This window comes from Rhinolophus sinicus, chromosome 16, assembly GCF_057876585.1.
Source record: "Rhinolophus sinicus isolate RSI-liver-muscle chromosome 16, RSI-T2T, whole genome shotgun sequence".
Lineage (NCBI taxonomy): Eukaryota > Metazoa > Chordata > Mammalia > Chiroptera > Rhinolophidae > Rhinolophus > Rhinolophus sinicus.
Genome location: NC_142516.1, coordinates 132,352,624 through 132,825,789, shown reverse-complemented (window position 1 = coordinate 132,825,789; position 473,166 = coordinate 132,352,624). Strand labels below are relative to the sequence as shown.

General features: G+C 38.5%; 6 protein-coding genes, 1 long non-coding RNA gene and 1 pseudogene across 35 annotated transcripts; 2 read left to right on the top strand and 6 right to left on the bottom strand.

The window, feature by feature from the left end:
- Positions 1–10,773: 10,773 nt before the first annotated feature.
- On the bottom strand, positions 10,774–20,608 carry LOC148755111 (uncharacterized). The gene is made up of 3 exons (XR_016019351.1): positions 20,484–20,608; positions 14,900–14,938; positions 10,774–11,859 (listed from the first exon to the last, which is right to left on the bottom strand). It is a non-coding gene; the product is annotated as an uncharacterized LOC148755111 (long non-coding RNA).
- Positions 20,609–35,572: 14,964 nt separating this feature from the next.
- On the bottom strand, positions 35,573–156,610 carry LOC109439478 (disintegrin and metalloproteinase domain-containing protein 32-like). The gene is made up of 19 exons (XM_074331501.2): positions 156,466–156,610; positions 143,990–144,069; positions 123,325–123,386; positions 120,847–120,922; positions 115,719–115,795; positions 111,096–111,273; positions 102,519–102,587; positions 99,316–99,387; positions 98,943–99,109; positions 89,659–89,740; positions 82,236–82,372; positions 77,363–77,540; positions 71,840–71,932; positions 69,485–69,680; positions 56,830–56,935; positions 55,573–55,756; positions 50,670–50,753; positions 36,880–36,979; positions 35,573–35,736 (listed from the first exon to the last, which is right to left on the bottom strand). Exons 1-19 carry the CDS (start codon positions 156,608–156,610, stop codon positions 35,573–35,575), a joined length of 2,250 nt encoding a protein of 749 aa, XP_074187602.2.
- Positions 156,611–158,709: 2,099 nt separating this feature from the next.
- On the bottom strand, positions 158,710–256,878 carry ADAM9 (ADAM metallopeptidase domain 9). The gene is made up of 22 exons (XM_019748146.3): positions 256,635–256,878; positions 247,022–247,119; positions 244,361–244,419; positions 234,637–234,715; positions 228,949–229,025; positions 227,742–227,937; positions 225,844–225,909; positions 224,042–224,113; positions 222,964–223,133; positions 219,971–220,052; positions 219,310–219,443; positions 211,950–212,121; positions 205,316–205,408; positions 204,176–204,371; positions 196,147–196,252; positions 191,509–191,692; positions 174,581–174,661; positions 174,225–174,330; positions 167,859–168,000; positions 166,600–166,687; positions 161,791–161,858; positions 158,710–160,167 (listed from the first exon to the last, which is right to left on the bottom strand). The coding sequence occupies exons 1-22, from the start codon at positions 256,729–256,731 to the stop codon at positions 160,074–160,076; spliced, it is 2,460 nt and encodes an 819-aa protein (XP_019603705.3). The 5' UTR covers positions 256,732–256,878; the 3' UTR covers positions 158,710–160,073.
- LOC109456106 (small ribosomal subunit protein uS19 pseudogene) lies at positions 241,406–242,001 on the top strand (annotated as a pseudogene).
- A 239-nt stretch (positions 256,879–257,117) lies between the features above and the next one.
- TM2D2 (TM2 domain containing 2) lies at positions 257,118–263,614 on the top strand. The gene is made up of 4 exons (XM_019748149.3): positions 257,118–257,534; positions 258,355–258,442; positions 260,129–260,244; positions 261,229–263,614. The coding sequence occupies exons 1-4, from the start codon at positions 257,308–257,310 to the stop codon at positions 261,440–261,442; spliced, it is 645 nt and encodes a 214-aa protein (XP_019603708.1). The 5' UTR covers positions 257,118–257,307; the 3' UTR covers positions 261,443–263,614.
- HTRA4 (HtrA serine peptidase 4) lies at positions 262,996–274,171 on the bottom strand. Its single transcript, XM_019748148.3, has 9 exons — positions 273,556–274,171; positions 273,014–273,113; positions 272,082–272,286; positions 271,009–271,203; positions 270,554–270,586; positions 269,028–269,142; positions 268,548–268,605; positions 268,031–268,126; positions 262,996–264,191 (listed from the first exon to the last, which is right to left on the bottom strand). The coding sequence occupies exons 1-9, from the start codon at positions 274,040–274,042 to the stop codon at positions 264,026–264,028; spliced, it is 1,455 nt and encodes a 484-aa protein (XP_019603707.3). The 5' UTR covers positions 274,043–274,171; the 3' UTR covers positions 262,996–264,025.
- Positions 274,172–274,372: 201 nt separating this feature from the next.
- PLEKHA2 (pleckstrin homology domain containing A2) lies at positions 274,373–343,905 on the bottom strand. 5 transcript variants are annotated; one of them, XM_019748151.3, is made up of 13 exons: positions 330,134–330,275; positions 329,723–329,816; positions 318,366–318,529; positions 305,789–305,845; positions 299,256–299,304; positions 297,755–297,852; positions 292,397–292,537; positions 291,710–291,856; positions 291,336–291,404; positions 290,868–290,938; positions 287,426–287,489; positions 278,868–278,945; positions 274,373–278,457 (listed from the first exon to the last, which is right to left on the bottom strand). In XM_019748151.3, exons 3-13 carry the CDS (start codon positions 318,504–318,506, stop codon positions 278,095–278,097), a joined length of 1,278 nt encoding a protein of 425 aa, XP_019603710.3. In that variant the 5' UTR covers positions 318,507–318,529; positions 329,723–329,816; positions 330,134–330,275; the 3' UTR covers positions 274,373–278,094. The 5 variants fall into 5 exon arrangements, with proteins under 5 accessions (XP_019603710.3, XP_019603712.3, XP_019603711.3 ...); XM_019748153.3 differs by having other exon boundaries at positions 329,751–329,816; XM_019748152.3 differs by lacking the exons at positions 329,723–329,816; positions 330,134–330,275 and adding an exon at positions 343,780–343,905.
- Positions 343,906–369,957: 26,052 nt separating this feature from the next.
- On the bottom strand, positions 369,958–466,941 carry TACC1 (transforming acidic coiled-coil containing protein 1). 25 transcript variants are annotated; one of them, XM_019748115.3, is made up of 16 exons: positions 466,538–466,941; positions 451,970–452,112; positions 418,558–418,744; positions 417,493–417,608; positions 400,188–401,277; positions 397,944–397,979; positions 396,677–396,737; positions 395,471–395,678; positions 392,960–393,012; positions 387,599–387,724; positions 385,042–385,118; positions 382,896–382,939; positions 381,321–381,481; positions 380,372–380,478; positions 377,707–377,827; positions 371,901–376,637 (listed from the first exon to the last, which is right to left on the bottom strand). In XM_019748115.3, exons 3-16 carry the CDS (start codon positions 418,716–418,718, stop codon positions 376,569–376,571), a joined length of 2,430 nt encoding a protein of 809 aa, XP_019603674.3. In that variant the 5' UTR covers positions 418,719–418,744; positions 451,970–452,112; positions 466,538–466,941; the 3' UTR covers positions 371,901–376,568. The 25 variants fall into 25 exon arrangements, 24 of the variants coding, with proteins under 24 accessions (XP_019603674.3, XP_019603675.3, XP_019603677.3 ...); XR_012495511.2 differs by lacking the exons at positions 451,970–452,112; positions 466,538–466,941 and adding an exon at positions 369,958–370,326 and having other exon boundaries at positions 372,008–376,637; positions 418,558–420,020; XM_019748116.3 differs by lacking the exon at positions 451,970–452,112.
- Positions 466,942–473,166: the final 6,225 nt, after the last annotated feature.

Genomic DNA, 473,166 nt, shown 5'->3' with positions numbered 1-473,166 from the left:
TACTTAGGCCAATGATTTCTGAAGTAATTTCTAGTTACAGTGAGGAGAAGGAACAAAGGTAAAAATGCTCAAGTTACTGATAGCAGATAAGTTTCCACATATTACATTTACATACCATCCAAACAGGCAAAATGCACATATTTGCAAAAATTGTTGCAAACACTGTGACTTTTCAAAATTTAATTGTTGGATACACCATTACAGGATAGTTATTGCATACTGAAACCCACATACAATATAGACTGTTCTAATATAGACACTTTAAGAAAAATTTCTTTAATATCCCCAAGTTATTATTGCCACACTGTGCAGCCCCTAGTTTTTAATTCTTGTAACAACATGGCAATGAGCTCCTTGAGTTTTCTTTTTGTCTCATATACCCCAGGCTGGGTGCTAGAGAAATCAATTAACTTGGAAACACAAACAGGACCAGACCCCCCCCCAAAAAAAAAAAAAAAATCCCAAGAAAAACCTCTTTCCCCAAGCCAAAGAACCAAAAATGGGGCAATCTAGCAAGACAGAAAACTTTGACAACCTCCCTACCCCAGCCAAACAAACACCACAGGAAAAAACACAATCCCATCCCACCCCCATCAGCAAAGGCAGAGTAGGGAAACTATAGACTTTCACCTGGATGGCTATCACAAGGTACCCCTCTCCTTTAAGCATAAGGGTGATCTCAGAGAAGACCAAGTGGGTAGCTGGAACTTTCATACCTACCCACAATGCTACTGGAGGTACTGTTGGAGACTTTTTAAAGAATCTCATAACATAATAACCAAAATGTCAAAACAAGAAAAAGAAAATCTCAATCAGAATGAGAAAAGACAGTAAACAAACACGAGATGACATAGATGTTGGAATTACCTGACAAAGATTTTAAGGAAGCTATCCTAAAAAGCTTCAATGGGAAATTAAGAACATACTTGAATCCAATGAATAGAAAGTCTCAGCAAAGAAATAGAAGATATGAAAAATAACCAAATATAAATTTTAGAACTGAAAAAATTAATACCAAAATAAAAAACTCAGCGGGTGAGTTCAACAGCAGAATGGAGGGTACAAAGGAAATAATTAGTGAACTTAAGCTGGAGAAGTGGAGGGCCGGCCCGGTGGCTCAGGCGGTTAGAGCTCCATGCTCCTAACTCCGAAGGCTGCCCGTTCAATTCCCATATGGGCCAGTGGGCTCTCAACCACAAGGTTGCTGGACTCCCACAAAGGATGGTGGGCAGCGCCCTCTGCAACTAAGATTGAACACGGCACCTTGAGCTGAGCTGCAGCTGAGCTCCCAGATGGCTCAGTTGTCTGGAGAGCATCCTCTCAACCACAAGGTTGCCAGTTTGGTTCCTCGACTCCTGCAAGGGATGGTGGGCAGCGGCCCCTGCAACTAAGATTGAACACGGCACCTTAAGCTGAGCTGCCGCTGAACTCCCGGATGGCTCAGTTGGTTGGAATGCGTCCTCTCAACCACAAGGTTGCCGGTTTGACTCCCACAAGGGATGGTGGGCTGTGCCCCTGCAATTAGAAAATGGCAACTGGACCTGGAGCTGAGCTGCGCCCTCCACAACTAAGACTGAAAGGACAACAACTTGAAGCTGAACGGCACCCTCCACAACTAAGATTGAAAGGACAACAACTTGACTTGGAAAAAAAAAAAAAAGGCCTGGAAGTACACACTGTTCCCCAATAAAGTCCTGTTCCCCTTCCCCAATAAAATCTTTAAAAAAAAAAAAAAGAAAAAAGAAAGATAGAGAAGTGGAAATTACCCACTTTGAACAACACAAAGAAAATGGACTGAAACAAACAAATGACAAAAAAAAAAAAAGCTTCGAAGACTTTGGGACTATAACACAAGTTCTAACTTTCATGTCATTGGAGCCCCAGAAGAAGGTGAGAAAGAGGGTGGGACTGAAAAAATATTTGAAGAAATAATGGCTGAATATTTCCAAAATTTGACAAAAGACATAAATCTGCATAGTCGAGATGCTGTGCAAAAATTAAACAAGATAAACTCAGAGAAATCTACATCAAGATATATCATAATTATACTTCAGAAAGCTGAGACCAAGAAAACATCTTGAAAGTAATAAAGGAGATGATACCTTGCCCACTGGGGAGAAACAATTCAAATTAACAGCAGATTCCTCATCAGAAACCGTGGACCCAGAAGGAACATTTTTCAAGCACTGAAAGAAAAGACCTGTCGATCCTGAATTCTATACCTTGTGAAATTATACTTCAGGAATGAAAGGCAAATAAATACATTCTCAGATGAAGAAAAACAAAGAGACTTTGTTGCCAGCAGACCTACCCTAAAAGAATGGCTAAAGGGAGTTCTCAGGCAGCAAATGATCTCAGGAAAGCAAATGATAAAAGAAGGAAACTTGGAATATTAGAAAGAATGAACATAGAAGACTGAATATGAGTAAATAGCAGAGACTTTCCTTCTCCTCTTGAATTTTCTAAATTATGTTGTTCAAAGCAAAAGTTTATAGAAAAATGTTTACAGCAAAAAGTAAAACACTGAAAACAAGGAAAGTCTCATAAAATCTATTAATATACAACTAGGCAAAACTAAAAAGTACAATAATGAAATGCAAAGGGATAATTAATAATTAACCCAAATTTCAGAATTTTCATTATTTTGGGTTGGAGAGAATAGAACTGGGGTAGGGTCTAAGCAGAAGAACATGTGATACCCTATCAGACTGTAATGTTCTATTTCTTAATTGGTAGATAGGTAACCTTTTTGTTGTTTTACTATGATTATTAAACTGAACATATGCATATATTGTCTTTATACTACTCATGCATATTTAACAATAAAAGTAAACAACCAAAGAAATTAATTGACTCATAGTCTGAATGTGAAACGATCTCCTAGCTTACCCATATCATGCACACTTCAACTTCAGGAATACTGGAATGATGTCACAGACTCCTCTACTCTTACAACCTCATACAAAATACATAATTTTAGGCTCAAAACTTATCAGAGGCAGGAGTACCATCCTTAGACCTACTAGGATGAGGTGAATCGGCACCTACCTTAATATATTCTGGATCATATTAAATGGGAAAATTTATTCTGAATACTGTATAGAGAGTTAACACAAGATGGAGAAATCATAGATTTGGAAATTAAATAAAGCCAGTAACAAAGCAAATATATTAAACAGCAACCAATTTAAATGTAGTAAATAGTGGTCTCTAAGCTGCTAGTATAAATGCCCCTTAGACTGTCAGCCTAGTGTTCTTGTACTTGTGCTGAGCTGGTAAGCCAAACAATAGCTCCTGTTTATTTTGCCTTGGATAATGGCCAAATGTAAGACTCTATTCTGCCTTAAAGAGTATACTATACTAATAGTTCCTAATAGATAAGGACCAATTGAGTAGGATATCCTCAGGAAACCTGATATTTCTCACTAGCAGGCAAATATTTTAGTGGCAAATGACCATACACTCGTACATTGTCACTGGAAGAGCACAGTACCCAAAGCTTGGGCATACCATTCCTACAAGAGATTTTATTTTAAAAACTCAAGAGACAATGCAGTGATATTATTCAGTCTTTACTTACTGCTATTTATCATTAGAATTTTTATCATCTATTTACATTGTAATATGTCTCTGAATGAGAATGAAAAAGTTGTAATTGGACATAATAATCATTGTCAATCATCTAGGATCTAAATTAATCCTGTTGAATAGACACATAATAGGAGCCAGATATGTAATTTTAAATTTTCTAATACCCATATTAAACAAGTAAAAAGAGACACATTAATATCTTATGTAACCCAGTAGATCCAAAATATTTCAACATGTAATCCATACAAAACATAATTGATATTTTACATTCCTTTTTTGCACTGTCCTCAAAATTTGGTATGTATTTCATACTTACAGCATATCTCAATCAGACTAGCGATATTTCAAGTGCTCAATGGCCATATCTGATCATTGCTAACATTGGAAAATGTTGGTCTAATGTAAGAAAGCACTCATCACTGGGTGAGTGGAAAGCACATATTAGGTTGTGGACAGGAAACTTAACTAGTATAAATAAACTGTGTTCCTTACAGGATGGTTGGGAAAGGAGAATGATGAGGAAGAGGGAACAGAGAAAGCCCTCCAGTTCCGCTGTGATTTTTGAAACAAAGAGGAAAGTACTGTATAAGCAGCAAGTTGAGAATGAATTTGGGTAACATCTGACTATTATTTAATGATATCTTGAGTAGCAAATAAAAATTTGTTGAAAAGCCTGCTGCTTGATGGTTATCTCTCAGTGTTCTGAATTCATAACTTTCCCTCATGAAAAGAACCTATTTATATTAGGTGAGGCAAAGAGAAAGGAATTTCTCCTGATCTTTGACCAAAATTCTCTTCATCTTAATGAGGACATGCCTAGATGTGTAAGTTTAATCAGGGGCAAATTATTAGGAACTCCATTTCCCAGTTTTATGCTCTATTTCAGCTTAACTAGTAATATTCTCAGGCTTATTCTCATTTCAGTTAGGCCAGTAATAAAAACGGTTACTCAGTCTACATTTGTCTGCCTATTCTGTCTATCTTGCTATTGGATTTGGAATCTAGAGGGGGAATGGTGTCCCTATTTAAAATTAGCAATATATTCCTATAATTAGATATTCTAGAGAATACAATGGAAGACTTATTTCCTAATATCTTAAATGAGAAAAATTGTATGTTGTATGTCAACTCAAAGCTTTCAGCTTCTGATCAATTTTCTAAAAGAAAACTAACTACAGCAGTGCTACTCAAAGGGTGACCCAGCATCCCCAAGGAGCTTGTAGAAATGCAGAATCTCGGGTCGCACCCCAAACCTACAGAAGCAGAATCTCTGGGAATGAGGCACTCCAGGTGATGATTTTTATGCATGCTAAAGGTTGAAAAGCACTGAGCTAGATGATATATGCCAGATAGATAAATAGATGTAATTATTATACATATTTTGTAACATTCTTAAAACATCATAATATAGTTAAATAGCTCCTTTGTATGCAGTGACATCTTTTCTGCTGTAATCATATTCAGTCCTTTGCTTCCTTATCCACAGTTTTCTTCAACACTATTAACTTTTGGAAAACTAATTTTATAGCACTAGCTGAAGCATACTTTCTCATATGAATACGTGAAGCTTCAGGCCTTTGTACTGAACATGGATGGGGCGGGGGGACACTACCTATGTGCTTGCTATTCATCATTACTTGTGTTCTTAGAATAAAGTTGGCCTAATTAACTGTTCATTTCTCACTCAGAGTTATCCATCAGCTCATCATAAACCTCACTTGAAAGCATCTGTTCTTGCTCATCCCTCACTCTCCTAGAAACATAATTTCCCTATTCATTGGAAGTGTCAAACTATAATTTCCAAAATGTTAAAAACAAGACTCTCACATAAATGTACAATAGGTATGTATAAAAAATTAAACTCGTTATTGAGAGAATAAGTATGATGGTAAAGCTGGTTCAAAGACCATTGAACAATAGTGAATTATAAAGCCCATAAGGAAATAAATTATAAAATAAATTTTATGTAAAACTGGTTCATGTCCTCCAAAGCAATGAAATTGCACCTTTGAAGTATTTTTTATACAGAACTGAGACCATTACATCTCTGCTGTACATAAATCATTTGCAACTTATCAGTCTTCTTATGTTTAACATCTAACTTTGACAAGACAGGATTCTAATCAATAGTAAATAGACGTCAAATAAGGGTATAGTATCCTGGAAAATTGGGTAAACTTGGGGAAGCCTGTTAGACAATGCTCAAATCTGTCACTGAAAGTATCTGCAGTCCTTTTGCATTATTTCCAAGTGTTGCATATTTTTCCTGATAGAAGAAACACTACTAAAAATCATTTTACCCAATGATATATTATGGAGAACTTTCCTTATCAATACATACATAACACTTTTTAATTTACACATCTTATTACATTATATACATGTACCATAATGTATTTAACCATTTTTGTATTGGTGGACATTTATTTTCTATTTTTCATTATTATAAAATATTGTCAGAATTAACATCCTGATGCATATACCTATGTGCACAAGTAAGTGCAACTATCTCTGCAAAAAAATGGGCATGGAATTGGTAGGTCAGAGGATATGTGCATTTAAAATTTTTTGACTAGCACTGCTTTATTTCCCTTTAATTTTCAACAATGTTATTTATACTGATGGGAATTGTGAGCCTGATTATGCTCAAGTGATTCCAGGATACAGACTGTCCCTAGGTGATTCCTTGCCAGAACAAATATTTATTTCAAAGTGGCTGGAAACTTTGAAATATCTTTTCCTGTCAATTACCCACCCTCCAGTTTTTTGTTACCTTATTCAGCATCCTAGTAAAAGTGATGACTTTAACGATTATATCTGTTCTTGACTTCTGTGGGTTGTTTCAAAACTATTATGTTCATTCTCTGATCCCACTTTATTCTCAAAAAATGTCTAATTGCATAGGTAGTATGAGTGAAGTAAAAGGAACATTTATTGGATTATGATATTAGAATTTGGGGCTGTCAAAGCAACTGGAAATTAAAGGGGAAGGTAAATCTGAAAGCTAGGAATCCACAGAGACGGTAAAATCTTTACGTGTATGATGCCATACATAAGAAACACAGCAGGTCCCGAGTAAAGTGGTTTTGTTCAAAGTCGTTTCATTATAACACTGATGAATGCCATAGGAATTTAACTCGTTTATACCAATTATATCAAGTAAAATTGGCTTAATGGCATGTCATTTTGCTTAGTCACAGAACCTATGAACAACATTAAGTGAGGACTTACTGTACTATGAAAGGCACAATGATAGTGACAGAAAATAGATCATTGGTTGCCTAGGACTAGGTGTAAGGGGAAGGAACTGACTGCAAACAGGAACAAGTTCAGTGATGGGAATATGCTATGTATTGGGTGTGGTGATGATCACGTAACAGAATAATTAGTCAACACGAATCCATCATCATACAAAAAACCCTCCAGAGAAACTCTTGCAGAGGACTATCATGTACAAGAATGTCAACAGTGTTGTTTGTGATAGTGGAGAGCTGTAAGCAACCTAGCTGTTAATCACTACAGGAAATGGAGAAGAAAGTTTAACAGATGCATATTATGAAATACTATGCAGCAGTTAGATCAAATGAAGTATTACCTACACATATACCATACCAAACAACACAACATATCTAAGGGCATATATCAAACACATTAAAATGGGAGTATTTGATTTAGTAGATCCAAACTTTAGAATAACTATTATAAATATGTTACAGAATTTGGAGAACAAAATGGACAAAAGGATGAAAAACTGGATAATTTCAACAGAGAAAGGGAAACTAAAACAAGAACCAAATGGATATTCTAGGACTTAAAAAAATATTTGGATGGACTTACAAAAGATTGGACACAGCAGAAGAATTGGTAAGCTTAAGATAGGTCAAAAGAAATTATCCAAACTGAATTAAAAAGGGAAAAATAATGAAAAGTAAAATGAAACTTCACAGAATTATGAAACAATATCTAATGAATAGGAAAATGTGTAACTGGGGTTTCCTAAGGAAACAAAGAGACTGGGGTAAAAGAAATATTTGAAGACATTCTTAATGGCTGAGAATTCTCCAAAATTATTGAAAGATATTAAGCAATAGATCCAAGACGTTGGTTGACTACAAAGTAGGAAAACCACCTTAAGCATATCATGATCAAACTTCCAAAACCAAATATATGGAAAAAATCTTAGGAGTACCTGTGGGCAGCGGGGAGTGGGTGGGGGGTGGGCACATTACAATCCAATATAACCAAAAAAAAAAAAAAATCAATAAATAAATTCTCATCAGAAATAATGAAATTCAGAAGATAATAGATTTAAAGTACTGAAAGGAAAATAATGGCAATTTAGAATTATATGTGCAATAATCATCTTACCACATAAAGGTATATAAAAACTTTTTAAACAAAAAAAAAAGCCAAAAAGCATCTGTCACCATCAGAAGCACATTGTAAGGAATATTAAAGTTATTCAAGCTGAAGGAAGTGATCCCATGAGCACATTGTAATCCCTGAAGCACAGTGTATAAGAAGAAATGAAGAGCACCAGAAAGGCTAAAAATGTGGGTAAATAGAAGACTAACTTTTCTGAAAAAACTTTTGACTGTTTCAGGTGAAAATAGTAATGTATAGGTGGCATTTATAAAATATGTAGAATTAAATGTAGTAGCACAACAGGAAAGAGGAGGTTATAGGAATCAAACTGTTGTAAAGTTCTGTTGTTGTTTGTTAAGTAGGATAATACTAACTCAAGGAATACTATGACAAATTAAGGATGCATATTGTAATCCCTGAAGTAGCCACAAAAAAATACTTATATGAAAAAAAGACAGTTAAAAAGTGAATAGAGAAGGAGAAAAAAGGCTAATGCTCAATTAACATAAAAGAAAAAGAAGGAAAAAAACAAAAGAACAAAGAAAGGTGGGAAAAATGGAAAACACAGAACAAAATGGTAGACTTACAACCAGCAGTATCAGAAATTATACGTAAATGCTTTTAACACTCCCGTATAAAAACGCTGTCCAACTGGATTAAAAAAAATACAAAACCCAACTGTATGAGGTCTGACAATTAAGTTTGCGAACTTGCCACTTTGCACTTCCAGGGGCAGCACCGCACAAACAGCCCTGTAAGGTTCCACAACCTTGGTATATCAGGGTCTCACAGCTGTGTTCATGTAGACATGTGGCGGTGTCTTGCTGAGTGGTGTTCATTATTGTTGTTGCATTTTTGTGTACTGCTGCAAGAATGTCTGAGCTTAAATTAGAACAACGAACACACATTAAATTTCTTGTTAAACTTGACAAGAGTGGATGTGAAATCAGGGACATGTTAGTCCAAGTTTATGGGGATAATGCCATAAAGAAAACAGCAGTGTACAAATAGATAAAACGTTTTTCTGACAAGACAGAATGCATCACTGATGAAGACAGGTCAGGGTGGCCAGTAACGAGCAGAACTGAAGAAAACATTGCAAAAATTCATTAATTGTGTATCAAAATTGTCAGCTGACTGTGACAAGCATAGCAGACCAAGTAAACATCGATAGAGAAACACTTAGGAAAATCTTAACTGAAAATCTTGGCATGAGAAAGGTGTGTGCAAAAACAGTCCCAAAGTAGCTCACCGATGAACAAAAGCAAAGGAGAGTCAAAGTTTGCCAAAACCTTTCGGAGAGGCAAGACGATGTTTGGGCCGTGTTATCACTGGTGATGAAACATGGGTGTACTAATATGACCCTGAAACAAAGCATCAAAGTGCACAATGGAAGTCAGCCAATTCTCCATGACCCAAAAGTCCCGCCAGTCTAAACCAAGAGTCAAAACGATGTTGCTAACCTTTTTTTATATCAGAGGGATTATGAATGTGTACCAACTGGACAAACAGTTAACCAAGTTTACTATTTGGAAGTGCTGAAAAGGCTACATGTAAACATTACACAAAAACCACCTGAACTTTTCGCCAAAATTCATGGCTTTTGCATCACGACAATGCACCAGCTCACACGTCACTGTCTATAAGGGAGTTTTTAGCCGGTAAACAAATAGCTGTATTGAAACACCCTCCCTACTCACCTGATCTGGCCCCCAATGACTTCTTTCTTTACCCGAAGATAAAGGAAGTATTAAAAGGAAGACATTTTGATGACATTCAGGACATCAAGGATAATATGATGACAGCTCTGATGGCCATTCCAGAAAAAGAGTTCCAAAATTGCTTTGAAGGGTGGACTAGGCGCTGGCATCAGAGCATAGCTTCCCAAAGGGTATATTTCAAAGGTGAATGTAGTGATATTTAGCAATGAGGTTTATAGCACTTTTCATAGGATGAGTTCGCAAACTTAATTGTCCAACCTCACATGTTGCCTATATCAGACACATGTTAAATATAAGGAAGCATACATTACAAGTAAAAGGATGAAAAAAAGATATCCCATGCAGAGACTAAGTGTAAAAGAGCCTGACTGGCTATATTAGCATCCGAAAAAATAGAATTCAAGACTAAGAATATAACTAGAGATAAAAAGGAGAATTCTGTAATGATAAGGGATCAATTCATCAGGAAAACAGAGCAGTCCTAAAGAAACATGCACTAAAATATAACTTCAAAATACATGAAACACAAAAAATAGACCTAAAACAAATGACATATCAACAGTAAATGGCAATTTTAACATACCTTTCTAAGGAAATGATAGAATAAAGACAAAAAAAAAAATTAGGATTTCAAAAACACTGTTGACAGATGATTTTATTGACATTAATATATTCAACAACTGTAAAGGGTACGTTTTTTTAGTGCACATGGAACATTCACCAAAATAGATCACAGGCTGAATCATAAGCAAAACAAAAATTTCAAAGGATTGAAAGCATGTCAGTATGTTCTCTGACCCTGAATTAACTAGAAATCAATAAAAAGAGATTAAACTGAAAATATCCAAATATTAGAAAATTAACACACTTCTAAGTAACCCATAATTCAGAGATCAAGACAAAAATCAGAAAATGTTTTGACCTCAAGAATAATGAAAATACATTTAATTTTCATGAAATGAAGCTAAAGTACACACAGCAAATTTATACCTTTAAATGAATTAGAAAAGGTTTAAAATCACTTATATAAACTTTTACTTCAAGAAGCTAGATAAAGAGCAAAATTTAAAAAGGCAGAAGTCAGTGGAGCAGAAAACAGAAATACAATAAAGAAAAACAACAAAGTCAAGAGGAAGTCTGATGAGATCAGTGGATTAATTATACACAAAAACTCTTATCAAGACTGATCAGAGAGAGAATAAGTATCACCATGATCAAGAATGAAAGAGGGGCCATAACTATAGATCCTGTAGGCATTAAAAAGGATATAATGAACAACTTTATGCCAAAAGATTGACCATTAAATGAAATGGAAAAACTCCTTTAAGATTACAGTATATTTAAAAACTATCACAAGATAAATGGAAAACCTGAATAGTCCTCTATCATTAAAGAAATTAAATCCATAATTTAAAATCTTCCCACAAATAAAGCTCCAGGTTTATTGGTGAATTTTGCCAAATATTTAGTTTAAAAACTAAACAATTTTATACAAACCCTTTCAGAACATGGAAAATGAATCTTTTACTAACTCAATTTATCAATCCTGATACGAAACTCTAGGAAGGGGCTAATCTTTGCCCCTGAAACCCAAGCCCAAGCTCTCTGGGCCCTTCTGTCTTCTGCACTTCACCTTTGGGTCTCCCAGCAGAGGGGCAAGAGAAAGGTGGTGGGTAGAACCAGGGCCTAGATTATAGCCTCCAAAGTGAATATAGCCTCCCTCAGAAGCCTGGTTTGGGGCTGTAGGGAGAGAGAGGTGGGCAGATATCTGGATTTACTGAGCCCTACGTGCAGCCAACCAAATCCAATGAGAAGGACAGGAGGGGAACATGGCCCACCACCCAGAGCCCTTCCTGAGTAAGGGCAGTTGCTGCAAATCCCCACCATCTGGGGCCCCCGGCAGTAAATCCAAGTGAGTAGTGGGAGAGCTGCAGAGAAGAGCTGAGGGAGCTGGGTGGGGATGAAAGTGCTGGAGTTGAGATGGCTATCTTCAGTTCAGGTCCCTGAAATGGGAGAACTGCAGCCTCAGGGGTAGAGGAAAAGAGGAAAAACAGACAGGCATGCCAAGTGGCCCACATTCAGTTTATTGTTTCAGCTGTAACCAGGAGAGGAAAGGTGAAATTTTCATTTCTCAGTGAGATACTCAGTATTGTCCACTGCCTTCTGAAGGAATTACTCATTACTGTGAAAGAAAACAAAGACACACACGCATAAGGTACTGATAGCAAATAAATTCCCTTCCACTGCAAAACACAAACAGTTGGGGTGCTGGCAAGCAAAAAATTCATATGGCAGAAAAACGAATTCTAGAAAGAATTTTTACAATTTTTCTTGTGATATTATTTGGCTGTAACGTACTCTCTATAGTTTTCTGTGATGTTTGAGGAGCCATCATATTTAATTAGAAGCACTTGCAAATGAGAAAAATCTAACATTGTTTTCCCACATACAATGAAATGTTCATGAATATAACAAGCTAATCTTTGCAATTTTTCAGAAATTTAAATACATGTTAATTGTACTTTTTCCATATCTTGCAGCCAATCATTTTTGGTCTTTCATGTTATAAAGAGTGTTTTTTTTGTCACTTGGAAACTCAGGCCTTAAGCATTGTGCCTCCAGTGCCTAATGGATAAAGTGGCCCTGATTATGAATTAATTTTATAGATTAATTTACATGTCAGACCTTATTAGATTCAATTCTTTAATTTTATTCTGTCCATAAGAGCAAGTTCCAAACAAACTTAAGAGAACTTTACTAAACTGAAGAAAAAATTTTAAGTGATTTAAATACCCATCAATAACAAGATTAGTAAAGATTAATGAATTATTTTTGGTGTAATAATTTACCAATTCATCTATCCAATAAATACTTAGGAATTGTGAATTTCAGTTTAATTTCAAACATTTATTTTGAGAGACACATCCTAACGTACTTGCCTACTGTTTTACGTTTGGGTGCTTTCCTGTGATTTGGATCTAAATAAGTAAGGAAATAATGCTTTGGTTTGATACAATACAATCTGACAATATTATGTTATAATTTATGGCAGTTTCTTCCTCTTTCAAAATTTTGCTAAAGGAGAAATATCTGCAGAATTTCTATTTTTATATTAATTATTACCAAAAGTCAAAATCAAATTCTTGGGCCTCTTTTCTATTTTTATATCCACAGATTTCTTATTTCTGATTTCCCAACAAAAAGAATGAAAAAGAATAAATTGAAGACAAATTAAACGAGGTTAATTGACAGAGAAGATAATATGCACATAGACAGTAAGATTAACAAGAGAATTCAGTGATAATAGTATAATTCTACCCTTCTCATTTTTCCCCTCTACTATTTTTTTATATCTTCAAAACTTATAGGTTTTTCCTATTATTCTGATCACAAAACACCCCTATTTAATGTAGTTAGCTCTCCCCCAAACCAATAGAAGGATTTGTATATCTAGACTTGTGAGTATACTGACATGTACAACCCATTAGATTTGTTTTAAAAAAAAATTATATATATATATATATATATATATATATATATATATATATATATATATATAGTTTTGGTAGTGTTTACCCAAGGAGGTGGTTCTACCAAAATCTCCTATGGTCTTTCCAATTAAAAAAAAAAATACTGAAAATAAAAATTTAAAAAGAATAGGGAAGAAAATACAATGGGTGCTATAACAGTAAAGCACAGCAACTATGTCTGCCCACCTTATTAAATTTAAATGAAAAAAATAACCCAAGATGCTTTTCTGGTATATGTTAAACACGAACTAAACTAATGGGTAAATGTTCCAAATTACACTCTTCAAATGCAATATATATTGTTCTATGGATAACGCCCTCAACTATCCCTCAATCTAGTTGAACACTATTCTAGTTATGTGAATGACAATGTGAATTACATGCTATAATGGGAGATAATGTGAGAGGACAATTGGAGTAGTTAAAACATTAATTCTGTGTGTATGTGAAGTTCAAGAGTAATCGCTCGTTATTAAACAAGTATTTATTGAGCATTTACAATGCTAGGTGCTAACTACAAACTGGTTAGCAAAATACACGTAGCCATTATTCTCAAGCGATCTGAGTATACAGGGAAAGTAATTCTTTCAGGTAAGGGAAAGTTTGGAAGAATTACAGTATTTGAGCATCATATCACAAATCCTTTGGGAATGGTAATAGAGAATAGAGACAATAACAACAACAAAAAATCAGCTTTTTTTCTTCATACTTAGTTTGGAGTAGGTAACTAATGTCCATAAAAGGGTAATTATGTTAGGAGTCAGCCAAAAACAACAGAGAGCATAAAGGATATAGAAATGCTGTAACTTCCCTAATGGAGTGGCTGACTTCATCAGGGAGGATAGAAACTGTATAATGTTGTGGTGTAGCCTGAAAACTTGGATATAAAGGCTATTCTGGAAACCAGTGGATTGGCTGTAACTAAAAGAAGACACTTTAAGGAAAAATGCTAGACAGCACAAGAAAACTAAAATTCTATAAGGAGAAAGGAAGGTGAGCAGACCAGTATGTACAGAGGGTGCCAAAAAAAAATGTATACACATTTTAAGAAAGGAAAAAAACTGTATTAATATTGTAATATTCAATATATACCGATAACAAAAGATGAATGCAAGTCATGTGTATACTACATGTTTTTGGCACCTCTGCTATTTGATGACTTCAGAAGGATCATAAGGTCACAACTGTGGAGCATGGGAAACTGAAATTCAGAGAACCCTTGTTAACATAATTGTGAGCTGTTGAGGGGCTGTGGGAAATTTTAGTGTGTTTATAATACTGTCTCTTAGATAAACTCCTCCTATGTGGAATAATCACTCACTCTGTTCTCATATTGAGTTTGTGGCTGTAAATGTAATCTGAACAAAAAAGTAATATTTCCCTTTGTGAATCCCACCATAAAGGATGTAGAAATGCCCTGTTTATGAGTTAGTTTCACAAAATAATTATAAATATATCTTATTAGATTTAGTTTTTTCCTATATATCAAAAGAGTAGGTAGTTAATACAAATTTAGTCAACTGAAGAAAAACAACTGAGTTAATACTTGTTCCTAGAATGGGAAATATTAATAAGTATTTTTAGTGCAATACCTTACCAACTGTGACTGTTCAAAAAACATTAAGCAATTATTTGTTCATTCTTATTTTTAACATATACTTATTTATAAGAAATACTCCTTAAGTTGCTTACCTGCTGGTATACGTTTGGGTGCTACTTTCTGACCTGGATCTAAATAAAAATAAAAATAATGTCTAAGAGTTAATACTAAGAAACTCACCTAATTTAAGAATAAAGAACAGGCCATTTTAAACTAAAACTAACTCTTTTGACATGTGGGGCATGCAAATAAGCAGCACTCTTATTTACCCAACATCAAGTACTACAGTACAAAATTTAAATTCTCCAATATGGAAAAGTATCAAGATGGCAAAGATGCATTATTTTCTTTATCACTTCTAAGCACAGTATGTAAGTTGGACTCTGGATGCCTAAATTTGGCCTTCAGGTTCCAAGCTATCTTTTTATTTGTTGCTATGGAAATTGCCACATTTTGCAAATTAAAATGTGCAGAAGTGGATTTCACTTCAGGAAGTGGATATTACTTCAGGGCAATCTAGCACACTGAACTGAAAGGGAAACTTCCCCTTTCTAGTTGACAAGAAAAGCTCCCCCTTTCTATTCCACAGAAAAGCTGAAGAAAATAGCACAAAAATGTTAATACCCACCTGAGACTGAGAGCCAGAAAAGACTTTTCCTTATTGCAGTAAAATATGATAAACTAGAAGGTCAGAGGGAAAACAGGAGCAAAAGCTGAATGACTACAAGGGGATCTGAATTACTTACACCCTAAGAGATATGGTTCTAATAACCTTAGCTTGGAAGGAGTTGTCAGCACAGATATTTCGATTTTAGAAAGTTAGAATGAAGCCCAAGATTGGTAGTCTTGAATGGGGATAATAAAAACTATGGCCACTAGAAATTCAACAGATTGTTTCAGCCATGTGGATGGAAAAGGATCACGAAGATATGCAGAACCCCAGGTCTGCACCATGTAAAGGAGCAGGACCTTAATTCAATTCTACTATCCATAAATTTAAACCAGCAAGCATAGAAAATACTGAAACATTCATGCCCCAAGACAAGCAAACCTGACACATTCCCCTCTTTCTAATGTATGTCGCAGAATTCCCATGAGAAAAATCACTGCTCCTGAGAAGGAATTGACAAATCTACACAACAAACTACTGCCCACAGCAACAGCTCAGCAGAAAAATTTACATATTAAAATCAATGGATAATATGAAAATCTTTTATAGAAATGTTTAGGATCTCCAGATAGATCAAGTCAGAAATAAGGGAAGAAAAGAATAGCTGTTAAGAGAAGGGGGTGATTTGGAAACTCATATAAGGATGTCAATATCACACAGAGAGGTGGAAAAGCATAACATACGAACAGCCAGGTTAAGAAACATAGAGGCTAAAATGAGATAACTCTCCCAAATATAGTCACTTTAGATGGAGAAAATAAAAAGAATGGGGAAGAGTAAATAATTGAAGAGATAATGACTGAAATTTTACCCAAAGGAATGACCTGAGTGCCTATATCTAAAGACTATATTGAATCCACAGCTGGATAAATAAAAACAAATTCTATCAGAACATATCATAACAAAATAAAATATTTAGGACAAAGAGAAAAACTTAGAAGTCATTTAGAGGAAATAGAAGGAAATAAGTAAATTAATCAGACTGACAACTGAGGTCTAATCAATGACAGTAAGTCATATTACAACAACACAGTACTTTAAAAGAGTTGTGGAAAGTGGCTCTCGACTAGAAGTCTGTTTAACTACGCTATCTTTCAAAGATGAGTGTGAATAAAAGACACATTCGGGCATTTAACACAAAATGCTTATAACAACACACACTAAGTAAAACTAAAAGGTTGTACCTCAGAAAAAAGGAAATTGAAATAAAAATTTTAAATGGATTCAAGAATGAATACTGAGCAAAAAAAAAATTGGTAAATATATTGTTATACCCTAGTAAGTATTCATTTAATATCAAAACGATGACAATAATAATAGTACCATGTTTCCCCGAAAATAAGACCAGGTCTTATATTACTTTTTGCTCCAAAAGACGCATTAGGACTTATGTTCAGGGGATGTCATCCTAAAAAATCATGCTAGGACTTCTTTTCTGGTTAGGTCTTATGTTCAGGGAAACACGGTAACAACAGTGACTATTGGAGAGGGAGCCATGTTGGTAAAAAAAAACCAAAAAAGCACAGAACTTGAGTCAAATGACAATATGTGAGAGATTATTGACTGAAGTTTGCAGCTAAATGATCTAAAACCTTTCTATTGTTTGGGAAAAGATTGGAAATATTGACCGAATTTAGACATTTAAAAATTAATTATACTACAGTGGTATTAACATAACCCATACTGGGATTCATCCTGTTTCTCTGCATTCTTTGACTTAACAGTCTTTCCTACTGACTTTCCACCAGAAAAGATTATTCCAAAAATAAATAACCTGAAAACTATAGTGGATGTTATGTCAATAAAGCAGAGTAAAAGAAAGCCTTGGAGCAAGGTCCAAGATGGCAGCATATGTTGACACTGACCTTGCCCCCTCACAAGAATACATTGAATGTATACCTACATTTAGAGCAAGAAGACTGAAATTACATCAAGCATATTTTGTGACCACAATGGCACAAACTAGGAAAAAAATTGGAAAAAACAAAAACACATGGAGATTAAACAACATGCTTCTAAACAACCGATGGATCAAGGAAGAAAGAAAACAGGAAACCAAAAACTACCGTGAGACAAATGAAAATGAAAACACAATCCTACAAAATCTATGGGCTATAACAAGAGCAGTTATAAGAAGAAAGTTTATAGCCATACACGCCTACCTCAAGAAACAGGAAAAATCCCAAATAAACTATATAAATTTACACCTAAAGAAACTAGAAAAAGAGGAACAAACAAAACCCAAAGGAAGTAGAAGGAAGTAAATAAGAAAGATCAGAGTGGAAACAAATGAAATAGAAAATCAACAGAAAAGATTCATGAAACTAAGAGTTGGTTCTTTGAAGGATACATAAAATGGATAAGCCTCTGCAAGACTCATCAAGCATAACAGAGAGAACACAAATAAATAAAATCAGAACTGAAGAGGAGAGATTACAACTGACACCACAGACAAAGGATCGTTAAAGAAAACTATGAACAATTATACGCCAACAAATTCAACAATCTAGAAGAAATGGATACATTTTTAGACACATACAATCTTCCAAGATGAAACCAGGAAGAAACAGAGAATCTGAGCAGACCAATTACTAGTAATGAAACTGAAGCAGTAATCAAAAAACTCCCAACAAACAAAAGCCCAGGAGACACAGCTTTAGAGGTGAATTCCAACAATCATTTAAGAAAAATTAGTACCTATCCTTCTTAAACTTTTCCAAAAAATTGAAGAGGAAGGAATGCTTCCAGACTCAGTCCACACGGCCAGCATTACACTGATACCAAAACCCGACAAAGACACTAGATAAAGACGCGAGATAGAGAGAGAGAGAGTAAGAGAGTGAGAGAGAGAGAGAGAGAGAGAGAGAGAGAGAGAGAGAGAGAGAGAGAGAGAATGAGAATTGTAGGCCAATATCCCTGATGAACGTAGATGCCAAAATTCTCAGTAATATACTAGCAAACCAAATTCAACAGTATATTAAATGGATTATACAACATGATCAAGTGGGATTTACACCAGGGATACAAGGGTGGTTCAACATCCACAAAACAATTAATGTGATTCATCATATCAACAAAGCCAAGGATTAAAAACATATGATTACCTCAAAAAATATAGAAAAAGTATTTGACAAAATTCAATATCAATCTATGATACAAACTATCAACACAGTGGGTAAAGAAGAAACTACCTTAATTTGAAAAAGGCTATATATGGCAAACCCACAGCTAACATCACACTCAATGGTGAAAATCTGAAAGTTTTTTGTTTAAGATCAGGAATAAGACAAGGATGCCCATTCTCACCACTATTATTCAACATAATATTGGAAGTCCTAGCCACAGCTATCAGATTCAGCCAAGAAAAAGAAATTAAAGCATCCAAATTAGAAAGAAAGAAGTAAAACTGCCGTTATTTGTAGATGATATGATACTATATAGAGAAAACCCTAAGGAATCCAATAAAAGTTAATAGAATTCATAAAAGAACTCAGTAAAGCAACAGGATACAAAATTAACATACAGAAATCTGCCATGTTCTTATACACTAATAATGAACAATCAGAAGAAGAAATTAAGAAAACAATCCCATTTACAATTACATCAAAAAGAATACAATACCTAAAGATAAATTTAATCAAGGAGTTGAGAGACATATACTCTGAAAAATATGACACCAAAGAGGACACAAATAAATAGAAGGATATATACACCGTGCTCATGGATTGGAATGATTGTTTAACTGACCATACTACCCTAAGCAATCTACAGGCTCAGTAGAATTCCTACTAGTAAAATGCCAATGACATTCTCCGAACTAGAACAAATAATCCTAAAAATTGTATGAAACCACAAAAGACCCTGAATAGCCAAAGCAATCTTGAGAAAAAAGAACAAAGTTGGAAATATTACATTCCCTGATCTCAAACTGTACTATTAATACAAAGATATAATAATCAAAACAGTATGGTACTGGCATAAAAACAGACACATAGATCAATGGAACAGAATAGAGGGCCTAGAAATAAACTGTCCCTTATATGGTCACCTACTGTATGAAAAAGGAGGTAAAATATACAATGGAGTAACAACAGCTTTTTCAACAAGGGGTGTTGGGAAAATTGGACAGATACATGCAAATAATAATAATAATAAAACTGTACCACTCTCTTACACCATCTATAAAATTAACTCAAAATGGGTCAAAGACATAAATGTAAAGCCTGAAACCATAAAACTCCTAGAAGAAAACATATGAAATAAACTATTTGACATCAGTCTGAGTAATATCTTTTTGGATATGCTCCTCAAGCAAGGGAAACAAAAGCAAAAATAAACAAATGGGAATAAAAAGCTTCTGCATAGTGAAGGCAACCTACTGAATGGGAGGGTATATTTGCAAATGGTAGATCTGATAAGGGGTTGATATCCAAAATATGTAAGAAGCTAATGCAACTCAATAATTAAATAACAAACAATCTGATCAAAAAATGGGTAGAGGACATGGAAAGAAATTTTCTCAAAGACGACAAACAGATGGCCAACAGACAAATGAAAACATGCTCAGCATCATTAAGCATCAGGGAAATGCAAATCCGGGAAATGCAAATCCAAATCACAATTAGATATCTCCTCACACCAGTCAGAATGGCTATTATCAAAAAAAGTCAACAAATAACGTGTTGGCAAGGATCTGGAGAAAAGGGAACCCTTGTGCACTGATGGTGGAACTCCAAACTGGTGCAGCCCCTGTGGAAAACAGTATGGAAATTCCTCAAAAAACTAAAAGTAGATATACCATATGACCCAAAAATTCCACTTCTGGGTATTTATCCAAAGAAAATGAGAACACTAATTCAAAAAGATATGTGCACCCTTATATTCATTGCAGCATTATGTATTTTACAAATTGCAGCAATTTAAATAATGCCTAGAAAATAATTGTGAATTATTAATTTATTCTTAACTTTCAACACATATCTTAAAAAACCTTCTAATTTACTTACCTGGTGGTATATGAGTGAATGCTGTCTTCTGATCTGGATATTTAAAAAAAATAAATAGAAAATAAAGTCTCAAATTAGTCCTAAGAAAGCTTGCCTACTACATTAAAGTAGTATTAAAAGTCAGGCCATTTTATAAGCAGTAGTATCTCTTTTATAAGACTAGCTACCAATAAAGAAAGTAATGTCCAAGGTCACTGAACAAAAGTATCACATAGAAAACCAGGAACCTTAAGTCTTTAACAACTATAGTTTCGGGATATCAATTCATGCTTCCTTTGAATTCTAGATCTCCAGGTGTAACAAGTGCTGTAAAAAATGTATGACTTAAGAGGGTAAAACATGAAATAACTTCCACAGGGAGGATTCTATGAAGCAGGATGTGAAGAATTCTCACGAGACACTAACTGCTGCTTGAGATGGCCTTACAATCAAAGAACAAAAGCCACTAAGAGGTAATGTCCACAGCCAGCACAAACTAAAGAATTCATACACCAATAATTATAAGTAACAGAAAAACTTCAAAAAAAAAGAATATTTAGGATTTCCATAGAGATCACTAAGGGAACAGAATCCATTAAACAAAAAAAGACAAAACTAAAAAAAAAAAAAAAAGAATTGCTGATTTTTAAATTGCTTAGGGAGATCACCCAGAACACTAGGTAAACAGAAATATATAAAACACCAACTAAGAAACATGGAGAAATATAAACATAGAAGATTTAGAATGGGGAGAGTCAATATTCAAAGAGACAAAGTCCAGAACTTTTCCAAATTCAAGAAAGGCATGAATCATCACACTAAAAGAAAACACTGGGTCCAGTTAATAATGAAGAAAGAAGAAAAAAAGAAGGTCTCTACCTGAATATATTATAATGAAATAAGATCTCTAAGGACAAAGGAAAAACCTTATAGGCTGTGTTAAGCCAAATTCTAATGATGGCCCCCTAAGATTCCCATTCCTTGGTTATTTAAATACTCTTCTAAGCACTGCTCTGAAGAGAGATTGCAGATGTAATTAAAGTTCCAAATCAGTCGATCTTAAAATACAGAGATTATTTTGGGGGGCCTGACTCAATCAAGTGAGCTCTTTAAAAATGAAGTTTTCAATTTCCTCTTAAGTATCAAGTGAATTAACATTTAAATCTTTTTGATTTAGTCAATTCTATCCTTTGTTATTTTCACAAAATAAATCAATTTGTCTCAAAAAAATTAAAAAATAAATAAGAGTTTTCTTCTGCTGGTGGCAGAAGAGTTAGTAAGAGAGTCAAAGCCTGAGGAAGACTTGACATGCTAGTGTTTCTTTGAAGATGAAAGAAGGTACGTGAGAAGCCATGTGGTTCTAGGGGCAGGGAGGGGCCCCTAGCAGACAGACAGACAGCAAGGAAATAGGTATCTCTGATATCTGCAAGAAATTGGGTTCTGCTTACAACATGAATGAGCTAACAGCCCAGCATGGCCTTCGGGCTTTATGACAACCCAATCAAATCCACCTGGATTTCTGGCTTACAGAACTTCGACATAATAAATGAATATTGTTTGAAGTCATTAACCATGTGGTAATTTGTTACGCAGCAATACAAAAACAAAGGCTACTTAAGATGAAACTCATATGACCTGTAAAGGAATAAATGAATCAACACACTAACAGAAGATTCACCATCATCATCATCAATACATGCCAGGCTGCACTGACATTTCCTCAAATAGCTGAGGCAAGGTAACTCTCAACCTAGAAGTCCATACTACACAAATTCACATTTAGAAGTGAAAATAAACACAATTTCAGACAATAAGATAAACAGCTAACTAACACAGACTCACTGATGGAATTTCTAAGAGATGCACTCCAAAATATGAAGTGAAATTCAAAACAGAATAGTGAGCAAAAAAAGTGGTAAATATGTAGTGAAATCCTAGTGCATTTTGACTAAATATGGTAATGATAACAAAAATGATGACTTATTTGAAGCAGGTTAAAATTCAGGAGTAACTAAATACCAATGAAAAAATATGGAAGAGTGAAAAAAAGAGTATAGGGTTAAATGGGTTAAGATCCATATATTCTTAAAAGACTATAAATACTTAACAATAACAGCACAATCAATATATAATGGAATACAAAAAAGTAGAAAAAATATTGAAAAAGTATAATCAGAAGATAAAAACGGCAGAATTTGCCTAAATATATTGTCAAACATAAGTACGTATATATAAACACATTAAATTAACTACTGAGAAACTCCTGACATTACCTATTTTTAATCCCATTGGCAGGATATTTTTCAGAAGCCAATTTAAAGATTGAAACTAAGATGATGGAAAAGTTATATCAGGTAGATTTACCAGAATGTTGGTATGGCAGTTATAAAACAGTGAGGACGGAATTTATGGTTAAGAAACATTAATGAGGACAAAAATGCTATTTTTAGTAATAAAAAGAACACAGTTAAGACAATGTAATTAGTTTTCCCCAACTCATAACTATTATAGAAATTTATACATGAGCTCTGTCACAATCTATCAAATGTCAGGCATTTGCTTGTTTACTCAAGCTGTGCATGAATATGCAGTCATGCATCATTTAAAAATACTTAACAATATGTTCTGAAAATGCATATGTAGGTGATTTAGTCATGGTGCAAACATCACAGAGTGCATTTACACAAACCTAGATGGCATAGCCTACTGCGCACCTAGGCTACATGATATAGCCTATTGCTCCTGGGCTACAAGACTGTACAGCATGTTACTGTACTGAATACTGTAGGCAATTGTAGCACAACGTAACTATTTGTGTATTTAAACATATCTAAACATGGAAAAAGTACAGTGAAAATATGACATAAAGGATAAAAAGTGGTACACCTGTATAGGACACTTCCCATGAATGGAGTTTGCATGACTGGAAGTTGCTCTACGAGAGTCAGGGCGTGAGTGGGGAGTGGATGTGAAGGCCAGGACATGATGTCCATGACGGCAGACTTCTAAACACTGTCCCACAAGCCCTCCCCCATTCCTTCCCACACGGTCAGAAATAGAACATTGAAGCTGTCAGTGCTGCTCCATGGACAGGGATGTGGGCTGGATTGATTGGAAATATCGAGGAGAAACTGGATGCGTACGTCATAGGTCACCGTAATAGTGACTGTCCGGAGGGAACGAAAGGCGGCTTGAGGATCAGTAAGAAGAACAAATCAAGACGGAGCGATATAGGAACATAAAGGACTGTCATGGCAATGTGGCTTTGGCTATTATATGTTGAAGCAGTGGTCAGATTAAGGAACTTTAATCTGTGGTATTCATTTAAAAAAAGAGGGTGTTTAACAGGGAGAGGATATAGAACTGAGGACACAATATATTGACTTTGGAAATTTGTTTTTGGTTCCACTGACCCTATCTGACACAAAGAGCTCTCTCTGGCATTGAATTGCTGGAAAAAAAATAAAACTTGTCTATGCTGTACATCATTATAACCTGAAAATACCCAGGGTGCCAAAAAAATGTATATAAGTGGACACTGGTCAACATCGCTCAAGCAGTAGTTCGTCGTAATCAGAAGTGTCTGGACGCTGATGGTAACCACTTTGAGCACCTCTTGTAACTGTGGAAGTCATACGTGACTTGTATTCATCTTTCGTTATCGTTATATATTGAGTATTACAATGGTAATAGTTTTTCCTTTCTTAACAAGTGTATACATTTTTTTTGGCACTTTCTGTGTTTTCAAAGTCAGGGACAGGCTGGCTCCACAGTAACCACAAAAAGCTTTTACCAAAATGGCAGTGGCACTTAATACTTGTGAAGGTATCTTCTGTGGACCTGTGTCCTTGTACAGGATCTTAAGTCCTCAGCAAAGAACTTACAACAATGTACTTTGAAGACCACGAAGCTAGATCTGGGAGTGCTGTCGTACCCTCTGAATATACTGTGCAGGGAGGACAGTCTCCACTGTACTGAAACAGGTTAGTGGCTGACTGATTATGAGGTAATTTGTGCACTCAAAACTGAGGTGATGTGAATGAGAGGGAATCTACTGGAAAGCCCCACAGATTTTGCTCCCACCAGAGGAAAAAAATATTTCCTCTTGGACCATATACCCTTTCATTTCTTATAGGAAATTTAGCTCCATTATAATCTTCTGAGACCACCCTCATATATGTAGTACGTTGTTGAATGCAACATCATATGTAAGGCATAGAACTATAATCCAAGTTGGGTCACTTCTAGGCATCATACAGGCATACCTCAGTTTATTGTACTTCACAGATTTTATATATATACATATATACGTATATATATACATATATACACATATGTGTATGTATATATGTATATATGTATATATATGTGTACATATATATACATATATACATATACATATACATATACATATACATATACATATACATATACATATACATATACATATACATATATATACTGAAGGTTTGTGGCAACCCTGCATCAAGCAAGGTTATCAGCATCATTTTTCCAACAGCATTTGCTCATTTTGTGTCTCTGTGTCACATCACAATATTTTAAACTTTCTCATTATTATATTTGTTATAGTGATCTGTGATCAGTGATCTTTGATGTTACTATTGTAATTGTTTTGGGAACCATGAACCTGCCCATAAAAGACGGTGAACTTAATGTTGTGTGTGTTCTGATTGCTCCACTGACCAGCCATTCCCTTCTCTCCCTCTCCTTGGGTCTCCCTATTCCCTGACACAACAATATTGAAACTAGGCCAATTAATAACCCTACAATGGCCTCTAAGTATGCAAGCGAAAGGAAGTGTTTCACATTTCTCACTTTATATGAAAAGCTAGAAATGATTAATTTAATAAGGAAGGCATGTGAACAGGTGAAAACCTAGGCCTCTTGTGCCAAATAGTTAGTCAAGTTGTGAATGCAAAGGAAAAGTTCTTGAAGGAAATTAAAAGTGCTACTCCAATGAACACATGAATAATAAAAAAGCACAATAGCCTTACTGCTGATACGAAAAAAGTTTGAGTGGTCTGGATAGAAGATCAAACCAGCCACAACATTCCCTTAAGCCAAAGCCTAATCCAGAGCAAGGCCCTACCTCTCAATTCTATGAAGGCTGAGATGGGGCAAAGAAGCTACAGAAGAAAAGTTTGAAGCTAGCTGTGTTGGTTCATGAGGTTTAAGGTTAAAATGAAGCAGCCTCCATTACATAAAAGTGCAAGGTGGAGCAGCAAGTGCTAACATAGAAGCTGCAGCAAGTTATCTAGATTTAGCAAAAATAATTAATGAAAGTGGCTACACTAAACAATATATACTCTTTATTTATTTCATTAAATGTATTGGGGTGACAATGATTAATAAAATTATATAGGTTTCAAATGTACATTTCTATAATGCAGCATCTATATATCACATTGTGTGTTCACCACCCAGTCAGTTCTCCTTCCATCACCATAGAAATTTAGATGAAAGAGCCTTATATTGGAAGAAGATGCCATCTAGGACTTTAAGAGTTAGAGAGAGAAATCAATGCCTGGTTTCAAGGCTTCAGAAAACAGGCTGACTCTCACCAGAATGGGGAAACAAAGAAACATGTCCCAAATAAAAAAAAAAAAAAAAAACGAAACCTCAAGAATTGGACCCAAATGAAAGAGAGGTAACCAACCTATAAGAGACAGAGTTCAGAACACTGATGATAAGAATGTTTAAGGAGCTTAGTGATGACACAAAGGATAGAGTAATCATAATGAATAACCACTTAAAACTAAAGAATACCATAACTGAAATAAAGAACACACTTGAAGGAATTACCAGCAGGTTAAATGAGGTAGAGGATCGAATCAGCAACTCAGAAGGCAAGTTAGGAGAGATCACCCAAGCGAAACAACAAAAGGTAAAAAAAAAAAAAACAATGAAAATGGTTTAAAAGACCTCTGGGATAACATCAAGCGCCACAACATGCGCATCATAGTAATACCAGAAGGTAAAGAGAGGGAGCGAAGGATTGAGAACATATTTGAAATCATAATGACTGAAAACTTCCCTAACCTGGTGAAGGAAACCGAAGTACAAGCCCAGGCAGTGCAGAGAGTTCCGACCAAGATGAACCCAAACAGGTCCACATCAAGACACATTCTAGTTAAAATGGCAAAGGTTAAAGACAAAGAGAGAATCCTAAAAGCAGCAAGAGAAAGACAGAGGGTTACATACAAGGGAACTCCCATAAGACCATCAAATGACTTTTCTACAGAAACAATGAAGGCCAGAAGGTAGTGGCAGGAGGTATTCAAAGTGATGAAAAACAAAGGCCTACAACCTAGATTGCTTTATCCAGCAAGGCTATCATTTAAAATTGAAGGAGAGATAAAGAGCTTCCCAGCAAAGAATAAGCTAAAGGAATTCATTACCACCAAGCCAGCATTGCAGGAAATATTAAAAGGTCTTCTGTAAGCAGAAGAAAGACGAAAGCAATCTAACTACAAATAACAAAATGGCAATAACTATGTACCTATCAATAATCACTTTAAATGTAAATGGATTAAATGCTCCAATCAAAAGACATAGGGTGGCTGAGTGGATAAGAAAACAAGACCATATGCTGTATATGCTGTATACAAGAGACTCACCTCAGATCAAAAGACACATACAAGCTGAAAGTGAAGGGTTGGAGTAAGATATTTCATGCAAATGGAAATGAGAAAAAGGCTGGAGTTGCAACACTTATATCTGACAAAACAGACTTTAAAATAAAGAATATATTAAAAGACAAAGATGGGCACTACATAATAATAAAGGGATCGATCCAACGAAAGGACCTACCCTAGTAAACATCTATGCACCCAATATAGGAGCACCTAAATATATAAAACAGATATTGACTGACATAAAGACAGAGATCAACAGTAACACTATCATAGTAGGGGACTTCAACCACCTCTGACAACCAGGGACAGGTCTTCCAGACAGAAAATCAATATGGAAACAACAGCCTTAAATGACACATTGGACCAGTTGAATTTAATTGGTATTTTCAGACATTTCACCCCAAAGCTGCAGAATGCACGTTCTTCTCAAGTACACATGGAACATTTTCCAAGACAGACCACAGGTTAGGCCACAAAACAAGTCTCGATAAATTTAAGAAAACTGAAATCATACTAATTGTCTTCTCTGACCACAGTGCTATGAAATTAGAAGTCAACTACAGAAAAAAACTGGAAGACACACAAATACATGGAGGCTGAATAACATGTTACTAAATAATGAATGGGTCAACCATGAGATCAAGGAAGAAATCAAAATACATCTCGAGAAAAATGAAAATGAAAACACAATGACTCAAAATCTATAGGATGCAGCAAAAGCAGTCCTAAGAGGGAATGTTGTTTTGCTTCAAAGACTATAAAATACCTGGGAATAAATTTAACCAAAGAAGTAAAAGATCTGTACTCAGAAAATAATAAGACACTGAAGAGAGAAATTAAAGAAGATACAAATAGATGGAAACACATACCATGTTCATGTACAGGAAGAATTAATATAGTTAAAATGTCCATACTGTCTAAGGCAATATACATATTCAACACAATTCCTATCAAACTACCAGGACGTTTTTCACAGAAATAGAACATATAATCCTAAAATTTATATGGAACCATGAAATACCCCGGATAGCCTCGGCAATCTTGAGAAATAAGAACAAAGTGGGAGGTGTAATGATACCTGACATCAAATTATACTACAAGGTTACAGTAATCAAAACAGCATGGTATGGCATAAGAACAGACACATAGATCAGTGGAACAGAATAGAGAGCCCAGAAGTAAATCCATTCCTATATGGTCATTTAATCTACGACAATCGAAGCAAGAATTTATGGTGGGGTAAAAACAGTCTATTCAATAAATGGTGCCGGGAAACCTGGACAGACACAAAAAGAAAATGCAAAAAAATGAAGCTGAACCACCTCCTTACACCATATACAAGAATAAATTCAAAATGGAATAAAGACTTAAATGTAAGATCTGAAACCATAAAATTCCTAGAAGAAAATATAAGAAGAAAGTTTACAGACATTACTTGGAGTAATATTTTTACTGATATATCCCCTTGGGCAAGGTAAGTAAGAGAAAAAATAAACATATGGCATTACATCAAACTGAAAAGTTTTTTCACAGCAAAGGAAATCATCAATAAAACAAAAAGGGATCCTGTTGAATGGGAGAAGATATTTGTCAATAATATATTCAATAAGGAGTTAATACCCAAAATTTATAAAAAACTCAACTCCAAAAAAACAAACAACCCAATTAAAAATGGACAGAGGACATGAAGACATTTTTCTAAAAAGGACATACAGATGGCAAACAGACATATGAAAAAATGCTCAAGCTCACTAATCATTAGAGAAATGCAAATAAAAACCACAATGAGATACCACCTCACCCCAGTCCAAATGGCTATCATCAATAAATCAATAAACAACAAGTGCTGGCGAGGATGTGGAGAAAGGGGAACCCTTGTGCACTGCTGGTGGGATTGCAAAGTGGTGTAGCCACTATGGAAATCAATATGGATGTATCTCAGAAAACTGATAATGGACCTACCTTATGATCCAGCAATTCCACTCCAAGGTATCTATCCTGAGAAATCCAAAACTCTAATTCGAAAAAATTTATGCAACCCTCTGTTTATTGCAGCACTATACACAATAGCCAAGACATGGAAACAACCGAAATGCCCATCAGTAGACAACTGGATTAAGAAACTGTGGTACATTTATACAATGGAGTATTACGCAGCCATAAAGAAGAATGAAATCTTACCATTTGCAACAATATGGATAGACCTAGAGAACATTATGTTAAGTGAAATAAGTCAGAGAAAGACAAATACCATATGATGTCCCTTATATGTGGAATCTAAAGAAAAGAATAAATGAACGAACTAATCAGAAACAGTCTCAGCGATACAGAGGAAAAACTGAGGGTTGCTAGATGAACGGGGGTGGGGATGAGGGAGAAGTCGCGGGGATTAGAAAGCACAGTCAGTAACCACAAGATTGCCACGGGGATACGAAAGTCAGTTTGGGGAATATACTCAATTATGTGTAAAGATTTTGTAGGGTATCCGATGGACACTTGTCTTATTAGGGAGACCACTTTAGGAATGGTGTAGATGCCTGATCACTGCACTGTACACCTGAAGCTGAAGCGGAATAATAATGAATGTCAACTGTAATTTTATATATACATATATATATGTATATGTATATATATATATATATATATATATATATATATATATATATATATGTATGTATATATAAATATACACACACACACATATATATAGTCACAAGAAGCGGAGTACAGCATTAGGAATAGAGACAGTGGAAATGTAACAGCTGTATGTGATGTCAGAGTGGTAGTAGATTGGGGGAGGGGAGTTATCACTTTGTGAGGGGTATAAATGATAAATGTCTAACTATTACATTGTTCTGTACACCTGAAACTAATTTAAAAAAAAAAAAAAACAGGCTGACTCTCTTGTTAGGGGGTAATACAGCTGGTGACTTTAAGTTGAAGCCAATGCTCATTTACCCTTGTGAAAAACCTAGGGCCTTTACTAATTATGCTAAATATACTCTGCTTATGCTGTATAAATGTAACAACAAAGTGTGGATGACAGCACATCTCTTTATAACATGGTTTAATTAATATTTTAAGCCCAATATTGAGACTTACTGCTCAGAAAAAAAGGATTCCTTTCAAAATATTACTGCTCATTGACAATGCACCTGGTTATAGAAGAGTGCTGATGGAGATGTGTACAAGATTAATTTTGTTTTTATGGCTGCTAACACAACATCAATTCTGCAGCCCGTGGATCAAGGACTAATTTCAACATTCAAGTCTTATTATTTAAGAAATACATTTCATAAGGCTATAGTTGCCACAGATAGTCATTCCTCTAACAGATCTGGACAAAGTAAATTGAATGCCTTTTGGAAAGGATTCACCATTCTAAATGTCATTAAGAACATTCGTGAGTCATGGGAAGAGGTCAAATATCAACATTCACAGTAGTTTGGAAGAAATTGACTCTAATACTCATGAATGACTTTGAGGGATTCAAGACATCAGTGGAGGAAGTAACTGCAGATGTGGTGGAAATAGCAAGAGAATTAGAATTAGAACTGGAGCCTGAAGATGTGACTGAATTGCTACAATCTCAAAATAAAACTTTAACAGATAAGGAGTTGCTTCTTATGGATGAACAAAGGAAGTGTTTTCTTGAGATGGAATTTACTCCTGGTGAAGATGTGAAGATTGTTGAAATGACAAGAGATTTAGAATATTACATATGTAAATTTATATGATAAAGCAGAAGTAGGTTTTGAAAGAACTGACTCCAGTTTTGAAAGAAGTTTTACTGTGGGTAAAATGCTATCAAACAGCATCGCATGCCACAGAGAAATCATTGGTGAAAAGAAGAGTCAATCGATGCACAAACTTCAGTGTTGTTTTATTTTCAGAAGTTGCCACAGCCACCTCAACCCTCCACCAGAAACAAATCATGACTTGCTGAAGGCTCAGATGATGGTTTGGTTGTTGTTGTTTTTTTTAGCAATAAAGACACACACTGACTGAAAGTAAAGAGATGGAAAAAGATATTTCATGAAAAAGGAAACGACAAAAGAAAGCTGGGGTAGCAGTACTTATACCAGACAAAACAGTCTTTAAAACAAAGGCTATAACAGGAGACAAAGAGGGACCCAGTAATCCTTCCTCTGTGTTTTATCTGAAGAAACCCAAAACACTACTTTGAGGAGACCAGCGCATCCATATGTTCATTGCAGTATTGTTTATAATGGCCAAGATGTGGACACAGCCTGGGTGTCCCCAAATGGATGAATGAATAAAGAGGTGGTACATATATGCAATGCAATGTTTCTCAGGCATAAAAAAGAATGCAATCTTGCTATCTGCAATAAAATCAATAGACTTGAATGGTATTATGCTGAGTGAAATAAGTCACACACAAAAAGACAAATACCATATGATTTCACTTATATGTGGAATCTAAAACATAAAATAAACAAATAAAACAAAGAACTTTTTGCTGGTTGCCAGATGGGAGTTCGGGGATGGGTGAAAGGGGAAGGAAGGGATTAAGAGGTACAAATTAGTAGTTACAAAATAGTCATGGGGATGTAAGGAACAGCATAGGGAATACAGTCAATAATATAGTAAATCACTATGTATGGTGCCAGGTGGGTACTAGATTTACCAGGGGGATCACTTTATAAATTGTATAAATATAAATTGTATAAATGTCTAACCACTATGCTGTACACCTGAAACTAATATAAAATAATACTGTATGTCAACTGTAATTGAAAAATTAAAAAACAGAAAAAAAATTTGTAATACAATACACACACACATCCTCAAAAATGGAGTACATGTAAACACTGGTGAATATGACTAAGGTCTGTAGTTTACTAATACTATATCAATACCAATTGCCTGACTGTAAATATGCATTATATTAACATAAGATGTTATCATTGGGAAAACCTAAGCGAAGGGTAGAAAGGATTTCTGTGCTAGTTTTTGCAACTTTTTACATTTCTTTTTTTTAATGAACAAATGTTTTATTGGCATGTTCATCATTGTAAATAGCATCTGGCATGAAAAAGTTTTACCAAAACTTTTACATTGATTTTTACAAATTAGATGCCATTCTAAAAATTTATGTATAATTGTGTTCATCGAATAGTTGTATTTAGCAAAGCAAAAAGTTGCCGACTATAATAGACTTTGCAATGAAATCATGTTGACTGCATCAGCTTGTGCTATGTATGACCTGACTTACTAGCAAGTTTATTTAACATGATATTAAGACATTTCCCCAAAATTAAACTACATGTAACAAATCAACTCCAAAAATTAAAGTGGGACTTACAAGGGTTCTAGAAGATTCAAACTTGAAGTAAATCTTCAAAAATAAATATATAAAAAGAAATAAAATCTTGAATAATTTCAAAACAAAAATTTAAAAGAAAAAAACTGTAAGCTAAGATGCTGGGAGATATAAAACTGAAAGCAATAAATGAATAGGACAAACAGACAAACAAAAATTCATAGACACAGAAAACAGTTTGGTGGTTACCAAAGAGTAAGGGGGAAGGGTCGTGGTAGAAGAGGGAAAAGAGGATCAAATATATGGTGATGGAAGGAGAACTGACTCTGGGTAGTGAACACACAATGTGATATACAGATGATATATTATAGAATTGTACACTTGGAAACCTATGTAATTTTACTAACCAATGTCACTCCAATAAAGTTAATTAAAAAATATATGTGATAAGAAATTCTAGTAAGTATTAACTAAATATAATAATGATAATTACAAAATAACCCTAACTTATTTGGGGGAAACTGAAAAGCCAGATGAGAAACAGACTGAAGAAAAGAGGTTAGTTTAAAGGGCTGAGAGGCTTATGCTATTAGGAAGAAGACTACATATAATGTTAAATTTAGACATTATATAACATTAACCATGAATACTAAAATTTAAAGAAAATCATGAAAACAAAAAACATGTAATTGTACAAAATAGTAGAAAGAACGAAAAATACAGTCAAACAAATGGATTATAGGAAAAGGAAAAAAAGTAGAAAAGAAAATGGTAAATACGAAAAAAATAAGATAGATTTCAGCTTAAATATACACTACCATAAATGAAGCATAACAAACTCCTCTATTGCATTCCATATAAAGATTATTTATAAGACACCAACTAAAAACAAAGGTTAAGAATAAGGGATGAAAAATGATGTACTAGGTAAATCTAAGTTTCAAATAGCAAGTTTCAAATAGCAATATAAAATCTAAGTTTCAAATAGCAATATAAAACAGAGTAGAATTTAAGATACAATTATTAATGACTAAAAAAACATACACCAAAGAAAATATAATTAAACTGAACATTATGCATTCAGTCACTGTCTGAGAATATATAAGGCAGAAGGAAAGCTATGACATATTGGAAAATTTCAGTTTCCTTCTCACAGAAAATACATTATCAAGCAGATGGGGAAAAAAACCCAGTAAGTATAAAGATGATTTGAAACAACACAACTGAAAAGGTTATTCTAAAAACAAAGAAACAAACATACCATGCCACAATAATTGAAGCCTATATATCAACCACACATTTTTAAGAAAATTTACTTTCTTTCTGGTTTCAACATTTAAAAGTCTAAATAAAAGAGACAAGTTTCTCACAATAAGTAATAAAATTGGAAAATGATTTTTACAACAAGAAAAGTAAATCATATAACTGGAAACTAAAGAACACGATTTAGTTATGATTTAACCAACAAATCATAATGGAAATTTGTAATTTTTTTTAACTGAATGTCAACTATATCTTAAAAACTGAAGAGTGTAGATAAAAATGATATATAAAAGATAAAGTTTTAGCTTTTAAAGCATATGTTAGGAAATAAGACTGAACATTAGTAAACAAAGAATTAGATTGAAGAAAGCTAGAATTAAAACAGAGCAAAGGTAAATAGAGTAGAAAAGAGGGAAAGTGCAAAACTTAAGGATAATAAACACAAAGAAAATACAGAGATCTCAACAAAATGAAAACTTGTATTTTTCAATTTACTAATAAAATAGGTAAACACTTTTCCATAAAGATATATGTACTCTGATGTTCATTGCAGCTTTGTTTATGGTGGCCAAGACATGGAAACAACCAAAGTGTCCTTTGATAGATGAATGGATAAAGAATATGTGGTACATATACAAAATGGAATGCTACTCTGACATAAGAAAAGATAAAATACTGCCATTTGCAACAACATGGATGGATCTTCAGATTATTATGCCAAGTGAAATAAGTGAGACAGAAAAAGCTGAGAACCATATGACTTCTCTGATATGGGGAATGTAAAACTGAAAGCAACAAAGGAACAAGACAAACAAATAAACAAAAACTCATTAGACAGACAACAGTTTAATCGTTACCAGAGGGGAAGGGGGGAGGGGGGCGTTAGAAGAGGTTAAAGGGATCAAATATATGGTGATGAAAGGAGAACTGACTCTGGGTGGTGAACACATAATGCAATATATAGATGAGGTATTATAGAATTGTACATTTGAAACCTATGTAGTTTTTATAACCATTGTCACCCCAATAAATTTTAATCAAAAAGAAAAAAACCTCTAAGAAGACTGCTCATGAAAAAGAAAAAAGGAAAACCACATACACAAAATAGAATTAGATGAGGAAATGTATCTATAAAAATGTATAAATATTCAGAATTATATATAATTTTAGATATGTCACATGGATACAGCCATATGTAGTAAAAATATGTAATATACATCAACTTTCAATGTAGAGATTGTTTTCTGCAGGGAGGAAGATAATACTAGAAGGGGACTGCAGCTATAGATGCAATGGTTATATTAACATTTGTTTATTTCTAATGATGGGTCAATAGGTGTTTGTCACCTTGTTCTCTATCTTTGTGTTTGAATTATTAATATATATATATGCATATATATACATACATATATATACATATATATATATATATATATATATATATATATATATATATATATCAGGCTAAATTACAAATTCACCTTCTGAAGACTTTATCCAAAAAATCTTTTTAAAATTATTTCTTACATGAAGCAGCAATGCAAATTGAAATATTTCCTGTGTGTTAAGGCCCAGAAATCTGCATTTTTAATAAGTACTTCTTCTGTGGGTGACATGGATCAGTTTGAGAGCCACTAGGGTATTTGAAAGCAAAAGATGTGGATGCATTTGATTTCTTCCTCTCTCACTTACCAAGGCAATGACTTTGGCCAAGTTACTTAAAGCACACTCCCAAATTTTTGTATTTCTAAATATAATAATATTCAAAATTATCACACACAATTAAATGAGATACTGATGTAGTACTCAAAGTCCCTGTAAAATGTATTATTGCCGTTCATGATAATGTCTTATCTATGACTAAATTTAAATGGTACTAAAGTTTAACTTTAGAATACAAATTCAATTTACTCGCTACTTAGGGATTCCTCTTTATCAATGAACCATTTTTTCAAAAGATTCCATGAAATAGCTATTATGGTTGCTACGATGAGAACAGGTAAAGCAATGTAGAAACTTAGAATCCACCGGTTCTTTCCATCCTTCCAAAAAGCTTTTGCCATGATTAAACCTAAAAATAAAAACATTAAACAATCAGAGTAAAATAATTAATCTATTTTTACTTTGAAGTTGTAGCAAACTACAATGTTCTTAATTTTTGTTCTTATTCAAGTAACATAATAGAGCCACAATAGTTTGGACTACCTCTACTACCTCTCATTCTAAAAGAAAAGAAACCAAGTTACAACATATTCTACATTATATAGCAGCTACAGCAAAATCTCACTATAACCTTGAAAGCGGGGCCCAATAATTTCAATGATATATAATGTAGGATAGTGTAATTGCAAAGTTATCCAATAAATATGCATTGTTACAAGGTACATTATCAAAGAATTTCACTATATTTGTACATATACTGTTTTTCTTTATTAAACTGTTGACATTTTGCCATTAAGGATCTGTTTTTATATATGGCGCCACTGCAATGCTACTAAAATGGCATTGGCATGAAAACTAGGAGACTTGATTCCTAACCCTAATTCTGCAACTAGTTAGCACTAGGTATGGTGCCCTAAACATTCTTTAAGCTCCATGAGGAGAGGGACTTAGTTTCGCTTACTATACATCCCCGGGTCATATGACCAGCACCTAGCATATATTAGGAGTTCAATAAATATTTGCTAACTAAATGAATGAATAAAAACTAAAGTCATGGTGAACAAATAGAACATTGTGCTAGCATCCCTCTGTGATCTCTTTGACAGAAATTTATGGATTTTTTTAGTTAAACTATAAACTCCTTCAGAGTAAAAACTTATCTTTGATTTCCTTTATTTTTTCCTGTAACAGACACATAGTAATAGTGCCAGGAACAGAGTAAATGCTATCTGTTAGAGCTGAAATCACAGGATCAATTATAAAGGGGGGAAATGTTGAAAGGTAGTCTTAAAGGAGAAAGTCAATGACATCCATAAATAAAAATTTTAAAACATACCCTCAGCTTCAATCACGATATTTGAGAGTTAAAATTTGAAAAAAGAGCAAGATTAAGAAGGCATATTTGGTTTCCATTTCTTAAGAGAAGGCTATTTACTTTTTAATTACAAATACTGGTTTCTTCCTAAGTGGCAAAAATCTAACATCTTTTTTCTGTGAAGATAAACTGCTTGAGAATTTTATTAACTGGCTATGTAAAGAGACAGATACTTGCCTGGTGTTTCAGGGAACATAGAAGCATCTCTGGAACGCAGTTTACAATCTGGAGGTTTGAAGCCCTGAGAACAATGGCACTCCATCTGGGAAGTGCACACCTAGGATCATTTTTTAAAAATTTAAATGATCATTTAGAAATATTTTCTCATTGAAATTAAAATTGTTAGTTGGATTATCAAGCTTACTTTTGTATTTTCATCTAGTATAATTTTGATTTAGAAAGATAAGACTATAAATAAAATTATTTCTTGCCCTAATGTACACACACACACACAAACACACACACGGCTTTTAAAACCTGTGAAGTTTTGATTTGCACTTCCCCAATAGCCAGTGAAGCTGAGCATTTTTTCATATATCTGTTGGCCTTTTATATGTCTTCTTGGAAAAAGGGTCTGTTCAGGCTATTTTTAAATTGGACTGTTTCTTTTTCTGTTGTTGAAGTGTATGAGTTCTTTATATATTTTGGATATTAGCCCCTTCTCAGAAGTGTTTGCAAATATTTTCTCTTACTCGGTTGGTTGCCTCTTTGCTTTGTTCTTGGTTTCATTTGCTGTGCAGAAGCTTTTTAGTTTGATATAGTCCATTTATTTATTTCTGCTTTTATTTCGTTGCTTTTGAGGGGTGGTAGAAGAGGGTAAATGGGGTCAAGTATATAGTGGTGGAAGGAGAATTGACTCAGGTGATGAACACAATGCAATATATAGATGACGTATTGCAGAATTGTACACTTGAAACCTATATAATTTTACTAAGCAATGCCACCCCAATACATTTAATAAAAATTTAAAAATAAATTAATTTTTAAAAAGCTATAAATTAAGGCTCACAATGTTCGCATCAAGAAAATTTAACATCTTCAAATGTTAACCTAAACATTTAGTGTGCAGTTTCAAAAACACATACTTAAATTCGAATGAAAATGAGATACTTTCGGTGTGCTGGAGCCAGCTAGTATCAGCCCCCAGACCTGCTTGTGTACATTTCCCATCTCCAAGTTCAGTGACATCACGTGTAATGCAGTATTTGCACTTACAAATGAAGACTTTACTCTCCCTCCAGGTGGTTATTAAACATTTATAAGCATAACACTGCCTTGACCACTATCAGGCTTTATTTTGTTTGTTTGCTTTGTTTGTTTGATTTTTAAACAGAGGCTTTTTGTATCATAAGAGGGCATCAGATACTTAGATACAGCATAACATGGTTTATCTGATGGTTTCTGTAATTAATATATTAATTATTAAATAATAATATGGCAAACACCTTTATGTTGCCCACTATGTGTGAGTCTTTACTCTGAGGACTTTATACAGATTTACTCATTAAATCCTCATAACTGCTGTGAGGTCAGAATTATTATTATCATTCCCACTTTACAGATAAAAAATTGAGGCACAGATATTTAATTTGCCAAAAGCCACATGGCTAGTAAATGATAGAGCCAGTATTGAAACCCAAAAGACCTGGTTTCAGAAGCCCTGCCCTTGACCACTATGCTACGCTACCTCTCAAAATAACATAAAACATCTCTCAATTTCTAAGATCTCAATTTAAAGCCATGAAGCTAATTTCTCTATTTCATGGCTTAAATGTACAGGGAAAAAGGTATTGTGTTCACGGTATCCAATGTCCCAGATTCTGTCATACAACCTTCATGCTGGTGGGTGTGGGTGTGTAGCGGGGGTGGGCGGGAGGGTGCATACTTTTACTCTGAAATATTTCACAGAAGTGATGTTAGTTAGCCTTCTCGGGAGACTTGGTGTCAATTTGTCCTAATATTGTACTCTTACTTTTGGATCACTTTGCTTAAGGTGCTGCCTTTCAAATTTTTCCACTGTAAGGTACTATGCTTCCATTTTAATTAATAACTAATTTCTGAGGAGACACTTGTAAGATTATGTAAGTACCTGGGTCCTCATAAAACTTTCACCCACCAGTTTTAGCATCCGCTGATAATTATTTAACTAAAGTAGTCCTTCTATATTGATTACACGATAAGGAAGAGTGTTCCTTTATCTCCATTTATGTACTCAGTTATTGCTATTAGTAATATATTACTTATGTGGCCTAATGATCTTTGACAAGGGTGCCAAGACCACTCAATAGGGAGAGTCTCTTCAGCAAATGCTGTTGGAAAAAACTAAATATCCACTGCATAAGAAGTTTCCCTTATCGCACACCATATACATAAATTAACTCAGGATGTATTAAAGACCTAAATGTAAGCCCTATGGCTATAAAACGCCTAGAAGAAAACATAGGGGGAAACCTTCATGAGATTGGACTTCTCAATTTCTTGAATATGACACTAAAAGCACAAGCAACAAAAGTAAAACCAGACAAAGGGGTCTACAACAACCTTAAAAACATTTGCACATCAAAGAACACAACCACATGAAAGACCAACTTACGAAACAGGAGAAAAGACTTGTAAATCATACATCTCATAAGGAGTTAATATCTAGTATATACAAAGAACTACAACTCAACTACAACAAAATCAAATACCCTGTTCAAAAAATAGGAAAAGGACTTGAATAAGACATTTCTATACAAATAACTCACAAATGGCCAATAAGGATATGAACCAATGCTCAACATCACTAATCATAAGAGAAATGCATGTTTTTGTTCTAGTTCTTTAAAAATGTCATTGGGATTTTGATAGGGATTACATTAAATCTGTATATTGCTTTGGGTAATATAGCCATTTTAACTATGCTGATTCTTCTATTTCGTGAACACGGAATATCTTTCCATTTCTGTATGTCTTCTTCCATTTCATTTCATAATGTCTTGTAGCATTTGTTCAGTGTATAAGTCCGTCACATCCTTTGTTAAGTCTATTCTTAGATATTTTATTCTGTTTCTTGCAGTTGCAAAAGGAGTTGCTTATTTTTCTTTCTTTTTCTGAAATTTCATTTTTAGTATCTAGGAACACAATGGATTTTTGTATATTGATTTTGTATCCTGCCACTTTACTTTATTTCTTTATTGTTTCTAATAGTTTTTTGTGGAGTCTTTAGGTTTTTCTATATAAGGAAACATGTCATCTGCAAAAAGTGACAATTTGATTTCTTTATCCCTAGTCCGAATGCCTTTCATTTCTTTCTCTTGCCTGACTGCTCTGGCAAGGACTTCCAATACCATGTTGAATAACAGTGGTATGAAGGGGCATCCCTTTCTTTTTCCTGATTGCAGAGGAGAAGCTTTCAGTTTTTCACCATTAAGTATGTTATTAGTTGAGGGTTTATCACATATGGCCTTTATTATATTGAGGTACTTTCCTTCTATATCCATTTTATTAAGGGTTTTAACCATAAATGAATGTTGTATATTGTCAAATAATTTTTCTACATCTACTGATAGGATTATATGATTTTTATCCTTGATTTATGTGGTTTATCACATTGATCAATTTGCATATATATATGCTGAACTATCCTTGTGCCTCTGGAATAAACCCCACTTGATCGTGATGTGTAATATTTTTAATGTATTGTTGTACTAGATTTGCTAGTATTTTGTTTAGGATTTTTGCATCTGTATTCATTGGAGCACATTGGTCTGTAGTTTTTTTTGTGTGTTACTTTTACCAGGTTTTGGTATCAGGGTAATGTTGGCCTCATAAAATGAGTTATGAAGTATTGCCACTTCTTCCATTTTTTGGAAGAATTTGAGAAGGACAATTATTAAATCACCTTTGAATGTTTGGTAGAATACATTACTGAAGCCATCGGGCCCGGGACTTTTGCTTTTGGGGAGAAATAGAACAAGAAAGCATCAGATTTGTATGAAATCACACACACACACACACACACACACACACACACACACACACACCAAAAAAAAAAAAACCAAAGAACCAAAGCAATCCTGAGAAAAAAGAACAAGGCTGGAGTTATCCTATTCCCTGACTTCAATTATTACTACAAAGTGACAAAAATCAAAACAGCATGGTATGGGCAGAAAAATAGACACACAGACCAATGGAACATAATTAAGAACCCAGAAGTAAACCCACATATTTATGGGCAGACAATTTTCAATAAATGAGCCAAAAACATACAATGGAGAAAAGAAAGCCTCTTAAATAAATGGTGCTGGGATAACTGGAAAGCCATGTACAAAAGAATGAAATTAGACTGCTATCTGTCACCAGACACCAATATTAACTCAAAATGGATCAAACACCTAAATATAAGACTTAAAGCAATTAAATGCATAAAAAATAACATAGGTACTAAACCTATGGACCTAGGTCTTAAAGAGGATTTCATGAATTTGACCCTAAAGGCAAGGGTGGTAAAAGCAAAAATAAATGGGAATATATCAAACTAAAAAACATCTGCACATCAAAAGAAACCATAAACAAAACAAAAAGGCAAATGGCAGAAGATATTTGCAAACAATATGTAAAATAAGGGGCTAATATCCAAAATATATAAAGAGCTTATACAACTCAACAACAAAAAAACAAACTGGCCATCAGATACATGAAAAAATACTCAACTTCCCTACCTATAAGGGAAATGCACATCAAAACCACAATAAGGTACATCTCACACCTGGTAGAACGGCTATTATAAACAAGACAAGAAATAACAAGTCCTGGAGAGGATGTGGAGTAAAAGTAACTCTCATACATTGCTAGTGGGAATGTAAACTGGTACAGGCACTATGGAAAACAGTATGGAAGTTCCTCAAAATATTAGGAATAGAGCTACCAAGTGGCCCAGCAGTCCCTCTTCTGGGTATCTGTCTGAAAAATTTGAGAACATTTATTTGTAAAGCTATATGTACCCCTATCTTCACGGTAGCCAAGACAAGGAAACAACCCAACTGTCCTTTGATGGATAATTGGATAAAGATGTGGTATGTATATACAATGGAGTACTACTCTGCCATAACAAAAGATGAAATCCTGCCATCTACAACATGGATGGATTTTGAGAGCATCACACGAAATGAAATAAGTCAGACATTAAAGGACAAGAATCATATTATATCACTCATATGTGAGATATAAAACAGAAAGCAACAAATGAATGAACAAAACAAAGAAAAAAAACTCATTGACAGAGATAAGAGTATGGTGGTTACTAGAAAAGAAGGGTAGCGGGGGATGCTGAAAAGTGTAAAGGGGTTAAATACATGGTGACAGAAGAAGACTAAACTTTACGTGATGAGTACATAATCCAATATACAGATGATGTATTATAATATTACACACTTGAAACATAATCTTATTAACCAGTGTCACCCCAGTAAATTTAATTCTAAAATAGAAGAGTAAAAAAATAAAATTTTTTTAAAAGCATGCTTTCTTTATATATAGTACCATGTTATCTTTGTTGAATCAGTGAGTGACTGAATTAATTAGCACACTCATACACATAAACATATTTGATGAATGAATAAATTAATTTATATATATGTACACATATGCATACAATGCAAACAATGCTTTTAGGAGAAGAGTTATCTCTGTATTGCAAAAAGATGGCTAATTTTGCTTTCTACTTTAGATTTCTAAACATTCCAAGTCTTCCATGATGAGTAAATAGTACATCTTTTATGGGGAAAGGAAAGAATAAGTAATGTCTATGAATCTGAAGGAGAACTTAGATTGTAAGCAGGCAAACAATTGCACTGTTGGATAAATTTAGCCTCAAAATAAGTTTTATACTGCATGCACAGAGTGTTCAAATGTAGTTTTATAACATTCATTGCTCAAGAGGATCGAGAGTAAAAGAGATGAGGAGGAGGAGGTAATTTTTTACTTTGTAAGCAAAATTAAGTGTTTTGGTATTTTGGAAAGGCAATCTATCATTACTGAAATTTTAAATATATAGGTCCTTCAACCAAGCAGTTGCACTCCTGGTAAACATCCCACAGCAATATAGGTGCCAGCATGCAAGGACTTACATACAAGGAGGCTTATTTATCAAAGCCATATCTACAAACTTAAAAGGATTTCAGTTTGTTGAACAAAAAAGTAATATATAGAAATGTGTGATATGACCTGTATCTAAATCTAATATCAATCCATGAATAGATGATAGATCAATCGATAGATAGATATTCTTTCAGCAAATATTTGAGTTTTTAGTATATGCTAAGCAGAGTTGTGGGCTCTTGCTAATATCAAAGAATATATGTGTACATGAATATATCTCTGTACATGATTAAATAAATCTAGAATAAACAAAGAAGGAATGATTCCTGGTAAACTGATAATAAGAGAACAATACAAAAATTAATGTGATAACATTGGTATGATTATATAAAGTTAAACATACTAGTGAATATACGTATATATAAACGTGTGAATGCAAAGAGATACTTCAAAAAATAAACTATAATAAAGCAATATAATTAGGTGGTGTGTCAGTGGTAATATAAGTAGTTTAATGACTATTGCTATATATCAAATGAGCCTTGCCCATTTATTTATTCCTTTCACATATTTAAATTTATGACTGCTGAAAGTGTTCAACAGAAACAATATTTTTAAATTGGAATAATGCTTTACACTTGTTTTCAAATGTGTTTTTTTAACTTACTAATACTACAATTTGTTTTTTCTTATTACTCTAATATTGTGTGATTTTTGTCTTTATGCTAATTTTCTGAAAGGCAATCCATTGAAAGCCAATTTGCCTAGGCCAACTGTAGTCTAGGCAATATCAGTTTGTCTGCTAGTCAACTCATCAAATAGTTATTTGGTATTTGGATGCCAAATAATCACATCTGAGTATTTACTGGTTTTTTTTTTAAGCTATTAATTTATAGAATGATTAACTAGATATGTTGGATGTCACTGCATTGGAAGATTTCTGTAAAGTTTTAGTAAAGCAGTTTTCACTGTGTCTTCAGAAGAGTATTTTAATGAATTTCCTATTTATGTATGTCTAATTCATATTTCACTAGCTACAGCAGCAGAGACCCACTTTTTAACATTTTTGAGAAGAACACCAATTTCTGATCTGACATATAAGGATCTTGGAAGTTACCACTCCATCCTAACAAGTAAAAAGATAAACAAATTTTAAAAGTCAACAATTCTTATTATATCCATCATAGAAGTAATATTACAAGACAAACTTACCTCCAAAACTGGAGAGATTGTCAAACAAATACAGAGAATCACAACTTACTAGAGCAGAAACCCTAGAGCAGAAACCCCCATGGGAATCAGTCCCAGGGTAGAAAAAATTAAATTGTTGTTGATGTACTACTGGAAGCTCAGTTTAGAAAAGTCTGAGAGTTAAAAACTCCGTGGGGCTCAGTTAAGAGTGGGTCCCCGCACTTTTATGAGTTTTACATTCAAGAGCTAGAACAGATTTTCACATTGAATATATAAGAAAAATTCCCTTGTACTTCCAGCCAAGGGAGGGGAAAGAAACAAGTCAAAATACACCAGAGTATTCTGTTCTTCTTAACATGGCCTAACCTCAAAAGAAACTATTTAACAGAGCCTAAACTTACTGAAGTTTTTTCAGAGCCTAACTGACATAGGGGAAGGGAAATACCCAACTCTAGCATACTCTAGCCATCCTGTCCTACCTAAGGGGGTAAAAGAGAAATTCACAGCCCAGAGGTATAAGGCTCACTAAGACTGAGGCCTAATTATAGGACTAGAGAAAGCTTCCCCTCCTCTTCCATACATCTTACCACTACATTACTGCAGTTCCGTTTACCCAGTACATAATGCCCAGCTATTAAGAAAAAAGTTGCAAGGCATATGAAAAAGGAAAAAGTATATTTTGAACAGACAAAGGAAGCTCAGCTATGGCAAGGAAGTTGTAATTATCAGACCAGAAATTTAAAACAACAATGATTAATATGCTAAGGGCTGGTGGATAAAGTAGACAGCATGCAAATAAAGATGGGCAAAATAAGCAGAGAGATGGAAATTCTAAGAAAGAACCAAAAAGAAATGGTAGAGATAAAAAATGTAACAGAAATGAAAAATGCCTCTGATGGGGTCAGGAGCAGATTTGTCAAGGCTGAAGAAATAATCTCAGAATTTGAGGATATATCAATAGAAACTTCCAAAATGACAAGCAAAGAGAAAAAAGACTGGGGTGGGGAGGGGGGCGGGGAGGGCAAGCCAGAAATTCCAAGAACTATGAGCAACTACAAAAGATACATATGTGTAATGGGAATACTAGAAGGCAAAGAAAGAAAGAAACAAGATATGTAAAGCAAAATGACTGAGAATTTTGCAAAATTAAGGTCAGACACCAAACCCCATATCCAGGAAACTCAGAAAACACAGAGCAGGATAAATGACAAAAATGTACACCTACGTATCATATTCAAACTTCAGAAAATCAAAGACAAAGAAAAGTCCTGAAAGAAGCCAGAGGGGGTTATACCCTTGTCTAGAGAAGCACAAGGATAAAAATAACATTGGAAATGATGCAAGGAAGAAGAGCATGGCGTGAAATGTTTACAGTGTTCATAAGAAAAGAATTGCCAGGCTAGAATTCGATATCCTTCAAAAGTGAAAAAGAAATAGACTTTCTCAAACAAAAATTGAGAAATTTGTGTTCAGTAGACCTCCCTTGGAAGAAATGATAAAAGAAGTTTATCACAGAAGAAAATTATATAGGTCAGAAAAATCAGATTTACATTTTAAAAAGAGCATTAGAAATGGAATAAGTGAACACAAAATAGAAACTTTTATGGTTCCTCTTCATAATTGACCTAATAGTTACCCAATTATTCAAAATAATAATAGCAACAATGTATTAGATTAAGTATGCTTCTGTGTAAGTAAAATGACAGCATGATACAAGTGATGGGAGGCTATATATGGATTATTTTCTTACTATAAGGTTACCTACACTACAAGTGGTAGAGTTGAAAGAGGACCTATGAGGTGTGATCAAACAATACAGTGATTGTTTAAATAAATAAAAAATGTATTACAGTAAAAGACACATTGCCATTAATTCCCCTCAAATACTCCTCCTTTCTTTGAACACACTTATCCCATCATGCCACTTTCTGAAGCAGTTCTGGAAGTCCTCTTTCATGAGTGTCTTTAGTTGCACCGTCATGGTTGTCCTGGAATTAAGGGGAATTAAAGACTCACAGATACAGAGAACATTTTGATCATTTCCAGATGGGAGGGCTGTTGGGGGTGAGTGAAAAAGATGAAGGGATTAAGAAGTACAAATTGGTTGTTACAAAGTAGTCATGGGGCTGTAGGGTGTAGCATAAAGGATAGAGCCAATAATATTGTAATAACTGTGTATTGTGTCAGATGGGTACTAGATTTATCAGGGTGATAGATGGGAGGGGTTGCAGGCAGGGCTTAGAAGGGATTAAGAACTACAAATTGGTAGCTATAAAACAGTCATAGGGATGTAACGTTAAAGCATAGGAAATATAGTCAATAATATGGTAATAACTATATATAGTGCCAGGTGGGTATTAGACTAATCAGGGGTATCACTTCTAAAATTACATAAATGTCTAACTACTATGTTGTACCCCTGAAATAAATACAAAATATTATTGAATGTCAACTGTCATTGATAAATTAAAAGAGGGGTGAAAAGGATATAGGGGAATAAAGGGTTCAAATTTCCAGGTATAAAACAAATAAGTTATGCAGGTGAAATGAACAGCATAGGAAATACAGTCAATAATAATTTGATAGTGTGGTACGGTGTCAGATGGTTGCTGGACTTATCATGGTGATCACTTCTTTACATATATGTGTTGAATAACAATGGTGTATACCTGAAACTTATAAAATATTGTATGTTAGCTATATTTTAGTAAAAATATTTTTCAAAAAAATGAAGAATTTTCCAAACCTGGGGAGAGACTTGAACATCCAAATCCATAAAACTAACAGATCACCCCAGTATCTCAATACAAAATGACCTTCTCTAAGACATATTACAATGACACACAAAAATCAAAGACAAAGAGAAAATCTTAAAAACTAGCAAGAGGGAAAAATAACTGTAATCTACGAAGGAACCCCCAATAGGCTATGACTGGATTTCTCAGCAGACACCCTTAAGGTCAGGAGAGAGTGGAATGACATATTCAAAGTGTTGAAAGAAAAAAAATTAGCCAAGAATACTCCATTCGGCAAACATCCTTCAGAAATGAAGAAGAAATAAAAACTTTCCCAGATAGGCAAAAATTGAGGGAGTTCATCACCACTAGGCCTGCCTTACAAGAAATGCTGAAAGGAGTTCTTCCATCTGAAATGAAAAAACGTAATCAGTAACATGAAAACATAAAAATATATATAAAACACTGGTAAAACTAAATACACAGATTTAGAAAATTCTAAATCTGTAATGTTTGTCCATTAACCATGTAATAATAGTATACAGGTTAAAGGAAAATATTATTAAAAATAATTATAGCTACTATAGTTTGCTAATAAATGCATAATATCAAAAAAGGTAAATTATGACATCAAAAATATAAAGAAGGCAGTAAATGGTTAGGACTTTTGTATATGATTGAAGTTAAGTTGCAATTAGCTTAAGATGGACTATTTTATCTACAAGATATTTTATGTAAATCTCATGGTAATCACAAAGCAAAAACCTATAGTTGATTCACAAAAGATAAAGAGTGGGGATTCAGAGTACACCATCCTCAGAAAGGTACCAATTCACATAAGTAGGCAGAAAAAAAAGGGGGGAAAGAACAAGTGAAATAAAACACAGCCAGAAAGCAGCTAGAGAGTGGCATTAATAAGTCCTTACATATCAACAATTACTCTAAAGGTTAATAAAATTAATTAACTAATCAAAAGGTACAGAGTAGATGCACAAAATGAATGGATGGGAAAAAAAAAGCAAAGCCCAACTAAATTCTGTCTTCAAGAGCTTGATTTCACTTTTTTTTTTCAAGATGTTTTTGGGTTTTTTTTTAATTAGGGAAGGGGAACAGGACTTTATTGGGAAACAGTGTGTACTTCCAGGACTTTTTTATTTTTTTTCTTCCAAGTCAAGTTGTTGTCCTTTCAATCTTAGTTGTGGAAGGTGCCGTTCAGCTTCAAGTTGTTGTTCTTTCAGTCTTAGTTGATTTCACTTTTAGGAGCACACATAGGCTCAAAATAGAGATGGAAAAAATATTCCATGGAATCAAATACTCCTTTGATTCCAGAAATCAAAAGAAAGATTTTTTTTTCTCTACATCTCTGAGACTATTTGTTTACTTTGCTCATGTATTCAGTTCTTTAGATTCCACATATAAGTGAGACCATATGGTATTTGTCCTTCTCCATCTGACTTACTTCACTTGGATGGTGTAGATGCCTGACCACTACACTGTACACCTGAAGCTGAAGCTGAATAATATTGTATGCCAACAATAATTTAATATATGTAGTCAGCATAGGGAATAGAGTCAATAGAATTGTGATAGATATATACGATGTCAGAGGGGCAACAGATTGGGGATGGGGCTCGTCACTTTGTTCGGGGTGAAATGTCTGGCTATTGCATTGTTTTGTGCACCTGAAACTAATTTTAAAAATAAATATAAATTTTAAAATGGGGTAGCTATCCTTATGTCAGTCAAAATAGTTTTAAGCCAAAAATAGTATCAAGATAAAAAAGTCATTATACTTTTTTATAAAATGATAAAGGAGTCCCTTCTTCAAAATATAACATTCATAATATACAAACCCAACATTAGAGTACCTAACATATTAATCAAATAGTAATAGAGCTGAAGGAAGAAATTGACAGCAATACAATAAAAGTAGGGTATTTCAAACCACTTTCAACGATGGATAGATAATCCAGACAGAAAATCAGAAGGAAATGTTGGACTTGAACCACACTTTATACCAATGGGACTTAACAGATATATTCAGAACATGTCATCAAACATCAGCAGAATACATATTGTTCTCAAGTTCATATGGAACATTACCAAGGATAGGTCACGTCATAGGCCACCAAAGAAATCTTAGCAAATTTAAGAAGACTAAAAACATACAAGTACCTATTTGGCCAAAATGATATGAAATTACAAATCAACAAGAGGAAAGCTGAAAAATTTACAAACATGTAGAAATTAAACAACAAATTTCTGAACAACCAGTAGGTCAAAGAAGAAAATAAAAAGGAAATCAAAAAAATACCTAACACACATGAAAATGAAAACACAACACAGCAGAAAATTGGGACACTGCAAAAGCAGTTCTTAAAGGTAGTTTATAGTGATAAATGCATATATTACGAAAATAGATGATTTAAAATAAGCAATCCAACTTTACACCTAATGGAACTAGATAAAGAAAAATAAGTCCAATGTTAGCAAAAGAAAGGCAATTACAAAGATCACAGTGAAATAAATAAGGACTAAAAATCCAAAGGCAAACATCAATGAAACTAAAAACTCATTTTTTTTGGAAAAAAATAAATTGACTAATCTCAGGTAGACTAAGAAAAACAGAGGAAAGTGATATCACCATGATGGCAACGTAGGTTGTTCCCAGCTTTGCTCCCCCTCAGGGGATAAAAAACAAAAACTAACAACTATTCACAAACAAGATACCACTGAGAATCCTAGAGCACAGGGTGAGAATAAAGTATACCCGTGCACCACTGAGACGAGACAGACTACATTAGAAGGGTAAGAGGAGTAGCAATACGCTGACCACATCGCCCCTCCCCCAGCACAACACCACACTGAGAGGTCTACCCTGCGCCTCCAGTTCCTCCAATGGGGAAAGAGAACTCAGGGTGGACATACACATCCCCCAACAATGTGGGTCAATTCTTGGGAGTCCCCAATCTAATTTAGCCTCACAGTGTTCATGGGCAATTCTGTGGGGTCTGCCCATTGAAATTCTGATTGTGAGGGAAGAGACAGGAGGGGCTTGCAACAACCAGTGCTTGGATTTTGGCAGCCCCAATTTCTACCTGCAGTGCCTAAGTGTCCCAACCAGTGTCTTTGCTCATCCGCAGAGCCAAGACAGTGGTCTAGTCTGACCAGGAAATTTGACAGGGTACAGGTCTGCCTGATTTGGGACCTCAAATGAAGAGCCTTGCCACCTCCAGAGATTGATCTGTCCCCTGACCCAGGCAGGGGACCTGAGTCATAGCCCTATTCACTGCTGAGTGTAGTTTCTAGCCCCACACAACTAGAATCATGGCCAATTTAATTCTATACAACGTTCTATAAAACTACCTACGGCTACAAATTTAGTAACCCAATTCAGTTCCATATTGAAACTAGATACAGCAGGGTTTAAATATTAGGAAAGGTCATCAAGAAGGACATGACCACTGGTTTGACCCACAAGCTGGACCTGGGAAATCTGAGGCTCCTATCCCCTCTACTGTGCTTGGGTTATGTGCTCTGCTTGCTTTCCCTGCACTAGAAACTACCCAAGGACACAACCTTGAGATAGAAACATGGTGATGAGACCACTTGGACTGTGTATGTGACTGAATCCAATTATGGCCTCTATATTAACTTTTAAAATTCTGGCGGGCATGTACAGAAAACTACTTGTCTTGCAGCTGCCCAAGACAAGCCTTATAAGCAAGTTGCCTTGTTTATTAAACCTGCAACCTACCAATCAGGAGTGATCTACCTTTTTCTTCAGTCTCTCCCTGCCATCCAGATCAGTTTCAGATTACATCCAGGAAGCACTAGAGGAGGTTGTGACCCAACACTAGCACATAGTTATAACCCAATAAACATTGACTAAATTAATGAGTAATTCTGAAAAGTGTCCAAGACAGATATAATTTGGAAAAACATAAATCATGTGCTTACCCCATTTCCACTGCACTTTTGTGAACAACGAGAGAATTCATCCATAAGTAACCTCGACTCTACACATTCACCATTTACACAAACCTAATGAAAGAAATGTCAAAGTCAGAGGGGTCCAGCTACCTTAACATTACAATCAGTAATTTTATAACATAAGACTATAACCATTAATGCAATAAGTATCCATCAAAGTACTGCTTTTGTCACACCCCACACATATTTATATGTATAGAATACATGTATAGAACTCAGGATGGACATACACATCCCCCAACAATGTGGGTCGCTTCTTGGGAGTCCCCAATCTGATTTAGACTCACAGTGTTCATGGGCAATTCTGTGGGGTCTGCCCATTGAAATTCTGATTGTGAGGGAAGAGACAGGAAGGGCTTGCAACAACCAGTGCTTGGATCTTGGCAACCCAGGTTCCTACCTGCAGTGCCCAGGTGTCTTTCTTGGGGGTATCTCTTTTCCTAGGGTCTCTCAAAGGTTCCCTGAAACCAGACAAGCAGCATCTGGCTTGAGTCTGTCCTGTACCTCTGGCTGAGCAGCCCTAAGTGCAGCACTAGCAGCAGCCAGCCGTGATTCATGGTTTGTCCTCTCAAGGTACTTCCAAGCACAGCATAGGTGGCAGCCATCTGTGGATTTCTTTGTGGCTCCTGCTGGATGGCCCCAGGTAGGGCATGGTCTGGGGATGAACTTGACCTACAGTGGATCCCCTCCAAGGCAGTCCTGGGGCTGGTGCCCCCTATGGCCAGCTTCAAAACGAGCTGGAGCATTACCCAGCCGCCTCCAAGTATGACACACCCAAGAGACAGATTGGGCTGGCACCAGAGTCCTGCTGTGGCAGATCCTGCTCTGTAGGGTCAGCCCCTGCACAACAACTCTTCCACTGTAGTCTAGTCCAGTCCTCACAACCAGTGAGCCCAAGTATCAGTCCCTCACATTGATGTGCAATTGTCAACCAAGGCTCAACTATAAGAAGACAGCACATACAACCTACACAAGGGATGCACCTGGAGTGCATGGCTCAAATGACCAGAAAGACTGCACCACTAAACCCCACAGTACACCTACTACATAAGACTGCTCTACTAAGACCAGGAGACACAGCAGTCCTGCCTCATATATAGAAACAAACACAGGGAGGCAACCAAAATGAGGAGACAAAGAAACATGTCCCAAATAACAACAGAAAGCTCCAGAAAAAGAATTAAGTGAAATGGAGATAAGCAATCTATCAGACACAGAGTTCCAAACACTGGTTATAAGAATGCTCAATGATCTCGGGGAGACCTTCAACAGAGAGATAGGAAGCATAAAAATGCAGGTGGAAACCATGAAAAAGAACCAGTCAGAAATAACGGATACAATAACGGAAATGAAGAATATATTACAGGGAATCAACAGTAGATTAGATGAAGCAGAGGATCTAGCCAGTGATGTGGAAGATAAGGTAGCAGAAAACACCCTACCAGAACACCTAAAAGAAAAAAGAACCCAAAAAATTGAGGAGAGTTTAAGGGGCCTCAGGGACAATACCAATCATACCAACATTCGCATTATAGGCGTACCAGAAGGAGACGAGAGAGCACAAGGAATTGAAAACCTATTTGAAGAATAATGACAGAAAACTTCCCTAACCTGGTGAAGGAAATAGACATACAAGCCCAGGTAGCACAGAGAGTCCCAAACAAGATAAATCCAAAGAGGTCCACACCAAGACACATCATCATTAAAATGCCAAAGGTTAAAGACAAAGTGAGAATCTTAAAAGCAGCAAGAGAAAAGCAGTTAGTTACCTACAAGGGAGCCCCCTTAAAACTGGCATCTGATTTCTCAACAGCAACTCTGCAGGCAAGAAGGGAGTGGCAGGAAATATTCCAAGTGATGAAAAGCAACAACATACAACCAAGATTACTCTATCCAGCAAAGTTATCGTTTAGAATTAAAGGACAGGTAAGGAGCTTCCCAGACAAGAAAAAACTGAAGGAGTTCATCACCACCAAACCAGTATTACAAGGAATCTTAGAGGGACTTCTTTAAGATGGGAGGCGGATTAAGGATGAGTGAAAGGGGAAGGGATTAAGAAGTACAAATTTGTTGTTATACAGTAGTCATGGGAATGTAGGATATAGCATTAATGTATATAGTCAATAATATTGTAATAACTAGGTGTGGTGCCAGATAGGTACTAGATCTATCAGGGTGACAGATGGGAATGGGGTTGAGGGTAAGGTGAAAAAAGTGAAGGTATTAATAAGTACAAATTGGTAGCTAATACAGTACGAGGAATATAATCAACAACGTTGTAAAGATCATGTAAGGTGCCAGACGAGCACTGGGGATCACCTCACAGATTGTGTCCAATGCGCTATATACCTGAAGCTGAAGCATTAATAGAATAATACTGAATGTCAACTATAACTAAATATATAGGTATACATAGACACAGAATGTGGAGTATAGCATAGGTAATATCATCAATGGTATTGTAACAGCTATATAAGATGTCAGAGGAGTAGTAGCTTGGGGGGAGGGTATCACTTTATGAAGGATTTAAATATATAACTATTATGTTCCTTTGTACACCTGAAACTAATAAAAAAAGGAATGAGAAATAAAGACTTTCTCAGACAACCAAAAATTGAGGAAATTGTTACTAGTAGAGCTGCCTTGCATGACAGGTTAAAAGTTCTTTAGACAGAAGGAAAATAACAAGTCAGAAACTAACAGAATGTACAACACCAAGAGTGAGCGTTTATGTAAGAGTAAGCTATTGTCTTTGTGTAACTATGACGTGTCAATGTGGGGTCATCAATTGTAACAAACATACCACTCTTGGGGATGTTGATAAGGGGAGGCTATGCTTGCATGGGGGTATATGGGAAGTCTATGTATGTACCTTCCTCTCAATTTTGCTGTGAACCTAAAACTGCTCTAAAAAATGGTCTTTAAAAAATGTTTCAGGGCAGACAAATGGGATACAAATGAAACAAGATGGACATGAAAAAACTGTAACCAAATAACCACTTTTTATTACAACACCATGAAATCTAACAAAACTATTCCTAAGAGTATAGTTAAAAGAATATCCTATATTCACTGTACATATCAAAATTTGGCATAGAAAGAAAATCAACTCAATATAATCAGGATACATATTAAATTTGCATTAAATATGAGCTATTATTACAGTCTCTTAATAAAGATAATAGAAATTTTTATTAAATTATACTACAGATATCTAACATTCTATTATGGGATGTATTAAACATCAACACAATCCTTTTAAGTTGAAAGTATAATATTGGAGGATTAAGGATATATTCCTAACTCCATTATTTATAGCAATATCAATTCCCCTAAGTTAAGGTTTTCTTAACCTGAGTGCAAAGATACTTTTTCTAAAGCATTTGAGATTTGTTTCCAGGCTAAAATAAAATAATGTGAAAATGATGTCCTTTTAAACACTAAGGCACAGTATAACTCTCTTCAAAGAAATGGCCTCACAAAAGCCTTCCTAAATCCAAACAACCTAACCCTATTAAACTTTTAATGTGTTGAGTCTTCTCATTAGTTCTTGGCCATGGTGATGTGTCTAACAACTCTATTTGAAATGTAGTATCTATTGTCTGCCTGTCTCAGTAAAATTGCCATAAAGAGTCCTGTTACACATGGACACTACTGACAGAAACAAAATTGCCAAGAACGTTTCAACATATGAGACTTACCCATAGTATAATTAAAGCTAACCTGGTAAAAAAATATTTCATACATTATCACAAAGAAGAACTGACCATGTTATAGAATAGATCCTATTCTTACTAAATCACCATCTGAATATTATCAAATCATCTACTGACTGTGTTTCATTTTTTAATTGTTTTGGCTCGATGGCTTAAATATATCTATTGAGCTCCCTGGCGTTATCCCTCCTTCATGGAGGCATTTTTTACTCCAAGCCATGAGAGGAAGCCCACATTAAAGAGGCCACATATTTTACCTACAGTCAACCTCATTTAAACTATAAAACCACCAAAAGTGGCTATTAATACATACATTTCACGTATTAAATAATTTGTTCAAAATCATCTATCAAGTTAGTAAGAGTCAGAATTCAGATCTATGCATATACATCTTTAAAGACTACATCTTATACTATATTATAGTTCCTCATGAGCAAAGATCTGATCAGAAACTAAATCAGACTTTGAAGTAAATTGATCCCCTCTATGTTTTCTCCAGATTTATGTCAGCCTTAGAAATATTATAATAACAATCAATAATAACAGCCAACTTATATTTAACTTTTTCTATGTGCTGGATATCATGTTAAGCACTTTATACTATTTATTATCTCATTTAATCTTCACAATAACCTGACAGAGTAAATGCTATTGCTATCCCCACTTTACATATAGTTGTGGTATCTCAGACTGGTTACATAACCAGGAAAATGTCAACACCTAAGAGGTGTTGATTCTCCAAAGATTTGATGCTAAGCAACCTCATCTAACGTGTATTGTTATCTGCTGAGCCACAAAGAGACACATACTACTAAGTGGGATTTCTTTTTTTTTTTTCTCCCATGAGAAAAGTAAATTTCTATGCAATAGAGTACTTAACTACACTGTATTACCAAGTTCTCTCCCCTCCCTACTCCAGCCCCAAAACACTTGGGAGTTTCCTTGCTCACAACATTGAAATCTTGAAGGGGATCAAATACTCCATTTCCCTCTTAATGTCTGGAGGCCAACTGAAGCTTATTCATTTTGTCCTTAAACCATATATTTAAGGTTACACAGAACTACATATGAATTTAAATTTGATACTTAAATAAAAATACATATTGAAGAAATGACTATAACTATATTTTTTAAATAAATTTTAAATCATTTACCCTCCCAACATCACATTCAGAGCCATTACGGACCACCATTGGATCTATAACAGAGCCATGAAGACTGTAGTCTAAAGTTACACATACAACATCTCGTACGTAAGCATAAATCACAGCAACATTTTCTTGACGGAAAGGAGATCGAGAAGGGTAGGTACAAACTAATCTGCCACATATAAGATTCCTGCAAAAATAACAAAATTACATGATTATAATACATCAGGCATTTATTAGAAATGCTTCCTATTTGCTTTCTTTGACAAAAAAAAAAAAAAAAAAAAAAAGAATGGTTGATCATCAATGGCAATGTATCTAGGGATTTAACACTAACTTTAAAAGCAAAAAGTAAAAAAGTATAAAGCCATTCAACCAAGATTATCTTTCAGTGCTACTAATGGTCTTTTATTCACTCTGCAGATTTATATACTTATTGTCAATTCACCCAGACAATTTATATCCCTATAAATAGACGGATATAAAGATAAGTAAGTTGTGACCCCCTACCCTCAAGAACCTTATCATCTAATACTAAATGTAGTACAAATCCCATTAAAATTGTTACAAATTAAATAAACAAATTCTTACAGAGATTTAAGATGAGGACACATTCTCACTTAGCAGTTAGGGAAGATGCCATCTGAGTCAAAGCTTACAAATTAGTAGGATTTCAACAGGCAAAGTAAGGTAATTCTATACAAAAGTAACAGCACAAGCAAATAAAGGAAGTATAAAACTATCTGGTATACGTACCAATCTACAAATTCCATGACTACAGGGGTCATGTATGATTTGCTAACTAGTAGCTAGCCCAGTGTCCAGCACATAGTATGTTCTTAATAAACATTTGTTAAAATAAATTCAGGACGAAATATCAAAGAGCTGCCTCTTTACATGCAGACAAAAATGAACTTCAATTTATAGACACTGGGCAGTCTTCAGCTTGGGCAAGCAATTGAATGAATGGGGACAGTATTTTTATAAAGAATAACGAGCAGATTCAGAAAGAAGAGGTACAATAGGTATTATTAGTTTCAATCATGTATTTGATTTAGGAACATAATGGTCATCTAAAAATTTCGTAGAAATTTAAGCCTGTCACACAAGAAATATGTCAGGGCTAGAGATTTTGATTTGAGATTCACTCCCATACACATGTAATACTTGGAACCACTGGAATGAATGACATATATAAAGAAAAACTAAAGAAAGAATCTTATAGAACATAAGAAAAATATCTTTAATATTTGCATAGCATACCTCCATGAACATATTTTATATTTGCCTCTTTCCAGACCGCAGTTCCCAAACCTATCACTTTGAGATTGTATTTCTTCATAGCAGGCAAATGGAGCATTTTTTGAACCTGTCAAAGTTAAAAATGTATTTGGATTAAAACTTGCTTTCTTTTTCATCTTCTTCCATTTCGTCATATATTATATGTCTCCTTTTCCTTTTTCTCTATTCTCTAATTAAAAGCTTTTCCTAGTGAGGTTGTAGAAAAAGAGAAAGAATTAAAGTTAAAAGGCAATGCTCATGGTTATCTTTTTTTCTTTTGCTTCATTTCCCATTATTTTCATCACAAAAGATATTATGAAGGGAGGGAAGAGTTATAGAAGTGTAAACCCTGAGAGGCCTCTGTGAAAGAAGGCAACAGAAAGATAACATAGAAAACTATACTTGTTCTCCTCGATTCTGAGGAGGAACTCATAAAAAGCCAGCTCTGTAACAAAATCTCATTGAAGAAATGTCACTGTATCTTCAGGAAGTCTAAAATAAAGGGACCAAAATTGTCAACTTACATATTTTCCTATATTTTTCCTTCATTACTATATGAGTGTTTTATTGCTTTGTAAAAGACTACCAAAATCTTGGCAGCTTACAACACCCATTTATAATGTCGCCGCTGCTGTAAATCAGAAGTCCAGCAAGGCACAAGCGATCTCTCTGCTCAGGGTCTCCCTAGGCTGAAATAAAGTTATTGGCTGGAGCCGCAGTCTCGTCTGAGGCTGGAATCCTCTTAAGAGCTCAATGATTGTTGGCAGAATTCAGTTTGGTTTTTTTTTTGCAGTCATAGCTCCATTTTCTTACTGTCTGCCAGGGGCTGATCTTGGCTCACAGGAATTCCCGCTCAGGTCCTAGTCACATGTCCCTCTCACAAAATGGCAGCTTATTTCTTCCAAACCAGCAGGAGAACCTTTCTGACATCTCCCATATTTTAAGGGTTCACATGATTAGCTCAGGCCCACTCAGAATGATCCCTATTAACTCAAAGTTGACTGATTGTGGACCTTAATTACATCTTGAAGTCCTTCATCTTCACTATGTAATCTAATCCCAGGAACAATATTCCATCATATATTCACTGGTTCTGCCCCAACTCAAAGGGGATTGATTACCTAAGGCATGCACACCAGGAGAGTCATGGGGGCCACCTTAGAGTTCTGTCTAGCACAGTTACCTTCTCCAAAATGAAGCTTGCACAGCCTAACTGCTTCATCTATAAAAGCAGATAATATCTACCTCAATGGATAGTTATGATAATTAATTAAAATGCTGTTTATTTAATCACTGTGGATTTCCATCTAATCCCCCTCTATATTCTTTTAAGATCAAGAGTGTTTCTCCTGCTTACCTGCCCCTTCCATGATTTACATTTATCCCCACTATTCTTTTTAATTCTTTATTGTGTACTAATTCTATATCTTTCTATCATTTTTAAACACTGGCCTATCAAAAGTGATTGCATAGATACCATGACGACAGGCAACGTTATTTCTGAGTATTCACAATGTTTATTCAAGACAGTTGTGAATCTAAGGCACTAGATTAGGAATGCCAATGCAGGGCTTGTTAAACACCATGATAATGTCCAGAAAAAAAACAGAAATTGGATAATTCAGTCCAGTTTGGAAAGGTAATATAAAAGAATATGTTAGGCACAGAGCAGTCAGATGAATTCTGTTGAAAGTGATGTTCTTCTTCCCAGTCCAATTTATATTAGTCCGTCTATCGCATCTAAAGGTACCAATGAGCCCTATTATTAACTCCTCCCTTGGAGACCCTCTCTCATTAGTGTTAGAGACTTTCTCTCAGAGAAGTCTGGGTTTTCCAGGGTGAGATGGAAACACTAAAAGTGCAACACTTTGCAAATGTCAAGTCACATGTCAAAAATACCCTTAAATCCAGCATACTGACCAAGTAAGAAAATTTGCCCTTCCATAGTCCAAATAGTGTTATTTAGATTCCCTGTACCCTGTTACCAAATGCTATGAGGTGCGATAAAGTCATGGGCATAACCTAACATCTCACTCACCTCATCTCAGATTCCCCTTACCGGCATGAATGCATTATTTGTTTTATTCTTTTACAATATTTTTCATAACTCCTGTTTCTATCTAAAATATTCTTACATCTTACTTCTTGCTAAAAGAAATCAACTCTCATCATAAAGAATGAAAATTGCCAGATATTACCTTTCCAAACCTCCTTTGAAGCTAGATCATGGGCATGTGATCCAATCATGGCCAGTGTGTCCTGAAGGAAACTCTGTTGGGGAACTCTGGAAAAGATTGTTCTTTATCATAGAAGATACAGGTTGAAATATCTTAGCCCCTTTTCGCTTTTTTTGCTTCCTTTCCAGGAACAAAAAAAGTACCTGGCTATCGTGAAGGAGAAAGTCCAGAGAATGATGGGGAAGTCAGTTTAGAAATGTGACAATGATGAAATTCAATAATCCAACTCTAAAAGCCTCTCGTAATTTTCATTAGGTGTGCCACATAAATGCCTATTATTTTTCATCTGCTTTTATTCTGTCATTCTATTAATGTGGACATAAAGTTGATAACTGGTACAATATTCAAATCCTCACTATGGAACCAGACATGTGAGCTCCTTCCAAAGCAAACTACAGCTGTAAAATATCCTTTCATTATTCATTTATTCAACAAAATTTATTGAGCAACTATTTTGTATCAGGTATTATTCTATGTGCTGGAGATACAGCATAAGATTCAGAAGTTCCTGCTTACATGTTAGTGAGGGAGACAATAAATAAATAAATAAATAAATAAATAAATAAATAAATAAATAAATAAAATAAGTGGTGAGTCATGTGATAAGTGCCATGGAGGAAGATAAAACAGAAGACAATTCAGAGTTCAAGGGACATGAGAGGGGATCATGCAAATAAATAAAGGAATTATTGGTCAAGATTAACCTAAAAAATAAATTTAGAAATTAGGAGACTTAGAAAAATATCAGAATCTACAAAAAAAAACAAAACAGTCAAATGATTGATTAGCTTGGAAGCAATGAGCAAAAGAAAGAACTGATTGTTGATGGAATTTAACTTAATGAGATGTTCAACACATGGAAGAATAAAAACCATCTCAAAATGAAGATAAAAAAATCAAGCACTGACTACTGATCATTTCCATATCTATATCTATCTATCTATCTATCTATCTATATGTATCTATATATAAGCATATATAGATACGTATATAGAGACATATAATATAGACATATATAGAGATATAGATAGATGATAGATAGATAGATAGATAGATAGATAGATAGATAGATAGATAGATAGATAAAGGCTATTAGCTTTGTATTGACAAACTAGGTTAGACAAGGAAGGATTGCCATGACTGTTATTCAGGATCAGCAATATCTATCCCAAACTAGTACTTTATCTATTCTTACTTTCTCCTGTACCTGCTTCCTCCATTTTTCATCCTAACTTAACGCTCAATTGCTCTATCCCATCTAGTTTACAATTGTGATTGATACATTATAATGCTGCTGCCTCTCTTGACTGAGCCTCCAACAAAGAACTGGCTTGGTTAAGATGGTTAGGGACAAAGACCCCTTGAGTTCCAGAATGCAACATTTGGGATGGGAAAAAAAGATACCGGTCTTTGGGACATCCTGCCAAATGAATGCACTAAGTTATGTTATCTAGAAAGTTATCTGCCAGAACCAGCAGGACAATGTATCTTGTATAGTCTTTGTTGCTTTAGAAAAATGTGCAGAATAGTTATTAAGAATGTAAACCCTGATTTCAGGAAGATCTAGCTGCCTTTTACTAGCTGTGTGATGTCAGAAAAATTATTATGAGGATATTATATGCTAATATATCCTCATTTCACTGTAAATCAGTGAAATGAGTGATTTCAGTGAAATTAGGACATTAGTACATATTTCATCTTTTGAAAGATACAATTAAGGTGACTTATCACAAGTAACTAAACCTAAGCATGTGTAAAACCAAATCTCTATTCTCTCTTACCCACACCCCAATTTTCTTCCGGTAGGGAAATGGCATCATCATGCACCTACTAACAAGTCATAAATGGAGAGTCACTCTTGACATTTCCCACTCCCTCAGCCTCTTTATTTAACTAATCATCAATACTTATCTGCTTTTTTAAATAGCTTTTAAAAAAAAGTTTTTCTAAACAGCTATCAAATCTATTTCTGTCAAATCCAAACTACAACCATCCATCGCCTGGAAATCTGTAATAACGTACAATATGGTAACTGCCTTCTTCATTATCATGCTATTTGGTTTCTTTCAGCTCCTCAAATACACCTTGCTGGTTCTCACTTTAGATTCTTTTCATATGCTCTCCCTTTTATCATCTGTGACACTCTTTCCCATGCCCTTCACCAAAATAATTCTTGCTCCCTCACATCCAAAATTATTGACACATTAGATGAATTTTCTTATGATATACTCACATTTACCACAGAAATCTCCTTTGTAGTGTTCATCACAGTTGTGTATATAAATTGGATTTTTTAGTAATTATCTAACAAGTTTATTATTAATGTATATAATAATCTAATGGTATTAATATATTACTATTAATAATGTATTAAAATAGTTTAATAATGTACCTTCACCCACTAAAATTAGTTCTCTTTAATAGTTGGATCTTTTTAAATAAAAGTTAAAAAAAAAATTCTTACCAACCACTGGCTTCCTGGACCCATGTGAACACAGTCAACATTCCATACCTTTCCATACAAATCCTAAACTGGCCAGCCTGAACACAATGCAGCTATCCCTACACACAACGAATACAATCACCTTTACCCCAAATCGAAGTTCCGTACAACTACAGCAATGAATTCTAAATCCAGCAGCTTGGGGTGATACCCATTTCTCTTCGTAAGGTTTGGACATGGCTTTTTATCATCCTGCTAGACTATCCTATTATACATGATTTAAAATGGTCTTGGATCACTGTGGAATAGCTGAATCTCTCTTATTACACAGTATAAATGTATTTTATACTTTATAAGCAGTATAAATGTACTTTATGCTTTATAAATGTATTTTTTGGACATCTGACCAAAGCCTTCAGCAACCCTCTAAAAGCTTCAAAAAGTAACTAACTCATTTTATACACAAAATCCTTTTCAAAATTCCAGCCTCAATGTGCAAATGGTTTGATCACCAAGGAACAACAAGTGATAGTCTAGCCAATCGCTTTCATTTTGCTAAGACTGCTATTTCTCAAACTATAAATATTTCTCATTATCCTCCCAATCTCAAAACATGTTAAGATCTAACAATAATAACAACTTAATTCTAGGTATTTGTGTACTAATCAAGTTAATTTGCTTATAAGTGACACAAACCCAATCTAAATGCGCTGAAACAATGAAAGCGAATTAATTGACTCATCAACAAAGAGCACAAAGTTCAAAGGTGAAGCTGGCCTTCACAACTGAAACTAATCTTCAATTGTTTCTATCTTTCATCTTTGCTTTTTATTCTGGCTTCATTGCCCGTACTGCGTAATTGCTTTTACGCATAGAGAATCGGACCAATCCCTAAGATACATGCAAAAAAGTCTATTCAATGTGGTTACAGTGCGAAAATAGTATCTAAAGAGGATTCTGACTTGTCGTGGGTCACATGTCATTCTTTGGACTAAACACAGCATCCAGGTAGGTTAAATAATACAATTGGCCCACTAATCTGGTGAGGAACTGGGACACTAAGTTTTGCAGATCCCATTCAAAACTTACGTCAGAATGGAATAAGAGAAATTTTGCTAACAATTGCAAATAATTTGCTAACAGTTTTGCTTAAAATAGCAGTAGAGGTGCAATTAGCAGAATAGGAAATTAGACCTAGGCATGGACAAAAGAGGTCCTTTTAAGTTATAGTTTTGAGTTCGTCTGTTTTTAGGAAATGATGACCATAAAGTCAAAATATAGTGTACAATGAATAGGTAATTATATTAGTACTTTCAGGCTATTATAATTTATCTATTGGCATTATGTTACAATATACCTATTTATTAAAAAATTAGTAGAGTTTATTAACTAAATTCAGTCTATATAAAAGTGCTATATAAATATACTAATTGAACACTTATATGTACTAGGCAATGTGTACTATTGCTTTCCATACTTTAAAACTACCACAACTTATTGCTTTAAGACATCTAGTTACATTCTACATAAAACTGACATTGTGTGCAAGCCCTTGCCCCACACCCCAGCACCAGCCAGGGATCCCAGATCACACTTCTCTCCCAATGAGGAAAAGGAGAGCAGGAGAACCCCAGTAGCCTCACCACAGAAAACCCAGAATCCTTCATAACCACTGAAGACATCTGCAGTCTTAGCCACCAGCGAAGACAGCAGTCTTCACCAATGCTGACTACAGCTGATGGAAAGGCCCAGAGTCCATGCACTGAACACTCATGGAGCCAGAGATACAGCTGCACCCCACCCAGCTGGTGTCCTTGCACCCACCCAAATGTAAAGTTATTTCCCACTAAAATCAGTCTGTTAAACCTAGAAGAGGTGACTGCTAATTCAAATGCTCACACACCATCAGAGAAAAAAATAGATTCTGAGTAACTACACAAAGAAACAGACATCTGCAAATTTCCTAACAAAATATTCAAAATAATTGTTGTAAAGAAGGTTGGTGAGCTAAAAGAGAACACAACAAATAACTCAATGAAATAAGGGAAACAATAGATGAATAAAATGAGAAGTTCAACAAAAAGAAATCATAAAGAAGAACCAAATAGAAATTCCACAGTTAGATTTCAATGAACGAAATGAAAAATGCAATACAGTGCTTCAATGACAGAATCAAACAGAAGAAAGAATACGCAAATTTGAAGGCAAGTCATTTGGAATTATCCAGGCAGAGGAAAAAGAAATAAAAAGAGTGAAGAAAATCCGCAGGATTATTAGATATCATCAAATGAATGAGGTGTGATCAAGAAATAGGGTGAATTCTGCTGCTGAGTGCCATCCAACAGAAACGCAGGGATCTTCAATACAGGGAGCGGAGAGTTAAACTTTAGTAACAGTGCGTGACAAGTTTCAACTTGTTTGGTACAGTCAGTCGGGTGTGAGCTATGGTTGAGAGAAGGTGTGTTTTCAAGTGTGCCAAAATCATGGATCACAAACAATGCATTAATATGAAATGGGCACATGGTTTCATCCTCCATCATGACAACGCTCTGTGTCACACATCACTTCTGGTACGGCAATTTCTGTCAAATAAAAACAAGGTGTCCTCAATCACCTTGTTTACTGGATCTGGCACCGTGCAACTTCTGGCTCTTCCCCAAAGTCGAAAGGAAAACATTCTGAAATGATTCAGGACATCGAAACAACCACAATAGTGCAACTAAAGACACTCACGAAAGAGGACTTCCAGAACTGCTTCAGAAAGTCGCAAGAGCAATGGGATAAGTATATTCAAAGCAAGGGAGAGTATTTTGAGGAGGATTAATGGCATGTGTCTTTTGCCACAATAATTTTTTTTTTAATTTAAACATTCACTGTATTTCATGATCACACCTTGTATATGCCTTATGGGGGTCACATTAAAGAAAAAAAACAGAGAGAGGAAAGTACAGAAAGCTTATTTAAAGAAATAATTGCTGAAAAATTCCCAAATCTTGGGAGAAAAATGGATAACCAGATTCACAAAGCTCAGAGGATCCAAAACATGTTCAACCCAAAAGAAACTAAACAGATTCACATTATAATAAAACTGTCAAAATCAAGGACAAAGATCAAATTTTGAAAGAAGGAAGAGAAAAGCAACTAGTGACATAGAGAAGAACCCTCACAAGACTATAAGTGAAATTTTCAGCAGAAACATTGCAGGCCAGAATGGATTGAGATAGTACAAGGTGTGATCAAACAATATGGCGAATGTCCAAAGTGATGAAAACCAAGAACCTGTAACCAAGGTCACTCCACCCAGCAAAGCTATCATTTAGACTAGAAGGACAGATAGAGCTTCCCAGACAAGAAAAAGCTAAAGGAGTTCATTGCCACCAAATAAATATTACAAGTAATGTTAAAGGGACTTCTTTAAGATTAAAAAAATATTTTTAAAGATTAAAGTATGAATAATAAAATAGCAATAACAACATATCTATCAACTATTACTTTAACTGTAAGTGGATTAAATGCTCCAATCAAAAGATACGGTGGCCGAATGGATAAGAACACAAGACCCTTACATATGCCGCCTACAAGAGAGTCAGTCACCTCAGACCGAAAGACACACATAGACTTTCAAGGGATGCAAAAAGATATTTCATGAATATGGAAATTTTAAAAAAAAAAAGGTTTATGTAGCAATACTCACACCAGATAAAATAGGCTCTAGAACAAAGGCTATAACAAGAGATAAAGAAGGACCCAGTAATCCCATTTCTGGGTAATCATATGAAGAAACCCAAAATGCTATTTGAGGGGATGTGTGCATCCATATGCTCATTGCAGCATTGTTTACAATGGCCAAGATGTGGAGGCAGCCTGGGTGTCTATCAATGGATGAATGGATAAAGAGCGGGTAGTACATACTCGTATATACAATGAAATATTGCTTGGCTATGAAAGGGAATGGGTTCTTGCCATCTGCAATGGCATGGATGGACCTGGAGGGTATTGTGATGCGTGGAGTATGTCCGACAGAGAAAGACAGATGCAATGTGATTTCTCTTACATATGTAATCTAAAAAACAAAATAAACAAACAAAACAGAAACAAACTCATAGATATAGAGAATATTTTGATGATTGTCATATGGGATGAGGTTTGGGGAGTGGGTAAAAAAGGAGAAGGGATTAAGAAGTACAAATTGGTTGTTACAAAGTAGTCATGGGGATGTAAGGTATAGCATAAGGAATATAATCAATAATATAAGTACGTATGGTGTCATATGAATACTAGATTTATTGCAGTGATAAATGTGAGGCGGTTTGTGAGGCAGGATGAAAAAGGTGAAGGGATTTAGAAGTACAAACTGATAGTTACAAAATAGTCACAGAGATATAAAGTTACAATATGGGGTATATAGTCGATAATATTGTAAAAACTATGTATCATGTCAAATGGGTACTAGACTTATCAGGGGATCACTTCATAAATTACATAATGTCTAACCAGTACACTCTACATCTGAAACTAATATTAAATAATACTGAATGTCAACTATAATTGAAAATATAGCCACTGGAATGTAAAGTACAGCATAGGGAACACAGTCAATAATACTGTAATAACTACCGTGTTTCCCCGAAAATAAGACCCAGCTGGATAATCAGCTCTAATGAGTCTTTTGGGGCAAAAATTAATATAAGACCCGGTCTTATTTTAATGTAATATAAGACCGGGTCTTATATAATTAATATAATATAATATAATATAATATAATATAATATAATGTAATATAATAAAATATAATACTGGGTCTTGTATTAATTTTTGCCCCAAAAGACTCATTAGAGCTGATTATCCGGCTAGGTCTTATTTTTGGGGAAACACGGTATGTACAATGTCAGATAGGTAATAGACTTAGTGGGGTTATCACTATGTGAGGTATATAAATATCTAATCACTATGTAGTTTTGTACACCTGAAACTAATATAATTTTGTCAATGGCAATTGAAAAATACATGTTTAAGACAAAAGGCAAAAATTCATAGACATAGACAACCATTTAGTGGTTACCAGAGGGTAAGGAGGGTGATATGGGGGGAAGGAGGAAGAGGGGAAGGGGGTCAAATACATGGTGATGGAAGGAGAACTGACTCTGGGTGGTGAACACACAATGCAATATATAGATGATGTATTAAGAATTGTATACTTGAAATCTATATAAATTTACTAACCAATGTCACCCCAATAAATTTAACAAAAATGATCTTAACAATTAAGAAAAGAAAAAAACAATCCTAAAATTTGTAAGGAACCACAAGAGGCCCAGAATAGCCAAAGCAACCCTGCATAGCCAAAGAAAGAACAAAGCTAGAGGTACACACTTCCTGACTTCAGCTATACTACAAAGCTAAAGTTACTGAAACAGTATGGCAGTGGCTAAGAATAGAAACATAGAACAATGGAACAAAACTGAGAGTCGAGAAACAAATCTCTGCATATATGGTCAACTAATATTTAACAAGAGAGCCAAGAATACTCAATGAGAAAAAGTGAGGATTTCAATAAATGATATTGGGAAAACTGCATATTCACTTGCAAAAGAATGAAATTGGTTCCCTATCATACACAATTCACAAAAAATAACTCTAAGTGGATAAAAACTTAAATGTAAGAATTGAAACCATAAAATTCCTGGAAGATATAGGAAAAAGTTCCTTGGCATCGTCTTGGCAGTGACTTTTTGGATATGACATGAAAAGCACAAGCAACAAAAGCAAAAAATGATAAGTGGTACTTTATCAAAATAAAAAGCTTCTGCACAGTAAGAGAAACAAGAAAAAATGAAAAGGCCACCTACAGAGAGGCAAAAAATGTTTGCAAATTTTATATCTGATGAGGACATTCTCAAAATAAAAAAAGAATTCATAGAACTCAATAGAAGAAAAAACAAATAATCTGATTTTAAAATAGGCAAAGGAACTGAATAGACTATTTTCACAGAGGACATACAGATGGCCAACAGGTACATGAAGTGTTCGATATCCCAATATCAGAGAAATACAAATCAACACCACAATGAGATAGCACTTCAAATCTGTTAGAATGGCTCTCCTCAAAAAAGAGATAATAAATGTTGGCGGGGATGTGGGGAAAATGGAACATGCCCACTCTTGGTGGGAACGCAAATTGGCACAGCAACTACAAAGAACAGTGTGGTGGTTCCTCAAAATGTTAAAAATAGCACTACCATATGATCCAGCAATCCCAGTTGCAATCCATTTCATATCCAAAGGAAATGAAAACAGGACCTCAAGAGACATCTGTACACCCAGTTCACTGTAGCATTATTCACAATAGGCAAAATATGGGAAAAACCTAAGTGTTCATCTAGACATACAATGGAATATAATTCAGTCATGAGACAGAAGGAAATCCTGCCATTTGCAACAACCTGGATAAAACTGGTGGGTAATAATATCCACTATGTGATTAAGTCAGAAAGGGAAAGACAACAAGTATGATATCACTTATATGTGGAATCTAAAAAAGCCAAACTCATAGAAACAGAGAGTACAGCGTAGTTACCATGGGCTGGGAGGAGGAGGAGAAAAAGGGATGTTCACCAAAGGGTACAAACTTCCACTTATAAGATGAGTTAAATTCTGGGAATCTAAGGTACTTGAAATTATACACTTGAAAGCATCTTATATACTTGAAAGCATCTTATATACTTGAAAGCATATTATATACTTGAAAGCATATTATATACATGAAAGCATATTATATACTTGAAAGCTGCTGACAGTAGCTTTGAATGTTCTCACCAGAAAGAAAGAAATAGTTACTATGTGACATGATGGAAGTGTTAGCTAATGTTATAGTGTTAATCACTTTACAATATATGAGTATCAAATCAACACACTGTATACTTTAAACTTACACAATATTATATGTTAACTATGTCTCAATAAAGCTGGAGTGCGAAAGACTTAAACAGTATACTGTAAAACTCCTAGAAGAAAACATAGGGGAAAAGCTCTTGGATATTGGTCTGAGCAATAACTTTTTGAATGTGACAAAAGCACAGGCAGCAAAAAACAAAAATAGACAAGTGGGGCTGCATTACACTAAAAAACTTCTCAGCAAAGAAAACAATCAACACAATGAAAAGGAAACATACAGAGTAAGAGAAAATATTTGCAAATCTATATCTGATAAGGGGTTAATCTCCAAAATATATGTGACTCATGCAATTCAACAGCAAAAATAATGAGATTGTAAAATAGCAAAGTACTTGAATAGACATTTCCCAAAAGAAGACAAAAAAGTGGTCATCAGATATATGAAAAGGTGCTCAACATTGCCAATCATCAAGGAAATGAAAGCTCACACCTTTGGGATACAGGCTATTATCAAAAAGTCAAAAGATAAGTGTTAGCCCTTAAGGATGTGGAGAAAAGGGAACTTGTGTACACTGTTGATGGGAATAAAATTGGTAAGCCATTATAGAAAACAGCATACAGGCTCCTCAAAAATTGAAAACGAACTACCTTTTGATCCAGCAATGCTATTTCTGGATATATATATATATATATATATATATATATATATATATATATATATATATATATATGTAATGGATATGTTAAGTAGCCTTGATTGTGGCAATTATTTCACAACGTACATGTGTACAAAAACATAAAGTCAAATACCTTAAATATATACATTTTGTCAATTATACCTTAATACGGTTTGAAACAAGTAAAAATATAGATGTTAAACAGAATAAAGAATTTAAGTGTATATATATTTACATACAACTTACATATAGAATATAAATTATATATATATATATATATTCTATTCTATATATATATTATATTATATATGCAATTGCCCACTGTCTTGATAATGTTAATAAAAATATTGAAGAGCAACTCTTTAGATGTTACAAAACAATATTACCTCTTCCAAATATGGATGCACAGCGTGCATCAAGATCATGGCAGTCTCCATCGTAACAAATAAATTTTCCTTTACATAAACGTCCATTGTATATAGTTATATCGGGATTACAGGCTGCTGAGCTTCCATTACAAAATTCAGGAAGATCACAGTCAGCATGAGCTTTGGGCCTACATTCCGAACCTGCACTTAGAAACTAGTAGAAATTAAAATATAAAAAATAAAGCATTATATATAAGATTGTTGCATTTATCAATATTTATTTCAAAACTGTGTTAATTCCATTTATAGGTTGATGATGTATTTATTCATTAATGTCTATTAGTGTCTTCTGTACAAAGCATTATGTTAATCATACTGAAAAAAATGAATATTAACTAAAACAGGAGAGAAGACATACGTACAGGGAAAAGCATAACACAAATATGATGTGATGAGAGCCAAGGTTTTATTTGTGTTTCAGTACAGGGAATAAAAGTCATTTTTAGCTTGCAATACTTATTCCTTTGGGGTAAAAATAGTGTAATTTAGACAATTCCAAATGAAATATATTTATTCAAACCATAGTTTGTAAGTTTGGAATATTTGTAATTCTATGGTAAATATGAAACATTAATAACAGAATGAACAGAAGGAAACTGAAGGGTGATTTAAAGAGGCCCTTCAAGTCTTTGGAGAGGAAGGAACCCAATTGTAATCTTTCTCTTGAATTATCCTATAGTTAATTAAAATTTCCACATATAGAAAATTTATATAAAGAATCTTAAATGGGCATCTATCTCATACTTTTTTTAAATTGAAGTTTATTGGGGTGACAATGGTTAGTAAAGTTACATAGGTTTCAACTTTGTAACCTAAGAACCTACAGAACCTCAACTTCTGTATTACTTCATCTATATATCATGCTGTGTGCTCACCACCCAGAGTCACTTCTTCCATCACCATATATTTGACCTCCTTTACCCTCATCTACCACTACCCACTGGCAACCACTAATCTATTGTCTATGAGTTTTTGTTCGTTTGTCTTGTTCCTTTGCTGTTTTCAGTTTTATATACCACATATCAGTGAAATCATATGGTTCTCGACTTTTTCTGATTTATTTTGCTTAGTACAATAATCTCAAGATCCATCCATGTTGTTACAAATGGCACTATTTCATCTTTTCTTATGGCAGAAGAGTATTCCATTGTATATATATACCACATCTTCTTTATCCAAGGACACTTTGGTTGTTTCCATGTCTTGGCCACCGTAAATAAAGCTGCAATGAACATAAGCTTTACTTATCTCATACTTCTTAATTGATAGTTTCCAGGTGACACTAAAAAGATCAGAGATAAAAAGGTACCACACAGTAAGATTTAGAGAAAAATAACATAAAACTGTGTCAGTGAAGGACAGTCAAGAACATAGAACCAACCCATGGTAGGCAGTTCAACAGAAGGATTTTCATATGACAAATTTGTTACAAATATATTGAAAGAGCTGAAAAGGAGAACAGGGGACAGGAGTCAACATCTTAACCATATAAGCTAAAATGTGATCTTTAAGGCAGATGATTTTTCAATAATAAGTTAATCATTTAAGTTTTGTGCCAATATGTAGCATTTCTTTTTTATTTTAAGTTGAGAACCATATGATTTCACTGATATGTGGGATATAAAACTAAAAACAACAAAGGAACAAGGCAAACAAACAAAGAAACAAAAACTCATAGACATTGACAATAGTTTACTGGTTACCAGAGGGAAAGCGGGGGGGAGGGGGGGGGCGGTAGGGTAGATGAGGGTAAAGAGCATCAAACAGATGGAGAACTGACTCTGGGTGGTGAACATACAATGTGATATATAGATAATGTATTACAGAACTGTACACCTCAAACCTATGTAACTTTACTAACCATGGTCACCCCAATAAATTTTAATTTTTAAAAATGTAGCATTTCTAATGAGTTTCATTACTTATACATTTATGGGAAACTGTTGTGACTTTCAATTACATACTTACAGATACCTATCACAAGCAGTAACATTTTTATTTATAAAAATAGTAATATTGGAAAAGTGAATAAAAATAATCCCTTTTAATAGAGATTTTCTGTATTGGAGACTCCTATAATAGCTCTCAATCAAAGTTTTAAAATAACAGCATCACATTAGAGAGAATAATGGCATTAGAAGGTTCAACATCCAGCTAAAGTTTACAAAATCAGAAGACTGATTCAGAATTTAGTATCTTCTTCTTTATTTAAAGGTCATTTATTTGACTTAGAACTGTAGGTCTAAGTGTTCTAAAGAATCCCAGATATGATTTACTATATACTTGGAAGATAATAATAAACTTAAATCTTACTTTACAGTCCTTGCAGCATAATCCTTTATCACACTGGGATCCTGATTTCAGCACACAAGTTTTAGGATCACAACAGCTATCAGGTCCACATTGCTATGAATGAGTGGAATGCAAGTAAGACTGTCATAACATAATATAAACTTTAGTAGAAGCTATACTTACTGTACTTTTTTTGAGTTTTGGGAAAGAATATGAATGTTGTGAACATTTATAGATTTTTGCATCTCTAAATAAATAAAATACTAAGGTACTTCAAGTAAAAACAGAATAACTGGAATTGCACTAAATTTTAATCAACTAGAAAACAGGACAAAATATATAGAACAATTTTTTTCAAAAATTGGATAATAGTAACAGAGAGTAGAATGGTGGTTACCTGGAGGGTGGGAGAAAAGGGGAGATAGTGATCAAAAAGTACAAACTTTCATTTATATTATGAATTAGTTCTCAGGATCTAACGTACAGCATGATGACCACAGTTTAAAAAGGATCGTATACTTGAAATTTGATAAGGGAACAGATGAAGTATTCTCACCACACACACATACGAAATGGTAACTGTGTGAGTGATGGATATGTTAATTAGCGTGAGTGTGGGAATCATTTCACAATGTATAACATATCAGAATAGCATACTGTAATATCTTAAACATATACTATTTTTATTTGTCAATCATACCTCAATAAAGTTGGCAGGGAAAGGGTGTGTAGAATTTAGGCCCACTGCAAATGTAAAGAGAACAGTCCCCAAGACTTCTTACACCAATCACAAGTTCAGTGGATTCCCAAAACTACCCTCAGGTTTGATAATTTACTGGAAGAACTCATGGATCTCACTGAAAGCTGGTATACTCACAGTTATGAATTATTGTATGGAAAGGATACAAAACATAATCGCCAAGAGAAAAAGCACCTAGGCCAGAATCCAGGAGAAGCGGTGAAAATGGAGCTCCTATTATCATCACCTCAGAGAATGATATACGCACTCCTCTCCCAGCATTAATGTTGACACTTCCTAACTCATTCTATGAGACCAATGTTACCCCCACACCAAACATTACTAGAAGGGAAAATTACAGACCAATATCTCTCATAAATACAGATGTAAAAATCCTCAAAAAAAATTTGGTAATCAAATCCAACAATGTACAAAAAGAATTATAGATCACAACCAAGTAGGACTTATCACAAGTAGGCAAGGCTAGTTCATTATACAAACCTCAATTAATATACTCCATTATACTGACAGGCTGAAGAAGAAAAATCATATGACCATAACAATTCATGTAGTAAAAGCATCTGACAAAATCCAACACTCACTTCTTATACAAAATGCTAGCAAAGTAGGAACAGAGGGAAACTTCCACAATCTGATAATGAACATCTAGAAAAAGTCTACAGCTAACATCACACTTATGTTGACATAAGCTTTCTCCCTAAGATGGTGTACAAGGCAAAGATGCCCCCCTCACCACTCCTGTCAAAATCTTCCTGTAAGTGCTAGCTAGTACAATAAGACAAGAAAATGAAACTTTAAAAAAATACATGTTGGGAAGAAGTAAAACGATTTTTGTCCAGAAATTACATGATTGCCTATTTAAATAATATTCCAAATAATCAGCTAAACAACAGCAGCAACAAAAAACCTCCTGTGACTAATAAGTGATTATACCAAGTTTGTTGGATACCAAGTTAACACACAAAAGTCAATTGTTTGCCTGTATAACAACAATAAAAACTGGGAATTTGTAATAAAAATCGTAATACCATTTACATTAACACCAAAACAATGAAGTACTTGCCAATAGTTTTAACAAAATTTTACAGAATCTATATGAGTAAAACTACAAACCTCTGATAAAAAGAAATCAAAGAAGGTATAAATAAATGGAGAGATATTCCATGTTTATGGACAGGAAAACTCAAAATTATTAAGTTGTCAGTAGTTCCCAACCTGATTTAGAGATTCAATGTAATTCCAATCAAAATTCTAGTGATTTGGCAAACTGATTATAAAGTTTATATGAAGAGGCAAAAGACCCAGAACAGTCAATATAATACATAACAAGAAAAAGGAGGAGGAAAATTAAAGGACTGATAATACTTAACTTCAAAACTTACTATAAACTCTAATAATGACAGTGTGGTATTTAAAAAAATACACCAAAAAGGAAATAACTGGAACAAAATAGAGATCCCAGAAATAGACCTACACAGAGAACAAAAATCTCTGACAATAGAGCAAATGCAATTCAATAGAGGATGGATAGTCTTTTCAATGAATGGTGCTGGACAACTGCACATTCACATGGAAAATAATGACTCTACACCTTTCAAACAAACAAACAAACTCAGAATGGAGCATAAATCAAAATGTAAAATGTCCTCCTAGAAGGTTAGATTTAAGAGGGAAGATCTCATATTAAGTACTCTCCCACAATAAAAATAATAAATAAATAAATAGGAATAATACAAATCTTAAACACATTTTTTTCAAAAAGAAGGGAGCACTTTCCAACTCATTTTATGAGTCAAGAATCACTCTGACACCAAAACAAGATGAAAATACTACAAGAAAAAAACTATAGACCACAATGTCTTTATAAAAGTGTCATAATTCTGATGAAATATTGGCAAATTAAATCCAGACAGATAGATAGATACATAGATAGATAGATAGATAGATAGATAGATAGATAGATAGATAGATAGATAGATAGATGTTAGATAGATAGATAGAAATCCAAGTGGGGCTAATGTCAGGTTGGATGAGTATTCAAAACCAATCAATGAAAGGCACCATATTAACAGGAAAAAAGGCAGGAAAACTCATATGATGAGCTCAATAAACACAGAAATAAGACATTTGACAAAATCCAACATTAATTCTTGACTATGGTGATGGAAAGAGAACTGACTCTGGGAGGTGAGCACACAATGTGATTATGTATTACAGAATTATACATTTGAAACCTATGTAATTTCATTAACCATTGTCATCCCAGTAAATTTAATTTAAAAAAAAATCTCTCAGCTAACTAGAAATAGAAGGGAACGTCCTCAACATGATAGAGGGATCTGTTTAAAAAGAAAATGTTTATATCTAACATCATATTTGATGGTGAAAGTCAGAAAGTTTTCCCCCTAAAAATAAGAACAAAGCAAAGATCACTTTCAGCACTTTTAATCAACACCAGAAACAAGGTGGATTCACAAAAGTCAACTGTATTTTCATATTAACAATGGACAACTGTCAAATAAAATATTAAAATAATACTATCAAAACCATTAAACTTTAGAAAAAATAAATTAAAGAAGACTTTAATAAGTGGAGAGGTACACCATGTACATAGATTGGCAGACTCAATATTGGTAAGATTCCCCCAAAATTGATACATGGATACAACATAATTCCAATCAAAGTCCCTACATTTGCATGCTGATTCTCTAATTTATATGAAAATACAAAGATCCTAGAATAGTAAAACTATCTTGGAAAAGATGAACAAATTTGGATGGTTTACACTATTTGTTTTCAAGACTTACTGTAAAGGTACATTAATTAAGACCATGTGGAATTGGCATAGGATATACATATAAATAAACAGAAAAGAACCCAGGGATAGACACACATGTATGGTAATTTATTTTCATAAGGATGTTAAGGTAAAACAATGGTGAAAATGTAGTTATGTTAACAAATACTGCTAAAAAATTGATGTTCTTATGGAGGATAATGAATGTCAACCCAAATCTCTCAACAAAAGCAAACTTCAACTCCAATGCATCACAGACTAAATGTAAAAGTTTAAATCGTATAACTTCTAGTAGAAAACATAGGAGAAAATGTTCATGACCTTGGGTAAGCAAAGATTTCTTAGGACAGAAAAAGCGTGACCACAGAAGAAACAAATGATAAAATGGACTTTCTAAAAAATATACCTGTTATTCAAAGATTTTGTTAAGAAACTGAAAAGGTAATCCATAGATTGTAAAGAAACACTTGTAATATACATGTCTGACAAAGGACTGGTATCCAGCCTATACAAAGAACTCTTGCAAATCAATAAAAATAATAATAGTAATAATAATAATAACCCTAATTTTAAAAACTGGCAAAAGATATGAACAGATTATTCAAACAACACATGGCCAATAGAACATGAGAAATGCTCAATATCATTAGGGTCATCAAGGAAATACAAATCAAAACCATTGGAATGGCTAAAATTTGAAGGCTGCAATATCAAATTCTGGTAAGGATGTGGAGGAAAGAAAAGTTTTATATGTTGCTGATAGGATTGTAAAATTATACAACGACTTTGGAAAATAGTTTTCGAAGTTTCTCATAAAAATATACTTATCATGTGACCCAGCAATTCTACTTTCAGGAATTCAGAATAATGGCCCAATATTGTTAACAACTCAAATGTCCATTATCAGATGGATGGAAAAACAGATTGTGGTATATCCAAACAATAAAATATTAGTCAAAATAAAAAGGGAGAAACTATTATGACATAAAACAATGTGGACGAATCTTGAAAACACTGTAACGAAAGGAGATGCTAGACACAAAGAATATGTACTGTATCATTCTTTTCATATGACTTTCTAGATCAGGCAAAACTGACATAACCAGAAGTTGCCTGGAGATGAGAAGTTACATGACTGCAGAGGGGGCATGAACAAACTTTTGGGGATAATGAAAAGAATCTCTACCTTAACTGCACTAATGCTTACATACATTTGTCAAAAGTCATCAACCGGTATATTTAAAATGAGTGCACTTTATTGTATGTAGATATGCCCCTATAAAATTGATTTAAAAATAAATGAAGAGTAAAGATGGAAGACTTGTTCTACCAAATGGTAAAACATGAGACAAAGAAAGGCATAGCAATTAAAACCATGTCATACAGGTACAAGTACATTCAAGCCCATATGTGTATCAAACCCTAATATCATTTCCATCTATCTTGTAATCGTGGAAATTAATGATATCTGCTATATTACTGCAAATACTGAATTGTCTAGAAGCATTATATCCTGGACTTTTTGCATTCATTATACTCTCAGGACTTCCCTATCAAAATCACCCACTACTCAGACTGTAATATTAACCCAGTCCTCCCTCCCCATACTACTGATTCCATTATGAAGTAAGACCCTAAAGGACACTTGATGGTCCACTGTCATATTAATCTTCAGTAAGACATTTATAAAATGTTCAGCGGTTAAGCACGGGTTTGAAAAGATCGTATATATTTAGTCTGGAACCCAAAACCTCATTCTAGATTTTCATTTTTCCCATCAGCAATAATTATTTTGGAGTACATTTTATATTTATTCAAAACTCTTCAACCTGTAAAACCTAGACAGTACATTTTTGCATGTATTTCAACCTTGATTTCACTGTCAATATTCTACATGGTACTCAGTCATATTTGAGATACGTAACATTTATGAAAAAAAATTAAAACAATAAATTTAGTAACTAATTTTCCTAGTTTTCAGACTTACTTCCTCAGTACCACAGTCACAGATTTCATTGCTCTCAACTTTGCCATTGCCACAGATTGCTCGACCCCTTTGCATTTGTGGCTTATTCTGAAGACATTTGGCGGCACCGATATTTGAAATGAAATTTTCAAAGTCACTCAAACTGCAATTGCTAAAAGTCTTCACACCACTGGATTGCCTAAAGATGAATCCATATAAGATCATTGGCAGTATACTTCTGAAAACACAATTCTATATTATATAAATTAATTTCAAAATGCTTAATGGGGAGTGATAAATGTTCATAACACATGCTTAGATGCCAAAATCATTCCTGAGGAGGTCATGTGATTTCATTCACTGGACTACATGTCCTTATTAAAACAAAATTAAGTACAGCTCAATAGCTAAAACAACCAACCCATTAGAAAATGGGAAAAATAGACATTTTTCCAAAGAAGACAGGTATATAAAAAGGTGCTCAGCATCACTAATCATCAGGGAAATTCAAATCAAAACCACACTGAGATATCACCTCACACCCGTTAGGATGGCTATTATCATTTTTTATAAAAAAGATAAGTACCGGTGAGGATGTGGAGAAATTGGAATCCTGGTACACTATTGATGGAAATGTAAATTGACACAGCTTCTGTGGGAAATAGTAGACAGATTCTTCAAAAAATTAAAAATATAACTACCACGTGATCCAGCAATTCCACTTCTGGGTATATATTCAAAGTAATGGAAACCAGCATCCCAAAGAGATTATCTGCACTCCCATGCTCACTGCAGCCTTATTCACAATAGGTAAAGATACGGAAGCAACCTAAATGTCCATTGACAGATGAATGGATTAAAAAAAAGTGGTATGTGCATGAAATGGAATATTATTCAGTCTGAAATAAAAGAAGGAAATAGTCCATATGCAACAACATGGATGAACCTTAAGGACATTATGGTAAGTGAAATAAGCCAGTCATATAGAAGGACAACTCCTGCATGATCTCACTTACAAGAGGCATCTAAAATAAAGTCATATGTGTCAACAGTAGAATGGTGATTGCCAGAGCTTAGGAGAAGGGGAACATGGGGAGTTGTTTCATTTATGCAAGATGAATACATTCAAGAAATTTGCTACACAGCACAGTGCCAATAGTTAGCAATATTGTACTGTTTATTTTAAGAAATTTTAGGTATTTTTTTCAGTTTTTATTAAATTAATTGGGATGATATTAGTTAGCAAAATTATATAGGTTTCAAGTGTACAATTCTATAATACAGCATCTGGTTATTGCATTGTGTGTTCACTACCCAGAGTTCTCTTTTCATCACCATATATTTGACCCCCTTTCCCTCTTCTACCATCCCCCCTTATGCCTTACCCTCTGGTAACCACTAAACTGTGTCTGTATCTATGAATTTCTGTTTGTTTGTCTTGTTCATTTGTTACTTTCAGTTTTATATCACACATATGAGTGAAGTCATATGATTCTTGACTTTTTCTGTCTGACTTATTTCGCTTAGCATGATAATCTCAAGATCCATCCATGTTGTTGTAAATGGCAGTATTTCATCTAATCTTATGGCCAAGTAATATTCTACTGTGTATATATATATATATATATATATATATATATATATATATATATATATATATATATATATATTTATATATATATATATGTATATGTATATCACATCTCCTTTATCCAATCATCTATCAAAGGACACTTTGGTTGCTTCCATGTCTTGGCCACCGTGAATAATGCTGCAATGAACATAGAAGTACATGCATCTCTACGGATAAAAGTTTTCGTATTTTTTTGTGTAGATGCCCAGAGGAGATTGCTGGGTCGTATGGTAATTCTATTCTTAATTTTTTGAGGAAACTCCATACTGTTTTCCATAGTGGCTGTGCCAGTTTACATTCCCACCAGTAGTATATGCGGGTTTCTTTTTCTCCACAACCTCTCCAACCCTTGTTATTATTTATCTTGCTGATAATAGCCATTCTAATAGGTGTGAGGTGGTATCTCATTGCGATTTTGATTTGCATTTCCCTTATAGCTAGTGAGGTTCAGCATCTTTGCATTTGTCTGCGGGCCGTTTGTATGTCTTCTTGGGAGCAGTGTATGTGCAGGTCGTCTGCCCATTTTTTAAGTGGACTGTTTCGTTTTTTGTTGTTGCATTGTATGAGTTCTTTATGTACTTTGGAAATTAGCCCCTCATTGGAGGTTTTATTTGCAAATATTATCTCCCATTTGGTTGGTTGCCTCTTTGTTTTGTTGATGGCTTCTTTTGCTCTGCAGAAGCTTTTTAGTTTGATATATTCCCATTCATTTATTTTTGCTTTTACCGCCCTTGACTTTCAGGTCAAATTAATAAAACCTCTCTAAACCCAAGATCCATAAATTTCATAACTATGTTTTCTTCTATGCAATTTATTGTTTCAGGTCTTATATTTAGACCTTTGATTCATTTTGAGTTAATTTTGGTATATGGTGACTGACATCAGTCTAGTTTTATTCTTTTACACATCATTTTCCAATTTTCCCAGCAATATTTTTTGAAGAGGCTTTCTTTTCTCCGCTGTATGTTTTTGGCTCCTTTGTTGAAAATTATCTGCCTATATATATGTGGGTTTATTTCTGGGTTCTCAATTCTATTCCATTGATCCGTGTGTCTGTTTTTCTGCCAATATCATGCTGTTTTGACTACTGTTGCTTTGTAGTACCAACTGATGTCAGGGAGTGTGATACCTCCAGCCTTGGTCATTTTCCTTTCAGGATCCCTCTCTCTTCTACACTCCCCACCCCCAAATTCCATGTTCTCACTGCTCTTGTGTATTTTTACACTACCATTTTAATACTTTCCTAGGTCTTTCCGACTCCTCAAAAAATAAGAGATACAAGCACAATAATAAATTATGTGTACATATATATATATATATACACACATACACACATATATATGTATTTTAATCACTTGCATCCTCATAACAACTGTGTGGTGTAGCTATCTGGGTCCTCATTTTTCAGGTGAAAAAACTAAGGGTTAGAAAAATTAGCACACAAGTGAATGATTCCAAAGCCTATGTTCCCCACAATGTATCCCATACTCCAAGTGCTATGCCCTCTTCCTTAATCAAACTCCCATAGCTTAATGAAGCTGCTCTTAGCAAGGAATTAAGAGAAAGGAATATGAATAAAACAATTTGATTTCTTTGAATAATTAATAACTGTATGCTCCTTCTAAATGTTTTTGCCTTATTGTAAAATGATGCAACCAGAGAGGTGAGCAAATCTTGACCATGGTTCCTACATTCATAGCTATTGCCAATTTCTATGTCTCCTTTCTCCCTCCACTTCTAAACTCAATTGTGCGTGCAGACTGTATTGAACGTAAGGATTTAAAACATGAGCTACCCATTTTTAAAAAGTAGATATTAATTAAATCATCAAAATAATATGCTAAATGATCACTTAAGCATAAGAATGAAATTTGTAAAAATATATACTAATGGTCTCTGCTACTTGGTTTAAGTTGATTCCAATATATTAACAGTCTTCTATATGAAGTCACTGTGGAGTAAAGAACATAACAAAACTTTGAGTTATATTAACTTGCTAACTAGTACCAACACCGTGACTTATGAGGCTTATAGGCAAAGTGATTCAATTCTCTAAGTCTCAGTTTTCTCATCTACAAAACAGGAATAATACCCATCCATCTCATAGGGTTGTTGTGAGGACTAAATAACATTAAATAAGCCAAGTGCCTAATTCAACTCTCTGACTTATAGACATGCCCAACAAGTCACTGGTGATTACTGACATCAGCTGAATTTTGGCCACTAATTAACTGCATATCCAATGTAGTCATTTAGGCTCTCTGTATTCCAGGGGCTTTAAAAAAAAAAAAAAAAAGAACACATGAAATGGAAACAATAATATTTGCCTTACTACTCACATACCTTCTCTGAAAATTACATAAAATAATGTATGAGATATACTGTGGAGATGCGAAAGATATACAGATACATTAGATTTTGAAAAAATTCATATAACACTTGCCCTACACACATCACAAGAGATTTTTAACAAATTGGAGAATATGTATGAAAGCATTTTAATATTATAAAGCACCATACAAACCTAAAGGCTTATTAACACAGATTCTAGAGCCAGAATGCCTGGATTCAAAACTCAGGTCTGTCCACACTATCTGACCACGGATAATTACTAATGACACCTGCTCTAGTCTTCGTCTGATATACTATTTGGGAAACATAGGCAAATTTAGAAATTACTGTAACTACTCCATCACATACTTATGGGATTTTACATTTTAGAAAACAGTTTCCTATCTTATTGTCTTGTTTTATTTTCATATCACTGCAAAATAAGAGAATAGGTATAATCATTACCATTTTAAATATGAACAAGATAAATCTAAACAAGGTTGAGTAATTTGTCCAAAGTCACACAAATATCATATATTTGATTAGGAGCTTCCAAGTAGAAGGCAGTTTTTCCACAACATTAGACTAGTCTAAAAGCAAAAGCAAAAATTCTGTCTAAAAATAAAGGCTACTTGTTTTGTCCTGCTGACATATTTTTAAAGACCCTTACTAAGTGCTTTCATAAAATACACAGCCTAGGAGAATTCCTTTGCTAACGTACTATCCTTATTGTATTTGTTATCCTTGACTGTTCTTAATCGTGTGGCTCCCTCTACACTCCTCTCACACTGAAATTTTCATTTTTATATTTTAGAGTACTTGGTCCATTTATAGCTAATTTGTGCTCTAAGTAAATATATTTTGCACTTCAAATATTTAAAACAAAATAAACATAACCAATAAATAAATACTATTTTTTTAAAAACTTACATAGCTTCTGGATTCATTATACAGATGGCTCCTGAACACTGACATTTCTTTGGGTCATCATATGATATTCCCAGACTGAGTCCCAACATCTGGGTGACAATTATTGAAAACGCATTCAAAGTTATCTCCTTGGGATACTACATTAGCAATAAAAAAAATTCAAACGAAAGACAATTCATTGAAGGGTGGTAAAAAACAATATTTTTCTAATTCTGAACATTTTTATTGTTTTAGCAAATATTTAAGAACAGAGAAATACAGCTCCTTGGACAGTTGAGAAACTGAAGCTCTTCTTAGGAAATTTTACTGAGATATAAGCCTATTGAGCCTAGGCCAAGCTTTGCCATGATCTAACAGCTAAACAACTAACATAATGAATAGCTACCATACCTATATAAAAGGCTTGTTTGTACATTACATTTTTGGTTATGTGGTCCATGATCTTCAATTTACGCAATTTCTTACAACAGCTCTCATATACATTTAGTAAAACCAACATGATATTCAGCCTCCCAGCTCATAAAGTGCACACATAACCAAATTACTGAGTTTGAGTGTGCTACTTTCTTTCTGCTAGTACTCTCAATGACATAATAACTGGTATCAGGAGAAACCACGTTCTTGTCATATATTTGACAAGTGCACAAATAATTTCCTTGCCAAGCTGAATGGGGCACTTAGTGTTATCCGTCTTTTTTATGTTATAATTTCTGGTGGATATAAGGTAGTATATTTCATTAAGTTTTAACTTGCATTTCACATAATTTTTGACAGTTTGGCTATCTTTTTTGGGAAGTGTTTATTAAAGTATCTTGTCTATTTTTCTACTGAATTCACCTTTTATTGATTTATGGAAGCATTTTATATATTCTGTATATGAGTCATTGTTAGTCATACATTGCAAATACTTTCCCTACTGTGTGGCTTGTCTTTTCACTCTTTTAATGTCTTTTCATTAACAAAATTTTAATTTGATGTGGTCCAATTTATCCAACTTTTCCTTTATGATTAGAGTTTTTGTGTCCACTTTAAGAAATCTATCCCTGTGACATGGATTGGACCTAAAGGGTATTATACTAAGTGAAATAAGTGAGACTGAGAAAGACAAATAGCGCATGATCTTATGTATATGTGGAATCTAAAGAACAGAAAAAATGAACAAAAAATAAAAAACAGAAATAGACTCATAGATAGAACAAACAGATAGTTGCAAAATGGGAGGGGGATTGGGGGTCGAGTGAGAAAGGTGAAGGAATTAGAAAGTACAAATTAGTGGTTACAAAATAGTCACAGGGATACAAAGTACAGCATAGGGAATATAGTCAATAATGCTGCAGAAACCATGTATCATGCTAGGTAGGTACTAGAACTAATTGGGTGATTACTGCATAAATTATATAAAAATCTAACTACTATGCTATACACCTGAAACTAATATAAAATAATACTGAAAGTCAACTACCCTGTTTCCCCGAAAATAAGAACTAGCCAGACCATCAGGTCTAGTGCAACTTTTGGAGCAAAAATTAACATAAGACCCAGCCTTATTTTAATATAAGACTGGGTATAATATAATGTAATAATATAATATAATATAATATAATATAATATAATATAATATAATATAATATAATATAATACCGGGTATAATATAGTATAATATAATACCCGGGTCTTATAATAATTTTTGTTCCAAAAGAGTCTGGCTGGTTCTTATTTTCAGGGAAACATGGTATAACTGGAAAAAATAATTTTTGAAAAAGAAATATTTCCCTATGCTTGTAATCATAAAGCTATATTCCTTATTTATCTTCTAGGGCTTTATTATTTAATTTTACATATAGATCTACAATCCACCTAAATGTTATCTTTTGAATAACATCAGGTAGCAGTAGAGTTACATTTTTCAAAAAACAATCCACTGTGGAGAAAAGGGAACCCTTGTGTACTGTGGGTGGGATTGCAGATTGGTGCAGCCCCTATGGAAATCAGTATGGAGGTATCTCAAAAAACTGAAAATGGAACTACCTTATGACCCAGCAATTCCATTCTTAGGTATCTATTCACAGAAATCCAAAACGCTAATTTAAAAAAATATATATGCACCCCTATGTTTATTGCAGCGCTATTCACAATAGCCAAGACATAAAAACAACCAAAATGTCCATCGGTAGATGACCGGATTAAGAAACTGGTGGTACATTTATATAGTGGAGTATTACTCAGCCATAAAGAATGAAATCTTACCATTTGCAAAGATATGGATGGACCTAGAGATCATTATGCTAAGTGAAATAAGTCAGACAGAGAAAGGCAACCACCATATGATCTCACTTATATGTGGAATCTAACGAACAGAATAAATGAGTAAACTAAACGGAAATAGTCTCAGAGATATAGAGAAAAAACTGATGGTTGCTAGATGGGAGGGGGTTGGGGATGAGGGAGAAGGGGAGGGGATTAGAAAGAACAAATTGATAGCCACAATATTGTCACGGGGATATGAAAGACATTTTGGGGAATATAATCAATAACATTGTAAAGATTATGTAGCGTGTCGGATGGGCACCTGTCTTATTAGGGAGACAACTTCATGGCCAGTGTAGATGCCTGATCACTGCACTGTACACCTGAAGCTGAAGCTGAATAATATTGAATGTCAACTATAATTTAATATATATATATAGTCACGCGATGTGGAGTCCAGCATAGGGAATAGAGTCAATGGAACTGTAACAGCTATATACGATGTCAGAGGGGTAGTAGATTGGGGAAGGGGGGGTTATCACTGTGAGGGGTATAAATGTCTAACTATTATATTGTTTTGTACACATGAAACTAATTTTTTTTAAATCAATTATAATTAGACTTTTGGTGCTGATAACTTTGTAGTGTATACTGATGTCAAATTATAATGTTGTATACCTGAAACTTACATAATGTTATAGATCAACTTTAGCCCAATTAAAAAAGATATCATCCACTAGCAAGTACACTACAGGGTCATCTTTGCAAAAAATTAACTATATGCCTATCATTTTTCTGTTTCGGAACTCTCTATTCTGTTCCATTGGTCTATTTGTCTACCTCTGCTTTAATTACTGAAGCTTTACGATAAGCTTTGATTCAACAACAGTACAACCATTTGCTATATTAGTCAACAAGATTCTTAGTTATTCTTAACTCTTTGCATCACCATATAAGTTGCAGATTTAGCTTGTCAATTTTACACACACACACACACACACACACACACACACACACACACACACACACATAAAAAAAAAAACCCTGCTAGGGTTTTTATAGGGGACTGAATTCACCCTGCAGATCAATTGCGGTGGGAGGGATGAGTTGGCATGTTTATAATACTGCCTGCAATCCAGGATTTTAGGCACTTATTCTAATGTTTTATTTTATCTATAGAGGTCTTATACATCTTTTGATAGCTTTTTATCCCAAAACTTCTTGATTTTATGCTACTTTTAAAGTTTTGTTTTATGTTTGTTGCCAGTATGTAAAAATGCACTTCATTTTGTTTTGTTATTGAACCCCATTTACACTCCTTCAACCTATATATTACTGTATGCATAATTTAAGGTAATGTTAGATGCTTCCACAAACAAGATTATGAAATCTTGGTGGTTTAATATACTCACATAAAGCCCAGTGTAGATGTTCCTAGTTAGTGGTAGCTTTACTTATGTTCCTGCAGAAATAATTACATACTGTGTTCCTATCCTTGCTTATGTCCTTCCCATCAAGCTCACCAGGAGAAAGGCTCACACAAGGTTTAACTGCTCCAACCAAGAAGTGACACACATTACTCCTATTCATATTACATGGCTCCATCTAGATACAAGGAGTCTGAGAAACATGGTCCATGAATTGGCACATGCTTTCCACAGAAGTAAACTGTGTTATCAGCCAACTACCTATGACACATTATTGTCATTTGTTGTAATTTAATATTGTATCTGTTTTACTGTGTTTCCCCGAAAATAAGACCGAGCCAGACAATCAGCTCTAATGTGTCTTTCGGAGCAAAAATTAATTTAAGACCCAGTCTTATTTTGCTATAATATAAGACCCGGTCTTATATAATATAAGACGGGTCTTATATTAATTTTTGTTCCAAAAGACGCATTAGAGCTGATTGTCCACCTAGGTTTTATTTTCGGGGAAACAGGGTAATATCACCAGACACAACTATTATTGATTTATGCAGGCCATGTTCAAACAATTCTTTTATTACTTTTCATTCCCTCTGAAGTTCAGATCTCCCAGTTGGGATCACTCTCCTTCTGCCTGAAGAATATTATTTATAATTTCCTTTAGTGATTTTGGACTGCTGGCAAAGCAGCAGAGGCAAAGAAATGAAGGCAAACAGAAAAAAATGGAAAATATGGTGATAGCATTAATTCTAAAACTACTAATAAGCACAAAAATGGGCATGATTTAAATTGACATAATTAAAATACATATATTTTCAAATTGGATAGAGAAAATATATGCTGATTACAAGAAATACTCCTTAATTGCCAGGATTGGATATAGCTGCATGAGACAGGAAATTCAAAATAATGACTTAGAGTAAAAAGAAATTTCTCTCACACACACATACAAGCGGCTTCTTGGTTTTCAGGAATCTGACTCCTTCCAGCTTCCTAGTCCATCCAGTCAAAGTAATGACCTTCTCTTCTCTGGTCATTTGAAACAGCAGATTAGAGAAAAGTCACAATGAAGAATGGGTACCTGTCCCTGAAAGAAGTTTCCTGGAAGTTCCAAATGTTATTTCTGCTTGCATCTCACCAGATGAAACAGAAAAATTTAGCTACAAAAGAGGCTAGGAAATGAAGATTTCTTCAGATACAAGTAGGAACAGGAATATTGCCTATCTAAAAACTGAGGTTCTGTTTTATTAAAAAAAGAAAAAGAATCAAATGGAGATTGAAAGACATATGTATAGAGATGTTTATTAAATATTGTTTGTAATGGCAAAAATAGAAACAATCAAAATGCTCATGTAAAGCATAACGGATATAGTGTGGCATATTTACAAAATATCACAAACCAAAGCAAAAAATTAACTAGACACACAGGATTTTGAGTACAGTGAAACTATATGATACTGTAATGATAGATATATGTCACTACACATTTGTCAAAACTAATAGAATGTATAACAGCAAGAGTGAACTCTAACATAAACTATGGAATTGGGGTGATTATAATGTGTCAGTGTAGGTTCATCATTTACAACAAACATACCAGTATGGTGTTGAATGTTAATAATGAGGGAAAGAATGGGAAATCTCTGTACTTTCCTCTCAATTTTGCTATGAACCTAAAATTTCTATTAAAAAGTAAAGTCTTTTAAAAAACTAACTAGAATTCCATGTGCCAGATGAATAAATCTCACAATTATAACAGGAAACCAAAAAATTCAAATTGCAGAATGACACATTATGATACAACTGATATTTAAAGCATAAAAACAACTGTTTAGAGAAATATTCAATCGTGGTAAAAGTATCAGAGCTTTTAAACAAAGAAATATAAAGGTTTTGTAAACGTGTAAGTATAAAAGCTTTGTAAAAGAATAATTCCTTGAATTCATCTCCTCCAATTATTCTATCCTACACCCTGTCTCAGCCACTCATTCTTATGGTTCTCACACTAAGCCCTGTCAACAGATCTTTACCAATAACTGCAACACCTCCATCATCTCTATAAAGGGCATCCCACATCCTGACCACCTGATGTCTTTCCTAATCACTTGTCTAGCACCCCAACTCCAACAATCTGTGTACCCACCAGCACATCCAAACCATGGTTCTTAAATTTTCACTGCCCCTAATTTCCTTACTGACTTTTTCCCTCCTTAACCAGTTCAAATCCTCTTACAAACACCCTCAAGTTTCCTTGCCATCCTTGCACCTCAAAATTTGACAAAAATACAATACATCTATCTTCAAAACACTGAGATAGAAAGATATGAGAACTAGGATTTCATACCTAGCCAAATTATCAATCAAATGTGGTAAAGCAAAAGTATTTTCATTAATAAAATAATTCAATGTTTGCCATTTATACACACTGTTTAAAAAAAACTCAAGAGTTATTTCAGAAAAATACGTGTAACAAAGAATTCCAAGAAAAGGAAGATAAGGTTTAATATTCTTTGGCAGTTGGTTTCACCCATAAAAGTAAGTTAAAAACAACTTACTGTTAGAGCGTGATACCTAAAAGATCCTCCTTTGACCACCAAAGCTTTACTAGCATAATATTTCTTTATTCAATAGTTAATATTATTTATATATTCAAAATACTGTAAAGTACTAATTATTGGTTTAATTATTAAATCAACCTGTAGACAAAGTACAAAAGTTCAATAGAATTATACATTTTATGAATCTTGACAATGGATATGAGAAGTGTACAACTATTTTACATCTCTTATATTTCATAGCAAATAATCAATGGATATTGTCTAAGGTAAATAGGTATTATTTAAATAACAAAATGTAAATATGAAAATGATATCTATTATATATAATTATGTATACTATATAGTATGACATAATATGTATATATACATGTATACATATGTATATTATGTCATACCATATTATAATAATATGTTTTAATAATATAAACATTATTAAAGTATTAAGAATATGTACATGACAACTAGAGAGAGAGGGCTAAGTATAGTGAGTATAGTGATCACTTCCTGAGTGGAGAGATGCAAGATTATATGAATTTCTTTATATGTTCCCATATGTACATTAAAAGGTGGACATGAACAACAAATTATTTTGTAATTAAAAAAATATATAGTACTTAAACTTGTTTTGAAAAATAAGGAATAGGGTGGGTAATGGCTCAACAAATTACTTCACCTTTCAGTGATGCATCTAATTGTACCAATAATTTATGTATATACACAAAATATTTATAAGTACTATAAATATTTAAAATGCACATAAAAGTTTCTTTTAAATACTGCTTAAAATATTTTAAAGGATTTTTATTATACTTTTTAGTTGATAATTTGTTTTGCTTTTGAAGCTATTTTATCTGTAAGACTATTTCTCCAATTTTATATCTACAAGCAAAAATCTATTTGGGTTACAAAAATTTCATTACAGATCATTTTTCATAATGCACTATTCTATATGTTAAAGAATGTATGTGTGTTTGTGATATTTTTTGTTCCACTTTAACTTCCAAACAATTGCAACAATACACTTGTTCTACAGAATACTCTTTCTTCTACACACCTTAAGTTTTTAACAGTAATTGAAAATAAATGTAATCTCTAAATGTAAATATAAATGTAAACTGCATAAAATAATGCTACAATGTGGGATAACTTTTAAATGTATAATTTTTAAAATAAGATTAAATAATTACATACCAAAGCAATGCCCGCAGCATAATGAGAAACACACATCTTTCCGGGAAACGTTGCTCCCACATAATCTGGATACTCTCTGTAGCTAAAATAAATAAATAAACAAACAAACATTTATAATTCATTTTACAAACCATTCAAACGTGAGAATTCCTGCTAATAAACTGTCTGTACTTCATAAAATCCTAGTCTGAAGCAAATTCAGTTACAGTGTTGCCATATGTCCTTAGTTGTTTCAAATTTGGAAGGTATTCTTAATTAAATGAGATTAAACTCTCTGGATTTCTAAAACATATCCAGTGAATCGAAGTTTTGGATGGCTTCCTTTACTGTTCTCGTCACATTTGGTTAAGGCTAACAAAGACTTTGATCAAATATTTTGATCAAAAGCATTTTGCTGACTGACAATGAAAAATAGTTTTAATGTGTGGGTTAAAATTTTTCACTCGCATGAAGAAAAGCTCATCAGTTTCTCATAGGAATGACTTGATTGTTCTACAATTTAACATTGTTATCCTCCTTTGAGTAAGGGTCCATAAAAATTGTTGTATAACATCAGCACAATTTGCAGAGATCTACATAAATTAGTCTGTTTAATACTCAAATGAAGCCAGTGAAATAGATACTATTTTTATCCCCCTTGAAAACATCAAACATCAGATAGGAAGTATAAGTAACTTCCTCAAGGAGATACAAATAATAAGTGCTACTGAAGGATTTGAATTTGGGCAGTCTGAATCTGGAACCATACTCTTAACCACAAAGGTATATGCTCAAAACATAAATTATGTCATCTTTAGAGCCCCCACCAAAATAAACATTCCAGGATGTATGTAAAAAAGCTTGGTACTCAATTCTCATTTTAAAATATCCCTTCGGTGTCAACTGCACTTTACAATTGCACACAATTGCACTTTACAATTGCACAATCTCCCCCACTGCTGCCTTTATTCTGTCTCTCTGATATTGTTTCTATCTAACCCCTCCAACACTTGTTTTCAAATATTTGCTCTTAAGAGCCAACTTTGGCTTTACATTGCAATGTCTAAGTATTGTTTATATTCTTTCTTCATCCAAGATAGTTCTCCCAATAGATAAAACTCCACCTAAAATGCTATGCATTATGAGCTGAACTCAATAATAGTTATTTTTTACTTAATATTGCCCACCATCCAATCTCCACATCAAATCACTTGTCAAGATCTAATGTTTTACTTCTTCAATGTTTCTTATATCCTTACCCTCCTTCAAAGATTCAGCTATAGTTCCAAATACAAGTATACATACAACTTATATGTAAATCCATACTCTTTGAAAAGAACTACAAATTATTTATTCTCATTGATTCCATAAACTGGAATGCTTTCAACCTCCTTTCTCTGAATTTAAGTATGCTTAACTCTGCGTTCCAACTTCTAATTTAATTACAACTTCTTAAATTTGACTTTTTAATATACATTATTTTGAGTCAGACCCCCTCCTTTTTTTCTCCTGTAAACTACAAGCAAGTATAGATAATGTATTAGCATTAATCTTGTGGAGTAACTTAAGCAATATAATAGACTAGGGGTTTCCAGCCTCCAACTCCCCACCGAAACAATGATTTTGAGAACCACCCACAGATGAGAATAACTTTATGAAAGTACAAGAGTCCAGAGGAGAGGTCATAGTGCCCCACTGGAAAAAAAAAATCCATGAATAGATGCACTAAAGAAGCTAAGTAGAGTTTCACTGTACCCATGTCACCATTCTCCAAAGGCAGCACAGCTCAGTGCTATGAAAGATTCCCTCAGCCGTGATTTCTACCATAGAGGAATATGATCAAGTATAGTGAGTACGCCCAGCCATGCAGGATGCTGCCCAAGAAGCCCACTTCTTAAGTGTCCATTGACAGATGAACAGACAAAGAAAATGTGATGTAAAGTGGGTCCAAGATGGTGGTATAGGAGGACACTGAGCTTGCCGCCTCCCAAGAACACATCAAATGTACACCTATATTTAGAGCAATTCCTCCTGAGAGACAACTGAAGGGCAACTGAATAGCTTCTGTACAATAAACGAGAGAGACAACACATAGAGATGGTTGGGGAACTACAAGAGCACTCTGGGAGCTGAGGGAACGCTCCAGGACTTGAGGAACAAATAAGTGCCATTTCTTATGATTCCCTGCATTTGGATAGTGGGTGGGAGCTCTATTCAGGTGCTATGGCCAACCTGTAGAGCCACTATAGTGCATTCCCAGCCACCCTTCACAGAGCTAGCTCCAAAAGGAACCGGAGAGATGCATAGCATGCATGCACAGGGCCCCTCCACCAGAAATTGATCATACGGGTACAATGTGGTGCTGCTGTACACACTCACTGGGCTGCATGTGTACACAGGGCTTCCACGCCCGAAGAAAGTAAGGAGCTGGCAAGGCACAGCAGTGCTCTTACACAGGGCTGCCCCTTCCAGTAAAAGTGTGGAACTAGTAGGATGCTGTGGCCCACCCACCCAGAGCAGCCCCATCCAGACAAGGCTAAGGCAACAGACAATTAAAGCAACAGGGCATGCTATGTGCACACAGTGCAAACCTGCCTAGACCAGAAGGGAAAGGAAGCATGCACACTTCAGGCTGCTTCACTCAATTTGTTCTGGCCATGGGCAGCCAGAACAACAGGGAGCAACTGCACACACATGTACACCTGGCTGTCCTTCCTGGAACCTACTCCTAGCCAAGCAGCACATCAGGCACCATACATGCATGCCCCGATTCCAACTGAACTGCCAAAAGCAGCCAACATACAGTCTACACAGGCCACTCTACACAAGACCACTTTTTCAATATTGGTAGAGACAGCTATTTCACCTAACTCAGAGGAACGAACACATAAAAATCAAATAAAATGAAGAGACAAAAGAATACGCCCCAACTGAAGAAACAAGAAAAAACCCTAGAGTAAAACTCTAATAAAACAGACGTAAGTAGTTTGCCAAATAAAGAATTCAAAGAAACAATCATAAAAGATGCTCAACAAACTTAAGAACAGAATAGACCCCAGACACAACATCAATGAAGAATTAGAAAATATAATAACCAATCAGAGATGAAGAACATAATGAAGGAAATGAAAAGCAATTAGAAGGAAACAATAGCAGAATAATGAATACAGAAGAACAGATAAGCAACCTGGAAGACAGAATAATGGAAATCACCCAATCTGAAAAGCAAAATGAAAAAAATATATATTTTTAATTACAATAGTTTAAGGCACCTCTAGGACCACATCAAGCACTCTAACATTCATATTATAGGAATTCCAGAAGGGGAAAAGACAGGAGAAGGGGAAGAAAGTATATGTGAAGAAATAATGGTTGAAAACTTTCCTTATCTGGGGAAGAAAACAGATATCTAGGTTCAAGAATCACAGAGAGTTCCGAACAAGATGAACCCAAAGAGGTCCACATCAAGACATATTATAATTAAAATGTCAAAAATTAAGAATAAAGAAACAAAAATTCACAGACTCAGACAATAGTTTAGTGGCTACCAGAGGGTAAGGGGGGAGGAGGTGGCAGATGAGGGTAAATGGGATCAAATATATGGTGATAGAAGGAGAACTGACTCTGGGTGGTGAACACATAATGTGATAATATAGATGATGTATTACAGAATGGTACACCTGAAACCTATGTTAACTTTACTAACCATTGTCACCCCCAATGAACTTTAATTTACAAAATAAAATAAAATAGAAAATAAAGTACATGACAATTTTAAAAAGTTAAGGATAAAGAGTCAATATTGAAGGCAGCAAGATGGAAGCAACAAGTCACATATAATAGAAACCCCATTAGACTCTCAGCTGATTTCTCAGTAGCAACTCTACATGCCAGAAGGAAGTGGCAAGAAATAGTTAAAGTCCTGAAAGAAAGGGATCTATTACCTGGAATATTATACCCAGAAAATATATCAATCAGAATTGAAGGAGAGATAAAGAGTTTCCCAAACAAGCAAGAACAGAAAGAGTTCACCAACACATAACCAGGTTTATAAGAAAGTTTGTTGTTTTTTTAGTTGAAAATGGTTTCCTATTGTAAAAATTTTCTTTTTTATTAAAGTTTACTGTGGTGACAATGGTTAGTAAAGTTACATAGGTTTCAAGTGTATAATTCTGTAATACATCGTCTATATATCACATTGTGCGTTCATCACCCAGTCAGTTCACCTTCCATCACCATATTTGACCCCATTTACCCTCATCTATTACCCCCTCACCCCTTACTTCCTGGTAACCACTAAACTATGTCTATCAGCTTTTGTTTCTTTATTTGTCTTGTTCCTTTGCTGCTTTCAGTTTTATACCCCACATATCAGTGAAATCATATGGTTCTTGACATTTTCTGTCTGACTTATTTCGTTTAGCATAATAATCTGAAGATCCACCCATGTTGTCACAAATGGCACTATTTCATCTTTTCTTATTAAAGTGTCTTCTTTATGCAGAAAAGGCCATAACCAGAAAAAAAGAAAAATACAGGAAAGAAAAAAAAAATCTCAGGGGTAAAGGCTAATGTATAATAAACAGCAAGTCAATCTCTTAAAAAGCGAATATGAAGGTTAAAAGTAGCAAGATTATTTATAATGACAATAGTCAAGGGATATACAAAACAAAAAGATACAAAATACAATGTCAAAAACATAAAGGATGGAGGGGAAAGTGAAAATGTAGTACTTTTAGAATGTGTCTGAACTTAAATGCCTATCAGCTTAAAATCGATTGTTACAACTATAGAGGGATATACGTGAACCTCATGGTAACCCCACACCAAAAACCTACAAAAAATGCACAAAAAATAAAGAGAAAGGAACCCAAATAAAACACTAAAGAAAACCAGTAAACTGAAAGAGATCACGAGAAGAAAGAAACAGTGAAGAAAAATAAAAACAACTAAAAAAGAATTGAAAAAATGGCAATAAACACATACCTACCAAAAATTACTCTAAATTTAAATGGATTAAATACCCCAATCAAAAGACATAGGATTGGGGCCAGCCCAGTGGCTCAGGCGGTTAGAGCTCCATGCTCCTAACTCCGAAGGCTGCTGGTTCGATTCCCACATGGGCCAGTGGGCTCTCAACCACAAGGTTTCCCGTTCAATTCCTCGAGTTCCACAAGGGATGGTGGGCAGCACCCCCTGCAACTAAAATTGAACACGGCACCTTGAGCTGAGCTGCGGCTGAGCTCCCAGATGGCTCAGTTGGTTGGAGTGCGTCCTCTCAACCACAAGGTTGCCAGTTCAACTCCTACAAGGGATGGTGGGCAGCGCCCCCCACAACTAGTAATGGCAACTGGACCTGGAGCTGAGCTGCCCCCTCCACAGCTAAGACTGAAAGGACAACAACTTGAAGCTGAACGGCACCCTCCACAACTAAGATTGAAAGGACAACAACTTTATTTGGAAAAATGTCCTGGAAGTAAACACTGTTCCCCAATAACGTCCTGTTAAAAAAAAAAAAAAAAAAAAAAAAAAAAAAAAAAGACGTAGGATTGCTGAATTGATTAAAAAAAAAAAAAAACGACCCATCTACAGGTTGCCTACAAGAGACTCACTTTAAATAGAAAGACACACACAGACTAAAAGTGAAGGGATATAAAGAAGTATTCCATGCAAATAGAAATAAAAAGAAAGATGGGGTAGACTTTAAAACAAAGAATGTAAAAAGAGATAAAGAAGGACATTGAATAATGATATGGGGGTCAATCAAAGAAGGGGTTATAACATTTGTGAATATCTACATACCCAACATACGAGCACCAGGTACATAAAGCATATATTAATGGACATAAAGGTAGAAATTAACAGTAATATTACAATTGTAGGGTACTTTAATGCCCCATTTACCTCAATAGGTAGATCATCCATACAGAAAATTAATAAGGAAAAAAATGGCTTAAATGTCACATTAGACCAGATTGAGTTAATGGACATTTATAGAACGTTTAATCCCAAAATTGCAGAACACACATTTTTCTCAAGTGCATATGGTACATGCTCCAGGATAGACCATATATTAAGCCACAAAACAAACCTCAATAAATTCAAGAAGACTGAAATTATATGAGGCATATTTCTGACACAATGGAATGAAACAATTAAGTATAGAAAAAAACTAGAAAAAAATACAAATATGTGGAGATTAAAGAACACGCTACTAAAAACCAGTTGATCAAAATCAAAACTACCTTGAGACAAATGAAAATGAAAGCACAACCTTACAAAACATATGGGATGCAGCAAAAGCAGTTTTAAGGAAAAAGTTCATAGCTATACAGGCCTACCTAAAGAAACAAGAAAAATTCCAAATAAACAATCAAACTTTCCGACTAGAACTAGAAAAAGAACAAACAAAAACAAAAATATGTAAAATGAAAAAATAATAAAGATAAGAGTGGAAATAAACGATAAAGAGACAAAAAAAAAATCAATGAAATTAAGAGCTGATTCTCTGAAAGGATAAATAAAATGTAAAAGCCTCTAGCCAGGCTCATCAGAGAAAGCCCAAATAAATAAAATCAGAAATGAAAAAAGAGATACTACAAATGACACCACAGAAATATAAAGGATTGTTAAAGAACACTAAGGACAATTACATGCCAACAAATTAAGTAAGCTAGGAAAAAAATGGATGAATTTCTAGAAACATACAACTTTCCAAGACTGAACCAGGAAGAAACAGAAAATCTGCACAGATCAATTGCTAGCAATGAAATTGAAGCAGTAATCAAAACACTCTCAATAAAACAAAAGCCCAGTACCAGGAGGTATCACAGGTGAATTCTACCAAACATTTAAAGAAGAATTAATACCCACCATTCTCAAACTATTGAAAAAAAATAGAATAGGAGAGACAACTTCCAACTTATTTTATGAAGCCAAGATTACCCCGATACCGAAATACCAAAACTAGACAATAACACCATAAAAAAAAAAAAAGGAGAATTATAGGCCAAAACCCTGAACTTAAATGCCTATTAGATCAAAATTGAAAAACTCCTCAATAGAATATATTAAAAAGATGATACACCATAATCAAGTGAGATTATGCCAGGGATGCAAGGACAGTTCAACACCTGATAACAACAGAGTGATAATCTATATTAACAAAATTAAGGATAAACATATTATCATCTCAATATAAGCAGTAAAAGCATTACAGAAAATTCAACATCCATTATAACAACTCTAAACCAAGCGGGTATAGAGGGAATGTACCTCAACATAATAAAGACCATATATGACAAGTCCACAGCTGATATACTCAAAAGTGAAAAACCAAAAGCTTTTCCTGTAAGATCAGAAACAAGACAAGAATGCCATCTCACCACCTTATTTAGCATAGTATTAGACATTTAGAGATAAAGACACGTGTGCTCCAATGTTCATTGCAGCTTTGTTTATGGTGGCCAAGACATGGAAACAACCAAAATGTCCTTCGATAGATGAATGGATGAAGAAGTTGTGGTATATATACACAATGGAATACTATTCGGCAGTAAGAAAAGATGATATAGGAACATTTGTGACAACATGGATGGATCTTGAGAGAGTAATGCTGAGCGAAACAAGTCAGACAGAAAAAGCAGAGAACCATGTGATTTCACTGATATGTGGTATATAAACCAAAAACAACAAAAGAACAAGACAAACAAATGAGAAACAGAAACTCATAGACACAGACAATAATTTAGTGGTTGCCAGAGGGTAAGGGGGGCGGGGGGTGGGGGGTGGGAGATGAGGGTAAGGGGGATCGAATATATGGTGATGGAAGGAGAACTGACTCTGGGTGATGAACACACAATGGGATTTATAGATGATGTAATACAGAATTGTACACCTGAAATCTATGTAATTTTACTAATAATTGTCACCCCAATCAATTTAATAAAATAAAATTAAAAAATTAAAAAAAAAAAGAAGAAGAAGTCCTAGCCAGACCAATCAGGCAAGAAAAATAAATAAAAGACATATATTTATTTGGATTGCCCCTTTATCATTATATGATGACCTTTTTTGTCTGTTATGACAGTCTTGTCTTAAAGTTGATTTTGTCTGATATTAGTTACCCCAGATTTCTTTTGGTTTCAATTTACATGGAATATCTTATTCCATCCCTTCACAATCAGCGTGCATCCTTATATCTGAAGTGAGTTTCTTGCAGGCAGCATATAGATGGGTCCTGTTTTTTATCCACTTAGCTACTCTGTCTTTCAATTAGAGAATTTAGTCCATTTATATTTAAAGTAATTATTGATAGCAATGTACTTAATGCTATTTTGTTCATTGTTTTCTGGCTGCTTTGTAATTCCTCCATACATTTCCTCTTCTCTTACTCTCCTCCTTTGAGATTTGATGATTTTTTTATAACAGTGTATTAGATTCCTTTTATCCTATCTTTTCTATGTATGCTATAGGTTTTGGCTTTGTGGCTACAACAAGGCTTACATAAAACAAGTTATATTTTTAACAGTCTATTTTAAGATGAAAACTTAAGTTTGAACATATACTAAAACTCAACATTTTTAACCCCTCTACCCTCACATTTTATGTTTTTGATGTCACAATTAGTGTTTTTTATCTTGTATATCTCTTAACAAATTATTGTTGCAATGATTATTTTTATGACTTTCGTCTTTTAACCTTCAGAGTAGATTTATGAATGATTAACCTCCCACCATTACAACATTAGATTAGTCTGGAGATATATACACAGAGGGTGCCAAAAAAATGTATACACATTTTAAGAAAGGAAAATTTAAAAAATTTGAAATAGAAAATTAAAATTGTAATAATATATAGTGATAACAAAAGATGAATACAAGTCACATTTGACTTCTGCAATTACAAGAAGTGCTCAAAGTGTTTACCATCAGTGTCCAGACACTTCTGATTACTGTGAACTATTGCTCGAGCAACACTGACCAAAGTGTCCACTTGTACAGATTTTTTTGGCACCCCCAGTATATAATTTGACCCAGCAATCACACTCCTGAAGATAGATAGATAGATAGATAGATAGATAGATAGATAGATAGATAGATAGATAGATATATCCCTTTAACATTCTTGTAGGGCTAGTCAACTGGTTATGATCTCCTTTAGCTTCTGCTTGCTGGAAAACATTTTTTTTCTATCCTCCCACCCCCTTCCCTTTGCAATAGTCAGAAATGAATAACAATTCCCTAAATAAAGCTACATCATTATCAGAGATCTGTTTTCTAAGAATACTGAAATATTATTCTTACACGAATAGATAAGCAATATCATGAGGCCTGAGTGTAAGATAGGATTTTTTCCAATCTAGAAATCTATGCAGTAATTCATCTGCCTCACCAACTGTAGAAATTTTATTTGTATCTGACCACAACTCCAATGATGACAGCACAATAGTAACTTTAAATTGGGCAAACATCTAAAAACAGAAGAGATAAACATTAAAAAAAATTAATATTTATGTTATTTTACATGACCAAGAAATTACTTCAATGTTTTGACAAATCCTCACTTAGTTTATGTGGATGACTTTATTATTTAAAAATGCCACATCAAGTTAATGAAAATTATAGTTTAAAAACCAGTATGAATTTTTCTAACTCACATAAAAAGGAAAATACTTACTGAATTTACAAGGCCAATAACTTCGATGATTTTATTTGTTACTATCATGCTATCAGAGCCCAAGAAATCATACTGAAAAACAGAATTAATTTGAAATTTAAATACAAATTTGCTACATAATAGGTCTGAGATTTACTCTTACTCTCCATCAACTCTTACAGGTTTGAGGCTGCTTTAGGGTTAGTACAGTTCAAAATAAGCCAGAATGTAAATTGGAATCACTTATATATATTGATGGGAATGTAAAATCATATAGCCGCTCTGAAAAGTAATTTGGGAGAGTCTTTCAAAACAAATAATGGACTAACCATATCACCCTGCAATTAAACTCCTAGGCATTTATCCCAAAGAAATAAAAACTGATGCTCCCAAAAAAACCTACACATAAATGTTCATAATAGCTTTATTTAAAAGAGCCCAAAACTAGAAACAATTCATACTTCAATGGTTAACTGGTTAAACAAACTGGTACATTCATACAATGAAATACCACTCAGTAATCAAAAGGAACTGAACTTTTGATATACGGAACAGTTTGGATAAGCCTCAAGAAAATTATGCTGAGTATAAAAGAAATCTCAAAAGGATACATATTGCATGATAACATTTATGAAATCACAGAGATAGAGATTAGTGATTGCCAGGGGTTAACAAGTATAGGAAGTGGGGGCAAGATGGGTGTAATTATAAAGAGATAACATAAGAGAGTCTTGTGGTTGTGATACTGTTGAGTGGTGCCTTGACTGTGGTGGTGATGGTTACATAAGGCTACATTTTGATACTATCACATAAAACTACACACACACACACACACACAACTGTGTGTATATGTAACTGAGTATATATGTAACTGTTGAAATCTGAATAAATTCTGTGGAATGTGTCAATGTCATATCCCGTATCTATAAATCATATCTCTGAAGCACACTATCTCTTTGATGTTCCACAAGACCCTCAAATTAAACATATCTAAAACTAAACTCATCATCATTCCTCAAAAATCTGCTCCTACTTACATTTCCACTGCTACAGTGAATGGTATCGCCCATGACCTCCCACATTATACTACATGTTCCATGAGACTAGAACTTTTTCTGTTTTGTTCATTGCTGTATCCGCAATAAACAGAACAATAACTGGTACCCAGATCATGCTCAATAAATTTATTAAGTGAATAAATAAATCAACTTATCAGTCCTTCTAATTCAACCTCATCAGTACCTTTTAAAACTGTCCTTTTTTTCCTGTTCCTAATACTACTAATTTATAAATTTTCACTTTTATTACTAAAATAATCTCTTAAACGGTTCCTCCTTCTCCAATTTTCTCACCATATATCCAGTCCCTACACTTTTACAAAATGGTGATTCTAAAATGAAAGCATTACCGTGTCACTCCCTGCTTAAAATTTTCTAATGACTCTCCATTACTTTTGGGATAAAATCCAAATATCATGTCAATTCTTCAATTCTTTCCATTTCCCTTCTTCAATGCTATATACCAAACTTCTTGCAGTTTTCTGAAAAGAACCTTCTCTCATATCTATGTACCCTTGTAAAGAAAGGTTTTGCACAATCTCTTCCATGGCCTCATCCTCCCCCTCTTACCCAAATGAACCAATTGAGAGCCCAACCCTTTATCAGGTTCTTATATTCCAAGCCATTATTCCGCTGCCTTAATCAGGTAGGTACCAAAGAACTAGAGACAACCCTATACCCCAGAAACAACTGAAATTATCCAAACTAGCCAATCCTAAACCTGCTTACCTTAGCTCACCAGATCTTTCCCAAAGAAACCACAGTCAAGGCTCCCACCCATCTTTCCAATACCAATCATTTCCTGATTTGTGGCCTCACTCTACTCATACCTGAATAATAATAAAACCTACATTTGAAAACACCTACTTGCAAGCTCTTACAGTACCTCAGGTTACAGTTTTGTGTTGCCATGTCTTTCTTCATTATTGGACTGTATTTTTATAGTTCCATATGCTTGCCTCCATCATGGCATTAAATTCACTGGGCTACAATTGTGAAGTCTTTGAAGACAATATCACTATTGCTCTTCTTCATGTGCCCAACATCTAGTAACGCAGTTGTCATAGCTGACTCAATGTTTATTAAAAGAATATGTAAATATACATAAGAACATAGAAAACGGATATTTAATCCGCATTATACGGCTGGCAAACCTGACAATTTAGACAAGAAGCTTTCAAAACAACTCTCAAAATTTGTAACATAATCCTGAAACAAATGATTTCCATAATCCAAAATATTCCCTAGGAATTTAGTCATCTTTCTAGAAATATCTTAATTCTCTCTTAAATGTTTACTTTGCCCTTTTCTCTGTACGCTAATAAATCAAGTATTATCATATCCTTCTCCAATTCTCACCTGTCTTTGACCTTCAACTCTGACTTCCTGACAAGCTCTACAATCCTATTAGAATTGATAGTGAGTATAATTTATATTCCCTGTCGTATTCCAAAGGTGTGACAATCCAATGCTTATCATCAGAACAAAACCTGGAAAGTATATTTTTATTCCTGTTTTCTGAAATATCTGAAATATAGGGGAAATAAAATCACACTTTGTTGAGTGCAAGCTAAGTCATGACCCCAAGGTCCTGAAGTTCAGAGGTCCAAGAACTGCTTATGGGAATCAGGGATCGAGAGGTGCATTTAGACTAGGTAAACAACAGACTGGAACAGGTATACCACTAAAAACTGCTAAAAACAAAAAACAAAAAAAACAAAAAAACTTGACATATTAATGTAAGCAGTTCCCATAAATAGCTATATTACCATTACTTTAGTGCCAATAAATATTTTATAGGGCAAAACATCCTCTAGACTACATACTGCTGCTCTCCAAGTGCAAACAAGAATTAAAATCTTAACAAATGTAACTTAAAACAAATATCACCATTAAAAATATTGTGGATTGAGAGAGGCCCTAAAGATGTGAAGTACCACCAAAAAGATCATTTTGTTATACAGGATTTTGTTATATAAATATTTAAAATAAAACATTTCTGAAAAAACTAGTATAACTTTGAATATCTGGTTTTTCAGTTTGTAAATGTTTCCACTGTCCTGTCCATGACGTGAAAGTAAGAAGACTGGAATGTTTAAGTTCCTTTCCAACTGGGGATAATCACATACTCATACTAAATATTTAATAGTAAAGCAAACTACATACCAAAACTTTGTCCACCACAATATGCATTTCAAGATAAAGAGGAACTAAGTCTGAAACCGTTGATTCTGACTAGAAAAAAGAAAAACATTTAAAAACAGAAAGGCATTAATAAATTGTTTATTCTGAATTTTAAAATCTTTTTTCCATCTTCATGGAGGTATAAGTGACAAATAAAAATTATATATATTTAAGGTGTAAGACATGATGTTTTGATATATACATATATATGTATAATAATTGGCGTAATAAGGTTAATTACCATATCCACCTCACAGTTACCATTTTCTTTCTATTTTTTGTGGTGAGAATACATAAGATCAACCCTCTTAGCAAATTTCAAGTTTACAATACAGTATTGTTAACTATAGTCACATTACTGTATATTAAATCTCCAGAACTTAATTCATCTTGTCTAACTGAAATTTTGTACTCTTTGACCAGTATTTCCCCCATTTTCCATGTCCCCAGCTTCTGGCAACTACCATTGTACTTTCTGCATCTATGAGGTTGATTATTTTAGATTCCACAAATAAGTGAAATCATGCAGTATTTGTCTTTCTGTGTCTGGCTTATTTCATTTAGCATGTCTTCTACATTCATCCATGTTGTCACAAATGGCAACATTTCCTTCATTTTTAAGGCTGAATAATATTGCATCGTGTGAGAGACTGTGTGTGACTGTGTGTGTGTGTGTGTGTGTGTGTTACACTTTATCTTTCATCCATCAATGGATATTTAGTTTGTTTACATTTCTTGGCTATTGTGAATATAATTGCAATGAACACAGGACTGTAGGTATCTCTTCAAGATACTGATTTGATTTCCTATGCATATATTCCCAGAAGTAGAAATGGTGGATCATATGGTGGCTCTATTTTTAATTTTCTGAGGAACCTCCATACTGTTTTTCCATAGTGACTGCACCAATTTTCAATCCCCACAAACAGTGTACAAGGGTTCCCTTTAGACTCTCACCTACGCTTGTCTTTTTTATATTAACCATTTTAAATGAGGTGATATCTCATTGTAGTTTTGACTTCATTTCCCTGATGATTAATGATGTTCAGCTATGTGTGGTGATGGTTGTCAACTAGACTTATTGTGGTGATCACTTCATAATATATACACATATCAAATCATTACGTATGTCTTAAACTAATATGTTTATGCCAATTGTATCTCAAGAAAACAAAAAAATTTGAAAAAAATTATTTTAAATATAAATAAACTTTTAAAAAGAGCTACAGATTCCAGATGTTAAAAGTAAAAGCACAACCAAAGACAGAATATCCCACCCTCCTGCCCTATAGCCTCAAAAATATGGAAAAAAAAGAATCTGAGGGGATCTTGGCAGAGCAGTAACACTGTCCACCATAGTGGGTAATCTAAGCCATTGAAAATTATCTCCAGCAGAGACGTCATCAAAATGGTGGCATGAGGTGAGCCTCCGTAAAGCTCCCCTGGAATTTACAACTAATCGAAAAACAATAATTCCACAAAGGACTCCCTGCACAACAGGCAGGCAAGACGAAGAGGCCCACTACTGAATTCACCTAAACGTGGGCGAATCGCGCGGGGGGGGGGGGGGGGGGAGAAGTGCGGAGACGGAGCCGTGCAGGCAGAGGATGCAGACCTAGCTCAGTGCTCCGAACTCGCTGCTTCCCGGAACTACCGCAGCTGTGGGAGAGGGAAGAACTCGAATTGCTAGGGCTCCACTTATGGCCCACAGGGCTGAGGGGACAGCATATAACACGGCTGAACCCAACGCTCACGGCAGAGACCTATGAGAAAAGACTGAGGGAAGAAGGCTGAAAACGGTGGTTTAAGCCCTCACTGCTGAGCAGAGAACAGAAGCCTTAGGCACTGAGACTAGCCGCCCCCACCCTACCCTCCCAGAGCTCGCACAGCCCCCAGCTGCCTGGTACTAGAAGTGGAACAGTAGCAGTGTCAAATCAAAACAACAGAATATTTGCTTTTCTGAGAACTGTGGACCGCAGACAGAAATTCACAGCCCAACTAATTCCGGCAAAGGGGACGGAGCTATGGAAGCAGGACCAGTGGTGGTGGTGGTCGCCGCCATTGCTCTGGGCCACCTCTCACGACTCATCCCGCCCCTGGCCCCGCCTATCTGGGCGGATCCCTGCAGGGTAAACAGAACTGCTGAAACATACGGGCTCTGAATCTGGTGCAGGAAGAGCTTTGGAACTTCAAAGCTCTCCGCATACCCACACGGACACTGCGCCCTGTGACCCAGGTGAACTATTAACAGAGGAAAAGTCCGTCTCCCAGGGAATGCCCCCAATGTGTGAGAAGCTGGAATAGTGCAGAGAAAACATAGAACTACCGTGTGAGAAAGAAAAAAAGGCTACAGTCGGAGAGAAAATAAAACATTCTACCAATAAGTACTGGAAAACAAAAGAAAGACCTCTTCCTATCAACCTGTTGCAGAAGCCACTTCTGTATATGTCTAGGAAGAAAAATAATAAATCAGTAATTGCCATGAATAACCAAGGCAACAAGACAGCTCAGAAAGAAAGTGAAAAGTCTCCAGAAAAGGAACTTACAAATATGGAAATATGTGACTTAAATGACAGAGAATTCAAGATTGCAGTTCTGAAAAAACTCAACGAGATGCAAGAAAACACAGAAAGGCAGTTTAATGAACTCAGAAACACAATCAAAGAACAGCATGAGCATTTTACGAAAGAGATTAAAATTTTAAAAATGAACCAAATAGAGTTTCTGGAGATTAAGAACTCAATAGAAGAAATTAAGAATGAAATAACCAGCTTAGGTCGTAGAGTTGACCAGATGGAGGAAAGAATCAGTGACATCGAAGATAGAAACCTGGAAATTACACAGATGGAAGAAGAAAGAGACTTGAGACTTAAAAGAAATGAAAGAACTCTACAAGAACTTTCTGACTCCATCAGAAAGAGCAATATAAGAATAATGGGCATAACAGGAGGAGAAGAAAGAGAGAAGGGAACAGAGAATATATTCAAACAAATTGTCGATAAGAACTTCCCACACTTGTGGACAGAACTGGATCCTCGAATCCAAGAAGCAAACAGAACACCTAATTACCTCAATCCCAACAGCCCTTCTCCAAGGCACATTGTATCGAAGCTGTCTAAAATCAAAGACAAAGAAAGAATCCTCAAGGCAGCCAGGGAAAAGAAAATGGTAACCTACAAAGGAAAGCCCATTAGATTATCATCAGATATTTCAGCAGAAACTCTACAAGACAGGAAGGAGTGGAACCAAATATTCAAACTACTGAAAGAGAGAAATTATGAGCCAAGAATAATATACCCAGCAAAGATATCCTTTAGATATGAAGGAGGAATAAAGACCTTCCCAGACATACAGAAGCTGAGGGAATTTTCTAATACACGACCTGCACTACAAGAAATACTAAAGGAGGCTACTCGACCACCATCAACAGGGACAATTTGTGGCAACCAAAACATAAAAAGAGGGAGAGTAAAGCCTGAACCAGAATATGGGAATGGAGAAAGTAAGCATGCTGAAGAAAATGGAAACTCTAGATATGAAACTTTCTTTTACATAAACTTAAGGATAACCACTCAAAAAAAATCCAGAACTGAAATATATACTGTAGTAAGAAGAAACAGAGGGAAACATCATAGAATACCACCACGCAGAAATAATAGACAACAACAAAAAGGCAAAGAAACAATGGAGACACAGCCTTACCAGAAAACTAAAGATAGAATGACAGGAAATCCTCACATATCAATAATCACTCTAAATGTAAATGGACTGAACTCACCAATAAAAAGGCACAGAGTGGATCAAAAAACTAAACTCAACCATATGCTGTGTCCAAGAGACACATCTCAGCTACAAAGACAAGCACAGACTCAAAGTGAAAGGGTGGAAATTGACACTCCAAGCAAATGGTACCCAGAGAAAATCAGGTGTAGCCATAATGATATCAGATGAAACTGAATTCAGGGTGAAAAAGATAACAAGAGACAAAGATGGACATTTTATAATGGTAAAGTGGACTATACAACAAGAAGACATAACAGTCATCAATATTTATGCCCCCAATCAGGGAGCACCAAAATATACCAAGCAACTACTAACAGAACTAAAGGGAGAAATTGACCAAAACACAATTATATTAGGGGACTTAAATACATCATTGACAGCTATGGATAGAACATCCAAACAGAAAATAAATAATGAAATAGCAACCCTAAATGACACATTAGATGAAATGGACATAATTCACATTTATAGAGCACTTCATCCTAAAACACCAGACTATACATTCTTTTATAGTGTACATGGAACATTCTCAAGGATAGACCATATATTGGGACATAAAATCAGCCTCAGCAAACTTAAGAAGATTGAAATCATACCAAGCATATTCTCTGATCACAGGGCTTTGAAATTGGATATCAACTGCAAAAAGAAAGAAGGAAAAACCATGAAAACGTGGAGATTAAACAACATACTTTTAAGAAAGACTGGGTCAAAGAAGAAATTAGAGGAGAGATCAAAAGATACATAGAAACAAATGACAATGAAAATACATCCTACCAAAATTTTTGGGATACAGCAAAATCAGTTTTAAGAGGGAAATTTATCTCATTGCAGGCCTATCTCAAGAAACAAGAAAAATCCCAAATAAATAACCTCATGTTACACCTTAAAGAACTAGAAAAAGAAGAACAAGTGAAATGCAAGGTCAGCAGAAGAAAGGTAATAACAAAAATCAGAGCAGAACTAAATGAAACAGAAAACAAAAAGACAATAGAAAAAATTAATGTGACAAAGAGCTGGTTCTTGGAAAAGATTAACAAAATTGACAAACCCTTGGCTAGACTCACCAAGATAAAAAGAGAGAAGACAATAATTAACAAAATCAGAAATGAAAAAGGGGAAGTTATCACGGACACCACAGAAATACAAAGGATCATCCAAGAACATTATGAAGGACTATATGCCACGAAACTCATTAACCTAGAAGAAATGGACAAGTTCTTAGAAACACAGCCTACCAAGGCTGAACCATGAAGAACTGGAAAATCTGAATAGATCAATCACCAGTAACGAAATTGAATCAGTCATCCAAAACCTTCCCAAAAGCAAAAGTCCGGGACCAGATGGCTTCACTAGTGAATTCTACCAAACCTTCAAAGAGGATCTAATATCAATCCTGCTCAAACTCTTCCAAAAATTGAAGAAGAGACAGTACTCGCTAACTCATTTTATGAGGCCAACATTACCCTGATACCAAAACCTGGTAAAGACAACACAGAAAAAGAAAACTACAGACCAATATCTCTGATGAATACAGATGCAGAAATCCTAAACAAAATTCTAGCAAATCAGATACAAAAATGCATTAAAAAGGTTATTCATCACGACCAAGTAGGGTTCATCCCCAGGGCGCAAGGATTGTTCAACATCCATAAATCCATCAATGTGACACATCACATAAACAAAATAAAAGACAAAAATCATATGATTATAGCAATTGATGCAGAAAAAGCATCTGACAAGATACAACATCCATTTATGATTAAAACACTTAATAAAATAGGTATAGAAGGAAAATACCTTAATGTAATAAAGGCCATATATGACAAGCCCTCAGCTAATGTCATAATTAATGGTGAAAAACTGAAGCCCTTTGCTCTACGTTCAGGAACACGACAGGGCTGTCCCCTATCACCTCTGCTTTTCAACATAGTGTTGGAAGTCCTTGCCAGAGCAATCAGGCAAGAGAAAGAAATAAAAGGCATCCAAATTGGGAATGAAGAAGTTTAATTATCACTCTTTGCAGATGACATGATGCTATATATAGAAAAACCCAAAGACTCCACCAAAAAGCTATTAGAAACAATCAACGAATACAGTAAAGTTGCTGGCTACAAAATCAACGTACAAAAATCCATTGCATTCCTATATACTAACAATGAAATCTCAGAAAGAGAAATACAAAAAACAATTCCTTTTGCAATTGCAGCAAAAAGAATAAAATACCTAGGAATAAACGTAACCAAGGATGTGAAGGACCTATATGCTAAAAACTATAGGACATTTTTGAAAGAAATTGAAGAAGACACAAAGAAATGGAAAGACATTCCGTGCTCATGGATTGGAAGAATCGACATAGTTAAAATGGCCATATTACCCAAACCAACATACAGATTTAATGCAATCCCCATCAAAATCCCAATGGCATTTTTTTAAAGAAATAGAACAAAAAATCATCAGATTTGTTTGGAACCACCAAGGACACCAAACAGCCAAAGCAATCTTAAGAAAAAAGAACAGTACTGGAGGTATCACACTCCCTGACTTTAGCTTGTACTACAGGGCTACAATAATCAAAACAGCATGGCATTGGCAGAAAAACAGACACATAGACCAATGGAATAGAACTGAGAACCCAGAAATAAAACCACATAAATATGGACAGATAATTTTTGACAAAGAAGCTAAAAACATACAATGGAGCAAAGACAGCCTCTTCAATAAATGGTGCTGGGAGAATTGGATAGCCATGTGCAAAAGAATGAAACTGGACCGCTATCTGTCACTATGTACCAAAATTAATTCAAAATGGATCAAAGACCTAAGCATAAGACCTGAAACAATAAGCTGCATAGAAGAAAACATAGGTACTAAACTTATGGACCTTGGGTTCAAAGAGCACTTGATGAATTTGACTCCAAAGGCAATGGAAGTGAAAGCTAAAATAAATGAATGGGACTATATCAAACTTAAAAGCCTCTGCACAGCAAAAGAAACCATCGACAAAATAAAGAGACCACCAACTGAATGGGAGAAGATTTTTGCAAATAGTGCCTCCGATAAGGGGCTAATATCCAGAATATACAAAGAACTCGTGCAACTCAACAACAAAAAAACAAACAACCCAATTGAAAAATGGGCAGAGGACTTGAAGAGACATTTCTCCAAAGAGGACATACAAATGGCAAATAGACATATGAAAAATGCTCAACATCACTTATCATCAGAGAAATGCAAATCAAAACCACAATGAGATATCACCTCACCCCAGTCAGAATGGCTATCAACAACAAGACAAATAGTAACAAGTGTTGGAGAGGCTGTGGAGAAAAAGGAACCCTCATACACTGTTGGTGGGAATGCAGACTGGTGCAGCCGTTATGGAAGGCAGTGTGGAGGTTCCTCAAAAAATTACAAATAGAATTGCCATATGACCCAGCAATCCCTCTCCTGGGTATCTACCCAAAAAACCTGAAAACATTTAGAGATAAAGACACGTGTGCTCCAATGTTCATTGCAGCTTTGTTTATGGTGGCCAAGACATGGAAACAACCAAAATGTCCTTCGATAGATGAATGGATAAAGAAGTTGTGGTATATATACACAATGGAATACTATTCGGCAGTAAGAAAAGATGATATAGGAACATTTGCGACAACATGGATGGATCTTGAGAGCGTAATGCTGAGCGAAATAAGTCAGACAGAAAAAGCAGAGAACCATGTGATTTCACTGATATGTGGTATATAAACCAAACACAACAAGAGAACAAAACAAACAAATGAGAAACAGAAACTCATAGACACAGACAATGGTTTGGTGGTTGCCAGAGGGTAAGGGGGGTGGGGGGTGGGAGATGAGTGTAAGGGGGATCAAATATATGGTGATGGAAGGAGAACTGACTCTGGGTGATGAACACACAATGGGATTTATAGATGATGTAATACAGAATTGTACACCTGAAATCTATGTAATTTTACTAACAATTGTCACCCCAATAAATTTAAAAAAAAAAAAAGAAAGTTGCCAAGAGAGTAAATCTTAAAAGTTCTCATCACAAGAACAAAAAAACTTATAACTTTGTATGGTGACGGATGGTAACTAGACTTATTGTGGTGATCACTTCACAGTGTATACAAATATCGCATTATTATGTTGTACTCCTAATAATATATACATGAATTTTACCTATAAATAAATGTATTTGTAAAAACAAACAAACAAAAAAAGAAAATTATCTCCAAAATTCTCAGAAGGAAAAGAAAAATTTCAGTATTTAGTTAACAAAACATCATTTAAAACTATATACATATATGTGATAGCATTACATTCTTTGGTGCTGCACCTTCATTTGATTTCTAAATTATTTTGGATATAGGATTAGAAGCTATAACAGACAAAATTATCATGGGTTAAACAAGATCGGAGCTTATTTCTCCCACACATAAAAACCTGAAGATGGTGGTTTAGACTTATAAGTTCAGGAACTGAATTTTAATTTATACTGAACACGTATTAGTTACTTTTTAGAAAGGTACAATTATGTAACAAACGAAATAATTAAAATAAAAGCAGTCATAAAAAAGAAATGATAGATTGTTACAAGTAGAAAAAGGTGATATACTTGTTTAGTTCAAAGGAAATTGTAAGGTTAAGAAGAAGTGAGGATGTTCTCAAGGAAAGAATATTTGCTAGTTATACAATAGGTTTATAAATTTTTTAAATAAATTAAAGAAGTAATTGCTTTAAAAGTAGTAAAAAGCATATGCAACTAACTTTTTCACTTATAAAAATGTTATAGTCCATTGGGTTTTGTTCCGTGCCATGGGTTTTTTCAGTAAAAACTGCAAATTCGTGGTTTTCATTCCTTAATTCATAAAGAATATGCTGAAATGTAGCTGCAGCTTCCAGAGGCTCAATTCCATAAGAAACATTTTGAAATTGCAGAACTCCTCTGTAAAATTAAGGATACAAATTTAAGTGCTTTTAAATGAATTCTATATTACAAAACTCTGACAGAATCAAAAAAGAAAAGGAGAAAATACAGAATGTTTTTGAGCTCAGTATTTTGGCCCAAATTCTTTATGTTTTGGAGATGACTCTGACGAGACAAAAGATTTCCCGTAATCCACAAAACTAACATTTTCTTTATAGTTATAAATGCAGCAGAAATTACATAATCAGTGTTAGATGTAGAACTGTACAGCTCTACAGTGATCAAGACATTTCCCTGTGCTCCGAGTCAGTGACTGAATGAAAGCAATGTAGAAAGCTCGATCAATTGCTCTCTGGTTTGCACTCCTTTAGGAAAATGATAAAATGATTACATTGCTTACATAATTAAAGGCTATATAATAAGAAATGTATTTATAAAAGTAAAATGTAACAGTCATTATGATTATGAAAAGTCATTTATTTTGTTTATGCACAGTCTGAATAAAAAATTTAAACCAAGATCTTATAATAAAAATTACAGCAGAATTAAATAAAATAGGAAACAAAATGACAATAGAACAAATTAATGCAGCAAAAAAGCTGGTTCTTTGAAAAGATAAATAAAACTGACAAACTTCTGGCTAGACTCAAAAAAGGAAAAAAAAGAGAAAAGACACAACTAAACAAAATCAGAAATAAAAGAGAAGTTACGATAGGTACCACAGTAATACAAAGGATCATACAAGAATACTACGAAAGAATATATGCCATCAAATTCAATAACCTAGAAGAAATGGGCAAGGTTTTAGATATCTATAAGCGTCCTAAACTGAATCACAAAGAACTGGGAAATCTAAATACACCAATTAACAGCAAGGAAATTAAAAAAATCAACAACCCTCCCCCCCAAAAAAAATTTAAAAGTCCAAGACCACATGGCTTCACTAGTGAATTCTACCAAACATTCAAAGATGATTTAATAACTGTCCTTCTCAAATTTTCCCCAAAAATTGCAGAAAAGGCAACACTTCTTAACTCATTTTATGAGGCCAACATTACTCTGATATCAAAACCTGGAAAGGATAACACACACACAAAAAAAGAAAACTACAGACTAACATCTCTGATAAATACAGATGCAAAAATCCTAAACAAACACTCATGAATCAAATACAACACATTAAAAAGATTGTACATCACGATCAAGTGGGGTTCATTCCAGGAGTGCAAGGATGGTTCAATACAAGCAAGTCAATCAATGTGATATATGACAAAATAAAGGATAAAGGATAAAAATCAAGGGGGGTGGGGGGTGGGAATTGAGGGTAAAGGGGATCAAATATATGGTGATGGAAGGAGAATTGACTCTGGAAGGTGAACACACAATGGGATTTATAGATGATGTAATACAGAATTGTACACCTGAAATCTATGTAATTTTACTAACAATTGTCACCCCAATGAATTTTAAAAATAAATTTTAAAAAAAAGGATAAAAATCATATGATCTTATCAATAGATGCAGAAAAGTATTTGACAACATACTACATCCACTTATGATTAAAATACTTAATAAAATGGTTATAGAAAGAAAGTACCTCAACATAATGAAGGCCATATATGATAAACCTTCAGTTAATATCATAATCAATGGTGAAAAGCTGAAAGCTTTTTCTTCAAGATCAGTAAAAAGACAAGAATGCCCACTCTCAACACTGTTATTGACCATATTATTGGAAGTCTTAGCCAGAGCAATCAGGCAAGAGAAAGAAAAAAATGCAGCCAATTTGGGAATGAGGATGTCAAACTGTCACTTTTTGCAGATGACTTGATTCTTTATGTAGAAAACCATAAAAATTCCTCAAAAAAAAAAAAAAAAAAAAAAAACCTTAGAAACAATAAACAAATAAAGTAAAGTCACAGAACACAAAATCAACGTACAAAAATCCATTGCATTCCTATATATTAACAATAAAATTGCAGAAAAAATGAATAAAACAATTCCTTTTGCAATTGCTACAAAAACGAAGAAAATACCTAGGAATGAAAAAAAAGGATGTGAAGAAGCTCTACACTGAAAACTACAAGACATTATTTTAAAAAATGGAAGAAGACTCAAAGAAATGGAAAGCTATTCTGTGTTCATGGATTGAAAGAATTACCATAATTAAAATGACGATATTACCCAAAGCAATATACAGATTTAATGCAGTCCGCATCAAAATCCCAATAGTATTTTTTAAAGAAACAGAACAAAAAATCATCCGATTTGTATAAAATCATAAAAGACCCCAATAGCCAAAGCAATCTTGATATAAAAGAACAAGGCTGGAGGATTCACACTTCCTGACACCAATTTATACTACAAAGCAACAATAATCAAAACAGCATGATATTGGCAGAAAAACAGACACAGATCAATGGAACAGAATTGAGAACTCAGAAATAAACCCATATACATATGGGCAATTAATTTTCAAAAAAGGAGTCGAAAACATACATGGAGAAAAGAAAGAATCTTCAATAAATGGTGCTAGGAAAATTGCCATGTGTAAAAGCTATACGTAAAAGAATGAAAAAGGCTTCTATTAGTCACCATCCACCAAAGTTAAGTCAAAATGGATCAAAGACCTAAACATAAGACTTGAAAAAATAAATTGCATGGAAAAAAATATAGGTACCAAACTTATGGACCTTGGTCTTGGAGAGAAGTTTATGAATTTGACCTCAAAGACAATGAAAGTAAAAGCAAAAATAAATGAATGGGATTACATCAAACCAAAATGTTTCTGCACAGCAAAAGAAATCATCAACAAAACAAAGAGGCAACCAGCCAAATGGGAGAAGATATTTGTAAACAACACCTCCGATTAGAAGCTAGTATCTAAAATATATAAAGAACTCATACAACTCCACAACAAAAAAAAACAAAAAATCCAATTTAAAAATGTGCAGACGATCTGAATAGATACTTCTCCCAAGAAGACATACCAATGACCACGGACAAATGAAAAGACACTCAATGACCAGCTACTAGGGAAACACAAATCAAAAAAACAATGAAATATCACCTCACACCTTTAAGATTGGCTATTATCATCAAGACAAGTAATAACAAGTGTTGGAGAGGTTGTGGAAAAAAAGGAACCCTCATACACTGCTGTGGGAATGTGAATTGGTGCAGCCACTATGGAAAACAGTATGGAGTTTCCACAAAAAAATGAAGAATGGAATTACCATATGACCCAAAGAGGGATTGGGTCCCAGCAATCCCTCTTTTAGGTATCTACACAAAAATCTGAAAACTTTTATCCATAAAGACATATGAATCCCTATGTTCAGTGCAGCATTATTCACAGTGGCCATATTCGATAGATGATTAGATAAAGAAGTGGTGTGTGTGTGTGTGTGTGTGTGTGTGTGTGTGTGTGTGTGTGTATAATATATATATATATATATATTATATATATATTATATATATTTATATTATATATATATTATATATATATATATATTAGTTAGCAATAAGAAAAAATGAAATACTGCCATTTGTGACAACATGGATGGATCTTGACATTATTGTGTTAAGAAAAACAAGTCAGACAGAAAAACTCGAGAACCATATCATTTCACTCATATGTGGGACATAAAACTGAAAGCAAGAAACTAACAAGATAAACAAAAACTCATAGACACAGACAATAGTTAGTGGTTGGGGGAGGCAATAGTGAGGGCAAAGGGGGTGAAATATATGACGAAAGAAAAAGATTTGACTTTGGGTGGTAACCACAGAATGCAATCATATGTAGATGATGAATTTTAGAATTGTACACTTGAAACCTATATATTTTTATTAACCAATGTCACCCAAATAAATTTTAAGAAAGAAAAGAAGGATCCTATACTACAAAATGAGAGTGAAGAATTTCCTGACAGAATGGAAAACTCTCTAAGTACTAAGGAGGAAACACTACAATTCTTACAGAGTTTCAGATATAATATTATTAGAAAAATGAGTACTATATTAATTATTATTTGTTTATGTACAATTTTCTTCTCTCTCTGAAGATGATTTTCCTTGAGAAAAAGCATGACTTGTTTACCTTTATTTCTCTTTATATCTCTAAACACTAGCCTTGTAGCTGGGTAATGGTAGGTATCAAAAATACTCTATTTGCTGTAAAATGAGCAACTCTAAACTTAGCTCCTCAAACTTGCTGTAGTCAAACACATTCAACTGTCATTTCTGTAGTTAAGCAAAAAACATGATATAAAGCAAGGACACCAGGAAATCTAAACATTCAAGGAAATTAGAAATTATCTGATCAGTGAGAAGAATATAGCTGAATAATCTCCACATGGGAATTTTCTTCCAGCTGCATACTTAATATCAACATAGCATATTCACTCTAGCCAAGTATCATAACTATGATGTTCACAAATCAACAGTAGAAAACACATAACCTCAGTCCTGAGCATGTGCTGAGTGTGACGACAGAATTCGGATATCCTTCAATGTATCCTTGGTAATAGCATTGAGTCTAGAAAAGAAAACAGGTAAGGTGGTTATTTAGGAATTGACCAAACTTTCTAACGATTTCTTACTTGACAGAACTTTCTGAATATTTTTCACAGGCTACAGTTTATATCAATATAAATAAAGCAACATTTAGAAAAAAGTCTGCCCACATTTGCCACTTTTACTACATTAACTACTCTTTCCAGATTAATACTTGGGTTTATTATTTTATACCCTGCTTCCAAAGTTAAACCCATATTTTCAGTAAAATTATTTTCCAATATATAAATTTAGGTCACCAATTAAAAAGACAAAGACTATGAATCTGGATTTGTTTTTTATGTTTTTTAAATCATTTTAATTTTTCAATTACAGTTGAAATTCAGTATAATTTTATATTATTTTCAGGTGTACCACATAGCTAGACATTTACGTAATCTATGAAGTGATTCCCCTAATTACCCACCTGTCAATATGCATAATTATTACAATGTTATTGACTATATTCCCTATGCTGTACTTTACATTTCATTTCATGATTATTTTATTACTACCAATTTGTACTTCTTAATCCCTTCACCTTTCCACCCAGAACTCCAACCACCCTCCCATCTGGCAACCATCAGTTTATTCTCTGTATCTACAGAGGCTGCCAAAAAAATGCATCACATTTTAAGAAAGGAAAAAACTATTAAAATTGTAATATTCAATATATACCAACAATAAAAGATGAATGCAAGTCACATTTGACTTCTGCAATTACAAGAGGTGCTCAAAGTGGTTACCAGCATCCAGACACTTCTGATTACAGCAAACTACTGCTTGAGCGATATTGACCAATGTGTCCACTTGTATACATTTTTTTGGCACCTCTGGTATGAATCTGTTTGTTTTGTTTGTTAATTTGTTCTTTAGAGTCCACATATAAGTGATATCATATGGTATTGTCTTTCTCTGACTTCTTTCACGTAACATAATACCCTCTAGGTAAAACAACAAGTGTTCATGAGGATGTGAAGAAAAGGGAACTCTCATGCACTGTTGGTGGGATTGCAAATTGGTGCAGCTGCTATGGAAAACAATTTGGAGGTTCCTCAAAAAACAAAAAATAGATCTTATGACCTAACAATTCTACTTCCGGGTATTTATCCAAAGAAATCCAAAACACTAATTTGATAAGATATATGCATCCCTATAGTCACTATAGTTCTATTTACAATAGCCAAGATATGCATATGGAAGCAACCTAAGTGCCCATCAATAGACGATTGGGTGTTATATATTTCTAAAAACTTGTGAATTTCTCCTAGGTTATTTAGTGAAATATGGTCCTTCATTCTTGTATGATCCTTTGTATTTCTGTGGTATCCATTATATTATAACTTCTCCTTTTTCTTTTTTTTAATTTTAATTAAAGTTTACTGGGGTGACAATGGTTAGTAAAGTTACATACCATCTTTCTCCAAAAATAAGACTTAGCTGGACAATCAGCTCTAATGCGTCTTTTGGAGCAAAAATAAACATAAAATCCGGACTTATTTTACAATAAGACCGGGTCTTATATAATATAAGATCGGGTATAATATAATATAATATAATATAATATAATATAATATAATATAATATAAGTACCGGGTATTATATAATATAATACCAGGTCTTATATTAATTTTTGCTCCAAAAGACGCATTAGAGATAATTATTCGGCTAGGTCTTATTTTCGGGGAAACAGGGTAGGTATCAAGCATACAATTTTTTAATACATCATCTATATATCACATTGTGGGTTCACCACCCAGTCTCCTTCCATCACCATATGTTTCTGATTTTGTGTCTTTACTCTCTTTTCCTTAGTGAGTCTAGCCTGGGATTTGTCAGTTGTATTAACCTTTTCAAAGAACCAGCTCTTTGTTGTATTCTTTTTTCTATTGTCTTTTTTCTCTATTTCATTTAATTCTGCTCTGATTTGCATTATTTCCTTCATTCTACTGATTTTGGGTCTCATTTGTTCTTCTTTTTCTAGTTCTTTAAGGTGTAATGTTAGTTCGTTTATTTGGGATTTTCTTTTTTGAGATAAGCCTACAATGATATAAACTTCCCTCTTTTTACCACTTTTGCAGCATCCTAATAATTTTGATAGGATGTATTTTCATTCTCATTTGTTTTGATGTGTATTTTGATCTCTTATATTTCTTCTTTGACCCAGTCGTTCTTTAGTAGCATGTTGTTTGATCTCACGTATTTGTGGTTTTTCACGCCCTCTTTTTGCAGTTGATCTCTAATTTCAAAGCATTGTGGTTTGAGAATATGCTTAGTATGACTTCAATCTTCTTGAATTTGTTGAGGGTAGCTTTATGCCCAACATTTGGTCTATCTTCGAGAATGTTCCATGTACACTAGAAAAGAATGTAGTCTGGTGTTCTGGGATGAAAGACTCCATAAATGTCAATTATGTCCATTTGGGCTAATGTGTCATTTAAAGCTGATATTTTCTTATTGATTTTCTATTTGGATGATCTATCCATAGCTGTCATTTGGGTATTTAAGTCCCCTACTATAATTGTGTTTTTGTCAGTTTCTCCCTTCAGTTCTGTTAGTAGCTGCTTTATATATTTTGGTGCTCCCTGACTGGGAGCATTACATTGATAAGTGTTATGTCTTCTTGTTGTATTGTCCCTTTATTATTATGAAATGTCCATCTTTATCTCTTGTTACCTTTTTTATCCTGAAGTCTGTTTAGTCGGATATAAGTATGGCTATACCCACTTTTCTCTGGATGTCATTTGCTTGGAGTATCAACTTACATCCTTTAAGTTTGAGTCTATATTTGTCCTTGCAGCTGAGATGTGTCTGCTAAAAGTAGCATATTGTTGGCTTTTGGTTTTTGATCCAATCTGCTACTCTGTGCCGTTTTATTGGTGAGCTCAATCCTTTTAGATTTAAAGTGATTATTGATATATGAGGATTTCCTATAGCCATTATATCTTTTATTTTCTGGTAGCTCAGTGTCTCCATTGTTTCTTTGCCGTTGTGTTTCTGTCTTGTTGCTTTAGTTTGGTGGCATTCTATGATTTTTCTCCTCTGTTTCCTCTTTTTTTCAAGTTTTGTGTCTCAGTTCTGGATTTTTTTTTTTTAGTGGTTATCATTAAGTTTATATAAAAGAAAGTTTCGGGGGTGGGGATAAGGGGAAGGTGAGAGGTTTTTGGGAACGTACAGAGGGATAGTGGATGGGGGAGGGGGGTTCACACAGTGTGAGGGATATAAATGATAAACGTCTAAGTTTTGCTTTGTCTTGTGCACCTGAAACTAATTAAAAAAATAAATAAATAAATAAAATTAAAAAAAAAAAAGTTTCACTATATGAGTATACAATAGTCCTTTTTCTTCAGCATGCTTATTTCCATTCCCCTTTGCAAATTCATACTTTACTCTCTCCCCTTTTATGTTTTTGTTGTCACAAATTATCCCTATTTATGCTGAGAACAATATACTTTAAAAATGTAGAATACACTTTCTTTTTCAAGAACATGGAACATTTACAAAATGAAACCATATTCTGGCTATGAAGAATGAGAACAAATTTTAAAATGAAATCATACAAAATTTGGTCTCTGACTACAGTACAATTAAGCTAGAGGTTTATCAAATATCATCACAAAAAAAGTAAGATTATATAATTTCCAAGATTCAATAGTGCTATAACTTTTGATAGGAATCAATGTAAGGCTTCTTATTCAAACACTTGCTTATGATGAAACTAAGTGGAGGAAAGAAGAAACAAGAAAATGAAACCGATGGTCCTATCCAATATAAATGAAGTATTAGGTTGGTGCAAAAGTAATTGCGGTTTTTGCGATTATTTTTAACCAATTGTTTTTTAATTACTTTGGCAACAACCTAATAACATGGTGTCTAATTCTATATTTCAATAAATTTTTATTATATGCTAACTATATGCCAGGTATATTTCTAGGAACCAGGGATACATCAGTATATACACCAGACAAAAACCCCTACCCTCATGAAGATTATATTTCACTGGAGAAACAGAAAATAAATAAATAAAATATATGATACATCATATATTGATAACCATTATAAAGAAAAACAAAACAGGTAAGGGAAGGGTATTAAAGGTAAGAGTGCAGTTTAAAATAGGGGTTAGTCAAAGATTGATGGGCTATTTTGAGCAAAGAGCTGAAGGAAATGAGGAAGAAAAGCATGTGGATATTTTGGAAAAGAATAAGCATCTGGATCAGAGGAAATAGAAAGTCCAAAGTTCTTGAAAGGAGAACATGTCTGGTATGTCTGAAGAACAGCAAAGAGAGAAATGTGATTGAAACAGAGTGAGCAAGGTAGAGAATAACAGGAAATTAGATCAGACAGGTAAAGAGAACCAGATTATATAAAGGCTACAGGATATTGAATGACTTTGGTTTTCACTTTGTGATCAATAGGTGGTCATCCCATGGAGAGTCTGAGCAGAGTAGCAAGATGATCTGGTTAGATTTTAACAGGATCGATCTGGTTGCCACATTGAGAACTGACTGAGGGGATGGGTAAGGTGTGGAAGCAGGGAGATTATTCAAGAAGTAACGGCTATAATACAAATTAAATATGATTTTTAAATACTTAGAAAAGAGTGGTGTCAGTAGATGAAGACACCAAAAGAGAGTGGATAATCTAATGGGTAGATTCAACAGGATTTCTTGATGGATGGAATAAGGGGTTTTTAAAGAAAGGAAAGGTTTTTCAATCTATGATTTTGTGTCCAGTGATATTTGCGTTTGCTTTAAATATTTTTCAATTTATATTCATGTATTCAACAAAAAAATAATTAATTAATTAATTAATCAAATGGTATTTCTGTTCTAGGCAAAGTGGGAAGTGCTAAGTCAATACTGTTTGTCTTTAATTTCCCAAGATTTCAGGAAAGCATAATAGCGGGGAAACTGATGCAATAAATGGATCCCTTAAATATATCCCTTGTGAATAGAGACTTCTGTATTAGGAAAGCATTTACTCAATGTAATAAAGGTTTTAAAAATATTTAAAAGGGAACTTAAATCTTACCTGAATATTTGAAGAATGAGAATTCACAGATCCTTGATTATACAAATAAACCATGAAATTATCTGCTAAAAAAAATCTAAATGTAAAAAAGAGTGACAGAATTTTAAAAGTTATTCTTTTTGAAACATATAAAGCAGTGGCCTGCAAACTAACATGCTCAGGCCAAATCTGACCTACCCTCTGTTTTTTTAAAATAAAGTTTTATTGGAACACAGTCATACCCATTTAGTTATGTATGGTCTATGGCTGCTTTCCTGCTACAACAGCAGAGTTGAGTCATTTTGACAAAAATAGGCCCTCAAAGCCAAAAATATTTACTATCTGGGCTTTTAGAGAAAAATTTGCTAACCCCTGACAAAAGTAGTATTTTCTTTTGATATATATGCAATTTTTATTCAAAACAACACACATTTACTCAAAACAATTTTCCTATCTTAATGAACTCCTTTAAAGAAAATAAGAAGGGACTATAAGACGAAAGAAAAGTATTTTAAAAATTACAAAGATATGAATTGAAGGTAGAATTATGCGAGTTGTCTGGTCTTTCATTCTTTCTAAATTTTATTACCATGCATGCATGTTACCTTTACAATGAAGTGGAAGAGTAAAGTGTAAAAGTCATATTAATCTGAACATAGGTACTAAAACTACAAATCTAAGTTCAATCTTCTCTGGTACCATTCTCTGTACTTATGCTATGTTAGTTAGAATTCTTCATCTCTTGCTTACTCCTCAATCCAAAGTAATATAACTAGACCACCCAAACTAGTTTCTGTTGGGAATCCTCCACTAAAACTGATCTCATATAGATTACCAGTGACCCCCTATTTTCAAATCCAAAAGGCAGTTTGAAGTCAAGTAAACTACTCTAATGCACTTCATATTGCTGACCACATTCCCCTTCTTTAAACCATCCACTTTTCAACTTCAATCTTACTATGTCTCCCTGGTTTTTCTTACATCTTTATGTCTGCTTCTATAAATCCTTTAATCTGGATCCTTGTTTCTTCACTTAAATGTTTCCATGGCACTCATTTCTGGGTTTGTTTTCCTTCTCACCTTTAATATTCACCCCCACCTCTATAGACTTATCTTGTTCATTTCTGGTGTTTCACTTGTACCTACCATACATAAAAAGATGGCTTTAAAACCCACACTTCTCTCCCATGTGCAAAACCAATTCCAATTGCCTACTAGACGTTTCTCCTGGGACATCCCACACGCACTTTATATACAACCTCCCCAAAAATGAGCCCATATTTGCCGACTCAGATCTGCTCCCCTTCTCCTTCACCGCCCCACTAAATCTCTGCCACCACTGTATCCAATCTGTTAGCTAATCTTTTTCTGCCACCTCAGGATGTCTCAAAAAAAAACAAAAAACACACACACACAAAAAAAAAACCCTACCTCTACATGTAGTTCTGCTTCTCATTGTTTCTCACTGAAGTTACTTGCAATAACATAATTGGCATTATACTGTCATAATCATTATGCATGTGATTTCTCAAAACAATATATGCATGTTCTCTCTAACTCCCATGCTCCAGTCCCTATTTTCTTACCACTATTCATAGGCCTGATAAGATGTTCAAAAGCACTGTGAGTTCTCTCACTTTCCGTCTTATACACTTGAAAAGTTCTTTGTGTTGTCATTTACCATATTCTTCTGTCTACAGGAATAGGTTACCTCTTCTTTTATGCAGTACCATTCTTTGGCATCTTACACAATGAATCACTTGCTTACACGTCTCTAAGAACCCTCCCCCCCCCCCAGCCAAAGAAACCTTTGTTTCTTCTTTCTTAGAAAGCATTCATCTAAGTGTATTCTTCTTTCTCTATCCACTGTTTTTGAAAAGTTATTTACACTTACCACATTTCTCACAATTCACCTCTCCCTAATTCCATGTAGTCTAGCTCTATACCCAAAATTTAACTGAAACTGTCCGCTTGAAAGTCACTTCTAAGCTAGCTTTTCTCAATGGGGTTTTCATTAGAGAATTAAAACCTACAAAAAGTTATTTCAATTATTGTCTCAATTCTCTGAAGGATGATACATAGCTAGTACTATTTTCCATAAACTATTCACTAGCTCCCACAGAGTGTATGATCTAATTTCTGTATTAACTCCTTTACTCCACATCCTTGACCAAATCTTAACTGATGCAATCAATTACAGATTTATTTCTTATTTTGACATGTGATTATACAGGTCCTGCTGGTTCCATCAACTTAATATCATATAGATTAATCTTCAAGAGGTGAACACCTATTTTTTCTGTTCCTGATTCACAAAAGACTACTTGAGGCATTAAGACCAAAAATTTAGTTAATTCACAGGGGAGATTATGTTCATCTGAGACATCTAAAAATGTCATTAACAACTACACTTATTATTTTTAACAGTCCATTCTTATTGTAAGTAAACAAATTCATATAAATAAAATGAAATCTAAAACTAAAGAATAAAAATATTACCTTTGCTTAAGGTGTACAGTATATGGTTTCTCATCTATTGGAATAATATAGGATATCTGCTCCTAGAGAATCCAGAACAACTGAGAGTGAAGACAAATGTAATAGAATAAGCAAAACAACAATTTTATATCAATTAATCCCTCTAAACAATGCTTAAAATATCTTGATTAAATTGTCTCAGACTATGTGTGATTTAAAATCTGTAACAATATATCAAAAGTTCTGACATTTACTTATTATATAGTACATTCTATTTACACAAAAATGAGCCCAATCTAATGATTTATACAGTTTTAGCAATCTATATGTAACTGAGATTTAAGCTCTTCTGAAAGAAGAGACTATGTGCTATGTCATAATGTCTAGTCAGGTGGCATCATTGGGATAATAAAATATATCTATATCAGTGAAGCTTACTCCATTTGCCACAAAAATTATTTTAACCATTTTCCCAAAATGTATTGCCTATTTCCCATATTTTTAAACAGAAGATTCTTGAACAACTTGGGTATTGTTTTTGACTCTATCACTACTATTCTCCAGTTAAAACATGGATTGCAATGAGTTATAATATCAGTAAGTCGGTAGACCTGAGTACTGAGATTTTATTCAAGAATAGAGAACATGTGCAAAGCAAGACTGACAGCATCATAGAAAACTCAGTAAAGGCATATAAAAACCAAAAGACACAAATACCAGAACACAGAAGCAGGTAAGCCTTCTAGGATCTGTAACAATAAAAAGTATCCAGGAGACTTTGCAAATCAAAAATACAATGCAATAATGTAGGGTGTTAAAAGGTCTGACAAATGGTCAAAAACAAAACAAGAAGGTTAACATCACTGGTGATAAGTTGATATTAGGTACCCACTGCTATGATTTGATGAGAAGAGCACTTTACAGTAATCTTTCCTAAAACTCATAACCTCAGCCTAATAATGAGGAAACATCAGAAAAATCCAGATTGAAGGACATTCTGCAAAATATCTGACCAATATTCTTTCAAACTATCAAGATCATGAAAAATAAGGCAAGATAGAGAAACAGGGCAAAGGAGGGGGGGCATGATAACTAACTGCAATGTAGGATCCTCTGTAGGCTCCTTGAACAGAAAGAGTACCTTTGTGGAAAAACTGGTGAAATCAAAATAAAGCCTGCAGTTTAGTTAATAGTAATTTATCAGTTAATTTCTTAGTTTTGACAAGTGTAATCTGTCAACATAGTTATATAAAATGTTATTTTAGGAGAACTAACTAACCAGTTTCCCCCACTACAAAGGGGAACTCTCTGTAGCATCTCTGCAATTTTCTCTAAATCTATAATTATTCCAAAATTTTAAGTTTATTTTTTAAAAATCAAAACCAGAAATAAATTGAAGAAAGAGAGGATGACGTCATAAAAATGGAAACGTGACGTAAGTCTCTTGAAATCTCCCCTGGAATTTACAACTAATCGAACAGCTATAACTGCACAAAGGACTCCCTGCACAGCAGACAGGAAAGACTAAGAGTCTCACTACTGAATACACCTAAAGGTGGGCAAATTGCAAAAGCAGGGGAGGAGGGAAGGGAGAGGTGCGGAGACAGGGGCGGCGTTGGCACAGGACGCAGACCTAGCTTAGTGCTTCGAGCTCGCTGCATCCTGGAACTACCGCAGCTGCGGGAGAGGGAAGAACTCGGACTGCCAGGTCTCCACTTATGGCCCACAGGGCTGAGGGGACAGCAGATAACATGGCTGAACGCAACGCTCACGGCAAAGACCTCAGAGCAAAGACTGAGGGAAGAAGGCTGAAAACAGTGGTTTAAGCCCTCACTGCCAAGCAGAAAATGGAAGCCTTAGGCACTGAGCCTAGCTGCCCACTCCTTACCCTCCCAGAGCTCGGCCAGTCCCCATCTGCCCAGTGCCAGAGCAGAACAGTAGCAGTGTCAGATCAAAAGAACAGAATATTTGCCGTCCTGAGAATTGTGATCCACAGACAGGACTCACAGCCCAACTAGTTCCGGCAAAAGAGAGAGAACTCTGGAAGCAAGACTGGCTGTGCTGGTGGTCGCTGCCATTGCTCTGGGCCAACTCCCACAACCCAACCCAACCCTGTCCCCACCCATCTGGGCGGATCCCTACAGTAGTAAACAGAGCTGCTGAAACACACTGGCTCTGAACCTGGTGCAGGAAGAGCTTTGGAACTTCAGAAGCTCTCCACATCCCCCAACAGAGGCGGAGCCCTATGACCCAGGCAAACTGTTCACAGAGGAGAAGCCCACCTTCCAGGGAATCCTCCCATTGTGTGAGAAGCAGGAATAGTGCAGAGAAAATATAACACTACAGTGTGAGAGAGAATAAAAGGCTGCAGTAGGAGAGAAAATAAAACATTCTTCCAACACCTAATGGAAAACAAAAGGAAGACCTCTTTCTATCAACCTGTTGCAGAACCCACTCCTGTAGATGTCTAGGAAGAGAAATAATAAATCATTAATTGTCATGAATAACTAAGATAACAAGACATCTCAGAAAGAAAATGACAAGTATCCAGAAAATGAACTTAAAGACATGGAAATATGTGACTTAATTGACAGAGAATTCAAGACTGCAGTTCTTAAAAAACTCAACAAGATGCAAGAAAATACAGGCAGTTTAATGAACTCAGAATCACAATCAAAGAACAAAATGAACTTTTACCACAAAGATTGAAATTTTAAAAAAGAAGCAAATAGAATTTCTGGAGCTTGAGAACTCAATAAAAGAAATGAAGAATGAAATAGACAGCTTAGGTCGTAGAGTTGACCAGATGGAGGAAAGAATCAGTGACATCGAAGATAGAAATCTGGAAATGACATGGATAGAAGAAAGAGACTTGAGACTTAAAAGAAATGCAAGAACTCTACAAGAACTTTCTAATTCCATCAGAAAGCAATATAAGAATAATGGGCATACCAGAAGGAGCAGAAATACAGAAGGGAACAGAGAGTACATTCAAACAAACAGTCAACGAGAACTTCCCAAAATGTGGAAAGAACTGGATCCTCGAATCCAAGAAGAAGAAAATAGAACACCTAATTACCTCAACCCCAACAGGCCTTCTCCAAGGCACATTGTATTGAAGCTGTCAAAAATTAAAGACAAAGAGAGAATCCTCAAGGCAGCCAGGGAAAAGAAGACAGTGACCTACAAAGGAAAGCCCATTAGATTATCATCAGATTTTTCAGCAGTAACTCTATAAGCCAGGAGGGAGTGGAATCAAATACTCAAACTATTGAAAGGGAGAAGTTATGAGCCAAGAATAATATATCCAGCAAAGATACTCTTTAGATATGAAGGAGGAATAAAGACATACAGAAGCAGAGGGAATTTTCGAACACATGACCTGCACTACAAGAAAATACTGAAGGAGGCTATTCAACCTTAGGGATTTTGTAGAAATGAAAACGTAAAAGGGGGAGAGTAAAGGCCTGAACCAGAATATGGGAATGGACAAAGTAAGCATGCTGAAGAAAATGGAATACTCTAAATATGAAACTTTCTTTTACATAAACTTAATGGTAACCACTCAAAAAAAATGAACTGACATATACACTGTAGTAAAAGAAGAAACAGAGGGAAAAATTGTCATGTCCCGCACGCTGAGGGTTGTGGGGAGCGAGGAGGGCAGCACAGGGTTAAGAAATGACAGTAGCCATGAATAGAGTGCAAGCGGGGCCAAGGGGCTGCAGCCTCAAGGACTGTCCCCAAATGGGGCCTGGCCCCAAATCAGGCCTACGCACAGTTTTTATTATTTAGGTGGGGAAGTAACGGAGATAAAGCTTGTCAATCTCAAGATCTGTGAATCCCATACATTATAATAGGAAACTGATTCAAGCCAATCACCTTTGCCTGCAGGCAGCAGAACCATAGGTCTCAGGATATATGTACTTCCCCAAAGGACAAAACCTTTATGCATATGAATAAATGGAGAGCACATCATTGAATCTCTTCCCTTTGCAGGTTATGGGAAAGAATGTGGCCACAGAAGCAGAGTCTCACCTTAGCCGGGGGAAGGTGGGGGGCTGTGCCCACCTCTGTGAACCCCGTGGGTTCTCCTATTGGTCCCCACTCAGCTGTGCCTGGCTTGAGTTGTCTCCCCCCCCCACCCCGTGGGGAATCTTACTCATCATAGGCTGACCAGCCATCTTTCTGGGGCCAAACAGGGAGACATAATGTGCAAGCACAAAGGTGAAGCAAAGTCCCTGAAAGGATCTGTCTCACAGACTCTCCTTTCTTTAGGGGCAGGTACAAGGAGACAAATGGGTAGGCTGCTGTGTGGCGACAAAAAATTATCGAATACCACCAAACAGACAATTGACAACAACAAAAAGGCAAAGAAACAATGGAGACACAGTCTTACCAGAAAACCAAATATAAAATGATAGGAAATCCTCATATACTAATAATCACCCTAAATGTAAATGGACTGAACTCTCCCATAAAAAGGCACAGAGTAGCAGATTGGATCAAAAAACTAAACCTAACCATATGCTGGCCCCAAGAGACACATCTCAGCTACAAGGACAAACACAGACTCAAAGCAAAAGGGTGGAAATTGACACTCCAAGCAAATGGTATCCAGAGAAAATAGGTATAGCCATATTGATATCAGATGAAACAGACTTCAGGATAAAAAAAGGTACAAGAGACAAAGATGGACATTTCATAATGATAAAGGGGACTATATACAACCAGAAAACATAACAGTCATCAGTATTTATGCCCCCAATCAGGGAACACTGAAATATTCAAAGCAACTATGAACAGAACTAAAGGGAGAAATTGACCAAAAAACAATTATACTAGGGAACCTAAATACATCATTGACAGCTACAGATAGATCATCCAAACAGAAAATGAATAAAGAAATAGCAGCCCTAAATGACACATTAGATGAAATGGACGTAATTGACATTTATAGAGCACTTCATCCTAGAACATCAGACTATGCATTTCTTTCTAGTGTACATGGAACATTCTCAAGGATAGACCATATAATAAGACATAAAATTAGCCTCGGCAAATTTAAGAAGATAGAAATCATACCAAGCATATTTTCTGATCACAGGGCTTTGAAATTGGATATCAACTGCAAAAAGAAAGAAGAAAAAAAAACACAAAAACGTGGAGATTAAACAACATACTTTTAAGAATGACCGGGTCAAAGAAGAAATAAGAGGAGAGAACAAAAGATACATAGAAACAAATGAGAATGAACATGCATCCTACCAAAATTTGGGGGATGCAGAGAAAGCAGTGTTAAGAGGGAAATTTATATCATTACAGGCCTATCTCAAGGAACAAGAAAAATTCCAGATAAATAACCTCACGTTACACCTTAAAGAACTAAAAAAAGAAGAACAAATGAAACCCAAGGTCAGCAGAAGAAAGGAAATAATATAAATCAGAGCAGAACTAAATGAAATCAAGAACAAAAAGACAATAGAAAAAAATAATGTGATAAAGAGTGGGTTCTCTGAAAAGATTAATAAAATTGACAAATCCTTGGCTAGACTAACTAAGATAAAAAGAGAAAAGGCATGAACAAACAAAATCAGAAATGAAAGAGGGATAGTTACCACGGATGCCACAGAAATACAAACGATCATCCAAGAATACTATGAAGGATTATATGCCTCCAAATTCAAAACCTAGAAGAAATTAACAAGTTCTTAGAAACATATTGGCTTCCTAGGCTGAATCAAGAAGAACTGGAAAATCTAAATAGACTGATCACCAGTCAGGAAATTGAATCCGTCATCCAAAACCTTCCCAAAAGTAAAAGTCCGGGACCAGATGGCTTCACTAGTGAATTCTACCAAACCTTCAAAGAGGATCTAATACCAATCCTACTCAAACTCTTCCAAAATATTGAAGAAGAGACAATACTCCCTAACTCATTTTATGAGGTCAACATTACCCTGATACTAAAACCTGGTAAGGATTACACAAAAAAAGAAAACTACAGTCCGATATCTCTGATGAATACAGATGCAAAAATTCTAACAAATCAAATGCAACAATGCATTAAAAAGATTATTCTTCACGACCAAATGGGGTTCATCCCAGGGGCACAAGGATGGTTCAACATACGCAAATCCATCAAAGTGATACATCACATAAACAAAATAAAGGACACAAATCATATGATTTTATCAATAGATGCAGAAAAAGCATTTGACAACATACAACATCCATTTATGATTAAAACACTTAATAAAATAGGTATAGTAGGAAAATACCTTAACATAATAAAGGCCATATATGACAAACCCTCAAATAATCTCATAATTAACGGTGAAAAACTGAAGACGTTTGCTCTACTACATTCAGGAACACGACAGGGTTGTCCCCATCACCTCTGCTTTTCAACATAGTGTTGGAAGTCCTTGCCAGAGCAATCTGGCAAGAAATGAAAGGCATCCAAATTGGGAATGAAGACGTTAAATTGTCACTCTTTGCAGATGACATGATGCTATATATAGAAAACCCTAAAGATTCAACCAAAAAGCTATTAGAAACAATCAACGAATACAGTAAAGTTGCTGGCTACAAAACCAACGTACAAAACTCCACTGCATTCCTGTATACTAACAATGAAATCTCAGAAAAGGAAATAAAAGGAAAAAAAATTCCTTTTACAATTTAACAAAAAGAATAAAAAACCTAGGAATAAACTTAACCAAGAATGTGAAAGACCTATATGCTGAAAACTGTAAGATACTCTTAAAAGAAATTGAAGAAGACACAAAGAAATGGAAAGACATTCCGTGCTCATGGATTGGAAGAATCGACATAGTTAAAATGGCCATATCACCCAAAGCAACATACAGACTTATGCAATCCCCATCAAAATCCCAATGGCATTTTTTAGAGAAATAGATCAAAACAATCATCAGATTTGTATGCAATCCCAAAAGACCACAAATAACCAAAGCAATCCTAAAAAAAAAAAAGCAATGCTGGAGGTATCACACTCCCTGACTTTAGCTTGTACTACAGGGCTACAATAATCAAAATAGCATGGTATTGGCAGAAAAACAGACACACAGATCAATGGAACACAATTGAGAACTTAGAAATAAACATACATAAATATGGACAGACAATTTTTGACAAAGAAGCAAAAAGCATACAATGGAGAAAAGACAGCCTCTTTAGTAAATGGTGCTGAGGAATTGGATAGCCACGTGCAAAATAATGAAACTGGACTGCTATGTGTCACCATGTACCAAAATTAATTCAAAATGGATCAAAGACCTAAGCATAAGACCTGAAACAATAAACTGCATAGAAGAAAACATAGGTACTAAATTTATGGACCTTGGGTTCAAAGAGCACTTTATGAATTTGACTCCAAAGGCAATGGAAGTAAAAGCTAAAATAAATGAATGGGACTATATAAGAAACTGAAAACCTGCACAGCAAAAGAAACCATCGGCAAAGTAGACAGGCAACCAACTGAATGGGAGAAGATTTTTCCAAACAGTGCCTCTGATAAGGAGCTAATATCCCAAATATACAAGGAACTCATACAACTCAACAACAAAAAAACAAACAACCCAATTGAAAAATGGGCAGAGGACCTGAATAGACATTTCTCCAAAGAGGACATACAAATCGCCAATAGACATGAAAAAATGCTCATCACTAAGCATCAGAGAAATACAAATAAAAACCACAATGAGATATCACCTGACCCCAGTCAGAATGGATATCATCATCAAGACAAATAGTAACAAGTGTTGGAGAGGCTGTGGAGAAAAAGGAACCCTCACACACTGTTGGTGGGAATGCAGATTTGTACAGTCGCTATGCAAAGCAGTGTGGAGTTTTCTCAAAAAATTATGAATAGAATTACCATATGACCCAGCAAGCCCCCCCCTGGGTATCGACCCAAAAAATCTGAAAACATTTATCCATAAACACATATGTGCTCCAATGTTCATTGCAGCTTTATTTACGGTGGCCAAGACATGGAAACCAAAATGTCCTTCGATAGATGAATGGATAAAGAAGTTGTGGTATATATACACAATGGAATACTATTCAGCAGTAAGAAAAGATGAAATAGTACCATTTGTGATAACATGAATGGATCTTGAGATTATAATGATAAGCGAAATAAGTCAGACAGAAAAAGTAGAGAACCATATGATATCACTGATATGTAGTATATAAAACTGAAAACAACAAAAGAACAAGATAAACAAATGAAGGAACAAAAACTCATAGACAATAGTTAGGAGTTACCAGAGGGTAAGAGGGGAGGGGGGCTCTAATGTAGAAGAGGGTAAACGGGGTCTAATGTATGGTGATGGAAAGAGAACTAACTCTGGGTGGTGAACACACAATGTGAGATACAGATAATGTATTACAGAACTGTACACCTGAAATCTATATAACTTTACTAATACTTGTCACCCCAATAAACTTTAATTTAAAAAAAAAAAACTGTTGAAATTTATGACTGAAAAATTAACAATTTAATATTTTTGTGTATTACTTTTATATATTAAATGTGACAGCTAAAGAAAGAAAGGAAGAAAGGAGGAAGGAAAGAGGGAGGGAGGGAGGGAGGGAGGGAGGGAGGGAGGGAGGGAGGGAGGGGAGGGGAGGGGAGGGGAGGAAGGAAGGAAGGAAGGAAGGAAGGAAGGAAGGAAGGAAGGAAGAAAATGAGAGACATAAGACAGAGATACCAAACATAAGATGCTGATACTGAAGCAGCAGCATGTTCTAGCTTTAAATTTGTACTGGTGAAAAAACAGTCCCTTAGTGAGCCTGATCTGAATGTAGTATCCGAAACACAGATGCCAGAGGATCCTTATCTCTTTATAAAGCGGACCGGAAGGGCAAGTTCCCTAAGCAGTTCCTGAATGAATATTTTTATCAAAATAAAAACTTAATAATTATTAGGATTTTAGTGTACCAGATATATTTACTTCAACTGTACTTTCATTATGGGAGTTAGCGTGAAATGCATTCTATTTTCAAACTATACAGATAAAATTAGCTAGATCTGTAAAGAATGTAAAGGTGTTGATTAATGGAGGCCAAAGAGAATTTACTAAACAATACTGGTAAATTTGTTTTTAATTTTTTAACAACAGATTTTTGATGACTAAGAAATTCTGTCCCTTCTGGAACTTCCCTCATATAATTTCCCAAATAAGTTTAACAGAATGCTATTTGTGAAGCGTCAGAATAATTTCAACAGTTTCAGAAAACACTTTTCCTGAACACCTGCTCAAATAGTTCCAAAATCACTCACCTTCATAAAATATATTTTAGTAAGGGTCTAGAATCCCTATAGACCTTTAAACATTTGGGGAATCCGAAGTAGATTTATCTGAATTTAAAATGACCTATATTGACAATTCATTTTTCTGTTTCACAAAAACTATGGACTGGTTGGATAGTGTCTTACGTCACGTTCCCTAGAAACAGAGTCTAAAACAAAGCTACCTTTATAAGTGCTGTACTGAGGCAGAGCTCTCAGGAGGAAGCGTAAGGTAGTCAGAAAAACAAGACAGGGAGGAAAAAGAAGCTAAAGCAGGTATGACTTCAGGTCAGTTCTGCCTTAGCCTGATCCCCTGGGGGAATTCTAGTGCATAAATTTGCCTGAGTCTTTTTCACTTTAAGGCAAGGGAGCTGAGCTTTTGTACCTTGTACCAATTAGCCTTTGGCTGAAGGGCTGCCTGGATCATGAGGATAGGGAGTAAAATTCTCAGGCAACTCCAGGGAAGATAATTCAATAACTGCAATTCTGCAGAGAAGATTACTAACTCTTTTTCTTTTCATATTTATATAGTTAGTTAGTTAGTTAGTTAGTTAGTTAGTTAGTTAGTTAGTTAGTTAGTTAGTTCAGGTGTACAAAGCAATGTAACAGACATTTACACCCCTCACAAAGTGATAACCTCCCCAATCTATTACCCCTCTGACATTGTATACAGCTGTTAGTTACAATAACATTGACTATATTCCCTATGCTGCATTCCACATCCCGTAACCATCCCATACATATATTTAATTATAGTTGACATTCAATATTATTCAGCTTCAGGTGTACGTCAAGTGCCAGGGAATACACAACCCAAACTTACAAAGCAATTCTTGCCAGGGACTGGGCTGGAGGCACACCAGCAGCCCTGCCCTAGCAGCTCATCTTGATGCCCTAATTGACACTCATCATCTCCCTGCTCTACCGTCTCTTCCAGATTGTCCTCACCCTCAGTCATCACATCTTCTAGGTGGGTAGACTGACAGGGTGACCGGATCATCCCTCAGGGTTCTAAACCCCCGTTATTTATCAAGCCACACTTGCTATATTTTCCCATTTACAGTTAAGAGCAGGCAGGGCAATTTTAAGCAAAGCCCCAGTGGATCACCTGAGTGCCAAACTCTTGCCTCCTGTCCTCCCACATTACTCAGCAGCACCCTAACTCCTCATGATGATCACAGTACCTTACCCTGCCAATATGGCAATTTCTTTTCTTTCCCTTTTTTTTTTTTCTGGCTTGCTGTTCTGTCACAAAGAGCCAAAAATGACCCCATGGCAGCTGTAGTTGTAAGTTTAGCGGGAGGTTTACCCTGTTCCCTGGTAGAAGCATCTTCCCACTATGATCCTGAACCCTTATACCCACAAAGCATAATGTTATAGGTAATGGAATAAAATACACTCAAATTGTTCACTGAAATTGATGGCGAGTAGGGGCACTTCTACCACTTTGTGGTCCCTGAACAATATTCATTTGTTTAATGTATAGACTACACTCTATAGTACTCCATCCTTGCAATTCTCATCTCCAAGCTGGACTTTAACTGTGTTTAGAGGCCAATCTGTTACTCTATTAGGCAGGCTGTTACTGGATGATGCCTTATGTGACAGGGATGAGTGGGTCCTATGGTCATATACCCACTGCCACTTTATTTGTCATAAAGTCGATCCCTTGACTTATCCTTTGTCCATAGATCAGTGAATAATAGTGCTGGTCAATGCACTGTAGAGAGTGCCATGGGCCAAGTTACTCTGGGCAGGTAAGTCCCAAGACTTACCTGTATCAAGAACAATATGTATCAAGAACAATATGCACAAAGCCTTGCTCCTTCTAGAATGGAAAGAGTCTAATGTAACCAACATGCTAAAAGAAACAAATGGTTGATCTCCTCAAGTGATGGTACCATTATCTGGGGCTTAGCATCAATCTCTATTGCTAATAGTTTGGACAATCAGAAGTGGCAGTAACTACCACCTTGGTAAAAGTGAGCCTAAGCTGTTGGACCCATGCATAGACTCCTTCACCACCACCACAGCTACGTCATTCATGAGCCCATTTGTGCAAACACTGTGGCAGCTGAAGACAGAGGCTGAGTTTCACCTAATGGAAGCATCATCCATTCACTCGCTTGTTTTATAACTCTTCTACAGTAGGTGCTATCTGGTATGCATTAGCTTGCAACACAAGATCTCCATACTTTTTACCAACTGTCATAAGTCTAGTCACATGCCTCTTCCCCAGGTGCCTCAATCTAACCTTCCAGTCTTACCCTTTTCAGGAACTAACAAAACAGCCAAACCATTCACCACAGCTCATGAGTCCATGTATGTATTTTTATCTTGGCCTACTTTCTTCTCAACACAAAGTGGATTACCAGGTGTACCAACTGAGGCTCTCCTGCTGGGAGGATTTCCCATATCCACTGCCTTTAAGGGCCAATGCTGAGTGGAGCAGTAGTGACATAATAATCCAGTTTTCGTTTGTACCAACATACCAAGCTAACTTATTAAAGAACAAACTCAGTTTATGTTTTCTTCTTTCATTACATGCTTATAGGGACCCCTCATGAGTCCACAAGTATGAACTAAGAAAGGCATTCATGCCACAATAGGGGAATGACATGAAGCCCTAGTCATGCAACATACTTGTGCCCACTAGACCTACTCAGATGTATGGGATCTGACAATTAAGATCACGAACTCATCTTAGAAAAAGTGCTACATACCTCATTGCTGAACATTACTATAGTCACGTTCGAAGTACTCCCCTTGGGAAGCCATGCACAGACACCAGCACCTGGTCCACCCTTCAAAGCAATTTTGGAACTTTTTTACTGGAATAGCCATCAGAGCTGTCATTGTATTACACTTGATGTCCTGAATGCCATCAAAATGTCTTCCTCTCAATATTTCCTTTACTTTGGATAAAGAAAAAAGTCATTGGGGGCCAAATCAGGTGAGTAGGGAGGGTGTTCAAATACAGTATTTGTTTACTGGCTAAAAACTCCCTTTGATTTTGTTCATTGGTGAGCTCCTTCAGTACCATTTCTGCACACACCTTTCTCATGCCAAGATTTTTAGTTAAGATTTTCCTGTTTCTCTATCCATGTTAACTTGATCTGCCATGCTTCTCACAGTTAGCCCATTATTTTGATGCACAATTCAATGAATTTCTGCAATGTTTTCATCAGTTCTGCTCATTACTGAACACCCTGACCTCTCTTCATCAGTGACACATTCTCTCCCCTCAGAAAAACATTTAATCCATTTGTACACTGCTGTTTTCTTCATGGCATTATCCCCAAAAACTTGGACTGATATGTCTCTGATTTCACTGCCATTCTAACAAGAAATTTAATGTTTGTTCTTTGCTCTAATTCAAGCTCAGACATTCTCATGATGGCACACAAAAACATGCAACAATAATGAACACCACTCAGCAAGATATCGCCATAAGTCGACACGAACACAGCTGTGAGACACAGATATACCAAGGTTATGAAACCACACCGAGCTGTTTGTACAGTGCTGCCAATGTAAACATATGGTGGCAAGTTCGTGAACTCAATTGTCAGACCTTGTATTTCCCTTGGGCTCAGGTAAATTTATGATCTGAAGAATCTAAGAACTCCTGTTTGTGATGGGTAGTTCTGGCTGCAGAGTCATTTACTATCTCATGGTCTGATTCTCAGTCTATATCAAAGACCAACAGTGTACGAGGAGCTGCTTTTTGAATGATGTATAGTTCTCTGATGAAGACAATATGGCCTTGCTCCAGAAGCCCAAAATACTGCACCAGAACTCTCCTATGGAGGCTTGCCTGAAACTCTACACAGCATCTATTTATACCATGAATAAGTCTAGTACCATGGGGTCTGCTGGTTCATATAGCCCAAGAAGCAGGGATGCCAACAATGCAACCTGGATCTAATACAGATTTCTTACTATGGACTCCCCTTGAAACTGGCAGTCTTCTAAACCATTCAGTAAATGAGTCAAGCTAGTATCCCTAAGGGCAAATTATGCTGTCTCCAAAACCAAGAGAGACTTACCAACTGAGTCTCTTTCTTAGTGATAGAGGGCTCAAGGTGCAATTATCTATTCTTTATTTTAGAGGTAATGTGGCAGCATGCCACTGACCACCAGACTCCTAAAAATATCATTGACGGATCAGATGCCTGAATTTTTATAGACTACATTCGCACCCTCATGTTTTACCAGGGAATCTGGAATGCTTGTGAATTGCTTAAAGTCTAATTAATTTATGTAATGGGTATAATGAACCAACACATGTTCTGTGAAATGTCCAGATGATCCATATCCTTTTGATTATATTATGACAGAGAACAGAAGAATGAATATGGCGAAATCATGAATTTAAATAGTTGTCAATCCCAGGCAAATGTGAATTTCTTTTGATCTATTTCCTGAGATATTGAAAACTCATCAACCAGGTCAATAGCACTTACCTCTAAAGTTCAGAAATTCTTACAACTAAGCCCTGTGAGTTCAACATAAAACTTCTAGTTACAAGAAATGAGGCACACTACCAAGCAGATCCTCTGGCATTCACACGTCTCTTTAAATTAATGATTACGTAGCTTGAGTCTGTAATGTTCTCTTTTCAATGCATTAATGATACTGATCAATAGCCATCAATTCTACAATCCTCATAATTACCATTTCCCCTGTAATTGTCAAACATACGAGCTACTGCACTAGCCAGTACATCAATTCCAACTATTTACCATCACAAGTCACTACATCTGAAAGTCTTAGTATTTTCACTGCTACACATGTTACAAATTACCAATTTTCTGCTTGTCACCAGTGACATCACCAGCTGAATGGTGGGTAATCTAACTGCAGAATCCCATTCTTAGAGTTGGCTTCCTAATACCACCCCAATTCTGACACCAACCATCTTAGCTGAATTCATAGGAAACTGAGTTTGAAATGAGAATTATTTTGCAAGTGACTTAATGAACAAATGCTCTCAGGAAAAAACCTATGGGAGAGTGAGGGCAGCAGAATTGGCAAGGGTACAAGTTAAACATCAGTAGAGTTTCCAGTGAAGTCTAGATTCAGCCTGATGTTATAGGAAGCTCTGGAGAGGAACTGTACTACAGAGCCTACCATGCCTGGAGGCTTTAAAATTGGAGTTTGTGAATCCTCACACTTTTCAGTCATTGGCCCCTGGAACGCTGGATGAGGTAGCTCCGATATCCCAAGGCAAACATCTAGGGAAATCTGTACGGAGCCATTAGCAGCAGCTAGATGATGGGGGAAATGAACCAAACTCACAGATCAAGGTAAAACATGGGCAGTGTCAGTTGTAAAAAATAATTTAAGGAATAAAAAAAAATCCCCCTTATATTGGAAAGACTTATAGGCAAGACAAGATCATGATGACAGTGTAAGCTTTAGAACACCAAATCCCTTCTAAAATCAGATAGGGCAACTAGAATATTAAAAAAAAAAAAAAAAAACATATTTAGAATTTTCATCAAGGAATCTTCATAAACCAAAGATTATGGTACGGGAGGAGGGGGCAGAGGAATGCAAATCAAAGACAATAGGAGAACCAACAGAAGAAGATCTATATAACATCGGCTGTTTAGCAGAGAGAAAATACAGGGGAGTTCTAAGATTTGTAAGAATACAAGGACTCAGAAATGATCAATACTCTCAAAAACGTGAAGCCACACTTAATGGAAAGCTTCAGTAAGCACAGTTACCTGCAAAACTGTGACACAGCTCAAGAAGAATCCAAGATGGCAGAGTAGATAAACACTGTGCCTGCCTCCTTCCATGACCACATTAAAATTACAACTAAATTATAGAATAATCAACCTGGAGAACCATCTGAAGACTTGCTGAATAGGAGTCATATAAATAATGACATAAAGAAGATAGGTGGACACGCAAAACGAGCTGGCCCCACACCCACGTTTGGTAGTTAAGAATTAAGAGGGATATCTCAGTTGCAGAGGTCCCTCTTGGGGAACAAGGGATCCCAGTTCCACACTACGCTCCCCAGCCCAGAGCACCTGTGCCAAGAAGAGAAGGCCCACAACATCTGGCTGTGAAAAACAGTGGGATTCCATCCATCTGGGTGAGACAGAAGACTGCTGGAAACCCAGGCATACTTAAAGAGCCTACACACAGACTCTCTAACTAGCAGGTACTCACCCTGGGCTCCAGTGGAGGGACAGCAGCTTGGGAAGTGCCAGAGACATGTAGGAAGAGATTGAATTGTGCGGCTTCAGGACAAGGGCCAGAGGAACAGCCACCCTCATTCTGTGCAGCCTACAGGTGAGTGCCATATTTCCTGTGTTGAACCCTCCCCCACATGTGGCCAAATCTGGATCAGCACTGGCATGGTGAAATCCACTCATTCCACCCTGGTGACTCCCTGACACCCCACCTTACCCAACTCATGCACTTCCAGACACACTTTCAGTAGCAGGCAGCCAGCCCCAGCCTGCACTGCAGTCTTTTTTGAACAATTTTCTGGGTCTGTGGACCCCAGTAGGGCAGCATTTGGCCTTGATGTGCTCTGAGCCTTTTGGTGAATGGCCCCAACTCATCACTGGTGCCAAACCTGAATCTCCGTTAATCTGGTAAACATCATTAGCCTCACTCTGGTGAAATCCTGTGGCCCCACCTTACCCAACCTGTGTACTGCCAAGGCTCTTTCAACAGCTGAACCTTATGGACAGCTAGCAGGTGGCAGCAGGCCTTGAGGTGCACTGGGCCTTTGGCTGAGCTTCTGGAGGCCTGGTACTGGTGACTGCCAGCCTCAGTTCCCAACATGGTCTCTCCCAGGTACCTCCAGGTCCAGTATAGGCAGCAACCAACCACAGATCACTTTGTAGCTCCGACCAGGTACCCTTGGATGAGTCACAGGTAGCATCTGATCTGGGTTTACACAGGAGCCCCTCCCAAGATGCCCCAAATCCAGCACACCAGTGGCTAACTCCAAACCACAACAGAATACCACCCAATTAGCCCCACAAGTGGCACACCCAATGAGTGGTCTCAGCAGGCACCAGAGCCTACTGGGGCAAATCCCATTCTGTGGGGTCAGCCGCTGCACAACAACTGGTACACTGTGGTCGTGGCCAATCCTCACAGCCAGTAAGTAAGCATAAGGATCAATCCAACCAACTGATGTGCCAACAGCAAGCAAGCTTCAACTACAACAGGAGGGCACACACAACCCACACAAGGGACACACCAGGAACATCTGGCTCAGGTGATCAGGGATATCACACCAATTGGCACCTACTACATAAGGCCACTCTACCAAGACCGGAAGACATAGCAGCCCTATCTAATACATAGAAACAAACACAGGAAGGCAGCCAAAATGAAGAAACAAAGAAATATGTCCCAAATGGAAGATCAGATCAAAGATCCAGAAGAACTAAGCAAAATGGAGACAAGCAATCTACCTGATGCAGAATCCAAAACACTGGTTATATAAATACTCAATGATCTCAGTGAGAATTCAACAAAGACATAGGAAACATAAAAGTGGAGACAGAAAACATAAAAATAATATGAAGAATACAAGAACTGAAATGAAGAGTACATTAGAAGGAATCAACAGCAGATTAGATGAAGCAGAGGATCAAATCAGCAATTTTGAAGATGAGGTAGCAGAAAACATACAACCAGAACAGAGAAAGACAAAAGGATCCAAAAAATAAGGATAGTTTAAGAGGCCTCCAACATTTGTATTATACGGGCACAGAAGGAAGAGAGAATGAAGTTGAAAATCTATCTGAAGAAATAATAACTTCTCTAACCTGGCAAAGAAAATATACATAAAAACCTAGGAAGCCCAGAAAGTCCAAAACAAGATGAACTCAAAGAGGCTCACACCAAGACACATCATAATTAAAATGCCAAAGTTTAAAGACAAAGAGAGAATCTTAAAAGCAGCAGGAGAAAAGCAGTTAGTTACCTATAAAGGAGCTGCCCTAAGACTATCAGCTAATTTCTCAACAGAAATTTTGCGGGCCAGAAGGAATTGGCACAAAATATTAAAAGCAATAAAAAGCAAGGGTCTACAACCAAGATTACTCTACCCAGCATATCTTATCATTTAGAATCAAAGGACAGATAAAGAGCTTTCCAGATAAAAAAAAGCTAAAGGAGTTCATCACCACCAAATCAGTATTACAAAAAAATGTTAAAGGGACTTTTTTATAAAGAAGAAAAACATCAAAAATATGAATAGTAAAGTAATAATAACTACTACATTTTGATCAACAATTACTTTAAATGTAAATGAATTAGATGCGCCAATCAAAAGAGATAGGGTGGCTGAATGGATAAGAAAACAAGATCCTTACATATGCTGCCTACAAAAGACTCACTTCAGATTGAAAGGCACACACAGACAGAAAGCATGAAGAAAGATATTTCCTGAAAATAGATATTTAAAAAAATAGCTGGGTAGCAATACTTATACCAGACAAAATAGACTTTAAAACAAAGGCCATAACAAGAGACTGAAAAGGACCCAGTAATTCTACTTCTGGGTTTATCCAAAGAGACCCAAAACATTAATTCAAAAAGACATATGCATCTCTATTTTCACGGCAGCATTATTTACAATAGCCAAGATATGGAATCAACCTAAGTGTCCATCAATAGATGAATGAATAAAGAAGAAATGGTACATATATACAATAGAACATTACTCAGCCATAAAAATAAAAAAATAAAGAATGAAATCTTGCCATCTGCGACAACATGGGTGGACCTCGAGGGTATTATGCTGAGTGTAGTAAGTCAGACAGAGAAAGACAAATACCATATGATCTCACTTATATGTGGATTCAAAAAAAAATAAAAATAAAAACAAACAAATGAACAAACAAAACAGAAATAACCTTATACAGAAAGCATTTTGATGATTGCCAGATGAAAGGGAATTGCAGGGATGTATAAAGGGACGAAGGATTAAGACGTACAAAATGATAGTTGCAAAATAGTCATGGAGATGTAAAATATAGCATACAGAACACAGTCAATAAAACTGTAATAACTATGTATGGTGTCAGATCGATACTAGATTTATCAGTATGATCACTTCATAAGTTATATAAATGTCTAATCACTATGTTGTATACCTGAAAGTAATATAATATTGTACGTCAACTTTAACTGGAAAATTTTAAATCATTAAAAAAAAAAAAAAAAAATCCCTCTTCCAGCCTCTATCACCCAATTTCAAAGCCACTTGCACATTTTTAGGCATTTGTTACAGCAGCACTCCACTTCAGAGAACCAAAATCTGTATTAGTTGGCCTAGGCTGCCTGAACAAAATACCATAGATTGAGTGACTTAAACAACAGAAATTTGTTTTCTCATAGTTCTGGAGGCTAGAAGCCCAAGATTAAGGTGCCAGCAGGATTACTTTCTGGTAAGATCTCTCTTCGTGGCTTTCAGATGGCCACCTACTTGCTGTGCCCTCGCATTGCTGTTTTTTGTGTACAGGCGGAGAGAAAGAGAGAGCTCTGGTGTCTCTTCTCCTTATAAGGCACAGATCCTACCAGATTATGGCCTTACTCTTTTGAACTCATTTAACCTTAATTACCTTCTTATAGGTCTTATCTCCAAATACTGTCACATCAGGGATTAGGGCTTCCACAAATAAATTCAGGGTTGGGAGGTACATACAATTCAGACCATAACACAGCTCTTAAGCACAATGATCAAAAAACAAGATTGATAGAAAGAAAATATGATAAACTGGACATCATTAAAATTGAAAATGCCTGTGTTTCAAAAATACCAACGAGAAAATAAGACAGGACACATTGGAAGAAAGTAACTGCAAATCATGTATCAGATAAAGAATTTGTATCTAGAATATATAACAAATTCTCTGAATTCAAAAATAAAGAGAAAAAAATTCAGTAAAAATGGTCAAATGATATGAATAAATTTTCATCAAAGAAGATATACAAATGGCTAATAGGCTCATGACAGATGCTCAACATCATCTTTCATTAGGTTAATTCAAATGAAAGCCACAATGAAAAACACTATATTACCCATTAGAATAACTCTCGCCAAAAAGGTTAGACAACATCAAGTGTTGACAAGTAAAAAAAAACTGGAACCCTCATATATTGCTGATGGAAAATATAAGATGGTACGTCACTATGGAAAAAAGTTTGGCAGTTTCTTAAAATATTAAGCATAAACTTACCATGTGACACAGGAATTTCACAAAGAATCTACCCAAGAGAGGGAAAAATCTATGTCCACACATAAATGTTTATAACAGAATTATTCATAATATCAACTGATGAATGGGTAAACAAAATGTGTTATCTACATCTATTAAGAAATGAACATTAATGAGCTATTGATAAGTGCTAAAAAAAATGGATAAATCTAAATGAAAGAAGCCCAATATACCATATGTTTCTATTTATATGAAATATCTAGAAAAGGCAAGATTATAGACACAAAAACCAGATCAGCAGTTGCCAAGGGCTGACAATGGAAGAACAGAATTGAAAATAGGCATGAGGGAACTTCTTAATAGAAATGTTTTAAAATTGGACTGTGGTAATGTTTGTGTAATTCCATTGATGTATTAATAATCACTGAGTTGTACATACTAACAATGGGTGAAGTCTGTGGTGGGCAAATTATACCTCAACAAAAGTGTTTAAAAATAAAATGATATCAAAATATTGACCAGTTATAAGCAAGGCTTGATTCATTGTGTTTTTCTTTAATCTCCTAAGATCCTTAGCATATAGCAATGCACACAATCCAGACATAGTTGTTAAATAAATTGATGAATAAGATAAAGTATCACCTTTTCTAACAAAAATAATAGACTAAAGGGTTTCTTCTCTCTGAGAACTGGTACGTGCTGGGTGGAAATTAGAAAGGAGGCTTTAATTAAAAGAGAGTCCCCTTTACCATTTTAAAGAAAATTGTTCTCTTCATATGAATCATCTAGATATCACTCAGATAAGACCGTAATTCTTTCTCCATTATTTTCTGTATTTGAACTTTTAACAGTTTTACCACGAGGAAATGACAAATGTTAGACAAAATAGAACACTCTGACTTAGATACTTGCTTTTACCATCAAAACTTTAAATTCCTTATCAGAAGGAACACTGGACACTTATAGTCCCACTATAATATAACTGATATATCTCATTGCCATATAAAAAAATAAGAAATTTCACATAATAATATCGATTGTTTTATAGATGATGTAATACAGAATTGTACACCTGAAATCTATGTAATTTTACTAACAATTGTCACCTCAATAAATTTAATATAAAAAAAATATATCGATTGTAAAAAATATCTCTCACATTTTCTACTTCTGAAATATCATTTGTATTTGCTTGGATTTTCTCTGGAAATACGATTTGTAGAAATGAATTTTGAGAACCTGAAAAAATAAAAAATAAAAACAGTTAATAACTGTGTCTTAAACCTGACTAAGTATTTGTTCAGGTTCTTTCATAAGATTCACTTAGTATACAAATATGAGTCGTTACTGTATACGCCTATAAAAATCTTGAAAACAATTTAAAAATAGACAAGATAGTTATGAGAGACCATAAAATATGCAGGGCATAGTATCTACTTACACAAAATTTGCTGTTCCTGAAGTAAACAGAACTAGACCAAAAATAATCAAACATATACTTCAAGGAAACTTTCCTGAATTAAAAAATTTGAAACAACAGACTAAAAACCACACTGCATTACAGGAAAATCCAACAATAATTAAAACAGACTATTCTACTAGTTATTGGCTGTCTCAGACAAAGAAATAATGCTATGGGTATACGAGCATATGAGAAAAAAAAAATCACAAGTGACATCAGCAGCAAGGGGTCCTCCTGGTCTCTCCTTTTGAAGTTACAACAAGTTGGACAGCTATAATTCAACAAAGGATTCCCTGTTCAACACAAAAACACAACTGAGAGATTCGCACATTGGAATATCTGAAGGTGAGTTAATCAGAGAAAACCAGGTAGGAGGGACAGAAGAAGAATAGAGATGGGTGCAACAGACACAGACCGGAGCTCACTGCCAGACTGGGGAGCAGGGAAGGAATCGGGTTACAGTGTGCACACTCTGCAGCCCTAGGAAGCAGAGGTAGAATCAACATTCCTGCCTGAGTGTTCAGTACATACTGTGGCTGAGCCCAGTGACAGGGGCAGAGACAGAGCCCAGAGGTGTGGCAGCTGTGGTCTAGCAGCCACCATTACCAGACAGAAAACAAAACCCCAGACCTGTAGCCACCTCTGCTTAGTCTTCCAGACCTTGCCTTCCCTCACTCTCCCGGAGCATGGGCTCCAGCAGAAGCTGAAGCAGTGAATGTCAGGTTTCACAGCACATTATCTGCAGCCCTTAGAACTGGACAAGCAGAAACGTTCCTTCCTGAGAGGTAAGTACAAATTGCAGCTAATGCTAGTGACAGGGGCAGAGATATAGAGGTGTGGCAGCTGAGGTCTGGCAGCCACCATTACTGGGAGCAGAAGAAAGCCACAAACGCATGAACTGGCCCCTCCCAGCTGACACCACCACCACTCATCACGGTGCAGCCAAATGGAAGCAACTGGGACATCTCAGACAGTACAGCACTGCTGCAGTATCAAGTTGCAGGAGAGAGTGCTGGGATTTCACAGGCTTGGGACCCAATTACCCACCACATTCCCCGCACAGGGATAGTGCCCTGAGACCAAGGCAACCTGGTCACAGAGGGGACGCTCACCTACCAGGGAACACGGGACATTTTCCACTACTCCACAGAGATCCACGACATCCTAGCAGTGCAAGAGAAAATAAAAACTTGCAATTCAACGCTACCTACTGGAAAACAGAATCAACCTGCTAGATACAGAAGTGCTAAACACTCTTCAAAAAACAGATTTCATTCCCAAAAATACTAGGCAGAGAAAACAAATACATTAAATATCTTGAATAAACATGGTAACAAGGCAACTTAGAAAGAAAATGAAAAAATCTCCAGAAAAATAAAAACATGGAAATTGTGAATTTAAATGACAAAGAATTCAAGATTGCAGTTCAAAAAAACTCAACGAGATACAAGAAAACTCAGATAGGTAGTTCAATGAACTCAGAAACAAAATCAATGAACAAAAAAAGAGTACTCTACCAAAGAGTTTGAAACTTAAAACAAAAAACAAATAGATATTCAGGAGATGAAGAATTCAATAAAAGAGATGAAAAATAAACTAGGGAGCTTAGGAAATATTGCTGACCGATAGGAGGAAAAAATTAGTGATATTGAAGATAAAAATCTAGAAATGATACAGATGGAAGAAGAGAGGGACTTGAGGGTGAAACAAGAAAGAAACAAATAAAGAACTTTAAAAGAACTATCTGACTCCATCACAAAGAACAATATAAGAATAATGGGTATACCAGAAAAAAAAGAGAGGGAGAAAGGTACAGAGAGCCTATTCAAGCAAACAGTTGATGAGAACTTCCCAAACTTATAAAAAGAGCTAGATCCTCGAAGCCAAAAGGCAAACAGAACACCCAATTATCTCAATCCAAAAAGGCCTTCTCCAAGGCACATTATATTAAAACTGTCAGAAATTAACAACAAAAAAAGAATTCTCAAGGCAGCCAGAGAAAGGAAGACAGTAACTTATAAAGGAAACCCAATTAGATTATTTACACTTTTTTTTTTTCAGCAGGAAACCTACAAGCTAGAAGAGAGTGGAATCTAACATTCAAACTATTGAAAGAGAGAAATTATCAGCTAAAAATACTATATCCAGCAAAGTTATCCTTTAGAGATGAAAAGTAAAGACCTTTCCAGACATAGAAAAGTTGAGGGAATCTACCACCACAAGACCTGCATTACACGAAATATTGAAGGGGTTTGTTCCACTTGACACAAAAAGACAAAACGATACAAAACTATGTTAAGATGTCTCACAGATAGAACCAGGAAACTACAACCCTTATTCAGAATAGGGTATTATATACTTAAATATTACATAAAGTTTAAAGGAGGTAAAAAACATTTTTAAAAGAGAAGAACACAACAGATACTGCAATTTTGAGATGTACTCACAGCATAAAAAGGGATAATTTGTGACAAACACATAAAAGGGAAGGGAATAAAGGTCTGAATTTGCACAGGGAAATGGAGGTAAGATTCAGAAGAAAAAGGCACTACTGTATGCATATATGAAACTTTCTTTTAAAAAGCCTAAAGACACACACAAAAATGTAAAACAGAGACATATAACATAAAAAGAGGGGAAAAATCATAGAATACCACCAAAGTAAGACAACAGTTACAAACACAAAGGAAAAGAAATAATGAAGGCACAGAGCTACCAGAATTAATTAATTAATTAATTAAATGGCTATAGGAAATTCTCATAGATCAATAATCACTCTAACTATAAATGGAATGAACTCACCAATAAAAAGGCACATAGTTCAAGACTGGATCAAAACACAAAACTCAACCATATGCTGCCTTCAGCAGACACATCTCAGCTGCAAGGACAAATATAGAGTCAAAGTATACGGGTGGAAAATGATACTCGAAGTAAATGCCATCCAGAGTAAAGCAGGTATAACCATATTTATATCCGACAAAAATAGATATCAAGATAAAAAAAAAAAAGGTAACAAAGATGGATATCTTATAATGATAAAGGGGACAATACATCAAAATAGACAATAGTTTAGTGGTTACCAGAGGGTAAGAGGGAGAGGGGTGGTAGATGAGGGTAAACGGGATCAAATATATGGTGAAGAAAGGAGAACTGACTCTGGGTGGTGAACACACAGTGCAATATATAGATGATGTATTACAGAATTGTACACTTGAAACCTATGTACCTTTACTAACCATTGTCACTCTGGTAAACTTTAATTTTAAAAAAATAATATATAATGCTTATCAATATATATGCATATGACATTCTGGGAAAGTAAAATTACAGAGACAGTAAAAAGACCAGTGGTTGCCAGGAGTTAGGGGGGAGGGAGGATTAGGAAGAGCATGGAGGTCTTTGGGGGCAGTGAAACTACTCTATACAGACGTACTAAGAGATATTACAGATTTGATTCCAGACCACAATAAAGGGAATATCACAATGAAGCAAGTCACAGGAATTTTTGTTTCCCCGTTCAAATAAAAGTTATGTTTATACTATACTGTAGTCTATTAAGTGTGTATCGTCATTATGTCTAAAAAAAGGACATACAGGGTCAATTAAGTTCGTGAACTCATCCTAGAAAGAGTGCTACATACCTCATTGCTGAATATCATTACACTATGGTCACCTTCAAAGTACTCCCCTTGGGAAGCTATGCACTGACACCAGTGCCTAGACTACCCTTCAAAGCAACTTTGGAACTCTTTCTGGAATGGCCATCAGAGCTGTCGTCGTATTACCCTTGATATTCTGAATGTCATCAAAATGTCTTCCTTTCAATATTTCTTTTATCTTCAGGTAAAGAATGAAGTCATTGGGGGCCAGATCAGGTGAGTAGGGAGAGTGTTCCAATACAGTGATTTGTTTACTGGCTAAAAACGCCCTCACAGACAGTGCCGTGGGAGCTGGTGCACTGTCGTGATGCAAGAGCCATGACTTAGCATAAAGTTCAGATCATCTAACTTTTTCACGCAGCCTTTTCAGCACTTCCAAATAGTAAACTTGGTTAACTATTTGTCCAGTTGATACAAATTCGTAATGAATAATCCCTCTGATATCAAAAAAAGTTAGCAACATTGTTGCAACAAGTTTGCGAACTTAATTGTCAGACCTGTACCTTTATTGCTACAAATTCTAACCATCATCTGAGACTTTAGTGACTCATAATCTTTTTGCTGGTGGAGGGTCTTACAGCGATGTGGATGGCTACTGAATGATCAGGGTGGTGGTTGCTGGAGACTGAGGTGACTGTGGCAATTTCTTAAAATAAGACAATGAAGTCCACTGGATCGATTGTTTCTTCCTTTCATGAACAATTTTTTTGTAGCATGCAATACTGTTTAATAGTAGCATAAAATGCTAATTAAACAGAACTTCTTTCAAAATCGGAGTCAATCCTCTCAAGCCCTGCTGATGCTTTATCAACTAAGTTTATGAAATATTTTAAAGGCTTTGTCATTTCAACAATCATCATAGCATCTTCACGTAGAGTAGGTTCCAACTCAAGAAACTACTTTTTTTGCTCATCCATAAGAAGCAACTACTTAGCCACTGAAGTCTTATCTTGAGATTGCAGCAATTCAGTCACATCTCCAGGCTCCACTTCAGGCTCCTCTAGAATGAGGCTCTAATTCTAGTTCTCTTGCTATTTCCACCGTATCTGCAGTTACTTCCTCCACTCCACTCTCCAAACCTCCACGTCATCCATGAGGTTTGGAATCAGCTTCTTTCAAACTCCTGTTACTGTTGATATTTTGACCTCTTCCCATGAATCTAGAATGGTGAATACTTTCCAAAAGGTTTTAAATGCACTTTATCCAGATCCATCAGAGGAATCACTATCTGTGGCAGCTACAGGCTTACAAAATGTGTTTCTTAAATAACAAGACTTGGAAGTCGAAATTACTTTTTGATCCATGGTCTGCAGAACAGAAGTTGTCGCAGCAGACATAAAACATTAATTTTGCTGTACCTCTCCATCAGTGCTCTTGGATGACCAGGCACATTGTCAATAATCAGTAATATTTTGAAACGTGTATTTTATTCCGAGCAGTAGGTCTCAACAGTGGGCATAAAATATTCAGTAAACCATGGTGTAAACAGATATGCTGTCATCCAGGCTTTGTTTTTCCATTTGTAGCGCACAGGCAGAGTACACTTAGCATAATTCTTAAGGGCCCTAGGATTTTCACAATGGTAAACAAGCATTAGCTTCAACTTAAAGTCAACAGCTAACAAGAGAGTCAGCCTCTCCTTTGAAGCTAGGCGCTGACTTCTCCTTTCTAGCTATCAAAATCTTAGATGGCATCTTCTTTCAATATCAGGTTGTTTCATCTATTAATACAATGAAAATCTGTTGTTTAGCGTAGCCACCTTCATTAATTACCGGAGCTAGATCTTCTGGGTAACTTGCAGCACTTGCTGCTTCACAGGGCACTTTTGTTATGGAGATGGTACCGTATTTCCCCGAAAATAAGACCTCGCAGGACCATCAGCTCTAATGGGTCTTTTGGAGCAAAAATTAATATAAGACCCGGTATATATTATATTATATTAATTATATTATATTACATTATACCTTATATTATAGTAAAATATAATATTACAGTCTTATATTATAGCTAAATAAGACCGGGTCTTATATTAGTTTTTGCTCCAAAAGACACATTAGAGCTGATGGTCCAGCTAGGTCTTATTTTCGGGGAAACACGGTATCTTTCCTTAAACCTCATGAACCAATCTCTGCTACCTTTAAACTTTTCTTCTGCAGCTTCCTCACATCTCTCAGCCTTCATAGAATTGGAGAGTTAGGGCTTGCTCTGGATTAGGCTTTCAGTTAAGGAATGTTGTGGCTGGTTTGATCTATCTAGACCATTCAAACTTTTTCATATCAACAATAGGCTGTTTTGCTTTCTTTCAGTCATGTGTTCACTAAAGTAGCACCTTTAATTTCCTCCAAGGACATCCCTTTGCATTCACAACTTGTCTGTGTGGCACAAGAGGCATAGTTTTTGGCCTATCTTGGCTTTCAACATATCCTCCTCACTAAGCTTAATCTTTCCAGCTTTTGATTTAAAGTGAGAGACGTGTGACTTTCTTTCACTTGCACACTTAGATGCCATTGTAGGGTTATTAACTGGCCAAATTTCAATACTGTTGCATCTCAGGAAATAGGGAGTCCTGAGGAGAAGGAGGAAGACAGGAATGGAGCATCCAGAACAAACTTATTAAGTTCCCATCTTATATGGACACGATTCATGATGCACAAAACAATTACAATAGTAACATTAAAGATCACTGATCACAGATCACCATAACAAATACAGTAATAATGAAAAAGTTTGAAATATTGCAGAAATTACTAAAATGTGACATAGAGACATGAAGTGAACAAATGCTTTGGAAAAGTGGCACCAATTGACTTGCTCAACACACAGTTGCCAGAAACCTTCAATTTGTAAAAAACGCAATATATCTGATGTGCAAAAAAATGAGGTACAAAAAAATGAGGTATGCCTGTATACAATAATGGTGGATACATGTCATTATACATTCTGTGAAAATCCAGAGAATGTACAGCACCAACAGTGAGCCCTAAGGTAAACTATATACTCTGGGTGATAATAATATGTCATTGTGGGATCATCAATTGTAACAAATGCACCAGTGTGATATAGGATGTCAATAATAGAGGTTGTATATATGTGAGGACAGAGGTAAGAAATCTCTGTACCTTCCTTCAGTTTTGCTGTGAACCTAAAATGCTCTAAAAAATAAAGTTTATTAATTTTTTTAAAATGGTTAAGATGGTAAATTTTATGTTATGTGTATTTTACCACAATTTAAAATAATTAAAAAAAAAATGTAATATAAGTACGAGTAAAAGATCTATTAAAGTTCAAGATAGATCAATGGATTTTAATGTAGCAGTTAAGAAAAGTCCATTGGTATGTTTTAGATTCCACACTGCAACTTTTACCATCTATCAAGTTTTAGTGTAATATTCAAAGGAGAATACTGGTAATTATCTGAAAAGGCTATTAAAATACTTCTCCCTTTACCAATTACATACACTGATTTCCTTCGTATACTTCAAATAAAACATAGCAACAGATTGAATGCAGAAGTAGCTTTGAGAATCTAGCTGTCATACATTAAGCCAGTCCAGGTGTACTATCAGCCTTTCCAAGTGAAGGCAAAAAGGTACTGACTTTCCTGATCAACAGGAATACTAAAGAAGGCACTACATAAATCTGTAACAATAAAGAAGGCACTATTTATAGGCATGGAGTCAAGGACAGTGTGTGGATTCGGCACGACAGGGTACTATGGAATGGCAGTGCCATTAATAGCTCTGAAGTCTTGAAGAAACCTCCATCCTCATCCACTTGATTTACTACAGGTACGATAAGAGTATTAAAGGACTAGTATGTGGAACAATTAGAACTTACCAATATGTGCCTCTGTTACAGGACAAATTCCAGCAAACCATACAAAATCCTAACGAACCAGTGCTAGATTATTACAATCACCTAGAAGTTGCTTTTAAGCAGTTTTTAGGCTTAGAGAAAATTGATGCTTCTACTTACTTGCTTTTTTTTCTTTTCTTTTCTTTTTTTAATTTTATTTTATTAAATTTATTGGGGTGACAATTGTTAGTAAAATTACATAGATTTCAGGTGCTTTTCAATGCCATGTTCCTTAGTGGGTTAGATGAAGAACTGAGAACCTTAGTTAAATGACATCATACGATTGGCTTACAATGGCCTCTAATAAATAAACTACTTATTAACCTTGCAAATGGCTAGAACCATCCATAAATCAGCCAAGAGCAAAGCTGCTCAAATTACGAATTTGCAACTCCAACAGCTATCTGCCTCAAATAGGAGGCCCCAAAGAAAAGAAGAAAAATTTCCTAGGCAGACTCCATCTTCACAAGGCATTTGCCATTATTTGCAAACAACCAGGTCCTTGGGAGAAAAATATTGTCCAAAATTAAAGTGAAAGCCTTATCAACAGGCAGAGGTTCCTTGTATGGTTCCATTTCATGAATTGCCTAAGAAATTAATAAAGCACCTACCACTTATTTCAAACATGCATTCAGACTAGGGATGCTCTGAGGAATATCCAGAGGTTTTATTTTTCAATCTTCCCTTTGAATTCTTTGGGCAAAGTAGAACTAACAATTAGGGAAGAAATCATTAGAGCCCTCATTGATGCCGGGGCAACTTCATCAGTTTTTAACCCCACCAGCCTCTCAATATCTTTTCCTCATAGCATAGAAAAAAATCAAAATTCTGCGGGGTTCTAATCATGTCATGGAAAGAAATATACAAGTCTCTCCCTTGGCCTTTTACCATGTTTCCCTGAAAATAAGACCGGGTCTTATATGAAGTTGTGCTCCAAAAGATGCATCAGGGCTTATGTTCAGGGGATGTAATCCTGAAAAATCATGCTAGGGCTTACTTTCCGGTTAGGTCTTATTTTCGGGGAAACACAGTAGTATAGGTCCCTTACAGGGATCACTCCAATTTCTCCTTGTGACCTCTGCCCCAGTACATTTAATCAGGCAAGATATTTTAGGCAAATTCCAGGCTAGTATCTTGTTTCTCCTAAGGGATAAATTAATCTCAAGACACTTGACTCTTCTGATAGCTCTCCCTAAACAGCAGTTGAAATTTAAAATTCCAGTTATGATGGCTATGACAGCTGACCAAACCAATAAATTGCTAGAATCCGTTCCTCCTAATTTGTGATCACAACCCTCTAATAATCTCGTATCACAAAATCTTAATTACCTCCCAAAGTTACCATTTCTAAACAGCATCACCATTAGTATAAATGATACTAAAGATTCAAAACAAATAGAGATGGGCAACATGCCACCGTAGAAGAAATGCAAAGATGGAAAGATGTTCATTGTACTTATGACGTGTGATCAAAAATACAGTGAATGTTTAAATTTTAAAAATGCATTACAGTAAAAGATACATTGCCATTAATGCCCCTCACTTCGAACACACTTATCCCATCTTCCTTGCCACTTTCTGAAGCAGTTCTGGAAGTCCTCTTTCGTGTCTTTACTTCATCCTCCATCATGACAACGCTCCATGTCACATATCACTCTGGGTACAGCAATTTCTGACAAATAAAAACATTACAGTGTGTCCTCATCCACCTTATTTACTGGATCTGGCACTGTGCGACTTCTGGCTCTTCCCCAAAATCAACATGACCATGAAAGGTAAACGTTTTGAATCGATTCAGGATATTGAGGCAGCCACAACAATGCAACTAAAGACATTAATGAAAGACTTCCAGAACTACTTCAGAAAGCAGCAAGACTGATGGGATAAGTGTGTCTGAAGTGAGAAAGAGAAGTATTTTGAAAGAGATTAATAGCAATGCGTCTTTTACTGTAGTAAATTTTTTAAACATTCACCGTATTTTATCACCTCTACAGTTCCAAAACTAAATTATGGTATGGGCCAGATGGACGTCCAGTCCTGTCAGACATCACCCAGGAAACAATATTAAAATTAATCCATAAAATAACACATTGAGGCACACATAAAATGTTGTGTTGGGGACAGAATTTTTGGAAAACTTCTCCCAGAATTGCCTCAGAGGTGTCATCTGCCCAAACTATAACAGGTAAACCTATCCACACCTCAATGGGTCATTTCCATTTACCAAAGGACCCTTTGAGGTATGACAATTTTATTCAGCTGTCCCGTTCCCAGGGTTATAAAAGTGTTTTTGGTGATGGTTTGCATGTACTCTCATTGGGTAGAAGCATTTCTCTGTCAAAAGGCTATAGCCTTTGCTGTGGCCAAATCCTGTTAGAAAAAATCATCTCCACCTGGGGAATTCTATTAAGAGTTGCACAATGACAGAGGCACCCATTTCACTGGCCAAATTCTTAACACAGTTTGTAATATTTGGCCTATTTTACAACATTTTCAATGTGCCTATCACCCTCAGTCTTCTAGACTGATTGAAAGGACAAAATGGCATTATAAAAAAAAAAAAAAAAACTTGGTAAATTTGTATAGGTCTTTAATCTTCCTTGGCCAGTTACTGCCCATTGTTTTAATGAATCTAAGATCTATACCCTTTGGTAGACATAACTATCACCATTTGAAATTGTTCCTAAGCATCTGATGGTATTGGATTGCACTTGTATGTTTATGAACCCCTCCTTGTCAAAGGAGATATGTTGTCTTAGTGTAAGGATTACCTGAGGCTTTAAGAAAAAAAGCCAACTAGTCCAGCAGTCTTTTCACAGTATACTCCCAAGAGACGGAGACCTGTTCCACCATAACTTACATCCTGGAGATTTTGTCCATTGGAAAGGACATCCATAAAGCTTCTCTACAACCCCGGTGGAAGGGACCTTAGCAGGTACTTTTAACTAATCTTTGTGCCACCAAACCTAAAGGCATTGATTCTTGGATTCATGTTTCTCATTTAAAGAAAGCTCCAACACCAGCTTGGCACTCTGTCCTCATTGGAGACCTAAAGCTCAAAATTTCCAAGGAGCAGAAGCAGACACATCCGAATAGACAGGTTTCCCAAGATTCTGGACCAGGCCAGTATAATCCCATGTTTTTCCAACCAGACAATTTATCATTCTTTTTGCAACCCTTCTCTTAAATCATTTTGTTGGAGGAACTCTTTTATCTACTTTTCTAAGTTCAATTTGTAACGTATGGTGGTAACACCTTGCAATTCAGAAAAACTTGCTATATTATATTGGTAGGTGCCTTGTAAAATCACATCTGCACATCAACTGTTTTATTTCACTTAGAACTCACATTAGCTAGTACAGTAGTCACCTTTCTTGAGTTCTTACATTGAATCTCATTAAGCTCTTGGTTTGGCCTCTTACCTCTTTTTGTAACCCTCATTGCTAAAAATTATACTTTATTATACCCTTTTGTTCCTTCCCTGCAGAAACTTCCTGAATCTGCAAGTGTCACTGACTTGTTGGATCTGTACTACAACAAACCACACACATGAGATTCCTGAATTGGGGGCCTGGCCTCTATCTCTAGAAGGATGGAAAAAGTTGACTGGTAAAAATGCAGGGTTCTCTTTTGGCCTCTTTGAAAGCACATATTGACATCCCTCTGGAAAACAAGCCCCAGATATGACTATCTTCCACTGTGACCTCCTTGCTCATAAAGGTATACCCCTTACTCAGATCTGGACATTGACTAGTAACCTTTCCTTATGTTTTGAAAACAGAAATGGTACAAGTAAAACATTGTTATCTTCTATTAGATGTCTATAACTACAATTTTATGCTTCAGATGACCATGAGTTCACTCTGTGTTGGAGTCTACATGACTACAATATAACCTCTCATAACATGTCTTCCTGGTAGGGCAATGAGATCTATAATGGAATGCAACATTGGGAAGATGTGCTTCCCCTTAATGAAACAATGTAGTGTATTGACCAAAATCCAGAGAATGGTGGAAACTAAATTCTACCTACCTTTTTACTGGAAGTTCCCCACTTCTCATGAAAATTCGACTCAAAATAATCAAACTGATTTGTTGTTTCAAACATTATTTTGTGTTGCAGGACAAATTATTACTGTATACAAGTTATGTTGGAACAAATGATATGAGAAAAGTCAGTTTTTTGGAGTTTGAGTGGAGTTCAAAAGTTTCTGGGGTGCTTTTCGAGTGTAAGAAATTTTGAGGCAGTTTGGTGAAGTGCATGACAGATCTACAAGAAAGGCCAAACCCAAATTCAAAGTAAGAGATTTGTCCTTGAGTTTATTAAAATTACATTTCCCAAAAATAAGATCCAACCGGACAATCAGCTCTAATGCGTCTTTTGGAGCAAAAATTAATGTAAGACCTGGTCTTATTTTACTATAAGACCAGTTATAATATAATGTAATATAATAAATACAACATAATACCAGGTCTTATGTTAATTTTTGCTCCAAAAGACGCATTAGAGCTGATGGTCTGGCTAGTTCTTATTTTCAGGGAAACACGGTAATCTACTCTCATGAGTTACTTCTCTATCCCAACCGAGAGCCCAAAACGGCCCAGTTTCCAGGGCAAAAGAAACCAAAAAGTAGGGGAGGACTCCGAGTTTCTTACTGAGTAGGGCCAGTTTGACGACAGCAGTTACAGGTTGAAAGAAGGAAATAACCTTCCTCCAGCCCCAGACCCGAGTAACAAGGGTCTCCACTGGCTTACCAGGTCTTGACGCTAGCAAGCCACCGAGCCCGGCAAACAGAATCATTAAGCGGAACATGGTGCGGCTTCTCGGCTCCAAGCCCCGTCCTCGGCCGGCTGTCGTTGGGCCGGCTCGAGCCAGACGCCGACCAGCACCGGCCTGGAACGCCCGGCCCCAGGGGGCAGCCTCCCCGCGCCCCCACGAGGCGGCGCTCTCGCGAGGCCGCGGGGCCTGCTCTTCTGCGTCCGGTACTAACAGCGACTAGCAGCCGGCAGTGGTGCCGCCTTAAACCCCTCCCCGCGTAGGCCGCAGCCGCTCTCCCACCCGAGGCCCGCCCCACCTTGTGGCCCTCCGCTCAGCGGACGTTACCCACCCCAGCCGCTCCTCGCGGTCGTGGTCCCTCCCAAACCTTTCCCTTCGTATTGATGGGCCTGAAAGAACACGTTCATTACGTGTCGCTTTGTATCGGACACTGCTAGGTGCTTAAAAATACGAACGTGTAATACTTTCTGAATTAAAAGCTGTACGAATGAATTAAACACTGTACGAACGCGGACACACAACACACACAAATACATACACATTTATAAAAGCTCGGTTTCTAAAATTAAAAAAAAAAACAAAAAACTAACTAGGTGTAAAAAAAAAAGATTCCAAGAAAGGAGAAAGTGAGATTTTATCTCCAACAAGAGCCTGCTATGCTTTTTTCCCCCATACCTACTGCCTAAATGCACTTTGTAACCAAACTGTGTCTACTTTTCTTCCAATCAATCTGGTTCTCCACAGGCCCTTGGCTATAATTCATGTGATGTCATTCTCTTGTTCAGTAACTTCTCAGGACAATGTATATTCATTCATTCGTGTAGTGAATGAGATGGACAAGATTCTTGCCCATAGTTACAAAATACGTATGATACAGTAGAAAATTCTAACCAAATTCGTCAACACAGTATTCAACACTTTTTTACATTGGAACCCAAGCTGCCACCTCTTTTCCCCTACCTGCAATGCTTTGGCCACCTTGACTTCTGGTCTTTCCTGAATGAACATTACCACCTTATTCCCTTAGACTGCCAACGCCTCCTCCCTCCCAGCCTCACCTCCAGTCTCCATCTATATGCACTATCTTTTAACTCTTTTCAAATCCCAAAGAATGAATCTCTCATACTAATTTACAGAAAGGCGGGCAAACTAAAAGTCTCCATGGGAACACAGAAAAGTTCATTTAGAGAATCACCACACCTAAACTGACAGTTAAGATTCAACTTTATGGATGCACAGGGTTTCAACAGGTCAATCTAAGCCAGAAAAGGAATAGCATAAGCAAAAACAAGGCAACAAAAGTATACACCTAGCTTGTATCTCAACAGGAACAGACAATATTTGACTAACAATGCTTAGACAGTTGAGTCAAAATCTGATTTCATCTTCCTTCATAGCATTAGAACAATTACACTAAATGTTTAGACTTGTCAATTAAAGTATTTTGAATGAATTTCTAGTTCTTTTATTTCTGTTATTCCCCTCTCCTAAACCTTTGCTGTCTAAATCTTTAATAGAACAGACTTTATATTATTCTTACTCTTGTATATGGCTCTCTCCATAACAGGATGGATCCAGAACATGTATCACAGTACCTAATATAGTACCTGCAAAATGGTAGTTTCCATAAATATTTATGGAATTTAATAAAATCTGATTTGTGCTTAGAAAACCTGGATTGTGCTTAACTATATGGTTAGAGACCCAGGCATTTGCTTGATAGGGAAGGAAAATGCAATACCCTGAACAAGATAAGTTTGTGAACACACAGCCAAACAGTGTCATCAAAGTTGCATATAATTTATCCTTGATTATTAAGGCATCTTCAACGGACATGAAGATCCTTGGGGATTGTTTATAATTTTAATGTATATCTGACTGTCAAAATAATGTGCCTTCTTCAGAGAACTGAAATATCTGTGAAAGTTCTGTCTTCTTCAAAACTAATCTGTTTTTCATTAATAACAAAAAGACATATACAATTTGGCAGAAGTCTAAAAAGTTAGTGAATAATATACATAAAAGTTCAACTAATATAGTTTTATCTAAAACTAGTATGATGTTTTAATTAATAAGATTATAAATAGCTGAGTACTTAGGAAGTTAATAGGCAACACAAAACAGAATTTCAAGTATTTTATTTACTGTAAATGTTATATTTGCATATATATACACACAAATCAAATTTTTTTGGAAAAACTAATGAAATTCCATTAATAAACCTATTATTAAAATTTATTATGAAAGGTTATGTAAAATTTTTAAGTGCTTAAAATTTTACCATCCATACCATTTCTTCCATAGTAAAAATTCAGTTTTTAACAAGGTTTGGATGATAACTCAGATACCACCATAACTTTTTTGCACTTATCTAAGAAAATTTTTTTTCCTTCCTTTCTCCAGCCTAATTTCTTTGAAAATATTACTGTCAACAGAGACATGATCCAGCACACCTTAGTAAATGTAAACATTCTAAATTATATTAATAGCAAGCTTTGAAGTTTCAGATTTTAGACTTAAAGTGCTCATGAAATTCTCAAGTGGTTTTGTAACAGCTCAACTGATTGAAGATATAATTGATCCTGCTTTATTACAGCCATGAATTAACAGTTTATCTGATTAGTTCTATTAAATACTTTGTACTTTAAAGTTTATACTTTATTAAAATAATGCTATTGTAAAAGGATGTCATGTTTTAACATGATTCACAATAGAATTCTATTATTAAATTAACTTTTCTAATATTCATTATCCACAGATAGATCCATAGAATCTATTGTCCATAGAGTCCATTGAATTATTTATCCATAGAATGACAATAAAAATGGAAGATAATAACTATGTGTGAATACACACATATACACTTTTAGTGTATTCTGTACTTTAAAAATAACATTATGATCTTAATTGTGGGTTTTGTGCATTCTTTTGAAGACAGAATGAACCTTTATTCATATAGTGAATGAGATAGTCAAGATTCTAGAATATGATGATTAGTCTGTGCAAGATGAAAAATATTAGATATTATTGGCAGGTAATTAGTCGGTTTTCATAGGTATTAAATTATCAGATGTTCAACCTGAAACTACATTAATAACTAAGGTCAAAATTCAGAATTACATTTAAGCACGTAATAACAAAATTTAAACCAATACAGTTAATTTAAGAATCATTACAGTAACATGTTCAAAATAACATAATCCATGTTAGGTGCATTAACTTCACAGATGACTGAATAACACTGATTCAGTGACAGAAATGGAAAAGTTATTCTAAATTCCCTGGCTTTAATGAATTTCTTATGTTTCTCAATTCCCACGACTCAATTTCTGTTTTTCTGTGTGTTTTTTCTTTTGTTTAGTTTTGCAGTATTTTATTTTCATTCATAGTTGCAGCAGGAAGAAAGGTTTTTCAAGAAAATATCAGGAGAAAAAAAAAGTTTTAGCTCAGTTCCCTGAAGATATCTGCAAAAGGAAAGGTAAAACAATCAAGTGAGGGAACTATATAAAGGAGGTGCAGGAGCAGGACGAGCAGGAATTAAGTTTCCCTGAGATGATACTTTCGGTTGTGGCGGAGGTGGCCTGTGAGAGGAAAAAAGACAATCATGTGTTTCAACTGAATGGAATAATGCTACATTCATTACAAACCCAACATAACACCATCCTGAACACTACTGACAATCCTCAGGGTACATTACATTCTGAGATTATTACTAATCTAATTACTAATCTAATAAGGAAGACTCCAAAAAGAGCCTAAAAATGGAGTGCCTACTTTAATGCTATTCTATAATTAACAAAGTTGTATGAGGGTTTTGGTTTATGTTTTTAAAAAGAATACACATCAAATTTGAAAGATAAACAGTAAAGGACAAGTGAGAACACTATGTGGATTAAGCACCTCTTGTGTTGGTATGATTTAAAGGCAGGTAATTACTGTAACTGTAAACCTTATATATATACATAAAGCTGAAATTCCAGCTCTCTCAAACATACCATCCATTCTGAGAATTAAACCTGCTTTGACTTCTATACATGTCCTTCTCAATCTTCATACTTTAATCTGAGTATACCCTTTCCTTAATCACTTCACCCAATTCTGGTATACCTCTAATCCAGTAACATACTAGAACATAGCTGGTGGATATCTGTCTCACAATTTATATGTTCTTCTCTTGATGCTTAGTTGGATTTCAACCCACTCTTATTGTATCATAAAGATTATACGAAAACCCACTTCACTGCTGCAATTCAATTGTAATTTGAAGGACTTTTGGGAGGTGGAGTGGGTGGAATGCATTTTATGTGATGCGAAATCTAATAATAAATTGTATCCTTTCTTGCTGATTTTAAGCCCATCTATTGAGTCTTTCATGTGATTCTTTTTTTTTTTAAGTTTCTACTTCTGTGCTGAAATTCTCAATCTTAATTAATTCCATGACATAATCATCAGTTATTTTAAAGTCCAGGTCTGATAACTCTATTAACTGGATACCCTCTGAGTCTGTTTCTGTGATCGACTGCTTTTCTTGATTTTAGTCAACATTTTCTTTTCTTATATGTCTGGCTTTTTTTTATTGGGAGCCAAATATAAAAACCCATAGAAATAAACTGAGGATCTAGTTCACCCTTACTCCTGGGTTGTAATACAAAGCCCGGGATGTACGGCAGGGCTCCAATTATTGTTCCTTCAGCCCTGGGAGTGTGTTGAAAGCTCTCCTCAGCTTCCTTCCCTCTCAGTTATCACTTTCTGAATAGATGCACACATCTAGCACAGAACACCGGCCCCAAAAGCTGGTATCATAGACAGACTGCCTTCCTCTCCTGGACCTTAGCTCCACAATTCCTTATTTCCCTGGTAGTGGTCTGATGCCTAGTCCAACCTATCTGGTTTCACACTGCTGGTTATTTTAAAGGTCCTTGTTTCGGAAGGACCTTTGGAGATGTAAATTGTAGTAATTATATCAAAGGCCGCAGCAGCAGTCGACTATCTTGCTGAAGCCTCTTCACAATTTCATTTTGACACTGAACTAATCTGACAATACTTACATAAAATTATTAAAAGCTTTTCTGTAAATAGAGCTCTATCTAAAATGTTGGCAATAAATACTTGGGTCTAAATTAAATTAAAATACAAGGGAAAATATTAGACATTAACCCTAGGTTTTATTCTAGTCAAGTAATCTAAGCAAATTCACGTCAGACCTTGATGGGAACTGCTGAGGCTGCTTGGCTGCATAAGTTGGTACTGGAAATCTGTTTGCATGTATGGGCTAAAAAGGAAAAAAAAAAGTTATTATCATAATATACTCATAAATAGATTTTCTATATAGTTTATTTTCCGTATAATAGTAATCAGTATAGTTATAAATCAGTGAATTGATGACTTACTTATAATGCTGATGTTTAAAAATATTTTGCTTATTTAACATCTTTGCCATTGAATGTAGAATATTTAATTCTTCTAAGGCTATATATTTTTTAAATTCAATATTACTAAAGTCTTATAATCTTGGTTCTAATCAACTACATTCATTAAATATGTCAACTACATTGACATACTTCCTATGTCAATATATTTTAAATTAAATCTCCCAAAAATTTATTGCCAAATCTACACAGTACCTAATTGATACTACAAATACCACTAATCTACAACTGTAGAATTTGGAATTCATGATATTCTTCCTTAACAAGGTAGTTGAAATGAAGTTTTACAACAAAACGAGACTCTATAACATGGCCTCAAATAAGAAAAATTTTTCACATGCCACATTACATTAGGAAAAGTTAGGGAAGATCAGAATTAATTACAAATCACTGATGAAGTGGGCTTGACTATGATATTATCCACTATGTACTGTTATTTCCTAAAGTTCTGTGAGTGGCAGAATATACACAGTGTTGAAGAAAAGCTTCAACATTCTCTGGGTCCCACTATGAAACGGGCTAATGTTTTGCCACACAGAGTGATTAGCTTATACTGTAAAACTGGAGAAGGGAAGCAAAAAAAAGGCCTCCATCTCCTTCCACCAAGCCATAGGTACTGCATTTTAAAGACATAGTTAAACTTCACTTTTTGGAATTTACACATACTTTTACATGTATCCAAAGATCTATGCACAAGAATACTTGATGCTGAAATTATTGTGGTAACAAGATTTGAAACAACATGCTTTTAAATTGGTGGAAAATCCATAAGATGAAATGGTATGCAGCTATTAAAAACAATGGGGTACATGCTCATTACTTGCAAACAGTGGTAAACCCATCAAGCACTATGAACAACCACAGTAAGATGGCATCACGAAAAGAAAATGACAATTCTCCAGAAACCAAACTCAAAGTGATGGAAGATTCTGATCTAAATGATAGAGAATTCAAAATAGCCGTCATGAAGCAATTCAACAAAAGACAAAAAAAAAAAAAAAAAAAAAAAACTCAGAAAGGCAGTTCAGTGAGTCTACCAGGAATAAAATTAAGGAACAAAAGAAGTTCTTTTTAGTAAAGAGAGTTAAACTTTAAAAAAGAACCAAACAGAAATTCTAGAGCTGAATAACTCATTAAATGGGATGAGGAATTAGAAAGCATTAGAAATAAAGCAGATCACATGGAAGACAGAATTAACAAGCTTGAAGATAGAAATCTGGAAATAATTTAAGTTGAGGATAGAACTAAGATTTTTTTTAAAATTAAAAAAAAACTGTATGAGAACTATCTAACTCTGTTAGGAAAGGCAACATAATGACAATGGATAGGAGAGAGGGACAAGGGAACAGAGAGCCTATTTAAAGAAATAATAGATTTATTATTTAAGAGAACTGTATCTAAGAGAACTTCCCAAAGTTACAGAAGAAATTGACCATAAAAGTACAAGAAGCTAACAGAACACCTAACTGTATCAACACAAAAAGACCTTCTCTAAAATACATTGTATTAAAACTGTCAAAAGTCAATGATAACGAAAGAATTATAAAGACAGGGTTTGTATCCATGTCTCAGCCACCATGAATAAAGCTGCAATGAGAGGGGTACTTATATCTTTATGGATAAATGTTTTCAGATTTTTTGGGTACCCAGAAGAAGGATTGCTGGGTTGTACAGTAAGTCTATTCTTAATTTTTTTAAGGAATATTGCTCAGCCATAAGAGAAGATGAAATACTGCCATTTGCAACAACATGAATGAATCTTGAGATCATGCTAAGTGAAACAAGTCAAACAGAAAAAGTTGAGAACCACATGACTTCACTAATATGTGGCATATAAAATTGAAAGCAACAAACAAACAAACAAACAAACAAAAAGGTCATAGATACAGATAACAGTTTAGTGGTTACCAGAGGGTAAGGAAGAAAGAGGTGGTAGAAAAGGGTCAAGGGGGTCAAATATATGGGTAGTGAACACACAATGCAATATACAGGTGATGTACTATAGAACTGTACATTTGAAACCTATGTAACTACTAACCAATGTCACCCCAATAAATTTAATAAAGATAAAAAAATAAAGGCAGCTAGGGGGGGAAAAGATAGTAACCTACAAAGGAATCCCCATCAGGCTAGCATCACATTTCTGAGCAGAAATCTCAGGAGAGAGTGGAATGATATGTTCAAAATATTGAAAGATTGAAACTACCAGCTAAGTGAAATAAGTCAGACAGGTAAAAACAAATACTGTATGATCTAATTTATATGTGGAATCTAAAAACAAAAACAAAAACTGAACTCATAGATACAGAGAACAGACTGGTGGTTGCCAGAGGTGGGGTGGGGGATGGGTCAAAGGGATCAAGAAGTACAAACTTCTAAATGAGTCATGAGGATGTAATGTACGGCATGGTGACTATAATTAACAATACTGTCATGTATACGTGAAAGCTGCTAAGACAGTAACTCTTAAAAGTTCTCATAGGAGAAAAAATTGTAACTATGAGTGGTGACGAATATTAACTAGACTCATTGTGGTGATCAGTTCACAATATATTGAAATAACCAAATCATGCTGTACACCTGAAACTAATATAATGTTATATGTCAATTATACTTCAATTTTAAAAAAAAAGTAAGATTGTGGTTGTTAGGGGGAGGGGACAACGGGAGTTACTGCTTCATGGGTGCAGAGTTTCTGTTTGGGGTAATGAAAAGGTTTTAGGAAAAAATAGTGGTAATGATTGCACAACACTGTAAATGTAATTAATGGCACTAAATTGTATTAAAAGTGATTAAATGGCAAATTTTATGGCATACCATGTTTCCCCAAAAATAAGACCTAGCCGGACCATCAGCTCTAATGCGTCTTTTGGAGCAAAAATTAATATAAGACCCAGTCTTATTTTACTATAAGACCAGGTATAATATAATATAATATAACGTAACATAATGTAATATAACACCCGCTCTTATTTTAATATAAGACCGCATATAATATAATGTAATATAATACAATACAATATAACACACAGTCTTATTTTAATGTAAGACTGGGTCTTGTATAATGTAATACCTGGTCTTATGTTAATTTTTGCTCCAAAAGACACATTAGAGCTGATGATCTGGCTAGGTCTTATTTTCGGGGAAACCTGGTATATATTTTACCACAATAAAAAACAAAAAAAAAGTATGTCAAGGATGAAAAAGAACACATATGTAACTTATAACTTGTATAGGTAGGAACTGTATGATTATCCTGTATATGTAGTGATATGGAAAAAAGTCTCAAAAATATGTAATTAAGGGGGAAAAGGGCAAAACAATTTTTTATTTTTTATAAAAGTAAAGGGAGTAAAATAAACAGACTCCATATATATATATATATGGGTGTGTGTATGTATATGTGTGTGTGTGTGTGTGTGTGTGTGTGTGTATGCACGAGGAAGGCTATCTAATCATTTTATGTTCACATAATTGGAAGACTTTAAAAGTCGGACAATATCAAATGTTGACAAACATGTAAATTGATAGAAATGCTCATGCACCACTGACGGTACAATCACCTTATGGTATAACCTCTTTGGAAAGCAATTTCCAGTAAATATTCACATATCTTTCAGCCCAGCAATTTAATTCCTATATGCCTCTAGGTCAGTGCTCTCTAACAGAATTTTCTGCGATGATGGAAATGTGCTATATCTGTGTTGTTCAACACAGTAGTCAGTGGCCACATGTGATCTACTAAGAATTGAAAATGGGAATGAGGAATCTTAATTTTATTTAATTTTAAATGAAATTTAAATAGTCATATGTGGATTTTAACAACTATATTAGATAGTGTGGTCCCAGAACTCACATGCATGCATGAGAATATACACATATAGAATACATAAGGCTGAGATATAATGGAAAATTGGAATCTGATACTAGGAAAACGGATTTTAAAATTGTGGTATTTATGTAACATAATATCAACAGTGAAAATGAATGAACAAGAGCTACAGGTATTGATAGGGATAAATCACAAAGCAATGTTAAAGGAAAAAGCAGGTTGCAGATAATTGTGTAAAACATCAAACAAAACATTACACAAAGTTTAAAAAATAAAGTAATATTACATATTTCTTAGGGATACACGCAAATGAGAATAGTATGTAATTATCCAATCCTTCCTAATACACTCAGAGGAACAGTATTACTGGTCCCAGTGCTGAAACAATTAAGTCGATTCCAGGAGCTCAGCACCAGGTCTTTGATAACATGCCCAAAGGAAGCCAGACATTGAAAACAGAAAGATAGCAGAAAAAGAGAAAAACAGAAAGAGCACAGGTCCCGTATCATTTCCCAATCTCGGTTTTAAGGCAAGGCATTCTTAATATCTAGATGTTTTCCCTCTCCTCTGAGCCCGAGGCTCTACTGGTATTTCTTTAACTAACCCAGAGACCACCTATAAACCACATCCCTAAATTATTAAGAAGTTATCTTTGTTTCTTTCTACATCTATGTGACAATTATTTTTTCAGTGTTTAAAAATCTGATACCATAATAATAGTAAAGAAAAACAATTATTCATTTTAAACTTACAACGCCTCTGGGAGGAGTCACTGGGGAAACATGCCGAGGAACACTCACTGGGTGTCTAGAAACTTTTCCTTGATTTTTGCCATCTGATCTGAAAGACAGAATTACTTTTGAGCTCAATTGCGATTAAAACATTTCCATATGACATATTATCCATACCTTGTATTTTCCCCCAAACAGAACCATGATATTGGTAGGGTGGTGAAGATGATCATGATCATAGCTAAAGTTTTCATAGCATTTTTAACAGCTTTCACACATTTTTAATCCTTACGGCACTAGAAGTTTGGTTAACCCCATTTCACAATTAAATAAGCTGAAATTCTAAGAAATTATGTAATTTGGTCAATTAGGCCAATGTTCCAAACTTTTCTCCTCAAGTCTTCCTAAAATCAGAGAAGAGTAAAAGTACAGTCTTAAATTGCATATACAAAACTTGAAGTAGTCAATCTAAAAATTAGGAAGTCAGCTAAAAATAGGAAGTCAGCTAAGTTTTAGACATGCCGGGGGGACAGCAAGTCGCTAGGTAGAGATGTATAAGAGATAGCTATGGTTAAGGAACTACAATTTCGGAGATGCTGATTAGGGAATTACATGGCTTGCCCAGTCTGGAGAGTGTAAAAAAGTAAGAGAAAGAAAGGATAGGAATCTAAATCTGTTTTTGACTATGTTAAACATTAAAGCTAATATCAGGATACTCTAGGAAAAATGTTTATGTAGTAAGTGAAAAAAATAGGGTACTGAAGTAAAAGACAAGGTATGTATATTTTAAAATTATCATAATAAAAACTAGTCATTAAGTAATTAAACTGTGCCAACAATGTGCTGTGGGTTTTATGTGTTAACATTTCCTCATTTCATCCTCACATTAACCGTAAGAAAGAGACAATAAGAAAATGTTCAACATTTACATTTTTTAATTTTTATCCCGAATATTTTAATCTCTAATTAAGAAGCCCAAGTCAGAAATTATCACCCCAAATCCTACTTACTCCACCATCAGAAATCAATGTCAAGCAAAATGAACCCTAAGGACCATTTTCAGTAATATACAGGCTGGTCACCATAATCCTTTCCCCCTCACCATTTTAACATGTAGCTGAGTCACCATTATCTTCTTACCCCTGCCAATCATGTCAAAAGAATATTATAGAGATAACTTACAACCCTATTTTTAAATCAGCCTCTATAATATGACTATCATCACTAATAATAACTTTAAATTATTTCATGTGAATTTAAAAGAAAAAAAATCTAAGTACTCATATGTTTGTGATCTCTTCTTTCTGAAGCAGCTTTTCCGTAGTTGATTTCTCTTGATGAAGACAAAAGCAGCAAATACAATAAGGGGAACAATTAAGAAGAAGAATACTAGAAGTCCATCCCTCAATGCAGTATTCTTTTCTAAAGAGAAGAATTTTATATTAATGATCATTAAATTAGAAGTTAACTCATATTAACTAGAACATACTAGGTGATAACAAATATTTTACATTAATTTTCACATTGATCAAACGTCAAACTGATGTAAATTGAATACAATGAGAAGTCTTGCTCACACCTCATCTCTGCCTATTTCATTTTTGCCTTCCCCAAAATAACCACTTTTATTAATTTCTTAGATTATCTTACAGTATTTCATGCAAATATAAGCAAGAACAAAGTATGTTTTTATTGTCAAACCTTTCTTACATAAAAGGTAGCATACCATAAACACTACTCAGCACATCCCTTTTTTTCACTTATCTATATATCTTCCCAAATCATACATAGAGGCCCGCCTCATTTTCTGTACAGCTTTACGAAACTACATTGCAAGAATGTTCTATAGTTTACTGAACCAGTACCCAACTGATACTTTCGTTTTTCTAATCTCTTGTTATTAAAAAAAAATGGTATCAGGTTGGTGCAAAAGTAATTGTGGTTTTTGCAATTGTTTTCAACCTTTTAAAAACTGCAATTACTTTTGCACCAACCTAATGATACAATGCTTTTCTCCACACATAAATTTATTATTCTCAGGTAGTTGAACTTATCAATCTTACTTTTTTATGGCTTCTGGATTTTAACAAGTCTTATTATGATAGTGCTATTATTATAATGAATAATAACAATGGGTGCAGGTACAGCTATAGAATAATTTCCCAAAAGTAGAATTGCTATATCAGAGGGTAAATACATTCATCATTTTTTTGAGGCACTGTCAAATTGTCCACCAAAATGGTGGTTACAATTTAGCAGGCCAGCCAGAAATAAATAAGAATTCCTCACAATCTCACCCACAGAGTCAAACTTGTGCATTTTAGCCATCCTGGTAGCTGAAAAATTACATCGGATATAATTTTCATTGCATTTCTTATTTATACTATGAGTTAGGCAACTTTTCACATGTAAGGAAACACTGTATCTCTTTTTCTGCTCAGTACTTTGACAATTTTTCTACTGGACTATGGGTTTTTTCTTCCCAATTTCTAAAAATTCTTCATGTAGTAGGGATATTAGCTTTGTGCATGAGTTGGAAATATTCTCCCCATTTTGTCATTTGTCTTATGATACAATGCTTTTCTCCACGCATAAATTTATTATTCTCAAGTAGTTGAATTTATCAATCTTACTTTTTATGGCTTCTGGATTTTAAGTCTTATTATAACTTTTAAAAATTCACTAATTAACATCAATTTTAACTGTTCCATGGTCTACAGTAAATATGAACGGTAGTGGTAAACTAAACATTTTCCTAATAATTTTAAGTTTGTAAAAGTACCAGAAATTTCTGTTAAAAGTTGTATGACACTACATGAAACAACATTCAACCCAATTAAAAATATCAAAAATTAAAGCAAACCTAATATATCATTATGTACCTACTAATGAGTAGATAAAATTTTGATTAAAGGATCAGACACTGGGAAGGTTATGTTGAAATTGGTACCTTCATGCTGTCAGTAACATTATACAAATTCATTTGGAATTTTTATCAAGAACCATAAAAAGGATTATACCCTTCAACCCAGTAATCTCATTTCCAGCAATTTATCCTCCAACTGGATTAAAAAAAAAACATAAGTATTAAGATGTATGCTACAGTGTTATAGTGCATATCAAAAACTTAGAAACAACCTAAATGGCAAATAATTAGGAAACAGCTAAGTGAAGTTATGGCATATCCACTCAACGGGATGATCTACAGCTATTAAAATCCATAGTTCTAACTTCCACTTCTAGGCAAGATGGAGTAACAGGGACCAGATTTATCCTGCCAGCGGTGACAAGCAGAAAACAAGGCAAAATATATTCAGTAACAGTTTTTAAGACATTGGATGCCAGGCAATCAAGAGCAGTGATCCGAGACAGAAAACAAATAAGGTGAGCTTTACTATTGTCCTAGTTTGCTGTCTAGTGAAAGTTAACAGATTATGAGTGAGAAAACCGAAACAAAGCTCAATTGTCTCCATGAGGAGATGGAGCTAGTTGTCTGAGGAATCCAATGCAGCTAGAGTTCAACTGGCAAAGAACCAGAAAGGAGAGAGCTGCACAGACAACTTGAAATCTCTGCAAAGGCTTCCTTTCAAAATATTCAGTTAAATATTGATCAATGTATGCATATAAGGAAACCACCTGAAGCTAGAGAAAGAATCAACTGGAAAGATTAGCAAAAACAAACCCCACAACTCACACAGGACTAGAAAGAGTGCCTTTTCCTACCATTTCCAGTGAAAAACTCCATAATTAATATGGCACTGAGTAAAATAAACAGAAGTGGTTTTGCCTCAGTAATGGGGCAAAATTAGCCCTAGGCTAAATGCTGCTCAGGTCCTCCATAATAGGGCTTAAAAGCAGAACCCAAAAGGATCAAATTATGTCCAAGTAACATAAGCACACTACAACAAGTTCATCAACATAAATCCAAAAATATCTAGTATCCAACAAGGCAAAATTCACAATTTCTGGCATCCAGTAAAAATGTTGAAGGCATGCAAAGAAGGACAATATCATCCAAAATGAGGAGAAAAATCAATCAATCAAAACTGACAAAGAAGACGCAATGATAGAATTGTTAGACAAGGATGTTAGAAGTTATTATGACTGTATTCCATATATTCAAGAAGCTACAGTCAAGATTGTATGTGCTATGTGGAAACATAAAAGATACAAAAAAGAAACAAATAGAACCTACAGACATAAAAACTATAATTTCTAAGATGAAACATACACCAAAAGTTAATGGTAGATCAGATAACACAGAAGAAGAATGAACTTGATGAATAACAACAGAAATCATTCAAAATTGAACAGAGAAAATAAACAACAACAACAACAAAAATCAAGGCAAATTAAGGAGACGTGAAAGAATTCCAAATTTTCAAATATACATGTAACTGAAGTCCTGAAGAAGAGGAAAGAGGAAGACAAAAAAATTTTGAATAATGGTCAAAATTTCCCCAAATTTGAAGAAAATTATAAAAACACAAACTGAAAAAGTTCAACAAATCCCAAGGCATATTGTAATCAAATACTAAAAATCAACTATGAAGAGAAAAATCTTACAAACAACCAGAGAGTAAAAACACACATTACAAACAGAAGACAAAAAAAAAAAAAAAGATGATGGCAGATTTCTCAGGAAAAACAGTGTAAGCCATTGGACAATATAGGAAAATCTTTGAAGAAATAAAAGGGGAATAAAAATTTCACCCTACAATTCTTTACCCAGTTATTAATCAAGGTAAAATAAAGACTTTTCCAGATATACAAAAGCTAAAAGTATTTGTCACTGGTAGACCCGCATTATAAAAAATGTGAAAAGAAGTACTACTACAAGCAGAAATTAAATGATACCCAGTGGAAATCTGACTTTACACACATGCAAAAATGAAAAGCACCAGAAATACTAACTATACTAAATATGAAGACTTTTTGTATTATTTAAATCTCTTTAAAAGATAATCAACTATTTAAAGCAAAAATAATAGCAATGTATTTAAAGTCTCTAACATATGTAGAAGTATGTCAACAACAGCACAAAAGGCAGAGAGAGAGAAATGAAAGCATACTGGAGTGGTACAATATCCCATGAAGGAAAACTGTGATTGAAAATTATTAATATGGTAGATTTAGACTCAAACATATCAATAATCAAATTAAGTATAATCAAAACTACACAATTAAAAAACCGAGATTGGCAGACTGGATGGATAAACCAGCAGGACCCAACTATATGCTGCCTACAAGAAACCTGCTTTAAATTTAAAGACATAAATAGATTAAAAGCAGAAGGATGAGAAAGGCTTTCCCATGCTGACTAACAAAAAGAAATCTGGAGTAATTATATTAATATCTAATTGCAGAGTAGAGAGCATTACCAGGTATAAAGACAGCTAGTTCATAATAATAAAGGAGTCAATTTATCGAGGACAGAACAATCCTAAATGCTTATGCATCTAATAACAGAGCTTCACAATACATAAAGCAAAAATTAACAGACATACAAGAAAAAATAGGCAAATTAGCAGTTACAGCCAGAGATTTCAATATGTTTCTCTCTCAATAATTGGCAAAACAAGTATGCATAAATCAGTAAAGATATAGAAGACCCGAACATCTGTCAACTAATATAAACTAATTATTTATAAAACACTCCACCCAATCATAGCAGAATACCAATTATTTTCAAGTGTATACAGAACTTATTACTAAGATAAACCACCTCCTGGGCCATAAAACAAGATTCAAAAAATATAAAACGATTCAAGTCATACAAAATATGTTCTCTGAATACAGTGGCATAAATGAGATATCAAAAACACTAAAATACTTATAAAATCCCTCAGATACTATAAAACAAAGTAACGTATGTCCAAATTCATTAGTCAAAGAAATAAAAAGTATTAGAAGTTATTTTGAGCTGAATGAAAATGAAAACACAACATATCAAAATTTGTAGGTTGCAAAAAAAAAAGCAGTTCTTAAAGGAAACTTGATGGCACTACAATTAGAAAAGAAAAAAAGGTCTCCAATCAATGATGTGATCTTTTATCCTAAGAAACTAGAAAAAGAGGAACAAATGAAACTCAAAGTAAGCAGACACGGAGAACATATTTACTAAGGAACAAATGAAACTCAAAGTAAGCAGACACGGAGAAAATATTTACTAAGCACATATTTCACAAAGGACTTATATCCAGAATAAATGACTCTCAGAAACAAAACTCAAGAAGACAAACAGCTTAACTAAAAATTAGGCAAACAATTCTAACAGACACATCACCAAAGAAGATAGGTGGATGACAAATAAGCACACAAAAAGATGCTCAGCATCATTAGTAATTAGAGAAATACAAATTAAAACCATAATGCAATACCACTACACACCTACTAGAATGGCTAAAATTAAAAAAGACTGATCATACCAAGTGTTGGACAATATGTGGAAAATTTGTTGTTGTTGTTTTTAATGTTTTAAAATATATTTTATATATTAACTCAAAAGTTGTTAATGTAAAAATTGTATCTATCTCATTGTCGCTGAAGAAATGTGGAGAAATTGGAACCCTCATATACAGCTGGAGGAAATGTAAAATGGTACAGCCACTTTAGGAAACAGTTTGGCAGTTTCTTAAAATGCTAAACATAAAACCTACTCTAGAGGAAGCCGGATGGCTCATTGATGAGAGCGGGAGCTCTGAACAACTAGGTATCTGGTTGGATTTCCACATGGGCCAGTGAGCGGCGCCCTCCACAACCAGATTGAAGGACAACGACTTGGAGCTGATGGGCCCTGGAGAAACACACTGTTCCCCAATATCCCCCAATAAAATTTAAAAACAACAACAAAAAACCTACTCTATGAACCAGCTATACCCCCTAGTATTTAACCAAGAGAAAGAAAGTATATCTTCTCAGTAGGAAGATATTGGTGAACGAGCTCATTCATAGTCTTATCAGAGAATAAAAATAAGTAGTTAAGTAATTACGATAATATGTAATAGTATTTACAGTAATTGGAGAATAGAAAGGGCATTATTAATTCAGATTTACACAGGGAAAACTTCAAGAGGAACTAAGTTATATGAAATCTGGGTAGCAACTAGCTGAGGTCCAACAACATGAATATAATATAGTATGAAAGTCCAGAGGTAAAAGAGAGAGAAGCCTATTAGAGGAAATCCTAATAAGAAGTTACAGTGATTTAAGCGTAGTGAAATGATGTTGGAAAAGTTAAGCTAGGGACAAATCATACAGGGCGTTTAAGCCATGTTAAGGATTTTTGGACTTCATTCTAACAGCAATGCAGAAGCACTGAATTTAAAGTAGGACACTGGCATAATCAAAACTGAATTCTTGAAGAAAAACACTAAAACTGTAATGTAGTATAGAACATAGATTATAAGAAGCAAGATGGAAAGGAGCCTAGGTAAGACGCCACTTTGTAAGTACATGCAAGAAACTGAAGGCAAGTGATGGTAATGAAAAAAAAGAAAACATTTTTGAAGAATTTAGGAGGCAGAACCAACATAATTTAATGTGTATATATAACTGATGTGAGAAGTGTGGGAAAGGTAAAAGGATGCCCAATTTTTGACAGAGGCCACTGGGAGAGCACACTCATTTACTTCTATATTACTTGCCATTGTATGTCGGTCCACTGTCCACACTTCCTCCGTATCCTTTAGTCTCACAATTTGGGGGAGCCCAGCCATTTTCACAGTGACAATTCTTATTGCTATTACATACCTTCAAAACAATCAAAATACCACTTTTGTTAATTGTGAATGTTGCTCTAAATTATGTACTCTAGAATGGAAACCAAGAGAAGGATTAAATACATGCAAATCCACAGACACTCTTTTTAAGAATAAAAAATGTATCCCGTATCTAAATTCCCCCAATATGTAAAAATCTTGGAAACTCACTTAATCCTAACTAGAAATCCGTATTATTTAGCACTTCTTCCATGAACAAACCAAAAGAAAATATTACCTACCCCATGTCCATGACACTTTTTCTGAATATCACAGTCATAATTCAGAATAGAAGCATTTACACATTGGAAGTTTCTACAGATCTGAAGGGGGAAAAAAATGAAGTAATTGAGTTAAAAAAAAAAAAAAAAAAGGACATATTAATAAACTAGCCAGAAAAAAAGATCTGGGTATCAATTATTTCATTGATGAACACTTTCAAACTTTTAAGGAATAGTTAATTACCATATTGTATATTTGCAAAGGTAGAAAAATAAGTGAAATTAATTAATTGACATAGAACTAATGATTAAAAAGGACAAAGATGACACAAAAGCCAAGACCAATGATGGAATTATAATCTACCCTTTCATACAAATACAGATGCGAAAAACCTAAGTAAAATATTCACAAATGGATTTTTTTCAAATCAAAAGAAGCCAGACTCAGCTAATACCAAGAAAGCCTCAATGATGGGAAATGTATTACTATAATATCTCGCATAAATTGTCATTATTAAAACATCAAAATAGCATTCAATAGAACCTGAAACACATTTTAATTTTTAAAATTCTTTCAAAAATAAGAAAACAAGGACATTCTGTTGATAAGACGAAACCTACCTTTCAGTATCATGATTAGGGGATCAAATATATGGTGATGGAAAAAGAACTGACTCTGAGTGGTGAGCACACAATGTGATATATAGATGTATTGCAGAATTGTACACCTGAAATCTATATAACTTTACTAACAATTGTCACCCCAATAAACTTTAATTTTTAAAAAAGTATCATGATTAATTATGAAATAATACAAGGATTTCTATTAAAAGCACTACTAAAAATAAATTGTCTTACATACTTTCAGAAATTCTAGTTCATACAATGAGATACAAAACAGAAATGAGTCCTAAATAGTGAAAAACCTATAAAAAGTATCATTATCTGAAAAAAAATATTAAATTAAAGAACTAAAGGAATCAACTAAAAACTTACCAGAATTTTTTCAGTTTTCTGGAAAATTGATCTTTATTTTTTTAAAAAAAACTGCTCTTTTGTGATGTTAGAAGAAAAGATTAAACTTTTTGTGAAGATTATTGAGTGCTATTCTAAAATATTAGGTAACCAACTACACAAAACCAGATGTTTAAATGCTCTAATGAAATAAAGAGCAATTAGAGAATAATGAAATATCAATTGATAGCACTACAACTGTTCTAAAAATTACATACATTTCAAAAGAATTGAAGAGTCAAAGGATCCCCAAATTATGTTTCCTCCAATAATTTCAATTAGTTTTTAAATAAGAAATATATTCACATGATTAAAACTTTTTAAACTAAAGAAGATTCCACAGTAATAAGTCACTCACTCCTCTCCTGTCCTCCATACACTCATTTCTCCTGGATAAGGATTTCAAAATACTTTTTTCATACATCCATACATCTTTTGAAGAAATAGTCTCCAATAGCTGCCATATTCAGCTAAAAGAAGACGTCTTTTTTCATAAGTGATTTAGTGAACACTGGAAACATTAAAGAAGATCACAGAAATAAGATGAAATGTGTTACTATCTGGCAGGTTTTACTTTAGGGACAGAAAAATTCCAAGCTCTCAGTGGAAAAGGGTGTTCTGACTGGCAGTGTTTTACTATGTAGAATGGGTAAAACCAAACTGGAAAAAAAACTGATAAACTGCTGGAATGGTAAAGTAAAACCATCTTCTCCAATACTCCCCACTCCCCACCACCAACAACCACCACACATGAAGTAGGGCAGATGAAGATACAAAATTTCTCATTTACTGATTTCAGGACATAAGTTTGGAGCCAAAGATGAACTACCTGAGACAAAAAAAAGAAGCTGAAGAGTTCTCCCTTTACAAGTCTTTCGCACTAAGTGTTGAGTAAATATATAAAGAATATAGGTCTGAAGTAGTACCAAACTGTCAGCCAGCTCAGACAGCCAGAGTCCAGCCTTTAGAGAGGCCGGAAAGGACAGGATCCAAGCTATCCTACTTTATGGCTACACAAAATGTTTGGTGTTTGGTTCCATCAGTGTGTCAGTATAGGTACACATACCAAGCATTTGCTATCCTTGTGCATAAATGTTGTTGGCATAGCAAGAAAACATAATAAAATGCAAAGTTAAAAGGCTTTATACCTATAATTGTTAGTACTAACCTGGAGTTTAAAGTCAATATTTTTCCAACAAAAGAAAAGGTCTGTGAGGGTTTGAAAGTCATAGTGATACATCTTACATGGGACAAATCAGTAGACACTATTATTATTAATATTGGTGAGGGAAATATATTAATGTGTTTTTCTTGCTATAAAAAAACAAGTAGTACAACGGAAAGAAAAAGATATATGTAACTGCCAAATTGAACTCACACACACACACACACACACACACCACAAACATACAATTTGTGCAATCCAGTGAGAGGAAGACAAACTAGGAAACATTTTTATAAAAAATCATTTAACAACAGCATTAAATAAGATCATAGAAATAGGATGAAATGTTAATAAACTACACTGTGCCAATAAAAGCCAAAGCCCAATCAAATTATAAAAATACAAAATGAAAACAGAATATTTATATTACATTGGGATACAAAAACAAGACAAACCAAGACAAAAAAGACAAAATTGAATGATTTTTTTCAATTTCTTTATGGCAAAAACAAATGACAAACTGTAAAAAATATTTACAACAGACATAACTGACAGTTAATATTCTTTATATATGAGTAACCCTTAAAAATAACAAAATGACATCCCAACAAAAAAATGGAAAATATGAAAGTGGACTTAACAGAAAAAAATATATATAGAGCTAATAAAGATATAAAAAGATGTACAAGAAGAGAAATACAAACTAAAATAATGAGGCTTCTTTTCACTTAATCAGGATGTCAAAAATTAAAGAGATTAATAACATACAGTGTTAGCAAGAGTGTGGAAGAAAATAAGACACCTTCATACAAAATTAGTGGAATGTAAATTGTTACCACCTTATTGAAAGGTAAACTGGCAGTGTCTATAAAATTTTAAATGTATATATCCCTTAATTTTAAAAAATCTACTAGAAATCTAACCCACAGAAATATCCACAAAAGTAGGTGAGATTAAATGTAGAAGAGTGTTCAGTTCTACTAAAAAAATAAACTGTAGACAATGCTATAAGAAAGTGAAAGATCTGAATATATAATTATCAAACACTACGTGTTATAAGTGAGAATATGTTATCTTCAAATGCACTCAGAACATTTATCAAAAAATGAATATACAGAGTCAACTTATTAAACATGGATGTTTCTTCCATTCCTAGAAATGACCAAACATATTAAACCCAGCACCAAACCTGAAACATGCCCAATTTCCAAAGCAAAGAGTCATGTTCACAGTCAGTAATGCTTTTGCCTTGTGTTATATCATATTTTGGGGAAAGAAAAAGGCATATTTTGTTTAAAATCTCATAACTTTGGTAACAAGTAAATTTTTAAGTAATCTAGCATTCCAATAAAGTATATCACTACTGTCATGAATTCTTCCCACTGTAGATTCACCAAGCCTGTGAATATCAACAAAAGTCTCTACACATCAATGCTGTACTAGTCTGTCACACTGAGAGAACACTTCCAAAATCACTTCTAAAGAACAGAGGACCAGTTGACCTTCAATTTTTAATTTTTTAAAACAAAATAATATAGACACATGGTAAAAATTCAAATAGTGCTAAAAGTGTTTATGATAAAATAAATCTATGACCCATTTCTATCTAGTCTGCCAGTCTAGCAGTCTAGAGGCAACCACATTTCCATCTGGTAATTCCCTCCCTATTTTAAATTAGTATCCTATTTCTTGACTTATCTATTTTGGACATTATCAATTAACGTTCTTTATGATAGATAAGAATTCCATTTTCTAATACAAACCCAAATGCCCCTCCTTAATCTTCTCAACCTAAACATTACTTAATAGTTACCCCATAATATTGGGATACTATCGACTCAGTACATTACATGCTACTATTATCTGAGCAAGTTCAGAACTAGGTGACAGGAGACAGGAGAGGCTGACAACTGGAGATCAAAGTATCATCATCAACAAAGCAGTTAACATGATGTAAGTAAACAACGAAATGGGCTTCCTACAACTGCATCCCAAAGTCAAACTTACCTGCCTAGTCACAGGCTGCTCTGGACAACCACAGGCCTCCCCCCACAGAAGCAGAGCCTGCCCTGCTAAATTTACTGCATGGTTGAGAGAGCAGACCAGAATTCACCCTCTCTGCAGGCAGGCAGATCTGAAAAGAGAAGACAGAAGGGACTGAGCCACTCATGCCCAGTGTCTTCTCCCAAACTCATCAACTGCATCAATCACTTTGCGTCCCTTGGAGCAAAGTGAAGGAACACGCTTAGGCTGAGAGTGTTATTTATTTTTTCCAGCTTTATTGAGATATAATTGACATATGACATTGTTTGTATAAGTTTAAGGTATACAACATGTTGATGTGATAAACTTGTATTTTGTGAAATGGTTACCACGGTAGGCTTAGTTAACACTCCATCATTCCACATAATTGCCATTTCTTTTTTTGTAGTGAGAACATTTGAGATCTACTCTCTTAGTACTTTCAAGTATATAACAGTATTAAACATAATCACCATGCTGAATATTAAATCCCTAGAACTTATTCATCTTATATCTGGAAGTTTGTACCCTTTGACCAATATCTCCCTATTTCCACTACCCTACCCTCCAGCCTCTAGCAACCATCATTCTACTTTCTATTTTTATGAATTCGCTTTTTTTAGATCCCATATGTAAGATGATACAGTATTTGCTTCTCTAACTTATCTGACTTAATATAATGCCCTCAAGGTCCATCCATGTTGTCTCAAATGGCAAGATTTCCTTCTTTCTCATGAATAATATTCCTTTGTATATACTATATACAACATTTTCTTTATCCATTCATGCATTGATAGATACTTAGATTGTTTCCGTATCTTGGCTATTGTGACTAATGCTGCAATGTACATGGGAGTGCAGCTATCAACATAAGATTCTGTTTTCATTTCCTTTGGGTATATATTCCCGGAAATGGAATTGCTGGGTCATATAGATCTATTTTCAATTTTTTGAGGAAACTCCATACTATTTTCCACAGTGGCTCTTGCAGTTTACATTCCCACCAACAGTCCACACAGGTTACATTTTCTCCACATCCTCATGAACACTTGTTATCTCTTGTCTTTTTTATGACAGCTTATATAATAGGGATTAGGTGATATCTCATTGTGGTTTTGATTTGCACTTCCCTGATTAGTGATGTGGAACATTTTTTCATGTATCTGTTGGCCATTCATTGTCTTCTTTAGAAAAATGTCATTCAGATGCTCTGCCCATTTTTTAATGTTTGGTTTTTTGCTACTGTGTTGTATGCGTGCCTTACATATTTTGGATATTAACTTCTTATCAAATATATGATTTGCAAATATTTTCTCCTATTTCATAGGTTGCCTTTTCATTTTGTTCATTATTCCTTTTACTGTGCAGAGGCTTTTCAGTTTGATATAATCTCAATTATTTTTGCTTTTGATATTTGTGTTTTTGATGTCTTATCAAAAAAAATCATTGCCAAGACCAATGTCATGGAGCTTTTTCCTTATGCTTTCTTCTAGGAGTTTTACAGTTTCAGGTCTTATGCTGAAGTCTTTAATCCATTGTGAGTTAATTTTTGTGACTGGTAAAAGATAGGGGTCCAATATCATAAAATATTTAAAAGCATGTGAATATCCACTTTTGCCAATGCTACTTATTAAAGAGATAATCCTTTCTCCATTGAGTATTGGCTCCCTTGCCAATATTAGTTGACCAAAGAGGCAGAGCTTTGTTTCTGAACTTTTAATTCTGATCTGTTGGTCTATGTGTCTAGTTTTCTTGCCAATACCATACCATTTGATTACTATAGCTTTGTAATATAGTTTAAAATCAGGAATTGTGACGCCTCCAGCTTTGGTCTTCTTTCTCAAGATTGCTTTAGCTATCTAGCATCCTTGTGGTCCCATACAAATTTTAAGATTATTTGTTCTATTTCTGTAAAAAATGCAAATGGAATTTTGATAGGAATTGCACTGTATCTACAGATGGCTTTGGGTAGTGTGGAAATGTTAATAATATTAATTCTTCCAATCCATAAACATGGGATATCTTTCCATTTACAGGCATACCTTGGAGATATGCAGGTTCAATTCCAGTCCACCAAAATAAAGTGAATATCACAACAAAGGCAATCACATGAATTTTTGGTTTCCCAGTGCATATAAAAGTTATATTTACACTATACTGTAGTTTATTAATTGTGTAATAACACAGAATTGTGTCTAAAAAAATGTAAAGACTTTAATTAAAAAGTACTTTATTACTAAAAAATGCTAACCATCATCTTAGCTTGTTGAAAAAATGGTGCCTGTAGATTTGCACAGCTCAGGGTTGCCACAAACTTTAATTTGTAAAAAAAAAAAAAAAATCCACAATATCTGCAAAGTGCAATAAAGCAAAGCGCAATAAACGAGGTATGTCTGTTTGTGTCTCCTTCAACTTCTTTCCTCAGTCATGTAGTGTTCAGTGGACAATCTTGCACCTCCTTGGTTAAATTTATTCATAAGTATTTCATTTTTTTATGCTATTGTGAATGGCATGGTTTTCTTTATTACTCAGATAGTTCATTGTTAGTGTATACACATGTAACTGATTGCCAAATCTTGATCTTGTATCTTGCAGCTTTACCAAATTCGTTGATTAGTTCTAACAGTTTTTCAGTGGAGTATATAGGATTTCCTATATAAAAGATCACATCCTTTGCAAACAAAGACAGTGTCTATTACAGTTTTGATGCCTTTTCTTTTTCCTATCTTGAATGCTCTGGCTACGACTTCCAATACTATGCTGAATAAGAATGGTGAGATTGGGCACTCTTGTATTAATATTATTTCTGGTCTTAGAAGAAAGCTTTCAACCTTTCACTGTTGAGTATGATGTAAGCTGTGGGTTTGTCAGATAATGCCTTTATTTTGTAGAGGTACATTCCTTAAATACCCACTTTGTTTAGAGGTTTCTATCATGAACAGATGTCATATTTTGTCAGATGCCTTTTCTGGATCTTGAGAGAATCATACAATTTTTATCTTTCTTGTATTAATGTGGTATATATTTATAGATTTGCTTATATTGAACTATCTTTATATTCCAGGGATAAATAAGACTTGATCCTGGTGTGTGATATTTTTAATGTGCTCTTCAATTCAGTTTGCTAATATTTTGTTGAGAATTTATGTATCTACATTCATCAGGGATATAGGACTGTAATTTTCTTTTCTTGTACTGCCCTTATCTGGCTTTGGTATTAGGGTAACACTGGCCTTGTAAAACAAGTTTGAAAATGTTCTCTCCTGTTTGAGTTTTTGCAAGAGTTTAATAAGAATTGGCATTAATTCTTTAAATCTTTGGTAGCATTCACTAGTTCAACCATTTGGTACTAGGCTTTTCTTTGCTGGGAAATTGTTGATTACTGAGTCAATCTCCTTTTATGTTATTGGTCTGTTCAGATTTTCCATTTCATCATGATTTAGTCTTGGTAGGTTGTATGTTTCTAGAAATGTATCCATTTATTCCAGGTTATCCAATTTGTTAGCATATAATTTTTCATAATCTCTTACGAATCTTTGTATTGTCTGTGGTATCAATTGTAATGTTTCCTCTTTTATTTCTGATTTTATTTGCATCTTCTCTATTTTTCTTAGTCTAACTAAAGGTTTATCAATTTTGTTTATATTTTCAAGAATCCAGGTCTTGTTTCTTCTATCTTTTCTTCTGTTTTTCTGGTCTCTGTTTAATTTACCTGCCCTGATCTTTGTTATTTCCTTCCTTCTACTAACTTTGGGCTTAGTTTGCTCTTCATTTTCTATTTCCTTGAAGTGTAAAGTTAGGTTGTTTGAGATCTTTCATTTTTCTTACTGTATACATTTATCAGTATAAGCTTCTCTCTTAGAACTGTTTTTGGTGCATCCCATAATTTTTTATTTGTTTCCATTTTGTTTGTTTAAAGATATTTTTGATATCCCATTGTTCGTTCAGGAGTGTGTTGTTTAACTGCCACCTATCTGTGAACTTTCAAGCTTTCCTCTTATTGATTTCTAGATTCATACCATTATAGTCAGAAAACATACCTGGCAGGATCTCAATATTTTTAAATTTCTTAAAACTTGTTTTGTGAACTATCATATGATCTATCATGGAGAATGTTCCATGTACACGTGAGAAGAATGTACATTCTGTTGCTGATGGATAGAATGTTCTATATATGTTTGTTAGGCCCATTTTGTCTAAAGTATAGTTCAAGTCCAGTGTTTCCTTATTGATTTTCTGTCTTGATGATTTATGCATTGTTGAAAGTGAGACACTGAAGTCACCTACAATTATTGTATTGCTGTCTTATTTCTCCCTTTAAATCTTATATTTAGTTGTTCTAATGTTCTATGCATGAATATTTATGACTGTTAAATCCTTTCGATGAATTGACCCATTTATCACTATATAATGACCTTCATTGTCACTTGTTAGTTTTTGGTTTAAAGTCTATTTGTCTGATATAAGTACAGCTACCCGTACTCCCTTTTGGTATTTACTTGCATGGAGTACTTTCTTTTCTGTCCCTTCACTCTGAGCCTATGTGTGTCTTTAAAGCTGAAGGGAGTCAGTACTTCTTGTAAGGCATCTCTAATGGTGATGAATACCCTGAGATTTTATTTTTCTGGGAATGTACTGCTCCTTCATTTCTGAAGAGCAACTTTGCCAGATAGAGTATTATTCATTGGCACTTTTTTATTTCATTACTTTGAATAATATATCATCCCATTCTGTCCTAACCCGTAAGATTTCTGCTGAGAAATCCACTAACAGACTTGTGTGGGTTCCCTTGTAAGTTGCAAATGTCTGTCCTCTTGCTGCTTTTAAGATTCTCTCTTTCTTTAATTTTTGACAGATTTATTATAATGCATCTTAGAGAGGCTCTCTTTAAATTGAGCTTGTTTGGTGACCCATTTGCTTTATGAAGTTGAATATCCAATTCTCTCCTCAGCTTTTAAAAGTTCTCAGCTACTATTTCCTTAAATAAGCTTTCTGCCCTTTCTCCCTCTTCTCTTTCTGGAACTCTGATAATTCTCAAATTGTTTCTTCTAATGTTATACCATAAGTCACCAGCTTTCTTCACTCTTTTTCATTCTTTTTGCTTTTCCTCTGAATATGTAAATTCAAAGTTCCTGTCCTCCAACTCACAGATTCTTCTGCTTCATCCATTCTGATGTTGATACTCTCTGTTCTATTTTTCATTTCATTGTATTCTTCAGATCCAAAATTTGTTTCATTCTTTTTTATGATTTCTCTCTGTTAAACTTCTCATTTGTTCATGTATTTTTTTTCCTGATCTTGTTAAATTGTCTTTCTGTATTTTCTTGTAGCTCACTGAGCTTCCTTAAAACAGCTATTTATTTGAGTTCTTTATTGGTAAATCACAGATCAACCTGTCTTTGGGGTCAGTTACTGACAGATTATTGTGATCCTTTGGTGGTGTCATGTTTCCTTGATTTTTCATATTTCTGAAGTTTTGGATGGCTGACTTCACATCTGAAGCAAGAGTCAACTCCTCCAGTCTTTATTAACTGCTTTCATGAGAGAAGTACTACCTTCCTTCAGCCCAACTAGGGATTCTGAGACTTTCTCAGACCTTCTCTGGATATGCCTGCTCCATACTTCTGGGTCCCTCTTGTGGCAGAATTCTTAAGCTTACTGCCTTTTCTTGATTCTGCAACACACCAAGCCAAGTGTTGACAACTCCCTTTTGCTTTCCCAAGGGTGGTGCTAAAAGCTCAAGTTTGTTGTTTCTCTCTGTCTCGCAGATTCTGGCTGGCTTTCTGTGCATGCTCACTAGCTGTCTGCAAAAGCTCATTCTTGCTACCACTGTTGGGAGGGTATACAGGTGCTGGCCACAGGATTGGGGGGTGTCTGGGTAAGGCACACAAAGTGCTAGGTAGTGTCCCTGGGCCATTTAGAGGGATCTAAAGGCAAGGCATCCCCAGCCACTTGTGGGCGGGCTTCTTGGTGGAGTCTGCTATACAGTTAGCAGGATCCGCATCCTTTTACTATCTTCCAAGGGTCCTACGCCCCTCTCCCAGCCTCTTCTTCCCCCTCAGCCATGCAGATCACAAGTCAGTACTGTGTTTGGGCTAAGAGAGAATAGGCTCTGCAGAGCTAAGGCAGCTGGGTGCTCATTCAGCTGCTCTCCTTTTCGCCCTTGGCAGTAATCACAGGCTGAAAAGATCTCTCCTGGCCCTAAGCTGGGCCATGTTGGGTGAAGGGTGATGCACGCAGAGTCAAACTGTTCCTCTTACCCTCTGCATTGTGTTCAACTAATATTTTTTTTGCTTCAACATTGTGCTGGAATTTCTCCACTAGAAATCTGGACTTCTGCAAAAGTTCTTATCCGTGGGTGATTGTTTATGATGTTGTTTTGCAGGGGCTTCCAGGCTTCCCAGGGCCTGGAAGGGCTCGAGTCAAGCAAAGGCCACTGCAGGGTCCACATCCAGGACTGAGGTCTGTATGCCTATTACCTGACACACAGGGGACAAGACTCCTTCCAGGTCCCCTGACATATGGTGCTGGATCCCACAGCTCTCACAAAGGCTGGATGCCAAATTGTTATTTTTGGGGCCTCATATTTAGCCATTTGGCTTAGGTACTCAAAAACCCATGAATGCTATTTTAATGGAAGTTCTTCCTGGAGGAAACAATGAGGTGGGGAATAGGTATCCCCTGCCAACAATTAAGAAGAAACACTGTTGATTTCAAAGCTAAGTACTAAGTATATTTTCTTTCTTATATAGCCTTTGTTTTTACTGCACCTAACACTTGTCTTTCTTCTTACACAATTGGATGTTGCCACATAAACATTCAAACCCTCAAAAAAAAAAAAAAGCTATTATATAATTTCCTTTTTTCCAGAAACCTCCTTACAGGGCCTCGTTGCTCCAATCTAAATTGGTTATTCTCCTGGCCTGGTACACAGCTATTATCTTGGAATTTCTCTTTGACATACTTCTATGTCCTAAATTAAAATTATTTCTCTTTGGTTTACTTCCTCATTTGCTGGAACATTACAGTTAGATGATGTCCTAAGAAAGCATAAATAAAAGATAAATTTTCTAAGCCTTTGAATCTCTGAAATGTTTTTATTGTGCCCTCTCACTTGATTTATACTTTGGCTGGGTACAGAATTCTAGGTTGAGAATCTTTCAGAAACTCCCTGTCTTCCAGAATTTGGTTCTCAATCTCATTCTTTTATATATGACCTATTTGGGGAGTTTTGTTTGCTTATTTGTTTATTTGTTTTGTCTCTGGAATCTAATGCTAATTTTCTTCACAAACTCTGAAATTTCATAACTGTCCACTTTCTCTGTTTTCTTTCTCTGAATTAGAAATTTAAATTAGTTGAATTTTAAAATCTTCAATTGATCCTCACAGGCTTTTATCTTGTCTCTCATTTTGTCTCGGTTGTTCAGCTTCCTCAGAGAATTATCTAACTTTATGTAAGAACAGACCTATAGTTCAGTTATAGTTCAGAATGTATGAAGGGGAACAATGTACTAGGGTTAGGCTAGGGAGACAGGTATTTCATAGGATGACCAAATATAACATCAGAATTCTTACCTTCTCATCTCCAACCTAGAGGACTAGGTAAATGGTTGCTGATGCTTTGTTGACAGGATAAAACAAGCAGACAGATAGGAGAAGAGACTAGCTTCTCCACTAGTAGACTAAAAGTAATTCCATTTTCAGTCTCATGATTCACCTCACTCTCAGCTATAACCATTATTTTCAAATCACCGATTTGTTTAGGGTTCTGCCAGGCTAGGGTACAGTCTCTTGTTCACATCCTATCAATTTGCACTGTAAGCTGTAGGTTCTACTACTACATCGAACTACTCTCTGTCCTCTTTCAGTTTTTCAAAATTTGTGGACAGCTTTGTCTACTGATGAAATCTCACATATTTAACACTTTGGAATTTATTCCTCTACATTCTGAGAGGATTTTGCAGATAAGGAAGATAAATATTACAATCCACCATCTATTATGGATGCTTTTCCCAAGTCATATTTTTACTCTGAACTTCATTAATTTGTAATACCTGAATGTGATAATTACTTGTATGCGTCCATATGTAAAGGACACAGGGTGCTAGACATGTGGTCAAACATTATTATGGATGTTTCTGCGGGGATGTTTTTTGGTGAATTGAACATTTAAATCAACAAACTGAGTAAGGTAGACTGCTTCTCCAATGTGGATGAGCCTTATCCAACCAGCTGATGGCTGGTATAGTACAACAAGACTGACTCTCCCCCGAGTAACAGGTAACTACACCTGCCTAACTGTCTTCAATCTGGGACTGTGGTTTTTCCTGCCTCCTGACTTGAACTAAAACATCGGCTTTTCCTGGGCCTTGAGCCTGCTGGATTTCAGACTAGAACTGTCATCAGCTCTCCTGGTTCATAGGCCTTTAAACTCAGGCTGGAGCTTCACCATCATCTCCCCTGGATCTCCACCTTCCCAAATGCAAACCTTGGGTCTTGTCAGCCTCCATGATTATTATGTGAGTCAATTATTTATAATCTATCTATCTATTGATCTCATGAATTTTCTAAATGGGTTCCTGTGTTTATGGAATTGGTTCTCTTACCTAATTACATTTCAAGATGTTAATGACTCTATTTCCAATAGTAAAGAAAGTATCAATAGTCCATGGTGCAACATGGCAATAGAGATACGCAAAGTATCACCATTTGTTATTCCTAATCAACACTTATAAAATCAAGATCTGGGTAACTGTATATGATACTTTTGAACGTTTTGTCAAACTAACAAATATGAAATTGACTGGTTACTCCTAATACTGTTGGACAAAGTGGGGAAAGAAAAGGATGAGCTCAGAAATCAGAATTCCCAGCTCAATTAAGTCACATATGACCTGGAAACTTCTATGTGTGCCCTGATGGAGACCCTCACCTCCTGTAGCAGCAGAGCTGAGATCTCTGAAAAATCAAACCCAGAATCTCATCCTGCAACTGGAGAGATTACAGTACAAGTCGAACTCCTCGCTTCACAGGATATCTACATTTAAAGTGAGGGCACTGATTGGGAAAGAATGAGATCCTGAAAGCTGAAGTGGGGATGTGTCAGAGTCCCTGATGAAGCTGTGACAGTGAGACTCTAATTTCTGATGAGTCTTCTTTGCCAGTGGAAGCAGCCTCCCTCCCAATCCTCAATAGAGATACTTCTACTCCTAAGAAATCGGATTACTGCTGCATTGCCTGAGAGAATTCTAATAGCCTCCTTTGAGGAAGTTGCCACGCAAGACAATGTTGATTCTCCTCAGGACTTACCCCTACCACACTTCTTTGCTTCTAGACTTATAACTAGACTCAAGTATCAGCAGGACTCTAAAGGTGAGGTACAAAGTGGGACCAAAAGAACTACTTGAATTTTCTAATTTATACAGACATAAATCTAGGGAACATGTATGGGAATAGATATTAAGGGTGTGGGATAATGGTGGAAGGACATAAAGTTGGATCAGGCCAAATTTACTGATATGGGCTTACTAAGTAGAGATTCTGCATTTAATGTTGCAGGCTGGAAATTTAGAAAAAGCTGTAACAGTGTGTTGGTTAAGTGGCTGGAAATGGAAATGGACCAAAAGGTAGCCCATGTGAGTGAGTGAGAAATCTTGGAGCTGTCTTGGTTTAAGGTAAAAGAAACAATTGAAAGGCTTAGGGAGATTGGAATGTTAGAGTGGGTTTGCCATTTAAGACCTAGTCAGTCACTCAGAGGGTTCAGAAGACACACATTTCACCATGACTGTGAAAAATAAATTTGTGAGGGAAGCCCCAGCATCTTTGAAGAGCTCTGTGATCACTGTTCTCTGTTGTAGACTAGGCTTTACAATGGGAACTGCGGTCACTGAAAGAGAAAACTGAAATGCAATCAGAGTATTCGGATCCTAGGGTAACAGGGGCCAAGTGACAGCCCCCAACTGTCAAACCAATGAGAGCAGTGTCAAAGCGACAATTAGAATAGTCTGACTCTACCAGAGGGTACAGGGTGTGGGGGGTGGGAGATGAGGGTAAGGGGGATCAAATATATGGTGATGGAAGGAGAACTGACTCTGGGTGGTGAACACACAATGGGATTTATAGATGATGTAATACAGAATTGTACACCTGAAATCTATGTAATTTTACTAACAATTGTCACCCCAATAAATTTTTTTAAAAAAAGAATAGTCTGACTCTCATAGACCATAGTGTTAGTTAGTTGATCATGGTCCTTCTAAAAGTAAAATAGATAGAAAGCCTACTAATAAATTCTTATTAGATCTATATAAGCAGAAAATTTCTAGGTCAAGTGAACAAGAAAAAAACCTGAATCAAAAAAACTGAGTCACGAGCCCTCAATTCCCTTGAGCCCTCAATTGGGGCTCAAGCCCCAATTCCCAGAGTTGAGCCGCATTACAGACCCAGAACCCTTTAAATGAAGGAGAGGATGGGTCCCCTCCAGGAATGAACTGGTATGTAAAGCATGTCTGGCCATTTCTCCTTCTAAGCAAACTTCCAAGAGAATAACCTAATGCACTGCTCGAAATTCTATCCATTGGGAGAATTTTCTTCCACACTGTCCTTCAGGGGTGTTCCAGAAAGGGGTTATAGTGCTGCTGCCACTGACTTTCTTTTCAAAGAGATACAAACTTCCAGCTATAAGATGAGTAAATTCTGAGTATCTACTACTCACCATGATGATTATAGTTAACAATACTGGATTAAAAACTGGAAAGTTGCTAAGGGAGTACATTTAAAAGTTCTCCCAACACACAAAAAAATAACTATTTCTGTGAAGTGACGAATATGCTAACTAACCATATTGTGGTAATTATTTCACAAAGTTGTATATGTGTATCAAATCTTCCCATTGTATCTTAAACTTACACAATGTTATATGTCAATTGTATCTCAAAAAAGCTGGGGGCAGAGGGGAGCCAACAAGGGAGAAAAAGACATGAAAGATACAGGAAAGGAATTGCAGGACCTTTATCTGGGCTTTTGGGTTCCAAATCTCTTTATTTGATTCTGTAGTTTGAATCAATAAATTTCCTATTATGCTTTAATTCAGTCTTATCTGAGTTTCTGTGAGACTTAAGAGTACTGACTATAATCCATACAGTAAAATTTCATAAATTCAACAACAACAAAAAATCCTAGGTATACAGCTTCAGAAATACAAGAGTATATTCACCAGCACATAGAAGCCAGGAATATATCTAAAGAAAAATTCAACATTACTAGTGTTTGCACCAGGAATATAATTTAATTTTAGGGAATTTACTAATGTAACCCAGCACATCAATTGGTTACGGGGAAAAAACTACTTATAAAATGTCAAATTTATTAAAAATTTTAAATCTATTCTTTTTTATTCATATTAGTTAGAATTAAAAGGATACTCCATTAAATGAAAACTACTATCTACCCCAAGCCGATAGCTAAAATCATATATAACCTTGGAAAGCTAGATGCATTCTCAGTCAAGTTATAAAATCAATAAGAAAAACACACTAATTTTTAGAAAAAGAACATCAGCAAAAAAACTCACAACGGAAGGAATAAATATATAGGACCAAAAATACCAACATCACTAATAATCAAAAAAGAGTAAAATAAAAAGCTTTAAACCAATAGAAGTTAATCTTGACTATAATATGCAGAATTAAAACACTTACTGGAAACTGTTAGAAGATAAACGAGTAAAAACTTTTCTAAAGAGAAATTTGGCAAAACTGTATCTAAAACCTTAAAAGTATGTACACCATGATAGTAGTTTAACCTCAGAAGACAATCAGGATATTCGGAAATTTTTATTTATGAAAGCCACGTCCCTTAGCATTGTTTATAATAACTGAAGCAGTCGAGTTTATGTAGTGGCAAGGACAGGCACAAAAATATAAGGGTCTTTTTCTAAGTACGGGACAGAATTGGAACTGAAAACTTGGTATCAATTGAGGTAACCTGAGAGTCCACCTATCTTTTCATGTGTCATAAAATCAGTCAAATGTGTTCTCTCTTCCTCCCCTATTCACCTCTGAGGTGGTTTCTTCAACTTGCTCAACAATCCTGTTCCTTTATATCTCTTGTAAATGGTTGAAGCTTGCCATAATCCTTCTAGCCCTGCTCCTAATTCATGTCATCCCTCAAAGAGTTCTTACAGTTTCTGCCTTAGTCTTAATTACCCTTCTTTAATTACATATTAAAAAAAAAAAAAAAAAAAGGAGCTTGGCCTAGCTCATCCTCTCATATGGAACCACTGGCATTAAGTCAGGGGCTGGCTAACTCTTGGCTCTTGTCTGATCTAAATAGCTATGGTCAGGATAGCAGGGATCCAAGGCAGGACAAGCACTATGACATTTCTAGTACAGAGACACAAACAAACGTATACACACACACACACACACACACACACACACACACCCAAAACCCTGGAAATCACCTAAGTGTCGCAATAATGGCAGACTGGCTAATAAATTATAGTACATTGATAGGGGAGAGAAATATGCACAGAATACTGTAACATAGAAACCATAGGTTATAAGGTATGACCTCTAATGACGACATCTTGATAGAACTATAGCTATTCTTAATTTTGTTCTTAGAGGCTTTGTATTTTTCAAAATCTCTATAATAAATATAGATTTATAATCAGAAAAGAAATCCACTTAGCTTAGTATAATAAGTTCTTAAAATTTTACTTTGTAAACAAAAACATTTTAATTACCTTTCCAACATCACATCTTGTGCCTTCATTTACCATCCCAGGATCTGGAACATCTGATCCTAGCTGAAAATCCACACCCCAACATTTGGTGCCTCCACTGGGAGTCTGAATAATAGCAGGCACAATTCCAAATACCGGCATTTCTTGTACATTCTCACATTGAAGCTTTCCACACAAAGCATTCCTATAAAGAGAGAAAAGTAATGCAAACATAAAATGCACCCGGTGTAGATACAAAAGAAAAATTACACATTTCTATGCAGACAAGAGAGTTTACTGCCATTTAGCTGAAGGGAGTCTCAACAAAGAAGACACATGAGAACAACAGAGATGAAAGTAGGGCAGGGAAGAGAAGAAAAGGGGTAAGTGGATGCTAAGGTGCAAATCAGTAAGGAACCGGGTGGTGCTGGTGCTCCTTTCTTTCCCACACCTAATCCCTCTTCACTACTATGTCTAGGGATCAAAAAAGTCAAACTAGTAAGGTTTTTTTAATAAATATAACTTTAAGAATGCTATTACCCAGAAAATAATAGAACTATACCAAAAATCAACTGTGTCTTCTAACAGAATTATGGTAAGCAGAAAGTTTGATTCTGTAATGTAAAATAACTAAGAAAGGACTCCAACCTTCTTGGCTTGGCTAACTCTTAGTTACTTAAAGACTCAATTCATAACTCAATTCACCAAGGCTGTGTCCGTCAAATCCCCTTCCTACATCCTTTCATAACACAGTAAGTACTTAACACCAACTCTTATGATGCTGTATTGAAATTTCCTAATTACTTGATTATCTTCTGATCTAAGCACCTATCCTATCCTTCAATCTCCTCTATAATATCACTACCAAGTTATTATAGTATATTGTTTTCCAACTCCTCTAACTCAACCACCTCCTAAAAATTCCCCTTCTAGCTAGCATAATATTCTTTTACTTCTTGAGTTAAAAACCTATCTCCCTATAACTTTTCCTCATTGGTCCCACATCTTCCACATGAAACCACACAAGTAACGTCTTTTCTTTCTTGCACATGACAGCTATTTTAGGACAATTATCATGTAGTTCCTAAATACTTCACCAGAGCTATACCCTACAATCATTTCTCATGCAACAAGGAAACTCCCCTCTAAATATGATCCAGATTGTTTCATTGCCTCTTGAAGCATAGTGCTCAAAGTGGAGCATGAAATTTTGGTTACAGCCTGACAAGCGAAGAACACAGCGGAGCTACATTTCCTTTATTCTAGATATTGTACTTCTATTAAGCCCAAGATTATAGAAACTTTTATGGTAAGTTACATCAATATGTAACTACAGCGCATTATTGATGCCCTTGAACTTATCATTAGTTAAAAACCTCTATTTACTTTTTGTATAAGCTACTATTAAGTCTCCTGTTCCTTCTATCCTGTACTCAAGACTTAGTCATTTTGTCCCAAATGTGCATTTATTCTTATGTCGCCATTTATTCACTAGGTAATCTGAGTAAAGTGCTTAATTAAACTTTCTAAGTTTCAGTTTCTTCATCTGAAAAATAAGAGATAAATAACAATGCCTATCTCACATATTTGGTTGAAATTAAATATGAAAACCTCTAAAACAAAGCATAGCATAAAGCAGACCTCAGTTAACATCTGTTGGAGTCCACCAAATATCATATAGTGGAAATGAATACATGATTTATAAAACAATATAAATTATACTATGCAATTCGTATATGTATATGGGAGTTTCTGAGTACACATATGTATTTGTGTGTATATCCATACATATGATGCACATATACGTTTATGAATGTATATACACATGAGAAAGAAATACAACACAAATTTAACAAAGTATCTCTGGATGGTAGGGCCATATGTGATCACTTTCCTTACACTTTTCTAGATTTTAGACATTTTCTATGATGAGGATGATTGTAAAGATAGTGATGAGGACAGTGATGATGAGGATGAGTCCTACAATGAACTCTTCTTAATACTAACATCCATCAACTCATTCAGTCTTCGAAACGACACTTGGAAATAGGTGTCACTATTATCTCCATTTTACAGAAGAGAAAAATGAGGTACGCAACTGAAGCCACTTGCCCAAAGTCTCAGAGATCTTAAGTGGTTACAAGAGCATTCAAACTCAGAGAGTGTAACTTCAAATGTGTATTCCTAATGACTATATTACATTATCCTTATTAGATATTCTTATAAAACAATTATAAAATGTTTCCAAATCAGCTACACAGTAATTTGTAAGTTTCATAAGTGTAGTTTCTATATTTTCATCAGGATATTCATAAAATTATGGAAACAAAACCAGGTTAAAGACAAGGATAAGGAATGTCTAGCAAATTCTCTCCAAGTCAGCATAATCCACTTATCCCAATGTTTTATCTCAGTTCATTCAATCAGTTATACTGATTTTTCCACCCATTATCTATAACATCTGTCCCTTCATTCATTCAACAAATAGTTGAATGTGTTATTGGACTTTACAGTTTAGTGATGAAGGGTGATAACCAACTAGTCATTAGGAAATGAAACTGTGAAAGACACTACAAAAAATATCCCAAAGATAAAGAAGAAAATTTGATAATAATAAAATTGTCCATTCATCAGGAAGACATAACATTCCTAAATGTACATGCACCTAATAACATATGCACCTAAGAACACAAATTCAAAACATATACAGCAAAACTGTATAGAACTAAAAGGCAAAATAAAAACTAAAAACTTCATAATCATAACTGAAGATTTTAACACACCTCTCTTAGACATTGAAGGACAAACAGATAAAACACACACACACACACCCAAAAGACATAGGAAATTTGAATAAAACCATTAATTAAATTAACACATCTAACAACTGCAGACTACACTTTTTCTCAATGGCACGTGGAACATTCACCAAAATAGACCATATGCTGGGCAATAATTTATATATCAATAAATTGCAAAGAACTTAAACCATACACAGCATATTCTCAATGGAATTAAACTAGAAATCAATAACAAACAGACAGCCAGAATGTTCCCATATATTTGAAAATTAGCAATACACTTTGAATAACCTATGAATCAAAGGAGAAATCACAATGTACATTAGAAATATTATGAATAAGGGAAACACAACATAAAAATACTCAATGAAAAAGAAGCATACAACTTTTTAACCAGTTCATTTTTCCTTCAACCTTCAACTTGCTACTTTTCTCACTTTGATTTAGACTAATTATGTTAGTCAACATGGGTTTAGTCTCCCCAAACTGTAGGACAGACTCCTCCTTGGTCTCTTCTAAACACCATAAAAGAATTATGACAATACTATGCCTAGAACTGGTTTTATATCTGGTCTTCCTTTTATCTGGAAAATTACACATTAAATTATCTATCTTATTCTAAGGCAGTATAATTATCAAATAATTGTTCTTACTAAGGCAGTGGTTTGGATATAAAATAGTCTCATGGAATCTGAATATACTAAAAACTTATAAGAATAATAGTTTGACTTCCCCAGACAAAACAGTGCTATATAAATGCAAGAGAACTTACATCTACAACTACTTTTGAAACTATACAAGATAGTCAGAACAGTTATGTTCATATCCCCTTTTGAAATACTTTCTTGTTGTTGTTTTTTTAACTTCCCTCGATCTACTCTGTTCTATATAGCCTCAAGAAAGGTATTGAGAACATCTATAAGAGGGATATCTGAGCAAGTCTTCCTCAGAGAAGTCATACTTGAACTGAGATCTGGAGGAGAGAGAAGAGCGGGCCAGGCAGAAGGAACAGCATGTGCCTAGGCCCTGTGGCAGAAGGGCCACAGGTTGGCCAGTATAACTGAAGCATTCAGTGGCTGGATAGAGAGAGATGAACCTACAAGTAAACACATTAAAGGAGCATCCAGAAACACACACAAAAAAAATACTACAAGAACATTCTATAGAAAAGCTAAGGAAAGAGGTTTCTTCAAGGAGAAAATGGTCAACATAGTTGAACGCTACTAAGAGGTCAAGTATCATGAAGACCTAAAAATGTCTGTTGGATTTAGCGACACGGAGGTCATTATTGTTATTTCTTAGTAAGCACTGTTTCACAACAATACTTAGTAAGCATTGTTGCTTAGCTTAACTGGTAGAGTAGGAGGTGGAGTGGGAAGAAGAGATGCACAGCATTATAGAATTATTCCAATTATGTAGGATGACAGTGTGTGAATGTATAGTGCACAGAAATTTTAAAAAGACACTGAAATTAGTAAATATATATGGATTGAGATTATGAATGACTTTCTTCTCATTTATAATTTTTAATATTATTAATTTTGTACAAGCAAATGTTTTAATTTGTCTCTTTTAAATTATATAGAGCTAGAAGAAATTAATGAAGTCCAGAAATAATTCTATACCTTTACGGATTTAACAGCATAATGTTTTAATGAGAGGTAGGAAAAAGCGGTAGAGTGTTTATTTGGGGATGACTTATTTTACTGTTCTATTCAGTTTCTCTGAAGACTTTTGTTGCAAAACTGTAACTGAAAATTATTTAAGGGAAAGTCAGCAATCACAAGGAGTTATAAAAGATACTAGAGATGACGTCGTACAATCTTTCATATTCCTTTATAACCTCACCAGCACTTACCCAGCGGCACACTTCTTGTATTCATTGCCAGAGAAACCACAATTGCCAAATCTGTCACCTTTAGAATTCACATCAATGAAACAATCTCTTGGAGCAGCCTTGGCTTCTGTAACATCAAAAATAAAAAAAATAAAATAAAAATTACAGCAATTTAATTCAGAAATAAAAGCAGTCCCTATGACAGTCCATATACCCAGATGAACTGTCTCAACACCTCTGAAAAAGTTTCAGGCCTTAGAAATAAAACATTTTTGTTCTACATTTTATACTGCAAAAATGAAGCTTAGCTTGTACTTAAAAGTTAGCCTACACTCAAACACTCACAGAAATGTCATTAATCAAGATGAAACTATAAACTAAAACCAATAGTCACTGTCACTGCTCTCAAACACATACCTACTGCACCTCTCGTTAGGTCAGGCCAGGAAAGGTTGGTGAAAACATTGCCAGCTACTATTATTTGGTTTTTTATTTATCATATATGAATGCTTAATTTAGGTATTCTTACTAATTAGGTAGACTGACAAACAGCCATGACAGCTGATAAAGTATCAATCCATTCTTGCTTTCTTCTATTTTATACAGGTATTACTTACTGTTCATTTTTTCCTACTTAATTATACATTCCTAAAAATACTTTATTTGGAAATATTTTTAAGCCAAAATGCCTGTGATTTCTACTTAATATAGGAAATTCACTTCCCAATCTTACATATCTGATATCATATTGTTTAATTTAAAAGAAAGTGGATATGGGGTGAAAGGAGTTGGAGCAAAAAGATACAGAGGATCAAGTAATACGAAAAAGGAACATTTCAGATAGTCTTCAAAGAAAAAAAGTAACTGTGGTTCCTTTAGTCCTAGACTTTTTTGCGGGCCTCTCTTTGGTAAATAATAGTATTTAGTTCATTAAAATGCCTATCGGTAACCACTTTTTCAGTCTGGAATACCCTGACTATTCCTGCAAAATATATCAGAAGTTGACAGGTATCTACCACTCTATCCCATAGCCTGACTAACATAAATTAGTGCCATTTAATTCTTAGTCTTCTCTCCTCCTGCCTTTCTTACCCACCATGAGGTAAGGAGTACAACAGAGATTAAAGACAACAGAAGTCTGGCCAAAATCAACAGCTCTCGCTTCGAAGAAATAAATCCAGCTTTTTTGTCAAACTAATGAGTGTAATGAGATTGGCTGATTGCTCCTGATAATACTAGACAAGATAGTGAGGAAAAAGGCTGAGCTGAAGTATGCGAGGTATGCAGCTCAATCACTGCATCAGTAACCTGAAAGCTTCCATGTGTGACCTGAAAAGACCCTTATCTCCTGTAATGACAGGGCTCAGATTGCTAAAAATCAAACCCAGAATCATTCTCCAAGTAGCTGAATTACAACCCAAGATAAACTCCCATCCTCATAGTATGAGAATTGTTAAGGTGAGGGCATTGATTATGAATGAATGAGATCCTAAAAAGTTGGAATGGGGATGTATGGGAAGACCCTGATGAAGCTGGGGACACTGAGCCCCTAAATTATGATGCATCTTCTTTGCCAGAGGAAGCAGCCTCTCCACTCCCATCTAAAGGGATTAAGCCTGCATGGCCTGAGGAAATTATAGTGGCATCCCTGAGGAAGTTACCATGCAAGACAATGCTGAGTGGCCTCAGGACTCACCGCTACCACCCCTCTTTGCGTTAGACCTATAAGGTGACATTATAAGTGTGGCCCATGAGAAGGTGTGCTGCACACCAAGAGAACCACTTGTATTTTCAAATTTATACACAGAAAATCTAGAGAACACATGGGAGAATGGATATTAAAGGTGTAGGATAATGGTAGAAGAAATATTAAGTTAAATCATGTGAAATTTATTGATATGAGCAGAGACTTTGCATTTAATGTTGTACCAAGGGGAGTTAGACAGGGCTGTAACAGTGTGTGTGGCTGGTGTGCTGAAACATGGACCAACGAGCAGCTCACAGTGAGCAAGATGGAAATGCTGGACCTGCCTTGGTTTAATATAGAAAAGAGATCCATGAACTCACAGAGATTGTTAATGTTTTAATGCTAGAGTGGGTCTGCCATTTCAGACCTACTCACTCACTCTGGGAGGGTCCAGAAGACACACTTTTCATCATGATGAGAAATAAATTTGTGAGGGAAGCCCCAGTATACCTAAATAGCTCCGTGACTGCTCTTCTCTGTAAGCCACTTTACATTGGGAACTAAGGTAACTAAATTGGGAAACCTAAATGCAACGGGAATAACTGGATCCCCAGTGGCAGGGACCAAGTAAGTGCGAAGGCACTCAGCTGCAAAGGCAAGGTGGCCATGTTTACCCTAATGGAGAGCAAAGTCAAAGTCTGACTTGCACAGGCCTATGGCACTGGTTAGTTGATCATGGCGTTCCTAGACGTGAAAAAATAGGAAGCCTACAAAGTCTTACTATATCTGTATAAGCAGAAAAGTTCTATGTCAAGTGAACAAAAGTCTAACTTGAATCAAAAAAACTGAGTCATAACCCTTCAATCAATTCCCAGACTTGAGCCATATTATAGACCCAGAACCCCTTAAATGAAGTAGAGGACCCTAATACACTGCCAAAAATGTATAGTTAATTTTTCTCACATCGTCCCCAACAGGACATATGGCCTTTTACGGTGGGTAACTGCATTATGGAAAAGGAAATAGTAAGAACTTTCAGGGACTACTGGACACTGGCTCTGAATTGACACTAATTCTGGGGGACCCAAATGTCATTGTAGTCTACCAGTCAGATTAGGGACTTCCGGAAGTAGGTGACCAAAGGACTTTTACCTCAGCTCTGTCTCCCAGTGGGCCCAAAGGTTCCCCAAGCCCTTCCTTGGGTTATTTCTGGGTTATTTCCCCAGTTCTAGAATGGATAATTGGAATAGACATAATAGCAGCTAGCAGAATCCCCAGTTTGGTTCCCTGACCTGAGGAGTGACAGCAATTATGATGGGAAAGGCCAAGTGAAACCACTGGAACTGCCTCTACATATAGGAAAATAGTAAATCAGAGGTAGTACCATAATCGCGGAAAAATTGCAGAGATTATTACCACTACCAAGGACATGAAAGATGCAGGGGTGGTAATTCCCACCACATTCCAATTCAACTTGTCTGTCTGGCCTGTGCAAAAGACAAATGGATCTTGGAGAATGACCGTGGATTATCAGGAGCTTAGCCAGTGGTAACTGTCTTTGCAGCTGCTGTGGCAATTTGGTTTCATTGTTTAAGCAAATTAACATATCTCCTGATACCTGGTATGTAGCTATTGAACTGGCAAATGCTTTTTTCTCCATATTGGTCAATAAGGACCACCAGAAGCAGTTTGTTAACAACTAGAAGGCCAGCAATACACCTTCGATGTCTTCTCTCAGGGGCAAGGCAACTTTCCAGCCCTGTGTTACAATTTAGTTTGCAGGGACCTTAATCATCTTTCCCTTCACCAAGATATCACAAGGTATCTTTTTATGGGCAAAACACATGAAGATATTTGTATCCCATGTGACCACTCACCATAAGGTAACCTCGCAGGCGAGGACTTTATATAGTAAAGTGGATTAGGATGATTATCTTATCCATTCTGTGGATACCAGTCAACCTCCTTCCCTAGTCATCACTGTCACAGCCCAGTGAGGTCATAAGCAAGGGGCCATGGTGCCAAGGATGGAGGTCACGCATGTCCTCAGCAACACGGACTTCCACTCACCAAAGCAACCTGGCTGTGGCTGCTGCTGAATGCCCAAATGTCAGCAGCAGAGACCAACACTGAGTGCCCAATATGACTCCTTGTGATAGGTTTATTAGATTGGACCCCTTCTATCATGGTAGGAGCAGTTTTGTTCTTACTGGAACAGACACTTACTCTGAATAAGAATTGCCTTCCCTGCTTGCAATGCTTCTGCAAAACAACCATCCATGGATTGACAAAATGTCTTATCCACCATCACAGTATTGCACACAGATTTGCTTCTCATCAAAGAACTCACTTAACAACAAATTCAGTATAGCAATGGGCCCATGATCATGGAATTCACTAGTCTTACCACATTCCCCACCATCCTGCTATGGCTGGTTTTATGGAATGGTGGGAAAGCCTTTTGAAGACTCAGTTACAGTGCCAGCTAGTGGCAAGAGGTTGCAGGAATGGGCAAGGTTCTCCAGAAGGCTGTGTAGGCTCTGAATCAGCATCTGGTACATGGTGCTGTTCCTGACGTAGCCAGTACTCATGGGACCAGGAATCAAGGTGTACAAGTGGGAGTGGCACCACTTGCTATTTCTCCTAGTGACCCGCTAGCAAGATTTTTGCTTCCTGTTCCCACGACCTTATGCTCTGCTGTCCTAGTTCCAAAGGGAGGGAAGCTTCCAACAGGAGACACAAGAATGATTTCACTGATCTGGAAGTTACAACTGCCATCCAGCCACTTTAGACTCTTCATGCCTCTAAATGAACAGGAACAGAAGGGAGTTACTGTGCTGGCTGGGGTGACTGATCCTGATTACCAAGGGGAAATTGGATTACTATTCCACAATGGAGGTAAGAAAGATGACATCCACTACAAAAGATCCCTTAAGATGTTTTCTTAGTATTACCATGCCCTGTGATTAAGGTCAATGGGAAACTGCAATAACCCAATTCAGACAGGGTTTGCATTCATTCACTACCCTAATGCGCTCATGGAAACTGACCTCTGGTCTCCCATGGATTCCACTAGGAGTAACCTGAGCCCTTACGGGGTCAGCTCTTCCTCCTCCTTGACTAACTTGGATATTGACCTGGGTCAGTGTTGGCCCAGAGAATATCATGAGTTTGGCTAGCAGCTTGCAGAGCCTCCAGGAATGAAAGTTTGGGTCACCCCACCAGGTAAAGGACCATGACCAGGGGGATGCTTGCTGAAAGCAAAGGCTGTATGGACTCGATAATGAAGAAAGTTATTGAAAATACCAGCTGTGACTACATGACCAGTAGCAGAAATGAGGACTTTAATTGTCATAAGTATCTTTTTTGGTTATATTTGTAAACATATATAATATCTTTGTTTGTTGTTTTTTTTTTGCTCTTATGTCCTTATTGTGTAATATAAGATGTACCTAGTTTATAAGATAGTATAAGCATTGCTAATTTTACATCTTACTGTTTAAGTTAGGGGTTATCAAGAAGAAGATTAAACATCACTCAAGGACTTTTTCTCTAAGGAAGGGTTTAGTGCATTTCTGGTTATACACAGGATAGTTGTATCACGTTAAGTGGAAGTATGACCTTGTTTCTTTCTCTTTTTGGAGATTATGTTTGGTGAAAGGAGATGCATATGGGTGCCAAGTTGACAAGGGGTGAGCTTGTGATTGATAATTTTATGTATGTATTTGACTGGGCCACAGGGTGCCCAGATATTTGGTCAAATATTATTCTATATTATTCCATAATAGTGTTTTTAGATGAGATTAATATTTAAATTGGTAGAACAAGTAAAGCAGATCACCCTCCCTCATGTTTGTGGGCCTTATCCAACCACTTGAAAGCCTACATAGAACAAAAAAGCTGACTCTCCCTAAGTAAGAAGGAATTCTTCCTAAGGGCCTTCAGACTGAGACACTGGCTTTTTTTCTGCTTTCAGACTTGAACTGAATCATTCCGTTTTCCTGGGTCTCAGGCCTGCCAGGCTTTGAACTGGAACTATACCATTGACTCAACTGACTTTACTTTACAGCTTACGGACTTACCCTGAAGATCTGGGATGTACCAGTCTCCAGGATTGTGCGAGCCAATTCCTTATACTAAATCATATATATGAGTAGGTAGGTAGGTAGGTAGGTAGATAGATAGATAGATAGATAGATAGATAGATAGACCTGTAGATATATAAATATATAGATATACGTAGATATATAGATACACACACACACACACACACACTCCTATTGATTCCATTTCTCTGAATATAGAGGACAACTAATTAAAACTAAAGAGAATCAGCTCCCTAGTCAGACGTCTTCAAACAAGTTGAAATTAGCAGAATATCGATGCCCTTTAATCACCCCAAGGAAAGACCCCAAGCCACTGGTGAACAATTTGCAACTCAATTAGTGTAAGAACATAGAAAAACAGCCAAACCCAAAGAGGGAGACAAAAAAAATATGAATTATTAACTCTAAAGAAAGCAATTGTCTTACTGCCATCGCTCAGCTGTGCATAGCATTAACATGACTGTTATACAATACTCAGTTCCACACCACCAAGTAATTCTCTGACATCAGGTGAGTGTCTGACAATTCGACTCCATTCTGACACCATCTTCCTGGAGATAGCGTCAGATCTTACAGGTTGAGGGTCTCAGTCACACCACAAGACTGCCCTCCCCACTGCTCTGCCACTTAGGGCGCCAATTGCAAGTCCAGGTTGTCATTTGTGCTTTTGACAAACAGGCTCTAGATCAGAGGTTCTCAAAACCCCTTCCTTGGATTAATTTGCTAGAGTGGCTCACAAAACTCAGATAATCATTTTACTTACTAGATTACTAGTTTATTATAAAACAATATTAACTCAGGAGTAGCCATATGGAAGAGATGCATAGCGCGAGGTATGGGGAAAGGGCACAGAGCTTCCAAGTCCTCTCGAAGTACAATACTCTCCCAGCATTACCCACATGTTCACCAAGGCAGAAGCTCCAAACCCTATGGGGATTTTATGGAGCTTCAGGACATAGATTCAATCATTGGCCATTGGGGGGGCCCCCCGGGGACTGAAAGTTCCAACCTCTAATCACATGGTTGTTTCCTTGGGCAACCAAATCCCATCCTTAGGTTAAGCAGGTGCTTTCCTAAAGTCACTTCATTGACATAACAAAAGACACTTTATGTCTCTTCTCACTTAGGAAATTCCAAGTTTTAGGAGCCCCTGCCAGGAAGTGCACAAAGACCAAATATGTATTTCTCATTATAAATCAGAATATCACAACAGTCCTCACTGCTGTAATTAAAATTACAATTATTCCATATTAAAAGGCTAGAGAATGGAAAATGAGCATGAGTATGATGAGAGTTGACGAAGGTTGAGAGAAGAAACTAAATTCTCATCTTCCATAGTGAGAAATTAGTAGTTAATGTCTAGTATGGAAAAAAAAATCAAAAAGTAGAATTACCAAGGCATTCTCTAAACACACAGAACAAGTAAAAAGAAATAATCACCTAGGAAACGTAAAAGTGGTTGCCTCAAGGGATGGGGATATTAGGTGAAAGTACATTTTATTTTTTCATAAAACATTGTAAATAAATTTGGATCTTTATGTATAAATATAACTTTGATAAAAATGAAAACTTTAAAAAGAGACAAAAAATTGTTTAAACATCCTAAATATCTATCGGTAAGAGAACAGATTCCGTTAATATAATGGAATACTCTAACACACTATATCTAAATATATCAATACAGATGGATGGATCTCAAAAACACTTTGAATGAAAAACGAAAAGAGCAGATTCCCATGTATATCCCCGTACTATTTATACGAATTTATTAAAACTAAAATATGATCGTTTATACTGGGGGTGCCAAAAAATGTACACATTTTAAGAGATGTTACCTATGTATTACTTTTTGAAGTTTAATTGAATTACGGTAGCAATATGTAGTATGCATTCACTCAAAAGATGGTGTTAATCAAATGAATGCTAACATCATTCATTGTATTACAATTTTAATACAGTTTTTTCCTTTCTTAAAATGTGTATACATTTTTTGGCACCCTCTGTATATAGGTTATACATATTCATATCTTGTTTATATACATAGAATAGAGAGATGATAAATAGAGAGAGGGAGTAAAAACAAAAATCTAGACACATGAAATTCATGATCATGACCACCTATAGAAAAGGAAGGAGATATGACAGGAAAGAGGAAACTAGGAAACTTCAATTTTAGCAGTAATGTTTTATTTCCATTTTTAACAAAATTTAAAGCATAAATAAATAAATGCAATCAATTATAAATAAAATATCTTACTTGAGCCAAAGATGACTTGACACTGAGCATCATAATATTGGCACATGCCATTGTAACAATAGGCTTTGTTATTCTGGCAAGGATATCCATTCTGAATAAAAACATCAGGCTGACAGAACTGAGAAGAACCATTACAATATTCTGGAACATCACATTCATTAGTTTTTCCTCGGCATAAAGTACCTCCTGGAAGAAACTAGGGTAATAAGATTCAAATGAAACCGAAATATCAGGACAATTCCACAAACTAATCAAATGTGAAACCACAACATTTATATCTATAAAAGTTCTAACAACAACAAAAGATTAAATAACCCAGTGGAAAAATGTATAGAGGCCAATAACAGACGATTCATAAAAGTCATGAAATACAGAAAATGAAAAAACATAACCTCATTGATAACCAACATAAATGCAAATTAAACAAAGATATAAAAGCACTCTAAACCTATCAAACTAACCAGGATTATAACACTTGTTAACAACAAGCTTGTGATTACACTGGTGGATTCAGACTAGCACATTTGTGCAAAGTATATAAAATATGTGTCAAATATTTTAATATACATACTCTGCCCCCAAGAATACTACTTATAAACAAAAACTGGAAGCAATCTAAATGTCCATCATTAGTTGACTAGGTATGGTAATTACAGTTTAGCCACACAAAGGAGTACTAACTATACAACCATGTCAAACTACATGAATAGAAAAAAGTCCATAACACCTTATTGAAAAAAAAGATAGGAAAAATATGTATATCTGCTTACACACACACACTTGTATATTAAAAGCAACTAAATTAATATAATAACATGTTATCAACAATGGCTACCTAAGGAGGGTTAAAATGATAGTCTTTCAGTGTCAGCTTTCTACATTTTGGTATTGTTGAATTTTTAATAAAAAACATAAATTACTCTTAAAATCAGAAAAAAATTGTTTCTACTTAGGAAAGAATCTCATTAGAACATCTGTCGTAAAAGAATGTGGTACAAAATTTCAAACGAGTGGCATAAAATTTTTCATGTAATTATGTAATAAAAACTGCTCTCTTAATAGAACAGAGAAAACAAATCTTGATATGCACATTTTTTTATTTTTTTATTTTTTTTCCCCAAATAGGAAGGAATTTCTTACCAAACAGTCTTTACAACAGTCACCATATGCACATTCAGCAGATGATTTAAGCTTACAAGTACTTCCTTCACAACAAGGGTCCAATTCACATTCCTATGAAGAGAAAATGACTGTCAATAAAGAAATGAGTGTTTGTCATCAATATTCATTAATAAAATTCTTATCTTAGGCCTAAAATCTATTTCTTTCTAACCTGGCTATAGCAGTTAATCTCTGGAAACAAGCATTATCCCTCTAGATTTGTCAGTGACTCTTTAATTGTAACTATTTAGGTTTCGACATGTATTAAAGGACTGAAATCACAGAGTACGTGTCTTCACCTGCTGGTACTTCCAGAACAAGATACCATAGACTGGTTAATTAAACGAAAGAAATTGACTATGTCACAGTTCTGGCCACAGGTCTAAGATCAAACTCCCAGCCAATACAGTTTTTGGTGAGGACTCTCTTCCTGGATTGCAGACAGCTGTCTTCTTGCTGTATTCCCGTATGACCTTTCCTCAGTGTGTGTGTTCAAAGAGACAGAGAGCGAGTAAGCTCCATAGTGTCTCGTCTTATAAGGACACCAATCCTATCAGATCAGGGCCCTACCCCTATGACCTCATGTAATCTTAATTACTTCCCTAGATTCCCCATATGAAAATACAGCCACACTGGGGGTTGGGGCTTTAACATATGAATTTGGGGTGGTCACACAAACATTCAGTCCATAACAGTGTATTTAATAATCACTGGAAATTAGGCGTCCACGAGTGTATTTCTCTTCATGATCAGGGTCTGACTTCTCTGTAGAGTGGGTCTTCTCCCTATGTGAACATGTAATCTTGCTTGCCTTTTCTCATCCCACTTTGAGCCACCATGGCTCCGCACCCCACAATCTCCCACCCGCAAAGACATCTACTCTTTTATGTTCCAATTGATGTCTTCAGGTCTGAACTGTTTGGGAAAGGGAGGAAAGGGGAGAAGGGAAGAGAAGAATATCAGGGAAAGTAGAAGGAAAGAAAGGGCAGGGGAAATAAGTTTTCTTTAATTTTTGAAGAATATTTTTCCTAAGTATATATAATTCTGGGTTGACAGTTTGTTTGTTTTTTCCTAAAAAACTGTCAACCCAGTAAATTAGCTGTTCTACTATATTCTGGCCTATATTGTTTCAGGGAAGAAATCAGCTTCCATTCATATGTTTGTCTCCCATTGTCTTCTGGCTTCTTTCATTATTTTCTGTTTATCTCAGCACTTTGATTACAACGTATCTAGGTGAATTTTCTCTGTAATGATTTGTAATTTGGGTTCACTTAGTGTTTGGAGTTACACCTTAATGTTTTTCCTCAAATTAGGGAAATTTTCAGCTATTATTTCTTTAAATAGTTTTCTCCTCACATTCTCGTTCTCCTCCTAGGATTTCACTTACAGTGACATTAGACTCATTTGATAGTGCCTGCACGTCGCTGAAGTTCTGTTCATTTTCTTTCATCTTTCCTATTTATTCTTTGCATTGGATTATTTCTTTGGTTCTGCCTCATGTTCACCGACTCTTTTCTCTGCCATCTTAGTCTATTAATTCTACCCAGTGTATCTTTCATTTATTGCACATTTTAGTTCAATAAGTTTCCATTTGGTTCTTTAGTATAGTTTACATTTCTCTGCTGAGTCTTTGTTTACTCATAGACCATATTTTTCTTTAATTCTTTGATGATAAACAGTGAGAAACAATTCATATAATTCATAATAACAAAATGTTAGAAACAATCCAAATGTCCTTTAATGGGTGAATGGCTAAACAAACTCCTGACAAGAACTTCTGGGCTGGTGAAAAAACCAGCATAAATTTCATTCCTACTGTGTAGTAACATCCATACAATGGACTATGATTAGCAATAAAAAGGAACAAAACAATAGTACATGCAACAACCTAGAGAGACCTCAAAGGCATTATGCTTAGTGAAAAAAGCCTAAAAGATCATATCATATAATTCAATTTATGTATTAGGTTGGTACAAAAGTAATTGTGGTTTTTGCAATTATAATATTTTCAACCTTTTAAACCACAATTACTTTTGCACCAACCTAATAACATGATTGAAAGGGCAACACAAAGATGGAGAACAAACTAGAAACAGCAAGGGGCAGGAATAAGAGCTAGAGTTGGGGTGGGCATGAATACAAAGAGGTAGCAGGAGGGAGATCTTCTGTGGTGATGGAATAGTTCTGAACTTTAACTGAAGTGATGGCTACACAAATCTGTATCTGGGACAAACTACATAAATCTACACACACACACACACACACACACACACACACACAGACACACACACGAATGCAGGTTAAAATGGTAAAAACTGAATAAAGGCTATTATCTAGTTAATGTATCAATGCCAATATCCTGGTCTTTATATTGTACTACAGCTATATAAGATGTCACCTTTGAGGGAAACTGGGTACAAAATACATGGGACTTTGCACTATTTTCACAACTTCCAGTTTATAATTATTTCATAATAAAATTTAAAAATAAATGAACTCTAATCTATACCTTTCACATACAAAAAAATTAAGTCAAAATGTATTACAGACTATAAAGCTTCTAGGAGAAAACCTTTGCAACCTTGGATTAGGCAAATATTTTTTAGATATGATACCCATAAAACCACAAATTGATACAATGGGCTTCATCAAAATGTAAAACTTCTACTCTTCAAAAGATAACTGTTAAGGTAGTTAAAAGATTAAAAGACAAGCTACAGACTGGGACAATATATTTCCAAATTATATATCTGATAAAGAACTTGTGTACAGTATAGAAGTACTATCAAAGTTCAATTTAAAAAAAAAAAGAAAAGAAAACTTTTTTAGAGGGCAATAGTTTAACAGACATTCACCAAAAAAAGATATGCAGACAACAAGTAAGCACATGAAAACATGCTCAAAATCACTACTCATTAGGAAACTGCAAATTAAAATCTCAGTGAGGCATCACTTCACACCTAACGGCACAGCGAAAACTGAAATGACTGACCATATGAAGTGGTGGCAAGGACCTACAACTCTCATACACTAATAGTGGGAATGTAAAATGGTACAACCACTTTGGAAAACAGTTTGAAAGTTTCTTGAAAATTTAAATATACACCTACCATATGACCCAGTCATTTCACTACAAGATATTTACCCAAGAGAAATGAAAACGTAAGTCCATATTACATGTGAATGTTCAAGGAGCTTTATGTGTAATAGCCAAAAACTGCAAACTGCCCAAATATACACCAATAGATGAATAAACAAACTGTAGTATATTCATACTACTCAATGATAAACAACAATAAAAATGAATGAACTACTGACACAATAACAATGTGAATGAATCTCAAAATTATGCTGAGTGATGAACTAGACAGAAAAAAAAAAGTTAAAATTCTAGGAAATGCACAACTAATGTGTAATGACAGAAAGCAGATCAGTAATTGTCTGAGGAGAATGGGGGAACAAAAAGGGGTGGGAAGAAGGGACTGGCAAGGGTCACGAAGAACTTTTGGGGATGATGATATGTTCATTATCTTGATTGTGGCAATAGTTTCACTTATGTATACATGTGTCAAAACTTACTAACTTGTATGTTTTAAACATGTGCAGTTTATTGTTGACCAAGACTTCATAAATGCCTATTTATCCTTTGTTTTGTCTTGACCAAACTTCAAAAAGGCTTCTTTCTTTCCTATAGGTGCCTGAACTCTGCTTGGCCCCACAAAAAAAGTGGAAAGTGCCCTCCCCCCCATCAGCTTCTCCTGGAAATCAGCTGACCACAGCAGAACAGATTTTCCTGTAAGTCCTCACCAGTTATTTCCCCTTGCTTACCAGCTTTCCCTTAAAAGACTCTGCTTATCTCTACTTGCCCCCGCCTTTATCTTATGAAAGAAAAATCTTTTTCTCATTGATTCTGAAACACTTCCAGATGTCTGAGATCAGAGTGGTCTCCCTATTACAACAGTCTTTATTCTGAATAAATCCTTTCCTTACCAAAGTCCAAACTTAATATTTTGACATCAATAAAGCTGTTAATTTTTTTTCAAAAACACTGTGCAAGACAGGCAGATGGCTTCCTAAAAGAACAGAGACTCAGGACATAGACTATGTATACAAGAATTTTTTTTATGATAAAAGTAGCACAATTTTAAGTGGTTCTGCAACTATTGACCATTAATGGATGGAAGTTAATTTTCTAGTTCAGTCCACGTGATCCCCTCAATTAAAGAGCGAATACAAAAGTGTTTAATTTTTAAAAATCCTAGAAGAAACTATCAAGGGGCTATGATGATTATATTGAAACAGGAGTCCTAAAAGTCTGGTCAAAATACAAAATTCAGAAAGTCTTAAGGAAAAAAATGATCAATTTAAATTTTAATTTTCAACACAATAAAATACATCACATGAAAAGCTAACACCAAGAGTGAAAACCTAATGTAAACTACACGCTTTGGGTGATAATGATGTGTCAGCATAGAGCCCTCAGTTTTAACAAATGTGCCGTTGTGCTGCAGAATGCAGACAATGGGGGAGCTGTGTACGTGTGAGGACAGGCAGTACATGGGAAATCTCTGTACTTTCCATTGGATTTTGCTGTGACCCTAAAACTGCTCTAAAAGATAAAGTTGATTAATTTTTTAAAACTAAATGGTAAGTAACAGACAGAGGGGAAATATTAGAACACAGTCAACAAAGGACTTTGCCCATAATACATGAGTTGCTAAAAATCAACTTAAAATAATAGGTTCAACATAAAAATTGATGAGGAATATAAAACAATAATTCATTGGAGAAAATTATGCATGTGGTCTATAAGCATATGAAAAGACAGAAAGGTAAACAACATCTTGCTTTTCACCCACTGAAATTAAGAAAACACGATCCTGTGCTGGCAAGACTATGGGGGTCACTGATACGCTGTTGGCAGAAATGCAAACTGACTCAGCCTTTTTGTAGGAAATGCGGTAGTCTCTAATAAAATTAAAACAATACTTTTCAATTCAGTTATTCTATCTTTATGTAATTATCTTAGAGAAATACATGAGGCGTACAAGGATGTACTATCTGCAACAGAAAACTACTAATTACAGTAAGGAAAAGCCCATTAATAAGAGTACAGTTAAATAAATCATGATACACCCTTATAATGGAATATTAATCAGGACATTAAAAGATTATGTCTATATAATGTAATGACATGGAAAAATCTCCAAGGTATATTAACAGAAAATAAAACTCTGCTATTAAGTCTGATTTCATTTATGTAAGAAAATAAAATCCTAAAACAAACCCAACTATTTACAAATATGCATACTATATAAATGTATAATAGAAGAAAGTCGAAAAGGACTACACTAAGCTTATAAGAATGATTACCACTGCAGAAGGTAGTTAGAAAATTTACGGGAGAAACAAAGGTATGAAAGGGGAATTTTGCTTGTACTTACTATCTGAAACTTTTATACCAAGAAAAAAAACCCTGTGATAGTTGAGAGGCAGGGGAATCTATTTTTTTAAGGAGTAATTTTGTAGTGTGAAATCTCAAGAAGCAAATAGAGACTATTTCAGTAAGTTTGGTAGTGAACTAAACAGTCAGGAGATAGCAAAATATTTAAGGGGAAAGATCTGAGAATGTCTGGAAAAGGAGAAGGGTTTGGTCATCCTAACAGCATAATGTTAACTTAGAAATTAAACATAACCTTGTTAGGACTTATTTTCCTCACTTGAAAATGAGAATATAAAAAATATCAGTATCTTTGGATTGCTGTGAGGATTATACCATGTAAAACATTTAGCAGAAGTCCCTGACATGCGGCAATCATGCAACGAAAGCCCATCACAGTTTCATCACAAAATACATAGTGCCTTTCTAGAACGTGAGTCTGGCAAAAGCCTGGTATGGTCAGGTAAGGCAGAAGAAGAACTTGTGGAAAAGACTGAGAATATAGTAAAGCTTACACACAAATGAACAAATTTCTTTATAATTTAATGCAGGCCTAGGAGGAAAGTGTCTAAGTAGGCCGTTTTGGGAGGAGAACAGTTAAGATTTGAAACAATAATAATGAAGACGGGCATGGGCTTACGGCAATAAGTGTGGGTAGTAGGTGTGATAAAGCCAGAGATCAGTAGGTAAATTGAAGGTTAATAAAGAGAGAATGCTACTTTGAGTACCAAGAACTTTGTTACTGAAGGACTCTGGAGAATAAGCTGGCTTCAATTTATAATTAAAATGAGTTCAACTGAATGAGTATTTCTGCAACGGCAGTGCCAGAGTAGTGAAAGCTTTACAAGTGCAGAGCCAAGTGAAAAACCGACTCATTCTTTAAAGTAAGTAAATTGCCCAATAACCACAGCAGAAATGGTAGAAGGTAGCAAAAAGTAGAGGTATAAATATGGCACTTTCCTTGACACCAAACTAGGTGACACCATTAGTTATGTTCAGAGAAGAAGGAGATGACCAACCCCAGGAACATATCCCAACAAGCAAAATACCAGCCCTCATTTTGCCACTAAATGTTACTTTAGTTCCTAGGCCAGAGTTGCCCAAAGCAAGCTATTTTATATTTTGCAAATCCTGAGGTAATTTCACAAAGCAAATATAAAAAATTGCACTGACCTTTGGAGTACCACAGTCACACTCTTCCCCGGCGTCCACCAATTTATTACCACAGAAAGGAGCACTGTAGGCTTCATCAGGCTTTGGAATATTAAGAAGGCAGTTTCCTCCTTTACTTAAAGTTAACTTCTCAAAGTCCTCTGCACTGCAACTGCTAAAGTTTCTGGAACCTCTATAATAAACATTAAGAAAAAGACCTTATATCGTAGCAATAATTTATTTTGAAAATTTTAAGTCATGTCTTCAACTCACAAGTTGTGAATATTTAAAACAGCAGAAAATAAGCTAACCAAAATAGAGAGAAATGAGAATATCTATTTCTAATAAATATAGAACATTATTTCAGTTAGCACATAATTCACTATTTTGGTTACAATATATTATAGCTCCATGAAAATATCTTCCAAACATATCACTTACACTGAAATACAAAATCATAAATCTCATCGTCAGAAGAGACCTTAAAAATTAACTAGTCATCCAGAATTAAGTTTTACTTATCTTCCTATACTTTACTTAAGTATAAGTTCTTCAAATATTTGAAGCTAGCTATATGTTTCCCAAATCTTTTTTTTTTTTTTTTTTTTTTGACTCCACAGGGTAACATTCATATGTTCCCCTCACCTTCACTTACTATGAGCTATGTGAAAATAATGTGAATGGGCAAATCCAGTGAGGATGCACCATAGCCATCAAGAAGCAGAATGCACAGCAAAATTTCAGCTACAGTTGGAGGTTTAAGTGTCTTTTAGGATAAATCCTGAGAACAATGGTTAGTACTCTGAAGGCTAGCAGGCTTCTAGAAGACGTCCAACTTAAGACATGTATGTGAGATTTATACAAATGCAACTTTGATGTGTTCTACATGTTGTGGTTTTTTAAATTATTGTTCTTCTCAATAACCATAAATTTTTTTCAGATAATCTCACCAGCTATGTTTACTTTTGAAGGCTAGTGGGAAACATACCCACATATACAACAAGAATCTTTGAGAAATCCAAGTCACATTAAAATTTTAATCAAAGGAATTTGGTTTGAAAGCATCTTTTTTTCATCAGTTTGAGCAATGGTGCCAATGTAGCAGTGGGAATGAAAACGATTGCTTTATAGTGTTTGAGGAGGCATTCCTATCTATGTTGAGTCTTTATACATCCAAGGAATCCAAGAAATAGATCCTTTCTGTGAGACTCTGTCCCCTGGGTATACAATTTACACTCCTCTTTGCTAACTGGTCCAAAGTCTCCAGGGAAATAGATGGTCCTGGCTCTAGGCTCTTGAGAATGAAAAGCAGTCTGCCCAGAACATTTTATTAATACTACTTGACAAGAAAGCTTTGAATGTGGTATGTGGAAGGATTTTAACAGATTGACTGGCAGAGAAGGAACCTGAACAATCAACTATCTGTTAGAAAAGAATGAGCACAGACAATATTTTGATTCACACAGAAAGAAAATACCTGGCACAAGGGTTTTAGCAATAACAAAAACACTTGTTCTCCATATTCTTCCTTTTCTTGCTACTTTCTGTTTAAGAATATTGTGAGGAGTCCTTTTGTACAATATCACCCATTCAACAAACATTTGTTGACCTTCTATTATGTACAAGGTACTGTTCCTTGTGCAAGGGATAAAACAGTAAACAAAGCAGACCAAAAAAATCCCCACCCCTGTGAAGGTGACATTTTAGTGAGTGAGACAGACTACAAACATAGCAAGTAAGTAAAGTCAATAGTGTATTAGAAGATAAGTGCCATTGGAGGAAAAGGTGAGGAGGCGATGAAGGGGATGACCTGTACAGGGGAAGGAGCGATTGCAATTTTTAAAAGAGCAGTCAGGACAGGCACTAGAAACATTGTGACAACTGAATCAACACTGGGTATCTGGGGGAAACATTACAGGGGGAAGGAATAGCAAGTACAAAAACCCTAAGATAGAAGCCTGCGGGCACGCTCAAGGAACACGGAAGTGAGTGGGAGTGAAGTGAGTCAGTGAAGGAAGGAATGTGTAATGTGAGATACACCGAGCAAAGGTGAGAATTTCACCTTTTGCTATGAGGGCAGTAAGGAGATGGGGCTTGGGGGTTGGGAGAATGACACAATGGAAAGTGTTGAGCAGGACTGACCTGATCTGAACAGGAACCATGGTTGCTACGTTAAGCAGGAAGACCATGCAAGAGGCCGTTGCAGAAATGTACTGTACAGATGATGACAGACCAGCATGATAGCAGTGGAAGCAGTAAGAAGCGTTTGGATTATTTAAATGGTTTAAAGGCATGGCCATTAAGAAGAATATGACAAAATAGAGAAGTCAAGGATGACTCCAATATTTTTGTCCTGAGCTTCTATGAGGAAGGAATCATCTTTAATGGGCATGGGGAAGACGGTAGAACAGGTTTGAAGAGGGACAAACAGGAGTTTGAGTCTAATAGACATCAAGTGGAAATGTCAAACTACAATATGTAATGATTACTTGACAAACAGAGGAGACTTCAGTTGAACAGAGGTTTGTAATTGTGTTTTTTTGTTTCTCATTGTTGACATTTTTGTGATTAGTACAGCGCCTGCCACATAGTACACATCCAATAATGCTTTCTGTAAGACTATATTAACCAGCCAGTAGCCATACGAGTTTTGCAGTCATGTGCATTCCTACACTTAAATCCTTAATTTTAATCCACACAGAGTCCACCGCTTCTAAACAGGTTATTTTTTAAATAAGCTTTGTTATTTAGAAGTTGGAATACATTTCCTCATAGAAATAATGTTTTAAATGTTTTATCCTAAAGCAATCTACAAAAAAAAAATCTGTTTCACTCACAATGAAGTAGACTAGAGTACTGAAAAGGGTAACAAAACCACAAGCACTTCTGGTGTTTCTTAGCAAACGGAGAGATAGCATGTTGGCCTTTGCAGTGCTTTGGATGCTAAAATGAAGATATTCTTCCCCTAGTCATCCTTGGACGGCACCTACAGTAATAAGAAGGATGATCTTTCTCCCGATACTCAGCTTGGATAGCAACTGAAGTATTCCTATTCTCTCCCTGTCACCTCTGGGCACTAGGATATTAATTTAAAGCACCTCCTCATCTCTCTTCTCACACTGAGGTGAATTTTCCAAAACTGCTTCAAAAGGAGATAGATGTGACTGACAATGATAGAAATGGTCTACCAGGATGTGATGGGAAAAAACATCAACTATCATTTAAGTCATTCTTTCTGAGTAATCTGGAAATAATCAGAGAACACATTACATCTTACACTCTACATTTTGTAACACTTTAATAATACCTTCTTTTGGTTTGTTGTTTTTTTTCTATGTAGAATACTTTTTATTTTTAATTTTTTATCCTTCAAGTACCCTTTGTTCTGGTTGCTCCTCCAGTAAGTTTAATGGCCCATAAACTGTCATTTCACTATGTTCGCAGTATCTATCACATCTTTCTACTTTTTAATGTCTATGTCCTTTCCCCCTATAATCTGAGAAAGCTCATCAAGAGTCACTTGCAGATCATTTCTCAATAGGCATCAAGGACCAACCAGGACCAAAGTGAGTTCCTATACTAGGACTGAGATCAATTTAGACCTCCTAGAATCTATTGACAGAGGTCACGAGGGAACCCCTCTCCATCCCTCACACATGTATCTTCCTTTAGTCTACTAGGACAAATCCCACTATGTCCTTTTTCCTGTTTACATCAACGACCGTAAGAAGCTAAGAGCCACGTAGGCTCTTGTCCTTTGCACTCTAATACCCATGAGGCTTCATATGTATCCTGTTCTCTTACTATGCACTCTGGAATTCACAGTACATCATCAGCAAAAACTTCCACGTCCATAACCTCTTCTCTAAAAGTACCCTTCACCTTTAAGCTGTACTTGAGACTCAGCTATCCCAATTTCACAGCTTCCACTAGAACCATCTCAAGTGGTGGTAGTTTTTTTCCCAAAACCTTCATACAACTAGAGATGAAATCAGTGTTCTTCCTCCAGATTGCTGTTTCTAGGCCATTCTTTCTCCTTCTTCCTAAATCTCCCAGCTTTGAATACCATATAATTAAATTACCCACTATCCTTGATCTGTCTAACATCTACCAAACAGTTCGTTACCTCTCACATCCTGCTTACTAACATTGTTCCTCTAATACTATTCTTGTCTTAATTTTTGCCTTTTTCAATATACAGGTAGATAATTATATTAATCCTGTGAACTCTCAGTGGCTTGAACTCCTTTCCTCCAATGATCTTATTCTCCACCAAGTCAACCACTCATTGCCATGGTTTTAATGGACACCTTACCATCACCAAGAATTATAATTTACAATCTGACTTTTATACATTCCACTCTTCCGCTAATAAACCTTTATACTACAATATGCCTTTAATCCCACCAGGACATCCAATCCACTGATGTCTCCCCTTTTCACGTCCTTCATCCCCTAGATGTCTTCTTTTTCCTAAGCCTTATCCAGCTTAAACATCATGAACCATCATTATAATTACTCCTTTGCATACAGGTTTGACTTTCTTGCCCCTCTCTTACTTCATTGTACTTGGCCTAACCAAAACCTAGTTAAATTCAACTGTCTTATGTACCTATGCAGTTGAATGTGGCTGGACAAAAACACACGACCACACTGACTAATCTCACTTGAAATTCATGACTATGAACCTCAAGCGGCCCTTTAAAGCTGCCACTGTAATCCATTTATTCTCCCTTTCTACTACACCACTATTTCATACCTTCTGTTTCCCGAAACCCCCAACAGCTTCTCCCCATCCTGTCTTTCAGCTGATGAACCTACTTCCTACTTCACTGAAAAACTGAACCACAGACTTCCACCGATTTATTCCTAATTCCACAGATACCCTACCAGAGCTCCAGTGAAGCCAACCCCTCCATTCTTGCTCCAGATCTAATACCGTCTCACCCACTTAAGAACTACTCCAGCAGTGTTCCCTCTCTGTCCTAGATCATCAGTTTTCCCCCTCTACTAAATGAGTTCTATTAGCATACAAACCTGCTATAATTTCTTCCATCATGAAAAAAAAAATTTTATCCTGACCACACTTCCTTTGTACTTGCTCTTCCCTCAGATACCCACACAGCCAACTTTCTACTCACCTCCTTCAAGTACTTGGTCTAATGTCATCTCAAAGAAGCTTACCCTGACAATATGAATTTAAAATTGCGTTATCATCACCACCACCACACCGCACATGACCTTCCTGTTCTGCCAATCCTGCTCAATTTTATTCTCTGTAGCACTTACCACCTTCTATTGTTCTACATTATTGATGTATTTATTATGTTAATAGTTTGTCTTCCCCATTAAAATGTAAATTCCATGAAGGGCAAGTCTTTATCTAATTCACAGAGATATTCCAAGTGCCTGAAACAAAGTCTGGCACATAGCGCTCAATTAATACTTGATGAGTGAATGAAATATGGGTCCACTCTTCATTGCTTCTCATACCATTTTAAATTCCACTGTAGCACTGTTTCATGACATTCCTTCCTCTGAATGCTCTGTTTTTCAAGTTAGTCTCTTCTTTATCTCACTGCTGATTATTCATTTCTTGTTCCCTGAATTTATGTCTCTCTCAACTCATTGCCAACCAAAGTAAATGCTAAATTTACTTCCGTCTCCTACAGGAAATCTTTTACAAACATGACTTTTCTTGTGAATATAATTACATTTCTATTAAGTACAGTTTTTTCATAAGCACTATTCTAATTCTTCTGTATCTATTTTTCAATCTAGAATTTGCTCAAAAACAGACAAATGTTGCAGTAAATCCTGCTTGAGTGCTTCCCTTTCCACCAGGATGTGATTAAAATTATACACTTAGACCTAAAGATAAAGTACTGGCTAACAGAAGTTTTTATTATTCTCTCAGTGCCCCAGGAACTTGAGGGAAGTAAAAAAGGGAGTGAACTCTTGGGCCATGGATATTTCCCACATGACATTTTCATCTGTGTTTGTTAAAGATGAACATCTTCCATATCTGATTTTTCTCTGGGTCAGTTTCTATTTCATGCATGCATTGCGGCTATGTCCAGCTCTCTGCTCAGCACGACTGCCTACTAAATAAGGGTGGAACCTTGTTGCTTATGACAAGTCTGCATCAAAAAGAAGCCCAACAACTGAATGGTTCTTGTTCACGCTTAAACACTCTATTGTAATTATTTTTGAACCCTGGCAAAGGAAGGGGTTCTAAGAGCATAGGCTCTGGACCCAAACTTCCTGACTTCAAATCCCAGCTTCACCACTTCCTTAGATGTGTGACCTCAGTTTCCTCATCCATAGAGATAACAAGTAGCTACATCTCATTAGGTTGTTGAGCATTAAGTGATTAATACCTTTAAAGTGTTTAAAATGTTCCTGATACATAAAAAGAGTTCAATGAACGTTAACTCTTCTTTTTCCTCTTTGTCTTGCCTCCCACCTTTATCTACAAAATTGGGGATGTTTGCAGGACTCTGTCAGGTTTTTTTCTACTTATAGTGACAATGCAGCACTTTCTCAAGGGGTTTATGAGTAAATGCTTCATATAATCCTTCAATCTATAATCCAACCTGCACTGAATCTAGCAGAAACCTTTCCCTAATTTCTCATTCAGATGTAAATTTTTCCATGTTCTTACATCTTTTGGTCTGTCAACTGGTTTACTGAAAAGTGTAACTACAGTGGCGGACAGGTGGCTCAGGTGGTTAGAGCACGAGCTCTGGGCAATAGGGTTGCCGGTTTGATTCCCACATGGGCCAACGAGCTGCGCCCTCCGCAACTAGAATGAAGTCAATGAGCTGCCGCTGAGCTCCCGGGTGGCCAGATGGCTCAGTTGGTTGGAATGCGTACTCTCAACCACAAGGTTGCCGGTTCGACTCCCTCAAGGGATGGTGGGCTGCGCTCCCAGCAACTAACAACGGCAACTGGACCTGGAGCTGAGCTGCACCCTCCACAACTAAGATTGAAAGTACAACAACTTGACTTGGATGGAGCTGATGAGTCCTGGGAAAACCACACTACTGTTCCCCAATTAAAAAAAAAAAAGTCCTGGAAATACACACTGTTCCCCAATAAAGTCCTCTCCCTCTTCCCCAATAAAACCTTAAAAAAAAAAAAAAAAAGAGTGTAAGTACATACCTGCACCTACATACGTTTCTTTCTTAAAGCTCTGTGAAATTATTTATTTAATTAAAAAATAGATTTCTCCTTGTTGTATCATGTAATTAACTTCAGGGGAGCCAGGAATAATTTTTCCTATGTTTTCCACATAGACATAAGTATATCCCAAAGTTTAAGAAACACTGATCTACAAAACCATATTAAGGTAAGAAGAAGAAGAAATTTAATTACTCACGATGCTCCTGAATTCATGATGCAGCTCTTTGCTCCACAGAAACAATCTCTCCCATCATCATGATTCATTCCAAGGTTATGACCCAACTCATGAGCAACAATGGATGCAAATGTCTCCACTGTGATTTGCCCAAACTGTCCAAACACAAGAAGGTATTAATTAGATTTCTGAGCAAAGGGATGTTTTGTTTATGAGATTATTTTTTCAAAAAAAGATATTTATCACTACAATGCTGAAAGTCTATATGATAAATCAAGCAACCAATGTCAGTCTTTACATATTTCAGTCTAGTAAGAAACTGATGTGACTTAACATACTGATGATGAAGACAGACCCTTTAAGTAGCAGGTCAAACACTTTACCACCAACAGATTATTCATGGTGGTTTATGAGGAAACAAATTCATGGTTGTAATTTAATTTTCTTAAATAGAGTCTCTGTATCTGCATCCATAAAAGTGAGGAGCTAATACATACATAATAAATATGAGAAAACTTAATCACATCTCTCGGGAAAGAACCTTATCTGCCACTTCCACCTTGCCTTTCAGAATACCCAAATTACTGTTTTAAGGATGAGGGGAGGAAGCGTAGAGTCAGTAAATGCTTGACACTGTCCTAATGCAGATGTCCAAAGTTGAACGTCAAAAATAAAAACGTACCACATTAATCCCGCCCGCGTGACTCCGCGAACACACTGTTCCCACAAATGCCATTCCTGCAGTCCCACCGAAGCCTTTCTTCCTAAATGAAAAGGGAAAGGTTATGAAAAGTGTTTGGGGGGGAGGGAGGAAGGAGAAACACATTGCTCCTATTTCTTTGGGTAATCTTAAACTGGATTGATAGAACCTACAAAATCTGGCAGCAAAGTTAAACAACATTTTAAAGTCAGAATACAATTAAGCTTTCTCTCTTTTTTATTATCAGAGAATGAGATTAAAATTACAAATTAACTTTCAGACCAGTGAAGATATGTTTTAGATACCAAGCAAAATTTTTTCTACCTTCTGTATGAAATACCTTCCTAAAACGCATTACATTTATTCAAAAATTCTAACGAGGAGAGACAGGCAACAAACTCAATGACCATATACACAGAGGCTGCAGGGCAGGGAACACAAAGCACAGAAGGATCACAATGGCCTCCATACACTTCCTCAATCATCCTGAACACACTTGTATCTCGGGACCTATTCCCTCTCCCTGGAACTCTCTTCCCCAATACATAACCCTAACTCATTCCCTCATCTCCTTCAGGTCTTTACTCAAAAGCCATCTTTTCGCACTGAGAGCTTCCTTTGCCATCATACCTAAAATTTCAACTTTACTCCTCCAATACTTTTATTTTTCCTCCTTACCATTTTCAACTTTACTCTTCCAATATTTTTATTTTCCCTCACCACTTACCATTGTTGAACATATGATACATACTTATTTATCTCTTTTATGGCCCATCTCCTCCACCAGAATATGGATGGACCCCATGAAACAGGAATTTTTGTCTGTTACATTCACTGCTATAGCCCAGTGCTAGGGTATATGCCTAATAAATACAGTGGTACCTCGGTTTTTTAATGTAATCCGTTCCAGAAGACTGTTTGAGTTCTGAAACATTCGAAAACCGAGGCACGGTTTCCCCATAGAAAGTAATGCGAAAGGGATTAATTCGTTCCAGACCTTTAAAATCAACTCCTAAAACTGCAAATTTAGCATGAATTTTACTATCTAATGATACCATAGATCCATAAAATTTACGGCATTCGAACACCTAAATGTTTGTCAATAGAGACATTCGAAAACCGAGATACCACTGTATCTTCTAAACGAATGAATAAACCCTTCTCTGTAGCATCCGACCAGCCAGGAGAAGAGTACTTGAGATACTCACATAAGGGGATTGACAAGGAAACACTTTAGCCAGATCACCCTATAGTGAACTCCAGAGTCCCCAAGCCCCACTCAATGCTTCCAAGAGGCTTCTCAGTACTCCATTCTCAACTACAAACAAAATCCCAGGGATTATCAAACATTTGGGAAATGCCTCTAACACAACAGATAGAAACCAAAAACAAGGGAAAAGAGAGTTTGGTAGGTGTGGTTGGGGAAGGCATGGTGAATATGCTTAATGCTTGTTCCTTTTGGTCTTTTGTGAACTAGATGGCATGCTCACTGGGATAAGGAAACTTATAGGTGCAATTTTACTAAAAATTAATAAAAAGGTCAGGACCAAGCCTTTGTTATTAGAGGGGCATAAAAATCCATTTTGGTATTTTCAGTGCCTTGCTTTAAATTAAGTCACATAAAAAAAGAAAACAAAATTAAATCAAGGGAAATTTCTTCTCTGAAAAAATTTGAGTTTTAGGTACCATCAGCATTGAGGGTGGCAAAACGTATTATATAAAGTAGAACATTTTTTTGCAAAAAGCCAGCCTATCAAGCCAGAAAACTTTTAAGAAGGATTAAATGTTTTAAATATTTTTAAGTGAGGGTTTTGCTATAAATTTTTGGAATGTACTTGTATTATGTGATTTATATAAACTTAAGTTTTATCATGGTACCATGAAATTACTATGTAAAAGAAGAACATTGAACACACAATGTGATATATAGATGATGTATTTCAGAACTGTACACCTGAAACCAATTTAACTTTACTAACAATTGTCGCCCCAATAAACTTTAATTTAAAAAAAGGAAGAAAATCTTAAAAACATATATCAGTAATATTTCAAAGAAAGTAGAAAAACAATTATACCCATGAAATAAGAAAGAACTTGATAAATAAAAAATAATCAGGAGGACAGAAAGATCTATTAAACATTAAAAATAAGATAGTCAGAAACGAAAAACTCAATAAAAACCTTATAAGATAAATTTAAGGAAATATCCCAGAAGGTAGGCGAAAAAGACAAAGAGAAGAAAGGAGAACAAAGATAATAAAATTAGAGGACAAGCACAAGAAACTCAAGAGCCGAGTAAAAAGAATCCCAAGATAAATGAAGAATAAAAATAAAGAGGATAAACCCATCTACAAAATACTGAGAACAATTCCTTAAACTGTAGGACATCAGTTTCAAGACTAAAATTACCCAGTAAGTACACAGCACATGATTGATAAAAGACCTACACCTAAGACTATCATCAGGAAAATACAGAAGCCTGGGAACCAAGAGAAGATCCTGCAAGTTTCCAGAGAAGGAAGAGGGGTGGGGTGGGGGGTGGGGGGGAGGTCACACACAAAGGATCAGGAATGAGAATGAGTTACTTATGCCCTCGGATAATTAGAGGTCAAACTGAGCTAGTGTTTAAATTCTGTTCTGAGACTGTGAAATACATTTTCTGACATGCAAGAGATCATAATTTTTTCTTTCCATATACCTTTTCACAAGATGAAACTAGAGAACATGCCATACCATAATGATAGAGTAAACCGAAGAAAGAGAATCAAAGACATGGGAAAGATATGACAGGGAATCCAACACAGAAAAGAAGTCCCATTATCATGCTCACTTGTCCTATGGTATGGAACTAAGTTTTACTTATTTAAATGAATGCTCAAAAATCTTAAGAGAATATGATTCTAATAAAAGAAATAATAAGCAAAAATTATTATTCTGACCATTCATCAATAGTACTTTTAAAAAAAATCACTTACAAAACTAGCTGTGCACTGTCATGTCTCCGACGTGTTATGAGAAACTTTTCCCGCCATTGTACAAAGTTTCCCAACACATCACCAGCACCTCCAATTAGGCTGATTAGGTTTCCATTTGTCCAAATCTCCAGTCCAACTAGCACAATTCGAATATTCAACATAATATACATCTAGGAAGAAAACAGAAATAAAAGTATATAAAATATATTTTAAAATGTTTTTTAACTTAATATAAAGTAACACAATTACTTAAAATTAAAAACAGGACCTCTCCCCTCCAAAAATATATTTCCCTCAATATAATGAGACTAACTTCTCAAGTACCTCAGTTTCCTCATATATAAAATCCTTTTTATCTTCGATTACAAAATCTGACAAACTCTGGAAGTTTAAAGTTCTTGGTAAATTCGTTCCAAAACTTTCCCTAAACTAATGCAAGCCTATTTATAGCCCACATTTATTTCAATTAATGTACATATTTGTACATTTCACTACAGAAATACCAATGAGTAAATATTCATACATTTCACTACAGAAACACCAACGAGTATGATTACAATGTGCTACCCCAAGATCCTGTTGGAGGTATTATATATACATAGTGAACAATATTCCCTTTCTAAACTGTTACCTAAAATTCTAATACACATACCCCAAAGGTTTCACATTAAGGATTATAAAACTCATATCTATTTCATAGAGATACTGTGAGGAATAAATTTGTTTCAAAATGCAAAATACTTGGTTCAGTTTCTGACACATGAATACTCAATGGAATGCCATCACTATCATCATTACTAATATGCTTGGTATTACAAACAGGGAAATGCCTTATAAGTGAAATTATCTTATAAGAACATGTATCTTTTCTCATCTTGCTTGTCTCAAAGTCTTTCCACAATTATACCTTCCTTTCAAACATAAAAAAAAGTTACAAAACAAAATGGAAAGCGACTCCTGAAAGATGGAGCCCTAGGATAATCAGAGCTCAAAATGAGACAATTTTTAAATTCTGTTCTCAGACTGTGAAAGGAAATAAGATAGACTATATTCCCACTTGGCAGAAAACAGAACTTACACTATCCAAGTAGTTTGCTAAATGAATCATCTCTTCTCTCACCGCAGTCTGATTTCTTCCCATCATGTCATACTGAAAGCAAAGAAGGAAAATCATTACCACCAAAATAATTTTAGAAAAAACATTTCTATAATCTTTTACAATGAAGACAGGAATCCAAATATTTCCTCTGAACAAAATATTGAGGCATTTAGTCATTCAACAGTGTTTCAATTTAATAAATCCAAAAGATACATTTTGGTGAAAAACGAGAATTTAAAAAAAGGTACAAGTGTGAACTGAATAATAGAAAAGCATTGAAGTCTTTATTTTCTCCAAATTAGTACAGCTTTAAAATGAATTTTCTTCTCAGTATTTTCATTCATTTTAATGCACAAATATTTTCAAGCACTTCACAAAGGTAGAATTTAAAACAATCAGAATGCATAGATAAAGGAATAAACACAATTTAAAAGATTTCCTGACCCTTTCACCTTAGGCTAAAGATATTACCTATAAACCATCTCTAAACCTGAGGCTAAATTAATGAGAAATTAACTATTGTTCACTAGTTGAAATGTTATATGTAAATAAAACATAGACATACTTAAAACTTTAACCATGTTAAGCCATATCAGTTGATATAACTGATGATTTTCTTTGAGACCTAGCTAAATCTAAATGTCTATTTTAACATTATTTTCATACAACCAACTTAATAACTAATGAAAAATAATTTTTAAAGAATATACTGTTTTTCTCTATGATAAGGGCATTAATAGCAGAATATATCAGATCTGATCAGTTGGGCATTTTAATCAAGATTCTCCTAAGAAAAATTTGAATACATTTGACAAAATTTAGTTAAAATGGAACCGTTTTTATTTTGAACCATTTTCTACCATTATATAACAAACCTATCTGAAGCGAGTAATAAAGAAAAACGTTTCAAATCTCTATTTTTGTCACTTGTCCAAAAGTTTCTACAGATACTTTTTACCCACTATCTGGGTCAGAGTTTATGCTTGTTCATATGTTCTATGCTTTTTTCTTCTACCACTCGAGGGTAATGAACCTATTGAACAAATCTGAATATGTTTCTATCTCTTAATAAGTGGCTTCTTTTTCCCAAAAAACACACAATAAGGGATTTTTTTAAAACCATAAAAATCCTTGAAACTGTCTCTGCAGCTTACAAGAAAGGAACTGCCAATCATGTCGTTTCTTCAAACTTTTTCACACAAACAAGAAAGCTGAAAGCTGGCATTAAAACTCAAGATAAAACATTTCAAATAATCTATGTTAAATTATACATCAGCTATATCTAAAACTGATAATCCTATAAAAGCTGAAATAGATCCATTATTTTTCTTAGTTAAGCATAATTCTTAATATGAATGAGGAAAATCCCTGGTATTATCCTGAGCAGCGAAGTTAACAGTAAAAACTAAGATGAACCATTCTCCTCTATTTCTTTCTAAGGCATGCCAGGACCTGGAAGTTTCTATCTCTTAAAGTGAAGGATAGAATAGCTGAAGTTCTAGACAGCAAAGTAATTTTATTAGGCAACAAAGCAATATCTGATTAAGTGGTTTTATCACCACAGTCCTTTAATCTAGTCAGAGGTAGGCTAGTTTGCTATATTCAGCTTCTGCTGGTATTATGAATACTAAGTATGCTTAAAGGATAAAAAGCCACTTCAGTTTTAAAATTACATTTCAGAAAAAGCAATACAAATATATAATATTTCATATTTCTCTCATGGGATGCTCACTTCTCATCTGCTTTTCCTGAAAAAGAAGAAAAACTGTCACCAATCCTACCCTTTCCTTGTCTACGACAATGAACAGCTCCACATATCGGGTCTGTGGCAGCACAGCTCTTCTTCTCTGTCAAAAACACAAATACCACAAGGCAAAAAAAGAAGTTACAATTTTCATATATAATGATCTTACCCTAATCCCTGGTCGCTTATTTCATTCCTGCTAAGGACATCATAAAATTATTTTACATAACACATCCTAGATCAAAAAAACAAAAAACGTGCTTCTTTAAAAAGTGGTATCTGCTATCTGTACTGATGTAAGAAAAATTTTACTTAAAGATATTCAAGTTTTCAAAGCAGAATTATTGATTTTCAAACAGCAAATCTCACACACACACACACACACACACACACACACACACACACACACACACATACTTTAATGGGAAACTGCATTACTATGTTGAGAGTCAAAGAAAGAATATCTAATAACCCAGGACAGAAGTGAGGACAAGGTGGCCACTTTAAAAAATGACTAGTTTTGTGATTTTATAGAAATTCATATAAAGTATAGAATAAGCTGAAAATTTAATATTTTCTAATGATTAAAGTTAAAAAAAAAAACAGTCCAATAGTCAAAAGTGGATGGTAGCAGAGGCAGTGAAAATAATGCCATAAACTAGTATGAGTTAATGAAAATATACCAGAAGAGGCACATGACTCTTCCAACACAGCAGCATCATTTCATATGTAGACAGGTGCACTGCCTGAAACTGAGGTTGGTCTAGTCCTAGAAACATTTCAGTCTAAGAGATCCATGTCAAGAGGAAGCCAGGGAGTCCTAACGAAGACTCAAAACAGGGATACGAGTGTCCCTGGAAGACAGATGAAATAATTAAAGGCCTAAACCTCAATTTCTCTGTGTGTTTCTCCAACTTACAGCTCAAGAATCACCATTCCAGTTTGTGTAAAAGGTATTCAAATAAAAACTTCTCCTGCTTTCTGAAAGACAATGCAATGGACTTTTATGTAGCAATGATAAAAAGACATACAATTACTACGGAAGATTTAAGCCCTAGTTTTTAAAACACATAGACGCTTCACTGTATCCAATTTGGTGGCAGAAACTGCATAGTGCTCATATAGTTATCCTCTAGTAGCTACCACAATTTCTCACACATAGTTGGCAAAACCACAGCAATCATAAGTATTGGTTTAGGGCATAAATATGTTATTTTTAAAAACTTTAGTCTGTGTCCATCAATAAACGAATGGATAAAGAAGATGTGATACACACACACACACACACACACACACACACACTCACACACTCACACACAATGGAATATTACTCAGCCATAAAAGAGAATGAAATCTTACCATGTGCAACAATATGTATGGACCTAGAGGATATTACGCTAAGTAAAATAAGTCAGACAGAAAGACAAACACTGCATGATCTCACTTATATGTGGACTCTAAAGGACAAAATAAATGAACAAACAAAACAGAAACAGACTCATAGATACAGAGAATAAACTGATGGTTGTCAGATGGGAGGGGGGTGAGAATAGGTGGAAAAGGTGAGAGGGATTAAGTACAAACTGCCAGTTATAAAAATAGTCAAGGAGACGTAAAATACAGCATACGGAATATAGTCAATAATACTGTAATAACTATGTATGATGCAAGGTGGGTACTAGACTTGGGGTGATCACTTCGTAAGGTATATTAATGTCTAATCACTATGTTGTACACCTGAAACTAATATAATATTGTATGTCAACTATAATTGAAAATAAGAAAAACTAAAAATACAGAAAATGCTCAAAACAATTATGCTTCATTTTATACAATAAAAATAGCTTTCTGTATTAAGCCAAATAAATAACCAAAAAAAAAAAAAAAAGAAAAGAAAACCTTTAGTCAGAGCCATAAAGAAATATATTCCCTTACTCGAAGTAGCTGAGTGATGCTAGGAGGCTCTTCCTCTTCATCCTTTATGGTTTCTTTCTCTATATCCTTGTTGGAAACCCCACATTTCAGAGGCTCTTTGTGGTCATCATCCATTCGATAAAAGATGTGCTCAAAATGAGAGCTGTTTTGCAGGGGTTCGATCCCATAACTCACATTCTCTATATGCAGCAATCCTCTAAGTGTTGCATTACACATACACAATTTTTAAGAATGAAGAAAAATACACAGGAAAAGGAATCAGAAAACCTAAATTCAAGTCCTAGTCCTTAACATGTGTAAGAAAGAGTAACATAGTATAAAGAAAAATATAAGACTTTAGAGTCAGGCAGACCTCAACTTAAAGTTCAAGACAGCTACTTACTACCATCACGCCCCGAAAGTTACTTAACCTCTCTGAGTGATTACTATAATGAAAGGCAATACAGAATAGTGGCTACAAGTCTACAAGCAAGAGAACCAGAATTGATTCCCAGATGTTTCCTACTAGCTGTGGGACTCTAAGAAAGTTATTCAACCTCTGCTATACTTGACATTCTGCACAGGGTTGTTCTGAAAACTAAATTATTTAATGAGTGCAAAATACTTAGAATATTGCCTGTTACACAGTAACTATTCTATAATTGTTATTACTTATATGGGGTAATCATAGGCATCTTATATAGATGGTTTGAGAAATAAAAGTAATGTATATTACTTCAATCACGTAATCAATCAGCCAGCACAGTGTCATCCTGCCAGATCCTTAATAAATGTAATTTTAGTATTATTATCATTTCACTAGATATGATACTTCTCTGAACTTCAGTTTGCACACCTAAATATGCAAATAAGGAGCCCTTTTCACAGTCATTAGCAGACTTAACCAAAAGAATATTGGTGAAAATTTTATAAACATAAAGTGAAGTGCTACAGAAATTTAAAATATGTTTTATTTTAAATAGCAAAAATTATTTAGCACTCTCAAAAAATAAAATTTTCTCTTTAGATATTAAAATTCATCAACTGTAATGGTTTCCTAAATAAATATGCCAAAAATGATATCTGAAACATAGCTCTAAAGACCTTCAGCAACATCAAAGTAAAATCTAACTTTTTTAATTCACTCAAATGACTTGATGTGGAAACAGAGAGAGGGAAAGGAGTAAGAAATAGAGGGAAAAAAGAATTGATAAATAAAATTCCTTACCTGAGTCCAAAACAGTCACTAAGAGCAATGGCTGAATTATAAACTCCCTCCACATAGCCCCGATAATGACAATGATCCTAAATGATAAAAACTGTCTTTACTTCAAATACTGTTATATTGTTGAAAATCATCACAGAAATTACAGAGCTAACAAAATTATTTAAGGTCAGTAAACTAGAAATTTTATTTATGTTATTGGCTCTCATAGTATCACATTCTTTAGGCTGTTTCAGACTGTCTACCATGTACGCAAATGTTGAGGTGGAATTCTAAAGAATGCTAAGTACAAACAGCTCTACCCCAATAACCTTTAACCCTTGAAACAGAACAAGACAGCATTACATCATGCTTTACATTTTAACATTTTAAATCATAGTCAATCTAAGAAGTAATAGCAGCCAATTAACATCTAATACAGAAGAGGACCTTGTAATAGGCTAATGATGTCAAGAGAAAAAAGATTTAGTATGTAGGAAAAAAAAAAAAAAAATGTGAGTTTGATTATTTTCTTTTCTTCCTAACGATATATTGACTATATTTTCTTTATTTTAGTTACACATTTAGCCATCTTTAAAAACTAAAGAGCCTTTATCCTTAATTTTGAGCAAGGAATTGACCAGTAGAAATGCAAGCATAGTATCACTTACTAATATCAGATTTTTCAGTACACAATAAGATTTTCTCATCTTTAAAAGAATTACAAAGCACTAAAAAAACAAACAAAATAAGCCAAGGGTGTGTGGGGAAGAGGAACTAGCCCTACCAGACATTAAGATATACTACAAGGCTTTAATAATTAAAGCAGTATTGTACTGGTGGTGCATTAATTGAGAGACCAACCAATGGAACAGCATACAAAGTCTCAAAATAAACCAAAGTATAATAAACATGGAACTTTATATAATGAAAGTGGCACCTCAAATCACTGTGGCAAAGACGTACTTTTAATAAATGGTGCTCAGTGCACTGGTTAAACATTTGGAAAAGGATAAAATTAGATCCATACCTTACACCATACATAAGAATAAACTCCAAATGGATCAAGAATCTAAACATAAAAAATAAAACCACACAAGAACTAAAAGAAAACATGGATGAATTCCTCTTTAATCTGGGTGTAGAGAAAGACTTTCTAACTATCCATCAAAAGCAATGAAAGACTGATGTTTTTTGCTATATAAAAAAAACTTTTTAAACTTCTACATGGAAACATCAAAAGGCAAGGTCAAAAGATAACTCACATTCTAGGAGAAAATATATCATAGATAAAGGGTTAATATCCTTAACTATAAAGAACTCCTAAAAATTGAAGGGGAAAGCTTAAAAACCCAATAAAAAACTAGGGAAAAGACATATAAAGACAATTTTCAAAGGAGGATATAAAAATGCCCTTACATAGAGAAAAGATTTTCAATCTCACTCATGATAAAGTAAGAACTCATGAGTCTGTACTAATGCAAACAAATAAGGGGTAAACTCTTCCTTACAGTAGAAAGCACTGATGAATCTAGAAGCACTGATGAAATTAGGAAACCACCATTTTAACAACCATCATGATAATTGATTAAGGCAAATCCTAAATACTAAAATTAATGGGTAAAAATTTAAGAAGTAACAGGACTTCTGTATGGTCTCAAAGTATATAACCATAATATTAATTAAAAAGGCAAAAACAGTAACTTTACAGAGGAGAAACCTGGCAGAGAACGCCTTAACCAAACGATCAATGTTAACACTATCAGTAATAGGGCTAATGGCAGCATAGATACACTGAGAACCACTCAGTATCACTTCGGTGGTATTTCTGCCAAAAGTACATAACCTGAATCTGATCATGAGTAAACATCCAACAAACTCAAATTGCAGGACATTCTACAGGGAAAAAAAAAAAAAAATTGGTCTATACTTCTCAAAAATGCCTATGTTGTGAAATACAAGGAAAGACAAGGATTTTCAGATTAAAAGATACTAAAGAGACATGACTACTAAATGCAAATATGAACTTGGATTTTCTTTTGCTATTGTATAGACACTGACATGAATAAGACTGACTCCATCTCTGTGCCCCTGATTTCTTGTTCGAATTTTTCATGCTGTGAACTCTGACTAACCTTACTACCGTGTTTCCCCAAAAATAAGACCTAGCCGGACCAAAAGGTGCTCTAATGCACCTTTTGGAGCAAAAATTAATATAAGACCCAATCTTATTTTAATATAATAAAGACCGGGTCTTACATAACATAAAACCAGGTAAAATATTATAATATAATATAATATAATATAATATAATATAATATAATATAATATAATATAATATAATATAATATAATATAATATAATACTGGGTATAATATAATACCAGGTCTTATATTAATTTTTGTTCCAAAAGACTCATTAGAACTGATGGTCCAGCTAGGTCCTATTTTCGGGGAAACACAGTAGTTTCAGCCAGCATAACAAAGCCTTATAGTTAATGATTATCTGTGTTCTTTATAACTTACATAATATAGCCATAGAGATTCTTGGCAGTAATGGCCAGAAAGGCATGGGAACCAAAATAAATATCAAACTAGGTGCTGGCATTGTAAGCAATCATCATCCATCCTAAGACCACCAGGAGGTATGGTTCTTGGCACATACTGTATTCTTTGTCCCTTTGTCTTGTCAATTAGTACTTTATATTATAACATATTTACTGTAACAAGTGTCTGGTAGGGGAGATCAGCTGAGCAGACTGTGGGGTCGCCTTCTGCTCCCATCCTACCCCTGTAGTAACTTATCCTAAAATAAACTAGTATATTCTATGGAGTTGTCTGCCTCATTTTTTAGTCTCAAGATACCTTCTTGTTTCAATGGCCACTATACCTTCATTCCACAGCCAGACAACTATAAAGGACATCATTGGGATAATAGACCCTCCAAAAAAAAAATCAATAAGGTCTGTTAATTAGATAATAGTACTGCTTCAATGTTGAGTTCCTAATTTTGAGAATTGTACTATGGTTACCAAAAAAAAATTCCTTGTTTTCAGGACACTTACACTGAAATATTTAAAGGTAAAGGGATACCATGTCTGCAACATACTCTTAAAAAGGTTCAGAAATAAATAGAGAAGAATAAAACAAATATAGTAAAATGTTAACATTTCAAGAATCTAGGTGAAGGTATGCATGAATGTTTTATAATACTCATACAACTTTTCCTGTAACTCTAAAATTGTGAAAAGATTTTAACAATTATACACTAAACAATACAAGCCGAATTTCAACATTTTACAACTTGTTCCTGTGTGGGACAATTCACAACCATTAATGTTTTCCTTTCCAGTGCTTTGTAGTTAAAGTGTAGCTTTGATATTGCCTTCTTCTCACTAGAGGAAAAAAATACCTTCTACTATTATAGACGAGGTTAACACTTATGAGACAGTAATACAGTAACTAATATACTCAAAAATTAAATATTTTTAGTTTCAACTAATAGAAGCTCTCTTATTTGACATGACTGAAATCTAGGACTTGGTCACTTAATCTACTAACTTGATGGGTTTTTTTAAATAACTTGCTCTTATTAAATCTTTGCAAACCATTCCATTTAGTTTTTTTAAAAAACAAGTCATATTTTATAAGTTTATATAACATCTAATTAAATTGCATGATGACAGTAAAGGTATAAAAGGCATAAACAGTTTAGGAAACACACAAACTAAGCAAAAAAACTCAACTAGTGGGAGCAGAAGTACACTGAACTATTAGAGAACAGCCGACTACTAGCCACAAGAATCCAGTGATCCTCGGGCAGTCAATACATTTTTCAAAGGAAACAAAGAGCATCAGTTAGTTGGGGGAACTAGTCAAAAGACTTTTCTAATGCATTTGCAAGGTACCCCAAAGCTCTAAGACATAGTAATTTGGAGTTCTATTTCACATAGTAACTCATATAAAGTAGTTATTAAAACATTGTTTCTTTGTGAAAAAATGGCCTTGTGGAAGACACTGATTATGAAAGCCAGGTAACAGCTTTACAAATTACCTTAACCTTTAAAAACAGAATCATAAGAGAAAGCATTTAAATTTTCAGTGTAACTTAATTGCATTTTAAAGACAAAAGTACGTCATCATGATATCTGACAATCTAGCCATATGCCAGTTTTAATTGGTATCTGAAATCTACAGTCACACTGTCATCTATCTGAACAATATTCAATAACCAAGAAATAATTAAGACTCCATCAGCCTTAGTTTTTATTTTTCAGACACCAAGGAAAGCACAATTCCATAATAACACTTCAAGATAACAGTTACACAAATTTGTATATAACTGAAATCTATTTCTAGCAGTTTTAAGCATATATACTTTCAATAATAACAAGTAATAATATTTATTTAGTAGTTAAAAATTGTCAGACTGTTCTAAGTATCTAACAAGTATTAACTCAGTTAAGCCTCCTACTAACTCCATGAAGTTGTAATTATTATTCCCATTTTAAGGTGAGGAAACTAAGGCACAAACAGGTTAAAGTAATTTAACCAGCAAATAAATGATAGAGCCAAGATTTGAGTCCAGTGTATGTCTTCAGAACCCATGCCAAGAAACCTCTACAAGAAAAAACAAGATCACTGCTTTTGTCAAGTGGCATAAATTATGTGATCTTTGGCCTCGCTACATAGTAATCTTTGGATGGATGATTGGATGGATGAATACTACATGTATGGATGGGTTATTTGTGATCTGGTTTATACTACCATGTAAATTTAAGCTCCTCCATTTGCTATTAAACAATGGACAAACAGAACACTAAGATAAAGGAATCAGAAAAGGACAGGGCTAAGTCAGCATTACCTTAATTTTTTAATTGCTAATTAATTAAAATAATTTAATTAAAATATTAATTATTCTAAAATAAAGGCTTTGCCTTCTATATTTAAAGAGTGCTGCAAAAGTGCACAACTTACATAAACAATTCAACCCAGCAAAACATTACAAAGCTCAGGGGAAAAATAATACATGTTAATGGGAACAAAGACTTCTCATGAAAACTATTATGAAAGAAAAAAGTATATACTACCTAACTGCCAAGAAGTATTGTAAAAGACTGTTCCTGAATAAAACTAGAAACTTTTGTGTTCTAATTAAATAATACATAAAGCCATATTTGACATCTGCCAATTTTTTCGAATTCCTGGCCAGTTCTACCCTCAGGAATATTCTGTTCTCTGGTACAAAGAGGACCACACTTTTTTATAAAAGAATTGTTTTCAGTGAAAAATTACAACACATAACAGCAAGCCACTGTTTGTTCTTTACTAAGTACTAATGGCAAATCAAACGGCTTAATAAGTAAGTAAGATGTGCTTTTGGAGATAGTTAACTTTCAGCAAAAAAAAGTCAAAAAAATTTTATTTTCAAAATACAGCAAACTTTCCACCTTCATAATCAGTAAAGATTATCATTAAACAGAAAATTATTTTCCCGGTCTTTAAAAAAACACTTGACTGAAGAGCTAGCTCTAAGATACAGTTTAATCTATATAAATGCACCCACCACCCCCAGGACAACTCCATATATTATAATGTCAAAGGTGACCCTTGGGGTTGTGCAATGTAGCAGTCCTGAGTACCTGAACAGAACGCATTTTAACATTATAATTGTTTTAAATTCTGCTATAGAATCCAAAGGAGAATATATTACCTGTATATCAGGATGGTCAGAGATCAGAGCCCCTTCCTTGTTGTAGGTATAAACTACAAAATCTTTGGGCAAAAGGTCTCTGGAAGAGGAATAAAACACAACTCATAAGGCATTATTCCTAGAAGAGATGAGCAGGAATAAAAACTTCCACCTGATATATTATGTAAACAAGGAGCAACCATAAAACTAACAGCTCATAAATGTTAAGCAGCACATTTGTTCTAATGGTCACAAAATGCTGGCAAAAAAGTAAACACAAGTAATGACCTTAAATTTTTCTGATACATCTCACAGGAGAAGTATAAAATAGGTTATATAATACATTAGATTTTTAGAAGAAAAATAAGTGCTTTTATTCTTTTCTAAAAGTCCTATGTAAACAAGAAGCATTCATTGCCTTAACTTGCTAAGTACCAAGGCAAATTCCATGTCAGTTGTTGGAAGAAACAAGTATTGCTGATTCCTGACGCTTCCTTGCATGTCACAGGAGCTCAGTTGTGTAAACCATATGTGTAAAGATAGGGATGGTTATCTTTGCTAAAGAAAAGACCTCCAGTGACACTTGTTAAGGATGGTAAGACAGACTTTATGCAGGACCGCCGTGGTAAGTCATGGGGACGACTGCAATGGCACTTCACAGTGTGGGAGAGAGATCAGGCTCAACTCCAAACACAGCATGGGCAAGTGGAAATTTATAACCAAGGAGCAGTGTGAGGTTCAGTGGATGGAAAATTACTATGAGGAAACATCAAGGGTAAGGGAGGCTCTGGCTAAACCAACATAACAGATTCTTACTAAAGAGAGGTCAGGGAGATCAGACGTCACCTGGGGATGGTGGAGGATGAGAAACCTGATCAGACATCCAGAGTGATCAGATATGGGGGGGAGGTGGGGCAGGGCTCTTGCGAAAGCTGGATTTCACAAGTAAGAGCACCAATGTGCTTAGGAAAAGGTTCAGAAGCCTGACTCAAGTTTGGTCAAGCAAAGACTGTCATTTGCAGCAGAACTGGAGCAGCTCTATGCTTATCACCAGGGCTAGGGCACAAGTCAGTGAAGCAGTGTGTTAGCTAGTGATTTATGATGTGTCATTTATGGTTCTAAACTCCCCTGGAGGCATCCAGGGTCAGCCTGTCTATACTGTTTAGAAACGGACAGATTGATGGTTTGCATGCAGTTTAATCAGTCACACAGCCTGACTTCAGCTAAACGAGCAGTGTTGTATAGAAGACCCACTCTGTAAACTTGTGCCTCAGCTCCCCTAAAAATATGATGCTTCACACATATCTCAGTTGTTTGTAATCTGAAAACAAGCCACATCTGTGCAACTGAGAAAGGGCCCTGAGGGGCTCTGCCTGGAAGTTTCTGGACCCCTTGGTGATTACTTGCACTTTCTCTTTCCCAATGTACTTATCCTTTTCTTTTATTAAAGTCTACTTAAGTGAGCTTGGGAGAGTGGGGAGTCTTAAGTCCTTTCAATTATCCAACCCTGTTCAGTCATTGCATGGTCTCCCCTACTCTTACTCTCCCCTACCAAACACACTCTTTGATCCCTCTTGTGGTGAATTTGAAAAGAATAAACTGGAGATACTTGGATTTGCTCTGCCCTTCTTCCTCTTTGGAAGCTACTGCCTGCCCAGTGAGAGCACAAATTCCATGATGCTTCTCCAGCAGCAGGCCTGCCAACATGCAGCATTGACCATGAACAACTAAATCTGCCTAATACTGGATTCAGGATTATAGGTCCATCAGGTTCTCATTCTAAGCTAAATCCTCCAACCTAGAACTTTTTTATTTTTAAATTTGTTCAGCACAGGCAGAGAAAAGATGTACTGTCTTCTTTCCCCCAACCCCAGTCCCTGCCAAATACCCTAATGTTAGTGATTACCATGTTTTCTCGAAAATAAGACCTAGCCAAACCATCAGCTCTTATGTGTCATTTGGAGCAAAAATTAATACTTTTATTTTACTATAAGACCGGGTATAATATAATAAAATATAATATAGTACAATACCAGGTATAATATAATACAACATAACATAATACCGGGTCTTATATTAATGTTTGCTCCAAAAGATGCATTAGAGCTGATAGTCCGACTAGGTCTTATTTCGGAGAAACACAGTATGTACACCCCTCTGCAAGAAAGGTTCACAGCTTTAACCAGATTCCAAGGGATTCATGACTTCAAAACAGTTAAGATCACTATTCTAGAGGTAATGGGAAGAAAACAGAAGCATTTACTTGAATATAGTCACTCCTTTATTGAACTTCGTAATTTCCCCATTACTAAAGAGAATGTATCTGGGTCTTTTTATTGTAGCTATTTACCCTTTTTTTCATTAGTGATCACTAGCTTTGGTGACCACCTATCAATGACATTCAAAAGCCTAACAACTCTTACAAATGCCCAGAAGCATAACATTTGCCCACCAATTCAAAAAGCACAGCAATGTAGACAATACATAGCACATATATATATAGATCACTAGACTTCAGGTCAAATGACTTGGATTAGAGTCTCAGCTTGAACACTTAACAAACTACATGATAGTGAGCAAGTCAACTAACCTTCCCGAACTGCATTATTCTCATGCACAAAATGAGAACAATAAACACTGCTCTTCAATGAAGTTATGACAATATGATACATGAGACAAAGGTTATGAACATGCTTTATAAGCTAAAAAACTATGCAAACATAAGGAACTATTATTTTTTGAAATAATTTTAATTAGTTTACATCTCCTTGTAGAAAGAAGAATAGGAGAAAATATTTAGACCTATTAGAATAGGAGTGGCTGGTTAGCTCAGTTGGTTAGAGCACAAGCTCTTAACAACAAGGTTGCTGTTCAATCCCCACATGGGCCACTGTGAGCTGCGCCTTCCACAACTAGTTTGAAAAAACAACTACTTGACTTAGAGCTGATGGGTCCTGGAAAAACACATTTAAAATAAATGGAAATTTTCAAAAAAATTAGAATTTTGTACATACTGACATCATTACACAGGAGTCAAGCATGGTCTCTCAGGAGTTTTGTGAGAATTAAATAAATAATACACTTAAAAGTACCTGGTACAGAGCCTGATAGAGAAAATACTCAATAAATGTTAACTTTCGTCAACTACAGTAGAAGGCTTCAAAAAGCATCTCCAAAAATATCTGTCACACTGCCTGAAATTCTGCCAAGGAGACTCAGACCCTTTGGCTCAGCATCCTCTTCTAAGATGACAAGTAATATTCAAACTTGAGGATGTATATAAATCACCTGGAAAGCTCGTTAAAACACAGATGGCTGTGACACGTCCCAAAATTCTGATTCATTCTAGGGTTGGACCTGAGAATGTGCATTTATGACAAATTCACAGAGGCTGCTGCTGGTTCAAGGACAACAATTTGAGCAGCACTTCTTTAGACAGCAACACTGTACATCCCATCATTCACACCTTACTATCAGTGAGTTTACTAGCTGGCATTTTTTTTCTGAAATTTCTCACTAACGACATTGAAAGTTTTCCTACATAAGAACAGAGGGAAAAAGACAAGCCACAGGGAAGTGGATGGCTCAGCACAGTGAGAAGCTGGGCATTTAAAAAACACAGCCAACAGACATCACAGCTGATCTGAGTTGGGGCACATGGGACACCTCAGGCAATGCAACACTGTGTCTGAGAGTAAAAAGAAATGAAAAAACTCTGTAAGAACTATCTGACTCCATCAGAAAGAGTAATATAAGAATAATGGGTATACCAAAATGTGAAGAGAGGGAGAAAAGAACAGAGAACCTATTCAAACAAACAGTCAATGGGAACTTCCCAAACCTATGGAAAAAACTGGATCCTCGAATTCAAGAAGTAAACCGAACACCTAATTATCTCAGTCCAAAAAGGTCTTCTCCAAGGCACATTACATTAAAACTGTCAAAAATTAATGACAAAGAAAGAATTCTCAAGGTAGCCAGAGAAAGGAAGACAGTGACCCATAAAAGGAAACCCAATTAGTTATTATTAGATTGTTCAGCAGATATTCTAAAAGCAAGAGCGGAGTTGACTCAAATATTCAAACTAGTGAAAGAGAGAAATTACCAACCAAAAATAATATATCCAGCAAAGTTATACTTTCGATATGAAGGAGTAATAAAGACCTTTCCAGACATACAAGCTGAGGGAATTTTGAACCACAAGACATGCAATACAGGCTACTGAAAGCGGTTACTTACGCTGAAACAAAAAAAAATACAAAACTATGAGTAAGATCACTAACAGGCAGACAGAAGCAGGAAATTGAACCTCTTATTCAGAATAGGGCATTATACACTTAAATATAACATAAAAGTTAAAGGTAAAAAACAACAGACAATAGCTACTGCAACCCGAAAATGAACTCACAGCATAAATAGGGATAATTTCTGACACCAAAAAAGTAAAAGGGGTGGGGATAAAGGTCTGAATTTGCAAAGGAGAGTGGAAATAAAATGCATGCAGAAAGAAAAGGACTACTGTATACATGAAACTTTCTTTTACATAAACTTAATGGTAAACACACACACACACACACACACACAGAGACACACAAATCCAGAACTGAGACACATAAGAGGAAACAGGAAAAAAAAATCACAGAATACCACCAAACTAAAATAATAGATAGAAACATAAGGGCAAAGAAAAGCTAGCAGAAAACAAAAGACAAAATGGCTATAGGAAATCTTCATATATCAATAATCACTTTAAATGTAAAAGAAATGAACTCACCAATAAAAAGGCACAGAGTAGAAGACTGCATCAAAAAATAAAACTCAACCACATGCTGCCTTCAAGAGACCCATCTCAACTGCAAGGACAAATATAGACTCAAAGTGAAAGGGCAAAAAAACCATACTCCAAGCAAATGGCATCCAGATAAAAGTGGGTATAGCCATATTAATACCTGAAGAAACTGACTTCAAAATAAAAAAAGTAACAAGAGACAAAGATGAATATTTCATAATGACAAAGGGGACAATACATCAAGAAGTCATAACACTTATCAACATATATATTCCCAATCAGAGAGCACTAAAATATATAAAGCAACTACTAACAGAACTAAAGGGAGAAACTGACAAAAACACAATTATAGTAGGGAACCTAAATACGCCATTTATAGCTATGGATAGATCATGCAAAAAGAAAATCAATAAGGAAATAATTGGCCTTAAATGACACACTAGACCCAAATAGACGGAATCAATATTTACAGAGCCTTTCATCCCAGAACACCAGAATCTTCTCTACTGCACATGGAACATCCTCAACGATAGACCATATGTTGGGATACAAAACTAGCCTCAACAAGCGAAGACTGAAATCATACCCAGCTATTGTCTGATCACAATGCTTTCAAATTAGAGTTCTATTGCCAAAAGAAAGCAGAAAACACCACAAATATGTGGAGAATAAACAACATGCTGCTAAAGAATGACTGGGTGAAAGAAGAAACAAAAGGAGAGATCAAAAGATATATAGCAACAAATAAGAATGAAAATACAACATATCAAAACTTTTTGGATACAGCAAAAGTGGTAATAACAGAGTGTATATCATTACAAGCCTATCTCAAGAAACAAGAAAAATCCCAAAGAAACAACTGAACATTACCTCTTAAATAAGAATAAAAACAAGGACAAATGAAGCCCAAAGGCAGCAGAAGGAAGGAAATAATAAAAAAATTTAGAACAGAATTAAGTGAAATAGAGTAAAAATTAATGCAACAAAGAGCTAACACTTTGAAAAGATTAATAAAATTGGCAAACCCATAGCTAGATTCACTAAGGAAAGTGAGAAAAGATATAAATAAACAAAATCAGAAATGAAAGAGGAGAAATTACAAGAGATACCACAGAAATATAAGGTATCATACAAGAATATTATGAAGGACTATATGCCACCAAATTCAATAACCTAGAAGAAATGGACAAGTTCTTAAAAATACATAACTTTTCCCAGACTGAATAATGAATAACTGGAAAATCTAAATAGACCAATCAACAGCAAGAATATTGAAACATTCATCTAAAACCTCCCAAAAAGCAAAAGTACAGGACCAAATAGATGACTTCACTAGTGAATTCTACCAAACACTCAAAGACGATTTAGTATCTGTCCTTCTCAAACTCTTCCAAAAAACTGAAGAAGAAACAATACTTCCTAACTCATTTTATGAAGCCAACATTATCTTGATAGCAAAACCCGGTAAGGATAACACAAGAAAATTACAGACCAATATCTCTGATAACACAGATGCAAAAATCCTAAACAAAATACTCACGAATCTAATACATTTAAAAGACTACACATCACAACCAACTGGGGGTTCATTCCAGGGGTACAAAGATGGTTAAAATAAGCAAATTGACCAATATGATATACCACATAAAACAAAATAAAGGATAAAAATCATATGATCATATCAATAGATGCAGAAAAAGCATTTGACAAGATACAGCATCCATGTTTGATTAAAACCCTAAAGACTCCACCAAAAAAACTTAGAAACAATAAAACAAATACAGTGAAGTTGCAGGATACAAAATCAACATACAAAAATCCATTGCAGTCCTATATACTAATAGTGAAATTTCTGAAAAAGAAATGAAAAAACAAAAACAATGCCTTTTGCAATTGCAACAAAAAGAATAAAATATCTAAGAATAAACTTAACAAAGGATGTTAAGGATATACTATATATACTAAAAGACATTATTAAAAGAAGGTGAAGAAGACACAAAGATGGAGCAGAAAAAGCAGCAGACCTTCCGCAAGTTCATCACCTACCGAGGCATGAACCTTGACCAGCTGCTGAACATGTCCTATGGGCAGCTGATGCAGCTGTACAGGGCCCGGCAGCGGCAGTGTTTAAACCAGAACTTGCAGAGGAAGCAGCCGTCACTGCTGAAGCACCTGCTCAAGGCCAAGGAGGCGCTGCCCATGGAGAAGCACGAGGAGGTGAAGATGCACCTATGGGACACGATCATCCTGCCCAAGATGTTGGGAGTATGGTGGGTGTCAACAATGACAAGACCTTCAACAAGGTGGAAATTAAGCCTGAGATGATCGGCCACTACCTGGGCAAGTTCTCCATCACCCACAAGCTGGGGAAGCACAGCCAGCCTGGCACTGGGGGCCACCCACTCCTCCTGCTTCATCCCCCTCAAGTAGCCTGCTTGGCAATAAAGGCACAGATTTCTTTGAAAAAAAGAAGAAAACTCAAAGAAATGGGAAGATTTTCCATGCTCATGGATTGGAAGAATCAATATAGTTAAAATGGCCATATTACCCAAAGCAACAAACAGATTTAATGCAATCCCCATCAAAACCCAATGGCATTTTTTAAAGAACAGAACAAAAAATCATCAGATTTGTATCTAAACAAAAGACCCCAAATAGGCAAAGCAATCCTGAGAAAAAAAGAACAATGCTGGAGGTTATCACACTCCCTGACTTCAAATTATACTACAAAGTGACAATAATCAAAACAGCATGAAATTGCCAGAAAAGGACACACAGACCAATGGAACAGGACTGAGAATCCAGAAATAAATCCACATATACATGGGTAAGTAATTTTCGAGAAATGAGCCTAAAACATACAATGAAGAAAAGCAAACCTCTTCAATAAGTAGTGCTGTGAAAACTGGAAAGCCACATGCAAAAGAATGAAACTAGACTGTCACCACACACCAAAACTAACTCAAAATGGGTCAAAGACATAAATATAACACCTGAAACAATAAACTGCATAGAAGAAAATATAGGTATTAAAACTTCTAGAGAATTTTATGAATTTGACCTCAAAGACAAGGGAAGTAAAAGCAAAAATAAATAAATGGGACTATGTCAAACTAAAAAGCTTTGGCACAGCAAAAGAAACCATCAACAAGCCAAAGAGGCCACCAACCGAATGAGAGAAGATATTTGCAGACACCTCTGACAAGGGGCTAATATCCAAAGTATATAAAGAACTCATACAACTCAACAGCAAAAAAACAAACAATCCAATTAAAAAATGGGCAGAAGACCTGAACAGACACTTCTCCCAAGAAGACATACAAATGGCCTACAGATACATGAAAAGATGCTCTAACTATTAGGGAAAAGCAAATCAAAACCACAATGAGATGCCACCTCACAACTGTTAGAATGGCTATTATCAACAGACAAATAGTAACAAGTTTTGGAGGGACTGTGAAGAAAAAGGAACGCTCATACACTGCTAGTGAGAATGTAAATTGGTACAGCCACTATAGAAAACAGTACGGAGGTTTTTCACAAAATTAAGAATAGAGTTAACATATGATCCAGCAATTCCTCTTCAGGGTATCAACCCAAAAAATTTGAAAACATTTATCCATAAAGATGTATGTTCCCCTATGTTCAATGCAGCATTATTCATGGTGGAAAAGACATGGAAATAACCAAAGCATCCTTCGATAGATGAGTGGATAAAGAAGACGTTACACACACACACACACACACACACACACACACACACACACACACGGAATATTACACAGCAATAAGATGAAATACTGCCATTTTCGACAACATGGATAGATCTTGAGATTATCATGGTAAACTAAATAAATCGCACAGAAAAAGTCGAGAACCATATGATTTCACTCATAGGTGAGATATAAAACTGAAAGCAACAAACAAGACAAACAAACAAATGCTCGTAGATACAGACAGCAGTTTAGTGGTTAGCAGAGGGTAAGGGTAAAGGGGAGTTGGGTAGAAGAGGGCAAAAGGGGTCAAATATATGGTGATGGAAGGCAATCTGACTTTGGGTGGTGAACACAGAACATAATACACAGGTGATGTAATACAGAATTGCACACTTGAAACCTATATAACTTTAACAACCAATGTCACCCCCAATAAATTTAATTTTTAAACATGGAAAAAGAAAGGCAATCCAAGAAGACAGATTACCAAAGTGGGATCAGGTGGAAACATGCCAAAATGAGGAGAAAAGATTAAAAGGAGGAGGTGAGAGACTACTGTTATGGACTGACTGTGTGTCCCACCCCCAACGCTCTGCAAAAAAATTCATATGTTGAAGCCCTAACTCCCAGTGTGGCTAGATTTGGAGGTAGGGCCACTAAGGAGGCAATTATGGTTAAATGACGTCATTAGGGTGAGGTCTTGAGCCTCCAGAATTAGTGTCCTTATAAGAAAAGACACCAGAGAGCTTCGTTTTCCCACTTCCCCCACCCCATGCACACACACCAAGGAGAGGCCGTGCGAGCACCGGAGAGAACATGGATGGCCATCTGCAAACCAAGTGGACAGCTCTCACCAGACACCAACCCTGCTGGTACCTTGAGCTTGGACTTCCAGTCTCCTGAACTGTGAGAAATAAATTTCTGTTGTTTAAGTCTGTGGTATTTTGTTGTGGCAGCTCTAACAGACTGATACAATTACTCAAGATTTCTTTATCCCTGCTAAGTTGTTCCTTGGGCTGTCACAATTAAAAAGTTTTCTTCTTAAACACAACTTTCTCTTACTTTATTTTCCTTTACGCTAATATCAAAGGAAATACAAAACAGTATGCCTTTTTCCACACTTCTACTCTCATTATTCTCCGTTTTTATCAATCTATTAAACAATATCTAACTAGAAAAGAAACCAATATACTATTGGGAAAAAAATTACTGAAAATCCAAAGAAAATTAAATTTCTTACTTGTTCCTTTCCAAGTGAATAATATGCTCTTTTCCTTCAGTTTGAATGACATAAGATACCTAAATGCACAAAGAAAGAGAAAATAATAAAACACCATCTTATAAGTTACTTTTTAACAACAGATATTTATAGGGCACTGGAAATTCCATCCAAATTAAAATAATTTGGTAACTGAAATTGTTTTATGGAAGAAATTTATATCTGCTCTTAAATAATAAAAATATACTCTGACCATCCCTGCCTACCTTTAATAATCTATTGTGGAAAATCACTTACAAGGTTATCGAAACTCTTCTTAAATTCATTTACAATTGAGCCATAACTTGGGGAATTATTTTTACTAAGTTCATAATATATTACCAACAATATAAAGTAGTTCTTACTTTTCTTTAAATGAAATGGCCCTCTTAGTTTCAAGAGTTTATCCCTAGTTCTAGTTATCTGAGAGTTAAGAAGAAATTCATACATCCTTACAATTTTGTATCTTCACACAATTTACCATATTTCATTAATTCTAAAACATACTTTTATCCCCCCAGATGAACATCTCTAAAATCAGGACGCACTGTACAAAGGCACAGCAGTCTGAATGGTAGCACTATGTTTTTTTCTTAATTAGTGGTATATGAAATAATAGCAGGTCTTATAATGAATAGCATTTCAGTCAGTGAATTGAGATGAGGCAACCCCAAGGTCATGGGGTCCTCCTCTCTGAAACAACTTTCCCAGCAACTCACCAATTCATTAGCCAGAAGCATTTAATGTGATAACTGGAACCAAAAGATTCAACTTTGCCTTAACTCTTTAACAAAAGAGAAAGTTACGGAGGGACTTAACAAATAATATTATCAGAAGTGTCCTCTTATTTTCTCTACTGTGTCTGGACTAGAAATTAACATCTTGTCACGAAAAGAGTATGATCCCCTTTTCTAGGGCACATTAACATCTGACTTTTAGGCCTAGACCAAATTCCAGATCCTGGCATTCTACTTCCATGTCCTGAGTGAGAACCTGAGAATTCTTTGTGATCTACCTGTATCTCCAATGAAGCATCAAAAATACCAAGCTCCTTCCATTGCCATCATTTTGCCTTGTGCCTTCCTATCCTGTATGCTCTTGGCCATTCATCTGATATAAAAACATCATTGCTATCTCCTCTGAGAAGAATTCTGAGTCCAAAAATGGTTTCATGATACTATATTCTTTCCCCAAATATCTGCCTGCATTGCTCACTCCCCTCCTCCTGGTCTTTCACTCATGGGTCACCTTCTCAGTAAGACCTCCACAAGCTGTCCTATTAAAAAAATACAAACCCTCCTACCCTACCCCTGCTTCTGTACTCCCTATCCCTCTTGCTGCTTTTAATTTTCTGCAGAGCACTTATTACCATCTTATGCAATCTATATTATTGATCTATATTATTTATTTATTATCTCTTCCCCCCACCCCCGCACTAGAATGGAAGCTCCGTAAGGGAATGGATTTTTGTCTGTTTTGTTCCCTCCCATATCCCCAATGCCTAAACAATGCTTTTACTTCTCCAAACATTTATCAGGGTACATGAATGACATTTTTTATGATCACAAGTATTGATGTGTGCAGTACTGATGAAGATACGATTAGAAACACAATAAAGAAGAAAACATAGTTCCTGTGCTATTGAAGAAAAGAAACATAACTAAGCAAGCACAAGTTAATTCTATTCTAAGGCAAAATAACATCAAATGGTAGAACGCCCAATTCAAAACAAAAATAAGGAAAAATTATAAATTGTTCCACTGGAAAGAGATCTTAGAGTCATTTATTTCTTATTTATAGAGGAGTAAACGGAGTTGAATGATCGACCCAATTATTGGTAGTACCCAAAGAGAGGGCAGGAATTAAAAGTTCCTGATTCTAAACTCCAGTATTCTTTTTACTATGCCCAGTCCGTAAGCAATGTGTAAGCTGCATTATATGTATTAATATATCAGCAATTCAGAGGTAATAAACTCCACCCTTCATTATCTCTTAGTATAATTTTACAATAAAGTTAAATTAAAAGTCCATAAAGTTGAAGAGTTTGCAAAATCTGTTGAAATTCAAGTAGATTGTTTCTGAACTTTACATTGATAGTAAGAAAAAAATAGTATAAAAAATAATTTTTGTGCACTGGTTTGCGCCATTAACAGCAAAGTGTGCTTCTTCCAATATGGAGATAAAACTTACTTTTGAGTAAACATTCCCAGATAGACGCATGTAACACACTACTCTAGCATCTGTGAAGATACAGTATGCGTATTCTACCTATCCCAAACTAATAGAAAGGTTACGTATTATTATTATTATTATTATTATCATAACAACACCTCTGTAGCCATCACCAGTCAGTTAAGGATTACAAAGCTATGTAATCAGCATCCTACCCTTGTCCTAGAATTTTATTTAACTATTTGTTAACTTTCAAGTTGACCATTTTGTCTTAAAAAAGAAAGATATCAAGGATCAATATGTCACTTTGACACGAATAATGTCCAATAATCATCAGTGCCATCTTTATGGTGCTGTACTAATCAATGGCCAACATTACTCACTGAACCAATCGCTACTAAAACTAATACGCTTGTGTTATTTAAAAGAAAACAACTTAAATACATACATATTTCCCAAGAGATAACATACCTGTTTTGAATAGGGCCTACGGGCTTCTCTTCGTTCTCTAGTTAATCTCCAAGGAGTTATAATTTCATAAGAAGAGAGGTGTGAAGTCTGTTGAAAGCCTACAAAAAACAGAAATAACACATTATATACCAAGTGAATCTGAAAAACTACATGTACCAAAATATAATAGAAATCAAAAGCTGAATGTTCATATCAGAAAAATCACCTGACATTCCCATTTTAAAATATATATGTATAGTTGTACATGAAAACAGCAATACACTAGGTAAGTATGAAGAGAAAAAATATATTTCCTAAAAAAGGATGTCAGTCTTTATCCAAACAGTAGATACACAGCAATCATTTTCAAACAACTTTTAGCTATAAACCCTAACTATTTTTATTAAAAGAAATCTTAAAATATAAACGTGCGTGTGCACGAACTGCTTTGATGGAGAAATGAGTGAAGGAAAGGCATCTGAAGCCTAGCAGCATTTACCACCCTCATCCAACATGAATTACATCCCAAGGTGATATTAGGATACTTACAAAATGGATAAGGACGGTAAGAGAGAAAAGTTACTTGTAATGTCTGATGGATTAACTCCAATAAAATGCACATTCAACAATGTAGCGATTATCTCAAATAAAATTACTGCCATTAATCTGTCCTAAAAACATAAACTTTAGGTAAAATGTATGAATATTGAAGAACTCAAAAGAATCCTGCAGACTTACTCCCAATTCCAATCCTATTCAGTTCAGCACACAGTAGAATCATATTTAAGTGAGCCTTGGGTTCTAAAGTCATGAGCAAAAATTAAGTATAATCAAAATTGGCCAAACAAATCCCTTAGGAAGACACCCCATGCTGGAGTCCGACACAGTCTTTCAATATGTCCAACACGTCTCTTCTTCTTCCAGCATCATTGCCAAGAACTGTCAATTTTTTCAGTGAACTTGACAAAGTAGTGGTCACCATCTAAGGACCACGGATGAAAACTCCATATCTGTTATATCTCTATATATCAAAACCACATCCATATACAGAGGCTTAAGACTGGCGTACACAGACAGAAAGGTGGAGAGACGATCTCTCACATCTTCCACTTAATGGATCAATTTAGGAAATAAATTCATTAAGTGGAAATTCTTCAACAAACAAATGCCATGAAAAAGGAAGAAGAGGGGAACTTCATAAATTAAAAGAGCCTTATAAGTGTATGGACCTGTTTAGGTCCTAATTCAAATAAATTCATGGTAAAAGAAAAATTCTAAGACAATCAGGGAGGTTTTAATGCTGCACAGGTATCTAATGATCCTGAGAAATTACTGTTAATTTTTTTATATATATATAATTTTATTAGTTTCAGGTGCACAAGACAAAACAATACTTAGACATTTATTACTGTTAATTTTTAAATGTAATGAGAATATTGTGGGTAAAGTTTTCTTTTAAAAGACCTATGTCTTGGAGATTCATTCTGACTATCCAAGGACAAAATGATATGATGTCTAGGATTTGCATCAAAATTATCCAATGTGTGTCTGAGGGAGAAGATACATAAAAAAATTATATTAAAACTGGGTAATGGGTACACAGTAGTTCATTACTCTTTTCTCTGCTGTTGTGTATGTTTCATATTTTCTATACTAAAGTAATTGTTTTTTAAGTACTTACAGGAAATGGTACGAGGTAGAGACTTTTACTTTTCCCTTTATAAAACTCTGTATTATAGTGTTCATGAAACATTATATTACATGTCATATATATGAGACTATAAAATGTGTCATAAACAAACATGTAAATATCACAAGTAAATATACCAAACTTGTTTAAAGTAGCTACCACAATGGAATAGAACCAGAGAGTAATGAGATAAGGACTTAGACTTTACTTCCTGCCGTCTTGTATGGCTGCATTGTTTGAATTTGTTTTTATAATGAGTATGTATTTTGTAACCCCTGTGTGTTACTTTTGAAATTAAAAAGCGGGGGGGGGGGGATTGCTTCTTCAATAAAAAGCATAAACTATTCAAAGTATTGATTATTCAGCATCTCTCAATAGCTTCTCCCTTTCCATCAGCTTTATTAACCTCACATCTAGACTGCATGTCCCTTCTTCCCTTGTCTCCCTTCTTCCACATTCTCCTCCTTGGGATCCAATCTACATATTCATTCACTCATTAATCACCTTATGTCCCTCAGATTTCTCTAAATACAGGTTAAAATGAAATATTTACATCTAACTTTCCCCAAGATAACACTGTACATATATAAAAATGTCTATAACCTTGTCTGGCTTAGGATTTTAAAAAATACAGTGTAAACAGGAAAACATAAATTATGTCATATGCAATACAATCACATCACGCTAACAGTTTTCAAACTCTTTACCTATCAATCCCTTGTGTCTGATAATATAGCATATTATACTACCGTGCTTCCCCGAGAATAAGACCTAGCCGGACCATCAGCTCTAATGCGTCTTTTGGAGCAAAAATTAACGTAAGACCCGGTCATAATTATGACCGGGTCTTACGTTAATTTTGCTCCAAAAGACCATTAGACCTGATGGTCTTATTTTGGGGGAAACACAGTATCTAAATGTGGCTTCACATCATTACATGAACACACCAGAAATGGACTTCAATACTCACAAAAGCAACCACGGGCTGATCTATGGCTTATTTATGAGATACTATGATGAAATATTCATCTATTTGGAGTTGTCAATTGGGAACCATGTCAAAAGAAATCTATGGCCTTAAAAGATGCAGGCTTCAAATCATTAAGTACAAATGGCCTTAATCTTAAATTAACTGAGATACAGGACTTTTTTTTTCACCCAGAATAAACCTTTGAATGACCTTCAGTTTCCCAAATTCCTACAAACACAAGTTTCAATATTACCCTTAATAATTTCATTCTGGATCGTGGCAATCTGTTCAACTATTAAGACAGTTACTTTAGAAGTGGTGGCAGGAATTAGATGGCAAGAATAAAATGTTTTCTGTGGGTAACAGATTAGAAATTCTGTGTGATAAAAAGTAAATATCCTGTACATTTTATGCAACTTCCTGTAACTCTATAATTACAAGGTCTGACAATTAAGTTTGCGAACTCATCCTAGAAAAAGTGCTACATACCTCATTGCTGAATATCATTATGGTCACCTTCGAAGCACTCCCCTTGGGAAGCTATGCACCAGTGCTAGCCACTAGTCCACCTTTCAAAGCAATTTTGGAACTCTATTTCTGGAATGGCCATCAGAGCTATCGTCATATTATTACCCTTGATGTCCTGAATGTCATCACAATGTCTTCCTTTCAATATTTCTTTTATCTTCGGGTAAAGAAAGAAGTCATTGGGGGCCAGATCAGGTGAGTAGGGAGGGTGTTCCAATAGTTATTTACTGGCTAAAAACTCCCTCACAGACAATGTTGTGTGAGCTGGTGCATTGTCATGACGTAAGAGCTCCTGCAGGATCATTTTTGCACACACCTTTCTCATGCCAAGCTTTTCAGTTAAGATTTTTCTGGTTTTCTATCAATGTTTATTTGGTCTGCTATGCTTCTCACAGTCAGCCGATGATTTTGACGCACAATTCGAATAATTTCTACAATGTTTCATCAGTTCTGCTCGTTACTGGCTGCCCTGGCCTCTCTTCATCAGTGACGCGTTCTCTCCCCTCAGAAAAAACATTTAATCCATTTGTACACTGCCGTTTTCTTCATGGAATTATCCCCATAAACTTGGACTAACATGTCCCTGACTTCACTTCCACTCTTGCCAAGTTTAACAAGAAATTTAATGTTTCTTCGCTGCTCTAATTCAAGCTCAGATGTTCTCGCGATGGCACACAAAAATAATGAACGCCACTCAGCAAGACACTGCCACATGTTGACACGAACACAGCTGTGAGACACTGATATACCAAGGTTATGAAACCTTACTGAGTTGTTTGTACAGTGCTGCCAATGTAAGCGCACGGTGGCAGGTTCACGAACTTAACTGTCTGTCACACCTCGTATTTCAAAATAAAAAGTTTTTTAAGTCATTTTAGGCAAGGATATGTACGCTAATAGACTCAGACAAATGTTACACTAGAAGCTAAACACCATGCAACTAAACAGACATTTTTTCATCGCAAGTCAGAAGCAAATATCAGAGAGAAAAAGAAATGCCTCAGAAAAGAGAACGACAAATGAGCAGGCAGATATTTAAAGAGCTCTCACTTTGAAACAGGTTAAGTGACTTTACAAGGTCACACAGCTAGCTTCAGGCCAGTGAACTATTCACTGAAACTATGGATCCTTCATCCAGGTTGCTAGCAAAGAATAAAAGTCCAATATAGGAATAAAAGATACAATGTTCTATCCTTCCCTCCCATTTTAAAGCACAAGGCTTGTTTTGGGGGGGAAAGCCACAATTAATCATTTCTTTTTAAAGGGCTTTCAAAATTATAGCGCCCCAGAATAACTTCTGCATGTAAGAGCTATTATTCTGACACTGATTTCTTGATTTTAAAATCCAAGGATCCACTTTCTTAGTGTCATAAGGAATTCCAAAACATAAGAAATGTACACATTTGGGTTATATCATTCAAAACTAATATACACTAGTTGTATGAAAATCCTCCTTCCCATATTTTTTTCAAAATTTCTTTCTTATGATGAGTTCTGGTTTCTTCTTTTTTTTTTCCTGTTCATACCTTGTACAGATTTTTCAATTTCCTTTATTTTTTAACTCGAAATGGTAGCATCTTCTCATGGGAACCAAAATAATGTCTCCCGTGTTACTATAAGGGAAGTGCACTAACATTATTTCTATAAAGCTTCAGCATTTTTGACATCTTGGGCCAGGAAATTCTTTGTTGTTGTAGGGGCTACCCCCTCACCCCGCAATGTAGGATATTAAGTAGTATTCCCTGGCCTATACCCACTAAATGCCAGAAGTACCACCAGTGAGACAACTAAAGATATCCCCCAGATGCCTTCTGGGGGCAAAATTACCCCCAGCTGAAAACTACTGGCATAAAGATATAGTTCATAATAAATCAAAATCTTAATACAATCAACACCAGGGAGAATACAAACTGTTGTATTAGAATTTGACAAAATATATACACCATCAAAATTCACACTACTAGAAAACATGGACTGAACATAAAAATAAGAGTTGAAACATGAAAATTAAAGTGTCTTAAACTTAGCAAAAGAAAGAGAAAGGTGTTCCTTTCACTTCTCTCTTCCTCTAACTCCTTAGATCTTTTATGTACTGTGTTTTGGAGGAAGTCTAATAGGAGGAGGTTCAGTAATAGTAGCTCCAGTAGAGGGAAAATACATTAAAAGAATTCCACCTAATTGCAAAGCAAACAAATGTGAATTCTCAGCCATGGGCTTTTCTCCTTTCCTTCCTGCCTATTATGTAAACAAATAACCACCTCTAAGTACTTTCACTATAGAAAATAAACATGGGTCCCACATACAGGTTTATTACCTTATGAATAAGGTAATTCTGTTGTCCAAATTATTTCTTGAAGAGAAATTGTTGTAATTAGATCCACAAAGCACTGTTATTTTGAGCTACGTATTTCCATTCCTTTCACAAGGTCAATCCCAAATAAACATACATCATATAACAATAACTATCTTATTATAATTTCCACAGCTATGCCCTATATTCTTATATTTTTGAGTGTTATAATTCTTTTTATATTTACATATATTTACATTTAAAAAGAAACAAGGCTTTTGCTATTGTCTGTAAGTGCCCCTTTTGGACAAATGCCAACCATTTATAAGATTTAATACCCTAAAGAATTTAAGTTCTTCTAGTAAGGAATTTAAGTTTCTTGAGACAAAGGACAGTATCTTACTATGTGTTTCCTTCACTGGTACAGTAAGTATTCAAGAAATGTGTGTTGAGCAAACGACCTCTTCTTATCTTTACTGCTATACACACATAGATCTCATAATTGTACTATTCATGTACAACCTAAACTAAGCTTTTATGATTAACATGTTTTATATGCATTTTCCACAGATCCACATGGCCCTCACATTTCTCATTTTAATGGCAATGCCGTGTCAGTGTATGCTGTGCCATAGACTGTTTAACCACTCCTCTCAGGCAACTAGGAGCAGAGCATCTATTCACAGCAGGAATCTAAGGTGTCAATAAAGCTAATCTGGGGGTCTCCAGGGGTCTATTCACAGGAGGGTTCTAAGGAGAGGCTAAAGGGGATTCAAAAGGGGATTGGGGGCAGATCCTCCTAAAATGAGTTAACCATGAAACATCTCACTAAAAGAAAAAAGGCACTTCCCACATATGGGAATGGGTTTTATCTCACAGTATAACAAATGTTTGGCCATGGCATCATTTTTACTTATTATAAGATGAAATACTATGTCTTATATTAAGATAAACAAAAACAAATACAAACACAACTGCATATTTAAAAACTGACCAAATTAAATGAACTCCTCGGGTTCCCTAACTTACTCTTCAAAGATGTGATTTAAGCAGTATCTTACACATGATCATGCTGGAAAAATGATTTGAGCAAAATAACACTGTCACAATGTGAAAAATCAGCTACAATTATCTCTCAATATACAAACAAGATTATACAATTCAAAGGCAATCCAACTTTGGGTCTGTGTTGGACCCACTCAAAGGTATTGGGAGGTTAGTCACTGAGCTACCAAGAGGACTGGATTTACTTATGAGGCAGTCAGCGCCACAGCACTGACTCAAACAATGGCATAACTCCGAGACGGTTACATACTAGGTATCCAAGGGAAAAAAGAAATAGCATGAGACTATGTGTCATATATTTGGGTTTGTGGCTATTCCAAGAAAAAGCCTCCAGTTACTCAGAGTTTGCATCCTTGGGAGGATTCTATAATAAACCAGGATGTTTAACAAAACACAAATATAAAGGTAACTTACACTTTGGTAAGGTAAAAGTTCAAGTGCTTTCTGAAAGCTGGGTTAGAACCCAGCAAGTTGTTTTGTACATATTTTAATTATAAGTGTTTTATTTTTTACTTGGAAGTTGGAAAACCAAACTATCTTTAAATTTAAAAGACTATATTCTCCTACACAGTACAAACACAAACATATCAAACTCAAGTAATTTGGTGTTACTGAAAAACAAAATTAGTATGGACATAAGTTCTTACTACACAGTTCATTTTATAGTGATTCACCATGAATAATTACACGTTAAAACTCTTTTTCTTTAGAATGCTAGTCTTTTTTTTTAATTCTAGATCTGAGCATGGTACTTAACTTCCTTAAAAGAGAAAAACCAGTCATACCCAATCCTCCTTGTTATTTTTCACAATGATACAAAGTTACCTTTGTTAGTTCCAATTTAAAAAAAAAAAAAAAAGTTTACTCCTGGTGTCAGCTGTTTGGAATTTATACTGCATTTCCTCATTGACAGAATGTTACAAATGTTAGTAAAAATCCTTCCCTTAAACCTATTTAACTCCTATGTAACTGATGTGTGGATGGTACTTCCTGAGTTCTCAAACTCCTTTTCCATTACTAGAAAAGGTTTCAGTGCATTTAAACATCCTTCCTGTATTGCAAAAATTGAGTCAGCTGATTTTGGAAGACCATTCCCCTAGGGAAACATGAGTTGACTCACTGCACACTATTACAAAAGCCTCCACCCTCCTATATTTTGCCCTCTATTATGTTGCCAGTTATCTTAATCGCAAATATGGTTATGTCACACCCCTTCTTAAAAACCTTCTTTTCCAAAGAACTTTATCCTACAGGGTAAATTCCAACCCCTTTCGCATGGCATAGAAGACGCTCCCAAACTGGTGTTGTACGAAAGGGGAGAAGGTTAGAAGACTCTCCCCAACTGGTACCAACCTATCTTAGTTTCTTGCTTGCATCCCTGTCATATAGACTGCCTGAAGACACTCTCATCATTCGCTAAAAGTTATGTTCTTTCGTTCCCTCCACACTCCTGCAAAAACTCTTTTCTTCTGCTTAGAATGTACTCCTACTCCTTTACTTGAACATTCATCAATATAGATCAGTTCAAATATCACTTTCTCTCTGAAACCTTCCCCAACTTCCTTCAGATGGACTTAGGAGATTTAGTCACCCTTTGCCCCTCGACAAGAATTGCGCATGGTGTTTGTTTATAGGAGTTGGATAAACGTTGACTAAAGTTTGAAAGCATACACCTATTTAAATGAGGGAGGGGTTGGCCATAAACTGTTAAAACCACAATTAAAAACCATAAGGCTATTCCATACATCTATATGCAGGTGTGTAATAATCAATACATTCATTAACATTAAAAATATAGTCTTATTTATATTTGGGAATACACAGAGTCATGGAATACTAAAACTCCAGATGTATATTCTACTTCACCTTAAATATTGGTAAATGTTAACCATCTAGAATACCATAGGGAAAAAAGTCTTAACCAGAAAAAAATTAGTAGCTTCCCATTCAATAAAGCTTCACTATTTAGCTTCAAAATTCCTGCAATGGGGCCAATTTACTTAATTAAAAAAATAAACCAAAGAAAAGAAAAAATGTAATTAGTTTTCTGAAGGTCAGCAGCCCTGCATTGAAATCTTCCATCATCACCTCTGAACTCTCAAAGAAATGATTAAGTAAAAACAATAATTTAAAAAAAAATTCTCCATCATACTGTACAACTGATAAAAGAAAATACAGACAGCCACACAAACAATAATTTAATACAAGAGCCAAAATAAAGAAGTTTTGTCCAGAAAAAGCTACAGTGTTGGCGACTTGTTCCCACTATGTTTGGGCATCTCTAATACAAATAACCTTACATATTCAAGGAAAGTTTCACAATTCAAACGCGATTTCACATAACATGTTTAATTCTTACGCTACTTTTGTGACTTAAACACAGCAGAGATTATTTGTCCGGATTTGAAGACATTGCAAACCCAGTAAAAACTCAGATAAAATACTGGCCAAAAAAATGTAGCACTTCGTTTCCAAAAAGAAGTATTCTTACTACAACAAAAATGGCCCAAGAAAAATGAACAATCCCCCCCCCCTTTATTCCATCACTAAATTTAGTTTTGTGGACCTACTGGTGATTCCGCTAATAAAATAAACGTCAAAATTTCAAATTATAATCTAGACCAAAAGTTCTATCTCCCGGTCTCTTTCCAAGTGACATTAACTTTACAGGCAAGACCAAGCTCCATTTCTCAAAACAGTTTAAACATGCACACACCCTCGGCGCGCACCCAGCCTCCAAAGCTCTCAGCAGACTCCCCGAGGTCAGAGTGGGATCCAGAGTAGTCGGGAAAGAGTCTGGGGGGACCCAGCTTTGCGCGAGATGGGGGTGGGGAGCACAGCAAAAGGCTATGCCAAGTAGGAGACGGAGAAAGGGGAACCAGACAGGAGAACAGTGCCAAGAAGGGTTGGGGGCGCCAGACGCTGAACCTCGGGTCTGAGCACTGTCCACACACAGCTGGCGCGGCTCCGCCTCCCGACCCCGAGTGCAGTCCCCAGGCCAGGCCCCTCCACTTCCAGGCACCTCGGGGTAACTCCAAGCGTCCCAGCCCTAAGAAACAGCAATCCCAAAGGTCCCTGGGGGGACACCCACCTGGCCGAGCCCCACCGAGGACTGGGCCCACCAAGCCAAACAACAGCAGCCACTGGAAGCGGAGGGTTCCAAAGGGCGAGCTCGCGCGGGATCCCATCTCGGCAGATTCCGCAGGTTCTACTCAACATTCGGTCGCCTCTGCCTCGTCTGCTCCATCATTTCCCAACCCTGCCGGGGCCCCAGAGCTGGCAGGGATGCGCGCGCCCGGGACGAACACGCGCTCGGCACTGACGCAACTCGGCCCTTGTCCGAGCTCGTTCCCGACATCGCGCTCGCTACCGCTGACGTAGGGAAAAATCCAGTCCCCAGCGAGAGAATGGGATTGCGATCTGGACGCTAAAATCCGCGCTAGTCCGCGCCCCTTTCTACTCCCAGGCCCGCCTACTTGGGGGGTCGAAAGAACCGATTGGACGAAGCATTCAGAGCAGAAGAAGGAGGAGCATGAGACCCAGAAGAGGAATTGAGAAGCAGAAGTGATGCACAGCCCCGCCCCCCTGCGCAGCCTTTTCAGATTGGTTGTCGGCGGTTGGGCGGAGCGCTGAGCTGCACGTTCATTGGCTGTTTGGCAACGAGGAGCGGGGCTACGGGCCTGGCCAGGCGGGGCTTGGGTCTGCGGTGCCCGCCGGGTTTTTGTGGTTGAAGAGGCCGGCTCTCCGCTACTGGGCCCAGGAAGATGGTGCTGGGTGGTTGCCCGGTGAGTTACTTACTTCTGTGCGGCCAGGCGGCTTTACTGCTGGGAAATCTACTTCTGCTGCATTGTGTCTCCCGGAGCCACTCGTACAACGCTACCGCAGAGCCCGAGCTCACATCCGCTGGCGCCGCCCACCCGGAGGTCTCTGCTGGCGCTCCGAGCTGGGAATATGGCGACCCCAACTCTCCAGTCATCCTTTGCTCTTACCTGTAAGCTACCCAGTCGTCGAGGCAGGTGGAGATGGCTATAGAACCGGGGATATATGGGTGTACCAGGGGAGGAGGAGAGGGAGGCTGCTTTTTTTTTTTTTCCGGACCCTCTCCATCTGAGGACCTGATAGTCTACGTGCGGGAGGTGAATATGACAGGTACTCACTCCTTCCACCCTTGTAAGGGAAAACCTCGTGTGTCGGTGGCAGATCCTTTGGGATCCCGAAAGAGGAGAAGTAAGGAGGAGTGACATCATATAGCCTCCGGAAGAAGGATACGAGGTTGTGCCTTCTCTGACCTGCTCCCTTTAACCGAAGGAGACTCCATCGTAGGTGCTAGTACTGCGTGAGGCACAAGTGGAGTTGATTACTTGTCCCTGCCTACAAGGCACTTCCGGGGGGGGGGGGGGAGCAATATCCTTACCGTTGCAGAACGAAGTAATTTTTTAACATCTCATTTTAGTCAGATAAGAAAAGGGGTTTGGGAAATGCAAAGAGAACGGGGAATCTTTTGGCTCAGTTTTGCACCCATAGCTTTGTGGCTGTTGGCCTAGGGAAGAGATGAAGCCAGGGCAGAAGTAGAATCTGTGGAAATAGGACCAGAAACACCCCCCTGCCCCAATAAAAGGGTCATTTGGATAGCTGTCTATTTGACCTGCCATACTTCATTCAGTTTGACACCATCTCTTGTCTTGCGAAAGAATCAGAATATTAAACCACAGAAACTTGAAGAAATGGCTCTTGCCTGTTTTGATTATATACATATAAACAGCCATTTGCAAAGACCATATGATGATCATAATCTTACTGCTGATTTATAGACCTGATGAATTCATAGAATGTGATGACCCAGTGGATCATGTTGGAAATACAACGGCATCTCAGGAACTTGGTTATGGTTGTCTCAAGGTGGGTTTTGTTTTGTTTTATAAGCAAACTCTTCCAGAAACATATTTAAGAAGTTACAGAAAAGTATAAAGGGTATAAAGTTACCTTTTTGTAGAATGACTGTTAGCTAGAAATTTCCAGTATGGCCAGGGTCAGAGGCTGAACATGACATTTAGTTTCCTCAGGAAGAAGCAGTCTCTGTGCCAAAACTACCCAAGTGCAAAAACCAACCTGTCTTTGGTTCCTTGGCCATTGAGATTGACAGATTTGAAGCTAAAAATGTCATCCCTAATTATCCTGCGAGTCATATACTTTTCTGAAAGAGTAAAAAAAGGCTTATGTGCTTTCGAAAACTGATGATGAATTGAGCAATATTTTTGTTACACATACATTTGGGGCAGAGCTCCTCTTGCCAATGACCTTTCTTTTCACCAGGCAAGCAGTTTCTACAATGTCTTTAGGAATCAGGTAGGGTCGATCAGTATATGTCTTTGTAGGATGTTATAGCATTCAAGGAGATGCCTTTAGTAACAGTGACCTCCTGAAATAAAGAGGCCATTCAGTTCCATTGATAATATCCCTAAAGCTGGGTACACACTTCCTAGTCAGACTCCAAAAAGACCAGTGAAGTTCATGTACTTTCTCCCCACTGTGGACTCACCAGTATGTTATATTCTGCATAATGCAAGTCAAGACACAGGTGTAACAGAATTACGGGAAAACATTCTTAGTACAACATCAGACACAGAAATAAACCTGAAAGTAATAAAACCAAAAAAGCAACTCTTAACTGCAATCATGTATAAAGAAGTATTCTCAATACATTGAGATTTTGTTCTATTGATAATCATTGATAAAAGTCTGAGTTAGCATTGTATACAGATCACTTATTCTTGCCCATTTTAATTAAAAACTGGATTAATCCTGTCAAGGCACTCCAACTGTCACTTCTCCCAGAAGTCCAGAGGACTGGCGGTACTCAGGCACCTCCGTCCCTGGGGGAAGTACAGTATAGGAGTAAGTATCCTTATTTCCCACTCCCTTCCCTTTGAGGAATGCTCCAACAAAAATAGCAGTGAAGCACTTAATAAGGTGCCAGTAGAGAATATACAGCTGTGCTTTCATTTCTAGAATTCAGCTACACAAAGGGTCAGAGGCCCTGTTCTGAAATTTTTTACTGGAATTTAAATATACTGCAGATGTACTACAAATATTTGATAATCATATATTCAGGACCTAAATCAAGTCCTGAGTCAGTTGATATTCTGAATTCTTTCTAATGATGTTCATATATAATATATAAAACAGACCTCTACAACACATTAACTTTTTACATACCCATTCCCAAAAGCTCAGTAATGTGCTCTCTTTGTCCTGTTAATATAGGATAATTAAAGCATTGTGTCCACCAATCCTAAATGGCATTTAATGAAACTGATTATAAATTTTTTTACTATGTTATTAAAGAAGCCAATCATAAAGAATTTTTTTAAAAGAGGAGTTTATTTAAAACAATGTACATTTACGATGGACTAATTTAAAATCACATGAAGTATGTCACTAAATTCCTTGTTCTTCAGAACAGCTTTACCCCAACTTTGTTAGAATAATTATCATGCTGAGGCAGCTTTTCTTAATTAATATAAAGATACGTTTTGTGTTACTTTTTTTGGTGAGTTTTGTTTTGGTTTGGTTGTTATTCCACAGTTCGGTGGTCAGGCCTACAAGGATGTGGAACACACATCAGTCCATTGCCATGCCTTAGATGGAATTGAGTGTGCCAGTCCTAGGACCTTCCTACGAGAGAATAAACCTTGTATAAAGTAAGTGTTACTTTGAATGGGGTAGTTGGTACTTGGGCAGAGGTAGAGCTGTTTTCATTGTCATCTCTTGTTGTGACTTTTTCTTTTACCTTAAGTGTTAAAGGGGCAGCATGATTACTACTGTGCATAATCCATGGACAGGAGCAAGATAGTTATAACAGAGAGGACACTGGACTTGAGACCTGAGGTCCTAAGTCTCTTTCACCAACTAGCTAAGTACCTATGGGCACCCAGAGTCTCTGTCCCCTCCCTCATCTACAAAATGAAGGAGTTAGACCAGATGATCTAGCTCCAGAATTCCTATGATAGGCATAAATCCTTTGAAAATAGTCTTAGTATTTCAGGAATAAAAGTTTTATTATGAAAAGTATGGGCCTCTCCCTGAAAATCAGTTTACCTTAAAGAATTAGGGTAATTTTTAAAAATTCTGCTTGAAGGCACAGAAATTACATACACCATTTGCTAATAGTCTATGACTATGTTTAGTGATGATATTAGAGTAATTGCAATTGAGTGTCATCACAGTATGTAAGACAGAAGTCCTTATGAAGACATCCCCGTTTGTAGTTGTCCCAAGACAGCAGGAAAGGTATATGGAGATCAGTGTTCCTTTAAGGAAAGACAACACTTCATTAGAGAACTACATTCAGAAAGACAGCCTCAAGACAGGAGCCTGTGTGGAGCAGGATTGGGGGCCCAGACTCCACTCCTACCAGATGCCTATTGTACTAATGTGCCAGATAATTTCTTGCCCAGTCCAACTCAGTATTGTTCTTACAAATCCTCCATATCTTGGCAAGTATGCTTTTGAGACTCAAGACCAACTAGAAGTCCTCTTTGGCGGGCGGGGGGGGGGGGGGGGGGGTTGGTAAGGGAGTAAGAGACCACAGAGGGATCATCTTTTCACTTACGTTAAATTCATTAATCATTAAGTATTTTAATTTTCATGTGGTAAACATCTTCCTTTTAATTCCTTTTGTCTAGGTATACCGGACACTACTTTATAACCACTTTACTCTACTCTTTCTTCCTGGGATGTTTTGGAGTGGATCGTTTCTGTCTGGGACACACTGGCACAGCCGTAGGGAAGCTATTGACACTTGGAGGACTTGGGATTTGGTGGTTTGTTGACCTTATATTGCTTATTACTGGAGGGCTGATGCCAAGTGATGGCAGCAATTGGTGCACTGTTTACTAAAAAGAGCTGCTGTTATAGCCCAGAGAGACAAGTCTTCTGAATTCATCTCTTCAGACTCACAATTCTTCCTTGATATCAGCCCTGACCATTACTCTCACTCTTTGGAGGGAATGGGTTTGGTTACGGAGGTTTCTTTGGACTGTGGATTTTCAACCCAAATTTTACCGTGCAGAATAGAAATGACAAACAGTGTTGTGTGAACCAAGTTTGTACCTTTCCTCGTGTACAAAATATAAAGGCTAGTGACTAACTTATAAGCAGTGGAAGGGTTTCCATACTCTTTTTTCTGTACATGGCTGTATCTTCAATCCTTTGGAGCAGGTGAGTCCGACAGGATGAGCGAAGGGATTATTTTTAGCCTTGTGCCTTTTGTGACCCTGAGTCTTCATGCAGAGGAGATCTGAAGCTGAACCTATGAATATCTTCAGCAGAAGTAGAAATGGCCATGGATTTTAATGCACACTGAAATTCTGACTTTCCGAATTTAAATTGCAGAATAAATTTTGCCAACCTGGAATGCTGTTTGGGTATTCTCAGTAGGTAGAGTAAAACTCAAAATTACATGTGTTTCGCTAAAAGCTAGGTGGTTAAAGTGAACCACCCTATTAATAAACCCTATTGTTTCACCATTATTATGCTTTAAAAGGCACTATATACATAGAAATATATATATGCATGGAAATAATTTTTTCATTTCCAATTATAGTTTGAAAGCCAAAATATCAGACCTGTCTGGGTTAGGCTATCCTCTTGGCAGAATTTCCCTATCTGAAAAGTAGTTATTTACCAGTTTAGAGAGGTTCTGTCGTAGGCTGGTAAAAGAAATTCATACAAGTGACTATAAAGCTATTCTTCATGATTAGGTAAAATAAGGTGAGGAGCCTCATGTCCTTGGGAAAAAAAACAGACTCTTACCTAAAGGATATTATTAGGGAGTGCTGGATAGAGTTAGGATGTGATTTTATGGGGACAAAGAGAAACAGCACTTTCTGTCAAAATGAGCATGGTACCAGAACCTCTCACTGTGGGCTACAGCAGTCAGTCATAGGGAAAGAGACACCGCCAAGCTTTTGCACTCCCAAGTCACTGAAAATAAAGGAAATGTTTTGAATTATAAGTAGTTTGAAAAACTTAGTTCCCATCCTTTGCAATCTAAATTGAAAAGCATGGCCAAGTATAAAGTAAAAGGGGGACTTTGTGGGTAAGTCAAACTAATCCGGCTCTTGGGAACAACTTATAAATTCTAGAATCTATCAAGGTAGACCTGCTCAAAGTTTGCTTTCATAATAATTGACTTAAAGACCAAGAATCACAGTTAAAATAACTCTGGAAATGCTCTATCATTATGATACAGCTTTCCTAAAAGTTTTAGCTTTATTACCCCTGATTAATGTGATCACTGTTCTTATATTATTAAATGATGGCAATTGTGTAAAAATTAAAGCAGATTATTCTGTTCTGTCTTGAAAGTTCTATACCACATTGACCTTAACCTTGCTTATAACAGTAATACCTGGTAGATTTGTATTCGTAATCTCTATATTCTAAGGCAGTGTTTTTTAAATTGTTGTGGGTGATGAAGAAACTGGACACTCTCCCCAGAAAAATGTACAAACACATAAAATTTTAAGGGGAGTCTAACGATGCCATATTTAAAAAAACAAACAAAACAAAACAAAACAAAACTCACTTCTAAGAGAAGTCCAGAAAACAAAATTGAAATCTTACCCAAAATAATATACTACCTTAAGCCACAAATTTTGCCTTACACGTTTTTGTTTTTGTTTTAAATCTCTTTAATGATAGTCACAAACCCCATCAAAAACTTTTTTTAAAAAAGGAAAAAAACACTTTGGCAGGTTTCAGACTCAAATCATTAATGTTGCCAGGAGGAAGAGCTTGTATAAAAAGGTAAAAGTCTGTAATTTATTGAAATATCTGTTTTGTAGAAGCCCTTTTCACAGTCAGAAAAGCTGTTGCAGACCAAAGTTGTTTCCTCTGCTAGAGTGATAACTTGCGAATCTTTAACATTCCTCTGTGACAGTTGTTAGTTTCAATTTGATTTCTAAATGATGCCCCACCTCTGTATCCACAAACCCTAGCCAAATGTGATAGCAACCTGAAAAACTGATTACGTAAAGGAATATTATTAAAAATTTGATTTCCTTTGCACTCTGGATTCAGGTTGTTTCTTAATATTTGCTGTGTGTGTGTGTGTGTGTGTGTGTGTGTGTTATCCAGTTTGTGGTTATAGAGAAGTTTTAAAACACTAAAGTGCCCTTCTGTCAAAGTTAAATTAGAAACTGCCTGTTCTTCAATTGTTTCCTATCTTTAAGTAAAATTCTGTAGGTTCCCCAGACTTCCTGGCCCTTCCTTCTTCCACTTGCTGAGTAAGGCTTCTTAGCAGCAGTATAGCACTCCCAACCTAATGGTCCCTGAGAGTGTGTGTGTGTGTCTTAAAGCATTCATTTTTCTTTATAAGAAAGAGATCCTAAAACCTCTTGCCATCTTGGCACATCTTCAATACAAACCAGGTAATATAGTTTTGGTTTTGTCAGATAATTTCTCTTTAAAGCAAGATACCTAATCAATTATTTCAGGTGTGACTGTCAGAATCAAAGTTTGACTTCCCCGACGAACCATGATGGAAAGAGAATCATTGTCCTTAACAGCTTCAGTAACATCAGTTACGGTGGTAACAGGTTGCCCATTTATGCTGACAATTACATCGCGGTCTCTCATCCCAGAGCTGGGAAGGGGGGAACAAAAGGACCATGAAACTATGAGTTTTACTTATCCCCATCAAGAATTTAATGTCAATCTTATGGCACTAGTAGATTGCTGGCATTAAATATACCAACCAGGAAACCCAAAATAGCTTCAATCCTTTCAAATATGAAGGCTGTTCTAAACTACGCAGTGAAATCACCTGGAGGACAACAATCCTATTCACAAAATTAAGATTCTACCAGAATCCTGTTAGAAGTTTACTCCTCCCATATATTAGATTTGGTTTGGAACAGTTTAGCTTTTAATTTCTATTAATGTCTGCATACCCCTCAAGCATACTGCCAGTTTTACAAGCAAACATAAAAAGCCCAAGCAATATATTAGGTTGGTGCAAAAGTAATTGCGGTTTAAAATGTTGAAAATAATTGCAAAACCGCGATTACTTTTGCACCAACCTAAAATTTTCCCCAGACACTGATCAGTTTGATTTTAAGAGCCCACTTGCCCCATCTTCACCCACAGTTTATGGAACTAGGGAATATGTTGAGCTACACTATAAAAAGCTCTGCTCCCAGTAAGTCCAGGTCTAAATATTTAAGGCTCTGTTTCTAGGCTTCTCTTCCCCCAGAGTTGTGATTGTATTCAGTCTCCAACATATTTGCTTCACATAAAATACATATTCTAGAAACAAAAACCACCTCCAACTATGAAACACAGCAATAAATACTAATATATATAGCCATGTTGTGATTTGTCTTCAAGTCGAAAATAGCCTGGAAGAGGGACAACAAATTAAATGACTCCAGAAGACGTGTGAGAGAAATGGGATGCCTAAGGATGAATAATATGGGAGGATTACCAAGACATGTGGAGTTCATTTTTTTTTTAAAGGAGAAATGTAAAGCAAGAGGATGTGAAAAGAAGTTTAAAGATAGAGCTAAAAGCATGGAAAGCCTTTAGAACAAGGCCAGCTCAGGCATATGACTGGGATGGTGCACAAAGAAAGAACTTAATTCATGGCAGTTCTGTAAGTGGAAAAAGAGAAAAAAGGGAACCTGCAAATTATTACCGAGTGCAAACTACACCAATTTTGAGGAAGTGAGGCTCAGACAGGATAAATGTCCCACAGCTTGTAAAAGGCTAAAGTAGGACATGATCCTGGGTCCTTCAAACTTGAAAAACCATCTTCTTGCCACTGGATGACTCTGCGTCTCAGAAGCAAGAAAGCAGCCACCAAAGCAGGATAGTAATAGAGGTAAAGCTAGGTTCCACATCTCTTCTGTCTGACTTACTGTGTAACTCTCACGTTAACCTCTCTGTAACTGCTTCCTCTGTAAAATAATCACTGTATCATAAGACTACTGTGGGCTCAAACAAATAGTAAAACACATAAAATGGTGCTTGACATACAGTAAGTGATTAATATATGCCAACTGTTAGTACTATAATTATTATTATTATTAGATATAAGTGGGTGAAACCAAAAGAACAGTTTTCCTATTTAGAAGTGACATCAAGCAAGCATTAATTCCCACATTTTAATGTGCATCCAAACCATGGAGATCTTGCGTAAAATGCAGATTCTGATTCAGTGGTGGGCTTGTCATCCTGCATTTCTAAAAAGCTCCAGCTGATGCTAATGCAGCTGGTCTACAGACCACATCTTAAGTAGCAAGAACTTGGAGATCTGAAAGAAATAGCTTGGCCTTGAACCAGAAGTTAAAAAATGGAGGGGGCGGAGGGGGGATGGGAAGCAGGAAAGTTTAGAAAAGCCTGTGACACGCCAAATTTAGTAACATGAGACTTAACACTTAGCTATTCTGAATAGTTAGTGCCCTATGGTTCTTTGCCTCCTACTAAAACAGTTGCCATAATCTAATCAGGTTATTGAGCTCTTGAAAAACAAAAAGAATGAGAGACGGATAGTGAAATATAAGAGAATAATTGTCGGACAAGCCACTTCTTCCCTCAGTAGTTAGTATAAATGTTCAAAAGAACAGTAAAATCAGCTGGAGTGTCTTTTGGAGAGCTACTCTAGCCTTTGCTTTATTCAGTTTATTTATTTACACCTTTGTTTATTTGCTTGTTTGTTTATTGAGTGCTGGCTTCAGATACTGTCATCCGGAATTCAAAGAAAAAAACTGGTTCAAGACACCTAAAAATATGTTCTTAAACTTTTAACCCTTTGGAGGATTCTTCTGATTCTTAATAACTAAGGTATCAAAGTGGTAGATTTGGGGATTTCTAGCAAAATTAATTTAAATTTATGCTATTACCTCATACATGAATTCTTGAGCTACAGAGAACCATCCCCTTCCAAAAAAAAAAAAGGAAAAGAGGCCCTTACGGTACACAAGTCTAAATCAGCATTACTGTCCAATAGAAATGTGAGGCAAGCCACACGTGTCATTTTAAATTTTCTGGTAGCCACATTTTTTAAAAAAAAATTTTTTAAACAGATGAAAGTAATTTTTTTTTTTAAAGATTTTATTGGGGAAGAGGAACAGGACTTTACTGGGGAACAGTGTGCACTTCCAGGACTTTTCTCCAAGTCAAGTTGTTGTCCTTTCAATCTTAGTTGTGGAGGGTTCTGTTCAGCTTCAAGTTGTTGTTCTTTCAGTCTTAGTTGTGGAGGGTGCAGCTCAGCTCCAGGTCCAGTTGCCATTGCTAGTTGCAGGGGGCACAGCCCACCATCCCTTGCGGGAGTCGAACCGGCAACCTTGTGGTTGAGAGGACACGCTCCAACCAACTGAGCCATCCGGGAGGCAGCTCAGCTCAAGGTGCCGTGTTCAATCTTAGTTGCAGGGGGCAGAGCCCACCATCCCTTGCGGGACTCGAGGAATTGAACTGGCAACCTTGTGGTTGAGAGCCAACTGGCCCATGTGGGAATCAAACCGGCAGCCTTCGGAGTTAGGAGCACAGAGCTCTAACCGCCTGAGCCACCAGGCCGGCCCAGAAAGTAATTTTAATAATTTGTCTTATTTGACTCAGTATATCTAAAATATCATCTGAACATGTAATATTTTACTACTTATTAGTACACATTTTATACTCTAAGTCTTTGAAATCCACTAGAAACAGCGCACAACTATAATATCCTACATAATGCAATGATTAAAGTGAGAGCAGACCTCCCAAATCAACAACAAAAAGGTGTGTTTAGTGCAAAAATATTTTACATTGCTTCTGGTTTTATTATTTAAATAAAATTAAAAAATTAAAAATTCACAGTGGGATTTATAGCTGATGTAATACAGAATTGTACACCTGAAATCTATGTAACTTTACGAACAATTGTCACCCCAATAAACTTTTAAAAAAATCAAATCAAATCAAAAATTCAGGGCCGGCCCGATGGCTCAGGTGGTTAGAGCTCCATGCTCCTAACTCCGAAGGCTGCCGGTTGGATTCCCACATGGGCCAGTGGGCTCTCAACCACAAGGTTGCCGGTTCAACTCCCACAAGGGATGGTGGGCTGCACCCCCTACAACTAGAAATGGCAACTGGACCTGGAGCTGAGCTGCGCCCTCCACAACTAAGACTGAAAGGGCAACAACTTGAAGCTGAACAGCACCCTCCACAACTAAGATTGAAAGGACAACTTGACTTGGAAAAAAGTCCTGGAAGTGCACACTGTTCCCCAATAAAGTTCTGTTCCCATTCCCCAATAAAATCTTAAGAAAAAAAAAAAAAAATTCAATTCCTCGGTCACACCAGCCACATCTCAAGTGTTCAATAGCCAGATGTGGGTAGGGGCCCCTGTACGGAACAGTGACAGTCTAGATCCTACACACATTCCCCACGGCGCACACCTAGCGAGAACGAAAGAGGCTCGGCAAAGGCCTGGGCTTCTCTTACCTTTTAGCAGCTGTCCCTTGAATCACCTCATATACAAAAACTCCAGAACTCACATCAGGGAAATCTGGATCTTGCCTTTTAACTTCTTGAAGAAGGCTAAGAAAAGTGAGAAGAGTTTTTGCATAAGGTTAAGAAGCACAGTGATTTAATCTCCTGAGCCCTGGGCAAAGCCTCTGAATATCAGTACTACTCTACCTTTTCTCGCAAGGCTCACAGTGGCCAGAGAGGATTCCATCAAGTGGGTCACATTTATCTTCCCTGGGGGTGCTCTAATTTTCTATGTCAAAGCCTAGAACCATTGGACATTATAAAATATAGCCGCAGTGAAAGAAACTACCAAGGAGTACAGTGAATGTTGATGCAGGGTGAAGCATGTACCTACCCTGTGACAAATAGGGCCTATGGCCACGACAGTACACAGCTGTAATCCCAACACTTTATAGTTTCCTTGTTAACACTGTCCAGCTATGGCTTTTGCTTCTGAAAACAACCCAGACATATTCAAACCCATGCTTACTTCATAGTGAGGGGCAGCATTCGCAGACCCAGGTATTTCTTCTGTGAAAGAGCCTTTCCTAGAAAGGAAAATTATAATGTGTTACTAACAACAAAACTTCTCTCCTTTTGGCAGATCTTAAAAGACACCTGAGTCACAGAATATCCTCACTATTATAGGTGCTCTTTCAGGCTGTCAGTTGTGAAATGCGTGCCTCAGAGAACCTTTGTCATTAACACAGACAATCCTCCCCACCACCTCCCCACCTCTAGCCCTCAAGTTTCCTTTCCACAACAATTCAATCCAAACATTTCTGGATACGATTCATGCCTGGTTTTGTGCCTAGTCCCCTATGTTGCTGCCTGAACCACCATGATGGGAGCTGGGTACCAGTGGCTCAGTATTCTACAGAACTGAAATTGCTAACTCCACCATCTCCACAATAGATTGAGCGCTCCTGAAAAACACATAAGGGAACGAAAAATTTCTCCATTTCCTTACCTTTCAACTGGCGCTCATGGAATTCTGCCAAGAACTGTCGAATTCGATCTGAAGGAATTGCAAAGGAGATTCCTGCAGTCACCTTCAGTGTATTTATGCCAATCACATCGCCATCCTGGCAAGGGAACAGACATCACTCAGTCACCAAGTTGTGCAAACTGAACAAATAGGAAGCAGTGGAACTAGTCGCGTGGGGTAAGAGTACAGAGAGGCCAGAGGAAACGTGTGCTTCTTGAATAGAGAGCAATGGATGTTACCTTAGAGAAGAGTGTGCTAGTAAAGCAGAGAAGGCCTACACACGTGTAAATTCCAGCTGACGAAATTTTCTTTTCCTGAAAAATCTTTTTTTTTCTAATCTTTTCAAATCTTTTTTAAAAAATCTTTCATCATTTTTTCTTTCACCAAATTACATTGATTTTAACAATGAACTATAGTTTGTATTTTAGCCCAGATAAGAGGACAAGGAGTATTTTTGCCTTTTCATTCCTTAAATGAAACTAAAAATAAACATGGAAAAGGCAAAAAGCTGTTGGATTTTCAGCAACACTTCAGTGAAACTATTCAGAAGAATTAGCAAATCGACCTTAGGAACAAAGCTCTACTAAACCAAAGGTACTATGATGTGACAAATACTTTCCTCTTGGTGCATTTCATCATCCTCTAGCCCTTGTTAGGTAATGAAAAGGATAGAAAAGAAACTTCTAATCATATTAAAACATAGATTATAATTCAGTTGGTCTGGAGTGTGGTCTGAAATTCTGCATGTCAGCCCTGCTCTAGTAAATTCATTATCTACTGAAAAACAAAAGTACAAAAAATTGCATGCATTTTTATAGGTAAAAAGTATGCAATAAAAAAAAAAGTATGCAATAATTTCACATACAATTCCTCCTCCTCCAAGCAAGTGTAATATGTAAAGAGGAAGCACAATCAGCTGAAAGGGCCTCAGAGAGCATGATCACAGACTGTGTGTCAATCAACATTACACTCTCATGTTTTCATGTGTATTTCAGCAACTAGAAACCCTGTCATTTCCACTAGAAATGCTGAATAAAATTGAAGAATTAAATACCTTACAGAGCAATAGATTCCTGTTGTGGTTTTTCTGCCATCTATTAGTAGGTCAAGACTAAAAACCTGAAATTAGCATTTTTGGACGAAAAACAGTTCTTCATATGCAGCACCAGTGGGTCTTCAAGGAAATGTATTACATAGTAGTGCAGTTGGTCATTTGACATAAATTTGGATTTAGTACCTAGGACTTTTGTTAACTATCCAACGAAAACAGAAAGCATGTGAAAGAGATGTAAGTATAAGTAAACCCTGGGACTCGCAGTTGGATGAGATCACATGCCAGGATGACAAATCCATCGTAGATCTTAAATTTTCCTAACTGTTTACTGAAGATGCCATCATAGAAAAGAATCATACCACAAATCTTTATGATCCTAGTCTGCATCATGGAATTTGTAAAGTCTTTAAAAGTTAGGAAGAGACATGAAACAGCAAGGTAAGTAGCCACTTACCAAGTTCACCAGAGGCCCGCCAGAATTCCCGTGCTGAAGACAGAATTTGAAAAAGCCATCAGTACTTTATTCCTTGTCGTTGATACATAGTTCCTAAATAGGCTTACCAAAAGCAGCCCGCACTAGTGAGTCCCTTGGGGGCAAGGCAGGCAAAGTTGTTCCCCCATTATCATCAATACTGAAGTCACTGAAGCTAAAGAACAAGAGCAAAAGACCACCTCCTACAGCAGTACAACAGACCTCTATAACAGACCCTAACAGACCACCTAATATCATGGACGCCATCACATCAAACAGGTTGAACTGTAACAATGTGGCTTTCCATCCCTCTCATGAGGATCTAACTGAACTCTGGACATCCCCAGAAGGCCAAAGGGAAAAGAAGGCACTCTACCGTATTCTTCTCACTGCACTGCCAGTGTATGGGCTCACAATGGCCCTCCCAAGTAACTTACATTAATTATGGCGTCAGTCTGGATATAGTCCATGTCTGAATCCGTCAGCCCCAGCTCTTTGCCCCCTCGCTGTGTAGTGCTGACAATTCCAGCAGTCACTGTGTTCTGCAGAGAAAACGGACTGCCCAAGGCCACCACGAACTCTCCAGCCCGCAGGTCAGACGACCTTCCTAGCAGCAATACAGGAAGGTCAGTCTGCACAGGGGCAAAAGGGATGGGGAGGACAGAGAGGTGAAGAAAAAATCAAGAACAAAATCAGCCAGTATTTGTGTACAACATATATATGACACAGTCTTTATCATTTTGGCATTTATAATCCAAGAATCACCCATCCACATCGGTTCTAGGACTAACCTGATGCTTCTTCCTCACATTGCAACTACCACCAACTAAGATGATGGATCATCTCTAAAATCTAAGATTATTGCTTTGTAGACATCACTGTGAATAAATCACGAGTGAAGTAACTGGTGGACATAAACTGACATTAGCAATTTACTTAGCACTGCTCTTATCTCAAAAGTTTACCGTCAAAGTTAATAAGCCACAAACAAAGGACGTCACCCAGAAAAGTTATTCTCAAAGTTTAATGTGCAAATGAATCACCGGGGGATCTTAAGAAAATGCAGATTCTGACTCAGTAGGACCTGGCTGGGGTCTGAGATTCTGCATTTCCAAAAAATTCTCCGATGATGTCCATGTTGCTGGTGTGCAGACCACACTTTGTACAGCAAGGACCTCAAAGTGTTCCTTAGCAGCTCTGAATCCATTGCAATCATTCCTCGTACTCTAAAACAAGCAGAGAAATAAGTTTCCCAGAAGAAACGTCTGTTGTAGAAGGTGGTGAAGGAGAAAAAAAAGACTGCTGGATAGTTCATAGAAGTTGTTAGGGATGTACAGACAGGTATGGAAGAAAATAAAAGAGGGAGTGAAAAACAGAAAGGAAGGAAACTAAAAAACAGCATAGGTAGAAAAGATGTGGAGTGGGTGGAAGTGAGGTGGGAAAGAAAATATGAGCAAACTGATGAAAATCCCCAAATATGCAGACTCTGGTTTGGACCTCGCACACTCACCTTTGGCTCAATCTTAATCAATGCAAGATCCAATTTATGGTCAATGTCCTTGACAGTGGCTTCATACTGGACCCCACTCTGGAGCTCCACCTGGATTCGCTGCCGGTTGGTGAGGACGTGGGCATTGGTAACAATAAGCCCATCCTCAGACACTATGAACCCAGAGCCACTGGATGCAGGAATATCCTTGATGCTGAGAGGTGACCTGTCTCAGCAAGACAACAGCATAAACAGAGGGCAGGAAAATCAGGGGATCCACCACAGTAAATACCGGAACCTCATGTTAAGCATACCTCCACCACAGTTTTCTCAGACATTTTACTTTTCCCTGTCTGTTTTTTATTTTTCCATATGTAATTGGACTCTGGATGTTCAGTGCCCTGGCCATCTCTTTTGAACACGACTGAGAGCTGATTCCAACTCTCCTTTCCATGGACACTCCCTTCTTCAGGGCTGCTCAGAGCAGCAATCCTCTGCTCCAAAGAGGCCTAACCTAATCACAATACTATGGGCAAAAGTGGACCTACTGCCAAATTATGGAGGACCCAGGCAGCGAGGGAGTCAAGGAAGTCTGGCTCCTGTTTAGGTTCTACTATAACTGGCCTTGTGACAGAGGATTGCCTTCTATGCCAACGAAGGGGCTGAGCAAGATCACCATCCAGATGCTTCCCAGCTCTTGCATCTGACCTTCAATTTTGTCTGGGAGATGAGGGAAAGAGAAACCCCCGCCTCCTAAGTGTGGGGGAGTACCCAGATTTGGAAGTGGGAATCGTTATCCCTTCAACGACCCTGAACAGGTTACTTGATCGCTTTGAGCCGTGATGTCCCCACAACAGTTTTTACTACTACGTGATGCTTGTAAGGCGGTAGTGTGGGGTCTGAAGCACGGAGGCCCTCAGATAGTCAGCCAGATAGTGGACGGCCTCCTTTACCTGCGGAACAGCTGCAAGTGAACCACGGATGGCGCCACCTTCTCCACCACAGCGGAGATGAAGTTGTACTTGTTCCTGAGCCAGCCGGCGCTTCTGGTCCCTGTGAAGAAATGCTCCATTCTTGGAGGCACTGGTAACCCTTGCGGCCTGATGGTCTCAGGGGTCTGATCTCAAACTTCTCAGTCTCTCCCCTGCCCCTCTCTCCACTTTCCCTCCCCTTCCTGTCTTCGGTCTCCCCCTCCTGTGTATTTATTTATTCCATGCAGTCCCGTAAGGATCCGCCTTGAGGGAACCAGACCCATCATCCCGGTTGGGAAAAAAAAAATTTTTTTAAGGGAAGATGGCATTCAACAGGTATGGGGAGAAAAATGGAGAGAAATCACATGGCAACCGGTAAAGAGGCACCTAAAGAGGAAAGAAAATCGGGAATAAGGAGTGAAATCCCGGAGGCCAATGGAGCAGAGGGAGCTGCGCGATTGAAAATATACGCTTCTTAAGAAAATCCCAAGAGTGCCCTGGGAGAGCGCGGCCCTAGCGCTCACCTGGATTCCCACAGTCCCCCTTCTGCACGGGCACGGCCGGGAGCGCGCCGCGGCGGCGCGCAGCACGGTTCTCGGCGCGGAGCGCGCACAGGCTGGGGTAGGTGCGCCCGTCGCTGCCGCACACTGCAGCCCCCGCCGCTGGGCAGCCACAGGTGCCCCGCCGGATGCCACCCACGCGCAGGGTACTGAGCGGCGCGCTGCATTGCAGCCCCGGGGAGCAGGGTCTGCCGAGCGCTCCGCCGCAGACCTCGCCCTCGGCGGCAGCGCACACGCGGCAGCAGCGACAGCGGTCCAACACCGGCGTCGCCCCCGCGGAGCAGGTGGGCAGCGGGGGACAGCGCATTGGCTCGCAGGCCGCCGGGCAGAACGAGGGCCGGGTCCCCTGGGCCTCCACCCGGCGCACAGGCACTGGGGGCAGCAGCAGCCACAGCAGAAGGAATTGTCCGAGTCCAGCTGGGCGCAGCAGGGGTCTAATCATCCTGCTCATGTCTTTGCTCCCACTTTCCCAACTGCTTTACTCTGGACCTGCAACCCCTCTTAAATAAGCAACACTTGTTCCCGGCTAGGGTGCCGCCTCCACCAGCCCCCAGACTTGAAGGGGCAGAGTCTGGCAGAACCCTCCACATGCACACCCGTACATCTTCCCACAGCCGTCCCTCCCCTGGGCACACATCCACCCCCAGGCAATGAAGAAACGCTCCTAGCCCTACCCTGAGCAGGAACCTACTTCGTGAAATCCATAAAACCAATAGGGCAGACTGACAAGAGAGATGATCCACCCACGGACAGAAGGTCGGCGTTAGGAAAACACACCATATTCCAGTTATTTCGTGTGGGTTTATTACAAAACAAGCAACAAAACAGTTTTAGAAAATTATTTTTTGCTACATACCAATTAAGAGATCAGATAAAATGAAGCATAACAGTTTCCATGCACTCAGCTCAGTGCTTACAGCGAGTGCATTTCACAGCTGAAACATACTGGTTCAAAACACAAACTCATGCCACACCTTCTTAAGCAGTGGGGAAAGGGATTAAACAGTTCAAACTCTACCTAGCACAAGTGACTGTAATTGACTGATGCAGGCAATAACACAGAGAAAAGTGAATAAGGGAAAAAGTGACACCAGTAGAAAAGGTTTAATAAACATGTCCATTTCTAACATGTTCAAAGTTTATAAACAAACTTGACTTGGGAAACTGCATTTCCAAAATACTGTTTACCTCCATACACCTGTTTATCTGGCTAACAGTGAAAAGAACTACCCAATCTCACTTCAAGTGAACTACAAAGCTGGACCTTAAATCTACTCATTCTCATGGGAGTTCAGCATTTTACTCAGAAGCAGATGTGCAATTCCAGTATTTTGACCTGAAGTCACTCTACTCCATGTACATTTATGACATCTCACAGAATGTAAAAGACCCAACTATGTATGTTTACCAACCATCAACTGACCTTGAGTAAGCAAATCCTCAAGCTTCCAAGAATAGTGGATTATAAATAGTTCAGCTATAAGAAAGTTCACCTGAAATACTGTGACACATACCGTGTTTCCCCAAAAATAAGACCTAGCCGGACCATCAGCTCTAATGCGTCTTTTGGAGCAAAAATTAATATAAGACCCGGTCTTTTATGTTATATTATATTGTTATATTATATAAGATATAATTATTATAATATAATTATATGAGATACAATATATATGTATATTATAGTAAAATAAGACCGGGTCTTATATTAATTTTTGCTCCAAATGACACATTAGAGCTGATGGTCTGGTTAGGTCTTATTTTCGGGGAAACACATTAGTGGATCAAGAACCCTTCAAAAGTCTTATGAGAACAGCACAACTCACAGAAGAGTTTTATTCCACAAGGAAAATGTATCTTTTTTGGTTCCTTTAAAAAAAAAAAAAAAAAAAAAAACTCAAGATTTATTCCAGAGTCTATGCACTTAACTACTAACTTACACTGCATACCCACTCTATTTTTTCCATTTGGTTCCATTTTATACATTTAAAACCAAATGCTTTGGTCGTATATGTACCATCTTTGGCTTACATGTGTGATGACATTAAAAAGCTATGATTGAAAACTGGCCAGAAGGTAAGTAATATGGACACAAAAGGAATTCTGAAATAAGGTTTGGGAATGAGAATGCTTTTAGGCTTCATTGAAGATAATTACATTTATCTGGTGTTGGAATTACAGTAATAATGTTGCAGCTTGGAATTCCCAAATATTTGCTGACTAGAGCCTCTGAGGTTTTCCCTCTATTATGAAAATACAATCTGGATTTGTAAATATGTAACACATTCTCAAAATAGACCTTACTGAATAAGAAACATATCAACTCACTAGAATAGCCAATTAATTTAGCAGTAATTTAGCAGTTTATTTTTTAAAAGAGAGAGAAATGGGTAGTTTTTGTAATTTAAACAACGAAAGATGAAAACTTACCATGAGTTAGGGAATGTTTAAAACAATCTCAAAAGTCCCTAATTTATCTTCATTAATTCAATACCACTCACGGTGCACTTCCTTTGACCTAACCAAATAATTTTCTTGAGGAAAACTGGAAGATGAAACCAGAGATAAGGAGCTTTAAGAATTTGGAATGACTTTTTGAAAGCAGGCTACTTTAAGTATGCTGTAACCTCTACCACTCAAATAATTCCCAAACCAAGGATTTCTGAGGACAAAAGTACACAAGAGTCTGCAGAAAAAAGAAACAAGAGAGAGATCCAGTAGCAAATTTCCTTTTTTACACCAGGACCACTAGGCCAAACCATTTAAGTGAAGGATAGCTCCAAAGCAGTGCAATCAAGAAAAGTTCTCAACATGATTCAGCCTTCAAGGAAACTACACTGCCTGAAAGAAACATAAGATTTCCCTCAAGCCACAAAGGATTTTCTGATCATGTGTTTTCACCTCTGCATTAGATTTGGACATAAGGAAGGGGAGGGATCTATTTACTTAGGTAAAAGAAAAAAAGCTTCTCTTAACCTCTTCCTCTACTCATTATTTTTTATTTAAAGATATCATTAATTGATCTAGCTGATAAAAGTTAAGACAGAAATGAGTTTTCTCTCTGTAAGGAACCCTAGTAAGTTCCTGATAGCAGTTCACCACATAGGTTGGATAGATAAATCCTCCCTGCAAGTAGTATCATCTTGTCAAATGGAAGAAAGTACACCCTAAAACTTGGGTGGGAAATGCAATCTATGCTCTTCTACCAAGGAAATCTCTAGTCAGCAATGCATACCTCTAATCAATGTGGCTATACAGTTTCTATTTTATTAAAAATATAAATATCTCTCAAGATTATCTTTGCATCTCTCTACTCCTAAGTATACAGAACCTCATCAGGTTACAAGTCAGATCATGCAGTACACAAGGCTTCATTCAAAGGGCAACACAAAGAATAGAAAGAAAGCAAATCTGCCAGGGAATACAATGTACATCACTTGAACTTAGACTAACGTCGGCCCATTAAAAAAGAGCTGTGAGGCAAGGATTCAAGATAATCTGTCTTTGCTAAAACAGATTGTTCCTTCTGTCTATAAAACATGGATCAAAAAAACTTAGCTGGATGAACTATAATCCAGCTCTTCACCAGCACCTGCTTCAAAGCAAATCTAAAACTCTAAAACAGAGACCTCATCTATCACACGAGTGAATTATCATACACTTATCAAGCCTTCATACATTCCCACTAACAGCATATCAAAGGAAATGTCTCTTCTGTTCTCAACAGTCATAACATTTAACACTGATAAACCCATCCTTAGGGCTGGACACAGAAACCAGGTGGGCAGGTCTGTCACTCACACTGACAGTATTTGGGGTTAAAGAACATCTAAATGAGAGCAGAGTAATTCCCAAAACTGGCTGATGCACTGGGGTTCAATCACTCCCTACACCTTACAACAGGTCTCTATTTCTTCCGCTATGGAGGTCCCTGGGGGGCATATGCCCCGGTAGACATTCTGAGGGCCATTGCCAGCCCTCAGATTTTAACACCTTCCCTCAGAATATATCCCAGTCAAGCCAGAGCCTGGGTCTTCCACCGCCCCTCCCTCCTTTCAGCTAAGTTAGTTTCTACCCTTCTACTTCACAGTCAAACTTCAGCCAATAAACAGAAATAGGATAAAACCAGATGACTGGCCTAAGATTCTGTGCCTGGCCTGAAAACAAAGAGAAGAAACTAAAACAAAGACAAGGAAATAAAACTTGGTTAAGGATGAAATTGTACTCCCAACCGCCTCACCAGGACCACCTTATAATAGTGGAACAAGAGGCAACCTACTCTCCACTGAGCATGCCTACAGGTCTAACCTAGTGATCTCCCCAAATTAAACACACTGCATTGATTTTCTTTTTTTTAAGCCAGCTGGATGGGCCTCTCCAACAGACTATCCACAGGAATATGAGTGGCATAATGGCCTCTGATTGTCCTCCAACAGGTAAAGAAACTGAGTCATGGCCTCCTTTTCTTGAGTCCTTCCCCCCTCCCTCCCTGGATATTATGCGTCATCACACATCAGAAGTCCGTATGTTCTCATCATCAAGGTTGAACACAAATGGTTTCTCCTTGGGGTGCTGGGGCTCCGATCTGTGCCTTATCCGGGAGCTAGGCAACACCCCAGCAGTATTGCTCTCCCCAAGTCGAGGCGTGAACAATGAGTCCTCAGGAGTCTCTTCAGCTGGGAGCAGCTTTTGCCCAGCCTGGGGAACAGGTGTCCAGGGTTGCCAGGAAGAGGCCACAGAGGGAGCTTTGCAGAGGGCTTTTTTCTCTTCCACAGGTGGCCGCCCTCTGCACAAGACAGAGTTGGGCCCACCTGAGAGGCTGGAGCTTCCAGAGCGAGTCAAAGAAATGGATCTAGAAAAGGACATTTCCTACAAAATAAAAGGGAAGAAAAAAACAAAGGAAAGTAAGGGCTTTCCTGACAATGTTTATCCCAAAGCCCCCAGGAAGAGTACACTCCCAGGATCACTACCTCATAGGTCTAGAAACACTTGTCCACAGAAATCAAATACGTCCAACATAACTCACTTCAGATGTGTCAAGTTCTGCCTGACAGGGCACATCAGAAACTCTGTTTCTCTATCCAACTCTACCTCACCTCCTCCAACAACCAAAAATAAAAATTTATACCCTAAAGAGTCAAAAAAGAAAACAAACAAGATATTCTGGGGCTTTCGCTGCGACCAGGCTGCCTGCCTACATCACCAAATAAAACCTGCCCACTCAAGGACAATCATCACTCAGTTGACAGTGACTGTGCAACAGGAAGGAAGTGACTTACTCTGGGGTGGCACTTGAGGGCTTGGACAGCTGCGCCGATCTCCTTAATCCAGCTGTGCATGTCTTCTGGACTGTCCGCCTGCAAAACACCCACAGCACTTAACAGAAAAATCTGGGGCATTATGAGTTCAGCTTTTAAGTCTCTGACTCAATTCTAAGTTCATAAAAATCACTCCATTAGACCTGGAAGATCTCAGAAATCTAGTTCAGTGGCCTCAGACTTTGGAGGACATGTTTTTTCCTGCAAAATCTTATTTGACACCCCATAAATAAAACAGCTCAAAGGGGAGCTGGTCTTCAGTGGGGCAGACATCATGAGGAAAAGGAGACTTAGAGGCCCCCCCCTACCCCCACTCTGGAACACAGTCAGCCTGGTCTGGCCTCCTGTTTCATAGCAAAAAAAAAAACAAAAATGAGGCCCAGAAAGGCTAGGATCAAGGCTGATGGCTGGTCGAGATTCCAGATCTTCTGCCTCCCAATGCAGTCAACTTTTCACTACAGCTATTTGAACAAAATAATCCCATTTTCAACTCCACCCACGCGGGGAAAGTTGCAAGACGTAGAGCACCAAATTTAACATGTAGGACACGGCAAAGCAGTTCAAGTATTTGCCCCAGAAATACCTACCAACCCCAGAAGGGGGCAGCAGTGGCTCTGTGAAGAAAGGAAGAAAATAAGAGAGGCAAAGCCACCATAGGTAGAGCCCTCCGAATTCTGTGCTTTCCAGCTTTATGGAAGTTCAAGTGAATTCAAGTGAACCCAGCAAACGTTTCCTGAGGCCTTATTCACTGTTACACATGGCATCAGGTGCTGGGCACAGAGATGGGACCAAGTCTGAATCCTTGACCTCCAGAAATTTGCATTTGTTAACCTCTCTCTGTAACCCAGCGCCTGCCCCCAAATAGTTCCACCCAAAATAACAAGTGTGCATTTGCGTGCCTGTGTACAGGACATACAAACACCACACCTCGGCCCGCGAAAGTCTCCACATATAGGGCTCACTTTCCCCATTCCCCAAATGATTCTTTCTCTTTGCATTATATCAAGATAATACATGACCAGTTTTTAAAAATCCTCAAACTTCCATCCCTACCCCTATCTGTCACCCCAAGCAAACCTTCCTTGGTTAGGTACAGGCGAAACTTACAAAAAGGTGTAGCAACAAATGCCAAGATGAACACCTCCCTCACACTCTACAGCTGCAAATTTACCTCTACTCTCTCTCCCCTGGACTTTTTCCAGTTATTTGACAAACTGATGGTTTCCCAAGAAAAAGACAAATCCATCCTTAGTCTAAAAAGATAACCAGGGCAAGGTCTCCAAGATTCTTCCAGAAGGTATTTTACTAATATCAGGGCTAGTCTATCTCACAAGTAGAACAATTGAGAGAATTAAATGAACTCTTGCAGGTAAAGCAGTTTGAGCAATCAGTGCCTGATACACAAAAAGGGCTTCATAAGTATGAGTTATTATTGTATTATTATTACATATGAGGGACACAAATGAAGCCTTCAATTCCAACATTATAAATATGTTCACTGCTCTCTCCCTGAGACATTTTTTTTTTTCCTAGTTTCCTCATACTCAATCCACAGACTATTCCTACCTAACGGATCAAATTCTCAGGGTCAACTAAAATAACATATTTGTGGGGGAAGAAAGGTTATTTCAAATTGGAAAGAGATGGAGGTACTTAAATCACCCATTAGTGGAAAAGCATCTCTTAAAAGAGATTTTCCTTCTAGGGAAGCAAAAGATGATTTGGTAGGGAAAAATGTTAAACAGAGGCAAAGACAGAGACGGGAGCTGAGGAGAGACAAACGTGTCCCACATCACGTAAGAGATCTGGGATTTTCATTAGACAAAGTACAAGATCCCCATGATGACAATCCAATAATCAGTTTCCAGGGCTGTTAAGCCACTTCTATTCCTTCCACCACCCTAGCAAAATACACCCCCCCCCCACCATGTCAAATGTTACTCCCACAAGCCACAGGCCACCTATCTGATTGTCCTTTGAGACCTCACCAACAAATTTCTCACATGTTTTGTAGGAACTATCACACAACTAGCCTAGATGTCTTCACTCCAGCCTCCACTTAGCAAGGAATCACTGATTCACAGAAAGTTAGGAATCACGATTTAATGTGTGGGGACTCAAGCACAAGAATCAAAATCCTCTACAATGCGTAAAGCGTTTAAGTCGTTTCCAATTCTCCTCTAATATAAATAATGCTGCTGTTCACATCTTTGTGTGCAAAGCTTTTTTCATACTTAGGATTCTTCAACTCCTAGGGAAATCACTAGATTAAAGAGTATGCATTCCTTAAGGTACATCTGGCAAAAGAAATTTCTGGCCAACAATATATGAAAATTTCATTTACAACAATACATTATTTTTTACAAGCACCCTTGCTAGAACTATGTATTACATTTTTTTTAAATCTTTGCTAATATGATAGGCAAAATAATTAAATCTCTTTCTTGAAACATTTAATAATTAGTAGAGATGGAAATTTTTTGCTAATTATATTTCTTCCCTAATTCTCTTAATTGCATTTAAGAACATTTTTCTGTCAAATAACCTAGGTAGTTAACGTAGCTGTGAGGATAATAATAAACATTAGTAAACATTAAAATAATGTTTTACTAATAAATGTTATTTTAAAATATTATTTAAATAGAAAAGAAAAATATATTATAACTGATCCCACATGAGAAGAAATACGAGGTCAGACAATTAAGTTCACGAATCTGTTGCAACAATATTGCTAACCTTTTTTGGTATCAGAGGGATTATTCATTATGAATTTGTACCAACTGGACAAACAGTTAACCAAGTTGACTATTTGGAAGTACTGAAAAGGCTGCATAAAAAAGTTAGACGACCTGAACTTTTCACCAACAATTCATGGCTCTTGCATCACGACAATGCAGCAGCTCACACAACGCTGTCTGTGAGGGAGCTTTTAGCCAGTAAACGATTAACTGTATTGGGACACCCTCCCTACTCACCTGATCTGGCCCCCAATGACCTCTTTCTTCACCCAAAGATAAAGGAAATATTGAAAGGAAGACATTTTGATGACATTCAGGACATCAAGGGTATACGATGACAACAGCTCGGAAGGGTGGACTAGGCACAGGTGTCGGTGTATAGCTTCCCAAAGGGAGTATTTCAAAGGTGGCCATAGCGATATTCAGCAATGAGATATATAGCACTTTTCCTAGGATGAGTTCGCGAACTTAATTGTCCAATCTTGTACAATATTACTTTACTGAGATTGCAATTATAATTTCTATTAGTAGTTTTAAGAATGGGATCCACTGACAACAAAAATTCAGTGAAACCTCAAAGGCTGTATGCAAAAATTACGGTGTATGTGTATATCTATCTTTCATGGAAAGCCTATACTTAGCCTTCATCAAAAACTCAAAAATGTCTTAAAACCACATCTTAAAGGTAGCTTCATGAACCAGAGGGTGAAAAATAAAAACAGAGCTGAAGTCCACCTACCCCACGGTGAATCACTAAGAAATTAAAAAATGCTTAAAACTGAGTAGAACATAAAGGGACGTGCCAAGCTCATAACTTCATCTTTTCCCAGTGTGCTTAAAAGTGTGCATTAGTTTCTGGTGCTTAGTTCAAAAGCAAATGTAGAGGTTCTATCCTTGAAGGCAGTTTTTGAGGTGAGGGGAACAAAGAGTATAAAAATGAGTCACTCCAGTCTGTGGTTTTATTGCACTTCAACGAGCTTTTAATGAATATCTACTATGAGCCCAGCACCATAACAGAGGCAATGGTTTGAAGCAAGGAATTCTAGGGGCATCAATAAAAGGCTTCCACTGCAGCTGTCTACAATTTTTAGGCAGCTCCTTCTTCTGTTCCCAACCTCTGTCCTCCCTTCCCAATAGCTAATAACCCCTGCCCTTTCCCCAAGAACCATCCCATCTTTAGACAAAGCCCTGCCACATATGATTGCATACATTACACACTACATTGTTCTAGGTGATGTCATTCACCTTGTAGCCTAAATTAAAACAGCTAAGTATCCAAAGAGGTTTAGCTCAACACTTTGCAATTCATGTGTGAGCCCTCTTATTATTACTTCTGTCCTGACCTAGCCCCCAGTGCTGGGCTTATGCCAAGTTACGAAAACCAGTCTGCACTATAGTTCTCATTTTGAATAATTAATCCTCCTCGTGATAAGCTACCTAATACCCCTCACCTTCTATGACTGAGAAATGTGGAAATGGTGAGCCTCGCTTGCCTTGTAGTCCAAAGACTGAAATCTCATTTTGAATGCTTGCCCGTAACAGAACCATCTACCTGCTGATGAGCTTGCTGACATCACAAGCTAAAATACCTGATTATTGCCAGGTTCTGGATTTTTGTCAGCATGATCCATCTGTCAAGATACCCAGTTACCCCAAGTTGGTCGTCTCCGATTCAGTCAGACTCCCCTCTACATCTTGGGTTTTGCACCAGGCTGCTTGTAAACAACACAAGTGAGTAGATCTTGCTCTAGCACCTGGTGTCTCTCAATCACATTACGCACCAGGTTTACGATCTCAAACAAGTAATTTACCTTCAGACACTCCGTTTCCTCATCTGTAAAGTGGAGACGACCTTAAAAACCGCTGAGAACTAAGTAATATGCTGCCTGTAAATTGCTTAGCACTGTGCCTGGGATATCGAAGTGGCCAATAAACGGTTGCTTTATATTGACAGAAAAGACTACTACAGTGTGAGAGATAACAGGGTACAAATTATACATAACTGTGACACATAAGGTAAATGTGACATAGAAGGTAAATGACCAACACCTAAGTAGTTGGAATCCAGCCCCATTCGACTACCCAAATCTTATTCTTGTCCAAGGAATTTATTTTCTCTACCTAGATCTCCCTGCTCTCTGGTCCAGCTTTTCTAGACACCCATGATACACAGTTCTTTGAGGCAGATTTACTGAGCATAAAACCTTCGGGAGCAGATCAGAACGCCTCTTTGACATGGTGGGTAAAATAGCTGGCACCAAACTGCATGAGTGGTCATTATATTCTTTCACTTTTTTCATGAAACATAATTTTTCCTTGGAACAAATGGCTGACAAACTGTCAGTCAAACTTACTCAGACTCAGGTATATGGCGAACTCTTTCTCAAAATGGAATGGAATGAGCCTGTTATGTCAGGAAGAGCTTGCAAATGATGAACTTTGAGATTTCAAAGCAAAAATTAGAATTTCAGAAAACTTATATCCACCTGACAGCTTTCCATACTTAAAGACTTTGTTGATGATACTGGTGGTGATATTACCAAATGTGATTCTTCTTTTTAATATTATATAATAAAATGGGTCAACATTTGGAAGATCTGCATACCTCAGAGAGACTATTATTTTTCCAAATGACCAATGCATGCAGCTTACAAAACTGATAAAAAGGACCCAGAGTGCAAAATTGGCCAATGGATTTTTTTTTTTCTATTCAATATTATTTTATATTAGTTTCAGGTGTATACCATAGTGGTTAGACATTTATATAATTTGACCAATGGATTTTAATGTAAGAGTATGAAAGTTTATTGATATTGGCTTGATTCTCCCATTGCACCTAAACATGAAGAAACCACCATTTGTCAAGTTTTGATATAGAATCGAAAAATGTCCACAATTATCTGAAAAAGCTATTAAAATATCCCCCTTTTTTCCAAATACATATCTGTACAGGGCCAGATTTTCCAAAAAAACATATGGCCCCAGATAGAAGGCAGAGGCAGGTATGAGAATCCTGCTGTCTTCTATTAAGCCAGCCATTAAAGAGATCTGCAAAAAATAATGATACTCTTGTTGCTTTTTTTATTTTAGAAATATACTTCTTTTTCATAAAATGTTACTGTGTTAAGTCAGTGAGTTTATAGCTGCTCTTTTGAAATGAATTAATACGTACTTTTAGTAATTTTTAATTTCTAGTCTCCTCTAACTACCTATTCTCTTTGAGTTAGGTAGGATAAACAGATGTGTCCATCGCTCATTTATTTATTCAGGGTGACGCTAGTGTTCTTTTATCCCAGAATTGTGAGGGCAGAAGGCAAAGGAGGATAGACGCGCTGAGAAGCTTCTGGCAAATGTGCATACATTCATGCAGATGTTGCAGTACCTTTTGAACGTTTCTGTTGTTGTGGTTGGGGTTCCTGTTTCCCAAATCACAACCCTCCAGCCCAAAGCTCTTACGCAGCTTCATCGTGCACTGGACAAATACTTATTTAGTACCACCAACGTGTGAGGCACTGTCTATCTAAGGGCCTTCATAACTTGTCACTTTGGATGTCCCACAGACACGGTCAACTCAGAACCACCCCTGCTAGGCTTGGCTCTGCTCTCCACAATCCCTCCCCCCATGCTCCTAGCACAGAGATTGCTGCCATCAGCCATCCTGAGGCCCAGGCCAAGCATCCAGCCAGTATGCTTTCCTCTCCTCTCTCCCTTTACCCCACATCTAACCAACATCAAGTCCTGGAAAGGACTCTTTAATATTACAGCTTTCACATTTGCCACTTTTGTCCATCCATCCTAGTTCAGGTTCCCTTTCATCCCTCACCTAAATTACGACAACAGCCTTCAAACTAGTGTCTCCAGCTCCTATCTTCCCACTTTCCTCATCTGTTCTCTACATGGTACCCGACTGGGCAATTCATAGCCAGCATATACCATCATCACAGGGGTTGGTGTTCAGGGCTATCATGTCCACTTTACAGGTGAGGAAAACAAGGCTCTGACAGTCGGATCACTTGCTCAAGTGGTAATTTTTAGAAGGCAGATCTGATTGGGTCACTGCCCTCGTTCAACCTCAAGGGGCCCTAACCCTCAGGATAAAAGACAAGCCCTGTAACAAGGCGTACAAGGCCACAGGCCCTGTGTATCTGCTTTCCAGCCTCCCGTATGCTCTGTGTTCCTTTTATCTCCAGGCTTTTTTAAACATGTGCTTTTCCCTCTGTCTGGGCCATTCTTTCTCCAACTGACTCAGCTTAGATATGCCTTCCCTCAGGAAACCTCCCCTAACTCCCTGAAATAGGGAGAAGGGTGGTGCCCTTCTTACAAGTTCCCATGGCAACCATCACTCACTGTAATGGTAGCACTCATCACACTGTTTTTGTTTTTTATTCCCCTATCCCCATCAGTGAGGAAGTTTTACACTAGTAATACATTTAGCTTCTTTTGTCGATTCTGCATTCCATGCTGGGATTACCTGACCTCCTAAATGCTTTTTTAAAATTTGCATATTTTAAGGTCTACACTTTGTGCTGTAAAGTTCTACTTCATGCATCTACCATTCCAGTATCATACAGAGTAGTTTCATGGCCTGAAAACCTCCTGGGTTCATCTATCCAACACTCCCTGCCCCACCCCATCACACTGTTGAATGGCCTGTTTATTAGACTATCTCTCTCTCTCCAGTTCAGAATGTGTTCTGTTTCAACTAGGGTCCGCAGCATGAGACCAAATGCCCAGCGCTCTGAGGATACTCTACAAGTATCTGTTAAATGCCAGAGCTGGAAACGCTTTTGTTGCACCTACATACAGTTTAAACTCTGTCCCTGCATGACAATGGAGCCAGCTCTAACACCCCAGGAACGTTTCTGCACATCCCCTACGTCATCTCTTGCAGGACACGTGCTTGTCTGAATGAATGATACCCACATACAGCTAAAGCTGCCAGCTTGTCTGCTGGACCCAGACAGGGGGACCAGCTCAGAGAGAGTAACGATGACTGGAGCTATTGCCCAACAAATGAGGGAGAGTGGGCAACCCTGGTGAAAGGGAGAGTGACACTTGATGCAAAGAGCAAAAGGCACTGGAAACCCGGAAAAGCTTTGGTTGAGGGGCCTCCCATTTAAGCCAACATACTACATGACAGTTTTAATGCTAGAAATTCAGCATTATCACGATGCTAAAGAATCAAGGCACACTTTGTGGATTTCTAGGCGCGCTGGGGTAGGGTCTTGGAACTGAAAGTCTTGGCCCTGCTTGGAAATCTGACTTTCTAACTCCTATGATTTTAGGAGTTGGGAGAACTCCACAGCGTAGGTGGCAGGGAGAAGCTTCTGATCGCTGAACGGTCACAGCTCAAACAATGGCTTTCTCTGTGCAGCTGCACTTTGCACCTGGTCCTACACAGGGGCCTCTGTGCTTTTGTCCTTCCGCACACGGTGATGGCCACACACGGGCGGAGCTTATAAATACCCTCCAAAGGAGAAGTGAAACCACTGACCAGTTCTCCTTTTCTCTGCTTAGCTGGCGCTCAGCAGCTGAGAGCAGCTGGTGCACGCTCTCATTCCCCAGTACAGTGGCTCAACCTGCTCTTATTATTTTATGGTTGGGAAGCTTTTGGCAAACATCCTGTTTAGAATAAAATGGGACTCAGACTGACTTTCAGGGGCTAAATTTACCAACTGGAAACTTCAAACAAAATAAAAGAGAAAGCACAGGAAAGGGCAAGGCCTATGAGTACATGCACAGAAAGGGAACGTCAAAGGCATCTCAGAGTTAGCTTTTTACCTGTATGTAGAAGGTCCTGGAGTTCGTGATTATTTCAAACAGGTTGTCCCTCATTAAGAGATCACTAGACAGAGAAAGAGAAAGTAGGTTACCAGGCAGGCCGGTACACATATAGAGGACTCAATTTGTCTTCTACCATAGAAAGGGGGCTCCCAGGCCATTCCTCCCTCAGCCCCAGCCTCAAAAAACATTGCAGGGCTTCCCTCTAGTTTTACTTCCTACAGGGTCTCAAGAAGTTTCACCATTCCCAAGGAACCCCCCACACACACACACCGCCACCAGTTCTAACAAGATAAACCTCCTTTCCCTCTAAAACATCCTAATATCCACCACACCTTTACCGTGTGGTTGTTTTTCGGTTTTTTTTAAGTGGCTAAGATGTATGATGTGCTTTGCGCAAATCACTGTTTTGAATGTTTTTTAGACCAAGTTGATAAAAATTTTATTGGTATTTTATATAGAGAGGTAATTAACATATAAAATTGTATTAGTTTCAGGTGTGTAACTAATTCAGGTGTGAATAATGATTCGATATTTGTATATATTGCAAAATGATCACCACAGTAAGTCTAGTTAACATCCATCACCATACATAATCGCCAATTTTTTTTCTTGTAATGAGAACTTTTAAGATCTACTCTTAGCAACTTTCAAATATACGATACAGTATTGTTAACGAAAGTAACTTCATGCTGGACATTACATCCCCAAGACTTATGTATTTTATAACTGGATGTTTGTACCTTTTGACCTCCTTTTTTACTCATTTCACCCACTCCCATCACCCATCTCTGGCAACCACCAATCTGTCCTCTGTATGCTTTTTTGTGCATTATTTCATCCAATCTTAACAACAATCTAATGAAGCACTTAATGTTTCCCACCTCATAGATGAGGAAACCCAGGCTCAGAAAGGTTACAGACTTGTCCCTGACACCATAGTTAGTAAATGGCAGAACCAGGATTTGAACCCAGGTTTGACTCCAGAGTCTATGCTTTTCATTACTCCACTACTGTTGGCCTCTCTTAAGGAAACCAACTCTCTCATTTCCAAACCCTTCCTCCACCCAAGCAGCAACCTCATCAGCTTCCTGCTCTGTTCATTATACGGGGCTCAGGGGACTGGACAGCAAAGAGGATAAAAGGAAGGAGAGAGCAGACAACTTGAAGATGCTTCAAATTGGGTGTGAATTTGGGAAGCGAGATCCTGACTTCTACAAAGAAGGCGAGAAGTAGCTAATGCTCAGGGACAAACCTCAAATCAGCTGAAATTATTTACAGTGTTAAATGTGTGTGTATCCAGTCACAGTGGGAGATAAAAGATCTAATTTCTTCCCAATAAAAGAACATAAAAAAGCAAAACTATATAACCAGGGGTGCTATATGCCAACAGTTAAAATAATTCCGTAACAGTACTGATCACAAGCAGAGAATTGGCTTCATGAACGAGGACTTGGAAGGAAATGGCAGGTGTTTGGCCAGTGTCATGGGCACAAGGAAAGGAGCATGAGGTAAAGACCACATGGGAAGGGACAACAAGACGGGGTCAGACGCACCGAGGACCACATCCTGACTTCACTTAGGGAAAAGGGATTTTAGGAATACTTTTTAAACTTTGTGATCTTTTGTACCCCAACTGTGAGATGGAGATGAGAAGACCTCCTTTATTAGGCTGGTCACCGCCAACATCAATGATAAGGTCTATAAGGCACCTGGTACAGCGCATGTCATATATCGGCCTTCCTTGTGTGATTGTGCTTTGCTTCACTGTACTTCACAGAGGCTGCATTTTTTTACAAATTGAAGGCAAGACCCTCTACCAGCAAAAAGACCGCGACTTACTTTATTGTGATACTCGTTTTATTACAGTGGTCTGGAATCACGCCCACAACACCTCTGAGGTATGCCCACAGTGGGCACTTGAAACCCATTCCACTGTTACTATTACTTTCTGTGTTTCTGAGTAGAGGCAGCTCTGCTTTCTGGCAAAAACGTGTTAGCCTTTTAAACTATTCATGCACATAGAGGACAATCATGTAATCAACTACTGAGGAGGTAAAAGCAAAGCAGGGAGGAAATCCCCACCCTTTTCACATCTACTTCTCAGGCCACACGTTGCCTATAATTCAATTCAATTCAATTCAACAAATGTTGGTTGACTACCCAGAGACCTCAGCTCCCTTGACTGGGTTTTGGAGAGGACACAAAGTTGCACAGGCTTGGAACCTGCAGAGGCTTGGGGACTTCCTTCCCTGATGATCTTCAGCTCCCTTTGTTCTCTTACTCAGAGTTCAGTCTGATTCTGGCAGTCAGACATTTAGGCCAAGTGCAGAGCACTTAGGGTTGAACCCCCTCTGGGTTTTCCAAGGTGCCCCAACATGCGCATGTGGCTATATGTCTATCTGTACAGGCCCACTAGGGTCAGGAACCATCTCCATGTCTTTCCTCTTCCCACTATCAACCTCTGGAGCCACACTTCTGGAACTTCCATTTATAGCTACTTTCACGAATTATAAACTGTCGCTGGGAACTTGCCTCATCTTCCTTACTCTGCAACTGCCATTTGCAAGACTCCATGTAGTGCTTCAGTCCCTGCTTCCTTGGGTCATACAGCACTTTGTGGTCATGTAAGACCCTTCCACACCTTCATTTGAGAACAGTCTCTGCTAACAGCTTCCCTGATGATGCTGGCTTTGCATGCACAATCCATGGGACGGAGAGACCAACATGCAGTCCCTAAAGACTATGAATTATGAGCAAAATGAGGATTTCTAGACGTCCAGATGTCCTTGGGTTCTGAAGCTTAGTTCTAGGAGCCTCTATATTTGGTGGTGGATATGGGAGAGCCCTGGCTAAGGAGTCCCAGGCCCCAAACTAATCCTATGCACTGTGGCCCTTGAAAGGTAACCATTTCCTAGTGGAAAGAGGAACACGTTAAAAATAGTTCCTCTTCCTCCCATTGCTGTGAAATCACCCTTGTTTTAAGGGGACATCAGGGATTCTTCAAAAGGGAGAGACGAGAAAAGGCATAAGAAATTCAGGGAAGAGGCACTTTGCATAAGCAGTGATCTGACCATTAGCGCTAAAAAGTGAGTGAGAAATGGCACAGCCCCAGTTCTCCTGTGGAATAAGCATCTAACTCTAGCACCTAAGAAGCATCTCAGCACCACTCTCTTCTTTGTTCCTATATTCTTTCTTTTTCTCTATCAGCAAATTATTTATAGGCTCATCTCCTCAGAAGCAAGAGAAAAGTAATGGGAAGAGGTACATTTGCCCAGTGTGATCTCACACCTGGTCAGCTAGGATATGGGGAGTCAGCCCCAGCCCTTACTCTTGGTAGAAGACTCTTGAGCAGAGCCTCAGGAGGGTAGTAAATGAAGGTTTAAGAAGGCAAATGGGGGTTCTGATAAAAAAAAAAAAAAGAGTAAGCAGCGACAATTACCCAGACTTGACCAGACACTCATGGGTCTTGAGAACATCCTTGAGAAATATGGTGCGCAGTGGTTCTCGGTCCTGGGGGCAAAAAAGGAAAGCTAGGTAAATGAGGCTGTCCACATCACGCCACGACCCAGGCCAGCTGACAAATGTGCCGCTCTTATCAGAGATAGTCAGCTAAAACCAGGTTGCAAATAGGGCAAGGTCTCAAAATAATCAAGAGAGAAAAAAAATCTAGGAAGCTGCTCTGTGGCTCTGACCACAGACCAGCTCGCTGCACAGGAGGAGGGAGGAGGTTCAGGCCACCTGAACATCGCTGTAAAGATGTGCACTCAGGATGGACAGAGATAAGATAGAAACACCTCTGAAGTCTGTGTACATGCCCACATCTCTACCATGTGCACACTCGTGGGTGTTATTTATGTGCCTCTTCCTTCCCCTGACCTGTCAGAAGGGCCCCAGGGCCACTACGAACCTGCTCACACTTGAAGTAGCAGATGGTAAAGTCATCGAGTGCAAAGAAGCGACGTTTCCAACTTTTCCGCTAAAATAAAATGGAAAGAGCAGGACATTAGGAAGAGGTCCCAGCATACAAAGGGTGGTCTAGCTCTAAGCTCCCAGGGACCCAGCCCCATGGAAGCTGGGCTCCCACATTCAGTGGGAGGGAAAAAGTTCTTCTCAGGGGCAATGTCTCTGATCTACAGGGACAAATGCTGGGTCCAAAGCCTCTCACAGTTGGGACATAGAAGACTGCAGTTCCTTTCAGCCTGCTCTCAGCTCTGCTGCACCCACGCCCACTGGCTCCAAGGAGCCACCAGAACCCGCTCTAGCCCCAGTGCTGACACTCACCACGTTCCCTTGCTTCACACAGTAGCCGCTCTTAATGACGGGAGGCCCGGTGGGAACACGGCAGCCTGTCGTGGGGATGTAACTCTGAGACCTTCGGAGGATGGCGTGGGACCCTGGCTCACTCCCTTCCTGGGCATCCCCACCATTCTACAAGGAAACAGGGTCAGGATTAGCACCTCCCCCTCGGCCCCCACCCAGCCCAGCTCCCGTTTGCGGAATCATCTATTGCCTCTGCCCACTATGGGAGTCAAAGAACTAAACAAGAAAATAAACATTTACTTTGCTCCCATTAGGCGTGGTACTGTGTGCTTTCACAGAATAAGGCTCAGGGAGGTTGGGCAGACCCAGGAGAAAGGGAAGGACAGTGAAGGCAAACCGGAAGAGGAACAACAGTGGGCCTGTTCCCAGCCTCAGGCACCTTCCTCAGCCCCACTCCTCATGGGGTTTACACGTGGCAGGCTGCTATGCATGGGGCTGAACCATGCTGGCCATGCAGCTTCAAGATGCAGTGGCCTCAACTGCTGTACTGCCATTACTTACACCCACCTGGCCCTGTATGTTCCTGCCCCCCCCCCAAGTCTGTACTGGCTCCCCCATGCCCATCCACCCTTCTCAGCACAGTCCCCTGTGCACATCACTGGACATTACATCCCACCACAAACCCCGGGCAGCCCCAGGCCCCAGCACCTGGTTGATGGGTGTGTGTACCACCACCCCTCCGATGATCTCTGTCTTATAAGCCACCTGTGGCTTTTTCTCTAGGGCCGGAGGAGCTGCTAGGTTTTTGAGAACTTCAGTTGTCAGGGGCAGGTTTCCAATTTTGGGCACCTGGGAAGAATGACGACATTGTGGTCAACAGGGCACAGAAGTTTAGGAAAAGGGGGGAGCCAAAGCAAGATGGGTAAGAGTGAGCAAAGCTAATGTACTAAATTACAGTAAGACACCCCTCTCCTTCCCAGGCATTCCATTGAGCCATATCTGAATATGAGGGACTCTGCCAGACACACACACTTATTCAACAAATGCACTGAGTACCTACTGCAAGCCAGCCCTTCCCTGGCAAGAGACCAAAGATAAAACAGCAAATTTAGATACATGTCCTGACCTCATGGCATGGACACGTTAGTAGGGGAGACTGACAAAAACTGCATAACAAAACAATCAGAATAATTACAAATCATGGTGCGTGCCATGAAGAAAATAAACAGGAGCTGAGCTAGAGAGCAGCAAGGGAACTGCCTAAAATGGAGTGGTCAGCAGAGGTCTCCAGAAGAGATGTGCAAACAGTAACCTGGAGAATGAAAAGGAACCCGGAATGTGAAGACAGAAGAAAGCTTGCTAGGCAGGGAGACAGGTAACATACATTTGGTTAGGGAGCATGAGCTTTGGAGCCCAATGCCTGGGGTACAACTCCCAACCGGTCACTAACTAACTGAGGGGCCAAATCATTGAACCTCTCTGGGACTAAACTGCCTCGTGTATAAAATGGGAAGTGGAATAACATTCCTGTTGTAGAGTTGTTGTGATTGATTATCAAATGATAGCGTATATACTTCTAAAATCTTTAGAAATGCAAATAAAAATATAAAAGCACTACAAATTATTTGAATTCACATTTCACAAATGGTACCAACATTTACAAACACAGCCCTTTCAGAAGAGTGAGTTATCCTTGCTCCTTTCCTTGACAGAGTTACAGCACCATGGCTGACCAAATAATCAGAGATTTTTTATGGCTAGTTTGAGTCCACAGGCCACAGGTTGCAAACTGGTGGCCCAAAGGTAGACACTGCCCAAACCGTGTTTTGTCTGTCCTATGCAGTGTGTTTTTCAATCTACCTTTAAAATTTGGGCTATTTCACATAAAATCCAGATTTCCAGCGAAGCAGCATTTCCTTCGTTAGATGGGGAATACATTCTTCAGTTTGTCACCATCCCTACCATTCCCCCACACCAACACCACGTGTCAGGTGGCATTTATCTTCATTTATGTTGTTTTTCTTCCTCCTCACCCACATCATTCATGTATACCAGAGTCTGTAAATTCTGATGAAATCTTTCATTTTGTAGCAATACGAGAGAGGCCCAGAACAGTCGAGTGGTTTGGCCAAAGCCATGACTAATAACCACACAGAGACTGAACCCTGTCTCCCAGCTGGCGCGGTGTCTGCGGCATCACAAGTCCTCTCCTTCACAAGGACTCAGTGCCCTCTGTGGATCTGCCGGGAAGTCACTGCAGACTTTAAAGGTAGATTGAAAAACACACTGCAATGAGAAAAGCTAACATCCTCTTCCACTTCCTCTACAGCCTTGGGAGTCAGAAAGACCTAAGAATTTAGACCTTTCAAGAGTTCACAGCTCAGGGGGACCATGGACCACTCCATCTGGTGTCTAGTCAAAGGAGGAAGACCGCTGTGATTACACTGGGGCCCCACAAAGAAGATGAGACTCCTCTTTCTGGTCTGCATTCTCAGTTTACGTAGACACGGGTGACCTCTGCACACCCACCACCTCTCCAGACTGGGCCAGAAAGCCACTTGTCTTTTCCTTCTGGCGTCTGAGAGAACAGCAGTTCCCATCGCTTTGGGCCTCCATTCAGTGCCCAGCAATGAGCTAAACTCTTTACTTCATATCCCTAATCTCAAGCAATCTCATCAAGTAGCCATCATTTTCTCTATTTCATAGATGAAGTAATAAACAAAAGCTCATTAAAATGAAGTGTTTTGCCCAAGGACTGCCTGACTCCCCAGTGATAAATACACCTACCTACCTACCTACCTATCTGCCTTTCTAACTTTCTCTGAGTTTTGCTATTGTGTGATAGAATTCTTTGGGGATGTTGGTTATTGCTGGTGTGTTTAGTGAGCTAATCACCATGGAACAGCAGAAATTCTTCCCAAATGACCCAAATGAATACCGAACACTCAGCAAAGAAGTAGGGACACAGCCTTTGAGTTTGCAGAGGCCAGAAAAAGGCTCACAGAAGCGTGGCTGCTGTGTTGCCTCTGTGAATCTTGTCATCCACCCAGAGAATGCCTGGTTGTCACCGTTCATACCCCTGTATCGTGGGCTGCTTCTGACCCGCCACCCAGAGCCTTTCCAAAACCATTTCTGCTTCCTGAGACTTTGAATCAGCCTGTGGAAGACGAACTCAACAAGAAGTATGCTCCAGAGCTTGAAAACAAGGTCCTCCTTTTGGTTTGTCCACATCCCAGAGGCCTAATTAAAGGTGTGCCCTCTTCCATCCACTGTGGCTGGAGATCCACATGGATATCATTTGTGATGTGAAATGAAACTTGCAAATATTTATCTTCCTTCTCACCAGGCACGGCTATACTGCTATCAGGGATAATCCAACTTGGGGAGGAGGGTGTGAATGGGCGTGGGGGAGCTGTGCTTCGCTTGCACAGTTTGATTTTCAACCCTTTTGACAAATGTATTGAGGTGAATAATGTCCTTCCAAATTATCCACCTATAACTTTAGGATGTTACCTTATTTAGAAATAGGGTCTTTGCAGATGGAATTAAATTAAGATAAGATTATACTGATATAAGGTGGACCCTAAGTGCTATGACTGATGTCCTTCTAAGAAGAAGAGAGGTCACACAAACACACAGGCCATACAATGATGGAGGCAGAGATGGAATGATGTAGCTACAAGCCAGCGATCGCCAAGAACTGCCAGGAGCCACCAGAAGCAGGAAGGGGCAAGAAGGATTCTCCCCTAGAGCCTTCACAGGAAATGCAGCCCTGCTGACACCCTAGTCTCAGACTTTTGGCCTCCAGAACTGTGAGAGACTAAAACTCTATTGTTGTAAGCCACCCAGTCTGTCACCATAGCCCTAGAAAATGAATACAGGAATATTAATACTCTGAGAGAGCCCAATTCTTTAAATACCATATGTCAATCATTTTCTACAATCATAAGGACTCAATCACCTTCACATAGTGTGAACAGTGATCTGTGGGCAGAAAAATTGGATCCATCCTGGCTCCATAACCTGGGGCATGTCACTTTGATCTCTAGGCATTTCTAGTTCCTCATTTATAAATGGGGATAATAACACGTGCCCTTCCTACTTAAGGCTTTTACGAGGCAAAAATGAAGCCATGGATGTAAACGCAGTATGTAATCTAACATATTTTAACACTATTGCTCGTTTTTAATACTTTTATAAACTCCTAGGACTTGGGAGCCATAGGGTCATGGGTTTAAATCCCAGCTCTACCACTTACTAACCTCTAGACTTTGGGCAAGACTCTCATTTCCATTTCCTCATCTAACTGGCAGTGAAAGCACCCACCTCACAAGAGTCCTAAGAAGGGTGAACATATGGCACATGTGAAAATTAGGCTCAATACACTATCTGTTCCCTCTTTCATCTCTGTATCTCCCAACGTGTCCAATTTTTCACTCTGCCCATCAGGTGCCCAAAAATAAATCTGTATGTCATCAGTGTGGTGTCCCAGTCTCACATCTATCCCTCATGCCAGGCTCCCTAAGGAAGGACACACAATGTAAGATGAGGCGCAAATCCTTCCAGGACACAAAAAGATAAGGAGGAAGTAAAGTAGCCCCCGCTTCCTTCTATCCCATGGGACTTGGGCAGGAGGAGTGAAGAGATGTATAAACGGAACAAGGAAAGTGTGTGTGTGTGTGGGGGGGGGGGGGGGGAGGGATCCTGGAGATTGTGGAGACCCTGAAGAAGGCTCTGATATTACACCAGGTCTTTGGACTTCCCGCCTCAGGGCACCGTCATGCTCCTCCCCACTCCCATAGCCTGTGTGTGACTTCTGCTCCATGGGGCCAGAAGAGGCAGGGGGAACTGGCTGATCGGAGCAACTCTATGCTCAAGACACAAAACAAAGGGAGAGAGGTTTTCCACTGCCTCACAGGCATGTAGCCCAGTTCACCAGGCAGGAACAGAGGAGGAAATCCACAAGGAAATGCTAAGAATAACATACCAGACATTGAAAGAAACTGCTCAAGTTGTGGAAGACACAGAAGGGTGAAGACCCCCAACATGAACAAAGGAAACCTTGCCTAAAATCAGCACTCTAGAGCCATGCACACGAGCATGTGGGTGAGCAGACACACGAGGGTTGGCAGCAATCTACCTCCCTCCTGGCCTCCCACCTTTCTGCTCTCTTTTCATGAGTTTACCAAGGTTTATCAGAGTAACAAGCTAACAAGCAAAAACCACTTCAATGACTGTATTGTACTCTGCTCGGGTCCAGCATCATAAGTGCTGGATAGGTGTACAGATTGCTTCCATTAATTTATTCTCAGGAATCCTGAGGTATCTAGAGAATGACTTGCCACAGCACATAATGGTTACTATCGGAAGTCACTAGAATGCAAGCATTTCTGACTGTATGATACAGAAAAACAAACTTTCCAACACACAATCATGGTCCGTGTAGATTATTAGTTACAGGTCCATTTTTTTCCAAAACATAGTTTTCCCTCTATTCCTTCCTACTCTTTTCCCTTTCTTTTTCTGTATTTCTAAGGAACAACCAAGTGAAGGAAAATTAGAGTACTCATAGAACAGTCAGTGAACTAGTCTCTCTCATCTCTTTTCAGTGATGCTTTGAAAAGGAACACTTTCGTGAGACAGGTTGGTGGATGGCCTGGACTGATCCCCCAGGCCTCCTCTTAAATTAAGAAGAGTACTCCCTCAAGCCGGGACAAAGTTCTGACTTCCCTCCTCATATGTTTTTCCCTTTACTCTTCTCATAGTCAGCAATCCACTTTCCAATCCCACCACCTTCTGAATCAGCATTACCTAAAGCACCAGGAGCCCTCCCAGGAAGCACAAAGCAGATACTCTATGAACTTCCCCTTGAACTTGATTCAAACTCATACTCTCAGTTCAACTTGTGGTGAGTCAGCCAAGGTGTAAGAAGAGGTAGGGGAAGTGGGGCTGGAACAAGCTTCTGGGAAAGCCCCTGCTGCCACTGGAGTTCTTCTCTACCCAAACAAGCCACATGCCGGGAAAAGGCCCCGACCCCCTCCAGAAAGGAGAAGGAATCATACGTACAGTGATTTTGCTGGCTTGGTTCAGGGCTTCAACCCAGTCCTTCAGATCTTTCTGGTCATTGGCTTGAAGAAAATACCGCTGAGACAGGGCATTGATGACTGCAAAAGGCATAGGTAAGAAGGGAGAAAAATCAAGGTCAGAACACATGCCACACAACAAGACTCCACAAAACTAAGATGCCTGAAGTAGTGAGGTGGAGGATTCCCACAAAGTAGAGGGAGACTTGTCCCATGGTGTGAAGTCACACGCATGAATATTTGGAAAGCAGCAGTCTACACTTCTCTCTCTCTCTCTCTCTAAAAGTATGGACTATTCTATTGGCCACAAGAAAGATGCCTGACAACAACCTTAACATGCTGTTGTGCAGTGATGAGACAGCTGGTCTGCCATCCACAAGATACACGCTTGAACTGCTTTTCAGAGGTGCTAACAGATTTACATTCATGATAAAACAGATACAATATTGGCACCAGTGCTCCTTGTTTCCACTGGTACAACTGGCCTGGATTAGGAGTCTTGTCTGTGGTTGGGAAATGGAACAAAGCGTTCCTGAGATCAAATAATCAAATCTGTGACCTTGATCTCATTTTCAACCTGTTCTTTCCTCTGAGCACTCCATTAGGTTAACAATTCTGGATTCATAATATTTTTTTTTTTTTAAATAGATCTGAGTATGTCATTTTTGAGCTTAGCAATACGAGTATTTGAAAAAAAAGTGGGAGACTGAGAGCACCAAAGAGTATGAACCAACCTGAAGTTGGGAGAGAAGACAGCTCAAGGGGCCATTCTATTCTCCTAGTCTGAAGTATAAGAGGTGAGAATCATGGGGAAGACACAGAATTCATTGGCTCATTCATTCATTCAACAAATATTTATCGAGCACCTACTACGTGCCAGAACCATTCTACATGCTAAGGACACAGCAACGACAAAGCAGAGGAGTATCCTTGCCTTCACGAGCTTACACTCAGAATCACCCTCGATACACAACAGAAAACTGTTAACATTTCTCATAGTACTCAATACAGTACTGAAAACATAGTGGGAACCAAATAAATATTGTTGGTTCAATGATTTGAGGCATCCCCTGAGTCACCCCCAAAACTGTCAGTCGTTTGACAACAGTGAGACCCTCAACAGAATACTCCTTCTTTTTCTATTATCCCCCCCAACTTTTCCAAGTCTCCACCTCTCCTGAGCACACCACTACTGAGCTCTGAGATGAGGGTTCCTAGAAACTTCTAGTCGATTTTTTGCACTCCGCCCTGTGGAGTCAGGAAAACTTGTAACACCATTGGTCCTTGTACTTCTGTCTGATGTTATTAATAATCTTTGTGGTGACCAAGGAAAGCAGCATCACTTGAGACCCAGGAACACTGCTGTGACTGAAGTCACTCATACACACAGGGTGTAAGTCACGTGTGATCACAGGATCGTCTCTGTGCAAAAGAGGAAGTTGCTGTAGGGTGTTCAGAAACCCATCCTCTGGCTCAGTACTTACCAAAGCAAAATGGAGTTTTTGGTTTCTGCTTTGGGGTAGCTATGCTCACCTAAATCAAATAAAAAATAAAACAAACATGAGTATGTTTCTAATAGTGCTATAAAACAAAACATGTTTTTCAAATGTTTTAATTATGAAACTTTTCTTACAAAAAGAAGCATATACAAAACATATGTGAACACTTTAAAGAATAATAATTAAGTGGAAATCCTGTACTCATCATCCAGATTAAGAAATAGGACCTCATCAGCCCTATTTCTTACAAGTCCTCTGTGTGCCCTTCCCTGATAGAGTCCCATCCTCACCCCTCAGACAGAACCACTATCTTGATGTCTGTGTTAACCTTTACCCTTGCAAACACATTTTTAAAAGCCACTGAGTCCTGATAAAATTCTCCTTGGACCACAAAACCTTTACTGTCCCTACTCACACTAGCAAGATTCTACTCCTTTCAACCACCAAGCCCTGTCCCCAAACAGTTCTCCAAATTGAAGGTGGTATTGCTGCAAATACATAGATTCCAATTAGTGTTCACAGAAAGATGAGGCAGTATGTCACTCACTGCATTTGGACACACTGATGAATTCCCTGTATGTCTACCCTGACTGCTTTCCCATGAAAACATGCACTTCCCACATGTCCCAAGAGGGACTGATGGAATCACAGAGCATAATTATGTATTTAAGGAAAGGGCATAAGAAAGTAGAAATATTTCTATACCTCCTATTATTTCATCTCATCTTGCTTGTTCGATCCCACCTCTGGCACGTACATTCCTGAGTATGTACCTCACTCAGGTTCAAATACACTGAACGGATAAAGGAAAGCAACTCACATTCCATCATATGCACACACAGACTAGGTAACTGCCCTTGGTGGAGGCTGAACCTCCCTGGAGCAGTGCCTGGAGCAGCATCCACCACTGTACCTGGAATTTCTAAGGGGCCAGCCACCTTCCCCTGGGCCACAGGCTAGGAACTATTCCCACATTGTCATAATCCTCCTCTGGACACCATTCTCTTAATCCCCTTTCCAGCCAAGGGCCTTCTCCTACTTGAACTCATAGAGGGGATCTAGGAATGGTTCTTGCTTTAACAGCAGGCATGAAGCCAGGAGCTAAAGAAAAATTCTTGACTCAAAATTAAGGTTTCTTGGCTCACAGTTGCTAAGGGTCTGATAATGACTGACCCACCAGTCTGTCTGGGTTCTCACTCTCAGCTCCAAGTTCTTTCTATAGACCTGCCCAGATTCCTCAACAACCAAAATTAATCCTGCCCCAAATACTCAAGATGGAAATTGAGGTAGAGGCCTATCAAAGGAAGGCCTACCAAAGGGCTAGGGCTCCCAGTTGTGTGACCCCCATTTCCTATTCGGCCAAATAGGGATAATAATATCATACCCTCATAGAGCCATCGTGGGGATTAAATGTAATAGTGCAGGTGAAGTACTTAACCCATCCTGTTATACAGAAGCTGCTCAATAAAGGAAGGACCATTTCTTGCTTCTGATACCTCATTTCCTTTAAAATCCCATTCCATATTATTAATACAAGCAGTGCCATCTTTGGCCTTATGATCAAAATGCTGAGAGCACTGTGAGCTTCTCAAGGGCCTACAAAGAATGAATGAGACCTGAAGAAAATGCCTGGTCTCCAAAAACAAAATGAACATGGCATATTCAACATTAAAAACATTCAATTAAATGCCTGTACAACATTATATCAACCTCATTGAAACGTATTTAATTAAATGCCTACAAGATATCACATTATGTCAACTTCATCAATGTTTCATCTAAACATTCACAAAAATTTCATTACATTCAAAAATAATTAGTAGCTTTGATTTTCTTAGTTGACAATAACCCATGGGTATGCAAGATGACTTCCACAAAATTAGAGGCAATCAAAAATTCAATGAGTTACAGCCAAATCATTCCAAAAGTAAAATGATTAAAATCCTTTCAAATATTTCACAGCCAAACAATTGTATTTAATGAGAAATGTGGGTTCATTCTGATATGTTTACCATGAAATGAGGTAGAGGCCATAGGGCCTAAGAAAGTCTTTAAGTGGTTCTGAATACCATGAAGATTTAAGCACAGGTGAACCCACATATCCTGAGTTCAAACACCGACTACTGAAATCCAGGCATGTCTTGACCACTCCCAAGAACTGTGCGCTGGAGCTGCATGACATCACAGCCCTGGCGCCCACGCTATCTTGTTTTCCTGGGTTTCTGACCCTGGAATTCAATCTGAACCACAGTGTGGACCTTTACCCTGCTCGCATTCTGATCTGTCTATGACTCATTTTCTTCCTCTGTCGCTCAGCAGCCATTTTCCTACAGGTCCTCACGCCCATAAACTCCGTGTCCTGCCCTTTGTTCCTGCATAACCCTGACCGTCATGGACCTACCTGGGCCATCCCAAACCTTAGAACCCACCTGTCTCATGACTCCCTTTCTACTTTTGGCTTTCGAATGGCAATGAGAAGCTGGTGCTTCGAGACCTTCTCTGGCTTATTAGGAGACTCTTTCTTCCAGAACCTGACATTTACCATTGACTAGAAAGTGCACCACTGGTGGACACTTTTCACCCTGGTTGGATGATAAACAGTCCACTCTGACCACAACTGATTACCAGCTTATACTGTGAGAATGCTACCCAAGTGCTTATTACGGGAACTGAAGCTTTCAAAGAGATACCTGGTTTTTCGTTGTTTGGTTTTTTATATGTTCTCCAGGTTTCAGTCAGGGTGATGACATGCACACACATCTATCATTTGCCTAATGCCTCATGGCCTACCGCAGGAGGATTATTTGGCAAAGCAGCTCCTTGCTGAATTAACAAGATATTAGTTCTAGTTCTGCCCTGATGGGCTGTTAGCAAGGATAAGACCCTCAATGTCTCTGATCAGCTTGCTGATTAGCAAAGCCAGAGTGAAATTACTAGTCCCCTTCCTAGTCACAGACTGGCACAAGAGGAAAATGAAGTCGTAGCTACCTGTGCTGTGCCCCTCAGAGAGAAGGGCCAAGGTGGGGTCTCCTTTACTATGGACAGGCAGCTCTGGCCTGCCCCTGGTATCTTGGTGACCACAGAAGCAGAATCCCCGGTGCCTGGGAAGTATAACCCCTCTTCCCACACCCCTACCACATGTTGGTGACCAAGCCAGGCTGTGCAGCCTCCTTCAGATGTGGTGAAGGAGCAGAAGCTCCTGAAGAAGTGTGGCTGACAGGCTGATTCTCGTGAGGACGGCCAAATGTAACCACCCACCTGCACGCCCCGAGGTGGCCACAGCTGACTACCTGCACAACTGTGGTTGACTAGTGGATCCTGGATTATGCAAGCAGCGAGAGGAGGCCGGGGATGTGAAGGGGGATGAACACGGGTCACCCAGAGAGTGACGCAGATAAGGCCGCTCCACAGTGAGACATACTCTCAGGAACTTGCTCTTATCAGATCAAACAAAGACCACAGAAGCAGCCAGCTCATCAGTGGCAGGGCTCTGCTAGCCAGCCCCACCCTGCCTGCCCTTGGCCGGAAGTAGAGTTGGGGCCCCTCTGGCAGAGCAGCAGCAGCAGAACAAGGTCTTGGAGCTCTGGTGCAGCTCTGCTCCACTGTTCAGGATGACACTGCCCAATAAGGTGACATCAACAGCAGGGGAAGAAGAAGCTATCTACAAAGAATGATTGGAAGGGCTCTACGTCAGAGTCTCTGGACCAGTCAGGGGTTCAATGAGCCCTGAGATTACAGGCAAAATCATGGCATGTACACACATATACATACTTTGCCTGGAAAATGAGTCCACTCTTTTCATTAGATTCGCCAAAGGATTCATAACCCACCCAAGTTAGAAACGTGGGCCCTGAGATAAAAGATTCATTTGATGTAAACCCTGAGAAGGAATTATCTGCTAAGATGGACTCCACATGGTCAACTGATTGCTCAAATTTTGTAAATAATCAAAGCCTAGCAGCCATCTGCTGACAGGGGCTTCTCGTGTACTCTGTATACCAGGAAGAACCTCAGACCGAACTCTTGGCTTCCCGAATTATAGGCCCTGTTCCATTTACACCTTCTAAGTCAACAATTATAAGGGAGTTCCGAGTTCTGTCTTTCAACCAATGGACTGAGACCTTCATGGTCCAATCAGTACACAATTATATCCTCCTTTACATTTAAACCCACAAATCAGAACTGCTCCGTAACAACCAATCAAAGTGCGCAATGCCGATGAATCAGGACTGCATGATTTGCACCAACCAGAACTGTACAAATTTGGATACCTCATTTACATAAAATGGATCTAATCGGGAACTTTCTCTACAAAAGGCAGTATACTTCTGGTTTCTGCCAGAGGCTGCATCTCCCTGGTTTGCAAACTGTTCACATGAATGAAATCTCTCCATTTTCTAATATTCTTTGGGGGGAATTTCTGTTGACAGGAACCACTGTTCCAGGAAGGTCTTCCTTACAACTACTGCAGGCAAGGCTCTGACAAAAAAGGGATGGGGCAGTGGGCTGGCTGTATAAAAGAGAAGGTCCGTCAGGCAAAGTGGGAAGGTGGGTGGCGCCAAAGGCTGGCATCAATTATTTTATAATTTGCCCAAGAACTGATCCTGCTGCCACTGATGCCCTGGATGACATCAAGTCAAGAACTTTCATCTCTGGCCTCTCTGAACGACCCCGTCTTCCCACTGGCCCTCACACAAGAGCGATGGAAGAGCCCCCCTGAACAGAGGCCACACAATACACCACAAGCCAGGCTGACACTGTGCTGAAATGCTTTACTCTGGGAGGGAACAGCTAGGGGTTAACAAGAAATAAGCTGGAATGCTGAATTTGATACTGGTACCACAGCTAAATGTTTTTCTGGGAAAACCCCTGCTTTCTGGCATTGGGTGAGGCAGGAGTTAAAGGCCCTCAGCTCTGTGTAACCTGACCCACGGCAGCTGTGGGTTTTGCAAAAGGCCCATCCAGGCCTGCCTCTCCCATGAAAGGGTCAAAGTCAGGTCCATCCTTTCTGAAAGAGGCTGCCTCCAAAGCTGAGAATTCTAAAAACCCTATCTGAGCTGCATTTATAAATCACGATTCAGCAGAAGATTGCAGTCACTCGTCCCCCACCAAAAAAAAAAAAAAATCTTCCCAAACCCTCTCAAACAGAAGAGGGCTTCGGGTTTCATTAATACTGAGGTTCTCTGCTTCCGACCACACCCCCTGGGCCCCCGGATTCTCTTTCTCTGAATCTCTTGGAGAAATGACCTAATGAGCTCACAGCAAGTCTGGACAGGAGAGAGGAGGACCCAGGCCTCTGGCCCGCCTGGCCCCAGAGGCAGCCACATTTCTTACCACAAGGCATGCACAAAGCTGTGCTTTCAAAGGCCCTTCCCTCTTCCCCCAGGTCATTATCTCCTCTCTAATGAGCTCAGACACTGCCCTGCATGTCTGCCTCGGCACCCAGCTGTGTCTGCCAGACTCGCCAATAGCCCCTGCTGCGGCCTCCACCTCCCCTTGGCCCCCTGACCAGCTGAGTTGGAGGGCTGAATCCAAGGACTCACAGAGCTTGTTACAAGAAGGAGCCAGGAGCTGCTCAGATTAGGGTCCCCTCCAACCTGTCTCAACCCAGAGGGATGGAGAAGCTGGACAAGAAAGCAGAAGTCCCCAAGAGGCCTAAAGTGAGGAGTACATGGGGAGAGCAGAACTTCGGGAACCTTAGTGCTGGCTGGGTGCCACCTGGCTCTCCTCACTGGACAAAGAGTTCCTCTTTCTGGTGAGGCTCTAAATTCCCTGGCCTTTTTTATCACTGCTGCATCATGGGTCAGCCCTGGAGCCTGCTCCAGGGAGGGGCCGCCAAAAGAAGCTGATTTCAGCAGCTACATCTGGGCCTCATCAACCAGCCCCAAGCATCACCCCCAGGTCTCAGCACCACAGAGGGTCTGCTCTCACCCCATCTGCACAAACTAGACCAGGGCCGGCCTGTCAGCCTGCCTGCCAGACTCTCCAGCAGTTATCTGGCTGCTGCATGGTGTCCTGGTCCATCTGAGTATCTTCCCAGGGCATTCGTAGCCTTCCCTCGGCAGTAAGCCTGTCCAGGGGATTGATAAAATTCCAGTGCAGCCCCAACTCTTTCTGAGCGGCTTCTGTTTAATTATACCCTCTGGGAGAATTCCTTACAGTCACTGGGGGTTTCTGTTGTTGTCTTTGTGTTCCTCCTTGTCCCAATTACAAAAAAGGTCATGTCCCACTCCTACCCCCACCACTTATACCTCCTCTGCTGGAGCTCAGAGCATCTCTGACTGATGTGTCCCAGGAGTAAGAGGCTGCAGGCCTACCCTCCAAAAACCTGCTGACCTCACTCCACCCACTCCCGATCAGCAGCACAGCTTCCATAGGCAGCGGTGAGGAAAGAGAGCATTTCACTGCCCGTGCAACATCTCCATATGCTAACGCCCAAAGGATTTGACACTTCCTCTTGTTTAGATACTAAACCTACTTACAGAATATAAATTCCCAGCGCTCCAGGCCAACATTACCTTCGAGATGTAGGTCAGCTGCAAAGATCCGACAGCTCCTGCCCCAATTGCCAGGTTCTGAAAGAAATACGTGTTTCATTTTAAGAAGGATGCTATGTGAGGCCACGGAAAGGGCACCAAGAGATAGGAGGCCATGATTCTAGTTCCGTTTATGCCCTTTACTGGCTTTGCAACCATTCTTGACTCACTTTCCTCCCCCTGTAAAACAGTGGTAATTCTTGCCACTATATGTGTGCATTAACATTACCCATGGCCTTATTATAGAGAGATATCCTAATACAGTGCTACACCATTTGACTATAAATAAGTTCCTTAACCACTAAGCTTCGGTCTTCCCTTCTGATAACAATACCTACTTCACAAGGCAGTTGTAAGGATGAGTTAAGACATTTAAGAGCATGTGGAACAATCCCTGGAACACAGATGACTCTCAACAAGTGTTAGCAATTACTTTTGTCTGTCGGGACTGCTCTGATTTCCTTGTTGGCTTGGTTCTGTTTGATGCCAACTAAAATTCTTTCATACTATATAGGGTACAGATTCACACAATACAGAAATAAAAAAATACAGCTGTTCAGTCTATTTCATAGGACTGTTACGAGTACCAAATGGAATGATGTCCATACACTATAAAACACCAACTAAAATGTACTAGTAAAATAGCAAGAAATTCACAGGCACCTTGTGTGGCCATATGTACCTTGGAAAATCTCTTTGGCTTTCTAATTTCTCTACCGTCAGAAATGAAGCAATGACACAGGGATGGTAGCGCACCAAAGAAATGGCCAAGAAATCATAGCTATGGAGTTTCCAACGTCTTACTTGGAAAATCCATTCCCTGTGAACCTGAGAACCTGTCCATAGCTCCGGGTGACCTCTTAAACTGTTTCCATAAGCTTAAAGAGTAACCTTGAGCACCCATTACTGGGGGTCATCTCAAAGCAATAAACAGAGGTGAATCTTGGATAATGGGAATTTATTAGGTTGGTGCAAAAGTAATTGCGGTTTTTTGCAATTATTTTTAACCTTTGAAACCACAATTGCTTTTGCACCAACCTAACAGTAAATTTCCTAAAGGGTTAACAGTGAAATGAGTCATTTGGGGAGACTGCCGTTAAGAAGTATCTTAGATGGAAAGGAAGAATCATTCTAGGTGCAATTATCTAAATTAACATACATCTTTTGAAGCAAATCCAATGTGTGAAATGTCCGATACATAAAAAAAAAAAATGGATGGGAATACTACCATGCTAGGAGGATTCTCAGAACCTTAGCATTTTAGAGTGACAGAGCTAGAAAGGACATCTCCCTACTTTTGCAAATGAGGCCATATGTCTAAAAGCTGCCTTTGAGTAGTGAGATTAGCATTTCAAATATGGATGACTTGATTTACACATTTTTTTTTCCAATTACACAGTGACTGCATTTGCTTATTTTTTTAGGAAACCTCTATCGGGTAAAGAGAGATAGGCCTTGTAACCCCTAAGTCAGAGTCCAAAAAGGAGCCACAACCACCCAAAAGGGCGGTGAGTGGCTGACTGCCCCAGAGGAAGTGAACCACTCTGGACGAGGACTCAGGTCCTCCTGAGTGAGACGGCCAAAAGCAAGCCCATGTAAAAAAAAAAAAAAAAAAGCAAGCCCATGTCTCCACAGCCTCCAGACACACACAGAGCACCCAGCCCACCCCAGCCCCTCGTTTTGCACTTGAGGAAAGTGACTTGTGAGGAGATTTGACCAAGGTCACATAATTGGCAACTTCCACCCCGATGCCCTAGAAGCAGCACAGTGTCATTTAAAAAGCTTGAGCTGTTGGAATTCTAGCTGTGCCATTACTGCCCTATGGCTGTAGGCAAGTTGCTTTACCTATAAAACTGGGATAATAAGCCCTGTTTCATGAGCTTGTCGGGGGAACGGCATGAAAATACATAGAGAGAGCTGAGCTGTGGTAGTTCTTATCCCCGACCCACATGCTAATTACAAGGTACAGACGCCAAGTCTCAGGGCTGGTCTTGCACAACTCACTCTCCTGACCCCAAACCACAGCCCAAAGGCCTCCAGAGCCCTATCTTGAATGATGAGTGATGAAGTGGGACTTGGGGAACCATTCAGACACTAACCCACATGTAATGACAGATAGAAGCCGATCAGATTTCAACTACTTCATCCCCTCCACCCTCCAGGGTTGCTCCACCCTCAGTCCCCTCCTCCCCTTAGCTCTCTTGCTTCAGAGAGGAAGAGATGGCAGAAGTTCTCCCAGCAGTTCTCCCAGCGCAGTTACCCTGGGGGCTGGGGGCTGGCCTCACTCCCTTTACCCACAGCCCACCTACCATCTGCTCCTAGGCTCTTGTGCACCTCTTCTCTACCATGAGAAGCCAGGAAAATTGACAAATATCTGAAAAGGCAGTTACCCCACCCCCACCCCACCCCACCTTCCTCATCACCCAGGGGGAAATGAATGACAGGAGAAAACAGCTCCAGGATCACTGAGGCTTGATCCAGAATGATGGCTCAGTGTCCACTCCAATTACTGACCCTAGGAGATTAATGGTAACAGCTCGCTGCCAGGGTGGCAGCCCGAGGCAGACACTTCCTGGTCAACTTCATTCATGCCAAATGCCTGGGCTGAGGGCCTCAGCAGCCAAATGTCAGGGCAGGAACACCAGGAAACAGCACCTGGGGAGGGGCAGGGTGTCGGAGACAGCAAGCTGCCTCTCCTGGCCACAGCACCATCTCCTGCAGGGACAGGACAAGAGGGCCCACCCACCTGCTCGAAGCCTGCTCTACTGACTGCAGCCCGCCCTCATCTCTCCTCTCACTGTTTTCATGTACACGGGTCCTGCTCCAACTTTGGTGCACAACAGAATCTCCTGGGGAGCTTGTTTGAAAAGGCCCAGGCTCAAGTCTCACCGAAAAAAACACTAAATCACAATCAAGTGGAATGTGGGCAGAACATGTACATTTTTTTTTTAATGTTCCCAAGTGATCCCTAAATAGGCCTAAGTTTGAGAACAACTGGTCTACGTGACAAAATCTAGCCCTGGATTCTGTATTCAAGTATATTTTTCTGTGAGTTTAAGTCTCTTCCTACTAGATTTTAAGCACACTGAGAACATGGGTAGAATCCTATTCCTCTACACAGCAGACTCCTCAATTTTTTAATGAAAACACTATTTACATGGTGGGTAAGTTCCCAAACCAATCCATGAACGCCTGCTACACTCATGGAGTCCTGGAATATGACACAGCTTCTATCCACCACGGGCAAACAATGTTTCTTTGGGAGACTTGTTCATGTTTGGAAACTGGATGTCATCTACTTTGCAGTTCCCATGACCTGGGGCAGGGTTCCTGTGGGACAGGAATTGGGTAGAGGGGGCCTGAAAGGACTGTACCAGCTAAAACAGCTTCAAGGACTTGGGGAGAGGGAGTAGAGGAATGGGCGAGGAAAAGGGACAGGAAACACCTGAGACGAGCGCCTCTGAGCTGATGGGGAGTGCAGACAGATGTTGGAGGGAAGGCTGCTTGCTATGTGAATCACCTGGGGAGATTTTTTTTTAAAACAAACTAATATTCATGCTTTATCCCTAGGGTTTTAACTGATCTGGGGTAGGGCCCAGGTACCCGTATGTTTTTAGAGTGCCCCGGCGATGCCACTGTGCCACCAGGTTTGAGGACCACTGCTGCCGACACTGGCTAGTCCTGCTGACTCTGCACTGGAGACGCAGCAGTTGGTGAGAGAAAGGGTCACACCCAGCCACAACCCACAGAGTGACCCTGGTTGCTGCACCAGCAGTAAATAGGGAGGAAGAAGAGAAGGGCAGGGCTGTGGGCAGGGAGAGAAGAGATTCCAGGCACGTGCATGGCTGGCAGCCACTGTGTGTGAAAATGTCTGTAAGTCAGGAGCAACTTGCAAATTTCTGGGACTTCTAAATTTTTTGGAACCACGTAGGGCCCAGGGCATTAAATGACTGATGGTTTTATGAAGACACTGCCAGCGGCTTGCTTTTTGTTCAAGTGTTCTTCTGCCACCAAGGCCCTCAAAGGAGCTCCCACTCTCCAGGAATGGAAAATATAGGGTTGATTCTTTTCCATCGCCAAGGAAGAAGCTGAGGTGCCCACACAGAGCTGTGACACACCTCTCAGGGTAGGCTGTCTTTCTAGAAGCAACATCATTATTTCGTGTTGAAATAAAAAATGTTCCCATCTTCTAGTGAGAGTAACAAGAAGCATAGAAATGACCAGAAGATCTAACTATAGATTCATAAATTCACAGAACATCAGCACTAAAAGGTTCTATTGATGCCTCGTCATTCACCATGTGAGGTGTCTAAGACTCAACTTGGGGAAATGACTTCCTCAGGGAGGCAAATGAAGACAGACAGAGCTCATCACTCCCAACATTAATCTGCTGCTTGGACAAAGCACAACTTGAGAAAAGAAGACAGAAACTGACATATATTCAGAGTCTATTATGCACCAGGTCTGCTGTTAGGTACTTTTGCACATTGTCACTTAATCCTAACAATCCCATTTTACAGATGAAGAAACTAAGGCTTAAACAGGTGAAGCAACTTGCCCAAGGTGACAAAGGTACTGAGTAGTCAGGCCAGTATTCGAACCCAACCCTTCCTGAGTCTCAAATCCCATACACTTTCCTTTCTACCATGCCACCTCCCATGAGACAATCCTTCAAATGTACAAGGACCTGCTCATTATCTAAGAGTTGATTATCAATGAAAGGTAAATACAAGGACAGGACCAGCAGGGTTACACCAAAAGAGGCCCTGTACAGTTGCCCAAGCTGGGCAGGGCAGGAACTAGTCAAACTGGCTCTTAGGTGCCAAACTCCAAAGGACCACAACTTCAGACAGTGGAAAAGGAGAAGGAGAGATGCTGGTGCCTTCTTACCTTCTCTTCTAGCCCTCGAATGCCTAGCAGACAGCAAGGAACACAGCAGGCAGGCAAAACCAGCTTGCTGGTTAACTAGTGGGACAAGGAGGAAAGGAATGCAGGTGGAGATCCCGTAAGTAGGGCATAAGCCACCGTGGCTGCCCATGGCCTGAAACCGTAACTCAAACCACCAAAAACCAAGGCCAGACACAGACTCTCAGGGAAGGACTTGCCTGAGAAGAGCTATGTGATGGGATCGAAGGGAAGAGCATTATTCCCTCTGCCCACCAATCTACAGCTCTCACCCTGGCATGAGAGAATAACCCAAAAAAAAGTACCCAAGCTCCTCCCAGGTATTAGATGACATGGGACTTTACCTGCTGCTCTGGCATCAGACACGACTCCTCCCCTCCATCCTATAGCTCCACTTCCCACAACTAACTGGAGGAAAGGAGAAATGCCCATGGCTACTCTCTTCATGCCCCAGTTCAAAAACATGCACTTAATCTTTCTCGTCAAGAAAAGTCAATTCTATATCATAAACTGCTGTGTTGGTGTAATGCTTTCATTCTGTTATCTGGATGTCTCTTCCTTGTGGACGTGCACCAACACCGGCTTTGGCCAGAAACGACTTCATGATGTGTCAGTCTCTTGGCCACCACAGTCCCAGCTCCTTCACTTCCTTCTTCCAATCCTGGCGACAACGACCTAAAGACATGGTGAAACTCCTGGGCTCTAGGTAACAGCCCGGACACATTCAGGTTCCAAGACATCAACTACTGGCCACCTAAACGGTTCTGAAACCTTCCACTCAATAAGCCAAAGCCGTCATCCCTTTCCTCAATTCAGCCTCCTCCACATTTCCCTCAAAGTCAATCATCATTTCCCCTCCGCCCTCTAACTGGTTCCCTTCCCAAGTTCCCCACTTCAGCAACTGCACCTTCTACCCCCAGTCAAGCAGGCACGAAACCTTTGACTCGCCTACTGCACCTTCAGTCAGTCACCAAGCCCGTCATTTTCTTCCTTCCCACGGCCTTTAAATCTGTCCCTTCCACTCCATTCCCACCATTCCCATCATCACTGCAGATACATAAGGAAGCTGTCGGACCACTCCTCGCTCTCATCTCCAATTCCAGGCTCTCTCTACTTTCCCGTCCTGCGGATGTCACTGCCAGAACAAATTTCCTTAACGAATCACATCTCTGTAACACTTTAGAGTTTATCAAAGCACTTTCACATACATTACTTTATTTAATCTTGACAGCAAGCATGTCACAGATGGAGATAATTCATATCATTACCCGTATTTTACAGATGACGGGGGAGGCTCTAAACAATGGATGCTTCCCTAATTAACGTATTCATTAAGTCATCCTGTGCTCAGCTGAAATAACGAATACAAATTGGCTATGAAGCAAAATCTAATATGCAGCCCTGTCCCAAACAGCCCTGTTTTTCCTTAGAGACATTACTTTATTAATAAAATTGCATTCTTGTATATAAATATATAAAATATATAAAAACAGATGCAACAGATATATTAAACAAATACTAAAGGTTAACATCTAAAGCAAAACATAACAATATAGCCAAAGACAAATTTTAAGAAAACTTGGAACAGTCATCACCATGGTTTTGCCTTAGTTGCTTGGACTTTCATACGAAGTAGTGCTGTTAACAGGACTATCCATCCCAAAGGGTTTCTCAGGTGTACTTTTTAACTTAGGCAAAATAAGTCTTGTTATAGAGACAAGAATTAGTTTTAAAAATTAAGATTACCATAGAAAACACACAAAGCAAAATTGCACTTACAGTATTTTAACGCTCAAGAAGTCCACACATTAATTCTAAAAACATTAATTTAATAATAATTAAGCCTAAACAGAGTTTGCATTCTAAGTAAAAGTACAGAGCTGTCACTTCAAATCTTCTTTTGGAATTTTTCTTCCCAAAGGAATTCTGCATTCTTACTCTAACACAATATAGACAAAAGCATGTCAGAAATTCTACTTAACACTTGAAATTATGTGTCCACATGGATAGCTAACATACCAACTACACAAAATCCACGAATTAAAAAAACACTTCACCCAAACAATTGTTGAAGATCTAAGAGTTATCATGATGCTTGTACCGACAGAGAATATCTCTCGACAAACACACAAGAAACTGGTAATACTGGTTGCCTCTGGCTAGGGGAAAATGTACTGGGGAACAGCAGTAGGAGGGAGAAACCTGTCACTACATCAGCTTTCCAGCGTTTCAAATTTTGTACCATGTGCATGTGTTGGCCAGTTTTAAACAAAGTTATCTTACCAGTTCTTGGCATTTTTGACAGAGTGAAGCATATTACCCAAAAACTCTTTGAAATATTGTTGGATTTCAGCCAAATTTTTCTTAAGAAGGTTTCTGATACAGAAAATGCAATTAAAAAAAAAAACAATAAACAATTTTTGCCTAGCCTTTAAGACGAAACTATTGTCCATTATACGCTATGTACTAGTATAATTTCCACCCACTCTACCATATTCTTTCTACTAAAATGCAGCGAAATGTTCATCTTTTTGTCAGCAAGCTGAAGCTCTTTGCCCTTTTCAATAAAAAGAATTGCTTTCAGCTTATTCAAAAAAAAAAAAAAAAAGCAAAAAGCAAAGGGTTTTTATTAGAGCCCCAGAGATACCAGGAGAGATGCAGAGATATAATCTTTTTTGATATTATGGATATTTTGTTTCATAATTTACATCATGGCCTTTGGAACATAAAAGCATCTCAGTATTTTGGGACAAGAGAGAAAATACATTTTACAGAATAAATTTGAGAAGAACAACAATCTAGTGTAATATTGTTTCCATGCTTCTGTTTATCCTTTGTTCGGGGCTATATAATTTAGCCTTGCAACTACTTGGCCAAGTGGGCATTAGAAAGGTGGACCGTCAGCGTTGCTGTGCAACTAAAACATAGTTAGTTACTCAGTAGGTCAGAGTAATGAAGTCGAGAAGCCTAATTAAGGAATTTCATCTCCCCTCTCACGATCGGGACCAACATTAAACTAAAATACAAGTGCTGGTGCCATTGTAGCATAGAAATGTTTTAAGGGAAATACAGCTAATGCTTGTTTCTATTTAAGAATTCTTGTGTTAGCTATATTTTAGTAAAAATCTTTTTTAAAAACGAATTATCTGCGTGCTTAATGTTGTCAACGTATTGATTTTTAAATGCATTAGCCACATCAGTGGCCATAATCAATACAATCGAAACTTTCCATTTAGAGTGGTCCTTTTTAGCTAATGGGTTTCGCCCTAGATCTGTTTGGGATCACCAGGGCTTGTGTTTAAAAACCTTGACTCCTTACTTTACCCCATCGATTCTAAATTCTGTCAGGCAGGCATTCAAGGCTGTGCCTGGTCCAAGCAGGCTGACCCCTATCATGCATCCAAGTCTATGTTCTGTGAGCAGACACTGTCACCGGCCTCCGTCTCGGCCATTTGGCTGTGTCACAATGTGCAGTACCTACAGCTGCTTCAGAGGCTGCCTGCAGGCGATGGAGGCCACTTGGCCCACATTTGTAGAGCCAGTGACTGTCCAGCAGGGCACAGGGAAGTTCGGCTCCCTTGGGACCATGCTTCGGCCTCACACACTGTGCTCCCTGCTGCAGCATCGGGCTAAGGCCTGCCCTCTGCAGACTTCTCACGAGTTCACACTCATGTCTGGCTTCCTCCCCTTCCACGTGCTGCTTCCCAGCACACCTGACACTCTCAGGAGAATGTTTCCTTACTAAAGAACTCGCCACAAATCCTTGTCCCCGGGTCTCCTGGGGAACCCGACCTTAAACATCCTCTAACCAGGAGAGCTCACCTTCCCTCCTCGGTGCTGCCTTTGCCCCATAATGACTGCTGTTTCCCTCTCTGAGAACGCCCTCCTCTTCCCCTTCCTCCAGGGGGCACAACAAAAATCAAATGACATATTGTAAGTGAAAACACTTCAAAACCCGTAAAGTGCGCTACAGATAGGAATCACTTATAGTAATAATTACTACTCTAACGTTACCCACCCTTCCAGACCTGCATCTAGTGCCACCCCCCAGAGAGGACAATGACTTGCTTACATACAAAACAACTTGGTGGCAGCGCCAGGATCTGATCCTTCACCTCCTGTCGCCCAGGTCTGAGAACTTTCCATCTAAGTAAGACTCCACCTCCGGGCCTGCCTCTTCCCCTGATGGCAGCGGCAGGGAACGTTGCAGCCCTTCTCCCTCAACCAACAATACGTATTGGCAGCCGGGTGGTTCCCCTGAAGGATATGCTATCTTGTTATAAAGATGGACTCAGATTTCTAGCTCTATAGGTTTGTGTGCGTTGTTTTCATCTCCCCACCTGAACCTGAAGCTTCCTAATGGCAAGGACCTCATTCACTGAGTTCACCTTCCACATCACCCACAGGACCCTGCCCAGGGCTGAGCACACACACGAGGAGGAGGAAGGAGGCAGGCAAGGGAGAAGAGTGCAGACACTCGAGTCAGACAGACAACTCCAGCTCTGCACGCATTACCATCTGTGCAACCTTGAGCAAAGGCGCTGCACTTCTCAGCACCTTGCAGAGTACTGTGAGAGTGACAATAGTCCCTGAGTCCCAGGACTATTGCAAGGACTTCATCAGGTGATATATGTAAAGCATTTCACACAATGGCTGGCATAAGGCGACCACCCAGGTAAGTATAATCCGTGGGTAGTAATAACAGTAACAGTGGTAGTCAAACAGGCTCCATAAACACCAGCTACCAAGGGCTTTACACAGGCAAGATCAGAGACCTGGGTTCAGAAAAACCCCTGCTTACTAATGTCTACTAAATAACGAACATACCATACCAGGTATCTCCTTTTCCCTATAAATATAGGATGTTCAGTGAGAGAACAGAGTCCCCAGGGTCTCTCTCCACGGGGACAGACCAAAACCCTCCAGTTTCCTCTTGGAGATCACCTCTGATCCGTCTTCTCCTGACCCCTGGCATGCTGCTCTGCCTCACTCTACAGAACTTCCATTTGGTTTAGGCTACGTCCCCAACCCCAGGAGAGCGGTGTCGGGCCACTCTGTAATTCGTAACAGCCTCCCTTCTGACAGCTTCATTAGTTTGTTCATTCATTCATTCAATGAGCACATATTTATCAAATGCTGGACACTGTGGATCAAAGGCTAAACCAGATGAGCCCCGTGCCATCTACGAGCTCCCAGCCCTGAGAGTCCTCTGGCATCTATTTCTTAATCAGATACTACCTTTGAAAGCTTTCCTTCCTCCCAAGCAACATTAAGATGATTGTCTCATTATTAGCAATAATAGCAGAGGAACGAGAGTCAGTCTGCCAGGGCTCTGCCACTTTCTCATTATGTAACCATGGGCAAATTTCTTCCCCGCTCTGCCTCACCCACCTCACCTTTAGAATGAGGACAATAATACCTACCAATTAGACTGCTGTCAGAATGTAATGAAAACCCAATGAAGTCTTTAGAACAGTGCTCGACACATAAATAAGTGTTCACTAATACTATTTCACAACTTAGAACAACATTCAATCTCGAGTCTAGAATGGTTGTTTGGCCATTAATACAACAAAGAGCTAAGCCAACAACTAAAGAAGTAAAATGTTCTCAAATATTGCTATGTCACAGCAATATTTCTTTTTTCAGCATATGCCAAGCCAGCCGAAATTTCTGCTCTCAGGGAAAATGTAAAGAATTTCCAGCAGGGGCCACAAGTTTTATCCGGTACCTCAAACTCAAAGAAGGCTCTAGCATAAAGAGCATCCTGAGTGCTCAGTTGCCAGGGAAACACAGGAGGCTGTCCTAGGCAGGGTTGGACCGACTGCAGAGGCAGCCCCCAGACGTCCCGGAAAGGCAGCCTGAAGGCCTAGCACGCAAAGTTGGTGCAGGTTCTGCAACCAAGGGACAGTCAAATCAGAGGGCAGGACAGACAGAGCAAGGGAATTCCCAACAACTGGCAACACTTTGAGAACAGAGATGGCAGCCCTGTGGTCCTAGGTGACACGTCACTGCCAGCAAGACTCTCAGCCTGTGGCCCAGAGTATGAAGGAAGGTCCAGCTCTCAGGGAAGGTAGCTGGCAACAACGAGGCAGGATTCCCCGAACAAGTGAATTTGGGTTAAGAACAATCCTAGTAGGCAGCATAGCACTAAGCAGTTAAATCAGGACAAAAATACATTCAAATTACCTGAACTAATATGGCCAGTGAGTGGGAGACGGTAGACAAAGGAAGAAAAAGGGAAAGGGAATGATAAGACTCAGAGACCATAAGTCACCAGGGCTCATCCTTGGCAAGCCAGAAACCAAGTAGACTGGAAACAAAGACTTGATTTCAAGTTCTTCCAACAGTGGATTTGTTGACCCAGCTGTGGGCACCTGTGCAGAGCAAAGGCAGGAAAAATGATACAGCAGGGCCCACAGGCAAACCCCAAACCAAAACACTGTAAGAGGCAGCCATCCCAGGCTAAGTCAAGGATGTTAGTGTCCGTATGTGGTTTCCATTCTGCACGCTCAGCACTTTAAACGAAAGTAAGCAACAGAAGGTTTGTCAGGGATGTGGGGTAAAACATGGGGCACAGTTCCACTTAAGGTTAAGGCCTTCCTTGGAGAAGGCAATTAGTGGCAGCTGACCTCTGGGTATGTTTTCTGTATCTATAGTGTTTTTCTCCCAGCCATCAAATCCAGAGGACAAATGCCAAAGGCCTCTAGAGGGTTACCCCTGGATAATGATCTAGAGACTCACAGGACTCTTTTTCCATTTCATATTTTATGGGCCAAATCTATCCCCCAACTCTTAGACTTTCCTCTTCCCCTGTCTCTGAACCGGAACCAGACCTCAGCCCCACACCCCATCCCACCCAACACGGCCATGACCCATGATCTTGCCGTTCAGGGACCACACCAGTGTTTGGGGGCCTCATTCCACCAAACTGCTCCACAGCAGGGGGAAGGAAAGAGCCAACAGCATTCATATCACCAGAAAAAAGACTTGAGATCCCAAATCAAGGGTAGAGAACATTTTTCCCGGACCAGAGATGACTCTAGGGACGCCTTAGGCACAGCAATAAAACTTAGGGGGCCCCTGTCAATTCCAATGTCTGAGACTCGGCTTTTTTCATCTGTAGTACAAGGAAGCAAAACTACGTGACTTCCAAGGTCACCTACAACCCAGTATTCCGACTCCTGACTCGATGCCAGGAACCAAAAAAGTCCATTTGACCAGCTCAAGGAACCAGGTCACATTCTCTGCTGGGGAGGAGCCCCAGACTAGAAGAGCAGGAGTGGCCACAAGGCCACAACCCTAACAAGAGAGATGAGAAGAAGCAAGCCATGCCTTGGAGCCTGGATCCAGCCTGGCGGCCTCTGTGGGACTTTGCAAGTGTTAAATTCCTGAGTGTGAGAAAAGACACCAGATCCCCTGGGTCAGGAGAGATGAGCTTCTTTCTCAAGCTAAAATCTGGAATGACTTCCTGTGCACGTGCATGCGTGGGGTGTGTGTATGTGTGTACGTGTGTGTGTGTGTGTGTGTGTGTGTGTGTGTGTGTGTTTGCTGCCCATGAGACACGAAGCCCTTGAGGCTAATCCCATGTACATTCCTCCCAGGCAGTGATGGGCAACCAGCCACCCTGCCACCTTCCCCCGTAGCCTCTCACCTGGGGATTGTCCATGTACCAGAGAAGGCAGTTGGCCTGGGTGTCCAGAATAAAGTACCTCCGCAGAAACTTGCCACTGTTCTCATTCTCCTCGATGTCCAGAAACCCACAGATTCGGTTCTGCCGATCCACATAAGGCATTCCTGGGCTCTGCTCACATCACCCTGCATGGGACGAAGGAGGGGGGTGCTGGTGAGAAGGAGGGTGAAGCGGGCCCTGCCTCAGGACCTGTAGGAACCTCACTCTGGCTTGACTCACCGCTGCGAGAAACTGGGCTGGCACTCTCTCTCATCAGCTTCCTATCCCAGGGCACCAAATGTTCCACCCCAACCAGACCCTGGAAACCTCTATCAATTCCATTCCATAAGCAGTCATCAAAATCCATGAGCATGTGTCACCTAACTTTCCTGAGGCTTTTTTATGTGCCGGGCAGAGCATTAGCCAACTTTACAGACATGGAGGATATAAACCGAGACTTTGGGTCAGGGGCCTGGGTTCCAATTCCCATTCTGGCTTCATAGTGTATGACCACAAACTAGTTCATCTTTCTGTACCTCAGTTTCTGCATCTATGAAATGGGGATAATAATAGTACCTGTACCTTGTAAGATTTGGGTGAGAATGAAGTGCTTGGCACACGTAAAGCACTTCACTTCATAAACACTAGGTATTGTTACTCTTCACAAAAGGAAAGTAGGTCATCCCCCAATTTTATCCATAAAGAGACTATATCAGAAAGGACTTAAGCTCCAATTCAAATACCTAAATTAAATTTTGCCAGAAATTCAGTCATTGAGAGCAGTCCCTCCAGATCCATGAAGCGACCAAGGCACTAATCGGAGGGGTTCCTGAGACCTTGTGGCATGGCCACATCCCTCAGCCCCCGAGGCCACTTGTAAATTCAACGAATGAAGGACGGGAAGAAAGCCCCAACCCCTGAACACTTTCACTGACTCCAGAACAGGATCTCGGTGTTAACAGACAAGCGGAAACCTTCAAGCCAGTTTCCTTTCTCCTCGTGATTTCCTTTGGTCTCTCAGAAAGGTCAGGAGCTCTGTTCGCCTACCCAAAGAGGATGAGCACCTTCCCACAAGCAGCTACACCCAACCTGATGGACAACGCAATACAGAAGTGGGACAAGGTCCCACAGGGATCAGAAAACACCACATGGCATTCAGACTTTCAAGGACAGACACCACCCACTCTGGCCCTGCTTGAATCCAACAAGCAAAATTCACTAAGACCCAAGCCCACCACAGGTTTTAGTCTACAACTAAGCCAAGTTGTGAAACAGAGGACTTACGGCCATTCCCTGCACTATAACACTGGCCAGCAAGGACGCTACCAAGACGCCACACCTGTAGTCTTCCAGGAGGGTGGGGGAGCCACACCCCCACGAGATCAGGCTAATTCTAAGGATGGTGACGGGTAATGTAGTCTGTCCTCTCCCACCACCACCCCCCACAAGCAGCCTGGCAGGGCTGACAGGCTGCCCCAAGGAAAAAGTGCCCCCCGTACACAGGGATACCAGTGCACAGCGAATCCCTTGGTTCCAGGTAAGGTCTGGCCAAAATCCCAATCGGGACGGACAACTCAGTCAGAAGGGAGATCCCACGGCTACTTGCTGGGTCATGCATGATAGGGGACAAAAGAGTAAAGCAGGCAGGAAAAGAAGGCAAAGATGAAACAGCACAGCTAAAAAGGAAATAAAAGGAGTAGACGTAAAAGAGTAGATGAGAAAGAATAAAACGTGGAAAGAGGAGGTTTTAAAAGATGGCAGAAGAGAAGGAAGAAGTACAGCAGAAAAGTGGAGGACAACGGCGGCTGAGGGTTGGGGGAGAAACACTCCTGCACAAAGTAGCATCATATCTGTCAGAAGGGGCCTGGACTGGCATAGTCAATTGTCCTCAGGTTAAGTATACCATACCTGCAGCCAGATCCCCTGCTTCTCAGTGCCTCCCCGAACTTCCATCCCAGCTCCAGTTTCACAACGTGAGCAAGTGTGAGTACAAGTAAGGGGAAAAGATAGATAGTAGCCAAAAGTTAGGAACAAACGCCATGGGAGGAACTTGAAGGCTTCTTGTAGACCCTGGGTCAAAGATGGAAAGGCGAGAGGCCTAGCGTTGGCTGGGGAGAGAGCACATGCCTGAGAAAGGATGCAGCTTCTCCCCAGGGAACGGGAAAACAGGAGTCCTCTGCAGACAGGCTGGGTCAGCCTCCTGCTGAGAGTGCACAGATGTCTGGTCAGGATAAGGAAGCTCGTTCATCTCCCAGGAAAACTCAGCTAATTTCCTTAAGGCCAGCCCCACCAGAGAGACAGAATTTCCAGGGGTTTCAGGACTGTTGCCACTCCTGGGACATTTCTCAGAGAAAACGCGTTTGAACTGCAGTGGGACAACAAAGCTGACTGTCTCCGGGCCCACTGGGGAAGCACAGCATGCAATGTCATGCTGGCTTCCCTTCACATGCTCCCTTCTCAGCCCACAGGACTGAACAGTCAGAGGCTAGAAAAGGCAGTCTTTCTGAAATCCTCCAACAGCCTACTTTTGTTGAGGGTTTCCCATTTGCACGGATCCATGGGAAGAAGAAGATCCTGACATACCAAAAGGAGAGAAAATTAAAGGAATTCTGGTTCCCACATCTCCTGTCTGTGGTTCTATCCCCAGAAAAAAAAGCTGCTCAGATGCCCTGAGAAGCCGCTGAGTCACAGCTCATGGAGAATGTGGGAGGTGGGGGGAAAGGCTCAGCTGCAGGAGAACCGAGCATCACACGGACATGTGGTTATAACCAGAAAGGGACATCCTCAAAACACGGTGCACAAAACACAAACCTGGTGCACAAAACACAAAGCTGAGGTCCTAAGCGCCAATCCTCTGACAGTTCATTCCAATCCCTCTTGCCACAACAGCTGCTAAGATCTGGTACAGAGAGCCTGCTGTCCCAACCCCCAAATCCCCTCTCCCTGCTCCTTCAACCTGTCACCATCACCTTCCAAGTCTCTGCTGGTTCCTCCCTTTTTTCCAGAGGCGCCACTCTAATACAATTAACTCTGCCACCCCAGGCCCAGCCACAACTGGGCAGTGAGGGGAGAAAGTATTAGCAATTGGTAGTGAAGGGGGAAAAACCCCACCTGGTGCATACACACATACTGTCACCCCAAAATTCCCCTACCAAGACCAAGACAAAACTTCGAAGTGGCCTTTCCAGCTGTCACAACACCCCTCCAGTTATACAGTTTTGGCCTATTTTCTGCCTCTCTAAAATCACTTGTTATATTAAATTTCAACTCAAGTTCCTCAGTGTAAAATTATTGGGTGGAGGGTGACATTGGGTGGTTTGTCTCAGAAGTGCCCCCACACACACACTCCACATGTCCTGGGCCCCGTACCTTGGCAGTGACTCTCCCATCTCCTGGGACAACATGCAAAGTGTCCTCGCTAGGTTAGAGCACCAGATACCCATCTCTCAGGCTAGCCTCTTCACCTTTGCTTTGCTCTAATACCACAAAGAAACCACCTAGCAAGTAGCTTGTAGATCTCACAACACATGGAAGACAAAGAGCACAGAATATTTGTGCAGGAACGGACCCTGGGTCCACTCCACTCAGCATCCTATGATTCCAAAGCATGCCAAACCTCCCTAGTGCTTTCCGCATTTAGTACAAAAATTACAATATAACAACACTGGCATTTTTAAAAGATCTCTCTAGCCAACCGTTTTCACTTCTGTGTGCTTTTTCATGGCCCTGGCAGCGTAATCAGCCTTTTTAAATTATATCATAAACATGCTCCGTGTTGCTACACAGTCTTTGTAATCATTGTTTCTAACGGTTGTATAACATTACTGGGCTGGATTTGCAATAATTTACTTAATCATTTCTCTATGATTAGACAGTTAGAATATATCCAATTTTTCACGCTTTCTTTTACATGGAAACAGCATAAATTCTAAGTAATAATATGACTAGATCATAGCTTATGGTCTTTTATAATTCTTGAGACCTATTACAAGGTTGCTTTCTAAAAATATTTTAAGTGTTTACATTGCAGCCAGCAACATATTGTTACCATTGCTATGTTCTTATATACATCGACTGTCCTCATTATTTTCAACTGCTGCCAGTTTTAAATATAATGATGCCTAGTGAGGCTCAACTTTAATTTTTTTCATGTTTATTTCCTGCTTCATCTTCCTTCCTGGACTTTGTTAAATGCAAATCAAAATGATGTGAACACACAATCGATATCAATCTCTCTGTGTCACACACATACACACACACACCTCAAACCAAACCAAACCAAAACATGGCCTCATATAATCCAAATAACTAAACAATGTATTTTAATTAAAATTAAAATAGAAAAAAAGGAGGAAAGTTTTACATGATCCAAATTTCTTCAGTACATAAGTTCTTAAGTATGTACTACAAATGAAAATATATTAAATATTTAATATACATAAAAGTAAAACTGAAGAAAAAAAGTGAATTTGCATGGAGTATCCATTGAATTTAAATGTTAACTAAACCAAGATTCCTGGCCAACATCTGCCAGCTGACCAGACAAAGCTCATGGGAAGAGTCAATAGCTGCCTACCCTAGAATGATATCAGGGGGCATTGAGGAGATTTCTCTGTCGAACACAGCTCCTCAACTTTCCATTTAAATGCTTCAGTTTCCATCATTGGAAGAGATTCAAGCCAAGAATAAAACTGTCCCCGAGGAAATGAGCAACTGACATCTTTATCAGGCTCGTAATATACAAGAGATATCTGAGACCGAGACCCTAAGAAAACAGAACATACTCCGATGGAAGACAGAGGCAGTAGAGAGGCGGAAAAGTAAAGAGAAGATTGCTGCTTGAAACGAATGTCATCTACTTGAAAAATTTCACTAAGATTCTTATACACTTGTTCACTAAGATTCTAATACAGGAGTAGAAACCTTTCTGGAAAGCAATTTGGCAATATGCAATAAGAGAGCTAAAAATGTTCATACCCTTTGACCCAGGAATTCTACTTCTAGGATTCTATCCAAGTAAATAAACAGAAATGCAAATAAAGATTAAAATAAAAAGACAGCAACTGCAATATAATTTATAGTAACAAAAAGTTGGAAATGCCCTGAATGTCCCAATGATTAGAGAATAATTAAATAAGTTATGGGACATTTCGCATAAGGAAACATTGCAGGATCACTCAAAAACTATGTTTTCAAGTCATTTTTAATGAATTAGAAAGAAACTTCCCGTATCCTGATAAGATTTTTTAAGATACAATATGATTTATAATACAATCTCAACCCCCTAAGTGTTATTTTTGTATTTCTATATTTGGAAAAAGACTGACATACAGACACCAAAATATTAGCAGTTAGTATCTATGGGTTATGGGTGAATTCTATTTATTTCTATATATTTTCCATATTTCCCTAATTTTCTACAGGGAATGTGTGTTACTTTATTTAGCAGGAGGGAAAGCTGTTGCACTCCACACACATACCTTTCCCCAGCATATAAGTTTTAAAGCTGAGAATAAATTTCTCAATTCTGCAGAGTCCACAAACAAGCAAAAACTTGCCTAAATTATAGTTCTCTTGGGACTTCTTTGGTGCGTCAAAGTTTTAAATCTAATATGGCAACATTAGAGCCAGGTACCTACCCAGAGAGCTTTGGCACTTTCCATTCTAGTTTGGTATCTTACCCTGTTTCCCCGAAAATAAGACCTAGCCGGACAATCAGTTCTAATGCGTCTTTTGGAGCAAAATTAACATAAGACCCGTGTATATTATATCATTATTATATTATACTATATTATACTATATTATACTATATTATACTATATTATACTATACTATACTATACTATACTATACTATACTATACTATACTATATTATATTATACTATACTACATAAGACCGGGTCTTATAGTAAAATAAAACCGGGTCTTGTATTAATTTTTGCTCCAAAAGACACATTAGAGCTGATTGTCCGGCTGGGTCTTATTTTCAGGGGAACACGGTACTTCTATTGCAACACGCTGTAGAGAGGCTCATTCTTTCCCCTGTGGGCTTGGTTCCTCACTCCCTGGTCTTCCTAAGAGGAGCCCCTGTCCTTGGGGCCAACTGAATATTCAATAAGTCAATGCCACTGTTCCTCTACTGCTACAGCCCTAGGGCCACACCAGGCCCAGCACTCTGGGAGAAGGAAGGGGACCCCCTTCTCCCCCATTTTGAAATGACCCCCATTTTCCTTCTTGAAACTTGGGAGATGGGGTTGACATTTTTTAAGTAAATGGCTAGATAGATGAATGAAGAGATGGATAGATTTTTTTTTAAAAGAAAAGCTATAGAGCTATTAAGTTATGAAAGCTATAGTTTGTTGCACTGGATATCTTGATTTTTAAGATCGCTAATGTAGCTTGGAAATACGGGAAAGAATAGAGTAAAATAAGGGAGATTCATGGGGGGTCCATTCTGATACTTTCGAAGTATATAAAAACGAGAGAAAGGGATAACAGCGATAAAGACTTAAATGGCATTGGCCCCACTATGAAATAATCTACCATAACCTCTGACAGCTCAAAAAAAGGTTTTTAATAAATTTGTTTTTTAAATTTGGAGATTTTTCTTTCACATTATTCTCTGTTGGCAGGACAGGGAATTTCAGCGATTTTACCCTAGAAAATAGTCCAGAAGGCGTTTTTTGACATGCAGTGGAGCATGCAATAAGTAAGTACATCCTCCTGTCTCTTTAGGTGAGCAAAGAGGGATACCAATAGGAAATTGCTAAATTTCTACAGGAGAAAGTTTATCCAGAAATGGCATCACAGGTTTCAGTGAGGACTGTAATACAACAGACAGAACTGGGGAGTGGAGGTTAAGTGCAGATACTGAACTGAACTATTGCTAGAATACGCACGGGCCATGTGGACAGAGCGCTCACCTATGTTTAAACTGCAGCACACATTAAGTGTGTATTGTAGAACCTCAACAATGCCAAGGGACTAATAAAAACCACGAGAACAACAACAAAACACAAGCATAGCTATTTCAGGACACATCGCTGAGAATGGGCCAAAGACGATAACTTAGGAAGTGTGGGAGCAACCAATTCCTGTTATAATATCACTGCATTTTGAAAATGTCATGAGAGCAAATTCCAAGTAGTCTAAGGCAGGAGAGTAATGTGAGAGAGAAGGGAATGTACTGAGAACATGTTCCCAACGGAAGCACAGGGTGAGGAATGCAAACATCTACAGGAATGGGGAGGTTAAGAAAAGGCACCTCCTTGACACAGACAGCCCAATCCGCACGGGACCCCAGAACTTTGAATGGAGGGCAAGACATTCAAGGAATTTTTAAGGGAAAAACTATGGGTGCAATGGCAGGAGCAACTGAACACTGATACCACTGCACGAAAGATGCCAAAAACAACAAAATATTTTAAACATTCATGACCTCTCTTAACAGTAGCCTTCTATGTTCAGAGAAACTGTGGTCGTTGGAGCGGGTAGGAAACAAAGGTCTGCATGGCTCAAGGCTCCTCAGACACCTGCACCAAACAGCTCACCAGTGCCGGCGAGCTGCCACACCGGGTTTATAAAGAGCCTATAAAAACTGAGATCTCCACCCTGCAGAATCGTCAAAGTCCCCCAACTCAGAAGACACAACGAATTCAGTTTCTCTGTGAGACTTCCTAGCAATAGCTGCACAGGAGCTATAACCATCATTTGAAATTTGACAGCCTCAGCCACTAAAGCCTGAGCAGTAGGAGAACGAAAAGAAATCATTATTTCTCCTCTCTACTAAGTAGCCTTTTGGGAAGTGCCAGAGGAAAGTGTAAATGGCCTGGTGTGTCTGTCTAAAGGTATGTGCACTCAGAGAAGGAGGCGGGGCTGGATGTGACAGGGAAGATGTGCAGGTGACCGTGGTCAGCAGGAGGGTGGTTAATGGAACTCTTGCAAGATGACCATGAACGACGGTGTGCTGATTTCAGTTACCCATTTATGCAGTAGAGAGAAGTGAAAGAGCAGGGGTTTTAGAGTCACAGACTGCTGAACTCTTCTGGGCCTGTTTCCTCATTTGCAAAACGGGAGAGAATCGCTACCTACTTCAAAGGTTGCTGTGAGGATTAAATGAAATTAACGTGTGAAAAGTGCTTAACAGCATGTCTGGTAAAGAGTAAGCACTAGGCAAATGTTGTTAAGGTGGGTGTGTGGGTGTGTGTGTGTGTGGTGCCTAATAAGTGGTATATGATTACCATGACTGCCACAAAGCTTCTCGATACAGGGCAGGCTGCTGCAGGGGCCATCTCTACCCCTCAAATATCAATAAGCATATTTCAATGGAAAGGCCGTGACAACTGGGAACCTTCACAAGGAAAGGCATAAATTTCCCTTACTCTTGCCTCTACTCCAAGAACCATCATATTTTACATCTCTAAAATTCTCCAGGTTTTAAAAAAAAAAATCCAAGAGATCCACAGACTCCATCTTGGCCAGCTACCCTGAAAGTTGATAGAATCCAGCTGTCTCCAGCTCTGCCCATGGGAGCATCCCAGTGGCAGAGAGCCACTTTGCAAGTGAATGGCTAAATCTGGGTCCTAGCTGATGGGACAGAGAGTACTAGCCTTTGCACTTTAACTGTCGTTTTCCTCAGGAGCATAAGGACATGCAAGACCTAGCTTCCCACCCTCTTTATCTCAGCTGGCCAGACTCTATTGGCAGAAAGGCACACTACAGGCCCAGAGCTGAAAGCCTTTTTTGCCCCCACTGGGCAGGGTCAGTAGCTCCTGCACTAGCAGGGCTGGGACCTCCAAGGTGAGAGAGACCAATCCAGCCTTTAATCCTCTGCAAATCACTTCAACCAATGGGGGTTGAGACAGAGAAGGGGCTTTCAGAAAGAAGGTGAGTTATAAAGCCCAAACGATTGGACGGGCTTACCAGCAGGGGCCAGAGAAGGGGAGAACAGAGAAATTCAAGATTTGGAATAAAGGTCAATGGGGAGTCTCCCTATAATAGTCCCATTGCACCAAGCATAGGCCTCCTCAGAACAGGAAGGAAGGGACTCCATCCTTTCTACTTCTTAGCTGCCCTCTATCCCCACCCTGTCCAATTCCCTGGTTCAATGATGGGCTTATATTGGGCAGAGCTAGGATTCTTCTCCTCCCATAGGCTGTCACACCATAGTACTTGCTCTGCTTCCTTCCCTTGCAAAGCCTAACAGGTTAGATTGCCGGAGTCCTAGCCAACTCACTAAAACGGGTGGAAAACTGAAAGGCAACCCCAACTGCTCATGGTGGGCAGAAAGAAGAGGCAGAGCAGCCCAATGTTCCAGCACCAAGATCCTCTTTTCCAAGCACTAGGGCTATACCCACCAGAATCAGTAGCGCCCCAGTAGTTTCAGGGAATCAGAAGGGACAATTACTGCACTGTGGCCCACAGCAAGATCTAATTTGAGGAATTCCAGCTTTTTAACAGGGGTATCACCCACCTGTCCACCTGCCCCATGAAGAAGACAGGAAATCAATGAAGTGCCAGTTGGATGTGCACATTGAAGACCATGTTCCTGCCGCTTTGGTCTCCCTAGTGTTCCAGAGCTTTTCAGCACCCCCCCACCCCACCCCTCCCCCACCCCTACTCCCACCCTGGTAAGCCTGCAGGAGGCCTGCTCAGGATTTGGCTGAGAGGGCTGATGCATCTTCCTCCCCACTTTTGCAGAATCTTCCCATAGGTAGGCACCAATCAAAACCTGCATGTCTTCAGGATTTATTTTAACCTTGGTATTTTATTAATAAAACACCGAGCGAAATACAGTTCAGCTCACTATAATGACATAATAGGATTTGCAGTCCCTATTTCCTTATACAGAAGACAGAAGAAAGCACCAATAGGGAAAGGGTTTTGCAAACTCTCCACCAAAAAGCAGGTGGTTTCCAAGTCAATACCTAAGTGGTTACCCATCTGTGAAGTGAGCAAGGCTCCCATCATCAGCTAGCTAGAACTTCACCAGGAATGCCACAGTTTGTAAAAAGTGGGGCTTACAAACAGGGCAGATTACTTAGGTCTAAAGAAAACATCCAGAGTAAACCCTCATGAACCAGCATGGTGGACGGAATTTCTGCAGGCTGATGGCACTGCTGCATTGCTCTTTTCCCCTCCATTTGGACAAGTGCAAACAATGCCTGTGCTTGCAATCATTCATTCATTCATTCATTCAACATTTACTCAGCACCTAGGGGATGTCACACATTGACCACACAGTCCAGACTATAAGCTAGACTTTGACTATGACAAAAGTCACCAGCCTTCAAGTGGCACACAGTGGAGAAGGCTAATATATATGAAATGATGAAAATGCTTTTTAAAAGCTTCCTCTGGTTTCTCAAAGCATGCCAGATCTCTATTTGAGCAATCAGCTTTGTATTCTAGGAAGCTAAAGACTGGAAGCTCCCTAAAGACAGAGGCTGCATTTTGCTCATCACTGCCTTTCATGTGCTTATAGCCAATGGTATGTCAATCGAATGCAAATTAAATAGAAAACAAACATTTCCATTCTTTCAAGATCTTTGGCTCTACTGTTTCTGAAAGATTTGCCACCAAACAAAGAAAAATGAAGAAGCTCCAGAAAAGAGGAAAAAGGGGACTGACTTAGATATATTAAGAACAACATGACTACAATTTTGGAACTTCAACCCAAGTGCAACCACCACTCAGCTGGCTGAGGTGCCTCCAAGAGCCACAGCTGGCGCCCTGGTAGAATGCTTCCCACCCCACCCCCCTTCTCTGCTGTTTACTCTCTGGAAAAAAAAAAAAAAAATTGGAGTCCTTAAGAAAGAATGGAGGAGGGGCGGGAGGAATTAGAAGGGGAAGACACAGCTTGAACCCACACTCATCAAGAAGGAAGGAAACTTTAAACAGTAAGGCTGGGGGGCAGGGCTAGCCTAGGGGAGGAGATGTGTAAGACTGAAGTGGAGGACATGCCTGGACACTTTGCCTTCCTACAAGGCCTCTTTTTTTCCCTTTACTCTTTTTTTTTTTTTTAATTTGATGAAATAACAGTTCAGAACTGGAGAAGTGGAGCAGAAAAGGGAAGTGAGTAAGGTGAGGAAGAAGTTGGTGAGAGGGACAGACAGCTCCCCTCGAGGTGCTTTCCCAACTTGGTACTGAACCTGCATTTTAGAAGTTTTCCTTCAAGTCACCCCAATAGCCTGGAGTTCTAGAAGCCCGAGGGCCCGGGCTGGACCCAGAGAAAAGGAAGATATCTCCCTACGGAAGCATACTAGGCCTGTCTTGTAATCAGGTAATAGGGGAAGAGAGAGATGCGTCTCCACGGCCCAATCTGTGCCCAAGGGACTTGCCTGGACGTTCTCTGCTCTCCAGACCTACCCGCAGCCGGGGCAGTCGTTGAGGGGCCGCTGCCCCCGCGCCAGAACCCGCAGAGAAGTTTCGCCGCTGCAAACGTGAGAAAATGCAGCTCAGCAGAACACCCGCCCCCACCCTCCCTACGGCCCCACTCCGCAGCCCGACCCCTGGCGGTGGCGACCTTGGCCACCCCGGACGCCTCAGAAGATTGGAGGAGGGGTTACCCTCCGGGCTTTCCTCGAGCTAGAAGGGCGGCCAGGAGCTTCAGAGACCACCACCTCGGTCGTCGGCCACCAGGGCAGGCGCACCCAGCCTGCCTGCGCGCCCCCGCTCCCCCAGCCCGCGCCTGCCCGCGCGTGTCCCTCTGCACCTCTTCGCTCCTCGGCCCGCGAAGGCACCTAACTTACCCCGCTGCGCAGGGGCCGGGGCTCGGACAGGGTGCGTGGATTACATCGGGGTGGGACGCGCCCCTCCGGCCCGCGGGGCCGGCGCTCTCGGGGATTTATCTTGCAGCCAAACTCTCGGTGCCTCTGGCTCCTCTCGCTCTTCTCCCCCCACCCCGCCCCCTCCTTCTCTCTTGTCTCTCGGCTCTTTTTTCCGGGTTAATTACGTTTCGCATTAAAGCAAAACCCAGCCCCGGATGTGAGTACAATGCTCCGCCAAGCCCGCTGGGGGAGGAGAGGGGTGCCGGGGCGCCGCGGGGTGGGAGGGGACGCGACCGGGCGCGGCGGGCTGCGCGGAGGAGGCGGGGCGGGCTCCCTGGAGGCGGCCCTGGACCACCTCCCCAGCGTCTGCTGTGGCGCAGGTGGGACCGGTGCCGCGGAATGAGGCCTTGCCTCGTACGCCCGATCCCTGCAGCAGGTGTCCGGAGCGGGAAAGAGGCCTGGGGCTGAGGGCATCCTCGAAGAAGGAAGGCGAGCCAGACGCAGGCTCCCCCTTACCCCCATTTCTTCTTCCCAAAGCCACACCCAGCGACTTCAGCTGGGCCACCCTCGGAATCTGAGCCCTTGCCTTCCTGGGGCTGCGGGATTAGGGCTAGGGTCGAAAGAAGAAGCGCAAATTCTCCCAGGTTGCCATGAATGTGCCCGAGGCGCCCAGTGGGGCCGGACGTTCTAACGGGGGTTATAAGGACATTTTCAGAGTGTGGCTCAAAGACGCCCTTCATGCCTTCAGAGCGGGAGGGTGCTCTGGAAAAATAAATGGGAAACAGACAAGCATGCATTAAGTAAATATTGTCAAGAGGAACCCAAGAGAACTACTGTGTGCTGGTGTAGCCTCTGCGTTATCCAGTTTGAGCCACACAGCAGCCCTATTGTATCCATCCCGTTCACGATGAGGAAACCGAGACTCGGAGACGTGAAGTAATGTGCCCTGGGTCCCACAGTTAATCAATGGCAGGTCTGTCAGGTTCTGATGCCAGCGTCCCACGTGAGGAGATAGACATATAAATATACATAAAGTCAGGCAATCAACATCCGAACAGAGAAATGTAGTGGATTCACCCTGGAATGTAGTAGGATCGTGAGCTGCAGTTTCAGTGGATTCTGATACAAATGTAGTTAATGTCTGAGTCCTACCAGACTTTGAAGGAGAGGAGAGCAAAGAAGATCCTTGAGACTCAAGGACTGGATGTGCAGGAGTGACACCTCCTGGTCCTCATCCCACTATTGTCAGGGAAGGCAGACTGTTAAGTCTCCAGGACCTGAGGCAACAAATCCTCCCCAAGCGTCCGGAGTCAGATGAGCCAGAAGGAAGACAGGACAATGTGCAGCACACACCCCGAAAGTACCAGTGATGAAACCACACGCGTTTCCTCCTCCATTTTGATTGCCAAAGCAAAAATGAGCACCCTGCTCTCTCAGGTGTGAAAAAAGGCTGTTTGCTTTAGAACATTTTGCTTTGAATGATGAAAGAAAGGGGGACACAAGAAAAAAAAAACATTTCCTTTGAAATAAATACGTCAAGGTCAGTCTTTTTTTCCTGCTTGGTGAAGATTTTTGCCGCTCATAAATTTCAGGCAGCATAACATGTTGAAGAGCATGTTCTCTGGAACAGATGGCCTGGATTTGAATCCCAGCTCTGCCACTTACTAGCTTCATTCCCTGGGCAAGTGACTTAACCCTTCAGTGCCTCAGTTTCTACATCTGGGGTGTTATGAAGAGTAAATGAGTTAACACTTGTAGTGTTTAGACTACTGTTGAAAATGAAGTAGGTGCTATGTAAAGGTTTTTGAATTTAAAAATTAGATTATGGTTTTCAGCGTGAAAAAGAACAAAATTCCACCCAAGCACCAAGCAAATCCAACTGGAACTGATGATTTCCACTGTGAACGATGAGGTAAAAGTCTCAGATTTCATGGTATGGTTCATATTAAAACCCATAAAGCTCTACTCCCCGTTGGGCCTGCCTGAGTCACTCAATCACACAGCCACAAATATTTCCTGAGCACTACTGTATTGGATGCCTGGGAGGCAAAGAGGAGCGGATGGCCTTGGGTCTCCTTCAGAGAACACACGTGTCACTAGAAGGTGGAGGCAGCTTTGTATTCCTCCTGGAAGAGCCATGGGAATGAATGGCACAGAGACCGAGTACTGTCAGCCTTTAGAGGGCAAGATGTCTCTGTGTGGGGCAGAGGTGGGTTCACAAGAAGGAGGTGGGCTTTGAAATGGCCTGAGAAGACGGGTACAACATGACTCTGGTGGTGGGGGGTAAGAACATGTTGGGTTGGAAAGCGGGTCATCAGCACGTTTTTGGTGATGCTCATACTTCACTGGGAGCCCCATTTTCTGCCACACTTTCTGCCTTTATTCCACTCCTTTACCCCTGGATCTCCAGGTGCTTCCTCAGAAGACTCCCCACTACCTCCTCCTGTAGTGGGCTCCACAGAGCAAGTGTCCACTGATTCCGTGCCCTGCTACAGTTCTTTTGCCAACTCATAACCGACACATCTTGAAAGTATTTCCATTCCCTGACTTTATACATTAATTTTTTTCAGTACAATAAACAATCCTGGTGTCCGAAAATATGACTCTGCCTGTGGAGAAAGGAAAGTTAAAAAAAAAAAAAAAAAAAAAGGGGACTTTCACATCAGCTATTTCAGTCCCCTCGTTGTACCAGTGCAAGATGAGGTTTAATGTGCCAAAGGTTTTGCAGCTAGTTAGTGGCAGAATTGGTTCTAGAACCCAGGGTTGACTACCCCCAGAATATCCTAGTATTGGTATAGAAACTTTTCCATGAAGATGGAGACTTCTGGCTCGGAACCTAAGAATCTAAACAGAAAGGCTTTTACTCTAGCCATTTATTTATGCACTTTCTATCAATTTTCAATGTTAATGGCTGGGTGACTGGATAACCTAATAACCTTCAGTGGTGAGCCAGGGCACCCTCCAGGGAACTGCATCATTCTCTGTCCTTAAAGATACCCATTATACAAGGTTCCAGTCTGCAGCTGAGGCCAGTTAGTTCTGTTGGAGAAAGTGTGGAACTGAAGAGGCCAAGGTCATCGGTTGATCCCGGTTCAGGCCAGTTAATTTTGCACAGAGATAAATTGCTCCAAGGCCACATATTGCACATCTAATGCTAGCTGGTCATTTTATAAATAGTTGCTACTGGTTTAAATTGCAAAGTACTGTCCTTTTCCAGAAAGATGACTCAAAAACTACTACTGTTCTATTCAGGCCTATTCATTCGACAATTATCTGAAGCTCTTACCGTGTTTCCTCCCATGTATCTTGCCTTTACTTATTTTCCAGATGCTTATTAAATGCTAATTGCTTTACATGCATTATCTCATTTAAGTCTTACAACACTGGGAGCAAGACACTCTTATTGCCCCATTTTATAGGTAAGGTGACTGAGACACAGAGACCAAGCCTTGATACATACCTGTGCACCCTGATGTCTGAGTCTGCCATCTTAGTCACTGAGTTTGTGAAGAATACAGAAAAAACATAAACCAAGACCCTGCCCTTCCACATATTTTATAATTATCATCACTTAAAATCTCCATTCCATTTCACCTAGCAATTTCATGTCCAAGGATATGTCCTACAGAAAGTCATCTGGAAATATATATAGTACATATGGAGTGTGTGTATATATGGAGTGTGTATACATATGTGTGTGTGTGTGTATATATGTGCCTGTGTAAGTGCACAGTGGAAAGTTCACAAACTTAATTGTCCTACCTTCGTATATATGGAATATATACACAGATACCACAGCATTGTTCATAATGGTGGAAAAATTGGGACTCACTCTCTCATGCTCAACAAAAAGGGATCAAACAGGTAAATACTAATACGTCCATACAATCTTATACTATGCAGCTGTTAAAAAAGAATGACACCCATCTCTATACGAAAAATATTAAAATTTTAAGTAGAAAAAAGGTACAGAGCAGTCTGTATAGTATAATCCCATTTCTGTAAATATAAATATACATGTTTATTACATTTAAAAAAACTGGAAGACTGCATTCCAAACTGTTAACCACAGTTCTCTTAGGGCAGAGGAAGAGGGGCTATAATGGTGGATCTCACTTTCTCAGAGATGTATTTTTATAATGTTTAATTTTTTTCAATAAGTGTGCATACATTTGGTTATGAGAAAAGAACAATAATGATTTAAATTTTTCATTAAAAAATGTAAAAGCTCTATGGGAAAGCATATTGCAGCCTTCAAGGAGGCCGTCATTTAGTGGGGAGGGAATATGCCATATACAGAAATAACTATCATAATAGCCAGAAACTGATCTATGTAGAGAGAAGAGATAAAATTCTGTGGGAAATCACAACCAGCTGAGGTTGAGATGCGTAGGAGAAAAATGTATGAAAGAGGTGGCACTTTGGAAGGACCTTGAAGGAAAGGTAAAATGTAGAAGGTAGACAGACGGGTGAGAACAGATGGATTCCAGATGAAGAGATGGTCAAAGGCAAAGCAGAGAAGCAGGAATCCATGGGATCCATTCAGGGAAGTATGACTGGTCCAGTTCAGCTGGAGCATGGTAGGATAGATGAAGGATTTTCACGGGAACAAAACAAGAAAGAAAGGTAGCTGGAGAGTCTTTGTTGCTAAGCGAATGAGTTGTATTTATTACTTCAGGCATCAAGAGCCACTGAAGGTTTTGAGCAAGGAAGTAACACATTTAGAAGTAAATAAGCAATTTCATAGTGACTACATAGTAACAGGACTCTAGCACTAAGCTGCCAGGACTTGACTCCTGACTCTGTCACTAATTAGTTGTATAACCATGGACCAGTTACTTTACTTCTTCCTCTGTGTTTCTATAAAATGGGGAAGGTGGTGATAAGAGATAACCTATCTCATACCATTGTTTTTGAGATTGAGTGAGTTAATATTTTTAGGAAACATGGTATGTAATGAAAATTCTGTTAAATCTGAAATATCAGTATCTTACCTTTGGACTAAATTCTTTGCAGTTCATTTGAAACTTTCATTTGAGAGAGCTGTGATAAATTATTAACTATCCTTTCTTCCTACTTTCACAGGATTACAGATTATTAATCTCATTTTACACATGGAACAATTTAGGTTTTAAGGAGAGAAAGACAGTCTCAGAATCACATAACCAGTCATGAGTTAAATCTGTGAGTTCTGAATCCTAGTTCAGTAGTCTCTGCTCAACACCCAGTTCAAATTCTCAGAGCCTTAAGAATAGGAAAAATGGGGAACGGAAGAAACTTTGACAATTTCTGTTTCTATGATAAGGGAAACAGCAGTATGGGACAGAAATAAAGTGTAATAAAAATGATACACCTGTATATAAAAATTGTAAGATATAAATATGTATGTATACTGAATTATGTCCCTCCCTTCCAAAATCATATGTTAAAGAACTAACTGGCAATGTGACTGCATTTGAAGACAGGGCTTTTAGGAGGTCATTAAGGCTAAATGGGGACGTAAGGGTGCGGTTCTAATCAGATAGGATTGGGGGCCATATAAGAGGAAAAGACCTCCCCCTCTATCCACAGGAACAGAGGAGAGACCCTGTGAACAAACAGCAACGTGGAGGCCATCTGCAACACAAGAGAGCTCTCACCAGAACCCAATCATGCTGGAAACCTGGTTTTAGACTTCTAGCCTCCAGAACTGTGAGAAAATAAATTTCTGTTGCTTAAGCCCATTCTATAGTAGTTTTGATACACATACACACACATACATATATATTATACATACATGACACACACATGCCAAATTATTTTTTAGTAACAAAGTTTGGAAAACACTGCTATCCTGCTAAACCTGACACTAATATAAACCTCAAAACTGAGTGCACATCCTCTCCCCAGAAACAACAGCTGCTGTCTAAATGCACCATTCCTATTGATTCATGTTGATGGCATTGTTTTTCCGTCCGTTGGAATAAATGCAGTGCACTGATAGGATTCCTGCATCCCCAGCGGTGCCCTGTGGTTATATCGGAGGAACCGGGCCTGTGGAATCACAGAGAATGAGTAGATATCTTAGCTTTGAATTCCCCACCATGTTGTAGCAGTATATTTCACTTTGTTTTTGCCTAAAGTAGTTACATAATTAATTTCCTCACCACTGAGCCTACATGGGAGCTACTATTAGTAAATACTTATGGGTGAATATAATCAAAATTGTTAGCTACAATAAACTCCATCCAGTGTATTCCTATGGTAGTCAGTGAAGTAGGTTGACTTTTACATCAGTGGTGCTCCACACAAGCTGATTATTACAGAACAAAGAAAAGCAAAAAAGAATATTTGGACAGATAGATTGATGTCTTCCCATTATTTTGTTAATAGGAAAAGCATGAACATAGTACAAAGTCCAAAAGGGACAAAAGAGTAAGGATGAACAAATATTTCTTCCCTCAATGTCCCCCAAACATTATTTCCTTCTCCAAAAATCAATTTGTGTGTGTGTGTATGTGTGTGCATTTAGTAATAAAAATATTCAGTTTGCAAGGCTAGAACTTAAAATGTAATTATCTGAGTGCTAGGTTTATAGGAGATTTTTTAAAAATCTTTTTATTTCTGAATTTTCCAATTAGTCTTCAGTAAGCATGTATTATGATCAGAGAAAAAAATGTTAGTTTTACAAGTAAATCTTTTTTAATTTAAAACTACCTCAGCGATCTCATAGCTGCTTTGTGATTTAATGAAAACAAAACAAAACAAACACAACATAGAACTAACTTTATCCTCAACTTAAAAATACTTATCAGTCTGTGGACACATTTTTCAGACAATTATAATCAATTTTGTATCCATTCACATTAAAATTTCTGCCACTGGAAAAGATATATAAAACCCGATTAGCAGCTTGAACCCTGAGACCTAGTGAAACTCACTGTGAGTCACTGAAGACAGGTAATTTGCTCAGGAATCTTCTTTAAAATTTCATCATATTTGTATCATGACTCCACATGTCTATCAAACTATATTAAAATTAAGTGTAACAAAAGGCTGCAGAATTAAATCCAGTCCAGCTTAACTCCTTGATTTAGTAATTAAACAATAACAAGCTAAATTTGTCCTTCCACCTAATACTTTATGATGCTGTGAATGATCTAAATGGATAAATAGACAAATGCACCTTCCAGCAACTGATGTCAGAAAATGTCACAGTCCTGGCTTGCTGAAAAGACATATACAGGAACATGACCCTGATCTAGAGGTTACCTTTCTAGCAACTTCAGTCTCTGGAACAGAACTCCAAATCCAGCAGGTGAGACGGGAAGGACCTCTGAGTAGCTAAAGTCCCTGCATTAAGAAGAGCCTTTCTTAGGCTCTGATTCTGATTGAATATCTAATTTCCAAAGGTCCAAGTACATGGTTTCCTTGCCTTCAGCAGATTAGAAACAGCAGGAGAATGAAGAAGCTATTGGAGATAGAGGAAGGGAGGGGTTGGAAGGGGAAATGACTTTCTTCAGTTCATTCCTGTGTGTGTAAATGGATTAGCTGACAACAACAAAGGAGGGGAAAGAAAAGTTGACAAGCATTCCCAGAGGTTATAAATGCTTAAGACAATCTTCATCATTCCTGGTGATGACTTTTGGGAAAAAGTGTTTTACTATGTTCAGTGCCTTTATTTTAGGTGGAAATTTTCATGTGGTTTGCTGGCAAAAGTGGTGGTCTCTAGGGAAGAAATGACCACTGAGGTGGTAAGAGGAGACTCAGGATTCACTCACGCTTTTTCATATTTTAAGACTTTACAAATGAAGTCTGTGAAAAGAAAACTGTTTAAATTAAAAATATTGAAGACCTAAATCATAAAACGCCTAGAAGAACACAGAGTGGGTAAGCTCCTTGACACTGATCTTGACAATGATATTTTTGGATTTGACAACAAAGGTAACAAAAGTAAAATTAAACAAGTGGGACGACATCAAACCAAAAAGCTTTTACACAGCAAAGGAAACAACCAGCAAAATGAAAAGGCAATCTATGGAATGGGAGAAAATACTTGCAAATCATATATCTGATTAAGGCTTAATAGCCAAACTATATACAGCATTCTTCAATAACAAAAAAATAAACAATCTGGTTTAAAAATGGGCAGAGGAATTGAATAGACATTTTTCAAATCAGACATATAAATGGTCAAAAGGTACATGAAAAGAGGCTCAACATCTCTAATCATCAGGGAAATGCAAATTAAAACCCTAGTGAGATATTCCTCACATGTGTTAGGATGGCTGTTATCAAAAAGATAAGAGATAAGTTGGTGAGAATGTGGAGAAAAGAGAACCTCTGTGCAGTGTTGGTGGGAATGTAAATTGGTGCAGCCACTATGGAAAACAGTATGGAGGTTCATCAGAAAATTAAAAACAGAGCTACCATATAATCCAGCAATTCCACTTCTGGGTATATATATCCAAAGGAAACAAAATCATCTCAAAGAGAATATCTGCACCCCCACGTTCATTTCAGCATTATTCACAATAGCCAAAATAGATTGGGAGAAGGGAGTTATCACTTTGTGAGGGGTGAAATGTCTAACTATTATATTTTTTGTACACCTGAAACTAATTTAAAAAAAAAAACTACCTTTAAATAAACATTTACAAACTAAAAAAAAAAAAAAAAAAAAAAAAAAAAATCAATAACCAAGACATGGAAACAACCTAACTGTCCACTAATGGATGAATGGATAAGTAAATGTAAATATATATATATATATATATATATAAATGTAAATATATTTATATGTGTGTGTGTGTGGGTGTACATATATATATACATACACCCACACACACACAATCCCTCCCTTCCTCTCTTTCTCTATATATGGAATAATATACACACATATATGGAATATTATTCAGCCATAAAAAGAAGGCAGTCCTACCATTTGTGACAACATGGATGGAACTTGAGGGCGTTATGCTACGTGAAGTCATAGAAAAAGACAAATATTATATGATCTCACTTATATATGGAATCTTAAAGAAAAGGAACTCTTAGAAACGGGACAGATTGGTGGTTGTCAGATGCAGGTGGGTGGGGGTGGGTCAAACGGGTGAAGGTGGTCTAAAGGTACAAACTTCCAGCTATAAAATAAATAAGTTCTGGGAACGTAATGTACAGTATGGTGACTATAGCAGACAATATTGTATTGTATATTCGAAAGTTGCTAAGAGAGTAGATCTTAAAAGTTCTCATCACAGAAAAACAATTATAGCTATGTCAGGTGATGGATGTTAAAACTAAACTTACTGTGGTGATCATTCTGCAATACATACATATATGAAATTATGTCATATACACTTCAAACTAATACAATGTTGTATATCAATTATATTATATCATATGTTATATAATTATTTCAATGTTATATGTCAATAAAATGGGGAAAATTTTAAAAGATAAAAAAAATATTGTATCTCAATGAGAAAAACCACATTGAGTTATCACTGCATACCAATCAGAATGGCTAAAATAAAAAATAGTGTCAATGTCCTATGCAGGTGAGGATGAAGAGAAATGGATGATGGTACATTGCTGGTAGGAATGTAAGATGATATAGCCCCTCTGGAAAACAGTTTGGCTGTGTCTTAAAAAACTAAACATGCACCTATCATAAGACCCAGTAATTACACTCCTGGGCATTTATCCCAGAGAAATGAAGACTTAAATCCACACAAAAACCTGTACATGAATGTTTGTAGCAGCTTTGTGGATAATACCCAAAACTCAATACAACCCAGATGTCCTTCAACTGGCGAACAGTTAAACAAGCTGTAGTGGATCTGTACCATGGAATACTATTCCACAATAGAAAGGAATAAACTATTGATATTCACAACTGGGATAAACATTCAGAGAATTATGCTGAGTGAAAAAAAAAGCCAGTCCCAAAAGGTTACCTACTGTATGATTGATTCCATTTGTATAACATTCTCGAAATGACAAAATTATGGAAATGAAGAACAGATGAGTGATTGCCAAGGGTTGAGAAGGGCGTGGGATAAGAGAGAAGAGTGTGTGTCTATCCAGGAGCAAGATAGGCATCCTCCTGCTGATGGAACTGTTCAGTTTCTTGGCTGCGTCAGTGTCAATGATTGCACTACGGTTTACAAGATGCCACCATTGGGAGAAACTGGGTAAAGGGTACACATCTCTCTGAATTATTTCATGACTGCATGTCAATCTATAATGATCTCAAAATAAAAGGTGTACTTAAAGAAAAAATTAAAGCCAAAAGATATTGTGAGAGTTTTGTGCTTAAATAGATATTATCTATTTTTTAAAAATCACTTGTGGTGAGACCTATCCTTCTTACCCAAGATTAACTAAGGCATCACCACTTACAAACTCCACAGTCTCTCATATTGTGGCTGGCAGTACTTGAATTGTGGTGAACTATCATTTAGTTTTTAGTTCTGATATAAAGAGCAGTGCTTCATTCCTCTCCTACCTCAACTGCTACAATCCCATAGCTTCCCCCACGTCCAGTTTTTGCTACCATTTGGGCATATGGTTGCTTCCATCCATTTTTCTGCCTTCCTTAAAAAGAAAGGTTTTCATACTTGGAGAAACTCCACCAGAACCTCAGCTGGTATGTGAGAAAGTCACTTTTCTATGACAGGGTGCACATCAGGGTTGGTTAGATCATTTCACTTAGTTACCATAAAACCCTGCTGTGGCTCCCCTATATTCAGAAGGTGACAAGCAAGCATTTCAGTAGAAATCCGTTAGAATGCATCTCGTAATTACATGTCACTGAGTACACCATGAGTCAAATCACAGACACTGAAATGTAACTGCATATTCTTGAAATAGTTCAGCTGTGAGGTCTAGGGGCTGATTTATTTCTGGTTTCTCCAATTTAAGCCCTTGTGCCATAACCACGTAGTTACCACCCAGTTGAGAGTAGATGGGCAGCATGGTGAGAGAGAAAGAACTTTGGATAAGGAAATCTCTGAAATTGTAGGTAGAATGATGCTTACAATTTTTACTGTTCAAGGTTGCAAAGGATCTGGAAATACAAGCACTATATTACGAGCAGAAATGTCAGTAAGAGGATGATATAATGCAGTGGTCTTCAAACTTTTCTTCACTATACCCCCTAAACAATGCTGGAAAACTAGGTATACCTTTGCACATTTTCAAGTTGGTATCTATAACTTTTAATCATAAGTTTGAGTGGTTACAAATGATATATTCTGCATATTGTTAACATGGAATGTTTTAAAATAAAACTGTTATATCACTCTTTTTAAATGTATCCAACAGAAGCTAAGTACCACAGTAATTTGACACCATCATTCCTTTTTCAAAATAAACAAGCAGTTCTTTAACAGTCAGAATGTTAAATACTTCCCTTTCTCCAGGAACTATATTTACATTCCACTTCCCCTAAAGAAGTGTACCCAAATGTCATATATTTTTATGATATCATTTATTATTTGATCATCTCCTTGATTAACCTATCATATTTTCTGAGACAAAAATGCATAAGCAGATTTATTTTACAATTTAAAAAATAAAAAATATCCTGTGACCTTAAGGCTCCCAGTCTTAAAACATTCTTTGAGACTGTCATCATTACAATTATTAGTAACAAGATAAATATATATTATTGATCATTAAACATAAAACAGTAAAATATTATTGTAAATTATTTTCTTAATGAGATGGATGAGGATGGATTTTTAAGTATAATGTATTTTTATATATTTACATATATATGTAATTAGTTCAGCTATCCATCAATTAATATTACTTATTGCAAGAATGATCAGGTTTAGCATCAATATCATCCCTATTTCTCATTTTTATGAATGTAGGCATTGAGAAACCTTGTTCATATTAATAAGTAAATGGGGCTATCGGAGTTTTGTTATGACAATGTCCAGGGCTGATGAGAAGGAAAATCAGGACATATTTCTGGACTTATGGCTTCAGAGGGGGGCCTGGAATGACTCAATTGCCTATGAATGCAAACCTTATGTGAGGATTTCTATCCAGTCCACCTTTGCCAGGGAATTTTAAATTTGATTTTTAGAAGGGCTGGATTTGGCACTGTCATTCAATTCTTTACAGATCTTACTTCAAAAATTATTCTATGGGGACGTTGTGCACGTGTGGGGGCAGGGAGCATATGGGAGTGCTATACTTTCCGCTCAGTTTCGCTGTGAACATAAAACTACGCTAAAAAACAAAGTGCATTTTAAAAAAATTATTGTAATGATCTATCAGTGGTCAACTCAATTAGGTTTTTCTCCAAGTTTTATGGAAAGCCATAAATTGGAAACTACCTAACTTGTGAAATGATTTGTATCTCAGCTCTAAAAGGCTTTTGCTTTCTCAACACAAAACACAAATATTTCTAATTGTCCCTTCTCTTGGCCCTGGAGATTTTTACAACCAAGGGCAATGCCTTTCTTTCCTTTTTTAGAAGTGAGAGAGTACTAGTGTGAAAGGAGAGGTGGGAGCAGAGAAAACCCAGCGTGAAACCAGCTCTCACTCCATCTCAGGCAGATTCGGAAACTGATTCCCTCAAAACGCCACACTCTGTGGGTACCTACTATTTAAATATGTCTGGAGTAAGATGATTTAAGAACTACCTCAAAAACACAGAATTGTAATGTCAGACTTTTAATTATTTACTTGCTGTTTATCTGAAATTCAAATGCAAATGGCTGTCCAGTATCTATCTATCTAATCCAAATCATTCTTTTTAAGAGATGAGAAAAAATGAGACCTGGAAAGACTAAAGTACTGGAACAGGAAACAGGGTCTTTTATTTCTCCTTCTATCTAATTCTCACATGTAATTATTTCTTTCTCACCTCTCATCACAGAGTCCTTTACCTCTTCCCCCACATTTTTACCATCCTGCTTAGCTGAAGCAGAAACAACCATCAAAAAATGGGTGGACAACATTCACGAAAGGAGGACAGCTTTTGGAGGAAACCAGGACAAGGAAACGGGTTTGAGAGGAGCAGCGACAGTATGTAGTTACAGTGTGGGCAAAACATCTCTGTCCTGTCATCTCAAAAATAGAGGCTAAAAAAAGGAGAGGGGCAGAAGCCACTTTTTTCAGGGCAGAAACCAAACTTATATAATATAAAATTTGTGAATATTCTCCTTTACAGTCTAGCCTACAGAAGCATAATAAAAAATATTATTCAAGATATTGAATTCAAAAATATTATTCAGATAGCTACATATCTGATATTTGGTGCTCTCCTGAGCTGTTCCCTAGGAAAAATACCTACCAAGCCTTTTGTTTGTTCTTTCCCCTTCAGTTGCTATTTACTACCACTGCCCTCTCTCACTCCCCTCTCGTCTCCCAGGCACCAAAAATAATTTTAATTTCAAGCCTTTTTTTGGCCTTCCGTGGGTGTGGGAGGACCTCCCTTAGGAATCGTTCTGGATCTAGTCTGCTCCATCTGTAACTTGGCAAAATCTCTGCACCCCGCCCCCACCTCCTTTTCTTAATACATGGGGAGTTCGGGTTCTCCTCACAAAGAACCTTCTCTACTTAATCCTTGGATAACTAAAGTGAAAGGAGCCCCCAGGCACCCCTGTAGGTCTGCAGTCTCCACTTACCCTGCTAGTGGAAGAACAGGGCTCCCTGCCCGAAGGAGACAGCGTCCAAGGACAAGGTGACTGCGAGAAGGAAGAAGGCCAGAGCTGTGCTCTTCGGTTCAGGAGGCCCAAGGCAAGTTCCTGTTTCAAAGACAGAGTTTTAAAAACTGATTAAGTTGAGGTGTGTGTGTGTGCCCCTCTCCCTAATTCACCACGTGATCCCCTTGACCTCCCTTTGTGGGACAACTGATCAGCCTTTCTGAAAATCTCTCTTGACTTCACTCCCCCCACACCAACCCCCTCCCCCCCTCGCCCACACTCTGTCAAAATGGCCATTCCTTAGCTACTGTCTTAATACTCTGGTAAATTTTTGTTTTTGACAAGAAAAATGAAAGGGGAAAAAGAAAAACGAGAAAGAGAAAAAGGGCTGGACACCTAAGAGTTTCGTGTGGTTTGAGTCGATTGTAGTTCAAGGTTTTCCTGACTTGCTCTCCTCTTGTCCTTTCCATGCTGAAGACAGTGCTTAAAAACACTGCTGATTAACTGTGGAACTTATCTTCTTCCCCTACTATTACCTGAGATGCTATCCTTAGATTAGGAGTTGGGAGGGAGGAAGTAAAAGGGGTGATGCCCAAGGAGGCAGAGCCAGTTTCAGGCAGGATCTACTGTGCCAGCCAGAGCTCTGCCTCCAGTACTGCAGACTAGAGCACCGAGCCAGGGAGAGTGTGCCCCTCGGTACCTGGCCAAAGAGGCACCAAAGAAAGGTCTCACCTCTCAGTTTTCATAGTACTTGTATGTTCCTCTATTTTGGCAGTTTCCTTGTATTCAAATGGGTGTAATAATGTGAAACACACAATGTTATTGTAAGGAATAAATAAAATGAAAGTGCCAAGAATAGCATCTGATATACAGCAGACACTAAAGTTTTTTGAGCATAAAGAATGCTTATCTCATTATGTTGTATTTGTTTACCCATTTGTCTTCCCTGCTGGATTCTGAACATCTGACTCATTTTTTTATCCCCTTTACCTATGACAGTCTTGGAATTTAGTGGACACTCGACACATATATTTCAACTAATTCATCAATTAATTAATATCTGGTCCCACCCTCAACTTCGCCCCATTTCCCTTGCTGGTCAAGAGTGTAGTCTTTGCCCTCTCTCAATATGTTCCCTGGATCAAGTTTCTGGAACCTTCCATCAAGGGCCATCAAGCACTTGAGGAAATCCTCCAACATTAAAAAAAAAAAGACCAAGACAAACAGATGGGGGTATATGGGGGGAACTTGGAAGAAACAGAGAGAACAAAATTACTATCATACTGGGTAAAAGAAGATACTGTGTTCATTGTTTAATAATTGTCATTTTTTTAAAAAAGGATGCTTTTTGAAGAGAAAAAGAACATTAAGAGAAGAAGAAAGAACTCATGGAGATGACAAATCTGTTGACAAAAAATAATTTACCAGGAGGGTTAATATATAAAGTTGAGGAAATCTACCAGAAAGTAAAACAGAAAAACAAAAAGTTAGAAAGTAGGAAAGATAAAAACAATTAGCTATAAACCCAGGAGGCTCAATATCTGCTAAATAAAAGTTGCAAAAAGAGAAAACAGAAACTGATTCACAATAGAATCCCAGACTGAAGTACATCAGTTTCCAAATTAAAAGGGCCAATGAGTATGCGACACAGTGAATGAAAAACAGACCCACATCAAGACACATCACTATGAAATTTTAGAACTTCAGATATAAAAAGAAGATCCCAAAAGCTTCCAGAAAGAAAGAAATAGGTCCTACTCAGAGATGTCAAGGAATCAGAATGACATCTGAACAGCAGTACTGGAATTTAAAGCACAAAGAGATCAAGGCCTTCCAACAACCTCGAAAAAGAAAAATGATTTATAATTGATCCTTCTATACCCAACCAAAGTATAAATCAATCATGAAGAAAGAATAAAGATATTCTTCAGGCATACATTGTCTCAAAAAAGTCACCCATTCTCAAGAAGCGACTGGAAGATGTGTTCCTCTAAAACAAGGGAGGAGACAGATTAAGAAGCTCCCTGGAAAGTGTAGGCCCAACACAGAAGAGAAGTGGAGGGGATTCTCAGGATGAAGATGAAGGGTAGTTTCAAAATAATAGTTGTACATCCCACCTAGGGAAAAAGCAGTCCATATCAGAGCTGGAGGACCGAGAAATTCAGGATTGCTGGATCTTGAGAGATATCCAAAGAAAAAAATAAAAAACTGGGAGATCACCTGATGTGTTTGAAAGCATTGGGAAGAATTTTATAATTCGTAACTCTTATGAATTATAAAATTATATTCTTAATTATAAAATTAAGAATTTCATACTTCTTAAAATTTTATAATTTATAAAGTTGAAAGATGAATTAATGACAGATACATAGAAAACCAATTAAACAACAATAACAACAATTATGAGGCAGTTATTAACTCCAAGAAAAACAAAAAGTTATATAGGAAAGAAAAAATGATCACAATGTGCTACATGGCTCTTCTCTGAACAATGTTTACATAAATACTAATGTAAACATTAACCATTGATTTGATTTTTAAAAAGTGTCACGTAACCTGAAGGAAGAGACTTAAAATCTCATATTCCATAATAAGATGTCCATAGAAGGAAAAATCAGAAACTAGCAGCATAAACCTGGTATATGAAACCAAGAAGGTAAAAAGCTAAGACACAGCTGAGTTTAAAGTGAGCACTTCTCAGGTGAGGGCAGCAATTGAAGCAAAGAGCTATTTTTGTCACAAGCCTTACAGTACCATTTGCTCTTTTACACTGTGTGCATCTGTTGCTTGGATAATGATAACTTGAAACTTGACAAAACAGGCATTGTGAGTTCTGCTCCTAGTTCCCTCCCTCCCATGCTAAAGGATCTCAGTTCATTGCATGTCAAATGAGGGTCCAGTGTTTCCCGGCTCCCCCTTTCCCTAAGTGAGGGGCTAGTCAGAGCCCAGTCGGTGGAGTCTCTCTTCTCGTCCTTCAAACTCTTCATACTAGATATCTACCCCTTTCCCACAATAATTATACTATTTATTCAACAACTAGAGTAAACTGGAGGAGATTTGGGGACAGCTTTATGGAGCTTGGGGGAAGTTTTTATTACATTTTCTTTTATATAAGATGATGATAAGATGCCAAGAGTAACGGCAGTATTGGGAAGCCTAGTCTCTACCACCTGTTTGACCATTTGATAACATCATGCTCTGCTCTCTGAAAGTCCTTATATTCTAAACCTGATTGAATATTTTGGCTTTTCTCTCCAAACCAGTTGAAAACTGTCTGATGGTATAGACCATAACTAATATGTTTTTTGTTTGTTTGTTTGGTTGGTTTTGTTTGTTGTGCGTGCATTCCCCACTGCGTGTGACAGGGGCTTCTTAACTACCAGCTGAGCAAGCAGGGGAGGCCTGTCCCATCTTGGTGAGAGGTCCTGCAGTACACGTGTCCCTAATGGAGACATATTTGTTTTAAAAGAACAAAAAGAGCAGGATGATGATGGGGAGTTTTCATCAAGGGGCCTGAGGAACTGCTTAAGTGGTTCTCTGTTTCTACTTTTTGCTGGTTACTTTGTCCAGTTCCTGGAGACATCACTGGGTTAGGAACCAGAAAACACCAAGACTTTCACTGTACTCAGCCACTAACATGCTGGGGTGCCTTGGGAAAGTCATGTAGGATCATTTAGCCTCACTTGTCTCCCCCCATAAGATAAAAGCATTAGACCAGCTGACTGCTTGAGGTGCTTCTAGTGCTAAAATTGTGGGAGTCCTGACTGTTTACAAATAAGTAGACACACTGACAAGGCTGCTGGGGCCCCATGCTGCCCTGCGGAAAGAGAATGACCTGAATGGTAAGAGGTTGTTAAATATGGAGAGAACAAGGAATAATAGACAGTACCAGATGGCAGAGGGCCGAGCCAGGCAACAGATGTGAAAAGGGAAGTAAAATGATGTATAAGTAAACTGTAGGTGGAATAATTCATGAAGAAAAGAGCATCTCCGCCCATTTTACTTCAGGTGACTTTGGTAAAAAGGTGCCGTTCACCTGCACAGGTTTGAGCAAAACTCAGTAATTCCAGAAAATAGTAATGAAGTTATTTCCATCAGAGGCACTGATTTCAAAGAGAATCACTGGTAACTATGTGGGGGGAAAGCCAGTGAGCATTTGGTGTCGGGACTGGGAGGGGTTGAGGTGGGAGGAAGGGAAATCTGGAAAGCAGTTGTATAATTACCATTTATGGAGAACTGGTTACGGCATTTAGTCTGCACAGAACACTTGTAAACACCTCATCTTTGGAGAAGGCCCCCTCCCCCTACCATTACTCTCTGGGAAGTGTGCCTTCTCCTTCCCCAACTCTGGTTCCAGAGGGAAGTTATCAAGTTCTTCTGTAACCCTGCCTCCCTGTTACTGTCAGTTGGTCACAAATGGAGACCTGCTCTAATTTGAACCCATCACGATGTCCCACTCACCTGTTTTAGTTGACTGGTGTCCGTGACCCAAGTCTGGCCAATTAGTCAGATTATCTGGGCTATTTCAATTTAGGGCTGGGAAAATAAATCCAGCGCCTCTTGTGTGTGTCAAAGTTGGGTGTGAGACAACCTATGGCTGGTGGAGAAAGTTGCTCTGAGAGAATGAAGTCCCCACACAGGAAAAAACAGAAAAGCTTATGGAGAAAACAAACCAACCAACAAACAAATAAAACCCTAAAAGGAAAAAAAGCCGATTATAGTATTATTTTTAGAAAATTATTGTTTATATTCTCCTTTCTTTGTTAATGGGTTTAAACTATTATTTGAGATATACCTTATATATATACTGTATATATAAGGTATAACATTTATAAGGTATATATAAGGTATAACAAACAGGTAAAAGAGAGAATTATATAAATGGGCCTATACACTTCAACAGAATGTACTCCCACAAAGTAGACTTCAGAAAGAAACATACTGTATTGTTTAGACCGAGGATTTGGTTCTGGGTCTCAAGTGCACATAGTACATCAATAAATTCCTGCCCAAATGTTCAAAGCAGCAGGTAAAACACTGATCTGTACTCCATTCCTTTGTCGGCCCACTGAGTGACTGAAACCTTTTGCTCTTTTCTCAGAGAGGCCAGGCAAGGGAAAGAGTGTCTCACGTGGCCCTCTGGAAACTCTTTCTTGAGTTTTGGCCTCATGGGTGCGTGCACAGCCAGCAGTGGGGCACCATCCCCATGAAGTCCCGGGGAAGGCCCCACATGGAGACACGTCCTCAGGAAGAATTAACGCTCGTCTCGCTTCTCCCATTCACACACATACCTTTTCCTTTCCCAGTTTAACTGATGTCTTTCCTTTGACTTCAATGACCATATGTGTTGACAACTCCTAAATATGTATCTGTAGCTTGGACCTTTCTCTTTCACTCTAGATTTCCATAGCTAATTGCCTCCTGGTCTCCTACCTCTGAATGTCCCAAACTTAATATATACAACTGACCTCATTGAGTATGCCTCATAAATCTCTCTCCCTCATTCCCTGTCTCTATAAAGGATAACCATCCACTTGGTTGCCCAAGCCAGAAACCTAAAATTCACTCTTACTCCTCCCTCTCTCACCACCCACACCCATTTAGTCATCAAGCCAGATCATTTCTCAAGCTTCACATCTCTAGTCCATCCCCTCTTCCCCATTTGCAGCCTTAATTCAGGCCCTTGTCATCTCTTGTTTGATGTATCATTCATTCATTCATTCATTCATTCATTCAGGGCCTAGGGACATGTTGGTGAAAAAGATAAGGATGACCCCTTCCCTCATAAGGATATTTCAGAGGATAAAAGAGAATGATTAAACAAGCAAAAGAATCACATGTTTACAATATATTGAAGAGATCGGAAGGACATAAGTGTCCTCTTGAAGAAGGTGAGATTACAACTGAGACTTCATAGTTGAGAAGGAGTCACAGGGAGAGCCAAGGACAAGCACTCTACGCAAGAGAAACAGCAAATAAATGCAAAGGTCCTGAGGTAGAAGGAACTCACCATGTCTGAGAAGCTGACAAACGACCCTGTGGCCTTTTGAGTATTCCCCTGAGAAGGCAGTGATACGTGATGGCGTGGAGAAGCAGGAGAGGCACTTCTGGGTGATGATGAGAAAGCTGGATTTTATATTAGTCTCTTGGAAGATTTTAAGCAGGAGAGTGAGTTGTCTTCCTGGGTCAACCCCTCAAATCCTTCCTCAATATGGCTTCCAGGTTGATCTTTCTATAACTAGAATCTGATTATGAGTCTCTGTGGTGTTAAAATTTTTCCATGACTCCCGTTTGCCTATAGAACAGCAGCCAAACGCCTTCACCTGGTCTGCAAGGCCCTTCGTGATCTTGCCCCATGTTTCTCTTTTATTTCTCCCTGTGCTTCCTACCCCTTTTACTTTGCCTATGCAAAGCGACTTCCAGATCCCCTGATGAATTCTGCTATTTCTCTGCTTTGTCTTTCCACATGATTTGTCTCTCCTGAGCACAGTGTTCACTACCCCATCATCAACCAAAAATCTACTTGTCTTTCAAGACAAATCTCAGACGTCATTTCATATAATCTTTCCTGATCACAGGCCCTAAGCAAAATGGACCATTCCCTGCTTGCGTCCTCAGTGTGCACTGGATAAACTTCTAGCATAAGCCCTTTAACACTTTAGGGCACTTCTCAGTTTACATGCCCCCATCCCCGTTCACACATGACCCTTTCTGACTCACATTTATTCCCTACCACTTAGCATAGATTTTTGAATACTTTATTATATAAAGAGAATGTGTTTTCCCCCGTTTTGCATATTTAGATTACACATGATAGTTCTGCCAAAGGAGTAGGAGCCCAGATGCTTGAAACTCAGTAAGCATTTTAATGGAAATGTCAGATGAGACTTACAGCAGATCTACCTGTCTTTGCACTGTTAGTGTCCCCACCAGTAGCTGCATCTACACGTTGGTCCTCGTCGGTAAGGATGGAATTGGGAAAGAACTTGAGCAGCTAAAAATATTTATGGGTGGAATCGGGTTGTTCTGAAACCTATTGACTTGTCAGACACATCTCAGCATCCCCAGCGTCCCCATCATCCAGTGTCTCTGCAGAGACTCAGTGCTCACCACTAACAGATGGTACAAAGAGATCCACTGGCTGGTTGATGTGGGAGATGGAACTCGTCACTTTAGAGTTTCCTGCTAAGTGCTCAGCACTGTGGAGTGTAGGCTGGGAAGAATACAGAAGTAAATAGCTCATTCCCTTTATCTGAGGAAGGGAGATCGTGACTATAGCTATAGAAAGCACTAATTGATGTTTGTCACTGATTCACAAGACATAATTAGAAAGCAACCTAGGACGATATAAACAAGTGTTGGCTAGTGTGTTACAGGAAGTAAGTGCTGTGGATTTTTATTCGGCTTCTCTTGACCTTGATGTTGAAGGTCAATGTATGGCTTCTACCAGCTTGTGTCTATTTATCCTGGGCTGGGCCACAAGTGAGGTTGAATTGAAAGAGCATCAGGCAATGACTGCCAAATGCTCAGAGTCGTGTCTCTGCTGCTTATTCAAAGTGCTTGCCATGTACTGTGAAATGCATTCGGAACGCATGCCTGTCTTGCGTTTTCAGCAGCTGCATCTCAGAAGTGAGACAAAATTGACGTGGGGCGCAAAGAGGTGTCAAGGTTTGCTGAGCCCTGGAAAGAATATATATGGGATGAGCACTATCTGTGTGTTCTGCTGTCCAGGGTCAAGAGAACTGTTGTCACTGATTACGTTTTTATGAGTTCTCACTGAAAAAAGTCATAATGGGACACCCAGAGCCATGTGCTCTTCATGAAGAAGACCAATGGTAGTAAATTTTCTTGCTCCCCAAACAGCTTGCAGCTGCAGCAGCTCATCCAGAGGCTTTGCCAAGAAGACATCATTGCCTGGGCCAGGATCACAAACAGCAGTACTTAAGAGAGGGCAGCTGGCTGGAGCTCATGTGAGATGTAATCATTACGAATTTTTGAAGAAAGATTTGAAAACTTTAAATCAAACCACAAATTATGATGCGTCACCCTTCCATAAATTTTAATTGTGGTGACTTCATTTGGTCTTAAGCAGCAAACAATATGCAACTTCTCAGTGAAATTTATAGTCAGTGTATCTCCTCACTTAATGGTACAAATTTGCAGTTGATTATTTTTTATTTTTATTTTTTTTAGCTTTCCGTACACTTATTTTATGGCTCACCAATCTAATTTGACACATATGACATGATGTCTTCAGAGCAGGGACCTGTGCAATGCACTGTACTAAATAAACTTGTACTAAATATCCGTTGCTTGACTGACACATTGAATTTTAGCTTTTTGGATCACAGCAAGACATTCCATATTGATTAAATATCACCTATTATAGAGTCCATATTCACATAGCTCCAATTGCACACAAAAACTCCTTTACAGCTATTTTTAGCTGGCTTTTGACCTCTAAATCTCTTATGACAAGAGAGTTTCTTGTATTCTCATTTGCTTGATCATAATCTTCTTTAATCATGTTTCAGCAGAGGTTGAACCTGTGTCCTCAAAAGCTAAGAAGGAATTTCATCCTCTAGCTCTTCTCTGTGGATAAGAATTGGCACAATTTGTCGATTCTATTGTGTGCCCAACACAATACCCTGTCTCCCACACAGGTTCCAGGTGAGGTGTGGGGAAGGGCAGGCAGTCTGTGTTCCAAAGCTGTCCTGTGAACATCAGCTGTAAACACAAACTCACTCTGGTACTAAGAGCCTACACCTTGGTTTAAAAAGTAAAACAAAGATGTGAATACAGCTTGGTGTTAATAGTATGTGTGACCGTGTCCCACTTATCTGATTCGTTTTTTTTTGGTGAACCGCTAACATCAGCCACATCACCCTGAGAAACTCAGGTCTTTGCCTTCTAATATCGGCTTAGTAGTAGCCTTTAGTCCCAGCGGTGCAGCCAAATGTTCACAAAGTTTCACTTAAATAGGACCTAAAGACTCAATAATTGAAGATAAAATTAGACAGATCCAAAAATTATGTACCCCAAATTCTTCTTTTGTTATTTGGCGTCTCCCCACCCCCATCTTCTATATTTAAAATGTTTGAGAGTGCATGTGCGCCAGATGACTCATCCAAGCTGCTCTGGAAGTTGTCGCCGCTGGTGACAGTAAAGCTGATCTACCCTCTGCCCGGCCCTCTGTCTGGTGAAAATGCAGACTATCCGTCTGTGGCACTGCTACCATTGTGCTGTGGCCTTCTTTATTCAGGTACAATGCTCTTAGGCAACTTGGTCTCACGCGAAGCTTTTCATCTGATCACATTTCCTCGTTTCCATCTGCCTGTGCCACCCAAAGTGGGCGTGCCCTAAAAGAAGGTGAGGACCCACAGGTCTCCAGGGTCGTCAGAACCCACAAAACAGGCCCCTCCAACAAGTGGTCTCCTTGTTCTGCATAACCAAGGAGCCTAACCAAGTCTGCATAACCAAGGAGACTAGATACCTATTTCCCAGCTTTATCAGTGGAGCCCTCCTCTCTCTTCCTGCCTCGCTCAGATTCTCCTCTGCAAAAAGGTGCCAAAAATTCTTTTTCTTTGAACTTTCAGTAATCCTGGTACTGACTATATCAACAGAAATTCTGAAACTGCTGGTGGTACCAGCTCCTGGATTTCTTTTTACAACATGTGGGGGGCGGATCCCTGTTCTAAAGTTCATGCCAACCGCCCTAAAAATGACAGTACTTTAGTGGGACTTGCCCTTTTCCCCTTCCTTCTCCACTATCTATAGACGTTCACATTCTGGAGGAAAGCCAGTCTTTTTTTTTTTTTTTAACTGTCGATCTTCAAGCTAGCCCAAGCAGGCTTTCAGCTCTGTCTCCCTCCTCCCTCTTCTTTCTTTCCCCTCCTGGCTCCTATTCAATGACTAAAGCTCTCCAGGAGTATTTATGGACCAGGGTATCTATTGTGACCTTGTGATTGCAATAATCCCTTGGCTTGAGGCTGCTCTGCGCTGACAGTCACAGGGTGATAGGGGTGGGACTGGGAGGAGGACGACGGTGCATCATCCAGGAGTGGTGTGTGTATTTATAGAACAGGCCTTGGCCTTTCCTTCCTAGAGTTGTCTGTCAAGGCAGCCGTTGCCGTATTCTCACAAACTCCCTTTGGGAGATAGATGATGGAGGCCCAGGGCTCCAGAGGTAAAGGCCAGCATTCTTGGAGCCAGGGTACCAAAGGCCTGCTTCCCCCACCTCCATGGGACAAACCCAAGGAGGCCCAAGTTCCTAAGGATGAGCATTATAACCTTCAGAGCCCCAGCGGTGCAGCCAAATGCTCCTACCTGGGGACACCTGACTCAACAGCCTCAGGGGATGTGAGTCAAATTTCTGGGAAACTCTGACCTCATTCTGGCTGTATTTGGGGTCTGGTAGGCCTGACAATCTTTGGGGGGTGGGGAGGTGCCGTGTTTCAAAAGCAGGCTGGGAAATTGCTGTTAGAGTAAGAGAGAAGAAAGATGAAAGGGGGCCTGGCTTTGTCTGTTTTGTAGAACGGGATTACCACTATCTGGATTAAGAAAAAAAGAAAGAAAACCAAACAAAACAGGACTTTGGGAAAGGAGAGCGAATGAAGGCCCTCTGAGTAAAACCAGAGGAGAGATCTTAAACTGACAAGGCCTACGTAGCCTCATCGCGACTTAGCGCAGTATTATGTGCCACATCGGGCGACTATGATTGCTTCTTGCGTTCCAGTTTTGACTCAATTAGACAGTAAATTATTTGACGGTGGGAACCTTACGGTGCAGAGCTGGATGCAAAATTAGTGCTCAGTAAGCCCTGTGAGTTCTCATATGTGGATTCTTACATAAGTGATTATTAGCATTAAGCAAAGTTTTTGAAGATGATGCTGATGGCAGAATCCTACTATAGGCAGGACCCCTGTGCTTTTTTTTATTTCTCTTTCCCCTCTGTACAGTATACATAGTAGGCTTTCAAAATCATTTGCTAGATTTTTACTAAATAAATGATGATTACAATAGTTTTGTGTCTATCACATGGTACTTTGAACCTGCTTAGTGGTGACTTTGACTGGGCTTGAAGCTTTCCTCTCTCTTAAAGAAAAAAGAAAAATAGAAAAGAAAAGAGAGAGAAACTTCTGTGCCTGGTGTTCAGTTCTCCCATATAGTCCCGCTGGACTGTGTGATACCGTAGGGTAGTGAGTGGTTCTCCAACTTGAGCCTTGCAAGCAAACCAGCCTCACTTCTTCTCCCACCCTGAGTCTTGTGTAAGCACCCCCACCCTGGGCACAGTTCTCATTACCAGAGCTGTGTCCTTAGTGTTTACTACTCTGTGGCTTGCCCGGCCAGGTTATAGAGGGACCAGGAGACACCAGGACCGGCCTTTTGCATCCCTAATGCTTAGCGTACTGCCTGGATTGCAGAAGAGGTTTGGTGAAGATATGTTGAATAAATGGAAATTGCTGAAGACTCAGAGGTAGCAGACCTCACACGGTCAGTAATTACATTGGAGACATTCTGGTATAGAACAACAGAGGGGGAAAAACACAGCAGAAGAAGGTAGGGGAGATTTGCAGGTAAAGATAAGGGGAATGACGGGGAAGAGAGGTGGGTACAATCACCAGTATTCCCTGGAAGTCACAGGCAGTAAACTTAATTCCTCCAGCCTTTGCTTACCTGAAGCACAGTGACAAAGGTGGGTTCAGAAACAAACAAATGAAGCTACAGAGGGAGAACTTTAGGCTCTGGCCCACAGTGGGGGCAGGAAGTCGGAGGTTTTGCAGAAGGGGAAGTAGAGGCCTCCTGAAATTACAGCACCAGTAAGAATGGCCTCCTTGCCAGGCCCTTAGCTCACGCATCCCCTGGCTCCCCAAGCTTCCTTTCTTCTCGCCTGAGTGGCAGCGTCTTTCTCATTCCCTTTTGATTTGATGGCCTTAGGTGGTGAGGAGTGGCTTAGAGATCTGAATTCTGTGTGGCGCCTGGGGACATGAGGCTTCTTATTCTGCACTTAGTATATAAATCAATTTCATCTTTAAAGCTATTTTTATACTTGCAAGGTTGACTTACATTCTGTAGGATCAAGTTAATAATAAAGAACAAGACTGGGAAGTGGGAAACCTGGTTTCTCTCTCCTCCAGTGACTAGCTAGCTGCTTGCAGTTGGGCATTTGTATTTTCAATTTCCTTCCCTGCTGAGACAGTACTTACTAAGGCTGCCCACTTGGGTTTATTTATGACCCTTTCAAACCAACTGCATAGCTGTTTTCCATTCCTAAGATTGCGTCTTAGAAAACTTGGACCTGCTTTCTAAATTCTCTCAGTGATATGACTCTCTGTGAACGGTAATGGCCAGGAAAGTATGATAAACAAAAGCAATCCCAGAGAGAGTTTCTCAAGTTCCAACTGTTTGATCTCAAAATCTGGCTGAATTTATCAGCTGAAACCACCATTGACAGAATATTTCTGGCTGACTTCTCTGCCCTGTGCGCCCACCACCCCCATTCTGAACACTGAGCTTCTCAGCCCTTCTATTAGCATTTGCACAGATACCTCCCCTGGGAGAGAGCCTATGTTCTTCCTGGAACCAATTTAAACCCAAAGGAGACTTTAAGAAATATATTTAATAGTTGGAGAGGATCCCTCTCCTTTTAACTTCTGAGCTCATTCCCTCTGGGAATCAAGTGACATTTAGATTCCGGTGTGCAAGTTGTTTTTTCTTTAGATTAGTTTTTGTGTAAACATTCCTCTGCAAATTATGTTCACATTTTAAGGAAACTTCTTTCAAGTGTCCAGTCAGACTGATTCCTAGTCTGTTCCCTTCACTACCCCCAACTCGACTCTCACAAACCAACTTCCCCATTTCTCAACAACTCAAATTCAAACTGATTCTACTGCTGGTTAAAATATTTCCCCAACTTTCTGGAATTTCCATTTTTCAAGGTTATCTCCCCTGGTCTGCAGCCAAAGGTTGGCCCACTGAGATGAATGAAGCTAGGATTGTTCTGCCCAGGTGGGGTCAGCAGGAGGCCAGAGCTGCCCTGAGGACAGGACTCAGGACCAACAGGACAGGCCTAGTGTAAAGCAGAGCACCAGCACCAACGCCAGGCAAACGGGGTAGCAGCTTTCTGTTAAGAGGCTGACAGGAGCCTGGCAGTCACATACAGAAAAGCAGGCAAATTATGTCATCTTCTTCAGCCAGGAATTTTTTTTTTTTTTTTTATCCCTAAGGGTTTATTGAGACAAGTTTCACATACAAGTCCAGGACAGGGGATGGGGCTTATAAACAGGAATCTGGAAAGGGGGCCTGAGGGCTCAGGATAGAACCCAAAAAAGAGTGAAATAAATAGAGGAAGAGAGTGGAGGGCCAGGAGAGGAGACTACAGACTATCACACAATGATAACGACATGGGGGGGAGGGCGGGGGGGGGGGCGGGACGGGGGGGGGGGGGGGGGTTCAGCCAGGAATTTGATAGCTCTTTGTAATTGGCTCGCAAGAGTAACCTCTCCTCATGCCTTTTCTTCTAACGTTGCCATTGAAAACTTTGTCTAATTGGGTGTGATTTTTCTTAGACAAATTCTTTATCTCTCAGTTTTACGTAAAACATGTCCATTTATTAAGGTCACCAGGAACAGCCACATGGGCTAGTCACAACCCAGGGGTCATCATTCCCATAGACTACAATATAATTGTCAAAATAACAAGTCACTTTTCCTCTTTAAAACTTAGAGACATCTTTTATTGTTCTTCTGTAGGTTAAGGAAGGTAAAATAATTGAGAAGTGGAAAGAATACCTAAGTAAATCCTACCACTGTCACAAAATTACTATGTGGCCTGAGATCACCTTGCTATCCACGTCTCTCATCAGTAAAATAAGGGAGTTGGACTGCATCATCTCTAAGGGGCTTGCCCTCTGGCAACGATATTTTCTGATCAGCAGAAAGTGACATCTTTTTGATCAATAAATTACATGATGGAGAGTTTTTGACTAGTCATTTTCTTCCATTGCTACTCTGGCATTTTGAGTTGCTCAGCCTGGTTCTGCTACATTGCAGATTTTGAAGTCCAGTGAATGTGGACTTACTGGGCCAGTGCTTTTCCTTGATTTTTCTGAGCGTGGGTCTTTTCTGCATCGTTAAAAACAGAGGCACTAATTTGAGGAATTAATTGAGGTGGTCACTTGAGGTCATATAGCAGCTGTGGACCTTCAGAGTCTCACTTTTGCAAAGAAACACACACACACACACACACACACACACACAGAGGCAAGAAGGTTGACTAGATAATTTCGGAAGCTTAGGAAACAAAGCATTCCATTCTAAGTTTTTAGCTGTGGGGACTGACTCACAACTTCTCCTGGGTTTTGTTCCCTATCAAATCACAACTTGGCCAATATTTTCTGGCAAAGATCATAACCAGTGCTGTGGAGGACAGTGGAGAAACACTTGCTCGACCAATCCCAGACTAGTTCTGCAAAACCATGTCTCAAGAAGCAGGTTAGGGGGAGAAGTCTCCTTTCAGTTGGCTGCATTCAACAAGTCTTTGTCAAGGAGCTCTAGCTGTGAGGACACAAGTCTGGAAAAAGTACCCTAAACCTTGAAATTGATTTGTCCTCTAACACATGTGCCAAATTAGAAAATTAAAGCAGTGCTTCTCAATCACTCGGGGGTGGGGGGGGGGAGATATTGCAAGTAATTTATTAGTGCTATTGATACTTAGGGCACTACCATTTCAAAGTGATTGTTTTGAAAACATACATTAGAATGGATTCAAGGTTATCTTTCAATATTCAGATTTTTTTTTTTTAAGTCCTCTGCAGGAGTCCCTCTGAAGGAGGAAATTGTTTTTATTTAGGAAAATGCCTCGAAGACACATTTAGGTATTGAAAGATGGGATAGAGCCTAAAACAGCAGATCCAGTGTTGGAATTATTGAATTGGTCTGCATAAAAAGGGGGGAATGTATTTTTTGTTGGAACTAGGTAAACAAGAGGTGGAATGATAGTGTGGTCTCAGGAATGTGCCTTAAATGAAACTCGAGAGGTAGGTTACCCAGGTTCATATCTAAAAAACCCACCATGATGCACCTTGAAATAAAGTAATTTCGCTATAAGAGAAATGGTGCTTGGCTTCCACCCTCTGTCCAACTCCCACTTTCAACCAAGGTTAAGCTAAGTTTCTTTCTTTTTTTTTTTAAATTGTGGTAAAATGTGCATGACATAAAATTTACTATTTTAACCATTTTTAAGTGTATAGTTCAGTAGCATTAAGTACATTCACATTGTTGTGCTGGGCTGAGGTTCTTATTTTCTCTGGGGGAGAAGAGAATATGGAGGGAAAGGTGACACAACCTCAGAAGACAGAACACTGACATCCCCAGTGTCCTCCCAGCCCATCTCCACGGCACCACCTAAATAGGAGATTCCTGAAATTGCTGCTACCATCCTGGAAGTCCAGCTAACCAGAAGACAAGAAATTGGCCCTACCAACATTTAAGTCAGAGTGGCCAGTCACCACCAGGTGGATGGCGCCAAACCATAGCATGGAGTCAGCACAGCTGGACCTCTGGAATGCCTGGTCAGCAAGTTGCACAAGCTTACCCCAGTCACTTCAATAACCTCAAAATATGCAATCCTGCATTTTGGGAGACTGCAAATTTTGGGCCCCATATATTTCTTATGGATGGGTCTACTGTGTGTCTAAATATTTAGGTAGTAACTAGCACATAAGCACTCAGTGAGTACTAGATATTACCAGGCATATCTAATATTCAAATTTAAGTTGTTGCATTCCTACTTTTTCTGCAGTAGTTTTACATCCACAGGATTTCTTTATTATTATTATTAATTATTACTTTCATGAAGATTAAAAAGAAGGTGCTAAGGCATATATTTGAGTAAATGCAACAATAGAAATAGCCATTAAACTGGTCAAGATGGCGGAGTAGGTAAATGCTGTGCTCACCTTCTCTCAGGACCATATCAATTACAGCTAAACCACAGAACAACCATTATTGAAAATCACCTGAAGTCTGGCTGAACCAAAGCTCTGCAACCACAGACATACAGAAGAAGCCACCTCAAGACTGGTAGGAGAGGCAGAGACACGGAATAGGCGGGTCCCACACCTGTGTGTGATCATTTAAAATTGGGAGAGATATCTTCACTGTGGAGGTCTTTCCCCTGAAGAGCGAGGGGTCCCACCTCCTCCCAAGCCCAGGGTTTCAGTACCGGGGAGAGAAGTCTCCATAACTTCTGGCTGTGAAAACCAGCAGAGATTGTGACTGAATGAGACAGAGGGCGACAGTATCCCAGGTGCTCCTTTTAAAGGGCCTGTGCATGGACTTACTCACTGACAGACTCACTCACTCTTGCTCTGAGCTCCAGCGCTGGGGCAGCAGCTTGAAAGGCACCAAGAGCTTATGGGGGGAGGAACTGAATTGTCTAGCTTTAGGGTAAAGGCAGGAGGGGCAGCTTTCTTCCTGATGGAGGAGCTGGCATTGTTTCCTTGTTGAGCCCTCCCCCTTCCAGCGTGGAGACGCACGCAGACATCTTCTCTGAGTCTCCATCAAACTGGCCCCACCTTAGTGATTCCCTGAGACCATGCCCCACCCTTCAGGCACACCAAAGCCGTTTCCAGTGGCTTTTCCATATAAATGACCTGTTTTGGTTCATGCTGAAAACTTTCCTAAAATCTTCACAAAACCCAAACAAGCAGCACCTGGCTTTGGCAAGTTCCGTACCTCTGGCTGAGCAGCCCTAAGCCTGGCACTAGTGACAGCTGGCTTTGGTCCGTGGCTTGGCCTCTCAAAGCACCTCTAAGCAGAGTGCAGGTGGCGGCCATCTCTGGATTGCTTTGTGACTCATGCCAGGTGGACCCAGGCAGGGCATAGACTGCGTCTGAACTTGGCCTGCAGCAGGTCCCCTCCCAGGAGGCCCCGGGGCTGGCAGTCCCAGTGGCCAGCTTCAGACTGAGCCGGAGCATCACCCAGACACCTCCAAAGAGGACACACCCAAAGGGCAGACTAGGCAGGCACCAGAGCCCTGATAGAGTGGACCCTGCTCTGTAGGGTCAGCCCCTGCACAACAGCCCCTTCACTGTAGCCATAGCCAGTCCTCACAACCAATCAGCTTGAAGGTCAACCCCTCCCCTTGACTTGCAAGCAGCAATCAAGGCTCAACTACAACAGGAGGTCACACACAACCCATACAAGGGACACACCTGGAGCACCCGGCTCTGGTGACCATGGAGACTGCACCACTGGGTCCCACAGGACACCTACTACATAAGGCCACTCTGCTAAGACTGGGAAGCATAGCAGCCCTACATAGAAACAAACACAGGGAGGCAGCAAAAATTGAGACCAACAAACACATCCTAAATGAAAGAACAGAACAAAGCTCCAGGAAAAGAACTAAACAAAATGGAGACAAGCAATCTACCAGACGCAGAGTTCCAAACACTGGTTATAAGGATACTCAGTGATCTCAGGGAAAACTTCAACAAAGAGATAGGAAACATAAAAATGGAGATAGAAAACATAAAAAATAATCAGTCAGAAATAAAAGACTATAATAACTGAAATAAAGGATACATTAAATGGAATCAACAGTAGATTAAATGAAGCAGAGGATCAAATTAGCAATTTAGAAGATAAGGTATCAGAAAACACCCAATCAGAACAGCAAAAAGAAAAATGAATCCAAAAAAATGAGGAGAGTTTTAAAGGGGTCTCTGGTGCAAAATCTAGTGTACCAACATTCTCATCATAGGGAAAGAGAAGAGAGAGAGCAAGGAATTGAAAACCTATTTAAAGAAATAATGACTGAAAACTTCCCCAACCTGGCAAAGGAAACAGACATACAAGCCCAGAAAGCTCAGAGTCCCAAACAAGATGAACTCAAAGAAGTTCACACCAAGACACATCATAATTAAAATGCCAAAGGTTAAAGACAAAGACAGAACCTTAAAAGCAGCAAGAGAAAAGCAATTAGAAACTTACAAGGGAGCTCCCATAAGTCTTATCAGCTGATTTCTCAACAGAAACTGCAGGCCAGAAGGATTGGCAGGAAACATTCAAAGTGATGAAAAGTAAGGATCTACAACCAAGATTACTCTACCCTACAAAGCTATCATTTAGAATCGAAGGACAGATAAAGAGCTTTTTAAAGATAAAAAAAAGCTAAGGGAGATCCTCACCTCCAAACCAGTATTACAAGGAATGTTAGAGAGACTTCTTTAAGACACACACCAAAAAAAGATTTTAAAAAATATGAATAATAAAATGGCAATAACTACATAACCATCAAAAATTACTTTAAATGTAAATGGATTAAATGCTCCAATCAAAAGATAGGGTAGCTGAACGGATAAGAAAAAAGAAAACAAGATCCTTACATATGCTACCTGCAAGAAACTCACTTCAGATCAAAAGACACATACAGACTGAAAGTAAAGAGATGGAAAAAAGATATTTCATGAAAATGGAAAAAAAAAAAAAAAAAAAGGTGTGGTAGCAATACTTATACCAGATAAAATAGACTTTAAAACAAAGACTATAACAAGAGACAAAGAAGGATCGTATAATCCCACTTTTGGGTATTTATCTGAAGAAACCCAAAACACTCCTTCAAGGGGATGTGTGCATATGTATGTTCATTACATTGTTTACAGTGGCCAAGATGTGGAGGCAGCCTGGGTGTCCATTGATGTATGAATGGATAAAGAGTAGGATATATATATTCTGCTATAATATTCCATTATATATATAATGGAATATTGCTTGGCCATGGATAGGAATGGGTTCTCACCATCTGCAGCAGTATGGATAGTGAAGTATGTCAGAGAGGGAAAGACAGATGCAATGTGATTTCACTTATACATAGAATCTAAAGGACAAAACAAACAAACAAATAAAACAGACACAAAATCAGATACAGAGAATATTTTGATGGTTGCCAGATGGGAAGGGGGTTGGGAGTGGGTGAAAAGGGGGAAGGGATTAAGAAGTACAAATTGGTTGTTACATAGTAGTCATGGGGATGTAGGGTATAGCATAAGGAATATAGTCAATAAAATTGTAATAACTATGTATGGTGTCAGGTGGGTCCTAGATTTATTGGGGTGGTAGATAGGAGGGGAATTGGGGGACAGGGTAAAAAGGCTGAAGGCATTAAGAAGTACAAATTGGCAGTTACAAAATAGTCACGGGGAGGTAAAGCATAGGGAATCTAGTCAATGATATGGTAATAAGTGTGTATAGTGCCAGGTGTGTGCTAGACTAGTCAGGGGGATCACTTCTTAAGTTATATAAATGTCTAACCACTATACTGTACAGCTGAAATTAATATAAAATAATACTGAATGTCAACTGTAATTGAACATTTTTTAAAGGGGGGGAAAGGTGAAGGGGAATAAGAGGTTCAAATTTCCAGGTATACAACAAATAAGTCACGGGGATGTAATGTACAGCATAGGGAATATTGTCAACAATATTGTGATAGCATAGCATGGTGTCAGATGGTTGCTGGACTTATGGTGATCACTTCTTTAGGTATATAAATGTTAAATAACTATTGTGTACACCTGAAACTAATATACTATTATATGATAGCTATATTTTAATAAAAAAATCTTTTTCTAAAAAAAGGAAAAGAAATAGCCATTATATTTGAATTGAAGAGCAAAAATTCACTGGAGGAAGGAAGCTAGACCTGAAGCTCACTGTAAGAAGGGAAAGCGCTGTAGAATTCTTGGTGATCTGGGGGAGGGCATTGGACTTTCCACAAGCCATGGTTATGGAGATACAAGTCAATCTTACCTATGTCATCAAGTGTCAAGGAAACCCCTGGGTGTTAGTTAAGCCATGCACGTTTGATGCTTTCTTTAATGGAAGAGAAGGGAGTGCCCTATGAGAAGTGTACTTATCCTACATATTTTGTCCAAGGGCGTATGTGATGCAGATGAGCAACATTCATGACATGCACAGAGTACAGCTACTCTGAGCCAGCCTGTCCGAATTCTAACTCTGACTCTGCCACATGCTAGCTTCAGTCCCTGGGCAAGTGAACTGGATTGCGCATCTATAAAATGGGGGTAATGATACAAGATATCCATAATGTCTGAAAGCATCAGTACACATAATGTCATCAAGAACATCTTTGATCTATAAAAAAAAATATTTTATGGACACACTGTAGTACAGAAAAAAAAGTGAAAGACTGAAATAGGCCAAAAAGAGCTTAGCGAGGGCTCACATCAGCTCACCCATCTCTGTTATCTCCACATTTCATCTTTGAGTTCCTTTTCAACTCTGTGAATTGCAGACAACTGATACTAATGAAAATTATTCTTATTAATTAATGAGTTTAATAGGTTTGACATGTGTTCATTTTACATATCTGCACGAGAGTGATGGTTATACCCTCTTCTAAAGATTCTTTTATAACACTTCATAGGGCCGTTGTGAAGAGGAAGTGGGTTAATGCTTATACAATCTTTAGAATAGTGCTTGGCATATAGAAAGCACTAAGTACTTGTGATTCTTGTTATCATCTATATTACAGCACTCAATATACTATGCTATATTGTTAAAGCCTCTCTCCTTCATTTATTCCCTCTCTCTCTACAGTGTAAGGTCCAGTAGGATAGGTACTTCGTAATGCCATCACAGAGAACAGTAGAACCAAGCACCAAGAAAGAACATTGGAGACAGTAGATCGGTTGGAATAATATAACAGAGGTTGGCAATTTTACTTATTTATTTGTTTGTTTGTTTGCAGAGGACCAGACTCTTAATACTACAACCTGGGGTCAAAAGGCCTCTGTCACAACTGGTCAACTGCTGTTGTGGTGTAAAGGCACCATCAACATTACGTAATGGTGATGGCTATATTACAATGAAACTTTCTCTATGGACACTGAAATTTGAATTTTATATAACTTCACATGACATGAAATATTCTTCTTTTTAAAAATTTTTTCTAACCATTTGAAAATGTAAAAACAATTTTTATCTTGAGGGCCATAAAAAAACAGGAAGTAGGCCGGTTGGCGCCAGCCGTGGTTTGCTGACCCCTGAATTAGATAATGGGTATATCATGGGCAAGGATTATGCCTTATTCATATAACCTTTAGTATAGTCCTCATGTAATAGATGTTCAAATAATGTTTGTAGAATTAAGTAACAAATGGATAAAAGCAAAAGGGAGAGATTTAAGGAGCGTGACTTGCTAAATTGTTTCAGAAAGACTCAATTTGTAGTGATGACAGGATGATGGCTGGCTTGGCCATGCCTGTCATATGGGTGGGGTGGCAGTGACTGGTCCCAACTGCATCAACCAAGTCCTTTGTCATAATCACTCCTAACTGAAATCTAAAGTGACACTGATGGCCTTATACTCTGCCTATAAACTGCCTTAACTCCTTTTGAGAACAAAATGGAATTATAAACAAGTCTAAATAATATTTGCTGATCAAAAAATATGACCAAGAGAGGGGTTTGGGGATGGGTGACAGAGATGAAGGGATTAAGAAGTACAAATCGGTAGTCACAAAATAGTCATGGGATGTGAAATACAGTATGGGAAACATAGTCAATAATACTGTAAGAACTATGCATAGTGCCAGGTGGGTACTGGACATATCCAGATCACTTCATAGATTATATAAACGCCTAACCACTGTACTGTCCACCTGAAACTAATATAAAATAATATTGAATGTCAACTATAATTAAATATATATATATATATAGTTACGGAATGTAAAGTACAGCACAGGGAATACAGTCAATGGTATTGTGATAGCTATGATGTACAATGTCAGATTATCACTTTTGAGGGGTGTAAATGTCTAATCATTATGTTGTTTTGTACATCTGAAACTTATAAAAAAATATTATGACCAGAATCACATTACAAGATACCTTCTCCAGAGAAGGTAGAAAGATTGTCAGACTGTATTATATTGGCATTGGTCAATTTCATAGACCAAAATTAAGAAATTTTCCAGAATTAGGAAAATGGAAGAGCAGTGTTCAAAAGCACAGATAGGCCCAGAATTTGATCCACCTACAGACCTGAAATGGCGCCAGCTGGAATCTACAGATGCCGCCTGCTTTGCCTCCTGGTTTTCAGCCTCCCTCCCCCTCACTCACATTGTCTCCCACAGAACAAAAGCATTTGCCTCCAGCCCAGTGAACCTTCTCCTCCCTGAAGATGGTGTTACTGAGTTACTGTCGTTACACACAGACACACAGGTACACCTGTATTTTTGCTTAGTGGTTCATAATTCCATTCCTTTTTTTAGTGCCTATGATCTGATTTCATTTAGGGTTCAGGCAAATGTTCATTTGGTCGGCAGACTATCAAATAGGAATTCCATAACAAATAGCATTTCTCAATGCAGGACTACGACCAAACGAATTAGGAGAACAGCTGTGACAGGAGAACACATCTGGATTAAAAAGGAAATCGGAACAGAAATTGGAAAAGGGTTCGTTTAAATTTAAAATGTTAGAATACCTGAACACCTAGGGAGTTGTAGAAAGAACATAGAGTCATAGAGTGAGTCCCAACTTCTGGTATTTCGTAGGTGAGGAAAGAGGTCTCCGGTGTCACGGCGACTGTCCAGAGCCGCAGTGGTACTTGTAGGCCAAGTCCTGAACACAGCTCTCTTCTGAATTTGCCTCAAGCTCTTTGCATAGAAGATGCAGGAAGGAAAAGGAAAGGGGCCTTTCTTTCATTCAGGTGAATTATCACATATCAATTTGTAGCTTTGAAAAAAAAATGTTAAAGTGCTAGCTTTTATTGGAAAAAAGAGATTGAGCACAGTACCACACTTAATCATAAGCACAGTAATGCTTGTTTCTAAGGTAGAGATGAAGCACTCATAGTCCTTCCTCGTCCCTTTCTGCAACATTTCATATAAGTACAATAATGCTTGAAAGAAGAGTGGGGCTGGCGCAGGGGAAAGAAATGGGCAAAGATAGCTTTCTCCCATCAGCACCTATCCAGGACTCGGCACATGGTAAATGCTCAATAAACACGCAAACCCTATTGGAACCCCATAACCGTGGGGTGAGAAACAAGGAAGGGTAGAAGTGGAGAGCTAGCCACAAAAGAAGGAAGAAAAGTGTATAGAACCCTGGCCACTCTCCTGTAAATCTAATATTATTCCAAAATAAGTTTAACATGTTTAGAGAAACTGGTGGTTACAAGTATTTCAACAAATATTCCAATTGACCAATTATTTTACCAGACTTCTGGAATTCTCTGCTTTCTACCTATGTGACATTGTAGTGAACCTTCTTATTTTCTCCTTAGGTTTATTTCCTTAATTCAAACTCTTGGATTCAACTTTAAATTTTATCACAGTTCTGAAAATACGTAGTAACCTGACTTAGTCACTTATTCATTTAACACACGTGTATGAATTCCTTGGGGTTACTCAATGGAAGGATAGCATTACTGGTAACAAAATCACTCAGAAGTAGTTAAGCTTTAAATAAGAGATCTTGTTTACTGTGTGTACATTTATAATTTAGAATTGAACTGTGCAAGAGAGTTAGGTATAAGAACTTGCAATCACGGAGAAGTCTTGCTTCTAACAAAGGTTTCATTTTTTTCAGATGTGAGTCAAGTCAGTTTTTAGCAGTAGTAGCAAAACAGAAATGGGGCTTTGAACCTAAGTAGCCCATCATCTGCCGCCACAGGGAGGAGGAAAGGTTTGGAGGAAGGTAAGAATTTTGCTTTTCTTCTTTTTTTAAATAGATTACTGTTTTTAGAGAAGTTTTAGCTTCACAGGCTTTTATTCTTCATATGCTTTCTTCCTAACTTCCTCTTTCCCTCTACACTGAGCATTAAAACGGAATTTTTATGTCCTGTTTTCTGAATGCAACTTCATGCTCTTGTTCTAAAGTTTGGATTTTCTTCAAGTTACTATAAACTGTGATTGTTGATTAGTAAGTGTTCTAACTCTGTAGCTTACTTTTAAAAGATGAGTATCGCAATCATTTATTTTTTCACTCCCATAAAACTCTTGACTGATTCAACAACTCCTCTCCCTCATAATCTAAAATGAGTGACTCTCAAACTTTCAAAAAATTTTTTTAACTCTTTAGGTTCCCAACTAAGACATTTAAAATTGCAATCCAGTACACATATATACATGTAAGTGAAATAAAAGTTCCATGAAACAGTACTTACCTTCACTATTTACTCTTACAACAAGCACTCTTCTACTCTCTTCTGATTTATATCCTCTAAATTGGTTTTGACCAGTTTGAAACACATGGTCCTAAACAGTGTAAGTCTTTGGGAGTGGAGCCCCCCAGTGACCATTCACACACATTTGCACTGGAAACTGATGGAGGAAATAAAATCATATTTCTGACATCATATTTTTGCCAAAAATTGGTGGTTGCAAAGATCAACTGAAAGGGAGAAAAGAAAACGTGTCTGGAAAAATTAGGACTTCAAAAATGACAAATTGCAGTAAGTGCCAGTCTTTTGGTGAAAGAGAAGGCACATTTATTATTGCACATCACCAAGGTCTGGCTGGACTGGCCTGTCTGGACTCATTCTAAGATTTTAGTAAAATATTGTGATTATACCTGAATACACCAAATTAGCTAATGGTGCTGTCATTTTTGGTGTCTAGAACAAAAATGTGTTTCTAAGTCTGTACCATGTCTTACAATTGAATATTTGTGATTATGAGTTTGCACATCTTAAGAACTCAACACATTTTGTCAATTTAATTTATTCTCAGAAATGCAGACAATCTAGGCTGGCCCTCCTCACAGAGCACGCAACTGCACTACTGAGTCTGGGGGCATATTGCTGGGGAAATGTTTAGCGTGTGTCAGCGTGAGTCATAGGACGGGTGGGCTGTGAGGACACTCTCACTCTTGGAGGAGAACTTAGAGGATATAACCCAACTTCTTGATCCTGCAAACAAAACTGAGGTTCAGACTGGAGCAGTCGACCCTGAGAAAAGGAGACTACAGGCATGGAGGTGGGTTTGGTGCTTGAGCCCGGGCCTTGCCCCGTCCTATGAGATGTGGGCTGGCATTCACCTCTCTGAAAGCTACAGCCACAGTGGACATGGCAAAAAGTCCTGTAGACTCACCATCTGTGGCAAGTCCACTATTGTCAGTACATCTCAAAACAGGCATTTTCAGAATGATTTTGAGAGAGAAACTGGGGGGACTTCTGCCTTAATAGTTAGCACCTAAGGCAGACTTGCAAAATCACAAAATCACAGGAAGGGATGTCCTAGCTTTCTCAGTCCAAATGAGTGTTAAGGGTCTTCCCAACACAGTTGTCAAAAACTATGTAGGACTAGAAACCATCTCAGCTTCCCATGCCAACGCTCTTTCTGCAAAACAAGGCGGCCTGAAAGGAGAATAAGAGTTCTGTTTTCCCTTAATGGTGCCTTTCCAATACAGTAACGAATTATGCATCTTTGATAGGTTTCATGTTCTCACACTGTTGAACTTTGGTGACATGATTCTGCAAAGGTTTCTTGGATATCCATTGAAATACTCCCACTTGAGATGAGAAAGGGGCAAGAAAATTCATTCAGTGAATACCAAGTCCTCCTTTGCCCTGTGAAGTGGGTCCCAACATGGAGTGGCCTTACGGAGAATGGGATTTGAGATCAGTGAGACCTGAGTTCATGCGCCAGCTCCACCTTCCTAGCTAACTGACCGACGCTGTGTGCTTTTTAGACTCATTTTCCTTCATTGGTTAAAACAAACAAACATAACAAACAATTCCACCTACATGGAATTGTTAAAGTAACATATTTGTAAAGGCACACGGCATATAGGAAACTCAAATGTCAATTATCCTTTCCTTTAAATTGGCTAAAACAGTGAATTCCTGTTAACTGAGTTGTATCTTCAGTCTGTTCTTGTATATGTATTTCCATGGGAACCAAACTTTGAAGGATGTATACCTTTTGGCAAAGGAAAAATAGAGAGCATAGAAACCTAGTATTTCATGCCTGGTACAGGTGTGGGAGTCTTGGAATTGTCTGGAACACAAGTGACTTTCATTCCCTATTTAACAGTTCAATCACTCCGACACTGGGATCTGTCTCAGGCTAATCCTCGCTCCTCTACCTTCTGCCAATCTCAAATAAAAGAACAAAGGTAACACTTAAGTTTCCAAGTCTTTATTTTTCAGATGGCTAATAAAACTAACAACAAAGTCATTTGGCGCTTAGGGGGAGTCTTAGAAAATTTGAAAGTCATAAACTCGAGGTTTTACGTGACAAGAATCACTATCATTTAAGGACCTGAGGCACCCCCCCAGCATTACTGCTGAGCCCTCACGACCACCTCACGAGGTGGGAACCATTATCCCCAGTTAGAAAGTTGAAGGCCAGGAAGGTGAAATAACTGAGGTTGGACCCTGCTGCTCCACCCGGTTTGCGCGTCCTTCCCCACAGACCATCCGTCCCTCCTCCGGGACTCCTGCCACGCTTAGTCTGTGTCACATGACTTCACAATTCCATGCCATCTTGTCCTGTTTGGGGTTAGATTTATCTCCTAATTAGATTGTAGGCACCAGTGTGTCCCCATCCTCAAGCACTTTACATAAAATAATCTACAAGTCACAACTAGGCTAAGAAACATAGAATAGAGATGGCTTTCTTCTGGAAAAAATAAAGGTTTAGTTAGCATACTGCATATTTTAATGAAGTTTCAAACTTGAAAACAATTTCTCTTTAGCTAACTAGCCTCAGAAACTTTTCATGTTTCACTTTAAACTTTGCAAATACACTATTTGGTAAATAAATGAATGAATGTAGAAAAAAGGTATTTGGTTTTGATTGGCCCTTAAGAGCTTACAAACTTAGAAAATGATATAAATATAATACTATCCAAACCTGGGAGAACTTGGATTTAAAGAACTGGAAAAGGACTAAGCGGCAATTAATTTTGTCCGTTTGGAGTGAGGATGACAATACTAATTAATACACAAGCCGTGCAATCAGCCACATCACTTCTCTCTGCGACTGCGTTTCTTCAATTGTAAAATGACTAACTTTAGTGGATCAAGTTTTTTCATACTTTGACCACTAGCCATAGCAAGAAACTAATTTTCATCATGACACATATCTGAAACAAATTTCATGAATAACTTCACTTGTGAAATGCATTTTCGTAATTCCTGTCATATTTTCTCTTATTAAAATACTGGTTGGCACTCACTAAAATGATCCCATGATCCTCTATTTGTTAAAAGTATAAAAACACTAAGTGGTCTCGTATTATCTAAGAATATTCTGTAAGAGAGTAGAAAGGTAATTTCCATCTCGTTCTTCGCAATAATTCTTAGACAATGATGAGGGTTTCACTGTCTTTAGTATTCAGTAAATGGCAGTGTCACTTCCTCCAGTCATTGTATAGGATTCCCCTCCTGGCAGTTCAAGAGCACACTAGCGAAAAATGTTCTTTTTAGGAACTTTATAGGCTGTAATGTTTTAAGATGCAGCAAAGAGTAACAAAGTGACAGTGCTCTGATTTTTCTTAGTGGATTCCCCACCTAAGTAGTAAAATGGAGCCTCTTAATTTATCTTTTCCTGTAATAAAAATCATGACACTTCCTGCCTAGTCCCCTAGCCCTTTAAGCAGAGAGTTGGCCTGGGCAGTACTGAAAAAGTTTTTCCGGTATTAACCTAGAAGAGACATCAAACGTCGACTATTTTCTGTGGGACATTCTGCAATGTTTACAGTTCTAACTTGTCCCATGTCCTCCAATAAGTCAGAAAGCGTGGGGTGACTTAGGTTCTTACGCCTTGAGAAATGCCAGGGCAGACAAGCAGTCTCTAAGCAAACCCAAGAAGCACCCAATTAACTTTGTTTACACAGATGCAAAAGCACAGAAATTTGTATGGTAAGGTCCAAATCACTGTTTGTTTTGTTTTTAATTACACACCCAACCAAGTGCATAAAATCACACAAAACAGTGCAGCAAAAATGTCATCTTTTCTATTTTCAGACTGGAGCTCGTAAAAGCGAGCCTGTCATAAATTTTCACTTGGGGACAAAACGACTTATAACCAGGGGAAGAAAAGGCAGACACACACCCACATCTAACAGTGGTAAACACTTTTTAATCAGGCAATGAAACATGGGAAAAATATATTAGTAATCATTATAATAATTTCATTTGTGTGAGTATAACTTTTACAAATATTTACCTGACATATAAAAGGGAAATTACTGTGCATATAAAATTGACGTAGATGCTTCTTCCACACAACACGATCCTGATAGCAGTAGTCAGTGCAGCGCCCGTCCCTCCTGACGAGAGGCTCCTCACACACTTCATGGCACCCGCGGAAACAGTGGAAGCAGATGTGCAATTAACACTTACTTGTTGGCACATTAGTACAAATGGGAATCTACTGGCAAACACACACTTGCTAACAACAACACTGAAAAGTTTACTGCTACCTCTGAGATTTGAAAGCAACGCCTGGATCCCGTCCCACCAGGTAAGAAGGACCAAGGCTGAGGCTGTGGGTGTGGTAACCAACAGACTGTCCTGGATCTGGTTTCCAGGTTCAAACTTTTATATGTTCACTGGAAAATTATTCATAAATATAGAATATAGGTTGACAGTGTGACTAGGAAATTGTTTTTGGAGTATATCTGACACCACTACAAGGCAGAGGGGGAGGAAGTGGCATCTTTACAGTTCTAAAGTGAAGCATCGATACAGGGAAGGTTCAAGCCACACCTCAGCTCCATGCCTGGCCTCCTCCAAATGAATTAAGAATGCCAGCCGCGCACGCAACACCTCTATATTAGAACTATAACCAGAACATATATATGTAATAGCTGTAACCATATTATAGTTAATAAAGTCATTCCTTAGGAATCTTGTTTGTCCAAATCTAACTGCATGCTAAGAGGCACAGAAATGGGATTGCATTTGGACGAAGAACTACGAAAAGTGCAATCTTTAGTCTCCAGAATGCTAGCTCTGGGCACTAGTAAGTCTTCCCTGAAATGTTATCGTTTCTATGACTATCTTCCAGAGGAGATCCTTAGAGAAGTGTCCAATTTCTTTACCTCTACTATACGGGAGACTCAAGGCTTGAGTAATAAATTGCTTTTTAATACTCACTGGAATCTGGAGGCCAGTCAAACCTTTTTGGATAGAAGTCTCCTCAAAATACTTCTTGATTAAATCTTTGAAGATCACTTCTTAGACCTTTGGCTTGACATTCTGGGATTCCCAGACTGTGTTTGTTCTTTAATAAGCAAATAATAATCTTCTCTTAAATTCTTCAGAGTATATACATCTTTACTTTAAAATCCTTTGCCTGAATCATTTAATCTTTCAACACCTAGTTTCTCTCCTGCCAACAAGAGGCTAAAGAAACCCAAGTCCGAGAGCAAGTGCGCATGGTCACAAAACTACAACGAAGAGACAACAGTCGTGTACAGTTCATGAGATGGCCACTAACTGTAGTGAAAAACCAAAAGGAAATCAAAAGGGAGCTTTACAGCGTTTACACCACTAGAAAAGGATATGCTAAATCTTTCCCAGCCAGTGTACACAGATTACCAATGCTTACTCTTTAAAAATTCCATTCTGGGCTTCAGAGCCCGCAGTTACCTTTATTGAAAGTGAGTGCTTCACTCTGGCCGCTGTTAGGCAGCCCAGCAACATCTGGGGCAGTTGACTCTCCCTGTTTACAAACAGGACTAACTCAGGGCTGTCTGATAAAGATCTATGTATTTGTGTGAGAGTTGCACAAAGTGTGGGACAGATAACTGGCTAGAAAGAAAAGTCAACTTGAGCAATCCCCAAAACCAAACATAAATCTTCCCTTCAATTCCGTATCATCCTGAAAGGCTGCCAGATCCTCAGTTCTGCACCATCACATGCTCCTGCACTTCCTAATTTGGGCTGGGTCTGAAGTAGCCAGAAACCATGTGAGAAAACTGGGCTTTTCAGAATTTCCAGAACAGTTTTACAGAACACAAGGTTTGGGCAGGTCACCAGCCTTCAAGAGCTTCTCCTAATAGAGTAAATCTTGAGAGGTCTGACTATAAGTGACCAGCCAACCAAGTTACAAATAAGTCTCCACTTAAAATACTTCTAAAGATTATCTATCTACACTTTAGCAAAGTCAAAAATTGAAGAAATGGCTCTGGATCCAGCATCTCAACAAGATCCCCCAATGCTCTCAAATAACGGTCTAGACCAGCAACTTCATCTCTTTTCACTTTTGTAACAGGGTTTACTATTGCCTAACTAACAAGTAACCTGTCCCTCTAGGGGCCAAAACACTAGGCTATATTCTTCCTCTCCGGAGTTCTAAAAGTTTGGGTTTTGTTTTTGGATTTCTTTTGCTTATTTTTAAAGAAAAATAAACAAACATACTTCAGTCTGTCCAGTCTATTATCTTAATTTGCCAGCTGCACAAACTACATTTTTATTCTTGTTGGAGAATATCCACCTACTAAATTAGAAGGAAGAACATTTCCTTTTCAAGGTCATGGCTGAGAGGACAGGGGCAAATGTTACTTAACAAGGGCCCTTTCGTAGTCCTCGTGCAGCAACTTCATTCTAGGGTCTAATCTTCAAGGGGGTCTCTTTGACCAAGCGTGCCAAGGAAGGATTGTCGTCACCTGTTTGTTTTTAACACATAGCTCCTTTTTTTCAAATATACAAAAAAGCCTAAAAAGAGGACTATGGATTTATAACGGAGGCCACTACAAGCTTTCTATGCTTAAAACAGATCAATATAAAACAAGTAAACATGGGTATGTCACCAAAACACAGCAGCAAAAAGGCTTAGCAAAGTTTCTGCAAAACTCAAAAGTTAATTTCCCTAGTAGGACAGGACTGAATGTGGAAATCGGCTACACCAGCTGGAGACACCTATACTCCACTGCTGCTACGACCAGAGCGCAGCGTTCACACGAATCCAGTGACTGTTTTCAAAGCCCAAGTGATTGTCAAGTCAGTTCTCCAACCACAGATCATTTCTGTTGTTCTTTTTTATATAAAATGGTTAAGACAATAGGCTTTAAAATACAGCCTAAGCACCGATGACAACAAATGCATGTTGGTAAAACAAGACTTCTGGCTTTAAAAGACATTACTGACCTCCCTGGGGCTAAAGATTGCACCCACGTGAATAGTACACATCCAAAGAAAAATTCAGGTTTCAAGATCTATAGAGGTTCTCCACTAGGCACAAGTCGTTGATGAAGGTGGATCATGCAATAGTTTCACAAGAAAAGTATGAAAACTTACATGTACTGAATAGAGTGCATATCACCATGAGGGCTTTTCAGGGTGTTACGATTAAGACAAAAGAGTGCTTTGAAACACTTACATGGATTTGGTTCTGCCTATCAAATGCTAGGGAATTCACTGGCATTACACGGAAATTTTCCATTTTGGGGTTAAAGGCCCCACCACTCTGAACCAAGTCCAGGAAGGGCTTGAGGAATTTGGTTTTGTGAGTGTGGATCTGCTCCCTGCACTTCTCTCCTCCAGTATTCAAGTGGCTTTTTTTTAAAAATATTCACAATACGCTGATTTTTAGAGTGGTTCGCATGATTTCTACTGCCCATTTTATTAAAAATTCTCTCAAGTTTGAAAGGACTTTTTTTTGTCTTAAAGAAAAAAATCTGAAGAACGAGGTATCACACTTGTGAAAAACCAACTGCTTCTCCACCTTATAATGGGGCTACAGATACCTTTTAATTATATACAATCATCTAAACCTTTTACCAGATTTTCTTGGCATAGTTCAAATATAAAGATAATAAGGAGTAAATATTGATTCTGAGGCAACAAATGGAAGCAGCGGAGATGAAATGGCTCTAGAACAGCCTCGCCAAACCCCAGCTCTCAGGGAGCCCCACTGCTGTTCATGCAGAAGGCAGACACTTTCCGTCTGAGGACCCCAAGGGGCCGCATTCACACTCATCAAGGCTGACGAGTGTCCACATATCAGGGCAACGAAACATGGTGTAAAGTTTTCCCTAGAATGGAAACCTGAGCCTGGGGTTATGAGTCATGACAGGCACGAGTCTGGGGTCTTCACATCTTCAATTGCCCCATATTCTGAAGTTGGCATTCTAAGCCAGAACTCTATCGCCAAATAGGGTTTTACATTTATGGAAAAATGCTCCTCTGTAGAGAAGTTCTTATTTGACTGTGCTTCAGAGAAAAATCAGCAGCACATGTAAATATATATGTGAGTGTGTGTGTATACACGTGTATAAATGGGTACTCAGAGTCCCTTCTTGTTTATAAACTGGAAGTAACAAAAGCAAAAATAAAACAACTAATATTGAAAATTAAATTTAAAAGATGAAATAAATAGCCCACACACAAAAAATCAGACAGGTGAACAGGAGATGATCCCAAATAGTAGCCATAAAATCATAAATTTAACGCACTTGGAAAAGTAGAAATGACTTTAAAACGAATTAAAGATAGAGAAATCACAAACCCAAATTTAGCAGCCTGTCTACCTCAACCTACTGACGGCAATTTGTGACAGACTGTAAAACTCTCGGATGCCATTCCTTTGTGACTGTGCAATACTCTAGGGTTTCCTCCAGGACTGTTGCATCGGCAGCAAAGCGGGACAGGCAGCAGTAGGCATGTGCTTTTTTTTAGTTTTTTTTTCTCTGCAAAGGGGTGATTATTCCTGGATAAGGCAAGATAAGTGTGGTCACGAGAGAAGCAGCCAAATGCAGATCTGCCGAGCGAACAGGGGAAACTCAGTCAGTCTTTCCCAGCTTTGCGATCAGCTCGTCACAGATTTTCGTCAGTTCTTCGATTTCTTGGTTCTGGAAGACAAATGACACGATTATGCAGGTCCTTTGTGTCCTGAGATAAAGGCAATTATAGCTAAACAATCTCAACCCTCACTATACCTAGACCTCCTAACTCAGTGGCTCTTACCTCTTCTACATCAGAGACCCTTTAGAGAAAGGAGAACTCTGTACTTCTCCCTGGAAATGTTCATGTGTTCACAAACTTATGCTTACATTGAGTAGAGGGTGAGGGTAGCCACTGGCCCTCTGTAGCTTGTCCACGACCTCTTGAGTTCCCAAACTTTCTTGTGATCATAGGAATTACCTGGGGTACTTGTTAAAACGCAAGTATCTGGGCTCACGCAATCCATCAGTATCTCCAGGGACCTGGGATTCTGGAGTCCAAGTATCCTATGAACACTGTCTTAGGGGTTATGTGACCCCATGGCAAGAATGCTGTCCTAGCTGAATGGATGTCATAGGCATGAGTACACAACTGGAGACAAAGGAAGAAAAGCACTACAAGGCATACAAAAAACTGAAGTCCAGGAATCGCTGAGCAGTGAGAAATAGGAACCGCTGCTACCACTGATTTTTATTTATCTACTGAAATTCCTGGACCGCGGCACAACGGGCACTTTGGGCTGCGTCAGGCTTTGTTGTGGGGGCTGCCTGCGCACTTAGGTCGCTTGGCAGCATTTCTGGCCTCTACCCACTAGAAGCCAGTAGCATCTCCCAGTCGTGACAACCAAATATACCTCCAGTCATTGCCATATGTCCCCTGCAGAGTAAAACTGCAATGAAGGGAGAAGACAGCTTCACATATTACATAAAAAAAAAAAAAAAGAAAGAAAGGGAGGCTCAGAGCCCGACTAAGCAGCTTTTGGTCCCCTGAACTTCAGCTAACACAACTTCCTTTCTGCACCCTGCCTGTGATGGGTTCCACCAATACACCTGGGAGTTTCACAGTTTGCCTTGTCTCCACCTGACTAGATGTCTGGGCAATAAGGCAGGGCCTCTTTCATCCAGATCCGCTGCAAGCTAGCCGCAGCCAGGGATGAAAACTACATGTCTCTGTGCTCACACCACACCCTTCTCGTACCTTCTGCTGAAGGGCCCTTTCCAGGGACTCCACCTTCATCTGTTCTTTCCGGAGTCCTGCGTGGAGAGCCGCACTCTCAGCCTTTGCTTTTGTTCGAACCTGAGCAATCTCTTCATTGGCTCTGTTTACGGTGTTTTGTTTGTAGAATAAAGGGACAAAAAGCACACAGTTAGTCATCAGTCCCACCTAAGAGTCAGGATGTTAACCACTGACAACTATGAGACACAGACCTAAAAGAACTGAGTTCATGACAAGAGAAAAAATAGGATTCGGTGACCTAAGTAATTCAATTTTAATTTATAAACACTCAGCTTATAAGCAACTGCTAAGGAAATTTCCATGGTGCAAACCAACAGAATTAATCTCAAAGGCCACATTGTCCTTTAAAATTCAAGTCACTAGAAAAAGGAATCACATGACAGTTTCTACAACAATCAAAAAGGTTTTCTAACCCAGTACAATAGCAGGAAGGCTCATCTTTAGGATCATCATAGCTAAAGAGCCAAGATACTAACCACTGACATCTATGCCACACAGTCCTAAAAGTGACTCTAGTCAGGAGGTGCAAAAGGAAATTAAAAAAACAACATACATGTCAGTTGATAAACAGCCAAAGAACTGGTGAAAGGATGCTAAAAACTCAGTACTAATCAGAGGCATGCAAATTAAAGTGATAAACTTTTACAATTTATCAGATTGGCAAAACGTAACAAGGATGACCTTGTCCTGTGATGGCCAAAATGCAAGGAAACAGATGGGCTGCTGTGCGAACTGGGGGAATGAAAACTGGCACTGTCTTCATGGTAGTAACGACTGTAATTTAAAATGTGTACCCCCTGCCCCGAGCCAGCAGTGCCTTTTTAGTCATCTACCCACAGCAATGTCCCCACTTGGCACAAAGGTGACTGCACACTGGCAGCGCTGTCTGCAATGGAAAAAAGTGTGAAACCATCTAACTGCCCATCAGTAAGGAATGGAAGTCCTACAACCTAATGAAAATCAGACTGAACTATATGTTCTGACAGGAGAAAATGGCCATGATATACTATTAAGTGAAAAAGGAAACTTGTACTGTGACTCCAGTATTATATATGAAAAAAGGAAAACTTCAGAGCCATTTTGGGTAGTATTTGTAAAGGCACAAAGACAGACTGGAAGGGTACACAATAGACTTTAATAACAGTGGCTCTGGGAGTGGGAATGGGAAAGGGGGAACTTAAAAGGTTTTACAAATAGGAAAATGCACAAGTATGTATTACTTTTTAGTTAAAAAATAAAGTTGGATGCATCCTTCATACCACTCCTCAAGATAAATTCCAAATGTGTCAGATTTAAGGATTTAAAAAAAGTAAGCCATAAAAGTACTGAAAAGAAAACATGGGAGAATATTTTATATTCAGCAAGGGGAAGATATTTGTTACTATGACAGGAAATCCAGAAGCTGTAAAAAAAATGACTGATAAATTTTGCTGCATAAAAATAAATTTCTGCATATCAAAAAACACTATAGGCAGAGCCAAAAGATAAACGACAAACTGGAAAAATTATCCACAACTCATATCACAAAGGGCTGGCATCCTTAATACAATATTTATATATAATATATAAAATATATAAACAGACAATAGAAAACTAGGCAAAGAATAGTCATTCATAGTAAAGAAAATATATGTATAGACAGCTGCTAAAATGTTCAATTTCACTCATAAGATAAATATGAATGAAAACTACACCGAATAAAATAAATGCTCTGTTGCTTGCCCCCCTGTCCCCAAACCCAACCAACTAAACTGAAATATCCTTTTTCATCTATCGTATTTACGGAAAACAAAAATTTGATCTGTTGACAACGCTACAGGGAAGAGACACTCTCATACATTGCATAGGGATATGAAGTCTAATGAGGGCAATTGAACAATATTTATCATAATTAAAAATTCATATATTCTTTGGCTCAGCAATTCGTTTTCTATATACAGATAACTCACATGCATGACTAATGATAACCATAAAAGGTTACTTATTGCAGCACGGTTTGTAGAATATTTTAAATAACCTGAATGTCCAACAGGAGGGGACCCGTTACATAAATGATACATTCCAACCATAGAACACCACACAGCTGTTAAAAAAAAATGAGGAAGCTGTTCAAGGATTGAAATGAAAAGACTTCCAAAATATACTTCTAAATGAAACAAGCAAGGTATGTTATCATCTATATAAATAAGGAGATTCTCACATTAAGAAAATGGTAATTATGTGACATGATGGAGGTGTTAGCTAACGTTATCACGGTGCAATATATAAATATATCAAATCAAACACACTGTACATCTTGAACTTATGCAATATGTCAATTATATCTCAGTAAAGCTGGGGGGCAGGGGAAGAAGGGGAAGAAGGATATCTGGAAGGATAAAACTGTGACTACCCCCAGGTAAGAAAGAGGTGGGAACTCAGTGGCTGGAGGGGGTGAAGGGAGACACTGTATATCTTATTCTTCTTAATGTTAGAACTACGGAAAAGATTATACCTATTTTAAAAGTTAAATAAACACACACACACAAATGCAATATGGAGTTGCAAGACAGTGATTATTTTCCTTGCTTCCATCAATCTTCCCACAATACCATGAAAAGTGAAAGTCTTATGTGCAAGCTCTTACTTGTCTAGTTTTTCTTCTGCGTGGATTTTCAGGGCCTGATATCGCTGTTCTTCTTGTTTAACTCTGGCTAAGTAATCCTGAGCACATTTTTTCAAGGCTTCTTCATTCTGTTCAAAAGTGACAATTTAAAATAAACAGGACATTTTATTTTCTCCTACTAGTAACATACCATGCATCAGAGTTCTCATTTTCTAAAAAATGAGAAAACCCAATTAATTCAGCTTCTTTACATTATACTCCATGGTAATTTGAAACAGGCACAAAAGATTCCCATTGAAGAAATTCTAGAAAATTTATTCATGTATTAATTTTCAAATCATACGGTAAAGTTCAGTTACACTGGTATGCCTACTTTAAGAAGGCGGTTATTGAAAACTAAATGGCACTCTGATTCCCACTTTAGATAAATTGGTCAGTCTCATTTTTATTTTAATGGGAAATAAAGAGTGCCCACTGTTATAAATGTGTCTTGTTAATGGTTTGCAACTAAATTAAATCAATATGCGCACTTACATCTAAATTTGAAACATTACACTCACTTACTCTAGAATATGCAGCCTGAATTTTTCAGTGGTATGGCTAAAATCCCTTTACTTTTACTAATATTAAAATGGTGAATTATCAAAAAGAACATTTCTATAATTCTCCTAATGTCTGAGGGTTCCACAGTTCTTAACTCCACGCTACACTCTGGTTGTGTCTGGGATTTATTAGCCTGACCCAGGAGAGGAATGACTGATACACCACCCAGCAGGCCAGATGCCTAAACAACCACATAAAGAAAAAGGGGGGGAAATTCTCCAGCGTCACTGGAATACAAGATACAAGGCCAAGAGGGGCCCTGAGTCCCTATTTAAAAGGCTACCCACACCCCTCTGGTATATATGTTTGAAGATCCACTACCAGGAAAATATACTCACAAGGAGATAAAAGGAAAAGGATACGCTACCTTCTTGAACCCTTCCAGAACGCCTTTCAGGTTCTCATATCTCCTGAAGAGATCAGAAAGGGACCTTTCCACAGAATTAAGGTCAGCCAGGGCCTGCTCTTTCTCCAAGGTCAGTTGCTGGAAGCTTTTCTGAGAGGTCATACTTGTCCTTTGTTCATCTTCTGTGAATCACAATCAAAAGCAAGGGTATACTCATTCAACAATAGTTAATGGCTGTCTTCCTGGAGCTAAGCAGTGTTTTAGGTGGTGGGGACCCAGCAAACAAAGTCCCCACTCTCAAGACTTACATTCTAGTGGGGGGAGATATATGGTGATAAGTGTTGAGGGAAAAACAAAGCAGGGTAAGAGGGGTGGAGTTCCTTTTTTATAGAGAGAGGCCTCACTCAGAGGAGTGATCTGAACGTAGACCCAAAGAACTGGGGTGAGAAGCTCCCTATGAGAAGAATGTTCCATGCAGAGGAGAGGAACAGCTGTGGCAAAGGCCATGTGCTGGGAAGCCATTAGGTGACATGGACAGTAGAAAATACCATTTCAGTGCTGAAGTGCAGAAAGGCCGGACTATGATTTAGGACTCAGTCCTTACAATGCTGGCAAGAAGAGGTTCTAAATTCAGCGCAGGAGGATCAACCACTGTCATTTCGGAAAGACACCAATGGGTCTGATACAAGTCAAGTAGAACTTGCAGTGGAGTTAAGGCCACTGCACCACACCAGAGAGATCCCACCGGGTGGGGGCATAATGAATGATGTGGCTGGCTAGGCCACCAATGCTCTGGGTCCTGGGTGGAGGGGCTTTTCACAGAATCTAAGTGTCTGCCATCCTCTAAAATGAACCTAACTACAGTTGATCCCCATTACTAGTGGATTCTGTATTTGTGAATTTGCTTACTTGCTAAAATTTATTTGTTAACTCCAAAACCAATACTTCTGGTGCATTCCTGGTCATTCACAGACATGGGCAAAATGGCCAAAAAGTTGAGTCACCTGATGTATAATACACATTCTCAGCTAAAGTTAAACAAGCTGACACCATCTTGCTTTATACTGTAAAGAAGTATCCTTTTCACAGTATATGCAGTGCGGGTTTTTTTGCATTTTTGTGATTTCTGTTGGTATTTAAAACAGCCCCAAGTATAGTGCTGAAGTGCTTATCTGGTGTCCCTAAGTGCAGGAAGGCTGTGACATGCGTTATGGGGAACTTACATGTGTTAGACAAGCTTCATTCACGCATGAGCTATAGCACTGCTGGCCATGAGTTCAATGTTAATGAATCAACAATATATTATATATCAAATAAAATATCTTCAAACAGAAACACACATAAGATTGTGTGACAAGATTGTACTGACAAAAAAGTTGTGACCAGAGGCTTGAAGGAATCTAACCTTGTATTTTCCCTAGAAGCAGTATTTCAGTACTTGCTAATTCTATGTTTGTGGCAACTTTATAGACCATAACTACCACAAATAGTGAGAATTAATTACATCTAAGTGATGGACAAATTGAAGTTTGTATCCTGATTTGAAAATCATCTATGGATCGTATGGCTGATAACCTAGAAAAAAAATTTCCTTACCAATCATTTGGGCAATGGTCTTTTCATATTCAGCCACAATTTTCCTTAAAAATAAAAAATAATAATAAATTATCAGAAGAGAGTTTTTAGACAATGGAAGTTGGAGAAATGCTGCCCCAATTAAACACAATAATATATACTGACAAATTTACATTACCCACTTACCTGCTTTGGGCTTTCTCTCTTTTTTTAATGTTAATGCAAGATTTGTTAATGTTCAAAAGTTTTTTCTTAAGATTTTATGTTTAACAAGCCTTCATTCTATTTGTAGAAACAAATGTCCTTGCATTTCTTTGCCTCTATGTGAACGACCTCAAGGCAATAGATCAAGTTTGCTTAGACAAATCAATCTCTCACAAAGGAAGTTACAGTAGTCCCCCTTTATCAGTGGTTTTGTGTTCTGCAGTTTCAGTGACCTGTAGTCAACTGCAGTCTGAAAATATTAAATGGAATATTCTAGAAATAAAAAATTCTTAAGTTTTAAACTTTGTGACATTCTGAATAGCATGATGAAATCATGAGCCACCCCACTTGGTCCCACCTGGGAGATGACTCATCCCTTTGTCCAGCATTTCCCTACTGTATACACTACAAGCCTCTTAGTCACTTAGTAGCCGTCTCCATTATCATATCGACTGTTGTGGTATCACAGTGCTTGTGTTCAAATAACACTTAGTTTACTTAATAATGCCCCCAAAGTGCAAGAGTAGTGATGCTGGCAATTTGGTTATGCCAGAGAAGTTCTGAGTGCTTCCTTAAAGCGAAAAGGTGAGTATAGTACAATAAGGTATTTTGAGAGACCACATTCACATAACTCTTATTACCATACATTGTTGTAATTATTCTAATTTATCACTGGTTATTGTTGTTAATCTCTTATTGTGCCTAACTTACAAATTTAACTTTATTGTAGGTATGTGCCTATGTATATGAAAAAACAGTATATATAGGTTTCGATACTATCTATAGTTTCAGACATCTACTGGGGGTCTTGGAACATATCCCCCATGGATAAGGGGGGGCCAACTGTAATGACATTATTGGGGCTTTTCCTAAGAGATCTATTTTGAGTTCAGGCTTTCCTGATGCCAATCTACCCACTCTTTCAGGCATTCTGTCCCCTCTGATTCAGTGACAAGTTTCACTGTACTGTCTTAATACCAAAAGTACTTCAGTTATTGAAAGACTTGAAAGATCAGCCTGTCGTGCTAACCTTTCTTTTAGCAAAGTGCAGTGTTTTCCTGATCCTGCCCAGTGACGGGCGCTCTTTCCTGTGACCCCCTCCATGAGAAACGATGGCTTCCCCAGCCCATCACTTTTACCCCGCATCCAAGTTTCTTATGAAGCCTTTGTGAGCTCTCCAAGGCAGGGGCCATCCCTTCCTCTCCACCACACACAGTACAGGGCCTTATTCCCAGTAACCATTCAGAAAACAAAACAAACCAAAAAACCAACCACAAATTAGTGTAGACGTATTTAAAATATTTCTTAATCATTCAAGTGCTGACTGTACAGTATATAAATTATGCTTTTAAAAAATCTTCTTTGATGCCATCTTTAGTTATTTCATAGCTCCCGACTCCCTTCCAGGGAGTGAGCAGTAAACATAAAAAGATTTCACTTTAAAGATGTCAGTCAATTCTGTTTCCCATTAACATGCTTTTTATAATCTCTTTGGTGGTTAAGAGATTTGAAGCTACCACATATAATTGATTTTAGAAAAGTATTAGGTTGTGGTTTAAAAGGTTTAAAAAAAAATTGCAATAACTGCAATTACTTTTGCACCAACCTAATATTATGAACTATAATGCCTCCATAATCGACTATGTCAGTAAGTCTTACTACTCTGTGTTCCAAATGGATATTCTTGCACAAATTCTTTTTTTCAAAAGATAAGAATTATGTTGGTCCTGCTTATTTGTAATGTACTGAACACCCCCAAAATAAGATACAGTATTTGAAAATATAATAACTGGTCAGCAATACTCATGAAATGACATCAATCACAAATTAAGGTACAAATAGCAATGCCCTCAAATTCTCCACAACGGGTTCTTTAGTAAGCAAATACTTTCACCTCTTCATTTGTGTTAAATCTAATAATGCATAAAAACATCCAACCCCATGCCCGAACCTCCACTCTAACCTCATCTCCAAGACTTCTTGTCGGGTTTCTTCGTATTTTTTCTTCCATTCATTTGCTTCAATCTCTTTAGTGATTATCTAGATGATAACAGAGATAAAGCTTGGTTTTACTTACTCAATCTATTACAATTTAAACTTAAGTTTGGAGACTAAAAGAAGCACACAATCAGGTCCATTTAAGACATTCAGTCTACATTAAAAGTATAAAACCTCAACATATATATAATGCTCATAAGCATTTGGAAAAATGGACTCTTAGCCACACAGGCTGCTGGAATGTAGCCACCAGAATAAAAGTGAATAGAACATCTCCTGGGAAAATTCCAAGTGGTAATTATAATCTCTATAAACTTTACCTCAGTCCAGGGTCTGGCTCTCAACTCTGCAGGCCCAGAAAACTGACTGGGACAGGACACCAAGAGCAAAGCCACCTGTTTGGCAGAGACTCACCTACCAAAGTAGACGCCAGAGCACCAATTTTAGTTAGGATGAGAAATGAAACTGCCACAAAATCAGAGTGTTAGGAGTTGGCATGACCAGCATATTCTCTTTCTATAGAGATTTCTGATTGCTTGATAAGAATGGAGTCAGAAAGAAGGACTCAGAAGTTCAATACCTCCAGCCAGATGCACCCATCTCACTATAGGCAGGATCTTGTTAGTCAGACCAGAACCCATATCCCTATTTGGAATGCCCTTGCTAACTCAAAAGAAATACTCTAAATTCATTGCCTCAAACTCCATTTGCCCTGGACAGGGCTTGGATGGGCATCTGTTGTTCTCCCTTTATTTTACTTCTCTGTGCTTCTCTCTTTCTAATTGGTACATTTTTTATTTTGGTGTTTTTAATCAGGATCTCAGGATCCTAAAACCAGTTTCTCTGCTTCAGGTTACTAGGCGCATCTTTGCTTTGATCCATTAGGTGGTCATCTCATAGTTTAACTCTCAGGAGGAAGATGAAGTCCTTTTTCTCATTTACAAAATTTTGGTGGGCCTCCTTACCACTGCTCCCAAGTTTGGACAATAGGAGTAGCTGATATCCCTCATTACCAACCTAATACTTTTTCTTAAAGCTTTAAGAGACCTATATCAGAGGTACTTAACTACTCTCACCATATTATAAAAATAAAATTGCTACACCAAAGGAATTACCTTCTTTAAAAAATGGTGGAATCATCAAGCAACACACAAACCAAATACATAATATGTAGCACAGATATATAATAGGAGAGGGGCAGTAACTGACTAATAGTATATAAAGTGTCTTTCATATTTTTTTTGACCACCCAAGAAAGGCCTAGCAGTGACCTATTTTGAAAGAGACTGCTCAAGAAATACAAAAGAGGAATGTGGGAGTTGAACAGTTTAACTAAAGAATGGATGAAGGTAGGCAACAATTTTATATTACTGAAAGTCTAGAATTTAAGGAATTTTATGCATGAGCATATATCCTCTGTAAAATGAAGACACTGATTTAGTTACATATGTGGATAAAACTGGCAAAATTCTGTATTTAAAACTTCAAGGCTATGCACTCTATGTTTACTGCAGTGCTATTCACAATAGCAAAGATATGGAAACAACTGAAATGCCCATCCATCGATAATTAGATAAAGAAACTGTGGGACGTATATACAATGGAGTATTACTCTGCTATAAAAAAGCATGATATCTTACCATTTGCAACAACATGGATTAACCTAGAGGGTATTATGCTAAGTGAAATAAGTCAGACTGAGAAAGACAAATACCATATGATCTCACTTATGTGTGGAACCTAAAAAACAAAATGAATATACAAAACAGCAATAGACTCATAGATACAGAGAACAAACTGATAGTTGCTACATGGGAGAGATTGGGGGGTAGGTGAGAAAGGAGAAGGGATTAGGAAGGGATTAGGAAGTACAAATTGGTAGTCACAAAATAGTCACAGGCATGTGAAATACAGTATGGGAAACATAGTCAATAACGTTGTAGAGATTATGTAGGGTGTCAGATGGGTACTGGACTTATCGGGAGGATCACTTCATAGATTACATAAATGCCTAACCACTGCGCCGTCCACCTGAAACTAATAAAATAATATCGAACGTCAACTATAATTAAAAGAATATATAGTCATAGGATGTAAAGTACAGCATAGGGAATATAGTCACTAGTATTGTAATAGCTGTGTACAGTGTCAGATGGGTAATAGACTTGTTGGGGTTACCACTTTATGAGGTGTGCACAAGTCTAATCTCAATGTTGATTTATACACCAAAAACTAATAATAATAGTAACAATAACAAAAATTTCAACACTAAAAGATAAAGAAGTGTACAAAATTGTTAAGGATATTTCAAAGTGTCAGCTTTTTTCCCTGAACAGCAAAATGTCAGGACTTCACAAATGCGATGCTTTACAGGGAAACCTTTATAAGAGCTGAACAAGCTGTGGGAAATAAAAACTTCCAGCCGGGGATAACTTGGGCCAACAGAGATGGGATCTGCCTGCTGGCACATGGGCTTTACAAAGAAACAGAGTGAGAAGTGGACAGAACAAGAAAGCTTTTACCTCTTCTCTTATCAGGGTGAGCACGGCTGTCTTATCTGATTCACTGAGGCAGATGCCATCCAGGGGGCTCTCACCTCCACAGGCCACAGACACGGGGGCCTTCTCCATAGGGGACTCCAACAGTCCCTGTGGGAGGGGAGAGGTTACATTTAATATGTTCAGTCTTCAGCTTCTTAATCCCAAATATGTCTTCAATAACATCCTCATTTCTAAATTGATCACAATCTTTAAAAATATGTTTGAAGAAAAAAACTGAGCAGGTTTGTTTTTTAAAAAATCAAATCTAGTTATAGTGTTATCTAAAGGAAAAACTTGTTCTAATGATTATGGGGGGGGGGGCACGTAGCTTCTGCTTAACAGACAGCCTAGAGAAGTATTATTCGTACCCCAAAAGGAGAAAGTGTAATTATCATAGTGGTCAGTCACCAAAGGATTGCACGCATAAAAGAAAAAACCATCCATGGTTAATGGCTCATTTTTTAAGGGGTTTCTGGGGATGATGTGTTCCATGTAAATAACTTTTCCAAAAAATTGTCAACTGTCTTTTTTTTTTAACATATTGATGCTTTGTGTGTCTCTTTAGTGACTCTGGATGGAAATGTTTCTAAAGTGTATTACTAACTTTCAGGCCTCAGGAAGTGGAAATGGCGCATATATCTGAACCCTGCCCTACCCGCCCCCGATGATTCAGGATCATCAGGACTTCGGATGCTCTGCAGTGATGGGTGGTAACCCCGCGCTGCCGTCAGGTGTACACCATTATCTGCTCCTTACAAATTGGCCTCGATCTGCCCCTGCACGTCCATTTTTTGGTTCTTTCTCGCTATTAAGTTTTCAGTTCCCTTCTGGTTGTACTTCACCTTCTGATGTAACAGCCTGCTTTTATCATAAACTCCTCAGGCTCCAGAGAGCCACACTTGGATAATATTTTGTTTTTCACAAGAATACAGATTTTGTACTATTTTCATTCTTAGAACGCATTTTTGGGCTATTTCCCTCACCTATATAAGTAAACCTTTTGTATAAATGGGGAAAGAGCTCCTCTAGTAACATCCAAAACGCCAGCCAAAATGACTTGGGAATAATCTTAAATGTCAGTATAACTGATCAATTAGTTATTGATTAAAATCAATCAGTTCTGATATCTTATTTGAACCTAAATAAGTCCAAGATCAACTCAGATGAGCGGCTTTTAAACTTTTCAGGGTTATTATAGACTCACTGTCTCTCTAGAAAATGCTCAAAAACACACACATAATATTTGCATACAGCTTCACATACCTCGTTGAATGGCCCAATAGAGAAACTCCAGGCTTAGGCCACAGAAAAGGGAAATGCAAAGCCATAAGCTGGCAGTGCCCATTTCCAGCAGCATTTGCAGGGAGGGCAGCCCACTATGCCGACAGAAGTCCTAGGTGCCCCCAGAAACACACTATCTTATGATATATCAATCACTAAAGCCGGAAGTCACTTGTGGTGGGCAGCCTCTAAAAGGGCGTCAATGAGACATACTCCAAAGAACAGAATATGGTAAGTCATGGAACATCACTTCTGAAATTAGTTTACAAAAAGATTCCAGATTCTACACTGTGAGAAGCTCCATGAAAAGTCCCATGTGTCAAGGAACTTGTTTCTGTCAACTGCTAGGACAGAGATGTGGCAATAGCCATGTGCGTGAGCCTGCAAGGAGACACACCCCATGTCGAGCCTGGAGGTGACCGCAGCCCAGGTCAATACCTTGATCACAGCCTGTGAGAGACCCTGAGTGAGAGGAACCCAGCAAGCCGTCCCCGGGTTCCTGACCCAGAAATGATGAGCTAATAAATGTTGGTTGTAGATAACTAATACACCCCTGGACATTCCAATCATCTCATGTATTTCCTGTACCATGTTTCTGAAGAGCCTTTCTCCCCATGTAACTTGCCTACAGGGAGATAATACCCTAAATTAAGCTGACACATTTGGTTCACCTTTGTTGTTACATTTCTGACCTAAACTAATACACTTAAAGACGTCTTTTGTGAGTGTTTATTATTCTAAGTCAGAATCCCCAAGTCAAGTCAACTCTAGGAAATAGCCCCCATGCCTCCTGTGACCCTTATGTTAGCAAAAATTTGGAAAATAAGCCACAAGTTTTATTAGTAAGGAAAATATCAACATGTATTCTGGAGTTCAGCATCTCCTTCATTTGAGGGGAAAAGGGAATTCAGTCCATCAAGCACATCCTTCCAAAAGGGTCCCATTTCACTGTCCCCCAATCCTCTCCCTGTCCCACAAAGCATTCTCAGCTGAGGACTAACAAAGACCTGTCTCTAGACAGCTGAATTCAATGGAGTCCTGGTTGCCAGTTTACAGTGAGCACAGATGCCACAAAGTAATTCTCTTTGCTCACGTCTTTGCAGGGAGAGAATTAGCATCACTTATCTGCCACAGCGCGCTCCGTGTGCTCGTCAGTTGTCCTTGAACCCACTGAACAGGACCACCCGTGCACGCCACTCCTCCAACAGCGACATGCTCGGAAAGGCCAAACAAGCTCAACTTTTAAGAAGTTTAGTAAGACTTCTTGAAAAAAAATTAACTGACTCCTAAGTGAAAATTGCCGCAAACCAATAGCTGAGACGCAAGAGAGACTTAATGCCCACCACTCACTCTACTCTGGCCTTAGTTATTTTGCCCTGGCCACCAGCTACGTGGGGCATGAGAATGTAAAAGGAATGTGCTTCAAAGCAACCTAGAGAGACTTAAAATAGTAAATGCTAGATGAAACAGATTTCTTTATTCAACGTTTAGAATATTGCCATTTATTTGTGCAACATTTATTCAACATTCTAAGGAAGTAGAAAATTTATTTCAGGAAGTTCAACTGGGGTTACTTTTAAAAGATCACAACATACAGTATGTTCTTCACCAGACGGCTCTAGAGACAAGTTTCTCCATTTTTCTTTCTCACTTTCTTTCCCACCCTTTACCCAGCAACCTCACACCACCTTATACTAGTCGAGCACTTTACGGCTTCAATCTTCTGTGCCATTATTTCATTTTATCCTCACAACCACTCCGGTAAGGCAGCAGGTGCTACTAATTCTATGGATGACTAAGTTGGGAATCCAGAAGTTTAACCAGTCTGTTTCAAGAACTGGGTGAGCCACCTAAATCTGTAGCCACACAGACCAATGCTTGGTTCACTCAATACAGCCCTCTTCAATCATCCTTTTGCTATTTTCACACATTAAAAATGCTCCGGGGCCGGCCTGGTGGCTCAAGCGGTTAGAGCTCCGTGCTCCTAACTCTGAAGGCTGCCGGTTCGATTCCCACATGGGCCAGTGGGCTCTCAACCACAAGGTTGCCAGTTCAATTCCTCGAGTCCCGCAAGGGATGGTGGGCTCTGCCCCCTGCAACTAAGATTGAACACGGCACCTTGAGCTGAGCTGCCGCTGAGCTCCCGGATGGCTCAGTTGGTTGGAGCCTGTCCTCTCAACCACAAGGTTGCCGGTTCGACTCCCGCAAGGGATGGTGGGCTGTGCCCCCTGCAACTAGCAACGGCAACTGGACCTGGAGCTGAGCTGCGCCCTCCACAACTAAGACTGAAAGAACAACAACTTGAAGCTGAACAGAACCCTCCACAACTAAGATTGAAAGGACAACAATTTGACCATTGTTCCCCAATAAAGTCCTGTTCCCCTTCCCCAATAAAATCTTTAAAAAAAAAAAAAAATGCTCCAAAGTGCTCCCGTGGTACTTGGAAAACTTCACAAGGAAACGGTTTGCCCAAGTGCACAACCAAGCTGTTCTAGTGGAGTGTGGAGTCTCATCCGCTCGGGGGGTGGGGGGACGGAAGGCACCCCTCTCTCTCACAGGCGAGGAAACCCAGGTGTAAGCCCATGAGTGGTTGCACTGGGAGTACATGGCCTGGCTTCCAAACAAGCTGAGGATCAAATGAATTTCTAAGCAAAAGTGCTTTTGTCCAAAAGTCAATGTCAGTAATATGTGAGGCCCTTGTGAGGGGACAATGCTCCCAAGTCCCTTCGTGTTATGTGCATGTCTTTCTTCTGCTCACACTTCCACAGTCTCCTCCTCTACCCATTTACCTTCACATTTGCTCACTCTACCTCCTCTAGGGAAATACCGGGGTCACGGCCCAACAGTGAATCCTGAAAACAAGCCAAATGAAAAGATATTCTGGACGGCCGGATGGCTCAGTTGGTTAGAGCGCAAGCTCTCAACAATAAGGTTGTTGGTTCGATTCCTGCACGGGATGGTGGGCTGCGCCCCCTGCAACTAAAGACTGAAAACAGCGACTGGACTTGGAGCTGAGCTGCGTCCTGCACAACTAGATTAAAGGACAACGACTTGGAACTGATGGGTCCTGGAAAAACACACTGTTCCCCAATATTCCCCAATAAAATTTATATGTAAAAAAAAAAAGACAAGACACTCTATAAAACAACTGACCAATACTCTTCAAAAGTGCCAAAGGCAGGAAAGACAAAGAAAGACTGAGGAACTGTCGCAGATTAAAGGAGACTAAGGACGTGAGAACTAAATGCAACGTGGGATCCAGCACTAGAAGAAAGCCATCACGGGGACACTGATACAATTTAAATATGGTTTATGGATTAAATAATACTTTATCAGTGTGAGTTGATTTTGGTAACTATACTGTGATGATATAAAATGTTTCTATTCGAGGAGTGCAAGACTTACAGGAATTTTTGGTACTGTTTGTAAGTCTAAACATTTTTGTTTGTTTGTTTTTAATTAGCTCGGATTCAGCCTTCCTGACACCTGCCATGTGGTTGGTCCACCCCGGGTCGCACAGCCCCAGGCTCACGTTCGGTTATTACATGCAGCACAGGGTCTCGCTGGTCTCCATCTTGCATCTACTACCACTGCTATTCAAAACAAGTATAACGCAAACCACACGTAATTTAAAAATTCTCGGTAGCCACATGTAAAAAGTAAAAAGAAACAGGTGAAATTAATTTTAATAATATAGTTTAGCTATCATTCATTATCATATTAACATGTAATCAATAAAAAAAGTTAGAGACATTTATTTTCCTTCTTTTTGTTCTAAGTCTTCAAACACTGGTTGTATTTTACACTCACAGGTCATCTCAGTCCAGATTAGGTTCACAGTTCAAGTGCTCAGTGGCCCGTGTGGCCAGTGGGTGCTGTATGGGTCGCCTTGGGATAGATGACGAGCCCCGCCAGTAAAGAAGCTGTGTTTTATTTATACTTTATCCTCATCACCAAACACTCACTAGAATTTATTAAATGATTGAACATGGGCTTCAAAACAAATACTGAAAAAAACTGAGCTCCACTTACCACCCTACCCCCCAAAGTTTAGGAACTTACAGGTATGGCAGATCCATCTTTTTCCATCTTCTGGCACGTCTCTTTCTCTATGCCTAAAACACAGAGAGTCATTTTTGTAGATATCCCAAGAAGTCAGTTCCTTTCCTTCCTAGTGAAAGATACTTGGAAACGCCAGTGCAGGCCCAGAATGACATCTATGAACACATGAAGGGCATTTCAAGATTTTCAGAGGAGCATTGGCTTTCTGTTGACCGCTGTGCTGTCCGTGTTAAAATTCCAAAATATTCAGAAGAAAGAGGAGTGCACAGTTAGTCAGTCATAAACGGATGCACAATCTTCAGGTGGAAAGAACAACAAGGCTGCCCCCTTGTGTCCGTGTACTAACCATGACATTATTTCAGAAAGGAAACCGTAACACTAAATGCTATTTTATTACTAAGTCTGACTGAATTTAAATTCCACCCAAAAGGGTGCCCTCAATCTAAGTAGTGTAGCAGATAAAATAACAAGCTCTAAATTTCAATGCCTGCAAAACTAAATTCATTTTCTACCTCCCACTCTACCACCAGAGGCAACATTTAAAAAAACCCAACACTATTGTTTTTTCTAATTAAAGGAATATCCACTCACCAAAGACAACTTGAAAATATGGAAAAGCACACACCATTTTAAAGCTATAATCTTCCACAAAGCAATAGCGAACTACTATTTTAGTGTACTCTCTGTCAATAGTGAAGCATTTAAAACACAAATGTGACCATCACTACTGCTTAAAACCCTTCCACAGCTCCCCTATACCTACAGGATGAAGCACAAATTCCTCAATACGACCTTATTTTCCCACTTGCCCTGTACTCACAGAGAGCTGCTGGGTATTTTACCAACACAGCATGTTCCTTCCCATGCCTGCGAGAGATTCTCATCCCCTGGTGCACACCTTTCTATGTCTGGATCTATCAAGACCCGGCTCAAAGGTGATTCTCCCCATAAATGGGCTCTGCTTCCCGCCAGAGCTGGTCTACCCACCCACCTCCTGGTCCACACCTCACCCCTGCATGACCGGGACCTCTGCCTGCCCCCATGACATGGCTAATCTGTCACATACGGTGTAACATGAGCTACTCACTGACTTTGATGACAGCACTGTATCTAAGAGAACCCCAGCTCTACAAATTTATATTGAAGGAATTTCCTCTTAGTGAGGAAGAATAATTCAACAATTATCTACGAGGCACTGGCACCAGAGGAAATTCAAAGATGAATCACTCATAGTCCTTAGTCTTAAGAAGTTTATCAAAGACACCCTTCTCTAAATAATACACAAAACAGGACCGGTAAGAAGAAATGTGTTGGGAGCATAAAGCACAGTGGGGGCCTAGTAACATTTTTGAGACGGACATAAAAGGATGGGCAGAATTTTTGTAGGAGATGGCAAAGAAAGGCATTTCACATACAAGAAACAAGCATAGGTACAAGAACACTAAGCATTATCTGCATAACTGGGTAAAGGGGTATAAAGGGACATGGAAAATGAGGTCTTGGGAAAGATGTCAGAGCAGAAAGAGGCCTGGGAAGAAATCTGGAACAGGTGCCTGGTGCGTTTACTCATATTTTATAGATGGGAAACTGAGACCTGGGGGCAGACAGGAGGCTGGGGAGGTAACTCACACACAGTCCAGATTGCCATCCACTTCCCTGATTTGATAGATCATGATTTTTTAAATTCTAAGTATAAAGCCCCAAATTAAATTATGGTTCTTAAACATTTCACAAGTCACATTTAGGGCCACAGATATAACTTGGGACCTGGAAGAGGGACTCAGCTCTAGAATGTTCTAAGAGTCCAATAGCAAGAAGCTTCAGCACAGGTTAGTCTAGGTTCTTATTAGAACATTACGGAGGATTTTATTAAGCATTGGTCAATTTAAATCTACTGCATCTGTGAGCAGGAAAATGTGTAATAGTCTCGCATAACGAAAACAATCTCTTCACACTTTAGCATCGTGGTTAAAAGACCATGGGACCAGACTGCTGAGGTCTGAATCCTAGTTCTACCTTTTATTAGCCATTCACAAGTGACCTTGGCCGAGTTACTTAATTTCTGTGTCTCAATTTCCTTTTCTAAAAAATGGGGGGGGGGGGAATCGTACCTAGTGAGGAGGAGTTAATACATGTGAAGCTCTCAGAACAAGGCCTGCACATGGTAAGGCAATGAGCATGTTAGTTATTATTTCTGTGAGCTGAACAATGAGCACAATAACCACACATGGTCATAGGCCACTGGTGGCCACGTTGAAGTAAACTATGAAAATTCACGCAGTTTCCTGTCTCCTGAACATTCTGCAACAACTATCCATATGTCCCTTGGGATCTGATAAGACACCCTTTTGTGTCTGTTTTCTAGGTAAAGAAGCAAAGCAATGATCAGCACCCTAAATTCATCCTTCAGGCGGCCCAGTTCTCTAAATCTCTCTAAGGTGTCTCCTACGTCAGGCTTTCAGGCATTTCCATGCTTACGTACATTAGAAAGATGAAGATATACTTCCATACCTGCTTCTGAGGATGAAAACGCATGATTTATGGTAGACACGGGAACATTGGAACATTCAAAGTACTCCAGGTCTTCCTCTGGCTCACCTTTCACCTCGGCCCCAGCTGATTTCTGAACAGATGAAGTAGACGCCAGTTTCTCCTCATCTGTAGCATGGCCGTCCCTACTAGAAATGTCTGAAATCTGGGAGATCACTGCTCCTTCGTCCTGAGAAATGCAACAGAGAAGATGCTACCATTTAGGAGGACAATCAACGGGACATCTCAGGGATGGCAGAGCAGCCTCCATTCCATATAGATGGATATCGATAAGAGTTAACCACAGACTTGGGTACCAATCAAGGAAGAAGCTGGAGTCTCTCAATCACAAAATGTGTTTTCTAGAACCTAGCTTTTGTAATTCAAACCTAAGGTTTGAAAAAATTAATCTTTTCTAGCCTAAATTTATAAGCAAGAAGTTGAAGAAGTCCAAGGTAGTGGTTTTCAAGTACCTCCTAAACTAAAAAAACAAAAACAATCTATGGACCCCATTATATTTTCAGGTGACACCTAAAAACTCTTCAGCATAAGTTTAAATAATTGCAAAGGATGTAATATCTGGTAGAGTTTAAATACTGACCTTGCCTAATTCAATGTTGTTACTCCCATGGTTTGATATCCTACAATCTATTTAACAGTGACATGAGCAACCTCATTAGTCAGAAATTTACATCATTCCTTTTCCTCTCTGAATTTGTATTTCCATTCTACGTCCATCAACTCAGGTTCTCCTATTTTGCTGAAAATGATGAGTTGTTGGAAAGCCATCTAGCTTAAAAATCAATTATAATCAAGTCATTAGAGTCAATCACCTCCTTAAAACCTGTACCAATGTTTCAAATCTCCCCTCTATTTGGTGTCCCAGTGGTTCACCCAGTGGTAACGCACCCTAGTAAGACTTAGAATGGATGAGAGAGAACTTTACCCCCTCATAAAACGGGGGGAAAAAGGGAAAAGGATAATTATGAAAGAGTTCCCCAATCCTGAGGGGGCCTCGTAGGCTTAGAAAGTAAAGCATCTGGAAATTGGTTTCCTTAAAGCTGGGTACTCAGAGGTCTAGTGGGAAGTCTTCATTAACCACCGCCCCCACACCCTGGGGTGGGGATGCAATCGCCAATTTGGGGACCACTGGACTAAGAAACGTTCTGGGGATGGGCACAGACTTACCTGAGAACACCCATCCAAAGCAAGAGGCTGCGTTTCATATTTCTTCACCTTACAGCCACTCCTAGAAGAAAAAAAATAACGAGGTTGGTTTGGAACCACACTGACAACTTCCAAGTTAAGAGATGGAGCAGAAAGCAGTATGTGCAGATAGAAGCCAAGGCATGTGCGTCACACAACTCATACATCTACGTGTCAGCAAGGGGAACACCTGTGATGTCTCGGAATCTTCTCCCGAGACAGGGCAAGCAGAGAACTATAGTTCAGTTCATTCTCTGAAAAGACCTCCTCACGTGCTTCTGTAGGACGTTCACCACAGTAGGACTCTGACTCACCCTACAGCTTTTAATCACACACCACCAACAGCTTTTCTGAGATATTCGGTTCATCTGATCCTTACTCACTTGGCTTTGACACTCATTAGAAAAATTACCACGCTGGACCAGATTCTTTAAAAATTCTTTATTGCACTAAAAGCCGCAGATGTCTGATTAAGAAGGCTCCAGACCTGTGTGCTAACAGAAAAGAACTATGGTCAACAAAAAGTATAAAAACACAAATATCTGCGTAAACTCTTATCATTCCTATTAAGTAGTAAGATGGAAAGGAACGTCACAGCTAAAACGAGGGAAAGCTCAAAACCACCTGTTATTTTTAAACTAGCACAGAATTTGTGATCCGAAGACTAGTTCAGATTCTGTTCTGTTTTAATAACTTAAAATTTCTAGTAATGTCACTCTGACAAAAATAATAATTTGTAACTTGTTCTCCTGTGGGGGAAAAAAGGCAAACATGTTACCAAAATGTACGCAACCACCACTATCTAGTTTATGATTTTCTTTCCTAATTTTTAAGTGCCACCAAACTTGAGTTGACTCAGGAAAACGTATCCGCTGCTCCAACCCAGCAGCCCTAGCCTGTCAAAAACGCCAATTATTTCCATGATTAAATAGCAGAGCCGTCCCTCAAACCATGGCTGCACTGATCTTGGGGCCAAGCCAGCACTCTATCAAAGCGCCACAGGAGACGTGCCAAGGCAGCAGGGAGGAAGCTCTCGCACCTGACGTGGGAAGGCCGAGCTCCACTCCTTTAGGCACAGACAAGTGCAAGGCTAAGCTGACTTATGAAGTGGCAAATGAAATGCAAAACATCATCCGAAGGTCAAACTCAGAAACGCAAGCCAACATGCTATGGAGAGATGGTCTGGGGAGGGCGGAGAGGAACTGCCAAGAGTCCCGGGGACAAACAGAAAGACAGCAGGAGTACTTACAACAGAAAACAGAGAAATTTCACTTGTTCAGTAGTCCTGATGCACCAACAAAATGAGAGACAGGAAAGAGACAGACAGATGGAGAAAAAAATCATGTAAAGCCTGGAATATTTATCTCTAGTTTGGTAGATGTACAGGCTGCAAAGTTCTTTCTGTGAGGTGAGATACAAATTAAAAATGTCATATTCATGAATGTTCTCACTGGTGAGTGAATGATCATCAGGAACCTCACTCGAACAGCGTAAGAGAGGTGCACACATTCAAAAATGCCACATATTCAAATTTACAGATGAAAAAGTAAACAGGTTACTGCTGAGCACATTTACTCTTAGGTCTCTAGTCGTCTAGATCAAAGGCAATGCACAAATTAAAACATAGTTGAATATATATCTGCTTATTCCTATTGTAGTTATGTTTTACTTAGATGTTTAAAATGATGTTTACATAATTTATCCTATTTGGTCCACAAAATCCTACTCATAGTATGATGTCCCATTTTACAGAAGAATCTGAGATGCCAATTACACACATCTTTTAAAAAGTCACACAAGTAACCCGTTAACAGAAATTCTAACTCCTCACTAGATACCACCACATGTATTATGTATTTTCAGTCTGTCCTACCAACGAAGGGATTTGCTAAACAAAATCCCAGAGTTACACAGAGATCGAGCACCCTTCTTGGGAAAAAAGAGTTTTGATTGCATAAAAAATCTATACGGTATATTAGATCAAGAAATTCACTCACCAAAAAGAGAATAGGAGGAAAATGCTACCAGAGTGGTAGGACTCAAGAGAGGGGTAGGATAAATTTCCCCCTTTGGCCCAGATTTAATTTTATCTAACATGAATGCATTGGCTACATGCCTTCAACATGCAACTGAAAGGAAGTCTCCTTATCAATGGCTCCTTATCAACCTTGCTAGGCAGAAGCACCCCTATCAGGAAGCACCAAGGCAATGACCTGGCCAACACGTACCCCAAGCACCGTGTAGGCAAAGGTGACTAACCTTAGCCACAGAAGAGCCCTCTGAGGGCAGCTGATCAATCATGCTTTCCAGCAACCACTTAACTGCTCATACATACTCAAAGAAAAGATCAAGAGCTACTAATGGCATTTTATTCCCCTTAGACATTCTGGGGTTGCTAAAGAACGGATTCCTGCATTGCTCAAGCTTCTTGGTCCTGACTGTACTCTCTGCTCTTTAGACCTTTCCCTTTAGTATAATTCACCACGGCATCTAGCATTTTTCTCTAAGTCATCGTAATGCAGAAAACGATTTCCCTGATTTATGGTGGTAACTAGAAATATGCACTTCTTCTCATCCTCCCTTTTCACACTTTGTCCTCCCTGGCATTGGTCTTTCTTGGTATCTAATTTTTAGGGTCACAATGGGATATATTGTCATCGACTCAAGTTTTGTGATAAAGTAACCCAAATTTAAACTGAACCTTGGCATGGAATATGGCCTGAGGTGATCACTCTGGAACTCCAGGGACCCTGCAAAAGTGGCTCTAGGCTTTCCAAGAGAAGGGGAGTGGGGAGAAAACACACAACAAAAGACTAATTTAGTCAGATTTATATCATCGTTTAAAATGTTCTTGATTCTTTTTGGAAATTCACCTCCTTACTGATGGAACCAGAAGCTACCCATAAAGACATAAGAATTCTCACCAACTTGTCGTGGTAAGTTTGTTTCCAACAAAAACCACAGCTTTCTGTTTTAAGTGAAAGACTTCTATAAGACCCTTTTGGACCATTTTCTGCAAGTTGTTGATACTAGACAGGTAATCTGTAGGCTTGGAATTTTTGTTTTATCCATAGAGAATCTGAAGATGGTGGCTGGCATGACACCTGAATTCTGTATATAAAGCGATTCCTGACAGCCCAAATAGGATTTCTGAAAACCGTCAAATCTCTACTTGCCTATCTAGTGCCATTTTTTTAAAACAAGAAAAAAGTACCCAAGGGTGAATAAGCTGAGGTTTCAAAAGCCAGGCAGACATCTAAAAAGGAAACCTTTGGTATTTCTGATTCCACACAAGAGTTGGGCAAAATACTGACTGTTATATAAAATTATAAGATTTAATATATAGTGATGACTGCAATATAAAATTATAAGCTTTGTGTCTGCCCCATTGCACCGGAAAGATAACGTTAGTCCACCAAAACCCAAAGCGGCCGGCTGCCAAACTCTCAAAGAGTGTACACAGAACACAACACCCAAACCCACTGTCACTCACGTTATTAAACGCGACTTTGCCTTCTTGGGTGATTCTAAGATTTCATTAACATGATTACCAGCAGGAGAACAAATGTCACTGCTTGTTAAAGTTGTAGTTGGTTTAAAGGGATCCATGGATTCATCAAAGTGGTAGGAACCCTTAGAGGAGAGGGGAGGGGAGTTCTGCAGGGTGGAGTGGCCCCCAAAGGGACTGGAGCTGAGGTTATCCCACTGACTGGGATCCAACTTAGATGGCGCTTGGGAGAGAGAAGCACCGTCCGCAGCTGGGGCCGGGGGCGGTTCTGCCCCTTTGGTGCCGATTGGCTTACTGGCTCCATCTTTCTGTACCTTGGGAGTCAGTTTGTTACCCAGTTTTCTGCCAAGTTTCCTTGGAAGGCCTTTCCTGGACTCTACATTTTCCACATCTTCTGTGAAATCAAACTCGAGTTTCAGAGGTGAGTTCGACTCCTCCAGCAGCTCAACCCCTGAATCATTGGTGTCACTACTGGGAGTGCTTGACGTTTCCTTCATGTCAGGGACAGGTTTCTGGATCCCGGCATCTCCGAGAAAAGGACTGGTGTTCCCATCCATTCCATCAGGATAGGATACCTGGGGGAGAGACATGCCCTCCACAGCAGTTTCAGTCTCTACGAACTCGCCAATTGTTTTCTTCCTCAGAGAGACGGGCTTGGGCTTTCGTAGCTTGCTTCTGCTGGGCACAGGCTGCAGACAGGCGCTCCCAGCCTTTAGGTCAGCATCTGTAGAAGCCTCCAGTGGAACCCCCATGGTGCCGTCTGTCATCGTCTTGTCCTGGATGGCTTCCGCTGGGCTGGAGGGCAGAGCCTCACCTGAGACTGCAGTTACACAGCCATAAGCTGCATCTGTTCCAAGAGCTGCTGAGATATCTGCAGAATTCTTGGTTTCAATTGAAAATGGTCTCACTACTGAAATTTTGCTAATATCATGTTCAGGTTCTTCTTTGAAATCCTTGTCTGAGTAAGAATCAATAGCCTGCTGTGATACCTCATTTTCTGAGGGTCTAGAACAAGTCTCAGATGCACATTTTTCAACCACTTCTGCTATCAGCTGTTCATCAACTTCTTGTGATTCTACAACAAAACACAAAAGCCATCTATTAAAGAAGAAGCTTTCCAGCATTGGTAAATATTCTCTACTTGCTGGATCCACATAGATAAACAGCAGGCTCTTCCCTTTTTTGTTTTTATTAAGCATCTATGGTTCGATGAGTATGGCAGTGCCGCCTAAAAGGGGACAGCTGGTACTATTCCCGAAAAGTAATTTTCCCATTCTAAACTGTGTGTATGTATTATCCAAGTGATACCAATAATTATACCAAAGAGAGCTATTTAGGAAAAAGCTAAATAGATCAAATGGGTGTAATGCAAAGAACATTCATATGATGCTAAAATTCCGTAGGTTAAAATAACTGGTCTGGAAACAACTTGAGACGCTGAGCTTAGGCACAGGGATCAGGTCTGACACTGACACAGCTCCCAAGCACCGCCTGACAGTTTCAGGGTCTGAATTTCACACAGCAAGAAGATTTTAATCTTCGGATGTTAAAAACAAGTATTCCCTCTTCCCCAAAATAGAATTTAAGTAATCAGACTGTTCCAAAATTCAACGAAAAACCCATTATGTCCAGCTCAGAACAACTTCTCTGCAGACTTAAAAACTAAAAGAACAACAACAACAAAAAAAAAAACTAATTTGAAAAGCAGATACAGAAAATGACTTTAAACAAATAGCCCTTATTTTGCTAAGACACAAATCAAAATACAATAAAGTTATTTTTTCTTTAGAAGCTCTATCTCTAAGTTGGACTAGGAATTCTCTCAAATCACTTGTGAAAAATAAAGAACCTGTTTAACTGGGGTCTATTAGAAGAAATGCTGCAATTAGGAAGGTGTAATGAGGGTGTTTCTTTAAAGCACAAACTAAGATAGTGTTTCCCTGACTTAAGAGATCTGAAATAACAACAGAGTAGCAGCAAAAACTGAATAAACTGATTATTTCAGTATCATGATTTTAAAGGAAACTCAGAGATGACCCTCTAATCCTACTTCCTAATCCTAATTCTAATCCAGGATCAGAAACTGAGCATCACTGAAAAAGGTTCGGGAAGCACTCACACACGTCTTTTTACATGACTCCTCTATGACTGGAATTGGGCAGTGGCTTCCACCTATAGTTCTAGAGATTAAAGGGTTTTATCAGCTTCATCAGAAAGCGAACCACCCACCAAGGTAGAATGAGGAAGGAAAAAAAACACCCCTCTTCTGAATGCAGTTACCCAGCCTGCGCAGGCAGTGAAGGAGCTCTGCCAAGAAGACACCTGCCCAGGCATTTCTTGGCTGTCAGTCCAGGTGCCAGGTAAGTAAGCTGCCCCGTCCTACCCTGTCACTGCAGACACCCCTTGGTCTAGTACCTTCAGTCACTATCAGAAAGTATTGATGGGGAGGGAGGGAGTGGGTGGGAGCGGATTGCTCATCCACTTGAACCAGTTTGGGGAGTTATGAGAATGTAAAACAAGAAAACAAACTAATCACCTAACTCAGAAGGTATGTTTGAGTATGATTTTATTTGCATTTACACTCTAAATCAGCAAGTGTCGCAGTACCAGCTGACCCCACATCCCCCAGTGCTCCCCCAAAACAGAACCTCAACTTCAAGTGTCCCACCACAGGTATCCTTCACTAAGTAAAACACCCATTTGCAGAAGCTCCAGTTCCCAATCTTCCATCAGTTAAGAGTCCTAGCCACAGCTGTCAGTTCCTGTTTTGCATCTGAAAACACTGTTATATAACTAACCTCTATTCATCCGTCCATTTTTGACAAAAATTCTGTATTCCTCAGAAACCTTCCTCCAGGGTACTAAAAAGCTCTCTCCCTGGAATGACTTTGACAAGCACAGCACTGCCTGGTGGCGTGGGGAACACAGACAGAGATTAGATCGGTAGATGAATTCAAAGCAAACACAGAGGAAATCCAAAAATAGACCAACATTTCCACTTCTGCCGCATTTGCTCCTGTTAATGAAACTCTTCCTGTCAATCATCAGCCTCCTCTAAATCTAAAAGGTTATGTGAAGTGCCCATGGCTGCTCTAAAACAGGAGATGCCTTTTATGGTTAGTCAGGATATAGACTATTCTCATGTAAAAAGATTTTCCCTCCTCTCCCTATATAATATTTTTTAAAAGAAAAGGCATGTAATGCCAAAATATGAAAGACTGAGGTAACAGCTTGACATTCTGGTTTATACTCTGGTAAAATATACTGGGTTAATATGTAAGTTTATGAAAAATCATGAAAGCATTAGCAGAGGGGAAATGCCATTATACAAAATATTTTTGAAATTCAGAAATGCATACTGCTGGCTAGCTGCTTTCACATGTATAAATTCACTTTAGAGGAGATAAAATGGCAACCACGTGGAAAACAAGGCGTATTACTTCAGATTTGGCATTATTTTAAAAGATGTTTGACTTTCCCTTTTAGATTTTAACTTTTTGGTGAACCATTATCGGCAAGCTCCTTTCAGATCAACAACTTCCTCTCCTTTAGCTATACAGATGGTCCCTTTTAGGGTTTTCTAAATACCTGATATGTAAAGTGAGAAAGCTGCCAAAATTTGAACAGACCTCCTGTATCGCACAGACATACACACGCTGGCCTCTTTCTAACCTCAAAAGCCACAGATAGTTACTTTGCATCCAAGTCTAACATACAATGTCTGACTCTAAGGCAAAAGCCTTAAAACAAAATCTCAGAACCAATACACGAAAGTGAATGTCTTTTATAGTGACTCAAGAAGGGTTCTTAGATAAATTTTCAGAAGGTACCCGAAGACTGTGAAACTCAAGGAAAACTTGTGTGAGAGCATTGTCTGGTGGAGATAACCCACACACAGCCTTCTTCATAGCCTGTATGTAGAACCACTGCTCCAAGAAGACTGTATTTCGGGTCCTCAAAAGGACTCCTCACATTACTTCGTGAGGGGTGTAAATGTCTGACTATTGTTGCTTTGTACACCTGAAACAAATAAATAAAATAAAATAAAGGGCTCCTCTCATTACTTTATAGTTGTAACTTCAATCCCCACCTCCAATCACTACACTGGTATTTAAAAACTCTTAAGCTACTGGGGGAAAAAATCTTAACATCAAAGAATAAAACTTGTCACCTCTGGGAACAAGTTCAAAAGGAATGTGTTCAAGTGCTGTTTTAAGAAATTTTAAGGGTGGACTAAATTTTTGAGAGAGAACACTCACTAAAACACAAATTCAAATAGGTTTGTTTAAACAAAACTCAGTCACCTTACTTCATCCATGTTGACATTAAGACCCCACTGAAGGGACACTGAACATCAAGTGCAAGCTCAGGGGAAATGGTCTTATCAGTACAGTGGGTGTGGCAGGAAGAGCCACGGGGCAGACAACCCGGGAAGAGAATGAAAAACCCCCATGAACACACTTGAGTAAGTAATTTCCTTCTCTGGAAGGTGGTTCAGGTTTGTTGTGTGGAGCGAAGGTCAGGAAACAGCCAAAATTTGGCCTAAGTCTGCAGCCCTTTCTCCAGTCTGTGCTTCCACAGAGCTCTCCCTTCTCTTTAATACCCACAGTTAAAGCACACTGATGTGAGGGGCGCCAAACCACTGGCCTGCACCCTGCCCTTGGCCTTGCGCTGCCCCCTTCAGAGGTCAGTACTGTGCCCAGTGCCCTGGCAGATGGGCTCCCACACCAGATGTGCAGGAAGCACTGCAGTCACCATGGCTCCACACCAGGCAGGCTGCCCCCCACAAGCCCCGATATAACGGAGAGAACAATGCGAAGGACAGATGGGGGTGGAGGGGGTAGCGTGTCCAGCACCGACTGCTGTGTCGGGCGTGGGACTGAGCATTTACCACAAAACTCCTGTGCTCCAAAGAACTGAAGAGAACACACAGGAAGAATCCCATCTTAAGTACGACACGAACCAGAGCGAGTGAGCAACTAGACCATAAATCCTCCTCCCCGTTTTCCACGTAAAATAATACTGTCCCTGGTGTCTTCCATTGAACAACTGGAATTAAGAATAAATTCTATATGATAAAGGATACAAGCAAGCAATTTTTTAAAAAACGGACAATACATATTTGAAAAACATGCTCACTTTCACACAATTAATAAACAGGACGCCATTTTTAATCTATTCGATTTGTAAAAATTAAAATACTGATGATAGTAACAGTTGCTAGGCAAGGGGGCCAGGAGGCATCTCATACATTTCATAGGAAAGTGTATTATGGAATCTTTCAGGAAGTATTTAGAAATACCTACCAACATCCAAAATGAATAGATCCGTTAACTCATCAATCCACTGCTAGGAGTTTACTGTAATTATGTACACAAAGGGGACCAAGTACACATGCGTATAATGATGAGGACGTCCACTCACGACTTGCTTCCTACACTCTGTGCCACTATGAAGCACCATAGGGGACTAACAGCTACCTCAGGGCGCACTGTGGAACCCACACAGCTGTCCACAGTGACACAGGCCTGCGTGGACTCATACGCGAGGATGTCAAAAGAGCATCATATAGAAAACGGGGAAGAACAGTGTGTAGACTGCCGTCCTTGTTCAATTTAAACATAGAAAGACATAAAACTGATATGCAGAGGCCCAAAATCCTTCTTATTAAGCACAAAAATCGCTTCTTACCCCAAACCTCATCCCCTTCCACCCATCTCTCTTGTCTTCATTTCACTACAGGATTCCGATTTCCAACCCCAACCTGCTCTGCCTCGACTTCTCCCAAGACCGCTGGTTAGGCAAAGCCTTCTTAGATGACACCGAAAGCACGCAGGACAAAAGAAAAAATGGGTAATTTGAACTTCATCAAAATTTAAAATTTTTACACTTCAAATGATACCCTCAAAAAAGTGAAAAGACAACCCAGAGAGTAGGAGAAAACATTGAAAACATTAACTATCACATATCTAAAAAGGGACTTGTATCTAGAATATATAAAGTGCTCTTACAACTCAATATAAAAAGATAAATAACCCAATTAAAAAGTAGGCAAAGAATCTCAATAAATTCTTTGCTAAAAAAGATATATAAATAGCCAACAAGATGCTGAACAATGTTAACCACTTACGGAAATTCCAAATCAAAACTAAATCAAATCAAAACCACAATGAGATACCATTCCACACCTACTAAGATGGCTACAATCAACAGACAGGTAACAATATGTGTTATCAAAGACATGGAGAAATTCAAACCCTCATACAACTGCTGGTATGAAAGTAAGATGGTGCAGCCCCTTTAAAAGTTTGGCAGCTCTGCAAAAAATGTTAGAAATAGTTATCGTTTATGACCCAGCAATTCCACTAGTAGACATATACCCAAAAGAAATGAAAACATACATTCATACAAAAACTTGAACATGAATATTCATAGCAGCATTACTCATTAAATAGCCTCAAAGTGGAAATGACCCAAATGTTCATTAAATGACAAATGGGTAAACCAAACACAGTATATCCATATAGTGGAATATTAATCCACAATAAAAAAGGAATGAAGTACTAACTAATACATGCTACAACAGGAATGAGCCTTGGAAACATTATGGTAAGTGAACAGAGCCAGTCAGAAAGACTACATATTTGGATGAAATGTCTAGAATAAGCGAATCCGTTGAGACACAAAGTAGATTATCAGTTGCCTAGCACTGGAGGGTGGGATGGGAGCGGATTGGGGGTGGCTGCTGATGGGTACAGAGTTTCTTTTTACGGAGTGATAAAATGTTCTAAAAATTTGACTGAGGCAACAGTTGTACAATTCTGTGCATATACTGAAAACCACTGAATTACACACCCTTTAAACAGGTGAACTGTATTGCATGTGAATCACATCTCAATCAAACTGTTTTTTAACAAAAGAACACGGAGGTTCAGAGGGTAACAGCAGGAGCAGTGGCCTCAAATCCCTAATAAAATGTTCTACTACACCACAGACTTCGATTTCAGAAAATGCTTGAAATAGTCTTTTATGTGTATCACTTGTAGGGACACATACTTGAGAGAGGTGGTAGGTCTCACCGTCACACCAATTTGGGATTTTAACTCTCTCTTGAGGAAGCCGACGATGTGCTAGCTAAATTCTATTTGTAGAAGGAGGCAAAAAAAAAAAAAAAAAAAAAAGACATCACTCCTCCTCTCTCCTGCAACAGATACAGCCAAATATATGAACTACCCTAAGGATGTGACAATTGTCAAGCTCAAAAGGCTTTTGTGGGTTTGTTGTTGTTGTTTAGGGAGATAGTTTTTTTGTTGTTGTTGTTCTAATTTTTACCATTTTACTTTTTCCAAAACCTCCCTCACATGTTCCTTGCGAAACTACCTATTTGCTGTGAAAACTACCTACTTGCTTCTAAAATGTCTGGGGAAGCCAAGGAGTAAGAAGTCAGCTAGCTTCCTCCAGACTCTGAGCTCTACGGAGGACCTACCCCTAGTCTCCTTTGTACCCCCAAAGCAGAAACCAAGCGCCCCAAACAGAGCTGATGCTCAATGAGTGCCCACTGCTGAACAAATGCGTACACATAAAGGATGCCCTTTCATGTGATTACCTTTTTTTACACAGAAAAAACGTGCATGTAAGTAGTGATAAAGCCATTCAGCTCTACATAACAGCTGCCAAGGATCAACATTTGTTCTTCTTTGATCCTTTCCCTTTGAAGACCCCTCCTCCTCTAAATGGGTGACTGGTCTTGCCCTCTCACCCCCTACTCTCCCAGGTTTGAATGAAGGGCTGCAAGGGAAATAAGTGTGATTCTGGCACTTGCGCCACCCTTTCTGCTAGTGGACTGCCCTGAGGAGACTGTTAATAAGGTACACGTTAACATTTAGGCAAGTTTGAGGGGTTTTTTCAGTTTCATGCCTCTGAGTTCCCAGTCTCACTGATTCCCCCAAAGTTGAAATACACTTTATATATGTACTTTCTCCGCCACTTAGTCAAGGCATCAGCCTTAAGGTGGAGTTAACGTGAACACTATGCGTTGTCCAGGGGCAGGACAACAGGACAAGCAGGCCTTTTCCAGGAAGGCTGGGTAGAACCTAAGGGTGTGGGCTGCAGAGCTCACATTCCCCTGACAACCACTGGGGCGCCAGGACGGGGTTCCAACTGAGTGAGCAAAGGCAGGAAAAGGCAGATCCTCTTAGGTATGCCAGGACTTCAAGATGTTACTGCTTAAAGCAGAAAAACAACATCAACACACACACCCCTGGACCAAACCCAGCCAACAAGCTACCTGTCCAAACTTCCTCCTCCCCACTCTCTAAAAAAACACCAAACAAAAACATTACCCAGGAACTAAGGATGGGGGGGGGGGAGGTTATTAATTGCTTTTTGTAAGAGATGGGGCACCAAGTACTATGTTGTTCTCGGGAGATAACCTTCTAACTCCCAAGATAGGTTCACTCTAAAATATAAGACTAAAGAATCAACTGGAGGGGCCGGCCCGGTGGCTCAGGCGGTTGGAGCTCCATGCTCCTAACTCGGAAGGCTGCCGGTTTAATTCCCACATGGGCCAGTGGGCTCAACCACAAGGCTGCCAGTTCAACTCCTTGAGTCCTGCAAGGGATGGTGGGCTCTGCCCCCTGCAACTAGAAACGGCAACTAGAAACGGCAACTAGACCTGGAGCTGAGCTGTGCCCTCCACAACTAAGACTGAAAGGACAACAACTTGACTTGGAAAAAATTCCTGAAAGCACACACTGTTCCCCAATAAAATCTTTAAAAAAAAAAAAAAAAAAAAAAGAATCAAGTGGAAAGCCACGTGCTAAACTGAAAAGACTTGTACCATGTTTCCCCGAAAATAAGACCTAACTGGAAAATAAGCCCTAGCATGATTTTTCAGGATGCCATCCCCCGAACATAAGCCCTAATGCATCTTTTAGAGCAAACATTAACATAAGACCTGGTCTTATTTTGGGGGAAATACAGTACTAAGAATAAAGGAAGTACTTCAAATTTCAAAAGCAGCACATTATGCTACTTTATTTTAAAAGAGAATCAAACTCTCTTCTCTGAAGGTCAAGATTACCAGGTAAGAGGGCGGGGCCCACTATTCAAGAAGTGTCTGCTCGCCAGGAAGCCAAAACCTCCCCAGAGAAGCAAATCTAACAATGAGTAAGTCCTCCCTTCTCACACAGGAGATGCCCGAGTTTTGGAACCACCTGGATTTGTTCGAGGTGACGTTTCCAATGGAGTAGACACCCTCTACCACAGACAGAAATCATAGAGGGCCCTCCCCACACGACTCCTCCTCCATCCATCCCCAAGGTATTGCAACATGAAGAGCAAGGGGAGAAAGAGCACGTGTACCCAGCTGGGCTCCTGTGCAGAGAGCTGAGATTTTGTAACTTCACTGTGTTGCTGCCAAACAACCATAATGTGCATCTCTTCAGAAATAATTACTGGAGAACTCAAAATACCAACTGCCTCTCTCACAAAGGAGCAACCGCCCACACAGAGCTGGGAAGCTGATGCAGGATAAAGAAAAAGGGGCCGCAAGAGAGGAGCCTCCAGACAGAGCAAAAGCAGCCAGTACACTGGGCACATGACATACCTCCACCAACACAGGGACCCTGGCTGAAGGCCATGCCACTTTCCTGCCTCTTCTGCTCCTCTACTCTAAGAAAAGGGGCAGCAGGAAGGGTGGGGAGACAGTGAATAGGCCCCGAAGGAAGAGAGTAATGAAAAAACTTTGCAGTCTTTGAAATTACACCCTTTGGTATAAACCTTTTTTTTTTTTTTAGAGTAGAAAAGGGCCTTAGGGTAACCAGCCTCCAAGATGGTTCCCAATGAGTCCCACCTCCTGGCAGTCACATTCTTGGACTGACCTGTGTAACCCAGAGGATACTGTGGAAATAAGTGGATTTCTCATCAGTCATTTGTTGTCACACAAGACAGTGCCACTTCCATCTTGCTCTTGGGTCACTCACTCTGTGGGCAGTTAGCCGCCAGGCTGGAGAGAGAGGCCCACCCCCATGGTGAACCGAGGCCTCCCACCAACAACACTAACTTGCCAGGTGTGAGTGGGCTGCCTGAGGACAGGACCCCTCGCCCCAGTCAGGCCTGCAGATGATGACACCCTCGCCAACACTGACTGTTCTCATAAGTAACCCTAAGCCAGGCCACCCAGTCAAGCTGCTCCCAAGTTCCAGACCGATGAAAGCTATGAGACAATAAATGTTTACTGCTTTAAACTGCTAATAAGTTTTGGAGCATCCTGGTATGCAGTAATAGGAAACTAATATAGGCCTCTTAGAAACATCTCTTCCCACCCCAGAATAGGTGCAGAGTCCCAGGAGGCTGCACAGCCGTTGTGCTCCTGCCTCTCCTCACCCACACATGACTCACAAGTGGAGAGGAAAGCAAAGCGATTACTCAATGTGTCCACTTCCTCTTTATTTCTCACTGATGAGCTGAAGCGAAGCATTAAGGAAGTAAAATATTTTCTATTCAACAGCACTGCTTACCCATTGATGCTTTTTTGTTTTTTGCTTCTGACTCTGTATCTGAATTGTGCTGTAAACTTCCAAATGTCTGATGTTCAAAATTCCTAAAATATATTTTATACTTCAAATATTATTAATGCCAAGTTATCAAATGTGGAAGATGTATCCCCTGCAGAATTAAAAAAATATATAGGTATCACTTAAAGGGATACTTAGGAACATGCTTTCCCCCATCACACTGTCTGGGCAACATTTAAGAACCTTTATTTCCTCTCGTAAGTCTTCTCTTCAGTCAGTGAAAAGAGAGAGTCACACATTCTCTGGGGAGAGAAGCTGTATAATATGTTCCAAAAAGCTCTGGATCTTCCATCTTAAAAACTGAATTTAAGACCCTGCTCTATTACAAGCAGTAAAGGCTCTGGCCTCAATTTTGCAATCTGTGGAATGGAAATCACGTGTCCTAGCTTATAGCATCATTGTTATAAAAATAAAATTAGACGCTGTACAGAAACAAAAAAAAATAAGGTACTTGCTTCCAATACATCCAACAAATACAGCTGAAACAGAAAGTTAGTGGTCTGCTGGGGGGAGTCTTGTAGTGGGAAAGCTGGAGATCAGTAATTTGTTATATTTCCAGCAATGACAAAGGAAAGAGGGTACCTGGAGAGTATTTGTATCTGCCAAGGGTAACTGTCAAATTACTTTTTTTTAAAATTTGTGAATTAATGAAATACTCCATCCACTTACTTATTCCCTTGAATTTGGCCATCATCAATCTACACCTGAGGATCCAATCATGTTTGTGTGAACTCAAAATTAGGTTCATGTACATGCAAAGGTGAAGTTGAGGTCTTGAACTTACAAGCAGGAATCCCTTTCTAGGCCCAAAGTTAACAGTTCTTGAACAACCTAGCAATCCTTATTTATCAACTCCTACTGAGAAGGCTGTTTCGGGTGCATCAACTCGGGTGCATCTCCGAGTTTAGGAGACTGTGACAAATGGTCACCACCAGGGTTTCCTATGAACAGTTTTAGTGGTCACTTGAAAAAGACACTAACTACTCTTTAATTGAAATATTTAAATGACTTTAGACCACACCCATTTGTAGGTGGAGCATTAAATAGTAGCAGCAATTTTAGAAGGGTCCCCCCACAACCCACACACATAAAAAATGCTTCTACCACCAGAAACTACCTGAGTAAGTTAGACTGCTTTATTCAATGCTCAGGTAAGCCCAAAACTGGGGACTGTAAGCTGGAAATGAATTTAATCATAGTATTTCTTAAAAAGGTTTTGAATTTATTATTTACCTTAGAAGAAAAATACAGCTTGACAGTTACTAAAATCTTTGCTTTTGGCAGGCAGACTTTGCCCCTGCGCCTTAGTTTTTTATTCAAACACTGTGCGGTTCCACACTCTCTGAGGTCTTTGCTAAAAACACTATACTTTTTCTTCAAGAAGACATTCTCTTGGGGTTGAGCACCATACAGAAGTAGCGGAGCTCCCTAAATGGCTCATTTACACGAGGTTAAATAGAGCAGCAAAGAAACATGGTTCTGATCCCACTTACTAACTAGCTCTACAAGAACGAAAAACATATGGGGTAAAAAATGGAATTGTATCATGTTGCTTAAGTTTTCAAGCCTTTGACATCTTACGATAATATAAAAAAATAGAATATAAAAATTTAAACTGTGTAACAGTCAATCATAAACAAAAATGAAAAATAAAATAAAAGTATTACCCTAGGATGTTGTCAAAGGAGCCACGTGGGTTGAACTGTTGGACTAGGTAACATTAAAAGTCCTTATTAGTCCCATTATTTCTAGGAAATTCGAGTAAAGCAATCCCTGTGGTAGGGGCAGGGAGAGGATGTTAAACTAAATCGCCAGGAGAATCATTCTCATAGATTTGACTGGCACACTTCAATGTGTACCTAATAAAAAGGTTTGCATAGCATTCACTCATACATCTAACCCAAAGCCTTAAAATGGAAAATCTGAGGCTTAGATTTTAATGAGATCTCCCTTTTAGTTCTTACATATGTACAGTCTAAAACATTCCAATAAATGTACCATCCCAATCATACAACATACGAGTATACCAACAATATGTCGTATCAACAGTCAAATTACAAATCTCAAATACCCAAAGTTACATTAAAAATACTTGCTGGGCAAAAGTTAAAAGTCTGTATGTTTGTACTTATAGTAAATAATCACAAAATTCTCTCCATTCTCCCCTAATTTCCTTTTGTCGTAACTCCTGAGATTTTTTGTCAGTTGAGAATCAGGTTCACTGACAGACCAATGACATCATTTCCGTTTTGCAAAAGAGACAACTAGCCAGCCCACAGCAGTCACTCGCTAAAGCCCTACCTGACTTAGAGCCTACAATAATGGCACTCAGCGCCCACAGTTCATTTGTCAATTAATCAGGTATAGCCTCACCATTTTTTTAAAAGCCATTATCCCAAACTACTTACACTTTGTATTTTTACCAAAATTGTCAATTGTGGATCTAAGTCAGCAAACTTTTCTGTCAGCAAGGCTTTTCTGGCCATTTATTTGGTCTCTGTTCCAAGTACTCAGCCTTGCTATTACAGTGTGAAAGCAGCCACAGACAACACCTAAATGAATGAGTGTGGCTGCCTTCCAACAAAAGTTTATCTATGGGCCCTAAAATTGAATCTCATATAATTTTCACACATCGCAGAATTTCTTTCAACCATTTAAAAATGTAAAAACGATTTTTAGCTCTCAGGCAGAACAATAATAGGCAACAGCAGGCGGCAAAGCCAGATTTGGTCTCTGCGCCATAGTTTGCTAATTCCAGATCAAGACTACCAAAATTGTGTCAACAAACAACTCTGCATTCTCCACAAGTCCTCCAGGAGTAAATATCTGTGGAGTGATCCTGTTTATCTCTTTCCTTCTATTCTGGAGGACTACAGTAGTCTTTGAAATACTTAGGTGTCTAATTAACACATCAAACAAGGTAGGTTTAAGTAGTTGTTCCCAGGGCCTATCATAAGTTCTGCATGACTTAAGATTCTTTCTCAAAGATTGGTAACAATCTGTAAGTAAAGGTGGGTGTGTGTAAGTGGGTGGGCCTCAAGTAGTAGAGGACGTCCACTGCAGCTTTTGTAGTCTAGACTAATGGACAAAACCACAGTCCATAAGCCTCCCCGCCCCAAAGAAAAAGGGCGGAATGAACTTGAGATTGTACCTCTTTCAAAAGTCCTTTCTTAGCAGGTAGTCTCCTCACTGATACATCACCCAGTAGAGAGAAAGAACAATAACAGCAGCAGCTTAAACACCCTTTGTGGGGAAAGGCAGACAAATAGCAAACACAGAACTACCAGAGCAAACACAGCCACCACTCTGGTATTTTTAAGAAAGCTCTTTGGCTATAGTTTTATTTTACCAGTTAGTCTGAAACCGGCTTCTATTTGTAGCTTAAAAAACAAAAACAAAAAACCCACAGCTTCATCCACTGTTTAATTTCTAAAATGGCATACAACCTTGTCTTTAAGAAGTTATTACAGAGTTCAGATACTGTAGGTCCCTAAAAAACTTCCAATAAGAGACAATTAACTTCAAAATAGATGTAAATGTTTCCCTGAGTTCAAAGAACTAGACGGAGGCTGGGGTGGGGGCCTGGGTATCGCACAGGGAGGGATAGAGCTCCCCCATTTGAGGGCCATTATGTACCAGGAAGCTAGAATCTTTTACATGTTAGCTCCAACCTGACTGCGTAACACGTAACTCATCACTCCAGCAGATACAGGCTTATATAATCTACACCTGCTGTTCCACCATGTCCTGGAACCACAGAAACATGAAAGACTAACTTTATCAGGAGCCAAATAACCAATGATTTTGTGAAAAGAGAGCCATCCAGGCCCAGAAATTAAACTTCAGCTGGAAATGTCTCTCCAGGAATTTTTGCCCACTGATTTCTTCCCTGATCAGACCTGTGCTTTGGTTGTATTTTTATGTTTACTGTGGATGTATGACAAGGCCATCTACAGGACTCTGGCCTAGCTCTAGAAGTTGGGCAGAAGGAACCCTAGAAGGCAGGATACTACCAGGTCAATGAGCAATCACGCTATTATATAAAGACCCTAAATTAAGAAATGTCCTAATACGCAATGATTGTTTCCTAGACTCTACACCACCACCACTACCACCGCCCCCGGTCCCCCTACCATATACATAGTCTGCAATCAGGAACTCCACAGAACTTTTCTGGTCCATGACTCTATAAAAGTTTTTCTCTAAAAGGAAAACTTTTAAAAAGAGTGAAAAAGAGAGTGTAGTTACCAAAACCAGTAATAATGAGTCACGGCACTGGAAGGACCAAACAATTGGGTCTCTATGGCTCTGGAGGCCTGGGCCATACAGGCCACTATTCAACTAGCAAAGAATCTGTCAGGATGAATCAGACTACGGGCTGACAGAATGGTGAGGAAGGGGCTGCCCAAGCTGACGGAAATTCAAAGAGGCTTTCAAATAGCTACTTAACAAATCTTGTGAGCTTTATTTAAACTTGGTGGGAAGGCTACAAAATAGTTTTTTCAAGCTTTTGAATCTCCCTTTCTGATCTGCCAATCTTGAGAGAAAAGGGAAGCTCTGAAAAACAAGTGGCAACTTCGGGCACTGAGAGTGCTACCAAGCACTCTCCAATCCACAAACGTGCCTGTTCCCAAATGGTCTCTGCCTAAAACAATGGTAAAAAGCAGCCCAGGGAGAGTGGAAGGTAGTCTCGATTCTCAGCAGGGGACGCGCAATATGGAGCTCACAATTTAAAGCAAAAGCAAATCACAGAAAGCTGGTATGTATTTCACCAATAATCCAGCTTCGTCGTGATGTAGAATCAGATCATAGAGAAACTGACTTCCCTAAGCAACCTGTGAAGAAGTTACCAAGCAATAAAATACAATAACCATTGGGGAAAAAGAAGTCATAATCAAATAAAAAACTAGGTAACTAGCTAACTGAAGGCTGGCTCTATCTGCCACTGCAAGGTGACAATGACATACACTGGAATAGAGAAAAACCATAAAAAGGACATCCATTCTAGAGTCCTTTTAAAAAGGAAGTCAAAGCACAATCCCTCTGCTCAAAGCCCTCTGTTGTGAGTTGAACTGAGTTCTCTCAAAAAGATATGCTGAAGTCCTAATGCCCCCCACCCACCTGTGAATGTGACCTTATTTGGAAATAGTATCTTGACAGATGTAATCAAGTTAAGGTGAGGTCATACTGGACTAGGGTGGTCCCTAAACCCAGCGACTGGTGTCCTTGTAAGAATGCCATGTGAAGACATAGAGATACACAGGGAGAAGATCGCTGTGTCAGGAAGGAGGCAGAGACTGAAGTTATGCTGCCACAAGCCAAGAAACACCAAGGCGTGCTGGCAACCCCAAGAAACAAGGAAGAATTCTTCCCTAGAACCTCTGGAGGGAGCATGGCCCTGTGGACACCTTGATTTTGGAGGTCTTTTCCAAAACTGTGACAGAATACATTTCTGTTGTTTTAAGTCACCCAGTTTGTGGTACTTCCTGAAGGTAGCCCTAGAAAGCTAACACATCCTCTAAAGGCTTCCTATCTCACTCAGAAAGAGAATCAATGCATCATTACAACATGATCCAGAAGTCCCCAACCTGGCTGACTTCAGCTCCTACTGCCCCCTGCCTATCACTCCACTCCAGCCACACGGGCCCCTTCACGGGTCCTCAAACACGCTGCTCCTTTCCCACCTCAGAGCCTCACTCTGAGGCAGACTGGTCCTGTCTCAGACCTTACAGATGCCATTCCTTCTGCTGGAAAGATTGTCTCCCCAAGAATCTGCAAGACTATTCCCTCCATCTTCCTTCAGGGCTCTGCTCAAGTCTCCTTATCAGGAAGGCTCCCCCTAATTACCCTTCAGCATCTCCTTTCCCCACCCCATACACCCTATACCTCCTTCCCCTGCTTTATTTTTCCCCATAATACTTAAGACAAGCAGACATATATATTTCGCTTAACCTTTAGAAGGTCCATCACCCTCCATAATGTTAGCTTGGTGAGAGCAGCACTTTTTCACCGCTAAATCACAGTGTACTCTTATTTACTGAATACATAAATGAATTCTATCAGGACAGGTGAAATTTTACTCAAAACTGGCTGTCTGACAAAAAAGATTTCTACTAATTAAGTGGAACAGCAGAAGCTTCTGTAGATGAAGGGCAAGCTCAAGGTTGGGCTCTGAGGGGCTAGGAGAGAATCTCTGGGCCAGGTTTTCTTAGGTAAACAGAGGGGCTCCCCACCATTTCTGCCTGGAAGACGGAGGGGAGAGGTAAGCAATTTTGAAACAGCCTCTTAAGACTCCTCCTTATCTTAAAAAAGTCAACTCTTACCTGTAATTTTTGTTTTCAGCCACACCCCTGCAGAGAGGGACTTAGCCCCAAAAATCTGTGAAGCCACATCTAAACACACCTCCACCACTGCATTCCTGCACACATTTTTCTTTTTTAGGGGCTGAGAGGAAGGGCCCAGCAGGAAGGTTTAATAATGATAATCTCATCCTGCAAATGTACAAACTACTTAGGAAAGAAAGCCTCTGACCACCACACTCCTAAAAAACAAACATACATTTCAAGTAAACCAGGAGCTTTAAAACAGCTCTTTTTCGGCAAGGAGGCAATCCAGACCTTTTTAAATGGCCCTAAGTTAACTGTTTTCCTTCCCCCGTTTACATTTTCAAAACTTCAAAACAAAAGGGGCAAAAAATGAAAGTTTTCTCTTACCTTGGGTTTTGACCCCATGTCCTGCTAATCCTACTGATGAATCGTAGGTTTCCTTGAGAGGTGATCTGATTGGCGTTTCAACTTCAGGGGTCTCAAAATTACCTTCAGAATCCGAGCTGCCAAGGGGGAAAAATGAGGAATTACCACTTTCAACGGTATTTCCGACACCCTTTATACTCTAGCTATCCGCAAATGCTAAAACGCAAAATTTTTGCCTAACTTTACAACCCACTGATCCTCAGCACTGACTGGCCTGTGAGCGATGCTACCAGTGTTCTAGCAGGGCTTCTGTCTGGCATCCTGTCTCCCTGAAATCTCCTCTATCCTCTGGAGCTTTTGCTCCAGCACCATTTATTTTGATGTCATCCTTCCCTCCGACACCCAAAAAAGGCGCTTTCCAACAGACTCCTTTTCTCACAAGAGCCCTTTCCCAGAGGCTTAAAAATGAAGGCTGCCCTCTCCCCCTAAAAACCTAAACCATGATGCCTTATTCTTTGGCAGGCCTCTACCTGTTTGGAACTCAACTCAGCTCGAGGCAGAGAATGCTGTCACCTGCTTTCCGCAATCACACGGTGACAGAGCAGAAGAGACCACCATTTCTCACCAGCTGCCAGGGGCCTGTCATCACGCGACCTTCTTTTACCATGACTGTATTTTAGGGACACAGAGCGACTTCCTCCCCACCGGGAGGGCCCCAAATTACACTGGGTGTCATCAATGACTCTGTGGTGTGTGTGTGTGTGTGTGTGTGTGTGTGTGTGTGTGCAGCGGGGGAGCCTGGGGGATTGAAGCTTATAGAAAGTGACTGAGGTAAACCGGGATGCGGAGAGACTGCAGATTCTGGGTTAGGTTCAGAAAGCTCATACTGAAACAGGGGGAAGAAAATACATAGGACGACAGAACATCCTGAACTTTTGAATGCACAGCGAGGACCTGGTTACAGGCAGGGACGCAGCATTGCCATGAATATGGTTACGCGGGTGGGCGACCACACACACGCACAGAATGAGCGCAGATGGATGGATGGCAGCACGTTTGCATCTCGGCAGGGATGCGTGTACTTGCCTGAAACTCAAGGATTTGGTCTCGGCTTGCGAGTCCTCCTCCTCAGGGTCGCCCTCCGGCCCTCCGGCCTCGTCCTCTCCGGCGCCCCCGCCGCGCACCGCGGACCACGTCCATTTCGCCCACTGCACGGGGGACAGGATCTGCCAAGGACTGAATGCCATGAGCGCGGCTCCTCCCGCTCCAGCTCCTAAGAGTAGGGGAAGGGGGAGAGCCTTTTTTCCCTTTCAAAATGGAGGGAACCGGTGACAGGCGCCTGTAAGCGTTTCCAGCGGAGGCGCGGATGTGGTTAAACGAGCACCGTCGGGGGCCCGGGTGGAAGCGCTTCCTCTCAGCCCGCAGGCTGTGCCGCTTCCTCCTGGTCCTCCTTCCCAAACGGTGCGGCCGCGGCGCCCCGGGAGCCGAGAGACTCCCGCCGGAAAGATGCCTCTCCTGGGGCCTCCTCGGGGCCCTGGTCCGTAGCGCCCGGCGGCACGGGGGCTCGGGGACTCCGGGTCTCGGGGACTCAGGGTCTCGGGCTCCAGGGTCCCGCTTCCCCGCTAGTGCGGCGCGCATCAGCTGCCGCGGGAGCCGCGCCCCAGGAGCCGCCCCCTCGGACTGTACTACTTAGCGGGCGCGCGGGGGGTGGCGGCGGCGCAGGGCCTTTGAAGTCTACGGCGCGCCCGCCGGATCCCCCCGCCCCGGCGCCACTCTGGTCGCGCCTGGACTGCGGGAAAGGGGCTTCCCGGCTGCGATTCTGGCAGCGGACGCTGGACCCTCGCATCCCCAACAGCTCCGTCAGTGTCAGGAGCAGGGAAGATCCATTTTTCTTGGTCCATGCACGCTGGGTTTTTCCTCCTTTCCTTTTTAATTTTTTCATCTAACCACTGTGATTTAATGGCGTTGGTGATATTGGATCACACAGAAGCCCCTTAATAATAAAAAAAACTTTGAGGCCGCTGTTGACTGGTGTTTTTCCCCCTCCCTGATATTGACAGCGTGGAATATTTCAGCCTGTTCACCTTCAACCCTATCACTCCCAAGACTTGGAAATCCCTTGTAGCAACGCTAGTACAAGAGTAGCCGAGGACTGGAATTTTAGAGGCTTTGACCCTCCTTAAACCGCACTCTTGGAGTCTTCTGTGGCCAGGTCTTGGGTAAAGGATGCTAAATTATCCTGTGAAATTATAGCCTGATCGGTTTCCCATTCTCCTTTTTGAGGCTTTCTTTTCATAACTTCCAAGTCTTTGATTTCTGATTTAGTTTACTGCTTCAGAAGTATGCCCACAGGCCTGGTGAAGGCAGCCTTCAAAATAACTCTCTTAATGCTTGAAGGCAGAGCTCTCGGATGTTCTTCATTGTCCATTTAGGGATTGTTCCGCAGAGTCACCAAAAAACGAAGTGAATCAGCTACCGCAAACAACAGGCTTAATGGTCTCCATGGCTGGATAAGGCGTTTCTTGTACTATTATAATTTCCCAGAGTTATGGTGAATCTGTGAAGTGGTTGCAGGTTCCTACAGAGAGACCAGCTCCAGAACTTAGGAACAAAGTCGTTGGCACGTTGATGAATCATGATTGTTTTACACATTCAGTAACAAAAACAAAAACAAAACTAGTGCAAGATAAGAGGAGGCATGTAGTCTCACCATAAGAGAAGGGCGGGGATTCGCCTGAAGTCTAGATGAAAGTGTTGGGGGTGTCAGGATGCTTACAGAATTCATCTAGCTCCTTCCCAGAGATAAACACAATTGTCATGACTGTTCTGGAAACTACGAAGATGTGAAGTAAGCAGGAGTCATTTTGTCTTAGGTCCACATGAAATATACCACAACACTATCCAACTGTATTTTTAGGTTTATGGTTCACCACATAAACCTTCAGATTATAAGCTTCCCCAGATTCCTATATTTAACACAAGTATTTTGTTGCCTGGAAATAATATTACCCAATGTAAATCAGTAACTGGCATATGTTAGGTCCTGTTCATTCTTCCTCTCTTGAATAGTTCTCGAATCTTTTCATTCCTCTGCATCACTATTTCTCACAGTTCTACCGTAAGTGTCTCCCAACTGGTTCTACCTCTGAGAGTTTTGTCACCTGGGGTCACCCCCACCTGGCTAATCTGTGACTTGTGCTCTATCTAGTCTTGCTGTTCCTGTCCCCCTTTATTCCCAGGCTTTGGTGTCCCAGACATAATCAGTAGAGAATTGGTTCTGAACCTTTCATATGTTCAAGAATCACCTGAGGTGCTTCTTCTTTAAAAACAAATTCAAACTGCGAGTAGGATCTGGAAATCTGTATTTTTACCAAGTGTCCTGGAGAGTTTTCTTCACAGGATAAATTTGGGAAACAAATTTAAACCAATTAATTGCTGCTTCCAGAACAAGCTCCCTTTGGCCTGCAGAGTTTTGCACATTCCTCTCCCCTGCCCCCACCTAAACTCCCAGACCTTGACTGCCTGAACTTCCTTATCACCCAGCTCAAGTACCTTCTCTGGGAAAGCAGGCTGATTTCTCCTTCCTTTCTACCATCTTTATACCCCAAACATCCACAGATACTTTTACTGTGACCCTTAGGTAGTTTTGAAAGGGGGCACTATTACGTTATACCAGGACATCAGGTATAAACCAGGACAACCCAGAGCTTGAGGTCACGCTACACTTAGCACACTATATATAATCTCTTTGTTTACTCATCTCTCCCTCTCCTGGACCCTAAGCTTCTGAATGGCAGGGACCACATCGTATTTATAATTCATTTTTGTTTCCTCAGAGATTAGGACAGGGCCACACACACAGTAGGTGTTCAATAAATATGCAAAAAGATGAATATTCTAGTTTACAAACAGACCTTATGAGTTTGGCTAGGGTGACATAAATTCCTAAAGCCTGACTCCTCCTGAAGAAATCGAGTTTTGAACCAGCATAGAACGGAACCCGGGACAAGTGATGACCTCAGTGAGATAAAGCCCGAAAACCAGAGAAGCAAATGCTCAGTTTCTGAAAAATCACCCCTCCGCAAACTCCTGGACATAATGTGAACAGTAATAAAGTAAGTAATTACTCAATAGCTTGACTTGATTTTATATTATATTATATTATATTATATTATATTATATTATATTATATATCATATCATATCATATCATATCATATCATATATCATATTATAATACCAGGTCTTATATTAGTTTTTGCTCCAAAAGACGCATTAGAGCTGATGGTCCAGCTATGTGTTATTTTTAGGGAAACACGGTATCTGGAGAACACTGGCCTTGGCTAAGGGGTGGCCCTACCCAGTTGCTGGTGTCCAGCGTTGCATCTAACAATTTTCCAAGAGAAACCAAAATCCTGGATTTCATTTTTTAAATCTTCCAATCTTTAAAGTTCTTACTAGTTTAAACTGTTTTAAACCTTGTGAAGGCCAGGACAGTACAAACAAAGCCATCTATCCGTGTGCCTGAATGGCCCATGGAGCCTGGATGGGCAGAGGGGCATCATCAGGCTTTTAGCAAATAACATCTCCAACTAGAAAGATCATTCTGGTAACAACCTGGGAGCTGTGAAACTGCTGTTTTCCTTGCTTCAAACTGCCCAGAGAAGGAGACAGCTTCTTCCAGAGGGTAAAAGAAGCAGAACTGGAATGAGAGTCCTCATCTTTCACTCCACTTGTTCAGTGCTGTAAGCAAGCCTCGCACAATGGCAACACTTTAAAATGGAAGGAAAAGAAAACCACTACTGCTAAGAAAATGGAGTTCCTGGCAGCCAGTGAAATAAAAAGGCATCTGTGTAGGAGACGATGTTGAGGGAGTGGAGGAGGCAAGGAGGGAGGGGAGGGTCAGGATGGCACAAAGGACTCAGAGAGATAAAGTAACCACTGAGAAACCAGAAAGGTCAGGCAGGCTGACAAAGCCGTCAACTTATCCGTATTTTCTAACAACTTAAGAATTTGATGAGCAAAAGATACATCTATTTCAACTAAGATTAAATGCCAGATTGATGACGTAACCAAAATGGCTGGGCAGCTCTGAAGGGCTTAGGAAAAGCACTGGCTCGTATGACATTGAAACAGCCAATGGCAGCGACGTTGAGATGCCTCAGTGGAACCTCAGTGGACCATCTCCCACTCCCCAACCCCTCTTTTTGAGAGCCATCCTGTTCACTGGAGGAGGTTTCCAAGACATGATGGGGAATTCCCTGCCTGTGGTTCAACATGATCATTGAAAATCTTCACCCCACTCACCAAGCTAAACACCCTCAGCCCTTAGCTTTTTGTTTCTCAACTATTTAAATGAAGGTCTTTATGATGTAGTGATAATAGTACCTTCTATTAATAAAGTTTCATCTGATCCTTATAATCATTCTTTCATGTAGCAGGACAGGTATTCTCATTCTCAATTTGCTGATAAGCTAACTGAACCAGAAAGGGTAACCACCTACCAGAAGTCCCACAGTTAATTAGTGCTAGAACTGAATCTAGAACACTCCTCTCCTACCTTTCAGTACCTTCTGCAACTGTATCAAACTGGAAGAAAGCAGAATGCCCTCTCAGCCACTCTGGAGCTTGTGATTTTATCAGCTAGATACTGCTCTCAATTTGTTGCTGCTGCTACAGTCCTGGCTTCCTGCTTACCTGACACCACCTGCAAAGTCAGAACTGAGTGGTAGCTGCACTATTTGGAGAACAGACAGTACAGCGCCCTCCAATGAAAAACAGCCATTGTTACCAGGAGGCCTGCTTTTCTGACCTACCTCAGTCTAACCAGGCAAGAGCATGCTGATGTCTGTACAAGGCAGCATTGCCAATAATGGCGTCTGACAACATTCAACTATTAACATTACAATCTCAACTTTACAAGATCTGATGTTATCTTTTACCTGTAGGCTATAATCACCTATAGAATCTTCCCTGCACTACCCAAACATACCCAAATCAGGGAATTTGTACTATGCATTCTCAATGTAAAATATATCATAAAGAGAAACTCCTTTCTAATTTTTTAAAAGAGAAAAGCCAGATTTATGTCCATGGCTAATTAATATGCTTTCAGATCTTCAGGAAGAGTAAAAGAGATCCAGATTGCATCCACTAACCACTTGGCCAAGCTCCCCACCTAGGCCTGCTCAGAGATCCTTGTCCAGGTTTTGCTCTGGTGAACAACTCTTGTCAGATCCACCCTCTGATCTATTCTGTTCTATATCACAAAAGTGAAGTTTGACTTCCCCAGAAAGTACGCCATTCAACTTGGGTCACGATGATACCGACAACAGAACTGCCACATAGCACTTACACTGTATCAGCTTTCAGAGAGTGGGAAAAAACCCACAAATATATTTTATGATGTTTACCCTAAACCAGTGTCATTTTAGAACCAATTCTATGAGGTTCTCTCTCATCCCCATCAAATATCATGACCATATGTTAATTGACTTTAAAAGAAAATTCACGTTAGTTCTTTACCTTGGAGTGTAGGAGTATTAGAGAAATAGTTGTTGAGTACAAAAGATATAAACAGAATTAGGTCAGTCTGTTCATTCTACTTAAGGAAAATAACCCCGATGTTATCCCTCATTCTTCCCGCCAACTACCACAAATCCGAAGTTGAAAACAAGCAAACAAAAATAAGCTCAAAAGATCTACTTAAAGCAGTGAACTATCTTTAAATTTAGAAATATTTTCTATTCCAGTAGAAATAAGTTTGGTTTTTCCTGCTAAACAACATTGCAGTTACAGAGCCTGTTAAACAGGCATATCATCTTGTAAAATGACTGTTACTGACTTAGCAGATTTTGTTTTCTTGAAATTACATTCCTTTTTAGCAGATTAGGCAGTAAGAAAAGCGGTCCCTCCAAGTCAGAGAGCTTTATATGTAAACTCTCAGACAAGAAAACCATCTGAAACTCTTTATAAGTTTATGAATTTCAGTTTCTAACCATGAACATTACTCCAAATTGGAAAGATCTACTTTACTTCATTTACCTGGGCTAGAGGGAGGGTGGAATCTAAGGCTTGAGTTAAAGAGGCTGAAGGAATTTAGGAATTTGAAATAGAATAATAGTCTTTCTCCTGCAGCCATTATATTCCCTCTTCTCTCCCCTACCTCCAAAATAAAATAAATCTCTCAAATGATGCATCTACAAGACTCGAAGAGCATTGATCACCTGACCTGAATTTTCTGAGATTATCCTGGTATCCAATATTCTACCCACTATCCTTGTAAATACATGTCCTCATTTTCGATGTGTGAAACATTGTCCTTTAGAAGTTCAAAGGTAACAGATTGGGAGAGCATTTGGAAAGGGCAGCAGACATTCACTGATAAGAGGGTGTGGGGAAAAGTGTCCACCAGAAGAATAAAACCACAAAAAGCTTTCCCAAATAATTGGGACACCCACTCTGCCTAAATCCTCACTCTGGGGACTTGGGGGGATTCCATCACAGTAACGCATGTGTTTGTGATGGATAATCTTCCTGTATTTCTAAGAGATTAAAAAGATGGGAAACTAGGAAGCAAACTCCCTGGCATGATACGTGGCCTCCTGTTACTTTCAGTTTTTATCTTTTTAGAGTAAAGGTTAACTGCCATATTTTGGTTCTGAAACTAGGTGTATGTGAAAATTGAAGGAAAATATGTTCTTTTACTTCTCTGTTATAGTACAAAGAGAAGAGAGGGGAAAGCTGTCTGTTTTGCATGTGTTAAATTTTTTTAAAAACTTCAAATATTAATACATCACTCATTTTATTCACTAGTAAAGATAAGCTAAACAACTGGCTGAATAAATGGAAAGACATTACAATGTTCCAATGTGGTAAAATTAAATATTGTAAAGATGGCAATACTACCCCATTAATTTATAGGTCTAATGCAATTTTCATTCAAAATTCTTAGGGATTTTTCTTAGAATTTGTCAATATTTTTCAAAAGTTTATCTGGAAAAATAAACTGGTGAGCATATTTTAGATTCTTAAAAAAAAAACAGAGTCAAGATGGGGATTAGATCTACAAGATAGTAAGATATATTGATGCAAAAATAGGCATATTCTTATTCTGTGAAACCGAACAGAAAGCCCAGAAAAAGACCTTACAAGATATAGAAATTTATTATATGATAGAGAATATGTTACAATACAGTGGGGAAGGGAAGATTATTTAATAAATGGTTGGAGAAATATTGGTTGTGTGATTGAAAAGGGGACTATATAGTAAACCCGAAAAGGTCAGGGGGTGCCACATGGCAGGCCTTACAAGCTCAGTGATCAAAAGTAACCCCACAGGATGGTCTGATCATAAATTGCTAACTGGGCAGGTCATGGCAGGTAGTCATGTTCGAGACCTATAGTTTCCTTAACAAAGGTCAATCTTTACCTTAAGCGACCTTGTCCATTGTTCTTACACATCTAGAATACCATACCTTTGAAATGTCAATAATTTTCTTTTCCAGACCCCTGGAGGGCATAACCGTGGGCACCAGGGCACAAGACCACCGGAGCAGGAGACCATGAAACTCCTCATTGTTATCTTGTTGCCCGCATACCATCTCTATTTACTATAAATATTAAATGTTAACTACACTATACCCACAAATGTAAAAGAAGTATGTTTCTCCATTTTGCTTTTAATCCAGTCCTAGACATTTCCCCACTTTGCTTTCTCCCACCCCCTTAATCCACCACCAATGGATTTCATGTAATCTTCCTTATATTTTTTCCTTTGATTCTAAATGCATAAAAAGAAGTGCAAAATTGCCATTCTCTGGAGCATTTTTTCAATTAATCGAGATCTTGCTTCTGGGCATGCCCTCAAAATTTTGGCTCTAATAAACTCATAGACTTTTTCTATAGGTTTGGACATTCTTTTGTCGACAGTTGGCAATGGGAAAACAGACCAAGTTAAACTTTTACCTCAGAGCCTAAACCAAGATAAATTCCAGATGGATTAAATGGCTAAATAATAAAAATAAAACCATGGGGAGAAAACAATGTAGAAGCAACAGAATCTGTCAAAGCTCTGTTGGAAGGAAACTGTCCAAACTTCGAAATAATTAACGAAATAACACACAAAATAAAGATTGCAGATTTGGCTACAGAAGAAGAGTAAGGCTTCTAAATGTTTGCCTTCAAATAAAAGAGCAAATCAACAGGCCGTGGAAAATAGTAGCAACCAAAAGCTAATATTGTTATATCCTAAGGAACTCATAAAACCAGTAAGATCATCCAAACCCCAACAGAGAAGTGAACAACTTTAATTGCTTACTATGGATCAGACACTATGCTAAGTGCTTTACATGTATTATCTCATTTAATGCCCACCCTCTTGCCCCCTAGACTCATGAGGAAGGCATTATTACAGACTAGTCAAGTTGGCTACATTTTCAACTTCTAGAGCAAGGGTTCTCTGATCTGGGTTTAGCAAGGAAGGATTTCAGAAGATCATATCCTCCTTGAAATTACATGCCAAATTGTGTGTGTGTGCATATTTGCATCCATCTCTCCCCTCCTCTTCCGCATATACAGTCAAACTCCACGCCAGGAACAATGCTTTAGGACAAAAGATTACTTTTCTAATCTGAAAGTGGAACTAACAGAAGATTCTCTTCCTCTAACAGTTACAAGAAAGTTCTAACCAAAGGGGCCCTTACTCGGAGAACCCAGACCTGCCAGAAATTAATACAAGCAGTCGGGTGAAAAGGGAAAGAATGCCTAGTGGGCAGCCTGGGGTCTAACCTAAGTGACCTGCTGGTGACTAAAGTGTGACACTCTAATTACATGGAGGCATTTGCCTGGAGAGCCAAGGTGCCATTAAAACAGATTTTCCCAGGAATTCCTATTGCTATATATGAGAGTCCTCAAAAACGGCCACGTAGGCCTGGATATAAAAGGTGAACTTTATGTGGTAGATGCAAAGAAAATCAGTTTAAACATCTCTCTCTTTGGGGTGCTTTCTCATTTGATGTTCTTCCCTTTAGGGTGGTTTCTTCCAAGAAACTATGTGGATGAGGCAGAAGGGACAACTACAAGCCTCTTCCCTTCTGAGAAAAAGTTGCAAGAGTGGTGGAGCTCAGTGGGAGATGGAGGCATGGAACAAGTTGGCAAGGCCCAATTTTGCATATCAGGAAGCTTAAGAATTTGGAGTGCTTTCTTTAAGAAAAATATAAGAGGACCTCATGAACACAATGTTAGGGCCCCTTTGGAAAACTACAAGAGGGCCTGTACAAATGAAGGGTCCTGAAGTATAAGCTTCATTAGCTTCATGGTAAATTCAACCCTGCCCAGAGGGCAAGAGAGATCCCTGTATCTTAGAAGTGATGCAGCTAGCTGCACAACTTGGTATGTGAAAATATTGAGACACTGAGGGAAGGAGGTCACACTGACCTCTTCTATCTTTTAGAGGAACTGAAAAACGTTAACTGTTGGAAACTTGATAAAATTGTCAAAAGATATCTCCTACATGAATTGTGAAACAAAACTCATGGCTCTATTCCTTTTGTACCAGTGAATACACACACACACACACACACACACACACACACACACAATTTTAATTAAGATTAAAAAAGAAAAACTGTAATACTTCAGCATTGTGTACTTCATGCATCTTTATCCTTTGATTTTCTACAAGACTACCATGGGAGACTCTAACCTTCTAACTTCCCCCTACATCCATTACTTCCTTATTTCTTCCAGTAAAAGAACCCCCAGAGTTTTTGCTGGGTACATGGCCACCCAGCTAGAGGCCACATTTCCCAGCTAGAGCCCTTCTCTGCAGCTAGGCGTGGCCTTATGACTCAGTTCTGACCTGTGTGATGTGAGACGATGGTAGATGCAATTGGGGGGCAATGCCTTTTTTAAAAAATGGCTTGTCTTGCACTCTCCTTCCCCCAACCCATGGGCTGGGAGTGAGCTAGTTTCTATTCTGTGAATGAGGATGAAGGGGAGCAGAATAAGCCACAGCAAAATGTGTCACTCTGACATGTGGATTACTTTGACCTGAAGACAATCAAAACCTAACAGGCTCAGGAAAAACTTTTACTTCTTCCTTAACTACCTAAAAGAATTTAGATGGGGGCTTGGCTCAGAAAGACAGCCATTACCAGAGATAAGTGTGTGGCAGGGCAAACTTCTAATTACCTTTGAATTACCCTCCTCCCTTTTGTAGCCCCTGGCCTACCTGCCTTTGGGTCATATTTTTATGGGTATCTTGTATACATAAAATTAGTTTTTCTCCTGTTGATCTGTAGTATGTTATTAGATCAAAGAACCTGGACGGGAAGAAGAGAAAACTTTCCTCCCCTACAAGGACCGCACTTGGGAGATGGTGAAGAAACAAGGCGGACAGGGCTAGGCCAGACTGAGTTGCAGAGCAGCCTGCTGCCCTAGACTAATCACCACCGAGTGAGGACTGCTGAGTGAGAGAGAAGTAAAAGTCCGTCTTCTCTGCACTGTTGTATCATTGGGTCTCTATTATGGCGGCCTCGCCTCCCCATTAACAATATAACCTTTTTCAGGCATTTCAGCATCTAAACTCTTATATTTAGAGTCTTCAAAAATTCATCGTATATCTCAGTGATGTCCTTTTCGTAAGGCCAGAAAATTCCCCAACCATGAGACTCAAGCCTGCCGTGTGATGAGCTGGTCTAACTATCCTGAAAACAGGACTGAGCCCACCTTTCTCCTCACTGTAATGACTTCAGTTGGAATGATGCCTTTCTGGAAATTAGGTATTTGCATATTTAAAGATGACAGGTGTGGATAAAGAAGCTGAAGGGGATAGGGAGCCAACACTTAGTGTCCAAGCAAGGCCAAGTCTTCCAGGTAGAATGTATTTGGATATTGTACGAAGGACGTTACCTTCTTTGGGGAGAAAAATAATATGGTAAGTCCAGAAATACTATATAATAAATAAGAGTATTTTTCCAATTCAAAGGCTAAAATAATAACTGACCCACATTTTATAAATGAATTAATCATTATTGTTCTTTGGCTTTGACACTAACTGGTATTAGTGATGATTTCCTGTACTTACCCACAAAATATTTTTTTAGAAACTGTTTTCTCATGGAGTCATAATTCATCAAGTTAGTTTGTTGTATTACAGAATTATCATAAGCAGGGCTATTTTTACTGTTTTTCTCGGTAACTCATCACATTTGATTTTGAAGGGGACTAAAGCTTTGCCACCTTAAAGCTACCCTTTGGGATATTGATTTTAAGCTGGTTATTAAGAAATGAAAGAATGTTTATTTCAGAAAGAACATTTGACCCTACCCCTTTCCTGCCTAAGAGATTCAGATGGAAAGGCCTGCTCCAGGAAGGAAATCTTAGAATGTCCCCTTTAGTGTAATTTGAATTAAATATGGTGGATGGGAGGGCTCCAGGCAGGGCCTGGAAGCTAGATCACACCCTGTGTCCCACTGAAGCAAGAATTCTCCTGCCATGTGTGTCCCGCTCTTCCTCAGTTACCTGTAAATCACCCATTCTCACTTTTGAAACCTAAGATCCCGTTCCCCACTTTTCTCCTTTGTCCAAAATGACATACGTAGCCAATTTTGCCTCATTGTCTTTGGAATTTTCATGCTTATGTGAATTCCCCATGCACGCATATTAACATTTGATTTTCTCCTGTCAATCTGTCTGTTAATTTGATTATTAGCCCAGCTAGAAGAACTTAGAAGGTGGGAGGAGAAGTATTTTTATCCCCCACAATACAGTAATATCATGTATTTTTTATTTCCTTTGACCAAGGCATAGATAGCTACTGAGTAGAATGTATCTGTTTTAAATAGTTTTCAGAACAAATAAGTGACTGACTCCAAACCTAAGCATCCACCCCAGATCTCACTGAACCACAGGAATTTTCAGTTGGAAAGGACCTCTGCCACAGGTCACTGGGCCCAATATCGTGGTGTTTAGATGAGTCCTTGAGTCATTAAGGATTGCCCGAGGAGTACTCAGGCACCAACGTTTGCACGACTAGGACTCATGTGTCTTGGATGAGAAATATGAATTCTAGGCTTTCTCCCCAACCCTGAAGGATATGCACACCTGGTACGTGTAAGAGAGATACAATGCCCCCCTCAATTCACCTCATTTTAAATGGTAACATGAACTATGTTATAAAGCATAGAATTCTTTTGTATACAAATAACATCTTGGTTTGTTTTAAAAATATTTTAAATACCTTTATTGTTTAAGGCACAATAATACATACGTTCATTCTTTCATTCAATCATTCCACAAATAATACAAGTGACAAAACGGACCCAGTACTTGCCCTCATGGAGCTTGCATTTTAGTGAGTTTAGCTGGCAGAGAAATAAATATGTAACTTACAAACTGTCATGCATGATATATAAGAAAAGTGCAGGGGGCTATGAGAAAAGCCAAAGAGGTCTGGGTGGGGGGGATTAGTGGAGACTAATCAGGGAGTCAGGGGGCAGCTCTGAGGAAGTGAGCCTGGGAAGTGTGAGGGGCAACAGGGTCCTACAGAAGGAACCAGAACCTTGGCTTAGGAGCAAGGGTGGCTAAAGCAAGCAAGCGAGGGGGAGAACTGTCATACTTGTGCTTAGGTTGCTGAAGCAGGAAAGAAAGGCACAGGTTATGGGGGGGGGGGCACATTAAGGATGACGGTCTTTGAAAAAGTGAATTTTTGATGACACGGGAAAGTACAAAGAAGAAGAAAACCTTACCCATAGTCGTGCTTTTAATAGTCACTGTTAAAATGTCGGTGAGCAGATCTGGGGTGGATGCTTTTATCTTTTACATCTGGAATCAAATTATTTATGTTTTTCTACTTATTATCTGTCTTTCCCGACTAGAAGTGCTCTCTACGAACAGAAAGCACCTTGTCTATCTTGTTCTGTCTGATCCACTGTATCTGGCGACTGAATGAATAGACAACCGCTCCAAATTCTCCTCTGACATATACACAAGCAAAGTCAAAAAAATAAAAACATGTACGCAAGCATGTATTTATAAGCATAGATAGATAGTTGGATACAGGTACTTTTAAACAAATGGAATTTAAATATATATACTGTCCTGAGCTAGAGGTAAGGACACATTCCCTACTTCTGTTTTCATCATAGCTCTGATGGGGGGGAGGAAGTGGGAGGAAGTGGGGAGCAGGACATGCAGCCAAGACCCTTCCTGCCCCCAACACAGGCCAGGGGTTCTGATCACCTTCTCTTAGCTGCATAACAAGACTGCGTGTTTATATAATTTACATCATTTGCTCTCCACGGAGGGGTACTTAGGGGATTCCTTCTTCCTCATTAGAAATGATACCGTGATGAACCACCCTAGACATGCATCTTTTCACACGTACACAATTATTTCTTAGAGTTAAAACTCTAGAAGTGGGATTGTAGTGTCAAAATACGTTTTATAGTTGGATACATAGAGCCAAACTGCCCTCCAGAAAGGTTGAACTAATTTACATTTTTAAACAACAGTGTGTGAGACAGCCTTTTCCCTAAACATTAACACTGAGTTTAGTCAGTCTTCTCAAATGTTGGCAAATAAGTGGAAATGATAAACGATTGTTGATTTTATTTTAACACATTTGATTATTAATGAAGTCTGAACATCTTGCAATGTATTTATTGAAACACTGACTGACTTCCTTCTTCCCCTCCCCCCTTTGCTTTCTTCCTTTCTTTATTTTTTGTAAATGGAGTTTAAGTTCTTTGCCTTGAATCAGTAGCACTAAATGTGTGGTCCCTGGCCAGCAGCGTAAGCATCACCTGGGGATAGGAAACCCACATTTTTTTTTAATTAAAGTTTATTGGGGTGACAATTATTAGTAAAGTTACACAGATTTCAGGTGTACAATTCTGTAATACATCACTTATATCTCACATTGTGTGTTCACCAGCCAGAGTCAGTTCTCTTTCCATCACCATATATTTGACCCTGTGTACCCTCTTCTAGAGCCCCCCATCCCCCCCTTACCCTCTGGTAAACCCTAAACTATTGTCTATGTCTATGAGTTTTTGTTTCTTCATTTGTTTGTCTTGATCTTTTGTTGTTTTCAGTTTTATATCCCACATATCAGTGAAATCATATGGTTCTCTGCTTTTTCTGTCTGATTTAAGGAAATCCAAATTCTTGAGCTCCACCCCAGACCTACTGAATCAGAAACACTGGGGGTGGCCCAGCCATCTGGGTGCTTTCCTGATGCCAATGCACGATGCATGCTAGAGTGCCTTAAATCATTGTTTTTTTAGTCACACTATAGACTCCCTCTGTATACTGAAAACATGTCTCTAACCTCCAAACTAGAGACAAAAAGCTTTCTGATCAACAGCAAGTTCAATATTTCCTCCTCAAATGGTATTTATGGACTGAATAGCATTTGCTGTTTCCTTTCACCCACAATATTCTGAATGACCTCACCAAAACCCACGCGTGCATAGCATCACTCAGCACCTAACTCACAACAGCCGAATTGCAGCCCTTAGAGGTGTTTCCCTACCCTTGTCTGTCTAACATCATTCCCCCTTCTTTGAGCAACAATCCCTATTTTCTTTGAGGACCCCCCTGCCCCCCACCCTCAGGGCCTGTGGTTTGGATATCCTGGCTGCTGATGCAGGGGTAGGAAAGTGACTCAAGCCTGACTAAATAGTACGTCCCACCACCACGCCCCCATCCTCCCACCCCAACACTTGGCGCAGCACAGGCACACGACCCAAGTCCATCCAATTCATGTTTCCTGACAATGTCTCTAAACATTTTCACCACTACCTCCCTATTTTCTGTATCAAATCTGGGGCCTCTTGGCAGGATTCTGAAGGAAATCCAGCATCCTCAGGGAGGAGGACATGCAAAAAAGCTGCCCACGGAGCCACCTGTAAGAGAAACGGCCTCTACCATGGCAACTGCGGTGTATCCAGCAGGCAAGCCCAGAGTCAGGCAGAGTCTGTTTCAGTGATACCAGCAGACCGTATGTGCAGAAATATGACTCTGCACTGGAATTAGCCAACATGATGGGCATTTTCATTAGTTGGTTCAATGATCCCTTTATTTTAAATGCTCTGTAAGCCTCAAGTAATGACAGCTGGTAGACACATTTCCCAGGCTGCTGGTGCCAGGAATGGATACACAGAGATTGTGTGGCAACATTCTTTAGCCTCATTCCACAGCTCCTGGTACATCTATCTGGTAGAACGTTGCGTCAGATGTTCCCAGAATTACCTCTCCCTCACCAACACCATCAAGAGCCAAATTTAAAGAAATTCCCTAACTCTCAGAGATATTCAAGTGTCTTTATAAGTGTAAAATATCCTGCTGGAATTTTTCTCCCCTTAGATGCTGGGTTTCTTCCCCCTCAGATAAGATATTCAGAAGCGTTTTCTGTTCAGCATCCACACTTTAATTAAAACCACTCATTCAACAACATCTCTCAGTATGGGCAAGGCATGCCACGGGAACTGCTTATTCTCTCTGAACTCAGACACATAACACAGGCACATTACAGACAGCATAATGCTAGGCGCTGATGCGTTTCGCACACCCTAAGCCTCCTCCAAGCGATGAAAGAAGGGGAAAGCTCAAGAATGACCAAAAAAGGAAACAACATGATCCAGCTCCCATAGAGGGTGCAAAGGGAAGAAATATGGGGGCAAGGGAGAAAGGAGGACGGGAGGGAAAGCCCAGGGTGGTGACTGCAAAAGAGAAATGTAAACCCCAGTCCACACTCCCCTGAAGATTATTTTGGAAGGCAAGAAAGCTACGGCTCCTCGGGAGATATTTTCACACTGATAAAACAATGCAGCATCAAAAACCTCTCTGCTTTGTAAAGAACGTGAGAAATCTGGCATTTGATGCTGTCGGCTGGAGTATTCATATTCTACACGAGACACACAAGACAGCCCTGAACAGAGCTCTTTGGTTCAGCAGGGGAAACCATAGTCTTTTGACATCTCTATGTGTGAAACTGTCACTGCTTTGTGGGGAAGAATTTGTGGGAAAGTCAAGGCTGGCTGCCTGGGCACAGGCTAGTACACATGTGTGTACACACACACACACATATCTCCCACACAGTCACACATACACAGAGACACATATCTCTCACACAGTCTCACACACACACACAGGCATACAGTCACACACAACTTTCTAGCACTTCAGTCACAAAAAAGTCCTCTCAGCCCCACTGACCATGCAAACGGATATGGAATCAATCAAACAAAACAGAGAATTATCAGGGGCTTAAAAACTTTGACTTAAAAGAAAAAGACCATAAACTGGAAAAGGACTGCCAAGTGAGAAACACAAAGAGAAATTAAAAAGAGTAGGCCTAGGGAAACAAAGACTGACAAAAAGAGATGTTGGAAGAGCCAGTCAAGTATTAGAATCATTTAGATATTGGTCTCTGAAGACTATTCCTCGGGAGCTGGAATAACTCACTCTTGTTAAGGGAGACTTAGCACCTTGCTAGGTCGAGGAAGAACTAGTCTCCCCCTTTCAGTCTGCGAATAAAACCTGTGTCTGCTATAGTACATACAGATTTGCCGGCCAGGAGCTGCAGCAGCCACCAGAGGGCACCAGAAAACCCTGTCACAAATTCAATCAACAATTGTTTTTAAGAGAATTCCTTCAAGATTTGTATTTCTGTAAATACAAAAAGTCACAATGAACCCCCTCTGAATCCAACACAGGGTATTTATACTACAGTTCCATCAGTGAACACTAATGAACTATAGGAAGGAGGACGAAGACTTCTAACTTCTCAGAAGCCACAAAAATTATGCTCTGAACCAGGTGATTTGGAGGAGTGAAGAAAAACACACCCATGAGAGGTAGGATCTTAGCCAGCAGAAGTAAACGGAAGTAACAAAAAATTCAATTTCCTCCTCCTTCGTTCCCTAATCTATTTTCTTTTCTCCTACTTGTACTGTAAATTCGTATCAGATGACGTTCTCATTCTATCCAACCCAGCAAAGGAGTCGGCTAAAGAAAGTCTTGCTCACCTCAGGCCAACCTCTACCAAAAACTAAGCAGACGGTGGCTGGCGCCCCCTGGTGGGAAGACTGGAAAACAGCGCCTTCTACCTGACAAGAAGCAAGGAGGTAGAAAACAGGTAAAAGAGGCCTACTCCAGACTACACCTACTACTTCTGTCTCTCTTCCTCTCTACTATTGTCAGCTACTCCTAAAATTTGGGTATATCTCTTAGTTCTAATCTCATCCTCAAGGGAACCTGCCAACCTACACTTGGGGTATCAAATGAAAAGGTGGCCCATGTTATTCAGAACTTGACTTGCGTTCCCAAATGTCATGACTTCAAGCTACTGGACATTTATTAGGAATCATGGCTTCAAAAATGGTGAAACCAGTGAATACACAGGTTTGAAAAGGCAAAGGAAGGAATAGGGGAAGGGACAGAGACAGGAAGACACTATTAGACTCAGAGAAATGCTTAGAAAGTGATTTGGCAGGTAAAATGTCAGTCATCTTCCCACCATTATATCTTGCCTAAGCCTTCCTAGTTTTGTTTTCTCAAACCCCTATTTAAGAACAATTTTGATGTAGCCGTAGAAACATAACATTTTGCAGTTGTTAAGAAAGCAAGGCTCAGACAAAAATAATTCAGAAAAGAAACCCAGGAAAGGCATTCTATCTGCTCTGTGTAAATGCAATACAACATATGGATATTTATCTACAGAATGCGCTGGACAATGTTGTCTCAAATATTTACTTTCCTGAAACTGTTATCAGTAGGGAAAGAGCCATAAAAACTTACTTTCTAGCAGATAAACAGAAGCCTCTGCTGGTTAATGAGTTCCTATGTGGCAGACCCACTCTGGAAATTACTGGTAATTTTGTTTCTTCTGCTTCAGCCAGGTTCACTAGATCAGAATCCCAGCTCTACCATTTACTAGCTCTGTGGCTTTAGTTTCTCAAATTTTCCAGGCCTCAGTTTATTCATCTGTAAAATGGAGATGGAGAAAATAAAATCTACTTCATAGGGTCCATGAAAGTATTAAATGAGATAATGCATAAGCTTCAGGATCTCTGACACTCATAACTTTTATATATTGCATATATGTATATTTTCATTTGGAAAAAGTCTATAAAAGTTATGTCATGTTATCAAGGGATCTGTGACCCAAAGAAGTTTTTAAGAGCTATTGCTCTAAAGTGAAGCAACTTTGCAAGATTCTTAGTAGTTCTCATCAGTGACATACCATGTCAGACTTTCATGGAGACATGCAGGACGAGACAGATGTATGGGTTATATTAGGAGAACTATCCTGCTTTCAGAAAACAGATATGACTCCAAGTTTCTATGTAATACCCCTAAATTTCAGAAGGCCAAATATAATTTTTTTTTGCCTATAATTGTTATTATAACATTTGCAGAAGACATACCATAAGATTGGTCAAGGCGAAACTATAATATATAGGCAAAAAGAAAATTACATCCAAAGTGTTCTTAAAAGTAAGAATTCTGAGAATGAAGAAATGTGAAAGTGAGGGATTCTCTCACTCTCCAAGATTACCCAGTTGCCACAGAGAGAAGAGGTGGAAGATAAAGGAAGAATACAGAGAAGTGGTTTACCATTTGCCAATCCTTACATAAACCTGCTAGAACTTTATATCATACTAGTACGAAAAATAAAGTCTAGACTGTACAGGAAAAATGTAAGCCTGACAAAGCATGCAGATATGCTGAGAAAGTTTGACAGCACCACTGTTTCCACATAGGAAGCTAAATTGTTTAAAATGAAACCTTTAAATGGACTACAGATTGATCTAGGTCCATGTAAAATCTATGAGAAAAGCTCAATCATGAATGTCCTTTTTTTCGAAGCTCCATTCACAAGGTCACCTCCAGTTATCTGACTGGCAAATGTCCTGTCCATAATACTACAAAAATTTTTCAAATTTTGTACATTTAGAAATACTTTCCTCTGCTCGTGTAAATAATAAATAATATTCACAGTGCCTGAACATAAGAAGGCAGTCAATTAATATTTCTTGAATGAATGAAAATGGAAAGAGAAAAACCATCTAGAGTTAAACATAAGAGGTTATAATATTGAATTTTTAAAACGGTGAGAAGAGAAAAAGACTATCTAATATTTCATACTAGTACTGGAGTAACTATTTATCTATTTTGAAAAAAAAAAATGTTAGAGCCTTATCTTACCCTAATGATTCTAGAAATTTCAGATAGGTTTATTATAAAGAGAAGAAAGTCATAAAACAACTAGAAGAAAAAAGTTATTTCGTTTTGGGATAGGGAAGAGCTTACTAAGCACAAAGGCAGAGCAAAAAACCCTAAAGGAAAACATGATAGGTTTATTTATATTAAAGAGTAACATGACCGCTAAATGTAATGTGGCATTCTGGAACAGAAAGGGGATATCAGGTAAAAACTAAGGAAATCTGAATAAAGTATGGGCTTTAGTTGATAATTATATACTAATGATGCTCTCAGGAATTATAACAAAAGTACCATTCTAATATAAAATATTAACAATAGGGGAAACTGCCTATGGCGTCTATGGGAACTATCTGTATACTGCATAAATTTTCTCCAAATCTAAAACTGTTCTAAAATAAATAGTTAATTAAAAAGTGCCTCCCCCTCAAAACTAAACAAACAAAAACCAAAAATGGTGGACAAGGGTTAATAGATTTGTGCACAATGCCTAGGCATACAAATGTCTGGATTCAGGCTGTCTAGGTTTAAATCTTAATTTTGTCACTCTATGAGAGCTTGGGCAAATTATTTAATCTCTCTGGGCCTGTTTCCTCTGGTATAAAACGGGAATTTAACACTACTTTTTAGGGTTATTTTGAGAATCATATGAGTTAATGCATGTAAGAGACTACCATTTTCCTAGCACATAGGAAGTGCTCAGTAAATGTTAGCTGGCTTCATCATATAAATAACTCTCCCAAATAAATATAGAAAAATTAGTATCTCAATACAAAATTGGCAAAGGGAAATAAATAAGAAATTAAGGAATTACAAATGGCTAATAAAAAAGGACTAATAAAATGTACCAGCATAGTAACAGTCCTCTCTGGGTGGTGAGATTATGGGTGATTTATTTTCTTTACAGTTTTCTGGGCTTTTTTAGATTTTTCAAAATGTACTTTATGATTATAAAAGGAATATGTGCCTGTTATAGAAAATTTAAAAAATCATAAAAATGAAAATGTTTATACGTGCTACTGAATTGCTAATATACAAAAATGAAGACAAGGTAAGAAGTTGAAAACAAAACTCTAGCCCCCTGAATGTGCTGCCTGGGGTAGGCAGTGAGGTGCTGGGGATAATCACAGGAAGCTGTGTTGCAGGTACCCCCACCATTTGGTTGAGCCCCTCTGTGAGAATACCGCTCCCCAGTTTAGTGCAGGGCAACATGGTGACTTGACCAACCCCTCATCTGAAAACCTCCATCTATGGCTGCTAGCGTTAAGTCCAAACTCCCACCTGGCCACAAAGATCTTGCACTCAGCCCTATCCACCTCTCCAGACTCACAACTTCCCAGTCCCCCCGGCCCATTCCACATCTGCCCTCCCCCCAAATCCTCACCACTGCCCACATCCAGCAGGCCTCTAACAACACCGGGTCATGTTTGCACATGCTTTCCTATCACCTGGACTGCCCTTCCCCGACCCCCCTACCTGGCAACTCACTCTTCCTTCCAGACTCCTTCAAGGGTCAGTGTCTTCTCTGGGAACAGGTGGGTTCCCTGAGGCTCATCACTCAAGACCTCTGGCCCTCACAGTGATTCCAGTCTCCTGCCTGCCTGCCTGCCTGTCCCAAGCACCTGCCCACAGCTCGATCCTCTTTGGATACTCAGTGCCCAAGTCTGGCTCACAGCAGATTCTCAGCAAATATCTTAGGGTGAAAAGTCTGGCTGCAGGTAGGGTAGCGGGGAGGGCAGGGAAAGATTTTAGATGGCATACTGCCATCTGAAGGCAGGCTAGCATTCTTTCATGCAAAGCTGGCAGACTGTCACCAGCCAAGAAGAAAAAGCCAGAGAGAGAGAGAGAGAGAGAGAAAGAGAGAACAATTAAACACACACACACACACACACACACAAACTCAAGAAACCCCACACAGCCAAAACAATCTTGAAAAAGAACAAAGTTGAAGGACTCATACTTCCAGAATTTGAAACTTATTACAAAGTTATACTATTCAAAACAGTGTGGTACTAGCATAAGGGTAGACATACAGACCAATGGAATACAAGAGAGGGTCCAGAAATAAATCCTCACATATACAGTCAATTAATTTTCAACAAGGGTTCTAAAACCATCCAATGGGGGAAAGGATAATCTTTTCAACAAATGGGGCCAGGAAAACGGGATCTACATGCAAAAGATTAGAGGAGCCCGTACCTTACACGATATGCAAAACTTTCATCAAAATGGATCAAAGACCTAAACTTAAGTGCTAAAACTATAAAACTCTTAGAATAAGACGTAGGGGAAAATCTTCATGACATTGGATTTGGCAATGATTTCTTGGATATAACACCAAAAGCACAGGCAACAAAGAAAAAATAGAAAAACTGGACTTCATCAAAATTAAAAACTTCTGTGCATCAAAGGACACTGTCAACCCAGTAAAAGGCAAACCTCAGAATGGGAGAAAATATTTGCAAATCACATATCTGATAAGGGATTAATATCCATAATATGTAAAGGATGCCTGTAACTCAACAACAAAGCAAACAACCTAATTCAAAACTGGACAAAGGACTTGAACAGACATTTCTCCAAAGAAGATATACAGATGGCCAAGAGGCACATGAAATTACAATCAACATCACTAATCATTAGGGGAAATACAAATTTAAAAAATGCCACTTCGGGGCCGGACCGGTGGCTCAGGCGGTTAGAGCTCCATGCTCCTAACTCTGAAGGCTGCCGGTTCGATTCCCACATGGGCCAGTGGGCTCTCAACCACAGGTTGCCGGTTCAATTCTTTGTGTCCCACAAGGGATGGTGGGCAGCGCCCCCTGCAACTAAGATTGAACAGGGCACCTTGAGCTGAGCTGCCGCTGAGCTCCCGAATGGCTCAGTTGGTTGAAGTGCGTCCTCTCAAGGTTGCCGGTTCAAGTCCCGCAAGGGATGGTGGGCTGTGCCCCCTGCAACTAGCAACGGCAACTGGACCTGGAGCCGAGCTGCACCCTCCACAACTAAGACTGAAAGGACAACAACTTGAAGCTGAACGGCACCCTCCACAACTAGGATTGAAAAGACAACAACTTGACTTGGAAAAAAGGCCTGGAAGTACACACTGTTCCCCAGTAAAGTTCTGTTCCCCTCCCCCAATAAAATCTTTAAAAAAAAAAATGCCACTTCACACCTATTAGGATAGGTATTAATAACAATAGTAATAAAAGAAAGGAAAAACAGAAAAGAACAGGTGTAGGTAAGAATGTGAAGAAACTGGAACCCTCATTCATTGCTGGTGGGAATGCAAAGTGGTTAAGTCCTATGGAAAACAGTTTGGCAGTTCCTCAAAACATTAAACATAGAGTTACCACATGATCCAGCAATTCCACTCCTAGGCATATACCCCAAAGAAGTGAAAGCAGGGACTTGGATACTTACACACCTATGTTCATAGCAGAATTGTTCACAACAGGCAACCCAAGTGTCCATCAACAGATGAATGGATAAACAGAATGTGCTATATACGTACACAAAATGGAATATTATTTAGCCATAAAAAGGAATGAAATTCTGATACATGCTACAACATGGATGAACCATTAAGGGCATTATGCTAAGTTAAGTAAACCAGGCAAAAAGGATAAACATTGTTATGATTCCACTTATAGGAGACCTGGAATAAGCAGATAGAGACAAAAAGTAGAATAAAGGTTACCAGGGGCTAGTGGAGGGGCGAAGGGGGAGTTACATTTAATGAGTGCAGAGTTTCTGTTTGTTATGATGAAAAGTTCTGGAAATGGATAGTTGTGATGGTTATACAACACTGTGAATGTATTTGATGCCACTGAATTGTACACTTAAAAATGATTAAAATGGTGAATTTTATGTTATGCACATTTTACCACAATAAAAAATGCAGAAAAAAAGCACCCCACAATAGCTACCATGAGCTTCCCTTAGAAGCTGGACCTCCACGTTCCATGGTCATTCGAGATGCTACCAGTTCATTTCCTGGCCTTGGGTTAACAAACTCATACATCCTGCAGCCCACTCTGGCTACTAACCAACTCAGACATTAGATAATCTTCTTTGCTAATTCAGGACACCAGCAGCTATGCCCCCCTTTTTTCCTTTTCTCTTCTTGATTTTTAATACAGAAACATGTACCAGTTGGGAGAAGCTGTGGGGTGAAAGAAGGGTTGAGGTACAGTTGGCCACTGAAGCTAAAACAGAGAAGACACTGTAGAGCGAAACTACACTTGAAGCCCCTTAGAATTTCAGTCCTTCATAGAGTATCTCTCTTACCTTTCAATGATTTGCAGAGAGGGATTTTTCTGCCTTTATTAACTCTTTTTGCTACTTCAACTATTACTCAGTCTAGAAGTTGTGATATCTAAGCTCAACACAAATAATTCCCTTGACATGCAATTCAAACCATTTCCTTTTAGGTTGGCTTCGCCGAGATAGAGCCAGCCAACATCCCTTAACAACTATATATTTCCATGTCTCTCAAGTCCCTCCTCCACCTTGAATTCTTTGAACTTTTCTTCATATAGCTGGTTTTTCTGGGTCTTTCCCACAAACTTTCTCTAAATCTCTCTTTTAATTGTACACTAAATCATTTCACATGGACATTCTGTAGCAACTTAAATGTTTTTAATGACAATACAAATTGGGTGGGGAGAAGGTGGCGAAAATATTATGAACTTGAAAGCAATGGGTTTCAGAAATATGGTTCCCTACATTTACTTCTTTTGAGTCATGTTTTCCTGTGTCTGAAACTTCAAAGCCAGCGCCTTCCTCTTCATGTCAGGGACATCTGTCCCACAGGGACTTAGCCATCAAGACGCACCCCAGCCTCGTGGCTGCTGACTTTGAAGTTCACTAGAAAGAACACTGTAGAACCTGCATCTCACTCACGCGATCAGAAAGGTGCACGGCAAAAACACTCCAGACCTCAGAAACTGTGCCTGGCTTTGCCACTGACCGATTATCCCATTATGATATATTCCAAGTGCACATAAAGATGGGTCTAGAAACTTAAAGAGAATTGACAGCAGGTGCACATCTTGCATTCCAGGCAGACATGCTCAACAAGTACGAGATGAATTAGTTACACACCATATCCCCTAATGAATAATAGACTCTGCTTTATGGCATCCTTCAGTTCTCGCCACAAATTATTTACTGCTCTTAGGAAACCCATGCTGGCCACATTGCCGAAAACAACCAACTAAGGAACTGGCGACTTCGAATGTTTCGCCAAAGTACCATCTCCCCAAACACAGGTTCATCCTCTTGATCATTCTGGAAAATGGAAATTAACGGAGGAGAAAATTAACTTGAGAATGTTAATGCCTCGCTTCTGTAAGAAGCCTTGCTGAATTAGCACACAGATCAGCCTTCCCTTCAGAAGAGATCCTGACTTACTCAAAAATATATTTCCCAAAGAACCTTGTACAGTGTCTGCTTTACGGGTACATATACAGTGAAAGTCAATAATAACTCAGATATTGAGCACTCATTAAGTACCAAGCCCTGCACTAACATTATACACCACTTTAAAAAGTAGATATAATTATTAGTATTGCCATTTCAAAGATGCCAAAATTTGCCCAACGAAAGAGTAAAACAATTATTTTCCAAAGCTTCCTAAACTAAGCTAGACAGAGATCAGCTGGAATTTCAACCCGGGTTGGCTTCACTCTCCAGCTTCTGCATTTAATCACCATATTGTGCAGCCTCCCTGAATAAATGAAGTGAAATTTCCCCTTGCTTTCACCAAAGCCAGCTCATTTGTTTCCTTGAGGAAGGTAGACAGCTACAATTCTAAAAAATAATGAGTTTTATCTTAAAATCAGACATTTCTTTTCATGTACATCCATACTTGTTTGTATTTCACAATAGAGTTCTGCTTAGAGATTTATCTGGTTACATTTAGTACTTGATTAAATTATTCCGAAACGTAAATTGGGAACATTTTGAAACATAATTTCTCCCTCAAAAGAGAAATGCCAGCAGCAATGCTTTCCTTGAGAGATTTTCATGTATTTCCTTTTTTAAAAAGGAACAATAGATTTTGAAAATGCAACAGCCAGAATATGAGAATTTCCTTGAGGTCAGTGTTATCCATGACAGCCACATGTCCGGCAGGAAATCTGCAGCTGTGTGACATTAATAATGAATTCCCCACTTTCTTAGACCCTGGAGAGACTTGTGGCTTGTATATCTGAACAAGGAAGGACTTGGATAAAAAGCCTACTTTTTGCTTTTCATGCATATTACAGGCGTGGAATCTCATATTTCCAAAGGGACTTTCACCAGCTACACACCAAGTGGTTTGCAGGGTTGACTCGTTAAGCAGAGCCCGCACACTGACGAGGCCAGTGACCCCAGCACTGCCTGCATGCACTTATGTGCTTCTTAATGTACTCACTTGAGTAGCGTAGGGCATCCGGGCTGTAGTCCCAGGTGAAGACCAATGATGGGCTTTTATGTTCATCTTTTTTTAGGTAAGCTTTGCTACATATATAGGGTACATGAAGAACTTACTGGAGAGAGAGATCCTCTATCTATTGCCAAACAACGAGATAATTTAATTGAGAATCAAATTCTTAACCCTATCAACTGAATCCTACACAGAAAGCACTGAGTTCATTTCTTCAGCATGCTATCAGTGAATGGTTCCAATATTTACTTTCAAGTTACACAATAAAACCAGCCACATGTTCACAAAGATTAGTCAACTTTTACCCTTGGTTAAAACAATACAGTGTTCACGGATAAAACTATAAATTGTTATCCATATATACACGATCTTATGTCACCCTCAGAATGGCCTACGAAGCATTGGTTTCATTCCCCTTTTATAAACAAGGAAACAGACACAGAGAGGTTAAGGAACAGATAAAAGGTGCAGAGCCCAGAATTAAACCCATGGCTACCTGCCTCCAAAACTCTTAACTTCATCTCAGTGTTCTATTGCCTCTGATGTTTGTTGTTTAAAAAGTTAAATCAACTTTGGCCCTTTCCTCTTAGTATTAGGTCTTAAGTACTGCTAATTCAGATTTCTCCCTTATTCAGGAAGAATTAAAGAAAAAAAACGGGCTGTGTTCTGCCAGCCAAAATAAAAGTTTGTTTCTAGGTTAGCCCCACCTCTCCTAAAGGAGGAAGCTGCAGTATGAGCTCTGGAATTAGGCAACTGGGGTCCAGGACTTCTACCTGTGTGACCTTGGACAAGTCACTTAATCTCTCTGTGCTTCAGTTTCTCCCCAGTAAAATGAGGCAATAATAGAGACTCAGTGTTCTTGGGGATTTGTAACACGATTTAGAACAGGGTTTAACACATTTTACATGCTCAGTCATTCTCAGCTTATGATTAATAAGCTGACTGAACTAAGTTTAGATTGGTGATCACACACAAACCAGGAGGCACAACTAACATATTTAATTATCCTTTGGATATTTGGAAGATATTAATACTGTGCCTTGAAAAGATGATAAAAAAAAGCCCTCCCCTGGTCCAGGCTGCCTACAAGTGATGACTAAATGTATCTTTCTCTAAATAGCTTTGGCATTGTCTGAATTAAAATAGACTATGGATTCCTTGACATTACCTCATCTGCAAGACACTCTAAAACTTTTTAAATTAAATGCTTAAAGATTGTTTGGGTTCTCAAATAAATAGTTATCAACAAACACATCCTCTCCTTGGCAAGAAGCATGGCCATCTTTCAAACCGTGCAACTTGCTCTAAATCACATTCGCTAAAAAACGTCCCTTCGCAGCTTGCATTTCAGTACTTGGTGTCCCTAATTGTTGCCGTCCCAGAACAAAAGCCTAATTGCTGCTGGTACAATACAGCCCTTTCTCTGAGATCATCAAGAAGCCCTCGGAACAAACAAGAGAGGGAGTTCCTGTGAGTAGCAAGCATTGCATCAAAATCCCTGGACCCTGAAGGCCAGCACGAGTTGAGTTATCTTTGAGACTTGAGCTCCTTGCTGCTCTCTCCCCCTCCCTGCAAATAGCTCTGGCTCGTGAATGTTTCGGAGCCCTTTAGGACACGTGTATTCTCCTGCTTGGACAAGTCTGGAAAAACTCGGGGTCCCTTCTCCCACCCGCGAGCGTGAACAGGGCAGCAGCCCCGCTTGGGAGGGATTCTGTCATGGTGGGATCTTCGTCGGGCGGACGCCCCCAAAACCTCGCAGGGTGAGGCTTGAGGACGGGTGTCCCACCAGGCCAACCCCTGAGTTCCTGCGCCCCTGCGGACGCGAGCGGGAACCCCACCTTCCCAGCCCTGTGGGACAGGCGCGGAAGCTTCCATTCCGGGCTGGCACGCAAACCCCCAAACAGCGGCCCCGGGGAGGGCTCTGGGACTCACGCGGTCTCTCTGGCTCTCGGGGGCTTCTCCCCGGCCGGCTCCCGGTCCCTCGGGGACTGAGAGTGGGAGCCTCCCATGGCTCGCAGCTCGTGCCTTGGCTGTGCCCGGCCCGTGCTCCGCGGCGCGCGGGCCCGACCTGGACCCGAGGCGGGGAGGAGGCAGCGGGGCGGGAGGAAGGGTGGGGCGAGGGGTGGGCGGGGGTGGCGGGGAGCCCTGCCTCAGGGTCCCGGCCTCCGGGAAAGCCGGTGCTGGAGACTTCGCCAGTTGCAGGACTCAGCCTGCGCCGCGGCGCGGAACACCCACTCGGGAACAGCGCCGGGCGATGCTGATGCCCAGATCACGCAGAGGCCCGGGTAGCGGGCGCCGCATCTCCCAGACAGGGAGCCCAGCGGCGGAGAGCAACAGGTGGAGTGGACTGGACGCCTGGGCGCGCCCCCGGGGCCCCGCGGTCTGGGAAGACGTCGGTGCTCTGCTCTCCCAGTCCTGGGCTACACCGCAGCGCTGGGGCAGCGGGCAGGCACCTAGGGAGCTCCAGCTCGAAACTAGAAGCGGGGCTGCAGGGAAGAGGCCGGGAGGGGCAGCTCTGCAGAAAACCACCAGTAGGGGGCGGTGTGCTCCGGGATTGGGACACTGAGCCTGTCTTTCAAAGCCAGCAGCTTCTGCCACCCGCCACCCGGAGTGAGGCCTGGGCTGAGTTCTACAGAAAACTGGGTTAATCTTGGTTCTGTCCCTCACTAGCTGAGTGAGTTGGGACAAGTTACTTGATCCTCTCCGAGTTTTGTTTTTTTCATCTGTAAAATGAGGGAGTACCTCTTATTTGGTTCTGACAACCAATGAATGAATGCTCTTCTAAACTGTCTCAGAAAAGAAATGCACCCTTTCCTTCCCATTGCACTTGTGATCACCTAATAACTCCCCTTTCAGAATACTGCATGCTCTTTCTCATCCATTCCTGTCTTCCACCTCCTCCTCTCCTCCATCCCAGCGTTTTGTTTTGTTTTTACAAAGATTGGAATGCCCTTTTCTGCTAACACCTATTTACCCTTCCAGATGCAACTCAAACCTCCCTTCTATAACACTATCCTGCATCCTGATAGTACATCGTTTTTGTTATTGACTGTTTCCTTCATGAGAATGTAAACTCAGTGAAGACATAATTTTATTTTTTCACTGTACCCCAGCATTGCTTGGCACATAGGGGACACTCATAGTTGCTGATAAATGCATTTGTCCTACATGCACGTTATCACCTTCTTTCTCAGAGTTCCAGTAGCACTTGTTAATCCCTTTAACATAGCATTTACCAATCTTATTTTGTAATTTTCTCTTCACTTGTCTGTCTTTCCACTATAGTCTGAGTTCTTTAATGGCAAGAAATTTTCTTATCTCTGTATCCAAGCTCAGTGCATGGCACAGTGCCTGTATCCTGGTTTGTATACAATATTTGCTGAATGAATTAATGAGCCTGTGGCTAGGCACACAGAATGGTATTCAACGTTAACTATCATTCTTGACTAGAAGCTCTAGGAGAGTAAAGATGTATGTGGCTACATTTTAATGTTTCCAGAAAAGACCAGGAAACTCATAACAGAGACATATTCACAACAGATCTCTCTTCTTTTATGTCAAAGTTTGACTTTCTGTTTATACATTATCTTCACTCTATTATTGCCAGAGAGTTCATAGAGTTCACGATGCTGCCACATTGTAGACATATACATCAGAGTATTTGGGAGTGGGAAAATAAACATTAATTAGTAAAAGTGTAGTGAGACCGGAATTGAGATTTTTACGGGAAGCATTTAAAATAGTTGAAGAAAAGTTGACTCTTGGCAGATAAATCTTTTTTAAGTCCAAATTCCTCACACATTCTATCTGGAATATTATGGCAATGTGATTGAAGCGCCATTGATAATGCACACATAACCCTGTGGTCCCTTCCAGAGGAGCACTCAACTTCTCCTAGTGAAAACGTTCCTTTATTCCCAGTGGGTCATTCCAAGGGAAAATGGGAGGGGAAGTGACAGGAGAGGAGGGTAGGGATGAGAAAGTCATCTTTCTACTGAGTAAACCAGATAGGCTTTTGGGTAGAGTTTTATTACTACTAGTGCCAAAAGACACAGGGTAGTGCCACTAAAATGGTTTAAAAGGAAAAGAAAAAAGTGAACCCCATATCCTATTGTGTGGTGCAGAGAAACTGAGATAATGAAAGGGAAAGGAGTCTGTAAAATAATGTGAAACATCTGTATGGGGCCCAAAGTGCATCTCTGCAGAGTCGCTTGTGTTTCCTGGTTTTGCTGCCCTGGCTGGTACAAACATATGGCCAGCTGAGGCTTCACACTCAGGGAAGTGAAGGCAGAAAAGGAGAAGCCTTGTCTTTGAGAAGTAAACTTGCAAGGGCTTAATTTTGAGGGAAAATGCCCAGGATAGACCTCAGAGCCCCAAATATATAATGATTTGTCCTTCCCATGGAAGCAGAGCCAAGATCTGTTTCTCTATCCGGGAGACTGGCTGCAGATCGCCAACAAAGGAAAAGACTATGGGATATCTGCAAATCCTCTGCTTAATGTCCCTTGGTTTAAAATTCTACTTGCTTTTTATATTTTGATTAAAAAGTGAAAAGCCTCAGGATCCCTAATGAAGATACAGAATTGTTACCATGCAATCACAAGTTCTCTGAGAGAAATTACTCAAGAAATGGAAACACCTTCTCCCCCTTGGAGTGATTCTGAAGTTGTGCAGTTAGAGGCCAGCTGTGGCCCACTCTGTTGTCATCTGACCCATTGACTGAGCCAGTAATGCCAGTTCTGGGGCTCAGAACCATTCACACAGATGGAGAGTTCTCCTTCAAGTGGAAGGCAGGAAGATAATAGCTGGGGGCCATTTGGTATTGCATTTGATATGGAATAAAGGGAGAATAAAACCTGACAATTTTATGGTGTCCTGTAGTTTCAGACTAATGTGACGGAAGAAGGAGAAGGAAGAGAAGAGGAGGGGGGCAGCCACGTTTTGCAATCCCGAGGTAGGTGGGTTATTGAACATGATGGACAGCTGCGGTTGAAAGAGACAAATGGCCCGTGGTGGAGTCTAGGAGGGGTAGTACTTTACACCCAATATTAAGGTTTCCATCTGTGCATTATAGTTCTGTCAGTAAGGCATATTTTTAAACATTGAAAAAATAGTAAAGAAAGAAAATTTAAGAAACTGAAATGCAGGATTGCCCTCGAGATTGCAAAATACACCCTTCAGTCATCAAACCCTACCCCCCAGAATGCTACCTAGCGATAGGAGCTAACAGGGTCTTTGCTTGGTGGTTGACAAAAGAAACCACAGTTGTAACAGCGGGAAATGATGATAACAGTAGGTAATATTTGTTGAGCCCTTTTTATGTGCCAGACTCTGTTCTAAGGGCCTTAGATTTATTAGCTCATTTAACATTTGCCACAACCGTATGGGTAGGTATTTTTAGGATACTCAATTAACAAATGAGTAAAATGAAGCATTGAAAGGTGAAACATACCCAAGGCCACACAGCTAGAAAGTGGCAGAGCTAGGATTCCAACCTAGATAGGCTAGGTTCAGAGCTATAAAATAGAGCTTAGCCTCCGTGCTGCATTTCTTTAAGTCTTACACTGTGCACACCATTTTAAGATGAAGAAACTGAGGGTTAGAGAGGTAAGTGGCGATCCAGTATTTAAAAACAGTTCTGTCTTGATTACAAAACTGATGTTCAAGATGGATTCCCCCCCTTCCCCGGGCAATCATGCCAAATGGGTACTACCCTTCAAAGCAGCCGTCTTGGGAAGTTATATGCTTATCACAGATTTGCACCATCTTTCTTTTTTTTTTTTTTTTTTTTTTTGGAAATTATTTAAATGCAAATTTATAAAGGATAAATTGGATTTACTACTGAAGAGCCACATATTGTTCTTAAAATCAAGTGGCGTAAGTACTCCAACACTGTTCATCTTTTTCAAAATAGTTTTGGCTATTCTAGGTCTTTTGTCGTGCCATATAAAAATTAAAGTAAACTTATAAACTTATTTTTTTAAACCTGTTTGGTTTTCCACAGGGGTTATTTTTTTAAGTTTTGGTCAATGGGATGAAAACAGAAGTGTCAAGTTCAACTTCCAGGAAGTATCATTAATGGGAAGTGAAGTGATACTAGTCTGAATGTTGGTGTCCCCTCAAAATTCTTATGTTGAAATCCTAACCCCCAAATTTGAAGATATTAGGAGATGGGGTCTTTGGGAAATGCTTAAGTCATGAAGGTGGAGCCCTGTTTCACAGGATTAGTACCCTTATGAAAGATGCTCCGGAGACATCCCTTGCCCCTTCCACTACGTGGGGACATAGAAGGCACTGGCTATGGACTAGGAAGAGGGTCTCACCAGAATGCAACCATGCTGGTGTCCTGATGCTGGATTTCCAGCCTCCAAAACCAAGAGAAATAAATTTCAGTTGTTGATAAGCTACCAAAATTGTGGTATTTTGTTATAGCAGCCCAAATGTACTAAGACAGAAGGTGAGCCCCCTTTGTGGCTCTTTCTTTTCCCTGCTGGCTGAAATGCTGATGGGATAGCTGGACTCACACAGCCATGCTTACTCCTGAGGCTGAAGGAGACTGACTCCATGATACCGTGGAGCCTCCGAGACTGCCTTCGATTGCCTACCTACAGATTTGTTTTATATGAGAGAAAAATAAGTAGTATGTTGCTGAGTCATGAATATTTTGGATTTCTATGAGACTCAGCCAAGGTAAATCCTAATCAATATTCTGGTCATCAAATTGGGGAGAAAGAGTCCCATTATCTTGTTGTCAAACCACATATACCTGGAAGAACTATGTCACTTAGCAGCCTGCTGTATCACTCCATCCTACTCTATAAAGAATGCTAATTAAATTAGCCCAAACCCTAACATAGGCAAACTTCATTTTCTTGCACTTTGCTTTATTGCACTTCGCAGATACTGTGTTTTTTACAAATTGAAGGCTTGTGGCATCCCTAAGTCTATCAGCGACATTTTCCCAACAGTGTTTGCTCACTTCGTGTCTCCGTGTCACATTTTGGCAATTTGCACGATATTTCAAACTTTTAAATTATTTTTATATTTGTTATGGTGATCTGTGATCAGTGATCTTTGATGTTACCATTGTAATTCTTTTGAGACACCACGAACCATGCCCATATACGATGGCAAACCATATACGATGGCAAACTTAATTAATAAATGTTGTGTATTCCAACTGCTCCACCAACCGACCATTCCCATTTCTCTCCTTCTCTTCAGGTCTCCCTATTCCCTGAGATACAATAACATTGAAATTAGGCCAACTAATAACCCCACAGTGGCTTCTAAGTATTCAAGTGAAAGGAAGAGTCACGCACCTCTCACTTTAAATCAAAAGCTAGAAATGATTAAACTTAGTGAGGAAGTCATGTTGAAAGCAGAGATAGGCCAAAAGCTAGGCCTCTTGTGCCAAACAGTTAGCCAAGTTGTGAATGCAAAGGAAAAGTTCTTGAAGGAAATTAAAAGTGCTACTCCAATGAACACATGAATGATAGGAAAGTGAAGCATCCTTATTGCTGAGATCGAGAAAGTTTTATGGTCTGGATAGGAGATCAAACCAGCCATAACATTCCCTTAATCCAAAACCTAATTGCGCTGGTCTGGAACAGAACCGCAATATCTCCAAGGTATGTCTGTACTTCCTAAAGTTTAGCTCTGGCTGAATCTATCCATAAAATGCCCCCAGTCGTCATTACTAAGCAAAATTATGCCCTTATCCCAATTAAACGCTCTAACTGAATATTTTCATCCTCTTCTCCCTTAATGCTGTCCTCATTCATTCATTCATTCATTCGCTCACTCATTCATTCAACAAATATATATAAATGCCTACCTTGATGACTGTCTTAATCTGAATTCATCTTTGCAAAAATGTTGGATGAGGTGAGAGATGCCCGAGGCCTGCTACCAGCTTCAAGATGACCTTCTTGCAAATCTACATCCGAGTTCCACCGCAGAGTATTGTTTTGGCACTGCCTAAACATAAGAAGAAAATCAAAACTAAGAGACTGATTCCTAGGACGGGGATGGAAAAACCCTTACAGGCCATCTAGATCCACCTTCTTATACAGAGGGTGCCAAAAAAAATGTATGTACATTTTAAGAAAGGAAAAAAACTGTATTAAAATTGTAAAAACAATGGATGACGCTAGCATTCATTTGATTAACACCATCTTTTGAGTGAAGATCATACTACACATTGCAACTGTAATTCAATTCGACTTGGAAAAGTAATAAATAAATAACATCTCTTAAAATGTGTACATTTTTTGGCACCCCTGGTATTAATATAAGTGAACCAAAATCGTAATGTTAGACACTTGCCCAAGGTTACAGAGATAGTGCCAAAGCTGGAAACAGGACTCAGATTTTATCCACCCCTACCTAGTCCTTTGTTCTTTCCTCGATCCTTATTTGCTTCATTCATACTTAACCTAAATACAACGATTACATATCTGTTATTTTGATTAGAAAATAATTTATTATTATTTTTTTTAATTTAAAAACCATCCCAGTTATACTCAATGTCAAAGAGAGAAATTCCCTTTGGTGATTTGTCTTTGAATTTATTCTCAGTTTACTCTGAAGAGTGAAACTGCCAGCCACCCAGGCAAGGACCTTTCCGCTGGCCTTGGAACCCTTGGGACTGAAGAAAATTAAGTCAGGTGAAAGTCACATGCTTCCTAACAAGGTAGGCTTTCAGTGCAAATTTCCAGCCAAATGCTTTCTGCCTAAGGTTAATTCTCAGAAATTCCTATATAATTCTACCAGTCACTCTGTGTGTGACTGTTCTCTAACACTTTGTGCCAGCAAAACTGAATTCTGGCAACAACAACAACAACAACAACAAAAGTCTTTGTTCCCTGTTTCAAGGTGATGCAACTGTCACCTGTAATAAGTTGGCAGTTTCAAGAGACCTTGTGCCTCCGACCTGTGAGCCTGCTCTCCTACTGTGGAAACAGCTGCCAAGCTCAGAATTTCACTCTGTCTTCAGACGGAGAGGAAGGAAAGCACCTTAAAATAAAAAACTAAATACATTTTTAAAAAACCTCTTTTCTTTTTCATTCCATTTACTTGCCATTTCTATTCCTACCTAATGGTTCAGGGACAGTATACTCTTTGTGTGTTTCTCATTGATTTCTTTTTCTTTTCTTTCTTTCTTTTTTTTTTTTTAAGCAGGCTATTTTTTGTGCCCTGGTGTTGTTTTCGCAGAGAGAACCTGCCTGTGAAAACATCCTGGACTCGATAACCGCAAGTGTCTTCTTGGAATATTAACTCTTACTACTTTTGGGGGTCTCATGAAACTTTGGAATAGTGACTCACAGTAACCTTTAGGTATTTAAACATGGATTCCAACCCCACTGTCTGGTCTTGGGAGTGGAGGGTAAGGAGAGTTCATCCACCAATACTTTATTTCTACTGTCTGACCCAGCAGGTTCCAGATTTAGTCATTCCACTGAGAAATGACAAAGCAGACAGGAAAACCAAAAGGCTGGCAAGAGTCCTGAGGGCCTGGGTTCAAGGAAGCACTTTAATTTGTGAATCTTTGAAATTAAAATCAGTATGCATGGTTCATTGTATAAAAATAGCAGCATGAATATTTTTAAAAATGCTACTGTTCTCTGGCTGGGCAAAACAAACAGGGTCTATGGAGCCTGAAAATGCTACAAAGAAAGCAGAAGCAAACATTCAAAGGAAATGTCTAAAGAGAGACAAAGTAAATATAAAAAGTTTCTTAGGTTTGGAAGTTAAGATTGTCATAAGAGGTCATGTGGAGACTTTAATTATTTACCTTAGGACATTTGTGAACCAGACAGAGCTGCCAAGTTGCAAGAATAAAACAGCTTTTGAACCTTAAGCAGGTTAAATAAAAGTAAGAGTAAGCACAGGTAGAACAGAACATCAGAGTCTCTCTTTCTTCAGGACGTCTGAATGCTTCCACCTTCCTGCAGAGAAAGGTCAGAAGTGCACTGGAATGACTCTGACAATCTTAACTTCCAAACCTAAGGAACTTTTTATATTTACTTTCCCACGGGCATAGGCGTTAGCATGGAAGAAAATAAAACTATCATACCTTACCAGGTGTGGTATATGCATAGATCAGTAAGGAACAGTGTTGTTTTTATTTTATTTTATCTTTTTTTTCCTAAGTCAAGTTGTTGTCCTTTCAATCTTAGTTGTGGAGGGTGCCGTCCAGCCCCAAGTTGCCGTCCCTCCAGTCCTAGCCGCGGAGGGCGCAGCCCAGCTCCAGGTTCAGCCGCGGCCGCCAGCCGCAGGGGGCACAGCCCACCATCCCTTGCAGGAGTCGAACCAGCAACCTTGTGGTTGAGAGGATGCGCTCCAACCAACTGAGCCATCCGGGAGGCAGCTCAGCTCAAGGTGTTGTGTTCAATCTTAGTTGCAGGGGGCAGAGCCCACCATCCCTTGCGGGACTCAAGGAGTTGAACCAGCAACTTTGTGGTTGAGAGCCCACTGGTCCATGTGGGAATCGAACCAGCAGCCTTCGGAGTTAGGAGCACGGAGCTCCAACCACCTGAGCCACCGGGTCGGCTTGGAACAGTGTTGTTTTGCTTTCTCCATGTTCCAGGCAGGGGATACATCCAATCAGGATTTGGTTTACGTAGTCTTCACTTTGAATTTTTCAATTTCAACTCCCGAGCTTTTTGTCTATGCTCAAATCGGTGGTCCACATTGCTATTGATACTGTAACCATTTTCTTGCACATCTGAGATCTACAAAGGTGTGGGCAGCAGAAGTGGGGGCCATAGACTCCATCTTTTGGCTCCCGGGCACCTCCATGAATAGTCCCTGGGAGAAAAGAGGAGCTCTGATCCTACCTCTAGGACAGAGCAGGGCAAAAGGGGAAGCAGGGGTTTGAGCAAGGTGGAATGAATGTGAGACAGAATTCCTGGTTGCCTGCATCACACCAGGCATTAGGACAGTCATAGGGCCCAAGAGCTGAAAGGGAATCATCTGATTCCAAACCTCACATGATCACGAATCCTCTGCTCAAGATTCCTGGCCAATGGTTGGCCAATCTCTGCCTGGAATTTTCAAAGATATTTCTGGCAGACACGGTGTTGTGGAACTCAGATCCCTCTCCAAGAAAGGACTTAGCTACCCAGCTTCAAGGAATGGGGTTATCTGACAATCTCCAGCTGTTAGTGCCTGCAGAGTCTGCCTCTGCTTTCGAGCAGAGCTGAGTCTTCTCTGGCAGTCCTCAGCCAATGGCTGAGCCAGCTGATGGTATAAAGGCTTAACCATTTCTCCCAACATGGGACCCTGGTAACGGGCAGTCTTTGCTTTGGAGCTCTGCATTTGGAGCTCAGGCAGAGACTTAGTCCAACCTGCATCACAGTCTGAAGGCTCTGCTGCCCAGTCTTGGTTTTGCTCCTTTTCCTTTCCCAGGTTTTATTTCTCGATAAGCCTTAATACATGAAACACGGGATTTTTTTTTTTAGGGTATGAAACTATTCTATATGATATGATAATGGTGGGAACACGACATTACAGAAAACCCATACACCTTTACAGCACAAAGAGTGAATCCAATGTGTGCCAATTAAAGAAAAATCATTTAGGAGATAATTCAATCCCAGGATTGAATGCAGACTGGACAAAACAATCTAACCATATTACAAATGTATGAAAACAACTTCACTGAAGGGGTTAGAGAGGAAAAAGGTTCTGACCTAACTAACTTTGGAAATGACTGGAGTCTGTAAAACTAAAGGCAAAAGAAATTGTACATAAACACTGTAATCTAGCTGATAAAGTTGTTTCCCATGGGAGCAGGTGTTAACAATTTTAACACCACATACATATGAAGCACTTAGCACAAGGCCCAGCTCAATAATACACGCATATTGCAATTGAACAACGAGTAAATGGATGGCAGATGATGGAAGCCAGGTTTCTCAATGTTGGAATAGGAAGTTATAGATAAGCAAAGGGAGGTCTAGAAAGATCCACATAGTAATGGATTAGAGTTGAGCATATCAGTATGAATTCACGTCTTGCTTAATATAGATTCAGATGGTTACATATAGAAACAGTTATAAATGTGTGTGTATGTACACAGGTTAGTATACACACATACATCTTCTTGCTCTATCAGCTGAGACAGCCTAGGAGCAACAATGTCTCAGTAGCAGCAAACACACCTAGTACCCAGATCTTGGTTTTCAATACCGTTCTCCAATAAAAGGAACCAGGGCTACTTGAAGAAATGGTTGATTCTAGGATTGGGGCAGGAAATATATAAGATTAACCTGGAGTGTCTTACAGTGGCAGAATATAAAGAAGTGCTCAAAAAACAAACCAATGAACAAAAACAACACCCAAACCCACACTGGTATGTGTATAACAAAGGGACACAGAAGCCAACTGAAAGAATTCCCAATAGTCAAAGCTGGAACAAATTGAGCAATAAAATTAATAAATTAGTATTTGATTATAACCTGAAGTGTAAAATAAATAAGCATGAATCTCTACAAATATAAATAAATGACTTAACAAATAAATAAATCAAGAGAAGAGACAAATCTTCCATGAATAAGAATTCCAAATAATTTATATAGGTACTCCACACTCACTGAGGCAATGCATAACTCTCCATTCTTTAAGCATGGGCTGTGCATAGTGACTTCCTTCTAAAGGGTACAGTATGGAAAGGGGAAAAAAGAGTGACTTTACAATAGAGAAATCTGACAAACATTACCTCAAGCCAGGTAATCAAAGGTAACACCAATAGTGTTAAGTCAAGTTGATAGTACATACCCTTGATATGATGCAAGGAAATGACATTTTACTTCTGTGGTCTTCCTTCCAAGAACCCATAGCCCCATTATAACCATGAGAAAAACATAAGATGAATCCCAGCTGAGAGATATCCTACAAAATACTAGATCAGCAGTCCTCAAAACTTTCAAGGTCATCAAAAACAAGGAGAAACTGTCAAGCCAAGAATAAATAAAGGAGTCATGACTATAGATTTTTCTTTCTCGAATAAACAAAGCCACATGTATCAGTCAGGACCCCGGCAGGTAACACTCTCCAAGTTGAAAAGGGACTGTTTAACGAAGAAGGCCTGAGTAGAGTCTGGGAGACCGAGTGATAGTGCAGTTCCCCAGAGCTGTACAGTGCGAAAGACTCTCTGCTTCTGTCCTCTGCCTAAAGAGTCAGGGGGACAGAGCTGTGTGGAGAGGGCCATCTCATAGAAGTTATGGTCTTCAGTCAGGGGACACTACTAGCCCACGACAACCCAGCTGGAAAGGAGTAAGGGGAATAAATACCTTCGGATCACTCTCTTCCCTCCCTCTGATTTCCTGCCCATGGTCTCCATTGGCTGAACCTAATTGGAAATCAAATGCAAGGGAACCATTCAGGTCAGCCTCCTGGACACAGAGGAGAGTGGGGGAAGGATGATGAATGACTTTATGAGGGCAAATGGAAATATCCAGCACCCCTGTAGCTTTTTGTAATCTCTCCTCGAGACCATCTGCAGTACAGATTGGTTTGGTGAGATGGAGGGGCACTGGGAAAGTCACTACTCCTCTAGGCCTAATTCTCCTCATCTGGAAAATGAAGGGTTTAGACTAGAAAGTCTCGGAGATCAGAGACTTTCAGTCCTAATGCACACGATTCAAGAAGCAAACAAAATGCCTTACCAGGCTACATCTGATGCGTGCCTGAGTCCTGACAGCTGTTTATTTACTAAAGTATATACAGGCCTCTTTTTTCCATGACGCATCTCTGCATCTGTGCAAGGCTGTGCATACTGGTTACTGAGCCAGCCCAAGGAAAGGAGCAGGCTGTGCTCTCTCACGCATGCAGACATACCACAGGCATGCTGGAAGAGGAAACCGGAGACCAGGAAATCACATTGGGCTCTAGACGACCAACTGCAAGAGGCGAGGAGGCAGGCAGAAAGGCAAGCCACTCACCCAATGGCCAGGTAGCAGTCAGTGGGCCTGGATTCTTGTTTCTGAAGAAAACTTGAAGGGGCCTCAGCAGCTGGCGGCAGCTGGTGCAGCCCTGAGGCTGGCCCAACAACTCAATTGGCAGGCCCTGCAAAGTGTCGGCTGCCAGCAATCACACAGATGGTAATAATTAGCCAGAAAGTCAAACTACAGAAAGTTCTAGGAGTCCAGGAGAGCCCCATGTTGCACAATGAACATACAAGCCTTCCCCTGCTGCCTTGAGACATTTTGTCCTGTATTGTGTCTAGTTTTTCAACTAGAAAACTCTTTTTAAATGTAGAGGGTAAGGCTAAAGAAGAGAATAACCCTATTACCCCTCCATGGCTGAAAGTGCAAAAGGGGTAAAACCCCTTGTCTTCATGCCCCCCCCATATATCTTGGGTGGCCTGGGATATAGAACAGATTTCCTCTCTTTTCCTAACTCCATCCCTAGTCATTAAACTAGGACCCTCCATAATTACTGATGGGCCCCACATGGGTACTGATTTATAGTGTGTGTGATTTAGGGGGAGGCAGGCATCTAAGAAGGACCTACCGTATTTTGCTGTGTATATGCGCACTTTTGGCCCCAAATTTGTGATGGAAAAATAAGGATGCACATTATACATGGGTAGTACTAATTCCATAGCTATATAAATGTTTTTAACTCTTTTATTTATGCTTATGAGTTAAAAGTGTAACTCTTGAAATCAATAATGATATCCATATGCAAAATAATACTCTGGAACATGGTAATCGGTTTTGTTGAACTTACCATGAACTTGCAACGATGAAGAGTTCTTGGCCTTCTATGATGCAGAAATATCATAAACTTGTTACTGGTACATAAAATTTCTTATACCTTATATCTGTTCTTGTGTATTGCAAATATTTGCTACATAAAATATCTTGTACCATAATATGTTTAAAAATAAATGCTAAAATTCCTTTATAATACAAAAAACAAGTACCTAAGTGTAAACAAATAAAAATTTGAATTAAATAATTAAAATGACCCTCAGCTAATCTCATAATTAATGGTGAAAAACTAAAGCCCTTTGCTCTACGTTTAGGAACACGACAGGTCTGTCCCCTATCACCTCTGCTTTTCAACATAGTGTTAGAAGTCCTTGCCAGAGCAATCAGGCAAGAGAAAGAAATAAAAGGCATCCAAATTGGGAATGAAGAAGTTAAATTGTCACTCTTTGCAGATAACATGATGCTATATATAGAAAACCCTAAAGACTCCACCAAAAAGCTATTAGAAACAATCAACGAATACAGTAAAGTTGCCGGCTACAAAATCAACGTACAAAAGTCCATTGCATTCCTATATACTAACAATGAAATCTCAGAAAAAGAAATACAAAAAACAATTCCTTTTGCAATTGCAGCAAAAAATAATAAAATACCTAGGAATAAACTTAATCAAGGATGTGAAAGACCTAGATGCTGAAAACTATAAGACATTTTTAAAAGAAATTGAAGAAGACACAAAGAAATGGAAAGACATTCCATGCTCATGGATTGGAAGAATCAACATCGTTAAAATGGCCATATTACCCAAAGCAATATACAGATTTCATGCAATCCCCATCAAAATCCTAATGGCATTTTTTAAAGAAGTAGAACAAACAATCACCAGATTTGTTTGGAACCACAAAAGACCCTGAATAGCGAAAGCAATCTTAAGAACAAAGAACAATGCTGGAGGTATCACACTCCCTGACTTTAGCTTGTACTACAGGGCTACAATAATCAAAACAGCATGGTATTGGCAGAAAAACAGACACATAGGCCAATGGAATAGAATTGAGAACCCAGAAATAAAACCACATAAATATGGACAAATAATTTTTGACAAAGAAGCAAAAAACACGCAATGTAAAAGAGATAGCCTCTTCAATAAATGGTGCTGGCAGATTTGGATAGCCACGTGCAAAAGAATGAAACTGGACTGCTATCTGTCACCATGTACCAAAATTAATTCAAAATGGATCAAAGACTTAAGCATAAGACCTGAAACAATAAACTGCATAGAAGAAAACATAGGTACTAAACTTATGGACCTTGGGTTCAAAGAACATCTTATGAATTTGACTCCAAAGTCAAGGGAAGTAAAAGCTAAAATAAGCGAATGGGACTATATGAAACTTAAAAGCTTCTGCACAGCAAAAAACACCATCGACAAAATAAAGAGGCAACCAACTAAATGGGAGAAAATTTTTGCAAATGGTGCCTCCGATAAAGGGCTAATATCCAAAGTATACAAGGAACTAATGCAACTCAACAACAAAAAAACAAACAACCCTATTGAAAAATGGGCAGACAACCTGAAGAGACATTTCTCCAAAGAGGACATACAAATGGCAAATAGACATATGAAAAAATGCTCAACATCACTAATCATCAGAGAAATGCAAATGAAAACCACAATGAGATATCACCTCACCCCAGTCAGAATGGCTATCATCAACAAGACAAATAGTAACAAGTGTTGGAGAGGCTGTGGAGAAAAAGGAACCCTCATACACTGTTGGTGGGAATGCAGACTGGTGCACCATTATGGAAGGCAGTGTGGCGGTTCCTCAAAAAATTACGAATAGAATTACCATATGACCCAGCAATCCCTCTCCTGGGTATCTACCCAAAAAATATGAAAACATTTATACATAAAGACACGTGTGCTCCAATGTTCACTGCAGCTTTATTTACGGTGGCCAAGACATGGAAACAACCAAAATGCCCTTTGGTAGATGAATGGATAAAGAAGTTGTGGTATATATGCACAATGGAATACTATTCGGAGGTAAGAAAAGATGAAATAGGACCATTTGTGAAAACATGGATGGATCTTGAGAGTATAATGCTAAGCAAAATAAGTCAGACAGAAAAAGCAGAGAACCATATGATTTCACTGATATGCGGTATATAAACCAAAAACAACAAAAGAACAAGACAAACAAACGAGAAACAAAAACTCATAGACACAGACAGTAGTTTAGTGGTTACCAGAGGGTAAGGAGGGTGGGGGTGGGAGATGAGGGTAAGGGGGATCAAATATATGGTGATGGAAAGAGAACTGACTCTGGGTGGTGAACACACAATGGGATTTATAGATGATGTAATACAGAATTGTATACCTGAAATCTATGTAATTTTACTAACAATTGTCACCCCAATAAACTTAAAAAAAAATTAAAACAAAAGATTTTTCCCCCTGAACGTTTGGGCCAAAAACATGGGTGTGCATTATACACGGCAAAATACGGTATATCCCAAAATCTTTAGAAACCCTTCCCAGACTTCTAATTGATTCCTAAATTCGAATGTTATCTTGTTTCCAGAAAAAAAAATTTTTTTCATTCTTATTGTAAACACACCCATTCTGGGAGATGACTGCTTTAAGATTGTTCAGTGAATTAAGGACCTGAAAGCCTTACTAGAGATGAGGAAGGAAGGGGAGTCTTCCTTCTTCAGGAAGGGGATTTGAGGGGTTGAGAAGGTGAGTAGGAAAAGGAGCACTAGGAAAAAGAAAAGGACAGTGTGCTGGGCACTGCGGAAGGACATTCCATGCGAGTACTTCACACTGCTGCCTAGAGCTGTCCTGGTTGAGTCTGATCTAAATGTTTTGAGAATTCAGATAAGCAGCTTCTCTATCATGTAACACTTTAAAAACTTGCAATCTGGACTTCAGACCCTCAGAAAGGAGTTTGTCTTTCCAGCTTTGAAGCAGTTAACAACTGTGGAGTGTGGCTAAGGGGTGCCTGGAGAGTCTCCCTAACTCCAAAATGCTGCTTCTGTTCACGGCCACAATGAAATCTGAAACTCTCCCACTAGAGCTGTACTGTGTATCAATTCATTTATTAATCACTGTCCAGTGGTTTGCTAAAAGTCAGGCACCGGTCAAAGGGGTTTTTGATGGACAACAAATAGGAAGGCTAGTTTTAGATACGAGATACTGAGGGTGTTAGGGGCAGAGCAGGGCTCAGTGGGAGGCCACAGCTGGGAACTTCTCCGTGTTTGTCAGAGTGACAGAGATCCCTTCAGAAAAGGAAAGGGAATTCTGGAGACAGGGGGTGCCTGAAAAAAGATTAAGAAGACAACCTGCTCCACAGGTTGATCCACGGCTGGTCCCACCTGGGGCACTTTGCTTGCTTAGATGCAATTGCACTGTGCCTCCCCTGTCACGTGCCCTTTACGTCTTCTGATCCCTAAGAGTGTTGTGTTCAGACCTCATGCTGTGAGAGTTACTGCTCCCTCCATCCACTTGCAAATACAGCTGACCCTAAAAAATTGCAAAGGTTAGGGGCACTGAATCCTTGCACAGTTGAACATCCACATATAACTTTTGACTCCCCTAAAATTTAACTACTAATAGCCTACTGTTGACCGGAAGCCTTACTGGTAACACAGTCGATAAATACATGTTTTCTGTGTTATTGTATTATATACTGTGTTCTTACTCTCAAGTAAGCTAGAGAAAAATGTTATTTAAAAATTTTAATAAAAAAATACTCGTACATTTACAGTATTTATTGAAAAAAATCCGCGTGTCAGTGGACCCACCCAGTTCAAACTTGTGTTGTTCAAGGGTCAGCTGTACAGCACTCTTCAAACAAATAGAAATGGCTTAAATCAGGAAGGATTAGATTTACTAGAACCATAATGTAAGATTTAAGCACCCATAGCCAAACCAGACCGTCCTGCGTTAGAATCCCAACCCTAGCACTTAGCAGCTGTGTGTTTTTGTGCATATTATTTCCTTCTCTAAATCTTTTTTTGTGCATATTATTTTTGTGCATATTATTTCCTTCTCTATCCTCGTTTGTAAACTGGGGATAATAATAGTACTCACCTGATAGGTGGTTATGAGGATTAAAAACACGCATATGAAGCACTTAGCACAAGGCCTGGCTCATAGTAAGTGCTCAATAAGTGTCAGTCATTCATTTATTTCTTGCCTACTTTTATGTCCAGGAAAGGTTGGCCAACAGAACACACTACTTCCAAAATCATTGCAAATTTAATCTAGACTTAGGGGGTACTCAAAATTTATTCTTTAAAAACGCCACAAAATTCTTTTAAGTCATGATCTCCTTACTGTTTTGTGTTGTTTTTAATCAGCTATATTTCGTTCTTAAATTTTATATCTCAGCTTGAAATCCTAAAGTCATTCTCTGAAAACACAAGTGGTTCAGCCAATGTCATTTAGTCATTGAAATGAACAAGCAAATTCTTTTCAAATAACAATAGGTCTAACTGTTGGGAGTAATTTCCATAACTACAAAGATAAATACATTATAATTCATTTAATCAAAGGATCCAATTTGGCAAGCCTAACCCTAAAGACTTGTTGTTTCAGTTCTACCTCTTTAATGTCTGGGAGAACATCTACGCTGTTTTTTATAGGACCTAAATTGTCTCTCAGAGACCCTGGGTTCTTCTGGGCTGAAACGCTCTCTTCCCCAGCTCACAGTTGAAATTGTTGGTGCCCATTTCAGTCTCAAACACTAGTTACTTCTGAATTCCAGACTGCCACCCAACTATCTTACCTAAGTTTAACCCAACAACCTTTTTTACACATAATAACATATTTATTGAGTTCTTACTCTGAGCCAGACACAGTTCTAAATACTTTATGTGGACAAAGTAATTTTATCCTCATAATATATTTGTGAAATAGGTGCTGTTATTATATTGTCATCCCTCTACATAGGATATCATTATTTTGATAATTTTCCTAAAATGATCTAGCTTCTATGTGTGGCAGAGCTGGGATTTGAACCCAGGGAGTCTGGCTACAGAGCTGGCTCTTTTCCCTAAACTCTACAACCTCTTGAGAAGAGGTCAAGTTTATCAGGGATACAGTTTGGACAAGAATGCAGACTCCACGTTTTCACAAAGGCACCCTTCCTTCCATGGAACATACTGTCCTGGCCCTGTCACTGTTCTTCCCAGCCTACTCTCGGGCACATCCTTTGCCAAAAATATAAAAGAACTATGCTCACACAATAGCCCCCTTACCTCTGTCAAAAAGAGCTGCAAAAATATTCAAGGCAGTGTGCTCGAACTCAGGGCATGGAGCCCCAATCCCACTTTCACCACTAACTGACTGGGTGTCCTTGAGTCACTTAATGCCTCTACCTTTAGGTTCTTCATTAGCAAAGTGGGGATCATGTCGAAGGCTGCTTTACAGGGCTTTTGTGAAGAGGACATGAGCTAATCTGTGTAATGTGCTCAGCACAATGCCTGGCTCAATAAGTAAGCTGTTGCCATTAAAGAAGATCAATAACAGCTGTTACGATTATTGAGCATGCAGTCCGTAACTGTGAGCGGAAGTGGGAAGGGCACATTCAGAAAAGACTCAGAGAGAGGCCAGGTTGTAATCTAAGCTCTCTGGGGTTCTGCCCCTTGTCTATCCCTGCATGTGAGGATGGGCTGCCGGAGATGGAAGAGCTCACCTCCTGAGCCTGGCTGGCACACGCCTCCAAGTGGGCAGGTGGGTTCCCCAGGGCAGGAGATGATCATTAAGTAGGAGGCGGACGGGGAGGGCAAAGTGAGAGCCTAGACAGGGGCAAGCTAGAAATCCATCTATAAATCAACTCTGTTCTATAAGCAGTCATTTTCAGCCTACACAAAACATTCCTTGTTCCAGGTGAGCAGTTCTTTCCACTGACACCCCAACATATGTCAGGTTAAGACGCTTTGTTGGAAGTGGGGAGAGGAAGCTCCTGGAGCACCCACAGGCTCCTGGTTGAACTCTTCCCCAAAGGGGAGCCTGTGCCCTTTCCGAAGGTCAACATGTCCTTAGAACACAACTTAATAAACATTTTTCTAAGAAAAACAAATGTATATAAGACACCAACCCTGCGTGAGGGAGCTTAGAGTCTAGTGAGCTAGCAGCTACAATGTTGCACTAGCTGGCAAGTGAGCTCCAATGTCCCTGGTGGAAGGTACAAACCTAACAAGACATTGTTGCTGCCTCCTACTGAACCTGGAAGCTTTTTAGTTACAAGGGATCCCTCCACGTTCATAGTGCACACTCTCATGAATGGGAAGAACGCACTTATAATGTTCACTTGCTTCAGTAAAATAATCTTTTGCTTACATTGTTCACTTGCTTCAGTAAAATAATCTTTTAAAATTAATTTACCTTTCACAACATCTCTGTGAGGTTGGGTTATTACTATCCCATTTCACAGATAAGGAAACTGAGGCTGAGGACATTTATCTTGTCAAAAATCATCCAGCTAGACAATGCTGGAACCAAGACTCAAACCTCAGTCTTCCTGGGATCGGAGCATGGCAGCATGGACTCCAGACTGAGGCTACCTCAGTTCAGATCCCTCCTCAGCCACTTACTACATTCTGTGTCTCCAGCCTCAATCTCCTCATCTGTAAAATTGGGGTGACGATGATGATGATTTCCACCACCCTTGGAATGGTGGTTGGCATACAGTAAGTGCTCAACAAAAGTTAGTGGCTGTCTTGGGATCACCAACTAATAGGTTATGACTAGTTTTGTTCAATTCATTCTTCCACTCTTATTTAGCCTGTTAGAGAACGGTGCACAGCAGCATGTGGCTAAGGAGCAAAATGTGTGGTTCAGAGAAGTCAAAGCCATAGGAGTGCAGAGAAAGGGCATTTGAAATGCTTCATTTATGACTGCTTCATAAATTTTCAAGTACTCCTTGTGCAGAAGCCATGCTGAGCTCTCTGAGTCAGTCCAATGTCAGCACATGTGTTGCCAAAGCTAGCCTTCCAGCAAGGACTGCTGAGAGCAGGTCTCTAAGGAAGCCAAGGGCCACATGCAGCTTTCTGGGTACACCAGGTAGCTCTGCCACAGGCAGCTAAGCCTCACACAGTGGGACTCTGCCCATAAATGTACAGATGTGGCGCAAGGTGCCACATCTCCATCCTTGGAGGGACAGCTCCCATACATGATGGTGGGTAGGAGAGAGGGAAGGAGAGAACATCAGGCCCTGGGAAACAGCGGGCTCCTGGTTTATAGTAGCAAAATGCCTTTTCTAGCCCTTCCACTGCAGTCATTTCTCTCTGAATCTATTCAAAGCCGAAGGTATTGTATTTATGAATGCTCCTTGACATTCCAGGGACTCCAAAAAAAAAAAAGAAAAGAAAAAGAAAAGAAAAGAAAAGAAAAAGAAACAAAGAAAATTAGGGAATTCCCAGAATTCTGCCATAGCACTTTCCACACCAGAACTCAAACAAAACGTGTGCTTCCAAGGACCCAGGAATTCAAGTTAAATTTGGAAAGAGAGTGGGAAAAGAAATGCCTGACTGTAGCCTCTGCGTCCACCCACCCACGACACGCACCCATCAGCGAAAATGCCCTCAGCCCAAGGTTTAAAGGACAAGCGCCTCATTTTGCTCAATAAACGTCAAACGATAGCAAGAACGCCCAGTCCCCTGGTTCCTACCTCTTCGGCGGTGGTTCCAAGGTAGTTTCCCTCTGGCTTTTACACCACCTGTTATAGCAGATCCGTCCTCTCTCCTTGGGAAGCCGAGCTCCGCTGGTCAGGGAGGGGTTCCGCGGAAGGAAGCAGAGGGCAGGACTGAGATCATTGACGTGGGGAGGGGATGGTCTCCGAACCAAGCACTTGGTCACAGGGAAAGGATGTTTTGTAATTTTGGGCTTGAATTTCCAGAGACAGAACAGGAAATGTCCACTGGGGCTGGGACCTCAAGAGAGAAATCAACTAGAGTCTGCTTTCAAAGGGTGACCTTCTCGAGTGCTCACAACTGCGGCCCGTCTGGAATTTAAAGCTCCGTCTGAATTCTGGTGCCTGTTCCCCCTTACTATTTCCTCCAGCACTTTTTTTTTTTCTTAATGGAACGTCAGCTTCGTTCCTGACATGCTGGAAAATTTTTCCTCTGTCTAAACTTGGCTCAGGAACACACTCTCCTTGTGAGAGAAAAATATTTCTCCTGTTACACAGTTCAGTTTTTTTTTGGGTTTTTTTTTTCCAAAGAGCGACTTGTTTTGCCAACTTTTGTACTGGGGACATTTTTTTCGTGGATTCCCTTCTCCCCTCCCCCACCCACCCTCTGGATTCCGAGAAATATACACACCCACATCCTTCTTGCTATTTCCCCCCCTTCTGATTGAAAAATAACAACAATAATAACTGGTTAAAATCTGTAGTGAAAATACCCTTAAACTATGGTCTGGTAGGTTTCCGACCAGATTAACCTGCATGTGCTCATAAGGGCCGCAGTGCAGTCTGTGGCATGTGGCAGGAGGGGTAAGGATTGTCTTCAAGGCCCTCTCTTAGTTCTAGGTCTTTCTATGATGCTAATACAGGAATAGGCTACCTTTCCCAAATGGGGTCCAGTTCCAGGGTACAAACTCTGCCTCCTCAGCACCCCAGGAATGGGGCTGGAAGGTTCCTGATTATAATTCTGGGAGGAACTGGGGTGGGGATACACGAAGATGAGAAGCCATCCTAAGATTCATTCGTTGGTTATCGCCTGAAGGGTGGCATATCTGTAAATTGTCAAATGGCATCAGAAATTGGGAACCTTTAAGGTATTTGTTGACCCCTGCAATAAAACCTGGTAGTTCTCACAGTGCTAATTAGAGATTTGTTCACAAATAGGAAATGAAAATATCTCCTCTGTTCTATGTATTAAAAGAAGGTGGGTGATAAATAAATTAATAGTGTAAACAAGAGTATAAGAAAAAGAATTTTTTGCCCATTAGTCAGATTAGAAAGTTTCAAATGTTTTAGAAGTATCCTTCATTTACAAAAATTGCACTGTATACATAATAGACTGAGGCTAGTAATTTTTAGATTGTTGAATTGATGTACTGATTACATATTATTTTTATCTGGTCAGTGAAGCAGGACTGACCTAAGTGATGTTTTTTTCATTCTAGCTTGAGTCCCTGAACTTAAAAGTAATTGAAATGCATTTATATTCTGAAATTTAGAGATTGTAACATTTCAAACTCATTTTAGTGTGTGTGGAAATAATTCCAATAAACAAAATTTAAACCCATCGTTAAAAGAATTTACCTGGATGTCTATTTTTAAAACATATTTAAACATAATAATAAAATAAACATAGAACTTCCTCATGTGGTTTTTGTCCCCAAATAATCAAGAGTCACACTCTAAAAAGAGGAAGACAGATTGAGTCTATTTGATATGTAAACAATAGACAACGCATGTTTTTAAGAAATTGATCATGCCCTCAATTGAGGTCAAAAATCACAGACTTGTAGTACTTGCAGCTCCGGCGGGCACAGCTCACCACCGGGATATGGGGATGTTGCCAGGCAGAACTGGTGAGGCGGCACTTCTAATTCTTACCTTGAGAGCAAGATTCACTAGATTAGTCACCTCTTTTTACTTGTTAAACTACCGTGTTTCCCCCAAAATAAGACCTAGCTGGACCATCAGCTCTAAAGCGTCTTTTGGAGTAAAAATGAATATAAGACCCAGTCTTATTTTACTATAAATCTGGGTATAATATAATATAATACCAGGTCTTATATAAGACCAGGTCTTATATTCATTTTTGCTCCAAAAGACGCATTAGAGCTGATTGTCCGACTAGGCCTTATTTTCAAGGAAACACGGTAGCTACTTTGATATCACGAATGTAGACACAGGCATTAACGATCTCACACTGGGCAGCAAAAGACAGAGCTGAAAGTGAAATGAACACCCAGTCTTTTCAAGGTCAAAGGTAGACAATATTTCACAGAAGACCAAAGCTTGAACTGGTTTGTGGATGAGGGGCCTCTGATTTAATTGCCTACAGAGCATTGATTGAGTACTGACTGTGGGTGCCAGGTCTGTTTGAGGCGTCCTCACATGAAAACAGTTTTTAAAAAACTTTTATTTATTTTAAGTGTGTTTTTCCAGGACCCATCAGCTCCAAGTCAAGTCGTTGTTTCAATCTAGCTGTGGAGGGCGCAGCTCACAGTGGCCCATGGGGGGATCAAACCAGCAGCCCTGGTGTGACGAGCATTGCGCTCTAACCAACTGAGCTAACTGGCCGCCCTGAAAACAGTTTTAATAGGACAATTCTGTAAGATGTTGTTGCTCTCATTATACAAAATGGGAGCTGATGTTCTAAGAGATGTATTTTGCAATTTTACTTGTCACTGTTAAAACTGTTCAAGATTTGAGTTTTTAAAAAAGATTAATTTTGTTCACGCTCCCCATCTAGTCCCCCAACTCGCTACCACGTATCATGTTAGAATTGCAAATATCATCTATTCATTTATTCCAGTCAATGAACATTTACTGAACATCTATGTACATAGCACCAGGACAAAAGATGAATGCCTCAAACACTGCCCTGGGGATGTTTTTTAATCTAGTAGGGAGAGGAAATAAACATGCCTGTATCATTTGACGCAGCAATTCCATTCCTAGGTATATACCCAAGATAACTGAAAACATATGTCCACACAAAAAAACTACACGAATGCTTATAGTAGCTGTACGCATAATAGCTCCTGTGGAAACAACTGAAATGTCCGTCAACTGATGAAAAGGTAAACAAAATGTGACATAGCCAAACAATAGAATATTACTCAGCCATATAAAGAAAGGAAGTATTGATCCATGCTACAACATGGATGATTCTTGAATGCATTATGCTAAGTGAAAGAAGCCCGTCACAAAACACCGCATATTTTATAATTTCATTTATATGAAATGTCTAGAATGGGCAAATCCATGGAGACAGAAATTAGGCAGCCAGCAGCTAGGCTAGTGGTATGCCAGGAGTGGAAGTTTGGGGATTGATAGTTAAAGGGTATGGGGTTTTCTTTCTGTTGAATATGTTCTAGAATCGATTGTGGTGATGGTTGCCCAACTTTGTAAACATACTAAAAACCACTGAACTGTATACTCTAAATGGTATGTAAATTATATCTAAATAAAGCTATTGCAAAAACAATACAAATAATTTAAAAATAATAGCAATATCTGTTTATTTTGTAACCCACTCCAACTTCTAAAGTGCCATATTCCATGTACAGTTTCTTGCTTCTTTGGCCAATTCACTTTGAGGTTTTACTTTGAGGAATTCAAGACACTGTCTGAGAAAAGAAAAGATGATGTGGGAGATTCAAGGAAAGAATCATTTCTTACAGGAACAAATCATTCTGTATACAATGATTCTTTGACAATCTTCCTTCTTTAGGGAAACAAATATCCCCAAGCTCTCTCCATCCTGACTTCTACCAAAATTCATAGTCAATGGATTTTTAAAATGTAATTCCACTGAGATTTAAGGAGCGTGACAATGGTTACTATATGTACCTTTAATTAATGAACATACTTTAGATTGTCTTAAGCTAATGAAATAAATTCACTCTCATTTTTCATCTCTCAGAAATGATGAAAACCCATTCTATATTCCAGGTAACCTAAAAGGTACAAGAGCTAGGAGTCTAGCAGAGGAAGCAAGCAAAGCAACAAATGTAGTCGGCAGTTCCAGGTGCTATTATAGAAAATACGGGTACGATAAGGGCCCAGTGAGGGCAAAAGTGCATGATGTGGGGAGTGGCTGGAGCAGCAAGTGTGGTTGCAAGGAGGTCCTTGGAGTTGCTTCTCTAACTGATGGGAACCACTGAAAATTTTGAAACCAGAGAGTGTCATGTTTTAGAAGAGATGTTCTGGAGGTACTGAGAATGGTGAAACTGGTACTTTCACTCTAGAATTTCTGGCAATTGGGTGAAAGAGGTTTTTTCTTGTTATTATTTTGAAGGATAGATTATGTAGGTATAATTTAGGAGCAGCTTTCTGGCTCCTGAAATATGATTTGCATGATTACAGAAAGGGAGACAATTCAGCCACCCTTCTTTAGAATCCATTACCGGGACACATTTCATTTCTCTGTATGGGTCAGATGTCATTCCTGCATATGTCCAGTAGATGGAGGCATGGCTATTCCAGCCAGAAAACTCTTTACAAACTTGGTCTTACACATCACTCTAGGCAGCTGCGCACCAGAAACGGCTGCCATTTACTCCTTTTTGTACTGCGCAACAGACAAGAGGAGTAGACCAGAATTACGCAGTGGAAAGAGCATGGGCTTTGGAGTTGGATGAAGTTGTGTTGTAATCGGACTCTTTGCCTTAGTGGAGTGACCTTAGGCACATTACTTTATCTCTCTGAACCTCAATTGACACATCCAAAAAGTGAGGATTTTATAGATCCATAGTCTCTTATCCACCATTTCCGAACTCCCACACTCTGAAAACCAGAAGCATTTCATAACTCATTCGGCAGCAAGACCTGGCCTAAGGTTTCCTTCTTGGTGTGATTATTTTTACATTTCACTGAAAAAAGGGTTTTCGTGTTTCATTGCAAGGTGCCCCCTGACCCACTGGGGGTTTTATCTAATAAAACATATATTATGCAGTATTACCTTTCCAAAATCTGAAGCACACCTGTCTCTGGGGTAAGAGATTGTGGACATGCAGTACCAACTGTGGTAAAGATGGAAGGAGATCACTAGTGCAAAGCGTCTAGCATGTTTGGCTCTCCCGCCTGAGCCATCAGATTTAGGTTCTGGAAAACAAAAGAAGGCTGAGGGGGAGAAAAGGCAAAGAATCCATCTTGATGCATTCATATTCATTCACACTATAAAGATATATTAAGCACCTACTATGTGCCAGAAACTTTGTCATTAATAGGCTTATAGTCTTCTGCTGAGCCTGTGCTGTCCTTGGAGATAAACTCTGGGATGTCTTGGTTGGGTTCCACACTGGGTGAGGCAAAAATGTAAGATACAGAAGGAGGTAGCTGCTCCAGATGCTGTGGAAAGAGAAGAGGAAGATCCTGTTCCTAGGATCTTCCTAGGAAAAGGCATACTGTGGCTGCCTTTTCCACCCATCCCTAAACTTTTAACACCATCTTTGATTTTCACTCAGGATTCCACCTGGTTAAGCTTCTACCCTGGAACAGGGGTGGCTGATGGAGTCAGAGGGCAGAAGTTGTTCTTCAAACGCAGCTCACCCATAGGCATTGCTTGACACTGTTGTAAATAGCAGAAAGTCCTGGGGAATCTCACTCAGCTACCGATTTGTTGTCTATTATAGGTTCACCACCAGTGCAACGGAGATAACAAGACCTGGCTCTGCCCGCTTCACATCCTGTCCCTCGCTTCCCGCTCCCTCCTGTTCCATGCTCCAGTGATACCAAGTGTTTGCATTCTTCAAACATGCCAAATTCTGCTTTCCTTCTTTGCCTTGCACATGCTGTTCCCTTCTCCTGAGACCGACTTCACCATCTCTCCCTTCTCTTCTGTTTAATTCCTGATAGTCACTCAGCACAGCCCAGGGCTCAGTTGCTACAGATGCCTTACCTACCCTTTCTTTCCTGTCAGTCCTGGGTCATCCCAACGGACCCTGTGCACACTGGCACCACAGCACTGCACACACTGCATTGGAATCACCAAGGTCAGTGTCTCCCCACCCCCACCCCATCCACCACACTGGCAGCACCTCGAGGGCACATCCTATTTATTGTACCCTTAGTACCACTGGACTTGCCGCTCGGTGTTGGTGGATTGAATGAATGGTGGTGGAGATCCATGGTACTGTATTTATGAAAGAGCTTTGAGGTCTTGGGAGGTACGATAAAGTTCTACAGAGCAGAAAAAGACACAAATCTGCAGTCACTACAAGAAGAAATCTGAGCCCTATTTTAGTGTCAGGTCCTCACCCAGCACGACCTATTGCTTTATCCCTGGGGGAGAGACTCTGCTTATGGGAAACATACTGGGCTGGAAGTTCCAAAGTCTGGACTCCAGACCCACACCTATCACCAGCCAACTGTGTGACTGTGTGATCATCTTATTGACCATCATGTAGCAGCTTAGCCTTCTCTTCCCTTATCAGCGCAACAGGGAGTCAGAGCAGCTGCTCCCTAAAGTTCTAATATTCTGTGGCTTTATTTTGAGGGCGTTGAGCTGTGGGTTCATAGACCACACGATGACATCTAACTGAATTTGCTAGTTCTAAAAATAGAATTGTGAATTGCACTGAAGTGTGTACAGAGACAGGATCATGGATAAGGAC

Coding starts and splice junctions, on each gene's coding strand:
- LOC109439478 (XM_074331501.2), bottom strand. CDS start 156,610: ATGATTCTGTTTGCCGGGCTCGGTGGCTTGCTAGCGTCAAGACCTGGT. Junction 99,110..99,315: donor TTATTGGCCTTGTAAATTCA/GTAAGTATTTTC, acceptor TTCTGTTTTTAG/ATGTTTGCCCAATTTAAAGT. Junction 82,373..89,658: donor ATGCTGCGGGCATTGCTTTG/GTATGTAATTAT, acceptor TTGCTAATGTAG/TATCCCAAGGAGATAACTTT.
- ADAM9 (XM_019748146.3), bottom strand. CDS start 256,731: ATGGGATCCCGCGCGAGCTCGCCCTTTGGAACCCTCCGCTTCCAGTGG. Junction 223,134..224,041: donor TAGCAAACTACTTGGATAGT/GTAAGTTCTGTT, acceptor TTTTCTTCCTAG/ATGTATATTATGTTGAATAT. Junction 191,693..196,146: donor TACAAGAAGTGTGCCGCTGG/GTAAGTGCTGGT, acceptor CTCTCTTTATAG/GAATGCTTTGTGTGGAAAGC.
- TM2D2 (XM_019748149.3), top strand. CDS start 257,308: ATGGTGCTGGGTGGTTGCCCGGTGAGTTACTTACTTCTGTGCGGCCAG. Junction 258,443..260,128: donor TTGGTTATGGTTGTCTCAAG/GTGGGTTTTGTT, acceptor GTTATTCCACAG/TTCGGTGGTCAGGCCTACAA. Junction 260,245..261,228: donor GAGAATAAACCTTGTATAAA/GTAAGTGTTACT, acceptor CCTTTTGTCTAG/GTATACCGGACACTACTTTA.
- HTRA4 (XM_019748148.3), bottom strand. CDS start 274,042: ATGAGCAGGATGATTAGACCCCTGCTGCGCCCAGCTGGACTCGGACAA. Junction 268,606..269,027: donor CCATGAGCGCCAGTTGAAAG/GTAAGGAAATGG, acceptor TTTCCTTTCTAG/GAAAGGCTCTTTCACAGAAG. Junction 264,192..268,030: donor CAAGGGACAGCTGCTAAAAG/GTAAGAGAAGCC, acceptor CCCCCTTCCCAG/CTCTGGGATGAGAGACCGCG.
- PLEKHA2 (XM_019748152.3), bottom strand. CDS start 318,506: ATGCCTTATGTGGATCGGCAGAACCGAATCTGTGGGTTTCTGGACATC. Junction 299,305..305,788: donor AGCTGACCTACATCTCGAAG/GTAATGTTGGCC, acceptor TATTTGATTTAG/GTGAGCATAGCTACCCCAAA. Junction 287,490..290,867: donor GAGTGTCTGGTCAAGTCTGG/GTAATTGTCGCT, acceptor TTCTCTGTCTAG/TGATCTCTTAATGAGGGACA.
- TACC1 (XM_019748115.3), bottom strand. CDS start 418,718: ATGGCATTCAGTCCTTGGCAGATCCTGTCCCCCGTGCAGTGGGCGAAA. Junction 417,609..418,557: donor ACCAAATCCTTGAGTTTCAG/GCAAGTACACGC, acceptor CCCCCTTGGCAG/CTCGGATTCTGAAGGTAATT. Junction 382,940..385,041: donor CAAGAAGTCTTGGAGATGAG/GTTAGAGTGGAG, acceptor TTTATTTTTAAG/GAAAATTGTGGCTGAATATG.